This window comes from Typopeltis vanoorti, chromosome 6 (assembly GCF_054136105.1).
Source record: "Typopeltis vanoorti isolate ZY-2024b chromosome 6, IOZ_Tvanoo_1.0, whole genome shotgun sequence".
NCBI lineage: Eukaryota > Metazoa > Arthropoda > Arachnida > Uropygi > Thelyphonidae > Typopeltis > Typopeltis vanoorti.
The window spans coordinates 70151558-70591271 of NC_143554.1; the positions used below are offsets into that span (position 1 = coordinate 70151558).

Here is a 439714-nt window from a genome sequence, read left to right on the forward strand (position 1 = left end):
GCAGGATTCATATTTGGACTGTATTATCCTAATACTCAAACTGCCAGTTGCCAAAAGGTTCCATATGCCAGTTGCCTTTTGGCAACTGGCATATGGAAATATGACTTCTCCATTACTTCCATCTTAGTATCACCACCTCTGGGTCTGGCTCCCACTGATGAGACCTCAATAAAGGTCTAAACCAGTCTGGGTAGTGATCCTTCCCTTAATGCATAGCATTATGCATGTCCGCAAGGAGATGTGTTTTGCATTATGGGATACTAAGGTAAGTGATGAGAACTTATACTACCTTTGCCATGAGTTGCCCCAGTCCTGAAAATACTTCAGGTGCAAACTTTGTTTACTTACACTTGGATAAAGGATTAAACTAAATATATAACTATAACTGGTAGCATAGCCAAGTGAAAAAACTTCCATCAACATATAAGTTGCTTAATGGATTTTACAGGACTGACAGGAAAAATTTTTCAGTACATAGCTAATGTGGGGAAAACTACAGGGTCATTCCTGGAAATTAAGATAGATGGTATGGGCATAAGGACTAGATTCTTTTTTTTTTTTTTGCTCAGAGAGCAGTCAATGGGATGAATGAGCTAGAATCAGTTGTGAGTGATTTGCTATCGAATAAGATCAAAGCAAAATATGACCAGCATCATGCAAATGATAAGGTTTGGTGAAATGTTAATGGACCTCTTGAGATGAGTTTTGACTCAATGGAGATGCCCATATATAATAATAATGTACAATTATGAAATTTCAGAAAACGAATTTTAACATATGCAGCACTTCTCTTTTTATGGAATCATTTTATGAAAACACAAGTGCATATTAATAAAATGTTTAGCAATGAAAAGGTGTTAAGAAAAATAAATGTTTTAACAGAAGCTTTGTAAAATTTAAATAGGTCTAAATACATATCCACCCTGCTGACAAAGCAAAAGCTAACAAACATGCAAATATAAAAGTATAAAAATATCAAAGCTAATCATTTTCGTAATCATTCAACTGATAAAACATAGATATGTTGTGGCTTTATTAATTACTAGCTGCTACATAATTGCAATGTTATGTACATAATTTCAGTATATGCAGTTTCAAAAATCTCTTAAATGACATCTAAAAATCAAAAATATATACAAGTGATTACATGTAAGTGTTCAAGTGAACCGAGTACCTTCACTTCAACAGTTAAATCTGTACAAGTTTCTGAAGGTCATGTGAATATTTATAATAGTATATAAATATGAAACTTTAAAGAGAAAAAATAATCACACTTGAATATGTTTTATAATTGGCAGATTCTGATGAAATCATTTTTACTCTTTACAAGTTTTGTTATAAATGTTAGAATTATTTTGTTTTCATCATCAGATCAGAAGTTACTAAAAATCTGAACATAACACAAATGACATAAGTGTAAGAAATCTTAATGAAAACAAAATTTCCAGTACTATTTAAATCAATTTAAAAATACAGATAAATATTGCAGTTTGGTAATTATTTATATTTATTAATGAATACTGACAGAACTCAATTTTCATATAGAATCTTTACTGTGTGAATAGCTTTTTTATGATTGATCAAAATAAGAACTGAATTCTTAAACTTTGTCTACAATTTCACATCATCTGAAAAAATATTTTAATAATTACGAAAATGATAATCCACTGAATATACAACAGAGTTTATTGTTAACACCACCTTTATGAAATGCAACAAGATAAATCAATATTTAAGTACCATTATTTTTGTTATTAAACTTGTTAAGTATATGGTCTAACAGTGCAATAAAGTTTAGTGAACTGTACAAGAAATATTAACAAGAAAATAAAGCAACTTCTTAATGATTACTATTAATCAATATTATTTTTTAATTGCACTGGAATGTCATTTAAAGATTAGATCAGTAGCAGATGCATATTTAAGTTAGTTGAGGATGACCAAAACAATTCAGCTGAAATATAACAACAATGAAGTTGTGCTTTTCTTAGTTGTGATGCTCATCACAATGTTTATGCTTACTGCAATCTTTTACTAACTTTTAATTTTAACTTTGATCTGTTTGATAAGTATGCTTTGAGAACATGCATAAAAACATTTGAAATGAGTAATTTAAATTTAAACACTAATTTTTTGAGTTTCAGTATGACAGTTAAAAAAAATCATTAACTGAAAACTGAGGATTATTTTTGAAACATCTTGTTTAACTCTATATTCATGTCACTACATTAATATAACTGAATATCAAGGAAATGAAATGAATGAAAAAAAAAGTTACACCAATGAAAGATCTAATTGCACCAGATTCTTTACCATCTTTCTTTATAAATATGCAAATAAAATTACTGAGAAATGTTGAAAAGTCCTTGTAAAGCATAAATAAAATATCACAGTTTTGCACAGCTAGAACTGTTTCTTTTTCTTTTTTGACCTATGGTCACAAATATATTCTCAAAAATTATTAAAAATCAACCTACCTAGCTAACAGGGCAACTTTCTGTACAAGATGGTGGGAAAATATAGCTTTTATATATATATATAAAAAAAAAAAGAAAAACATAACCACTACAAAATCTGACACTTGGGCAGATTGCATTAAGAACAAATAGCTGTTTTAAAACAAATGTATTTTTATAATTATTGTATTTCTTCGGAATGTTGCAATTTCTCATCATCCTTCTCAGTATTAACTGGTTGCTTTTCTTGCTGTGGTGAGCTAAAGTGAGACCACCAAGATGAAACTACTGACTTGGCACTTGTAAGAGCACCACCTGAAATTTAAACTTTTTGTTTAGCAATTACAACAATTCCAAAATTAGCTCAAATGCAACTAAAAATATTACTTAGCAGACACATTCTACCTCACTGCTCATAAGCACTGCAGTAATTTTTTTATGAGAATATTTATTATTACGTAGACATCTCTATGGAGTTGATTTAACACATTACACCCTAACCATTATTCACTCATTATTTAAATTATTATTAAACAGTGGCTGTTTTGTTTAAGTAGGAAAGGTAAAATATTGCAATAGTATAAAACAGCAGAAGATATAAAGAAACAGTGAAATGCATTCTGTCTTAGATTTAATATCATCTGGAGTCTAGTTTATGTAATTTGAAGAAGAAAAAAAAAGCCTAAAAGAATACAATTTTATTTAAATAGATTACGATAAAAAAGTGTTTTTTCGACCAAAAATCTAATGTAATTAAAAAATAACTAACACTGGGTTTATGGGTTGTAAAGATTTAATAAACCTACTAGTTTCACCACTTAAGCCAGTGGCTTCATCTGGGTTGGGATGAAAATACAAATATGCAACAAGCATTAAATATGAATCAATACATCACTAAAAAACACTGAATGTGTGCGAACCATTACATAAGAATATAAGTACAACAGAAACACGTGGAGGATGCTGGCACATGATCAGTGATTTTTCAGCAGGTGCGTCCAATAGTTCGCAGAAAAGTTAAAGTCTGATGTGTTTAAAGATCTAATGAGTGACTTCCAAATGTCACACAAACTCATCCCTTGGTTTCTAGTACCTTGTGAGTGGATTATCATTGTAGCCTCTTTAATGTTGCAGGAGTTGAAGTTATCTTCTATATATGGCATTGAGCTCTTATCCCATTCAATGTTGTGGTGAGTATGGGAAAAATGGAATGACAGGCCTGAGTTGTCTTCTCTGTTGTTATTGACATCTCTAACATGTTCCTTTTTGTCTTATTTCTAAACTTCTCAATGTTTGCCCCATGTAATTCAACTGTGATCTTGAATATGACTGATTATATGTCCAAAATTTCAATTTTACTTTCTGACACCTCTATTTACTCTCCATTAGATTATGACCCTACTTGGACAAATCATGTAGAAACCAATAACCTTTTACACAACATGACTACATGGTCTATGGATCTTAAGAAAAAATTTAAATCCATGCATCCCTTAACTCCACATTTATATGGGATGCCCAAAGAACACAAGACTAATATTCCTCTTTGACCAATCATAGATGGTATTAGTTCGCCTACTTATTTGTTATCAAAACATCTTGCTAATCTTCTAAAGGAGCACACAGACGTCTACATCAAAAATATGCAACACTTTGTAGAAAAACTAGGAGAAATTTCTATTTCACCAACGGACATTCTAGCTAGTCTAGATATTGTATTGTTATTCACAAATGTTCCTGTGGACGAAGTTATGGTACTTATAGATAATCTGTTGCCTCAGGACATCTCTCAACTCAAATTTTTTCTGATGGAATGGGAAAATCTACAAACAACTTTTGGGCCATGCAATGGAAAAGCCCTCTATCTCCTCCTAGTGCAGACTTATTCATGGAAAAGTTAGAAAAAGATTTCTTGTTATCTACAAATCTTAAATCATCAATTTGGTGGAGATATGCAGACAACATATTCATAATATGGAAACACAGTTTGGCTGAGTTACACGATTTTCTGGCATCTATTAACTCCTTCCACAATTAAATCAAATTCACTTTAGAAATGGAAAATGAAGGAAAATTAAATCAAATTACCTTTTCTCGACGTTCTAATTATGAAAAAAGCAGATGGAGGCATTTCTCTTGGTGTGTACCGTAAGCCAACTAATACAGGTCGTTATCTACATTTCTCCTCGTTGCATCATATTTCACAAAAATTAGGTATTGTGCATATGCTGAAAAAGATGGCGATCTTTATTATAAGAAATGAAGGAAAACTAACAGAACAATTACATTCTATTCTGCATCTATTGATCAGCAATGGATATCCTGTAAAAATAGCACAAAGAATATTACTCTCTAATCCCTCTCCACAACGATCCATGACATTCATTACAGAGCCTCAATTTCCATCCCTTTTATTGGCAAACTTTTGTTAAAATTGCAAATCTCCTGAAATCTCATGACATTAGAGTGGCCTTCAAACTCATTATGACAGTATGAAATCTGTTACGCTTGCCCAAGGACCTTTCAACAAACATCCTGGAGTTTACAATATTCCATGTTCTTGTGGCCTTAACCCTCCAACCGGTCGGGGTGGATGAAATAGGGAGACCACCGCAGCATTTATCATGGATCAAAACTTTATTCACATTCTACCTTTTATCAAGTATTTACCCTCTGCCGCCGCTAATCTCTAACAGCGATTTTAGAGCCATTAGTGGATTAACTGTCATGGAGTGACATTTTGTCACTTCTCTTTACATGCTGAGTTACTTGGAATTTCCTTTACTGTACTAGGATATTTGATCGTTTTTTTTTTTTTTTTTTTTTTTTTTTTGTTTGTTTGCTGCACAATTTATTGCGTCTCTTTCCAAAAATAAAAACGAGTTTCACATCTGCCAAAGTAAATAATCAATTGTGAAATTAACATAGATCAGCCTTTGGAATGAATATATTTTAGTAATAGCAAATTTCCTTCACTTGACAGAAATTTTTTTTTTTTTTGCATGAATTTTCAAATGTTTGTTTGCATTTAAAATATTTTGTCAAATATTTATATTTTTAAATAACATTTAGTGAAATAAATATGACATTTGCAAAATACCTTTATATGGATCATCACATTCCAATTTTAGGAACAAATTATTTTATTTTTTTTATGAACAACAAATGATTATAAACTGCATTACTCGGTTTCCGATTGTCTTTTTTTGGTATCAAAAGTTTATATCCAATGATATTTTATCAGAGACTCTTTGCCTTCTACTTTTGCTTAAAATTGCAATTTTTTTTTTTTTTTTTTGTAGGATGCACATTACTGTAATAGCCAGTGTTTAACCACTGTAGATATGTTGAAAATATAACAGGAAGGATATCATGTATGGAATGATTCCAAATTTATGCTCATTTTTAAGATTTTTTACTGCAACTCCCTCCAGCCCCTCTCCTCTCCTGGAACTCAGTTATATAACTACTTTGAATTGCTACTGATTTGATAGCTTTCAGACAGTATTCAAAATCTCTTATTTCACTTTACGGTTTTGACAAAAGAAATAAAGTAATAATATTGTTGTATATTCAAAGCTTCTAATTTTGTACTATTTCTTTGCATCTGAAATCAGCTGTTCAGCAGTCTGCTGAAATTATTCTAAGATTTAGAAATACTATGCTATATTTTCAATATGTAAAACTGTTTATGCATACCACACAAAATAAAATTCAGTTGTGTCATTTTTGATTTTTTTTTTTTTTTTTAAATTCTATTACTACTTCTGCTGCTGCTGGTTGCAATTTCTGAAATACATCTTAGTAATGCTCGACAATAATCCTCTTAGCTGGAAGAAAAGCTAAAGTCTTATTTTTTGGGTTGGGGGGGGGGGGGGATTATAGACCTATTCAATCTGCAGGCAAATGTTACAAAAGTAAATCACTTCGGGAACATGCTCATGCAGTTTAGTATAAAATAATAGCAAAAGTTTAACTACTTCAATAATCATGTATCTAAACTAGAAGAAAATGTCGTTATATCTGCTGATGTTAGAACTCTTACATAAATATTTTTTCTGGCATGAATTCTCTATCAGCTATAATGTAATCAATTTACAGATTTTTGCACTCTTGTATTGACAAAAGAAATATGTACAGTAATTTCCTCTTTCTACTACAAGAAAAAAACAGATAATAACAGAAGAAAAATATGTAGTATTTTCTTTTTCATTGGGTGAATTTATAATGTTCTTTCTTTGTGTTTTGAAATAAAAGTGCAAATGATTATTTTCTTACCATTTTTGCCAATAGAAAATCTGCTATAACTATACAAGTGACATTTTACTGTTTTTCTTCCACAGGAGAAAAGAAATAAGGCAATAATATTGGTCAATCTGTTGAACTTTATTGTAGTGGAAATTTTTATTATCAAATTTTGCTGTTTTTTAATAAAAAAAAAATATTATTCGTGCTACTTTGAAAATTTCTAATCTGTGGCACACAACAAAGTTTCAACAAACTGTATTCTTATTTACAAAAAAAAAGTCTTATAATAAGTATATTTGAAAAACAGTTGCATTAGGCAAGATTGTGGTACACAGAATGTTTCAAAAATTAAGAAATAAAACATCTCAGAGAATGATTTACCCGACTATTCAGAATTGTCTGGAATATAATTAAGGTATTATATCTACTCTATAATATAAAATGATAAGCTTTTTTTGTAAAGTTTTTGTGTCAAGTTATTTGAAACTCAGGGCTACCCTGAGTGTCAAGTCTTCAAAATTCAAGGACAGGCCTACCAGCCCAGAACGTGCGCAGGGCGGGGGACCCTTTCGAGTCATCAGAAATCAAGGAGAACCAGCCTACCAGTCTGGAACTGGGGGGGGAGCCAGTGGCACTGCAGTACCCCCCCATACCCAAATTCTTATAGAGAATGAGAGAACGGGTGTGCAAGACAGACAGGGAAGCAAGAAGGCTCAGGGTGGACAGGGGAACACAATGTGAGTAAGGTGAATGCCGGGGTGGGAGGGAGAACCCCCTTTCGATTCATCAGAAATCAAGGAGAACCAGCCTACTAGTCTGGAACTGGGGGGGGGGGGGGAGCCAGGGGCAGTGTGGTACCCCCCCATACCCGAATTCCCAGAAAAGTTATAGAGAATGAGAGAATGGGTGTGCAAGACGGACAGGGAAGCGAGAAGGCCCAGGGTGGACAGGGGAACACAATGTGAGAAAGGTGAATGCTCCAAGAGGATGTGAATGCATATGTAGACAGGAAAGGAAGGGAATGACCTGGGATCAAGAGAAAACAGTTGGATTTGAAGTGGGTTCTAAGATGAATAAGGAAAAAGGGAAATGGCTTGAGTTGAGCATGGAGAAATCACATCAAATAAGTGATATCAGTGGAACTAGTTATAGATCCAGGAACGAGTGATGTGTTTGTATACAAATGCTAGAAGTGTAAGAAACAAGGCAAATGAAATGGTTGCATTAATTGAGTCTGTTCACCCAAAAATTATTGGAATAAGTGAGACATCCTGACAGGAATAGAGATGAAGAGTATGATGAGTTTCGTAAAGGGAAGGGGGAGGTACTATTGATGATAGAGAAAGAGTTATGTCCATACAAAGTAGAGATGCAAGAAGGAAATAGTGCCAATGGTTTTGAGGCAGTATGGTGTGAGATAGAGGTGAATAGAATGAAATACTTGATTGGATGTTGTTATAGACCTGGTAATGTGGATGGTAGTGACTATGAAATGTATAATCAAATTAGACAAGCAAATAAGAAAAGGGGAATCATTATGGGGGATTTTAATTATGGCATTATAGACTGAGAAGATGAGATAGCAACTGGAAGTAAAAAAAATGAGTTTCTTGAGTTTGAGGGACAACTACTGAAGACAGTATGTAAAAGAGGGCACATGAGGATTGAGGGGTCTGGAATTTGATCATCTCATCAGAGGATGTAATTATAAATGAGGTGTCCAATCGCCCTCCAATTGGCGAGAGCGACTATGAAGTGATTACCTGGATGGTTGCCAGCAGTGTGAGGACCTCTGTGAGAAAAGGGTATACGTGAAACTACAAGGAGAGTGTGTGTGTGGGGGGGGGGGGGGGTTGATTATGAAGAGCTCAGGAGACAGCTTGCAGGTCTAGAGGTCTAGCATGGAATGAGGAGTTAGCTGGAAAAGAGATCAATGCAGCTTGGGGATATTCAAGAACTATCTAGTAGAAGCAATGTCTAAATGTATTCCAAGGGTCAGAAGGTTAAATAAGGTAGGTGTGAAATGGATGGATGAAGAGACTGTACAGAGAAAAAGGGCATTATGGAGGCAGCATAAGAGAAGTGGTAATAACCAATTCCATGAAGATTACGAAGACCAGCAAGGCAGGTGACTTGGTTGGTAAGGGTAGCAAAAGTGAGGTGTGAGTAGCAGTTAGCTAATGAAGCCAAAAAGAATCCCAGGGAGTTCTTTTGATGTGTAGCTAACAAAAAAAAAAGAATGATCATGGAAGGATGACACTGATTGGAGAAAATGGTTTAAGGACAACTACTGCAGAAGATATAGTAGAGATACTTAATTAGCAGTTCATAAAGGTTTTTCATTCTTGCGAATATGACATAATGGAGAGATCGAGAGCAGTTGATGATGGCGAGGAGAAACTGACTGTAAGTGAGTAAGAGGTGTTTGGGGAGTTGAGCAAACGATGTTAATAAGGCTGTCGGACTTGATAATATATTACCATGTATTCTGAAGGAATTTGCCAGGGAGCTGACATCTGCCTTGATATATTTTTTTAACACGAGTCTTGCAATGGATGTGAATATCCATTGCAAGACTTAATTTGTCAAGTTCCAAAGGAGTGGAAAAAGGGCAAGATTGTGCTGCTTCATAAGGAAGGTGATAGAACTCAAGCATCAAATTATAGGCCTATCTGTGTCAGGTGTTGTGGTTAAGTTGTTGGAGAAGCTGGTGAGAACTAGGATCCAGATTTGGGTTGACAACAATGGTATTATCTCTGATGGACAGCACAGATTTGCTAAACAGAGGTCATAATCTACTTACTTATTACAATAAGGTGATGGCTTCCTTGGACAGAAGAGAGGGATACACAGTAGTATACTTAGATTTTGCAAAAGCTTTTGATAGTTTACTACATGATAAGTTGGTAGTCACACTAGAGCAGATGGGGTTGGATATTAGATTAGTGCAATGGATTGGAGACTGGCTATCTGACAGGTATCAACAAGATGCATATGGGGAAGCACCCAGAAGGGGAAAGTCACTAGTTGTTTTAGGGCAATTACTGTTTAGCTTGTATGTTAATGATATTGACAAAGATGTGGATGGAGATATTCAATTGTTTGCAGATGATGCAAAGTTGGATGAACTATGAAGAGTAGAGAAGATGTTGTGGCCTTACAAGAAGACTTGAACAAATTGAGTTAATGGGCACGGGAATAGGGGATGCAAGTTCAATGTTGCAAAATGTAAGGTTTCAAAATTTGGGAAACAAAGATGGGATGTAGAATTTATGCTCGGTGGGGATATATTGTTGAAGGTGGAGGAAATAAGAGATCTTAGGTTGATAGTGGATAAGGATCTGAAATTTAGGGGACAAACTGCCAAAATTGTGAGGACAATACAAAGACTTCTGGGAATGATGCAGAGGACACTGACTTGTAGAAGTAGGGAGATTCTTGTTCCAATTGTATAAGGCTTTGATTAAGCCACACATGGACTGCTGTGCACAGATATGGTCACCTGGTTTTCAAAAGGATGAAGAGATGTTGGAAAGGGTCCAGAGGCAACTGACTAAGAATGTCGGATATGAGGAAAGTCTGGAATGTCGAATATGAGGAAAGTTGAGAAGATACAATTTACAGTCTAGCGGATGGGAGGATATGATAGAGACCTACAAGTCAGTAAGGGGTTGTTATAGGATCAATGTTGGAGAGGTTCTACAGAAAACAGTCAGAGATCAGGGAAGAACCAGAGGTCATCCCTGGAAGTGGTATAAGGAGGGTGTGACCAGGGAAGTGAGAAGCAGATTTTTTACATGCAGAATTGTGAATGATTGGAATGCCTTGCCTGAGGGTGTTGTGTCTGCAGTTAATTTGAGTGTGTTTAAGGTGTGGTATGATGAGCTGTGTGTGTGTGTATGATGAAAGGACCTCCTAGATGAGTCTTTGACTCCATGGGATCTTGGGTTAATAATAACTTCAATTCCTGCAACATCAAAGTGGCTACAACGGTAATCCACTCACAAGGTACTCTAAACACAAACCAAGGGATGATTTTGTGTGACATTTGGAAGTCCTTCATTAGATCCTTAAACACATCAGACTTTCATTTTTCTGCAGACTATAGGATGCATCTGCTAAACAGTGACTGACCATGTGCCAGCATCCACACTCCACGTGTTTCTGTTGTACTTGTATTCTTGCGTAATGGTTCCTACACACATTCAGTGTTTTTTAGTGATTATTGATTCATATTTAATGCTTGTTGCATATTTGTATGTTCATCCTAACCCAGATGAAGCCACAAACTACCTTAAGTGGCAAAACTAGTAGTTTTATTAAATCTTTATGACACATAAACCCAGTTTTAGTTATTTTTTAATTAAACAGATTACAGAAATAAAGAATATTATAAATTCGTCATTATGTCTATGGAAGTTTTTTTTTTTTTGCTTGGTTATTGATCCTGCTGATGAGATCACAAGGTTGAAACTAATGTGGGCAGTGATACCTTCCATAATAGGATATAAAATATTAAAGATTAAAGTATATTAAATATTAAAGTATAGGATATTAAAGCAAATGATGTGATGTCAACAGCCTCTATATACAAGTAGACTAGTTGTGAAGTTACTTTACTCTTATGCTTGAATATTACAAGATTAAAACAAAAATATAATTTCTTATCAACTATAATATTCTTTATTTCTATAATTAGAGAGTTAACCTTTTTTACATGCCAATCCCTTAATAAAAGCATTTTTTTCCTCACTGACTCAACACCCATAATCCGAAATAAAAAATTAAAAAAAAAATGCACATTTTACATTCATTGACTGATTATATGACAAATTTGTTAACATCTATTTACTTATTTAGCAAAAAATATAACAAAGTGAACTCTGTGTTATCTGATTAGCTCTTGGAAACAGCGTCTTTCAATAGTAGATTTTCTATATACTAAATGCCCCTGAAATGACACATTCTCATACTACATAAGCATAGACTAATTGTGATGACGAAATTTACAAAGTGCTCATGGTTGCATCACAAATTTAATTAAAGAAGAAAATACTAACTCATACAGAAAAACAAAACAACTGATGGGGGAAAAAAAAAAGGAAGATATCTCAATTGTATATTAAAAAGTTAATCTATGTATATATAAAGCAAAGTCTGTTTTCGATGTTCGCTTATAACTCGAGCACTAATTGAACGATTTTGATGATTTCCTCACCAATAAAGAGAGGATGTTCCTAAGATGGTTTATGCGTATTTTCATCAATGTACAAAACTTAAACGTGGCCGTACCAGCCTTGAAGATGATCCATGTGAAGGACGTCCAAAAAGTGTAACACCACCAGAAATCATTGATCAAGTGCATGATATGGTAATGGATGACTGGCAAGTCAAAGTGCATGATTGCTGAGACTATAGGCATTTCAAAAGAATGTGTAGGATATATTTCGCATGAAAAATTGCAAATGAAAAAGCTTTGTGCAAGGTGGGTGCTGCACTTGCTCACAGCAGATCAAAAACACACTTGCATGAAAATCTCTGAACAGTGCTTGGAACATTTTAACAACAATAAAACTGATTTTGTGCATCGATTTATTACTATGGATGAGACTTGGATTCACCATTACACACCAGAATCCAAACAGCAGTCAAAACAGTGGACAGAAGCGCCAAAGAAGACAAAGTCGGTTCCATCAGCAGGAAAGGTCATGGCATCGGTGTTTTGGAAAGCTAAAGGCATTTTGCTTATTAGTTATCTGGAAAAGGGTAAAACAATAACCGAGAATATTATTCCGATCTTTTAACCAGACTAGACGAAAAAATTTGTGAGAAAAGACCTGATTTGCAGAAGAAAAAAATCATCTTTCATCAGAACAATGCACTTGCCCACAAAGGTGTTTTGGCAATGGGAAAATTAAGGGATCTGCACTATGAATTGTTGGAATATCCACCCTATTCTCCAAATTTGGCTCCCTCTGACTTCTATCTCTTCCCAACACTAAAACTCTTCCTTGTTGGTCAGTGTTTTTCTTCGAATCAAGAGGCGATTGCAGCTGTAGAGGGGTATTTTGCAGATCTTACTGAGAACCACTATAGGGACTGGATGATGGTGTTGGAGCACTGCAGGAATAAAGGTATTAGTCTTAAAGAGATTATGTTGAAAAATAAAAATAATTTTGAAATTATAAATTCGTTTTTTCGTTGTTAGGCCGTGAACTTTTCAGACCACCCTCATATCATTATGACAGATAAGCAAACAAAAAATTAGGAATAATTCAACAAGTTACAAGTTGAGGGAACAGTTTAGTCATCAATCTACACTGTTAAAAGTTTTTCAACTTCAGCAATAAGACTATTATGTTTATGATAATTATATAGCACTTTTCATTTCACTAAGAACTTTATCTTTGTTTTTAACAACTGTAGCAACAGTAGTGTGAGGTAAGTTTAGCCTACGGGCTAACTCAGTATTTGATATGCCATTGTCACTAAATATAATAATTTTAACTTTAGTATGTAACAGGTTTACATGCCTTCTTTTCACTGCAAACAACAGCATCCTTACTTACAATTTTATCTACCATTATTAATAACGATAAAATAAAATAAGTTATAAACAGTTTATAATTCACAGTGAAATACACAACTACAGAGATGTAGTGAGCAATGACATCATAAGCAAACAGTTTATGAAAATTGCACATTTTTTGATTCAAGGGAGCATCATGATACTCATTAAAACGATTGTATCAGTGAATGTAGTATTTATAAATGGGCATGGGTCTGAAAAGCATCATATGAGTGAAGCATCATAAAGTGGGGTATTACGAAACTCCATAAAGCCTTAAACAGGAATACTTTAATTCTGATCATCCTGTATGTGTGTGTGTGTATACATATATCGCGGTGTATATTCAGGGTGTGCAGTGAATACTCATGGAATAGCAATATCACTGATATATTTTTGCACTTATCCCTGTTAAAGACTTCAGAGATGGTCTCTCTAGCATCCTTGCTTCCCTCTACTCTATGAAAAATCTTCTCCACATTAATCTGGTAACAACCTGTCACCAACTATGTCTCAATCATATCCCCTCTTCTTCTTCTATTCACAAGGCTATTGCATTCCCTCAATCGCTCATTGTATCTGACATTTCATAGACCTGATACTGACTTAGTAAATCTTATCCGGACTCTATTCAATACATCATCTCTTTGAAAACCTGGTGACCAAATTTGTGTGCAGTAGTTCATATGTGACCTGATCAAAGCCTTATACAAGGGAATGATAACCTCTATGCTTCTGCATGTCAATGTCCTCTCATTACTGGCATGATTCATTGGGATGTTCTTACAATTTTATCAAACATGAACCCTAAATTTCAAGTCTCTGTTCACCATCACTCCCAGATCTCTCATCTTCTCAACCTACTTCAAAATTTCACTGTTAATTGCATACTCTGCATTTCAACTTTGCTTGCCAAATTTCAAGACCTTACACTTTGCACCATTAAACTGATAGCCCCACTTAGCCCACTCACATAGTCTATTGAGGTTCTACTGCAAGGCCACAACATTTGCTCTGCTCCTCATAATTCTTCCAAACTTTGCATCACTGGAAAACAGCTGCATATCTCCAGTTAAACCAGTCCCAATATCATTAACCTGTGCACTCCATTAGTCACCTTCCTCTTTTGGGATATCACTCCTGCATACACAACCAACAGGTTGTGTATGCAAGAGTGATATCCCAAAAGAGTGCATCATCTGACAGTTAATCAACTATCCAGCTCACTAGTCTGTTATCCAATCCTGTCTGTTATCCAATCCTATCTGTTTCAATAATGTTTCAAAGCTACAAGTTTGTCATGTTGCACTCTATCAAAGCCCTTTGAAAAATCCAGTGTATATATGCATCTCCTTTATCGAGTGAATTTGTCACCTTGTTGTAATATGTAAGCAGATTGCTAAAACACAACCTCTCTCTCTCTCTCTAACACACCATGCTGACCATCATACTGCTCAGCGGTGGCCTGTCCATAAGTGCTGCAGCCCCTCCAGTATAAAATGTAAGTTCCTGTTTTATTATCACCGTTCTTAAATTTTTATATATTTATCTAAAAACTGTTATTTTCTTGTTTGTAATACAATACTGCTCGATAGTATTTTATATAATTCATTTTTTAGCAACAGTTGTATTTTACAATAGTCAATGTGCTATGAGGGCTAGGGCTAGTATCAGTACGGGTTAGTATACTCAACGGTGGAGCTGCATTCGATGCAGACTGCACCAAACCGCTACCTAGAGGGGATAATGTAGTAGGGGTAATGAGTGATTTACGTGCAGTTTGGGCTGGTAGCATTGCAGCCCCACCACTACAAATTCTTATGAGCACCACCACCACTACTACACTACTGCTATTATTAATCTATTTCTGAATCACAGTCCTCACTAACTTCTCTAAATACCTTAAAAACAACCCTAGACACAGATTGGCCTATAACTTGTAACTTCAGTCTTATTCCCCCTCCCCTCCCCTTGTGAAGTAGAACAATTTTACCCACTTTCTATTAATTTGGGATACATCCTGTTGCAAGACTCATGTTAAACAGGTGTGTGTGCGCGCTAAAGGTGCCATTAATTTTATAGAGCTATGTGGTGATATGTTGTCAAGTCCTATTGCCTTATTAACATGAAGTTTACTTAATTCCTCATATATTACCTGCTCATTCACTATCAGTCCTTCCTCCATCTCTACACTTCGGCTTCTCATGATGCTGCCTTCGTGAGAATGAAATACAATGATAAACTGAATATCTTCTACATTGGTTACCTGCCAGTGTCATCAACTAGCATCATCCCACATAGTAATTTTTTAATTCTACTTGCCACATATTAAAAGAACTCACTAGGATTTTTTTTTAGCTTGCTTGGCTAATTTCTTCTCATACTGCACTTTTGCTGTCTTTGCCATATGAATCATCTTCCTGGCCTACTCTCTACTCTTCATGCAACTGATCATTACCTACACTGACCTTGTGTTGTCTCCATAATGCTTTCATTATGGAAACAACACAATTTCATGCTTAATCTCTTCATGCATCCATTTTACTCCTGTCTTGATTAGCCTTTTTCATTTTTGGGATACATTCAAACATTGTTGTTTTAAATAGCTTTTGATCAATGCCCTTGCAGCACCTGTCTCCTTCCCACTTAACTCCTTTTCCATGCTATAGCTCCAAGTTGTCTCCTAACCTTTTCATAATCACCAGCCTTGTAGTTCCACGTATATCCCTTCTTTATAGAAGTTCTCATCTGACTGGTTGCAACCCAGGTGATCAATTCATGGTCACTCTCACCAACTGCAGGAAGATTAGACACTCTATTCACAATCACATCCATTGATGATATAACAGGATTTCAGACTCTTAACCTCCATTATACATTGCCTAAGATTGTTGTCCCTTAAGAACTAGAGGAATTCATTTTCCTCATTCCCTGATGCTATTCTCTTCACTCCAATCAATATTGCCATGATTGAAATCACCCATAATGGTTATCCTTTGCTTGATCACTAAGCCAAGTCACCTATACATTTCTTTGTCTTCCACCTTCCACATTTCCTCAGCTGTAGCAACACCCAACCAAATATCTCATTCTGTCAATCTCCATTTCAAACCACAGTGCTTCAAAACCACTACTATTTTCCATGAAGACATAATTCCCCTACTATTATCAGCAGCACTTCTCCTCCCTTCTTGCCTTTCCTTATCTTCACAAAAAACATCATATCCCTCCATTTCTATTCCTGTCAAGATGCCATTCTCATCCAACCATGTTTCACTTATTTCAACTAATTCTGGGCACATAAACTAAATCAATACAACAATTTCATTTTTCTTATTCATGATACTCCTGGCATTCGTAAATAAGGATAACAATTAATTTCTTGGTCTATAACCAGTCCCACTCATGTTTCCCCAATCTGTGACTTCTGTCCCATACTCAACTCCCACGTATTTCAGGCCATTCCATTCCTGTGCTGACCATCCACATACATGCGTTCATTACTACTTTTAGAATCTACTCTCTTTATACCTTGTCTTCCTCCCCCCCCCTCCACTCTATTTCCCTGTCCAACTTGCATTCCTGTTCTCACATTCTACTCTATTCATAATCACATCAGTCTCACCTGGTCCACTCTCCTGCTCATTCATATCATCTGATTTCCACTGATACCTCTGCATCACTTATTATGCTTCTTTCCAGCAGCAACCTTTCCAAATGCCTCACTCCAAAACTATTCAGATGGAGTCCATTCTTATACAGTTCCATTTGTCCCTCAAACTCATTCCACACATTCATAAACTGCACTCCATTCTCTTCACACATTTCTACTAACATTCCATTTAAGATCTTTGCTCTCTGCTGCATCTTACCATTCTCATACTTGGGCAACACACACTTTCCTAACTATTTTATTTCATCTTCATTCTTTACTTCTACATAAAAATGATAAGTCTTATATCACATGGAAGTACTAGCTATACATGTACCATTTACATGGGTTAAAATAAAATAAATTTTTTTCAGTCAAAAACAGGGGCAAATTTTCAAATTATTTTATGTCTGTTATTAAAATAAAAGAAAAAACTTTTAAATACTAACTCATTAAGTTCACATTTTCATTAGTCAAAACAACAGAAATAAAATAAGGCTTGGTCACAGGTATTACATTTATTCAGCAAGAGCAGTTATTTCAAACATAACCAATTAACTTTTTCTGAAGTCTCAAAAGACCTTAAATTAATTGACTGCATTAACAGATATGAATTAGGTTGGCATTAATTTATAAAATAAATTATCACTAAAAGAAATAGTTATTTTTTCAATATTATATATATTTTTACAATATATATTTCATGATGATGAAATATATATTGTCCACATTTTATTCCATCGTTTTTTTCTGTATTGCAGTAATTCATATTTCATCATATAAAATCATTTTGTTCTGACATATTAATGCATAGAATATTCTGCATTATGTTTTAACTAATGAAATCAAAGTATTCATTATATCAAGTAAAACCAAGATGCCTTTAAATTATGTCTGTATAATCTGTATCAAAGTTACAGAAACTAATGCTTATTGTTGTTTTTCAGAGAGAGAAACAAAGATTCACTTTCCTGCATTTATACACAATATGTAAATACTATTATATTATGCAAAATGTGTGAATTTCAACTCAGACATTATAATTGTTGACAAAGAAGGCACTAGAACTGACACGAGTTAAATTAGTCATGATGAAAATCCTACGATTCTTATCAGTAAACTTTTAAATGTCCACAGTAATGTATCCCAAATGTTACAGCATTTGAGATAAACTACTGTGGACATTTAGAAGTTTGCATTAACATTTTATTTCTCTAAAAACTAACAGTACCAATTTCTGATTGTCAAAGCAATAGAAGTTATACAGTCAAAATCTGAAGTGAGCAAAATGGTTTTATAACTCTGTATTGCAAAAACAGACCACTCCCTTCTGGTGGTGTGTATTTCTTGAATATTTATACAAGTAATATACACATTGCCTTAATCACTTATTCATAAAACCAAATTTATATAATTCAATTTTAAGTAAAATTACATATAATTTGCTAAATGATCAACTGCATTAGAATCATTATTATTAATAATAAAGTAATTCTTAAACAGAATAATTTTAATATACAAACTTTTCCAATATATTTTATTGTAATGGTGCATATTCACATATTATTAAACACTTGTAACATATAAGTGGCTGAGAAATGAATTATTTAAAGCAATGTATGTCACTTATTCTTGTGTACATTTCAGTAGAATAATTCCAAAACCAAAAATTAATTCCTTTCCACCTGTGTGTTTACTTCTGCCACCAAATGATGAGTGAACTATTCCTGGAATAAATCTTTAGTTTCCAAACATTTAAAAAAAATTTAGAGCCTATGGATTTATGAAGTAACTGTAAATACAAAGTATTCAGCATTTCCCATTGACAATTTAACAAGAAATAAAACTATGCTAAGAAACAGGATATTTCTTTCAGTTCTGTAGTACACAAATGACAGAAATCGGGAGTATATATTGATATGTGAATTTTGCATTACTGAAATTAATAAACTCAATTTAGAAAAGAACAAAAAACAGCCAGATTTTTAACATAACAGAGTGCACGAATGACAAAAAACACAAGCTTTTTAGAGGCTGAGGACATTTAGGCAGTTTATCCTGGCACAAACAGTAATATGTTTGTGCCAGGATAAACTGGATGTGACAGTCAGCCCAAGAAGAGAAGGCTGATCTTGAAAGAAAGGATGTTGGGAAATTATCAAAAGTAAGTGGGAGTGAAGTAGGATCTTTCTTGTGGGTAATAAGTTAGGCATGAGTTTTTATGACATTGAAATTTACTAAGTTGTCTTTTCCCCATTTGAGGGTGTTGAGGATGCATTTAAGTCACTGGTTATGGAAGATTTTAAGCCTTCTATCATTTGAGTACTAAAGGATTTCTCAAATGAGGAAGAGGAATGAAGAGTACTGTCATTGGCCAAACTGTGAATAGGATTTGGAGTTCAGAGAGAAAGGTTCATTGTTGTAAGAGGAAGAGTATGAGTGAGAGACAGAGCCCTGGGATACTGCAACATTGATAGAGAAATCTGATGAGAGGAAGCCATCAGCCATGACCTGCAATGAAGACCAGTGAGGAAGTTGGCAATCCAATCTGAGAGGTGCAGGAGGGAGGCCTTGATGTCAGACACAATCGAATGCTATTGAAATATTGAGAGCAACAACGTGGATTTCTCAAATATATTTCCATTAGCTGTGTCCAAAGGTGGGTTAGATTAGCTGTAGAACAATAATGATGGAATCCACATTGGTGATAGCTAATTAATTGAAGAGTCTCCAGGTAGTGAAGAAGCTGGTTGTTGATAACCTTCTCTATCATTTTTGAAAGTACAGGCTGGATAAAGTCCTGCTTCAATACTGTTTGGTAGACGTCAGCAACCTATGATAACTTATATAGACAATAAAAGATGAGTGTAATTCTGTGACATAAGTTTTGAGCACAACTGGAGAAATATCATATGGACCAGGAGCCTTATCATCATATCCAGTTTTCCTGAAATCCTTCTGGCAAAAGTTCAGAGGTGACATGCAGTTTGTGGTAGTTGGTTTGTGATAGTGTGGGAAGTGATTTACCTTGGTTGTCCAAGCAAGAATTGCAGAAAAAAAAATCTGATGCTAAGAGGTTTACCTTTTCCTTGTGTGAAGATACCATGGTGACATTGGGAACAGGGAATGGCAGAAGTTGCAGCCAACAGCCTTAGCAAGAGACCCGAAGGCTCAACTACCAGCTGAGCAAGGGGGGGTCAAGTTATTATATTTGATTTTTTATGAAGTCTGCTTTGGGATTATTGATAACTTTTTTACACCTGTTTTAGGCTTCTATGTAAGATGAATGAAGAGAAGCTGGAGTTCTTAATTTAAGCCACCAAACATATGCTGCATTTTCATCATGGACTGCAGAGGCACTTTTTTTTTTGAGAATCAGGGCTTGGATACGGGTCAGGGATTTCCAGTGGAGTGGGGAATGGAGGCTCTCATTCCAGTGAGGATTATTTCAGTTATTAGATCAGTGGAGATATTTGGATCAGGAGAACATTCCATTTATCACAACTGTAGTGGCATAGGGTATGAGGCTGAGACTGGCAAGGAGGAAGGACAGACTGCAGAGAGAGAGAGAGAGACTCGAATAAGATTGTGGCCAGAGTTGCCAAGGGGAGAGCAGACATCCACAGTGTGTTTGGAGGGAGAGGGAGTTAAGAGAAGGTCTAGAGTGGTAGAAGAATGATGACAATTATATGATATTCTGGTTGATAATTTACTATTTGTGATTGGTCATGACTGATGGTAAATGATTTGGTTTCTCTTCTAGCTTGATCTGTGAAGTTGGAGTAGGGGAGCAGTTTGTATTATGGATGTTAATGTCCCCTAGGAAGTTATTAAGGATATTATTATTACTACAGCAATGTTATTGTACGATGCTAACACATGTAAAGGCTCCTTGTTTTATTGTGAATGCTTAGTAATCTAGAACTTGAAATGCACTGCTAAATACCAGTAAGGTTCCATATCTTACCAAAAGAATTTACACTAAAACATGTAAGCAAACCTTTAAAATTAATATTGAACTCACCTACAGCTTTGCCTGTTTGAGCAACAACTTTACTGGTGCTGGCCACAGCCTGATTCAATCGACGACCCCTTTCTGAACTCTGCATTGTACTTAAAAAAAAATTTTTTAAAAATGCAATTGAAATGAAAAGCACAAAACCAAACTCAGATAGTATAATATATACAAAATAATATATTTTGTATATATTATTTTCAGTCAGAGACCTAAATTGTAAATGTTGATCATAATCGTCTTTGAAAATAAACAGTATTCTACTTAGTAATGCAGGTAATATTTAAATAAAAATTTAATGAAGTTTTCTGCACAATGGTAAGAAGTTGATTACTCCAATAATTGTTTCAGTTTTTAATGCCTCATAAAATCCCAACTGCTGTAAGAAAACAACAATGAAATTAACCAATACTAATTTAACTGGGTGTAGTGAATGAACTGCATAATATTTGGGTTAAAAAAAATTATGTGAAAGCAAGATAATTAAAAATAATTGCATGTATACTGGATGCAAAAAGAACAATATTATTTCATCATCCATAATCTGCTTAGGGAAACATCTATATGGCAGAAATCAGAAGCATTGAGTTCACTGAGCTGTTTTCAGGAAAAAGCTCTACATAGTATACAGGGCACAAGGATTATATACATCAACTGAATTCTGCAGATGCTGTCTAATGAGACAGCTTTGTTCACCATGATCACACTGCTATGAAGAACAAAAGCAAGTTAACATTCTGAGTGCAACATCTGACTTTACAGACACACGTGATTTAGCATTAGTATTTTCTTAACTGGTTTTGAGCATTAAAAGTGATTTTGTAGATATAAGGCTTCAGTATTATGCAAAATAAGATGCTACTCATGAGGAGTAATGAGACAAGCATACAAATACTTACCAGATAACAAAACAGGGAGACCTAGTCAGAAAAGAGGTTGTTATCAAGTCATAATGAATGGTTGTTGAGGATTCATGATTCAGACAAGGAAGAAATGAGGATTGGAGATTCATTGGTAGAAAACTGTGGGTCCATATGATAGTAGAAGTCTCAGGCATAGATACAGAAGGGAGTGACTTATCAGTCAAAAGGTACCTCATCAGCAGACGTCTCAGGATGAAAGTATACCATTAGTCATAAATCAGAGGGATAATAGATATTCATCAGAATGGTCTTCAGTCATGCTGTCAAGAAGTTATGGAGAACAGTCTTAAGTTTGAGCAAGAAGAACAATGTATTTTTGGAGTAGAAAGATGCATCATTCAAGTCAATGAAAATTTAAGTCCTAAAGGACTGTAATTGTTTATGCATGAGTGGATACTATCACTATAAACCAAGAAATTTCCTCTTAGCCCCTTCCACTGCTGTGGTTCGATAAGAATTTCTGTTTTTTGTGATAAGGTATGTTGCTATATCCTGTGTGTAAATTTGAAGATGTGTTGTAAACCCTAATCCAAGCAGGACTCTAGACTGAAAATAAATGAGTCTAGAGTTCTCAATAGGATGAGAATCTAAACATTGTTTACAATTTGGTTTGAACAAACTGACTGACTTAATGATGTAATGCTTAACTTAATAAGACTGAGAGAACAATGTGTTAATTTCTTCGTTAATCACTTTACAGTTTTTCACCTCCTTCAGATGTTTCCTTCTGCACATAATATAGTCAATCTGACTCATCCTATCCCCACTCTTATAAGTTATCGGGTGTCCAACTCTCTTCTTAAACCACGTGTTAGCTATAGCCAGGTCGAAGGCCACAGCATGCTCTACGATTCTTTTACCTTCTTCTTCATTTCTTTCACCACTACTCCAACTCCCGTGCACCCTTTCTTCACCACTTCGCCTTTCTACATGCCCATTCAGGTCTGTTCCGACGATCACTCTTTCACCATCAGGGATTCCCATTACTACCTGGTCTAGTTCTCTCCAGAATGCCTCTTTCTCTTCCTCATCACAACCTACTTGTGGAGTGTATCCACACGCTATCACAGCCACGCTTCCTCCAATCTCAAGCTTAATGCTAATAATCCGAATGATATAATCACGTAATCACAAGAAAGATATTTATTTAACCAAATATTTCGGTCTGGAAATAGCAGACCATCGTCAGTGGTATTACAAGAACAGTTTAAAAAATACAAGCTAGAATACTAACAATAGATCGTTAAAATTAGAACACGCCGCATGATGTTATATCACTAAGTATGAAACAGAATATTTTGAAGTAGAAACATGATTGAATTTGCTATTAAAAAAAAAAAAAATTAATGAGTAATCTTGATTAGACTTTCCCAGATTTTTGATATAGATATACAGTCATTACGATTCAGGTTGGGGCGATGGAGCAAGGCCTCCACACTTTCCTTGAACAAACGTTCGAACTTATAATGGGATCTATGTAAGAGGCGAGTCCTGGACCAAAGGATGCTGTGGTCAGTTTCAATCTCGTGTTGAGCCAATCCAGACTTTTCAGGTTTGTTATGAAGAATGGATGACTGATTGATTGATCTTATGTCACAAGTATCCTTGAAACAACAAATGCTCATAATCCAATCGTTCTTCCGGCACACCTCGCAGACTCCACCCTTCAGCTCCTTGTCGATGATGATTCCAACTCCGTTTCTTCCATTCTCATTCACCCCGCTGTAAAACAGTTTATATCCTTCTGCCAGCTCCATTGCTTTATTGTCCTTCCACCTTGTCTCCTGCACGCACAAGATCTTCAGCTTCCTTCTTTTCATCATGTCTACTATCTCTCCACTCTTCTCATTCATTGTACCCACATTCAGCGACCCGATTCTTACTTTACACACTCTCTCTGTCTGCTGGACTTGCTTCTTTAGCTGAACCTGTCCTTGGTTCGGTAACCCAAGTCCACTCCTCACAGTCCTCGGGCAACAGAACTCGCGTCGCTTACGGGGGGGGGGGATGCCGTAGCCATTGTCCTTTCTCCATTATTCGACATTTCATCTTTGGCATGTTTTTTTATGGCCGGATGCCCTTCCTGACGCCAACCCTCCCCATTTATCCAGGCTTGGGACCGGCACCGAGATGGGCTAACTTGCCCACCCCAGTGGCTGTGCTAAGGTGGCATATTAGTAGAATACATAAAATCAGGAGGTTCACAGTTTCATAAGGTCATATTGGATATGTTCAATGATATTTTAACTCCAGAAAAAATTCTAGTGCAGTGGGATAAATGCTCAATTATCTTATTACATAAAAAGGGCATCAGAGATTATATGAATAACTACAGGTAGGGCTCAACAAATATGCTTGTCCACTCACCAGTGGTGAGTGGAGTACAGAATGAACAAAATAAAATATAAATAACATCTCCAACCATTATACAGCACTATTAATCATTTTGTGGAACTTGTACTGACTTACTGGGACATATCATTAAAATACTAGGTGATCTTGGGTGATTTTTTCTGTGGTGAATAGGGTTTTACATAATTTCTTGACCCCTCCCCCCCGACTAATAAGCCAATGAAATCAGTTTGCTCTCACAACTGTACAAAATGTTTGTATCTATTAAATTATATTAAATAGGATCACAAGGTTTTGGGATGATGCACTGACACATGAACAAACAGAATTCAGAGCAAGATTCTCTACGATAGATTATATCCACGCTATTAACTAAGTAACAGAAAAAGCAAACGAATATAATCTTCCTGTTTAATGTTCAGAGATTTTGAAAAAGCCCCCGATTCGCTACATCAACAGAAATAATAAACAGCTTAAAACAAACTATCCCAACAAAGTATATCTGATTATTAAAAACTGTATATCAAAACTCAACAGCCAGTATAAAGCTAGAACATCAAGGAAAGGAATTTAGTATTGGGAGAGGAGTAAGGCAAGGAGATCCTATATCACTCAAACTGTTTCCTGCTACATTGGAAAAAGACTAAGAATGTCTCATAGGAAAACTATGGAATTAGCATCAATGGAAAAAATCTCAGTCACTTATGTTTTGCAGATGACACTGTTCTTTTAGCAAAAATAAAGGAGGTCAAGAAATGCTAATTGACCTTGATAGAGAAAACAGGAAAAAAGGTTTAAAGATTAATCTAACTAAAACCAAATTAATGACAAATTCTGATCAAACCAAACTAAAATTAACACATAATCATATTGAAATTGTAGAGGACCATATATAACATAGTCAATTAGCTAGTTTTATTAAAAAAAAACAAGATAGAGAAAATAAGTAGAAGGATCACATAGGGAAACAAAGTATTTCGGTTGCATTAAGATTACTTGTTAGGAGATTTACTTCTATGCCTAAAAAAAGAAAGCTCTTTAATATATGCATTATTCCAGAGTTTACCTATGGCAGTGAAACATGGGCAAAAACTAAAAAATAGGAAGACAGGTTGCATGTAGCTCAAAGATCCTTGGAGAGAAGAATGTTCCACATAACAACACGTATGTGTGTGTGTGTGTGGGCTGTAATGTAGGATTAGTAAAGACCGCTGAACAAGATGTTTAATTTTTCATAATAATTGGCAATACTGATTGAATTTTAGTATACTTTTTTTTTTGATAACTTTGGTGTCTGCATGATTTTTAGCTTTGAGGAATTGTTACTAACTTTATTAACTGAAATTTTGAATCCAGACTTCTTTGAATGGAACATAATGGCAGTACTGACGAGGTCAACCATGCAGACATTGACCGGTGCGACTAAGTGAGCATCGCAAAAATCAAGTGCTGTTAATGATGCAGATTTTTCCAAAATGGTTCGATGTCATGAGTGCAACATATATGGATAGCAAAATGTGAGAGATGCATTTATGGAGAGACTGAACAGGAGACGACAGATAGTATGGATTTTTAGGAAGTGTGATATTTTGTAGACTATGAGTTAACAAATATGAAATAGACTGAAGGAATGAAAGATAGCATAAATGGAACAAAAGATAGTGAGACTGAGGGAGTGAAAGAACACAAGAATGTAGAAGTGACAGTAAGTGATAAGGGAGCAAAAGGAAGTATAAATAGGAAACGGAAGTAAGGTGCAGCAGAACAAGAGATAGTGAGACTATGGGAGTAACAGAGAGTGAAATTGTTGTAATGTAAGATTTGATGAAACAGTTATTCTAAATGAAATAAGAATATGCAGAGTGATATTAGATATTTAGTGGAAACAAATGAAAGTGTGCAAAAGAATAGAATGAAAGCAAAAAGGGTAAAAGAGGTGATAAGATTTGAGAATAGCAGTGTATAAAGATTTGATTCCATTGTTAGAGGATTGGTTAATGAGAAAGAGAGAGTCCATAAGGTCTGCTATCATGAGAGAGAGAATAAGCAAAATAATTCATGCTTTGGATATGAGGAGGAAACAAACAAGAGAATTAGTGGTGGATGTGGGGACAAATGAAGTGGACATAAGGAGAACGTTAAGGTGAATATCAGGAGAGTGAAAGATAATAGCATAGTAGGAAAGGTTGTCACAGTGTGTTGCTGAGGTATGACAATGATGAGTTGAGATGGAGAGCCAGAATTATGAATTGTATGCTAGTGGATCTGTGTGAGGAGAGGGGAGTGCAGTTTGTGGATGTATGGCATGTATTTGAGGGAAGAATGGAATTATACAGACATGATGGATTACATTTGAATGACTTTGGTGTGAGTGAACTGGAGACACTGTTGCTAGATGGAAGTACAGTGCGTGTGATGCAAGCAAGAGATCAGGTGTTTGGAAATGGAAAGAGTAGCAGTGTGAGAGATAAAGAGAGATGGGAATGCAAGAGGAACAGAGAAATGGGGGGGGGGGGAGAGCCCAGGTGGACAGGGAGACATAGCACAGGGAGAGTGGATGTTGGAAGTAGTAGTGAATATATGTATGGAGATGATCAGTAGAAAAATGGAATAGATCGAGATGTGAGTGGGGAAGTTGAGACTTAGCACATATATATGGTAAGAAGTGATAAAGATGATTGGGCAAAGGCAGGTGTGGTGGGGAAATCACAACCAACAAGTTGCTTGGATAGGACTGGTTACAGACCCAAAGGTGAACTGCCATGTTTATTTACAAATGCCAGGAGTATTAGAAATAAGGCAAATGAAATGGTTTCACTAATTGAGTTTATGCATCCCAAGATCATTGGAATAAGTGAAACATGGTTGAATGAAGATGATATCCTAACAGGAATAGAAATAGAAGGATACAGTATTTTTTTGCAAGGATAGAAAGGAGAAGAAGGGAAGGGGAGGGGAGTGCTGTTGATGATAGAAGGGGAATTATGTCCACATAAGGTAGACATGAAAGAAGGAAATAGCAGAAGTGGTTATGAGGCAGTATGGTGTAATGTGGAGGTTGACAGGAGGACATGTTTAGTTGGATGTTGCTATAGGCCAGGGAATGTAGAGGGTGGTGATGAATAAATGTATAAACAACTTGGATTAGTGAACAAAGGAATGGTAATTATTATGGGCAATTTTAGTTATGATGGTATAGATTGGAATGAAGAGAATGCATTTGGGAATACGGAAAATAAATTTCTTGAGAGATAACCTAAGGCAGCATGTAAAGGAAGACATGCGAGGATCGAGAGTTTTAGATCAGATCATATCATATCATTAGAGGATGTAATTGTGAATGGGGTTTTGCACTTTCCTCCAGTTGGTGAGCATGATCATGCTCACCAATCTGTGAAGGTACAAGGCTGGTGATTATGACAAGCTTAGGATACAGCTTGGAGCTATAGCATGGAATAAGGAGTTGAGTGCTAAGGAAATAAATCTTGCTTAGGGAACTGACAGCCTCTGTAGCTCAGTCAGTATAGACGAAGCCCTTTGGTTGGAAAGACCTGGGTTCGATTCCCATCAGTTACGTGAGGAACCTTTATCTGGTCTCTTTTGACTAAAGGTGAGTTAGCCGATCTCATACAGAGGTAGGGGAATTTTCCACCTGGAAACTCGGGTTTTTCGTCCCCTAGAACAGGCAAACCGGGGACGTGAACACACATGGATTACAGTCATGAATACGTCCCAGCCATATTATGCCGGTTCTGAGCCCAGATGAAACTTGGGGGGGGGGGGGGAAGCAAAGGTGAACTACCCTGTTAAAATCTCACCAGGAATACTCTGTGGGCAATGCCTACAAAGTCACCTACAGTCAGAAACGACTGAAAAGGAGGACTAGGCCAGGGGGGAACTGACAAAGAAATATATAACAGCATCAATGTGTCAATGTCTTTCAAAGGTCAAAAGGCTGAATAAGATAGGTGTAAAATGGATGAATGAGAGAGAGAGAGAGAGAGAGAGATTAAGCATGAAATCTGGAAGAAAAAAAAGGCACTTTGGAGGTGAATAATTGTAATAATCAGTTACATGAAGAGTATAAAAAGCAAGCCAGGAGAGTGATTCAGTTAGTACGGATAACAAAAGTGCAGTTATTAGCAGAATTATGAGCAGAAATTAGCAAATCAGGTGAAGAAAAACTCTAGAGAGTTTTATAGTTTTATATGCTGGAAGACATTGTTCAGGTATTCAGTGATCAATTTATGAGTATGTTTCATCCTCATCAGGGTGAAATCATGAGAAACTCACGTGTAGAGGACATAGGAAATGATGGCTTAATTGTGAGTGAGCAAGAGGTATATGAGAAAATAAATAAATAATGTCAATAAGGTGACAGGATTTGATGGCATATCACCATGCATCTTAAGGGAATATTCCAGGGAATCTGCAGTAGCACTGGCACGTATGTTTAATAAGTGTCTTACAACAGCGCAGGTTCCAAGAGAGTGAAAAGAAGGTAAATACTTCCACTGCATAAAGGTGTTGATAAAGCTGTAACTACAAATTATAGACCAATCTGTATATCTGGAGTTGTGGTTAAGTACTAGAGAGATTGGTGAGAACTAGGATACAAAAATGGATTGATGACAGCAGTATTCTCTGTGATTGTCAGCATGGGTTTTTTAAAGGGAGATCATGTTTTGCTAACTTACTTATGTATTATAACAAGGTGACAAATGTGTTAAACAAGGGAGATGTGTATACAGTGGTATACTTAGATTTCGCAAACGTCTTTGATAGACTACCACACAACGAGCTGTTAAATATTGTGAAACAGATGGATTGAATAACAGACTTCCAAGTTGAATCAGTGACTGCCTATCAGGTATCAGAAAGTTGTATATGGGGGTGAAGTATCCCAAAAGAGCAGTCACTAGTGGTGTGCTGAAGGAGTCAGTTCTGGGATCACTGTTGTTCAATTTGTATATTAATGATATGGAATGAGTTTAACTGGTGATATGCAGCTGTTTGCAGATGATGCAAAACTGGGAAGAGCAATGCAGAGTCAAGCAGATGTTATGGCCTTACAGGAGAGCTTGAATAGATTGCATGAATGGGCAGGTGAGTGGAACTATCAGTTCAATGTTACAAAGTGTTAGGTTTTGAAATTTGGTTAACAATAATGGGATGCACGTGTGGCAATGGAAATATAGGAGAATGAAATGGACATATATATAAAGAAAGAGCATGCTTGAATGTTATCCTATACAGGACAAAGCAAAAATTGAAAAGTTACACACTTGGCGGGAAAATTTTAAAGGAGGTAAAGGAGATGACATAATCTAGGAGTGGTGGTGGTGGAGGACAAGGACCTGAAATTCAGAGGCCACATTGCACAAGTTGTGAAGACATCGGATAATAGCAATGATGGCATTGCATAAGGCCTTCATCAACTTCATATAGATTACTATGCACAGATTTAGTCACTGGGTTTTCAATGGTCTTTGGAGTATGAGGACAGATTGAGAAAATGTAAACTGCAAAGCTGCGTAAAAAGGAGGAGGAGGAGGAGAGGAGGGGGGGGGGAAATGATTTAGACAAATATAAGAGGCCATCCCTGGAAACTGTATAAGGAGGGTGTGAGCAGAGGAGTGAGAAGTAAGTTCTTTGCATGGAGAGTGGAAGGAATTGCCTGAGTGCACTGTGAATGTAGACACACTGAATCAGTTTAAGGCATGGTTGGATGACTTTATGTATGAAGAGCTGACTTATATTAAACAACTTCGTCAGGACACTGCCAGTTTTTTGCACGTTCTCATAGCACACAGGTTTATATGCTATTCAGTCCCACTATTGTATTCACATTAGTATTTTTTAATATGCTGAGAGCTCCAGTTTGTCCATCTCAGTTTTCACAATTTAAATACAAAATGGTCAGGAGTAAGCTGTGACAAGAACAAAACTTGTTCATAGATATTATTTCTGAAAAATTTTCCATGTTACCCCTCTAAATAAATATTAATTTCTACCCCCCCATCTTCCTTTCAGTTATACTTCAGCAGTAATATAAATGTTTATTACCATACACCGGATGCTGCTCAATAAGAAGACAACCAGGAACATCCTATAATCGTATGTCAAAAATTATTCCTTCCTTATATTCTTCATATATCTGTCTTTAAAACATCAGTAATACCATAAAATTGGGTAAAAAGCCAATGACATCATAAAAGGGGTACGTCTAAAGAAAAATAGGCAAAATAGCCAAAAAATTAATAAAACTTGTTCAGACTTCAGAAACTGAGCATGTGTAGAGAAAGATGACGTGCTATTAAGACCAAGTGCAAAACTTGGTTACTGCCAATTTAATTTCTTAGTTTAAATGGAAGAAATAAAGGATGAAAGGTTTATAAAATTAGTTAACCCAATGATTCTCACATATACTTAAAAATAATTCTGCAGAATTATTTTTTGGAAGCAGAGAGGGTAAGAGATTTTGGAATACTGACTAATGCTCAGGGGGAGTGCTTAAGATTCAAGGCTCTAACTAGGAGGAGACCTTCATGTAGCCTTTTAAGGAATGCAAAGAAACGAATGGGGCTTCTTACCTAATGTCCAATCCTCAGCTTCTCGTGGCTAAATCCAAAATCAACAACCAAACTGTGTTCTTATTGGCTTAAATCTTAATGCAAAATGATGGTACAAGACAGAATTTCATGCTGGCTGGGACACTGTCCAGTTAAACAAGGTTCAGTTGTTATCGTCAGAGAACCAGAGTGAACAGTGCAAAGTCAGCTACTGGAAAAAATCCTGGAACACATCCCAACTCAAGATTGGCAGAGTTCAAGATTGACACTATCAATGTAAGCAGCATCAACAGAAAAAAAAAGAAAAACAGAAACAAAAGAAGACAAAAACAGGTAAGATCTTACTAAGCAACAAATACAAAATGTTATATTCAGGAAACAGCAATCAGGGAAAAGAAAGAGCAGTTATAATATTCCACACGAAACACGAGGATAATCTTCTTGAATATAAGGCAATATTAAGTAGAGTAATAAAGTTACCAAGAAATTATATCCTTGCTTTAACCCTTTATCCAAGTGTTAGCAAACAATGTTTGTGAATTATCTGCATGCCTGGACTAGTACATAGAGGCTAATGACTTCACATCAATTGCCTTAGTATCCCATAATGCAAACTACACATATCCTTTGAGATGTGTATAATGCTATAATATTATGCAAATGGCAACTACAAAGACTGGTTTTGACCTTTACTGAGGTCTCATTAGTGGGAGCCAATCCAAAGAAGAGATACCTAGTTTGAAGTAATGCAGAAGTCATATATTTCCCATATACAAGTAGTCAAAAGGTGTCACACTTTATTATTAAAAGGATAAAACCAAGAATACAATTTCTTGGCAACTTTAATTTATACCATAACCAAGAGGAAAAAACTATCTCTAATCCAAAGTTTCTTTAATAATAAGGTGTGACCCCTTTTGACTAATTGTATATGGGAAATATATGAATCTGCATTACTTCAACCTTGGTATGTTTTCTGGAATTGGATCCCTCTGATTACATTTCTTAATGCTCATCATTGGGTTTGCTTACTTCCTAGTTCTACTCAGTGGCAATATTCTGTCTGTCACTGGGTGGAACCATCACTAAGTTTCCTATCCTGGAGTGATTCAGGTCAGGAGTAATGAGTTTAGTAATGATCCTTTAGCATCACTCAGTGAGATTTAGGTTAGTAGTCTTTGGAGAGGCATAGTCACACTTAAACATATCTCAATAGAGGTTGAAACTGGTCTAGGTAGTGACATTTCCCGTAATGCAAAGCTTTATCCATATCTCCAAGAGTGTGTGTGCTCTGTATTATGGGACAGTAAGGCAATTGATGTGATGTCATTAGATTCTATATACAAGTAGTCCATTAATGAAGATACTTAACATTGTTTGCATGCACTTGGATAAGGGATTAAACCAAGAAGACAATTTTTTGGCAACTTAATTTATAGTATAACCAAGTGAAAAAACTTTTAACAAGCAGAGTAATGTGGACAAATATCAGAATTGGGAACAGGACAATGAGACTTATTTGTGCTTATGGTGACACACAGAAGGTTCTAGTAAGGAGGAAATGGAAGAATTTTTTGAGGCATTAGAGATGGCAACTGACACAATGACTCACAAAATTCTTCCATTCATAAAAATGTGCACAAATTTACATGGAGAGGTGATGCAAGAAATAAGAATGTCTCACTGACTATGTTATTATTGATTGCAATGTTTTCTCATTTTACCCTCAGGAAGGCGGCAAAATATTCTTTGAAAAAAGTTCGGAAATAGAGGAAAGAGTGCTGTAAAAGGAATTAGAGGTGATAAATGTGACATGAAAACTGGAGAAAAAGACATCCTTGATGTATGGAGCAATTACTTCAAAAAATTGCTAAATGAAACAAGCAGTAACAGCACAGTGGTAAAAATCAATCAACAGGCATGCAATCAGGAATACATATCCATACTTAAAGTAGAAAAAGCCATCAAAAGCCTGAAATGTGGAAAGGCAGCTGGAGTAGATGATATTCGACCAGAAATGCTCAAGTATGGAGGAATAAAAGTCTTGCAGTGGCTGCACTCCATAGTCCAGAAAGCCTGGACATAGGGACGAATTACAGATGATTGGAGTAGAGCTCTCATGGTACCCATATACAAAAAGGGAAATAAAACAGAATGTAAGAATTACAGAGGTATTTCCCTACTGAGTGTTCCTAGTAGATCTATGCAATACTTGCATAGATCTTACTTGAAGAAACAGTTGTGAAGAATTGTGGAAGGGAAGCGTGGTGAAGAACAAGCTGGATTCAGGCCAAATAGATGCTGTCAGTATCAGATTTTCACTTTACAACAGATAGTTGAGAAATCGCAAAAATATAACAAAGATCTGTACTTAAGTTTTGAAGACCTGCAAAAGGTATATGGCAAGGTGCCAAGAGAAAAGCTATTCAAAATACTACAGTTATATGGTGTCAATGGGACATTATATCAAGCAATATTTAGTCTTTAATTGAGTTGTAAGTGAGCAGTTAGAACAGAAGGAAGTAAGGAAGATGGTTTGACGTTAAATCTGGTGTCAGACAATGATGTACATTATTCTCTCTGTTATTTATTATCTATATGGATCACATTATGGAGGAAAGCAGAATTAAAACCCATGTATCAAAATCAGAAATGTTAATGTCAGCTCTTTACTTTATGCAGATGATGTTATACTTTTAAATAAATCCAGTACAAGCCTGAAAGATTCACTGACTTAACTGAATAACTGTTGGAATAAATTTGGTATGAAAATCAGCAATAACAAGACAAAGACAATGAAAATAGGCAGAAACACTGAAAATATCAAATGCAATGTGAATGAAGAACCTACTTAGGCACAATTTTTAGTGATGATGGTAAATTAAATGTAGAAATGAAATTAGACAACAGAATCAACAAAGCCAGTATGGTAGTAAGTCAACTGAATAAATTTATATGGAATAAGAGAGAAATTAGTCAAAATACTAAATTAGCTGTATAAAAGACAGTGTTCAAACCAATTTTAACTTATGGATCAGAGTGCTGGGTTAGAAATAAAACACTTGACCAAAGACCACAGATATGAGAGTCCTGAGAAAGATTAGGGCCGTGAAGAGATGGTATCAATGGCAATAATCATATTAAAAATGAGGATATAAAGAAAGAACTTGACATTGTTAGCATCCAGGAATGTGTTAGCAGAGCTAATCTCAGGTGGTATGGTCACTTAAACAGAATGGGAGAGGAAAGATTACCAAAGCAAGTTTTCTGCCAGGTTGGCAGGAAAGAGGCCCAAAGGAAGACCAAGATATAGGTGGATTGATACAGTAAAAAGTGCCTTAGAAGACAGAAATGTAAGATCTGATAATGTTGGAGTTCTTGGCAGATAACAGATCGATTTAGAGGAAAATTGTTGATAGGAACTTAGTAATGATGTAAGTTCTTCATGTAGTATTATCATAATATCCTGTACATCCCTTGAAGATACATGTCAGGAATTTGATGATGTTTTCTCATTGGTTCAGGACAAAAGAGTATACAGAAAATTTGAAATCGGAAGTGATCACCATTTAGTTTCGAGCAGGATAAAAAGTGAATTTTATATTCTAAAGAAAGACTGTTTAAGAAAGTTTTAAGACAAATCAAAGTTGAGCAAGTTTCAGAGATGAACTCTAGGATAAAATACATAAACAGCATTGAAGAAAAAAATGAAAAAATTTGAAAACAAGAACCAAATATTGGTGACTCATTGGGAAACCCTGAAGTAAACACTGATTGATTCAGTGAGGAGTGAGGCATATGGTGAGATTGTTTGCAAGAAAAGAAAAATCATAATTCCATGGTGGACAATGAAAGTTAAAGAAGGAGTCAAGAAAAAGTAGAGAGCATAATAAAATTCCTGACAAGTCAACTTTTGCTCTTCAAGAATACAAAGAAAAACATACGAAAGCAAGGCACTGTTTAAAAGTAGCTATACAAAAGTCATTTGAAAACTTTAGTAAGAACACAGAAAATAAACATCAGGAAGATGGCAAAATATTCTGGAGGCCATTGAAAAAGCTTAGAAATAAAGGAAAGCATACTGTAAAAGGTATCAGGTGACATGAAAGTTGAAAATAAAGATATTCTGGATTTCTAGAGTAATTACTTTAAAGGATTGCTAAATAAAACAAGCAGTGGCATCACAGTGGCAGTAAACACTTAACATGAATGTAGTCAGAAATATGTATTCATACTTGTAGCAGAATTAGCCATTGAAAAACCTGAAATGTGAAAAGGCAGCTGGAGATAGATGAAATTCAATCGGAAATCCTCATATCTGGAGGTATAAAAGTTTTACAGTGGCTGCATTGCATAATTCAGAAGGAATGGTCAGAGGGTAGAATTCTGGATGATTGGAGTAGAGCTTTCATAGTACCAGCTATAAAAATGGAAATAAAACTGAATGTAAGGATTACTGAGTGTTCCTAGTAAGATTTATGCAAGTATACTTGAGAAATGATTAAGAAAAATGTGGAACAGAAACTTGGGAAGAACAAGCTGGATTCAGGCCAAATAGAGAAATACACGGTTTCTATTTGAGCTGTAAGGGTCAGCAGTTAGAATTGGAGGTATATGAAATAGTTTGATGTTAAATCAGGTGTGTGACAAGGGTGCATATTATCTCCACTTTTATTCATTACCTATATGAATCATATTATGAAGAAAAGTTGTATTAAACCTGACATCAAAATTAGTGATGTTAATTTTAGCTAAGACTTTACTTTATGAAGATGATATTATACTTCTAAATAAATCTAGTACAAGTATGCAAGATTTCCTAATTAAATTCAATAACTGTTGTAATAAATTTTGCTTGAAAATCAGTGATAAAAAGACAAGGACAAAAGAAAAAGTACCATTGAAAACATCAACTGTATCTTGAATGGAGAACCTATAGAAGAAAAGCAAAATATTTCAGATATTTAGTGAAGATGTCAATTTAAATATGGAAATAGACAGCAAATTAGTACAAGCAGGAAGTCAGCTGAAAATTTTTATGGAATAAGAAAGAAATTAGTCAAAACACTAAATTAGTTGTAAACAAGACAGTGTTCAAATCAGTTTTAACTTTGGATCTGAAAGCTTGGTTAGAAATAAAACACTTGATCAAAGACTGGAGACTATGATTTTGAGAAAGACTTATGCAGTGAATAGATGGCATCATGGCAGTATCATATTAAAAAATGAGGATATTAGGAAAGAAGTTGCATTGTTAGCATTCAAGAATGTGTTAGTAGAGCTAATATCAGGTGGTATCTTCACTTAAATAGAATGGGAGAGGAAAGATTAGCAAAACAAGTGCTGTTTGCCAGGTTGGGCTGGAAAAAGATCTAGAGGAAGGGCAAAGATGTAGGTGGATTGATAGAAGACAGAAATATAAAATCTGATAATGTTGGAGTCTTGATAGATAACAGATTAATTTGGAAGAAAATTGTCGATTGGAAGTTAGTAATGATGTAACTTTTTCAAGCAGTACTATAATAATATCTTGTACATCCCAAGTGTGCATATTAAGAATTTGATGATGACTAACACTCAGCTGTTGTTGGTTGTTTTAGCCTTTCAGGGAAAGGCTAAAAGATTCTTTTTACAACTCTCCACTGTTGAGAAGCACAAATGATTATAGTACCTTTAAGAGGTTGCTAAGTGTTCAATACTCTAAGTAGGCGAGGCCATTCCAAATATATGGAAGATACATCAGGGTATTAAAAGAAACAAGAAATCAGTCCTTGAATATTATTACAGATTGAGTGTTACTAATTCATGATGAGTACCACCTCACGAGAAAATTTCATTTGAATGAATGATATTCTGTCAATTCAGATATGGACTCAAGGACCACTTGAAAGATCTTAAAACCAGATGTTTAAAGAATATCTTTTGACACATCTACTAAGCAAGTGAATTCCCTTCAGTATGTAAATTCATCTTTGCCCAGAACTGTTGATAAGAAAAGGAATCTTAAAAAAATGAATCTGAAAGATATAAATTTAAGAAGTAGATAAGAATTTGCATAATGGGAAAGTGGGCAACTCCTCTCCTGAATGGAGCAACATGATACAAATGAAGAATATGATAACTGAAGAAGTTTATAAACAGCAAAATTGATCTTGCAGATTGAGATTGTGCTCTATAAGATTTCCTGTTTTAGTCCAGATAACTAGTAAGTGTCTGGCTGATGAGAAGAATAATCCCAATAATAGGAAATCACAAAAATGTTACCACTGTGGAAAATCTGGCATAAAGACAGAAATCCCTAGACCTCCTAAGAATGATGTTGACACCAATATGATCTGGGAAAATGGAGGTATATCTGATGACACCAATGAACTGTTAAAGACAAGAAACTTTAAGAATTTTGCTGAAGTTAATACTGTTTCCTGTGAAGAAGATCCACAAACGTCTGTATGACAGCATATAATAGACAATTATTTATTTAGTACATGCAGTAAAAGTAAACAGAAGAAAAATACATAAAGCAGCATATAAACATGAATATAAAATCTATAACTGTGAGTATAAGTCTGTGATCCAGTCTGATGCCAATGGAGTAGCTTGGAGAATATTTAGACCAGTCACCTTGATAAGCATGCAGGTGAATTCAGTGGTGATGTGACTAATTGTTTGTTTAGGAACATCACACTGAGGAGAAATGTGCTTTCCCTACTTAAATAACAAGTCTGTACATACTCTGTGGTTCATAGAAATCCTATTCAGGGTCACCCATATCTTACAGAGAATTTCAAGAACAGAAGACTGGTCACTAATACTATGAGACAAATTTTGTAATTGAGGATGGTCTGTGTTTGTATCCCACCATCTTGTACATTCTTCCATAGAGATGAAATTATTTGTGACTAAATTTTATTCTTCACATAATGGTGGTTGTCTAGATTATAATGACTTGATTCTCAAGTCTGAAATTTCCTTGTGCACAGGGAGAAAAGGATTATTACTTATCTTCTTACACTCTCGAAGAAGAGTGCAATTGTAATTGGCCAGCCTATTATTCAGTTGGAAACAGGACACTTCAGTTTTATCTGCATTTGGGGATGGTCACCATTTCTTAAAGTAAAATTTCCAAAGGTAAGATGTTGCTGAAGGCAATAAATATTTGTTGATCTAATTGCACAGGATATCAGATGCAAGGTGTTATTAAGATGTATATCAATGAGCTTTGTGTGCAAACAGGTGAACAATATTTAGCTACAGAGAATACCAAGAGGATTCACAAAATTTTTGAATGATGTTATTACAAGTCTTGATTTTAATCACTCTGTTATCCATGTGTTTCCTGTAGAATAATATGTAGTCCAGTGTGACACCTAGATACTTGGGAAAATTTGTTATATTGTAACTGGACAGCCTATTATTCAGATAGAAGCAGGACACTTCAGTTTTATCTGCATTTGGGCATGGTTTCCATTTCTTAAATTAATCTGCTAGAGTTCTTAAGTCAGATGTTAGACTTTCTTCCATATTATTATTATTGCTTGACACCTCCAGGGAGTCTAGACTCATCGAGGGAGGGAACCTACTCTACAGCTCTGTCTTCACCAATTCACCCACAACTATACCAACGCCATCTACCGCCAACCAGCACCACTAGTAATTTCACAAACATCCATGCCCACAGCGGGATTCGAACCCGCAGCCTTTTGGCTGGAGAGCTGATACGCTAACCACTCGGCGAACCAGGCTGGGTGGTTAGCGTATCATCTAACAATTGAGTAGCAAGAGTGATGTCATCTGCATAACAGAATTTTCTGGCCTGAGTATCAGGGAGGTCTGAAATATGCAGATTAAAAAGGAGAGGAGCTAGCACTGATCCCTGTGGTATACCCAATTTTAGTTTTTTCTGTTTCCTAATTTCTTTTCCTAGTCACTTGAAAATATCTGTTGCTTAGCATATTATTTACTAGACAGATTGTTGTTGGGGAAGGAATGACTTTAATAAGTTTATATATTAGACCCTCCTTCCAAAAGATATCAAAGCCACTGTGAGATTGATGAATGCTACAGCTGTTTTCAGTTCAGTTGTTTTTTTGCCTGCCTCTATGAATGATGTTAAAGATAGGACTTGATCACAGCACTGCAGTTGGGCCTAAAACTTGCCTGTTCCATATGTATTTGATCCATGATGGTGTGGTTAATTCTATAGAAAATAAGCCTTTCTAGGAGTTTAGAAAGATTGTGAGATTGATGAATGCTACAGCTGTTTTCAGTTCAGTTGTTTTTTTTGTCTGCCTCTATGAATGATGTTAAAGATAGGACTTGATCACAGCACTGCAGTTGGGCCTAAAACTTACCTGTTCCATATGTATTTGATCCATGATGGTGTGGTTAATTCTATAGAAAATAAGCCTTTCTAGGAGTTTGTATGTACAGCTAAGTAACGTTATATGCCTGTAGCTCTGAGGTTAATCCTTTGGTTCACAAAGTTTTAGCAGGGCGATGATTTTTGTCTTCTTACAATGTTTCAGTAGAATTCCAGTTTTCAGAATATCAGTTCCAATATCAGATATCAATGCCATCAAAATCTGGAGCTTTCCCAGCTTTTACATCATTCAATACTAATCAATGTCTTCAACAGAAAGATCTTGAAAATTCCAATTCTGATGAGCAAATAGATTTAAGTTGGTGAAGTTCTCTTTAATAAGTTTTGTATGCTTTTTATTATTCATAGCAATTGAAATATTTATAATATGAATGTATAATCAGGAGACAAATCTATTTCCATCAGCACATGCATAGTATTTAAGAGAATGGTCAAAGGATAAGCATTTGTTTATGCCATATGCTATCCCAGGGATACAGAGGTGCACAGACTAGGCAATTGATTGCTACTTCTGTTTAACAAACATTCCCAAGCTTTTCAGCACAGTGAACAGATGTAATAAAATACCCAATACTCAAATTGGACATCAGCTACAAGAACAGTCCTCATGGTATACTGCCACTTCCTAAACCATCTGAGCCATGGACTTTGGATTCAGACAACACTATTGATGAACACACAAGTGCAATATCATGTCTATTCATGATATTGCACTTGTATTGCACTGAATCTTACCAAAAAAAGATGAAATCTTAAGAAAGAGAATGCAGGCTTTAAACCTTTTCAAAAAGGACACAAAGATCTTATTTTTAGAGCATCAGAAAAATTTAAGGAGAAAAAACTTCTTCTTTAATGAGTGACCTTGAATTTTTTCAGAAATAAACATTCTTCTATTCCAGCAGCATAGGATTCCTTCGTATGGACAGTATATGAGAACATGATTTTGTTCTGCAGTAATATCCTCTAAGTCATATCATTTCATACTCATGAAATATTGTTGCTTTTTTTATTTTTATTTTATGCAAGTGGGTGGGTTATGAGGTTAAAAAATTACTATTGTTTTAGTGCTAGAGGAGGAAAAAGTTTCATAACCTCTCCTTGCAAAGCAGCCTTAAAAAAGAGAGAGATAGTAATTGCAACAATTCAATTTTTAATAGGAATTTTATCTATTTCTCTTGAGGTTTTTTTGTGGATTGTTTAAGGATCAAAGTGGAGGGCATTTCCCCAACCTTTTAAGAAATGTGGAAAATCGACCAGGACTTCTGACCTAATGTCCAGTCCTCGCCTTCTCATGGTGCACACTGTTAGTGGTTACTGAACAAACCAGGATGGTATGACAATTTGGGATTGAGTTGACCAAACTGTGTTCTTATTGGCTGAAACCAAAATGCAAAATGACAGTACATGATGGAATTTCTTGCTGGGAGCACTACCCAGTTAAACAAAGTCCCAAGGCAAACAGCAAAAAACTCAGTACTGGAACAAACTCCAGATCACTATCAACAGAATTTATGATTGGCAACATAATCATAAGATCGAAAAGAAATGGAACTCGCAGAAGAACTGGAAAGGAACTAGATGAACATAATTGGTATTACCAAAACAAAGAAGACAAACACAGGTGATATATATATATATATATATGTAAATAACCATTACAAGCTGTTATATTCTGGCAATGCTGATTGGGGATAGGAAGGAGCAGCTATAGAATTCAACAAGGATAAGCTTTGTGAATGTCAGGAAGTAACAAGCAGAGTAATGTGGGCAAACATCCAAATGGTAAAGTGGACAATGAGACTTATTTGTGCCTATTGCACACAAAAATTCTACTCAGAAAGTGGTGGAGGAATTTTTCTAGTCATTAAAGAAGGAAGCTGACACAAGCAAAAAGGAAAAGTTGGACCTTATCAGAGATCTTAATAGCAGAATAGGAAATGAATACAAGATACACAGAAATGTTTTTTTGGGAAACTTTGGAGAAAAAAACTAATAATAATGGTAAGTACTTGCTAGTTTTCTGTTCAGGACACAAACAAAGGGTATACACGGGATTTAAAGAAGGAAGTGATCACTATTTAGTTTTCGGTAGGATAAAACTGAATATCATACTGAAAAGAAAGTGTGTAAGAACGTTTTAAAAAGAATCGAAGTTGAGCAACTTCAGAGATGAACTGTAGACTTATACAAATATTATTCCAGAAAAACTGGAAGAGTCTGAAGACAAGAACGAAAACTTGGAGACTCATTGGCACACTCTGTGAAGAAAACATTGACCGATTCAGCCCTGATGACATGTGATGAAGTTGTTTGCAAAGACAGAAAAATCAGAACTCCATGGTCAAAGAGGCGCCGACTTTAAAGAAAATAAGTAAATCAGCATGTGCTCTGAGAGTAATATACACAGAAAAATGTAAAAAGCCAAAACAATGTATAAATGCAGCTAAATCAAAGTCACGGGAATGCTTTGTTAAGAATATAGAAGGTAATCAGTGAGGTGGCAAAATGTTCAGGAAGCTATTTAGAAAGCTTAGTAACAGAGGAAAGAGTACTGTAAAATTAATTAGAGATGATAAAGGTAACATGATAAACTGAAGATAAAGATATACTAAATGTCTGGAATAACTAACTTAGAAAGATTATTAAACGAATCAAAAAGTGACGGAACAGTGGTAGTAAAATAATCAAGAGGAGTAACTTGGTGCCAAGGCATTTGGTTATCCACAACAATATTACTTAAGGAAATTAACAACTTATTCTGTATTAATAATTAAAGGGATACAAATCCCTTGTTGTTATAACTTATTCTGTATATTATTATTATTACACCCTCCATGGAGTCAACAGACTCATCGTGGGAGGTTCATTCACAATTGACAACATATTTATCATGCAGAATCTTAAAATCCTTAACACTCTTTACATTAACAACACATTCTGGTAATGCGTTCCATTCACTGACAATTCTCCATGTAAAAAATTTACACCTCACACCCCCTTTTACATAACTTTCAGGAATGACCTCTGGTTCTTCTCCCTCTCACCTTCTACTCTTTTTATAAGCTCCTCTGGATTAATCTGATAAAATTCTCTCACTAACTTAAATGTCTCTATCATATTACCTCTTTTCCTCCTATCCACCAAATTCTGTAATCCACATCTCTTCAATTCTCTCCATAGCCAGCATTCCAAAGTCCTGATATTGTTTTAGTTTTACTACTGATATTTTTACCAGATCTGAGCACAAAATCCAAGTGCGGTCTGACCAGTGCCTTATACAGTGGCACAACTGCTTCCTTATCCTTACATGTCAGAGTATTTCTTATCATAGCAGTACTATGATATGCAGATCTCTAATCTCATCCCCTTCCTGCAGTACAGTACCATTGATATAGTACACATCCTTATATTTCTGCACTTCAAAATGCAACAAATTGCACTTATTGATATTAAAACTACAACCCCACTCTTTCATCCAAGTAAAAAGTATATTCAAATCTTGCTGAAGGGAATTAACATCAGCATTGCTACTTATAATTCTTCCCAACTTTGCATCATCAGCAAATAACTGAAGATCCCCAGTCAGTCCACATGATATATCGTTTACAAACAAGTTAAACAGCAAGTTAAAATCCATGCTGACCATCATAAAGAATGCTATGTCCATCAACCCAATTTTGTAATCAATTCTTTACCAATCTCTCCAACACCTTGACTTCAACTGCAGTTATACAGACTGTCCTATAGTTGGAGACTTCTGTCTTAGAACCATGCTTGTCGAGTGGTACTATTTTGCCTTCTTTCCACTCCTTAGGAACCCTATCCACTGCAAGACCTTAATTAAATAACTAGACCAAGGGCATAGCCAACTGTGGTGCATATTCCTTAAGAATACATGGTGATATGTCATCTATTCCCACAGTCTTATTCACATCTAACCCAACCAACATCCGATACACCTATTTCTTTCACTTCCAATTCTCCTAATATTTGCCTCTTTTCTATATATTGCACCGGATCATTTACACCAGTATGATATACACTGATAAAGTACTTGTTCAATAATTCCACTATATCCTTTGCAGCTGTTAGTCTGCTGCTATGACTGTCCACCAATGTTAATCTGCCATAATTATTCTTCCTCTTGCTTGCTATGCAACGGAAAAATTCCCTTGAGTTAACCTTAGCCTGACCAGCTGATCTCCTCTCATACTGCACCTTTTCTTTCTTTACCATGCTTGTCACCTTTTTAGCCTGCACTTTATACTCTTCATGGATCTGATCACCATCAACTATCTTGTACCTCCTCCATAACATATTAATTAGAAAATTGATATGTGCATGCAGGCACTATATAAAGTAAGTATGAATGACACAGAAACAACAAAGGTGAGTCTGAAGTCCTAAATAGTGAACCTAGTGTGATGAGATGGGTGTTCTTGGCTGTTGGGCTGAAGTTCTCAGGATGAGTGCTTCAAATTTATTGAAGTTTGGGTAGTTCTTGAAGGCTGAGGCAGATTTCAGGAAAAGTCTTTCATATTTGAATTGCTCCTGTGAAGGGCACCTTTTCCTATTGTATCTTATGGCAGGTGTCTAAGGCATGGTCGACAAGCCATTGCCGAAATCGACTGAGGTATGGAGGCTCCTTAGTACATAGGACCGAACTCAATGGTGATGTGTCAGCTGGAGGCTTCCTGATCAGTTAGTGAATAATCCTGCTACTGCTTACTCTATCTATCAGGTCATGCCTGAAGAGAGTCTGAATATAGCAGCATGCAGGGACACTGTCAAGGCTATTCTTGAAGTCCAGGCATTTTATGTGTGGGAATTATCTGAGTAGTCCCTCACCTTAGCAGCATGCCCCTACTGCACTAACCCAACCATGAAAGATAACCAAACAAATGCTAGCAAGCATCACTGTGGATGTGTAAAAATATCTGATAAAAAACATAAAAAAACAACAACAAAATTTCATCTAATAAAAAAAAATCCTCCATATCCATTTCATCAATTCAAACATGAATGATATATGCAATCTCTTAATGTTATTGAAACCCGATATTCCTAACAAAACCTCAATTGGCATCCTACACAAGTAGTCAGTCCACCTCAGCTATCCCAAAGTCATCTTGTGTAATGCATTCCACACACACACACAAAAAAAAGATGAATGTACACTTTTTGTCATATCAGACATTGCATGCCAAAGGCTATCAAACCCAGAATCCTCCCTCTTCGATTTTTCAAGATGTCCATACCTCGCTTTACACTGGGTTAGCATTAAAGTCACCAGCAGCTACTATAAATGGGCACACCTATCCTCTGTACGTAATCGGTAAATGTTTGCCAGTAATGGGGAAACGTGGCAAAGTAAGCCAATTTGACCGCGGGCAGACAGTTAGGGACAAGAGGGGCAGGTGCCAGTATTTCAGAAACAGCTGCACTTGTTGGTTGTTCTCATACTACTGTATCAAGTCTCCACAAACTAGGACTGGATTAACCATGAACAGACGTCTAGCAGAAGGGCTCACATTGGTCAGCCACACATGGCTGATCCTAGAGGTGAGTATCGGGTGTCATGACTGGTATCTCAGCAATGACATGCAACAGTCACACAGCTCACCCATCAGTACAACAGCAGAGCAATTCAGCCATTTCCATATGCACCATACCCTTCTTCACCTGGAGTTCCCACAGCCAGGGAGCAACAAGGGTACTGAGTGGTTGAAGGAACACGATAACGAATTCACCACATTGCCTTGGTCCCCAAACTCCCCTGATTGTAACCCAAATGAACATGTGTGGGATATGCTGATCCTCCTCCATGGAATGAGCATTAACTGATGGAGTTTCTGCAGCAAACATCGATTGAATTATGCATGAGGATGTTTGACACCTTGTGGAATCTGTTTGAATCAAAGGTGTAAATATGTGAAAAACGTGTGAACCATCATTAATAAGTCACGTGAGAATGGGAAATGTAAAGGAAAGAATAAGTGTGTGTAGAAATACTTTCATTAACGGCAAATGAATTATCAATAATTAACATTTGTGATATGTAATGCTGTCCTATAAGTTGCTGGGTAAAGCAAATAGCATGTGATCCTATAAAGTCAGTTAACCATTATGTTGCCAGTTAGTGAGATTGATTCATATAGTTTAGACTCTGCAGATGACAGTTTGCTGGCACTAAGAAGGGACAATATATGGAACTATAAGACACATGATTATAATATTGTTTATATGATTATAAACTAAGAAGGCACCTTGTGGCTAGTATGAGAAACTGCATGGTAGATGGTATGAGTAGGGCGAGTGGAGTGTGCTACTATTAGCAAAACTATGAATAGAATTTGCAGTCAATGAGAGCAGGTCATTTATATAAATTAGGAAGAGGATGGGTTCCATTCCAACAAGGATTATCTCTAATAAGATCACAACAGGTATCTTGATCAAAAGAATAAAAACAGCAGTCTGACCATAGAAAAGAGTAAAACACATGCAAGTCCTCCCACTTGGCATTGTTGTAATATCAGAGCATGCAAGGTTGTGAATGGCTGAAGGAACAATGTGGTACCAGAGATGAAACTTGGAAAAGATTGTGGTCTGAATTCACAACCAGAGCAGTCACTTCAACAGAGTACCTGGAAGGGAAAACTAGTGAAGAAAAGATCTAGATGGCTCGATGAGTGAAGAGGATTGTCAGGAAGTCAGACAAGGAGATGAGTATTTTAAGTCATTGCTTACAACAAAAATCAGTCTGTCTGTCTTACAGCTCGGTAAGTAAAATGTGAATAAGGGAGCAAATTAGAACTATAGACATCAAAATCACCAGAAGTGTTTGGATCACCAAATCACTTCTTACAAGAACTGGTTCAACCAAAATAAAATAATTGGTGATAATTCCTACAGTGACCGGAGCAGAAGAAACTAATATATACTTCCATTATGTTATGTGAGAACATGTATTCTTCATTTTGGAATGGAAGCAGTGTTTTCTCTGCACTACCAGAGGTAGGAGTGTTTTGTTTCTTCAGTAATTTTTCCTTCATGGTGAAGGTGGAACAGATGGTTATTAATACCTTGAATTCTGAATGGAGTGCTTAAGGGTCAAAGCTATATAACTGAGGGGAGACCTCCACATAGCCTTCAGAGGAATGCGGAGAACCGACCGGGACATTTGATCAAATGTCCAATCCTCACCTTCGCGTGGTGCACCCTGTTAGGTATCTAACTGGATACTGAACGGATGAGGATGGGCTGGCAATTTGGGATTTAGCCAACCAAATTGTATTCTTATTGGCTTAAACCAAAATATAGAAATGGTGGTATAACATAACAGAATTTCATGCAGGCTGGGGGCGTCGCTCGGTTAAACAAGGCCCTCGTTGTTTTTCTCAGTGAACCAGGGCAAACAGCGAAAAGTCAGCTACTGGAACAAATCCTAAAACTTACCCCAACTCAACATCACCAGAGTTGAAGATCGGTACTATCAACATAAGAAGCCTGAATGGCAAAGAAATGGTGCTAGCTGAGGAAATGGATAAGTACCAAATTGACATAATAGGGGTGACTGAAACAAAAACTGGTGAGATCTTTCTGAGCAATAAATACAAAATGTTATATTCGGGCAATGATAATCAAAGAAAAGAAGGAGTAGTCATAGTATTCAACACTAAACATGAGGATAATCTTCTTGAATGGCAGGCAGACTCAAGTAGAGTGATGTGGGCAAATATGAGAATGGGGAACCTGGACAATGAGACTTATTTGTGCGTATGGTCCCACAGAAGGTTCTACTAAGGTAGAAGTGGAGGAATTTTTTGAGGCTTTAGAGAAAGCAACTGACACAATGAAAAAAGGAAAAGTTGGTCCTTTTTGGGGATCTAAATAGCAGAGTAGGAAGTAGGAAATGATTGTCAGATATACAAAAATATACTGGAAAAATTTGAAGAAAAGAGCAAAGCTAATAATAATGGCAAATACCTTTCGGATTTCTGCTCAGGACATAGACTGGTTATTACTAACACAATGTTTCAACATAAAAATGTGCACAAATTCACATGGAGATCAGAAGCAAGGAATAATAAAAGTCTCATTGACTATGTTATTGTTGATAGTGATGTTTTCTCCCTGGTGCAGGACACCAGAGTGTACAGAGGATTTGAAATTGGAAGTGATCACCACTTAGTCTTGAGCAGGATAAAATTGAATTTCATACTGAAAAGAAGAACATGTAAGAAAGTTTTAAAGAGAATAAAAGTTGAGCAGCAGCTCTCAGATGTGAACTGTAGACTAAAATACACAAACATGATTGAAGAAAAAATTGTAAGAGTTTGAGAACAGGAACCAAACTTGGAAATTCAGTGGCAACCCCTGAAGAAAAAAACTGATTGATTCAGCCAGAGAGGCATGTAGTGAGGTTGTCTGCAAGGATAGAAAAATCAGAATTCCATGGTGGACACAGGAAGTTAAAAATAGCAGTGAAAAAAAAGAAGAAAGCATATCAAAAGTTCCTTGCAAATAAGTCAGTTTGTGCTCTTAGAGAATACAGACACAAATGTAAGAAAGCTAAACAGTGTGTAAAACTGGCTAAACGAAAGTCATGGGAGGACTTTGGCAAGAACATAGAAAATAAATATCCAGAAGGTGGTAAGATATTCTGAAGGTTGTTCAAGAAGCTCAGAAATGGAGGAAAGAGCTGTAAAAGGAATTAGAGATGATAAAGGTGACATGAAAACAGGAAAAAAAGATATCTTTGAAGTATGGAGTAATTACTTTGAAAAATTGCTAAATGAAACAAACAGTGATGACAGTACAGTGGTAAAAAACACTGACCAGGCAGCAGTCATATCCATACTTGAAGTAGAAAAAGCCATCAAAAGCCTGAAATGTGGAAAAGCAGAAGGAGTAGATGATATTCGACCAGAAATGTTCAAGTATGGAGGTATAAAAGTCTTACAGTGGCTGCACTGCATAGTTCTGAAGGCCTAGACAGAGGGATGAATTCCAGATGATTGGAGTAGAGCTCTCATAGCACCCATATATAAAAAGAGAAATAAAACAATGTGAAAATTACAGAGGCATTTCATTACTGAGTGTTCCTGGTAAGATATATGCAAGTATGCTTGAGAAATGGTTGAGAAGAATTGTGGAAGAGAAGCTTGGTGAAGAACAAGCTGGATTCAGGCCAAATAGAGGCTGTCAGGATCAGATTTTCACATTACAACAAATAGTTCAGAAATCATGGGAATATAACAAAGATCTGTATTTAAGTTTTGTAGATCTGGAAAAGGCATATGACAAGGTACCAAGAGAGAGAAGCTATTCAAAATGCTACAGTTATTATATGGTGTTAATGGGACCTTATATCAAGCAATACTTAGTCTTTATTTGAGTTGTAAGTCAGCAGTTAGAATTGAAGGAAGTACAGGAAGGTGGTTTAATGTTAAATCTGGTGTTAGACAAAGATGCACATTATCCCCCTCTCTTATTCATTATCTATATGGATCACATTATGAAGTGGTATTAAACCTGATATCAAAATTGGAGGTGTTAATCTCAGCTCTTTGCTTTATGTGGATGATGTTATACTTCTAAATAAATCTGCTACAAGTCTGCAAGATTCCCTGACTAAACTGAATAGCTGCTGTAATAGATATCAGAAATGTTCAAGTATGGAGGTATGATAACCTTCATACCAAGATATGGTATGAAGGTCATCATTAAAAAGACAAAGACAATGAAAATAGGCAGAAACATTGAAAATATCAACTGTATTGTTAATCGAGAACTTATAGAACAAGTAAAACATTTCAGCTACTTAGGCATGATTTTTAGTGAAGATGGTAAATTAAATATGGAAATAGACAACAGAATCAACAAAGCTGGAATGGTAGGAAGTCAACTGAATAAATTTATATGCAATAAGAGAGAAATTAGTCGGAACACTAAATTAGCTGTATACAAGACAGTGTTCAAACCAATTTTAATTTATGGATCAGAGTGCTGGGTTAGAAATAAAACACTTGACCAAAGACTAGAGACTGCAGATATGAGAATCCGAGAAAGATTAGGGGGCATGAACAAATGGCACAATGGCAATATCATATTAAAAATGAGGATATTAGGAAATAATAATATCCATCCCTGGATATTATTATCCAGGGATGCATTAGCAGAGCTAATATCAGGTGGTATGCTCACTTAAGCAGAATGGGAGAGGAAAGATTAGCAAAACAAGTGTTCTCTTCCAAGTTGGCAGGAAAAAGAACCAGAGGAAGACTAAGATATAGGTGGATTGATAGAGTAAAAAGTGCCTTAGAAGACAGAAATATAAGACCTGATAATATTGGAGGATTGACAGGTAACAGACTGATTTGGAGGAAAATTGTAGATAGGAAGTTAGTAATGATGTAAATTTTTCATATAGTACTATCATATCCTGTATGATATCATATCCTTCAGGATATACATCAGGAATTTCATGATGATGAACTTTGAATACAGAACAAGCAATTAGTGTAATTATCTGCTATGTTTAGTTCATGTTTGCTTCACTCATCACTGCTGAAAGTTTATTTTTAGTTTTTAAGGCACAGTCTGATGGATTAATGTGATGTGATAACTTGGCCATCGTAATTGTTATTATGAGCTTATTAAACTCTTTAGTTGAGCTCGTTCACATTTATCTCTGATTGTATGTACAATTAAATTGAGAGCAAGTGTTTAAGAGTGATTTAATATTTTAAACTCTTGATATAATGAAATGTCCTTATATGTCATGTATACAATAACTGTAATTAATATTTGATTTATTAAATGTTTTTATTTATTACATTTGGAGTAATAACTGACTTCAGCTATAATAGACAATAGTTATCTTTGAATCGACCTTAAAAGGCAAACCAATTTTGACCCTGACATATGATTAAATACATTAAGAGAAACATTCATTTCATCAACATATATAAGAAAAATGGCAAATTACAAAATAAAATGTATTTCAGCCGAAGAAGAAACTCAAAGATTGGAATCAGAGAGTTTCATGCCGAATATAGTATAAAAAACTATAAAAGTATCGGCGATTACTAGCGTGAGCTAATGCAAGTAGTCCTAGTACGTAGTACAAACTCGGGCAACTTGCAGCAAAGGTGGTAAAGTTCTGATCGCTTTTTATTCGGTTTTAAAACAATGTGGGATTTAATATCCCCTTAATTTAAATAATGTTTATATCGCCGAAATGAAGCCTATTGGCTCTTTATATTTAAATAATGTATTTCAGTATTGTTCATTCAGGCGATGCAAAATTCTTAACTTAGTATTAGTTTCTATACTTGGAAAAATGTTTGTCAACTGATATTCAAAATATTGTAGACTCATGAATACAGGAATTTGGAATAATTTTGAAAATAACATATTGTGGCATAATGACAGGTTGAGCCAAAATTTGGATGTGAAAGCTCAGTTCAAAATTTACTCTGCCTTAATTATGTCTTTTATTTAAGTCACTGATGCATTTTATAAGAATATAAGAAATAATACATATATGCTTATATATGTATTATTATATTAAATACTCTATAATTTATTATATTGTATATAATAAATTACAGACTAATTTATTATATTATATATAATAAATTACACTCCTAGGAATACTCGAGAGTGGATAAATAAAAAAATGTCTCGAGTTCCAGGACAGCATTGACAGCAAACCTCCTCGTTAACTTTACCCACCCTCTGGACACAGGCAACGGAAAGCACTGTTGACAAAGGAAAATTACTAAAAACAGCTAAATCTTTAAAAAAAAAAAGAAATAGAAAAGAGCTAGAAAGAAGTTGAAAATAAAAAGTTAAGCTAAAATTGTAGACGTAGTAGTAGCAGATACTTTTCAGTTACTTTAATCAAGATGAAGTGGTACCTGCATTTAAGTGGTTAAAGACATCTTCCAAGTGGTCTTCTGTGCTTAATTCACCCACATTTTCAGCTTTATTATATGTGGCCATCTTCCAATATTGCTCAGTGTGTTGATGCTGGTAAATGATAGCCTTTACAGCACTTGTTATGCTTGAGGCCATACTTGACTGACAAAATAACTGTCATCTTGTTTCTTAATTTAGTTTTAACTACATTCATGGAACTAAAAACTTGTTCAATTTCTGCATTAGAGGCAGTATTAATAAATTTATTGCACACTGAGCAATTTCTTTAAATGCGTTCATTCTAGATGTATCTTTGTATTGTCATATTGCCCAGAATAGCTCAGTGTTTTCAATATTTGTCCATTTATTTAAGTGGATAGTATTGTACTGGTATTCAGCAGCAGCAACATCTTTTTGTGTTTTCAGCATTATTTCTAAGATGGGAGTAACAGGTTCTTTTATACGTTTCTAGGGTACTGTCAACAGAAAAAGAAGAGATCATTCTCAAAATATTCAAGTTTTCAGGCAACATTTGCTTAAGCTGTTTGAAGAGATCAAGAAGAAATTGTCTTGCTCTATTTCTAAGATTTTGCTCATCATTTTGTGTTATTTTCTTTTGTATCATCGACTCTGAAATTTTTCTTTTAAATCTGTAATCAAGATTTGATTTGGGATCCAAATAGTCATCAATCTCTGATTTTAGAGGGTCGACTCTGGATGATGGTAACACTAACATATTAGCAACAGAGTGAATCAAGTGAGAAAGGTCTTCAAATAATCTCATCTTATCCACATTGTTAGATTTGAAACTTTTGTTAACTTGCTGAACTTGAACTAAAACAGGATGCAAAAATAAAAGGTACAACAGATTCCTTTCATCTTTGTACATCTCCTACAAAAGTTGACCTTTGTAACATTTCTCAGTCACACTCACGATTTCGAAGTGAGTTTTTAATTCCAACCACTGGCTAAGAATCTGTCTACTGCAGGTTCAATAGAGAACCACCTCGTTGAACAGTTGCTTACAATTTTTTCAGAGGAGCATAATTTTGGTTGATAGTTTAATACAGTTCTTTGTATGTTGCTTGTCTTGAAGAAGAATGTGAAAACCACTTATACATTTTGGCAACTAAAAATTCTAATTCTGTTGGAAGAGATTCTGCACAAGTGTGAGACACTGCCATTTGCGACGAATGGCATATATCTAATTAAGATTGAGGAGGGAATATATACCTTCGGTTGTTCATAAATGCCATTACTGGCATCAACCATAACACTGGCATTGTCTGTACCAATTGCAATGAGATTTTTAATGTCCAGTTTCTTGTCAAGAGCTTTTTTTAATTGCAGGCACAATCCCACTAGCATCACACTTTTCTAGAACCACCATGCTCAGAAATGTATCCATAATTTTGTTGAATTTCTTGCTTAATAAAATGATGGCAATTCCTAAAATCTTATTCATTGTGATATCATTCAATTCATCTATTACAGACTAAAATTTATATCTCCAATATCTGCAATTAGATATTCTTCAAAATACTCACTAAGAATATTCTTTACAATTGCAGAGCACTTGGTCCAGTGTATTTTTACCTTTGGCATAATTTGACTGTCTGAGATGATATTTTTGCAAAGATCTGATCACGACTGTTCAATGATGAGTGACAACAAAGAAATAACTTCTTCACAAGCATATTTGTAATAGGAACAGCCTTATATGGAACTGCAACAAGATGTTTCTTAGTTTCACGATGCTTTATAAGCTGACAATATTTAACAGCTATATCACATCTGCAAAACTTACAGTGGCCTTTTGTAGTGGCACAAGGAACTTCATATAGCCATTTACTAAACGTTCCCATTTGCAACCACTCCCTCCTAAATGTTTTCTTGTAAGCTTTATTTGTCTCTTTGCTCATTTTTGAAGAAGGGTATGCAATTACTGCAATGAATTACAATCAGTCTCTGAAAACTTCCCACACAGTAGAATGATCATCTAAAGGTCTTACAAAGAGGGAAAGCTTCCTTTTTTCTACTCATCAGTATGTGTTTCAATACACCAATCATCCATCGTGCAGATTTAATCACTTTTGCAATGTGTCTCTAATACTTCACCTTCCTCCACTATCACTTCCAGTTTCCTACTATCAATTTCTTACCATCCAAATTTTAGTTGGCAGATGAATTTCACTGCCTGGTGTGAGACCACATCCCACTTATTAGAGGCCTGAAAAGTTCCATGCTTGGTATCTAGAGGAGGGTTAAATCTCCAGGTTTAAAAAAAAAAAAAAAGAATAAAAATACAATATATATATATAAAATCAATGAAAAATATAAAAACAAAATCTTTAGCCCATCCACAATACAAATGCACTATAGGTTTACAGATAATCTTTTGTCAGTGGGAGCTACATTAAAAAAAAAAAAAAAATAATAATAAATGATGAACCATACTACTTGTAATCTCTTCAATACAACCATTAATCACAACTGTAATCCTCTCCAAGCTATATATACCTACTTTTTAATGCCTATTCATTACACACCCTTTTTTCATGCTATCAAGTAAGTATTCATTCCTGTTTGCTCTAATTTATGCAAGAGCCTTCTATGCAGTATACTGTAAAATGCCTTTGCAGAGTTAAGCATTATTAAAGTGTAACCATATCCTTTATCTAACTCATCTCTTACTTTATCATAGAAAGTAAGTCAATTATTGAGGCAAAACTGTCCCTTCACAAAGCCAATGCCATGATCAATAGATATTGTATTCCTCAATTCATTCATTCATTCATTCAAGCCTTAATCAACTTTTCATGACCCTTACCATCAGTCCAAGAGGTGCAATTGAACCAACTTTTCATTCCCTCAGGACTCTTCCAGTACTGAGATTTTAATTAAACAACCTAGTCACTGGCTGCCAAAACCTTTTTTGCACATTCCTTTAATATGTGCTGATATTCCATTACTGAATTAACATCAAAATTTTCAATATTGTAAAGAGTAGTTCACCTACTTACATTCTAATCATATCAGACATGGTATTTTCTCTACTTGAGTAATGCATTCTGGCAAACTGACCACTCAATAATTCAACTGTTTTTTTATCTGTTGCTATCATCTATGACCACCTCATCTGTTAATGTTATGGTTTCATATCATTCTTCCTTTCACTTCAAACTTAGCAAAAGAATTCCCTGAGATTCTTTTTGCTTGCAGAACAAATTTTTCTTTTATTCATAATCTGGTTCCTTCTTTACCATGTATGGCTGCAAGGATATTACATTTGCTTTGCAGCTGGAAGAAATTGGGTGTTCAGTGGAACCTTTATAGGACTTTTCAACTACTCGTAAAAATGAGTTATTCTCACATGGAGATAGGAGGGTTTCCATACTAAAAACTCAATTCAAACCTCAAAATTCCTATTTAAAACTAGATTTTTTATCTGACACAAACAGGCAAACTGACTGAAGAAATACAAGTAATAAGGGCATTTCCCATAACTGATGTGAATTTCAGCTTTCTGATTGGCCACTTTCATAACTGAAGGTGACCAAGTTCACTGGCTACTGAAGTTTTAGGTTATTTTTGGCTTTAGTAGTACAGACTGCATATATATTTTTATAATTTCATGCTATTTAGTTGTTCCATTTGTGTTTCTTAGTGTGCATTTGTACTTTTTCATGTCAATTTGTGGCTTTATGTAAAGGATTAAGCTAATCCTTTGTGCTTTGTTGTTAATGCATAATTTCCTACTATTTCCATTGTGGTTTTCTGGGTTTTCTTTTCTTTTGTGTTTTTTTATATTTTTTTGGAATTTTTTAATTTTTTTTTATTTGCCATTTCCAGTGAGTTCTTTCATTTCTTACAGTTAATTCCATTCTATTCTGGCCTTGTTCTGTTTCCCATAATTTCTTTCTGTTATTTCCTGTCGATTCTTTTATTTCTTGAAATTCTTTTGCTTTTCATGATTTCTTCAGTGTTATTTCTTTCTTTTTTGCAATTTCTTGTTTATTTCTGGGAGTTTCTTTTATGTTATGTTATTCATGATTTATTTTGTTTAATGGGAATAGAGTGCAGGATCTGTATTTTTATCTTAAATTCACTATAATTAGCTTGCACTAGAATAAATGATCTATCTAGGAATTCACTATAATAATTCGACTACAGTACCAATACCAAATTTGTTAATTCCAGTAGCCTGAGCAAATTTATTGCCATATATATATATAAATTTTGAAATGCTTTGTCTCTTTTGTCTATGCAAGCAGTCTGATTGAACCAAAACTAGATATGAATAAAACTCATCCAGGCAGGAGTACGGGAATAACTAGCATGCGGATGCACTTATAAAAAGTAACCTACCTGATGCTTATACATTTAACACCCGTAAAATGAACCCGATACATATTTAGTTAAGTATCCTTAATCATAATTTATTATAAGGATATTAGGAGTAATCTAATTATCTTAATATTTATTAATTCATTTGGTAAATATTTACTTACTGTGATAGCCTCAATTTCATATCTGCCATGCTTAACTGACCATGAAAGGGATGCCTATAAATTTAAAAAGTATTATTTAACATACTATAATATAATTTATAGCTATATTTTAAAATTGGAATGTCTACTTCATCAAAATTTAAAAATTCATCCAAATTACATCAACATATGCTATATATCTAAATATACTAGAATACCAGGAGCAAACAAATGACTATATATTTTAATATAGCATAATTTTAACCTTTAATATAATATCACAGCCTGTAGTGCAACATGCAATACCTCTTTTGTGAACAAGGGACAGCATCTTATTGAAATGGCCATTAAAGAAGTATGCTGGAGCACTGAAAGATCTAAACGTTTTCATCTGATGAAAACAGCAGTCAAGGAATTCATCACACCAGAGAAATATCTTTCCAATATCTTAAAGTCCAGATTCTGAAGACAATGAATTATTATAATGTTCACTCCATAATCACAAACATTAATACTTAGTAATATTTGGGATTATGAATTTGTAGGATGAAAATCATCCTACAAAATCCCTGCTGATGTAATGCCTGGCATGAGGTGTATATAGCACATACACCTGTAATGTTCATAGGGTAATCCACATGCTGTGTGCATGTATGATTTTGTTTGACAATCTGTTTCCAATGAGTGTAAGCCACTTTCTAGAAAGGGGACAAAACTAGTATGAGCCTAGCCTTCACCATCCATCATATTTTCATATAGCATTCCACAGTGGTCACTATGAAGCCAGGTCCCACTGAAATCTTGTGAATGATAAGATCTTCAGTGCGGCATCCAACTCCATGTCAACCTTTAAACCTGCTGAGAGATGTTTTTCAGATGATGTGATAATTTAAGCAAAGAGGCAAGTGTCTCTGAATGTTATTTGTAAAATTTTCAGTTTTCTTTTTAATTTTAGATAATAATAAGGTCTTAAATAATTCAAGATTATTCAAAAAAAAAAAAAATCTGGTAAAATGGATGAAATGATTGTGGTGGTGAGCATGAATGACTTAACAGGCAATGTAAATTGGGTGGCGAGAGATCTAAGATGCTTGCTTGAGGTTGAGCAAAAGAAAATGCAGAGAGAAAAGTATGTGTGTTGCCCAGGTATGATAGTTGACCTGCAGAGATAAAAGAGTTATCATTCCATTATTATGACCTTTTTTCTTGACCACTAGTATTAATAAATTAAAGACTTAATTCAGTATGTTAGTCAAGTAAATAATTGTTTAATATCCGACATGTTTCACTGACTAATATCTGTCAGCATTTTCAGGGATACACTGGTAAGCAATAGAAAGTCTGTTATTCCTCACATAGGCTATGTAAGGAATAACAGACAAGATACATCAGGACTTTCTTCCCACTTCGCCTCTACCAACCATAATATTGAATGGGATATAAGTCATGTGCCCTACATAGAAGAAAACTACCATTCCAGAACATTCAAAGAAGCTGCTACAGTCGCCCGTTCAACAGGTAACTTAAATAAGAATCAAGGCCTAATCCTACCAGATATATGGAAAACTCTAATCAGATCATTTAACCAAAAAGAAATGAACTTTTGGGATGGTAAGTAACAGTATGGCATACTGGCACCAGAATAAAACAGTAATGTGTGATAACATTTAGAAATAAGTTCAAATAAGCATAGTTATTTAATGAAATTAGCATTTCGTACTATGTCTATTGGGAAGATATTTGCTATAATTATTTTTAGAATTTTAAATTACTTTTATATTTATATATTAACATGTTCACGGCAGGCTGTATCTTACATGAGTTGCTCAAGTGGGACAACTTGTATTTCAGTACTAAAATAAAACTTTTACTTTGTTTGGTTTCAGACTATGAAGTGGCATACATTCCATAATTACACTAAATGTCTAATTACTCTATTTTGCTAGAGTAATTATATTATAGTGACTGTGTCAGGGTACTGTTCTAGTGCTACAATGAAACTTTAATTTGTTTTGCTTGCATCAGTGCATTTTGATGTCTAAGGGCAGGGGATATTTTCAACGAATTGAAATGTAAGCCATGATAATTAATAGAGAAAAAATTCTAATAATAAAAATTACCAATAAAAATAGGATTACCAAACAGAAAGCACTTGACAAATTTTCTTGTCCTGCCTGCAGGTCAAGTCCAACATGAAACAATTTGTCCCTTCCCCCTCATGAACATGTTAAATAAATTGTTTTAAAAACTATTGTGCACACCTGATGAACAAAGACTGACCCATGCCGGCTTCCATACTTCACATCTTTTTGTTTTTACTTTTATTTTTGTGTAACGATTCCAACATATTTGGTTTTTAATTATGTAATGATTCATATTTACTGCTTATTATATATTTGTTTGTTCTAACTAACTCAAGTGAAATCACTAGCATATGTGGTGAAACTAGTAAGTTAAATTAAATAACTATTACAACTTATAAACTCAGTGTTAGTTATTTTTGTTACATTCGTTTTTGGTCAAAAAAAATCAACATACTCATCAGAGATAAATTATTAAATAATATGTATGTACATAAATTAAAGATGCCAAGAAATTATATTCTTGGTTTAATCCTTTATTCGAGTGAAAGCAAACAAAATTTGCCTGAAGTAATTTCAGGATTGGGCAGCTCATATATAGAAGCTAATGAATTCACATAAATTGCCTTAGTATCACATAATGCAAAGCACTTATCCTTACAGATATATATAATGCTATGCATTATGGGAAGGGTCACTACCTTCCCATAAATTAATATGTATGTACATAAATTAAAGATGCCAAGAAATTATATTCTTGGTTTAATCCTTTATCCGAGTGAAAGCAAACAAAACTTGCCTGAAGTAATTTCAGGATTGGGCAGCTCATATATAGAAGCTAATGAATTCACATCAATTGCCTTAGTATCGCATAATGCAAAGCACTTATCCTTACAGATATGTATAATGCTATGCATTATGGGAAGGGTCACTACCTAGACCAGTTCCGACCTTTGTTGAGGTGAAGAAGTAAGAGGGTACTCATCACAGATTTAGAGTTAGTTAGTATAGGGGGTGCAAGAGAGCCTGATAGTATTAGAAGAAAGAAAGAAAGACAGATAGATAGAATGAGAGACAGAGAAAAGACCTCAGCTCTTTTACATCATCACATAGCCAAAAGCTATCAGTTCTCATTTTTCACCAATCTCATACAGATGAACAACCAAAAAGACCAATTGAAACTTAAGTTCAAAGATGACTGATACCCAGGTGATACTCAAATATTATCTGAGTTAACCCCCCCTTGAGTTTGCCTTCTCTGCCTGGGATTACTCTCCAATCATCCCTGCAATTGATTATAAGATCACATTGAATTAAGAGGATGGAACTATTTAAAAAACCTCTCATAGGAAGAATAGACAGAATTTTATCTCTCCCTGGTGAATATTGCATAATGTGGGTGGTCTACAACAGTGGCAGCTCGTCCATAAGGTCTGTAGCCCCCTCCAGTTAGGGTATCCTTTGAACTTCAGTAAGTTATGAAACAAAGTACTGTTGTCAGTACCCAACTGTGGAACTTCACGATGAAAGAGATTAAAGATTTCTTTATACAAAATTTTACTTTTTTTTAATGGAAAAAAAATGTCAATGCCAAAGTGTTCTAGTATTCAGGAACAATCTCAGCTTTTGGACCTTTATAATCATTTATTCCAAATAGGGGAAGATGAAAAACTCAGTGATACAGGAGAAGGTCTGCACATGTGTGATTGTTCTGCAATATTTTATGGATTATTGAAGCTGTATTGCTTAAATAGCAGAATTTTAAGACTGGAAGTCTAAATCCTCCATGTTTCTTTGATAGTTGAAGAAATTCCTTTTTAACTTCTTGGTATCAGGTGGACCAAAAAAATTGCACAGGGTTTCTATATAATTACTTTTCTTCAGCTTCCATGATGTCTGTAATATTTATTATGTATAACTGAGCAGGAAAGATTATGGTTTTGAGTAATATGGCTTTAGAAAAAAAGGAAAGTGGCCCTATTTTCCAGTCTTGTAAGGTTTCAAAAGTTCTTGTTTCTAAGTTATTGAACTGGTAATATTCAGTAAGTGGAGAAGGGAATTCTAAGTATAATGAGGAGTTCTCTCTCTCTCTCTCTCTCTCTCTTACTGTTTTAGTCCAAAAAGGAATACCTTCAAGATCCCATTTTCCAAAAACTTTTAACTTTGTCTGGTATGCATTAGTAACTAATCCACTGATCTTTAACACAATATCAAAAAAAGATATATATGGAATCATTATCCTTCAAAGTGCCCACCACATCATCGGCATATGCTAATACCTTACTTGCCTTCATAGTTGAAGGAACTCTTATTTCTTGTGTATTGTCGACTTCCTGTAAGAAAGATGCAAGAACCAGTGCAAAAGGGCAGTGGACTAAGAGGGCAACCTTGCTTGACTCTTTTTCAAATTTCGACAGGGTCTGACAGGAACACACATTAACTAGGAGACTGGTAGTTGAATTGGCATAGGCTCCTCTGATAATGGATAACAGTTTTTTATGTACACCAATTTTCTGGAGGATGTAGAACAGAAAGGGATGCTGGACATTATCAAATGCTTGAGTTACGGGCTGCTACTAGCACTGACCGCTTTATCAAATTAACTAAGCAGATTAGATCACGTAGCAGAAATGGATTAAATTATACTGCATGACCTGGTATTAAAAGCACCATACACCTGTGTGCTTTATAATTATGTATCTCATTCCCACTTTGAGCCTGTTATTGTAATGCAGAAAAATATCTTGTAGTCAGTATTAGATAGGTCTCCAGTTGCTGATTTAGGTGTGATCTCTATTAAGTTTTAGAATGAGGACAATATGGCTTGTAACAAATTCATTTGGTATGTGTCCTGATGAGAGAAAAGAATTAAATTGTATAACTAGAATGGGAAGATAGAACTTTACCTAAGTTCTATCCCTTGACCATCAGGTCCTGGAGATTTGCTTGTCTGGCATTCTTTATAGGCTGTGGTAACTTCAGATGCTGTGATGGGTGTGTCAAGCCCATCTCGGATATGAACAGGAAAGCTATTAATGTTCCAAGAGTTATAATTGCCAACAGTAATATTGTCTTCAAACAGCTTTTTGTAGTGTTTTTGAAAGGAGTCAAGGATATCTTGAGTGGTGGACATGTCTTCACTATCAATGCAGATCTGAGTGATAGTCTTTTCTTTGTGGAATTTAGTGAATTTTCTATTGAAGAATGCAGCTGAAGGGCTATCTGTTAAGTAGTGCTGTATTCTTATCTTAAAATTTTTTTCTTCTACTTGTTTCTGACTTTCCACTTTTATCTCTATGTTAATATTTCTAATGATGTTGTATAATCTATACCACTGTGTCAGTTAGTTACAAACCAGCTTCTCTCTTTATACAGGTCTTATAACCTTTTTTTTCTGTTGAGGAAAGCATGTTCCTTTCTCCATTCGATCATATTCTGTTTTACTGCTTGTTTGAATTTTAACCACATATCCCAATTGCAGGAAACATCATTTCAATTTGAACAGAGGAAAATTTGGCAGAAGTCTCCATGGTCCAGAACTGATCTCTACTTGTTCTATGCAGTGCAACTTAAGCAGACCTGGATAATGATCTGACATGTTGATGTTAAGATATTTTATCTGAATTATCCTATTTATAAGGGAAGAAGAGTAAATTCGATCAAATGGGTACTAATACCTTGATTCATATACGTGTTAGCCTGGAGATTAGGACTGTGAATCCTCCATATGTCTACTAGTTCAGCATTGTCAAGGCATGTTTTTAACTGTGCATTTATCACTTTTCCACTTCTTAGATGTCCTCCTATTTTGTCTAATGTGGGATTTTCAATACAATTCCAGTCTCCAGCTGCTATGATGTAGTCGGCACCATAACAATATTGCTCCAATTCCTGGAAGAATTTTTGTCTAACTGTTCCAATGGATGGAGCATAAACATTTATAAACCTTATAACACATCCACAGTATTTCCAGTCTATTGCCAAGATTCTTCCTTCTGTATCCCTTTGGATATTACAGAATGACCCAAGCAGGAAGGGCAAGAATAAGAACTCCTACTCTAGCCCTCGTAAATCTTCCAAATCTCCAATAAGAAAAAAGTATATAACTATCTGTTAAAGTTTTTATATCTTTATATCTGCAGAAGTATGTTTCTTGGAGAAACAAAAACCTGATATTATGGCATAGCATAAGCTTCCATATAGTTTTTTTATTTAATTTGCCTGTAGAATCCTCCTACATTTAATGAGGCAATGCAGAAAGGAGATGCTATGATTAACATTTATTTTTCTATTACTTCTTTTTCTTGTAGATGTAGTCCCTTTTTTTAAATTTTTTTTTTGTTTATCCTCAATTTTTTTTTATTAATTCATCTTTCCTTTTTGATGATCTTGTCTGCTTATTAAGTTCTTTCAGTTGTCTTACTTGCTTTTCTGTTTCTTCTCCAGTTTCTCCTTGTAGAATAGTTTCATCTTGTATCTGTGCAGTTGTTATCCTAGGTTCATTATTGGTAATTTCATATGATGTTGTTCTATCTATATTTGACTGGGAAAGTGGCTTTTCTGTTTCTTCTCGAGTTTCTTGTAGAACCATTTCATGTTTTTGCGTTTTGTTTTGTACCTGTTCAGTTGTTATATTAGGTTCATTATTAGTAATTTCAACTGATGTTCCATCAGTATTTGAATGGGAAAGTTGCTCCTGCAGATCTGGAATTTTGGGGTTAATTTCTAGCTGATTTGGTCACACCCTTTTTTGAAATTTTACCAAGTGTAGTTTGTTTAAAAGCGCCTTCTTTACTAGACTGAACTGGAAGATTCGGGAACTCTTCATTATGCCTATCTGATATATATATATATACAGTGTTCTAATTGGCTCTACTGATGATCCTGCTTTTTCAGCAAAAGTTCTAAAAGAATAGTTGTTAACACAATGTTCAGAACTTATGCATTTCTGACAGGGTTTAAGACACTGGTTAGCAATATGTCTGATCTCTATGCAGTTGAAACATCTAGATTTGGGGCAGTTACTACCCACGTGACTGTATGAACCACAACGTAGGCCTCTGTACTTTGGGATAGTTTACCACGTGTAGAGGGGTAGAGTAGAGTGCCATTCCACAATGAGTCCTTGGACTTTTTGGAGGTGTTACGTAATAATAATAATAACAATTCTTTTAGCCAGTGGCCAGATTGCATTGAATGCACTGGTTCTTGTCCGATCACTGAAGTTAAGTAGCGGTGAACCCATCAGTACTTGGGAGGGTGCCCACCTGGGAACACTGGCTGCTGTTGGCTTTACATTTTGGCTGCTAGAGTTGCTGAAGAACATGGCAGGGGATTTGAGCTGTACTGAAAAAAGTGCTTTTTTAATCAGTGAATAGTGTGACTTCTGTCGACATTTGTGCTATGTTGTTTTTCTGTAATACAAGTGTCCTTCAGTGGTTGTTTTTGGAGCTAGTTGTTGTCTCGATATTGTGTATTTTTGGTTACCGAGAAGGCGAGGTCAGAATCAGATGCATAGCGGTGGAAGAGAACAAGAAGATAACATAAGTTTTCATTATTTAGATATTTAGTATACTTAAATATGTTTTATATTTATGGTTAACTTATATTATATTTATATAGTTATACTCACTTATACTTATTTAGTGTTTAGTTGTAATAGTTCTTTGACACTATTCTGAATAATGGCGGCAGCAGCAACAGCTAAAATTGCAAATGCCATATCACCAAGTCCTACCCCATTCAAGGACTGCATTTTGCGTGATATAATAAGGGATTTTGTGGCATGCAAGACTTGTGTAATGTATGCATCTCGGCAGTTGTATATGTGGCAAGTGAGACAAGGGGAAATACATATATGCGCAAAATGAAGGCAATGGGAGGAACTTGGTGAGTTAGAGATGATTACAACTGACCTCGTTGAGACTATAACAGACATTGTTGAGTCAGAAGTGGGAGATTCTCTATTGTAGAGAGATAGATGAGTGGTATGATAGAGGGTGAGAATAGGGATAGAAATATGAATGAAAAAATGAGAGTGGAGAGTGTGAAAAGGTTGAATGATTGTGAAGTTTTCGGAGATGGTCTCAATTGGGAGGATGAATGGCAAACAAGAGAAGAGTGGCTGACTTACAGAAAGCTAGAGAGAGAGAGAGAGAGAGAGAGAGAGAGAGAGAGATGAGCTGAAAGAGCAGGTGGAATGTCTAGGGAATGACATGAGAAGTGTGGAAGATAAGATTAGGCGAATCAGAGAGAGAGAGTTATGGGAATGAGAGAGACATATGGGAATGATAGAAGAGGAGAGAATAGGATAAGTGGAAGAGAGGGAATGAGAGAGATATATGGGAATGATAGAGGAGGAGAGAATAGGAACAGTAGAAGAGAGGGAATGAGAGAGAGAGAGAGAACTATGGGAATGATAGAAGAGGAGAGAGAGAATAGGAACGGTAGAAAAGAGGGAATGAGAGAGTTATGGGAATGATAGAAGAGGAGAGAAAAGGAACAGTAGAAGAGAGTTATGGGAATGATAAAAGAGGAGAGAATAGGAACAGTAGAAGAGAGGGAATGAGAGAGAGTTATGGGAATGATAGATGAGGAGAGAATAGGAACAGTAGTAAAGAGGGAATGAGAGAGAAAGAGAGTTATGGGAATGACAGAGAGAGTTATAGGAATAATAGAAGAGAGAATAGGAAACAGTAGAAGAGAGGGAATGAGAGAGTTATGGGAATGATAGAAGAGGAGAGAAATGGAAACAGTAGGGGAGAGAGAGGGAATGAGAAGAATGTGAGGGGGTGCTGGAACGAGTGATATCAGGAAGGCAGGTAAGTAAGGGAACACAGAGAGAAAGTGTTAGAGGAGAGAGAGAGAGTGTGAGGGATGCAGGAGCAATCGAGGAACAGGATGGTAAGAGGTGTAATGTATGGGAACTCAATGATCCATGGTGTGCAAGATAGAATGCGTGAGGAGTGTTTGCCTGGACGAATGATAGAAAGTGCTGTTGCTATGGCAATTAAGAGGCATGAAAGGGTGGATGAGATGATTGTGATGATAGTAGGAATGAATGACTTGAGAAGCAATGTAGATTGGGTGAGAGATATGAGATTCTTGCATGAGGTGGTACAAAAGAAAATGCAGAGAGGAAAGAGTGTGCATGTTGCCTAAGTACGATAGTGACGAGCTGAGCAGAAGAATAGTAATGATGAATAACATAATAGCTAGAATGTGTCAGAAGAGAGGATTGGAATATGTGGATGCTCGGAGGGCATTTGAGGACAGAAAGGAATTCTTTGCGAGAGACCCTTGCATTTGAATGAAGAAGGATGTAGGCATCTGGAGAGATTGCTGTTCTCAACGAGTTGGTGTATCAATGCAGGGAAACCAGAATACCCAGGGTGGATGGTAGCAGGAGGGGGGGTGGCCTCTTATGGGAATGGGTACTTGGGAGAAGGGGGATGACATCAGGTAATGCTGAGTCCCAGTGGAGTCTAGAGGGGATAATGCTAGGTATAGAAACAGTGGCATTTTCATGCTTTATACTAATGCCAGGAGTCCAGAATAAAGAAGAGGAATTGGTGGCGCCGATAGCATCATCCTGGCCAAAGATTATTGGGATCCCTGCGAAGTGGTTGACAGAAGAGTATATAATAACAGGAACAGAAGTAGCAGGGTACAGCATTTTTTGGCAGGATAGGAAGGGACAGCATGGTGGTGGAGTACTGTTTATGATAAATGACGACTATGTCCTCTAAAATTGGAGGCTTTGGAAGGGTGACACCAATGAATTTCAAAGCATATGGTGTGAGATAGAGGTGAGCAAGTCAGGATATTTAGTGGGGTGTTGCTACAAACCAAGGAGCACAGAAGGTGGAGACTAGAAGATGTTTAGACAGTTGAGCTTGGCAAGTGCAAGAAGAATGACTGTTATGGGAGATTTTAACTACAGCAGTATAAATTGGGGAGAGGAAAATACATGTGGCAATAAGGGAATAGAATTCCTAGAATTCATAAGGGACAAATGTCTTAGGGAACATGTAATAGAGGAAACAAGAGGTTCAAGAGTTTTGGATTTGGTCATAGCATCGGAAGAGTTGATAATAACTGAGATGACATTTCTCCCACCGGCTGGAGAAAGAGTGATCATGTGGTTTTGACTTGGAAAATGAATAGATATTCAGAAGTATCAAAGAGACAGGAACGTATGTAGAATTATAAGGCAGGTGATTATAATAGTCTTAGATATCAACTTCTTAGATAGCAATAGTAAGCTGTATTCCACAAGTGAAGAAGAGAACACAATTTGGTCTAAAGTGGATGACAAACAATATTAAACAGGAACTGCATGTGAAAAAGATATGGAAGGGATATAAGGAGACAGGTGAAGAGTAGATGCATAAAAAATATAAGACACAGGCTATCAGAGTGACTAGTATGGTAAGGAAGGCGAAACTGGAATATGAGAAGAGATTGGCCCAAAGATCCAAAGAAAATCCTAGGGAATTTTTAGCTATGTAGCCAGTAGGAGGAGAAATGATTGTGGAAGAACAACATTGTTGGATAGAAATGGGGAATAGAGTGACTGATGCAGAGGACACAGTGAAATTGCGCAATGAACACTTTATTGGAAGTATTTCATCCTGGAGGAGTAAATTTCTATACTAGAGGGATAGGGCAGGTTTGAGGTTTAGAGGAGAGTGTGTTCCAAATACTGAGTGATCTAGATGTCAGTAAAGCTGTGGGACTAGATGTTATTTCATCACGAGTTTTGAGAGAAGGTGCTAAAGAACTGACAGTTCTTTTGACTTGGCTTTTCAATGAAAGTCTGCCTATGGGAAAGGTGCCCAGGGAATGGAAGGAAAGCACTGCCATGATTGAAATGTCTAATTATAGGCCAGTTTGTGTGTCATCAATAGTTGTTAAGTTCTTGGAGAAACTAGTGAGGGACTGTATACAGCATTGGGCAGATGAGGGTAATGCTATCTGTGAGAGTCAAAATGGATTTGTTAAGGGACACTCTTGTTTTAATAATATGCAAGCCCTTTATAATAAACTTACAAGAGCACTAGAAAGGGAAAGGCATATACTACCTTTTTCTTGGATTTAGTGAAGGCATTTGACAGAGTGCCACATGATAAGCTGATATTTAAGTTGCAGCACATGGGTTTGGATGTCAGGTTGGTCAACTGGATTCAGTATTGGCTCTCCGATAGGTATCAGAGAGTTGTGTATGGTGGGGCAGTTTCAAGGAGGCAGAAGGTTACACGTGGGATCCCACAAGGCTCAGTATTGGGGCCTATATTGTTTAACCTTTATATCAATGACATTGTCAGTGGATTGCAGGGGGGTGGGGATATTCAGTTGTTTGCAGATGATGTGAAGCTGGGAAAGGTTATTAGTAATAGTGCCAATGTGGTAGCCGTGGAAGAGGATTTGAATAAGCTAGACATATGAGCAAATGATTGGGAGGTATCAATTTAATGCAGCAAAATGTAAGGTCTTGAGGTTTGGGACACATTGATGGGAACACTTCATACTCTATTGGAGGAGTTGTACTGGAGGAAGTAGGGGAGACAGGAGATTTGGGGTTGATGATTGATAAAAACCTGAAATTCGGGGGAAATATTGCGAAGGTGGTGAGGGTAACACAGAGGATTCCTGCAATACTGAGAAGGATGCTGACCTGCAGAGATAAAAGAGTTATCATTCCGTATGATATATAACTCTGATCTAATGAGTATAAGACTCTGATCAGACCACACTTAGACTACTGTTCTCAGATTTGGTCCCCAGGATTTGAAAGGGATAAATTAACTGTGGAAAGGGGTACAGAGGCAGATAACAAAGATGGTTTCAGGATTGTACAATGTTAGTTATGAGGATCGGAATATAAGGGAATGTGGACTGCAGAATTTGGTGGATAGAAGATAGCAGAGGTGATATGATTGAGACTTTTAAACTGTTGAGAGGTGGTTACAGGGTTGACAACGGGGAGTTCTTTCGCTTGGTTGAATAGCGGGAAGGAGTGATGACAAGAGGCCATCCCTGGAAGTTACGAAAGGAAACTGTTTGCAAGAGGGTGAGTGGTTTCTTTGCATGGAGGATGGTTGAATCATGGAATGCATTGCCTGATGGAGCGGTGAGAGCGAGAACGGTCAATGAGGTTAAGGAGTAGTATGATAGACTGTGTTTCTCAGGTTGGACCTCTCTTCGATGAATCTTTTGACTCCATGGAGGCCTGAATAATAATAACTCAGGTGGTACCAATGTTGACAAAATATGGTACGGGAGTTTCCATATCCATTGTGAAGGTGACATCACCAGAAAACCAATTTGGATCTTCACCTGATAAACCCTTTCGTATATTAATTACTAATTTTACCCCATTTTGAGAATGTCTGTATAAGAATTTCAATCCTGTTTTTGATATATTCCATTGGCAATCTTTCGATTTTTACTGTTTTTACCTGGATCCTGACCATTACAGCAATAACTGAGCTGCCTTCGAAATTAAAACCCTGTAATAGTTTGTCCCTTGTTTCCACATCTTTAAATACAATTAAATATATCCCTCTGCCATACATGGTGAAAGAATAAATTTTATTAACACCAACTATCTCTTTTAAAACTTTAGTCACCTGTCTCGCTTCTTCACATCCTGGAATTTCAATTCCTAGAGTTCGCACCCTTGGAGGAATTGGTACCATCATCTCAGGTGAGGGGAAAAAGACTAAAACCTCTGCATTTGGTTGTAAGAGAGAGGGAAAAAACCTTTTAGTCATAAGACCGAGAATTATATAATTCCATGATATAGAAATAATTCTAAACCACCAGCAAATCCTCTATTTGAGCTACTGTAAAATGGCTGCCATGATACTGCCAAAAGTAATCCCATAATGCAGATATTAACTGCACTCCCAGCAGTGCAGTTCATGCCAAAGTGTTGTAGTAGTAGCAGTCTTAGAGTTAAGCACAGAGTGTTCTAGTATTCAGGAACAATCTCAGCTTTTGGACCTTTATAATCATTTATTTCAAACAGGGGAAGAGTAAATAGTAAATAGAATTATATTTTTTGTAAAAAGATAAAAACATCATGTAATTTTTCTGCGTCTGATAACATCTGCCTGAAAAAAAAAACAGCGCTAGTGGGGACGAAACCACCACCACTAGCACCAGTAAAATAAAATCAAAGTGAAAAACAAACAAAAGAAAACCAAAGTACTCATCTTACTGAAAACCGAAATATCATCAGTATTGAGGTCTCATCAGTGGAAACCAGACCCAGAAGTGATACCAAGGCTGAAGTACTACAGAAGTCATATTTTCATATATGAGTAGCCAGAAGATGTCACACCTTATTACTAAAATATTTTGGATTAGAGATAGATGTTGGAAGTTTACCCACTTGGTTACACTATAAATTAAAGATGCCAAGAAATTATATTCTTGGTTTAATCCTTTATCCAAGTAACCAAACAAAGCTTGCAGCTAAATTAATTTCAGGATTGGGCAACTCGTATATAGAATTATATTTTTTGCAAAAATATAAAACCATCATGCAATTTTTCTGAGTCTGCTAACATCTGCCTGAGTGTACAGGACTCAGCTAGATAAGTAAAAATGTCATTCCTCTCTCTCTCTTGTGTGAAATGCTGAAACTCCACCAGAATATGGCTAACAGTGAGACGGGTGTTGCATTTTTCACACATGGTGAGTCATCGGCCTTTCAGTAAATAAGCATGTGTAAGATGACCTTGTCCTATGTGGGGTCAAGCAAGAACAACTTCCTCTGTTCGAACCCTGCAAAGGCTGGACTGCTATCATTTAATTTCAAATTTCATTTGGTAGAGCTTATTAACTTATTATTATTAGCTGCCACTGGAATAGGAAGGAGTTTTTGTCTGATAATCTGCCGATAATCTGGGTGTTGTACAGGAAGATGTTTGAGAAATGAGCTGACCTCGCTGCAGTATCTGCAGCCTCATTTCCCTTAATCCTAACATGGTGGCTACATGGCTTGGAATCCAACAGAAGTGAAGAAGGTATAGCTTCCATAACTGAAAGAGGAGATGTTGAATTTAAGAGAGCACTGGATGCTGCTGTAGATCTAGACTTCTTATTGCCTGGAGAGAACTTTGCAAGTCTGAATTTATGCACCTTTGGAAGCGATAGAAGCTAATGTATTATAATGTGAGCTCTATTGCATACGCTCTACTGTAAAGTTGCTACACTCTGGTGGGATTTGTGCAGATATAATGGTGTCTAGAAAGACAGCAAAAGATTGCACTAGTCCTACAATTTTGAGCTGTCTGTGTAGACAGGTACAAAATCAGAGTATTTGGTTCTACGAGCTTTGAAAAGCTGCTGGTAGGTGGCAGGGGAAGAAATTTCAGTAGCCTGCTGAAACAAAAGCTACATGCTGGCATGTATAACTGCCACGATGGAAGTGGATAAGTGGATTTGATAGTTTCTGAGCTAAGTTTTCTGCTGCAATTTCTAGAACTCGTAGAAGAATTTTTATCTGTAAACCAAAGGGTGGTATGGCAGTCGTCGAGTGTTGTAGAGATTCTCAAATTGTGGTCGGAAGATAGTTGGATACGTGGGGTGCTCTGGCAGATTTTATTTTATTTTATTTTAGTTACATATACCAGAGACAACTGTTTGTTGGTTCAATCGCCTTGATGTTCAGAGTAGGAATAGGTGACATGCGAAATGCTCCAGCTGCAATTCTGATGGCATAACGGTGAATAGAGTCTAGTAATCACAAAGTACCCTTTTATCAAATTTACTGAAATTATGTAAATCTTTCAGTATTCCAAATCTCCAAGCAATGTCATAGGATCCATAGACAAGTGAGGATTTTATCAGTGCTCTGTACAATCAAAGCACAGAATCTATCAGCACCCCAGAGGGTGGAAGATAGGATGCACAGAATGTTCATTGCTTTATGGCACTTGTCCCTTAACTGACATAAGTGAGGAAAGGAATGTGAGTTTACTATCAAATATCTGTCCCAAAAATCTTTGTGGCAATGTGGATCTGGATGAAGACCACATCTGCAGCAGAAATGCACACAAACTGCCTTTTGCTGTAACAATCTAAACTCATCTAAACCATTGATCATCTCTCAAAATGGGTGCTTATCAAAATATGATAAGCACCCATTTTGAGAGATGATCAATGGCTTGCTGCAGCTGTTTTTCTATGACTCTCATATTACATGAATGACAGAAGATGGCAAAGTCATTCACATGTAGGACATTACTTACTGTTGGAGGGAGTTGTTCTGTTATTGAGTTGATGTTGATTGCAAAAAGTGTGACACTTAGAACAGAGTCTTGCAGGGCTACCACTTCTTGGTCATAGGAACAGGAGAAGGCATTCCCCACCTGGATTTGGAAGATTTGGTTGAATAAGAAGTTTTTGATAAAAAAGAAAGAGATTCCCTCTAAGTCTGAAATTATGTAAATCTTGCATTATTCCAAATTTCCAAGCAATGTCATATGCTTTTACCATATAGAAAAAAACCGATACTAGAAGCTTGAGTTTTAGGAAGGCATCTCTAATGGTTTCCTAAAATGCTCCAGCTGGACAAGATGATCAGTAACAGTGATATTTTCGGAAGCCAGACTGTATTCTGGTGAAAGAGTTGTTTCTCTCCAGAAACCAAAAAATATGATAACTATTTTTAACAGAATCTTGCACAAGCATCTGGTCAGAGCAATTGGAAGGTAGTTTTTGAGAACTTTGGATCCTTCCCAGATACTTGGCAAAAGGCAATTATAATTGCCTTTTGCCAAGTATCGGGAAATGTGCTCTCACAAAAAAATTCTGTTATAAAGGTGCAACAGTTTAACCATCGCATAATGGGTATTATCAAGTCCAACAGCATTTAAACAAAGCAGCTTTCAGTTCTACTTTGGTAAATGGCCTATTGCTTCTTCTGTACCATTCAAAGTAAACCGGATTTGTAGTTTTTCTATTTTGCTTTTTTTTTGGGCAAGGAAATGAAGGGGATAAGAAGACATTGCCAATGTTTTTAAAAAAATTCTTTCCAAGTGTGTCAGTAATCGCTGCTGGATCAGCAACTGTGCAACCATTGCTCAACAATAGAGAGCTGGGGTGGTATATTTGCCTTTCATTTTCTGGATTTTTTCCCATACTTCTTTGTTCTTGGTGGATCTTGATATAGAAGAAACAAATTGGATCATGAATTCCTTCTGGCTCTGGCAACACATTTATCTGGCTGAAGTCCATGAAAGCAATTAGGTTTGTTGTTGGGGAGTACCTGCAAAAAATATTCCAAACTTTCTTCTGGGCTTCTTTGGCTGCTGTGCATCATCATTCCACCATGGCTTAGAAAAACATGGCTGCTGTTATAATACATTCTGTTACATGCATCACTGATAGGAGATGAACTGACTTGCTGCAGGATCAAAATCTGATAAGGAAGAAAAGATGGACCAATTAGCATGCTCAATTTTACACCATGATATCTGTGTTGTAGTACATGGGTGCCAATGTAGAAAACTGGATATCAATGAAAAGTGATCACTCCCAAAGAGGTTGTCAGTTTCCCACATAAAATAATGGGGAAAAGGGAGGTGAGCAGATAGTTAAGTCGATGGCAGTGAATGTTTGGGTAGGCACAATTTTACTTTACTTACATAATTTTACAATGTAAAATTATATAAGTCAAGTGGATATTAGATTCAACATAATTTAAGGCCGAATGTAGAAACTATGACAGTTTCGTAAGGTAAGTTGACCAGAGAGCTTACGGGAATACAATCTCTGGCATTCACGAGTTGCATTAGTATGAATCATATAGAAGACATAGTCCATACTAAGGCAACTCGTGAATGCTGGGGAATGTATTCCCATAAGCTCTCTGGTCAACTTACCTTAAGAAACTGTCATAGTTTCTACATTCAGCTATGAAATAATGTTGGATCTAATACCCACTTGACTTATATAAAATCTTCCTGTAATGTTTGCCTGGCCTGTATCCCATAGAGTGTTATGTCCAGAATGAATGTAATATCTGAGTGGAACACTGTAAGGGAGACCACTGAGCATGCCAAAGGTGAAAGGATGAAAAGGAGGTATAAAAATTAAAAACAGAGCAATGCATCACAAACCAGGAGGCAAAGAAACAATACTCCACAACAGTAACAACATCTGCCAAACTCTTTTATGCCGATTGGTGATCCGATTCTTTGTAATGACACCTCTAGAAAAGTTTAAATGCTGAATACAATATTAAGAACAGTGGTGTAGTTATTGCAGTTTCTGATGGTTTTTTTTTCTTACTTTGGTTCTCTGTTGATGATAATACAGTTTCTGAACTTGGTTGTAGCTTGTTGAGTTAAACAAGATAAACAAGAGGATGAAGAAGTATTCATTCTCAGAAGGAATTTATTTCGGAACCAGAGCTCCTCACTCACACATGGATGTCCAATAACGGGCAAGCAATGACTGCACTAAGGAGTAGATCGCCAGGACTACCCTGGACATTATACAAGTACCACAGCAAGCCTTGGTCCCTGTCCCCAGACAATGGAGAACCTTCTCCATTGTCTTCTCAGAAAGACACTGTAACAACCTTGACCAAAGTAGTGCAAAACTACCAGTACCCCCCTGCCTTTTTCCAGATGTCTACTGGTCATGCGCACCACACGGTAAACACAGCAGAGGCATTAGATCCCAGTGATGGTAGTAGGGAAGATAGGATAATAAAAAAAAAAAGACACTGGAAAAGTAGACAGAAGAATATAGGAAATAAGAAAAAAGAGGAAGAAAGAAAAGGGCAAGTACCATCACTGGGAGGTCTCTTCCATCACATATGGTGCTTCACACAGAGGAGGAAAAATTGATACCTAAGTGGTTAGCCTCATCTAAGTTAACATGCATTGAGTTGGCCTTCTCTGCCTGGGATTACTTTTCAGTCATTTCTACAATTGACCACAAGACCACAGTAAACTAAGAAGTTGGAATCATTTTTAAAAACCTTTCATAGTAAAAACAGGCACAATTTTCTCTCTCTCTGATGAATGTTGCATAAAGTGAGTGGTCTACACCACCTAGCCAAAAATTGATATCTATTAGAATGCTTGTTTTTAAATACAAAAATCATCTGACTGAACAATAAAATTTCCACAATACAATATTGTAAAGCATTTGTATATCATACTGCTGGTTTTCAAATGAAATGTTTTTTTTTTTTAACTTTCCATAACTGGTATTTTAATTCATTAATTATAGAAATTAAAATTCACTTCTCATTGCTGATAGGTGTGTGGGGAGGATACTGTAAAAAAAAAAAAAAAACTGTTCTAAGTAATGGAATGCCCAACATATTACATAACCTGTTCCAAATAGACAGAGCTAGAGGGCAGCTGTAGAATGCATGTTCTACTGTTTCCAATCGGTAACAGATGTCACCGATTGCATCTCAGAAGTGAAAGTACCTCCATTTGATGGCATTTACTGGAAGGTGATCATATGCAATTCTCCAAGCAAGATCCCTCCTGTTAGGGTATCCTTGGAACTTCAGTAATTTATGAAACAAAATGTCAGTACCTAACTGTGGAAGTTTGTTGCAAAAAGCAGATTAAAGATTTCTTTATACCAAATTTTTCTTTTATTAATGGAAAGAATGTCAATGCCAGAATGTTGTAGTAATCTTAGAGTTAAGCACAGAATGTTGTAGTATTCAGGAACAAGTTCAGCTTTTGGACCTTTATAATCATTTACTCCAAAGAGGGGGGGGGGATGAAACCCCAGTAGTATCGGAGAAGACCTGCACATGTGTCTGCAACATTTTTTGGAAGCCCAAAGCCTTTGTACTTTGTTGATAGCTGAATAAATTCCTTTTTAACTTCTTGGAATTGGCTAGACAAAAAAAAAAAAAAAAAATCTGCACAGGTTTATTATATAACTGCTTTTCTTCAGCTGTAATATTTATTATGTATAACTGAGGAAGAAGATTATGGTTTTAAGTACTATGACTTTAGAAGAAAAGGAAAATGGCTCAATTTTCCAGTCTTCTAAAGTTTCAATGTTCTTGTATATAGAATCTTGAACTGTTAATACTGGTTAAGTGGAGAAAGGAATTCCAAGTATAGTAGTGAGAGATTCTCTCTCTTAGGGTTAGTCCAATGGGAATACTTCTGAGATCCCACTGTTCAAGAACTTTTTTGTCTTGTCAGCATTAGCAGTTAATCTGCTGATTTAACTGAATTTTTCCAAAATCTGGATGTATATGAAATCAATATCAATCAAAGTGCCCACTACATCGTCAACATGTGCAAATACCTTATTTTCCTTCATAGTTGAAGGAACTGCTATTCCTTGCACAGCACATGTATTGTTCACTTCCTGCATGAAGGGTTCAAGAATCAGTGCAAAGAGCAATGTACTAAGAGGGTAACCTTGCTTGACTCATTTTTGAATTTTGACTGGGTCTGATAGCAATCCATTAACTAGGAGGTTGGTAGTTGAAATGGCACAAGCTCCTTTAATAATGGATAGCAGCCTTTTGCCCACACTAATTTCCTGGAGGATATGGAACAGAAAGGGATTCTGAACATTATCGAATGCTTGAGTAAGGTCTACTGATAGCACTGCCATTGGTTGCTTTTTCATATTAACTAGGTGGAGTAGATTACATAACAGAAACAAATTAAATTCTACTACTCAGCCTGGAACTCTATACACCTGTGTGTGTGCTTTTAATTATGTATCTCTTTCCTACTTTGAACCTGTTATTGATAATGCAGAAAAATATCTTGTAGTTAGTATTAGAAAGAGAAACAGACCTCCAAGCTGTTGATTAAGGCATGATCTCTGTCAGGTTTTTGTAATAAGGATGGTACAGCTTACTACTACAAATTCACTTGACTTGGTGTGTGGTCTGTAGAGAGAAAAGAATTAAACAGTATAACTTTAGAGCTTATACCCAAGCACAAAATAAATGCAAAAAAAAAAAAAACAATCAATGCTTCCAAAACAGAGTTTGAAAGGGCAAAACCAGGAAATTAGCAGCCTATCCAAATGGACAGCCAAGCCTTTTGGTCCCTAGCCAAAGCAATCGGTCGTAACTTCTGCTCAAAACTATTCCCACCTCTACATACCCAGATGGCTCAATTGCATCATCACCTACAGAAAAGGCCAATCTCCTGGCCTGACACTTTGCTTCCAATGCATGCATAATTGACAATGGCAAATGTCCCAAAACAATTCCAGATGCCCAACATACAATGCCCACTATATCCTTTTTGCCAGAAAGAAATCAGCAAAAGATGTCCAAATTAGACACAAAAAAGTCTCCAGGCCCTGATGGCATTCCTCCAATTGTCCTGAAGGTTTGCACCCCAGAACTGTCTCCTGTCCTATGTATTATATCTTAATATATATATATATATATACACTGTCTTACTACACTGGAATCTATCCTCCCACAGCCTGGAAATTGGGCTATATTCAACCCATTCCCAAGAAGGGGCAACAAGTCACTACTGTCCAACTACCACCCCCATGTCACTCACCTCAGTCCTGTCTAAAGTAATGGAAAAAATCATCAATTCCCAACTCCTACACTACCTTGAAGCTACTTGTCTAATAAATGACCGCCAGTATGGATTCCATCGCAGCCGATCAACAAGAGATCTGCTCATATATGTCACCCATCTCTGGACAAATGCCATGGAGAAGTTTGGCAAATCTCAAATGGTTGGACTTGATATTTCCAAGATGTTTGACCGGGTCTGGCATAAGGGCTTACTAAGCAAGCTGCCATCATTTGATCTATCTCAAGACCCTCTGTAGTTGGATTGCCAGCTTTCTGTCTGGACGAACACTATGTGTGGTGGTGGATCGCTCGTTATCCTCTCACCATTCAACTAATGCCAGGGTTCCTCAAGGTTCTGTCCTCTCACCAACCCTCTTCCTACTATATATCAATGACCTACTTCAGCTTACCTCCAACCCAATACACAGTTTTGCAGACAACAGCACATTGCACTCCTCCCTTTCTTTTGGTAAACCTTACTCCACACAACTCACCTCAACCTACAGATCAGCAACCACCATTGCCTTCAATTCAGACCTCCAAGCCATCCATCCTCCAATGGGGGTTCAGATAACCTAGTCAATTTCAATGCAAATAAAACCCAGTACTGTCCCATTTCTCATAAAAAAGAACCATTTTCTCCCAGTATTATTTTTGACAACACCCAAATTTCTAGACAATCTGAGATTTCTCTTCTTGGAATTATCCTGACATCAAGTCTCTCCTGGGATAAACACATAACAACCATTGCATCCTCAGCTTCTAAAAAACTAGGATTTTTCTTTCGCTCAAGACGTTACTTCACCCCTGAACAGTTGTTAACCTTATATAAATCACAAATCCGCCCAGCCATTGAATACAGCTCCCACATATGAGGTGGGCCCCCTCAAAAGCTCCCTCAAAATGCTCGATTCAATACAGAGGAGAGCAATTAGACTTATTAATGACTCATCGCTTACCAACTCATCCTCCCACTTTTGCACAGACAATTGGTTTCTATAATATGTGTATTCTAGAAATATTTCCATGGGAAATGTTCATCTGAAATAGCATCAATAATTCACCCACTTAATATGCTAAGCTCGTTGGAACATGTGCAGCTGCTGCTGCTCAACATCCCTACACAGTGCACCTTGAAACCTACAGAACAAGTTTCTTCTCCTCCTCCTTCATTCCCTGCAACCGCTATACTATGGAACAGTCTTCCCCCTTGATGTATTTCCTAAGGAATACAATATACAGTCATTCAAATCAAATTTGAACAAGTACCTGCTTTCCCCAACCCATACAAGGTACTAATGTACTATAGGCTGATCTACCAACTTCTTGTGTATGGGCTCAACATGAAAAAAAAAAAAAAAAAAAAAAAAAAAAAAAAAAAAAAAAAAAATCTAGAATGGGAAGAATAAAATCTCAGGATTTGAGGTAAAGTTCTATTCCTAGATCATCAGGTCCTCCTGGAGATTTCCTTGTCTGGCATTCTTTATAGACTGTAGCAACTTCAGATGCTGTAATGGGTCTGTGGAGTCTGTCTTGGATATGAACAGGAAAGTCATGAATGTTCTCAGTTCTTCAAACAAATTTTTAAGGTGTTTTTGAAAGGATTCAAGGATGTCTTGGGTGGTGGTGGAGGACAAGTTTTCATCATCAATGCAGATTTGGGTGATTTCTTTGTGGAATTTGGTGAACTGTCTATTGAAGAATGCAGCTGAAGTGCTATCTGCTAAGTGTTACTGTATTCTTATTTTAAAATTTCTTTCTTCCACTTGTTTCTGCTTTTCACTTCTTTCTCTATGTTTATGTTTCTAATGATGTCACTGCATTCTATACCATTGCACTGGTTTGCTATGAACCAGCTTCTCTTTCAACTTTTTTTTTTTTCTTTTGAGGAAAGCCTGTTCCTTTCCACATTCAATCATATCCTGTTTTACTGCTTGTTTAATTTTTTACCACATATCTCAATTCCAGGTAACATTACTCCAGTTTGAACAGAGGATCTAGAGTTTAGTTAAAAATATCAATTAGAAATATGGTGTAAGTCTCACTGTATGGAACTGATCTGTACTTGTTTCATGCAGCAAAATTTAAGTAGAACTGGATTATGTGACATGTTGATATCAAGATGTTTTATCTGAATCACTCTATTCATAAGGGAAGACGAGATATAAATTCAATCAAGATGGGTATCAATACCTTGTAAGCTTAGATATTAGGACTGTGAATACTCCACATATCTAGTTGAGCATTGTCAAGACATATTTTTGACTGTGCATATTCCCACTTTTTCACTTCTGAGGTATCCTCCTATTTTGTCTAATGTGGGGTTTTCAACAGAATTTTTACACTAGGAAAAAGGGGCATTCATGAAGAAATAAAGAGAAGAATTCAACTAGATGGGTAACTTTTTGCAAACTGAAAAAATTTGTGTGCAAAAAAAAAAAAAATAAAACCAGAAAACAGAGTCAAGCTTTTCAAACAGTGTATTATCCCAGTTATGGCTGATAGATCAGAGACATGGCCAATAATCAAACAAATAATGGATGGAATGAGAAAACTGAGTGGAAAATGGAGAAAGCCATGCTAAACAATAGACTGCAAGACAAAATAAGGAATGATGTTATAAGAAAAGAAACAAAAGAGTTGGACATAGGGGGAAGAGATTTTAAAACTGAAATGGAGGTGTCAGGACATTGCACAGATGAAAAGAGATAGACGGACAACCTAGTGGAGATGACTGGAGAATGCTGGCATAGGGAAGCATTCAACAGAGAAAGGCAAAAAAAAAAAATGGGAGAGGCCTATAATCATTTTTTTTTATAATCATAAATGATTATAATAAAAAGGCTTAGAAGAAGAAGCAGCGAGGCTCTCAATAGTCCAATTTCCAGCTACTATTATGTAAAGGGCACAAATATGAATATATGAAATATAAGTACAATTCCTGGAAGAATTTTCATCGAACTGTTCCACTGGATGGAGCACAAACATTTATAAACCTTATTACAAATCCACAGTATTTCCCATCTACTGTCAAGATTCTCTCCCTTCTGTATCCCTTTGGATATTACAGAACAACCTAAGGGGGGACAAGAACAAGAACCCCCCTACTCTAGTCCAGTTAAATCCTCCAAAGCTTTAACAAGAAAGATATGGATATTCAGGAAAAGTTTTTACATCTTTACATCTGCAGTAGTATGTTTCTTGGAGAAATAAAAACATGACATTATGACAGCAAAGTCTCCACCCAGCCTCTTACCCAACTGGCTTGTGGAATCCTCATACATTCAATGAAACAATGCAGAAGAGAGATATGATTAGTGAAGGGTCTCTAGATCCTGGATGAACCTAATGAGTAAAAGAGCAATTGTGCAGCCATCTCTTGTAAATTTTTTCCAGCTTCTTACAGTTGTTTATCATTATTTCAATTTCATGGATACCATTCTTGATTTGAAAGTTAGTTATTTCATCTGATGATCCACACCTTCTCCATCTTTACACCCTTTACGATTCTTCTCCTTTTAGATTCTGTTCCCTTTTTTCGACTCTTAAATTTTTTTTGGTTTATACTCAATTTAATTTTTATTAATTTTTCTTTTCTTTTTTGATGACCTTGTCTGAATATTAAGTTCTTTCAGATGTCGTATTGTTTTTCTGCTTCTTCTGCAGTCTCTTCTTATATAACAGTTTCATTTGCTTGAATTTGGTCCCATATCTGTTCACAGTTGTTATACTAGATTCATTATTGTTAATTTCAACCAGTTGTTCCATCTTCAACATAAGGAATGATAACACAATTGACCTCCTCTGTATCACCATTATAATGAGAAGCAGATGACAAGGAAACTCTATAATTGTCATTGATTTTGTTGCCATAACTGTATATAACTATCAATGATTTTTTTTTTCAATGTACCAGTCTTAATAGTGCCAGATTTTTGACAATTATGGTGGTGTGAAGGAGGATGAATGTAAAGTCCAGTATGCATTTTCTTTCTAAAAAATTGAGAAATGGAGGCAACTATCTGGTTGATAAAGTAAAAAGGGATCTAAAAATGCAATTCAATTGTTGTCTTCTACCTCAGGAGTGAATTGAATAAAGGTATGTATGAAGGTATAGCCAAACTACTTAGATCTGTTGGCATACAAGTGTCCTTTTGTCCTATCAACAAGATTTCTACTTTTCTAGGCTGTGCAAAAGATAAACTTCTGCCTTTGAACCATCCTGGAGTATCATATTTCTTGCCAGTGTAGGTTGTCATATTTTTGCACAAACAGGCAGTTGGCAACCATGCATCATGATGAACAGCTAGATTACATTAAATTCTCTGAGCAGTTGGGACTCGCAGAATACACTATCTCCACCAAACATTGAATCCTTCGGAAGGTTCTCCGTAAAAGTAATCATCTCATGGAACACTCACATAAAGAAAGTTGTGAAACCCTGTTACACTGTCTGTATCTTAACAAGAAGTGATGGGCTGAAATTATTCCTTTTATGAGAAATAACGGTTCTTCACAAGTTTCAGAATTAATTTTGTTAATGAATTAATTAATAACCTCTTGTTAAAGTTATTTTATTAGAATCTTAATGCATTTAGACTGTGTCATTTTATATCATGCATGTGCAGTTCATGCATTTTCATTGTTGAATCTTTTGGTTTCTGTTCTACTTGTTTAATTTGAAAGTCATACTAAAGATGTTCATGATACTGGGGTGAAAACACTTATGCTGATAAAAAAGTATATAAGTAAAAATCGGAATTAAGTTTAATTAATTATCATGGTTTATGTTCCAATTCATTAAGTAATAGCTGAGACTATGAGGTGCATGTATTATATCTACAAATGCACATGCTCTCTGGCTGATTTGCACATTATGCAAGATGAGGTTTTGGAAAGAAAAACCAAAACACATTTTCTCTATATGAGACAGCTTACGTAAACCTAAGCTCTGCAGTTAATTAATATTACAAAGGAAACTAAACCTAGTTCTTTGTAACAAATGTAGTGCCCTTTTAGTATCAAAAGGGCACTACTGATAGTAACTGTGCTACAGAGATGATGGAGAACACTAAAGGTTGAAAAGATTTTGAAATTTCTTCTTTCGCATAGCTCTCTTTTCTTCTGTTTGTATCACTATTCTTCTCTCACCAGATGGAAAGTATGGTCAAGTTTTTCTGTAGCAGTACTGACGTACCTCTCATCACAGATGGGTTTGAACCCTGATCTCCTTCCCTTGCAATTGACACATGGTGAAACAACTCAACCATTACATAAAAAAGTTATTAAAAATCTAGCTTATGGTACCACACTGTGTAACTAGTTTAAACACATCTTTTTAACCTACCCTCAACATAATTATCAGAAGAAAAAAAATATAAAAACTTCATCATCATCAAACTCCTGTCATGTACCCTCAAGGGGGTGGGTGTACAGGATATGATAATACTACATGAAAAATTTACATCATTACTAACTTCCTATCTATAATTTTCCTCCAAATCAGTCTGTTATTTGTCAAGACTCCAACATTATCAGATCTTATATTTCTATCATCTAAGGCACTTTGTACTGTATCAATCCACCTATATATCTTGGTCTTCCTCTAGGTCATTTCCCTGCTAACCTGGCAGAGAACACTTGTTTTTGCGAATCTCTCCTCCCCATTCTGTTTAAGTGACCATACCACCTGAGATTAGCTCTGCTAACGCATTCCTGGATGCTGACAATGTCAAGTTCTTTCCTAATATCCTCATTTTTAATATGATATTGCCATTGATGCCATCTGTTCACGCCTCTAATCTTTCTCAGGAATCTCATATCTGTGGTCTCTAGGCTTTGGTCAAGTGTTTTACTTCTGACCCAGCTCTCAGATCCATAAGTTAAAAATGGTTTGAACACCGTCTTGTATACAGCTAATTTAATTTTCCGACTAATTTCTCTCTTATTCCATATGAATTTATTCAATTGACTTCCTACCATACCAGCTTTGTTGATTCTGTTGTATATTTCTATATTTCATTTACCATCTTCACTGAAAAATTGCCTAAGAAGCTGAAATGTTTTACTTGTGCCACAGATTCTCCATTCACAACACAGTTGACATTTTCAATGTTTCTGCCTATTTTCATTGCTTTTCTTATTGCTGACCTTCATACCATATCTATTACAACAGTTATTCAATTTAGTCAGAGAATCTTGCAGACTTGTAGCAGATTTATTTAGAAGTATAACATCTTCTGCAAAAAGCAAAGAGCTGACATTAACATCTCCAATTTTGATATCATGTTTAATACCACTTTCCTTCATAACATGATCCATATAGATAATGAATAGCAGAGGGGATAATGTACATACTTGTCTCACACCAGATTTAACATTGAACAATCTTCCTGTACTTCCATCAATTCTAACTGCTGACTTACAACGCAAATAAAGACTAAGTATTGCTTGATATAAGGCTCCATTAACACCATGTCATATGCCTTTTCCAGATCTACAAAACTTAAATACAGATCTTTGTTATATTCCCATGATTTCTGAACTAGTTGTTGTAATGTGAAAATCTGATCCTGACAGCCTCTATTTGGTCTGAATCCAGCTTGTTCTTCACCAAGCTTTTCTTCCACAATTCTTCTCAACCATTTCTCAAGTATACTTGTATATATCTTACCAGGAATACTCAGTAGGGATATACCTCTGTAATTCTCACATTCGGTTGTATTTCCCTTTTTATATATGGGTACTATGAGAGCTCTACTCCAATCATCGGGAATTCGTCCCCTGTCCAGGCATTCTGAACTATGCAGTGCAGCCACTGCGAGACTCTTATACCACATACTTCAGCATTTCTAGTCGAATATCATCTACTCCTGCTGCCTTTCCACATTTCAAGCCTTTGATGACTTTTTCTACTTCAAGTATGGATATGTATTCCTGACTGCATGCCTGGTCAGTGTTTTTTACCACTGTGCTGTCATCGCTTGTTTCATTTAGCTGTTTTTCAAAGTAATTACTCCATACTTCAAGGATATCTTTTTCTCCCATTTTCATGTCACCTTTATCATCTTTAACTCCTTTTACAGCACTCTTTCCTCCATTCCTAAGCTTCTTCAACAACCTCCAGAATATCTTACCACCTCCTTGATATTTATTTTCTATGTTCTTGCCAAAGTCCTCCCATGACTTTTATTTAGCTAGTTTTACACACAGTTTAGATTTCTTACATTTGTCTCTGTATTCTCTAAGAGCACAAGCTGACTTATTTGCCAGGAACTTTTGATATGCTTTCTTCTTTTCCTTCACTGCCTCTTTAACTTCTTGTGTCCACCATGGAGTTGTAATTTTTCTATCCTTGCAGACAACTTCACTACATGCCTCTCTAGCTGAATCAATCAGGGTTTTCTTCAAGGCTTGCCACTGAATCTCCAAGGTTTGGTTCCTGTTCTCAAACTCATTCATTTTTTCTTCAATAATCTTTGTGTATTTTAGTCTACAGTTCACATCTGTGAGATGCTCAACTTTTATTCGCTTTAAAACTTTCTTACATGTTATTCTTTTCGATATGAAATTCAATTTTATCCTGCTCAAGACTAAATAGTGATCACTTCCAATTTCAAATCCTCTGTACACTCGGTGTCCTGCACCAGGGAGAAAACATCACTATCAACAATAACATAGTCAATGAGACTTTTCTTATTCCTTGCCTCTTCTCTCCATGTGAATTTGTGCACATTTTTATGTTGGAACATGGCGTTGGTAATAACCAATCCATGTCCTGAGCAAAAATCCAACAGATATTTGCCATTATTATTAGCTTTAATAATAAATTTAGTTTATTCCTTTATCCAAGTGTGAGCAAACAAAGTTTGCAGATGAAAGTATCTTCAGGACTGGGGTAAGGTGGTACAACACCTGGCAACTCGTTGCAAAGGTGGAGCAAGCTAACATCAGTCCTATCTCAGTATCTCGCATAATGCAAAACACATCTCCTTGCGGTTATGTATAATGTTATTCATTAAGGGAAGGTCCACTACCCAGACTAGTTTCGACCTTTATTGAGGTGTCTTCAGTGGGAGCTAGGCCCAAGTGGAGATACCAAGCAGAAACATTAGCAAGGTCATCTCTACCTATAGGAGTTGCCAAACAGTGTGCCATCTTTTTATTAAATTACTCTGGATTTAGAGAAAATGTTGAAATTTTATTTTTCACTTGGTTAGACTATAATAAATTTAGTTTAATCCTTTATCCAAGTGTGAGCAAACAAAGTTTGCGCCTGAAAGTATCTTCAGGACTGGGGTAAGGTGGTACAACACCGGGCAACTCCTTGCAAAGGTGGAGCAAGCCAACAGCTTTCAATTTCAATATTATTAGCTTTGTTCTTTTCTCCAAATTTTCCCAAAATATTTTTGTATGTCTGAAAATCATTTCCTACTCTGCTATTTAGATCCCCCAACAAGGATCAACTTTTCCTTTTTCATTTTGTCAATTGCTTTTTCTGAAGTCTCAAAAAATTACTCCATTTCTACCTTAGTAGAACCTTCTGTGGGACCATGGGCTCAAATAAGTCTCATTGTCCAGTTCCCCATTCTCATATTTGCCCACATTACTCTACTTGAGATTGCCTGCCATTCAAGAAGATTAGCCTCGTATTTTGTGTTGAATACTATGGCTACTACTCCTTTTCTTTGATTGTCATTGCCCAAATATAACATTTTGTATTTATTGCTCAAAAAATCTCACCAGTTTTTGTTTCAGGCACCCCTATTATGTCAATTTGGTACTTATCCAATTCCTCAGCTAGCTCCATTTCTTTGCCATTCAGGCTTCTTATGTTGAAAGTACCGATCTTTAACTCTGGTGATGTTGAGTTGGGGTGTGTTTTCAGATTTGTTGCAGTAACTGACTTTTCGCTGTTCGCCCTGGTTTCCTGGTGAAAACAACGGCAGCCTTGTTTAACTGGGCAACGCCCCAGCCGGCATGAAATTTTGTCATATTGTACCATCATTTTGTATTTTGGTTTAACCAATAAGAATACAATTTGGTCGGCTAAATCCCAAATTGCCAGCCCATCCTCGTTTGTTCAGTATCCAGGTAGATACCCAACAGGGTGTACCACAAGAAGGTGCTCCCTGTTGCCTTTAAAGGAATGCTATGTGGAGGTCTCCTCTCAGTTATACAGCTTTGACCCTTAAGCACCCCTAGAAACTTATATAAACTAAATAAAATTCCAATAATTATAGCTACCACAGATTAAGTTGCTCCATAAGTATATTTTGTATTTGATGGAAGCTGGCATCCATTACCCTAATAATAATAATTATAAAAAAAAACCTTAAATATATTTAACTCACCCAGGATTGACCTCTAAAATGCCTTTGTAATTGCCACTTGCCCACATTTTGCAGTTATGAGTTGTTCTCCAGGTATTCATAAAATACATGTTGTATGATTCGCATTCTTTACTGTTGGCTGAAAGTAGAGAACACATATAGCATAATCCATATATTAATCTAAAGCATAATCTTACAGACAACGTAAACTTACAGTATCGATAAATACAGCACAGTCTTGTAAATGTATTTTGCTTCCTTATGATTTTCTTAAAAACATTTTCTTTTCTCTAGCTAACTTTATTGTAAAAACACAGTATATAATACATAGGTTGCCAACAGCAGGCCCGAGGGCGGCCGTATGCAGCCCATAACGTGATTTTGTGCAGCCCGCGGCAGGATAAAAACATCACAAAGAAGCCAATTGACTGATGACTACCTTCAGGATTTGTTACGAATATCGTCATCATCGTTGAAAATCGACTTTGATGAACTTGTTGCGGCACATGAACCCCCACAATGTTCTCATTAAGTTGTGTTACATGTAAAAAAAAAATATGTAATTAAATTTAATTACATTTAAATTTAATTATGCAGCCCGTAACGTGATTTTGTGCAGCCCGCGGCAGGATAAAAACATCACAAAGAAGCCAATTGACTGATGACTACCTTCAGGATTTGTTACGAATATCGTCATCATCGTTGAAAATCGACTTTGATGAACTTGTTGCGGCACATGAACCCCCACAATGTTCTCATTAAGTTGTGTTACATCTAAAAAAAACCCAGAAATATGTAATTAAATTTAATTTAACAACCTATATTTAAATCAATCAAGTATTTTATATTGTTCTCCCAGTAGTAAAATGATTTAACAAATATAGTTATTCAATACATATAACTATTGCCTTGAAAAAATACAGAGTTTATTTTCATTTAAGTTCTGTCTAAAAGTGTGTGGCCAGTGACACTACCACTCATCATATATATTGGCCCTCGTATAGAATGAAGTTCGCCATGCCTGATATAATACATGTAACATATAAAATATGTGTTACATTGCCTGTTTATGTTATCGGTAAAGCTTCCAGTCATGGATAGCCAAAAGTTATACGCGGATTTTCGAACAATGCGGGATTAGGAGTCGTTGCCCCTAACCCCCACATTGTTCAAGGGTGAACTGTATTTTCTTTAGAATAACTGTATTATCATATTCTTACTTTAATTAACTTAAAATCAGAAATAAGAAACTAATATAAAAAAAACTTCCTAAAATTATCTCAATTCTGAGATACATTTCTTTATTGGTATTAATTAATATTAGAATGATACCATTATGTTTCACAGATTGTGCTTGAACTCAAATGGTTGTCATTAAACCATGAGATATGAAGTTACGTGACTTCACTTTATACAAATGATTGCATCATCTAATGACAGCAAAGTCGTGACAACTGCATCGAATCAGCCAACGATGCAATAGCTCCTGGGGTTGTTGTATATGATTGGCTGATGCAATATGTTGCAATTAGGAGATTGAAATACAGTGCTGCCAAATGATACCTATGTCACAATGTGGACTGAGTCTTTCCTAAACAAGAGCCAACTGACAGATTTCATTTTCATTTTCGTGTTCGGCACATCAAAATTAGTAAAGAATCACTATTTTCATTTCAGAGGCAAATTGTGTGTGTTTTCCAGTGTTTTCTTCATCCAGTGTTTCTTTTGTCATTAGATGAAAGTGAAGACAAAATATTTCATTTGTTGAAAGAAAGAAAGTTGTTTTCTTTTAATATTACAGATAAGAAGGAAACTATAAACTATTCAGACAGAAAAGAGAACTGATTTCATCACTATAAAAGGATTGTTAAAAAAATAAAAATAATAAATAAAAAAAACTGTCAAGTCAACCAATTTTGTTCCAAGTGTTTTTCTCCTCATGGATAATTTTCTGAAGCATAGTAAAATTTTTTGATATGATGTTTACGGTTAAGTCTACTAAGGTAGGACAAGAATATTTCTTTCAGTTTAAGAAAGAGAACTATTTGAAAAGAATGTCAATTTTGAGTCAGAGTCAGATTGCTCTTATTCTTGTACTGAATGTACTGGAAAGTCAAGGTTGTTAATTCTAGAAAGGATTAACAAAGAATTTTTTAAATCTTTCCAAAGAAATCTTTTTTAAACAAATTTTATGTAAAATGTATATTTCTTAATATTAATTAAACAATTTTTTATTATTACAATTCTCTTTCCTTATTTATGAGAGCAAGATAAGTGAATGTAACACATGAGATTTATTTCACTAGGATTGTTTTACTAGGAGAAACTAGGATTGTTTTAAAAGTAAATAAATTTAGACTGGAAAGATAAACAAAGGGGAAAAAAAAAAAATATATATATATATATATAAATGCATACATATCTATTTTCATTTTTTACACTTTCAACACATGTAACTTATTCTGTGATATGCAGGAAACTTCAATGGCATACAGTTAACTCATGTAAAATGCAATCAAATATAAAACATTTTTTGGCAGGTATGTAGTTAATTGGAAGTCATCACACATTTCATATAATGAAGACCAAATATTATATTCTTTCATCCATTTTTCACCCAAACAAAAAAAAATATTTTATCCAGAGAGCAGGCTGTCTTGATAATTAAGTCAGTCGCTTTTTTATCCATAATACACAGTGCACATGCACACACACATCTTGGTCTTCCACTGGATCTTTTTCCAGGCAAAGAGCACTTATTTTGCTATACTTTCCTCTCCCATTCTATTTAAATAATCATACCACGCAAGATTAATTCTACTAACACATTCCTGAATGCTAACAATGGCAAGTTCTTTCCTAATATCCTCATTTTTAATATGATATTGCTATTGATGCTATCTTTTCACTGCACCAATCTTTCTCAGAAGTCTTATATCCATAGTTTCCAGTCTTTGATCAAGTGTTTTATTTCTAACCCAGCTCTCAGCATGCATAATTGACAATGGTAAATATCCTCCAACCATTCCAGATAGTAAACATATAATGCCCACTATATCCTTTTCCCAGAAACAGATCAGAAAAATACTGTCCAAATTAGATATAAAAAAAAAGTCTCCAGGTCTCGATGGCATTCCTCCAATTGTCCTGAAAGTTTGTGCGTCAGAACTGATTCCTATCTTATGTTGCCTGTATATATTGTCTTACCTCACTGGTATTTATCCTACAGCCTAGAAATTGGCCTATATTCAATTTCTATTTGTCGCCCTTCTTGGCCCATTCCCAAGAAGGGCGACAAGTCACTGCCATCCAACTACTACCCTATTTCACTCACTTCAGTCCTGTCTAAAATAATGGGGAAAAAACCATCAATTCCTAACTCCTACACTACCTTTAAGGTACCCACCTAATAAATGACCACCAGTATGGATTCCGTCGCTACCGATCAACAGGAGATCTGCTCACATATGACACTCATCTCTGGACAAATGCCATGGAGCAGTTTGGTGAATCTCAGGTGGTTGCACTTTGATATCTCCGAGGCATCTGACCGGATCTGGCACAAGGGCTTACTAAGCAAGCTACCATCATTTGGTCTGTCTCAAGACTTCTGTAGTTGGATTGCCAGCTTTCTGTCTGGATGCACACTATGTGTGGTGGTGGTGGATGGTTCCTTATCTTCTCACCATTCAACTAATGCTGGCGTTCCACAAGGTGCTGCCTTTTCATCAACCCTCTTCTTGCTATATATATCAATGACCTACTTCAGATGACCTCTAATCCAATAGACAGTTTTGCAGATGACAGCACATTGCACTCATCCCTTTCATTTGATAAACCTTACTCTACACAATTCATCTCAACCTACAGAACATCAACCACCACTGCCTTCAATTCTGATTTTTCAAGCCATCCTCCTATGGGAGGGTTCAGATAACCTGGTCAATTTCAATGCTAACAAAACCCAGTTCTGTCTTATTTGTTGTAAAAAATAACCATTTTCTCCCAGTATTATTTTTGACAACACCCAAATTTCCAGACAATTTGAGATTTCTCTTCTCGACCCTGACATCAAATTTCTCCTGGCATAAACACATCACAAGCAATGGATCCTCAGCTTCTAAAAAACTAGGATCTCTTTCACACAAGATGTTACTTCATCCCTGAACAGCTGTTAATCTTATACAAATCTTCCTAGCTACTTAATACTGCTCTCACACATGGGGGTGGGGACCCCCAAAAGCTCTCTCAAAATGCTTGACTCAATACAGAGGAGAGCAATTAGACTTATTAATGACTCATCTCTTACCAACTCATCTCCCCCCCCGCTTTCGCACAGACAATTGGTTTCTATAATATGTGTATTCTAGAAATATTTCCATGGGAAATGTTCATCTGAAATAGCATCAATAATTCACCCACTTAATATGCTAAGCTCGTTGGAACATGTGCAGCTGCTGCTCAACATCCCTTCACAGTGCACCTTGAAACCCACAGAACAACTTTCTTTTCATCCTCCTTCATCCTTGCAACTGCTGTACTGTGGAACAGTCTTCCCTCTGTTGTGTTCCCCAAGGAATACAATATACAGTCATTTAAATCAAACGTGAACAAGTTCCCCCTTTCCCAACCCACTACCCATAAAACCTATAGGTTGGTTGTGATCAACCTATAGTACTAATGTACTATAGGTTGATCACAACCAACCTCTTGTGTATGGACTCAACATAAAAAATATACATAAGTAAAAATTGGTTTCAACACTGTCTTGTATACAGCTAGTTTAGTGTTTTGACTAATTTTCTCTCATTCCATATAAATTTATTCATTTGGCTTCCTACCATAGCAGCTTTGCTAATTCTGCAGTTTATTTCAAAATTTGATTTGCCATCTTCACTAAAAATTGTTCTATACTTTTACTTATTCTATAGGACATAGTTGATGTTTTCAATTTTTCTGCCTATTTTCATTGTCTTTATCTTTTTATTGCTGATTTTCATACCAAGTTTATTACTACAGTTATTTAATTTAGTCAGGGAATCTTGCAGACATGTCCTGGATTTATTTATGAGTATCAGACTTATTTTAGTATCCAATTTCATACTACTTTCCTACATAATATAATTCATATAGATAATGAATAACAGTGGAGATAATGTGCACCCTTGTCACACACGTGTAAAATCACGTGAGTGACAAGGGTGCACATTATCCATCTTCATGTACCTCCTTCAATTCTAATTGTTGACTAACAGATTAAATAGAAACTGTATTGCTTGGTATAATGTCACATTTACACTACATAATTGTACTATTTTGAAGAAGTTTTCTCTCTGCACTTTGTCATATGCCTTTTCCAGATCTACAAAACTTGATACAAATCCTTCTTATATTCCAAAATTTCTCAACTATATAGTGTAAATGGGACATTAGTGAAAATCTGAATCCTGACAACCTCTATTTGGCCTGAATCCAGTTTGTTCTTAACCAAATTTCTGTTCCACAATTTTTATTAGCCATTTCTCAAGTATACTCGCATAAATCTTACCAGAAACACTCAATAGAGATATATCTCTGCAATTTCCACATTTTGTTTTATTTCTCTTTTTATAGATGAGTACTATGAGAGCTACTCCAATCATTTGGAATTTGACCCTCTGACCAGCCTTCTGAATTATGCAGTGCAGCCACTGTAAAACTTTTATACTTCCATATTTGAAAATTTCTGGTCAAATATCATCTCAACAGGAATGCAGCTGAAGGTAAAAATAACTCCATTTTTGGATGTCTGGAGTAACTGTTTTGAAAGATTGCTAAATGAAACAAGCAAGTGCCGTGATAGAAAAGAATACTATAAAAGGAATCAGAGATGATAAAGGTGACATGGTGCCGAGAGAAAAGTTCATTTTACATCCATCTAATCTTCTCTTTTTACAAAATCTGATATATTTGCAATTTATTCAGATTAAAATTTTAAATCCAACTTCCCTATCCATTCTTTGAGTGTTTTAAAAAACTTAGGGCCATCTGAACAACTGACTACTCCAACTTTATATGGCAAAGACAGAGATTTTACTCAACATTTGACTTGATTATTTATGGATATATTAAACAATAAGGGTCCTAACACTGAACCCACTAAAAATAGCCTGGACTTTTGAAGGCATTCCTGTAATGCCACTTCCTGTTATTTATCAATCAACCAATTTCCCAACCATCATACTAGATGTTCATCATTTAGTACATTTTAATGTGTAGGCTCTTATGTGGAATGCTAAGAAAGGATTGACTAAAATCCCAATAAATGATATCATAGTCATTACTTTGGTCTATTTCCCTTGTGACCTCTTCATACATAAGCAGATTTGTGACAAATAATCTCCCTCTTAACAAAACTATTGGTATACTCAACAAATAATTCCTGTGAAGAATATCCTGGATGAGATCTTTGATTAACTTTTCCATTAATAACACTTAGTATTACTGAGAGAGTAAATCTATAATTCTTCACTTTATGTGATGACCCACTCTTATGAATAACTATTTAAAAACTTCCAATCAGAAGAAATCATTTCTAATATATTAATTTGCTAAAGATGATCAAAAATGTATGTATTAACCCTAATATATATCTAGTGCCAATAAAAGATATAACAGCTGTAATCTCATCAATTGATAGTTATTTAAAATATTGAATATTACCTCCTGCATTATGTCATATGGTGAATTTTGTCTCAGTTTAGCCATATTTTCTATACTAACAACTTACAAATTCTTCTGTAACCACAGCTGGATCATTCAAATTGACTCCAGATGAACTGATTATACTTGTTTCTATCATCCTTATCCCATTTTATATATCTATAAAAGCTTATCAGATTAACTTTAGCATTTCGACTGACTAGTTGGAATTGAAATTCTGCTTTGCAATTTTTAATTAATAGTTTAGTTGCTCATTGTTAATTGTTGCTAAGATATCTATCATACTCAATAATGTATTTGTCAGATCAATACTCTTTCCATAGCTTTTTGCTTATAATGCACTTTGTGAAGAACTTGATTATTCATCCAACTGACTACAAGTTTATTATGAAATTTATTTGTAGGAAAAAATTAAAGATAAACTTATGCTTAAATTTCAAAATGGATAATACTGAGGCACAAGCTATCCCTCAGTACAAACCATTTTGAATTAGCACCTATTTTAAGAAATATCACCCAATTAATACTTCTTAATATATTTATCCTCGATGTTTTCTAATTATCATTCTCCTTCCGTTTTAATTTCCCTTTCATGGTCAAATAATTGCTGTCAAAGAGGAATTCAAAGTAATTATAAAATCCTATGCTAGCATATTACGTATTAAAGTTCTAATCTACCTACAGTATATCAGTACCGTAAATGGACATAAATATGACAAAAAAGGAAACATTAACAGTGGATATGAAAACCTGCAGATTATACTCTGAGAAATAAAGCAGAGAAAAATCTGTTTCTCAGACAGAAATATCCGAAATTAACAAAGAGGAAGAAAAATTTTGTTCCAAGAAGTTTGAGTTAAACTGCGAAGATGTGTTAAGTAGTTGCTGCATGTGTTGTTTTAAGAAATTTAAAGGAGAGAGGAAATTACTTATGAAAATTCTGATAAACAGTTAATGGAAACTACCTGTAGAAAATGCAAGAAGCAGCAACTGCATATCTGAAAAAAATAGAGTACTGGGTTGGTCAATAATCAATCTAAATGCTCTCGTGCTGAATCAAGGATTTATAAGGAGTGATTATGAACATTGCTGAAAATGCAATGGACAGATGGATTTGTAATTGCATAGTATTAAAAGTTGTTCAGGGATGAAGAAACGCTACAAATGGTGTATGAATACGTTGTATTAGAGCTGTTGCACAATAGCAATTCAGCAATACGGACTGATGGGATATCTGCAGGAGTGCTAAAGTGTGTTCAGCTGAACTGGCTATTCCTTTGAACAGCCTATATAACTTGAGTCTCAGAAGAGGGAAGATTCTGCAGGAGCGGAAAGAATGTATGGTAATCCCATTGCACAAGGTGGTGTGAAGACCGATGCATCCAGCTATCGACCAATCAGTATCTCAGGCGTGGTGGTGAAGATTTTGGAAAAACTGGTTAGGACTCATATTTAGAAATGGGTTGACAATGAATCTCTACTTTGCAATGAACAGCATGGGTTTTTACTAAAGGAAGGTCAGCAATTTGCTGACCTTCCCTTAATTTTAGCAATTTGCTCACATACTATAATAATTTTACCATTGAATTAGACTGGGGGGGGGGGGGTTAATACATCATGATACCTTTTGATTTTGCTAAGGCTTTTGACAGCATGGACGACTGTTGCATAAATTGGAGAATATGGGTTTGGATTATAAAATATTAGCATGGAAAACAGGATGGTTGACTGAGATACCAAAAAGTGGTATACAAGGGATGTGATGTGAGTCTGCAAGATTCAAGTTATAGAGCAATACTTGGGTAGCTCCATCACTATCACTACAGGGTCCCATGCAACTTCTATTCGGGTTGTGCAGGGTGTTCACCAGGGTGATCCTCTATCTCTCCTTTTCTTTAACTGCGTCATAGATGAGTTTCTTCATTCTCTTCCTAGCCATACAGGCTACTCTCTAAGCGTTTCTTCTTTTAATGCTATGGTCTTTGCAGACGATCTTATTCTCGTAGCCTCTACTAAGACAGGCTTGCAGGAACTCCTTGACCGGGCAGTTGACTTCTTCTCTATTCGAGGCCTTTCTATTAATGTAGAGAAGTCCTACTCTTTAGCTCTTGTCCCCTCTGGTCGTGACAAGAAGCTTAAGGTCGAGACTATACAGTTTTCCCTGCACGGGTGGCAGCTGCATGCTTTGACCCTGGAAGAGTGTAGATACCTCAGTATTATGTTCACCCCAAAGGGAAGGTCTTCTGTCCCTTCTATCCTAGAAGCTGGGATTGCTTTTTTGAGGAAAGCTCCTCTCAAGCCCCAGCAAAGACTGTTTCTCCTTTCCTACTATCTCCTACATCGCTTTTACAAGTTGGTGCTTGGCAGGACATATATCTCAGTACTGTCCCGAATGGACAGGGCTATCCGTTCAGCCATGAGATCATGGCTCCGACTGACTGCCGCCTGTCACTCCTACTGCATATTTCCATGCGAGGGTGAAGGATGGTGGGCTTGGGGTTCCATCACTTAGATGGCTGATCCCACACTTGTGGCTATCAAGAACTGCGCAGTTGGAACTATCTTCTTCCCCCATCTGCAGAGAGGCTTTCTATAGCCCATTAATACAAGAAGACTTTAGGCGGGCTAAAGGCTGGTCCCATTATTATTATTATTATTATTATTATCATTGTTCCGGAAAACTCCAAGGAGTCGACAGACTCATCGAGGGAGGCCCTAACATCATGTCAAGAACAACTATTCAACATTCACACAGTATCTATCATACCTTGCCTTGAACTCATTCACGGTCGTAGCACCCACAACAGACTCTGGAAGCTTATTCCACTCATTTACCACTCTCCAAGTAAAGAACCTAGCTCTAACACCCTTGTCAACCACACTCTTGCCCAGCTTCCATGCATGGCCCCTAGTCCTCCCATCACCAGTCATATTTTCAAAAATATCTTCTGGATCAATCTTATAAAAACCCTTCAGTAATTTGAATGTCTCAATCATATCACCCCTCCTTTGCCTATCGTCCAATTTCTGCAACCCACAAATCTTCAACCTATTCTCATAAGGTTCATTCCACAGACCTGCTATCATCTTGGTCACTCATCTCTGGACCCTCTCCACTTCCTCCCCATCACGAAGAAACCCTGGTGCCCATAGCTGGGCACAGAAGTCCAGATGGGGTCTTATTAAGGCTCGATACAGAGGAACAACAACTTGTTTGTCTCTGCATGTTAAAGTATTTTTCAGAAGCCAAGTGATTTGGTGAGCTGTTTTAGTTACTTTTGCAATGTGCCCCCTAAACTTCAACTCCCTATCCACCAACACTCCCAAATCCCTGGCCTCATCAATCTCCTGGAGTATGATTCCACCAATGCGATATACTGCTGCTATTCTTTTCACCCCAAAGTGCATAACCTTACACTTTGCCACATTAAATTGACATCCATTTTTCCTAGCCCAGTCCTCCAAACTATCCAAATCATCCTGTAAAATTTTGACATCTTGTGCACTCACAATTGCTCTACCCAACTTTGCATCATCAGCAAACAAGTGAACACTTCCTCTCAGATCCTTTCCAATATCATTGATGAACAAATTGAAAAGCAGTGGTCCAAGAACAGAGCCCTGTGGCACTCCACTAGTCACAAGACTTCTTTTAGACTCCACTCCTGAATAAACCACTCTTTGATATCTCTCCTTCAACCACCCTCTTATCCATCTCACCAACCCTATATCTATACCCATCTGCTCCAGTTTACTGATTAGGGTTCCATGTGGTATCCTATCAAAGGCCTTGGCAAGGTCCAGTAGTATCACTGTAAACCCATTACCCCTATCCAGTTCAGCCGTCACTGTGTTATAAAACATGAGCAAGTTACTGAGGCATGATCTACCCTTCACAAAACCATGTTGTCCCCCATACAATATCCCATTTTCATCTATCCAATCCTGTATTCTTTTCTTGACTAATTTCTCTAAGACCTTGACAATGATTCCTGATATGCTAATCGGTCGGTAATTTACAACAGCAGTCTTGGAACCACCTTTATGCAGTGGAACTATTTTCCCCTCTTTCCACCATTATCAAGGTACTTTCATCGAGTCAGCCCACAGAACACAAGAGATGGACATCTCTGTTGCACTGTTTTGTAGATGGTGCTCCTTTAAAAGAGTCATATCTGGTGCATTCCCAGCATGATTGGGTAAGGGATAGCACCAGACTCCTCCCTTGGTTCAAGTATATTGACCTTATCAGGACGAGGATCAATGCCCTGCCTACTCGAGCCCGCACAGCTCGATGGGGTAGTGACGACTCCACCTGTAGGGCTGGCTGCCACAACAGTGAGACATTGTCTCATATAGCCCAGTGTTGCTTCCACACCCATGGGGTCCGCGTGAGGAGGCATGATGCTGTGGTCTCCATTCTGAACAACCGCTTTAAGAACAAAGGTTGGGAGACTGCAGTGGAACCACATTATAGGACCTCTGCAGCTTTGCATAAGCCAGACTGAGTGATTAAAAGAGGTGGTGATGTTTGGGTAGTTGATGTCCAGATGGTGGGAATAGGGCACCCACTAGCCTATAGCCATAATAATAAAGTAAATTATTATAAAAATAACCCAGATCCAGTTAGTAAGATAGAGGAAGAGCATGGGGAAACTCCGAGGTTTATCAGCGCCACCATCTCTTTACATGGTGTATGGAGTGCAGATAGTTATAAGGACTTAAAACAACTTGGGCTTATGCAAAAGGATATAAGTTCTTTCCTTGAGGGCCCTACAGAGCACACTGGTGGCATGGCGTTGCCACCAGAGAATGATTACTATGATAATTCGAACATTCGAACAGGCATAGGGTGAAACACTTGTAAAGGCTTAGGCCTATATCAAGTCTGGACATGATGTAAGGGTAGTACTGCCCACAAACAGTATAAAGATTAATAAAAAAAATGAAATTAAATAAAAATAAAAAAACTATTGGTGTACCACAAGGACCAGTCCTTGGTCTACTGTTATTCAAAAACTGTACATTGATGATATAGGGAAGGATTTGACAGGCAACATACAGATATTTGTTGATGATGCAAAGATAGGTAGGGTAATCAGCAGTGCTGCTGATATGCAGTATTTTCAGAAGGTTTTGATTAGGCTGGAATTATGGGTATGGGAAAATGGATATCAGTTCAATGTCAGTAAATGCAAAGTCATGAACTCTGGCATGATTAGATATCCAATGTCGTATTATATTAATGGAATTATGCTAGAAGAAACTGAGGTGTGATTGGAATGAATTGCCATTGATCTTGTAGTTAGTAGATAGCAAGTTGAAGATCAGGGGTCATGTAGCAAAGGTTGTAAATACAATTCATTTTATACAAATTATGGACTCAACAACCATGTTATAAATAATTTTTTTTAATTTCACGATGTTTCAACCTTCATATTAGGATTATCATATGGAGTATACACATATGTATACAGAGACAAGCTAAATTACATTTCACACAGTATACTGAAGAGATTTGATCAACGGTTATTCTACTGGCCTGACCTCTAGTGAAAATAAAATTACAATAAATAAATGAAATAAAATAAATTAACTAATTAATTTATAGTTTAGTTATTTATTATTATTATGTGACACCTTCAGGGAGTCCAAAGACTCATCGAGGGAGAGTGTGCCAACAGCATCGAATGATTGAACCCCCTTTCAACTACTAACCACCCCTGGTGGTTAGTAGTTGAAAGTCTCCATGCCTGCGCAAGCTCGTTAATTGAGAAAGAAGTAATATTTATTTGTTAATAAATGCATGCATTTATAAGCATTCCATTTAGGCTTTTATTTTTGTAGACAGAAGATGTCGTAAGCTTGCACGGCAATAATTGAGCTTTGCATTGTGTATCGAAGGCCAATGCTTGCTCGTATAGTCAAAGCTACCTTAACTTGCTCGGTTGTAGGAGCTTCCAAGTCCTCGCAGCAGCAGCACTGTGATTTCGTACGCGTGCATAGCCATTTCACGTCATCTCACTCTGTTGCTTAAACACAGGTCGTATGTAGTCAACGTAGCTCTAGCCAGTGAGCTTCAGCCTGCCTTTACAAGCGTGCATGTTGCTTGGGAAAATTAAGTTACAACCAACTTTTTATGACAATGTTATTGACCAGCTCATAAAGAAGAACTGTAGGGTAGAATTTGTATTCAACTAGCTAAATTGAAAAAGATAGAATATCATTTGTAAAATAAATGTTGTATTTGTATGATTAAATGTACATAAATTTCTAAATATATAGTTTCAAATGGTTAAATGGTTTTAAATTTCATTATTCTGCTAATCAGACTTCAATCACACCTCTCACTCCCTGAATAATAACAAGAGCAAGCACGAATTTCAAGACCAACATTCACCCCTGCTAGCCACGCTAAAACTTGCTTAACTTTTTTGCGAAGCCATTAGTAGCAGAGGCTCTATCAATTGACCAATTAATAAATTAACTAAATTAAATAAAAAAGGAACATAAACGGCACATTAAATATAATAACTACGGTCAAGCTGGTCTTTCTGATCATGCCCTAAACACTTTACATAGAATTGACCGGAAAAGCACCTGTTGTTTACATCACACCAAAACATTGTATGAACATAAATTTAAGGAGGAGACCTGTGATATATTCATCCACTACCAAACATAACATGAGACTAGAAAGGACGCTGATGATCCAGTTTGAGAAGTCAGAATATAGATCATAATATGAACACTTATTGAAGTGGCCTTTGGGGCAAACTTAATCAAACAATGCTGGAAATATAACAAGCAATCATTTGAGTTTCTTTAAACTTTTCCATGGCATACAGTGGCAGGATCCATGCCATTTAAGAGTTGGTATACTTCCAGTTGGTGTATAATTTTTATTTTAGTGTTTTATTTTACACTATTTTAGAAAGAATTGAAGCTGCAAATGCAACCAGATAGTAATTTCATAGCAGCATACATTTGTCATACCTCTTCTTCTTAGGGATGGTGAATATGGCCAAATTTGCAAGTAAAATACCAGTGGAATAGAAAGATATAAAACTGCGATATCCTATCAAAAAGAGGGCTAGTCTTACTGGACAGGTAGATAGGATACCTGCCTCTCCAACCAATAGGATACAACTTTTCTGGAATCAAGTGCAACAAGTTTCTTCTGATCTCTTTCTTATGAAAAAGTCAAGGTAGGCAATGCATGTTGTATATCTGGAAGTGACACAGTTTTGACAGCATTTTACATTGCATTCCTCTTTCTCCTTGCTCTGATCACCAACACCAAATCCTCGAAAATATCTATTTCTACAACTTTAAGGAAGACATTTAATGAGAGCATCAATGCAAGATTGGAAGAAGAAAAAAGAAAGCAAAGACATTATTTTCTGTGGAATGCAACAGAATTGCCGGGGGGGGGGGGGGGAGAAACAGCAAAGAACCAAAGTTATGTGAATGGCTTTAGCAAATGGCTAGAAAGAATGGCCTATTTGGATCTTTTTGAGCTTCTCAAAATCAGTTTTGCAGTGCTGATAATTTGTTTGCAACTATTCTGAAAAGAAGAAAAGGGAAATGGAGTTTTCAATCAAGAATATCACATTTATTCTTGCATTATCATGGGAGAACACTTTTGGGGGAACCAAAGTTTAGATGAAGATATATGTTTCCAGTGGAAATGTTTAGGCAAGAAAACTAGGAGTAATAATCCAACCAAAGAAGTGAAGCAAAGAAAATTGAAGATTATTTCACCCCCACTTTTATAATACCAGATAACAGATGGATGAGAGTGGTTATCAGAGCACAGCCGCATGGGAGAAGATAAAACTTAATGCTATCTTATGATATGAATCATCTACGTTACAAACAACATTCATAGGATACCTATAAAGGTAACAGGCAAGAAAGAGATCAAAAGTGTTTAGAAATGTTTGGTATTCTGATAGGAATGTGAATGTGTGAGATTATTCACATTCCTATTAGAATAGGAATATGAATTTGATCGAGTAAGGTGGTTGGCCACATGGGATACTAGAATGAGCATATGAACAAATGTCATATTTGAGACAAAAACAAAACTTAAAGAATATGTGTCACTGGGCAAAGAATAAATATTAACTAGAGAAGTTAAAAGTTCAGCTTCTATTACGAAGGTAAATGTCACAGTTTCAAATATCAAATTTGAAAAACAGAGACGATGTACATCTCTACAGCAGTTTTATGTTATATGTGTCTATTTCTCGATACTTGACTTTTAATGACGTTTGTTTCATGTAAGATGAAACAGGGGGAGGAGAGCTAGTACAATGATATATTCCTCACCCAACTCCTGACATCATAGTCTTGGCAGTAACCTCAACACAGCTTTGGCAGAACTATAGAAACATGATTTGTTAGATGACCGTGATACTTCCCAAAGTGTTTTTTGTACATTTTTGTACAGAGGTAGTATGTTTATCCTCCTGGAAACTTAGATTTTTTTGTTTCATAAAACATGCAAATCAGTATATTTCATAATTAAAGGATCAATATGCTATAAAGTGAGTGGCAGATGGTGAATTGTACAACAATTCACCATCTGCCAGTGGACTGCTGGAATGTAGATGATGAACTGTGTAGTGTTGTATGATGACCTCCTGAAATGAGTTCTCAGACTGTGTAGGTGTCACGCAAGAACAAAAAATCACTTAAAATATTTGGCAAACATAAAGAGGTAAATGAACATTTAGTATATAGATATAAAATAATTGACTAACTAGATCTAATTGTACAATGCATAACAGCAAGCAAAAAATACAACTGTGACACGCGCACAGAACTCAATTCACAAAGTGCTCACTCACTCAATGCAGAAACAATTCAAACTATAACTGGAGGGGGAGGGGGAGTAATTTCCTAATTTCTTAATTCTCTATGGGCAAGATAACCATCAAATTAATTTGGAGAAGTTCAGCTATTTGGTTTCAGAATATGTTTCCCAGATGTTTGACAAATCAATGCAGCCATAGTTATTAAGGTCATGGGAGTGCTGATAAGATTCCAAAAATAGTCTTTCTGATCTATAATGACTTCTACATAACATCGACGTCTTCTCTCATTTAATCCTGTGTGGAGTCAGTCTACCATCTAATTACAAAAGTTGATTCACTGTAAAAAGTTAAAAAAACAAACCCTATGCATCTCATCTGTGTTGGATACAATCTCAATTAATGTGTATTGTTCTGCCAGAGAAGTAAACATGATAAACGACATTTCCGAATAGGTTTTTTTTTATTTTTATTTTTAAATAGCTGTAATGGAGAATAATAATCAAAACTGACCCAGTAGCCATATCTGCAATCCTGTTTTCTTGATTCCATTATAGTATGGAAACCACACATGAATGTTTAGATGAAACATCTTTATTTCATGGAATAATTGTTATATTTGGAGGGGGGGGAGCAAAGTGGATATAAACAAGAGAACCACATGTTCTCTTGTTTATGATAAAGAGCATGTGTGTGTGTGTAAATTGCCTGGTGTGAAATCATTATCATGTGTACTAGAAACCTGAAGTAGCTTGAAAGAGTTCTATCTTGTCTGTAGATGTTTTGAAACTACCTAATATGGGTGGGCTAAGTTTACAATCTTTCATGGTTGGAAAAGCAGATTAAAAAAAAAAAAACATGCACACAAGGCTAACCAATCAAAATAAATCTTTCCTAAAGCTACACAACAATTTTCTTCTGGTAGAGGAAGAAAACTGTCATTACGCAGTGCTCTATAGTACTAATTTTTCAAAAGATATGAATCCCGAGAACAGTTCACAAATTCTACAGGCCATGGGCACTGTACATCTAAACATCAACTGAAGAAAAAGTGATTTATCATTTATCAGACTACACATTATTCTGAAATGAATAATGGATTTTATTAATAATGAACTTTAATGGGTTTCAACATGAAAGTAAAAAAAAAAAAAAAAGCTGAAATTTGGATCTAATATTTTGACTAACAGTAACTGAGACATTTTCAAGGACAAAGATAATAAGGTAAAAATAGTAATTTGAATAATATCACAGAATATCAAGCAAGCATTCATATATCTTGACTTATGTCCTCTGTGTCTAGTAGTTAAGTAGTTAATCGTGGCTATTTTTAATTAATTTATTTTTTATTGATTGAAGCATAGAATTACAGTCTTTCAGATGTTTCGAAATTCTTTACATCCATCTATTTTATTTTATTTGTTTTGCGTGTTCTGTAAAGCATATGTAGATTCCTAGATTAGTATGAATAGTCTAGCAGATATGCAGTGCAACAAAGAGAAGAACAACATTATATAGTTATGAACCAATATGAAGAAAGTGGATTAATAGACCATGTGCTTGACAACCAATAAGACAGAAGAAAAACTGTTATTCTGAAAAGACTTAGTGCCTCCAAAAGTAAGTTATTCTGAGAACCTGCTTCTGTTTTACAGAACACTCTTAATCTAAACAGATATGGATGTAAAAAACTTCCAAATTCTGGGAGATCACAATTCTAAGTCTAAATCAACCAACACCCAGTGTCAAACAATTGGATAATGCACTGTCCACGGAATGTAGTTAAAAAAAAAAAAAAAAAAAAAAAACTGGTGCTTGACATTCTTCGTTCTTATTGAATTATCCATGAAAGTATCTCAGTTACAGTTAGGCAAAATACTGGATTAGATATTCAAAACATTTTTACTTCTGTGTTGTTAATTATTATTATTATTACATGACACCTTCAGGGAGTCCAAAGACTCATCGAGGAAGGGCATCTACTATACAACTCTCTCTGTCTACACCACTCACTCAATCTACAAACTACAACGAATTGCAACTACACAATACCATCTATCACACACCACCACTTTCAAAGACAATCACAAATATTCATTCTCACGGCGAGATTCGAGCTGAGTGGTTAGCATTTCCGCTCTAAAGCCAAAAGGCTGGAAAGCGGAAATGCTAACCACTTGGCCAACCAGGCCAGCTAAAAAACCTGCTTGGCCGGGCCAGAGATCAACTACCTCGGGAGCCGGTTGAAAAAAGACTTAGTAAAAGTTCCTCTGCTCAGCAATTAGCCTTGAACTCGAAGTCTATCTTTGAGCGGTTCAGCACTGAGGAGTGCAAACACCATTTCCACAGGCTCTCTGAGTTATTAAAGTTCTTTATTAACATCTATGAACAACATATAAGTTTAAATAAGTGGAAAACCAGGTATCCTTGTAAATGGATTCAATTTTGTACTTGCACCTTAGCGAATTCTGTGTTCATGTAATTATATAATGGTAAGAGTCAGTCACACCATCAGAAGGTTGCTCTGTGATCTAGCAGATAACATTAGACTGGAATCACCTCCCCCCCCCCAAATAAAAAAAGAAAACAAATTGTATTAGTGGGGGGGGGGGGAAAGCAGAGCAATTAGCTCAAAACTAGTAACATCATCATAGTCAGAGTGGATATGAAAAATGGAAAAAGTTATATGAGGAATGGCATGAAAGTAATGCCTCTAATGTTTTTTCACCAGAAAATTTAATTGAGCTATGACTTTTACAATGTTTCATGCTGAAAAATGCCAATGTTTGTGAAAGGCAAAGCATCTTTAACAAACATTGTCATTTTTCAGTGGTCTCCATCATTCTCTATACACTTTTGTCATCACTGAGAGATATACTATATGTTGACCCTGCAGAGATGTTTATTCCAATGCTGAAGTTACTCACAGAAGCAGTTTATTTCAGATTTCAGATTCTTGTTGTATGCAAAATGGAGTCGTTGGAGTACATCCTTCAGAAGACCGAACAGGTAGTAGTAGTAGTAGTCAGAGGATATCAGATCTGGCCTATGGGAGGGATGAGAAAGTCCAGTCAAATGTTGCAACTATATCCCTTGTGCAGAAACCAGTATGAGACTGGGCACTGTCATGGTTGAGGACCTCTCAGTGGACTAAGAATCTAACTGTACTCAGGTTAACAGTATCATGTTACCTTTGCACATTTTTAGATGAGCATGAATCTCTATCTGGCTCACATCTACAGTAAGGAATTTGATTAGGCTCCCTGCATACATTTAATAGCAGCCGCCATTCTGAACTACTTGTGTGCTGCACTCATGTGACCAATCACAGCACCACTCAGTATGGTGGAACTAAAGATTACTATTATCTACTAAGTTGCAAAAGCTTTCTGCTGCACTTGAATTGGGGAAAAAAAAAAAAAAATCTAGGAGGCATTACTTTCACATACTGACCCTTATATCAAAAGCATCGTTACATATACAAAAAACATCAAGATCTACCATCAAGTAAACTACAACTTGAGCAATGACACAAACATTACATTTTTAAAAAAACTTATGTATGATACAAGGTTTTTATTGATTACCTAAAATCTACAAACTAAGGGCCACTCCATCTGATCTTAGATAAATTCCCCTATTATAAATTATGCAAATATCTGGCATAGGCAAGATGTCTTCAGAAACAACAACAAAAAAAAAAAAAAGAAATCTGTGCTTATCAGGCTAAAGCTCTAGACTGCATGGGCTTCCCAAAGTATACAGGAAAATATGCTTCTGCAATCTGTAGGGGATTCCACAAACAATCCTAAATATAAGATAGCCAAACATTGATCTACAGCACTTCCTGTCTACACAGTAATTTCCCTTCCTACAAAAAAATTTTTAATGACTTCACAAACAAGAATTGTGACCAAACAAGTTTTATTAACAAGTTATTCATAAAATGCTTTATTATTATGATTCAGGCTTCCATGGAGTCACAATACTCATCATGGAAGGTCCATTCTAGAAAGAACAAATTCATTAACCATTCATGCTCTCACCATTCTATCAGGCAATGCATTCCATGGTTCAACCACTCTACATGCAAAGAAACCACTCCTCACCTTCTTGCTCACAACTTCCTTTCATACTTCCAAGGATGGCCCATTATCCTCGCTCCTTCTCCCATATTCCACGAAACGAAAGAACTCCCTGATGTCAACCCTGTAATTATTTCTCGGTAGTTTAAAAGTTTCATTCATATCACCTCTCCTTCTTTTCTATACCAAACTCGGTACTCCACATTCCCTCAGCCTATCTTCATAACTAACATTGTACAATCCTGATACCATTTTTTTTTTTATCTGCCTCTGCACTCTTTCCACAGTTAATTTATCCCCTTCGGTCTGATCAGGGTTTTATACAATGGAATGACAACTCTTATCTCTGCAGGCCAGCTTCTTCTCAGTATTGCAGCAATCCTCTGGGTTACATTCCCCACCTTTGCAATATGTTTGCCGAATTTCAGGTTTCTATCAATCATCATCCCCACATCCCTTGCCTCCCCCACTTCCTCCAACAGAGTATGTAGCCTCCCATTGATGTATCCCAAACTTCAAGACTTTATATTTAGCTACATTAAATTGATATCCCCCATTTATTTGCCCATCTGTCCAATTTATTCAAATCTTCTTGCATTGCTACCACATCTGCACTATTACTAATAACCTTCCCCAGCTTTACATCATCTGCAAACAACTGAATATTCCCTTGCAATCCATTGACAATGTCATTGATATAAAGGTTAAACAATACAGGTCCCAATACTGACCCATGTGGGACCCCCCCCACACTTGTAACCTTCTACCCCTCCTTTGATACTGCTCCCACATACATAACTCTCTGATACCTATCAGATAGTCAAACCTGAATCCAGTTCACTAACCTGACATATAAACCCATGTGATGCTACTTACATATCAGCTTATCAAGTGGCACCCTGTCAAATGCCTTTGTAAAAGTGCCCAAAAAATGGCAGATATGCCTTTTCCTCATCAACCACTCTTGTCACTTTATTATAAAAGGTAATCATATTACAATAGCAAGAGCACCCCATTAACAAATCCATGTTGTTAATGGGGTGCTCTCACAGATAACATTACCCTCATCTACCCAATGCTGTAAATGATCCCTCACTAATTTCACCAAGATCTTAACAACTACTGATGAAATACAAACTGGTCTAGTTTGACACTTCCAGTCTGCTACCACCCTCATGCAATGGCACTATCTCACCCTCCTTCCATTCCTTGGGTACCCTCCCCATGGCCAGACTTTTATTGAAAAGCCAGGTCAAGGGAGTTGTCAGTTCTTTAGCACATTCTCTCAAAACCTATGGTCAAATTCCATCCAGTCTCACTGCTTTATTGACATCCAGAGTACTCAATATTTGAAACATATTCTGCTCTTGCACTTCTAAACCCCGAACCTGCCCTATCCCTTTAGTATTAAAACTTACTTCTCAAGATGAAATACCCCAATAATGAGTTCATTGAACAACTCCACTATGTTCTTTGCATCAGTCACGCTATTTCCATTTTTATCCAATGTCATTCTTCTACAATCAGCTTATCCACTGATAATTTAATCAGCTTGGATGTAGTTTCTCCTTTTACTACTATTCTGATAAGAGATAAACTAAAATTACAGAAAGATTTTCCTTCTGATATCATGAAAGTGATTTTGTTATTAGTGCTGATTATTTTTTACATCAGTAAAAGCTTTAAAAAAAAAAAGGGGGGGGGGGGGGAATAGCAGTTGATTCTCCAATCTCACCTCCTCTGGCCAACTATTCCATGGAGAGATTTGAAAAACATATCTTGAATACCTTCATTTGCATTGCATCTTTCTGTTTGATTATATAGATGACATAGATGTTGTTTCAAATTCTTCAATATCAAAATTAGATGTTTTTCTTCAAAAAAATTAATTTTATACTATCCTAGAATCATATCCACAAAAAAAGATACATCTATGCCACTATGCATCATCATCATTATCTTCAAAGGTTGGCATTATCAAACCCATTAGTTCACTGTGTACACACTTCATGTTCCACTGAAGCTCTTTTATATCAAAAAACTTCAGCATATTAAATTGACCTTTCTCTCTAATAGCTACAACTCAAATTTCATTTCTAAAATAATAAACATGGCCTTGGTAAGATCCAAACACTACCTTAAAAATAACAGATTTGGAAGAAAACTGTTGATGGAGTACTCACATAATATGTGTAAACTTAACTGCACAATATATAGTAACACCATCATGATATACTGTACTGTGAAGTTACGTATCAAGGAATGATGATGATAAATACTTACCATCCATCTGTGATGTTCTCAACAAACTTAGCAGATATAATTTAAACTGGGCTCTTAACCATTCATCTCCTCCTTCCCATCCTAAATAATAAAGAAATACAAAAAATTATTCTAAAGATATTTGTACAATTAATAACTAATAAACAAAGATAGTTATTTTATGTCATCATGTATTTCTAACATCATAAAAGAGGTTATTCACTAATACATGATGTCGTTGAAACTTACTTAAAACCAACAGCAATTTAACAAGAATGACAGATATAATTACTAAAAAAAGTGCAAAGTTTGCAGCTTCAATATATAAAATACCAGGCATCAAGACATCTGTTCTCTACTTTTGACATCAAATATGTAGTTATAAGCTTATGCACTGGCACCTAAACACATACCCAAAGTATACATCATGGCTAACATTTTGAAAGGTCTGAACACGAAACAGACTGCACAGAAAACTAGCAAAATTTATATGTATCACCATAGATTATGCTGATATTACTATATATAAGATCCCCACCAAACCTCCTTACAAAAAATAAATCCTTAAGGATATAAACAAGAAAATAAATTATAATACTGCAATATCTTTGGGTTTATAATTTTTTGTGATGGAAAAAGAAGCATATGTGACAAAAATATATGATAATATTAACAAGTGGCACAAAAAACCTATGAAACCTGGAATATCTTATGTGGAAAGCACGTAACATAATTAATAAATTAATCAAAGATAATTTTAACAGAAAAAAAAATCATGAATAAATTATACTTGAAACACTTGATCATAACACACACACACAGATGAAAGGATTTACCAATCTGCAACAAGCCAGATAGTTATCCAAGATGTTCAGATCATATACTGGAAAATTGCTTTACATAAAAACTCCAAGAATTTATTGCATCTCATCTAATATTGTAACTAATCATGGATTTGAATGTCTTTTCCTAAATGTGCTCCTAGAGAAAAACAGATTTACCTGACCAAGCCAGTGTCAATCTATTCCAACACTGTTTGGATAATTGAGGAAAGGTTTTCTGTTTGATTACAAGTACAAGATAATCAGCAAGAAATTATATTCTTGTTTTAATCTCATATCCGAGTGTAAGCTTAAGCATTAAATAACCTTGTGACTAATCTACTTGTATACTGAGGTGGTTGACTTCACATCAATTGTTTTAGTAGTCCATAATGGAACACATTATGGGAGGGGTCACTACACAGTCCAGTTTTGACTTTTATTGAAGTTTCATCAGTAGAAGCAAGACTCAAGAAATACCAGGGTAAAATCAATGCAGAAGTTACATATTTTCAACATACAAGTTGAAAAAAAGGTTATCACCTTATTATCAACTACTCTGGAGAAGAAGTTAAGGAAGGTCAACAGTCTCTTTACACAAGTAAAGTAGTTGTGAAGCTACTTCACTTTATGCTTGGATATAAGATTAAAGCAATATAATATAATATATATATATTATATTATATAATATGTCATAATATAATATAATATAATATAATATATATATATATATATGTGTGTGTGTGTGTGTGTGTGTGTGTGTGTGTGTGTGTGTGTGTGTGTGTGTGTGTGTGTGTGTGTGTGTGTGTGTGTGTGTATGTAAATAAGCAGAAAACCTTCCACAGTTATCTCTCCTCAAGCATTTAATAATGTGGCCGAGTTGGTATGGACAAGCCCTTTGGCTGAAAATACCCAGTCTTGAATCCTGTCTATGATGTGAGGAGTCTTTATCAGGCCTTTTCAATCACATGGTGTGTTAGCCAGTCTCTACAGAGGCAGAGGTTTTTTTTTTTTTTTCTCTCTTCCTGGAAACTCAGGTTTTTTTGTCCCTTAGAACAGGCAAACCAGCCATGTTCTGAGTTCTACAGACATCAAATGCTCACTCCTAGAGGGATGTAGCAGAGGAAAGGCCTGCAGGCTGCATTAAACTGCCTACAGCCCCTGATCAGGAGACTCAACCCATCATGGAGGGATGATAAATGGATAGATGGATATGAAAGACATATGACTGCTGCATCCATTTAACCTTGGATCTTCTTGAGCCTACTGATGAGATCTCAATAAAAGCAGAAACTAGTCCGGGTAATGACTCATCCCATAATTCAAAAGTATTATGAGATACTAAGGCAAGAGATGTGAAAGTTTGCCTTCATATGCAAACTTTGTTTGCTTACAATTGGATAAAACCAAGAATATAATTTCTTGGTATCTTTAATTTATAGTGTATAACCAAGTGAAAAACTTTCAACATCTATTTTAGTGATAAGGTGTGACACCTTTTGACTAGTTGTATATGGAAATACGACTCCTGCATTACTTCAACCTTGGTAATTTTGCATCTGGCAGCCACTGATGAGACCTAAATAAAGATTGAAACCAGTCTGAGTAGTAGCCCTTCCCAAAATGAATAGTATTATACATATCCATAAGGATATGTGCATTGCATTATGAGATACTGAGGCAGTTGATGTGAATTCATTAGTCTCTATATATAAGTAGCCCAGTCATGAAGTGACTTCACCTGCAAACTTTGTTTGCTTACACTTGGATAAAGGATGAAACCAACAATATAATCTCATGGCATCTTTAATTTATTTTATTTATTAATTAACACCCGCAGGTGTTAATTATTTATTAACACCCAATAGTATGGGTGAAAGAGACCCCCCCCCCCCCGTCTTACATCTCTACGTATTCTTGCTATTGCAGTTTTTGTTTTATTGCTGGCTATTTCTATTAGGGCTTCTTGGTGCTTGTAAAGATTAAATATGAGCCTTCCAACTCTCCAATCTACCTTTATTGTTGTTTATTTTTTAACGGTATATATTAGAACACAGAAAAATAAGTAAATAATTATCAGCAATAAGTTAATAAATTAATTAACTTATTTTTCTGTGTTCTAATATATACCGTTAAAAAATAAACAACATGTACGACGAACACATAAGTCTGTCCACACGTCTACCTTTATTGTCTTTAGGAGGTGAAACATTTGGTTCCAGTCAATACTATCGAAGGCTTTCTTCAAGTCAAGAAAGACTATCAGAGTATTTTTATTCTTCTCAAATCTTCTTTTGATTACTGTTCTTAGAGCTAGGATTGCTTCTTTTGTCCCCTGCTGTTTCCGGAATCCAAACTGGTCATTCATATGCTCTTCAGCCTTCTTTGTTAGTCTTTTTTGTATAATGTTTAGTAGTATTTTTGAAGCATGTGATATTAAGCTTACTGTTTGATGATTTTCACACTCGTTTGCATTATTTACTTTAGGAATGGGTATTATAGAGCATTGTGTAAAATCTTTGGGAATGATCCCCATTTCATATATATCCTTTATGATCTTGAAAAGGTATGACTTAGTTATGTTTCCTGAATATTTTATTAATTCTGAGGGGATGTTATCAATGCCTGGTGCCTTGTTGGCCAACAATTCATTTAGTGCCCATTCAAATTCATCTTTCAATATAGTTGGACCAATTTTTTCCACATCAAGTCTTGTTTCGTCTGCTATAGCCTCGCTGTCCAGATCTTTTCCACTATATAGATCTTCTAAGTACTCCTTCCATCTTTCTGAAATTTCTTCCTTATTTATAAGTATGTTCCCCTGTTTATTTTTAATAATTGTACTTCTTGTCTTGTTTTGCTGGCTTATTCTTTTTATAATGTTATAAGCTTTATTGATTCACCCAGTCTTTGTTAGATCTATTTCTTTACATTTCTCTGTATACCATTATTATTTTGCTTCTTTATACTTTCTATTTATCATATTTTTTATACGTTTATATTTGTCTTTGCCTTCTTCATTTAGGGAGGTTTTGTTTTCTTCTTTCATCTATTATATCTAGAATGTCCTGGATGATCCATGGCTTTTTTATTTGCTTGTTCCTTAATCCTATGTGGTCATTGGTAATTTAAAAAGCTGGGAAACGGGTATTATTCCCAGCTTTTTAAATTTCAGATTGCATTTCAATAAACCAAATTGTGGTCACTGTCAATATCAGTTCCCAGGTAACTTTTGCATGATTTTTAAATCTATTTCTTGTCATAATATAATCTATTTGGTACCTTCCTATATCCCCTGGTATTTTTCAAGTATATCTTCTTTTTGGTACCTCATACAAGGTATTAGTAATGGTCAGATTGAATTGGTAACAGAACTCCAAAAGTCCTCTTTTATTTCGGCATCTGAGTCCATACTTTCCCACTGCTCTACCATCTTTGCCTTCACCAACACAAAAAAATAAAAAAATTAAAAAAAACCTTACCCCACTCATGGTATTAGTGTACTGAAAGTTCAATATAAAAAATAAATAAAAACATGTAAGGGCAATACTGATAAATGTTCAGTAGCTTCTTCAATTTCATTATTACTTGAACTTTATTTTGTTATAATTATAGCTGAAGCATATAAGCCAATAGGCATTATCTTATTTGCATGTTTTTTTTTGGGGGGGGGGGGGGAGAGGGGATGCAACTGAACTCTTTAGTTAAAACCTTCCACTTCCTTTGTGCATCTCATTCTTTAGAACCTTATGAGCAGGATTCGTTGAAGTTTTTTCACTTGGCTATGCTACCAATTATATATTTGGTTTGATCCTTTATCCAAGTGTAAGCAAACAAAGTTTGCACCTGAAGTATTTTCAGGACAGGGGCAATTTGTGGCAAAGGTGGTATAAGTTCTCATCACTTGCCTTAGTATCCCACAATGCAAAGCACATATCCTTGCAGACATGTATATTGCTATGCATTAAGTGAAAGGTCACTACCTAGACTAGTTTCGACCTTTATTGAGATCTCATCAGTGGGAGCCAGGCCCACAGGTGGTAATACTACGGTGGAAGTAATGGAGAAGTCATATTTCCATATGCCAGTTGCCAAAAGGTGTCACACCTTATTATTAAAATTCTCTGTATTAGAGATGAGTTGATGGAAGTTTTTTGCCATGAGATGCCCTGTCCTGAAAATACTTCAGGTTCAAAAATTATTTGCTTACACTTGGATAAAGGATTAAACCAAATATATAATTGGAGCAGGATTCATATTTGGACTGTATTATCCTGATACTCAAACTGCCAGATGAATTCTGAGATTAACTAGGATTTTATTGTCAATACACACTAGAAATAGAATATGATATCACCACCCTGTTTACTGCAGGGCTGAAGTACTTTGAAAAAGTACCATGTGTGGTCTCTAGAAAATTGGTTTCCAGATTATCAAAACCTTAGCTCAACCACAGTCCTTTTATTACAGAAATTACACTTCAGATTTCTCTGAATAACATTTTTAATAAATGCTGAGAAATTAACAAAATTAAAAACCAACCACTAACTGAGACAGACGATCTATTGAAGCTATTTTAAAGGATGCAGTGATCACTAACTAGGATTTTGTTGTCATTCACATAGAATAAAAGAATATGAGCCCATCCATTTAGTCTCCACAACAGGAGATTCCTAGATTATTTTATCCTTAGCCCATACAAGAAACTAATGATGTGCCACAAGTTTCACCTATCGTGGCTGGAACTATAGGGATTTTCTCATGTATAAAATGAGATCATGTTTCTTATTTAGGATTTAACGTGAGTAAATAACCTCACTACATTCTTTAAAATCATACACTAAGAATTCTTCTAAATGAGATAATGCAGCTCTAGACCAGCTCATGGAATTTTACTTTTATATGCATGTCATTATGTTCGCCTTAGATTTCTTAACTTTGGGCAGTCTGATCTATGAGAAATTTGTTACAGTATATTTTGTAAATGTTGAGGTATTTCTGCAAAGGATTACAATTATTAGAAGTTCTGTTTCTATATTTCATGTGTCTAAAAGTACAAACATGTCATTTAAAGCTCCAGTAAGATAGACAGTAGTTTTTCTTTAGATAAGTTAGTATATTTTTACTATACTATTGTGATTTTTACTGATTTTATTATACTTGTTAATATATTTTAAGACATATTGTTAAGTTAAGATAGCTTATAAAAATGGCACTAAAAACATGGTAGAATAATACAGCAATGTTGAAAGCAAAGGAAAACAATAACATGGAATCAAGAAATGAGAACATCTATATTGCAGCCATCCTAATTTACGCCACGTGCAGACTTGCACTTTTTACTGTATAGGCATTCGGAACCAAAATTCTACAGAATAGGTTGGTTACTCCTTATTCCTCGAGGTATCCTATGTGTTCAGAGGGCCGGTTTGCCTGCTTGCGGGATGAAAAACCTCAGATAAACTGGGGGGAAAAACCCTGCTGCCCAAGCCCGGCTAACTTGGCTATGGCTGAGGAAGATCCTTGAGCTCGGCGGGAATTGAACCTAGGACACTCCTTCCCCAGGCATATGGTTACAAAGCACATAGCCAATACGACATTGCAGCCATAAATGAAGAAAAATCAACGTATGAAATTTCTACACTAAAAGGAATTATTAGAAAATCAACTAAGTGGTTAGACAAAGCAGAGAAATGTTTACAAGAACTAAGATAGGAAAAACAAATACAAGGAGAACAATAACCAAAAGGGAAATATGGACACTTGCAGGTTATCAATGAATAATAGCAATAATAATAATAATAACAATATATGTCAATTATAATTCAGGGGAAAAAAAGTTATATTGTACAGTGATTCAATAATTCAGTTGAAGAGTGACAAGAGAGTCACTACATCAAGCTCAATGGGAACTAAAATAAAGGATGTGATGAGCTCCATAAAGACACAGAAAAGAAAAGAGATGATAGCGCTTTGGAAATAATGATTTAAGTAGGTAATAAATATAATGTGAGAGAGAGAGAGGATATAGAAGACTTGATGGAAGAAGTGAGAAAGTGGAAATTATAAGTTTATTACCTGGATAGGACAATGAGTTAAGACAAAAGATGAAGACAGCAAAACTGTTGCAGAGGATAACAAAAGATTCAATGCAGAAGAAATGGATGCGAATTCTGGGATGTGTAGAGTGAATTTGATGGTAGTGAATGCATTTGGCATCAGGTACCTTGAGAAATTATTTATTGAAGTAAGACCTAATGCAGTGAATCAGAGAAACTAGATCATCCTGGAAAGGAATGCTGAGAATGTGTGAGAGTTTGGCTACGGTGAGCAAATATAATAATGATATAAATAACAAGCAGCAAGAGTTCAGGCATATTGAGTGTATCTAGGAATGGAAAAGAGAAAGTTACCAAACTGAGCCCAAGCAGATTGCAGATTTAAGTTATACAAACAAAATAGTGGAGAGTTAACTTATGCCCATACACAAATACTAGCAGCATTAGAAACAAAGAGGTTCAGTATTATCCAGAGATCTATCCTTAAATGGCTACCCTACAAGAATCATCAACAAGATTCTCTTCAGTGACATATAGCAAAGATAACGAGATGAAACCCAATACATCAGCTCTATAACAATTCCATTTGTTAGTACGATATCCAAAAAATTAGCTCTTCTTCTAAAACCATATAATATCAGAATAACCTTCCAACCTATTGAGACCATTCAAAAGTTTATAAGATCACCGAAAGATAGCCATCCTTTCTACATATACTCTGGAGTTTATAGCATACCCTGTTCATGTGGTATTAATTACATCGGACATCTAGAAGTTTTGAAACAAGAAAGAAGGAACACATAGGCTAAGTAAGGAACAACAGACAGGATATATCAGGCCTTTCTTCCCACTTTGCCTCTACCAACCATAATATTGAATGGGATATGAGCCATATGCCCTACATAGAAGAGAACTACCATTCCAGAACATTTAAAGAAGCTGCTACAGTCGCCCATTCAACAGGTCTTAAATAAGAATCAAGGCCTAATCCTACTCTAATCAGATCATTTAACCAAAAAGAAATGAACTTTCATGAAAATTACAATAAATTTCTCAACAAATAAAATGTTGTACTTGTGACAGACATATTATATCATTGTATCACGCACAGTGATAACTTTATATAATTTTTAGAATTGTCGGTTAGTTTCCTAGTTTTTGTTACTTTCTATTGCTTACCAGTGTATCCTTTGAAAATGCTGACAGATATCAGTCAGTGAAACATCAGATATTAAACTATTATCTACTTGACTAACATACAGAATTAAGTCTTTAATTTATTAAAGTGGCTGAGTTTTTGTTTTTACTTTTGTGAATATCATATGGAAGAAAAAATTATTATTGGCATTCAAGAAACATGGTTCTCAGAGTTGGCTATAGTAACTGGAATAGAGTATAAAGGCATAGTATTATTAGGAATGACAGAAGAGGTGACTACTACTAATGATATCAGATGACTTGAGCCCCATTAAGGTAGAAACTCATGAAAGCAATAATGGTAATAATGTCCCATTTAGCAGTGTGTTTGGAGTGAAGTGGAGGCTAACATGATGAAACATATTGTGGGTATTGCTATAGACCTGGCGATTCAGTTTCTGGGGATAAAGAAATGCATTACCAAATTACCCTGATGGATATTAAAAAAAGCAATTATTGTGGATGATTTTAATTATCTGAACAATTGACTAGGTAGCACAGAAAACTCACAATAAACATGAAAAATAATTTACTGTGCTATTGTGAGACAACTTTCTCAAGCAGCATGTGAAACACGCAACTCACGGCCCAATCGTGATAGATTTGATCATAGCGTCAGAAGTTGTTTCAGTTAATAATATCACCAGTTGGTTACAGTGACTATGATGCACCGACCTGCGACATAGCCAACCATATGGCTGTGCCAATTTGAATAGGTTACATGCTAACCTACAAAGCTGGAGATTATGACAAACTCAGCAGAATGCGATTTTTGGTCCCATGGTATGAGTGCTGAATGGGAAGGATGCCAGCAATGAAATGGATACTTTAAAAAGATGCTTAAATAAAACAATAGATAAATAAAACACACTAAATAAAAAATAGTTTATGTTAAATATGTCAATGATTTCTTTACCTTTAAAGTTTCTATTTATGTCTTGAAATAAAAGTTTTGTTTATTTATAATTTCTATTAATAATATTCATATACTTTCATATACTAGGGAAATTTCATAAACTTTCAAGTATCATTCAATTCCAGAAAAGGCAAATGAAATTGGAAGAAGTATAATGAAAACGGCAACATGGAATGTAAGAAAGTATCATACACAAAGAAGAGTTACTTGATAACAACTAAATCAAGTCAATGTAAAGATATGCGTGTGTAGTAACAGAAACAAAGAAAAAGCAAACAGGTACCAATGAAACAAATAGCTATATACAAATGTATATATAGCAGAGTAAAAAAAAAGAAGAACAAAGGGAGGTATAATGATTATGATACGTAAATCTATGAATAACAATATTGTATATCACAACTGCTGGAATGAAAGACTAATAGAAATTAGACTCAAAACATTAAGAGGCCACAAATAATCAGTCCATATGCACCAGAAGAGGGGAAAGAAGAAGAAAGTAACACCATTTTATAAAGAACTACAGAATGTAATAGATAAAACAGATTATTTATAACTAGCAGGAGATTTAAATATCTGAACAGGAAACAGAAAATACAAAAGAAACGGAGATTTGGCAAAGATATATGCAATCAAAATGACCACAAACTGCAAGACAGTCATTTACAATATGAGAATAACTTAATATTTGAACATAAAGAAAGTGAGAGGATATAAATCAGTTGACTACATTATTGTAAATTTTAAATTAACTAAGTTAATCCTAGATGTAAAAGTTCATAAACTTTTATGAACTTCTTTTGGCATTAAACCTTCTTTTACAAAGAATTTTATAACCAGATGATACTCAATTTTATCCATTTCAAGAGATACAGACAACACTTTGGCTTCCGACAGCTGAATAAAAAAAAACTACTTAATAGAATGACTGGATGCTTATGACAGATGTACCAACTTAGAAAAAAAAAACTTGCAAACTTTTCAGACCACCCACGTGTGTATATATGTGTGTGTGTGTGTGTATATATATATATATATATAGGATCGACGCTTTCTTGGGAAGGAAGTGGCACGGGGGGGGGGGGGAATAAGGTACAAATTTTATATTTCTTGAAGATTTTTGAAAATCTTTTACCATGAGTTGCCTTGGTCTTGCACTACGTGCAGGGTCAGCTAGACTTGAAACACTTGCAGGCGCAAACTTGACTTATTTGTTTGTTTGCTTACTTGGGAAATGGAGTAAAACCAGGTTTAAAATAGCTTGGTATCTTTAACACACACACACTTCATATATTAGGTTTCCACAGCTGTTGTATATGCTTTAATGAAAATCACTTATATGACTATATAGTCAAACGTTAAAACAGAATATAACTAATTTATTTTTAAAGGCACTATTAGTTTCATCCTTCTAGAAGACTTCATGAGGTGCATAATACATAGAAGAAAAAAAGAGATACATAAAAAAAACATTACTTTGGTACATCACCAAAGTTATAAATTATTAACGGATTGCTCACATTAGAATGAATTTGCAGACTAGCTGCGTTCTTGTTCTCATGCATTAGGACATGATCTCGAGACTGCTATAGCTGAATAGCAGAGGAGTAACAATCAGAAAGGTTGTGGCTGAGGTTGACATTAAGGTGAACAGGATTTAGTGCAATTTCTGTTGATTCTAAGATTTTTCTTTCAAGTTGATAATAGCATTTGTAAAGAATTTTGGATCTATCCCAGTTTACTGAATGTATAATGGACTGATGGTCAATGGAATTAGAAGAATTAGGCACATGACTGGATAAGGCCATGGCTCTGCTTCTATCATAGGTGATATCTCTAAGATGTTCTTTGATACAAAGCTGAGTTGATTTTTCTGTTTATCCATAATATGGGGAATTACAGTCACATCAAATCAAAGATGGTACATACTTGGATACTTCAAATTGCCATGTTTAGGTTTTACTGGTCAAAGCTAGGATCGACGCTTTCTTGGGAAGAAAGTGGCGTGGGGGGGGGGGGGGGGAATAAGGTACAAATTTTATATTTCTTGAAGATTTTTGAAAATCTGTTAGAAATAGAGCTGATATACAGAATAGTGATATAACTTCTCACATCATTACTCCCTTTGTCAAGGTGTATATAGGAGGATTAAACAAGAGTTTTAGAAATAGACTTTTTAGGATAACCATAATTCTAAAAAATTTATAAAAGCAGCTTTACTTCTTTGGTGATCTCGTCTTCATCGCTTATGAGAGTATATGCACAGCTTCCCAAAGTAGAAATAATACCAAACTTTTGAAGTGGATAATGATTGGATTAACGTGAAGATATCTGTTGGAATGTGTAGGCTTCCTGGAGATTTTTAGTTTTTCAGACGAATAAGTAAGTTTTATATAGAGAAAAGGAAGTGAATTGTTAACTTCTAGTCCTGCTGTAAATTTTATTCTAGTATGTTGGTTAGTAAGATGATTCAAGTGATTGGAGTGAATCTGGACCATGGCTCCAAATCAAGAAAATGTTTTCTATATATCTTTTCCATAATCTTGGAAAGACGTTTATTGTGTTTTCTTCAAAAGCTTCTAAGTATACGAGGGTAGTCTGAAAAGTTCAACCTACAGCCTCAACGATAGATGGCAACACTATCGGCAAGATTTCTTTTTTCTAAGTTGGTACATCTATCATAAGCATCCATGTGAAATTGCAAGTCATTCTATTAAGTAGTTTGTTTTCTACAGCTGTCTGAAGCAAAAGCGTTGCCTGTATCCCTTGAAAGGATAAAGTTGAGTATCGTGCGGTTATAAAATTCTTTGTAAAAGAAAGTTTAACGCCAAAAGAAATTCATTCAAAGTTTATAAAAGTTTATGGGCATTCTTCTCCTTCGTTTTCGACAATTAAGAAATGGACTGCCGAGTTTAAATGTGGCCGTACCAGCCTTGAAGATGATTCACATGAAGGAATGTCCAAAAAGTGTAACACCACCAGAAATCATTGATCAAGTGCAAGATATGGTATTGGATGACCAGCGAGTCAAAGTGCATGAAACTGCTGAGACTATAGGCATTTCAAAAGAAAGTGAAGGACATATTTTGCACGAAGAATTGCAAATGATAAAGCTTTGCGCAAGATGGGTGTCGCGCTTGCTCACAGCAGATAAAAAAAAACACTCACTTGAAAATCTCTGAACAGTGCTTGGAGCATTTTAACAAGAATAAAACTGATTTGGTGCGTCGATTTATGACTATGGATGAGACTTGGATTCACCATTACATACACCAGAATCCTAACAGCAGTCAAAACAATGGACAGAAGCCAGTTGTTCAGTGGGAAAGAAGACAAAGTCGGTTCCATCAGCAGGAAAGATCATGGCATCAGTGTTTTGGGATGCTAAAGGCATTTTGTTTATTAATTATCTTGAAAAGGTAAAACAGTAACTGGGGAATATTATTCCAATCTTTTAACCAGACTAGACGAAAAAATTCATGAGAAAAGTCCCAGTTGGCAGAAGAAAAAATCATCTTTCATCAGGATAATGCACCTGCCCACAAAGGTGTTTTGGCAATGGGAAAATTAAGGGATCTGCACTATGAATTGTTGAAACATTCACCCTATTCCCCAGATTTGGCTCCCTCTGACTTCTATCTCTTCCCAAAACTAAAACTCTTCCTCCCTCGCTGGTCAGCGTCTTTCTCATGCAGCTGTAGAGGGGTATTTTGTAAATCTTACTGAGAACCACTACAGGGAGGGATAATGGCTCTGGAGCATCGCTGGAATAAATGCATTAGTCTTAAGGGTGATTATGTTGAAAAATAAAAATAATTTTGAAATTATATATTCCTTTTTTTCATTGTTAGGTGCCAAGAACTTTTCAGATTGCCCTCGTATATTCACGTACAGGTGATAGAGGGTTGTTCATGGCTAATCCATAATTTTGCTTGTAGATCATGTTTCCAAAAATGAAATAGCCTAAATCTAGACAGTGACGTAAAAGTGTCAAGATATTTTTAGATAATTTATCTTGTAAAAGAACTAATACTTCTTTTGTGGATATATTAGTAAATAGAGAAGTGACATCGAAGCTGTCTAAGATTTCATCATTTTGTAGATGTCTTGAATCATGAAAACAAAGTGCTCGGAATTCGATGAACCTGTAAAAGATTTTAATAATTTTGTCAGATGTTCGGATAACTTATAAGTAGGGGAGTCAATTCTATTTACAACTGATCTTAGGGTGGTGTTTTTCTTTGTGTATTTTTGGAACCCCCATACATGTGAGAAATGAGGGAATGCTGAGAGATTATCATAATTCTCTGGAGAATTCAAAAGTAGTCTTGAGGAGGTTATTTGTCTAGTTATTTAATTCTCGTGTCAGAACATTATCAAGAATAGAATAAGTATCTGAATGTAGTAACTCTGCCATTTTGTAATAGTATTCTTTGGTAGCTAGGATAACTTTCCTTTGTCTGCAGAAGGATTATATGTTCATTTTCTTTTAAATTTTTTAATGCTTGGAGTTCTGATTTGGTAACATTACTTTTAGGTGGTTTTGTTTGGTTAATAGCAAAGATAGATTCTAATCGCATTAGTTTAGCTTCCTGAAGTGGAAGGAAAGAAGCAGCCTTTTCAATTTTGGATAATAAAAGTTCTTTAGGAATATTACAAGAGGAAAATTGCAAAGTTAAAACCCCCTTGCTGAGAATATCTGTTTCTATGTTTGAAAGATGATAACCAGCCTTATTATGATCTTGTTGAGAGGAAGTTGATACTTTGGAATAGATGACTTCTTTTGTTCTACTTTTAACGCATCAAATTTTCTAATTAATTTGAATATATTTCTGTTTTGGATGTTATTGGCTTGAGGTAAGCATAATCTTAATGTGTTTGCCATGATTTATTTTCTACAATTTGTTCTAAAAGAGATGGATAAATAAGCCTTATTGATCCACCTCTTTTAGTGTCAACAATTCATTCTTGGAGAAGTTCTAATTTAGCTTTATCATAAATCCTCTTTGTGCGTTCCATCTTGATGGTTTCTTTAAAATGAATAAACTTTGGAAATATGTCATTTCAGGAACACTAACCTGTTTATAAGAAAAACAATCCTCTGTAATGTCTTTTGTAAATCTCTGATATATAAATATATATAAAATTATAACAATCAGGAAAGAGCACAACCCATTTGGTATACAATTAAACTCACAAATAAAGATAGATATACTATTATTTACTGATGATCAAATTGTCTTAGCTACATTAGAAAATGATTTACAGAGATCGGTAAAATCATTAAATGAAATTTCAGAACAATATGAGAATATCTAAAGTAAAGACAAAAATAGTGGCTTTCAAAGAAGAAAACCGAATAAGAAGTAAAATAATGATAGATAATAAAATATTGGAACAAATAAATATTTTCAAATAACAAAGATGTGATTTATCACATGAAGATGAGAAAGATATAAATATTAAAATATCAAATTTTGTTGAAAGAAATGGCATAATATATTTAAGCCTTCCCTGGTACAAAAACACACCAGAATCAGACTATATGATGTCCTGTCCAGACCAACTTTATTATATGGAAGTGAAACATGGACTACTAAAAAGAAATATGAAAAACAAAATTTGAACAGCAAAAATGAAATTTCTTAGAAAAATATCTGGATATACTAAGTAGGACCATAAAACAAATAAAGAAATTTTATGATTCTTGAATATAAAATCAGTCAACCACCCATAAGTAAATATAATCAAAACTGGATAGGCATCTAAATTGAAATGGCAATAGCACACAGCAAAAATACTATAGAGATATAAAATAAATGGAAAAAGAACTGTAAGACCAAGAAAGCAATGGCATGGGACCAGAACAGGACCCACTTGGCCTAAAATCCATGATATGAAGAAGATTAATATTTGTATTTTTCTTTAAAATATTTTTATATCATTTTATATTTCAATAAAAGTTTTCTGTAAATATAGCTTTTTTTCCCCCCAAAAATGTAATAACTTACTGATAATTTTAGCTTAATTAATGGCAATTGAAAGAGTTGGTAAAGCTGAAACTTAGTGTTAATACAAATATATACTATCTATCACACATATGACAGACAGCATAATGATATCATTTAGTAGAAATCATTGCCTGTATAGTACTGCAGTAGCAACTATCATATGAATATATGAATCAATTAAACCTTTCAAGGTTTATTGAGCAGATCAAATAAAATATGTGAATTTTTTTACTTTCTTATATTAATTGTTATATATTATATTAATTACTAAGTGCATATGAATACTTCAAAAAATATGAAAACAGTATTACAAAACTTTGGATAATTGTGATAATTTTAATATAATTTGGAAATCATAAGTACTGTAAAAATTTTAAACTAACCTGTACCATCCAAGAAGACATCTTTATTGTCATCTAACACATGACGAACAAGATAATCAGCAAAACGCAGATCTTCTGTTGTCAAATGTAATTGTTTCCTCAATTCATTATCCACAATATTTACCTTTCCTTCATCAATCTGAATATTTAATGGTTAAAAATACACCCATAAAGCAAAAGTCAGCAAACACATTAGAGAATTATAAACACAAAACAAATTAAATGTCAATGAACAAACTTGAATATGTTGGAAAGAATATAGCAAATATTACCAATTTATTCAAATAAAAGTAATAATTATCATACTCTTTACTTGTAACAACTATTATTAATAATTATAAGAAAAAGGACTACACAGATAATTAAGTATAAAAGAAATTATAGATATTAAAGTAGAGATTAAGGATTTCAAAGATTTGTTTATAATGAGACCGACACACAAAAAAAAAAAAACAGTTAGTGAGTAATAAGAAAAAGTGGCTTAACAACGATAGTATAAATATAAATTAAGATATTTATATGCATAGTTTTCTATATTTTAACACAACTGTCTCTTTTTATAGAATGAATCTGAATAACAGGGTAATATTTATTATACTCTTTCCAATATACTTACACTCATTTACAACTGTTTTCATTAATATAAATATAAGAAAAAGGAATACACATAAGAATAAGGATTCCCCAGATTTATTTATCATGAGATCACAATATAAAGAAAGAATTATGGAGTAATAAGAGAGAAAGTGTCTTAACTGCATTCACATCAGTATGGATGTGAATATATTGCTCAAGTGCTCTTCATACATCATATATTTCAAGGTAATAGGAATGGAGTTCAATTTTAATATGAATTTTATATACATGGCAACTCTGATATATATACATCTCCAGGCAGGTTACATGGTTAACAAATATACTATATTTATTTTAACTATTTTTTTAAATGTTTTTTATTGATCCTATGCAAGTGAGGTCAAAGGACCTATAAGCAAACTAGTTCGATGTGTGTGTGGAGCATAAGGTTAGTGATGTATTTTTATTATTATTATTTTTTTTTTGTATGAGAATTGCAGGTTGTAGTTTTTTGATAATACTTCATGAAGAAGGCCCATCCAGAGGTGGGTGGGTGGAATAAAAGGGGAAAGGGAGAAGGTTCAGTGTGTCTGCACAGTAAATGGATATGCTAGGCAGCTGCTCTTATTGCATTAATGGGTGAAATAGAAAGTAGAGGAGTAGCATTGAAGTACCTATGATAAATAGTGGGGAAATGCTGAATCTGTGAGAGATCTGTAAATGGATCTGTAAGAGAGGGATAATCTATGCGCCGATCTCTTCTCTGGACAGCGTCAAGGATTTTTTTGGGAAGTTTTAAGACAGATTTGAGATTTGTAGTTAAATTAAGAGTTGGGTGAGTGTAAAATAGCATCCTGAACGAAAGAGAATCCTAGTTATTTTGATGCTGAGGCAGCTACTGATGTGAAGTGTCTATGCCAAGAAAGAGAGACTGGAGGTAAGCGTTAGTTCAAGCAGAGAGATCTGATCATGTCCGATGATTTGTGTATTTCTGAGAGTAAGAGTAGGTGAGGTTAAGGATAGGCATAAATATTAAATAAGATAACTGCACAGTTTTCTATATATTCCTTTTCATACACACACAGTTTCAAATTAACAGAGCATCATTTTTATAAATATAGCACTAAACAAACTAATTTCGTTCCTTATGAGAGGAATAAGACACTAGGGGAGAAGGGTTAAATAACAGTCACCAAAAAACTACTTGGAAATTTGATGAAGCAAAACATTATAGCTCTGTAATAGTTGTCATCTTAAAACAATTTAAAATACAGCAGAAAGGGGACAAACAAATGTGATAATAAAATACAATTTGACTAGTATTTAAAGAAAGAAAGAAATTAAAGAAAAACATAACATGAAAACAGGATGGAATATACAACATGTAACAAGCAACAGGGTGATGATGAAAAGGCTAAGTAAGAAAAATGCATACTTAGGAAAACTATAATCCTTTCATATGTTAAGAGAACAGGAGCCTGTGTAGCTCAGTGGATGTAGCGTTTGCACGCCACGGCGCTTGACCGCATGAAGGAAGACTTCTTGCTTTTGAATCTAGTCGGCGACTAGAAGAAATTTTTCTAAGCCTTTTTTCGACCTGTTCCAGAGTTCGTCGGTCTCTGGCATAGGCAAGTGGGTTTTTTCTCCTGGAAACTCGGGTTTTTCATCCCGTAAACTCAAGAAAATCAACCGTAGAACCCACATTATTTCAGACATTAAATGAGTGTTAGGGTTAGGGACCACGAGATGGTGGCACTTGTTGAGCCATCTCTCTTCACTGCGTGCTGCTTAATTAGTGATAGCCTTGAGCCAGCTATCTCTGATTCGGTACCAGTGGAGATCGAACTGCCCACTCAATCTCCAAAAGTTACATAGGGCTAAATGGCCTCGCCTACTCCCTATATATGAGAATAAAAAGGTGTTAGCTGATTTTTTTTTTTTTTTGATGTTAAGAGAAATGAAGAAACAATTCTGGCATTCTGAATTGATATAATGCTTGTCTCATTATGGACACTTAGTTTGATAGAGAATGGAAATTCCCCATTAAATGTAGAGTATGTATAGAAATAAGAGAACTGAAAGAATTAGAGGGACAATTAGATGCATGATATAATACAGATGAAAATGTCTTAAAAAACAACAGTATGGATTATTTAGATTTAAATCCAAGGCCACTGAGGTGAGTCCATCACATCCATCTCATGTTGGCAAATTCTGTTGCTTTCACATGGGAGTGGGATAGAGATTTCTGGAGCAGCTCTTGGTTCAATCCTTCATCCAAGTAAGCAAACAAAGTCTGCGCGTGAAGTAACTTCACGACTGGGAAACTCGCATATAGAAGCCAATGACTTCACATCCCTTGCTATTTACCCTTCCCTAACTGGATTTCTCTATGTAAACCATTTAGATGACAGTAAGAATCACATGAAATTGTTGGTGCACACATAAAGGGTTACTGATAAGGTATTGCATTTGGAAAATTTTGGACACTACAGACCACATTCAATATGACCAACCAATGAATGGGGGGGGGGGGACAATGCAAATATTATGACATGCAGAAATTCAAAATTTTGAGTAATTATTCTAAGAGCCTGGCTGAGTTAGAATTGATTTTCTAACTAAAGAACATATGTTCAGATGATATTTAAAAAAAAATGTAATTTCCAATTTTAAAATTAGTGTTCAACAACTGTCCATAAGAATTCGCCTCTGAAACTTGGCAAATTTCAATCTGTGTGGTAATATTAATAATAAGATATACAGTGAAGTGTTAAAGTTTTTGATTTAATAATTTAATATTACTTACTCAGGAGCTAGTGTTCCTTATGTTTTTAGAGATTTTAAAGTTTTTTTTTTAAATATACATTTTTAATTTTTTTTATATTGATCACATACACAACAGGTTGAAGGATGTATAAGCACATCAGTGTCATGTCTGGGGTATAAGAAGTCAGGTAGAAGTTTACTGACTTTTTTTTTTTTTTTAAGAAAAAATACTGTCTGGAAATACTTGCAGAAGGCCGTTCCAGAGGACAGAGATAGTTAGAATAAAAGAGAAAGAAGAAAAGCAGGTTTAGTGGAGTATTTTTCGATCTTACCCAAAACTTCCAGAACTATCTGAATGAATAAATTTTTTTCAGTCCAGCAGTAATGCCAGAACAATATTATTGTTCAAGATCAAGATTACTGATTTCAAACTTTTATTTTTCCTCCAGTCTGCAGGTTAATCCTGAAAGCTGCTCAACTTAAATTCTTTTTTTAAAACATTCTAACATATTCATTTTTTCAATTTTCTTCTTCTTGTTTTAAGCTTCAGCTTGTGGTAATAATAATAATAAATTTAGTTTAATCCTTTATCCAAGTTTGAGCAAACAAAGTTTGTGCCTGAAAGTATCTTCAGGACTGGGGTAAGGTGGTACAACACTAGGACGACTCCTTGCAAAGCAGCTATCCTTTTCCTATCAGACTTCTTTAGGTTCCAAGTCTCACATCAATAAGTCACTGTTGGAAAAATAGAAGCATCTAAAATCTTCAACTTTGTTCTTGTGGATATAGATTCATCATTTCAGATTTCAAACAAGTTCTGACTTGTTTTAGCCATTCCTAATCTTATTCTGATGTCTTCTGAACAGCAATTCTTCGCATTAATAATGGATCCCAGGTATTTGAACTTGCTGACTTCCTTAGTTCTTTCTCCATTAAGGTGCATTTGTTTCAGTAGCTTCCCTGTCTGTATTTCCTTGGAGAATCATAATCTTTGTCTTGCTTGGATTGATGCGAAGTCCTCTGTTCTTACTGATCTCGGTAACTTTGGCAAGAATCCTAGTTCTTCCTTGTCATTACAAAGGAGTACTGTATCATCAGCATACCTCAGATTACTGATCAATTTCCTACCTATCCTAATTCCTGTCTTAAGTTTATCCACTGCTACATGTATGATGTCCTCAGCATAGATAATAAACAGGTGAGGAGAAAGTAGGAATCCTTGCCTAACTCCTTTTCCAACACTGAAGCCAATCAGTTAACCCAACACTTGTTCTTACTGTGGTTTTTTACTCCCTGTACAAGTTAGCCATCAACCTGATAGTGTGTTGAGGAAAATCCATCATTTTCATTACCTTCCACAGTTTCACATGCTGAACACAGTCAAAAACTTTATAGCCTATGAAACACAATACCATAGGGAATCTAAATTCTTTATACTTTTCTATGATCTGTCTAAGGCAAAGGATCTGATCTCTGGTACTCTTACATTTTCTAAAACCTGCTGGTTCCCCAGGCATCTCTAACTCAACATTGGCCTCAATCCAGTTTAGAATGATCTTTAATAAAATCCTGCTTGCATGAGAGATTAAATTAATAGTTCTACAGTTCTTGCAATTCTTCATACCACTACATAAGAAAGGAGATATGTAGTGGTATGAAAACAGATGTCCAGTCTCTAGGCCATGATCCTGTCTCCCATATCCTTGCAACCAATCTATGAAACACTCTTATCCCCATTTCCTGTAGCCTTAATTAACTCTGCAGATGGGATTCCATTTGCACCTGGGACATTATTGCTGTTAAGCTGCTTCACTGCTCTTTTCAACCTTATGCCTAAGTGAAGGAGGTTCCAAACAGATATTTTTCTGGTGAGAGGGCTCCAAATTTTTCTTATTGTCTCTGCAGTACAGTTCCTCATAGTATTATTTCCATCTGGTTTTGATTTACAGTTCTTCTGTAAACACTGCTCCATTCCTGTCTTTGATGACATTAAATTTGGGCTAAAATCTGTGCTTCAAGTCACGAACTAAGCAAAACATCGTTTTATAATTGTGTCACCTCATCTGAAACTATCTCTTCACATTTATTAATATAAAAATTTTCCCTGTCCTCCTTGATGGCTCATCTGACTTCTCTATGTAATCTCTTATATTCTTCAGTCCCTATGTCTCTTTGTTTCTACAACCACCTTCTTTCGATTAGATCCCATGTTAAATCTGATATTCATAGGTCTATAGGTCTTCAAATTGGACTGGGATACTTCTTGGCTGTATCCTGTATTATAATCTTGACTCATTCCTAAAGCATTTCAGGTGAGTTCTCCTCACTAGTCTCCAAAAGATCATTCAATTGAGTTGATGTTTCCTCTGTGAATGGCCAACTTCTTGATGGAGAATTTCAAAATGAATGCTATTAAAAACCATCACAAGAAATCAAAAACTTGGTTACATTGCATTGATGATATTTTCTTTATTTGGTCAGGAACAATAGTTGACTTAATTCCTTTTTAAGAGTATCCGAACAACCTGCATCCAAATATAAAATTCACGCTTGAACTGGAAGATCACAAAAAATTACTGTTCCTTGATATCCTTGTCAAAATAAATGAAGAAAAAATACTGTCGTTTTCAGTATACAGAAAACGTACAACTGGAAGATTTTACCTGCCACTTCACACCATCATCCATTACAGAAGATAAGCATGATTAAAACATTATGAGATAAAGCATTCAATATGTCCAGTAGATCAATAAACAGGAACGAAGAACCGCACACTACTTGAGGCATAACCTCACCCTCAATGGTTATGAATCCAAGATGATAAACAAAATTCTTAATATACCTCCAACAGCTCCTTTATTTAAACAAGATTTTAAGACTGCAATCAAACTTCCTTACATCAAGAATGTTACTTACAAAGTGTCAAAGTTGTTCTGTGAGTACAATATAAAAGTGGCTTTTTTTTACCAATGCATAAAATCTCTCAATTCTTACATCCACTACCCATATGCACAAGTAAATATACTTGGTTTAATCCTTTATCCAAGTGTAAGCAAACAAAGTTTGCCCCTGAAGTATTTCAGGACTGGGGCAACTCGTATATAGAAACTAATAAGTTCAGATCACCTGCTTTCATCATCAAAAACAACCATGGGTCCAATGCCCGTAGGTATCTGCTGCCATCTTGATATGATTCTTCCATTGCATTCTATTTTGTGCAAGATGACTCAGTTTGTGTATAGAGTTTCCGCACCATTTGACGATGTCATCGCCCCATTCTCTGTTTGGTCTTCCTCTTTTGTTCTTTCCTTCAATTATTCCAAACAGCAACGTTTTTAGTTTTCTCTCATCATTCATTCTACATATATGGCCAAATAGATGTAGTTTCCTTCTGATTATTTTCTGGATCAGGTTTTCTTTTGGTTGTATTCGTCTGTAGATTTCCTCATTGTTCACTTTCTGTATCCAGCTTATTCTCAAGATCTTTCTATAGCACTTCCTCTCAAATGCCAATATCCTCCTTTCAGATTCTCTCAGGAGTACCCAGGCCTTGCATCCATAGAGCATGCTGCTGAAGATACAGGTTTCTACAATGCGCAGTTTAGTTTGCATCTTTATAGCACAGCTCTTCTATATTTCGTCCATGGCTTTTAAAATAGTTGTTGCTCTAGCTATTCTAATTTTTATCTCTTTTTTGGGGTCCAAGTCATGCGTCATGTGGCATCCAAGATATGTGAAGTGTTCCACATTTTCCAGTTGAAATCTGTCTATCATAACTCTGTTCAGTAACTCCTGTTGTCCGAATATCATTGTTTTAATTGTCGCCGAATTGAAGCTTTTGGCTCTTCATATATTTAATAATCACTGTTTTAGTTTTTTCAAAGTTGACATTTAGTCCATATCTTTTTCCTTCTGTGTATAGTGTTTGCAATGTCTGTTCCAGCCTTGCTGCATCTTCTTCAATCGTTTCACATCATCTGTCATCTGCAAAGCAGAGGTAGTTTATTCTCATACCATTTATTGAAATGCCTCCACCTTCTTCTTTAATCTTATCTAGTGTTCTTCCCAGATGTGTGATGAAGATGATTGGTGATATTGGGTCCCCTTGTCTTGTGCCTTGACTAGTGGCAAACCAATCTCCAGTCTCACCTGCTATTCTGATTTTTGCTTGTGCTTGGCTGTTTATATCTTTCAGCAAGCAGATCAATTTATTGTCTACACCATAGGATTCCAAGACAGCTAATGTTATATTTTGGTCAATATTATCAAATGCTTTTTGGAAGTCCATGAAACAGCAATATATCATTTTGTTCTTTCTTCAAGCTTTTTCTGCTATTAGTCTTAATGCGAGTATTTGTTGCACTGTACTTCGATCTTGTCGAAATCCGGCTTGCTCATCTGGAAGATGTGCCTCCATATGCCCCTTCAGATGTTCTGTTAGTATTTTCATCAGCACTTTGCCAAGATGACTCATTAATACAATAGTTCTGTAACTGGTGCATTCTAAAGCACTGCCTTTCTTATGAAGAACAACCAAGACTGATTTTTTCCACTCTTCGGGAGCATATCCTGATCTCCTTATTTCATTACATAGCTGATGTATTTCTTTTACAACTGATTCTTCCCCATATTTTAGCATCTCGCCTATTATGTTGTCATTTCCAGGACTCTTGTTCTTGAGATGTTTTATAGCCTTATTCACCTCCTCTTCCAAGATGTCATTTTCAAAGATCTCTGCTGGTGGAGAGATTGCTTTTAGTTCTTTGATTACTTTTGTTGCAGTATCATTTAGTTGATTTTTATATAGTTCGCTGCAATATCTTGTCCATCTATGTATGATTTCTGTGTTGTCCATCAATACTTTACCATTTTCATCTTTGCCTGATACTGATCTTGTTTGCCACTTCCTATTGACATCTGTTATAAGTTTGTAGACCTCTTTAGTTTTGTGTTCTCCATAGTACTGTTTAATGTCTTTGCACTGATCCTCCAACCATTTAGCTTTATCAGATCTTGCTGCTTTCCATACTTCATTGCATTTTTGACGGTATAACTCATCTGCTGCCTCTGAATTATATCTTTTAAGTTTCAGTTCTCTTTTCTCTTGTACCAATTTTAGGGTTTCCTGAGTTATCCATTTCTTGTCGATCTTTTCTCTTTCAGGAATTACTTCCTCTACTGCTTTTTTTAGCACTGTATCAGTCGTTCTGCTTATTTATATTTTGTTTTTCACTTGCAGTCTTAAGCTTAGTTTCCAATATGTTCTGATATGCTGTTCTTAACCTGTCTTCATTTAGTTTTGAGATGTCTCTAGCATTTTGGAACTTTCCTTCGTACTTCTGTTTCAGTTTTAGTCTTATATTCGCAATCACTAAACTGTGATCCAAATCAATATCAGCTCCTTAGAATGATCTGCACTGTTGAACTGAGGTTCTCCATTTCTGGTCTATTAATATCATGTCGATCATATTCCTGTGTTTGCCATCGAAGGAGCGCCACGTCCATTTATGACAATCTTTTTGTTGGAATTTGGTATTGCAAATGGTCAGGTTTTTATCCGTGGCAAATTCCAGAAGCATCTCTCCACATTCATTTCTTTCTCCATATCCAAATTTTCCCATAACCTTTTCCCATCCTGTGTTATTTTTGCCAATCACTTGCTTTAGTAACCCATAATGCAAAGCATGTAGACATGTATAATGCTATGCATTATGGTATGTTATTAAAAACCATCACAAGAAATCAAATACTTGGATAGCATTGTACATGTCCACCAGGATATGTACTTTGCATTATGGGAAGGGTCACTACCCAGACCAGTTTCGACCTTTATTGAGGTAAAGAATAAAGGATTAAACCAAGTATATAATTTCTTGGTATCTTTAATTTATAGTATAACTAAGTGGAAACACTTCCAACAACTATCTCTAATCCAGAGTATTTTAATAATGTGTGACACTTTTTGGCTACTCATATATGAAAATATCAATTTTGCATTACTTCAACCTAGCTCTTACTGATGAGACTTCAATATTTGCATATTCTAAAATACATAAAATATTGCAGACTGATCACACATGGGCAGATCTTCTCTGTTACTACCTGGGATTTCATCTTCCTCTGTTTGGAGTTAATGATTATACAGGTCCAAAAGCTGAGATTGTTCCTGAATACTACAACACTCTGTGCTTAACTCTAAGACTCTAAAACATTCTGGAATTGACATTCTTTCCATTAAAAAAACTAAAATTTGGTATAAAGGAATCTGTAATCTCTTTTGCGACAAAGTTCCACAGTTTGGGTATGGACAACAATATTTTGTTTCATAACTTGATGAAGTTCCAAGGGTACCCCAACAGGAGGGATCTAGCTTGGAGAATTGCATATGGCCGTTTCCAGTCAATACCATTAAATGGAGGTACTTTAACATCGGAAATCCAATCTGTGACATCTGTTATCGATTGGAAACAGTAGAACATGCATTCTTGCCCTGCATATTTGGAACAGATTAGGTAATGTGTGTGTGTGGGGGGGGGGGGCATTCCATTGCTTACAACAGAACAGGTTATTTTTTTTTGCAATACCCACAACCTGTCAGCAATGGGAAAAGAATTTTGATTTTTATAATTATTGATTTAAAATACCATTTATTGAAGATTAGAAAGAAACATGGATTTGAAAACCAGCAATATGACATCCAAATGCTTTATAATATTGTACTGTGGAAATTTTATTGTTCAGTCAGACGATTTTTGTATTTAGAAAGAAGCATTCCAAGAGATATCAAATTTATGACTAGGTGGTGTAGACCAGAGCTTCTTAAACTGTGGGTCACAATTCCAAATGGGGTCATGTAACTGAATGTGGGGTTTGCAAAAAATTTGGCAACAGTAAAAGATTTCTGAATGTGCAATGACCAAAAATTAATTCAGATTAGAGGCTATTGTTTGTAATTCTTTATGTAAATGGTAAAATTATATGTATACCAAAGAATTGTTTTATAATAAATTTCTTTATGATTTATTATTAATAAATGTTTGATTTGTATACCTATATACCTGGGGTCGCGTAAAAATTTCTTGGGTGAAAAGCGGTTGCGAGTGGAAAAAATTTAAGTAGTGCTGGTGTAGACCACCCACATTATGCAATATTCACCAGGGAGAGATGGAAATTCTGCCTATTCTTGCTATGAGAGCTTTTTTAAATAGTTCCATCTTCATTATTCAATGTGATCTTATAGTCAATTACAGGGATGACTGGAGAGCAATCCCAGGCAGAGAAGGTCAACTCAAAGCAGTTTCGATGTCTTTTGTTTGTTCATCTATATGAGATTGGTGAAAAAGAAAAACTGACAGCCTCTGGCTATATGATGATATAAGAGCTGAGGCTTTTTCTTTATTTCTCATGCTATCTATGTGTGTTTTCTTTCTCCTAATACTATCACACTCTCTTGCACCCCAATACTCACTAGTCTAGGCCTATGATGAGTAACCCTTTACTTTATCACCTCAATATTTGGCTCCCATACTGATGAGATCTTGGTTTTCGGCAAGATAAGTACTTTCATTTTCTTTTGTTTGTTTTTTCACTTTTATTTTATTTTATTGGTGTTAGTGGGTTTCTTCCCCACTACCACTGGTTTTTTTTTTTTTTTAAAATAAATATTAAGAGTGCTGCTAGTGCAGTTAATATCTGCCTTACAGGATTAATTTTGGTGGTATCAGGGCAGCCATTTTATAGTAGTTCAAATAAAGCACTTTTGCTGGTGGTGTAGAATTATTTCTATATCACAGGATTATTTAATTCTCAGTCTTACGACTGAATTTTTTTTTCTCTTACAATCAAATGCAGAGGTTATAATCTTTTCCCCACCAGAGATAATGATAACAATTCCCCCAAGAGTGCGAACTCTAAGAATTGAAATTCCCAGATGTGAAGAAGCAAGATGGGGTAACTAAGGTTTATAAAGAGATAGTTGGCGCAAATAAGATTTATTCTTTCACCCCTTAAGGTGGAGAGAAATATTTAATTGTAGTTAAAGATGTGGGGAACAAGGGACAAACTAATACAGGGTTTTACTTTCAAAAGAAGCATAGTTATTCCTGTAATGGTCAGGATCCAAGTAAAAACAGTAATATTCAAACAATTTCCAATGGAATATATCGAGAACAGTAATGAAATTTATAAAGACATTATCGAGATGGGTTAAGATTAGTAATATATGAAAGAGTTTATCAGGTGAAGATATCCAAATTGGTTTTCTGGTGATGTCACCTTCACAATATATATGAAGACGTCCAGGCAGTGCACTCAGGATTTAATCTTGGGGGGGGGGGGGGAGTTGAGTAGACGATTTGAGAATACACACTACGCATCGCATACAACTTATGATTGAGCATCTGTAATGATCGCTAATTCATAAGTAGTATAGAAATAGAAGACACTACACAACATAAATAAAAAAATGAATTTTAATTATGAAAAAAAATTTATGGAAAACTTTGTTTTTTTTTCCTTTTTTTTGGGGGGGGGGACCAGGGCCCCTTAGCCACCCCTCTGGGTGCACCACTGAAGACGCTCGTACATATTTTGTCAACATCATACAACCCAAGTTATGGTAAACTAACTCAGAGTACAAAGGCAGTGCCTGTGTTGTGGTTATATCACTTGGGCAGTAACTGCCCCAAATTTAAATGTTTCAACTACATGGAAATTGGACATATTGCTAATTAGTGCCTCAAACGCTGTCAGATATGCAAAAGTTCTAAACACCTGTCCTTTTAGAACTTTATATATATATATAAATGTTACCGGCAAAGTGTGAAATTAGGCATTGTATAAAATGCCTAGGCATTCTATAGAATGCCGAAAGTGGGACGTCAAAGTATGAAACACTTAGATTTTCACACATTTCCTAGGCATTCTATAAAATGCCAAAAGGCAAATGGGCAAAGTATAAAATACTCCCGGCAGTGACTTCTAATGTCGCAAGGCGAGATCACGTGACTTTCAATGCTGTCTGTTTGAAGGTAACCAGTGGTGCCCATACGGGCAGAAACTGTCACCGAAATGTTTATGCTGCCTGTGGACATAAAAGTAAAGACGATGCAAGTGAGAAAATGGAAGGTTATGATGTTAATATTTTGTGTACTCTTTGCTTCAATATTAATAATGCTGTCGAAGGTAAAATTTGATCTAAATAAAAATCAGGAAATACAGGCCAAAAAAATGCAAATGGATTCAGACGAAAAATTTTCTCCTGCACCTTTGGGGGCCACTGTGCGAGTTCCTATCCCAGACGTCGACAAGGGACGGGGTGACTCGCGCAATCTGCTGGTGGTTGTTATGAGTGTGATAGACGATGGTTTTTACCGACTTGGAACTGCTGAAGGAATTTTAAACCAACTCTATGCCAGATCACAATTCACTTAATGTCCCAAGGACTTACTGAGAGTTGGAGATAACACGAAATAACTCTCCGGTCAGCCGCTTCAGCTCAGTCCTGGGTAGCAGCCAAGGGTTCACGAGGTGTACTTGCAAGACCAAGTGCCAAAATTTGAAGTGCTTTTGTATTAAAAAAGGCAGTTAAGTGCAATTCAAAATGTCATCCCAGTCTAGCATGTAGCAACAAGTAGTTCAGCACTGGTCTTTTTCTCTTTTTGTAGAAAAATCTGGAAATCTTACATTTTGTACTTCTTACATTTTCACATGCATCTTTTCAATAAAAGCGTTTTTAATACTTTGCCGAAATATTGTCATTCTATATAATGCCTAGGGAAAGTATGTAAAATATTAAAATAAAACAGACATTTCATACAATGCCTGCTTTTCACACTTTGCCGGTAACATATACACAATATATCAGAGAGGCATAACGAAGAGTTCCTGAATCTTCCAATTCAGTCCAATAAAGATGGTACTTTTAAAAACTATACTTGGTAAAATCACAAAAAGTGCATGACCAAATCGGCTAGAAATTAACCCCGAAATTCCAAATCTGCAAGAGCAATTTTTCCAGTCAAATACTGATGGGACATCAGTTAAAATTACTAATAATGAACTTAGTATAACAACTGAACAGGTACAAAGCAAAATGCAAAAACATGAACCTGTTCTACAAGGAGAAACTCGAGAAGAAACAGAAAAGTAAGTAAGACAACTGAAAGAACTTAATATGCAGACAAGATCATCAAAAAGAAAAGATGAATTAATAAAAAAAATGAGGATAAACAAAAAAAAAAAATTAAAAAAAGGAACTACATCTAAAAGAAAAAGTAATAAAAAAACATAAAGATGGAGAAGGTTGTGGATCATTAAATGAAAACTCTTCAGGCTCAGAAGAGTTTATGGACTATGAAGAACCGTGTCATGCTAATAAAGGGAAAGCAAGAGATGCAATTAAAGAAAATACAATAAAGTTCACTGATTCAAAGTTTTCTCAGTACGATTATCATCTATTATCATCTTCATGAAAAGAAAATAACTAGCTTCTAAATCAAGAATGATAGGCATGAAATTGATATAATGGAAAGCAACTGGAAAACAGTTTACAAGAAACAGGATACACAATTGCTCCTTCATAGATTAAACACCTCAACAGGTTCATCCAAAATTTAGATACTCAAGATTCACCAGTGACACTTCATTAATCATAGCATCTCCTTTCTGCATTGTTTCATTAAATGTACGAGGATTCCACAGGTAAATTAAACAAGAAACTATATGGAAACTTATGCTATGCCAAAATATCAGGTTTTTGTTTCTTCAAGAAACATACTTCTAAAGATATAAAAATGGAACAGACTAAAATTCCTCCAGGAATTGGAGCCATATTTATATGGTGCCCACTACATCATAGCAGCTGGAGACTGGAATTGTATTGAAAACTCCACATTAGACAAAAACAGGCCATCCCAGAGTGGAAAAGTGGGATATGCACAGTTAAAAACATGTCTCGACAATGATCAACTAGTAGCCATATGGAGGATTCGCAATCCTAATCTCCAGGCATAAATGTACATGAATCAAGGTATTGGTACTCGTATTGATCGAATTTATATTTCTTCTTCTTATCTTATAAATAGGATAAAAAATGTCAGATCATAATCCAGTTCTACTTAAGTTCTACTGCATGGAAAAAGTAGAGATCTGTTCTGGACCAATGAAGACTTTCAACAAATTTTCTGTTGATCTTTTCAACCAAATTCCAGACCCTCTGTTCAAATTGGAATAATGTTACCTGGAATTGGTATAGATGGTTAAAAATTCAAACAAGCAGTTAAGCAGAATATGATGAAATGGGGAAAGGAACAAATTTTCTCAAAAGGAAAAAGTTGAAAAGACTTGTATAAAGAGAGAAGCTAGTTCGTAACAAACCAACGAAATAGTATAGATTGTAGCAACATCATTAGAAACATTCAGCTGCATTCTTCAATAGACAATTCACAAAATTTTGCAAAGAAAGGACTATCACTCAAATCTGTGTTCATGAACACCACTCAAGACATCTTTGACTCCTTTCAAAATAACTATAAAAATCTTATAAAAATCAAGTGGATATTAAATCCAGCATTATTTCTATAAAAATCTGTTCAAAGACAATAGTATTGCTGGAAATTATATCTCTTGGAAGATTAATGGCTTTCCTATTCATATCCAAAATGGGTTTGACAGATCCATTACAGCATCTGAAGTTACCACAGCATATAAAGAATGCCAGACAAGAAAATCCCCATGACCTGATGGTCTAGAGATAGAACTTTATCGTGAGGCCTATGATTTTATTCTTCCCATTCTAGTTACACTATTTAATTCCTTTCGCTCATCAGGACACATGCCAAGTGAATTTCTAGCAAGCCATACTGTCCTCATTCTAAAACCTAATAGAGATCACACCTTAATCAGCAGCTGGAGACTATTACTCTATCTAATACCGACTACAAAATATTTTCCTGCAATATCAATAACAGGCTCAAAGTGGGAATGAGATATATCATTAATAGCACACAGGTGTATGGAGTCAGGTCAAGTAGTAAATTTAATCTATTTCTGCATTAACATGAAAAAGCAGTCAGTGGCAGTAATGCCAGTAGGCCTTACTCAAGCATTTGATAATATCTGGCATCCCTTTCTGCTCCACATCCTCCATAAATTGGTTTAGGTAAAAAGCTGCTATCTGTTATCATAAGAGCCTACGCCAATTCAACTACCTGCCTCCTAGTTAATCGGTTGCTGTCAGATCCAGTACAATTTCAAAAAGGAGTCAAGCAAGATTGCCCTCTCAGTCAACTGCTCTTTGCATTGGTTTTGGAATGTTTCTTACTGGAAGTTGACAATATACTTGCTGTGTGAGGTATAACAGTTCCTTCAATTATAAAAGAAAATAAGGTATTAACATATGCTGTTGATGTAGTGTGAACTTTGAAGGATAATATTCCATATATATATTTATATATATATCATCAAATTCCTGCCATGTACCCTCAAGGGGTGTACAGGATATGATAGTACTACATGAAAAAAAAATTACATCATTACTAACTTCCTATCTACAATTTTCCTCCAAATCAGTCTGTTACTTGTCAAGACTCCAACATTATCAGATCTTATATTTCTATCATCTAAGGCACTTTGTACTGTATCAATCCACCTATATCTTGGTCTTCCTCTGGGTCGTTTTTCTTCCACCATTCTGTTTAAGTGACCATACCACCTGAGATTAGCTCTGCTAACACATTCCTGGATGTTGACAATGCCAAGTTCTTTCCTAATATCCTCGTTTTTAATATGATATTGCCATTGACGCCATCTGTTCACGCCGATAATCTTTCTCAGGACTCTCATATCTGCGGTCTCCAGTCAAGTGTTTTACTTCTGACCCAGCTCTCAGATCCATAAGTTAAAACTGGTTTGAACATTGTCTTGTATACAGCTAATTTAGTGTTCCGACTAATTTCTCTCTTATTCCACATGAATTTATTCAATTGACTTCCTACCATACCAGCTTTGCTGATTCTGTTGTCTGTTTCTATATTTAATTTACCATCTTCAGTAAAAATCGTGCCTAAGTAGCTGAAATGTTTCACTTGTTCCACAGGTTCTCCATTCACAACACAGTTGACATTTTCAATGATTCTGTCTATTTTCATTATCTTTGTCTTTTTATTGCTGACCTTCATACCATATCTATTACAACAGCTATTCAATTTAGTCAGAGAATCTTGCAGACCTGTAGAGGATTTATTTAGAAGTATAACATCATCGGCATAAAGCAAAGAGCTGACATTAACATCTCCAATTTTGATATCATGTTTAATACCACTTTCCTTCATAATGTGATCCATATAGATAATGAATAACAGAGGGGATAAACACACCAGATTTAACATTAAACCATCTTCCTGTACTTCCTTCAATTCTAACTACTGACTTACAACTCAAAGACTACGTATTGCTTGATATAATGCCCCATTGACACCATATAACTGTAGCGTATTGAATAGCTTCTCTCTTGGCACCTTGTCATATGCCTTTTCCAAATCGACAAAACTTAAATACAGATCTTTGTTATATTCCCATGCTTTCTCGACTATTTGTCGTAAAGTGAAGATCTGATCCTGACAACCTCTATTTGGCCTGAATCCAGCTTGTTCTTCACCAAGCTTTTCTTCCACAATTCTTCTCAACCATTTTCTCAAGTATACTTGCATAGATCTTGCCAGGAACACTCAGTAGGGAAATACCTCTGTAATTCTCACATTCAGTTTTATTTCCCATCCTGTACACCCCTTGAGGGTACATGGCAGGAATTTGACGATGACGATGATATATGGGTACTATGAGAGCTCTACTCCAATCATCGGGAATTCGACCCTCTGTCCAGGCTTTCTGAACTATGCAGTGCAGCCGCTGTAAGACTCTTATACCACCATACTTCAGTATTTCTGGTTGAACATCATCTACTCCTGCTGCCTTTCCACATTTCAAGCCTTCGATGGCTTTTTCTACTTCAAGTATGGATATGTATTCCTGACTGCATGCCTGGTCAGTGTTTTTTACCACTGTGCTGTTATCACTGCTTGTTTCATTTAGCAGTTTTTCAAAGTAATTACTCCATACTTCAAGGATATCCTTCTCCCCCGTTTTCATGTCACCTTTATCATCTCTAACTCCTTTTACAGCACTCTTTCCTCCATTCCTAAGCTTCTTCAACAACCTCCAGAATATTTTGCCACCTTCTTGATATTTATTTTCTATGTTCTTGCCAAAGTCCTCCCATGACTTTTGTTTAGCTAGTTTTACACAGTCTTTAGCATTCTTGCATTTGTCTCTATATTCTCTAAGAGCACAAGCTGACTTATTTGATAGGAACTTTTGATATGCTTTCTTCTTTTCCTTCAATGCCTCTTTAACTTCCTGTGTCCACCAGGAAGTTCTGATTTTTTTATCCTTGCACACAACCTCACCACATGCCTCTCTGGCAGAATCAATCAATGTTTTCTTCAGAGTTTGCCACTGAATCTCCAAGGTTTGATTCCTATTCTCAAACTCTTTCATTTTTTCTTCAATAATCTTTGTGTATTTTAGTCTACAGTTCACATCTGAGAGCTGCTCAACTTTTATTCGCTTCAAAACTTTCTTACATGATATTCTTTTCAATATGAAATTCAATTTTATCCTGCTCAAGACTAAATAGTGATCACTTCCAATTTCAAATCCTCTGTACACTCTGGTGTCCTGCACCAGGGAGAAAACATCACTATCAACAATAACATAGTCAACGAGACCTTTCTCATTCCTTGCCTCTTCTCTCCATGTGAATTTGTGCACATTTTTATGTTGGAACATGATGTTAGCAATAACCAGTCCATGTCCTGAGCAGAAATCCAACAGATATTTGCCATTATTATTAGCTTTGCTCTTTTCTCCAAATTTTCCCAAAATATTTTTGTATATCTCACAATCATTTCCTACTCTGCTATTTAGATCCCCAACAAGGACCAACTTTTCCTTTTTCATTGTGTCAGTTGCTTTTTCTAAAGCTTCAAAAAATTTCTCCACTTCTACCTTAGTAGAACCTTCTGTGGGACCATAGGCAGAAATAAGTCTCATTGTCCAATTCCCCATTCTCATATTTGCCCACATTACTCTACTTGAGACTGACTGCCATTCAAGAAGATTAGCCTCGTATTTTGTGTTGAATACTATGGCTACTCCTTTTCCTTGATTGTCATTGCCTGAATATAACATTTTGTATTTAGTGCTCAGAAATATCTCACCAGTTTTTGTCTTTTTTGTTTCAGTCACCCCTATAATGTCGATCTGGTACTTATCTAATTTCTCAGCTAGCTCCATTTCTTTGCCATTCAGGCTTCTTATGTTGATAGTACCGATCTTTAACTCTGGTGATGTTGAGTTGGGGTTTGTTTTCAGATTCGTTCCAGTAGCTGACTTTTCGCTGTTCGCCCTGGTTCCCTGGTGAAAACAACGGGGCCTATATATATATATATATATATTGGTGTTTAGGAAAAATTCAGCAAAAGCAGTGGATTAAAATTATTAATGCAGACAAGACAAAATTAAGTTTTTGGAAAGTGGGATATTGGAGGCACTCCTTTTGAACTAACCCCTTAGAAAGAACCTCTCATTATACTTGAAATTCCGTTCTCCACTTACCCAATATTATCAGTCCAAGAACTTTGAAATGTTAGAAGACTGGTAAACAGGGTCACTCTCCTTTTCTTCTAAAGCTATAGTACTCAAAACCATAATCTTTCCTGATCAGTTGTACAGAATAAATATTACAGACATCAGAGAAGCTGAAGAAAAGCAATTATATAGTAAACGTGTACGATTTTTTTGGTCCAGCCAATACCAAGAATTTAAAAAGGAATTTCTTCAACTATCAAAGAAGCATGGAGGATTTAGACCTCCAATCTAAAAATACTGTTATTTAAGCAATAAAGCTTCAAAAATCCATAAAATATTGCAGACTAATCACACAAGTGCAGTCCTTCTCCTGTACCACCTGGGTTTTCATCTTCCCCCTGTTTGGAGTTCATGATTATAAAGGTCCAAAGCTGAGATAGTTCCTGAACACTCTGTGTTTAACTCTAAGAGTGCTAAAACACTCTGGAATTGACATTTGTTCCATTAAAAAAAAGTAAAATTTGGTATAAAGAAATCTTTAATTTCTTTTGCCATGAAGTTCCACAGTTGGGTACTGACAACAATACTTTGTTTCATAACTTGATGAAGTTCCAAGGGTACCCTAACAGGAGGGATCTTGCCTGGAGAATTGCATATGGCCACCTTCCAGTCAATATGGAGGTACTAACATTGGAGATCCAATCTGAGACATCTGTTATCAATTGGAAACAGTATAACATGCATGCTTCAGCTGCCGTCTTGCCCTGCATATTTTGAACAGATTACGTAATGTGTGTGTGTGGACATTCCATTGCTTACAACAGAACAGGTTATTTTTTCGCAATACCCACCACTGTCTGCAATGGGAAGAGAATTTTGATTTTTATAATTAATGATTTAAAATACCATTTATGGAAGGTTAGAAAGAAACACGGATTTGAAAACCAGCAATATAATATCCAAATGCTTTATAATATTGTACTGTGGAAATTTTATTGTTCAGTCAGACGATTTTTGTATTTAGAAAGAAGCATTCCAAGAGATATCAAATTTATGACTAGGTGGTGTAGACCACCCATATTATGCAATATTCACCAGGAGAAGAAAAAATTCTGTATATTCTTGCTATGAGAGGTTTTTTAAATAGTTCCATCATCTTAATTGAATGTGGTCTTATAGTCAATTGCAGGGAATGACTGCAGAGCAATCCCAAGCAGAGAAGGCCAACTCAAGGCAGTTACCCCAGATGGGGCTAACCACCTCGGTATCAGTTATCTTTGCGTTTTAGTTTCAATTGGTCTTTTGGTTACTCATCTATATAAGATTGGTGAAAAAGGAAAACGAGCTGAGGCCTTTTCTGTATTTCTCATGCTATCTATCTGTATTTCTTTCTCCTAATACTATTAGGCTCTCTTGCACCCTTATACTAACTACTAAGGGCCTATAATGAGCAACCCTTTACTTTTTCGCCTCAATAAAGGTCAAAACCAGTCTGGGTAATGGCCCTTCCCATAATGCATACAGATCCTTACAGATATGTATAATGTCTGTAAGGATATTTGCATTTCATTATAGATACTGAGGCAATTGATGTGAAGTCAATAGCCTCTATATATGAGTTGCCCTGTCCTGCAGTTACTTCATGCACAAACTTGTTTGCTTACACTTGGATAAAAAATTAACCAAGTATATAATTTCTTGGTATACCTTTAATTTATGTATAACCAAGTGGAAAAGCTTCCAACAACTATATTGTTGTTTAATATTGTTGTTGGCATTTTTAATTTAATATATAACGAAGTGGTCCATGTGGTTAGCCTAGTGGCTATGCACTTCGCAACCATATGCCTGGGGAAGGAGTGTCCTAGGTTCGATTCCTGTCGATGACATGAGAGGTTTAAGGATCTTCCTCAGCCATAACGAAGTTAGCCGGTCTTGGGAGCAGGTTTTTTTTCAGCAGTTTATCTGGGGTTTTTCATCCCTCAAGCAGGCAAACTGGCCCCGTGAACACACAGGCTACAGTCATAGTATACCTCCAGGAATAAGGAGTAACCAACCTATTCCCTAGGATTTCGTTTCCAAATGCCTATGCGGTAAAAAAAAGTGCAGGTCTACGCATGAGAATAAATTAGGATAACAAAGTGAAAAAAACAATCCAACATCATCTTTATTTTTAAATATGATCTTGCAACTGATGCTATCTGTTTTCCTTTTCTTCTTCTTCTTCTTTTTTTTTTTTTTAGAAATCTTCAGGGAATCAAAAATGATGAATTTTTTTTTAATAAAATAAGGATGATATACTGATGTATTTAAAACTATTGTAGTGATAAACTGTACATGAGAAAAATAAAGTAACTTTTTAGAAATAAAGAAAAAAGATACCTCTACAATAACATCAAAAAGGTGCTTTTTCTGTTTAAATAGGACATTGGTAGCTCCAACTACAAAACTGCGAACATTAACATCACTCAACAGGTCCAGAAACGGAAGTGACAGGTATGGGTGACATAAGGATCCCTTAAAAAAATAAATTAATAATCAAATGAAAACTAAATAATTACTGATTGACTGATTTATGGTTTATTGATGCAACAGCAAGGGTCATACTGCACTAAAGCAAAGATAACAGCAGTACAGAAGCTAATAATAAATAGTAAAGTATAGTATATGCTGTACAAAAAGCAAATTTAAAAAATTCATACATAGATACATTACTATTTGCAGATGATCAAATAGTATTAGCTACATCAGAAGATGATTTACAAAGATCATTAAAATCATTAAATGATATCTCAAAACAATATAATGACAATATCTAAAGAAAAAACAAAAATAATAGCATTCAAAAGAGAAAACCCAGTAAGAAGTAAAATAATGAAAGATAATAAAATACTAGAACAACTAAACACTTTCAGATACTTGGGATGTGATCTATGATACGAAGAAGAAAAAGACATAGACACTAAAATATCAAACTTTGTCCAAGTAAATGGCATAATAAATAATATATTTAACACACTAGAATCAGACTATATAATGTTTTGTCAAAACCAACTCTACTATATGGAAGTGAAACATGGACCATAAAAAGGAAAGATGAAAAATGAATTCAAAAAGCAGAAATGAAGTTTCCCAGAAAAACAGCTGGATATACCAAGTGGGACCACAAAACAAATGAAGAAATCTTACAATCCCTGAAAATAAAACCAATTAATTACTACATAAGACAGTATAAACAAAAATGGCTAGAACATTTAAATCAAATGGAGAACAGCAGATTACCAAAAATATTATACATATACAAAATAAGTGGAAAAAGAAGAATCGGAAGACCAAGAAAGAGATGGCATGAGACCGGAACAAGCTAAATTCCATGTTAGGAAGAAGGAGAAAAAAATTCATAAATTAAGCAAATCAGTATCTATACAAAAATATAATTCATAATCAAATATGTTTTAAAAAATTAATTCTTTGTAAAAAGTTAAACATGTCATGTAATTTGTCTTCGTCTGTAACATCTACCTACATGTACGAGTATATGGCTCAGCTAGATTAGTAACAAATTTCATTCCTCTCTGAAATGAAGTGCTGCATTCCACCAGAATATGACAAATGGTGAAATACACATTGCATTTTTCACATATAGGTAGGTCATCGGCCCTCTGTAAATAAGAATATGTAAGATGACTGCGACCTATGTATAACCTAGCAAGAACAACTTTCACTCTTGTTTCCATGTTGACAAGATTGCAGACATTAAATTTAAGGCTCAATCTCATGCAATTTGTTTGTCATTGCTTTTTTATTTTATTTGTAATTAGCTTTTGATCTTATAAGCTGTCTGATGTATATGGAACTGTAAAATAGTACATAGAAAAAGTATGAGCTGATTAACCAGCTGCATCTGCAGTCTCATTTCCTTTAATTCCAATGTGATTGGGAATCTAGCACAACCAAAAATCATAAGAGTCTTCATTTTGCATAACAGTTTTTACAACTGTTATACAAAATGAAGTTTGTATGAAATGAAATGGGATTTTACAACCCCACGAAGCACTGGATATGGATTATGCACAGGAGATTAGATAACCTGTAAAGAATTCAATGAGTGTGTATAAATTACACATTTTTGGTAGCATTCTTCTTTTATATGCACAAGGACAAGATGAATAGTATGCAACTCTGCTGAATAATTACTGCAATTAAGTGAGATCTTGTAGGATATAGTAATGTCAGGAAACATTACTATATAATAGTAATGCTTAGCAGCACAACCAACAGAGGTCTCAGATCTTAAATCATCGGTGTAGATGGGCAAGAAATTCGACTGGGCTGCTTTGCATGCATTAAACAATTGTAGGTAAACAGATGAATATGAGATCACTTTGTCAGCTACAAGAGATCTCATATTCATCATATAGTGCAGGTAATGTTATTGACATTCATGTCAATAGTGTCCATAATCTCCTTAATATGCATACTAAAGGGACATGTGGCAGTCTGATGTGTGTGATATTGAGCTTCCCATTGTAGAGAAAAGACACTAGTTCACATAGGATGCTCTGGAAGAGACTATGTTAGGGCATAGTTAAGAGACAAGTTTTCATCTAAGCAACAGAACAGGTTCATCTAGTTCACAGGTTCCCAAAGTGGGGGCTATAGTGGGATCAAAAGCATTTGGGGGCATTCAGGCGGTCAGTGGCTCTTTATAGAAAAAATTAATAATATATATATTTAAAAATTAATTATTTTCGTGATTTTGCGATTAGATAATCATTTAAAATTTAAATATTGCATTTTAATTCATCTTATGCCCTTCTTACACGATCAATTTTTTTAGCAATTTTCTATTTCAATTATTTAATCATTTGAAAATTTACCATGTCAGATAGAAATAGATGTAAATTTTCTATGTCAATGAGAAAATAGAGCATGTATATATGTGTGTATAATAGGTTATGTTTACAGTAGCAAATATATTCATTATATTTCATTTCAAAATATATATAAAATATATATAAACACTTTTCTAATTGATTTGTACAAAAATAAACCCAATTTTATATAATTTATATAATGGAGGGCGTTACAAAATTTAAATCTTGCAAAGTGGGGAGTGGCCCGAAAAAGTTTGTGAACCTATGATCTAGTTCAACATAAAGACTCTGAATGGAAGATGTGTGAAAAACACCAGTATTCATGTACCCTGATGATGGATAGGGTGCAACCATGATGGTGTGCACTCCGTTGCAGAACTATAAATCTGAGACTCATAATTATGCTTTGACTCTACAAGTACATGATAAAGGAGGAGCAAGGAATATCGATCAGTGCAACATTTTGTAGAGGATAGAGTGCAAAGGAGATTCAATGCTTTTTTGAATTTGTCTCTAAGTTGATGAATGTGTGTTAAAAAATGTCTGCTTTCTATCAAAGATGAGTCCCAAGAACTTGGCTTCAGGTGCTAATGGAATAATACTTGGTCCCTATAATAAATTTAGTTTAATCCTTTATTCAAGTATAAGCAAAAAATTTGCGCCTGAAGTATCTTCAGGACTGAGGCAACTCGTAGTAAAGGTGGACCAAGCTCTCATCACTCCTTCTCTTAGTATCCCCCATAATGCAAAGCACATCTCTTTGTGGACATGTATAATGCTATGCATTTAGGGAAGGGCCACTACCCAGACCGGTTTCGACCTTTATTGAATGTTCAAGTACAGGTCAAACTCCAAAAACTCAGCGTTGTTCCCCTCAGTAACAGGTTCACCCTGCCACTGAGAAGAACTCTCAGAACCGGTTGGCTCTACACCGTGGCAGGCTCACCCCACCACCAAGCAAAGCTGCTCATTTGCTCATATCTCATCTGAGGGGGTAACAGCAACAGCCATGCCTCAGTTAACTTCATGGGCTACAACATTGCTATTCATTACCCCCACACACACACCACCACCACCCAGGACCTGGGTGACAGCAACAGCTGAGCCTCAGTTAAAACTTCATGGGCTACAACATTGCCATTCATCACCCAAGCTTCCAACCGGTTTCGACCTTTATTGAATGTTCAAGTACAGGTCTAACTCCAAAAACTCAGCATTGTTCCCCTTGGTAACAGACTCACCCTGCCACTGAGAAGAACTCGCAGAACCGGTTGGCTCTACATCGTGGCAGGCACACCCCACCAGCGAGCAGAGCCGCTCATTTGCTCATGCCTCATCTGAGGGGAACAGAGGTCTCGTCAGTGGGAGCCAGATCCAGAGATGATGATACTGAGGTGGAAGCAATGGAGAAGTCATATTTACCTATACGAGTTGACAAAAGGTGTCTCACCATATTATTAAATTACTCTGGATTTAGAGAAAGATGTTCGAAGTATTTTTTCCCCCACTTGGTTAGACTATAATAAATTTAGTTTAATCCTTTATCCAAGTCTAAGCAAACAAAGTTTGTGCCTGAAGCATCTTCAGGACTGAGGCAATTCGCGGTAAAGGTGGACCAAGCTCTCATCACTCCTTGTCTTAGTATCTCCCATAATGCACATCTCCTTGCGGACATGTATATGTCCGTAAAGAGTAGTGGCCCTTCCCTAAATGCATAGCGTTATACATGTCCACAAGGAGATGTGTTTTGCATTATGGGAGATACTAAGACAAGGAATGATGAGAGCTTGGTACAGCTTTACCACAAGTTGACTCAGTCCTGAAGATACTTCAAGTGCAAACTTTGTTTGCTTACACTTGGAAAAAGGATTAAACTAAATTTATTATAGTCTAACCAAGTGGGAAAAAAAAAATTCCAACATCTTTCTCTAAATCCAGAGTAATTTAATAATATGGTGCGACACCTTTTGGCAACTCGTATAGGTAAATATGACCACCATTGCTTCCACTTTAGTATCACCATCTCTAGGTCTGGCTCCCACTGACGAGACCTCAATAAAGGTCGAAACTGGTCTGGGTAGTGGTGCTTCCCTAAATGCATAGCATTATACATGTCCGCAAAGAGATGTGCTTTGCATTATGGGAGATACTAAGACATGGAGTGACAAGAGCTTGGTCCACCTTTACCGTGAGCTTCCTCAGTCCTGAAGATACTTCAGGTGCAAACTTTGCTTGCTTACACTTGGATAAAGGATTAAACTAAATTTATTAATCTCTTATACATGTTTCTAAATGGATCAAATGATCTAATGTTGATTGGTACTCACAAAAGCCATATTGTATCTTGGAAAGAAATTAGTTTCTAAATACCAGAGAAGCCTTGCATTTACCATTTGTTCCAATCTCACAAAAAAACAGCTTGGTCAGAGCGAGAGATTGACAACTCTCTCTCACACACTCTGACCAAGCGAGAGATTGATAATTGTTTGCTTGTGTTGGATCCTTTCCAGGTTTTAGGATGGCAATGTCAACTGACTTGTGCCAAGCATCTGGAAACTCTTCTGTATTCTGTTGTAAAAATAAGAGAAGGGGTTCAATGGAAGATGTTTTATCATCTCATAATGAATGTTATCAGGACCTACTGCACTGGCATGACAGAGTAGAAGAGCGCTTTTTGATTCCTCCTTAACGAAAGGCTGATTGTATGACTCTAGTGCATTGGTAGAAAAGTTTTGCTGTGGTTTATATTGTTGTTCTTTCAATATTAAAAATATAAGAGGATAGAAAGCTGTTGCTAAGATTCTAGAAAAATTATCTCCCATAGTGTCTGCAGTAGATTTATGATCAGCAATAATTCATTATGTTCTAAGGTAAATAAATGGTACGTTCTATATCTACCTTTCATTTTCCATATCCAATACAATTTTTGCACTGGTTGTTTGAATAATCGATAATATAAATTTGATTGTTTTTCACTCTGATGTCTCACACCATGTGTTTTGGCCTGAGTACATTTAAAGGGTATTAGATTTAATATGGCAGGGTATCTACAAAATAAACTCCATGCTCCATCTAGATATTTTTTAATTGCTTGACACTCTGGATTTCACCAGTTTTGGATAAAGTGGAAATCTAAGATGATGTTTTTGGAATTGCAGCTGTTGCTGTCTGTACAATACAATCTGTGATACACTTCACTGCTTCATGATAGGCGTTTGACTGACTACTTTAGAATTAAATTTTCCCATCTTGCAAAATCATAATTTTGCAAGATGGGAAAAACTATTTCAGTCAGCCTGGACCATTTTCCACATGGGAGAACTATGTTCTGCATGTAGGAGAACATGGTTGCGGTGAAGACATAATGCAAACAACAGGAAAATGATCGCATCCATAGATGTTCTCTTCAATATCCCAATGAGCAATGGAAAGATGGTAGGATTGTAACATCTATTACAAAATATGAGCAGGTAGGCAAATGGAAAAAGGTATTGACTATTATTAAGAAGGGAGCGATCATGATTGTTGAGCATTTGCTTAATGATACAACCTTGTCGATTCATGTTGGCACTACCACAAAGAATGTTGTGTCCATTACAGTCACCCATGAGAAGTAGAGACCGAGGCAGTAGCAACATAAGATTATCATGTTCAATCTCATTTAACTCACAGCCTGGTGGTTAATAAATGGAAACATACTGTAATAAGAAATCTCACAGATATGCAAATTACTACTGCTTCCAAAGCAGTATTAGTTTGAAAGGGGTATGATTGCCCACCACAGCTATTCCACCACAAGAAAGGCCATCACCATTTCTATCTTCATGATTAACATTAAATTGCCTTAAGGCTAGATCCACACTGGGCTATAAATATGTTTCCTGCAGACAGAAACAGAAAGGTTTGTGTTTCTGCAGCAGCAGCACCTTGATATCAACAACATGATGAAACCCACAGCAGTTCCACTGTAGAAATTTTCCTATTGTTTTGGCTTTGTAGGCTTGTCTGATTTCCAAGATGTTGAGCACTTCCTTTGTCCAGCTTATACTTATCTATTGATTTAGAGAAGTATGGCTGGCCAGTGTCCATCTCTTCCGGAAAAAATTTCTACAGTGGAACTGCTGTGGGTTTCATCATATTGTTGATATCAAGGTGCTGCTGCAGAAACACAAACCTTTCTGTTTCTGTGTCAGGATCATTTGGTGAGTTAATTTTACTTTCAGTGGATATAAAAGTATCTATTTTTTTCTATAAGGGTGTCTAATGTTGGAAGTTTTTCCACTTGGTTATACTATAAATTAAAGATGCCAAGAAATTATATACAGTCGGTTCTCTTTTTATGCGGTAGATACATTCCACAGAAAACTGCATATAAAAATCGCACAAAAACGACCTAACTTACGTTGAAAAATTAGGGATATGTTCCATAATTTTCTAAAACTGCATAAACCTGAAGCAATGAATTAAAATAAACCTAAAATTGTATAAAAAAGTTTATAAAAATCCAGAAAAATAAAAATGCCTAAGTTTGTTTTAAAGCTTTATTCATTTAATTTTATTGAAAAGTAACAAATTTTTTTTTTTTACACTTTTTCATCAGAATTATCGTCGCTATTAGACAATATTCAGCAACGTTTGCTAACTGGTGCGAAATCACTTTCATCACCAGAAGAGATAGTCAGCACATCAGATCTGTATGGTAAAGGCAATGGTTCTTCACAAACAGAATTAGCTTCACCCTCGTTCTGTGCTGATTTTTTTCTTCTGACAATGTAATCAGTGATTAAACTTTGCAATGATGATTTCACTAATTTTTTATACAGCTCGCGATATCCAGACATACAGTTCTTCAGCTCACGTTGGAATTTAAAGGCTCGTTCAGAATTTGTGTCATTAACAAGAAAATGATTTTCCAATTTATTGCACAGTTCAAGACCTTCTCAAATTATATTTGCAGTGAGGGGAGGGACAGGTCTTTCTTCCGCTTCAGTATCGTTTTCTGGATCTTCGACAATATCTAAAATTAATCAATATCCAATAATATCGTCACACAAGGCATTATCCACAAGCAATTTTTCTACATCATTCTGGCTAAATGTATTAAAACCTTCTCCACCAATTTCATGTGCCAAAGTAATAATTTCAGCTGATAATGCAGCTGTTTGAATGGTTGCACTGTTTGCAACACATTCGGGCCAAGCTGCTTTCCAGCAGGCATTTAAAGTTTGTGGTCTTATTTTAGCGATAGCAGATGCAACATGATTTAAGCAGTCCAAAATAGAAAAACCTTTTCTGTCAGTTACTGTTAATGATTCATTTTCTAGTTTATCCAATATAAACTGAAAAAGTGTGCTTAACATAATATTTTTTAAAAGTAGCAATTTATGCCTTGATGTAATGGCTGAATAATGCTTGTTGTATTGGATGGAAAAAAACACTACCTGCACATTTGGATGTTCTAAATGTGGATGACTTAGTGCATTGTCAACAATTAATAAAACTTTAAAATCGAGAGTTTTTGCTTCATATATATTTCCACTTCTGGTACAAAGCAATTATTGAACCATTCAGTAAATACAGCAGTTCTTACCCAGGCCTTTTGTATTAGTCATCCAATGTAAAGGCAGCTGCTTTAGATCTTTGCCTTTTAGAGCACGTGGTTTTAGAGATTGATTTACTAAGGGGGGGGTTTCAACATTCGATCCACTGATGCATTGCTACAAAGTAACAACATTACTCGATCTTTGCTTGCTTTAAACCCACTAGCTTTTTTCTCAGACTTTGCAATGTATGTTTGACTAGGCATTTTCTTCCAAAACAATCCTGTTTTGTCAGGTTAAACACTTGACTGAGACAATATCCACCATCTTCAATAATTTTGGCTACTTCTCTTGAAAATTTTTGGCTGTTTCTTCAACTGCTGCTGCAACCTCGCCTGTTATCTTCACATTATGAAGTACATTCCATTTTAAAATCCCGGTTAGCCATCCTTTGCTAGCCGAAAATTCTTTATCAGCCTGGGAAGCAAAAGTAGATGGCTCCAATTGCTTCATCTGTTCATAAAACCGAAATGACAGATTTTCTTATTGTTACTTCATTCTGTTTAATTGCTCTTATAGTAGATTCACCTAAATTAAAATGTTTAACCAGTCACAGTAGTCCCTCTCCTTTTGCTAAGCAATCTAAAATTGCAATTTTCATTTCCAAAGAAATTGCTTTTCGTTGGTGCTCTTTTCTCCATTGGGCCAAATTAAATCTTTAAAATAAAAATTAGCAAAATTTAGACTTGTGATAATGAAAAGACAAGCACTTACTCACATGCAAAATTAAACTTCATTGACACTCACTGCTTAGCACATTCTGGCGTAACGTGAGTAACGTTACGCCAGAATGTGCTGCAACATGCTGTTCATTATGTACAACGGCACATAAGTTTTGAAGTTATGCACCACATAACTTCAAAACCGAATAAAAAAGATATGCACAAAAAAGAGACCCGAGTGTACTTGCTTTAATCCTTTATCCAAGTGTAAGCAAACAAAGTTTTTGCACCTGAAGTAGTTCTAAGGGATTTATGCCATGTTAATTTTGGTTTTCTCCTGGATCTTATACTCTCCATAGTGCCTGCAAATACCAGGGGGAAGAAGTCTGTCCAGTTCGATTGGCACAGTGTGGCCAAACCAATGGAGTTGATGCTTTTTAACTGTGTTAAGAATTGCTGAGTTAGAGATATTCAAATCTTGCAGCACTTGTGTACTAGTCTTATACTCTGTCCAATGAGTTCCATTTATTTTCCCTGAAACATTTCATTTCAAAAGCTAAGTTTTCCTTTCTACTCTTCATTTTGTAAGGTCCAAGTTTCTGCCCTGTAGAGAGCTGTTATATTTTCATATAATCTTATTTTTAGAGTTGTAGGAATTTTATTGTTTTTTCAAATTTTATTAAGTTTATTCATCACTGACCATGCTATGGACAGTTATTTGCTAGGAAAAAAAACAATACAACTCCATGGTGCATTTCAGAACATTAAAGAGAAGTCCTGGAAATGAATAAGTGTGTTCCTAGCAAGCAAGTCAGTATATGCTCTAAGAGAGTATAGAGAAGAAAAGTAACATAAAAAGTATATAAAGAAAAGTCATCAGAACACTTTGGTAAGAACACAGAAAATAAATATCTAGTATGTTCTGGAAGCTATTGAAAAATCTTCGAAGTGAAGGATAGAATACTGTAAAAGGAAATAAAGATGATAAATATGACGTGAAAACCGAGGATAAAGATATTCTGGATATCTAAAGTAATTACTTCAAATTACTTTGAAAGACTCAAATAACACAAGCAGTGACAGATCACTGGCAGAAAATACTCAAGAGGAATGCAGTCAGAAACCTGAAATGCAGAAGGGCAGCAAGAGTAGATGATAATTCAACCAGAAATTCTGGTTGAATAGTTAGTTAGGTTAGTGATAAGTATATACTTGGATGTCACACACCGAACAGAAATGCACATTCAATGTATTTTTTCATGTCCATCAAGATGTGAGCCACTTTTCAGAGATTTCTTTTTGTTTCCAATTAGAGAAAGAATAAATCTTCAGTTCTTTATCTGATCTCATGTGAAACAATAAATGCATTGTGCAGGTAGCACCAAAACAAATAAAGGGGTACAACAAAATATTCTTCCGTCATGTGTTGAATGGCACTTTCAGTCAAAAGGGTGCACCTATAGACCAGAATACCTAAAACGTTTACTGACTTGAAAAGAAACTTCACTGTTGAACCACCCTGAAAAAGGTTAACATGTTGGCTGATACTGTACTAATTTAATTTGTCGTAGTCAACTGTGAAACTGTCTGTTTCACACTAATGATTTCATCAGCAGAGTTGGAAGTTCCCTGACCTTCTCCCTCAACCATAAATGAAACGACTATGACCTACAAGCACCTATAAAAATGATCAAACAACTTCAACCAGTAAAACTGACTTTCTCTTATAGGGAATGTTCCTCAAAAGCAAGCATTATGTTTCAACCCATCTTTGTATTATTGCAAACAGGGATGATATAAAGAAAAAATACCATCATCATCATCAAATTCCTGATATACCCTCAAGGGGTATACAAGATATGACAGTGCTACATGAAAAATTCATAATTACTAGCTTTCTATCTACAATTTTCCTACAAATCAGCCTGTTACCTGTCAAGACTCCAACATTATCGTATCTTATATTTCTATCTTCTAAGGCACTTTTACTGTATCAATCCACCTATATCTTGGTCTTCCTCTGGGTCTTTTTCCTGCCAAATTGGCAGAGAACACTTGTTTTGCTAATCTTTCCTCTCCCATTCTGTTTAATGGACCACCTGAGATTAGCTCTGCTAACGTATTCCTGGATGCTGAAAATGTCAAGTTCTTTCCTAATATCCTCATTTTTAATAAGATATTGCCATTGATGCCATCTGTTTCATGCCCCTAATCTTTCTCAGGACTCTCATATTTGTGGTCTCGAGTCTTTGGTCAAGTGTTTTACTTCTGACCCAGCTCTCAGATCCATAAGTTAAAATTGGCTTGAATACAGCTAATTGTATATAGCTAATTTAGTGTTTTGGCTAATTTCTCTCTCATTCCATATAAACTTATTCAGTTGACTTCCTACCATACCAGCTTTGTTGATTCTGTTGTCTATTTCCATATTTAATTTACCATCTTCATTAAAAATACTGCCTAGGTGGCTGAAATGTTTTACTTGTTCTTATTTTCAGTGTTGATATTTTCAATGTTTCTGCCTATTTTCATTGTATTTTTAATGCTGATCTTCTTACCAAATATATCACAACAGTTATTCACTTTAGTCAGGGAATCTTGCAGACTTGAAGGAGATTTATTTAGAAGTATAACATCATCCACATAAAGCAAAGAGCTGAGATTAACATCTCCAATTTTTATATCAGGTTTAATACCACTTTCCTTCATAATGTGATCCATATAGATAATGAATAACAGAGGGGGATAAAGTATATCATTATCTGACACCAGATTTAACATTAAACTACCTTCCTGTACTTCCTTCACTTCTAACCTCAAATAAAGACTAAGTATTGCTTGATATAATGCCCCATTGACACCATATAACTGTAGCGTTTCGAATAGCTTCATTCTTGGCACCTTGTCATAAGCTTTTCCAAATCTACAAAACTTAAATACAGATCTTTGTTATATTCCCATGATTTCTGAACTAGTTGTTGTAATGTAAAAATCTGATCCTGACAGCCTCTATTTGGCCTGAATCCAGCTTGTTCTTCACAAAGCTTCTCTTCCACAATCCTTCTCAACCATTTCTCAAATATATTTGCATAAAAATCTTACCAGGAACACTGAGTAAAGAAATACCTCTGTAATTCTCATATTCAGTGTCATATGGGTACTATGAGGTCTCTACTCCAATCATCTGGAATTCGTCCCTCTGTCAGACTTCTGAACTATGCAGTGCAGCCAATGCAAGACTTTTATACCTCCATACTTCAGCATTTCTGGTCTAATATCATGTACTCTAGCTGCCTTTCCATATTTCAGGCTTTTGATGGCTTTTTCTACTTCAAGTATGGATATGTATTCCTGACTGCATTCCTTTTCAGTGTTTTTTTACCACTGTGCTGTCATCACTGCTTGTTTCATTTAGCAATTTTTCAAAGTAATTACTCCATATATCTTTTTCTCCTCTTTTCATGTCACTTTTATCATCTCTAATTCCTTTTACAGCACTCTTTCCTTCATTTCTGAGCTTCTTCAACAACCTCCAGAATATCTTGCCACCTTCTTGATATTTGTTTTCTATGTTCTTGCCAAAGTCCTCCCATGACTTTTGTTTAGCTAGTTTTATACAGTGTTTAGCTTTCTTACATTTGTCTCTGTATTCTCAAAGAGCTCAAGCTAACTTATTTGCCAGGAACCTTTGATATACTTTCTTCTTTTCTTTCACTGCCTCTAACTCCTTGTCTGCCATGGAGTTCTGATTTTTCTATCCTTATAGACAACCTGACCACATGCCTTTCTGGCTGAATTAATCAGTGTTTTCTTGAGGGCTTGCCACTGAATTTCCAAGGTTTGGTTCCTGTTCTCAAACTCTTTCATTTTTTCTTCAATAATCTTCGTGTATTTTAGTCTACGGTTCACATCTGAGAGCTGCTCAACTTTTATTCCCTTTAAAACTTTCTTACATGTTATTCTTTTCAATATGAAATTCAATTTTATCCTGCTCAAGATTAAATAGTGATCACTTCCAATTTCAAATCCTCTGTACACTCTGGTGTCCTGCAACAGGGAGAAAACATCACTATCAACAATAACATTGTCAATGAGAGTTTTCTTATTCCTTGCCCCTTCTTTCCATGTAAATTTGTGCACATTTTTATGTTGGAACATTGCGTTAGTAATAACCAGCCCATGTCCTGAGCAGAAATCCAACAGGTATTTGCCATTATTATTAGCTTTGCTCTTTTCTCCAAATATTTCCAATGTATTTTTGTATGTCTGACAATCATTTCCTACTCTGCTATTTAGATCCCCAACAAGGACCAACTTTTCCTTTTTCATTGTGTCAGTTGCTTTCTCTAAAGCCCCCAAAAATTCCTCCACTTCTACTTTAGTATAACCTTCTGTGGGATCATAGCACAAATAAGTCTCATTGTCCAATTCCCCATTCTGATATTAGCCCACATCACTCTAATTGAGACTGCCTGCCATTCAAGATTAGCCTCATATTTAGTGTTGAATACTATAGCTACTCCTTCTTTACCTTGATTGTCATTGCCTGAATATAACAGTTTGTATTTATTGCTCAGAAAGATCTCACCAGTTTTTGTCTTTTTTGTTTCAGTCACCCCTATTATGTCGATCTGGTACTTATCCAATTCCTCAGTAGCTCCATTTCTTTGCCATTCAGACTTCTTATGTTGATAGTACTGATCTTGAACTCTAGTGATGTTGAGTTGGGGTGGGTTTTAGGATTTGTTGCAGTAGCTGACTTTTTGCTGTTTGCCCTGGTGAAAACAACAGGGGTCCTTGTTTAACTGGGTGACGCCCCAGCCGGCATGAAATTCTGTTATTTTATATTTTGGTTTAAGCCAATAAGAATACAATTTGGTGTATTAATCCCAAATTGCCAGCCCATCCTTGTTCATTAAGTATCCAGGTCGATACCATGAGAAGGTGAGGATTCGATATTAGGCCAGAAGTCCTGATCGATTCTCTGCATTCCTTTAAAGGCTATGCAGAAGTGTCCTCTCAGTTTGATAGCTTTGATCCTTAACCCCGAAAAAAATACTATAACAGATTTTTAAAAAAATTTTAATCTGAAAAAAATACCATAACAGATTAAAAAACTATAGTAACACACATGAAATAAGATTTTTTTTTTTCCTGCTGTGCTGCACTCATTACCATTTATATCAGTTAAGGTTGAAATTAAGTGTGGTAAACTGGCTGCTGAGCAAAATACGTGCAACAAGCACACCTCAACAATAAAATACGAAAGTGTTACTTTATTGGCAGAATAAATGTTAATAACACAGTGAACTTATAAGTATTAAACAGGTTAATCAAAATAACTTCAACTCAATGATACCATACAGATATGTACTTTTTTTTTTTTCAAATTTATGGTAAAAATAAAAATAAACAAATTAGAAGAAAAAATGTAGGTAAAATTAATCTTCTGTATACTAACCTTGGTGAATATTGCTAAGGGCAATCCACAGTCATCAAGTTCCATGTTCAAAAGGTCAGCAGTGTTAGGAAGTGAAAGAGAAAGAGTTGTATTGTTTTCTCCCACATTTTCTGGATTAGAGAGACTCCACCGTCTGACATATTCTACTTCAGAAACAGCATCACTGTTATTCTGTGCCAAGACTGTTGATACACTACTGCGCAAAGGAGATATCTGTGTGGGACGGTCATTTTTCAACTCTGATGAAGTGATCTCATCTTTTGAATGCAAAGAATCATCATCTTTAAATTTTAATGAAAAGGGAACAGAAACTTTCTCACCATCTAACATTTCATCGATTTCATGCAGTAGTTCATCGTCTTCATCTAAAGCTAGTGTGTTGTCAATATTCATCTCTTTTTTATGAATCTTTCCAAAATCTGATAGTATGCTAGTATCAAGTTTAGGATGTTTGTTTTCTAATGACAGTATTTCATCTGCTCCTGCAACATTCATCAAAGAATCTATTTTTTCCCAGCTCTCATTATCTGTATCACAGCTACAGTGGCTAGTCCGCTTAGAAGAGTCATTAAAATTATGACTAGAATTCTGCTTTATCCATAAATCATCTTTTTCTATTAGACTTAATTCTGTATCTCCACATTCTTCAACTACAGGTTTAGAGTCAAGTTCTATTATGTTGCAAGGCCTCTCATCTACAGTAAATGTGTAATTACAATTGCTCAAATCATCATTTTGCAATGTATGAACATTTTCTAATGAAGAGTTTTGCACTTTTTGTGCTTGAATATCAATTCCCTTCTCAGAACAGTCTAGAAAAGAATGACTATTCATCTGAACACTTCCTAGTGAAATATCATTGTTATTTTCATTGTAATGAACTTCTAAGTAATCATGTTCATTACTGATTCGTAATTCTGGAGAAAAATGCTTAGGATTTAAGCTTGTTGCAGCTTCATTTAATCCCTTTTCAATCATGCCTGGAAAGAATGAAAAAAGTACGAGACTGTGATCAAGTTAAATGCCATATAAAATCAGCACTCCAACAAAGAAATTCATAAAAAATTTGAAATTATATTTTCTTTTAGTTCCTCACAAGTATGGTAAAAGAATGTAATAAAACAGATAAATAATTATATCAATACCTCTTTTAAAATTCTATTTGTTTTCTCACTCTTCTCTCTAAATTCAATATTATTACTATTATAGGCTTCACTATTTTGAAGAGAAAAAAAGTCCTGTCACATATAAATTATGACAATATTAAAATATTTTGTAATTTGTTAACTGAAGAGAACTTAAAAGGAAAAGTTATTTTTTATTAAGTTCTTTTCCATTAAAAATAATTTTTATGCTTCAATTGAGTCAGTCTGAGCACAAAGACAAATTACACTTTTTACTTTCAATTTCTACAATGACATGAATAGAATATAATGCATTTGAATTTAAGCATTCTTCGGGTTTCAAGTTTAAGAACATTTATTGCTACCCATAAGTACATGGTGCTGTTTTTTTTTAATACCTATAGTGCATTCATACTGTGTGAGTGAGCTAAATAATTTTTTTTTCATTTTTATTGATTTTATATTTTATTTTTGTAATTTTAACTTCTTTTGTAAAAAATAAGTTAAAATTACAAAATAAGTCTCCAGAAACCCTGTTCTAGAGACCAAACATGGAACTTTTTCAAATCACTTCAGGTCTCCAATAAGTGGGGTGTAGTGGTCTCACACACCGGGTGATGAAATTCATCTTCCACCTAAACACAATCACAAACATCCATGCCTAGAGTGGAATTTGAACTCAAAACCTGTTGGCTGGAGAGCACATGTTAACCCTTGACCAAACAGGCCATATATTCTTTTTACACCAGTTTTCAAACTTGTTTTAAACCAGCCTATTATTTTTTTTTTTAAATTACAAATAGCTACACCAGTCATCAGCAGTATTTGAACACTTGATCATCCTGGTCAACAGCAACCATTGAAGACATGTGACATCATAAGAAACAAGGTTGTAATGATAAAGATAGTAACCTACAACGAACAAAAAAATATGGCAGTCTAGGGAAAAACTGATAATAAATTTTATAATTAAATCTTGTTTGTATTATTTAGTTTGGAAAATGCATGAGAATCAATTTAAGCTCGAGTTTTTTAGTGAAACTGATTTCATAAGGAAAAACATCAAGTTGATTTGCATTATCTTGTTTTCAAAGTTATACTATATACCCCTGCATTAAATGTTTTGTTTTATTGATTCTAATTTGGTGTTTGCCTGATTCTCCTTCATTGCACTGCTCATAAAAAATATCGGACCTTGCGGAAGCCTTAAATGATAATATTAACCTTGGCCTGTATAAAGTGCGATTGAAAAAGTTAATTGATGATTGATTCCTCTATATTATATAGACTAGTCTGATGGTGCAGGATAATATAAATTTCTCTATATTCAGATCAGTATCATTCAGCATCTAACAGATAAAAATGGATAATTTAAATAAGAATAACGCTCCAACAAGATGCCAGATTCAAAGCCAGGATGTACGATCCAACAAAATGGCGCAGCAGTCGGCAGGATGTGAATTCACTAGTATAAGTTAAGTAATTAACTAAATTTTGTGTAATATTAGTAGAAGTAATCCTTAAAACCTTAATAGTAAAAATTAAGTGAATCACAGTAAGCAGGTTGTGAACCAGAATCAGGCAAAGAAAGAAGTTATTTTTGGATTCAGATTTTTAAATTTAAGTTTATAGCTGATAGATTAATATGGCAGTTTCATCTAGTTTGAGAATGGAAGATAGTGAATTTTTTCGTACAGTGAACGCACAGCAGGTCTTTCCTTAGTTTTCGGGTGAGGAATCAGATGATGTGCTGTCTTTCTTTTCTTTTGTTGAAAAACTTAGGGAAATAGCAAACTGGACTGACTTTCAATTATTAATATTGTTGAGAAGAAAATTAATTGGCAAGGCAAAAACATTTTTGTACTCATCTCCAATTCTCAAAGAAACTTCAGAGTATCAGAAATTTAAGGATGTTTTAATTTCGCAATATTCTAAACTTATGGAAACTACAGAGAGTCACACAAAAAGACAGAGAAACTATCACAGATTTTTACAATCGTTTGTTGACACTATCCAACAGTTTAAATGTGACTAATGAAGATAAACCTCACTTAGATTGCACTGTGTTCCAACAATTCCGCCAAGGTGTTAGACCAGAATTAAGGGAAACAGCCTACAAGAAGAGAATTACCACATTAGAAGAGTGTTTTAAAGCTGTGAAGGAAAAAGAGCAAATGATGGGAGACTTTTCTCCCTCATCCAATCTAAGCCATATAAATGTCTTAGAAAGGGCTGATTGTTCCTCTAGCATAATTGAAACTGAAAGGGAAAATAAAAAGGAGAAAGGAAAGAAGAAAGATATTGGGGAAAATTCTATAAATCTTAATCAAGTGTCGGACAGTGAAGATCAATCTAACAAAAGGAAATTAATGGAGGAAGTGAAAACTATGGTTCAACATGAAGTGGAGAGATTGCAGCAACCAATAATAAATCATCTTGATCAAGTGGTGACACAACTGGCAACTATTACCTTAAAATCTCACGAGAATCACAACCTCTCAACAGATAGAATCAACGAGATGATAGAACAGGAAGTACAAAGACAAAATCTGCCCATATTAACAAGTCTGGATAAAGTGATGCAAATATAGAGGGTTTTAATCAACAAGTGCCAATTGTCTCTCAATCTCAGGAAAGGAAGGAATATCTCTCAACCCTTAGAGATCCTCCTAAATGTTTCAGGTGCCACAAAACTGGACACATTGCCAGCAATTGCTCTTATATTAGAGGAAAATACTCCAACAACTCATGGGATTCTAATTTTAGATATATCCCTCACAGAAAATGCAGTAATTCTCAAAGTTCCCTCAAATCAGATGAGTCAATGATGAAGATTAAAGGAAATATCCAAGGATTCCAGTGTAATATTTTATTAGACACAGGCTGTAATGCTTCAACTATTAGTAGAGCCTATTTCCTACAAATAAAGCATAGATTAAGGAAGGATATAGCTCAATTAAGGAGGCCTGTGAGAATTACCACTCTGTCTGACTCCAATTTTATAGCTTATGAGAAGGTACGTGCAAGAATTTATCTGCCAAGGTTTAGACTAAATGTCTGGCAGAATTTACTGGTTATTCCTTCAATATCTAATCCAGATTCTCATATCATCTTGGGAACTAACTTCATGGAAAAGTATCACTTTTCATGTGATTTTTCAAGGTGGAAAATATCCCTGATGAACAGAAGAAGAAGTATTAGACGCAATAATAAGCCTTTACACATTGGAAGGAAGAAACTAACAGAAAGATTTAATACATCAACTGATGCACAACTCCCCAAGCAAAGTACATTCACATGCTGATAAATTAATTGAGCATAATAGTAGTGCAGACTTAAATAAACTGGATGAGCTTGAAACTCAATTCAGCACAGACATGGCATTAAAAGAACAGACACCCACATCTGAAATAAAAGTTGACACTACTGATCAACTAACAGTTGAAGTTCACTTTGCCAAGGCAACTACTCTTCATACTAGATCTAATGAAACAAGATTAGAAAGAAACAGGCCTAACCAAGTAGTTTTCCTAGGAGATTCACCAGAGACTGTGAGAAGAAAGGGAAAGAATTATCCTCGAATGAGTGATTACAAAGAGGACACAACTAGAACAAAACATCCAAGACGCAATACTAGCGATAGAGAACAAAAATTTTATTCTGAAGAGACTTTCCCTCGATGCAGGTATGATAGACATGATGATCTCAGTAATAAAGGTGATAGTAATTTTAATGATAAGGTAGATAAGAATGCATGCTCGTCATGATAAAAAAAAATAAATAAAATAAAAAAAAAGGAAAGAAATTAGGTGGTCTAGATCCCCAGCAAGAATGACCTGTGTGAAAAATTTTTCTTTAAAGAAAAATTTTTCAGAGGAAGAGTAAGCCTTTGTTGGATATTGAGTGAAGATAAATGAAAATAGTTAATACTTCTTTCAGAATCCAACATAATCCTCCATTTCATAAGCAAGACTCGTAAATATTATTTATTATGTTAAAGATACCAAGCAATTTTAAACCTGGTTTTACTCCATTTTTTCCAAGTAAGCAAACAGACAAAATGTCAAGTTTGCGCCTGCAATTTATGCAAGACTAGCTGATCCCACAGGTAGTGCAAGACCAAGGCAACTCGTGGTAAAGGTGGAGCAAGCTCTGATCACTAATCTTAATATTTACCCTTAATGCCAAAACACATCTCCAAGAAGGGGATGTATGATGTTTTGTATTAAAGGCAAGGGGCCACTACCCAGACCGGTTTCGACCTTTATTGAGGTCTCATCAGTGGGAGCCAGGCTAGAAATACCAAGATTTAGTAATGCAGAGCTTGTAAGTATTTTACCAAAACAAGTTACCATAAGGTGTTATAACCTTATGAAATAAAAATCTCAGGAGGAGATATAGATGTAGAAAGTATTTTTAACTTGGGTATAGTTATGTTAAAGATACCAAGCAATTTTAAACCTGGTTTTACTCCATTTTTTCCAAGTAAGCAAACAGACAAAATGTCAAGTTTGCGCCTGCAATTTATGCAAGACTAGCTGATCCCACAGGTAGTGCAAGACCAAGGCAACTCGTGGTAAAGGTGGAGCAAGCTCTGATCACTAATCTTAATATTTACCCTTAATGCCAAAACACATCTCCAAGAAGGGGATGTATGATGTTTTGTATTAAAGGCAAGGGGCCACTACCCAGACCGGTTTCGACCTTTATTGAGGTCTCATCAGTGGGAGCCAGGCTAGAAATACCAAGATTTAGTAATGCAGAGCTTGTAAGTATTTTACCAAAACAAGTTACCATAAGGTGTTATAACCTTATGAAATAAAAATCTCAGGAGGAGATATAGATGTAGAAAGTATTTTTAACTTGGGTATAGTTATGTTAAAGATACCAAGCAATTTTAAACCTGGTTTTACTCCATTTTTTCCAAGTAAGCAAACAGACAAAATGTCAAGTTTGCGCCTGCAATTTATGCAAGACTAGCTGATCCCACAGGTAGTGCAAGACCAAAGCAACTCGTGGTAAAGGTGGAGCAAGCTCTGATCACTAATCTTAATATTTACCCTTAATGCCAAAACACACTGATGAGACCTCAATAAAGGTCGAAACCAGTCTGGGTAGTGGCCCCTTGCCTTTAATACAAAACATCATACATCCCCTCTTCTTGGAGATGTGTTTTTTTTCCATTCTTTTTTTATGGAGCAGTCCATTTTTTTAATATTTCAGCATGAAGAAATAAGAGTTAGCTCTGCCTGATATATCTTAACATTAACTGTGGCATTCTACTAAAATTAGCCGAAGTATGGAGCTTTAAAGTGTTCCCCCCCTTGAAGTGAAAACTTCTCATAATTGAATTAAGTGTTTGTTGACTAAGAGAGAATTAGAGAGTTCTACTATAAGAGTATTTACTGTAAGATTCTGTAAACTGAACTGAGTGAACCATTTTAATTATTCGGAAGAATGTAGAATTGACAGCTGGATGTCTGATGCCTAATGTTTTATGTTGGTTATGAATACCTGAACTAAGTTGATTTGCATTATCTTGTTTTCAAAGTTATACTTAATGTACATGTTATATAACCCTGCATTAAATGTTTTGTTTTATTGATTCTAATTTGGTGTTTGTCTGATTCTCCTTCATTGCACCGCTCATAAAAAATATCGGACCTTGCAGAAGCCTTAAATGATAATATTAACCTTGGCCTGCATAAAGTGAGATTGAAAAAGTTAATTGATCATTGATTCCTCTATATTATATAGACTAGTCTGAATATAGGGTGGTGCAGGATAATATAAATTTCTCTATATTCAGATCAGTATCATTCAGCATCTAACAAATAAAAACAGATAATTTAAATAAGAATAACATTCTAACAAGATGGCAGATTCAAAGCCAGGATGTACGACCCAACAATATGTAAAAAGAGGACCAGTACAGTACTAAATAAAGAAAGAAGTGGTCTCAATGTAAAAGTAATCCTGACTTAACAATAAGAGTTATTTCTGTTGCTGCTGTTAAAATATTTATCGAATTTTAAAGAGAAATCAGTATTCTCATGAATTAAAACAATTTTATTCAAGTAGCCCCCCCCCCCCCCTCTGTATTATAGCCAACTTACTTTTCTTGGCATCTGCTTCACTTTTTACGTTTTTTTTTTTTTTTTTTTTGAGATTATTTTTTTTAATTTAGATTTGGAAGGTAAAACAGTCAAGGAATAACAGGTCAAAATCAGTTAAATGATGCACCCATCATTTGCAAAATTTCACTTTCTTTCCGTCCTTCGCATCCTACCACACATTTTTTTTTTTTTTTTAAGTCTGTCTGTTCCAAAATTAAAAAACCAAATGATGTGACTTGAAGCAGTGTCCAAGTGTCCCATTTTAGTCCATGCAGTGTTGAAATTTTCAGGAAGTACAACTTAAGAAATAACTATGTAAACTTGATCAAAATCAGTGAATTTTGACATCTTCTCTATTTTCAAAGTGCTTTATTACCTTCATTAATAGGAATTAATGCTTCAAATTTGGCAGACTGTCTTGTTGAATACCTCTCTGTTGAACAGAAGAAATAAACAAATAATATTCAACTTAGAAGCAGAGTTACAGTTGATCAAATCTTTGAAATAATGATTGTGGTTTATGATTATGGAAGAACAATATAGGAACATTTTGAAAATGGAAATCACCCTTTTCAACATCTTCTTCAACAGCTTAATGGACCATTTAGGGCTAATTCTGCCATAACAGGGTTTCTCCCAATCTGTCTCTATTTACAGGTTTGCATCTGGAGTAAAGCATACATCCAGCTGTTTTTTATTTTCTTTTATTTTTTCCTCCCAGAAACTTGGGTTTTTCATCCCACATACAGGCACATAAGCCAGAGTACACATGCAATGTACAGACAAAACAATATGTGGGCAATAGATGGCATTAGTGGAGTTGGTGTGTAGGATAAGGATTAAATAATGCAGATAGCGGATAATGTGGAATGATCTTCCACAATGAGTCGGACTCCTTGGAGTTGCCATGTAATAATAATAATTATTACATGCATTAATATAAATTATTATCAATACATGAGTTTTTATATGTAACAAAATCACCACATACAATAACAGAATAAAGGAATTTACATGGGAATGATATGCACACATAAGAGTTACCCAAAAATTGAGTAGTCAGGTGGCAGAATTAGCAAAATACAATTTTCATGATAGTAAATTTCAACAAACTGTTGAAAAGTCCCACTTGGAGTCTCATAAACACAATGCCATACTAAAGAAAATTCACTATAACAAACTATCCATTCTAATAAACAATTCTACTATAGTGCAAAATCCTGGTTTGATTCCAAAGAATTCTGTGTTTAATGTCTATGGCATGGAGAGCAAAACAAGAACCTTCTAGTTCTAAAAACTGAAAGTAGTCTTGGTCTTCTTGGATTCTTATCTTAGCAAAACTGCTAATCTGTCCAAAATAGCTGAGTTGACAGGAATAGAGCAATTGATAAATATCAAGCAAAAGAATAGAGGTTGCAGTCTTGGTAGATGGTAGGAAAGAAGACAGTTTGAAGTTAGTGTATAGATTGCATTTGTGAAGAATCCATACTATTTGTTAAGAAGTTCCTTTAAGATAGGGTATGGGACACTTTTTTAATCAGATTGCAGTGCGGCTGTGGAATGATGTTTACTGATTATTTTCTGTATGGTGGTTTCATCATAACTATTAATCTTTAAAGTGATTCTTATTTAATTATTTTTAACAGTAGAGAATCTGAAGAAGAAATCAAGGTTGAGCAGCTTTCAGAGGTAAACTGCGGACTCAAATACACAAACATGATTCAAGAAAACAATGAAAGTTTGAAAACAAGAACCAAACCTTGGAGATTGTATCAAACCCTGAAGAAACACTAATTCAGCCAGAGAATCACATGGTGAAGTTGTTGCAAGGATGGAAAAATCAGAGCTCCATAGTGTACTCATGAAGTTAAACAGTTAGACAAGGAAAAGAAGTAAGCACATCAAAAGTTACTGACAAGTAAGAATCAGCCTGTGATCTTAGAGAATGCAGAGAAAAATGTAAGAAAATGAAGTGTTATGTGAAAATAGTAAAAAAAAAAAAAAAAGTCGTGGAAAGATTTTGGTAAGAACACAGAAAATAACTATCAGGAAGGTGACAAAATATTCTGGAGGCTATTGAAAAAGCTTAGAATAGAGGAAACGGTACTATAAAAGGAATCAGAAATGATAAAGGTAACATGAAAACTGAAGATTAATATATTCTACATGTTTGGAGTAATTACTCTGATAAATGAAACAAGCAGTGAGAGCATGGTGATAGAAAAGACTCAACAGGAATACACATCAATACTTGAAGTAGAAGAGGCCATCAAAAACCTGAAATATGGAAAGGCAGCTCAAGTAGATGATAATCAACGTACCAGTAGCTGCTGCATAATTCAGAAGACCTCTTCAGAGGGTCAAATTCCAAATGATTGGAGTAGTGTTCCCATAGTATCCATCTATAAAAAAGAAAACTGAATGCGAGTATTACAGAAGAATTTCATTACTAAGCACTCCTGCTAGGATTTAGGCAAGTACACTTGAGAAAAGCCTAAGAAAAATCAGGAAAGGGAGACTTGGAGAAAAACAAGCTGGAATTAAACAAGCTAGAGGTTGTAATTTTACTTTAAGACAAGTTGTTGAGAATTTTAAGTTTTGTAGACCTGTGAAGGTCATATGACATGGTACCAAGAGAAAAGCAATTCAAAATGCTACAATTATGTGGTGTAACCAGGACATTGTACCAAGCAATACATAGTCTATATCTGAGTTTAAGTCAGCAGTTAAAATTAATGGAGAAGATTGTTTGATGTAAAATCAGGTGTGTGACAAGAGTGAACATTTTGTTGTAATAGATTTCATGGTATGATATGAATACAGATGGATAAGAAAATAACTATTTATTAACTTAGAAGCTAATATTTTGCTGGTATTATATCCAGCATCTTCAGAGCACACAACACAAAGTTTGTTACAAAAGCAAAGCAACCACAATCCAATGTAACAGTGGGGCTAGTATAAGTAATTGCAGCGTGCAACACAAGACTAAAGTCCTAATATGGCACAATCTAGGTTAAAAAAAAAAAAAAAAAAAAGAGTTTTGAAATAGTAGTCCAAATGATAGTCTTAGAAAGTTTAAAAAATAAAATAAAAGTAATAATATTAATTTGGTCTTAGGATGACTGTCTCCCAAATCTTTGGTAAATTTATACAGCCATACTTGTTAAGGTTTGGAGTATGTTTTAAGGCTTCTGTTGATTCCAGGAACAACCTCTCTGACTTGTAGAAGCTTCTGTGCATTTCTTTCCAATTGATCCTGTGCGCAGGGGTATCCAAAGCATGGTCTGCCAGACCCGACTTGCCATAGTGAAAGTGTCGGATATATTTTTTGTGTTCACTGAGGTGGATGTCCACAGTTATTCCTGTCTGTCCGTAGTAGGCTTGATGGCAAGAACAGGGCACTTCATAGACTCCTGGATATGATAAAGGAGTGCATTTGTCCTTAGGTGAACAGATGAGAGTTGCTAATTTTATATAAGGTTTGAATACTGTGCATAGTTGGTGTTTGTTAAGTACCCTAGATATATTTTCAGATGTGCCTTTAATGTATGGGATGGTGATAGTTTTGTTGTAGTCTTCTGTGGTAGATAGAGGGGGTAGCATTTAGTATGTTATTTATCTGAGATAGATAACATACTAATATCTCATATAGATAAGATATCTATATGAGATAGATAACATACTAAATGCTACCCAGAAATCCCCTCTATCTACCACAGAAGACTACAACAAAACTATCACTATCCTATACATTAAAGGCACATCTGAAAAGATATCTACGGTACTTAACAAACACCAACTACGCACAGTATTCAAACCTTATATAAAATTAGCAACTCTCATCTGTTCACCTAAGGACAAATGCACTCCTTTATCACATCCAGGAGTCTATGAAGTGCCCTGTTCTTGCCATCAAGCCTACTATGGACAGACAGGAAGAACTGTGGACATCCGCCTCAGTGAACACAAAAAATATATCCGACACTTTCACTATGGCAAGTCAGGTCTGGCAGACCATGCTTTGGATACCCCTGCATACAGGATCAATTGGAAAGAAACAAAAGTAATGCACAGAAGCTTCTACAAGTCAGAGAGGTTGTTTCTGGAATCAACAGAAGCCTTAAAACATACTCCAAACCTTAACAAGTATGGCTGTATAAATTTACCAAAGATTTGGGAGACAGTCATCCTAAGACTAAATTAATATTTATTACTTTTATTTTATTTATTTATTTTTATTTTATTTTATTTTTTAAACTTTCTAAGACTATCATTTGGACTACTATTTCAAAATTCTTTTTTTTTTTTTTTTTTTTTTTTAAACCTAGATGGCACCATATTAGGACTTTAGTCTTGTGTTGCACGCTGCAATTACTTGTACTAGCCCCCACTGTTACACCGGATTGTGGTTGTCTTGCTTTTGTAACAAACTTTGTGTTGTGTGCTCTGAAGATGCAGGATATAATACCAGCAAAATATTAGCTTCTAAGTTAATAAATAGTTATTTTCTTATCCATCTGTGTTCATATCATACCGTGAAATCTATTACAACATGTCTGACGAACACATAAGCTTATCCACGCGTAAGGGTGAACATTATCTCCACTGTTATTCATCAACTATATGGATCACTTTATGAAGGAAATAATATTAAACTTGATATCAAAATTGGATATATTAATCTCAGTTCTTCTTTATTTTATGCAGATGATCTTATACTTCTAAATAAACCCAGTACAAGTCTGCAGGATTTTCTGACTAAATTGAATAACTACTGCAATAATGTTGGTATGAAAATCAGCAATAAAAAAGACACTGAAAATAGGTAGAAACATTGAAAACATCAACTGCATCCTAATTAGAGAACCTATGTAGGATCTAAGAGTTCTGAGAAAGATCAGATGGCATCAATGGCAATATCATATTAAAAATGAGGATATTAGAAAAGAACTTGCTATTGTTAGCATTCAAGAATGTGTTAGCAGAGCTAATCTCAGGTGGTATGGTCACTTAAATACAATAAGAGAGGAGAAGTTAGGAAAACAAGTGTTATTTTCCAAGATGGCAGGCAAAAGACCCAGAGGAAGAACAAGATCTAGGTGGATTGATACAATAAGAAGTGCCTTAGAACAGCACTTCCCAAACTGTGGGCCGTGGCCCCCCTTAGGGGTCATAGGTTTTGTTGAAGGGGGGGGGGGGGTCGTGAAATAATGAAAACAAATTGAAAATGTTTTAAGACTAAGTAGATTTTTTTTAACTTAAAAGAAACATATTTAATTTTTATTATTTCTTTTTTGTTATTTTTTATATTTTAATGGAAAAAAAATCACACATTGGTGTGAGTTCACAAATTTTGCTTCCTGTGTATTTCAGCACCTAATGAAATTAGTAAATATATGCTTATTCATATAAGTTTCAATTCAAAGCAGAATTCCAAATATTGCAGTTTCAAATATCTCACCTGATATTGACTTTTGTGTAGCAGTATTGAAACACATCCATCACATTAAATTGTTATTAAACGTCTTTTATGTTTTTAATTCTTTCTTTATTAATAATCGTTTTACGTTTCATGTGCTTGTACTGCAAATGTACAATAACAATATATCTATCTATATAAAAATATGAGTTAATGTGCCATGTCAAATGTTTATGTAAGATGCTAAAAAAATGTAATATTTGCATTTGATTTTTGCAATATTCGCTGTGTATGTTTTGTATTGAATATAAATACAATAAATATTATAATAATATATGTCTATATTACGATTTTTTTTCGAGGGGAGCTGTGAAATATTTTAATTTTTCCAAAGGGGGCCCTGACATCCAGAAGTTTGGGAAGCACTGCCTTAGAAGACAGAAATATAACATCTAGTAATAACAGGAGTGTTGACATATAACAGATTAATTTGGAGGAAAATTGTCAATAGGAAGTTAATAATGATTTACTTTTTTGCACAGTACTACCATGATATCCTGTAGACCCCCTGAGGGCACATATCAAATTTGATGATGAATCCAAAGAGCAAATTGACTGCAAGCTATGGGAACAAGATTTTTGAAAAAACGCCTGTCTTCTGTGATGGATGATGGTGTGAAGACAGGTGGATGTACATATTTAACACTGCCTGTAGAAGTATAGATTATTAAAGTATCAAGAAAGGGAAACCTGTTGTTGGATTCACCTTCAATAGTGAACTTCATGTGGGAGTACATGAAATTTACATGTAATCCTTATATAACATGGTTTTGTTCTAACATGGTTGGAAAATTGTGCCAAACCTTGCATAACATGGCATTTTTGGGCATTTCTGCACAGAAAAAATTCTGGTATTATGTTGGATTCAGTTTTTCAACATTTACTTTTTTTTTTCTTTTTTTTTTTTTTTTGTGAAGTTGAACTCGCTGTTGTTATGTGCCTATAATCCAGTTGTTTTTGACTCTTGGTGATCTTGTAAACAAAGGCTCTCCATCCTACAAGGCCTCTTATCCTTTTTTTCAACAATTGTAAGTTCAAGTTGGTAAATTCTTTTATGTTGTCCATCCAACTCATTTGTGGTCTTCTTCTTCTTCTCATTCCCTCAATCTTTCCCAACATAACTGTCTTTTCCAATGATTCATCAGCTCATATAATATGTCCAAAGTACATCAACTTCTGTTTAGCAATCATCGCCTCCAAGGAGCATTCTGGCTTTATATTATCTAAAACCTTCTTACTGGTCATTCTTGCAGTCCATGAGATTCTTAATAGTCTCCTCCATACCCATAATTCAAATGAATCAATAAAAATCAATCAATAAATAAAAAAGTGGGATATTCCTGTGTTAGGTTCTGCACTATTGAACTTGTATAAATATTTACTATTAGTTCAATATTATTTTACGAGGGAAATATATGTAGGAATTTACATAGGTAATATCCATTATGAAAAATTAGGGAGACAACTACCGTGTTAGAGCAAAACTTTAGTTTAATATAAACCAAAATGAACATTTGACGTTTCGACCTTCATATCAAGGTCATCATCTGGAGCATACACATATATATACAAAGAAACAAGCTGCACTACAATCTACATGGTTTGCTAAAGTTACTGACCAACCGTTACAACAATTATTGGCCTGATCTCTGGTGAGAAAAAAAAATGTTGTTGTAACGGTTGGTCAGTAACTTTAGCAAAACATGTAGATTGTAGTGCAGTTTGTTTCTTTGTATATACGAGGGCTGTTCGATAAGTCTGTGCAAAGTCTAAAAGATGGCGCCACCAGTGCGTATCGAGGTTATTTTTAGTTGCTGGCAACTGTTGGAGGATCACACAATAAGTTTCAGTCAGATAGATCTATTACTCTGTGTTTGGCATTCAATTGAATCGATCAAGTACCGTGATTTGTGAAAAATGGATGAGAAAGAATTTCATGTAGTGATTAAACATTACTTTTTGAAAGGCAAAATGGCTCAGGAAACCAAAGCTAAGCTTGATAAACATTATGGTGAGTCTGCACCTTCGATTAGAACAGTTTATAAGTGGTTTAGTAACTTTCAAAGTGGCCATATGAGCACAAGTGACGCTGAACGTGGATACCCTGTTGAGGACACTACTCCAGAAATTATTGAAAAAATCCATAATTTCAAATATGAATGCTGATCACCGTTTAACACTAAAAGAAAGGATTGAAAAAATCCATGATATGGTGATGGATGATAGAAGAGTGAAGGTGTGTGAAATTGCTAAGACTGTGGGCATCTCAAATGACTGCATACATAATATTTTACATGAACATTTGCATACATGAAAACTATCCACAAGATGGGTACTGTATTTGCTCACACAGGATCAAAAGTGTCAACGTGTGAACTGTTGCAAGGACAGCTTGAAGCTGTTTCAACAGAATCCAGAGGAATTTTTGCATCATTTCGTAAGAGTGGACGAAACATGGATTCATTGCTACCAGCTTGAGACCAAGGAACAGTCAAAACAATGGGTTGCAAGCAGGGAATCTGCACCAAAGAAAGCAAAAACTGTTCCTTCAGCAGAAAAGGTTATGGCCACTGTCTTCTGGGATGCTCGTGGCATAATCTTCACAGACGTCTTGGAAAAGGGCAAAAGAATTACTAAAGTGTATTATGCATCTTTGCTGGATCATTTAAATAATGAAATAAAGGAAAAACGACCACACTTGGCGAAAAAGAAGATTCCTTTGCACCATGACAACACACCCACTCACTCTTTTGCAATTGTGACCGCAAAATTGTTTGATTTACGCTATTAAGTCCTTTCGCATCTCCCCCTACTCTCCAGATTTGGCTCCCTCGAACTACTATCTGTTTCCAAACATGAAAAAACGATTGGCAGGAAAGAGATTTTCATCAAACGATGAGGTGATTGCCGAAACAACTGGCCTATTTTGAAAAGTTGGACAAATCACACTATATGGATGGGATCAAAAATTTCGAGCATCGTTGGACTAAGTATATAGACCTCAAAGGAGACTATGTTGAAAAATAAAAAATATGTGTTGCAAAAAAGTTACGTTTTCTTCATTTTTGCATGGACTTATTGAACAACCCTTGTATGTGTATGCTCCAGATGATGACCTTGATATGAAGGTCGAAACGTCGAGTGTTCATTTTAATTTATATTAAACTAAAGTTTTGCTCTAACACGGTAGTTGTCTCCATAATTTTTCATAATGTATTCTGATCACTGTGTAAGCATGAAAAAAAGAATTCTCATCATCCATGGAGATGGTACTCATAAATGTTGCAATCAGTACGTAAGTTAAAGATACGTATTTCCCTTCTGATCAATCAGCTGGCCTTTTTAAAGAGATGCAGAGACAGTAATCTTATTCCTAACTGCATCAAGCTGAAAAAGAAATTTACTTCCGCTAAAGCACTTCGTATCTATGCGCCCACAGAGAAAGCAATACTTAGAGAGCAAATTCAAACAGCCTGCAAAAATCTAACAATAACTCAAAATCAGGTTTTAAATTTACAATCTCAACTCTCTAGTTATATGAATCCAGATATTTCGAATGTGCTTGAAAGAATCACTGAAAATTTGGCTTAATATATTCTAGAAAGTAATAAAGAAAAACTTAAGGCCGAATTTCATATTTTAAAACAATGGCAAAATCTGAATACCAATCATACGAATCCAACCAATCAGGATATCTCTTCTCTGATAAAAACTCTAACAGTGAACAAGAAACAAGTGAGACAAGGAGTGACCAACCACCTGCAAGCAATAGTCATGTGATCAACTTATCAAGCCACACCTTAAATAACGGTCAACTTGCATTACTTGATAAAGGCCTTAACTTCGCAGTAGCACCTCGAACTGTTAATAAACTGGATTTTATATATCACATAGAAAGAGGCATTAAGTCCTCTTAATATTAATACAGTGGAACCTCGGTTGTCGAACATAATTGGTTCGTAAAGGATGTTCAGGAATCGATTTGTTTGAAAACTGAAACCGTTTTCCCATAAGAATTAATGTAAAATGGATTAATCCATTCCTGAACCCCCAGATGACTGCTTATTTAAACCTTTATAACAGTACTTCATGCATAAAATCGTATACAAAAACAATGAAAATGCATAAAATCTTACACAAAAAGAATCAACACAATAAATAGATAAAATATAAATGAAAATTTAACTTCACTTTAACTATATGGAAGAGAGTTGTAATTTATGAAAAAACAACAAAACATAAAGAAAATCAAGGCAACGCACTGCAAATTCGAGCTGGCATTTGCACTGAGTGGAGGCTGTTGGTTAACTGATGACATTCTTCTGCCTTACATCTCAGCCCACGGAGCACGTGATTGCCGGTTTGCCTGTTCGAGAACCGAGATTCTGTTCGGTAATCGGTGCGTGTTTTGTTTAAAAATATGTTCAGGAACCAAGGTTCCACTATATAGCTGATAAAATTCGTTTAGAAACCAATGTTCTGAATAAAAAGAAAACCTTATATAGTAATCTTACAAAATCAGAACTAGCAGCAATCAAGTCATTAAAAGTTAATCAAGATATAATTATAACAAAATAGGACAAAGGTAATGCCACTGTCATCCTTGACAGATCAACTTACATCCATCAGATGAATCAACTAGTCTCTGATAACAGCACATCAGCTTGTAAACTATAATCCAACTAACAGAATAAAGGAAAAAACTGAGAAATTACTTAAATCTGTCACTTCTTGGCTGCCAGACATTGTAAAATAACTTATACTCCATTACGCCCATTCTCACAGAATAAATGGTTTTCCTAAAGTACTCAAACAAAACATTCTTCTTCAGCTGATAGTTGAAGGAATAGACAGCCCTAATTATCACCTAGACAAGATATTAGCATCAACACTCAAGGAGTTGGTAGGTCATTTCCCCTCCTATATAAAGAACACATAACACTTTATAAACAAACTAAACACATAACGCTCGCAAAGATGATTTATTAGTCAGTTTGACTAATAAATTTTCTTGTTATTATTTGCCCTTTTCACAAATGTCCCAATCAGGGACACAATTCTCCTACAGAACAAATTTCTGCCTGACATTACGGTCCTCTTCGTCCATGTACTACGTTCCGGTTACTTCGTGTGGCAAAATATTTTTTACCTACAAAAAGAAGGTACAGCCATGGGCTCACCACCAGTCCCCCCCCTCCCCAATTGCTAACTTTTATATGGAAACTTTTGATTCCTTTTGATGTTTTCGTTATCTGGCCACACAGTTGACAAACTTTAAATACATTCCTCAGCCACCTGAACAAACAACATGTACGCATACAATTTACTATTGAAATTGAAAATCAGAACTCGCTCCTGTGCCTGGATAAACTGGTCACACGTCTTCCCTCAGGCAGTCTATCCTTCACGGTTTACAGCAAATCAACACATACTGACCAATATATACATGCTAACTCATATCACCACCCGTTGCAAAAATTTGGAGTCATTAACACCCTTAAAAATAGAGCTATAACAATTTGCTCTAATCAACAAGCTCTTAAACAAGAATTAAAGATTATTAGTAACACATTTATAAATAATGGCTATAACAAAAATACTACTAATAAAGTTCTTCATAAAAATTCATCAAAAAAGAATATAGATTACAGTAAAACCATAGCCATCCCATATATTAAAAAACTATCAGAAAAAAACAATACAATCCTACACCATTATAATCTTAATGCCACTTTTAAACCACCTATAAAATTAAAAAGCATATTCAACTCCTCTAAGGATCCTCTCCTCCCACTAGCACATCCTGGAGTTTATTGCATCTACTGCACCTGTAACTTACCTTATATTGGTGAAACTGGGCGTAGAATCCCTATACGTAAAATATAACACAAAAGACACATTAAATATAATAATTTTGGTGAAGCAGGCCTCTCAGATCATGCTCTCAACATCCTATACCAAATTGATTGGAAAAGTACCTGCTCTTTACATCATACAAAAACCTGGTATGAAAGAAAATTTAAAGAAGCCTGTGAAATTCTGATTAACCACCCTAATCTCAACAATAATGGTGACATAAAAATTCCAAGAATTTGGATGGCACATATTCAGCCTACTTTGTTTTCAGCATACTTTAGGACTTGAAGCAATTTTCAGTTTGTATTGGAAACTATTCCATACCAATTGGTTGAAATATATATGTATAATCACATAGTTTTTTTTTAATATATATATATATATATATATATATATATATAAACATGTTGCTCTCCAGCCCAATTTAATTTTGTAACCTAATAGATAATAATAATAATAGGACTCTAGCTATGATGTAGTAAAGGTTTTTTTTTTCCTTACTAGAAGTCAGGCCAATAATTGTTGCAACAGTTGATAAGTAACTTTAGCAAACCATGTAGATTGTAATGCAACTTGTTTCTTTGTATATGTGTATGCTCCAGATGATGATCTTGATATGAAGGTCGAAACGTCGAGTGTTCATTTTGAGTTATATTAAACTAAAGTTTTGCTCTAACATGCTGGTTGTCTCCATAATTTTTCATAATGTATTCTGATCACCGTGTAAGCATGAAAGAGAGAGGTAATATGCATTTACCTTTAAATACCTATCTTCTTGTAAAAACATTGAACTAATTGTATGCTTTCTAGCTACATCTACCTCTAAATGCCTAACCCTAATCCCTTGTAAAAAAAAAAAAAAAAAAAAATCAAAACTAATTGCATGCAACACATTTTCCATGAAGCAAAACAGCAAATTTCAACCATGATGCCTTCAACTGGGATTGTAAATATTTACCTGACCTTGTGCTTGTGTAGAACCATTAAAAATTATGACTCAGAAGCATGCATTTCATGACTTTTAAAGGTTTTTGTAAGGTTTATGTTGTTTTTTATTTTATCCTTCTTTTAGGGTTACACGGTGATCAGCATTCCTTTTAAAAATTTTATGGAATTTACAACCGTGTTAAAAAAACTTTTTTTATTATCCCAACATTTCGATCTTCACATCAAGATCATCATTTGGAGTGTACATAAATATACAGGACAAGCTGAGTTACATCATTAACTGTAAGCTAGAGAAACAATGATTTGATCACATGCTATTCTACTGGCGTGATCTCTGGTGGAAAAAAAAAATAAATAAATAAAAGAAATAAAATAAAATAAAAAATAAATTTTTACATCAAGCTAAATTCTATTTTAGCTTGATGTAAAAAATTCAGTAAATTCTATTTACTGAAGAGGATAAATTTAATATAGAAATAGACATCATGTTGGAGGCTTAATGGATTTTTTACAACACTCAAAAAGAATTAAAATAGAATTTAATACTTCCTATATTTCGTCCTAGTCACTAAGACATCTACGGGGATTACAAAAACAATTAATGTAACATATACACAAATAACAAACAATACTAAGCCCAACCACGTGGGTGACACTAAAGTCCTATCTAGGTAGAGCGCCCTCTAAGGGCAGTAGTAGGTGGCCTGGAATGTAAGGTGGGAACTCTGGTGATGAGTGTTTCCCAAATCTTCGGAAGCTTAATGCAACCGTATTAATTGAGATTTGGTTGGTTTTTGAGAGCTGCTGCTGCTGCTTCTAAGAAAAGTCTCTCTTTCTTGAATTTGCTGTGGTGGAGCATGGTGGTTTTCTTCCATGATACCCTGTGGGTGGTGTCCAAAACATGGTCAGCCAAGCCTGAATGGCCATAGTTGTGTTTGAAGATGTAAGACTTGTGTTCCTCTAGACGGATGGATGGATGCTGATCTGCCTGTCTGTCCAAAGTATGCCAGCTTACAGGAACAGGGTACTTTGTAAACTCCAGGCAGAGAGAGAGGAGGGAGCGGATCTTTCGTAGAACGGATAAGGGTAGCAAGTTTGCGGTGGGGCTTATATGCTGTGTGTAGGTTGTACTGTTTTAGTATCTTGGCTATTTTTTCGGATGTTTAAAACTCTTACCAAGAGAGCCCACAATCTTTGTTCCAGTGGAACCGCCCTCACTACTGAGCTTAACCACATACACAGCACTTTCCTCTCCGATGGCTACAGCGATCACAGTAGCAAAAAAATAATCAACTCCTCCCCCATTCCCCGTCCTTCTCGTCAACAAGATTTTAAAAAATGCCATTACCATACCCTACTTCCGTGGCACATCCGAAAAAATAGCCAAGATACTAAAACATTACAACCTACACACAGCATATAAGTCCCACCGCAAACTTGCTACCCTTATCCATTCTACGAAAGATCAGCTCCCTTCTCTCTCTCTGCCTGGAGTTTACAAAGTACCCTGTTCCTGTAAGCTGGCGTACTTTGGCCAGACAGGCAGATCAGCATCCATCCGTCTAGAGGAACACAAGTCTTACATCTTCAAACACAACTATGGCCATTCAGGCTTGGCTGACCATGTTTTGGACACCACCCACAGGGTATCATGGAAGAAAACTACCATGCTCCACCACAGCAAATTCAAGAAAGAGAGACTTTTCTTAGAAGCAGCAGCAGCTCTCAAAAACCAACCAAATCTCAATTAATATGGTTGCATTAAGCTTCCGAAGATTTGGGAAACACTCATCACCAGAGTTCCCACCTTACATTCCAGGCCACTTACTACTGCCCTTAGAGGGCGCTCTACCTAGATAGGACTTTAGTGTCACCCACGTGGTTGGGCTTAGTATTGTTTGTTATTTGTGTATATGTTACATTAATTGTTTTTGTAATCCCCGTAGATGTCCTAGTGACTAGGACGAAATATAGGAAGTATTAAATTCTATTTTAATTCTTTTTGAGTGTTGTAAAAAATCCATTAAGCCTCCAACATGATGTCCTCACAGCACTTAAGCCTCTACACACGTATAGAAATAAACAACAGAATCAGCAACGCTGGTATGGTAGGAAGTCAATTGAATAAATTCATATGGAATAAGAGAGAAATTAGTTGGAACACTAAATTAGCTGTATACAAGACAGTGTTCAAACCAGTTTTAACTTATGGATCTGAGAGCTGGGTCAGAAGTAAAACACTTGACCAAAGACTAGAGACCGCAGATATGAGAGTCCTGAGAAAGATTATAGGTGTGAACAGATGGTATCAATGGCAATATCATATTAAAAATGAGGATATTAGGAAAGAACTTGACATTGTCAGCATCCAGGACGTTAGCAGAGCTAATCTCAGGTGGTATGGCCACTTAAACAGAATGGGCGAGGAAAGATTAGCAAAACAAGTGTTCTCTGCCAGGTTGGCAGCAAAATGACCTAGAGGAAGACCAAGATATAGGTGGATTGATACGGTACAAAGTGCCTTAGATGATAGAAATATAAGATCGGAGTCTTGACAAGTAACAGACTGATTTGGAGGAAAATTGTAGATAGGAAGTTAGTAATGATGTAATTTTTTTTCATGTAGTACTATCATATCCTGTACACCACTTGAGGGTACATGGCAGGAATTTGATGATGATGATGAAATTCTATTTTTACAATGACAGGAATAAACATTCTTTTAGATGGTTTTCTTTCAGAAACAATTGGTGTCCTATTTTTAGTATTACAATTTTTATTTTTGATTTACAATACTGGATTTTCTACAGTCCTGTTTATAGTTGTTCTTGGTGAGGAAGGTCGAATATATACCTTCCATATGTTTGGGATTTTTAAACCATCATTGTTGTTCAGATTGGGGTGGTTGCTGATAATCTCACAGGCTTCCTTGAATTTCCGTTCATACCATGTTGTAGTGTGATGTAGACAGCTGGTGGTTTTCCAGTCAATTCTGTCTAAGGTATTCAAGGGCATGATCAGAAAGGCCAGCTTCACCATAATTATTATATTTAATGTGTCGTTTATGTTCTTTTTGTCTAATAGGAATAGTGCATCCTGTTTCTCCTATATATGGTATGTTGCAAGTACAATAAATCCTGGAGTATACTGGATATCCAGGGTGCACCCTGGAGTATACCGGATTTATTTATACACCCTGAGTATACTGGATTTATTGTACTTGCAACATACTATATTCAAAGGATTTATTGTACTTGCAACCAGCCACCATATTCAAAGTTTGTTTGCCACAGTGAACAACAACAACCAACCAGAAGCAAGAAACAACAGGAGCCACCAATCACCCACAGGTATCAATAACATAATTAACCTATCTAACCACGCTCTAAACAAAGACTAAATCTCTATACTTAACAAAGGTTTAAATTTTGCTATAGCACCGAAAATGATAGACAAACTTGAAGTTATTTGTAATATGGAAAGAGGCCTAAGATTCATACCTAATAACATAGCAGACGAAATACGTATAGAAACTGCGAACATTTTAAGCCATAACTAAACAATAACAAGCAACATAACTAAACACGAATTAACAGCGATAAAATCACTTAAAACAAATCCGAACATAGTAATAACCAGAGCCGATAAAGGAAATGCCACTGTCATTTTAAACCGTACCACTTATATAGAAAAAATGAATCTGTTGTTCTCTGACAATAACACATACAAATTAGTTAACTACAACCCTACTAACAGAACAAAAAACAAAACACAGAAACTATTTAAATCAATTACCACATGGCCCGATGATACAGCCAAAAAACTGTTCCCTCATTATGCGCGTTCCCCTAGAATTTACGGACTACCAAAAATTCACAAAGAAAACACCCCGCTAAGACCTATAGTTGAAGGAATTGATAGCCCAACGTATCACTTAGCCAAAAAATTAGCGGCAACACTCAAGGAGTTGGTAGATCATTCCCCTTCTTATATCAAAAACACACAACACCTCATAAACATCATCAAAGACATTACATTAGAAAAAGATGATTTATTAGTCAGTTTTGACGTCTCTGCCCTCTTTACGAATGTCCCAATCAATGACACAATCCTTCTCCTACAGAACAAATTCCCTCCAGATATCACAGCGTTTTTTGCGCATGTATTACGGTCGGGTTATTTTGTATGGCAAAACACCTTCTACTTACAAAAAGAAGGCACAGCCATGGGCTCGCCATTATCCCCCCCCCCCCATTGCTAACTTTTACATGGAACATTTTGAGCAACTTGCCCTAGATTCCTCCCCTCTAAAACCCAAAGCCTGGCTTAGATACGTTGACGATGTTTTCGCGATCTGGTCCCATGGCCGCCAGACATTAGACACATTCCTTAGCCACCTAAACAAACAACACAAACATACACAGTTCACAATTGAAATTGAAAAACACAACACACTTCCGTTTCTAGATACACTTGTCACACGTCTTCCCTCGGGCAATCTTTCCTTCACTGTTTACCGAAAACCGACACATATGGGACAATATATACACATAAACTCCTACCACCACCCAACACAAAAACTAGGTATCATCAACACGCTAAAAAACAGAGCTCAGACGATTTGTTCCAGTGAACAGGCACTGAAAGACAAATTTAAAATTATCAGTAATAACTTACAAAAAAACGGATACAGTCAAAACACTATAAGCAAAATTCTCTACAAAACCACAATAAAAAACAAAGACAAACCAGACTACAGTAAAACTATAACCATTCCCTACATTAAAGGAACATCACAAAATAAACAGAGTACTACAAAAGTACAACCTCAAAGCCACCTTTAAACCTCCTGCATAATTAAAAAGCTTACTCAACTCATCCAAAGATCCACTCCCTCCACTAGCTCACCCTGGAGTATACCGGATTTATTGTACTTGCAACATACCATATATAGGAGAAACAGGACGCACTATTCCTATTAGACAAAAAGAACATAAACGACACATTAAATATAATAATTATGATGAACCTGGCCTTTCTGATCATGCCCTGAATACCTTACACAGAATTGACTGGAAAACCACCAGCTGTCTACATCACACTAGAACATGGTATGAATGGAAATTCAAGGAAGCCTGTGAGATTATCAGCAACCACCCCAATCTGAACAACAATGATGGTTTAAAAATCCCAAACATATGGAAGGTATATATTCGACCTTCCTCAACAAGAACAACTATAAACAGGACTGTAGAAAATCCAGTATTGTAAATCAAAAATAAGAATTGTAATACTAAAAATAGGACACCAATTGTTTCTGAAAGAAAACCATCTAAAATAATGTTTATTCCTGTCATTGTAAAAATAGAATTTAGCTTGATGTAAAAATTTATTTTTTATTTTATTTTATTTTATTATTTATTTATTTTTCCACCAGAGGTCACGCCAGTAGAATAACATGTGATCAAATCATTGTTTCTCTAGCTTACAGTTAATGATGTAACTCAGCTTGTCCTGTATATTTATGTACGCTCCAGATGATGATCTTGATGTGAAGATCTAAACGTTGGGATAATAAAAAAAGTTTTTTTAACGCAGTTGTAAATTCCATAAAAGTTTTAAAATGAAAGTTTTTATTTTATCATATATGCATTTTTTTTTTTCAGGTATATATTACTAAACTTTATTCTAAAGAACCTTATTGAAATTCTTTCTTTCTAGCTACTTAAATTAAGTCTAATGAAAATAAAACAAGAACTGCATAAAGAACTATTTATCCAGAATAAAAGATATATAAATTTTGGACCATCTTAAAAAAGGGGAAAAGGTGTCATACAGTGCAAGCAGTTTAACTTTAATTGAAAAAAAAAAATAATAATAATCCAGGACCATAAAGAAAAAGAATAGAAAATTAGAACTGCTGTTCCTGCAGGGTCTCCCATTTCTGCAAATATGACAACTCATTCTCGGGCAGCAATAATTGAGAAATTGGAAAAAGAACTCAGTATCTGGATTAACGATAGCAGTAAAAATGGATCCCATTGGATGGCAATGTAATTAAAAAAATGCACTAAAAATTTATAACCATTTAAAAGACAATGGAGAATCTTCTGCTGACAATGAGTTTGTTGCTAGTAAAGGGTTGATTTGAGAAATTAAAAACTGCTTCTCATTACATATAAGAATCCAAAATGAAAGTAGTGCACTGGCTGATATTAAGCTCCCAAAAAGCAACCAGATGAAGGGGAAAAAAAAAAAAAAAAAAAACTGAAGAGCCAGATGCACACCAACACCATATTAAGTTCTCAATGCTAAAGAGACAAATCTTTCATGCAGAAACCTATCCAACAGCATATTAATAATGCATGACATTACTCATATGCAATGATGCATCAGGAAATTTCATGATAAAAATCTTTGCTTTTGATGAATCATAATTTCATCATTCAAGAAAGTAGTAAAGTCATCAACATTAAATGCATAATGGTAAAATTCATTTTACCAACATGCATTTAGTTCATTCAAGAAATATGGTCAAACTGGCAGAAAGCAGAATCAGCATGATAGTAAAACTTTAGTCAGGGCAGGAAGGAGGAGGGAGGGATTACTGGTACAAGAGACAAGAGGCCAGCAGAGTGGATTTGGTGGAAATGGCACCAAAGGTGAAGCAAATCAATTTAGAGGATGATAGCACCAATGAAAATTCTGACATTCCAAATTTTATACTAAAAGTCATAGAGGATGACATAAATTAAGCCAAGCAATTATGTTATTTTCTGAATGCAAAATCCTCTGAAAGGAGCACAAAGTTTAAACGGAGTTTCAAAAACCATCAGCTCTATATCAACAACATACACAAAGACCTATCAAGCAAAAGCAAACACACCTAAATTACTGATTTATTTTTTTTTAAAAAAAGAGAGCAGAAGGTACACAAAATCTAGATGCCGAAGAAAAAAATTCAGAAAGTGAAGATATTCTGCAACAGAGAAAACATTCTCATTTGATTGTGTAGGTATTGAACATACATTACCTAACCTATATGTACCACAGTTTGTAAGATGCTTTTTCAGTTATTACTATTTTTAATAAAAATTAAATTTCTGATAGTTACAAAAATAAAACGGCATATTCATGTTAGCTTTTGCAATGTATTCCCCCCCCCCCTCCTTTGCACTTCTTCTTACTCCTGTATAATACAGGATTTTATAGGAACATAATTACCTGTGTTATATGAGGATTACCTGTATCCAGAGTTCATATAAAATAATCCCTTGTTTTTTGTTACATTGTAGAGGATCTTTCATTATTTCAGCTTATTCTTTGAATGCTCTTGAGTAAAAATGGTAATTACAATGTGGAGTATTTCAGTTTGTTGCCATTCTACTTGGTGTTAGGTTTCCACTGTATATGCTGCCGGGATCCGGAAAAGTTGTCCCCAGCACATTTCACCCCCCACACACACACACATTTCGCTCCCTGTAAATAATGAGTGAGCTAGAAAAATGTAAATAATACACCTAATTTTTTAATAATTCTAATTTATTTTGTTTTAATAGAATAAATGCACATTATTATTATAAATTTAGTTTAATCCTTTATCCAAGTGTGTGCAAACAAAGTTTGCGCCTGAAAGTATCTTCAGGACTGGGGTAAAGTGCTACAACACCAGGCAACTCCTTGCAAAGGTGGAGCAAGCTACCAACACTCCTATCTCAGTATCCCCCATAATGCAAAACACATCTCCTTCAGGATATGTATAATGTTATGCATTAAGGGAAAGGCCACTACCCAGACTAGTTTCACCCTTTATTGAGGTCTCTTCAGTGGGAGTCAGGCCCAAGTGGAGATACCATGGCAGAAGCATTAGCAAAGTTATCTCCTCCTATAGGAGCTGCCAAACGGTGTGCCACCTTTTTATTAAATTACTCTGGATTTAAAGAAAGATGTTGAAAGTTTATTTTACCTTGCTAATGCATCGGCCTTGGTATCTCCACTTGGGCCTGGATCCCACTGAAGAGACCTCAATAAAGGTCAAAACTAGTCTGGGTAGTGGCCCTTCCCTTAATGCATAACATTATACATATTCGCAAGGAGATGTGTTTTGCATTATGGGAGATACTGAGATAGGAGTGTTGGTAATTTGCTCCACCTTTGCAAGGAGTTGCCCGGTGTTGTACGGAGATGTGTTTTGCATTATGGGAGATACTGAGATAGGAGTGTTGGTAGCTTGCTCCACCTTTGCAAGGAGTTGCCCGGTGTTGTACCACTTTACCCCAGTCCTGAAGATACTTTCAGGCGTAAACTTTGTTTGCACACACTTGGATAAAGGATTAAACTAAATTTATTATAGTCTGACCAAGTGAAAAATAAACTTTCAGCATATTATTATTGTTTAAAACTCGAAGTTGTATGCAATGCTTCTAAGGTAATCAATTACATTACAATTTTGAAAATCTTGGACTACTGTTTTGATTATAGCAGAAATTGCAGCATACTACTTGTTTCTTTGATTGCCTGAATTACAGGCAATTAGTTGTGTAATTTTGAAATTGTGCAGCCCTTGTTGTTTCTTTAAAGAATCAATGAATTGGTAAATATTTGGGAATAAAGTAGCACCAGTTTCCTGAAATCCCTGTGCCACCCCTCCATGCTGTTGTTGGTACATACATTGCTGATCATTCAGTGTTCATGTGTAAACATTCCACAATTTGATGGCAAAAATGGGTAATTGCTGGCCTCTCCGTTGTCTTTTTCCAATATATGTGTATCTTCAAAGTAGTCTGCAATCATCATAGCTTCAATTGGGGAAGTCATCAGATTCAACTAAATCTTCAAATGCTTGAATAACGTTAGCAGGAGGAATAAATGTCAATGCCGGAATCATTCGAATCCAAAGAGCAAATTCATGGTCTTGTTCGTATCAGACTTTTAAACCTTCATTCTGTACCTTTCGCCAAATGCTTTGGGAAAGATGAAAAAAAAAACAACTGGTATTTACAATACTAGGAAATTCTTGTTGGAAGGCTTGCATGGCACTTTGTTCGAAATCTGTCATAAGTCGCTGGGGTTGGAGACCCGGTTGTAGATTTTTAACTTCTTGAAGCAACTTGACGTATGAACCACATGAATTGTATAAAGCTGCTGGAAAACCACTCCTGGCTACGTGCTAATAACTGAAGATTGTTACTAGTGGAAAAAATAAGCATTCGATCCAGGAGCAGTTCGTCCTGAGAATCATACATCAAAAACAGTTGTACATTGCCATCAATAATAATTTCTTGATAATTTTGTGGAATTACTAGGTCCTGGAGATTGCTCGGTAAAGCAGGAGTACGATTGTTGCATCAAACATGACAAATGGTTCGTTTAAGTGAATCTTTTTTTGGAAGTAATGCCGTGACATTGGCATGAGACTCTGCAATTACTGATGCAACAATTTACTGTGACTGCGTATTTGACCAATCAATTGGTCAAATATGGCAACATGCCAGAATCATTGCAATTGACCAATCAATTGCAATGCTTCTGACCTTGCAGCTTGAGCAGCATGGTTATGTTTAGTTACGACTTGCACAACTGGACCTTCCAAACCCTCTGTCCAAACATGCCCTTTGCAGGTGGAACGCTTTTCACAAACCCAGATTCCATGTTGTTCATCTACAGTTCTCTTTGAAAACACGTAATGTGGTTGTTGTCATCATCTAGGCAGCGAAAACAGCAAACGGGCACTGTCAGCCCCCCCCCCCATGTCCATCACTAGCCACGTGACTATCGCCCTCAGGGTCGAGTATGTATTCTTTCCATTGTGATAGGATTAACAGTTCCAGTTAATACTTCACAATGGAAACCGAACCCTGAAGACATACAAAAGGGGGAGAGATTAGTTTAAAAGCCACATGACAATTTGTACACGAATGTAATTTTAAAAATTTGTTCAGAACAGTTAGAGTTATCGGAAGTTCGGTTTGAGTAATCGAGAGAGTTTATCATTGAATCTCCACTAAAGGGGCTGGGACTTCATTAAAAATTCGAGTTATCGAGGGTTGACTGTATTTACATTTTTGTAACCTACTCATTATCTACAGGGGGCCAAATGTGCTGGGGCGACTTTCCGTAAACCTATGCTGTCAGACCTGATTTGTGCTTTCTTTTGTTCTGTTCAGCATATTTCAAGATCTCCCAGTCTGTCCTAGTTTTGTTGGCAAAGCAATCTTGGTATTTTATCTGCACTTTATATTGTGTTTGTGCGTGTGTGTGGAAGAATCACTGCTCCTTTGTATTCTTGTTTTGTTGTACTTCTTCTTTTGGTTGTTTTGGAGGTTGAAATAGAATTTTTTTAACTAATGCTCTGTTGTAGTCATTATTTTGGAAGGACAGAATTAGGATTAAGATACTGTTGTTCATGGCAATCGACAAAACTCCTGAACATCAGAAACCTGCTAAACCTCCACATCCACCAATCAAAAAATCAGGTCTCTTAAAAGATGATTTGCAATTATGATCGAGACTATATAGGACAGACTGGCAGATCTCATGAGATAAGCCAATTGGAACATTTCAAATTTCAAGGACTGAGAATGAAAGAAAGCCCAAATCAGATCTGGAAGCAGATACAATGGAAATGCTCTGCATTGATTACCATTTTTACTCAAGAGCATTCAAAATATCAGCTGAAATGATGAAGCATCCTCTATAGCAGGGGTTCTCAAACTTTTTAAATTTTGTACCACTTAAATAAGAATCAAAAAATATATGTAACACCATAAAAGCATGTACCACCATAAAATACTGTTTCAAAATAAATATTAAATATGAAAATCCTTATGACACGCTAATGAGACTTCTCATCCAAAAATTCACATAAAACTGCAATAAAATTTATTTGTTCTTTTTATTCAATTCGCCAAGCTAAATTCTTGGAACAGTCTACTCATTACAATATTAAAATACATTTTTCTGAACATTTATTTAAATATTTTGTGTAAAAATTGTACCACCAAAAATAATGTAATGTACCATTAGTGCTACATGTACCACATTTTAAGAAACGATGCTCTACAGTCTAACAAAAAACACAAGAAAAGATTTTATGTCAAGTCTGGTCTTCATTAATCTAGTACAACACACTTGTATCTACCAGTAGAATGCAAGAGCAACTAACAAACCAGTAGCCAGAATAATAGCAAATTCATGCTTTCCATTGTTTAAATGTTTCCAAATATTTTTCACTAGAAATGTTAGCTGTTATTACTTGCTTTCTGATGTTTAGTTTATTCATGTTATTTTTTGATGAAATGAAACAAAGTATTTCATGGAATTAGTCAAAATAAAAAAGTAGTTTCCATTTGACATCTTTGTTTTATACTAGAAAAAAAAAGTCCTAAAAATTTATTATTAATATCCAGAAATTATTTATCCAATTAAATATCCAAAATTATTTTGGATATTTATTTGGAAATAAATATTAAAAAAAAAAAAAGTTCACTAAATAGAGTAGGATATGATTGTCAGACATACAGAAATATTTTTGGAAAAATTTGGAGAAAAGAGCAAAGCTAATAATAATGGCAAATACATGTTGGATTTTGCTCAGGACATAGACTGGTTATTACTAACACCATGTTCCAACATAAAAATGTGCATAAATTCACATGGATAGAAGAGGCAAGGAATAAGAAAACTCTCATTGACAATGTTATTGTTCATGATGATGATATTTTTTTGCTGGTGCAGGACACAAGAGTGTACAGAGGATTTGAAATTGGAAGTGATCATATTTAATCTTGAGCAGGAAAAAATTGAATTTCATATTGAAAAGAAGAAAATGCAAGAAAGTTTTAAAGTAAATAAAAGTTGAGCAGCTCTCAGATGTGAACTGTAGACTAAAATACATGAATATTATTCAAGAAAAAATGAGAGTTTGAGAAGATCAAGCAAACCTTAGAAATTCAATGGCAAGCCCTGAGGGAAAACATTGAATAATTCACCCAGAGAGGCATGTGTCGAGGTTGTCTACAAGGATAGAAAAAATCAGAACTCTATGGTGGACACAGGAAGTTAAAGAGGCAGTGAAGGAAATGAAGAAAGCACATCAAAAGCTCATGGCAAATAAGTCAGCTTGTACTCTTGGAGAATACAGAGACAAATGTAAGAAAGCTAAACACTGTGTAAAACTAGCTAAACAAAAGTCATGGGAAGACTTTGGCTAGGACATAGAAAATAAATATCAGGAGAGGTGGCAAATATTCTGGAGACTGTTGAAAAAGCTAAGAAATAGAGGAAAGAGTGCTGTAAAAAGGATTAGAGATGATAAAGGTGACACGAAAACTGGTGAAAAAGATATTCTTGATGTATGGAATAATTACTTTGAAAAATTGCTAAACGAAACAGTCAGTGACAGCAAAGTGATGAAAAACACTGACCAGGCATGCAATCAGGAATGCATATAGATACTTGAAGTAGAAAAAGCCATCGAGAGCCCAAAATGTGGAAAGCGAGCTGGAGTAGATGATAATCTACTCCAGATAAGGGGGGGGGAGTAGAGATACAGTCCTTATGGAGGCAGTTGAATGTAAGAATGAATATAATATGCCAGAGCAAATAAGGACAACAAATCTGAGTGGGATAGTTAATATAAGGCATCAAGGTAGGATTGGGCTAATGGAGGTCTTAAATTCATGTACACTAATACTAGGAGTATCAGGAACAAGAAGGAAGAGTTTTTGGCCATGGTTGGCACTTCCAGACCACAGGTTATAGGTATTAGTGAAACATGGCTTACTGTAGATGATATAACTAGTGGGATTGAATGTGATGGGTATAGTGTGTTCAGGAATGACAGAGAGAATAAAATGGGGGGAGGAGTATTGTTGATGATAGCTGATGAGCTCCAGCCAAGGAGAATAGAAGTTGAATTGCAGGATAGAGAAAAAGAGCACATTTGAGGCCATTTGGTGTGAGATTGTGGCTAGCAGAACTAAATATACAATTGGGTGCTGCTATAGACCAGGTGATGGAAAAGATGGTGGAGACAGTATGCACAAGCAAATAGAAGAAATGGGTGGAAGGAGGGTGATTATTATGGGAGATTTCAACTATGGTCGCATTGATTGGAGTGAGGAGAGGACACACAGGAGGAAGGAACTGGATTTTATGCAGTTATTAAGGGATAACTATCTGCGACAGCATGTAATGGAAAATACTAGGGGTCAGAGAGTGCTTGACCTAGTAATTACATCTGAGGATTTGGCTGTAACAAATATGACCACATTGCCACCAATCGGTGAGAGTGATCATAGGGTCTTAACTTGGGAGGTGGCTAAAGGTGTAGAATTTTCAATTAAGACAGGGTACATGTGGAATTATCGGGCTGGAAAGTATGACAAGCTTAGGAGTTTGATTGGTTCAGTGCCATGGCATGTACAACTGCAAGGACTAGAAGTTGATAGTGCATGGGAGGTAGTTAAGAAGTGCTTGCATGAAGCAATGGCTGACTGTATACCTAGAGTCCGAATAATAAATCAAGTAGGTGTTAAATGGATGAATAACACCATTAAGCTTGAGTTGCAAAAAAAGAAACAACTATGGAGGGAATTTAAGGAGAAGGGTGACCGGCAGGCACATGAACGGTATAAAGCGCAGGCCAGAAGGGTGACGAGTGTGGTAAGAAAAGCAAAAAAGGATTACGAAAGAACATTGGCCATGCAGGCTAAAGAGAATCCTAAACAGTTTTTTAGATATGTAGCAAGTAAAAGGAAAAATGTACATGGCAGATTGATTTTAAAGAATGCCGATGGTAGGGAGGTAACTGAATCAGTTGAGATAGTTGAGTTACTGAGTGAGCACTTTGCAAAAGTATATCATCCAGGTGGTGACATTGCAGAAACGAATAAACCAGTAGATTATACGGGAATTGTGGTTAATGAAGTGGAGGTGAGTAGTCTATTGCATAACCTCAATGTCAATACATCTGTGGGATTGGATGGTATACCAGCTCGTGTTGTACGAGAAGCAGCTAAAGAATTGTCAGTACCCTTGACCATTTTGTTTAATTTGAGTCCCGGGTCTGGGTTAGTCCCGAGCGGGTGGAAAGAGGGGAAAATAGTTACACTGCATAAAGGTGGTTCCAAGACTGCTGTTGTAAATTACCGACCGATTAGCATATCAGGAATCATTGTCAAGGTCTTAGAGAAATTAGTCAAGAAAAGAATACAGGATTGGATAGATGAAAATGGGATATTGTATGGGGGAGAACATGGTTTTGTGAAGGGTAGATCATGCCTCAGTAACTTGCTCACGTTTTATAACACAGTGACGGCTGAACTGGATAGGGGTAATGGGTTTACAGTGATACTACTGGACCTTGCCAAGGCCTTTGATAGGATACCACATGGAACCCTAATCAGTAAACTGGAGCAGATGGGTATAGATATAGGGTTGGTGAGATGGATAAGAGGGTGGTTGAAGGAGAGATATCAAAGAGTGGTTTATTCAGGAGTGGAGTCTAAAAGAAGTCTTGTGACTAGTGGAGTGCCACAGGGCTCTGTTCTTGGACCACTGCTTTTCAATTTGTTCATCAATGATATTGGAAAGGATCTGAGAGGAAGTGTTCACTTGTTTGCTGATGATGCAAAGTTGGGTAGAGCAATTGTGAGTGCACAAGATGTCAAAATTTTACAGGATGATTTGGATAGTTTGGAGGACTGGGCTAGGAAAAATGGATGTCAATTTAATGTGGCAAAGTGTAAGGTTATGCACTTTGGGGTGAAAAGAATAGCAGCAGTATATCGCATTGGTGGAATCATACTCCAGGAGATTGATGAGGCCAGGGATTTGGGAGTGTTGGTGGATAGGGAGTTGAAGTTTAGGGGGCACATTGCAAAAGTAACTAAAACAGCTCACCAAATCACTTGGCTTCTGAAAAATACTTTAACATGCAGAGACGAACAAGTTGTTGTTCCTCTGTATCGAGCCTTAATAAGACCCCATCTGGACTTCAGTGCCCAGCTATGGGCACCAGGGTTTCTTCGTGATGGGGAGGAAGTGGAGAGGGTCCAGAGACGAGTGACCAAGATGATAGCAGGTCTGTGGAATGAACCTTATGAGAATAGGTTGAAGATTTGTGGGTTGCAGAAATTGGACGATAGGCGAAGGAGGGGTGATATGATTGAGACATTCAAATTACTGAAGGGTTTTTATAAGATTGATCCAGAAGATATTTTTGAAAATATGACTGGTGGTGGGAGGACTAGGGGCCATGCATGGAAGCTGGGCAAGAGCGTGGTTGACAAGGGTGTTAGATCTAGGTTCTTTACTTGGAGAGTGGTAAATGAGTGGAATAAGCTTCCAGAGTCTGTTGTGGGTGCTACGACCGTGAATGAGTTCAAGGCAAGGTATGATAGATACTGTGTGAATGTTGAATAGTTGTTCTTGACATGATGTTAGGGCCTCCCTCGATGAGTCTGTCGACTCCTTGGAGTTTCCCGGAACAATAATAATAATAATAATCGACCAGAAATGTTCAAGTCTTGTAGTGGCTGCACAACATAGTTCAAAAAGCCTGGACAGAAGAATGAATTCCAGATGATTGGAGTAGAGCTCTCATAGTACCCATATATAAAAAGGGAAATAAAACTGAATGTGAGAATTACAGAGGTATTTCCCTACTGAGTGTTCCTGGCAAGATCTATGCAAGTATACTTGAAAAACGGTTGAGAAGAATTGTGGAAGAAAAGCTTGGTGAAGAACAAGCTGGATTTAGGCCAAATAGAGGCTGTCAGGATCAGATCTTCACTTTACGACAAATAGTCGAGAAAGCATGGGAATATAACAAAGATCTGTATTTAAGTTTTGTCGATTTGGAAAAGGCATATGACAAGGTGCCACGAGAGAAGCTATTCAATACGCTGCAGTTATATGGTGTCAATGGGACATTATATCAAGCAATACTTAGTCTTTATTTGAGTTGTGAGTCAGCAGTTAGAATTGAAGGAAGTACAGGAAGATGGTTTAATGTTAAATCTGGTGTGAGACAAGGATGTACATTATCCCCTCTGTTATTCATTATCTATATGGATCACATTATGAAGGAAAGTGGTATTAAAATTGATATCAAAATTGGAGATGTTAATCTCAGCTCTTCATTTATGCAGATGGTGTTATACTTTTAAATAAATCCTGTACAAGTCTGCAAGATTCCCTGACTGAATTAAATAACTGTTGTAATAAATATGGTATGAAAATCAGCAATAGCAAGACAAAGAGAATGAAAATAGTCAGAAACATTAAAAAAATCAACTGCATCATGAATGGAGAACCTATATAACAATTGAAACATTTCAGCTACTTAGGCACAATTTTTAGTGAAGAAGGTAAATTAAATCTGGAAATAGACAACAGAATCAACAAAGCTAGTATGGCAGGAAGTCAACTGAATAAATTTATATGAAATAAAAGAGAAATTAGTCAAAACATTAAAGTAGCTGTATACAAGACAATGTTCAAACCAATTTTAACCCCCTTACTGGCCATTAGGATCAAATATGCATCCTCATACACTTCGTATCCATCATATATTTCAATGTAATATCAATGGTATTACAATTTTAATATGCACTTCGCATCCATGATAACTTGGACGTATATATATGTCTTGGACGATAGCGTGGTTAACTTATGGATCTGAGAGCTAGGTTAGAAATAAAACACTTGACCAAATACTAGAGACCACAGTTATAAGTGTCCTGGGAAAGATTAGGAATGTGAACAGATGGCATCAATAGCAATATCCTATTAAAAAAAAGGATATTAGGAAAGAATTAACATTGTTCGCATCCATAAGTGTGTTAGCAGAGCTAATATCAGGTGGTATGGTCACTTATTAAACCTGATAACAAAATTGGAGGTGTTAATCTCAGCTCTTTATGCAGATGATGTTATACTTTTACATAAGTCTTATGGGAGAGAAAAGATTAGCGAAACAAGTGTTCTCTGCCAGGTTGGCAGAAAAAAGACCCAGAGGAAGCCAAGATATAGGTGGATCGATACAGTAAAAAGTACCTTAGAAGATAAAAATATAAGATCTGATAATGTTGGAGTCTTGACAGATAACAGATTGATTTGGAGGAAAATTGTTGATAAGAAGTTAGTAATGATGTAAGTTCTTCACGTAGTACTATCATAATATCCTGAACACCCCTTGAGGGTACATGTCAGTAGTTTGATGATGATGAGAAATTATTTAATACTAAGATGTTTATGACAATCAAAATTATTTTACATAATCCTAGTTACTGTTTATACTAAGAATATTTTACACTCTTTTTCATAAAGTAATTATTACCATCCTTTTACTGGCATTACTCTAGATAACTTGATAATACACAGTCATACATTATCCAAAGGGAATAGTTGTTTTAATAATGTTCTACATCTACTAAGCTAGATATCAACATACATTACGATTAAAATAAATGTTCAATTGAATAGAACTAAATCAGCATACCAGGTAAAAGTGAACACAATGTCAAAACTGTAGAACACAGGTCTTTAACAGGAGATTTATAAAACAGTATCTGAAAAGTAAAATGAAAAAAATAAATATTAGACAGATTTATCAATTACACATTATGGAAAACAATCCAATGCTGAAATGGCATTATACAAATGTCGCACAAATTGCACATTTTTATAAATAACTTATTTCTCATACTGATAAGCATTTGATCACAAATAACAAAGAGAGGCTGATAAAATAACTTTTCCTTCGACAAATGTTATTTGCATTGAATGTAAATCTTGAATTGAATGTTGGCCATGTCAACTTTTGGGATTATTTTTATTATTATTATACCAGTATCTCCATGGAATCAAAAGGCTCATTGCTGGAGACCCAATATTTTCACACTAGCCATTATTTGTATATTTAGAGGAAAACCTTGCTTAATGCGAATTTGATATGCGGCGATTGAGTGAAATGATACTATTTTCAGCTATAAGCAAGTGATTAATCAGTTAACACGACCTTTTTATGTTATGCAAAATTTTTTGTCGCCAATCAGCAGTTGACTCAAAGTTATCATTGCAAGTGCACGTGAAAGCTCTGTTCTCTTGCTCAATCACTTTTCCTTCATTTTGCTTTAATTTAGATACCTATAAGGCTTTATTATATTCAACCCTGATATGGAAAAGATAAAGAAAGTGGCAATAATAAAAAGAGAAGAAAAGTAATTATGTTCAAGGAAAAGCTGCAAGTCATTAAGAGACAAGAAAGTAAAGCTAATAATACAATGATTGTGCAAGACCTGGGATACAGCAAATCTACAGTTCGGACTACATTAAATAAGAGCAAAGAATACAAAGAACAAGTAAAACTTGCTACTGCTTCTTTAAGCATGTAGATCACCTGAAATAGAAGCCATTTAATGATTGAGATGGAATGTATTATATCACTCTGGATTAAGGATTGTAAGCAAAAAAGAATACCTCTTAGTAGAAGGAATATTCGGGCAAATATTCCTTCATTGAAAGAGACCAAATTTCAAGAGAAATGTGAAAGCTTTACTGTGAGTTTAGGATAGTTTGACTAAAAAATCAAGCTGGACTGCATAACATAAGACTAACTAGGGAATCTGCTAGTGCTGATCAAGATTCTGTGGCCAAGTTTCCTAAAGGTAAAGTATAATTCAGGAGGGTTATTATGATGATCATAAAATATTCAACGTCGATGAAACTGGATCATCTCTGGATATTGGTCTCTTTTGGAAGCGTACGCCAACAAAAACTTTCCTAGCTAAAACTGAAGCATCTCAACCAGGATACAAAGTATCTAAAGATCATCTTACACTTTTATTAGGAGGCAATGCAGAAGTGACTGTAAATTCAAACCTATGTTAGTTTATTGTGTGCAAAATCCAAGATCATTAAGAGGATATACAACAAAAACTGCCAGTAATTTGGAAATCAAATAAGAAGGCTTGGGTGACCAAAACTCATTTTTGAGGAGTGGTTCAACTGGTATTTTTGTTTTTTGATTACAGACTACTGCAAGAAAAATAATCTTGCCTTTAAAGCCCTTTTGTTATTGGATAATGCTCCTGGTTATCCTAGGAGGCTTACTGATCTTAATGAAAATGTAAAGATTGTTTTTTTTGCCTCCAAATACAACTTCTTTTCTTCAGCCCATGGACCAAGGAGTTATACCATCATTTAAAGCATACTACCTTCATAGAATCTTTGTCCATGTCCTTGAAGCAATGAGTAAAGAGAATGTAATTTCTTTACCTGAGTTTTGGAAAAAATACGATATCAAGCAAGCAGTAGAAAATATTCATTTAGCATGGGAGGAAGTCAACACAGCAATATGAGAGCCATGTGGCAGAAGGTCTTATCTCACTGTGCAAATGATTTCCTTGGTTTTAATTACCCAGATGATAACATTATTGAAGAAATCAGTACAACTGGAAAAGAACTTGGATTTAATGAACTGGATAATGTAGATGTGAGAAACTTGCTCGATTCCCATTCAGGACAATTAAGAGAGAATGACCTCTTTCAACTAGAAGAACAGCGAACAGAATGTTATGACTAAGAAGCTAACTGCAAAAGAACTCGAGCTAGTTTTCAATCATATTGAGCATGCTAAGGAAATTTTGTTTGATGATGATCCTGATATGGAACGAAGCTTCGAAGTCTGCCGAAATCTTGATAAAGCAATCGCCAGCTTTCGCAAATTGCATGACAAGATGAAAAAGTCAAGCACTATTCAAACATCTTTACTTAATTTTTTTGTAAAAAAAGTAGCTCAATCAAATGTTTAGACATTAATTGCTTATTGCTTGTAATTTTGTTTTCTTCAAATTTGTGCTAATTGATGGATGAATTATAATTATTCCTATTGTTTATTGTATTCGCTTAATGTGATTTCACTTAGTGTGCATTAATTGATGGATAAATTAATTGCTTTAAGCAAGGCTTTCCTGTATATCAAAACCTTCCTTAAACTCATTCACTGACAAAGCAACTACCATCTTTGACAACACATTCCACCCATTCACCACACATTGTGGTATCCTGTCAAACGCCTTTGCCAGGTCCAGTAGTATCACCGTAAACCCATTTCCCTTATCCAGTTCAGCCGTCACCTTGTTATAAAACTTGAGCAAGTTACTGAAGCATGATCTACCCTTCACAAAGCCATGCTGTCCCCTGTACAGTATCTCGTTTTCATCAATCCATTCCTGTATTTTTCCCTTGACTACTTTCTCCAAGACCTTGACAACGACTCCTGATATGCTGATCAGTCGGTAATTTGCAACCGTAGTCTTGGATCCTCCTTTATGCAGTGAAACTATTTTCCCCTCTTTCCACACCTTCGGGACTAAACCAGGCCTGAGACTCAGATTAAACAACATGGTCAAGGGCACTGATAATTCTTTAGCCACTTCACGCAAAACCCGTGCCGGTATACCATCCAATCCCACAGCACATTAAGGTTCTGTAATAAACTAGTCACCTCCACTTCATTCATCACTATTCCCGTATAAACTAATGGTTCCTTCATTTTTTCAATGTCACCACCTGGATGATATGCTTTTGCAAAGTGCACGCTCAGTAACTCCACTATATCGACTGATTCAGTGACCTCCTTACCATCATCAGTCCTTAAAATCATTTTGCCGTGTACAGTTTTTTTCTTGCTTGCAGCATATTGAAAGAACTGTTTGGGATTCTCTTTTGCTTGCAAAGCTAGTTTCCTTTCATAATCCGCTTTTGCTTTTTTTACCACACTCGTTACCTTTCTGGCCTGCACTTTATACCGTTCATGTGCCTGCAGGTCACCCCCTTTCTTTAAATTCCCTCCACAGTTGTTTCTTTTTTTGCAGCTCAAGCTTAATGGTGTTATTCATCCATTTAACTCCTACTTGTTTTACTATTCGGACCCTAGGTATACAATCAGCCATAACCTCCTGTAAATGCTCCTTGACCACTTCCCATGCTCTATCGACGTCCAGCCCTTGCAGTTGTACATGCCATGGCACTGATCCAAGCAATCTCCTAAGCTTGTCATACTTGCCAGCACGGTAATTCCACATATACCCTGTCTTAATCGAAAATTCCACACCTTTAGCCACCTCCCAGGTCAAGACCTTATGATCACTCTCACCAATAGGTGGTAACATGGTCATATTCATTACAGTCAAATTCTCAGATCTATTACCAGGTCAAGCACTCTCACACCCCTAGTATTTTCAATTACATGCTGTCACAGATAGTTATCCCTTAATAATTGAATAAAATCCTTTTCCTTCCTCACATGTGTCCTCTCCTCCTTCCAATCAATGTTACCATAGTTGAAATTCCCCATAATAATTACCCTCCTTCCACTCGTTTCATCAATTTCCCTATGCATACTATCTCCACCATCTATTCCATCACCTGGTCTATAGCAGCACCCAACTGTATATTTTATTCTGCCAGTCTCAATCTCACACCAAATAGCCTCAAATGAGCTCCTTTCACTATCCTGCGATACAACTTCAATTCTCCTTGGCTGCAGTTCATCAGCTATCATCAATAATACCCCTCCCCCCATTTTATTCTCTCTGTCCCTCCTAAACACTATAACCTACACATTCTATCCCACTAACTATATCATCTTCCGTCAGCCATGTTTCACTAATGCCAATAACCTGTGGCCAGGAAGAGCCAATCAAGGCCAAAAATTCTTCCTTCTTGTTCCTAATACTCCTAGCATTAGTATACATGAAATGCAGTGATCCCTTAGTCCCACCCCTATATTGATGCGTTATTCTAAATGACCCATTCCCATTTTTTGTCCTTAGTACTGGCTCGGGTACATTATATACATTCTTACACTCATCTGTCTCACTGATGTCTGCATATCCATTTCCCCCTCCCCCTCCTTGGTAGTTCTAGTTTCCCTGGTTTTGCACATCCATTTTCACTTCATTCAGCAACACTCTTTCCAGTCTCCGCAAACCAAGTCCATTCAAATGCAGGCCATCCATCTTGTATAAGTCCTTTTGCCCTTCAAATTCATTCCACACGTCCACGAATTCCACACCACACCGTCTGCATAACCTACGCATAATGTCATTCGCGATTATGGCCCTCCTTCTAAACTCCTCTCTGTCATACCTCGGCAACAGACTAACCATTCTAACTCTGTCACTCTTTTCTTTTGCTACCTTTAACAATACTTTCAAATCCTCTCTCATAAAAAATTTATCACCTTTCAATTCATTCGTACCCGCCACAATTATTAATTCTTTCACCCTCTGCTTTTGCACTCTAATACTCTCACTTACATCCTTAAATTTCGCACCCGGTAAGTACGATTTAGTTACACTGCCATCTATCACCCCTCTTAATAACTAGTCACCATACAACACTCTTTCCTTCATTTCAGAAACTCTCTCATTCTTACACTTTTTTTTTACATTAGCCGAATCACTCTGGAAAGAGTTTTGCAGGTGCTCTAATTGCCGCTGCGCATTTTGTATCACTGCGTGCAACCTAGTGATCTCACTTCCTACAAATAATTCCTCATTATTTTTATCATTTAAATCATTTTCTCACTCAGTATGGTTGCTTTCACTCTTTCTTAGATCACCGCTCTCATTGCCATCTTGTACATCACAATTCTTTATCAAGAATTGCGATGTACAAGAAATTCTGGCAATTCTGGCTTTCTTCAACCATAACTATCTCACAACCTGACACATACTTCAACTCCTCACTTTGCTTACACTTTCTGCACATTCTCCCACCACTATCACTTTCAATCCAAATTCCAGCCTCATTCGGGAATGCATACATCCCACACACATCACATTGGACAAACTCTCTCACATTATAGTTTTTGAACAATGGCGTCGTATTTTTGGACGCCATTATCTTACGTCGCATTGGCGCCATATTCAAATCTATGAAACATAACGTTATTTACTAAATTAAATAACGGAATTCACACCAAAATCCCACAGACACAACAAGCTACCAAAATTAGGCAATATTACGTTATGACTTTAACCTATATTCTAATTTTTACTCAAAATTGTACTTAGCTTTCGGGAGCTCTCTGAAAACACGACCATCCGTCTGGCCCTCTAGCGGGCAATCCCCTATTAAATCACATTAAACTTAAATTAAATCACATTAAACCACAATTAAATCACATATTAAATCACATTAAACTGGCAACCATTTAACTTTGCCCATACTTCTAGTCTGTTATCCTGAAGGATTTTGACATTGCCTTCATTTACCATCTCCTCAAGTTTTGCATCATAAGCAAACAACTGAATATTTCCAATCAAATCATTTGCTACCTCATTGATGTACAAATTAAATAGGAGAGGACCAAATAATAAGCCCTATAGCACGACAAGTCACCTGCCATCTCCAGGCCTCAACTACTCCATAAACCATTCTTTGGTATCTATTCATCAGCCATCCCTAATCAAAATCACCACATCCATATGCCAATTTATGCAACAGAGTTCACTTCATGTGAAATTCTGTCAAATGCCTTTGAAAAATCCAGCAGAATCACTGAGTAGCCATTTCCTTCATTCAACTCCATTGTCACTAAGGCAAGACCTATCCTTCACAAACCTTCTTATAAAATATCTTATGATTTGATTATATAAAGAAACCTGTGGAGAATTTATGACTAAATAAACACATGTAAAACCACAGTAATAGGTTTTTTTTAATATGTAAATATAATACGTAAAGTGTCTTAGGGCATCGTGAGTACAGTTGAGAACAATACTAGGAATAACATACAGATAGGGTGCATGAATACAATGGAATCCAAATGCATGCAGCAGTGCTTTCTACCATAAAAAAAAAAAAAAAAAAAAAAAAAAAAAAACCATCAGATTATTTAGATTGAATTAAAATTGAATTATTTTACACAATTTTGTATGACAATTTCCCATACTTTAGGAATAGCAAGAACATCATTGCAGTTAAGATTGGGGTAGTTTAGGGTCTGTGAAGTAGGGCTTCAGCACTTTCTTTATATAAACGTTCATGTTTGTATGAAGATCTGTGTAGAAGTTTGGTCTTTTCCCAGTGGATCCTATGGTTTGGGTTTTCAACTCCATGTTGGGAGAGGCCAGATTTCTGTGGCTTGATGGGATGTGATCTTGATGTTCAGAGATGCGTTTAAGAACAGATCTGTCTGCCCAAAGTACGACAGTTTACAGGAGCATGGTACCTCGTACACGGCAGGTAGTAACAGAGGTGGGAGTTTGTCTTTAGGCAAAGGTAACAAGTTGTAGATCTGGTTGATGGGTTTGTAGGTTGCAGCAAGATTGTATTTTTTCATAATTTTTGAAAGTCGCTCTGAGATGCCTTTGACATAAGGTATGGGAATCCTATGGGCTTGTTCTTATCTAGGTTAATGTGTGGAGAAGTGGCTGATGATTTTTTGAGTAGTTTTAGGATTGCATCCATTTAGAATGGCTGTGTTTTTGATTATTTCCGATTCTTGTTTTAGAGATTCCTCAGAGGAGCAAAATCTGTGCACTCTGGTCACCAGTGATTTGATGATGCCAAATTTTTGAGAAGGATGATGAGCAGAAGAGTTGTGGATGTAGCAACCTGAAAAGGTCGGCTTTCAATAGACAGAAGTGGAGATAGAACCGTCTTCTTTTATTTGGATGTGTAAATCCAGGAAAGAGATACCCTATGGAGATTCTTTTTCTAACGTAAATTTAATGCGGGGGATGAAGAAGGTTTATGTTATCTAGAAACAGATGTAGTTCTTGTTCGGAATGGCCCCAGACTGCAAAGACGTCATCGACATAACGTAGCCAGATGTTTGGTTTGGGTTGAAATGCAAAATTTTTTCCTCAAGATCTTCTATGAACAGGTCTGCCAAGTTAGGTGATAAAGGGGATCCCCCATAGCTGTTCCCTCCTCTTGCTCGTAGATTTTTTTCTTTCCAAGCGAAATAACCGGAGGTAATTGTATATTTGAGTAGTTCAACAATATCAGATGGAAATTTTTGAGTTAACAGGTCCACTGTTTCCTTATGGGGGATATTAGTGAAGAGGGAGAAAATGTCGAAGCTAATTATCATGTCAGTTTCCAACAGTTGAGTGTCTTTTATTTGGCATGAAACTCTGTGTAATTTTTAATTGATGAGGCTGAGTGGCCAATGTGGGGACAGAGAAGGTTAGATAAGAATTTTGCTAACTTGAAAGTCGAGCTATTAATAGAATCAACGACGGATCTGAGTGGGACAGTGTTCTTGTGAAGTTTGGGTAAACAGTATATTCTAGGAGGTCTAGCGTGGTGCGTCTTGAGTTTTTTTACAGTTTCTTCATCTAAAGAAGTTGTTTCATCAAGTAGCTTGTTCAGTTTCTTGAGCTGTCTTTTTGTGGGATCATAATCAAGTTTTTTTTTTTTTTTATAAGTATTTTGATTTCAGAGTAGTAAATTCATTTTCTGGTCATATGACTGCGTATCAAGAACCACAGTGGTATTTCCCTTGTCGGCTCTGGTGATGATTATGTTTTTTTATGTTTTAAGGCGGTAAGAGCTTTCAATTCTTATGGTGGAATATTTAAGTCTGAAGGTGGCATAAAAAATTATTTTTGCTATTTCAAAACGAAGTTTGTTGACTTCAATACTGGAGAGGTGGCCAATGTTTCTTTCGATGTTGTGTATAAAATCTAGATATGGAAAGCATTTTGGAGGAATGGTAAACTTATGACCTCTTGCTAGAACATTTAATTCATCTTCTGTTAGAGGACAGTTAGATAAGTTAACCACCCATTTTTCAGACAGTATTTTATTACAAAATCCATTGGTATTTTTCTTAGATCGCTTTGACAAATTGAGGTATTTTTTATGTAGGTCAGTGTTACTTTTATCAAAAGCTTTGGTCCCCGAATTTTTTGAAACACTAATAATCACTTGTAGCAACTTTTGATTTAACGTGTTTGACAATTCTGCTTCTAATTCTACAATTTTTAAATTATTTGTTGCCAATTCGTGTTTAGAAACTCGTAGCTGATTAAGCAGAAGTGAATGGCTTACTTTCTGATAGATTTTTTGAGCACCTGGTGATTTAATAACTTCCTTTAGTTTAGCGACCATTGGAATGAGTTTATCGCGTCTGCACTTTTTTTTAAAAAAGAGATTCAGGCATGTAACTTACCCTGTTTCAGTTGAAGTTTGCCTAGTAAGTCCGTTTTCTGTGCTGTCTGTTCCCCGTGAAGGAATAAGACTTGATTATATAAAGAAACCTGTGGAGAATTCATGACTAAATAAACGCACGTAAAACCACAGTAATAGGTTTTTTTTAATATGTAAATATTTCGACCTAAGCGTCTTAGGACATTGTCAGTACAGTTGAGAACAACACTAGGAATAACATACAGATAGGGCGCATGAACACAATGGAATCCAAATGTGTGCAGCAGCGCTTTCTAGCATTTATTTATTTATTTATTTTTTTTACACTAGCAAGCGCTGCTGCACGTACTTGGATTCGATTGTATTCATGCGCCCTATCTGTATGTTATTCCTAGTATTATTCTCAACTGTACTGATGATGTCCTAAGACACTTAGGTCGAAATATTTACATATTAAAAAACCTATTATTGTGGTTTTACATGTATTTATTTAGTCAAAGTATCTTATGCTGCTTCTTATAAAGTATCATATTCCTATCCACCTATTCCTGAATTCTATCTTTTACCAATTTTCCCAATATCTTAACTGCCACTCCAGAGATACTGACTGGCCTATAATTTGCTACTAAAATTATAGGCGAATCAGTCGATTTGCAGACACAATCGCACTACTCCATGATGCAAAAGCTTCTACCTGCTGCATTTCCACCCTGGGCCAGATCACTTCATGTTAAGCAAACTGGTGGCTCCAAGCTCCCTCTAAATCATCATACTGACACTGTGCTTAGTGCTGGCATAAAGATAGGATCATCAAGAAACATGAGACCATTCCTCAAAATATCCATCAGTCCAAGGCTTCATGTAGCTGTTGAAACGTAATATTTATCACACAGCTACATCATTTTAAGTAAGTTTATTAATTCTGAAAGTATTACATGCTGTTATGTTTAATATATTATGTTATCACAGAACATTAAATTACTGTAGAAGATATGTACTTTTTTTTTATTAATAACATGTATAATTTCATATTAAACGATGCCTACTTTTTTTATTTCTGTATGATTGTCTAAACCAATGTTATTACACTGTGGTATATGTAAATTGTTATATATTTACTGTGAACAATGTAAAAACCCAATTATGAAACAGTATTAGACTATTATACCACTATCAAGAAGGAGTTTAAGGCTGGAAGAGACAACATTGGATTTGAATTATATATAATGATAGGGATGCTTAACCCATTAACTGCTACGGTCGAGTTAACTCGACCGCGGAAAAAATGGCGACCTTGCTACGATCGAGTTAACTCGATTTGAACTTTCAATGTGTAATACTGATTTAAGTTAGTTTGTGAAAGCATTTGAATTGAGCAGGCTTATAGTGCCATCTCTTAGGATTAGAAGGAACAAATTTTCAAGCTAACCCTTTAACTGCTGAGAATGTATTATTACGGGCTTGGAAATACACGTCTGCTTTGCTGAGCCCATATATGTATGGTTGGCATGCCTTCCATATTTAGACAATTTTTAGCATGGAAAGAATCGCCATAAGATATTCAAACTTCGCAGATAGGTTCCTCCATCTATTGCCAGCAAATTCGAAAAAACCCTGCTACCTCCCATATGGAGGTAGCAGGGTTTTTCTCCCAGAAACTTGGATTTTTCAGCCCACATACAGACAAATCAGCCTTTCAGAACAGCAATTTACAGATAAAAAATACTGGTTGTGGTGGAGGGCGGTAGATGGCGTTAATGTGGATGATTGGTAGTAGAGGTTCGGGTGGAGACTGAGAGTTGTACAGTAGGTGCCCTCCTGCGATGAGTCTTCAAACTCCTTGGAGGTGTCACGAAAAATAATAATAATAATATGCAGCACGATGCATAAACCACGTGACTGCAGAGATTTCCGGGATGTCACAATATGGTGTCTACCAGTAAATATCCGTGTTATCTTACTAATGATCAAATTGATAAATTGTTAACAACAAATGAATCGGGAGAAGAATTGTCCGAGTTAAGTGAATTGTGTACTTCAGATGAAGAAGATCCTGGTGATTCTACATAAATTAGTGTGAATTTGCATAATCAAGTGGACACCCCTTGATTATGCAAATTTTATAAAACACTATTATTGCCATTTTTGTGAGTGAACAAGTGTATATCAAGAATGTATGATGCTGTCCGGACTTATTACTTCAGTAAGAATTTTAATTGATTTTATTTATAAATTTTTGCAAAATTAATTCAGCACATGAGACAATGTCAGTTGAATATAAAATCAGCAGTTAAAGGTCAAAGCTGTAGAACAGGTAGGAAACTTCTACATAGCATTTTAAGAAATGCAGAGAAATGACCAGGGCTTCTGACCTAATGTCCAATTCTCACCTTCTCGTGGTGCACCCTGTTAAGTATCTACCTGGATACTGAATGAAATAGGATGGGCTGGGACAATTTGAGATTTAATCAATCAAATTGTATTCTTATTGGCTTAAACCACAATATAAGATGATGATACAACTTGACAATATCATGCCAGCTGCAGCACTTCCCAGTTAAACAAGATTTCAGTTATTTTTGTCAGGGGACCCGAGATAACAGCACAAAGTCAGCTGCTGGAACACATCCCAACTCAACATCAGCAGAGTTCAAGACAGGTACTAACAATGTAAGAAGTATCAAAGGAAAAGAAATGGAACTAGCAGAAAAATTGAATCATTACCAGATCAACATAATACATGTGACTGAAACACAGAAGAAAAAACAGGTGAGATCTTTCTAAGCAAATACAAAATGTTATATTCAAGGAATAACAATCAGGGAAAAGAAGTAGCTATAATATTCAACACTAAATACGAGGAGAATCTTCTTGAATGGCAGGTATTATCAATGACAGTAATGTGGACAAATATCAGATTGAGGAACTGGACAATGAGACTTATTTGCACACAAAAGGTTCTACTAAAGAAGAAATGCAGGACTTTTTTTTGAGACATTAGAGAAGGCAGCTAACACAATAAAAAATGAAAAGTTGGTCCTTGTTGGAGATCTAAGTAGCAGAGTAGGAAATGATTATAATAAATTTAGCTTAATCCTTTATCCAAGTGTGAGCAAACAAAGTTTGCGCCTGAAAGTATCTTCAGGACTGGGGTAAGGTGGTACAACACCAGGGCAACTCATTGCAAAGGTGGAGCAAGCTACCAACACTCCTATCTCAGTATCTCCTATAATGCAAAACGCATCTCCTTGTGGATATGTCTAATGTTATGCATTAAGGGAAGGGCCACTACCCAGACTAGTTTCGACCTTTATTGAGGTCTCTTCAGTGGGAGCCAGGCCCAAGTTGAGATACCAGACAGACGCTTTAGCAGGGTCATCTCTACCTATAGGCGTTGCCAAATGGTGTGACACCCTTTTTTAATAAATTACTCTGGATTTAGAGAAAGATGTTGAAAGTTTGTTTTTCACTTGGTTAGAGTATAATAAATTTAGTTTAATCCTTTATACAAGTGTGAGCAAACAAAGTTTGCACCTGAAAGTATCTTCAGGACACAAACTTTGTTTGCTCACACTTGGATAAAGGATTAAACTAAATTTATTATACTCTAACCAAGTGAAAAATAAACTTTCAACAAATAGGAAATGATTACCAGGCATAAAAATAGAAAAGCCCAAAGCTAATAATGGTAAGTGCTTGCTGGATTTCTATTAAGGACATGAACTAGTTATTACTAACATCATGTTCCTACACAAAGATGTGCAAAAGTTCACGTGGAGAGAAGACAAAAGAAATAAGAAAAGCCCCACTGACTATGTTATTGTTGGTAACAATATCTTCATGCTGGTCAGTGATAATAGAAAGGTATGTAGAGGATTTTAAATAGGAAGTGATCACTATTAATTTTGAGCAGTATAAAATTGAATTTCATATTGAAAAGAAAAGTGTGCAAAAGAAAGTTTTAAAATGAATCAAAGTTGAGCAGCTTTCAGAGATGAACTGTAGACTAAAACACACAAACATCATTGAAAAAAAATAAATAAAAAATAAATTGTTTGAAAACAAGATCCAAACCTTGGAAATTCAGCAGCAAACTCTGAAGAAAGCATCGATTAACTCAGTCAGACAAGCATATGGTGAAGTTTCTGTAAAGAGAGAAAAATCAGAACTCCATGGTGGACTCAGGAAGTTAAAGAGGCAGTCAAGGAAAAGAAGAAAGCATATCAAAAGTTCCTGGCAAGTAAGTGAGCTTGTGCTCTTAGAGAATACAGAGAAAAATGTAAGAAAGCAAAGCAATGACTAAAACTAGCTAATCAGAGGTCATGGGAAGACTTTAGTAAGAACATAAAATATTAGGAAGGTGGAAAAATATTCTGGAGGCTATTGAGAAAGCTTAGAAATGGAGGAAAGAGTACTGTAAAAGGAATCAGAAATGATAAAAGCGAAATGAAAACTGAAGATAAAGATATTCTAGATATCGTGAATGATTACTTTGAAAGATTAAAATTTGATGTTTTAAGTTAATTTTGAGTTAACAGCTACGTATTCACCTATTAACAAATTATATTCCCATTTTCCTTCTCCTAAAGACAAACGCTCAACTATATCGCTTCCTGGAGTTTATCAAATTCCCTGCAACTGTGATCTCTCCTATTTTGGACAAACTGGACGTTCTCTTGAAAAAAGAATCCAAGAACATCAATCCTCTATTCACCACAACAAACCTGAAAAATCTGGATTGGCTCAGCACGGGATTGAAACTAACCACAACATCCTTTGATCAAAAACTCGCCTCTTACATAGATCCAGTTATAAATTTGAACGTTTATTCAAAAAAAGCATAGAGGCCTTACTCCATCGTCCTAACCTGAATCGGAATGACTGTATATCTATATCAAAAATCTGGGAAAGTCTAATCAGGATAACTCATTAATTCATATTAATTTTATGTTATTTAATATTATTAATTAATATCTTTATTTCAATCATGTCTCTGCTTAAAAATATTCCCTTTAATACTTAGTGATATAACATCATGCAGCTTGTTCTATTTTTAAATGATCTATTGTTATTATTCCACCTTGTATTTTTTTTTTTTTTAAACTGTTCTTGTTGTGCCACTAAAGATGGTCTGCTATTTCCAGACTGAAATATTTGGTTAATTAAATATCTTTCTTGTGTTTACGTGCATATATTACTTTGAAAGGATGTTAAATGAAACAAGTACTGTCAGCAAAGTGGCAGGAATACAGTCAGGAATTCATATCCATGCTTGAAGTAGATAAGCTGAATGAACTGAATGTCCCTATTGAATGTTCCTGGAAAGATTTATATGAGTATACTTGAGAAATCACTAGGAAAAATTGTAGACGGGAAGCTGGATTCAGGCGAAATAGAGATTGTCTGCATCAGACTTTCACTTTAAGAAAAACAGCTGAGAGAGATCTTGGGAATATAACAAGAATTTGTATTTAAATTTTGTAGATGTGGAAAAGTCATATGACAAGTTGCTCAGAGAAACACTCTTCAAAATGCTATAGCTATATGGTGTAAATAGGGCATTATATCCAGCAATGAATAGTCTCTATTTAATCTGTGAATTAGCAGTTAGAAATGAAGGGGATACAGTAAGATGGTTTGATGTTAAATCAGGTGAGTGACAAGGGCGCACATTATGTTCACTGTTATTCGTTATCTATACAGATCACATTATGAAGAAAATGATAGTAAATCTTATATTAAAATCTATGATGTTAATCTTAGTTCTTTACATTATGCAGATGATGTTAGATTTCTGAATAAATCCAGTACACGTCTGCAACATTCCCTGTCTAAACTGAACAATCATTGTATGAGGGTGGTCTGAAAAGTTCTCGGCCTCGCCCACAGATGGCAACACTATCAGCAAGATTTTTTTTTTTTTGAGGTTGGTATATCTGTCATAAGCATCCATGTGAAATTGCAAGTCATTCTATCAAGTAGTTTGTTTCATATAGCTGTCTGAAACAAAAATGTTATCTGTATCCCTTGAAATGAATAAAATTGAGTATCGTGCAGTTCTAAAATTCTTTGTAAAAGAAGGTTTAATGTCAAAAGAAATTCATTCGAAGTTCATAAAAATTTATAGGGACTCTTCTCCTTTGTTTTCGACAATTAAGAAATGGGCTGCCGAGTATCAACCTTGAAAATGATCCATGTGAAGGACATCCAAAAAGTGTAACACCAGAAATCATTGATCAAGTGCACGATATGGTATTGGATGACCAACGAGTCAAAGAAAGTGAAATGGCTGAGACTATAGGCATTTCAAAAGAACGTGTAGGATATATTTTGCATGAAGAATTGCAAATGAAAAAGCTTTGCGCAAGATTGGTGCCACGCTTGCTCACAGCAGATCAAAAACGCACTCGCATGAAAATCTCTGAACAGTGCTTGGAGCGTTTTAACAAGAATAAAATTGATTTTGTGCGTCGATTTATTACTATGGATGAGACTTGGATTCACTATTATACACCAGAATCTAAACATCAGTGAAAATAGTGGACAGAAACCAGTTGTTCAACGCCAAAGAAGACAGTGGATCAAAGTCGATTCCATCAGCAGGAAAGGTCATGGCATTGATGTTTTTTGATGTTAAAGGCATTTTGCTTATTACTAATCTTGAAAAGGGTAAAACAATAACCAGGGAATATTATTCCAATCTTTTAACCAGACTAGACAAAAAATTTCATGAGAAAAGACCCTGTTTGCAGAAGAAAAAAATCATCTTTCATCAGGACAATGCACCTGCCCACAAAGGTGTTTTGGCAATGGGAAAATAATGGATCTGCACTATAAGTGTTGGAACATCCATCCTATTCCCCAGATTTGGCTTCTCTCTGACTTGTATCTCTTCCCAAAACTAAAACTCTTCCTTGCTGGTCAGCATTTTTCTTCAAATCAAGAGTTGATTGCAGCTGTAGAGGGGTATTTTGCAGATCTTACTGCGAACCACTACAAGGATGGGATAATGGCACTGGAGCATTGCTGAAATAAATCTCTTCCTAAGTCTTAAGGGAGATTATGTTGAAAAATGAAAATAATTTTGAAATTATAAATTCGTTTTTTTATTGTTACGCCAAGAACTTTTCAGAACACCCTTGTAATAAATCTGGTGTGAAAATCACCAATAGAAAGACAAAAGACAATGAAAATAGGCAGAAAGAATGAAAACATCTGTAACCTGAATGGTGAACCTATAGAACAAATAAAACATTTCAGCTATTTAGGCACAATTTTTAGTGAATAGGGAAAATTAAATATGGAAATAGACAACAGAATTAGTAAAGCTGGTATAGTAGGCAGTCAACTAAATAAATTTATATGGAATTAGAAAGAAATTAATCGAAACACTAAACAGATGATAAAGGTGACATGAAAACTGAAGATAAGGATATTCTATAGGTCTTGAGTAATCATGTTGAAAACCTGTTAAATGAAACAAGCAACATTAGAAGGAAATATTCCAGAAGGATGAAAAGATACAAAGCAGTACATATCAATTCTTGATTCAGAAAAAAAAATATCAAAAGCTTGAAATGTGGAAAAGCATCAAGAGTAAACATATTTGCCCAAAAATGCTCATATATGGAATTATAACAGTTTTGCTTCTGATCATTCACTCTGAATTATGCAGTGTGGCATAATTCAGAGGGACTATCAGAAGGTCAAATTCTAGACGATTAGTATACCACAATACCCGTCCATAAAAAGAGGAATAAGGCCGAATGTGAGTGAGAATTACAGAGTAATTTCTCTAAAGTACGAATTTCAAAAATCTTACCTGTTTTGAGTAATATTTATGTAAGGGTACTTGAAAAGGTGGGCTGAGAAAAATTGTGGAAGAGAAACTTGGAGAAGAACAAGCTGCTTTGAGGACAAATACAGGTTATAAAGATCAATTCAAGATCACTTTATGATAAATAGCTGTACTTTTTTTTTATGGAAAATACAATGCAAACTGATATATTAGCTGAAATAATTGAATTAATATGGTATGCCCAAAAGTAATTGGAATAAGAGGGGAAGTGCTGTTAATGATTGCAAAGGTATTATGTCTGCAAAGTGTGAAAGTTGATAATGCATGCACAGATTTTGAACCTGTGTGGTGTGAAGTTGAAATAAACAGGTTAGTATATCTGATAGGATGTTGTTATAGGGAATGCAGAGAATACTGATTGTGAAATGTTTAGGCAAATTAGTTGGGATTTGTAAATATGTGGAGTGAATTTGAAGGGAAGTTGGAGTGGTATAAAGCTGATGGATTACATCTGAATGGGTTTGGTATTGGGCATTTAGAAAGGTTTTTGTTTTCTGAGGAGGCACAGAGTCAAGAAGTTAATGTAATAAATGATCAGAGTCTACCTGTGAAGCAGGACACACAAATCAACAGATATGAGGTTGAGATGTGGTTGAGGCAGCACAAGATGATGCAATGCATAAAGGTGAGGATGAGAAAGGTAGGAATGGAAATCAGTCAGGAGCAGTGAAACGTGAGTGGTCAGACCGAAGAGAGAGGTGTGGTATAACAGCTAGAATAGAGAATGTTGGTGCTGGTAGACTGGCCTCAAATACACAGCGATTGTTATGTTTATACAAAAATGTAAGGAGTATTTGAAACAAGAGAGCTAAGTTTGTTGCATTGATTGAGACGGCATGCCCAAAATAATTGGAATAAGCAAAACTTGATTGTCTGAGGAAGATGTGATGTTGGGAATAGAACTAAAAAGATATACAATTTTCTGGAAGGATAGAATGTGAAAAGAGAAGAGAGGGAGTGCTGTTAATGATTGCAGAGGAATTGTGTCTGCAAAGTGTGGAAGTTGATTGTGCATGCAGAGATTTTGAATCTGTGTGGTGTGAAGTTGAAATAAACAGGTTAGTATATCTGATAGGATGCTGTTATAGGCCAGGGGTTGCAGAGAATACCAATTGTGAAATGTTTAGGCAAATTAGTTGGGCATGTAAAAAGAAGGTAATCCTGATGGGAGACTTTAATTACAGGAATATAGACTGGAAGGAGGAGATAATGCATGGGAACAAGGAGAGTGAGTTTATGGAATTTCTGTGAGATAAGTATCGTAAGCAGCATGTGACTGAACTAGAGGCTTTAATGTTTTGGATTTGGTGATAACCTTGTTTGGGAAGTGATAAAACAAGAAAACGTCAAAAATGGATACATGAGGAAGTATAAAGCAGGTGATGATAGGAAGCTCTGTAGTCAGTTAGCATCAATATGTTGGGTAGATGAGCTGAGCTGAGCAGAAAACATGTTGACAATGCATGGCAACTCACAAGGCAGCATCTGACAAAACCAATGTATGACTGCATACCAACGGTCAAGCGAGTAAATAGAGTAGGAGTGAAATGGATGAACAGTGAAATTAAGCAAGCTCTGTGCTGGAAAAGAAAATGTTATGGAGGAGATACAAGGCAGTTGGCAGTGATCGGACCCATAGAGAGTATAAAGTGCAGGCTAGAAAGGTGATGAGCATGGTAAAGAAAGAAAAGATGCAGTATGAGAGGAGATTGGCTGGTCAGGCCAAAGTTAACTCAAGGGAATTTTTCCACTACATGGCAAGCAAGAGGAAGAATAATTATAGCAGATTAACATTGGTGGATAGTCATGGCAGCAGACTAACAGCTGCAAAGGATATAGTGGAATTATTGAACGAGCACTTTATCAGCATATATCATATCGGTGTAAATGATGCGATGGAATATACAGAAGACAGGCAAATATTAGGAGAATTGCAAGTGAAAGAAACAGGTGTATCAGATGTTGGCTGGGTTAGATGCGAATAGTGCTGTGGTAATGGATGACATATCACTATGTATTCTTAAGGAATGTGCACCACAGTTGGCTATGCCCCTGATCTGGTTATTTAATGAGTCTTGCAGTGGGTAGGGTTCCTAAAGAGTGGAAAGAAGGCAAAATAGTACGATTCCACAAGCATGGTTCTAAGACAAAAGTCTCCAACTATAGGCCAGTCTGTAAACTGCAGTTGTGGTCAAGGTGTTGGAGAGATTGGTAAGGAATAGAATACAGGATTGGGTTGATGGTCAGAATGGATAGGTCCTATTTTAGTAATTTACTTGCATTTTATAATAAGGTGACAAGTGTGTTGGATAAGGGAAATCATATACAGTGATATTCTTAGACTTTGCAAAAGAGTTTGACAGATATTTGATAGATAGAGATAAGTTGGTGTACATGCCACAGAGGATGGGAATAGATAGTATATTAGTTTAGATGGATCAGAGATTGGCTCTCTGAACAATACCAGCAGGTTGTGTATGATGGAGCAGTCTCGAAAAAGGAGGGTAACCAGTAGCGTGCCCTAGGGTTCTGTTCTTGAGCCACTGCTGTTTAACTTGTTTGTAAATGATATATCATGTGGATGACTGAGGATCTTCAGTTATTTGCTGATGATGCAAAGTTAGGAAGAATTATAATTAGCACTGCTGATGTTAATTCCCTTCAGAAAGATTTTAATAGACTTTTACTTGGACAAAAGAGTGGAGTTGTAGTTTTAATATCAATAAGTGCAAGGTGTTGCATTTTGGAGTGCAGAAATATAAGGCTGTATACTATATCGATGGTGCTGTACTGCAGGAAGTGAATGAGATTACAGATTTGGGAGTGATGGTTGACAGCAGACTGAGGTTTGGAGGGCATATTGCTAGGAATGCAAAAGCTGTGCATTGTATTGCTGCTATGATAAGAAGTACTACTCGAACATATAAGGATAAAGAAGTCGTTGTGCCACTGTATAAGGTCTGACCAGCCTTATACGGTGACCATGTTTTCAATGTGATGTGGAGACATTGGAGAGGGTCCAGAGACAAGTGACTAAGACAATATCAGAACTTTGGAATGCTGGCTATGGAGAGAGTTGAAGAGATTGTGGATTACAGAGTTTGGTGGATAGGAGGAAAAGAGGTGATATGATAGAGACATTTAAGTTAGTGAGAAAATTTTATCAGATTAATCCAGAGGAGATTATAAAAAGAGTAGAGGGTGAGAGGGAGAAGAACCAGAGGTCATTCCTGGAAGTTATGTAAAAGGGTGGCAAAGAGGGGGGGGGGGGGGGTAAATTATTTACATGGAGAATTGTCAGTGAATGGAATGCATTACCAGAATCTGTTGTTAATGTAAAGAGTGTTACGGATTTTAAGATTCTATATGATAAATGTTGTCAGTTGAAGGAACCTCCCATGATAAGTCTGCCGACTCCATAAAGGGTGTAATAATAATAATAATATTTCAGCAAAGTTAAATTGCCATCATCAGATAACAAAATATAAGATTATGTGCACATAGGCATTACACTACATAATGAAGCTGAGCCATGTCAACTGAGAGTAGGCCTAAACAGCACCCCCCCCCCCAGTGTGTGTGTGTGGGGGGGGGGTGCTGTTTAGGCCTACTCTCAGTTGTGGGCTAAATTGGGCAGAAGTACAGAGGATGAGTGAGAGCTTTCCAAATTTGGAGCAGTTTCATGCAACCAAATTTATTGAGGTTAGGATAGTTTCTTAAGGCAGAAGCAGACTCAAGGAAAAGTCTTTCTTATTTATATTTACTGCTGTGGAGTAGAGTGGACTATGTCCAGCATATTCTATTGCAGATGTCAAAGCATAGTCAGCAAGTTACTAGCAGCTGTAGTGGTGGGAATGGATATAGTCCTTATGTTCAGCTATTCTGATGTTGGCTCTCCTGCCTGTTTAGCCATTGTAGGATACTTTAGAACTACATGGGACCTAGTAAACACCTGGCAGGTCTAGGAACTATTGATGGTCTTTGGTGGAGCAGATAAGGGATGCTGATTTTTTATATGGTCTATAAGTTGTTGAAAGGTTGTATTTTTTTAAGATTATCATTCATTTTTCAGGTGTGTCTTGAATATATATGGAATAGTGATAGCTTTGATGTAGCCTCCAAAAAACACATAGTTTCATGAGCTTCAATATGGCTGTAGTATGATTCTGTAAATGCCAAGTAAGTGGAACACTGCTTTCAAAAAATCTCTCTAATAAAGGAAGCAGAAGAAACCATACAAACCTGTCGGAGAGTGGTGGGAGAAATGTAATAAGTGAGAAAAGATGTAATGGTTAATCCTAATTTCTTTCATCCAACTAATTAAAAATATTCAAGAAATTTATTAAAGGATCTCTGATGTACTTCTGTGGTCCACTAACACAAAAGAACAATATCCAAATCAAGACCACAATAAAATTACACTCCCATGCATGTTTCAGTGAATTTGTTTTGCATCTTCACAGATACAGTAAATAGAAATAAATAAATAAAAATAACAAAATCTCGATTCTATGGACAGCAGTATAAAATGCATTCAGTATAAATGCTGTTGAGATCAGCGGTTCTCGTCAAGATTGAATAAAACATAGTCACTGTTATTTAGCACACAAGTCAGAATAACAGTTTTAATTTAAATGAAAATGAATTACTCGGTGTTTCATCTTTCATATTAAGGTCATCATCACTAATGAATTAACTAAATGATTAAATCACACAAAGAAAAGAAAAAAAAATTAAGCTTTAAATTATGACTACCACTGAACACATGGGAAATAGATAACTACATGAAGGAGAAAATGAAAACAAACAAGGGAACAACAAAACCACACACCACAACCAATAAAGTGCAGAGTCTGCAAGGTATAACTACATGTAAAGACACACATACACACAAAAACAAACAAACAAATTATATCTCTCTAAATTATATTATTATTAACATTGCTACACTCTCAGCAGAGTCATCATGAGAGGATCAAATCACTAAACTGACAACATATTTATCATTGAACCTTAAAATATTGAACACTCCTTGAATTCACAACATATTCTGACATGTTCCATTCAACCAAAATTTTCCATCAGAAAGAAAACTAGATAATGAAATCTGAGCATAATAATGCAAGTGGTCTGACCAGTGCTTTATATAGTGGCACAACCATATCCTTATTTCTCCATGTCAGTATACTTCTGATCACAGCAGCAATGTGATATGCAATGCATCAGCTAAATTTCAGTCTACTGTCAACCATCACTTCCAGATTCCAATTTTATCCACTTCCTGAAGCATAGTTCCATCAATAATCAACCCCATTCATTTGTCAATGCTTTAAAGTCAATGTAAATCTTCCTGAAGGGAATCAACACCAACAATGCTCCTTATAATTCTCCCCAACCATGCATCAGCAAACAACCAGTCAATCCACATAAAATATTAACAAATAAGTTAAACAGCAGGGGGGGGGCACAAAAACAGAGTCCTAGGATACACCATTTTGAGAACACTGCTTCATGACACACTACTTGCTGGTATCGTTCAAAAAGCCAATTTCTGATTCATCTGCAGCTTGTACACACTAACCTATCAAGTTCTTCTGCTAAGTCCAAGAATATCACTGTGTGAATCTACCTTAGCCGACATATTTGTTACCTTATTACAAAATGCAAGTAATTGCTAAAACAAGACCGCTTTACAAATATCATATTCTGTATTCTATTTTTAGCCAATTGTAATTAACAACTTCTGTTCTAGAACCATGCTTGTGGTGCAATTTTGCCTTTTTTCCCACCCTTTAGAATCTTTTCCACTGCAAGATTTTCATTAAATAACCGATTAAGGGCATAAGCAACTATTCTGCACATTCCTTAAAAATATGTGGTGATATATCATCCATTCCTACAGCGTTATTAACACCTAACCCAATCAATACCTGATACACTTTTGATTATTTCATTTCTAATTGTACTAATACTTACTGTCCTACATGTTGCAGAATCATTTACACCAGTATGATATACACTGATGAAGCTCCATTACATCCTTCAATAGTCACTCTGCTTCCATAACTATCCACCAGTATCAAACTGCCATATTCATAGTAAAACTAGCATATTATAAACTTTTACAGAGTCTTTTTACAGATTGGGTTTAGAAACAGAATTTATTATTATTATTATTAAAAGAACCTCCTGGGAGTTAGAGACTCATCAAGGAAGGCAACATATAATCTGCACCAGCTGTCAATACTTTCTTGAATTCATTCACACCACTTGCCTACAATGGTAATTGCAACATCCACTGGCAATCCATTCCAATCATGCAGCACTCTATGAGAGAAAAATCTAGCTCTCATGCATTCATTCTCAATTTTCCAAGGATGTCTTCCTGTCCTTTCTCCAACCTCCATAAAATGAAGAATTCCATCTACTGATATAATGTTTGCTAGCGTCTGCAGTCTACAAATTCTCGATCTGTCTTCATATCAGTATTTCACAGGCCTGATATAAATTTTAATCCTCTCCTTTGCTTTCTCTCTCTTTCCACTATATCAGAATCTTCATGGAAACCAAACCTGCACACAATAGTCCAAGTGAAGTTTTATCAAGGCCTTGTAAAGAAGTAAAATTACTTCATCTACATGTCAACATTCGTTTTAGCATTCCAATTATTCTCTGAATTGTGTTTGCAATCTATACGATATGACCATTGAACTTCAACTTCCTATGTACTAAAACTCCCTGATTCCTAGGATAATTAGTTGCTTCTAGCATAATCCCACCAATATAATATAACAATGGATATCTTATTGCAGCAATGTGGATGCTGCTGCATTTGCTAACATTGAACTCTCAGCCATTTTCACATGCCCACTAATTCCAGCCTATTCGAATCATTCTGCAAGTACTGCATATTAGCTGCATTCCTGACTACTCTGCCTTACTTTGCATCATCAGCAAATAGCTGTATATTACATGTCAAATCCTTCCCAATGTCATATGAATACAGATTGGAAACAATGGAGGCAAGGAATATGATCCTTGAGGCACACCAATGGTTATCTTGAATCTTGCCGATTCACCCCCACCCCATATACCACTTTTTGATATCCATCAGTTAGCCATCCTCTTATTCATGCCAATAGTTTATAATCCAATCCCATATTCTCCAATTTATGCAACAGTATTCCATGCTGTATTCTGTCAAAAGCCTTAGCAAAATCCAAAAGTAACATGCCATATCCATTCCCCCTTGTCTAACTCAATGGTAACATTGTTATATAATGTGCGCAAGTTGCTAAAACATGACCTTCCCTTTGTAAACTCATGGTGTTCATAGCAAAGTAGAGATTTTATGTTAATTCATTTCTGTATGAGAGTCCTAACCAACTTTTTCAAAATCTTCACCACCACTCCTGAGATACTGATAAATCGATAGTTGGATACATCAATTTTTCACCACCCTTGTGCAATGGGATTACCATACAGTCTTTCCACTCCTACAGAATCTTCCCTGTTCTGAGATTCAAATTATATTGTATGGTCAAAAGAAGTTCAGTTCAGCTGCACACTCTTTTAGCATCTGTGTTGATATCCCATCAGTCACTACTGCCAATTTCTTATTCAGTTTGCACAACAGCTCTAGTACACCTGATACACCTGAGTTTCTTCATCTAGGGAAGAGGTAGGAGTGAGTGCAATGTTGCATGCATCATGATGATCGCTTTTAGAAAAATGGGCATTCATCAGTTGAACAGCCTCTTCTGCATCTGTCACCTGCATATCATCTGCACTCAGGAGAGTTATTCTTTATTGATTCTTTCTTTTACTTGCAGTATAATGATAGAATTTTTTTGGGTTGTCATTAGCTTACAGAATCAGTTTCTTTTCATACTCAGACTTTGATTTCTATACAGCAGTTATAACTCTTCTGTTCTACTCCTTATAATTTTCATAATGGACATCATCCTTATGTACGTGGTATTCCTTCCATATCATCCTTTTCTTATGAATCTCTTTGCTTAATAAAATTACACATCCATTTGACTCCTATCCCCATTTATTCCTCAAATATTAGAAATGCATTCCGATATTGCATCATTTAAGTATTTTTGAAATGCTTTTCATGCAGTGTCAATATTCTTTGTCCAATGACTGATACCATGATGCAGAACCCAGCATATTCCTTACGGTTGGCCAAAATTTCTTGCTTTGTAGTCCAGCATGTAGCTTTCTCTGAATAGAACTTTCATAAACTTAGCCACTTCCCAAGTTATTACTACATCATCAATGTCACTAACCAGAGGTCAAATACTTTAACTGAAAAATCCTCCTCTGACACTATAATCAGTTTGAACAACTCTTTGACCTTGAATTCTTTCTGTCACATGCCACTTGAGGAAGTTGCCTCACAACAACTCAATAAATTTAGTTTCATTCTTCTCATGAGATTTCACTGCTAACCAATTAATGTTCAGATAATTAAAGCTCCCCCATTGGTGTTACTCATTTTGCATTCATCTTTATTTGGTAATGCATTCCTTCATCACTAGCAACTGGTGCACTAGGTCAGTAATAACATCCCACTATGTATTTGTTCTTGTTAGAATCCATCTCACACCAGATGGCTTCAAACTCACTACCATACGAAAAACTGTTACTGGTACCGCAGTTACAGCCTCAACACTAACTGGATTCGAGTCATCCAATATCATTAGCAGCACCCCCCCCCTTTCTCTTGTTACATCGTTACTTTCTCTATATTTTACTTTATTTTATCTCTATTTAGCCAGCAATCTAATCTACTGTTGTGCCTCTTAAATATTAATTCAGTACAATTTCCTTTTCGGATACTGGTAAAATTTATATTATGTTGCGCCAGCCAATATCCTATAACAGAAGAGACTCTTGTTCAGGGAAACAATTCTAAATTCAAAAGGGATTAGCACAATAATTAGTCTTATGCTAGCGCCGTGCAGATTCAGTTAGCAGTCGTGACCTGAATCTCACTTCAGCAATAATACCTAAGTTCCTTCCCACCAAAAAGGTTCTATTTCATAAGTGGTGGTTTGAATTTGTAATCAGGCATAAACTCAAGTATATGATACAAAACATATTTATTGGAAAAGCACAGAACATTTACAGTTAAGAAATTCAAATATTCAATAGAACAAAATTCACACTAAGTTAGGGATCATACTAAATCACATCAATGAAGTTAAGTAAGCTAAATCTTTCAACTACAAAAAGATATAATTGAGTGTAATCACAACACTACTAGGTTATAATTCCTTTCACAAATTATTCACTGAATGCACATTAAACACTTTCATTAATACTCTAGCAATAGCTATCCTAATTCTAAATTTCATTAGTCAATTCTAGTCATTCCCAATCAAAATACTGCCTATCAACAATTTTTCTTTTCACTGGTTTAACTAATTCAACCAAATTCTCACTTAAAAGTTCTCTAGTAAAATGTTCTTAGCTTACAATCTACATAAAATTCTCTTTCTTCAAAGCGATCTTAACATAGAATGAAATTCTTTACATTACCCAATTCTTTCTGACTGTCTTGACACTATCACATGTAGATCTGGGTTACCTTCTTGTATATCTATCGCCTGTCTCTGCACCTGGCGATGCACTACGCTGCCCTTGAATCACTTCCGGACTTCGACGTGTTTTCTACCACCTCTCAGAAAACTTCCTACGTTCTCTACGATGGGACTTTTTGCGAAGGCTCGATTCTGCATAGGCCATCATATCACGATAAGCTTTGCTTGGAAATCTTCAAGCCTTCTCAGGAATAGGCCTCGTTGTCCGACATCGTTGTAATCGACCCACCGCTCTCTCACGAATCACCTGACAAAACCTCCAAAGGTTGGAATCCAGGAACCAAAGAAGAAAAAGCCCTCTCATATGGCGCGCATCGTCCTTTATTCACCCTTTCGTGCGCACTCTATTCGATGTGTCTTTTCCCGCACGAACCTCACAGTTCATGCCCCATGGGTGATCCCACACTCTCCCTAATCTGTTAGGTTACCGTATTCCAGGTAGTCGTTCTGACGTCATCTTCCGCGTAGGTACAGCCTCCGGCGCTAAGCTCGACTCACACAGATTACATACGATTATTTTGGATTACTACTTATCTGTTTGGAAAATTCGCAATGTACTAGACAGCTCAATGGGATTTACAAATAATTTAAAAATTCCCTTACACAATTCTCACTATTCTAACACAAAATTCTCTGCTTCTGAATTCAGTTATACAGGAATGAACCTCAGTATATAGCACATATAGAATACACATTACCACAGGACACATGGAAATTTTCATAATTATGTGCTGATGTGCAGGTATCTCCTTAATTAGTAATGTTCAGTATGCTAACTCCTGAATAAAGAATTTGCTTGTAAAGATCTCCATTCAGGATCTAACACTCTCCTATCCTCTCTATCCTTCCTAAAAATACCGTACCCTTTACACTCAATACCAGTCAGTACAGTTGCCTCTGATAGCTAGATTCCACTAATGTTTACAATGCCAATGTATTCACCAAAGCTACAAACTCTACCTATTTGTTTCTTATACTTCAGCATTCATGTACAGACATAAGTTACCTGCATGCTTTCTTGTATATTCTTCTTTGTAGTTTGCACAATAGTCAGACAACTTGCAGATCTCCATTCTTATCTAGCGCCTTAGTTATACAGACATCATTGCACATGCTTGATCTACAAGCATTCTTTTTGTATTATAAACTTTTAATCACGTCTTTGTAGAGGTTGGGTTTAATCACCCTTGCTACTTTTGTGAATTTTGTAATTTTCATGTTTATGTAATAATAATTATGTATTAATTTATGTACAACTCGTACAAAAAATGTACAGATTTATGTAATAATAATAATTTGTTAATTGTGGGAAAGACAGGGAGAATGCTTGTGGTCCCTCATTGCTATAAATATACAAGTCTCATTTCATACTTTCTCTTTATGTTATCTGTGTGTTTTCTCTGCAATTACTGAAAACAATTAGCAAAACTTGGTCTCCTATGGTCTGCCTTCCGCCTCTGAACTGGACTGCTAATTTTCCCTTAGGTTATTCACAATATGTAATTGTGGAAAGTTTTCTCTTTTCATATTTATCTATTAAAGCAGATGTCCACTCACGACTCTCATCCCCCCCCCCAAAAAAAAAAAACTCTTCCTCATTTACATCAACTACCTGCTCTCACTGGCCTCAGGCTCTGTTTTATTTTGTTGGTAGTGGTGCTCTCCACTTCTCTTGGTCATGCAAATGAAATGATGAAATATCTCGAGCTCCAAGATCATCCATGATAAGTGTTTCTAACAATTGTTTCCATTGAATCCACAGCATCACAAGCAACAGCTGTCAAATGCCCTTTTACAGTTGAATTGTTGTGTAGAGGCTTAAGTGCTGTGAAGACATTATGTTGGAGGTTTAATGGATTTTTTACAACACTCAAAAATAATTAAAATAGAATTTAATACTTCCTATATTTCGTCCTAGTCACTAGGACATCTACGGGGATTACAAAGACAATTAATGTTACATGCACACAAAAACTTACAATACTAAGCCCAACCACGTGGGTGAGACACTAAAGTCCTATCTAGGTGGAGCGCCCTCTAAGGGCGGTAATAGGTGGCCTGGAATGTAAGGTGGGACCTCTGGTGATGAGTGTTTCCCAAATCTTCGGAAGCTTAATGCAACCGTATTTATTAAGATTTGGTTGGTTTCTGAGAGCTGCTGCTGCTTCTAAGAAAAGTCTCTCTTTCTTGAATTTGCTGTGGTGGAGCATGGTGGTTTTCTTCCATGATACTCTGTGGGTGCTCAGTAGTGAGGGTTCCAGTGGAACTGCCCTCACTACTGAGCTTAACCACATACACAGAACTTTCCTCTCCAATGGCTACAGCGAACACAGCATCAAAAAAATAATCAATTCCTCCCCCATTCCCCGTCCCTCTCGTCAACAAGATTTTAAAAATGCTATCACCATACCCTACATCCGTGGCACTTCGGAAAAAATAGCCAAGATACTAAAAAAGTATAACCTACACACAGCATATAAGCCCTACCGCAAACTGGCTACCCTTATCCGTTCTACGAAAGATCAGCTCCCTCCTCTCTCTCTGCCTGGAGTTTACAAAGTACCCTGTTCCTGTAAGCTTGCGTACTTTGGACAGACAGGCAGATCAGCATCCATCTGCCTGGAGGAACACAAGTCGTACATCGTTAAACACAACTATGGCCATTCAGGCTTGGCTGACCATGTTTTGGACACCACCCACAGAGTATCATGGAAGAAAACCACTATGCTCCACCACAGCAAATTCAAGAAAGAGAGACTTTTCTTAGAAGCAGCAGCAGCTCTCAGAAACCAACCAAATCTTAACAAATACGATTGCATTAAGCTTCCGAAGATTTGGGAAACAGTCATCACCAGAGGTCTCACCTTACATTCCAGGCCGCCTACTACTGCCCTTAGAGGGCGCTCCACCTAGATAGGACTTTAGTGTCACCCACGTGGTTGGGCTTAGTATTGTAAGTTTTTGTGTGCATGTTACATTAATTGTCTTTGTAATCCCCGTAGATGTCCTAGTGACTAGGACGAAATATAGGAAGTATTAAATTCTATTTTAATTCTTTTTGAGTGTTGTAAAAAATCCATTAAACCTCCAACATAATAACAGTTGAATTGCTTTCATTCAATCTGCCTGTTCTGTGGAGCAGCCTTTCCAGTGGGGAATTTTCTATGAATTATGGCTTCATTTCTTCAGAAGGCACATAAACAGAAATACTTTCTCTTGACAGCAATTCTTTGCTATAGGACTTGTGGCTTCTCACATGTGAGAATGATACAAAAAATGTATTAACTCACCTATATCTTGTTCATCTTTCCAGAGAAAGACCAAGATATAGGTGTGCTGGTACAAACAGAAGTGTTTTAGAAGACAGAAAATGTTAGAATAAAGACCTGACAACAGAGAAATTTAGATTAGGAAGAATAATGTTGATATGAAGCATGCCATGAAATATTAATCAAATTAAACTGTCATCATATCTAACATACCACTTGAGAGTAACCGTTAGGAAATGATTAAAACAAAGTTCTGTGGAAAAACTTAAATTATGAGAAAAAAGAAACCATACATCAAATTTGATGCTCTTACTTAGGAGTTACTCAAAGCAGTGATTCTGCAGACCACTACAGTTATTAAATTCTTGAATAAGTAGAGTTAAAAATATTTCAATTTTTGTTTTCATATATTTCTTTTATCACTGAAATATGATACAAATTCACAACATGGTAATTTCTCACATTGAACAGTCAAATACAAGAACTATCTCTGTACATGTTGTATATTTGGCTATTCTTAAATGACTGAATAGCATCGAGTTCTGCTTTATCTGATTCATCTGAAATTCAGTACAAAAAGCATCAGCAGGAATATGTACTGATATCTTTTAATACTCTCACATATGGGATATTTTAGAAGAGAAAAATATTGCAACATGCCATTTAGGAACCAACAGATTCAATATTTATTGAATCAGTCACTTTTCAAAAAGCTTTCACAATAGCTTTAGTGGATTTGTAGGGCACCAACATTCAAGAGAACACTAACTGAGAAACCATACAGAGTTTATGAAATAAGTACCTATACCCTTACCTCAATCTTTTCAAAAACAACATCATTAACCAATTTGTGTTTAACTACTTGGATATCTACCAATTAAAAAGTAAAAACCAGCAATATGGACTGCATCACTCTTGTTCCCACAGCAGATTTCCTACTAACCTTAATTTGATAGCTCCTTACCAAATTACCATCTTGTGATCTGCCTTCCATCAATCACAATTAGATCCCCAATCTTCGATTTCTTCTGTTTGGATTTCCTCTTATCAGTTCCAGGGTATTCCAAGTGCTTGTGCTTTCATTCACAGGCTTTCTCTTGCTAACCTCAAATCCTATCCATAATTTTGCTGATGCAGACTTCATTTTTTTCTTCTTCACTGGACAAACCTTGCAATTCTCAAGTGACACAAGCCTCAGGTCTTCCATAACCAATGTTTTAAACAGGTATCTTCTGACCATTCTGTCTTGTTTTGTTTAACAGTCTTTCCAAGTAATTAATTAATCAAGTAATCTAGGATATTCTTATCTTCAGTTTTCATGTCACCTTTATCATTTTTGATTCCTTTTATAGTACTCTTTCCTCCATTTCTATGCTTTTTCAATAGCCTTCAGAACATTTAGCACCTTGTTGATATTTATCTTCTATATTCTTACCAATGTCTTTCCATGACTTTTGTTTAGATATCTTTACACATAGCCTAACTCTCTTACATTTTTCTCTATATTCTTTTAGGGCATCTGCCAACTTATTTGCTAGAAGCTTTTTGTATGCTTTCCCTGTTTTCCAGGACTGCTTCTTTAACTTCTCGTGTCCACCATGGTGTTCTTGTTTTTCTATCCTTACAGACAACTTCACCACATGTCTCTCTAGCTGAAGTAATCAATGTTTTCTTCAGTTTGCCACTGAGACTCCAAGGTTTAGTTTTTGAACTGTTTCATTGTTTTCTGAATAATGTTTGTATTGTTGAGTCTACAGTTTACCTGTAAAAGATGCTCCTTTTAAGAATTTTTATGGCACTTAACTTTTATAAACAGATTAATTTGGAGGAAAACTGTTGAGAGGAAGTTAGTACTACATCAAACGTTTGTCATTACTATTGCTATATCCAGCACACTCCCTGATGGTACTACTGATACTGTTGATGATACAAGCCATATCATCATTAAAATCAGGAATTTGATGATGATAACAATTTTAGAGTTGTTCATATGTTGCGTTCTATTTTTATGTTCATTCTTTATGGAATTTGTTTACATCTCACTAAAATGCCTTTTTATTCTGCAAAGGAATAGGCAGAACTTTATTAGTCCTAATTTTGGCCTTTTTTAATTAATTGTCCCAGGTAATATTATTGCTCTTTTTTCACTTTTCATATTTACTCTCTGCATTTTGAGAAGTACAAAAACAAAAAAAAAAATCTTAGTAGCCTGCATAAAAAAACTGGAGAAAATGGGAAAATGTGACTGGCTAAAAAATTTCATTTCATCACAATATGCTGATTTAGCACTGCTTTGCTGTCATCTCTTTCACTGGATGTAGTGTTAATTAATTCATTTGAATTAATACTAATTAATGCTGTACGGCCATGAGAGCTTAAAACTATGATAGATATAAGTAATGTTGAAGTATTTTCAAAAGTTGTTGAGTGACATTCTGACAAGTTCAGTTCAGTGCATTAGCTTTATTTATACTACATCATCAGAATGATACACAAGACTATTTTCTTATGTTTATTTGACTAATACAGAAGTCATTATGTATGAAGCAACCTCTAGAGATTAATTCCAAATCAATACTGCCACAGTAAGTGATGACATAATGACATGCATTATTTCATTATTTGATATAATGTGTGTTGATGTTAAATGAATTGTAACTATTTTTGTTGAAACCACACAATTAGGGTAACATGTAACAAAAATTAAAATTGTGGGATTTAGTAAATTTGTTTTAAAAATATATAATAAACTAAACTTTTACATGTCTTGCTGTCTACTAACAGCAACTTCATCAGAAAGATAAACATACTAGAGAACATACAAAAATAATCTGAACACTTGTAACAACACATGTTCTCAATACTTTTTGATATACAGGTAACCCTCGTATAACGCGTTACTTATACAACGCGATTTCGATATAACGCGGTCTAAAATTATAGTAACCCTTGTTGAACGCGGTACTTATACAACACATTTCCGATAAAAACACGGTCTACAAGTTGTAGTAACCCTTTATCTTTTCATATGTTTTTCACCACACGACTTAAAAATCAAATTTTATCTTCATTAAATTTGTGTCTGCCTGTATCCCACATGTAATTATAAGTAGCGAATTTATATTAGGGGAAATACCCTTTAGCACGCACGTACCTCAACTGTTTACCGTATAAAACGTTTATTGTCGAAAATTGTCCTCGTTTCTGCCAGGAAAGTGTATTAAAAATCATAAGTGTGTTCATCTCAAGCTGAGCACTTTATTTTCTGGTGAGTTACGTACAATATGTAATGCTTGCTTTTTTGTGTAAAAAATTATTTTTATAGTAATGGCCACAAACTGCAATGAAAGGAAAAAACCAACATTGAAAACAAAATTAATTTCTCTCGAAGAAAAATATTCATAATCTTGGATCGGTTTAAAAATGGAGAAAAACTAGGAGTTTTTCCAGGGACTTTGAATTTAAATGAATCAACAATTCGAACAATCAAACAAAATGAACATAAAATCCGAGAAAGTGTTCATTACTGGGTCAACGATAAGTGCAAAGCACGTTGCTCGTGTACACGATATTCTAATGAAAAATGGAGACATATCTAATGATTTGGATAGAAGATTGCACCTCAAAAGAAAATTCCTAAGGATGGAAATCTTATTAAACAAAAAACTCTCAAAGTTTATAAACATTTATAGTGCAGACCAGGTGTTCAATGCGGTTATATTGGAAAAAAGTGCAAAAACGCACCTATATTTCGAAAAATGAAAGATCAGCTCCTGGATTCAAAGTTTACGAAGATAGAATTACTCTACTGTTTTGTAGTAAAGCATCAGGTGATTACATGATAAAACTAATGTTTATTAACCAATCCTCAAATCCTCGTGCTATGAAAGATTAAAATATGCACTATTTTATTTTGCCTAAAACATTTATGCATTATGTGCAATGAAGTTTAAGTACAATTTGTAATTTTTATACTTTTATACTATGTATTTATTTCATAGTTTATGTTTTCTTAATTTACATGAATTACCTGAAATAAATAAAAATATATTTTTTGTTGGATATGTCATTGTTGTTTATATAATTTAAAAAAAAAAAAAAAAAAAAAAGATTTTGGAACATAACCCTACTTTTTCTATGAGATCTGAGACTCGCATAACGCGATTTATATAATGCGGCATTTCTGTGGAACGTAACATCCACGTTATATGAGAGTTACCTGTATACATTAATAAAGATTCTTCTTTATTAATGTGTATTAATACTATTCACACTATTTAACCATTATGTTCTGGTACCACTGTTTCATTCATTTGAATACTGTTAGTCTGCTCTAATTTCTAACATCTTTAACCATTTCAAAAGAAAGATTTCGGTATTGTGACCACATGTTTATTAAGATAAATAAAGATAAACAAACTCGACAAGTTTCGTATGTCATTTGACTTACATCTTCAGGGATTAAAGGTAACTAAAAGTTTAAACACAAGAAATGAGAAATTACTCAACATAGTCCATTAGATGTTGTTATGGCAGTCTAACTGCTCATCAAATTAAAAAATCCGAATGCAGAATCGATACATGTGTTAATGCATGCTATGTTTGAACAATGCTGGATGTTGTCATGTTCTGTTGTTCATGTTCACTCTGTCCGAGGTCTGACTTAGGTATATTTTTTTATGAATAAAAATATAAGACATGTTCGTTTTATGCCAAAGTACATTATGGTCAGTGGAAGTTGTGTGGGATGCTAGGCCTGATTTGTGTTCTCTCCTTAGCATCCCACACAACTGCCACTGGCCATAATGTACTTCGGCATAAAACGAACATGTCTTATATTGAAAAAAACTGTTTCACAAGGAAATTTAAGGAAGCTGCAAATATGCTTAGAATCCCAACGCAATGTAACAAAAACCAGGGCCTAATTCTACACCAAGTTTGGTCAGCATTCATAAAAAAAATACCTAAGTCAGACCTCAGGCAGAGTGAACGACAACATCCAGCATTGTTCAAACATAGCATGCATTAACATATGTATCGATTCTGCATTCGGATCTTTAATTTGATGAACAGCTAGACTGCCATAACAATATCTAATGGACTATTTTGAGTAATTTCTCATTTCTTGTGTTTAAACTTTTAGTTACCTTTAATCCCTGAAGATGTAAGTCAAACGACATATAAAACTTGTGAGGTTTGTTTATCTTTATTTATCTTAAAAAACATATGGTCACAATACCAAAATCTTTCTTTTGAACTGCTAAACCACAGAAACCTATACCTACAATCTTTAAGCATATTTATTCTCCTGAAGATTTAAGAAGGAATGCAACATTAGTCAAGTAAATAAAGTTTGCTTATGAATAGTTCCTTTTTCAACTCTGATTCTTTTCAAAACTCCATGTTTTGAAATTTATTTGTTAGACTTGTATCTCACAAGGATAATCAGGTAAAGCCAAGCAGTTAAAATTCATTTCATCTATCTCTTTTGATACTAAAACCACATCAGAATAGCAAATAGTACAACAACATATTATAATTTGACAACTTTAGTCCTAGATCAAAATTACTTTGTATGACATCAGAAAATATTCTTTTAACAATCGCATTTTACTGGAAGTGTGTGTGCAGGGAGGATAAATATAATTATGAGAAATGTGACCACAGTGGAGAGAACTTTTAAGGATACAAGCCATGAATTCCAAACTTGGATTTTTACAGTCATCTTCCTCCCAACTAGATGAAATGCCACCTGGTGGTGACATTTTGCTATCTGGTGAAATGCCCTCACCTCTGCTTAAAGTGGCTAAAGCAATGGATGATTCTCCAGAGCAGGGATTCTATTTTTATTCCTATCCCTCCCCCCCCCAACATGCAGTGCAAGCAATATTCTTTCAAGACATGACAAACCGTACTGTGCAGAACTCTTTCATTGGAGGGTTCATAGTTTACACTTATGTTATAACATGATTTCAATGAATTGACACCATGTTACAGGAGTTGACTTCACATCAAATTGCCTCAGTATTCCATAATGCACTTCATTAGTCACAAGGGTACTTCAATAACAAACTTCTTTGCTCGTGCTTGGGTACAAGAGATAAAAAAATTAAAAAAAAAAAAAAAACCAGATATAATTTCTTATTAGGTAAGTTATTTTCTGACACCAAGTGGGGGAAAAAAAAAAAAAAATTTGCTACTATTAATTTTGTTATTTTGAAATTCATTTTCAGAGCCAGGCTATTCTTCTTTTCTACCATCATACCCCCATACATCCAAAAACTCACACCCATTTCTTTTATACAGCCTCAGCCTGTGCAATTTGCTATCATAGTCCTCTTTGACTCGGTGCACTATTTTATCATGGTAACAAAGTAACAATTTTCAGTCTCATTTTTCTTTATCACTTCTTCCAGCAATCCTTTCTCTCTCTCTCTCTCTCTCATTATCCATGCACCTGTGGCAAAACATGCATCAGCCAGATTAGAAGTTTCCAAATCCATAAGGAAGAACATCTTGGTTAAGTTGAATATAAATGGAAACATTATGAAATGGGCTGGTCATCTCGACTCTATATCTTCTAGGCGGGGCAATCCTCTGAGCTGATACAATCGAAAGGCATTGCAACAGGAAACAGGAATCTATACTTCATGATGTCTAGAGGCCAATTACACATTTATGTAACTTGTCAGACCTTCGTTATACCAACAAACATTTAGAGACCTGGCACAACAATGAACATTTTACACCTGATGTCAAAATGACAGGAGTTACAAACTTATATTATTATTAATATTATATATTTCAAAAAACTGCTGAAATAAGTTCTCAGAGATACACAATATGGAAAAGTCTAGCAGAGTTTTCTTTAAGCCCATACATGAGAGGTTGATTGATCAACCTATAGTATGTTAGTACCATGTATGGGTAGTGGGTTAGGAAAGAAGAAACTTGTTTACGTTTGATTTGAGGCCTGTATATTGTGTTCCTTGGGAAATACATAAGGTGAAAGATTGTTCCACAATACAGCAGTAGCAGTGATGAACGAGAAGGGAAAGAAACGTCTTCTGTGAAATTCAAGTTGTACCATGAAGGGACGTTGGGTGACAGTTGTATGTGTTCCAAAAGTAGCACAGAGTGGAGAAATTATTAATGGTATTTCATATAAACATCATCATCAACATAATTAAATTCCTGATATGTACTCTCGGGGGTGGGGGGGGGTATTATGGTAGTACAATATGAAAAAGTTACACCATTACCAACTTCCGATTAACAATTTTCCTCCAAATTAATCTGTTATCTGTCAAAACTTCAACATTATCAGATCTTATATTTCTGTTTTCTAAGACTTTTTTACTGTATTAAACCACCTACATATGCGCAGACACCACCAACGTAAAATGATGGTACAGCATGACAGAATTTCATACGAACATTTGACATGGAAATATTTATAAAGCGTTTTCCATATTGCAGAAACTAAATGACTGAATGAAAGTGTTACCTATCTCTTGGTAAGAGATAGGTTATTAATTAATCAGATTGCCCTCTTCTGCATTGAGTCAAGTATTTTAGGGAGCTCCTAGGGGGCCCCCCCTAAATGTGAGAGCAGTATTTAATAGTTGAGCAGATTTGTATTTTATATAGGGTTAGCAGTTCGAAGGTGAATTAGCACCATGAGCAAAAGAGAAAGACTAGCTATTTGGAAGCTGAGGAGGTGATGGTCGCGATGTGTTTGTACTAGGAGAGGGTTGATGTCAGGATGATTCCAAGAAGAAAGACCTCATCTTCTTTAAAGATTTGAGTGTTGCCAAGGTTCATGCGGGATTATTATTATTATTTTATTTAATTTTTTTCTGTGGAAAATAAAGAACTGAATTTTTGCTAGCACTAAAATTGATGAGATTATCTGGAAGGTGATGATGATGAAGAAACACTGAGTGTTGGGTATCTGGAATGTTTTTTTTTTTTTTTTGGGGGGGGGGGGGAGGCATTTACCATGGTTACTTATGTGTACATTGGGGGTGGGCCAAGTGTAAAACCAGGAGATTGGCTTTTTCTGTGGATAATGATGCAACAGTGGAACCTGGGTGATAGGGATGAGAGTAATGTTGGACAAGAGTTACAACTAATTGCTCTGGCAAGAGACCAAAAGACCAAACTGCAGACCTACAGTTTGGACAAGTTGCAAGTTTCTTGCTTCTGGCTCTTTCAATGACATCAGTAAATTAGCAAGTGAATGCAACTTTTATCCCAGAAATATTGTCAGGTGCCTTGTGAAAGTCTGTTGCGACACAAAAAACAAGCACATCAAAACTAATAGTGAACAACATGTTCAAATGCACTTGCTCCCAAGTGCATTTGAACATGTTGTTCACTATTAGTTTTGATGTGCTTGTTTTTTGTGTCGCAACAGACTTTCACAAGGCACCTGACAATATTTCTGGGATCAAAGTTGCATTCACTTGCTAATTTACTGAGAATTTGAAGAAAAGAACTATCAATCGAAAAATTTGAAGAAAAGAACTATCAATCGAAAAATTTGAAGAAAAAAGCTATCAATGTTTCCACTATTGAAAACTGTCAATGTTTTGGAAACATTGACAGTTTTCTTACAGCTGTTTCAGGCTTGAGTATAAGCACAAAGGAAGACAGAGTTCATGATGTGAGCCATGTGGGTATGCTAGATTTTTTGCTCGTACAGTCTTGGCACATCTTTTGATTAACCAAGGCATAGTTAGGGGATGGCAGTTCAGAGTGTGGGGAACCTATGTTTTCATGCCAGCAAGGACTACTTCAGTGATATGTTCGATGCATGTTTGGGGTGGAAGGCCAAAAACAATAGTCCAATGAGCATGGGCTTCACAATCAGAGGCCATCCTGCTTGGCTGTTATAATGCCAAACTACACTTGTTTGGGAGTGGCTGTGTGAGCATTGTTCCATGAGGGAGGAGACAAGTACTAGACTGTGGTCTGAATTATCTAGGGTGCTACGATTGCAGTAACTTGGAAGGATCACTAGTGAGGAAGAGATCTGGGGTGTTTGTAGGGTGGTTAAGGTCATCTATTATTTTGGTGGGTATGTGAACAATTTGTGGAAGGTCAGGCAAATGTCTCATCATATCTGCCTGCTTGGTCTATACAACAGGATGAAAGCCAGTTGGTGTTGTGAACATTGATATCTCCTAGGAGGAGGAGGAGGATTTCACTGTTATGGACTGGAGAAGAGCTATGTTTAAGGAAGAAGTTAAAGAATTCAGAGTAGCTAGTGGCATTGGGGGCACAATAGAGACAGCAAATGAATTTAACTTAGTGGGACATGGAGATTTTCAGCCAAAGAAGTCAAAGTTAGGTGTTTCTAGGTTGGGTGCTGTCTGGCATGGTATATCAGAGTGGATATATACAAACATTGCCCTTGGATGGAAAGGAGTCAAAGAGTGTGTAGTTGGGAGAGCTGAGATGAGCAATGCTTGAAGGGGAGGGGAAAGATTTGGGTTTCTGTCAGGAAGAGTAGGTAGGGTTTGGTAGACTACAAATGGTAGTGGACACCATTAAGGTTGGAGTTGTGGCTGCAGATGTTGGTGAAATGAATGTGGAGAGCCCTGTGAGGCACATATTTGACCGCAAGAGTTGTGCACATTTTGTATTGTTAAGTTCTGAATGAAACTGAAACTGTATTAATTTATATTTTCTTAACATGCATCTTACATTTTGGCATATACTGATATATCAGGTGGATAAAATTGTTTGTAAATTACCAGAAACGTTAATAATTTAAAATTCCTTTTATTTGTCCATAGTGTTGTACTGTGAATAATCCATTGTTTAAACTTTGCTAAATTTGTATAAATACTTGTATATTACTGAGAGAAGGCTAATCGGATTAAGTACTGATAACAAGGAGCAAAATACGTACGCCAAGTACACGTACACTGTGGAAGGAGAGCATGCTAGGGAAGATTGTGGCGCTAGGTGCTGGGAGATGTAAGGTGATGTGAGCAAAGAGGGAAAAATTTAATGACGTAGTAAGGAAGTGTTGGGCACGGAATTTCAAAAGCGAAGCAGTGCCAGCTCAAGGCTTTTTGGCTGGCAGTTTTTCTTTAGTTGTCCTCTTCGCTTGTCGATCTGCATCCCCGTTCCTTGGAGGGATTTTCAAAGCAGAGATCATGGGAGAATGTCGAGGAATCCTTGGGAAATCGCTGGTTAAGGATTTGCCCAGCAGAGCTGAGTTGCCACATCGCCACAGAGACAGCTAAGCCTTGCCGAGCCTGATGACCAGTGAACGCTATCACGCGTCTTCGTCACTGGAGATATATCCAGTCCGGACCATTCAGAGGGGTAATGCAGACCAAACAAAATGAAAAGTGGACCTGGAGGTGATGATATATCAAGATATGTATGATGTTCTAATGGTTCCCCCAGCAATTAGTAAAGTAGAAACTTTAATCTGTTTAGTAAATGCATAAAGAAAGAAGGACTGCGATTATTAGTTGGACATTAAGTTTAGAAGGTTGTGAATTTTATGCAAGGACTTTAGAGATACAGTTTGAGAGGGCAGTGTAACTCTGAGACATGAATGAAGAAATTAGGGTTAAATTAACGTCTATGAATGAATAACCTTTAGTATTGTGAAGCTCATCTTATGATTTACCTTTGATAGAATGTTTTAACTTTACTGATGTTTATACATGCTAAGAGAGAGTAAGAAGGGTTAGATAATTATGTTTATCATTGAAATTGATATTGAAGCTAGCATGTGCAAAAGTTTATTCATGATATGTAATCTGACTAGAGGGTAAATAAATGTTTTCTTTAGATTCAACAGTTGACTTGCCTGATTTCATTTTCTATTGCCCCGCTCATAAATAATCAAACCACAGTGGGAGGTAATTTATAGGGGAGGCTACGACTGCAAACTAAAGTTAGAGATAGATGAGATTTGAATTACTTTATATAGTTTAAGAGATTAGGGATAGTGTACTATGCTAAGTTCTGATTCTTTGATTTTTCATTGTTCAGAAATCTAGGATTCAGGGTGGCACAGTATAATATAAATTTTCCCTAAATCTGAAGAGAGAACCAGCACTGAAACAAAGGAATTGCCATTGCCTATTGGGAATCTCTTTGTCCTCTACCCACGTGCAATATCCTTATAGTAGTTAACAGCCCAAAGTAAATGTTAAGACTGCATACATTAAAGAGTTAATAAAAGATAATTAAGGTTATAACAGAATGTGTTGAATTAAGGAATTATTAATGATATAGACATGAAGTAAACATTATGGGCAAAGTAAGAAGAAATATAAGGAGGTGAGGACATAAAAGTATGCAGTGTCTGCATACTGGTTTCCATGATGGCTAAGCAAGTTACTAGATTTCTGCACATTTTTTCTTGTTTGTAGTCAATGATCCAGCTGTAATCTCCATTTTGGTGTTTTTCATGAAGTTGTTTTTGCAGGTGATGTCTTGCTCTCTCTCTGAGTGAAGGTTAGGTCAGGCCAAGCTTGTATGTGCAATTGGGAGCAAGTACATGCAAACATGTTGTTAATCACTATTAGTTTTGATGTGCTTGTTGGTGTGTTGCAAGAGACTTTCACAAGGCATCTGATGATATTTCTGGGGTCAAAAGTTGCAGTCTCCTGCTAATTTACTGATGTCATCCCAGAAATATTGTCAAGTGCCTTGTGAAAGTCTCTTGCGACCCACCAACAAGCACATCAAAACTAAGAGTTTTGATGTTAGATAATTCAGAAGGATAGAATTGAATTTCTTATTTCATCATCATCATCATCTTCCTTATACCCTCTTTTACCTTGCGGTGTCGGGGGTCCATTGATCATCGGACCTCACTCCGTTTACAGGATAAGGTGGTCAGCCTTATGCCCCGGTGTATCCTATGGGCTGTAGTGTTGAGTTCTCAAGGCCAGTTTGCCTGCTTTGCGGGATGAAAAACCCCAGAATAAACTGGGGAAAAAACCCTGCTGTCCACGCCCAAGACTGGCTAACTTGGCTATGGCTGAGGAAGATCCTTCAGCTCCTCACGTCACCAACGGGAATCGAACCTAGGACACTCCTTCCTCAGGCATATGGTTGCGAAGCGCATAGCCACTAGGCTAACCGCGCGGACTTGGTCTCGAATGAATCATGTACCACTGATGTGATGAGGTTGCAGAGTTCATTAATGTTGTTGGGAGAGTATACACTTGCACTTCCGCACTGATTGTTGAACAGTTCAAGCTTGGCTTCCAGAATTCAGGTTTTAGAGGAGAAAGTTTCATTCATAGGGCACATAGTGTTCAAGGCTTTCAAAATGTTTTCCCAAGTTCAGAAGCTGCTTTACAGAAGGGAGGCCCAGCAAACAAAAGAAAGGCTGGTAGAGTTTGATGAGTAATTTGTGTGCTGATTCTTCTATTTTTGCACAGCAAGCATGCAGCCATTGGCAACAGAAATCACAGATAAGAGTTTTTTTGTTATCAGTAATATCTAGTTTGCAACTGCAGCACTTTGTATTATCATTGGGTTTGTCAGCATTCGACAGCATTGCACTGGCGAGACCCAAATGGCTCTGATGTTCTTGGCCTTTGTTGCTGCCATCTGTGCTTCACATGGTAAGCATAACAAGCACTTGCATATGGCTGATATTTAATTGGAGCAAATAGACTGATTTAAACACTTAAGTATCAAGTTATGTAGCTACCAAGGACCAGATGTATTCTGGTCCTTGGTAGCTGCTGCTGCGATTTCCATTATTAGGACATTGTGGAGGGAAAACACTTGCAATTACAATAAAATATAGGAGCACAGGCTTTAGAGTAATTTATTCCAGGGTTGAAGAAGCATTAAGGAAGATGAAGAATGGAATATCTCCTGGGATGGCTGATTTGCCTGTTGAACTGATCAGAGTTTTTGGTGGTACAGAACAGAAATAGTTATGTGACATCTTTAGACTGATCCAGAAAAAGAAGGTGATACCTAATGATTGGACCAAGGAGATTATTGTTCCAATATATAAAGAAGGCTCAAGAAGGGATTGTAGTAACTATAGAGGAATTACATTATTCTGTTACTGTGCAAAGATTTATGAAAGGATAATGGTAACAATAACAGACAACATAGTGAAAGGTCTAAGAGAAAAGTAGTCTGGTTTAGGAAAGGGTGATTAACTGTTGATTTGATTTTTGCTAAAGGAAATGGGAAGACTGAGAATTTAGAAAAATGCTTATTGAAGCTCTTGCTCTGGAAAAAGCCTCTGATTGGATTCAATGGAAAAATGTCTGGGAATGTATGGAAAAGGTTTTGGTGGATGTAAGAATCTGGAGATTTTATACAAAACCACTTAAACTTAAGAATGCAATGTAGCCATTGCATTCTTAAAATCTTGTTTAACGTCATGAACTGATTAACGTTTTTGATTAGATGTAGAGACAATGATATTACACAAATCTCCACATGATCCCAATGAAAAAAAACCTCGCATTTATGAGATTCATTGCTCTTGTGGCATATGCTATGTAGGTCAGACGGGAAGGTTGGGGAGTTCCGCATGTCTGAACACATAAAAGACATTGAAAAAAGAAGACAGAATAAATCAGGATTGGCATTCCACACAACTACCACAGGCCATCAAGTAGTTTGGCAACAAATAAAAAAAAATGACATATATTGATCATAATTGTTTTACAAGAGAGTTTAAAGAAGCCTCACAAATGCTTAGGATCCCCACATAATGTAACAAAAATCAAGGCTTAATCTTACACCAAGTATGGTCTGCTTTCATAAAAATCGAACTGCCATGGACTTAGGATATGGCACGTGTGATGCCACAGAATGTGACAGCAACAACTAGCAGTGTTCCAATATGCATACAGTAATGAATTTAACATTTTCAGTCTGGTCAAAAAGTTACCTAATTTACCACAAGAATTAAAAAAAATCTTTATTATCAAAACATCTATTAGTCCCAAGAATTTATAGTGCACCAAAAATACACAAAAAGGTTATTCCGTTACAGCCAATTGAAGATGGGAGAGATTCCCGAATCTCAAACTCAGCAAAATATCTGTCAAATCTGATATCACCACATGCAGGAAAATTGTTTTTATTTATACGTACCAGTTGTGAAGTTATGATAACATCTACTATGTGTAATTAATTGTTTATAGCATTTTGTTGTGTAATTTTTTTTTTGTACTAGTACCTCTGATGATGTAAGTCTGATGACTTACAAAAGTAGTAGGGTTATAATAATTGCTCTTTTTTGTTATTATTATTTATTAAACTCTGTCTGTCTGTCTCTGTGTGTGTGTGTGTGTGTGAGAGAGAGAGATTCATTCTTGTGAATTCTCACTTGAAGTGGTTTGGACACATCATTAGAATGAATCTGGAAGGAATGTACGAAATGTTATTTGAGGTAAAAGTCCAAGAGAAAGACCATAGGAAAAAAAAAACCTGACCTAGAACACATTCATGAATAAATGAAGAGAAATCGTGTTTGTGATCAATGAAGAGCTTTGATTTGCCTGACCTAACAGTTTCTGTCAGAACATTTTTAGATAAAAAAAGGTCTTATATTTTCCAGTATGTTCATCATGATGATGAAACTGCTTATCAGGAGAGTGAAACATGTAAATATTTAGTTTGTTTTTACAATATACAAGTATCTAAGCATAAATCCCACAATTATAGTGAGAAATCCAAACCCCAATGAAGAAAGGTTTAGAGATCAGAATGAAGGATTGTGGAAGTTGGTAAATATAAGCTCCTCCATTTCCACACACCATGCCAAGGTAGGCACTATTGTGGGAGGGGGGCAAGAGAATTTTACAATAATCATCACAGGAATAATCAGAATGGTTAGCATGCTGCAATTTTTTTTTTAATTTCATTTTTGTGTATATAATTATCACTTATAACCAAGGAATGTTATAATGTGTTTCCCAAGGAATATAATACACAAGCCTTCAAATCTAACATGAACAAGTTCCTCCTTTCTGAAATCTTTTCCTATACACAGTACTAATGTACTATAGGTTGACCAACCAACCTCTCATGTATAGAATCAACATTAAAAAAAAAAAAAAAATCTCCTCCTTTCTCCCCACCAATCACAAGTGTCACTAATTTTTATTCTAAATTTGTGTATAACTTGCAATATTTATAGCCATAAAGGTGTGTCAGAAGACAATGAACATGCACTAATTAAATCTTCTGATACTTCCAAAATTAATTTAAATTACATTTCTTTTTTTCTCTCCCATTTCTCTTTTGTATCTTATTAACTGTATAAAATGAAACATAGTTAACATACCTTCCTTTCTAATAACAATAATTTGAAGAGGATTAAAGTTTTGTGTCTGAACTGTAATACTAGATCTCTTACTGAAAGTCCTAGGGAAAAATAACACACACACAAAAAATTAAGCTTTAAATAAAATTTCATAAGATTATTTGCAGATTATAACAGTATGAAGAAAGTCTTAATAATCCAAGTTACTTAAATTAACTAATCTCAAAAAATTATTTTACAGTGAAACTTTCTTATATTTGCTTTATAAATTAATTTTCATCTGTTATTTCACATCAAAAAACCAAAGATTACTATTATAAAATGAAGCAAATTGTCTTTTTATAAATCAGAGCAGCATGCATACATTATATAGCAACGGTTTATTCTTTAGAAAATAAAAATCCCACTTTAATCAGTTCGGTCTATTACTTCAAGTACAGCCTAGTGAGTACAGTTTACAAATTAAAAAAATTCTATATCTGTAAAACATTTGGATGGACTTTTATTATAGAAACAAGCTTTTATATATATATATATCACTCCCACATATAAGAGGCCACAAGACTTACAGGAAATCAATGCAATGTGTGAGTAGATGTCAAGAGAAGGGCAATTTGATAACATTCTTCTTCTTGAAAGAACTTGTATTTATTAGGAATACTTCATTAGAATGACTGTTGCACAGAACTATGGTGATGGAATACAACATGAATGGGAGTAGCAGGTTCAGTGAGTTAACAATTCAACTATAAAAAAATGATAAGTAGCCATTGATATATTACCATGGTTTACAAAAATTAGGGATATGATCGATGCTAGTGCTCATGAAATATTTGTAGAAGAAACAATGAGCAAACTAACTGACTGGAGAGTCTCAGAGAGGAACTTGACTGCTGAGTCAAGCATTATCAAAGGTAGAAGGCAAGCTAAGGTCATTTTTGTAGGAGAAAAAGTTGCATTTTGTAAGCAACGAAGGTGACTAGGTTATCATCACCACTCCATTTGAAGAATAGTATGGAGAACAGTGCTCAAAATACAGGCTGCAGCTTGAAATTTTGAATACTGCAAGGTTTATTGCATGAGTCGGAGGAATGAAGAGTGTTATCATCACCAAAACTAGAGCCTCCGTAGCTCAGTTGGTATAGACGAAGCCCTTTGGTCAGAAAGACCTGGGTTCAATTCCTGTCCATGATGTGAGGAACCTTTATTTGATCTCTTTCGACTAATACCCCTCAACTATTACATGCAGTGAACAACTTGAGGGAAAACTGCTGATCCAATTACATAAGTGGAAGGCAGATACCACAATGATACCATATTCATCTATATGCCTCAGAAATGTTGAGTGAAACACCAGAAACTGATAATGCATGCATGAAGATCTGCTATGGATCTTGACTGGCAGAATCTACACTGGTCATTGATTAGTTAATGTTCTTTCACATGTTGAAAAAGTTTTTAATGTCCAGGACCTTCTCCATTACTGATAAATATGGTCTTGCTTTTTATGATGCAGAATGGATGTTAGCTGAGTACAGAGGACAGATGATAAATGATGTGTTAGCTCAGGAGCATAGCACCTGAGCACATATGGTAGGATAGCATTTTTGCTGAAATAGCTATTAAAGATTCTTTTGATATCTTTCTGGCAGAAGACTACAGGAGATGAATGGGGCAATCTTCGATTTGATTTTCCTTGGTAATCTATTCTGAAGAAAAGAATGATACCAGGAGGACAGTTGTAGGTGATGTTGCAAAAATGCTATATGAATGAGAGATAGGTGGGTCAGAAATTGCATCAAAGAGCTTTTACAAGGGACCAGGCAGAGAATATTCTACATTTAGTCTCTTTTGACTTCATACTTAGCATTGTTAATGATTGTTTTGTAAGCATTGCAGGATTTTGTCTTAAGCCACTTTACAATATGCAATTTTTTTTCTAATTTTTCTCCTTTTTTGCACTGTCTTAGCACACCTCTTGGAAAACAATAGCTGGAATACTGAGCAAGACCTTCATTCCACCATGTGGATAATTTTGGTCACTATCACAAAAGTACAGTTATACTCAGAGTTACGTAAGTAATTCGTTCTGTAAACCTTTACGTAACTCAAATTTTATGCAAGTCTAATTTGTAAATTACATACATACATATACAATAAAATGTTCAATGGCTACTCATACTGCTGTCTTACATTAATTTTTTTGACATTAATCAGATATTTTCCATTTTTAATATTTTTCATTTTTGGGATGATTAAAAAAAATTAATTATAAAAAAATGTATCAATTGTATTTGAATAATATATACCCTCAGCCTTCAACATCACTTTTCGATGTTGAAGGCTGAGGGTAATCAGGGTCGCCTGAGTTGTCATCTTGACTTGGTTGTGAATGGCATCTCACAAACATGTCTAGAGTAGATTGTGTGGTCATACGCTTCTTGTCCTCGTAGATAGCCTTGTAGCTAGACATATCAGAATAGATATGGCGGCTAATAATTTTCGAACCGCTCAGTGTCCGGATTCATCGATTCTAATTTTGCTAACGCCATGTCTATCACGTTAAAAACCTCAGCTAGTCCCTAGACAACAATTCCCCTATCTCTGATATCAGGCCCAGCCTCTTCTTGGTAATAATTGTGCTCTTCAATGCTATAGCATTTTTTTGTGTTTTTTTAACAATGCGAACTTTATCCTTCACTATTGTATTCACTGTCAAAATAGGTTGATTTATTTCCCGAGCTATTGTTGATAGAATTTTCCCACCTTCATACATATTTTCAACTTTTCTTCTAAAGTAATTGCAGACCTTTGTTTTTTTTAGATTTATTACCAGCACATTCGGTTTTGCGTTTGTATTCCAGCTAATTGCGAGAGGCATCTACCACTGTACTGCAATAAGGCTGTCAAAGATGCACCTGCACAAAGCCACAAACATGTTCATACACACTGGTAGATTTATTACGTAACTGCGAATTTATGTAAGTCGTGTGTTACGTAACTCAGGATGTAACTGCATGAGAATCCAGAGAACAGGAATAGTATTCTGTTGTAGTGCCAAAAGTATCTGTAATATTAGCAGTTTAATTTTTACAACATATGAAGAAAATAATATATTTACCTTTAATAAGGAGGAAAATAATATCCTCCTTATTAAAGGAAGTTTCACAGCTTACGCATGTAACATAAATTATACAGAATGTATTCAAAACTCCAATATACATTCAAAAGATAAAACAAAATAATGAGTCAAAAATCATGCATATATTAGCTTGTGTCTCAGTTACAACTGAAGTATATGATATTACACTATTAGAGTTCAAAGGAATAATTGTAGTAAGTTGAGATTTTAAAAAAAATACAATAAAATAAAATATAATATAATAATTATTATTAATTATAAAAACCCTTTTGAACAATTAATAGTGATCACTTCCCAAAACTTAGATTTTGGATACAGTCTGATCGGTTTAGGTTTGGACGATTTCTTAGCATTTCACATTTCGAGGAAAAGAACAATCAAATTTGAACTTTACTGGAGTGAAGAAGTTTTGTTTGGTTCCAAAGAGCTGTATGCCTAGTATCAATGGTGTGAAAAGCAAGGCCAGACATCAGATTCCAAAAATGTGATATAGTCTGGATGTTCTTCAATTCTAATCATGGCAGAATGATCAGTCTGTCCAAAATGGAATCTCCCTGAAAATGTCCGCTTAATATTGGATGAAATATACTGGAGTTTTTTTAATAAATTCTATATAATTTTTGTTGCATGTATAAACCATGAAACTTACTTTAGTAGGTCTAGAGCACATGTTCCATTAAAGCTATTAATTAATCCTCCTTATACAGCTTCTAGGGATGGACTCTTCTTCCCCTGTCTCCACCCATCCAGTACTAACTCCTTACCAACCTATACAACTCGATCATTCCTCACTCCTTCTCCTATCCACCAGACTGCAATGTGCATTCCCTCAATCTTTTTTCACACTCAACATTCCAGAGACCTGAAACTGGCTTGACTAATCATCTCTGAATCCTTTTTAAAACCAGGTGACCAAATCTGTGCAATGGCATACTTAAGGCCTTATACAATGAAACCATAACATTCTTACTTCTGCATGTCGGTGTCCTCTGTGCCATTTGACATAATCTGCAGTACTGTCCTCACAATTTAGTAAAATTATGTTGAAGGTTTAATGGATTTTTTTACAACACTCAAAAAGAATTAAAATAGAATTAATACTTCCTATATTTCGTCCTAGTCACTAGGACATCTACGGGGATTACAAAAACAATTAATGTAACATGCATACAAAAACTTACAATACTAAGCCCAACCACGTGGGTGACACTAAAGTCCTATCTCCACCTAGATAGGACTTTAGTGTCACCCACATGGTTGGGCTTAGTATTGTAAGTTTTTGTATGCATGTTACATTAATTGTTTTTGTAATCCCCGTAGATGTCCTAGTGACTAGGACGAAATATAGGAAGTATTAAATTCTATTTTAATTCTTTTTGGGTGTTGTAAAAAATCCATTAAACCTCCAACATAATGTCCTCACAGCACTTAAGCCTCTACACAAGAATTTAGTAAAATGTTCCCAAAATTTCAAATCACTAACTACTACCACATCCTTTATCCCCCTCCAAGATATCCAAATCAATCCTATATTCCTTTCTTTTAGTGTTACACGGTGATCAGCATTCATTATTGAAATTATGGATTCTACAATCATATATATGGTATACTCCAGGTATTTACTGCACCTGCAACATACCATATATAGGAGAAACAGGATGCACAATTCCGATCAGACAAAAAAGTACATAAAACGACACATCAAATATAATAATTATGGTGAAGCTGACCTTTCTGATCATGCCTTGAACACCTTATATAGAATTGACTGGAAAAGCAATAGTTGTCTACATCACACCAAAACATGGTATGAACACAAAATTAAGGAAGCCTGTGAGATCATTATCAACCACCCCAATCTAAACAATAATGATGGTTTAAAAATCCCATACATATGGAAGGCATACATTCATCTCACGAATCCTTCCTCTCTAAGAACAACTAATAGGACTGTAGAAAATCCAGGATCCTAAATCTAAAATAACAACTTTAATACTAAAAAATAGGACATGACTGTTAAAGAAAAAATCTGTAAGAAAGAATGTTTATTCATGTTGTAATTTATAAATAATTTTTTAAATCAAAAATAACAATTGTAATAATAAAAATAGAACATCACTGTTACTGAAAGGAAAACTATCTGTAAGCAAGAATGTTTATTCATGTAATCATAAATTAAATCTAGCTTGATGTAATTTTTTTTTTTTTTCACTAGAGGTCATGCCAGTGAGTAGCATGTGATCAAATCATTGTTTCTCTAGCTTTCAATTTGAAATGTAACACAGCTTGTCTTGTATATTTATGTATGCTCCAGATGATGATCTTGATATGAAAATTGAAACGTCGGGATAATAAAAAGAGTTATTTCTTTTTATTATCCCGACTGAAAGAGTTATTTCAGATAAGAGGCTGCTGGTTCGAATCCTGCCTAGGCATGGATGTTTGTGATTATCTTCCACTTTCATACATTCATTCATACAAGTGAATAAACACTTGTATGAATGAATACAAGTGTATTAATTTTCCAAGATGGACTGGGTCACCATGGGAGTAGTAGACCCAACCCTCTTGCAATGGGAGGGTTGGGTCACCCTGTAGTGGGTAGAAAAACAGGCTGAATATCATTATCACAACAACAACAAATCAACATCAACAAATGATGGCTGCTACAGGAGATAGTCAGAGATCCCATGTTCAAACAATGTCATTATTTCCAATTTTGGTACTTGCCTATGTGTAATAGTGAAGTTACAACCTTGACTTAACATGATTACAGCTTCTTCCATTAAAGTTACTGATAAGTTCGCAACAGCATGATCCTAACAAAGTTGTGATCAAATCATTGTATGCTGTTGGAGAATTTCTAATTTCTTCTGGTAGTAGTTTGAAGCTTTTTTTTTTTTTTGAATCCCTTCTCTGCTGTAGTTTTAAGGATATTGAGAATTACCACTGAAAGTAAAATTTCACTCAGTTCATAATGAAGAAAGTTGATGGCCTACATTTATTTTTCACAGATCCACATGAGCAGCGATAATTTGATCACATATTAATGCTAGACTAGCATGTTTACACTGGGCCTTGACTAAATGAAACTTTTATTTACATCTGACACAGTAGGGGATTATATCATTCTTTGCATCTTTTTAAGATTGCTGGCCTGTTTAGCTATTATGCCCTATGTACAATCTCACTGTCATGAAGTAGCGGTAACCATGTAAAAAAGCTTGTTGGCATTTGTTTATTACCAATTTTTGCAGTTTAATTCACAATACAAAAAAGAAAATAAGATATTTAACTGCCTAATGTTTCACTAGTTTTATACCAAGCATCTTTATAGTACTTACAGTTCTGTTTGTCCACAGAAAATGCTGGGTATAAAACTAGCATCTTCCTAGTACATATAGTTTTGTTTGTGCACAGAAAATGCTGAGTATACAACCAGCAAAATATCAAGTAGTGAATTAAATATATATATATATATATATATATATATTTAATTAAATATATATTAAATATAATAAATTAATAATAAATTATATATATAAATATATATATTTATTGTTATTAGAATTGATTCGGGATGTATACATTTAGAAAATTAATATTTCTACTGACTAGAACCCGAGTATAACACACACACACAAAAAAAACTTTAATGAATCACGACTAGTTTCATCAATGTCCCGATTTCTTCAGGTGAGTAACAAATAACACAAAACTTATAAAACTAACAAGGTAAAAAAACATGGACTTTTCAGCTTAATAAAAAGAAGAAGAATAGCAACAGTCATATTTGAAATGGTGACCGCGTGCTATTCTTAGCGTGAGTTGAATGTGAGTGACAGCTGATTTTAGAGCAGCAGTACTGGATTGCTGCGCTATGGGAATCGGGCAAACTGTAGCTCAGATTGCTGTTCATGTGTGAAGGGTCCAGAACTATTTCTTTGGATTCTACAATTCGTCTTTCAAATTCATCCTTGCATATATATAAATAGGTCGTGCGGTTCCGAATCAATTTGGTGTTGATATTCTTCTAGGTTAGAGTTGACGGAGAAAAGAACATGACTGGAAAGGGCGCTTGCTCGTGTTCTTCTGTAGGAGATGTCATGTCTATGTTCCTCAAGACGTAGTGAAATAGATTTATCTGTCTGACCAAAATAAGGTCGAGGACAGTCGTACATAACTTTATAAACATCTGGAAAATGTAGTTGGTTGTGTTTTGGCTGACTTAGAAAATAACGAAGTTGTGGCAGAGTGGTATAGTCGGTCTTTATGTCGAATTTCATCATAATCCTAGCTAGTTTTGGGGTAAGAGAGCTAGTAAATGGTAACTGGATGTGGGTGATAGGGATGGATTAATCTTCTTGTCGAGGTAGTTGATGTGGTCTCAAACATTTAGTGATCTTACGAGGTGAATATCCATTATGATGTCTTCCTTATCTGGGAACATGGTTTAGAGGAACTACAAAACTTCCTAAACCATTTAAATAATCAACATCAGAACATCAAATTCACATCAGAACTAGAGATTAACTGCATTCTCCCCTTTTTGGATCTAAGGATCAGTAGATTACCTGACTGTCTTAAATTTTCGATTTTTCGGAAAAACACCCACACTGATAGATATTTGCATGCCTCTTCTCATCACTTCCCTCCTCAAAAACGTGGCATCATCTCCACTCTTGCCCATCGTGCAAGATGTCTTACTTCCACAGAAGGCCTTCAAACAGAACTCAACTTCCTGAAAAGCACCTTCTTAAATAATGGATATTCATCTCATGACATCACTAAACGTTTGAGACTATGTCAACAACCTCGACAAGAAGATGAATCCATCCCTATCACTCACATCCAGTTACCATTATTAGTTCTCTTACCCCAAAACTAGCTAGGATTATGAAGAAATTCAACATAAAGACCGACTATACCACTCTGCCAAAACTTCATTCTTTTCTGAGTCGGCCAAAACCAAAACACAACCAACTACATTTTCCAGGTGTTTATATAGTTATGTGAGACTGTGGTCGACCTTATTTTGATCAGACAGATAAATCTATTTCACTACATCTTGAGGAACATAGACGTGACATCTAAAAAAGAACACGAGCGAGCGCCCTTTCCAGTCATGTTCTTTTCTCCATCAACTCTAACCTAGAAGAATGTCAACACCAAATTGATTGGGACCGCACGACCAATTTATATATATGCAAGGATGAATTTTTAAACTCTGCCATGGGATCCTTAGGGGTCTCATGCCACTCCCAAGCCTGGATAAAGGAGGAGGATCGGTCAGATGAGTGTCGATGCTCTGATCGTAAAGAAAAAAACACGATTGTTATCTGATGCCTACACAAACAACAGCTACAACATGCTGGCTCGGGCGTCGCCCGGATAAACAAGGCCCATGATACCAATCACGCAATCGGGGTTGGATCAAAAAGTGGGATACCGAAAGGAAACAGAAACAGAAACTAACAGAACTGTTATCAGTAGGAACGTGGAATGTGCGGACACTCTGGATGTCAGGAAAATTAGAACTACTTTGTGAGGAAATGGAGAGATATCGGTGGGATATACTAGGATTGGCAGAGATGAGATGGACATCATCTGCAGAGATCAATGGATGCAAAGTAATATGGTCAGGACATGACACCATGCATGAAACAGGAGTTGGCTTCCTTCTTAGCAAAAGAGCTCGAGAGGCACTGTTAGGCTACAAACCAGTTAATGAATGAATCATAGTAGCAAGATTTCAGGCAAAGCCATTCAACATATCAATAGTCCAGATATATGCACCCACATCTGACAGCACAGATGAGGATATTGACTTATTCTACAAAGATCTGACAGAGACAATGCAAACAATACCAAAGCAAGATGTGCTAATTATTGAAGGAGATTGGAATGCCAAAGTTGGAATAGATAATGATGGTTGGGAAAGAGTCATGGGAAAATATGGTTTCAGAGAAAGAAATGAACGAGGTGGAAAATTGTTAGAATTTGCTGTGGACCACGAGATGATCTGTAACAACAAGATTCCAACAAAAGGAGTGTAGAAAATGGACATGCCGATGAAATGATGGGAAAACCAAAAACATGATTGGTATGATTATGATTAAATGAAGATGGATAACATCAGTACAGCAATGTCGAACTTTCCAAGGAGTGGATATAGACTCGGACCATAGTTTAGTGATTGCAAACATCAAGTTGAAATTAAAAAAGAAATATAAACCCCAACATCAGAATAGAAGAGCTACAGCACGAATAAGTGAAGCAGAAATAGGAAGAAGGTACAGAACAGTGTTAGAAGAGAAACTTAAAAGTGGAGAAAGAAAAAAACTCGAATTTAAGAGTGAAAAGAGTAATGAAGGCGAGAGAAGATGCAGTTGAAGAAACGGTACCAGAAGAAGAGAAGATCAAGAAGAAATGGATTACACAAGAAACACTGAAGTTAGTACAGGAGAAAAATGTTGAAGATAAGAAGGGATACATCAGAACAAATAGAAGAGCAATATAGAAGAAAGTGTAATGAGGTGAAAAAAGCAGTCAGAATAGATAAGATGAAATGGTTAGAAGCCCAATTCAACAATACAGAACAGTAATATGAAGAGCATAAAACAAGGGAGGTATACAAAATGATGAGAACCATTAATAGAACGTGGCAACCAAAACAGACCACTATTAAAGATGAAAAAGGCAAAGTATTGATGAATAAAGAAAAACTTGTATAGCGGTGTACAAGATACTGTAGTGAGTTATATGAAGAAAAACTAGATTCAGATAGCGTTGGGAAACTGACTGAAGAATTGAAGCAGATATCACCACCAGGTAATGAGCATGATATGGACATTTTAAGAGGAGAGGTAGAAAAAGCAATAGGATGGCTAAAACACAACAAGAGTCCTGGTAACGATAACATTACTGGAGAAAAGATTAAATATGGTGAAAGTATGGTTATAGAAATGCACCAACTATGTAATATGGTATGGAAAGAAGGGAAAATGCCAGAGGAATGGGTGAAATCAATATTAGTAACATTATACAAGAAAGGAAATAAGCTAGAATGTAAAAATTATAGAACAACTGCCTTGATAAGTCACCTTGGTAAAGTGATGATGATCATATTGACAGAAAGATTGAGAACACAATTGGAAGCATACCTTGCAGACGAGCAAGCAGGATTTAGGAAGGATAGAACTACAATTCAATTGATTTTGAAAATGAGGTTAATAGCAGAGAAAGCTAGGAGAAAAAACAAAAACATATATACTTGCTCTGTTGATTGATTTTCAGAAAGCATTTGACAGTATTGACCAGAAAGTGACATTAGCAGTTCTGGAATCCTATGGAATTGATAAAAAAAAACTAATAGCTATATTAAAAGATGTTTATCAGAATGCAGTTGCAGCAGTTAGAATAGGTGATGATTTGGGGAAATGGTTTAAAACAAGCAGAGGTACTAGACAGGGAGACCCAATATCACCAAGCATTTCCATCACACATTTAGAAAGAGTAATGGAAAAATTGAAGGAAGATACCAAAGGAATATCTGTATACACTGAATGAGAATTAACAATCTGAGATTTGCAGATGACATTGTTATTAATGAAGAAGACGAAAGAGAACTACAAAAAAACACTGAAACTGTTAAATGAGGAAGGAAAGAGATTTGGACTTGTTATGAACTTGGAAAAAACAAAGACAATGGTATTTGGTGAGAAGAACATGAAACAAAAGATACAAGTGGATGGAACTGATATAGAAAATGTAGAACAATTCACGTATTTGGGAAGTAAACTGACATATGACTTGGACTGTAAAAAAGAAATAAAGATCAGGATTGCAAAGGGAAGAACAAATCTGATAGATGGATAACATCTGGAAAAGTAAAGTGACCAGTCTGCAAACAAAACTAAGAATACTAGAAACATGTATCTTCAGTGGTGTACTGTACGGATCTGAAAAGTGGGTAATAAATAATTAATCAAGAAAAAGAATTTTGGGATTTGAAAGAACTTGTTACAGGAAGATTCTAAGAATAGGATTGGTACAGAAAATCACCAATGAAGAGCTCTATCAGAAGATACAACCAAAACAGAATCTAATGCAGAAGATTATAAAATGGAAGCTGCAATTATTTGGACACATCTGTAGAATGAGTGAGAACTGGAAGATAAAGACATTTATGTTTGGTATTTTGGATGGTTTAAACAAAAGAGGTAGACCATACAGAGAATGGATAGACGATATAAAAGACCGGTGTGGAATGGGTGTACAAAAACTGCGACATTGTGCACTGGACAAAGAAAGGTGGAAGAAGAGAGTGAAACAGGCATCAGACATCAACAGGGTTAGTGCGCCCATGGTTCGTGATGATGATGATGATGATGATGAATGAATATGAAAGACAAATTGTAGAATCCAAAGAAATAGTTCTGGACCCTTCACGCATGAACAACAATCCGAGCTACAGTTTGCCTGATTCCCATAGCGCAGCAATCCAGTACTGCCGCTCTACAATCAGCTGTCACTCACATTCAACTCATGCTAACAATAGCACGCGGTCACCATTTCAAATAAGACTGTTGCTATTCTTCTTTTTTTATTAAGCTGAAAAGTCCATGTTTTTTACCTTGTTAGTTTTTTAAGTTTTGTGTTATTTCTTACTCACCATTTTTTTTGTGTTATACTCGGGTTCTAGTCAGTACAAATATTAATTTTCTAAATATATATATATATATATATATATACAGGAATACCTTGTATAGCGTGGTTTTGGTCTAACGGTTTTTATTATTACACTTATCATTATTACACTAACATTGTTAATACTGACCGGCTACTCCCGGGCACCGCAATTGACAGTCGAGAGTCACGTTTATGCAGTAGTTATTCGACTGGTTATCACATAGACACGTTCTTTCCCCGCAGCATTTTATTATTTACGTTAATATTAGTATTTAATATTTTTTTTATTAATTAAGTACGAGTGAAAAGAGACAAAACAAAGATGACACTGTTGGAGTAACAAAAAAACACAAGTGGTTGACATTAGAGAAGAAACTTGAAATTATAAAATGTAACGACAATGCCGCTTCGTTTGCTAAAATAGCACGTGAGAATTCAATGAATGAGTCATCTGTACAAACAATTATTCAGCGCAAAGAAAAGATTAAACAACATGGAATGAGCACCGCTTCTTATATTCAAAAGTGATCACGAGAAATTGATCTTCTACAATGGAAAATATGGAATGCCTTCTAATGATCTGGATTGAAGATTGTAATCAGAAAAAAGATTCCTTTGAGTCAAATGATAATCCAGGCAAAAGCAACAAGTCTATATGACAAAATAAAAGAAAATGAAAGCAAAAATGAAGGAGGTACAACCAGTAAAACATTTATAGCAAGTTGCAGGTGGTTCTACAATTTCAAAAAGCGTATGGGACTCCATAACGTAAGAAGCCAAGGTGAAAGCGCAAGTGCTGACATTAAAACTGCAGAATTATTTCCCAATGAATTGAAGGAGCTTATTGAGAAGGAAGGCTACACAGATGATCAAATTTAAACGCTAACGAGACTGGCTTGTTCTGGAAAAGAATGCCATCGTGCACATTTCTAGCAGAGAAGGAAAAAAACACAAGCTGGGTATAAAGTGTCAAAAGACCGATTGACACTTTTACTAGGAGGTAATAAATCAGGTGATTTAAAATTGAAGCCACTGTTAGTGTACAGAGCGGAAAATCCAAGAGCTCTTAAGGGCTTTACAAAGAACAATTTACCTGTTCATTGGCGTTTGCTTAAAAAACGTTAGTGACTCGTTCAATTTTCGAAGACTAGTTTAAAACTTGTTTTTGCCCTGAAGTTAAAAGCTATTGTAAAAAGAATGATATTCCTTTCAAAGTTTCGCTTTTATTAGACAATGAACCAGGCCATCCAACTCTATTGACTGACTTAGATGAAAATGTCAAGATTCATTTTTTACCTCCAAACACAACATCAATTCTGCAGCCGATGGATCAAGGCATTATCTCCACTTTCAAGGCTTACTATTTAACTTTTAACTTTTGCTCAAGCTATTAAAGCTGCAGCAGAAGAAGATTTTTGAACTTTGAGTGAATTTTGGTAGAAATTTAACATAAAAGATGCCATTCAAAATATTTATGAATCTTGGCAAGAGGTGACTCAAAGCAACATGAGAGCCGTATGGCATAATATCTTGCCACATTGTTCAAAGGACAACACAGAAAGAGGAAATAGACACAGCACAGTTTCTGTGCACAAACAAAACTATATGTACTAGGAAGATGCTAGTTTTATACCCAGCATTTTCTGTGGACAAAAAGAACTGTAAGTACTATAAAGATGCTTGGTATAAAACTAGTGAAACATTAGGCAGTTAAATATCTTATTTTATATTTTTTCTTCTTTTTTTTTTCTTTTTGTAGTTTGAATTAAACCATACAATTGCCAACACTTATGCTTTTCTACATAAAAAGAGAGGAACATTTCACTACAGACAAAACATGTGTAATATTATGACATGCACTATCAAGAAAGAAGCGTCCTCTCAACAGTGGACTTGAAAAAGAATTGGTTAAGAAAAGACCCAGTGTATTGGATGGATGAAGAGAACAGCTGGATACCCTGGTTGGTTGATGAACAATTTGCTTTAGTTCACTGATTATAGGAATAATTCAAGCACTTCCTTCTAGCTTAGTCAGTGAAAAAAGGGAGCCAGATAGAATGGGCAAATGGTGGACAAGGTCACCAAGTAAGAGAACTTTTACTTATTGGGGTAATGGGATAGCAGGAATTTTTAAGGATAAGAATTCGAAGGGGAATGATTTTCAGAATTGGAGCTGCAAAAACAACAGATAAATGAGACAAAAAGATACATAATACATTGAAAGAATCAAACAGAGTATCATTAGTAGTTAAGATGGACTGTAAGGTTTGGTAAAAAAAAAAAAACAGATTGGGTCTGGATGTGAAGAGGTGATGGTGCAGTATTTATGACATGGCTGTTAAAGTGAACATGGAAGAGGGTTTTTTTTTTTCAAGGTGTTTTTCAATTAATTTTTTAGAAATCTTAGACATGTTGCCCATAACAACAGCATCCAGTTTCCATGCCATAAGGTATCCTTGACAGTGCCTTCCCCCATCCTGCTTAATCACTATACATGCTTCCTTCAGGCATGATCTGGCACAGTAGCAGGATTCTGTACCAGCTAATCAAGAAACCACTTAAACAGATTTCCACCATGTTGGTCCCATATGCTATCAAGCAGTCAATCTGAGGAATTGCTTTACTGCTCTGATCTTGAATATGAGGGAGATTTTGAATCTCCACATTTTGCATGCATTTGAAATGTATCACTCACATAATGCATGTTAAAAGATCATTGGAGAGTGGATTGCTTGCTGAAAATTTTTTGTTCTTACACACACACATATATAGTTATAAAATAAAAAATAAAAAGAGGGGTACACCCTTGAATTTTTTGGTTAAATTTTTTAATTCATTGGTTCAGGGTTATATTGTAAGAGGTCTTGTAATTAGCATTCATGTAAAATTAATGATTTCTTTTCTGTTTTATTGTGTTTTTTCCTCAGAAAATTAGAGTATTATAGTGTATTAGTGTAGATTTTTGTGTTTTTAGAGTATTCGATATCTTTATAACATTTTTATTGTGATATTGTTAGCATGACACCAATGTTACGAATAATAATGGCAAAGACCATGTTGTCTGGTTATTTGAATTTTAGGGATATTCAGTACAGTGATTGTGAAATGTATTTGTCAAGAAAATGAAAGAATAATGTGGAAGGAAACTGAAACTGGAGAGAGAGAGAGAGAGAGTATGTATTAAGTGTTTTAAAAGTGAGTGTCTGTTAAGTGATGCGAACGCAACAAATACTGACTAGCGGCACTTAAATGTTATCCTTCATAGGACAAAGTTCAGAAGTGGCAAGAGTTAAGCAGAGCTGAGAAAAGAAAGAAGCAGGTGATTCAAAGGAATAATAAAGACCGACTGAACAAACAAGAAAAACAAGTTAAGGAGAAAATTATGTATGGAGACTCGACGATCAAGGGAGTACTTAATATGACAAAATCATGTTTCCCGGGTGCAAAAATTCACAATATTAGCCACGCCATCCAGATACAAAAAAGTCGAAGAAAATGATTGTCTTGGTTGGTACAAATGATTTGCCAGGCAAGAAGTAATCTATGAGGGAGGATGTAAAGAAGTTGTTAGAAGAGGCAAAAATGAAGAGCGAGAAGATGAAGATTGTAAGTCTCCTTACCACGCTATGATAGAGGTGAAATGAGGAAGAGGAGGGCACTGCTAGCCAATAAGTCTATACATAGATTGTGCAAAAGGAATGATGTAGATTCTGTGGATTTGTACTATACTAATGGACTGCATCTAAATGGTTTTGGTGTTAGGTGTCTGGAGAGAGCTTTGTTCCGAGCATGCCAAAATGCAAATTTAGGGAAACTTAAGCAATTAGAGGGGAAGCAAGTGAGTGTGAGAATGACCAGGTGAGGAATCTAATTTCTCAAGCAAAAATATTGAATAGGGTAGTCAATTCAGAAAGTAAAAGTGGGTGGAGGACTAAAGGGATACTGCAGTTTCTATATACTAATGCCAGAAGTATCAGGAACAAGAGGGAGGATTTTTGGCATTGATTAGTGCAACCTCGTCAAAAGTTATAGGCATTAGTGAGACTTAGGTAACAGCAGATGATGTAGTTACAGGGATTGAATGTGAAGGGTTAAGTATTTTCAGGAAAGATAGAGAAGAGATGGGAGAGGATCACTGCTGATTATATCAGATGAATTGCAACAAAAAGAAAGAATAGGAGACAGGTGGGAGGGTGTGTTGTAACCTAATTGTTGTTGTTGTTTTTTTTTGTACAATGGTTGTATTTTATTCAATCTTTTCTAACCTAAGCCTTCTTCTATCTTATCCTGATTCTACCAATATTCTACCGCCATTTATGTTGTAACCTTTTCTTCCTTATTATAACTATCCTACCGCTGCGCCATTTATGTTGTGTCCAATTCTTGTTCACAACTATTTTAACCTTTGTTGCTTTATCTCCGTAATACACTATAGGGTAGCACGTGGTACCTCTGAGGGACAATGGAATTTCCTCGGGATAGAGGCAGTATCAGAGTGTCTAAGATTTACCTCTCGTAAAACGCCAAGAAATTTATTTGTTTCGCTGCGCCACTTAGCGCTATTAGATTATTAAATATTAACAACCAAGAGGTAATCTCTGGACAGTACTTAATGATACCTATCAACTCTGCAGACATGGCCAAAATATACCCTTTTCATATATCCCTTTTATATCCCGCATAGGTTCGCATTAATATTTTATAAGCGGTGCATCGGATTCCAGAAATCACAGAAAGTCTTTGTTAGAATCAAAAGCAAGGTTTATTATACTCAAAGGTTGATACACATAATAACACTAAATTAAATCCCATCTTAAGGGAGTTTCAGACAAGGTATATAAAATTCAAACACTACTATTATACTAAAAAAATAATATACAGTAGCTTCCTAAAGTATGAATTATATTAACCTTCGCTAATGCATTAATCATGTACTATTATCACAATCAATCTAAGACTCCGTAGCTCTGTCAGACTACACAAGATAACATTCATATCTTTCACAATCTCTTTATATTATGCCAATTCTTTACCCTAAACATATCCTTAATTTCATTCAATATAAAGGCGAACGTTAACACAACGACAGATAGTAAGGTAAAATCAATAAAATAAAGTCCTAGCAATACAATCCTATCCTAGATCATTAATGTTCTTCTTCTATAACATATTAACGTGACACAAATCTTTCATTCCTATTCAGTATAACACAAACAAAGTTTACTTATCTTCCCTTTTCGATTCTTTAGTGCTCTGTAGGTTCACAGGAACAGGCCTTCTGTGGACTGCCAGACTTGCTTCTTTCCGCTGAGATACTGCCGCCAAGACCGGCGACTGCCTCCGGTATCCGTCCGACATCGAGGCACTCGCACCCCACGCCACCATGGGAGGCGAACACACCAGGAAAATCCAGGAACAAAAAGCCTTGTTACAGGGTCGCATGACCCTTATATTTCCCCTATTCTTCTCGGCGATTCTCGCCCCATTCAATGTCCGGCCGACTCACACTTGCTATTACGTCACGGCGTCCATTCTCTGCCCTGCTTATTGCACGTATGCTGACGTCACCCTGTTTACTTGGGCGAGCCGCTCTCTCACGTTACAACTCCGTAACCTTTGGACTTGACTCCCCCCCCCCCAACTGTTGAATATGTGCTTACATTCCATAACTCTTTTATATATGAACTTTCATATTGCTCTGTTACTGTTTTATACCTTCAATATCAATTTAATCACATTCGTGAATGGCACAAATTACATACTTATTTAACCTTTTCATAACAGAACACACTTGATTTATATATACATAATACTTATTCTACACTTAGAGGCAATTTATTGTATTTATCTCATTCTTTTGTTTGGAAAAGCATGTTAGACTGTGATAAGATAGGAATTCATAAATTTCCACTCTATCACAATCTAACAGGTGGCTGTTCATTTGAAGCAATCTTGTATGAGATTAAAGCCAGTAAGACAAAATATACAGTTGGTTGTTGCCATAGGACAGGGAGTTCCACACATGATCTGGAAGACATGCATCACCAAATTAGTGCAATGAGTACAGGTCGAGTGATTATTATGGGACTTCAACTATAGAGATATAGATTGGAAGGAAGAAAAATCACATGGCAGGAAGGAAATAGAATTTATGCGTCTGCTAAGAGATAATTACTTAAGGCAGCATGTGATGGAGGGGACTAGGGATGGGAGAGTATTGGACCTGGTCATAGGATCAGAAGAGCTATCCATAACCAAGGTAACCGCATAGTCTCCAATTGGTGAAAGTGACCATGCAGTCTTGACTAGGGAGATTGTAAAACATGAGGAATATTCTATCACGAAGGTGTATATGTGTGGAACTACAAGGCAGGTGATTATGACAAGCTTAGGAAGAAGCTTAAATTTGTGCCATCGTATAAAACACTGCAAGGTAAAGATGTTAGTAGTGCATGGGATATAGTTAGGGTCATCTAGAGAAAGCTGTATTAAATTGTATATCTAGGAGGGTTAATTGGGTGGGAGTTAGATGGATGAGTAATATCAATAAGCATGAGCTGCAGAAGAAGAAAATGCTGTGGAGGGTATATAAAGAGAAAAGGTGACCAGCATGGCAAGGAAGGCAAAATCAGATTATGAGAAGAATCTAGCTGAGCAGACCAAAGGATATCCCAAAGAGTTATTTTGCTATGTGGCAAGTAAGAGGAAGAAAGACTGTGGAATATTAACCTTAATGAGTGATTATGGTCACAAGTAGAATATTAACCTTAATGAGTGATGATGGTTATGAGGAAACAGAAGTGGATAAAATAGTTGAGACTGAGATACTGAATGACCACTGTGCAAAGATATATCATCCTAGTGAGGTTACTGCTTTAACCTATGTGACAGACACTAATGTGAGAACAGAGGTGGATGAATTGGAGGTTCTTAGGATATTGCAGAATCTCAACATAAATACAGCTGTGGGGTTAAATGGGATATCAGCTAGGGTTTTGCGAGAATGTGCAAGGGAACTGGCAATGCCTTTGACCAGTCTGTTTAAGTCTCAGCTGTGGTAGAGTTCCAAGGGAGTGGAAAGAGGGCAAAATAATTCCTTTGCATAAGGGAGGTTCTAAGACTGCAGCAGCAAATTATAGACCAATCAGTATCTGAGGTGTAGTGGTAAAAGTACTAGAAAACTTGGTAAAAAAAGAGATTTCAAAAATGGGTAGATAAAAATATGATACTGTATGAGGGTCAACATGGCTTTGTGAAGGGTCAGTCATGCCTTAGTAAATTACTGACATTTTATAATAGAGTAACAGTCGAGTTGGATACAGGAAATGGCTACAAGATGATTTTGCAAAGGCATTTGACAGAATACCACATGGAACTCTTACACAAATTATGACACTGGTTAAGTGGATAAGAGGGTGGCTGCTGGACGGATATCAAAAAGTGATATATGGAGGGGCAGAATCAAATTACAGTATAGCTTATACTGTAATTTTTTTTCCTTCCAAATTTAAGCTAACTGATGGACAAATTATAATTATTCCTATTGTTTATTGTATTTGCTTAATGTGATTTCGCTTAGTACACATTAATTGATGGATTAATTAATTGCGTTAAGTGAGGTTTTCTTGTATACTATAATTTGATGATGACTGAACTGAAATACCCAATTGTGTGTTTGGTCTTGTTAACTTTTATTTTACACCAAACAGCCTTGAGTCCATTTCTTTTTCTATTAACTCATAGTACCAACACTGGACTTAGAGTGATCAGATATAATTACATTGCAATTATCAGTAGTACTCCCCCCCCATTCTTCCTTCTTGAATAAATTCAGTCCATTACATTCTATTCCTGTAAGTCTCCTAAGGCCTATATTTAGTTTCACTACATCTACCAATGGCAAGAACTGTGTCTTTATTTCCAGTGCTTCTAGCATCAACATATACACGTGACAGCCAACTTATCAAGGCTGATTGTTGTGTGGGGAAGTCTTAAAACATAACTGATTCAAACAGTCTAGGAGTTAAATCTTGAATCAAATTCCTCCCTATCTATTTCCACAGTTTATGCTTTTCTTCTTTCTAGACAAAACTAGCACTGCATTTCCCTGGGAAGGGGGGGGGGGAGAGGAGGAATGTTCTTAACAATCTCTCTCTCTCTCTCGTTTTAGAACAAATGGTTAAATGAAATGGAGATTGCCTTTCTGAACAATAACAGAAAGTACTGTATGATGTGTATGATAAGTCACTGTCTCCGAAGAAGGATGGTGATCAGTGATATACCTCAGGGCTCTGTTCTTGGATCTCTGCTGTTAAATTATTAAGCTAAGTCATATCTTCCCTCAAGAAAATTTGACTTTGCTTGAACAGTTAAAAAGGAAGAAAAACCTTCCTTTGGAAAGATTCGACTTAGTTTGAACAAATGAGTGGAGGTGTTGTTTTATTAACAAATGCAAGATGCTGCACTTCAAAGTGCAAGATATAAGGCAGAACTGTGCTTCAGGAAGCAGATGATATATGGAATCTGGAGGGTGATAGTTGACTAGACTGAAGTTCAGGAGACACACTGCAAGTACTGCAAAGGCTTACAGATGGCTGCTGTTATGACAAGGAGTACACTGACAATTAGGGATGGATAAATAGTTGTGCCACGTAAAGCATCTGTCAGCCCACATAGACCACTGTGCTTGAATTTGGTCGCCTAGTTTTCAATGTGATGTGGAAACACCGAAGATGGACCAGAGATGAATGACATAGGTGGTAACAGGAATACTAGTTATGGGGAAAAGTCAAAGGAATATAAGTTGCAGAGATTGGTGAATAAGAGGAAGAGAGGTGATATGACAGACATTTAGCGAGGGGATTTTATTATATTTATACAAAGGATATTATAAAGAGTGGAAAGTGAGAGGGGAAGAATCAGAGATCATCCATGGAAGTTGTGTAAAGAGGTGGTGAAGAAAGGTGCGAGTAGATTGTTGATTTTACTATATTTATACAAAGGATATTATAAAGATTGGAAAGTGAGAGGAGAAGAATCAGAGATCATCCATGGAAGTTGTGTAAAGAGGTGGTGAAGAAAGGTGTAAGTAGATTGTCTACATGGGAGGGGGGGGAGAGAGAGAGAGAGATAGGTAAGTGAAATGCATTACTAGATTGCACAGAGAATGGTTAAGTGGGCCTAACATGATGAGTCTTCCCACTCTGTGGAGATTGTGGTGATAATAGGCATATTAGTTTTTTTTTAATGCAAATCCCATCAGGAAAGGTTGCAAACCTATCACTCACTCACTCACACTCTCAACACAAACACACACTTTATTTTTAGTATGGTGGATGAACTAAGAGTCATGTAATCTGAAAGCCCTGTACAAGAGACCAAATATCAACTTTTCAAACCACTTCAGACATTCAATAAGTAGGGTGGTAGGGTGTCTCATGCTGGACAACAAAACTCATCCACCAAAAGACATTCAAAAAAACGTCCTATAGTTAAACCAGTGCATACTGTAATCCATGATACAGTAACTATGATTATAACACATTTCAGTGAAGATACAATAACCATCATTACAGTTAAGTGGTGATACAGTGATTATAATAGAACCATGATACAAGTGAGCTCAGATATTCAAGTTATATGTGATGAATCCGTTGACAGTCACACAGCTTGCAGACACATGGTAAGTATATAAAAAAAAATGTCTAATAACTTATAAGAAACTAATATCCTTGCCAGCTAAGCATAAGTGGGGAAAAAAAAAAAAAAAAAAATTCCGATCTTAATACTAAATTCATGAGAATTATTCTTAAGAGAGAAGTACCTTGTCTGTTCAACATGAAATCTGAATGTTATTAATGAAGGATTCAATCCATGGAACACGCCAAAAAAATGTTGAAAGTTTTTCCACTTGGTTATATTATAAATTAAAGATGCCAAGAAATTATATTATTGGTTTCATCCTTTATCCAAGTGTGACCAAACAAAGTGTGTGCATGAAGTAACTTCTTCAAGAAAGTTAAACTCATATATAGAGGCTAACGACTTCAGATCAACTGCCTTAGTATTTCATAATGCAACACACATATCCTTACAGACATGTATAATGCTATGGATTATGGGAAGTGCCACTACCCAGACCGGTTATGACCTTTACTGAGGTCTCATCAGTGGGAGCTAGATCTAGAAGTGATACCAAGGTTGAAGTGGTTTATAATATAACCAAGTGGAAAAAACTCTCAGCATCTATCTCTAATCCAGAGTACTTTAATAATAAGGTGTAACACCTTTTGGCTACTTACATATGACTTCTGCATTACTTCAACCTTGTATCACTTCTGGGTCTGACTCCCACTGATGAGAGCTCAATAAAGATCGAATCCAGTCTGAGTAGTGGCCCTTTCCATAATGCATAGCATTATACATGTCTGTAGGGATATGTGCATTGCATTATGAGATACTAAGGCAAATGATGTGAAGTCATTAGACTCTATATACAAGTTGCCCTGTCCTGAATAAAGGAAGTAGTTCATGCACAACCTTGTTTGTAATAAATTTAGTTTAATCCTTTATCCATGTGTAAGCAAACAAAGTTTGCGCCTGAAGTATCTACAGGACTGAGGCAACTCGTGGTAATGGTGGACCAAGCTCTCATCACTCCTCATCTTAGTATCTCGCATAATGCAAAGCACATCTTCTTGTGGACATGCTATGCATTAAGGGAAGGGCCACTACCCAGACCAGTTTCGACCTTTATTGAGGTCTCGTCAGTGGGAGCCAGACCCAGAGGTGGTGATTACCAAGGTGGAAGCAAAAACTTCCAACATCTTTCTCTAAAACCAGAGTAATTTAATAATAAGGTGAGATACCTTTTGGCAACTCATATAAGAAAATATGACTTCTTCATTGAATGATGAGAGCTTGGTCCACCTTTACCACGAGTTGCCTAAGTCCTGAAGAAGATATTTCGGGCACAAACTTTGTTTGCTTACACTTGGATAAAGGATTAAACTAAATTTATTATAGTCTAACAAAGTGAAAAACTTCATAAAACCTCCAGCAAACTTGTTTGCTTATACAAGTAGCCAAAAGGTGTCACACCTTATTATTAAAATACTCTGGATAAGAGATAGATGCTGAAAGTTTTTACACTTGGTTATATTATAAACCACTTCAACCTTGGTATCACTTATGGGTCTAGCTCCACTGATGAGACCTCAATAAAGGTCGAAACTGGTCTGAGTAGTGGCACTTCCCATAATGCATAGCATTATACATGTCTGTAAGGATATGTGCATTGCATTATGGAATACTAAGGCAAATGATGTGAAGTCATTAGACTCTATATACGAGTTGCCCTGTCCTGAATAAAGGAAGTACTTCATGCGCAAACTTGTTTGCTTACACTTGGATAAAGAATGAAACCAAGAATATAATTTCTTGGCATCTTTAATTTATACTTAGAAAATGTGTTCTACACACTACTAAAAACTTCTATGTTGTGACACAATCTGATCTTGAATCTGCATTAAATAATCTGGTCCTCCTCCCTTCCACAACCTGATCAAAGTCTTACGACACAAGGCAAGCATGTGTAAAATATGGAACAGCACACAAGCTAAAAATAACAATGGCTTGACTGTTCTTTTTAGTTATCAGAAAATATCCATTCTGTTCTTAGGAGATATACAATTTATGTTCTACATGATATCAGTTTCCCATCTTCTTCTAATTCTAGTTTTTCTTCATATAGCTCACTACAGTATCTTGTCCACCGCTGTACAATTTTATCTTTATTCATCAATACTTTCCCTTTTTCATCTTTAACTGTGATCTGTTTCGGTTGCCACCTTCTATTAATGGTTCTAATCATTTTGTACACTTCCCTAGTTTTGTACACTCCATAGTGCTGTTCTAAATTACTGCATTGAGCTTCTAACCATTTCATCTTATCCATTCTGACTACTTTTTTCACCTCATTACCAGGGCCAACCCGAGCAAATTTTTGAGTGTGGGCAAGATTTTTTTTCTGCCCTTCGGTCGAAATTGTATATGTATATATAAAAATGATATATATATATATAGAGAGAGAGAGAGAATAATAAATAATAATAATAAATAAATAAAATATTTTTTGTGTTTATTATATAATGAGTACATAATTTTAACACAATTTATAAATATTACATAAATCACATTAAATATGACAAAACAAATACGAAAAAATCTATATTAAGAATTAAGAATTTTAATTATTTAAAAAAAAGAACCCTTTCTAGCCTTAATTTCGGCAAAAGACTTTACTACTTCTTCTAGATCTAATGTCTCGGCTAGGTCACTTTAAATAAAGTGGCTTAGCCATCTAATCTCTCTTGGGACATTGTGGACCTCAAATAATTTTTAATAAGTCTTAATTTAGAAAAACTGCACTCTGCACTTGCAACTGTAGTTGGGAAAAGAATTAAAAGAAAAAGACTTATGCAGTTATTTGCACAAATATAATTTAATATTTCTTTGGGAGAATAATTATTTGATATCCTCTGAGACAATATTTTTAATTCATCTAATAAATCTATTGCTGAAATATCTTTTTGATCACCATCAGACAGAACAATTTCTAAGTCGAAACAAGCTTGTTTTACTGTATCATTATCAAATTTGAAGTTACCAATGTTAAAGAGAAATCCCAAAATCGATTCATATTTATTTACCTGTTCACTCTCAAGTAATTGATGTTATTGCTGAATCAAGAATTATATTAAAAAAATTAATTTGAAAATGTCGCTCAAAATTAGTAATTGATTCATCATGACATACATAATTAAACTCAGTTTTTACATGTCGAGTTCGTGTGCTGTCGTTAGTTGGGAAATCATCATTTAACCCAATATTTAGAGCAAAGTTATGGGCTTGGTGCGTAACTTTCAAAAAATTATTTTCGCTTCTGTATATGACGTCAAGAATTTTTTGTGGCATCTAATGATTTCAAGGCCTCCATAATATTGCAAGAAATATTTTGCAATTGTTTGCTAGATGTATTGACTTCACTTAGAATGTCATACCAAACAAATGTGCTAAATATAAACTTGAAAGAATTAATTTTTTTTGCTAACAAACTAGCTTCCAATTTTGTTTTAATGCCTTGTTGCCTAATTAAGCTGTCATCATCTGTGATGAAAATTAAAGCTACGTGTATTTCTTTTACTTGATTTTGTATTGCTTTTACAGCTTCAACGCGACTTTCCCATCGTCATGCATAAAGGTTTTAAAGTAAAATTTTGGATGTGGTTTAGAACTTCCCATCAATGACTCGATGAAGAAAAGAAATTATAGATTGACTGAATAATGTCAAAAAATAAAACCCTATCTACATTGCAGATTGCTGCATCGCTCAATACCACCAAGTTCAAGGAATGCGCACAACACGGAACAAAAAATGCTCTAGGATTTTTGTTCCTTAAAAGTGCTTGTACCCCTGCATTCTTCCCCTTCATATTTGACTCGTTGTTATATCCCTGACCACAGATATTTTGAATATTTAAGTTTTTTTCTTCTAATAATTTTAAAATTACTTCAGCCATACCACTTCCTATTGTATTATTAATTTTAATAAAATCTAGAAATCTTTCCTCTATTTCTATATCTTGGGTTTCTTCATTTTTTTATAGAAACATATCTTACAATTAAGGACATTTGCTCCTGCCATGAAATATCAGTGGTACAATCAACAATTATTGAAAAATGCATTCATTATTTTAGATACATTTTTTTTTAAAATTTCATTACTCAATATATTAATGATTTCGTTTTGTATACATTTCTCTAAATAATGAATGTGAATTTCATTGTTTTTTATGCATTCTACATGCTTTTGTAATACACTGTCAAATTCAGTGAATAATTCAATCAGTTTCAAAAATTTTCCATTATTATTTGTATAGAGAGTATCTGAACTTCCTCTAAATGCTATGTTTTCTTTTGCAAGAAATTTAATAACTGATATTATGCATTTTAAAACATGCATCCAGTGTTCTTGTTCTTTTTTGAGTAATTTTACCTGATGTTGATCAATTGTAGTTTCATTTTTTAAACGCTTTTCCAAATCAATCCATTTTTCAAAATTATTAAAATGTTCTTGAGATTTTTCATGGTGTTGAAGAACTTGGGCCATATGTTTCCAATCGTTATTTCCTTCCGAAATTAAGTTCATGGTTCGAATATTAGAAAATACAATAATTCGCAGCAGAAACAAAATACTACATTTTTTGAACTTGAGTAAATTAACCAAGATCTTTTAATGGTTTCACCGTTACTCAAAATCCTATTATAATGCGATACATGAAAACTTCTATTATGTTCATTGCATGGCAAAAAAGTCTCTTTTGATTCAGCAGGAGGACCTCATTTTACTAATATCAATTATTGAATTGGACAAGTTTGGTCATAAAGCTGGATCATCAAAAAGCTCGTAATTTAGTGTTCAGGTATTTGTATTTGAAATCGAAGCTATTGGATGTTTCTCAAGAGCCTGATTATAATCTAAACACAAATTCGAATTTTCAGACTCATTGTCAATGGGGGACTCCACAGGAACGTCACTTTCACTGACTCTTGTTTCTCATAATTTCAAAAATTTCCGCAATTGATTTTCTTGCTGAGCTCGAATAACTTCTCGTTCTGCTCGTATTTTTCTGTATTGATGACCAGAAAGGGTTTTCATTTTGTTTTTCTGGTCTGCTATTTTTGTCTGTTTCTGAAATCATAAAACACTTTATTTTTTTTTCATAAAAGACAGGCCCAAAACAACGTAAAAAAATTTTTTTAATCGAATTGTCATTTGCCAAGTCTCACCCCTTTATACAATCATCTTTTATCTGATTTTACTGCATTAAGAAAACAAATAAATTAGCAAAGTAAAATTAAAAATTACCTTGTTTTATAAAAATTTTCTTGTTTAATATTAGCGTAAAACTGCGTATAGTAGTCAATGGGCAACATTTCAAATATATGGAGGAGTTCGTAAAGTTAAAAAAAAAAAAAAATTTAAAATCCACGGCTATAGCTACAAAGAAAATGAAATTAATAATTTATTTAAAATATCATTACTAAGATAAATCACATATTTAACTACAAACTTACCTTCATAAATATGAGGTAACAAAATTCATTCAGCAAGCTAATAATATTATACACACTAATACAGGGATAGCGAACTAGCATGTAAGAAAATTTTGTGGATATGTGAATGATTTATAATTATAGATAATAACATGTTATACGACTATAATATAGTTTTAAAAAAATTATTCTTAATTTTTTCAAAAAGTTTCATATTTATATTATTTATTAATATATCAAATTACTAAATAAAAATTTCCAATTAATTTTGTTTCTTAAATAAAAATATTCTATTTATAAGAGAATTTTTTCATTTCTCAATGAAAGTGGATCTAAATGTTTCTGTCCCAGGGATTATCAAAATAAAAATAATTATTTGGAGCTTATATAATTAGAATACAATGATTATTTTTATAAATATGTATATATAAATTTAATATTTTTTAAATATATGATATATCCAATTTAATTATTATTTTTTTTTATTTTTTCTGCCCCCAGTATAATTGTAACAAACTCTTTGTAAGTTTTCTGCCCTTTTGCTTTTCTGCCTGCGGCATTTGCCCATTCTGCCCCTGCATAGAGCTGGGCCTGCTCATCACACTTTCTTCTATATTGCTCCTCTATTTGTTCTGACATATCCCTTCTTATCCTCAACATTCTCTTCTCCTGTACTAACTTCAGTGTTTCCTGTCTAATCCACTTCTTTTTGATCTTTTCTTCTTCTGGAATTGTTTCTTCAACTGCACTTCTATTGCCTTCATTACTTCTTTCACTCTTAAATTCAAATTTTTTTCTTTTTCCACACTTTTTAGTTTCACCTCTAATACTATTCTGTATCTTCTTCTTATTTCTGCTTCACTTATTCTTGCAGAATAAGTGAAGTTCGACACTGCTGTACTGATGTTATCCATCTTCTTTTAATCATATCGATCATGTTCTTGGTTTTCCCATAATTTGATTGCCACGTCCATTTTCTACACTCCTATTGTTGGAATCGGTGTTCCACATGATCATCTCGTTGTCCACAGCAAATTCTAACATTTTTCACCTCATTCGTTTCTATCTTCAAAACCATATTTTCCCATGATGCTTTCCCAACCATCATTTCTATTCCGATTTTGGCATTCCAGTATCCTTCAATAATCAGTATATCTTATTTTGGTATTGTTTCATTGTCTCTGTGAGATCTTTGTAAAATAAATCAATATCCTAATCTGTGCTGTGACATGAGGATATTGATTTATTTTGGATTCTTGGTTGATACTTAATGGCTGTGTATTCGAGATCAAGGATATCCTTGACATTACAGCCATTTATTATTATTACTATTAAGAGACCTACAGGGAGTCAGGAACTCATCCAGTAAGGCTATGAGAAAAAATCTAGCTCTCATACTATTTTTGACAGCATTCATTCCCAACTTCCATGGATGACCTCATGTCCTTCCCCTGCCCTCCATAAAATGAAAAATTCCATCTAATGAAATTCTGTATAACCCTTTCTAAAGTTTCCCAGTCTCAATCATATCATCCCCCCCTTTTCTTCTGTTTGATACTGTCTGCAGCCTAGAAATTAGGCTGCAGACAGTATCAATTTGTCTTCAGAATCTGTATTCCATAATCCTGATATCATTTTTGACATTCTCCTCTGCACTCTCCAGTGTATCAGAATCACTATGGAAACCAAGAAACCTGTAAGCAATAGTCCAAGTGAGGTCTTATCAAGGCCTTGTAAAAAGGCAAAATGACTTCCTTATCTGTATGTGTCAAAGTTTTTTTCAGCATTGCCATTATGTTCTGAGTTGTATTTACAATTTTTGCTATATGACCGTTTCACTTCAACTTCCTGTCTACTAAAACCCCAACACAAATCCATGTTGACTCTCACAGATAACATTACCCTCATCTGCCCAATGCTGTATATGGTCCTCACTAATTTCTTCAAGATCTTAACGACTACTGATGACACACAAACTGGCCTATAATTAGACATTTCCAGTCTGCTTTGAAAAGCCAGGTCAAGAGCACTGTCAGTTTTTCAGCACAATCTCTCAAAACTCGTGGTGAAATACTATCCAGTCCCACAGCTTTAATGACATCTAGATTACTCATTATTTGGAACACACTCACCTCTAAACCTCGAACCTATCCTATCCCTCTAGTATAAAAATTTCCTCCTCTAGGATGAAATACTCAATAAACTGTTCATTGAACAATTCCACTATATACACTGCATCAGTCACTCTATTACCTTTTTTATCCCACAATGTCATTCTTCCACAATCATTTCTCCTCCTACTCGCCACATAGCTAAAAAATTCCCTAGGATTTTCTTTGGATCTTTGGGCCAATCTCTTCTCATATTCCAGTTTCGCCTTCCTTACCATACTAGTTGCTCTCCTGGTCTGTGTCTTATATTCTTCATCTGCTCTTCACCTGTCTCCTTATATCTCTTTCATAGCCTCTTTTTCGCATACAGTTCCTATTTAATATTGCCAGGTCATCCACTTTACTCCAAATTGTGCCCTCTTCTTCACTTGTGGAATGCAGCTTACTATTGCTGCTAACGAATATTCCTTCACAATTTCCCATGCACTAATGATATCCCTGCCTTCCAATTCCTCCCTCCATGAAACTTCCCCAAGTTGACGTCTAAGACTATTATAATCACCTGCCTTATAATTCCACATATAATCAAATCTCTATGATACTCCTGCATGTCTATTCATCTTCCAAATCAAAACCACATGGTCACTCTCTCCAACTGGTGGGAGAGATGTCATCTCAGTTATTATCAATTCTTCTGATGCTATAACCAAATCCAAAACTCTTGAACCCCTTGTTCCCTCTATTACATGTTGCCTAAGATATTTTTCCCTCAAGAATTCTAGAAATTCCATTCCCTTATTTCTACATTCATCTTCCTCTCCCCAATTTATACTGCTGTAGTTAAAATCTACATTAACAATCATTCTTCTTGCACTTGCCAAGCTCAACTGTCTAAACATCTCCTGGTCCACACCCTCTGTGCTCCTTGGTTTGTAGCAACACTCCCCCCCCCCCCCCCCCACTAAACATCCTGTCTTACCCACCTCTATCTCACACCATATGCTTTCAAAATCATTAGTGTCACTGCCTTCCAAAAACTCCACTCTTAGAGGACATAAATCGTCACTTATCATAAGCAGTACTCAACCACCTAAGTATCAGCACCACCAATTCCTCTCCTTTATTCCAGATACTCCTCGCATTAGTATAAACCATAAAAATGCCACTGTTTCTATACCCAGCATATCCCCTCTAGACTACAATGGGCTCAGCGTTACCTGATATTGTTCCCCCCTTCTCCCAAGTACCCATTCCCACAAGAGGCCACCCCTGTTACCATCCACCCTGGGCATTGTAGTTTTCCTACATTGACACACCAACTCGTTCAGAACAGCAATTTCTTCAGATGCCTATGTTCTTCCTCATTCAAATGCAAGCAGTCTCTCGCATACAATTCCTTTCTGTTCTCAAATGCTCTCCAAGCATCCACATATTCCAATCCTCTCTTCTGACACATTCTAGCTATTATGTTATTCAATATTACTGCTCTTCTGATCAGCTCGTCACTATCATACCTAGGCAGCACACACACTATCTTTCCTCTCTGCATCTTCTTTCATACAACCTCAAGCAAGAATCTCATATCTCTTGCGGCCCAATTTACATTACCTCTCAAGTCATTTGTTCCTACCATCACAATCATCTCATCCACCCTTCTACCCCTCTTAACTGCCATAACCACTTTTTCTATCATTCCTCTAGGCAAACACTCCTCACGCATCCTATCTTGAACAGCATGGATCATTGAGTGCCCATACATTACACCTCTTACCACAGAGGATGCATGTGAGCAGTTGTTCCTCAACTGCTCACATATGCATCCCTCACTCACTCACTCTCTCCCTCTAACACTTTCTGTGTTCTTCTACTTTCCTGCCTTCCTGACATCACCCTATCCCTGGTTCCAGTGCTCCCTCGCATTCTTCTCATTCCCTCTCTACTACTGTTTCCATTCTCTCCTCTTCTATCATTCCCATAACTCTCTCATTCCCTCTCTTCCACTTATCCTATTCTCTCCTCTTCTATCATTCCCATAACTCTCTCATTCCCTCTCTTCCACTTATCCTATTCTCTCCTCTTCTACCATTCCCATAACCCTCTCTCACTCCTACTCTGATTCGCCTTGCATTCGTCTCTTCCATTCACCTAATCTCATCTTTCACACTTCATCTCATTCCCCTAGACATTCCACCTGCTCTTTCAGCTCATCTATCTCTCCCTGCAAGTCAGCCACTCTTATTTGTCATTCGTCCTCCCAATTGAGACCATCTCCGAAAACTTTACAATCCTTCAACCTTTCCATACTCCCCACTATTTCTCTCGCCATTCTCGCCCTCTATGATACCACTCATCTCTCTAGGTGGAGAATCTCCCGCCTCTGACTCAACGAGGTCAGCTATAGTCATTTCTAACTCACCAAGTTCATCCTATTGCCTGAATTTTGCACATATATGTATTTCCCCTTCTCTCACCTGCCACATATTCAACCGTCGGGACGCATACATTCCGCAAGTCCTGCATGCTACAAAATCCCATACGATATTACACAAAATGGAGTCCTTAAATGGGGGAGGATTTGGCGATATACCATTTGCAATTTTAACTGCCGCCATTATTCAAAATAGTGTCGAGGAACTATTACAACTAAATGCTAAATAAGTATAAGGGAGTATAACTATATAAGTAAAAGTACAAACAAACAAAACATTTAAGTATACTAAAAATAAATAAAATAAAACTAAATAATGAAAACTTATGTTATCTTCCTTTTCTCTTCCACCGTTATGCATCCGATTCCGACCCCGTCTTCTCTATAACCAAAATACACAATATAGTGACTAACTTTAAAAACAACCACTGAAGGACACTCGTATTCCAGAAAAACAATGTAGCACAAATCTCGACCTAATACACTGGATATCTAATCACACCAAAGCGCATGACTTTACATTTATTAACATTGAAATGACAGCCATTTTCACATGCCCACATTACTAGCCTATTTAAATCATTCCGCAAGTACTGCATATCAGCAGCATTCTTGATTATCTTACCTATCTTTGCATCATCAGCAAATAGCTGCATGTCACATATCAAATCCTTCCCAATGTTATTAATGTAGAGATTGAATAACAATGGAGCAAGGACTGATCCTTGGGGCACACCACTGGTTACCTTGAATCTTGCAGATTCACACCCTCATATACTACTTTTTGATAGCTGTCAATCAGCCATCCTCTTATCCATGCCAATAGTTTATAATCAAATCCCACATTCTCCAATTTATGCAACAGTATTCCATTACGTATTCTGTCAAAAGCAATCCAAAAGTATCATAGTGTATCCATTCCCCCTTGTCTAACTCAGTGGTAACTTTATTATAGAATGTGAACAAGTTGCTAAAATATGACCTTCGCTTAATAAACCCATGCTGTTTATTGCAAAGTATTGAATCTCTGTCAACCCATATTTGAATGCAAGCTCTAACCAACTTTCTATCCCTAGACCATCAAGTCCTGGGATTTTCTTGTCTGGCATTCTTTATAGGCTGTGGCAACTTCAGATGCTGTAATGGGCTTGTCAAGCCCATCTTGGATATGAACAAGAAAGCCATTAATGTTCCAAGAGTTATTATTTCTCAGAGTACTATTGTCTTCAAACAGATTTTTGTAGTGTAAAGAGAGAGAATTTTATGATGAGTGAGAAGAAAATAAGTAATGTCGGAATTGTCCAACATGTGGCAACATACTCAAAATTTCTGGAAGAAATCTTCAGTGTATTTCATCAAGGTATTCAAAGCCCATTTGCCATATACTACTTTAGTATAGCTGCTATATATATATATTCATTTTTAATATTAACTGACTTAAAACCCGAGAATTATAACAAAATGAGATTTATTTGAAAACGCAACATGTTTCGTCGAGATTGACTTCATCAGGCGTTAAGAACATAGAAAGATATTAAAAGACACTGAAAATAACATTGAGACACTCTAAAGCTATACAATTATAAAGTCATAATATTCGACTGTGAATTACAGTTATTAGGAACTTGAGCTATAGTCCGAGTTAAAGTTCTATTGTTGTACACTTGTGCGTGTGTGGAACCACGCGATCTCCAGTATCTGATAGTAGAGCTGAAAGAGTCAGGCAAATTATAGCTGAGATTATTGTTCATATGAAACATGTTGCGTTTTCAAATAAATCTCATTTTGTTATAATTCTCGGGTTTTAAGTCAGTTAATATTAAAAATGAACATATCCCAACCCCGAGTTAATAGTAGTAGTCATATATATATATATATATATATATTTATAAAAATAAATTTAACTGACTAGAACCCGAGAAAGTATAACAAAAACCTTTAATACATCACAACTAGTTTCATCGGTGCTCCAACTTCTTCAGGTGAGAAATAAAAACATAAGATATAAAATAACACGGTAAAAAATGAAATTTACAGCTTAATAAAAAGCAGAATAATAACAGTTATATTTGAATAGGTGACCGCGTGCTACCGTTGGCATGAGTAGAATGTGTGTGACAGCTAATTTTTGAGCGCCAGTACTGGATTACTGCGCTATGGGAATCGGGTAAATTGTAGCTAAGATTATTGTTTAAATGTGAAGGGTCCAGAACTATTTCTTTTGATTCGATGATTCTTCTTTCGAATTCATCCTTGCAAATATATAAATTAGTAGTGCGTTCCCAATCAACTTGATGTGGCTGTTCTTCAAGGTTAGAGTTTGCCAAGAAAAGGACATGACTGGAAAGGGCGCTCGCTCGTGCTCTACTGTAGGAGATGTCACGTTTATGTTCCTCAAGACGAAGTGAAACAGATTTGTCTGTCTGGCCAAAATAAGGTCGACCACAGTTGCACAAAACTTTATAAACACCAGGAAAATGCAGATGGTTGTGTTTTGGTTTTGGTCGACTCAGAAAAGAACGAAGTTTTGGCAGCGTAGTATAGTCGGTCTTTATGTTGAATTTTTTCAGAATCGTAGCTAATTTTGGGGTAAGAGTGCTGATAAAAGGTAACTGTATATGAGTGATAGGGTTGGAGTCATCTTCTTGTCGAGGATGTTGGCGTGGTCTCAAACGTTTAGTGATGTTACGAGACGAATATCCATTATTTAAGAAGGTGTTTTTCAGGAAGTTAAGCTCTGTTTGAAGGTCTTCTTCTGTGGAAATGAGACATCTTGCTCGATGGGCGAGGGTGGAGATGATGCCCAGTTTCTGAGGTGGGAAGTGATGAGAAGAACCATGTAAATATCTATCAGTGTGGGTGGTTTTTCGAAAAATTGAAAATTTAAGACACTCAGGAAATCTACTGATCTTTAGATCCAAGAAGGGGAGAACGCCGTTAATCTCTAGTTCAGATGTGAATTTAATGTTTTGATGTTGGTTATTTAAATGGTTTAGGAAATTTTGCAGTTCCTTTAAACTATGTCCCCAAATAAGGAAGACGTCATCAATGTAACGTAACCACAGTTTAGGTTTCAAAGTAGCTGAGGAAATAGCTTTCTCTTCAAAATTTTCTAGAAAAAAGTTAGCTAAGACTGGAGATAAAGGGCTGCCCATAGCTAAATCGCTAGTTTGTTTGTATATTTTCTCTTCGTAGCAGAAATAGCCGGAATTGATGCAGTGAGTTAGAAGAGCGAACACTTTTTTTAGAAATCTTGTCCTTATTGATGATGTCCTTGTCCTTAAGACATCATCAATGTAACGTAACTGTGGTTATGTTACATTGATAACGTCTTCCTTATTTGGGGACATAGTTTAGAGGAACTGCAAAATTTCCTAAACCATTTAAATAACCAACATCAAAACATTAAATTCACATCTGAACTAGAGATTAACGGCGTTCTCCCCTTCTTGGATCTAAAGATCAGTAGATTTCCTGAGTGTCTTAAATTTTCAATTTTTCGAAAAACTACCCACACTGATAGATATTTACATGGTTCTTCTCATCACTTCCCACCTCAGAAACTGGGCATCATCTCCACCCTCGCCCATCGAGCAAGATGTCTCATTTCCACAGAAGAAGACCTTCAAACAGAGCTTAACTTCCTGAAAAACACCTTCTTAAATAATGGATATTCGTCTCGTAACATCACTAAACGTTTGAGACCACGCCAACATCCTCGACAAGAAGATGACTCCAACCCTATCACTCATATACAGTTACCTTTTATCAGCACTTACTCCAAAACTAGCTAAGATTCTGAAAAAATTCAACATAAAGACCGACTATACTACGCTGCCAAAACTTCGTTCTTTTCTGAGTCAACCAAAACCAAAACACAACCATCTGCATTTTCCTGGTGTTTATAAAGTTTTGTGCAACTGTGGTCGACCTTATTTTGGCCAGACAGACAAATCTGTTTCACTTCGTCTTGAGGAACATAGACATGACATCTCCTACAGTAGAGCACCCTTTCCAGTCATGTCCTTTTCTCGACAAACTCTAACCTTGAAGAACAGCCACATCAAGTTGATTGGGAACGCACTACTAATTTATATATTTGCAAGGATGAATTCGAAAGAAGAATCATCGAATCAAAAGAAATAGTTCTGGACCCTTCACATTTAAACAATAATCTTAGCTACAATTTACCCGATTCCCATAGTGCAGTAATCCAGTACTGGCGCTCAAAAATTAGCTGTCGCACACATTCTACTCATGCCAACGGTAGCATGCGGTCACCTATTCAAATATGACTGTTATTATTCTGCTTTTTATTAAGCTGTAAAGTTCATTTTTTACCGTGTTATTTTATATCTTATGTTTTTATTTCTCACCTGAAGAAGTCAGAGCACCGATGAAACTAGTTGTGATGTATTAAAGGTTTTTGTTATACTTTCTCGGGTTCTAGTCAGTTAAATTTATTTTTATAAATGTATACATCCCGAGTAAATCCTAATTTCAACAATATATATATATATATATATATATATATATACGAAGGGGGGGGGGGGTTCACCCAGAAACTTGGGTTTTCTCATCCCTCAGAACAGGCAAACTGGCTCGTGAACACACACACACACACACACACTTACAGTCATAAAATACATACTTAATCTCCCACTAGAAGGGCTCAACCATTCCTAAGGGCCAGTCGAGGAATGGGGAGAACCTGACATGAATGAATAAATAAATAAATTTTTTTTTTTTCGCTAATAAATACATGTCATAAACTGTCTTATTGTTGAGATTAAGTTCATAGGAAATCCTATTATTTACAGGATATGAGTCTTTAAGGAAGGAGGGACATTTAAAACCTTTTAGAAAAGTTCATATTTCAATATAAAATTTTGACAGTATATAATAATCAAAAATTTCTTACCTAAGAATGCTTGCTGACCATCAAGCATATCCTTAGTTAAGCAAGCATTAAGATTTTTGAAAGTTTCTTCTAAAAGTGTTACTTTACTGAAGTCTCGTTCACTAAAATACGCATGTGTTATTAGTTCTAGCTTTGCCTGAATAATCCCATACAATGGTAACTGACTGAGTACACAAACACTCTTCTGAACTGTGCCTCTTGTAATATCAGAGCTCTTGTTTATAAGTTGCTTTAAAAAAAAATAAAGAATTTATATTACACTAGTGGCTGTACATATCAAGAACAATCCGAAAGGTTAAGCTAAACAATATGCGATGCTTTTTAATTACAAAGGTACACAAATTATTTTAACGACTTCCTTTCTCCCCTATTTGTTGTATTTATTTTAACAGATAGAGCAAAATATATATAACAAATCAATAAACTGGATAAATGTAGAGCGAGCAGCTTCGAACTGCCACCACAAGCACAAAACATCTAAAAGTTAAGAATAAATACTAGCAAAACCAATAACAGGATGCCAAAATGGTAACCATGCAAGAAATATTCTGATATTAGATTCCTAAACCTCAGAACATTTGTGTTGCTCATTTGATGAGTTTTTTCCCAGAAAAACTGACATTGGCAAATAATGAATGAAAAAGCTATAAATGTGAGAATATTCTATTATCAAGGGAGTTTTATAAGAATATTTTCTCGCATGAGCAATTAAACACTATTATAACAAGTATGTAGAACAGAGGGCAAATATTCATGGGATCTTAGATGTGCGGTGCACATTCATGGAATAGCAATATCACCGATGTCATATTTTTGCATTTATTCCCGTTAAAGATTCCCTAATTGTTTCCTGGCTTTGCATGATTCCTAAAAATTAAACACAATACACTAATGCTTCATGAAGAGGACACTTTTTGATGCATAAACACTGTGTAGCATTCGCGTTAATAGCCCAGGAGTGCTGTCACAAATATATTTACCTATGAGCCCTTTGAACAGACATACAGATGGTGCAAGAGTCAAATTCTTGGCATTCAAGTGGTTTTAAACCACCCAGAAGGTGAAGGCCGAGTGTACACTGAGACAATAGCACCTAGAATCAGTAGCTGTGTGATTGGTTATTGTGTCAACTAATCCAACTGAACATTGTCGTTTGACATGCATTGCTGTTGTTTTTTTTGTCTTCAGAGTTTCATCTGTTTTGCGTGTGTGACGTGTGAACCGACATGTTTAGACACTGATATAGACAAGTTTTTAATATATAATTTTCTATAATAGGGAAGGGGGACTAGAGAGGATCAATGTTTAATGAGAGAAAGTTAAAGAGCTTAGAATAGTTGGTGGCATTGGGGAAGCAATAGAGACAGCAAATGAATTTCACTTTTGACTAAACGGGACAGGGAAATTTTCAACCAAAGAAGGTCAAAGTCAGGTGATTCTAGGTTGGATGATCTCTGGCATGGTATATCAGAGTGGATATATGCACAGATTCCACCTTTGGATAGAAAGGAGTCAAAGAGTATGTGGTCTGGGAAGTTGAGATGAATAGTGCTGGGGAAGGGGTAAGATTTGGGTCTCTAGTTGGGGTTTGGGAGATGGGAGATGTCAGTGGACACTATTAAGGTTGGAGTTAGGTCAGAAATGTTCATGAAGTGGATATGTAAGGCTCCGTGGGGCATATATTTGACTGCACCAGTCATGCAGGTTTCCTATGCAGTAAACTACATACTGGTCTCCACATCTTGATTTCTGCACCAACTTTCCTTGTTTGTAGTCGATGACCCAACTGTTGTCTCCATTCCAGCATATTTATTGCAAGTTGTTTTCAAAGTTGACAATCTTGTTCTCTCTGGGAGAAACTTAGATCAGGTCAAGCTCGTATGCCCGACAGCAAGGGCAAATCCCTTTGAATTTGTTAATCACTGTTATTAGATTAGATGTGCTTGTCAATGTGTTGCAAGTTACTTTTACAAGGCATGGGAAGCTTGTTCCATCCTTTTATTTGTGGATCAGAAATGATGGCACCAGATGATATTTCTGGGATCAAAGTTGCATTCTCATGCTAACTTACTGATGTCATCTTTTAGTGTTTCACCAGTTTCCATTTGAAATTTCAGCATGACCATGATGAATTTTTTGTTTTTGGCCCTGATTGAGTCATGTACTGTTAATGTGATTAGGCAGCGGAGTTTGTTAGCATTGTTGGGGAGGTCATTGCATTGCGGTGCTGATCATTGAGCAGTTCGAGCTTGGCTTCCAGCATTAGAATTTTGGAGGAGAAATTTTCATCCATAGTGTTAAGGTCAGGGCTGGTTTTAGACTGTTAGACACCTGCGTGCTAGGGATAATTGGACACCCCCCCCCCTTGAGAGTAATACTACACTAGTGTTTTTTTTTTGAACATGTACAGCAGTGAATAGAACATATGCAAGAATGGTGATAGCCACTTTGATGGAAAAAATTTGTACAGAACATCGCCATTCTTGTGCATATGTTCTATTCACTGCTGTACATGTGTGAAAAAAAAAAAAAAAAACTAGTGTAGCCTTACCCTAACAATGCAGATCGCAGAATGTCATAAAAAATGTACTAATAGCAATATTCCGATATTACTATTAGTACGTTTAGTACAAAGGAAAAGTCATAAAATATTTTATATATCATTATAATTAAAATAAATAGTTTAATTAAAATTAAATTATTTATTTTAATTTTATAAAAATAGAAACAGTACAATGAATGTATAAATTATATCAAACAGATGCAAAATGTACAACTTCCCAAATAGATGCAATCATTACATCAGAACATTGCTCTTCTTGCTTTTTTATTTGCCAATTCATCAATAACATTTGATAATTCTAATTTTTCAGACAAATCCTTTTCTATTGCTAGCAATCCTAAATCAATAAACCTGTCTTGGGTCATTGATGTTCTTAAATATGTTTTTATAAGTTTGAGTTTCAAAAAGCTCCTTTCACCTGATGCTACACTAACTTGTAATGTGAGGAAAATTCTCAAAGCTATAAATTGATTTGGAAATGATGACATCAAGTTATTTTTTGCAATATATGTCAAATTTTTTAATGGGTCAGTTTCTGTAATGCCACTGCCACAAGTTCTGTACGTTATCAGCTCATTGAACAGCTCAAAACCATCAATATCTTTAATATATTCACCATCTTTATTAATTTTTTCTTTGGTCATTTCTCTGAATTCACAAAGAAATTTAAATACATTATTACATTCATTCAGAATTTCAAATCTTTCCTTAATGGAATTTAATGCAGTATCAACAATTATTAGATAAAATTGTATTCTGAACAATTCTTTTGAATTTTTTTATTTCTTCATCAAGTTCATCTGAACTTTCATAATCTAAGTGGTGAACTTTAGTTCTGTTCCTTACAACTGGAAATTCGGATACTACGTTTACTTCTTTAGCTAAAACGTCTGCATCTTTAATGTAAGTATTAAATGCTTCATTGCATCTAGCTGCCCTTAAAAATTTAACGAGCCCAAAACATTAAGAGATTCATTTGTATTAGATTCAGGAGACTGCAACATTTTGCTTACGACGTCAATTTTTAACAGAATATTGTTCCATATAATAATTGAGCAAATCAACTTGAAAGAAGCAATCTGAACGAACAAACACTGAGCTGTATGTTTTGTTTTCAAGTCTCTGGAATTAACAGCTAATATATCATTTAAACTTTTTAAGACTTCACTTAATTGCAATCTGAGAGGTCGCACCACTTTTATTCTGCTCTTCCATCTTGTATCACTTATAGGCTTTAGTGTCAATTTAGGAATATTGCTTTTTAGTATATCCCATCTATAAGGGGATGCAGAGAAAAATTTATACAATTCTTGGATAATGTTAAAAAAAATTAACAGTTTCAAATGTTTTTTTTGGCAGCATCGTTTACAACAAGATTTAAAGAATGAGATGCACAAGATACAAAAAAGGCTCTGGGATTTATATTCCTAATTTTGTTCTGCAAACCATTATCATACCCTTGTCCATATTTGCTAAAACAGATATAATTTCTGTTTAAATTATAAAGAATTAAACTAAATTTATTATAGATATAATTTCCTAAGTAATGGGATATGTGATATCTAGAATATTGAGATTCTGTTATGTTATTTACATGCTGTAAAATAATAGGGTCAAATTTTGCCAACATTTCTACGGCCTTTAAAAAATTTCCATTATTTGCTTCATATAATTTATTATTTGTACCTCTGAAGGCTAAACACTGTCCTGCTAAAAATTGTACAATTGCAATGATTCTTTTGATGATGGCTCGCCATTGTCTTTTTTCAGATTCAAAATACCATTGCTGTTTTTATCAATTGTACAATTTGTTGTCAAGGCATATTTTTAATTCATACCACTTTTTACAACTTTACATATGTTCTACATTTGTTTCATGTCGTGATAAATTAGTGGCCAAATGTCGCCAATCTGAAAAACCTTGACTATCTGTCAATTTGTTTTTCTTTAAAGCAAACAGCTTACAACAAAAGCAAAATACAATATTGGATTTTTCAGAATAGATTAATGAAGTTCTTTGAACTTTTTCACCATTAGGTAAGAGTCTTACAAACTGTGACGTGGAAAATGACCCTCCATTGTTATCTTTAATGAAGTTTATATTTTGAGGTGTTACAGGTCCCTTATGAATTATGAGTTCTAATAACCGATTATTAACACTAGATGGCCAGGTACAAGGATCCCCTAAATCGCATTCTGTAGTGAATTTAGCACAATTACCAGAAGGCCTACTTTGTGAATTATCCTCACAGCTTGATTTCACCATTGACTCTTCCTCCTGACACAGTTCTGAATGAAATTCAAACTTTTCATTTGATTTTTCACATTCCACTTTGATTTCGCCCCTTACTATCTGGAAAAGGTTCTGAAGTGATTGATGTTGTTGAGTTATCTTCGTCTAACTTTACATATTTCAGTATAAATCCTCGTAATTTTTCTTTATCACTTTCATTCTTTCTTTTGCGATAAAAAGCACCAGATAGATGTTTAGTTTTCCTATCTGACATATCTAAACATATAATAAAAAACATTAATAATAATGGTAATGATAATAATAAGCACAAATTATTTTTTTCTCTTTTTGAATGAATAAATAAACGTAATGACCCAAACTGACTTAAGCCTTTATGTACAGATTCCGAAAAAAAACTCCGATCTGTCCGTCCATCTGTCTCTCAGGTCTATCTGAAAGACGGTAGTATATTTTATAACAGGTACTAGAAAAGAAAAAAAAAATTGTAATTCGATTTTTTTTTCCCAATTATGTATTTTTAGTAGCAAAAAACTAGGCCAAAACAATGGTTCGCTTGAATGAACATTCTTTGCTGAGTGAGGTTTTTGAAGAGATAGAGAATGAAACCCAAAGAAGATATTTCAAAGTTAGCACTGCTATAAGTTTTAACAATGTTACGTTCCTATTTCATCGCCAATATTTTAAAATTAACTATAGGCTATATCGAATTTATTCCATAGGACGTCCTACAGATTTGGTCCCCTGCACACCTATTAGAACTGGCCCTGGTTAAGGTGCTGTTTGAGACGTTTGACTCATTTTCCCAAGTTCAGAAGCTGCTTTGCAGAAGGGAGGCACAGAAAACAGAAAGGATGGTTGAAGTTAATAATTTGTGTGTTGATTCTTCTATTTTTGCAGGAAGCATGCAGCCAGTGGCAACATAAATCACACATCTGACCTTTTGTCTTGTCAGTAATAATAATTTTAAAACAATGGCACTTTGTATTTTCATTGGGCTTGTCATTGATTGACAGCACAGCGCTGGCGAGACTTAAGATGGTTTGCCATCGTTAACCTTTGTTGCAACAATCTTTGCTTCACATGGCAGGCATAGCGAGTGCTTGCACATGGCTGATATTTAATTGAATAAATAACTGACTTTATGCATTCTAAGCACTTGTGATGTTGTGTAGAAGTAGTTGGTTCTCGATACCCATTGTTACGATTTCTGTTTATTGGATAATTTGGGGTGAAAACACTTATAACAATAATGTGTGGGGGAGCACAGGTTTAGAATAACTTATTACCAGGCACCACCCATTTGAGGATGCAGTCCTTATTTTTAGTAAGTATTTGCAATATTGTTAATCATTGGTGGTATTTTCTTTATTTTTGACTGTATTGTTAAGTGTGTTGTTTATTTATAACTATTATTATTATTATATGATACTGTTTCAAATGTGCTCTACATTGATAGCACGGACACATACTAGAAAAATGCAGCCAAGACTTCAATATTCAATGATATCACTATATGTGATTTTAGTGTGATGTAGTGTGTGTGTATTCACCACCAAGACTGAATGGTTTGTGGTATGAGAGTGTGACTGAAGAGTATGTGTCAGAAATGTTTCATAAGTGAGTGCAAGAAGTGTGAGTTGTGTTCAGAGAGGCAGAATGAAGCAATTGATATTAAGGATGTAAGATGCGATTGTGAAAGTATTACAAAAGAATGTAATGGAAGCAGTGAATGACAGTGTACAAAATATGAATGAATATGAAGTGGATGAAATTAATAATGTGGATGACGAGGAGACAGAGTGGAAAGAAATAGCACAATCATTCAGATACCTTCACAGAACAAAACGTGAGCCAGAGCAACTGGAGAAATGATTGCCATTTTACAACAAGAGAGAGAATGAAAGGAAAAGTGAATGGAAAAAGTATAAAAGTGCAAAAAACTGGGAGTAAAGAGAATATGTTGTATGGGGATTTGATGATAGATGTACTTGATAAGATAGTGATGAAAGTACGTTTCCAAGGTGCAAAGATCAAGGATACTAGTGAAGCTGTTAGTATGCAAAAAAAGGAAGTGAAAGAGTTGGTTGTATTGGCAGGGGGAAATGGCTTGAAAAGTGAGAAATAGGCAATGAGAGTGGATATGAATGAGCTTCTGAAAGAAGCAAAAATGAAGAGTAAGAAAGTAAAGATTATGTGTCTGCTGCTGCCTCAGTATGACAGCACAGAATTGAGAGGAAGATTGCTAATGAGTCAATGAGAAGATTGTGCAAGAGGAATGATTTTGCAGTTGAGAGACAATGACTTATATATGCCTGATGGACTGCATTTTTTTTGGAGTCAGATATTTGGAATTTAGTGAAAAAATAGAGATATTGGGGAGATGCAATCAAGCATGCAATCTGACTATCCCAGGGACAAATCAGTATGAGTGCAGGAATGAAAGTGAACAGCTGGGTATAGTTTCCCAGGTTTCAAACATGAATGGGCTGGTAATGACATAATGCAAGGGTAACTGTGGACCCAAAGATATGTTGATATGCATGTACACGAATGCCTGAAGTATCAGAAATAAAGGAGAGGAGTTTTTGGTGGTCAGCTTGACCTGGCTAAAAAAATTATTGACTAAGTGAGACCTGGTTAACATATAATGATGTAGTTACAGGGATGGAATGTAAGGGATATCATATTTTTTCAGAGAAGACAGAAGAAATAGGGCAGGAGGAGAGGTATTATTAAAGATAGCTGAAGAACTTCAAGTAACAAAAATAATAGTTAAGGAGAATTGTAGATCCGAGAGAGATAGTTCATTTGAAGTTGTATGGTATGATATACAAGGCAATAAGTCAAAATATGCTGTTGTCTGCTATAGACCTGGGAGTTCAGAGGAAAATGTGGATAATATGCATCAGTAGATTAACACAAATGAGTGCAGGCCAAGCAATTACCATTTGAGATTTCAACTAAGGAGATATAGACTGGAAGGAGGAAAGGACACATGGCATGATGAAATCAGAAAAATTACCTGAAACAACATGTGATGGAGAGGGGGGGGGGGGACAAGGTGTTTGAGAGCATTAGATCTGGTAACAGCATCAGAAGATCTACCTATAACTATAGCAACTCTACCTCCCATGATGGAAAGTGACGACACTTTTTTAAGTGGATGAGTAGCAATATAAAGCAAGAACTGCAAAAAAAAAAAGGGGGAAGAAATGTTCACAAGCAATACAAATTACAGGCACGAAGGGTAAATACATAGTATTTACCCTTCGTAATTTTTTTTTTCTGCATAATATGTACGAGAAATGAAGATTATGGAAGGATAACTTTACTCAGTGCTGATTTTAGGAAGTGACATGAGCAGAAGAAACAGTTTAGTTACTAAGTGATACTCTTGCAAAGATCCCTTTGCAAGAGTATCATTTAGTAACTCAATGTGAATACAGCAGTGGGACTGAAAGGTATGTTGGCCAGTATGCTACTAGAATGCGCAAGAGAACTTGCAGTCCTCTGACAAAGCTGTTTAATCTAAGTCAGCTCTGGCAAGGTTCCAAGGGGGTGCAAAAAGGATAAGATAGTATAATTACATAAAGATGGCCACAAAAGAGAAGTAGCAAATTAGCAGAGCTGAAGTGGTGGTTAAAGTATTGGAAAAGTTAGTTGGTTTAAAGGTAAAATTCAGGAATGAGCACAAAGGAGTGTAATGCTATTTAGGGTTCCACACAGCACCATAAAAGGTAGGTCCTGCATTAATAATTTATTCACATTTTATAAGGCGACAGCAGAATTGGATAAAGGAAATAGCTATGTCATGATACTGTTGGGCTTTGCAAAGGCATTTAACAGAATACAGCATGGAAAACTATTACATTAGTTGGAGCAGATGGAAATGGATATGAGGCTGGTGGCATGGATGGGGGATGGCTGACAGACAGACAGATCAGAAGGTTGTTCATGTGGTGGAGTGGAATCATGCAAATGAGGGCCACCATTCGTTAATTTGTATATTAATGACACAGCAGAATATTGAAGGTGAGATAGTCAGTTATCTGCTGACAATGCAAAACTGGGGAGGACAACAACTGAAAATGTGATGCATATATCCTGCATGATGATTTAAATTAACTGGCAGCGTGGGCAAAGGACACTCAATGGTTATCACTTTAATATTGCAAAATATTAAATTGCAAATTAGGATGAAAAGATTACATACTTTTATATCATACTGATGGTACCGGATTACAGAAAATTGACAAGGCTAGGGATCTAGGGATGATGGGGGATAGAGGTTTGAAGTTCAGAGGGCATATAAAAGAAATTTTTCAATAGATGAGAAGAGGGAGAACAAGGGAGTCACCCCTGGAAATTGTAGGAGTGTGATTATTAAGAGTCTGCAGACTAGTGCTCTGTGCTCAGAGAGTGGTGAATGGGTGGAATGGATTACAACAGGTAGTTGTGAGTGCCTTAATGGTGAATAAGTTGAAGGAGAGGTATTATAGGTATTGTGTGCATAACGGTTAGTGTGGGTTCTCCTGCAATGAGTCTTTTCACTACATGGAGGTAGCGATATATAATAATAATAAACCTTTCTTACTGTTCTCCATACCATTCTATTTGGTTTTGCAAATGATGTGTGCATGCACACATGCTTGCTATTGGTGTCATATTCTAATAAAAAAACTGGCTTATTTGTGGTCCAAATTAATAGCCTTTTCTTTCCTTAGGATAAAATTTAGATTAAAAATGGAAAATAATGGAATCCTTCCTTTCCTTGATACACTTGTAAATAAGGAGGTTCATTTCTCTCAGCTTTTCTATTTATAATCAGCATACATTTACTGGAAGGCACATTCTCTAAGATTCAAGGCACTGTACTTCAGAAAAATTCACAACTGTCAGGACACTCACTGCTAATGATATCAGGTGATCTGAATTCCAGCAAGTGTAAAAACTCATTAAAGAAAGAAAGAATAGTAATAATGTCTTATTTAGCAATAAGTCTGAGGTTATCTGGTGGGAAGTGGAAGCTAATAGGATATATGGTAGTATGTTGCTACAGACGTGGCAATTCAGTTGTTGGAATGATAAAATGGATCGCTAAATTACCATGATAAAAAAGAAATAATTACGGATGCCTTATGATTATCTGAATACTGACTGGTAGCAGAGAAAACTCTTGATAAGAATGAAGAATTAATTGAAATAATGCAAGATATCTTAAATTTGCCTTTCTTCTTATCAGTTTCTTATGACATTTATTATTACAAAGCAGGGTAATAAATGAGTAATCATTAAGGGAACTTCAATTATCTGAACACTGATCAAGTAGCAGAGAAAACTCTTAATAAAAATGAAGGAAAATTTATTGAGATGTTTGAAGATAACTCTCTCTCTCAAGCAACTTGTGAAAGAGGGAACTCAAAGTCAAAGTGTTAGATTTAATCACAGTTTAACTATTTTACAACCAGGATAGTGATCAAGTTGTATTGACCTGGGAAGTAGCAAAGTATATGAATGTCCCAATTAGAGCAGGTTAGAACTCAGAGTTTATCATATCACCTACTCCCTTTATCAGTTTTTCTTATTCATGATATGGTGCTTTTCCAGTGTTTAGCAGCCAAGTGCATATGACACTCTTCTCTTAAAGCACCAGGTACCTTAGCTTCTTGAAATACATTTTTTTCTAAAATTACATTTTAATTTGCATTTGAAAAGATGAATTTCCTTTTTTATTGGATATCATCTATTTTGGATAATGAAATACTAATCAGGTTCGTTCATAGGAAATGCTGCTACCAATTTAAGACTCAAGTGTTCAGATCGACATAATAGGGGTGACTGAAACAAAAAAGGACAAAACTGGTGAGATCTTTCTGAGCAATAAATACAAAATGTTATATTCAGGCAATGACAATCAAGGAAAAGAAGGAATAGCCATAGTATTCAACACAAAATACGAGGCTAATCTTCTTGAATGGCAGTCAGTCTCAAGTAGAGTAATGTGGGCAAATATGAGAATGGGGAACTGGACAATGAGACTTATTTGTGCCTATGGTCCCACAGAAGGTTCTACTAAGGTAGAAGTGGAGAAATTTTTTGAGGCTTTAGAAAAAGCAACTGACACAATGAAAAAGGAAAAGTTGGTCCTTGTTGGGGATCTAAATAGTAGAGTAGGAAATGATTGTGAGACATACAAAAATATTTTGGGAAAATTTGGAGAAAAGAGCAATAATGGCAAATATCTGTTGGATTTCTGCTCAGGACATGGACTGGTTATTACTAACACCATGTTCCAACATAAAAATGTGCACAAATTCACATGGAGAGAAGAGGCTAGGAATAAGAAAAGTCTCATTGACTATGTTATTGTTGATAGTGATGTTTTCTCCCTGGTGCAGGACACCAGAGTGTACAGAGGATTTGAAATTGGAAGTGATCACTATTTAGTCTTGAGCAGGATAAAATTGAATTTCATATTGAAAAGAATAACATGTAAGAAAGTTTTAAAGCGAATAAAAGTTGAGCAGCTCTCAGATGTGAACTGTAGACTAAAATACAGAAATATTATTGAAAAGAAAATGAAAGAGTTTGAGAACAGGAATCAAACCTTGGAAATTCAGTGGCAAACTCTGAAGGAAACATTGATTGATTCTGCCAGAGAGGCATGTGGTGAGGTTGTGTGCAAGGATAAAAAAATCAGAACTCCCTGGTGGACACAGGAAGTTAAAGAGGCAGTGAAGGAAAAGAAGAAAGCATATCAAAAGTTCCTGGCAAATAAGTCAGCTTTTACTCTTACAGAATACAGAGACAAATGTAAGAAAGCTAAACAGTGTGTAAAACTAGCTAAACAAAAGTCATGGGAGGACTTTGGCAAGAATATAGAAAATAAATATCAACAATAACATAAATGAAACAAGCAGTGCTGTCATCACTGCTTGTTTCATTTAGCAGTTTTTCAAAGTAATTACTCCATACTGCAAGGATATTCTGGAGGTTGTTGAAGAAGCTTAGGAATGGAGGAAAGAGTGCTGTAAAAGGAATTAGAGATGATAAAGGTGAAATGAAAAAAGGAGAAAAAGATATCCTTGAATTATGGAGTAATTACTTTGAAAAACTGCTAAATGAAACAAGCAGTGATGACAGCACAGTGATAAAAAACACTGACCAGGCATGCCGTCAGGAATACATATCCATACTTGAAGTAGAAAATGCCATCAAAGGCTTGAAATGTGGAAAGGCAGCAGGAGTAGATGATATTCGACCAGAAATGCTGAAGTATGGTGGTATAAGAGTCTTACAGTGGCTGCACTGCATAGTTCAGAAAGCCTGGACAGAGGGACGAATTCCCGATGATTGGAGTAGAGCTCTCATAGTACCCATATATAAAAAGGGAAATAAAACTGAATGTGAGAATTACAGAGGTATTTCCCTACTGAGTGTTCCTGGCAAGATCTATGCAAGTATACTTGAGAAACGGTTGAGAAGAATTGTGGAGGAAAAGCTTGGTGAAGAACAAGCTGGATTCAGGCCAAATAGAGGCTGTCAGGATCAGATCTTCACTTTACGACAAATAGTCGAGAAAGCATGGGAATATAACAAAGATCTGTATTTAAGTTTTGTCGATTTGGAAAAGGCATATGACAAGGTGACAAGAGAGAAGCTATTCAATACGCTGCAGTTATATGGTGTCAATGGGGCATTATATCAAGCAATACTTAGTCTTTATTTGAATTGTGAGTCAGCAGTTAGAATTGAAGGAAGTACAGGAAGATGGTTTAATGTTAAATCTGGTGTGAGACAAGGATGTACATTATCCCCTCTGTTATTCATTATCTATATGGATCACATTATGAAGGAATGTGGTATTAAACCTGATATCAAAATTGGAGATGTTAATGTCAGCTCTTTGCTTTATGCGGATGATGTTATACTTCTAAATAAATCCGCTACAAGTCTGCAAGATTCTCTGACTAAATTGAACAGCTGTTGTAATAGATATGGTATGAAGGTCAGCAATAAAAAGACAAAGACAATGAAAATAGGCAGAATCATTGAAAATGTCAACTGTGTTGTGAATGGAGAACCTGTGGAACAAGTAAAACATTTCAGCTACTTAGGCACAATTTTTACTGAAGATGGTAAACTAAATATAGCAATAGACAACAGAATCAGCAAAGCTGGTATCGTGGGAAGTCAATTGAATAAATTCATATGGAATAAGAAAGAAATTAGTCGGAACAGTAAATTAGCTGTATACAAGACTGTGTTCAAACCAATTTTAACTTATGGATCTAAGAGCTGGGTCAGAAGTAAAACACTTGACCAAAGACTAGAGACCGCAGATATGAGAGTCCTGAGAAAGATTAGAGGCGTGAACAGATGGCATCAATGGCAATATCATATTAAAAATGAGGATATTAGGAAAGAACTTGACATTGTCAGTATCCAGGAATGCGTTAGCAGAGCTAATCTCAGATGGTATGGTCACTTAAATAGAATGGGAGAGGAAAGATTAGCAAAACAAGTGTTCTCTGCCAGGTTGGCAGGAAAATGACCCAGAGGAAGACCAAGATATAGGTGGATTGATACGGTACAAAGTGCCTTAGACGATAGAAATATAAGATCTGATAATGTTGGAGTCTTGACAAGTAACAGACTGATTTGGAGGAAAATTGTAGATAGGAAGTTAGTAATGATGTAATTTTTTCATGTAGTACTGCCATATCCTGTACACCCCTTGAGGGTACATGGCAGGAATTTGATGATGATGATGATGATGTGTTCAACCCAAGAAACCTTACCTTTAATTAATCTCGCTGAACTCAGAAATTACTCCAAGTATATCTGAATTATCTAAGCATTGATTTGGTGGCAGAAAAAAAAACTCATGATAAGAATGAGGGAGAATGCAAGATAACTTTCTCAAACAGTATATGAAAAAAAGGAACTTGAGTTGTAGCATTACATTTGATCACAGCATCAAACAAGGTATGAGTTGAGAACACAACTATTTTACCACCAGTTGGTGACAGTGATCATGCCGTACCGAACCTGGGAAGTAGCTAAATATATGAATATTCCAATTAGGACAGGTTATATGCTGAACTAAAAAATTGGAAATTATGAAAAACTCAAAGGAATGCTACGTTCAGTCTCATGGTATCATTTATTGAATAGGAAGGATATCAGTAGTACATGAGAGGCATTGAGAAAGATGTCGAAGTAGTGTACGATCTGAATATGTCTCTAGAGTATGGAGAACAAATATAGTGGGAGTAGAATATATGTGCCTTATTAAGCAAGAGAACCATAAGATACCATGAGACTGAACATAGCATTCCTTTGAGTTTTGAAAAGGAATTTTTTTATTTATTTTTATTTTTTTTCAGATCCTATACACGAAAGTCAAAGGATCTATCAGCACATCAATTCAGTGTGTATGGGATGCAGGTGAAGACTAGAATAGATGTTTACTAACTTTTTTTCTGAAGAGTTGCAGCTTGTAGTTTGGGAATACTTAATTAGGAAGGCTGTTCCAGAGGACAGGGGTAGAAGGAATAATAGAGAAAGAAAAGAAGCAGGTCTGATTGTGCTTGCATTTGCATAACAAAAGGAAGCTGCTGCTCTTGTATTAACAGGAGAAACAAAAAGTGGAGAAATGATGCTTTCCAGTTCAGTGGAACAACAGCCATTATAATGCCAGTAGAATAGACACAATACCTAAGCACTGCAACTGTAAGAGAGAGATCAGCTATGAGACAAATTACTATCCTGTAAGCATTAAGAATTTTTTGAGAAGTTTAGGTGCTCCACCACCAAACATGTGAACAGTATTCTAAGGATGGATGCATTTTTGATTTGTATGAAGTTAAGAGAGGGTTGGGTGTAAAATAGCATCTTGAGCGAAAGAGAATGCCAGGATTTCTGGATGATGAGGAAGCTACTGATGTGATTAAGCTATGAGAGACTGGAAGTAAAGTTTAGTCCAAGAAAAGAGATCTGATCCTGTCTGGTGATTTTTGTGTTACAAAACCTTCTCTTTTGCAAAAAAAAAGTCAAGACTGCATTTCGGTGCCATTGAAAGTGACCAGATTGTCCTTGCCCCATTGAAGGATGGTAAGTAGATCAATGTTTAAGGCTAGTCGTGGATGATCTTGAAGCTTGGGATGTCTGAGCACTCATGGTTTGTCAAATGCATAGGATGAATGGAGAGTACTATTGTCTGCAAAGCAGTGGACAGGGTTAGTGGTGATTGAGAGTAGGTCATTTATATACAGGAAAAAGAGAGTAGGTGACAGGAGGCACTGTTGCAGTGGTGGCAAAAGTTGAAGAGAGGAAGAAATCTACCATGGCACACAGTGAACAACCAGAGAGAAAGCAGGTAGACCAAAGGATGGCAATTTGTTCAGCTGGCCTCAGTGCCAAATATGGTGAAAAGCTCTGAACCTTCCCATGGCATGTGACTAGTAGTGGGTGATGTAAGCTAAGAGGTCAGATATGAATCTTGAAGGGCAGAAGCTTACACTACCAGTATAGCTTCTGCTACACTGGTAGTGTAAGTTCTGGTGAGCCTCTAGGTATTAAAAGTTTTTCCAATGGTTATACTATAAATTAAAGATGCCAAGAAATTATATTCTTGGTTTCATCCTTTATCGAAATGTAAGCAAACAAAAGTTGTGCATGAAGTAACTTCATGACGGGGCTACTTGGACTTCACATTAATTGCCTTAGTATCTCATAATGCAAAGCACATATCCTTACGGACATGTATAAAGCTATACATTATGGGAAGGGCCACTACCCAGTATAATCAAGTGAAAAAAATTTCAACATCTATCTCTAATCCAGAGTATTTTAGTAATAAAATGCAACACCTTTTGACTACTTGTATATGGGAAATACATGACTTTTGCATTACTTCCAAACTTGGTATCTCTTCTAGGTCTGGTTAGGACTAAGAGACTTCAATAAAGGTCAAAAGTAGTCTGGGTAGTGGCCCTTCCCATAATGCATAGCATTATACATGTCTGTAAGGATATATGCTTTGCATTATGGGATACTAAGGGAATTGATGTGAATTCATTAGCCTCTATATACAAGTAGTCCAGTCTTGAAGTTACTACATGTGCAAACTTTCTTTGCTTACACTTGGATAAAGGATGAAACGAAGAATATAATTTTTGGGCATCTTCAATTTATAGAGCATCTAGTTGGTGGAGAAGTTAGCTATCAACGACTTTCTCCGTTATTTTGAAGAGGATAGGTAAAGGCAATTGGTTGGTAGTTTAACAATAGAATTCTGCCTTTTCTTATGGAATTGGAATAGATATGAGATCGCTTCCACACATCGGAATAAGTACTGGCAATGTATGATAAATTGTAGAGATGATACAGGATAGGTGGTAGCTCGGGAGTACAATGTTTGAGAACTGGAGAAATACCATCAAGACCAGAACTTTTTTAGTGCCAAATTATTTAGTAATTTTCTGATCTCTTTGTTGAAAAACAACAGAAGGTATATGGCATTCAGATTCTGGCATGGTGAGAAGCAATTTGCTTATGTTATCTATGCAATCTTTGGGTGAAGTATCAGTAACAGAATACTGTGAGAATAAGGATGTGAGGAGTTATGAAATATATAAACTGCAGGCTTGAAAAGTTACAAGTATTGTAAAAAAAACTAAAACACAGTATGGTGTTTGGTGCATGTAAAAAAAAAACTAATGTGAAAGAACAAATTTAGGAAAGCTGATGGAAGCAGACTAGGTTCAAATAATAAATGCTCACTTCACTAAGACCTATTAACCCCAGTACAAGCAACATGGTGTACAAGCCTACCCATATTCCAGATGAAGAGATAGAGGAGAACATGAAAGAGGGTCTAGAGCAGTTGCATAACCTGTAAGATTAATTAAACAGATTATGCTAATACACTTGATAGGATATCACATGAAAGGCTGTTGCATAAAATGGACAATATGGAATTGGAATGTAAATTCCTGACTCGGATAAGTGGGTGATTCATGAGAGATATCAGAAAGTGGTATATGGGGAGGGGAATATGAATAAAAAAGATTTAAAGTGACCAGTGATGTAACACAGGGTTCAAGTCCTTGGACCACTGTTGTTTAATCTATACATTAATAAGACTAGGAAGTACCTGACAGGAGATGTTCAATGGTTTGATGATGATGCTAAGATAGGCAGGGTAATTGGAGATGCTACTGATGCATAGAACACAGAATGCTTACAGAATGATCTCAATAGGCTGGAACTGTTTGCAAATGATAATGGCTATCCATTCAATGTTAGTAAGTGTAAAGTTATACACTTTGGCATCATGAGATTTTTAATGCTAGATCCCAGATATAGCATTTGAAATCTTGCTAGATCTAGTTGGAGATCTTAATGCTAAAATTAGAAATAATCCAATCCCAAATGATTTAGGAAAATATGGAGAACTTTCCATGAAGAATAATGGTCAAGAACTATTAGATTTCTATATTTTCAAAAATTTTAAAATAACTAATACTTTTTTCAAAAAAAAAAAAAAAAAGAATATAAATAAATATACTTGGAATGGTAGAGGAACAAGATTTAAAATTCAGAAATTAGCTCCACATGTACGAGATGTATGTGTTTACAGAGGAAATGAAATTTTTTTCAGATAATTACTTAGTAGTTTATAAAACAGAAATACTAACAAAATGGAAAAAGTAAATAAAAAAAACAGGATATAAAACAAGTATACAAAGTATATCTATTACAAGAAGAAAGCATCAGAATGCTATATCAATCATGATTAACAGATTACCTAAAAGCAGTTAAAATCACTGAAGATATAAAAGAAGGATAATTCATAAAGCAGTGTCTGAAGTACTTGAAAAAAAAAAAAAAAATTTTTTTAAATATTGGAACACAGATATAGAAAATGCAATAAAAGAAAAATAAATGGCAACATCATTCTTTCAAAAACATACAAAGGGAAACAGAAGAAATATAAAAAAACAAAAAAGAAAGCTCACCAAGAATCTTAGGACAGATTTATTAATAAAACAGAAGACATACATAGAACACAATAGCCTACAAAATCTTAAGGAAACTAAACAATGAAGAAAGCACAAATCAACATAATATAAGAGAAAATGGATAAAACATAAGAATTTATGGTATGACCCAATTTAATAACAGAAAAAAAAATAATGAAGAAATCAGCACTGATATAGAACCAATTAGATTAAAAGTAGCAATAAATTATCAAAAAACTGAAAATCAACAGCATTAGATGGCATAAATACAGAGTTTTGGAAATATTTACATCACAGATTCTTAAAATTAATAAATAACTGTTGGAGGAAATGTGAGGTTCCATCAGATTATTCAAAAGCTAAGGTTATATCTATATTTTTTAAAAAAAGGAGACAGACATGACTGTGGAAATTACAGGGGAATAAGCTTATTACATACATCATCATCAAATTCCTGACATGTATCCTCAAGGGGTGTACAGGATATGATAGTACTACAAGAAAAATTTACATCATTACTAACTTCCTATCTACAATTTTCCTCCAAATCAGTCTGTTACTTGTCAAAGACTCCAACATTATCAGATCTTATTTTTCTATCGTCTAAGGCACTTTGTACTGCATCAATCCACCTATATCTTAGTCTTCTTCTGGGTCGTTTTCCTGCCAACTTGGCAGAGAACTCTTGTTTTCCTAATTTTTCCTCGTCCATTCTGTTTAAGTGACCATACCACCTGAGATTAGCTCTGCTAATGCATTCCTGGATGTTGACAATGTCAAGTTCTTTCCTAATATCCTTGTTTTTAATACGATATTGTGATTGATGCCATCTGTTCATGCCTATAATCTTTCTCAGGACTCTCATATCTGTGGTCTCTAGTCTTTGGTCAAGTGTTTTACTTCTGACCCAGCTCTCAGATCCATAAGTTAAAACTGGTTTGAACACTGTCTTGCATTCAGCTAATTTAGTGTTTCGACTAATTTCTTTCTTATTCAATATGAATTTATTCAATTGACTTCCTACCATACCAGCTTTGTTGATTCTGTTGTCTACTTTCATATTTAATTTACCATCTTCACTAAAAATCGTGCCTAAGTAGCTGAAATGTTTTACTTGTTCCACAGGTTCCCAATTCACATCACAGTTGACATTTTCAACAATTCTACCTATTTTCATTGTCTTTGTCTTTTTATTGCTGACCTTCAAGTTGTGTGGAAGAAAAGCTTACACTTTTCTTCCACACAACTCTTCTGTTCCTACCAATACATCTTGAAATCGTTCTCATTCCTCAATCAACATTATCTGTAATTAATCCATGGACCTTGGACCTGATCTGAGGCTCAAACTGTTGCTTTACTTCAGTCTATTTCAATGTCCATAGATTTGGTTTTTTTCCTTCTTTTCACATTTATTTTCCATATAACTATAAGAAGCCTATGATCTCCATCTAAAGCAACAGAAGGCAAAACTATAATGTCCATAACTACTTTCCTCTGTTCTGTATGAAGGACAAACTAATATATGGAGGCTGTTCAATAAGTTATAAGACTATATTTATACAGAAAACAGATTACCTTTAATCATCATCATTTACATGGTCTTTTTTGAAGTAACTACCGTGAGACGTGATGCATTTGTCCCAACGTTGCGTCCATGTCTCAAACTCTTTTTTTGAGAGTTTTTTCAAAACCGCCTCCACAGCTTTTACACATGCTTTGTTGTTTTCGAAATGGTGGCATCTTAGTGGTTTCTTGAGCTGAGGAAACAGCCAGAAATCGCACGGTGCAAGATCAGGACTGTATGGAGGGTGTGGTAGGATATCTATGTTGTTCTTCTGCAAAATGTCCACTACACCGCAAGCAATATGTGGCCTTGCATTATCGTGGTGCAATAAGAAGCCATTCTTCTGAAATGGACGCTTCCTTTTGACGTGCTGTACCATTATCCGTAAAACATCCGCATAGTATGAGCCGTTTACAGTATTCCCGGGTTCTACAGCGTGTTGGTAAACAATGCCTTCGTAGTCAAAAAAACATTATGGTCATAACTTTACCAGCCGATTTTACAGTTTTTGCTTTCTTGGGGGTAGGCGAAGATGGATGCTTCCATTCACTGCTTTGTTGTTTCATTGTAGGGTCATAGTGATACAACCAAGCTTCATCTGCTGTAATGATGCGTTTTAAGAAGTTGTCGCCTTCTTGTTTCAGTCTTTCTTTCCATTCTGTGCACACATCCACTTGATGCTGCATTTGCTCCAGTGTCAAGAGTTTGGGAATCCATCAGGCGCAAACACATTTCAGTCCCAAATGTTCAGCCACGACTGAGTGAACACTTCCCACAGAAATATTCAGGACATGCAGCTGATGTACTGTAATTCTGCGATCCTCCTTGATGATAATCACTGCTGTGTTGATCATTGTCTCTGTGATGGACGTTGAAGGTCTTCCCTCACGTTCAAGATCTTCCACATTTTGCCTTCCTTCCTTAAAAGTTTTATGCCAGCGAAAAACTACTTGCCCTCGACATTGCTTCATCGTGGAAAGCTTCACATATCATGTTAAAAACGTGTCCGATGCCGATTTTGCAAACGCACACAAAATTTAATCGCATAACGCTGTTCCAAAGACACTTCCATTTCGACGACTGGTTGCGGCTCGTAGGCGCCAAAACAAGCTTGTGTTTAGTCACGTGACACTCTGGCAGAGGTTGATAGATGCCCGTATACGCCATCTATCAACCTCTTTTGTTAATACAGACAGCAACATTTCTTTATTCCACAGAAATTAATATTGTGATGAGTGGTTTCTCAACAGTAAAATTAGTCTTATTACTTATTGAACAGCCCTCGTATTATTGATTTTTGCTCACCATCCCAACTGTACATTGTAATTTGTGGCTTTATCTTTTCTCAAACCAGCTATTTACAATTTTTATTATCATTTCTAATGCAAAAATCAAATAACCATTATCTTTCCTCATTTTTTTGACCAAAAGAAATGGGCACAAAATTGTTTCTACTTTTGTTGACTTTCTTTCCAACCTGTGCATTAAGATTTCCTAAAATGATTATACTCTTATTCTGGATAATACTCTCTATCTGTTCCTTAAATAATGTCTTTCCCTGTTTATTTAAGTCTTGTTGTAGTGCATATACCTGTATAAGTATGTGAGATTCATTTTTTTTTCATTATATTTAAATACAAGCTTCATTATCCTACAACTAATTCCATCATCTCACTCACTCACTCACTCACACACACACACACACACACACACCTCATTTGAGAAAAACATTGCATGAAGGGGTTGAATAAGTTCTGAATATTGTGATGGGTTCTGCTATGTATTTATCAGTGTTACATGGGACTGACTTTCTGATGAAGAGTCGTTTGACTGAAAGCGAAGGTAATTCCACATCCTAGTTTGTGTGTGTGTGTGTGTGTGTATGTGGATTTAATAACTTGGGGAAGGGTGAGAAGCTGTTTAATTGGGTGATGCCCTAGCCTGGCATGAAATTTTATTATGTTGTCCCATCGTGTTTATTTCTGGTTTATGCCGGTACAATTTGGTTGTTTAAGTCTGAAATCGTCAGTTCATATTCATTCAATGCCCAGTGGATACCAACTGGTAGGATGTACTATGCAAAGGTGAGGACTGGACATTAAGTGAAAAGCTTCAATCAGTTCTCCACATTCCTTACAGGCTATGTGGAGGTGTCCTCCCAATTATCTGGCACTGACCTTTAAGTGACACCATTTAAGTTTCTTATTTATACACATATACACACATCTGTATATATAATTAACAGAGCTACTTCTTGATGCCGATGTTTGAAAATTATGAATACATTTTAGACTGTAGATGAATTTCATTCACTTGCTTCAGGAGCAGTATCCTGCTTTATAAAAACATAAACTAAAAATATATAATATAAAGATAAAAATTACATTTTTTGATAATTAAATTTGTAACACAGGATGCATTCATATGAAGGACCATTGTGAAGTATATACCATTCAAAATTGCAGCTTAATCAAACAAATTAAGACTGTTATATTTATTAAAACAATAGCTCTATAATCTGCAATTCTGAGAACTCAGTAAGCAAATTAAAAAAAATGTTGATACTATTTAAGGTTGTTTTTACCTTGTAATACTTACTTCTGCATTCATCTGTCGATAACAAGAGATACCATAGATTGTATTCCGAGGGTTATCGAGGTCAGGAAGATGAAAATATATAGTATCTAAAATAAAATATACCGTATATATATTCTTACCTATATATATATATATATATATATATATATTGTAACTATATTCTTACCTATGTGTGTGTGTCTACACACACATACATGCAAACTCATAGATATAACAGTGTCAGGGATTATGGGTAACATTTAATCTCAAAAAAAAGTATTACGAGACTTTTTTTGCAAATGGTTTCAAGATTTTATTCCTGAAAATATCCGCACAAAAAAAAGTCTCATAAATACCATATGAAAATTAGTTTGATTCTCAATAATTTTACATCAAAATTTTGCTGAAATAGTTCATCTGTGTCTGATTACACATGGAAATGTAGCAAATGCAACGGTCAATCTAGTCAGTCAGCAAACCACTTTCAGATAGTGAAAGAGCAATGACAAAGTCTGCATATCATTTCTTGCAAATCTGGATATCTTTTTTTAAGGTCTTTCATAATCAACCTAATTTGAGAAAAATGCAGTGATTTTTTTAAATATCTTAAAATTTTAGAAATTGGTGATTTTGAATTGTTACTAATAACATTTCATTTTTTTTTTTTTTTCACTGAACCTTTGCACCTCATGGCTTATTGCCTGTCTTTAAATTGTTCCTTAGTCCCATAATAATATTTCAGTGCTGACCACAGAGCAATAAAAAAAAAAAAAAAAGTACTTCATAACAATTGCTTTTATTCCACTCTTTCTTTGTGTAAGAGTTTGATTAAGTTCACTCTGAAAATGGGATGAGACTTATCTTGAAATAAATATTTTTTTTACACTGAATCCTTTCTTTTTCCTTACATGGTCACTTTTAGCATGCATAGTCTACTTTATATCTATTAATTATGTTAGTATTAAAAAACAGACTGCACAATGTTCAAAGTAAAATGCATAAAATAACATATCTTGACTGATGTTTATAGGGAAAAGTTTCAAAGAGGACTCGAGCTTGTTTTTCAACAATACAGGTGAATCATGATGTGTCAGAAGTTGAGAGAAGATATATGATCAAATCAGCTGGTTATCAATAATATCTACCCACCCACACAAAAGTTGAAAATTTCATTTGCTGTTCTATGTGGATTGTCATTAAGTTTATAATGGGAGTTGTTGACATTGCTGAAAGTAAGCTGTGTCTTTAAATAATGAACAATACATTGCTATGTAAAGTATAATGAACACTACATAGCAATTAAAATAGAAAAATGAACATCAAAGCAAGGATAAAATTCCAACTGCTTACTCATCTCGTCCAGTTTAAGATTTTGATTTTCTCAATACAGCATGGATATAATCCTTCACTCTGTAAAGTTTCCCCAAAAACATGGTGGCCAGGGAAACTTCATCAGATGCTAATAAATACATGGTATAGCGCAGTCCATGTATTACCATCAAATGCTAATATAAGGACTGCACTATAACATCTGAATAATGGACATTTGGCAGTCAAGTATATACTGTAGGCATTGGTTAAAGCTCATGTTGATAGTCTAATGGAAATGAAGCATAGCACAGAGAAACAAATTAAATATTCTCTGTCATGAACATCAGGGATACAATACAAAACTTGAATAGGCACATGGGTAACACAAAGGAAACAAGACAGAAGACAAAACTTCCTGTCAGGTTGCTGACCTATTGTTAACAAGTAGGATATCATTTCTGTTCTCCAACCAACAGACTGTGGGTTTGAATCCCTGTGTGAATCTGAATCCCATAGATGTTTCAAATTTTAGCAAGAAAACAATTTGTTCCATGGTGGGAGACTATCATCGTGCTTAACCAACCTGATTGTTGTTGACCAAATAATATTTTATAATATTGTTGACCGAGTAATATTTAAAAAAAACTTTTTTTATGAAATGCTCAGTGTACTTATGAGTTGATCTAGAATTCTTCAGCCTCTCAGGATCTCATGCTGTACTTTCATTTGGAGTGAAAGTTTGGAAGATATAACTTTTAAAAAACAATATGGGAGGGGAACATTGATGACCTTCTAAATAAATAAAAAAAGTAGATCGGTATACAGGGGTGTCTCGATTTAGTACATACTACAGATCTTGTTCCTGAGTCCATTGTCATCATCATCAAATTCCTGACATGTACTCTCTCAAGGGGGGTACAGGATATGATAGTATTACATGAAAAATTTACATTATTACTAACTTCCTATCTACAATTTTCCTCCAAATCAATCTGCTACCTGTCAAGACTCCAACATTATCACATCTTATATTTCTATCTTCTAAGGCACTGTTTACTGTATCAATTCGCCTATATCTTGGTCTTCCTCTAGATCTTTTTCCTGCCAATCTGGCCTTGAGAACTCAACACTGCGGACATAGGATACACTGGGACGTAGGGCTGACCACCTTATCCTGTGAATGGTTTGAGGTCCGATGATTAATAAACCTTCGACACCGCAAGGTAAAAGAGGGAAAAGGAAGATGAGATGTTCCATAACCCACCCGACAATGTAATAAAAATGAAGGCATAATCCTACAACAAGTTTGTTCTGCATTTATCAAAAAAGTAACAGCTTTAAAGCCAGGACATGACACGCTTTATGCCACAGAATGTGACAGCAACGACTAGCTTTGTTTGAATAGTTGGACATTATTTAGGCCAAAGATTTTTTTTTGTCTCTCTCTGTTTATATATACTAGACTGTTGAAATTTGTGAAAAATATGTTGTGTAATTATTTTTTCTATTTTTTTTTTTAAAGTCTTGTACCCCTAATGATGTAAGTGCAATGGCTTATGAAACTTGTTGGATCATATTGTTTAGTTAAATGAAATTATTTCTCATTAAGAAAGATGTGGTTGCCATACCAGAAGCTAAATGAACATTTACTAAACTATAGAAATAGATGTCATTATTGCAAATAATTTATTTTAGTTTAATTGAAACATTTTTAATATCCAGATTGAAATCAAATCATAGTAAAAAAAAAGTGAAGTGTTACAATTATCAATCAGTCCTTAAACAGTCTACATATACAAAACAAAGGAATTGTAGGATATCTGCTATTTAGCTATATCCGATTATCCTACATTAATTTTTTAGCGACAGCCGAATTTGATAAAATAATTAAATAAAAAAGAAAGGATAACTTTTGGTCTTATTATTTATCATGCAGTTAAACAGTTCCTAAATGTATAAAAACAAATGTTTATATAAGACAGCTTTGTTACTTATGGCCAGTTGAAAACTATTTGATTGTGATATTTTTATTTGTAAAAAGGACTCACCGCTGGTGTATTTTTTTTTTTTCTGTAAAATAAATTTGAGGGAAGAAAATATTGAACTTTCTGATGACATTTTCCTACCATTGAAGAACTGAGTCTTGTTTACAAGTAACACTCATCTGACTGCCAAGTTGTTTACGTCAGGCAGTAGCGCAGCACTTGCATGAACATTGTATTTCTGAAGAGGAAGTTGAATTAGTGAGTGAGAGAAAAATAGAACAGCTGTTGCGATCATCATAACAGAGAGAGAGAGAGAGAATATGGAGAGGAGTTGTGAGTTTTAAGGTGGATAAGAGTGTTATATGGGAAACAAATAGTTACCCAAAATTAACAGATGAATTTCCTTTATATGAAGTAAAATTGTGACAGATAAAAGTGATTATATAGTTTCTTCTGAAGCACTGGACAGTGTCTTTTTGAAACGGTACAGAAAACATATTCTAGATAAACACTGTAAACCCAAAAGAGATGAACATTTTGTATTTTTGGATAATGATGAAGCTTCCTCAAGAAAACAGAGAACTTCAAAATTATCTTCATATTCTAAAGAAACAGGAAAGGAACTGATACTGCAAAGAAGATATGAAAGAAATATGTTCTTTTTTTTTTTTTAAAGAAAGATTGTGCAAAAATTATTTTTCTGTTTTGGGGAGATAAACATGTATGAGTTAAGAAATTTATATTTTATGGCCAGTATTGAGAGCTGAAGAAACTGTGTGTTATGAGCTTAAAGTTTGTGTACTCTCACAAAATCTTGTGATTTTGAAGAGAATAAATTTTATTGGAAGTTTTTGCACTTGGTTATACTATAAATTAAAGATACCAAGAAATTATATACTTGTGTAATTATATACTTATCCAAGTGTAAGCAAACAAAGTTTGCGACTGAAGTATTTTCTGGGACTGGATAAAGGATTAAACCAAGCACAGTCATACCCCGACTTACGTGAATCCAGAGTTAAGCGGTTTCTTATGTGTATGTATTCCCATTCCGCATCACCACTAGTCATATGTTTCCGGTGCCAGCCGCATTCGCCAGTGTCGCACATGTTGTGAACAAGCACTGACGTGTTTCACACATTCTCCATTCATACACGATTTTTATAGTCTACAAACCTTGCAATTGTTTAATGTTATGTTCTTGACACAAATTTTATCACATAAAAAATAATAATGTCGTCTCCAAAAGAAGCAAGTCCAATTCTGATATAACTAGCAAGAAAAGAAAAACATCGACTTTGGAAACAAAACTCAACATTATTAAGGATTTTGAAAGCGGAATGAAAATTTGTGAGTTAGCAAAGAAGTTTGGTCTACACAAATCCACAGTAAGAACAATCATAAAAGAAAGGTTTACAGATTTTGGAGGACATAGATTCTAACAGGGAACGAATTGTAGCTACAAGGCAAGGAATAAAAAAATCATTGGCTTGCTATGAAGAAATTTTGCGTGACATTCTTGTTATGCACTTTTTGTAGGTCCCACCTACCGCGTAACTTCAGGGTATGACTGTATATAATTTCTTGGTATCTTTAATTTATAAAATAAATTTTATTTAATGTTTATGTTTTTTTTTTGTTTTTTTTTAAACTGTGTTAAATTTCTGGGCCTTTTTTCCTTTTTAGGAGATAAATTTATTTAAAATGCAAAATTGTATATAGTGCTTGCAAAACAAACATACTACACACACCATTTAAGATAATACCGAAAAATCTACACAAATATTATTTGTAAATAAATATATTATTTTAGAATTTTCCTTGTCTCTCACTCAATCTCTTAATTTATCATAATAACAATATCCCAGATACGTATCTGTGGTTTTACCCATCACATAACTTATAATAATAATAAGTGGGAATAAAAAAGAATCGCAACTGATATTAGAGACAATGCACCTCTGGAGTAAACCAGAATTCAGTTATATTTGGTTAATCGATGTTGTGATAATACAGAGTTCACTGTATTGTATGTTATGGAGAGAATCTCTGCAGATTAGTGTTGACCTTTATGGAGGTCAAAATTGGTAGCAAAAAAATAGAGAAACCTATACTTAACTAGCCAATAAGTAATAATGATGCCCTTTCATTAGAAAGCCCAGAGGGCATTATTGGGTTCGAATTCTATCAAGAATGCGAATAACCTTTATAGGCCTTTTCACAACTGAAGGTGAAGATCAGGTGAAAGGATTTTTACTCCTGGAAAGTTGGATTTTATATTCTATGAAATAGGCAAACCAGAAATCAGTGGTCTCCACAACCTTAGTGGCATCAGTCAATTCAAAACAGCTTATTTCAGTGGTTAGTGATATGTAACATATAGCCTCTCCCAGCCAAGCCAAATTCAGCTAACACAAATTTTCTGCACAGGAAGCTGTTTTACAAACAGAGCTGAAAATATTAAACCAGCATTGTCACCTTATCCTTCTCTAGATGAAGAGAATACCAATCAGACCCCTAGCTGGTAACTAATTTTCACGGCTAACGAAATTGCATTATGACTGTCTGCAAAGGAAATTGAAAATACAGAATACTTAGAAAAGTACCACATGAACATAATTGGCATTACTGAGACAAAGAAGATAAAAACAGGTAAGATCTCACTAAATAATACTATAGGATGTTACTTTCATGCAATAATGATCAAGGAAAGGAAGGAGTAGTGATAGCATTCAATAACAGACATGAAGATAAACTTCTTGATTGGAAGGCAGTTTCAAGAAAGTTATGTGAGCAAAACTTCAAAAAGGAAAGATGGACAATGACCTAGAAGAACCTTCTGTGGAAGGTTCTTCTAGGGATGAAGTAGAGGAATTTTTTGAGTCACTGGTACAGGCAGCTGACATAAAGAAAATAGAAAAAGTGGTCCTTTTTCTATTTTCTTTATGCAAAGTAGGAAGTGAATCCCACCAGGCATATAGAAACATTTGTGGAAAATTTGGAGAAAAGGACAAAAGCTAATAATAATGGTAAGTATTTACTGGACTTCTTCTCAAGACATCCAGTAAATGTCCTAGTCATTACCAACACCTTGTTTCAGCATAAAGATGTGGATAAGTTCACATGGAGAGAAGACACAAGAAATAAGAAAAGCCTCATTGACTAAGTCATTATTAATAGTGATATCATCATGCTGATTCAGGATGCAGAGTATACAGAGGATTTGAAATTGGCAGTGACCATTAGTACAAAGTTGGGTAAAAATGGATATCACATTGAAAAGAACAATATGTAAGAAAGTTTTAAAAATAATTAAAAGTATAGCAGCTTTTACAGGTAAATTGTACACTTGACTATACAAACATTACTCAAGAAAAAATACAACAAATTGAAATCAAGAACCAAACCTTTATAGTCTCAGTGCCAAACTCTGAAGATTTTTTTATTTCATTATAACTATAGGGTGTTATTTTCAGGCATAATGATCAAGGAAAGGAAGGAGTAGTGATAGCATTCAATACCAAACACGAAGAATTTGACCTTCTGAACAAGCACTTTGAATTATGCAGTGCCACTGCAAAACTTTTATACCGCCATACCTAAGCATTTCTGGTCAAATATCATCTACTCCAATTGCTTTTCCACATTTCAATAAAATTAGTTAAGACATTGATTGATTCAGCTAGGGAAGTATGGGCTGAAGTTGTCTGCCCGGCAGACACAAGAAGTCCACCGAACTTTTGTTTTGCTTCCTTCCTTTCCAGGACTGCTTCTTTGACACAAGAAGTCAAAGAAGCAGTCCTGGAAAGGAAGGAAGCATAACAAAAGTTCGTAGCAAATAACTAAGCAGATTTCCTAAAAGAATATAGAGAAAAATGTAAGAGAGCTAAGCTATGTGTAAAAGTAGCTAAACAAAAATCATGGGAAGACTTTGATAAAAGAATGAAAAATAAATATCAGGAAGGTGCAAAATGTTCTGGAGGCTATTGAAGAAGAAATGGATGAAAGAGTACTGTAGAATGAATCAAAGATGATAAAGGTGACATGAAAATTGAAGATAAAGATATTCTAGATGTCTGGAGTAATTACTTTGAAAGACTGTTCAACGGACCAAGTAGAGACAGAGCCATACTAAAAAATTTTCAAGAGAAATCTTTGATTCTCTTGAAAATCACACATCAATACTTGAGGTAGAAAAACTGTCAAAAACTTGAAATGTGGAAAAGCATCTAGAGTTGATGATATTTGACCAGAAATGCTTAAGTATGGAGGTATAAAAGTTTTGCAGTGGCTACATTGCATAATTCAGTGGTTCTGGTCAGAAGGACAAATTTCCAATAATTGGAGTAGAACTCTCATAGTACCCATCTATAACCTATTTCCTTTGTTATAGATGGGTACTATGAGAGTTCCACTCCAATCGAATGTGAAAATTATAGAAGAATTTCTCTACTAGATCTTCCAGTTAAGATTTATGCAAGCATAAATGCAAGCATGATTTCTCAACTATTTAAGACAAATAGTTGAGAAATCGTGATATGACAAGAATTTGTACTTCAGTTTTGTAGATACAGAAAAAGCGTACATTAAGTTAGAATTGAAGGAAATACAGGAAGATGGTTTGATATAAAATCAGGAGTAAGACAAGGATGCACATTATCTACACTTTGTTCATCATCTGTATGTATCACATTATGAAAGAAATATTAGAGTAGTGAACCAATGGCATCGATGACAAAAATCATATCAAAAACAATATTATAGAGGAACTTGATATTATTACCATTCAACAAGAATATGTCAGCAGAGCTAATCTAAGGTGTAGGACCACTTAAATAGAATGGGTGAGGAAAGATTAGCAAAACAGGTGTTTGATGCCAAGATGGCAGGAAAGAGACCCAAAGGAAGACCAGAGGTCCAGGTGGATTGATTTAGTCAGAAGCATGAAATGTTAGATATGAATATTGGAGTATTCACAGGTAATAGACTGATTTGGGAGAAAATTGTTGATAGGAGATTAATAATAATGTAAACTTAATCATGTAGTGCTGTCATAATAACCTCTTGGCAACACATATCAGAAAATAATGATGATTATCCACTATACCAACATATTTAGATAGATTTACAACCTTTCATGGATGGGATCGACATAAAAATTTCACTTCTTCACTTCTCTTTAAGCTTGACATGTTCAAATCTCCAGTCAATAAAGGATTTCTCTTCTTGAGCTGGCTTATTTCTACATGGTTGCAACCAACAGTCTCCTTAGCATCCAAAAATAAAATAAAAATGTCTTCTTTCCATTCAAGACATTAATTTCTCTCCTGTAATGATAATAGCCAGAGTGATTCCACACCTTTTCCAACTTTAAATGATATTTTACATATAAACTAACAAAAAAAGGTCCTAATAAACATGGGTCCACAAACCTCACAAATTCAATTACAGATCATTCATAGTGTTAGAATGTGAATGCAGACAACATGTGACACAGAAGACAATGTCAAGAAGCAAGCAAGTATAACTCCCTCGGTAACTGGAAGAGAAATACTGTAGGATGAATCTCACAGCAGGTGTTCAAAATTATCTCCAATGCCATTCAAGCAGCCATTGATACATCTAACTATCGAATGCCCCCCCCCCACTAGGACAGAGTACACAAATGATTTCGAATGGCCACACATAAAATTCTACAAGATACAGGGCAGGTGACGAAGGAGACTATATAGCTGGTCTACTTCAACCAATCCATCTTTCAGGGAACCACTGATCATGATATCCTTCAGCCTTTGTGTGTTGAAGCTCTATCATGCATAATCCATGCGTCTCCTCTACACAAGGAACAAATCCCGGAACATATTTCAACTAAACATCAGCAAGTTGAAGATTGGCACCACAAGCATCGTCAATGGAAAAGAAATCGAACTAGCAGAAGAATTTTATTTTTATAAGTACCAGATATACATAAAAAGTGTTACTGAAACAAAGAAGATAAAAACAAGTAGGTGAGACTTATAAGATTTTTCTGAGCAACAAATGCATGATGTTATATTCAGGCAATGATGAGAATAAAGAAAGAATAACCATAGCATTTAACACTAAATATGAGGATAATCTTCTTGAATGGCAAGTAGTATAAGGTGGAGTGATGTGGACAAATATCAGAATTACTTGTGTCTATGGAACATTCTACTAAGGAAGAAGGGAGGAATTCTTCAAGTCACTAGAAAAGATAGCTGACACAATGAAAAGGAAAAATTGGTCCTTGTTGGAGATCTAAATAGAAGCAGGAAATGATTATCACATACAGAAATGTTTTGGGAAAATTTGGAGAAAAGGGCAAAGCTAATAATAATATGTGCATGCTGGATTTCTGTTCAGGACATGGACTTTTATTACTAACACCATGTTCCAACAATAAAAGTGTGCACAAATTAAATGGAAAGAAGATGCAAAGAATATGAAACGTCTCATTGAATAAGTTACTGTTGACAACAATGTTTTCTTGCTGGTTTAGGACACAAGAGTATATATGTTATCGCTAAAGCTCAAAAGCCGTTAATGTGCACATTACCTAGCTAATCTGCAGATTAACTGATTTGCTCCGTTAACGTGCGGAATTAAGAGTTTTCTGCATTTTACCTAGGTAATGTGCACATTAACGGCTTCCCTATCTTTCAAGTTCAAAAGTTTGTTTCTCTCATTTCCTTTCTCTCCTCCTTCCCCCCCTCTCCCTCCACTTTTAGTTTGGTTTCGCCAGTGTCATATGTTTTGCAAATTTATTTCCTTAATTGTAATAATATTTTAAACCATTTGATTCTTTGTATTATAGTTTTTTAATTGATTGATGATTGATTCTATCAACTAATTTGTTGATTGTTTGATTGTATTAATTTGATTCTTTAGATATCGAAAAATAAATAACATTATGTTCATTTAAGCGTACAGAAACGTTGCTGTTGTTCCAGCAAAGATCTTATTTTCACTTTAACGAGTGCCTAGTAGGTAATGTGCAGATTATCTAGGTAATTTGCAGATTACCTAGGTAATTTGAGAAATGAAACAATTTTCGGCACTTTAACGGATCACCCTAGTTAATCTGCACAATACCTAGATAATCTGTAGAATAACTGATTTCTCACTTTAGCGGTAACATATATACAGAGGATTTAAAATTAAAAGTGATCACCATTTAGTTTTGAGCAAGATAAATTTGAATTTCTTATTCCAAAGAGTAAGACAGGTTTAAAATGAATCAAAGTTGTGCAGCTGTCAAGAGTTGTGAACTGTACCCTCAAATACACAAACACTGTTCAAGAAAAAATAAGAGTTTGAAAAGAAGAAGCAAACCTTGGAGATTCAGTGAACAAATCCTAAGGAAAGCACTGAACGATTCAGCCAGACAGGCATGTAACAAGGTTGTCTGCAAGGATAAAAGAATCAGAATTCCGTGGAAAAGAAGAAAGCATATCAAAAGTTCCTGGCAAATAGGTTAGCTTGTGCTCTTAGAGAATACAGAGATAAATGTAAGAAAGCTAAACACTGTGTAAAACTAGCTAAACAAAAGCCATGGGGAGACTTTGGTAAGAACATAGAAAATAAATGTCAAGAAGGTGGTAAAATATTCTGGAGACTATTGAAAAGCTTAGAAATGGAGGAAAGAGTAGTGTAAAAGAAATCAAAGATGATAAAGGCAACAAGAAAACTGAAGATAAAGATATTCTAGATGTATGCTGTAATTACTTTCAGACTATTAAATGAAACAAGCGGTGACATCACAGTAGTAGAAAACACTCAACAAGAATGCAATCAAGAATACATATCTTCAAATAATAATTATTTGAAGTAGAAAAAGCCATCAAAAACCTGAAATGTGGTAAGGCAGCTGGAGTAGAGATATTCAACCAGAAATGCTCAATTATGGAGGTATAAAAGTTTTACAGTGCCAACACTGCATTAATTCAGAAAGACTAGTCAGAGGGTCGAATTCTAGATGATTGTGTAGGATATCTACTATTTAGCAATATCAGATTATCCTACAGTTTTTAGCAACAACCAATTTTGAAATAAATAAATAAAACAAAAAGATAACTTTTAGCTTTATTATATATGTAACCATTTACTAAATGTATAATGATACATTATATGCATTATTTCTTACAATTAGAATTTTCTTTAGTAATGTTTATAAAGACTCTCCCATAGCTCAGTTGGTGTAGATGAAACACTCTGGTCAGAAATACCTGGATTTGATTCCATCCATGATGTGAGGAACCTTTACCTAGTCTCTTTCTACTAAAGGTGAGTTAGCTGGTCTCATACAGAGGTAGGGGGTTTTTTCACCTGGAAACTCGGGTTTTTTCTCTGCCAGAAAGGCAAACCATCCCCATGAACATGCACAGATTTACAGCTATGAAAACTTACAACAATATGTAGAAGAGATAGGGTCCCCACCACATGTCGTAATGTCCGTAGTTAACCATGAGTCAAATCATGGTAGTCAACCTCCTAGATGGGATGAGAATGTTTAAAAAAAAAATTTTTGAATAGTTATGGTCTGTTGCAAACTGTTTGATTGCAATATTTATCAGTAAAAATGTTCTCACCTTGAATTGAGTTTTAATTATGTAACTTAAAAACCTTGAGAAAAGAAAATAACTTTTTGATGAGGTTTTCATGTTAATAAAGAACTATAGTTTTGTTTACATAGCAAGCTATGGTTTTTACATTTGTTTTGCCACCATGTTATTGGTCACACCAGGTAGTAGTGCACTTGCACAAAGTTTGTGTAAGTACACTAGTTTGTATTTCCAAAAAACATGACAGCTATGGTGTTGATTAAAACAGAATACATTCTAAAAGTTGAAAGTTTAAAGGGAGAAATATAGTTTAAAATGAAAGGATGTTTATTAAAGCCAAAAAGGTGGAAAAGACTGTTATAAGGGAAACAAAATAGTTATCCCAAAATCAACAGACAAATTCCATTCAAAGGAAGCGAAGTTGGAGAATAGATAAAAGTGATAAGAAGAATTATATAGTTTCTCCCAAAGTAATGGACAGTTCCTTTTATGTTCTTTGAGTCTGGTGTTAAAATGTGAGCCGTTTTTCTTTAGAAGTTTATTTATAATGCAGATTTGTATATAGTGCTTGTGAATCATAACATTTTACACGCACATTGTTATAGTCATGCAATACCATATTTTACATTACTATTATTTGTTTTTAAATGGAGATATTAATTCTTTTTTTTTTTTTTTGTCTCTAACTCAATCTCTTATGTTAACTTATTTTTATAATAAATTCCCAAATCCAAATCTGTGTTATTAGCTGAAAAGAAAAAGTTAATAAACTACTCTGCTATACTATGGACAATAAATTGGAATAGAGCTCTCAATACTATAATCTATAAAAAGGGAAATAAAACTGACTGTGAGAATTAATGTGTGAATGTATTCCTGGGAGGGTTTTATGCAAGTATACTTGAGAAAAAGCTAAGAAAAATTGTGGAAGGGAAACCTGGAGAAGAACAAGCTGAGTTCGGGCAAAATAGAGGTTGTCAGGAACAGATTTTCACTTTAAGATAAATAGATGAGAAATCTTGAGAACATAACAAGGATATATATTTAAGTTTCATAGCACTGGAAAAGGCATATGAAAGGTCAAAGAAAAAAGCTGTTCAAAATGCTACAGTTATATGGTGTAAATTGGACATTACATCAAGCAATACTTTATCTATATTGTAAGTATACAGTTAGAATTGAAGAAGGTTGTAACAGGAAGATGGTTTGATGTTAAATCAGGTGAGACATGGATGCACATTATCTCCATTTATTCATCATCTATATCAGGGGTGGCCACAGCGTGGCTCTTCACAATCTACCAGAAAAAAATGAACAAAAAGAGAAGAGGAGACAACAAAATAAAAAGGGACGAGAGAGAAAAACAGGGTCAATAAAAATTATTGCAATAAAAAAGTTTAATTTGAAATACATTAAATGAAGTCTACTTTGAACAATTAGAATGATTTTAAAGTCGAAACACAATAATTTTAGTTATTTATGTACAAGTAGAGGCCTTCCTTGTATCCACTTTCTTAGTAAGCTCCTTAAAATTAGGTGTGTAATTAGTCAAAACCAGTTCTTATAAGCTTGCTACATCCTCGCTAAGTGCACACACTCGCTCACTCCCATACCATCACATCGGTCAAAGGTTGTAGCTCTTCTAAATCTCACTGGAATTATTCTGGTTCCAAAAGAATGAGTAGTTGCCTACCCCTGATCTATATGGATCATATTATGAAAGAAAGTGATCCATATTAAACCTGATATCAAAATTGGATATGTCAATCTAGCCCTTTACTTTATGCAGATGACATTATTCTTCTAAATAAATCCAGTACAAGTCTGTAGGATACCATTACTAAATTGAATAACTGCTGTAATAAATTTGGTATAAAAATCAGCAATCTTTTAGAAGACATAGACAATGAAAATAGGCAGACACAATGGAAACATTTACTGCATTCTGAGTGGAGAACCTACAGTAAAAGTAAAACATTTTACCTATTTAGGTATAGCATGCCCATGCTTTTGAGATCTCCACTTGGAAACTTGCCAAGAATAGTCGATTCATGCTGAAGGGGAGAAAGAAATGAAGAACATATGAATTGATCGCCAACACGTGAAATCACGTGCTTTATAGGTAAATTTTTCCAACTGTTATACAAGCAACATAGTTAACTACAATGATCATAAAACAGAAGTTAATTTTCCGACGTGTAATAATAAACAACTCATCCCGCAATACAGATTGATTATCCTATTATCGGAATGGATTCTCCTTTTTGTGACATGCACAGAAGTGTTGAAGGGTCTCTAATCTGTGGGAGAATTATACAAATTTTAGTGAAAATGGCAAAATAAATATTGAAATAGATAACAGAATTAGCAAAACTGTTATGGTAGGAAGTCATGAATAAATCTATGTGGAATACAAGAGAAATTAGTCAAAACACTAAATTGACTGTATACAAGACAGTGCTGAAAAAAAAATTACGGAAAGTAATTTTAACTTGAGGATCTGAAACCTGAGTTAGAAACTGACATTTTATCAAAGACTGAAGACTACAGATATGAGAGCTCTGAAAAAGATTAGGGGAGAACAGATGGTATCAGTGGCAGTATCATATAAAAAATGAGGATATTATGAAAACAACTTGGCATTGTACATTCAGGAGTGTCATAGCAAAAATAATATCAGGTAGTATGATCACTTTAAGAGAATGGCAAAAGAAAGATTTGATTCTTTAAAGATACCTGTGACATTAGGATTATAAAATATATACACGTTTACACAAGAATATTATTTAATTTGCCAAATATTTCAGTCTGAATATTACAGACCATCTTCAGTAGCTACATAGGAATAGTTTTAAAAAACAAGGTGAAATATGAATAATTGATCATTCACAAATAGAACGAGCCGCATGATGTCATATCGCTAAGTATTAAAAGAGTAAACATGTGTTTACTCTTTTAAGTAAGTAAAAAAAGCAAAAAAAATTAATGTGTTATCCTGATTAAACTTTAATTTAATCATGACTCTGATAATAAATGTTTACTCTTTTTTAATACTTAGCGATACATATGCGGCTCGTTCTATTTGTGAATGGTCAATTGTTCGTATTCCACCTTGTTTTTTAAAACTATTCCTATGTAGCCACTGAAGATGGTCTGTAATATTCAGACTGACATATTTGGCAAATTAAATAATATTCTTGTGTAAACGTGTATATATTTTATAAGAAAGATTAGCAAAACAAGTTTGCCAGGATGGAGAAAAAGATAGAGGAAAACCAAGATCTAGGCAGGTTGATACAATAAGAATGCCTTAGAAGACACAAATACAAGATCTAATATTGGAGTCTTGAAAGACAACAGATTAATTTGGAGGAAATTTGTTGACAGGTGTTTTTTTTTCATGTAGTACTATCATAATATCCTGTATACCCCCCCCCCCCGGGAGGAGGTACATGTCAGAAATTTGATGATGATCTGTCAAAACTGATCATGAATGTCAGTAGTCCTTCAAATCTCATAAATTATGGCGACAACTACTGTGTTATTTAGAAACCTAAATAATTATCCAACATTTTAACCTTCATATCAATGCTACTATCTTTAGTATATTATATCTTAAAAGAGACAAGCTATGTTACTATACACATGGTATGCTAAAGTCACACTAATTTGAACAACTGTGAATGCTAATAGCCTGACCTCTAGCAAAGAAAAAAACGTACTACATCAAAGCTAGAGTCCTGTTACCTGTTTGGCAATGAATTACTAAAAGATAAATTAACAAAAGTTAATGCTAGAGGTCACTTATAGATAAATTAAAACAAAACCAGTATCGATAGTGATTAATATATGAAATAAGTGCTGAAATTATTGTTTAAGAGTTCTAATTTGCTGGAGAACTTTAAACAATTTTTAACAATTTAACCTGAAGTTATCTGAGCTGCATGTGTGCCGTCTACCTTCTTGGGATTTTTAGGCCACTATTATTGTTTAGATTATGATAATTTATTCAAAATTTCATAGGCTTCCTTAAATTTGCATTCATACTCGTTTTTTTTTTTATGAAAAAACTGGTACCTTTCCAATCAATTCAGTGTAGGAAGTTAAGGATGTGATCAGAAATGCCAATTTAGCAAAATTGTTAAATGTAATGAGTCATCTATGTTATTTTTTATGTATTGGAATTGTGCATTTAACCAATACATGGTAAATTACAGGTACAGTGATCCCAGATTGGTAAGATCCTTGGAGGTTGAATATGTTTTTTTTTTTTTTAGGTAGTTTAAATGTAGCATTAAGGTTGTAACGGAGTAGCATTCTATTTATTTTGCCAGCAATTGCTTTAATATATGGAATAGCTAAGATTTTACTGTAATCTATATTATTTCCATTATTAGATGTAGTTTTGTAAGAATTTTATTGATGGTATTTTTGCACTACAATAGGTTAAAATTAGATCATCTATTTCTTAAATTGTGTAAATCCCTAAGTCACTGCCCTAATCTTAATTGAACAGTTGGAGATTGTATGCCTTCTTCAAGTTTTGGGAACTGCAATTTATTTATTGTTTTTTTTTTTGTTTTTAATTACATAACTAACTATACCTCTTCCCTGGAAATTTAATAGATTCCACCTATTTGCAGAGTTGCGAATCAGACATGGAGAAGTATGCACACACAGACTGTATGACTTGTTCTCGTGCTCATATTTTAAATGTTATAGCCAATTTTGTTTTCTTCCTGAATGATGCTCAGGTTACACTGAGCATCATTCAGGAATTATAAATTCCGTTTACCTTTACAAGTGTAAAATCATTATTTAAAACATACCGTTATGTCTGCTATGCATGTAGAGATCGTGAATCTGTTGACTCAGTATGATATGACAGAGCTGAGAAGGGATATGATTTCTAATGAGTAAATGGAAGATTCTGAGGGAGGAATGTGTGTGCAGTTTATAGATGTATGAAATGAATACGATAGATTTTATGCCTGACAGACTACAAATGAATGGTTTTGGAGTTAGATGTTTAGAGAAAGTTTTGTTCAGTGATAGTTTGAGGGAATGCAATCGAGCATGTATCTGGCTACCATTGGGATATGTGACTGTTAACAAACACCATGGTTTCCTGGGTTTCGCACCTGAATTGGCTGGTAATGACATTATGCAAGGGCAACTGTGGGCCCAATGGGATGTTGAAATGCAAGTACGAATGCCAGAGGTATCAGAAATAAAGGAGAGGAGTTTCTGGCATTAGTCAGCCCAAACAGGTCAAAAATTATTGGCATCAGTAAGACCTGGTTGAGAGAGTATGTAAGGGATATTGCATTTTCAGAAAAGACAGCGAGAACAGGGCAGGAGTATTATTATTATCATCATCATCAAATTCCTGCCATGTACCCTCAAGGGGTGTACAGGATATGATAGTACTACATGAAAAAATTACATCATTACTAACTTCCTATCCACAATTTTCCTCCAAATCAGTCTGTTACTTGTCAAGACTCCAACATTATCAGATCTTATATTTCTATCGTCTAAGGCACTTTGTACCGTATCAATCCACCTATATCTTGGTCTTCCTCTGGGTCGTTTTCCTGCCAACCTGGCAGAGAACACTTGTTTTGCTAATCTTTCCTCTCCCATTCTATTTAAGTGACCATACCATCTGAGATTAGCTCTGCTAACGCATTCCTGGATGCTGACAATGTCAAGTTCTTTCCTAATATCCTCATTTTTAATATGATATTGCCATTGATGCCATCTGTTCACGCCTCTAATCTTTCTCAGGACTCTCATATCTGCGGTCTCTAGTCTTTGGTCAAGTGTTTTACTTCTGACCCAGCTCTCAGATCCATAAGTTAAAATTGGTTTGAACACAGTCTTGTATACAGCAAATTTAGTGTGCTGACTAATTTCTTTCTTATTCCATATGAATTTATTCAATTGACTTCCCACCATACCAGCTTTGCTGATTCTGTTGTCTATTTCTATATTTAGTTTACCATCTTCAGTAAAAATTGTGCCTAAGTAGCTGAAATGTTTTACTTGTTCCACAGGTTCTCCATTCACAACACAGTTGACATTTTCAATGATTCTGCCTATTTTCATTGTCTTTGTCTTTTTATTGCTGACCTTCATACCATACCTATTACAACAGCTATTCAATTTAGTCAGAGAATCTTGCAGACTTGTAGCGGATTTATTTAGAAGTATAACATCATCCGCATAAAGCAAAGAGCTGACATTAACATCTCCAATTTTGATATCAGGTTTAATACCACATTCCTTCATAATGTGATCCATATAGATAATGAATAACAGAGGGGATAATGTACATCCTTGTCTCACACCAGATTTAACATTAAACCATCTTCCTGTACTTCCTTCAATTCTAACTGCTGACTCACAGCTCAAATAAAGACTAAGTATTGCTTGATATAATGCCCCATTGACACCATATAACTGCAGCGTATTGAATAGCTTCTCTCTTGGCACCTTGTCATATGCCTTTTCCAAATCGACAAAACTTAAATACAGATCTTTGTTATATTCCCATGCTTTCTCGACTATTTGTCGTAAAGTGAAGATCTGATCCTGACAGCCTCTATTTGGCCTGAATCCAGCTTGTTCTTCACCAAGCTTTTCTTCCACAATTCTTCTCAACCGTTTCTCGAGTATACTTGCATAGATCTTGCCAGGAACACTCAGTAGGGAAATACCTCTGTAATTCTCACATTCAGTTTTATTTCCCTTTTTATATATGGGTACTATGAGAGCTCTACTCCAATCATCGGGAATTCGTCCCTCTGTCCAGGCTTTCTGAACTATGCAGTGCAGCTACTGTAAGACTCTTATACCACCATACTTCAGCATTTCTGGTCGAATATCATCTACTCCTGCTGCCTTTCCACATTTCAAGCCTTTGATGGCTTTTTCTACTTCAAGTATGGATATGTATTCCTGACTGCATGCCTGGTCAGTGTTTTTTATCACTGTGCTGTCATCACTGCTTGTTTCATTTAGCAGTTTTTCAAAGTAATTACTCCATAATTCAAGGATATCTTTTTCTCCTGTTTTCATTTCACCTTTATCATCTCTAATTCCTTTTACAGCACTCTTTCCTCCATTCCTAAGCTTCTTCAACAACCTCCAGAATATTTTGCCACCTTCTTGATATTTATTTTCTATATTCTTGCCAAAGTCCTCCCATGACTTTTGTTTAGCTAGTTTTACACACTGTTTAGCTTTCTTACATTTGTCTCTGTATTCTGTAAGAGTAAAAGCTGACTTATTTGCCAGGAACTTTTGATATGCTTTCTTCTTTTCCTTCACTGCCTCTTTAACTTCCTGTGTCCACCAGGGAGTTCTGATTTTTTTATCCTTGCACACAACCTCACCACATGCCTCTCTGGCAGAATCAATCAATGTTTCCTTCAGAGTTTGCCACTGAATCTCCAAGGTTTGATTCCTGTTCTCAAACTCTTTCATTTTCTTTTCAATAATATTTCTGTATTTTAGTCTACAGTTCACATCTGAGAGCTGCTCAACTTTTATTCGCTTCAAAACTTTCTTACATGTTATTCTTTTCAATATGAAATTCAATTTTATCCTGCTCAAGACTAAACAGTGATCACTTCCAATTTCAAATCCTCTGTACACTCTGGTGTCCTGCACCAGGGAGAAAACATCACTATCAACAATAACATAGTCAATGAGACTTTTCTTATTCCTAGCCTCTTCTCTCCATGTGAATTTGTGCACATTTTTATGTTGGAACATGGTGTTAGTAATAACCAGTCCATGTCCTGAGCAGAAATCCAACAGATATTTGCCATTATTATTAGCTTTGCTCTTTTCTCCAAATTTTCCCAAAATATTTTTGTATGTCTCACAATCATTTCCTACTCTACTATTTAGATCCCCAACAAGGACCAACTTTTCCTTTTTCATTGTGTCAGTTGCTTTTTCTAAAGCCTCAAAAAATTCCTCCACTTCTACCTTAGTAGAACCTTCTGTGGGACCATAGGCACAAATAAGTCTCATTGTCCAGTTCCCCATTCTCATATTTGCCCACATTACTCTACTTGAGACTGACTGCCATTCAAGAAGATTAGCCTCGTATTTTGTGTTGAATACTATGGCTACTCCTTCTTTTCCTTGATTGTCATTGCCTGAATATAACATTTTGTATTTATTGCTCAGAAAGATCTCACCAGTTTTGGTCTTTTTTGTTTCAGTCACCCCTATTATGTCGATCTGGTACTTATCTAATTCCTCAGCTAGCTCCATTTCTTTGCCATTCAGGCTTCTTACGTTGATAGTACCGATCTTTAACTCTGGTGATGTTGAGTTGGGGTTTGTTTTCAGATTTGTTCCAGTAGCTGACTTTTCGCTGTTCGCCCTGGTTCCCTGGCGAAAACAACGGGGGGCCTTGTTTAACCGGGCGACGCCCCAGCCGGCATGAAATTTTGTCATGTTGTACCATCATTTTTTATTTTGGTTTAACCAATAAGAATACAATTTGGTCGGCTAAATCCCAAATTGCCAGCCCATCCTCGTTCGTTCAGTATCAAAGTAGATACCCAACAGGGTGCACCACGAGAAGGTGAGGATTGGACATTAGGTCAGAAGCCCTGGTCGGTTCTCCGCATTCCTTTAAAGGCTATGTGGAGGTCTCCTCTCAGTTATACAGCTTTGACCCTTAAGCACCCCTATTATTATTATTATTCAGAGATAAAGAACTTCAAACAACAAAAATTAGAAGTTGAGGAGGACTGCAGATCAGAGGGAGATGGTTCATTCAAGGTTGTCTGGAGTTAGAAGCCAAAAGAGTGTCGGGACAGCTCATTGCGAGGAAAATTCATCGCAGAAACTATTCATCATGGAAAAATTAATTGTGGGGGAAAATTAATTGAACGAAAATTCAACGCAGAGATATGTGTAAAAAAAATAACAATATAAGAAATATTTAAAAATATATATATTTCTTTTAAAAAATATTTTTAAAAAAAATTAAATATTTTAAAGAATTAAATAATTTTTTTAAAATTTAAGAAATATTTTATATATTTTTTAATATTTCAATTATATTCAGCTTTTTTAAAATTTTTATTCGGTATGAAGTTATTCATCACGGATATATGTGAAAAAAAAAAAGAAATATTTCCCATATCAGAAATATTTAAAAAAATATTTTTTTTTTAAAATATTAAAAAAAATTTAAGAAATAGCTAGCCTGGTTGGCCTAGTGGATAGCATATCTGCTCACTAGCCAAAAGGCTGCGGGTTCGAATCCTGCCATGGACATGGATATTTGTGATTGTCATTGGAAATGCGAGTGGTGGTCAGTGGTGGATAGTGTTGGTGTAGTTGCAGTCAGTTGGTGACTGAATGTTGAAGACAGAGCTGTAGAGTAGAGGAGGTGCTTTTCCTCGATGAGTACTTGGACTCCCTGGAAGTTTCAAATAATAATATTATTTCGATTATATGAGGGTATTCTCATTGCCCGGTTTTGTCTTTTTTTTTTTGTTTCAGTAACTCCTATTATGTCGATCTGGAACTTATCTAATTCCTCAGCTAGCTCCATTTCTTTACCATTCAGGCTTCTTATGTATGTTGATAGTACCGATCTTGAACTCTAGTGATGTTGAGCCGGCATGAAATTCTGTCAAGTTGTACCATAATTTTATATTGTAAGCCAATAAGAATACAATTTTGTCGGCTAAATCTCAAACTGCCAGCCCATGCTCGTTTGTTCAGTATCCATGTAAATACCTAACAGGGTGCACCACAAGAAGGTGAGGATTGGACATTAGGTCAGAAGCTCTGGTCAGTTCTCCACATTCTTTTAAAGGCTATGTGGCAGTCTCCTCTCAGTTATACAGCTTTGATCCTTAAGCACCCCAGTCCAGTAAACACTTACCATTATTATTAGCTTTGCACTTTTCTCCAAATTTTCCCAAAATGTTCCTATATGCCTGGTGGGATTTACTTCCTACTCTGCTGTTCAGATCTCTAACAAGGGCTACTTTTTCCATTTTAATTTTGCATTCTTATCACTCAAAAATTTCTTCCACTTCTTTCTTAGAAGAACCTACTATGGGATAATAGGCACAAGTAAGTTTCATTATCAATTTTCCCATTTTGAAGTTTGTCTACATTAATCATAAGGTGCACCATGCGAAGATGAGGATTAACATAACATCAGAAGCCCGTCTGTTGCAGTTATTTGGCTTTGACCATTAAGCAACCCCAACGATATTGTTATATATGTAAATATCTTAACATGATTTTGTTTATGGAAAATATTGTTAGTTTAAGTAATTGAAAATGAAATAAAAGATGTATAAAAATATATATTAAGTTGATATATAAATATATATATATATATATTAAGGATACCAAGTAATTTTCTAAACTTGGTTTTTTTACTCCTTCTCCCAAGTAAGCAAAACAGTTAAGTTTGCGCCTGAACATGCAAACTTAACTGTTTTGCTTACTTGAGAGAAGGAGTAAAAAAACCAAGTTTAGAAAATTACTTGGTATCCTTAATATATTATCCCCAAGGTAAAAAACTTTTCACATCTTTATCTCATCCAGAGTTTCTTATTCAAAGTATATATATATAAATACTTACATATCTATATAACATATATATATCTATATATATATATACGTTATATAGATAAAATTATGTTAAAACAATACTTTACTGTAAAAAAAAATATAGCAGCAGAGCAGCAGTGCTTGTGGTTTCTATTGGTAGATGACTGGTGAGGCTGTTAAGTATTTTTTGATAATGGAACATTATTTCTGCTATTACATGGAACTTTTTTCAGAATATAAAAGATCAGTTATAGTGATGTAAGAGATTTAGCTCAAGATGTTAAATTAAAAGGGATTTTTAATCAGGAGAGATTAGTAATGAAAGCCATATCTGTTATAATTTATCTTCCTGATTTTGATTTTTCTTTTTCGCATGAATTGTTAGTCTCTCAAGTAATTAATAATGCATCTTTTCAAGTGATTTTGGGAGAACTTCTATTTCTTCATAGATATGCATGTAATTATCAGTCTGGTGAATCCTTTCAGAGAAACTGTCCTTTAAATATTATGTCTTTCCAGAGGGTCTCTCTACCACTTGATTTTTTTTTTTTTTTATTATTATCCCCAGTGTTGTCATTAAAACATGTCGATCCTTCTGAGAAAAATTATGTGGATATCGGTCCTGTTAGTTTCATTGCCAAATCCCTTAAAAGAGCCTATTTCAGAACAGTGGAATTCTGATGAAATAAGAAATGCTTAACAGCAGAATCCATTTTGGGGAGAACTCTATACCTCAATTCAAAATGAGGAGTGTCCATTGGATTAATTGCCTTTAACTCAGAAAGTTTTTTCTTAAATGAGCAGAAATTATTTTCTGTTAAAATAGGTAAGAATAGAACACCAGAAAAGATACTGACTCCAAAGATGATACTTTGAATATTAAATCAGTATCATGCTTCCTTTTTAGCAGTCACCTTGGAAATAGAAAAACTCTGTCTAGAATTGAAGAAAGATTTTATCTGCCATCCATGAAATATGATGGTCAAGAATTATGTGAAACCTTGTCATACTTGTCAACTAAGAAATCCATTCAGAGGGAAAGCCATTTCAGTCTTTAAATCTACCAGTTAGGCCATTTCAGCACATTTCTGCTGATATTGTTGGTCCTCTCAATGTAACTGAAAGATGACATTTTTTTTTTTTGTTACTGTGGATACGTTATCTTGCTTTCCTGAAGCATTTCTACTGCCTGACCAGAAGGCAGAAACTTTAGCTATGTTTTATTGATAACATTATTTGTAAGTATGGATGTCCTTAGTCATTCTTGACTGACAGAAGTCCAAATTTTACATCAGAATTGCTTCTACAAGTGTGTATGGTTTGGAATTAAATATTCACAACTCCACACTGGCCTCAATGTAATAAACTTTGTGAAAGAATGACCAAATCATTGGAACAAATTTTCTCAAGTCTGACTGATTCTAAGGCAAGGATTGGGACTTACACCTTCCCAAAGTTTATTCTCTCTTCTATACAGCAGTATCAGAGAGAAACCAATGTTTATATTGTATGGTTTTGATCCCCTTTTTCCTTCAGACGTTATGTCTCTTAATCCAAATGTGGGATATCAATACATTAATGAATTTCTATGGAATATGGTACAGAAGTTTAATGCATCTTGGGTGATAATAAAACAAGAATATGCAGCTTCATCTTAAAAAATTATATTAACTTTAAATAAGTTCAGAAGGGGAACGAAGTTTAGGAATCAGGATTTGGTCTTAGTACGAGATTATGGAGATAAAAGAAAACGCAGCAGCTTGGGTGTTAAAGCTTCAGGTCCATATAGAGTTCTAGAGAGATTGTCTCCTGTAACTAATAAGCTTGTTAATATCAAATAATGCCATGATAAAATCATTATTACACATTCCGATAGAATAAAATATTACTTTCAAAAGGGTATTACAATAATACCTGGTATTATTGTAATACTATTTAAGAACAGATGTTAAAAGACAAAAATGATCACTTTATTTTTATGTTGAAATAGTTTAATCCTAGGAAAGGAATGCATGTTACTAGATTTTATATGTTACTAATGTTGTTAGCCTAAACTGATTTTTATATGTATATTTGTTTTATTAAAAAAAATTATATATTTTTTTCTGTTAAGAAGGAACCTATGTTAAGATATTTAAATATCTTAACATAGGTTAAGATATTCAAAGCTGTTCTTTCGTTGGCCACATTGTTGGGTGAGTGAGTATAGCATCTCGTGAGCGCCAGTATTTGATCACAGCAGAATGACAGTCTGGGAGGTTATAGCTTAAATTATTATTTAAATGTACAGGGTTGAGGATGAGTTCTCTAGATTCTACAATTTTTCTCTCCAATTCGTCATGGCAATGGAAAATATTGTTAGATCTATCCCAAAGGATTGTATGACTATGGTTTTCATCATCAGAATCGGCCGAAAAAAGGATATGGCTGGATAAAACACTGGCACGTGTTCTCTTGTAAGCAATGTCCCTCCTGTGCTCCTCCATACGCAATTCAATAGACTTATCTGTCTGGCCAAAGTAAGGAATGTCGCAGTCACACCATATCTTATACACACCGGGATATTATATATATATATATATATCTTCACTGTTATAATTTTTGTTTTTTTGAGTAACGATTAGATGAAAATCTATTCTTTGTTTGTGTGCAAGTGACAGTTGTGAAGTAAAAACACTGGTATGTTCCACATACATTGTTTTCTGCTTCAGTACTGGATAGCTAAGTTTTATTAAGTAAACTGCTAATGTTTTGGGTACTTGTTTTAAGCAGTAACTGAATATGCTGGAAGAAAAGTATGTATTGAATACACTGATATTAGCTGTCATTTTCTTGTGTGATTGTGTGCAAGAAAATTTGTTGCTGCTGTTTTCCTTAGTGAACTTAAGGATTGATTAAGAATTTGTATCTTGATTTTTCAGAGCAAGATTTGCCAACTTTTCTGTGAATATCTGCTTGAGTCTCTAACATGCATTAACTTCTGCTCTTGCAGATATTTTGTATTTTATGTCGGAAGAACATATTTTAAGGTTATGAATGTGTATGAGGGAGCAAAAGGGTCACTATTGTTTTAATACAAATTTATTTTATATGTTGTGTATGTAACAATATATATAAATTGTTAATACAATATACAAAAAGAAAACTTAGTTTTCACATAAGTAGCATAGTGAAACACTAAATACACAGGCCCAGAGGAAGAACCTGTAAAAGTTAGGTGAAAATATATATGTATATAAAACCCCTAAAAATTAACATCTTTACTCAGTGCTGATGGTAATAAAGTGACAGAAGCAAAAGAAATAGTTGAGTCACTAAGTGATCACTTTGCTAGGGTGTATCATCCAGGTGGAGATTTTGAAGTTACTGATGTGAGAACTTAGGTAGATGAACTTGAGGTACTCAACGCTGAAAAAATATCAATGTGAATATAGCAGTAGAACTGGATGGTAATCCATCCAGTTCTACTGCTATTATTCACATTGATATTTTTCACCTTTACGTCAGTAATGTCAGTTTGTGCACTATGAGAATGTACAAGAGAATTAGTAGTGCCTCTGATAAAAGCTCTGGTAAGGTTCCAAGTAAGGAAAGAAGGTAAGATAGTTCCCTTACATAAAATGGCTCCAAGACAGAAGTAGCAAATTATAGACCAATTAGTAGATCTGGAGTAGTGGTTATCAGAAAAGATGGTTAAAGTTAAAATTCAGGAATGGACAGATAGGAATATAATACTATATAGGGATCAACACAGCCTTATATAAGGTAGGTCTTGCATTAGTAATTTATTCTTATTTTATCCAGTTCTGTTCTCAATCAAGTGAGAGCGGAATTGGATAAAGAAAATGGCACTGTGATTTTGTTGGACTTTTGCAAAGGCATTTGACAGAATACTATTACATAAGATGGACCAAATGGGAATGAACATCAGACTGGTGGCATGGATAAGAGGGTGGTGTATAGTGAAGTTGAATGAGGGTGACCAGGGGAGAGCATGAAGACTCTGTACTTGGGCCACTACTCTTTAATTTATATATTAATGATATAGCAGAAGATTTAAGGGAAGGGGGAGCAGCTTCAGATGTTTGTTGACAATGCAAAGCTGAGGTTGGAAATAGCTAATAAAGGTGATGTAGATTCCTGCGGGATGATTTAAATAAATTGGCAGTATGGGTAAAGGACAATTATTATCAATTTGTTTCTTAACAGACCAGTAAGTGACTTTCTTCAGTAATTTAAGAACTTTATTCATTTGTGTATTAGCAGGACCACGAGCTGTGCTGTACATAGAACAAACTTAAACCTTCACATTTAATGCCACTCAGAATATATGGAGCACCAAAAATTCACAAACAAGATACACTCCTATGACCAATTGTTGATAGTATAAACAGTCCTACATCTAAACAACTGGCTAAATGACTAAGTCCCCCCCCCCCATAGGTAATTCTTCCTCAATTATAAAAAAAATTCTGCTCACCTAAAAAGTACAGTAGAATTCAGTTATAACGAATTCCACAGGACCACATACAGGGTGTTCGGGATAAATTTGACATATTTATAATTAATTATATTTTTCCGTAAGTTACATGTATTAACACACACTTCTCTTCATTTAAAAGTTTGGACCCTTCTTCATTCATATACAAGATGTCAGAAAGGATGGATAGCTGGAACCCACCTGAATCATGGAAGAGAATAACTTGTATCATGATGATTCGTGCCCGCCATCAAAATAAGGATATTACGACTGCTGCCCAATGCTCCCTGAATACAGTAAAAACAATCAGGCATGAACTAGAGACTTGCAATGGTGACTACGGGGATGTAGCAAGAAGAAAGATCCCTAGCAGACGATCTGATTGCGTTCGTACAGCAGAATTCCTCGCAAATCTGCAGGAACAGGTGTTGAAGAACCCTGGCATTGGAATTCGGGCTTTGTTCGTGGAGTTGCTAACTGTAGTCAAGCCCTGGATAACAAGGGTAGCCAATGGTAGGCCGTATGTATGGCAGCAGGATTCGGCCCCTTGCCACACCTCTGGGAAAAGTCAAAAATGGTTGTCTGAAAATTTCTACGACTTCACCAGTCCAAATGTTTGGCCTCCAAACTCCCCAGACCTTAACCCCATGGATTATTTTGTATGGGGCGCAGTTGAAAAAGACACCAATCGCACTTCCAGTAATACAAAAGCCCAGTTAATGGATAAAATTAAAACAGTTTTTGCGGCCCTTCCCAGGGAGACTGTAGCATCAGCTTGTTCGAGGTTCCGAAGCAGAATTGAAGCTGTGATCGATGCTAATGGTGGTTATTTTGAGTAAATCTTGTTGATAGTATTGTAATTAACTCTGCCTGTAATGTTTTTTTGTCAATTCATTAAATTTAATAGATACAAAGAAGATTTTCTTTTTCCTTACGAAACTGTCAAATTTATCCCGAACACCCTGTATATTTGTTTGTAATAACCGTTATTCGTTATATCCAAGAAGGTCATAATTTGAGCGAATTAAAAATGTTTTCAGATTTTTCTCAGCATAGGTATATTGGGTAACATAAATACATATGTGCATACATACATATAAAGAACAAAAATTTATTTTTAAAACTTCACATTTTTACATAAAAAATCATCAAGCATGCTTTGCTTTGCACAAGATGCATATTTCATACGTTTGAAATTGTTCCTTATACCACTAAGATGCTTGAATGTGTCGTCTGAATTTACAGATTGCGATTCCATAAATCACACCAGGTAACGATTTTCTCATCATTGCTATTTTCTTCCTCAGAGTCACTACTACTATTATCTTCTTCTGGTGTGTGAGAGATTTGTTTTAAGATGTCAGCGTCTGTCGGTATACCCGAAGTTGCAACGCCATTATCAATGTCTATAAAATTATCAATCTCTGCGCACGTTTCAAAATTGTTCAAGTTTCACTGATAATGCTGATAATGGTAAGTTATCCTCTTCGCCTTCTTCAGATTCGCACTCGTATTCCGCAAGACCGGCTTTCTTAAAACAGTTTTGTATCGTAGACGATGACACCAAATTCCAAGCATCACTCATTAAAAGTATTGCATGAAGTACACTGATCTTCGAGTTGTAAGCATAAGCATTTTCCGTGGATTTTTCTCCACGTTCTATCAGTTCCAAGACTAACAGATGACGAAAATGGGATTTAAAACATCTAATTACACCTTGATCATGTGGTTGCAAGACAGATGTCACATTCGGTGGCAAAAAAACAAGTTTTATGTTTGTTAAATTAGCCACTACAGGATGGGCAGGACAGTTGTCTATCAATAACAAAATTTTCAGGTTTTCACTGTGAAGATTTTTATCCCACTTGCAAATTTCATTTTCGAAAATTGAAGATGTCATCCAGGCCTTCTTATTCACTGTATAATCAACGGGAAGTTTCTTTATGTTTTTAAAGCATCTAGGCTTTGCCGATTTTCCAATTACAAGAAGCTTTCTTTCATTGTTACCGGTCATGTTCGCACAAACTAAAACTGTTGAGTCTATTTTTGATAAGTTTTCTGCCAATGCACTTTTCGTTTTTAAATTGAAAAGTTTTATCAAGCGTTAAATTATAAAAAAAACCTGCTTCATCTGCATTATAAATGTTGTTGTATCCATACCTTCATTCGATGTCCGGCCATACATTCTTGATCCAGTCAGAAACAACGTTTTTGTCAATTGACAACGCCTCGCCACTTACTTTGCGTAGACAATATTGTTTCTGTTCTTAAAGTGATCAATCCACCCATTGTTGCATTTAAAATCGCTAAAACCAAGTTGAACAGCAAATTTTTCGGCTTGAACTTTCAAAATTGGTCTGCTAATACGCTAATAGGTAAGCCAGCGGTTCTTTGCACTTTAAACCACGAAAGAAGTGCCTCGTCAACATCACTTTTATTATACTTTTTAAGTTTTTTACACTTCGATAAATTGTTTTCAAAAGCTTTCAGAGTCAACTCGCAATTCTTCCAAATTGTTGATATTGTAGATGGGGACAAACCATACTTCTTTGCTACTGTCAGATTTGATTGGCCACTTTCTACCTCCCGTATAATTTCTACTTTTTCAGAAACCGATAAAATTTTCCGTTTGACTCCCGACATTTTTCCACAACCAGAAAATGCGTACGTACGAAATGTCAGTAAAGGAACGACTAACATGTATTATTCCTTCGTTATTCCCGTGAAACAAATTCATAATAAACATGAAATACATGCATTAAATCAAATGTAATTCAAATATACCTTCAAAATTATTCGTTATAAACGTGAATTCGCTGTAACCAAGTTCTACTGTATATTTAAAAAACAGTTTAAAAAGTTCAGATATAATAATTAGTTTTAATATTACTTCACTATTGATTGGCCACTTTCTACCTCCCGTATAATTTCTACTTTTTCAGAAACCGATAAAATTTTCCGTTTGACTCCCGACATTTTTCCACAACCAGAAAATGCGTACGTACGAAATGTCAGTAAAGGAACGACTAACATGTATTATTCCTTCGTTATTCCCGTGAAACAAATTCATAATAAACATGAAATACATGCATTAAATCAAATGTAATTCAAATATACCTTCAAAATTATTCGTTATAAACGTGAATTCGCTGTAACCAAGTTCTACTGTATATTTAAAAAACAGTTTAAAAAGTTCAGATATAATAATTAGTTTTAATATTACTTCACCTATTCACTAATGTAACATTAACTAAGACTCCTAATTTGTTCAAGTCACATTTTCCTCTAGACATATGCTGCTTGGAAAGAAGTCAACAGACACTCCTTATGGGCAAGTTACAATGTGCTAAGTGTTCGTAGTTGGCATAAATTAGAGGAACATGATGCTCCCAAGTCAGTGCAACTGCGTCTGGGTGAAACTAAATGGCTGTGAGAAGAGAACTGAAGGGGGTTTGAAAGAGGCATTGTGATAGGATGCCATGTTGCAGGCCTATCTGTTCAGCAAACCATTGACAAACTGGGCCATCCAAAGTCAAAAATCAATGATACCATACTGAGATGGAAGCACAGGAGTCAAACTACGTGCTACCTACAATGAATAACCAACCACATTCACCAAAATTGACAATAGGATACTAAGAAGGATAATAAGTAAAAAACTGCCATTTGTCAGCTGACACTTTGAATGCAGAATTCTGGGCATTGACTGGAACATGAATCTGCAAAAACACATTCAGAACCAAGGCTCACAACATGGGAGATTCCATTGTAGGACTGCAATATGCAAGTCCCACATTATTCAAACCAACATGCAGCATTATCTTCAGTGGTGCAAAAAGTGTGTACAATAGGATGTGGAAGCTTAGAAAGCTATGTTATGAAGAGACAAATCACAATACACCCTCTACTGAGCATATGGATGTCCAGTGAATGTCTCTTACCAAAGTGCATAACCCGACTATGAAATTTGGAGGTGTGATGGCATGGTCCTGTTTTTCCTGTTTGCCTCAGATCTCTGTGGTTTTTCTACCTTTTTTTTTTATTCTTTATATCTTTTTCTATTTATAGAAAACCAACACATACTGGAGGATATCTGCACCATCATTCAACTCAATAATATGATATCCTATAAACACTAACAGAGCCAGAGAGTTATCTGTTCTGGTGATATTGCTCTTACCACTGAAGTTGCCTATCTTTGCTACACTTTTTTTTTAGCCAATGGCTATAATTCCCAATAAATAGAAAAAATACAAAATACCTCACTCAAATCCCCTCCCTCATCTAACACACTAGAGATCACAGCAAAATTTAATATCCCATATATTCACAGCACATAAAAAATGATATCAGCTCCTTGCCACATTTAAACCATATATCAAATTGGCAACCCTCATCCATTCACCTAAGGACAAACTCTCTCCATTATCTCATCCAGGAGTTTATGAAGTGCTTGTGACCTGGCTTACTATGGACAGACAGAAAGATCTGTTGACATCACTTCAGAGGACATAAAAAATACATTCGACATCATGCCTTGGATATCACTTCACACAGCATCAGATGGAGAAAAACAGAAGTGTTATACATAAGTCATTATAAATCAGAAACTGTTTTTGGAATCAGAAGCAGCTTTAAAACATTTCTCGAACCTCAACAAGAATGGCTATATCAATTTCCCCAAATTCTGAGAAACAGTCATTTTAAGATGAAATTAATACTTGTTAATACTCACTTTATTCAACAATAGATGACTTCAATTAATACTTTAGTTCTTGTCTGTTACAATTTTAAACTGTTTCCACAATTACTAATTGTTGCTGTTTGCATACTGTGATTAATTGTTCTTCATGCTCTGAAGATGTTGGGTATAATACTAGTAAAATAGCAGCAAATATGTAAACAAATATTAATTACTTTCTTATTATTCTTGTGTTGTGAATTAAACCATTAAATAAACTAAACATGAACTGCATAAGCCTTTCTTTCTATTATAATATATCACTTTTAACATTATCTGAATAGTTAAATTAACTTACCCTGTTCATAATTGTGAGCACCATCAGGTAATGCCAAGGATGGAAGATGTTTCCATGGCTCAGGTAGCTCATTGCTATTAAATAATTCACCAGCGACTAAAGAGGGAAATGCATATTCCACCTGAAATACAGAATTTGTTTAAAATGACAATAAGTTAATTACTAGGAAATTTAATTCAAAGAAGCCAAGCTACATGGTTGTGTCAATGACATGACACAACAATGTAGCTTGGCTTCTTAGAAACCTAATTAATGCTTCAGGCCACTGTCGATCATGTTCCTCCTGATGATCAATCTCCTGAAGCACAGTTCCAAACCTTAGTATCTTTGCATTTCTCTGCATTTATGCACATTCTTTCGATCTCTGCATCAACAGCAAAATGAAGATCCCCTGTTAATTCACATTAACAAATATGTTTATTGAACAAATAAGTCAAAAGTCCAAAAAATTAATATCGAACATAAAAAAACATTACCACTCATTCATCCAAGTCTATTTAATTCTTCCAGAAGGGAGTTAATATCAGTATTACTCCTTATAATTCTTTCGATCTTTACATCAACAGCAAACCGAAAATCCCCTATTAATTCACATGAACAAACATGTTTATTGAACAAATAAGTCAAAAGCCCAAAAATTAATATTGAACAATTAATATATTATAACTTATTTGTTCAATATTTTTTTCCATTAAAAAAAAAAACTTTTTTTTTTTTAAGGGAATGAAAGAATTAAACACACGATTCCAACATTCCATCTGCCAGTTAGAGATAAAATGTTGGATGAAATTTATGGTCAAACTGGAAGACCTGTTAATATATGTATTGAACATTCACAGTACACAACTTGCAATTTCTGCTGATAAATATTTCTTCATCAGTTTCAAAGTACTGATGATATCTTGCCATTTCCACTACACATTAAAACTAGGTAAGGTCTGGTTGACCACACCTTAGACAGCTGACACAGAATCAAATGAAGAACAACTATGCTTAATGCAGCAAATCTAAAAAAAAAAAAAAAATACAAACATTTACATAAATACAGACTTTAAATTTGCCATAAAAAACAATTTCTACAATCCACGAGATTTGCTTACAGTCAAATTATCCCACTTATTTTTTGTCTTGTTTACATGATGACAATTCTCATACTATATATCCCATATGATGTCGCTGCAAAAGAGATGAAATTCTTTCAGTGTGTTGTGCTGTTTTCAGTCCATTAAGCTTTAACATGAGTAATAAGTCTCTCAAGGTTGTTCCAATGTAACACAACCTGTTTCAATACAACATGCAAGAGCACATTTCCCACTCTTGGAAAAGTGATAAATATCCATCATTATTTTATATGAACCAGACAAAGTCTGAATATGAAAACTTGAGAATTCAATGTTTGTGCATGTACACAGTTGAAGTGTCAAATGCCCATTCATTTTTTTAGCTTTATTAATACTTTAAGGATTTCAGTGGTTTGACTGAAGAATCAAATTATTGACTCTCACTAAAAAATTATATTTTTCCTTATATGAAAATTCTAACTTGTGTGTAAATTATAATTAATATAAATATAATTAACAGATATGAACAAAACAATGTGGATTTCTATGTATGCATACCATTTCATTCAATGGTATGCACCCAACACCAACATTTAAAATATACTATCAGTGGACAACAATGTGGCCACCCATTATGGATTCAACATGATACAGCCAGCAAAGGTCGGTCGACTGGTAAGGCCTCCGCTACTAATGGCTTCATGCAAAAAGTTAAGCAAGTTTGAATGCGGTTAGTAGTTGGAAGGGAAGGTTCAATCATTTGATGCTGTTGGCACACTCTCCCTCGATGAGTCTTTGGACTCCCTGGTGGTGTCACATAATAATAATAAGACTTGAATGGGTGATATAGAACTGACAGCAATATATTAAGTGCGACCTCTTACCCACATCCATTAGTGTGTATATATATATATAAAAAGCCAACACACTATGGAAAGAAGTTAATTGGCTTTTCATACATACTAATAGATGTGACTAAGAGGTCATCATCAAATTCCTGTCATGTACCCTCAAGGGGTGTACAGGATATGACAGTACTACATGAAAAAAAATTCACATCATTACTAACATCCTATCTACAATTTTCCTCCAAATTAGTCTGTTACTTGTCAAGACTCCAACATTATCAGATCTTATATTTCTATCGTCTAAGGCACTTTGTACGGTATCAATCCACCTATATCTTGGTCTTCCTCTGAGTCGTTTTCCTGCCAACCTGGCAGAGAACAATTGTTTTGCTAATCTTTCTTTGCCCATTCTGTTTAAGTGACCATACCACCTAAGATTAGCTCTACTAACGCATTCCTGGATGCTAACAATGTCAGGTTCTTTCCTAATATCCTCATTTTTAATATGATATTGCCATTGATGCCATCTGTTCATGCCTCTAATCTTTCTCAGGACTCTCATATCTGCGGTCTCTAGTCGTTGGTCAAATGTTTTACTTCTGACCCAGCTCTCAGATCCATAAGTTAAAACTGGTTTGAACACTGTCTTGTATACAGCTAATTTAGTGTTCCTACTAATTTCTCTCTTATTCCATGTGAATTTATTTAATTGACTTCCCATCATACCAGCTTTGCAGATTCAGTTATCTATTTCTATATTTAATTTACCATCTTCACTAAAAATTGTGCCTAAGTAGCTGAAATATTTTATATGTTCCACAGGTTCTCCATTCACAACACAGTTGACATTTTCAACGATTCTACCTATTTTCATTGTCTTTGTCTTTTTATTGCTGACCTTCATACCATATCTATTACAACAGTTATTCAATTTAGTCAGAGAATCTTGCAGACTTGTAGCGGATTTATTTAGAAGTATAACATCGTCCACATAAAGCAAAGAGCTGACATTAACATCTCCAATGTTGATATCATGTTTAATACCACTTTCCTTCATAATGTGATCCATATAGATAATGAATAAAAGAGGGAATAATGTACATCCTTGTCTCACACCAGATTTAACATTAAACCATCATCCTGTACTTCCTTCAATTCTAACTGTTGACTTACAACTCAAATAAAGAATAAGTATTGCTTGATATAATGCCTCATTGACACCATATAACTGAAGCGTATTGAATAGCTTCTCTCTTGGCAACTTGTCATATGCCTTTTCCAAATCAACAAAACTTAAATACAGATCTCTGTTATATTCCCATGCTTTCTCGACTATTTATCGTAAAGTGAAGATCTGATCCTGACAGCCTCTATTTGGCCTGAATCCAGCTTGTTCTTCACCAAGCTTTTCTTCCACAATTCTTCTCAACCGTTTCTCAAGTATACTTGCATAGATCTTGCCAGGAACACTCAGTAGGGAAATACCTCTGTAATTCTCACATTCAGTTTTATTTCCCTTTTTATATATGGGTACTATGAGAGCTCTACTCCAATCATCGGGAATTCGTCCCTCTGTCCAGGCTTTCTGAACTATGCAGTGCAGCCACTGTAAGACTCTTATACCACCATACTTCAGCATTTCTGGTCGAATATCATCTACTCCTGCTGCCTTTCCACATTTCAAGCCTTTGATGGCTTTTTCTACTTCAAGTATGGATATGTATTCCTGACTGCAAGCTGGTCAGTGTTTTTTACCACTGTGCTGTCATCACTGCTTGTTTCATTTAGCAGTTTTTCAAAGTAATTACTCCATACTTCAAGGATATCTTTTTCTCCCGTTTTCATCTCGCCTTTATCATCTCTAACGTCTTTTACAGCACTCTTTCCTCCATTCCTAAGCTTCTTCAACAACCACCAGAATATTTTGCCACCTTCTTGATATTTATTTTCTATATTCTTGCCAAAGTCCACCCATGACTTTTGTTTAGCTAGTTTTACACAGTGTTTAGCATTCTTGCATTTGTCTCTGTATTCTCTAAGAGCACAAGCTGACTTATTTGCCAGGAACTTTTGATATGCTTTCTTCTTTTCCTTCACTGCCTCTTTAACTTCCTGTGTCCACCATGGAGTTCTAATTTTTCTATCCTTGCAGGCAACTTCACCACATCCCTCTCTAGATGAATCAATCAGGGCTTTTTTCAAGGCTTGCCACTGAATCTCCAAGGTTTCATTCCTGTTCTCAAACTCTTTCATTTTTTCTTCAATAATCTTTGTGTATTTTAGTCTACAGTTCACATCTGAGAGCTGCTCAACTTTTATTCCCTTTAAAACTTTCTTACATGTTATTCTTTTCAATATGAAATTCAATTTTATCCTGCTCAAGTTTAAATAGTGATCACTTCCAATTTCAAATCCTCTGTACACTCTGGTGTCCTGCACCAAATAGAAAACATCACTATCAACAATAACATAGTCAATGAGACTTTTCTTATTCCTTGCCTCTTCTCTCCATGTGAATTTGTGCACATTTTTATGTTGGAACATGGTGTTAGTAATAACCTGTCCATGTCCCGAGCAGAAATCCAACAGATATTTGCCATTATTATTAGCTTTGCTCTTTTCTCCAAATTTTCCCAAAATATTTTCGTATATCTCACAATCATTTCACTCTACTATTTAGATCCCCAACAAGGACCAACTTTTCCTTCTTCATTGTGTCAGTTGCTTTTTCTAAAGCCTCAAAAATTCCTCCACTTCTACCTTAGTAGAACCTTCTGTGAGACCATAGGCACAAATAAGTCTCACTGTCCAGTTCCCCATTCTCATATTTGCCCACATTACTCTACTTGAGACTGGCTGCCATTCAAGAAGATTTGCCTCGTATTTTGTGTTGAATACTATGGCTACTACTTTTCCTTGATTGTCATTGCCTGAATATAACATTTTGTATTTATTGCTCAGAAAGATCTCACCAGTTTTTATCTTTTTTGTTTCAGTCACCCCTATTATGTCGATCTGGTACTAATCTAATTCCTCAGCTAACTCCATTTCTTTCCATTCAGGCTTCTTATGTTGATAGTACAGATCTTTAACTCTGGTGATGTTGAGTTGGGGTGTGTTTTCAGATTTGTTCCAGTAGCTGACTTTTTGCTGTTCGCTCTGGTTCCCTGGCGAAAACAACGGGGGCCTTGTTTAACCGTGCGACACCCCAGCCGGCATGAAATTTTGGCATGTTTTACCATCATTTTTTATTTTGGTTTAACCAATAAGAATACAATTTGGTTGGCTAAATCCCAAATTGCCAGTCCATCCTCGTTCGTTCAGTATCCAAGTATATACCCAACAGGGTGCACCGCGAGAAGGTGAGGATTGGCCCTTAAGTCAGAAGCCCTGGTCGGTTCTCCGCATTCCTTTAAAGGCTATGTGGAGGTCTCCTCTCAGTTATACAGCTTTGACCCTTAAGCACCCCGTGACTAAGAGGTTGCACTTCATAATGCTGTGAATTCTATATTACCCATTAAAGTCTTATAATGTTAGAGATGGATACATATATATCAAATGCTTTCTTCCCATTCCCACAATCAACAGAGAAATATCTCCTTTGGATTATGCTCAAATTTAAAATGAGTAACAATTATAATAACAATTATATTTTATAATGTAGACATAACAGTATCAGTCAGAAAATAAATGTCAGCATTTTTATTGTGAATGTTCACTATTAAGTAAAGATTCATAGAAGTGGTTTTATAAAACAATATATCTGAATACTTATTTTAAATTTTGATTACTGATTGCCAGCCTGGTTGGCCAAGTGGATAACATATTTACTCATCACACAACAAGCTGCTGGTTTACAACCTGACAGGAAAATGGATCTTTATGACTGTCTTTAGACAGGCGATGAATTTTGTTGCTCTCTCTCTCTCTCTCTTTCTGTGTGTGTGTGTGTGTGTGTGTGTGTGTGTGTGTGTGTGTGTGTGTGTGTGTGTGTGTGTGTGTGTGTGTGTGTGTGTGTGTGTGTGATAGAGAGAGAGAGAGAGTGAGTGAAATCATCACAACTATGCTTACTGGAGTCCTGAAGTGGTTTGAAAAAGTTTTGTCTTTACAGAAGCTTTCTGATTGTGTAAAAAAAAAAAAAAAATACAGAAAAATATATAAAATTAATTTTAAAAAAATAATTTAGCCAACCTCGGTACTATAAGTGTAAAACCTTTCACAGGTGGTAATCACATATTCTTTAAAACTTTTTTTAAAAAGGTATGAGTCATTTTAATTCAAAATTTTGTTCACTGTTTATTCATATTGATAGCCAGAAAAAACAAAAAGCTTACAAGTTCTACAGGAGAGACCAGTCCATTTACCAAATGTGGAAGAAAAACTTTACATGTACTGTACTTCACCAAAAATATCATGTCTACAGGAGCTAATATATGTATCATTTACTCTAAATCACTAGCTGAAATATTTATCTCCCTTGCCTCAAAATCCTTTTATCATATATATGGTTAATTAGGAAATAAATAGCTTAAGTCTTTCCTAAGTTGCAGTATAACACTTCACTAATGAACTTTTCTTGGACAGTACTGAATTCGCCCCCCTCCCCACACACACAATCTAATGATTTTTTTTTTTCATTGTTGCCTGAAAAATAAAAGAAATATTCAGATACCAATTTAAAGCTTCATACAAGAAAAACTGAGTATACACTGATCAAAATAAGATTCTATAAGAAAAATGTTTTAGTTTTTTTTTTTGAAGCATCAGCCATAATAGTTGTTCTCCTCTTGTTCACTAAAATTATTTGCATAATCATTTCTTTGTTGTTATCCTTCACATTCCCAAGCCAATAGCAACACTGCACTAAATAATCTTGTCTACCACCAGTCACACTACACTGTTTCAAAATCACAGCCACTATTTTCTCCTTCCAGCTCCACTTAATGTATACACAATTCCTCTGTTATCATTAAAAGCATCCTTCACTTCCTACTATCATAAAAAAAAACATCATACCCCTCCATCTCTATTCCTATCAAGCATATCCTCCAACTATGTTTTATTATACTGATAATTTTTCAGGCAAATCAACTTCATGCAACAATTTCATCTCCTTAATTTCTGACATCCATGGCATTTCATTCAATGGTATCCACCAACCACCGACATTTAAAATATACTACCAGTAGACAACAACAATTAAGAATGACTGCTATACACTATTTATAAAATGAATCCAAAAGAAAGAAAGTACTCAGCAAGAAGCCAATAAGGTTCACAAGCCACAAGAAATATTAACAAATTTTAAAAAAAAGTAAGTAAGTAAGTAAAACACACACACACATACAAAAAACAGTCCCAAAACAATACATGGGTTCAATACAATGGAAACAACACAACTTCGCCATGGGATCCTTAGGGGGTCTCACGCCAGTCCCAGGCCTGGATAAAGGAGGAGGGTCGGTCAGATGAGTGTCGATGCTCTGACCGTAAAGAAAAAACACGATTGTTATCTGATGCTTCTCGTAGACAGGCTTATACATTGGTTATGCATTACTAAATCACTTAAGGAATTGAACAACGTAGATACGAATATAAATTAAATTACACTTTAATAAATATTTCCAATATTTCGGCAACATCACATTGCCATTTTCAAAAGTAACTTACAAAAAGGCACGTGCACATAGGCACTACAACACAGTAACTGACAATGAAGAGATGAAGCTATTGTTCTCCTAGAAGTCCTGATGGTGCCCTCTAGGCAGGCTAAGTAGGTGTTCTTGGCCGTTGGGCTGAAGGTCTGCTGATGTAAGCCTCCCAAATCTGAGGCAGTTACATACAACCAAATTTGTTGAGGTTTGGAGAGTTTCTTAGGACTGAGGCTGATTCCATAAATAGTCTTTTAAATTTGTATTTGCTACAGTGTATTACTGTAGCTTTCTTCCACCGTATTCTGTGGCGTGTATCCAGAGCATGGTCTGCAAGACTAGAATGACTGTACTTGTGAAAACGGATGTAGTCCTTGTATTCAGAATTTCTGATATTCGCTGTCCTGCCTGTTTGGCCAAAGTAAGACAGTTTACAACTGCAAGGGACCTGATATACACCAGATAGGTCTAGGGGAAGTGGTTGGTCTTTGGTGGAGCAGATAAGGGATGCCAATTTTCTGTAAGGCCTGTAACAGGAGGTTAGGTCATATTTTTTTAAAATTTTTGTAATTTTTTCTGAGGTGCCTCGGATGTAGGGAATGGTGATGGATTTGGAGTAATCCTTGTTGTGGAGGGGGGGCTGTGGTTTGTAGGTTTTAATTTTTTTTGGGGGGGGGGGTAGCCATTGGCTGAGAAAGTGTTGAGGATGTGATTTAGTTCAGTGTTTAGGGCCATGTCGTTAGAACAGATTAGTTTAGCCCTGTTGTATAGTGTTTTCACCACTCCATATTGTTGTGAGGGGGGGGGGGGGGCTGTTGGTGAATATATCTGCCTGTATGGGTGGGTTTTCTATAAACTGAGAAAACCAAGGTTCCATCAGGCTGGCAGGTGACTAGTGTGTCTAGGAAAGGGAGGCTGTTGTTTTCCTTTTTTTTCCAGGGTGAACTTGATTCTAGAGTGTTGGTTGTTTAAGTGTGTTAAGGAGAGGAGCATTTCAGAGCCATGTGGCCAAATAGCGAACACATCATCAACGTAGCGAAGTCATATGGTTGGTTTTTGTGGGGAAGAAGCTAAGGCTTTTTCTTCAAAGGTCTCATAAAGAAATTGGCCAAGGGTGAGGAGAGTGGTGAACCCATGGCTATCCCCTCTATTTATTTGTAGAATTTTCCCTGCGAAAAGAAATAGCCTGAGTTCATTGTGAACTGAAATAGGGCTGAGATATCAGGAGAAAATTTAGCTTGGATTAGCTCTAAAGTTTCTTTGAGTGGGACATTTGTGAATAAGGAGGAGACGTCAAAGCTGACCATTATGTCAGTAAGTTGGAGTGTAAAGTTTTCTATGCTGGCTTTGAAGTGGGCTGAGTTTTTTTATGTGTGATGGTGTGTTGCCAGTATAGCGTGAGAGCTCTTTGGCCAAATGTTTAGCTAATTTGTATGTGGAGGAATCAATGCCATCCACTATGGGACGTAATGGCACAATTTCTTTATGTATTTTTGGGAGTCCGTAAATACAGGGGGGGTATAGAGTTAAATGGCTTTAATCTGTTGGTAACTTCTACAGGCCAAGAAGTGACTTTCTTAAGGAGCCTGTGAAGTTTTCTAATTTGTGAGTTGGTGGGATTGTATTCGATATGGAGGTAAGTAGCCCGATCTAACAGAAGAGCATTAAGCTTACCTTTGTAGTCCTTTTGCATTTCCCTTATCCGCTTTGGTGATAATTAATTCTTTATTATTCCTCATTTCCTGTAGAGCTTTATATTCCTTGTTGGATATGTTGGTTTTTGGTGGTCTTGCTTTGGAGAGGACACAAGCTACATCCAGTCTTACACTGTTGGCGATTTGATGTGGAAGGTGGCCCCCATCCCCCCTTTCCACAACAAGGATTACTCTAAATCCATCACCATTCCCTACATCCGAGGCACCTTGGAAAAAATTACCAAAATTTTAAAAAAACATGACCTGACCTCCTGTTACAGGCTTACAGAAAATTGGCATCCCTTATCTGCTCCACCAAAGACCAACCACTTCCCCTAGACCTACCTGGTGTATACCAGGACCCTTGCAGTTGTAAACTGTCTTACTTTGCCAAACAGGCAGGACAGCGAATATCAGAAATTCTGAATACAAGGACTACATCCGTTTTCACAAGTACAGTCATTCTAGTCTTGCAGACCATGCTCTGGATACACGCCACAGAATACGGTGGAAGAAAGCTACAGTAATACACTGTAGCAAATACAAATTTAAAAGACTATTTATGGAATCAGCCTCAGTCCTAAGAAACTCTCCAAACCTCAACAAATTTGGTTGTATGCAACTGCCTCAGATTTGGGAGGCTTACATCAGCAGACCTTCAGCCCAACGGCCAAGAACACCTACTTAGCCTGCCTAGAGGGCACCATCAGGACTTCTAGGAGAACAATAGCTTCATCTCTTCATTGTCAGTTACTGTGTTGTAGTGCCTATGTGCACGTGCCTTTTTGTAAGTTACTTTTGAAAATGGCAACATGACGTTGCCAAAATATCGGAAATATTTATTAACGTGTAATTTAATTTATATTTGTATCTACGTTGTTCAATTCCTTAAGTGATTTAGTAATGTTATCTGATGCCTATACAATCAACAGCTACACCATGCAGGCTTGGGCGTCGCCTGGATAAACAGGGCTGCGATACCAATCGAGCGATTGGGGTTGGATCGAAAAGTGGGATACCGAAAGGAAACAGAAACTAACAGAACTGCTATCAGTAGGAACGTGGAATGTGCGGACACTCTGGATGCCGTGAAAATTAGGACTACTTTGTGAGGAAATTAAGAGATATCGGTGGGATATACTAGGATTGGCAGAGATGAGATGGACATCATCTGGAAAGATCAATGGATGCGAAGTAATATGGTCAGGACATGACACCATGCACGAAGCAGGAGTTGGCTTCCTTCTTAGCAAAAGAGCTCGAGAGGCGCTGTTAGGCTACAAACCAGTTAATGAACGAATCATAGTAGCAAGATTTCAGGCAAAGCCATTCAAACATATCAATAGCCCAGATATATGCACCCACATCTGACAGCACAGATGAGGATATTGACTTATTCCACAAAGTTCTGACAGAGACAATACAAACAATACCAAAGCAAGATGTGCTAATTATTGAAGGAGATTGGAATGTCAAAGTTGGAATAGATAATGATGGTTGGGAAAGAGTCATGGGAAAATATGGTTTCGGAGAAAGAAATGAACGAGGTGAAAAATTGTTAGAATTTGCTGTGGACCACGAGATGATCTGCAACACAAGATTCCAACAAAAGAGTGTAGAAAATGGACGTGCCGATCAAATGATGGGAAAACCAAAAACATGATTGGTATGATTATGATTAAATGAAGATGGATAACATCAGTACAGCAATGTCGAACTTTTCAAGGAGTGGATATAGACTCGGACCATAGTTTAGTGATTGCAAACATCAAGTTGAAATTAAAAAAAAGAAATATAAACCCCAACATCAGAATAGAAGAGCTACAGCATGAATAAGTGAAGCAGAAATAGGAAGAAGGTACAGAACAGTGTTAGAAGAGAAACTTAAAAGTGGAGAAAGAAAAAAACTCGAATTTAAGAGTGAAAAGAGTAATGAAGGCGATAGAAGATGCAGTTGAAGAAACGGTACCAGAAGAAGAGAAGATCAAGAAGAAATGGATTACACAAGAAACACTGAAGTTAGTACAGGAGAAAAATGTTGAAGATAAGAAGGGATACATCAGAACAAATAGAAGAGCAATATAGAAGAAAGTGTAATGAGGTGAAAAAAGCAGTCAGAATAGATAAGATGAAATGGTTAGAAGCCCAATTCAACAATACAGAACAGTAATATGAAGAGCATAAAACAAGGGAGGTATACAAAATGATCAGAACCATTAATAGAAAGTGGCAACCAAAACAGACCACTATTAAAGATGAAAAAGACAAAGTATTGATGAATAAAGAAAAAATTGTATAGCGGTGTACAAGATACTGTAGTGAGTTATAAAGAAAAACTAGATTCAGATAGCATTGGGAAACTGACTGAAGAATTGAAGCAGATATCACCACCAGGTAATGAGCATGATATGGACATTTTAAGAGGAGAGGTAGAAAAAGCAATAGGATGGCTAAAACACAACAAGAGTCCTGGTAATGATAACATTACTGGAGAAATTATTAAATATGGTGGTGAAAGTATGGTTACAGAAATGCATCAACTATGTAATATGGTATGGAAAGAAGGGAAAATGCCAGAGGAGTGGGTGAAATCAATATTAGTAACATTATACAAGAAAGGAAATAAGCTAGAATGTAAAAATAATAGAAGAATTGCCTTGATAATTCACCTTGGTAAAGTGATGATGATCATATTGACAAAAAGATTGAGAACACAATTGGAAGCATACCTTGCAGACGAGCAAGCAGGATTTAGGAAGGATAGAACTACAATTCAATTGATTTTGACAATGAGGTTAATAGCAGAGAAAGCTAGGAGAAAAAAACAAAAACATATATACTTGCTCTGTTGATTGATTTTCAGAAAGCATTTGACAGTATTGACCAGAAAGTGACATTGGCAGTTCTGGAATCCTATGGAATTGATAAAAAAAACTAATAGCTATATTAAAAGATGTTTATCAGAATGCAGTTGCAGCAGTTAGAATAGGTGATGATTTGGGGAAATAGTTTAAAACAAGCAGAGGTACTAGACAGGAAGACCCAATATCACCAAGCATTTTCATCACACATTTAGAAAGAGTAATGGACAAATTGAAGGAAGATACCAAAGGAATATCTCTACATGGAATGAGAATTAACAATCTGAGATTTGCAGATGACATTGTTATTATTGAAAAAGACGAAAGAGAACTACAAAAAACACTAAAACTGTTAAATGAGGAAGGGAAGAGATATGGACTTGTTATGAGCTTGGAAAAAACAAAGACAATGGTATTTGGTGAGAAGAACATGAAACAAAAGATACAAGTGGATGGAACTGATATAGAAAATGTAGAACAATTCACATATTTGGGAAGTAAACTGACATATGACTTGGACTGTAAAAAAAGAAATAAAGATCAGGATTGCAAAAGGAAGAACAAATCTGATGGCCATGGATAACATCTGGAAAAGTAAAGTGATCAGTCTGCAAACAAAAATAAGAGTACTGGAAAACATGCATCTTCAGCGGTGTACTGTACGGATCTGAAACATGGGGTAATAAATAAGGAATCAAGAAAAAGAATTTTGGCATTAGAAAGAACTTGTTACAGGAAGATTCTAAGAATAGGATGGGTATAGAAAATCACCAATGAAGAGCTCTATCAGAAGATACAATCAAAACAGAATCTAATGCAGAAGATCATAAAACGGAAGCAGCAATTATTTGGACACATCTGTAGAATGAATGAGGACCGGAAGATAAAGACATTTATGTTTGGTATTTTGGATGGTTTAAACAGAAGAGGCAGACCATACAGAGAATGGATAGACGATATAAAAGACTGGTGTGGAATGTGTGTACAAAAACTGCGACACTATGCACTGGACAAAGAAAGGTGGAAGAAGATAGTGAAACAGGTATCAGAAATCAATGGGCAGTGAGCCCATGGTTCGTGATGATTATGATGAAAACAATACATGAAAAAACTACCTATTCACAACTAATCTATCAAAATACAAATCACTGAAAAACTACAATTAAACCAAGCTTGAGCTTGGTTCAATTGTTTCAATTATATTAAAAGGAAAGTTTTAATTATACAAATTTTTAATGGAAATTGTGCAATTAAAACATTTATTATATACATGTATTCACAAGAATATAGTAATTTTATTACTGCAAAAATATATGTAAACCAGAAACTAACTGGTAATCATCAGTGCATCAGCTGGCCTGTTGGCTGAGTGGTTAGCATATCCACTCTCCAGCCAAAAGACTGCAGGCTCGAATCCCACCATGGGCATGGATGTTTGTGATTGTCTGAAAATACTAGTGGTGTTGGTGGGCAGTAGATGGCGTTGGTGTAGCTGATGATGGCAATTGCGGTTTGTTGTTGGTGATAGGTGCCCTCCCTCGAGAGTCTTTGGACTCCTTGGAGGTGTTCATGTAACAAAATATAAATAAAAAATCTGTAAGATTCAGAAGAGTGAATCGTTCAGCACCAATACTGATTACTAAGCTGAGAAAGATGGAATTAAAATTTAACGTTTCTTTTTTTTTTTACTTTCCATTGCAGTTGAAACTTAGCTTTTGAATAGTCATACTAGATTCCTTGACTGACTGTAATAGATTTGCTCTTTGCCTATTAATCTCTGCTTTTCACAGTATTACACCACAATGATAAATAATAATAATAATAATAAAGATTTTAAATGGCTAATGCTTCACTGGATTTCAAACCAGCATCCTTAGAGCACAACTACTTGTTATGATACATAAGCAACAATGAGTATATGAAACAATATTCAAATTGTAATAGACAAAAGACCTAAAATCGTAATTTGGTAATAAAATATCTTCTCTAACACTGTACAAATAAGTTTTTTCAGAGCTATTGGATTCATTTTAAGATGACTGTCTCTGAAATTTCTGGCAGATTAATCTGTCAAAAATTAAATTATGTATTAATCTGCAAGAGAAGGATTGCAGTTTGAACAATGTCAAACCACACTTCTATCTCACTTCCACCCTGGAGTGCAAATATCTTCTCAGTGCATGTTGGTTTCCTACAAATAGAAAAAGACAGTGAACCCTCTGAAAAACATGTGATAGTAGTCAATCACATCTAGGTTGAAGTGTGGTCAAAATGCAGTGTAGGTGTTATATTTCTTTAGTCTTAAGTCATCTTTTCAGATGTATCACAGATATATGGGACAGGAATAGTAGTGCTTTCACCTTGTGTGTGTTGAGAGGGAGAGGACATGCAGCATTTTTATCTATTTTGTAGGAGGCTGCCAAAAAGTGCAGTTAAGTTATGTAACAAGCACTGTGCCATTAGAACAAATAGCCCTGGCCCTGAGTTAACATTTTGAGAATCACATAGTGCTGAGCCAAATGATGGTGTTATTGTTTAGGAAAAATATCTTTTTTCCTGATACAAATAGAAAAAAGCAGTGAATCCTCTGAAAAACATGTGACTAGTAGGTCAAGGAAGGGAAAACAGTTATTTGATTAATTTCTAATGTGAAGTGCATTTAAAGTGTGGGCTGTTTAGATGAGTTACAAAAGAATCTAAACAATCACTACCATCATCCTCTACATGGCAAAACATCATCTACATAGCACAACCAGACTCAGGGTTTGAAGTATCTATGCTAGAGCTTTGTTCTCCGAATACTTCATATGAAAAGTCAAAGGAAAAGAAAAGAGAATCCATTGCACAACATTAATCTGTTCGTATATTTTTCCTTGCCATGTGAAATAACCTGCATACACAGCAAATTTGATAGCTAAAGTACAAAAGAAATATAATAAAATAAATTAAAGAGCCAAGAAATTATATTCTTGATTTCATTCTTTATCCAAGTGTAAGTAAACAAAGTTTGCACGTGAAGTGACTTCGTGACAGGGCAACTCATATATAGAGGCTAATGACTTCACATCAGTATCCCATAATGCAACACACACACACACACACACCCTTATGAATGTGTATAATGCTATACATTATGGGAAGGGCCACTACCCAGACCGGTTTCAACTTTTATTGAGGTCTCATCAGTGGGAACAAGACTCAGAAATGATACTAAATAGATGATGAGAGTTTTTTCCACTTGGTTATATTTTAAATTAAAGATGCTAAGAAATTATATTCTGGGTTTCATCCTTTATCCAAGTGTAAGCAAACAAAGTCTGCACGCTGCATTGTGGAATACTAAGGCAATTGATGTGAAGTCATTAGAAGTGAGACTCTCTCCTTCCGAGGTATCTACAGCATCCCCTGCCAGTGTGGAACTCAATATTTCAGGAAGACAAGACACACTACTGTGGTCAAGAAAAAAGAACATAAAAAATACATTCAAAATGGAGAACCAAAAAGCTGACTATCTCAACATGCCTTAGAGAAAGACCACTTCATAAGGTAGAAGAAAGCCAGGCTACTCACAAATTCCAGTTTAAATTGGAGAGAGACTGTTCCTGGAAGCAGCACAAGTTCTACAGAATCAGTTTAACTGTAACAGAATCGAAGATATGATTTTAAACAGATTTTGGCACACTGTATCTACCCATCAGTACTAACAACAGGAATCACCAAGAAGAGCATCACTAATACACTCGTCATGTAACTGTCCTTGTTATCAAGGTCATTTTTGTCATCTTCACTGAATGTGTAGTGTTAAATTGCTTTTCATAATTCTAGCTTAAACTAGCAAAACATTGGCTGTAAATAATTAATTTTAGCTGGTAAAATATTTATTTGCATTCCCATGTCAACTTAATATTCTGGTCCAGAAACTTTGATATGAATAAAATGTCTCCATTACAATCTGAACTCCATTACTTTCCTGTATTTATTGTCACTTGTGTACTACTATAACAAGTAGGGGAAATGAAGATTCTGGTTTGAAATGCAGAAAAATATATGCCAGTTAATATATTTATTATTATTATTTATTGTTTTGGTATGGAGCACCATTAAAAAGCAAAAACAAATAACATCCAACACCTGAGCCTGTCCATAAGGTTGCTGACTTAGTTTTAAATGTTATTTAATGATCACTGACTTCTAATTCCATATAAACCAGGTGATAGAAGACAACTAACTTGAATGGGTTTCACATAAAAGTTTGCAACAATATTTATTAATTTCTGTCTTCTGCTGCAGACATTAAGTATGGTTTAAAATTTTCAGCATTTAGCCCACCTGATCAAAAAAAGTAGTAAGTAATAAACAAAGAAACTATCAGTTTTCTTTTAGACAAGACTTGTCCATATAGTCAATAGAATAACATTTTCTACAGTAAATTATATAGTCGATTAAATTTCGTTCGACTTGTTTTCATCCTTATTTTATTGAAGTGTGAGCAAATAAAAGTTTGCATTTGGTCCACTTGTATATAAAGGCAATTGACTTATATCAGGTTGCCCTAATATTGCATTGAGTCTTAAATTAAGAATACTTACTAAACAGCCTTTTTTATGATGAAAACCAACAACCACAACATGAAGTACTGGACCATCAGATATTATTGGTGACATGGTATTTTTTAAGGGAAAGCTTGACTAATGACAAAATGCCTAAAACTTTCACAAACATCTCTCCATGTCTGTATTGCTGGAGCTCAGTATCCTTTGAATTTTAAACTAAGAGGAAGGGAAAAAATCTTATCATTATCAACATCCATTAAGTACTCATAAGAAAAAACATGATACATAAAATTTTCTCTTATAACTTACATGTGAAAATATACATCTGAAGATTATCTAGTATGCATATTTAATGTTCTATTCCCATTATCATCATGATTAAGTCACATGCTTATAACATTTTCTAGAGTGTAATGGCCAACTTAAATATTGCTAATGAAAGTTAAGTTTCTTTTGTACTGAGATTTTGAACATTTGGTCCAGCATTCAATGGTATTTTCCTCTATTAACAGTAGAGTGTTTCACATTTCAGATTATGTGAATATTTCAAGATTCCACCTTACCTCAATTTTAAAGTTGAGTCTACTTCCATGAGATTTCTTGGAAATTTGTTGAAATTCTGCAATCCAAATGTCAGCTGCAGTTGGCATACAGTTGAATAACTATATGCTAATTTTCAGCTCTTTCCAATAATAAATAAAAATCCTCTAATGCCTTTTCTCGAAAGAAATAAGCAGAGCTCCTTTAGCCTTAATTAACTTTTTGAAGACAGGCAACTAGTCTCCACCCATCAGTTTACTCATGGTAAACTCAAGCTATCAATGAATCAAGGCTTTCAAAGAGTACAATAGCCAACCAGGTTGTGTGGACACTTGCATAGTCTATTCAGATCCTCCTGCAAAGCTACAACATCTGCATATCCCAAATGTCATTAACATATAAGTTAAACAACAATAGTCCTAAAAAAGATCCACGTGGAACTATTTTGGGATATCATCCCAAAATGACATTTCAAAGCATCTTCCTCTTTTGGGATATTATCCCTCCATACACAATCAGCTGATACCTATCTATTTCAATTTAGCTACCAACTTGTTGAGTGGCAGTCTATCAAAGGCCTTCAAAAAAAAAAATCCAAGTATGCCATTGTATATGCATCTCTTTTATCTAGTGAATTTGTCACTTTGTAATACGTACACAGATTGCAAAAGCATAAATTCCCCACTGCTGCTATCTCACAACTCTAAACCCCCCCCCCCTAACATTTGTATTATTGACTGTAATAGTGTGAATTCTACAATCGATATTTTGAAATGAAGGGTTAAAACAAGTTTGAGAGAGAGAAAAAAAAACCTACTTGCCTGTGCTAAAGATCAACTAACTCAGGAACTAGTCAAATAAATGCCTAGGAAAAAAAGTTCTAGTTGGCAACTAGAATTGAACCTGTAATAACATTTTTGCAGGCAGCCCAGAGCTTATGGAATTCACATTTTCACAGGGCTAAACAGACACTTCTTTCCAATAAACTTCTGCTTAAAAAACATTTTAAATGACATTTCACAGCATAAGATTATTCATGGATTTTACAAGTAAGAATCACTACTCAGCGATTGAAAACAGCAACTAACATAGTGAGAAGCTATTTAATATTTATTTATGTGACTCCCACCCATCCACAAAAGGTAGTAAACCTACAGCACATTAATAAAGAGGGTAGGGAACGTTTTTTAGTTTTTTATATTTATTTATTTTTTTTTTTTTTTTTTACATAATCCAGACTATAGAGACCAAACAAAATTTTATCAAACCATTTCATGCCTTCAAATAAGCAAGGCAATAGTCTCACACCCAGCAATGGTAAGATCTGGCTATGGTAAGATCTGAACATGCAGCTTGTTGATTGAATGCAGGTATGTCACAGAGTTCACTGACTTTCAGCAAGATGTTATCGTAGGCTTCCATATTTAGTTATTGATCAGTTTGATGTGAATGCAGCAAAATCTAAGTATCTGAGATCAAGTGAATCTGACTTTGTTAAAAGATGGAAATATGACAGTGAAAAGAAAAGCAAGGAACAGTCACACTGATGGAAATGTAGAATGCTAGAATAAAGCAAGTTCCTCCAATTACGCATTAGCTGATTCTCTCAATCATTTCAGGGTGTCCCACAACCACAAAGGTTTGTACCAGAACATTAAATACAAACATTCATACAAGGGTGGTTCCATAAATTTACGGCCTGACTAACTTTTAGAATTGATAGAAAGAAAACAACTGTCACTTTTCAACATAATCTCCCTTTACTTCAACACACTCTTCACATTTTTGAATTAACATTTCTATACCCTTGAAAAAAATAGTCTGTACTTTTTTCTGCTAAATGGCCTAAAACTGCATGTTTCACCTCTTTGTCATATGCAAATTTTTTTCCTCGAAGGTCTTTCTTCAGTTTTGAGAAGAGGTAGTAATCACCGGGTGCTAGATCTGGGGTGTAGGGTGGATGTTCAATCTCCTCAAAGCCACAGTCCTGGAGCATTGTCATGAAGCAGGCAAACACCATGACTTAGCATTCCTCATCTCTTCTCCTTTATGGCATCGTGCAGTTTGTGCAAGAATATGAAGCATAGTATTCTGCAATTCCTTTCCTTGAAGTCAATCAATACTTCAAGGGAAAAAAAATTGTTGCCATGCTTGGTAGATTGAGTGACCTTGTTTTGGAGGTGCTTTGCCTGGTTTGCACCACTCCATGGATTCCCTTTTGGAAAGAGGATCATAAAAAAAAAAGGACAATGGTTTCATCCCTGATGACAATGGATTCCAGCACTTCTCTCTGAATCCCTTGACAAAGCTTAAAAACTTGCAGGAACAGATCACATGATGTTCCTTCTGAAATTGAAGAGAGAAGTTGGGGCACCCACCTTGCATTGACCTTTGTTATGTGAAGCTTTTCGTGAATGATGCGAAAGATGGTTGTTATAGAAAGCCCCAACCTTGTTGAAATTCTTTGAGCTTCAGCCGTCAGTCATTGAGCAGTTCCTCCTCAACAAGAGAGACATTTCCTCAGTCATCACAGGCCAACCATCATGAGGAAATCTTCAATGCTCTCTCTTCCTAGGCGAAACTGTTTAGCTCATTCCTTAAAGTAGAATATGATGAAGAAGCTTCCCCATAAATACCATCCAATCACTGTTTGATAACACACGGAGAAAGCCCTTCTTTGGTGAAAAACTTTATCACAGTGGTACTCCATTTTAACATTACAGCAACTTAGCATGCCACTTATTAGTCAAATGAGAGCCCTCAACTGAATGACACAGGTAGAGAGTGTTGAAACTGGTACACTCCATAGATGGTGCTATCTGTCATGCACGGCATTTTAAAACTCATAGAAAGACTACATGCAAGTCAAGCATCATTCCAAACAAAGTATGCATTCAATCTACATAGTACACAAGCATCATTCCAAACATTGTATGTATTTATTCAATGCATTTTATTCCATCTGCATAGTACAGAGCTTATTCATAAATGAACAGTAAATGGGTAACTGGAATGTGTGATGAAGTGACAATTCTGATGCACACTTCAATTCAAATTAGATGGATATGTCTGGGTATTGTGACCATCAAGACAGCCTAATTTACTAGCATATACTATTCCATCTGTTTAGTATTGCAGTGAGGAAGGGAACAGAAATGGGGAAATGGGAGTGCAAACTGGCTAGTATAAAGTGACAAATGTTCAAATACAATTACAATTCATATATGCCTATGCAACTCTGTAGATAGGCATTTGTTCCATAGTGCTGCTATGCCACTAAAAAAAGATTATTCTATGGTCAATTCTTGTTCCTGACTAGAGGAGCTTTTTCAAGGCTCTTTTTTTTTTTTTTTTTTTTTTTTAATGTTGGGTTTTCCAAGTTGGTCAATCATTGGCATTTGGAATTTTTTTTTTTTAAACTCCCAGAAACTACGGTCTTCAATCTTGTAAATCAGCAAAATCAACATAAAAGTCAGGCAGCAGATGTTTGTTATACTCTTCTTCCTCCCAATGCTTTTGGATCACCGATAGTTTTAGGCCAATAATCATCATTAATCTTCAAAAAAGTAAGTTAGGGCTAAAATGGCCTTGTTACACTCCCTGGGAAATAAAAGGCATCAGCAAATTTATTTTATTTCATAATTCATTTTTTGTAACAGTTACTCTGATCTTGGAATTAGGTAAGTTAATAAAATACTAAGCTTAAAAAAATTTAAATATACAATAAAAATGCCTTTCAATGTCTTATATACTGACTGCTTGGCATCTTCTTTGTTAGCTCTTTCAGTCCTTAATTAACTCTGTCTTCTAAGATAGATGTGTATTAATTTCATCAATATGATGGTTGAGGGGTGCTTAAGGGTCAAAGCTGTGTAACTGAGAGGAGACCTCCACATAGCCTTTAAAGGAATGTGGAGAACCTAATGGCATCTGACCTAATGTCCAATCCTCAACTTCTCGTGGTGCACCCTGTTGTGTATCTATCTGGATACTGAACAAACAAGGATGGGCTGGCAATTTGGGATTTAGCCGACCAAATTGTATTCTTATTGGCTTAAATCAAAATACAAAATGATGGTACAACATGACAAAATTTTATGCTGTCTGGGGCATCGCCTGGTTAAACAAGGGGCCCCCATTGTTTTCGCCAGGGAACTAGGACGAACAGCAAAAATCAGCTACTGGAACAAATCTGAAAACACACCACAACTCAACATCACCAGAGTTAAAGATCGGTACTATCAACATAAGAAGCCTGAATGGCAAAGAAATGGAGCTAGCTGAGGAATCAGATAAGTACCAGATCAACATAATAGGAGTGACTGAAACAAAAAAGACAAAAACTGGTGAGATGTTTCTGAGCAATAAATACAAAATGTTATATTCAGGCAATGACAATCAAGGAAAAGAAGGAGTAGCCATAGTATTCAACACTAAATATGTGGCTAATCTTCTTGAATGGCAGGCACTCTAGAGTAGAGTGATGCGAGCAAATATGAGAATGGGGAAATTGGACAATGAGACTTATTTGTGCTTATGGTTCCTACAGAAGGTTCTACTAAGGTAGAAGTGGAGGAATTTTTGAGGCTTTAGAGAAAGCAACTGACACAATGAAAAAGGAAAAGTTGGTCCTTGTTGGGGATCTAAATAGCAGAGTAGGATGATTGTGAGACATACAAAAATATATTTTGGGAAAATTTGGAGAAAAGAGCAAAACTAATAATAATGGAAATACCTGTTGGATTTCTGCTCAGGACATGGACTGGTTATTACTAACACCATGTTCCAACATAAAAATGTGCACAAATTCACATGGAGAGAAGAGGCAAGAAATAAGAAAAGTCTCAATTTTCCAAGTAAGCAAACAGACAAACAAGTCAAGTTTGCGCCTGCACGTATTGAAAGTCCAGCTGACCCTCAAAGTAGTGCAAGACCAAGGCAACTCTTGGTAAAAGTAGTATAGGCTCTGATCACTAATCTTAATATTTACCCTTAATGCAAAGCACATCTCCTGGAGGAGATGCATGATGTTTTGTATTAAAGGCAAGAGGCCACTACCCAGACCGGTTTTGACCATTATTGAAGTCTCATCAGTGGGAGCCAGGCTAGAAATACCAAGATTTAGTAATACAGAGCTTATAAGTATTTTACCAGAACAAGTTTTAAAACCATAAGGTGTTTTAACCTTATTAAATAAAAATCTCAGGAGAAGTTATAAATGTAGAAAGTATTTTACCTTGGGTTTAATAAATGTTAAAAATACCAAGCTATTTTAAACCTGGTTTTACTCCATTTCCCAAGTAAGCCGAGTTACCCAAGGTAAAATACTTTCTACATTTATATCTCCTCCTGAGATTTTTATTTAATAAGGTTAAAACACCTTATGGTAACTTGTTCTGGTAAAATACTTATAAGCTCTGTATTACTAAATCTTGGTATTTCTAGCCTGGCTCCCACTGATGAGACCTCAATAAAGGTCGAAACCGGTCTGCATAGTGGCCTTTAATACAAAACATCATACATCTCCAGGAGATGTGCTTTGCATTAAGGGTAAATATTAAGATTAGTGATCAGAGCTTATACTACTTTTACCAAGAGTTGCCTTGGTCTTGCACTACTTTGAGGGTCAGCTAGACTTCCAATACGTGCAGGCGCAAACTTGACTTGTTTGTCTGTTGGCTTACTTGGGAAAAGGAGTAAAACCAGGTTTAAAATAGCTTGGTATTTTTAACATTTATTATACCCAAGGTAAAATACTTTCTACATATAAGAAAAGTCTTATTGACTATGTTATTGTTGATAGTAATGTTTTCTATCTGGTGCAGGACACCAGAGTGTACAGAGGATTTTAAATTGGAAGTGATCACTATTTAGTCTTGAGAAGGATAAAATTGAATTTCATATTGAAAAGAATAACATGTAAGAAAGTTTTAAAGCGAATAAAAGTTGAGCAGCTCTCAGATGTGAACTGTAGACTAAAATACACAGAGATTATTGAAAAAAAAATAAAAGAGTTTGAGAACAGGAACCAAACTTTGGAGATTCAGTGGCAAGCCTTGAAGAAAACGCTGATTGATTCAGCCGAGAGGCATATGGTGAGGTTGTTTGCAAGGATAGAAAAATCAGAACTCCATGGTGCACACAGGAAGTTAAAGAGGAAGTGAAAGAAAAGAAGAAAGCATATCAAAAGTTCCTGGCAAATAAGTCAGCTTTTACTCTTACAGAATACAGAGACAAATGTAAGAAAGCTAAACAGTGTGTAAAACTAGCTAAACAAAAGTCATGGGAGAACTTTGGCAACAACATAGAAAATAAATATCAAGAAAGTGGCAAAATATTCTGCAGGTTGAAGAAGAAGCTTAGAAATTGAGGAAAGAGTGCTGTGAAAGGAGTTAGAGATGATAAAGGTGACATGAAAACAGGAGAAAAAGATATCTTTGAAGTATGGAGTAATTACTTCGAAAAATTGCTAAATGAAACAAGCAGTGATAGCACAGTGGTAAAAAACACTCAATAGGCAGACAGTCAGGAATACATATCCATACTTGAAGTAGAAAAAACCATCAAAAGCTTGAAATGTGGAAAGACAGCAGGGGTAGATGATATTCGACCAGAAATGCTGAAGTACGGTGGTATAAAAGTCATACAGTGGCTGCACTGCATAGTTCAGAAGTCCTGGACAGATGGACGAATTCCTAATAATTGGAGTACAGCTCTCATAGTACCCATATATAAAAAGGGAAATAAAACTGAATGTGAGAATTACAGAAGTATTTCCCTACTGAGTGTTACTGGTAAAATTTATGCAATTATACTTGAGAAACGGTTGAGAAGAATTGTGGAAGAAAAGCTTGGTGAAGAACAAGCTGGATTCAGGCCGAACAGAGGCTGTCAGGATCAGATCTTCACTTTACGACAAATAGCTGTGAAAGCATGGGAATATAACCAAGATCTGTATTTAAGTTTTGTCGATCTGGAAAAGGCATATGACAAGGTGCCAAGAGAGAAGCTATTCAATACGCTACAGTTATATAGTGTCAATGGGTCATTATATCAAGCAATACTTAATCTTTATTTGAGTTGTAAGTCAGCAGTTAGAATTGAAGGAAGTACAGGAAGATGGTTTAATGTTAAATCTGGTGTGAGATTAACATTGTACATTATCCCCTCTGTTATTCATTAACTACATGGATCACATTATGAAGGAAAGTGGTATTAAACATGATATCAAAATTGGAGATGTTAATGTCAGCTCTTTGCTTTATGTGGACGATGTTATATTTCTGAATAAATCCGCTACAAGTCTGCAAGATTCTCTGACTAAATTGAATAGCTGTTGTAATAGATATGGTATGAAGGTCAGCATTAAAAAGACAAAGACAATGAAAATAGGTAGAATTGTTGAAAATGTCAAACTGTGTTGTGAATTGGCAACCTGTGGAACAAATAAAACATTTCAGCTACTTAGGCACGATTTTTAGTGAAGATGGTAATTAAATATGGAAATATACAACAGAATCAACAAAGCTGATATGGTGGGAAGTCAATTGAATAAATTTATATGGAATAAGAGAGAAATTAGTCGGAACACTAAATTAGCTGTATACAAGATAGTGTTCAAACCAGTTTTAACTTGTGGATCTACGAGCTGGGTCAGAAGTAAAACACTTGACCAAAGACTAGAAACCGCAGATATGAGAATCCTGAGAAAGATTAGAGGCGTGAACAGATGGCATCAATGACAATATCATATTAAAAACAAGGATATTAGGAAAGAACTTGACATTGTCAGCATCCAGGAATGCTTTGGCAGAGCTAATCTCAGGTGGTATGGTCACTTAAACAGAATGGGCGAAGAAAAATTAGCAAAACAAGTGTTCTCTGCCAGGTTGGCAGGAAAACGACCCAGAAGAAGATCAAGATATAGGTGGATCGATATGGTACAAAATGCTTTAGACGATAGAAATATAAAATCTGATAATGTTGGAATCTTGACAAGTAACAGACTGATTTGGAGGAAAATTGTAGATAGGAAGTTAGTAATGATGTAAATTTTTCATGTAGTACTATCATATCCTGTACACCCCTTGAGGGCACATGGTAGGAATTTGATGATAATGATAATATGATGGTTGATGTAAAGTGGACTCTTACCATATTTTACAAATAAAATTATCTACTGTGACAATATAATTTTATTATATAATAATATAAAATAGGGAAAATGACTACTCATTTCCCCTAAAACAGTTTTTAGGAATATAAAATTTCTACCTGTTGTATTAGGACATTACTGAAAATGTAACTGATATTTTGAATATTTTTTAAACATAAAACCATTGTAAAATTAAAAGAAATTAGTTTGTCATGAATATATGCAAACAGAACAAATTTCACATCCAGAATCCTTAACACTGATGTGTTTGAATTCTGGATGTGAAATTTGTACTGTTTGCATATTCATCACTAAAACTAATTACTTTGAATTTTACAATGGTTTTATGTTTAAAAATATAAAACCATTTTATTACCATATCTGAGCACACAGTTAAGTTTCAAGAAAGATAGTGTGCTCAGATATGGTTGCTTGAGTTCAAGAGGAGATGAGGAATAACTGCAAAGACATATGCCTAGTGTCTGCCAGTTCAGGTTACTGAAAAGGTTGAACAAAAGGTAACCAAGATGTTATCGGGCCGATGGAATTGTGTACAAAGCTACACTGAGAAAATATAGCCTTCAAAGTCTCAGTAATAGACAGAAGAGAGGAAATATGACAGAAACACATAAACTTGGGGGGTGGGGCACCCTTAGAGACAAAGTAATAGTGTGGAAATGACTACTTGTGGTCAATGCGAGTGCATCTGCAGTGAAAGTATATAAAAAAAAATAATAATAATAATAAAAAGATAGGTATTAGTGTGTTCTGGAAGAAGCCTTCCCTCAATAAGTTTTTGACTCCCTGGGGGTGCATGCATAATAACTTGTATAACTGACTGACGTTGTAAGCCCATGTTGAATGCTAGAGAGATATTGAGTGCCCACTCTCCAACCAACAGGTTGGGTTCGAATCCTGTCCCTGGGTATGAGAGTTTGTGACTATCTTTAGGTGGAAGATGAATTTCATCGCCCAGTGTGAGACGTGAGACCACTGCCCCGTTTATAGGAGGCCTTCAGTGGCTCGAAAAAGTTCCATGTTTGATTTCTACAGCAAAGTTTCCAGACTAAGTAAAAAAAAATTTTAAAAATTACAAAAAAATATATAAATATTGATAAAAATGAGAAAAAAAACCTTAGCTCACCAATGGTACAAATGTGTTATTCTATTATAGGATTATAATAAACTTTTGTGGGTGGGAACCACATATAAAAAAAAAGAACCCAAGTGACCCAAGAACAGAGCACTACGGCATATCATTAGTCACAGGCCTTCTCTACTGGATTCTACTCCAGAATACACTACTGTCTGGTATCTCTCCCTCAACCAGCCTCTCATCCACTTTACCAACTTTATATCCATCCCCATGCACTGCAATTTACTGATTAAAATTCCATGCTGAAAAAGCCTTTGCAAAGTCAAGCAGTATCACTATAAACCCATTATCTTTATCCAACTCAGCTGTCACTATATCATAAAAGATGAGTAAGTTACTGAGGCATGATCTACCCTTCACTAAACCATGTTGACATCTCATATAGTGTCCCATTCCTGTATTTTGCTCTTAACCAACTTCTCCAATACCTTGACTGTTGTAACTCCTGGGATGCAGATCAGTCAGTAATTTGCTACCTTAGTCTTTGAGCATCCTCTATGCCCTGGAATTATCTTCCTCTCTTTCCACCCTCTTGGGACCAACCAAGGGCTGAGATTTAAATTAAACAATGTGGTCAGAGGCACTGCAAATTCCCTAGTACCTTCTTACAAAACTGGAGCTGGTAGCATCTAAATGTGCCTGCAGTTCATTCTATATCATTCCAATATCATACAGGATATGATAGTACTACATGAAAACAATTACATCATTACTAACTTCCTATCTACAATTTTCCTCCAAATCAGTCTGTTACTTGTCAAGGCTTCAACATTATCAGATCTTATATTTCTATCGTCTAAGGCACTTTGTACCGTATCAATCCACCTATATCTTGGTCTTCCTCTGAGTCGTTTTGCTGCGAACCTGGCAGAGAACACTTGTTTTGCTAATCTTTCTTCGCCCATTCTGTCTAAGTGACCATACCACCTGAGATTAGCTCTGCTAATGCATTCCTGGATGTTGACAATGTCAAGTTCTTTCCTAATATCCTTGTTTTTAATACGATATTGCGATTGATGCTATCTGTTCATGCCTATAATCTTTCTCAGGACTCTCATATCTGCAGTCTCTAGTCTTTGGTCAAGTGTTTTACTTCTGACCCAGCTCTCAGATTCATAAGTTAAAACTGGTTTGAACACTGTCTTGTATACAGCTAATTTAGTGTTCCGACTAATTTCTCTCTTCTTCCATATGAATTTATTCAATTGACTTCCTACCATACCAGCTTTGCTGATTCTGTTGTCGATTTCTATATTTAATTTACCATCTTCAGTAAAAATCGTGCCTAAGTAGCTGAAATGTTTCACTTGTTCCACAGGTTCACCATTCACAACACAGTTGACATTTTCAATGATTCTGCTATTTTCATTGTCTTTGTCTTTTAATTGCTGACCTTCATACCATATCTATTACAACGGCTATTCAATTTAGTCAGAGAATCTTCCAGACTTGTAGCAGATTTATTTAGAAGTATAACATCATCCGCATAAAGCAAAGAGCTGACATTAACATCTCCAATTTTGATATCATGTTTAATACCACTTTCCTTCATAATGTCATCCATATAGATAATGAATAAAAGAGGGGATAATGTACATCCTTGTCTCACACCAGATTTAACATTAAACCATCTTCCTGTACTTCCTTCAATTCTAACTGCTGACTTACAACTCAAATAAAGACTAAGTATTGCTTGATATAATGAACCATTGACACCATATAACTGTAGCGAATTGAATAGCTTCTCTCTTAGCACCTTGTCATATGCCTTTTCCAAATCGACAACACTTAAATACAGATCTCTGTTATATTCCCATGCTTTCTCGACTATTTGCCATAAAGTGAAGATCTGATCCTGACAGCCTCTATTTGGCCTAAATCCAGCTTGTTCTTCACCAAGCTTTTCTTCCACAATTCTTCTCAACCTTTTCTCAAGTATACTTGCATATATCTGGCCAGGAACACTCAGTAGGGAAATACCTCTGTAATTCCTACATTCAGTTTTATTTCCCTTTTTATATATGGGTACTATGAGAGCTCTACTCCAATCATTGGGAATTCGTCCCTCTGTCCAGGCTTTCTGAACTATGCAGTGCAGCCACTGTAAGACTCTTATACCACCATACTTCAGCATTTCTGGTCGAATATCATCTACTCCTGCTGCCTTTCCACATTTCAAGTCTTTGATGGCTTTTTCTACTCCAAGTATGGATATGTATTCCTGACTACATGCCTGGTCAGTGTTTTTTACCACTGTGCTGTCATCACTGCTTGTTTCATTTAGCAGTTTTTCAAAGTAATTACTCCATACTTCAAGGATATCTTTTTCTACTGTTTTCATGTCACCTTTATCATCTCTAACTCGTTTTACAGCACTCTTTCCTCCATTCCTAAGTTTCTTCAACAACCTCCAGAATATTTTGTCACCTTCTTGATATTTATTTTCTATATTCTTGCCAAAGTCCTCCCATGACTTTTGTTTAGCTAGTTTTACACTGTGTTTAGCATTCTTGCATTTGTCTCTGTATTCTCTAAGAGCACAGGCTGACTTATTTGGCAGGAACTTCTGATATGCTTTCTTCTTTTCTTTCACTTCCTCTTTAACTTCCTGTGTCCACCAGGGAGCTCTGATTTTTTTATCCTTGCAGACAACCTCACCACATGCCTCTCTGGCAGAATCAATCAATGTTTCCTTCAGAGTTGGCCACTGAATCTCCAAGGTTTGATTCCTGTTCTCAAACTCTTTCATTTTTTCTTCAATAATCTTTGTGTATTTTAGTCTACAATTCACATCTGAGAGCTGCTCAACTTTTATTCGTTTTAAAACTTTCTTACATGTTATTCTTTTCAATATGAAATTCAATTTTATCCTGCTCAAGACTAAATAGTGATCACTTCCAATTTCAAATCCTCTGTACACTCTGGTGTCCTGCACCAGGGAGAAAACATTACTATCAACAATAACATAGTCAATGAGCCATTTCTTATTCCTTGCCTCTTCTCTCCATGTGAATTTGTGCACATTTTTATGTTGGACATTGGTGTTAGTAATAACCAGTCCATGTCCTGAGCAGAAATCCAAGGATATTTACCATTATTATTAGCTCTGCTCTTTTCTCCAAATTTTCCCAAAATATTTTTGTATGTCTTACAATCATTTCCTACTCTACTATTTAGATCCCCAACAAGGACCAGCTTTTCCTTTTTCTAAAGCCTCAAAAAATTCCTCCACTTCTAACTTAGTAAAACCTTCTGTGGGACCACAGACACAAATAAGTCTCATTGTCCAGTTCCCCATTATCATATTCGCCCACATTACTTGAGACTGACTGCCATTCAAGAAGATTAGCTTTGTATTTTGTGTTGAATACTATGGATACTACTTCTTTTCCTTGATTGTCAATGCTTGAATATAACATTTTGTATTTATTGCTCAGAAAGATCTCACCAGTTTTTGTCTTTTTTTGTTTCAGTCACCCCTATTATGTCGATCTGGTACTTATCTAATTCCTCAGCTAACTCCATTTCTTTGCCATTCAGGCTTCTTATGTTGATAGTACCGATCTTTAACTCTCGTGATGTTGAGTTGGGGTATGTTTTCATATTTGTTCCAGTAGCTTACTTTTCGCTGTTCGCCCTGGTTCCCTGGCGAAAACAACGGGGGCATTTGTTTAACCGGGCGACACCCCAGCCAGCATGAAATTTTGTCATGTCGTACCATCATTTTTATTTTGGTTTAACCAATAAGAATACAATTTGTTCGGCTAAATCTCAAATTGCCAGCCCACCCTCATTCATTCGGTATTCAGGTAGATATCCAACAAGGTGCACCACGAGAAGGTGAGGATCGGACATTAGGTCAGAAGCCCTGGTCGGTTCTCCGCATTCCTTTAAAGGCTATGTAGAGGTCTCCTCTCAGTTATACAGCTTTGATCCTTAAGCACCCCTGTGAGCAAACATATAAATACAAAATTAATAACTGAAAAACTCACGTAAAAAGATTATTTAATAGTATAATTTTCACCTGCGTGTCACAGGCATCTTCAGTACATTTTTATAAAGAAACATGTATAACTTTACTTCACTCTCCTAACTTAACCAGATCCGATGGTTTACGTCTATCCCCTTTATGGGAGATAGTACTTTCCAACTTTTTATTGTATATATATAATTTTTTTTTTTTTTTTTTAAAGTTGTTACGAAATTTTTGAGCTTTTTAGTTATCTTACATTAGCCACTTAGGTGGCACTTTTTGGAATTGTCAGTTATTGTTTAATTTTAGCTTAAAAGGTACTGAAGATGCCTGTGACACGCAGACGAAAATTATACTATTAAATAATCTTTTTATGTGAGTTTTCCATTATTAATTTTGTATTTAATGGTATTCATCCATTTAACTCCCACCAAATTTATCCTCCTGACTCTAGTATGCAGTCACTCTGCTATTACTCTCCTCAAACACTCCTTTACCACCGCCCATGGACCATCAACATCCAGCTCTTGCAATTTCTCATGTAGAAATAAACAGAAGCTCTACACCACATTTAAACCATATAACAAACAGACAACTCTCATCTGTTCACCAAAAGAGAAACTCTCTCCTTTATCACATCATCCTAGAGTATATGAAGTATATATATATATATATACTCCTGGGATATATCTGAAATGAGTTTATCTTATAAATCTGAAAGTTGGACTAGAAATAGAGCATTTAATCAAGGACTAGAGAAGACTGCACTATGAGAGTTCTGGGGAAAATCAGGAGTGCAAACAAAGTATCAATGGAGGAATCATATTAAAAATGATGAAATCAGAAAGGAATTTGACATATGAACATTACAGATCATGTAACTTTAATGTAAAGTGCCATGGTCACTTAAACAAAATGGGAAAGGAAAGTTAGCATAACAGGGTAGATTAATAAAGTAGACTGATGTGGTGCCTTAGAAGACTAAAAATTTAATATCCTGAAGGTAGCAGAAACCTGACAAACATTAATTTGGATGAAACTAATGACAGGAAGCAAGTAATAATATACATTTAGTACTATGATAGTATCCTCCTGTATACCCACTGAAGGAATGTAATGTATCAGGAGATGGTCTCTATGATGAAAAATAAATAAATAACAGGTGTAAGAATTTTATGGGATATACTTTGCAAGGGGAGACAGATGGTGTAGGTATAGTATCATTATAAAAACAGGTCAAAATTTTTCTCAATACTCAATAAAAGTACAATCACAAAAACATCATCATCATTATCAAATTCCTGCCATGTACCCTCAAGGGGTGTACAGGATATGACAGTACTACATGAAAAAATTACATCATTACTAACTTCCTATCTACAATTTTCCTCCAAATCAGTCTGTTACTTATCAAGACTCCAACATTATCAGATCTTATATTTCTATCGTCTAAGGCACTTTATACCGTATTAATTAACCTATATCTTGGTCTTCCTCTGGGTCGTTTTCCTGCCAACCTGGCAGAGAACACTTGTTTTGCTAATCTTTCCTCTCCCATTCTATTTAAGTGACCATACCACCTGAGATTAGCTCTGCTAACGTATTCCTGGATGCTGACAATGTCAAGCTCTTTCCTAATATCCTCATTTTCAATATGATATTGCCATTGATGCCATCTGTTCACGCCTCTAATCTTTCTCAGGACTCTCATATCTGCGGTCTCTAGTCTTTGGTCAAGTGTTTTACTTCTGACCCAGCGCTCAGATCCATAAGTTAAAACTGGTTTGAACACTGTCTTGTATACAGCTAATTTAGTGTTCCGACAAATTTCTTTCTTATTCCATATGAATTTATTCAATTGACTTCCCACCATACCAGCTTTGCTGATTCTGTTGTCTATTTCTATATTTAATTTACCAACTTAAGTAAAAATCGGGGTGCTTAAGGGTCAAAGCTGTATAACTGAGAGGAGACCTCCACATAGTCTTTAAAGGAATGCGGAGAACCGACCACGGCTTCTGACCTAATGTCCAATCCTCACCTTCTCGTGGTGCACCCTGTTGGGTATCTACTTTGATACTGAACGAACGAGGATGGGCTGGCAATTTGGGATTTAGCCGACCAAATTGTATTCTTATTGGTTAAACCAAAATAAAAAATGATGGTACAACATGACAAAATTTCATGCCGGCTGGGGCGTCGCCCGGTTAAACAAGGCCCCCGTTGTTTTCGCCAGGGAACCAGGGCGAACAGCGAAAAGTCAGCTACTGGAACAAATCTGAAAACAAACCTCAACTCAACATCACCAGAGTTAAAGATCGGTACTATCAACGTAAGAAGCCTGAATGGCAAAGAAATGGAGCTAGCTGAGGAATTAGATAAGTACCAGATCGACATAATAGGGGTGACTGAAACAAAAAAAGACCAAAACTGGTGAGATCTTTCTGAGCAATAAATACAAAATGTTATATTCAGCCAATGACAATCAAGGAAAAGAAGGAGTAGCCATAGTATTCAACACAAAATACGAGGCTAATCTTCTTGAATGGCAGTCAGTCTCAAGTAGAGTAATGTGGGCAAATATGAGAATGGGGAACTGGACAATAAGACTTATTTGTGCCTATGGTCCCACAGAAGGCTCTACTAAGGTAGAAGTGGAGGAATTTTTTGAGGCTTTAGAAAAAGCAACTGACACAATGAAAAAGGAAAAGTTGGTCCTTGTTGGGGATCTAAATAGTAGAGTAGGAAATGATTGTGAGACATACAAAAATATTTTGGGAAAATTTGGAGAAAAGAGCAAAGCTAATAATAATGGCAAATATCTGTTGGATTTCTGCTCAGGACATGGACTGGTTATTACTAACACCATGTTCCAACATAAAAATGTGCACAAATTCACATGGAGAGAAGAGGCTAGGAATAAGAAAAGTCTCATTGACTATGTTATTGTTGATAGTGATGTTTTCTCCCTGGTGCAGGACACCAGAGTGTACAGAGGATTTGAAATTGGAAGTGATAACTATTTAGTCTTGAGCAGGATAAAATTGAATTTCATATTGAAAAGAATAACATGTAAGAAAGTTTTAAAGCGAATAAAAGTTGAGCAGCTCTCAGATGTGAACTGTAGACTAAAATACAGAAATATTATTGAAAAAAAAAATGAAAGAGTTTGAGAACAGGAATCAAACCTTGGAGATTCAGTGGCAAACTCTGAAGGAAACATTGATTGATTCTGCCAGAGAGGCATGTGGTGAGGTTGTGTGCAAGGATAAAAAAATCAGAACTCCCTGGTGGACACAGGAAGTTAAAGAGGCAGTGAAGAAAAAGAAGAAAGCATATCAAAAGTTCCTGGCAAATAAGTCAGCTTTTACTCTTACAGAATACAGAGACAAATGTAAGAAAGCTAAACAGTGTGTAAAACTAGCTAAACAAAAGTCATGGGAGGACTTTGGAAAAGAATATAGAAAATAAATATCAAGAAGGTGGCAAAATATTCTGAAGGTTGTTGAAGAAGCTTAGGAATGGAGGAAAGAGTGCTGTAAAAGGAATTAGAGATGATAAAGGTGAAATGAAAACAGGAGAAAAAGATATCCTTGAAGTATGGAGTAATTACTTTGAAAAACTGCTAAATGAAACAAGCAGTGATGACAGCACAGTGATAAAAAACACTGAGCAGGCATGCAGTCAGGAATTCATATCCATACTTGAAGTAGAAAAAGCCATCAAAGGCTTGAAATGTGGAAAGGCAGCAGGAGTAGATGATATTTGACCAGAAATGCTGAAGTATGGTGGTATAAGAGTCTTACAGTGGCTGCACTGCATAGTTCAGAAAGCCTGGACAGAGGGACGAATTCCCAATGATTGGAGTAGAGCTCTCATAGTACCCATATATAAAAAGGGAAATAAAACTGAATGTGAAAATTACAGAGGTATTTCCCTACTGAGTGTTCCTGGCAAGATCTATGCAAGTATACTTGAGAAACGGTTGAGAAGAATTGTGGAAGAAAAGCTTGTGGAAGAACAAGCTGGATTCAGGCCAAATAGAGGTTGTCAGGATCAGATCTTCACTTTACGACAAATAGTCGAGAAAGCATGGGAATATAACAAAGATCTGTATTTAAGTTTTGTCGATTTGGAAAAGGCATATGACAAGGTGCCAAGAGAGAAGCTATTCAATACGCTACAGTTATATGGTGTCAATGGGTCATTATATCAAGCAATACTTAATCTTTATTTGAGTTCTGAGTCAGCAGTTAGAATTGAAGGAAGTACAGGAAGATGGTTTAATGTTAAATCTGGTGTGAGACAAGGATGTACATTATCCCCTCTGTTATTCATTATCTATATGGATCACATTATGAAGGAATGTGGTATTAAACCTGATATCAAAATTGGAGATGTTAATGTCAGCTCTTTGCTTTATGCGGATGATGTTATACTTCTAAATAAATCCGCTACAAGTCTGCAAGATTCTCTGACTAAATTGAATAGCTGTTGTAATAGATATGGTATGAAGGTCAGCAATAAAAAGACAAAGACAATGAAAATAGGCAGAATCATTGAAAATGTCAACTGTGTTGTGAATGGAGAACCTGTGGAACAAGTAAAACATTTCAGCTACTTAGGCACAATTTTTACTGAAGATGGTAAACTAAATATAGAAATAGACAACAGAATCAGCAAAGCTGGTATCGTGGGAAGTCAATTGAATAAATTCATATGGAATAAGAAAGAAATTAGTCGGAACACTAAATTAGCTGTATACAAGACTGTGTTCAAACCAATTTTAACTTATGGATCTGAGAGCTGGGTCAGAACTAAAACACTTGACCAAAGACTACAGACCGCAGATATGAGAGTCCTGAGAAAGATTAGAGGCGTGAACAGATGGCATCAATGGCAATATCATATTAAAAATGAGGATATTAGGAAAGAACTTAACATTGTCAGCATCCAGGAATGTGTTAGCAGAGCTAATCTCAGGTGGTATGGTCACTTAAACAGAATGAGCGAGGAAAGATTAGCAAAACAAGTGTTCTCTGCCAGGTTGGAATGAAAACGACCCAGAGGAAGACCAAGATATAGGTGGATTGATACGGTACAAAGTGCCTTAGACGATAGAAATATAAGATCTGATAATGTTGGAGTCTTGACAAGTAACAGACTGATTTGGAGGAAAATTGTAGATAGGAAGTTAGTAATGATGTAATTTTTTCATGTAGTACTGTCATATCCTGTACACCCCTTGAGGGTACATGGCAGGAATTTGATGATGATGATGATGATGATGAAGTAAAAATCGTGCCTAAGTAGATGAAATGTTTTACTTGTTCCACAGGTTCTCCATTCACAACACAGTTGACATTTTCAATGATTCTGCCTATTTTCATTGTCTTTGTCTTTTTATTGCTGACCTTCATACCATATCTATTACGACAGCTATTCAATTTAGTCAGAGAATCTTGCAGACTTGTAGCGAATTTATTTAGAAGTATAACATCATCCGCATAAAGCAAAGAGCTGACATTAACATCTCCAATTTTGATATCAGGTTTAATACCACATTCCTTCATAATGTGATCCATATAGATAATGAATAACAGAGGGGATAATGTACATCCTTGTCTCACACCAGATTTAGCCTTAAACCATCTTCCTGTACTTCCTTCAATTCTAACTGCTGACTTACAACTCAAATAAAGACTAAGTATTGCTTGATATAATGCCCCATTAACACCATATAACTGCAGCGTATTGAATAGCTTCTCTCTTGGCACCTTGTCATATGCCTTTTCCATATCGACAAAACTTAAATACAGATCTTTGTTGTATTCCCATGCTTTTTCAACTATTTGTCGTAAAGTGAAGATCTGATCCTGACAGCCTCTATTTGGCCTGAATCCAGCTTGTTCTTCACCAAGCTTTTCTTCCACAATTCTTCTCAACCGTTTCTCAAGTATACTTGCATAGATCTTGCCAGGAACTCAGTAGGGAAATACCTCTGTAATTCTCACATTCAGTTTTATTTCAATTTTTATATATGGGTACTATGAGAGCTCTACTCCAATCATCGGGAATTCGTCCCTCTGTCCAGGCTTTCTGAACTTTCTGAAGTCTTACAGTGGCTGCAGTGCAGCCACTGTAAGACTTTTATACCACCATACTTCAGCATTTCTGGTCGAATATCATCTACTCCTGCTGCCTTTCCACATTTCAAGCCTTTGATGGCTTTTTCTACTTGAAGTATGGATATGCATTCCTGACTGCATGCCTGGTCAGTGTTTTTTTATCACTGTGCTGTCATCACTGCTTGTTTCATTTAGCAGTTTTTCAAAGTAATTACTCCATACTTCAATGATATCTTTTTCTCTTGTTTTCATGTCACCTTTATCATCTCTAACTCCTTTTACAGCACTCTTTCCTCCATTCCTAAGCTTCTTCAACAACCTCCAGAATATTTTGCCACCTTCTTGATATTTATTTTCTATATTCTTGCCAAAGTCCTCCCATGACTTTTGTTCAGCTAGTTTTACACACTGTTTAGCTTTCTTACATTTGTCTCTCTATTCTGTAAGAGTAAAAGCTGACTTATTTGCCAGGAACTTTTGATATGCTTTCTTCTTTTCCTTCACTGCCTCTTTAACTTCCTGTGTCCACCAGGGAGTTCTGATTTTTTTATCCTTGCACACAACCTCACCACATGGCTCTCTGGCAGAATCAATCAATGTTTTCTTCAGAGTTGGCCACTGAATCTCCAAGGTTTGATTCCTGTTCTCAAAGTCTTTCATTTTTTTTTCAATAATCTTTCTGTATTTTAGTCTACAGTTCAGATCTGAGAGCTGCTCAACTTTTATTCGCTTTAAAACTTTCTTACATGTTATTCTTTTCAATATGAAATTCAATTTTATCCTGCTCAAGATTAAATAGTGATCACTTCCAATTTCAAATCCTCTGTACACTCTGGTGTCTTGCACCAGGGAGAAAACATCACTATCAACAATAACATAGTCAATGAGACTTTTTTTATTCCTAGCCTCTTCTCTCCATGTGAATTTGTGCACATTTTTATGTTGGAACATGGTGTTAGTAATAACCAGTCCATGTCCTGAGCAGAAATCCAACAGATATTTGCCATTATTATTAGCTTTGCTCTTTTCTCCAAATTTTCCCAAAATATTTTTGTATGTCTCACAATCATTTCCTACTCTGCTATTTAGGTCCCCAACAAGGACCAACTTTTCCTTTTTCATTGTGTCAGTTGCTTTTTCTTAAGCCTCAAAAAATTCCTCCACTTCTACCTTAGTAGAGCCTTCTGTGGGACCGTAGGCACAAATAAGTCTCATTGTCCAGTTCCCCATTCTCATATTTGCAAAAACATTGCAAAAAGAAATGAATTCAAGAAGCAACTGGCAGTACAGCTGAAGGATCATTTGCAATTATCAACCTCCTCAAAGGGATTACAATCTGTTGCATGATCAGAATTAGGAGAAATATATGTACACCTAAGTGAACACCTTAAAATTCTGGAACATAATACAGCAACAACAACAAAAAAAAGTGCCATATGTTATCAATTTCTTTTCTTCATTGGTGCTCCACATTTGTTGTGCAAAAAACTTATGGAGACTACCCAAGACATTTAGTAGTGGTAGCATCCATTTCTTCTTAATAAATATATTACTGTCTGGTATATCCACTAGTTAATTAAAATAAAAATTCCTTATCAATAATATTAATTATAATGTTCATATTATTATCATACCAATAAAGCTATAATAGATCAGTAAATATACATGTTATAGTAATATAAGAAATTATGTTTGAAAGAGTTCCACCTGAATAAGGTAGTTATTTCTGTTATTTTTAATTAATGGAGATATATAGTTGTTACTGTTATAAGAACCAACAGAATGGTGGAACTTAAGGGAAAGTTTCTGAATCTCTGTTACACCTGATATCTTGAGAATATAATATTCTCAGTTATCATGGTGTAACATGAAAAATAAATAACATAAATAAAAACCCCTGCATAAAAGGAATAATTTAATTAATAAAATATTCTTGCATCCAGTATAAATTGAGTAAAATGTAAAGGCCTATTGTTTAGTTAAGATAACAAAAGAAAAGAATATATTAAGATGTATTATGACTAAACAAGGAATTTGTATTAAATAAGTAGCTAACTAGGAATTAATATAGTAATGCGATTAAGAATGAAAGAGTTAAGCGCATAAGTATAAAAGAATGAGTCATGAAATACGCTATGTAAGAGGCTACAGATTAAGCATTAAGTAGAATTCTGAGAAAAGATTTAAAAGGGGGTTAAGATAGAGGCTAACAAGAGAAATAACAGAATATCGCTTAGGGCCTATACCCGGATAGAAACTTCGTTACGAGTTGCCGATCAAAATGACGTATGGCGGCAAAATGCTACCCAATTGGTAGACAGACGGAAAACAAGTAGGAGGCGGGAAAAAGAAGTAAGAAAGGGCACCATTAGGGGAGCAGCTATAAAAGGGTTGGTACCCCACCCCCTCGAGGGGGGTGGGGTACCAACCCTTTTATAGCTGCTTTTTTGAAGAGTAGGCTCTTTTGGTTTTTGGAGAAGACGTTTAGATAGTCAAGGAGGCTTGAGGCCTTTTTGCCTTTTGCCAGAGGAGAAGAAACGTTTGGATAGTCGCGGTGGTTTTAGTTTGGTTTTCTAGTGGATTTCACGGTGTTCCTGAGTGGAGAGATATGGCTTATATCCTCATGCCACAACAAGGAATCGAAGGTGAGCGGGAAAGCTATTCCCGTATTCCTATGAAGAAAGCGAAATATACCATAGAGTCATAGGAAGCTGTGAAAATATCGATGTCCTCGTTTCGGATAGTACAGCCGACGGCGCAGATGTTTATATAGCCCTGAATTGCAAGAAGTTATGCAAGCAAGTTCGTTCAGTAGAAGGTAAAGGCCCGTAAGTGAAGCTAAAGAAAGGTATTGTGAATTTTGTCTTATGTTAACTAGAAGTTGTTTGTGATAGGTACCATTGTCATAATACGGAACTGTTAAAGTGATTAGGGAGAAATTATAATAGGACTTCAGAATTTGATAGAGTAAATGAAGTAAATGGTTTTGTTAATATTGAGTTTGATTAGTGTGAATTGAGTAATCAAGTAGCCTGAGGAATTTGAATGCCTAGTGTGATGTGTAGAGAATCAGAATTGTCATAAATATGTGCTAGAGTAGTTAATGATTTTGTTAGTGTACTTGAAGTTGAATAATCTAATAGTGTGTGGTAATCTAATTTGTCCATGTTAAGTGAATTCATGTTTTGTATGAAATTTTGTGGCGGCATGATCGTAGTAACCTTTGTCGAATCATAGCCCAACTACTTGTATTAAGCTAATTTTAGTGTGTAAGTAATTTAGTTGAGTATTTTGATATGTACCATGTTTAGAGAAATAATAAACATTTTGTTTAATGATAAAAAAGTTGTCTGATATTGCTAATCCAATGCACTGCTTAGAAACATTCGAGCCTAATCACGTGGGGAATTAATGTTAAGAAACGGGAAGTTTAAGGAATTAATGTTGAGTAACAAGAAATAGTGTCACGACTGCAATAGTTACACTTTCAGATATTTGAGATCCTTTTCTCTGTTTATGTATAAAATATCTTAAACTAAATATCCCAAAGGGCGCAGTTAAAATACAAATACTAGGGTTACTACGAGGAACAATAACTCAGATATTAGTAGAAATTTTGGTGATGTCTTGAAAGTAGAAGTTAGAAGAATATAGACGAAGGCAATTTGTAAGACAAACAAAATCGTAAGATAGAATGGGACATAACATCTCTTACCATACAACCGTCTTCCCATCCATATGGCTTTCTTCACATGAGTTATGGTCTGCATATGATTGGTGATATCCCTAGAAATTTACATTCATCAAAATTACTACTGAAAATTTATTTTTAAAAACAAATTTCTTTAAATAAACAAATTTCAGAATTTATTTCAAGTATATATTTAAAAAACTGGAAGTGATTTTTTCTTTACATTCTGATGTTCCTCTAGAAAACTGACAACTCAAAAAATGTATAATCAGGATTTTTAGTGAAGCACATATAAATATAGTATATTTTTATGTGTAAAAACGATGCAAACATACCTTGTGTCATAATTTTTGAAAAAAATATATAATTAAGTTAAAATAGAGTTTAAAAGTTTTTTCAACCTTATTTTAACTGAGTTGTGTCAGTTTTCTTTAAAAATTTACTTAACTTTGTATAATTATATTTTTCTTTAAATTAGGGGCAATGTACAGTTGTGCCGTTTTTCAACATAAAAAATATACACTATTTACTGCACTAAAAATCTCAACTATTAAATTTTTTGAGTTGTGTCAGTTTTCTAGAGGACCAGTGATTTAATGCATACTTTTGTCCTATGTATGATATACACAGCACAGCTGATGATAACATTATATCAGATATGCTAATGACCACCAAAAATGGGTGGTGGTGGCACATACTGTTCTTGACACAGTATGTGGTTATCATCTGTCTTGTGTGAAAGATATATATATGGATAAGTTACTTTTAGAGGGTAACTCTAAAACATCTAAATGAGGAATGCGGCAAACATTTCGGTTTTGGTTAGGCATTTGGCATGTTTTTCAAATATTCGGCTTCAGTCGAATCAGTAGAAAGATTCAATATTTAGCTGGCCAAAGCAGAAAAATTCCTCTGCTGTGCATCACTACAAACACAATGAATCAGAAAAAGCCTCCCCTTATCTGGAGGACTGCATAAAAAGGCTTGTTTGCATTTGCTGTTGACACTTCCTTTGATGTTTTTAGTTTATATTACACAGTGCTAAAAGTTTATATCATAAAGTATTAAAATTTGTCTTAAAATATTGAAAAAGAGTAGAGTTGTAGCCATGAAAAATAAAAAAGCAATATTTGGAAATGTTATGATTTATGCGAAGATTCAAAATGAGCAAATTGTAAAATATGCAAATAACAAAATATTTGGGTGACATAGGAAAAAGAAAATACACATTTATGATTATTAATCATCATGTAAAAATTCAAGCACAGCGATGAATTTGTAAAACAAAATTAAACTGAAATATCGAATCACAATACAATACAAGAACAAGCAGTGAAAATTTAAGGTAAATCTACATTAAGAGTTTAGGATGTTAATGTCAATAAACAACAAATGTTATTTGACGTTAGCAAATAATCTAAAAAAATAATAATAAAAATAGGACACCGATGACAAAACAAAATCTTTGCATTATGCTGGGGATAAAATGATTGGCTGATGATTGCAATGCCAAAGCTACTGAGTAAACTTTTTCTGCAGTACAATTTCTTAGAGAAAATTTCTTTCAGCACCAGCTCAGCATATTCATTGAAAGTGTTTTCAGAAGATAGAAATATTTATGAAGAAACCAGACATAGAACTACTTTCGAAAAAGTCAAAAAATTCCTTTTCCTGAACCATGATGATTCTCTATATTTCACAATTTAAAATAAGTTTTGTTAATATTTTTGTTATTTGAGGAAATAAGTATAATATTTGTACTGAATTTTATATTATATTGTTTTCTTTTTTTTTAAATAAATGCTTTCTATAAAATACAATGGCAGTTTTATTACATTGAATATTGGAGAATATTATGGATCCAACCATGTTTTATAGCCAAATGTAGAAAGAAACTTAGTTTAGAAAATTTATCAGAGATCTTATGAAGGCATAACCGTCTACTAATTATATATTGGATTTTATCCTTTATCCAAGTGTTAGCAAACAAAGTTTGCACCTGAAGTACTTTCAGAACTGGGGTAACTCATGGTAAAGGTGGTATAAGTTCTCATCACTTGCCTTAGTACCTCCCATAATACAAAGCACATCTCCTTGCAGACATGTATAATGGTATGCATTAAGGGAAGGGCCACTACCGTGACCGGTTTCCACCTTTATTGAGGTCTCATCAGTGGGAGCCAGACCCAGAGGTGGTGATACTAAGGTGGAAGTAATGGAGAAGTCATATTTGATATCACCACCTCTGGGACTGGGTCCCACTGATGAGATCTCAATAAAGGTCGAAACCAGTCTGGACAATGGTCCTTCCCTTAATACATAGCATTATACATGTCCGCAAGGAGATGTGCTTTGCATTATGGGAGATACTAAGGCAGGTGATGAGAACTTATGCCACCTTTACCACGAGTTGCCTCAGTCCTGAAAGTACTTCAGGTGCAAACTTTGTTTGCTAACACTTGGATAAAAGATAAAACCCAATACATAATTAGTAGCATAACCAAGTGAAAAAACTTTCAGAAAGCATAACTTTCTGCATCTAAGTTGTCCTGGCTTGCACTATTTAAAGGATATGAACCCTGAATAGGAGCCTGTATTATTCACTTGTTATTAGTGTATGGATTAAGTTACACTGGCCTGATAAGCGTTTCAAACAGTTCATTCTCATCATAGACCATACAATAAGTTGGTTCAAATTGCCCAAGTTCCAAAAATCTTGTGAGTGATCTCAATTGGGCACTTTCTAAAATAGTTCCAAAATTGGATCGCCTAAGAATCTCTGCACTCTTCCCAATAACCAAGCCAAAACTCATTAGGCACAGTCAAAGTCTGCCACTTCACCAAGCATCAGCAGGCAAAAATCCACCACATACCAAACATGCTTGGATGATGGAGTAACCCCCCCCCTTTGCGAACTGTTGATCACAGACCATAAAGCAACAACCCTCTGTTAAATATACAACATAGTTAACTGTTAAATTCTATGGTGGATGGACTGAGTCCTTGACTCTTAATCCCTGCACGTATAATAGCTGCTTTAAATGGGAAGTAGTGGATGGGCATTCGACCTGCTCCTCGCGAGCTTTTGGCGATTGCAGATGAGTCTGCTAGAATGGATTTTGGTCTTCTGTTTAGAGTAATTTCCAGGATTGTAATTAGCAGCTTGACAAATTAGTTAGTTGAGGTGAGTGTCAGTAGTTGTGAAAAACTTTTCGGTGATAGTTTTTAGTAAGAATTGCATGTCTGGTATCTTGGCATCACGATGCAGTGGTAATTCCTGACAAACCAGAGAGCATTCAATGGCATCCTTTGGCATTTATTTTGGATTATTTGTAGCCTCTTGATATTGCTTTGAATAGTATGTCCCCAGGCATACTATTGTACCCTGGTGAGGCATAATTTAGGAAAGGTCTTATCACTGTTTTGTAAAGAAGCAGAATCTTGCTGTTCATATTTAGGTGACTTTTTCTGTTCAAGAGGGAATAGAGCTGAGTGACAGTCTGACTGGCTTTAGATAAGGAATATAATCTGAGCGTATACTGAAGTGCAGGACTTTATCTAGTTGAACTCCTAGGCATTTAGCAGAAGTTTGCCAGGATATCGGTTTGTTGAACATATGGACAGTTTCTAGCTGATTTACTCATCTTCTGGTGAAAAGTACAGCAGAGCTTTTTTTCTGAATTGATGGAGATTCGCACATCAGGCAAGCCACTTTTCAAGTATACTGGTTGCGATTTGAGTTTCTTGGTGATTAGTCCAAGACAAAGTGATGTGGCTATGATAATTGTATCATCTACATACAGAGCAATGATAGTGGAAGCATTTTAGGAAAATCTGCCATACAGATAGAGAAAAGTAAGCGGGTTAGCATGGAGCCTTGGGAGACTCCTGCTGCAATTCTTCTTCCTATAGATTTTATTTTGTTTATTTTTACTCTGAAATTGCAGTTACTAAGATAGGATTTAATGAGTAAAATGAGAGGTGCAGGAAATTTTGGTTGAAATAGCTTATAAATTAGAGTGTAGTGACATATCTTGTCAAATGCTTTGGCCATGTTTTAAAAGATAGCACCAAAGTTTTGTCGCCATTCAAATCCTTGGTTGATATATTCAACAATTCTGTATATCTGATGTGTGTTGTAGAATGGCCTTTCCTAAATCTAAATTCGTCTGGGATTATTTGAGCATTTTCTGCTGCTTCTTGAAGTCTATACAAAAATGTGACCTAATGGGATAGTTTTGAGGGAACTGGATTTCATTTACTGGTTTGGGAATTACAAATACAGTAGACACTGCTTATTGTGATCACTTTGGGACAGTTGCTTTTCGATAAAAATAAATGGCTGATAACATTATATAAAGAATAGAAAAGAATATAAAAAATTGCATCATTTAATTTAATTTATTGTTATGGACATTATTTAAGTTATTGTTATGGACATTATTTAATTTATTGTTATGGACATTATTTAAGTTATTGTTATGGACATTATTTAATTTATTGTTATGGACATTTAATTTATTATTATGAACATTATTTAATTTAATTTATTTATGAACTACTTTTTAATAAGCAACAACATAAAATTTATTTTAAAAACTTATCTAGTGTTGTCTGTCATGTGTTTGAATATAGGAGTTCATGAATAAATTGCTAATACTCATAATGCCTTTTGAAGTTTGTTGCTCTATGTTGCACCCCGCAACAAAGTATTCATAGATCTCCTTGCATCAGGGCATTGATTGGAGGAGCTTCTAAAATTTGTTCTTCTATACTTGTATTAGGTTCACTTTCTTCTACTAGTTTAAAGTTCTCATTGGAAGCAGTTTGACAAATTTCTGACACTGTCATTGTAGCCGCCACTTCAATGTTGTTATCAATATCCAACCAATTTTCAAACTCTTCTTTTGACATACTATCTGGGGTTTTATCAAAAATTTCATTTGTAAAATATTGAAATTCTTCGGAAGGAGTTTCAGAGTTTGCTTTAAAAAATCCACCTTTTTAGAAGCAGTTTTCTATAGTCTTCTCTGAGACTTACTTCCATGACATTGATACCAAATGCAATGTATCAAGAAGGGAAATCTTTTTGCAATTTCACTTATCAGATTGGTCTTTTATACAATCAAGTTCAGCTATAATTCTCACACGAACTTCCCTGTGATAAAAAGGCAAGAAAATTACTCTGATGTTCTTTAACGATAAATTGTTTGTGTGTGCAATGCAGTTGTCTACTAACAAGACAATTTTTTGCTTTAATTTAAGCAAAATTAAATTTAATTTAATTTAAGATCCCACTTAACTAACCAATTGTTGAAAATAGCATTAGTCATCCAAGCATTTGTACTAGAACAGCAGTCAACGGACAAACTTTTGACACCTTTAAAACACCGAGGATTTTTATTTTTTCCAATCACTAGGAGCTCTTGTTTGTCACCTTTCATTTTAGCACAATAAAAAATTGTCACTCACTCTCACTCTTTCGAAAATTTAAATCTTTTAGTACTTTCATTTTTAAACAAATAAGTATGCTGAGGCATTGCACAAAAATAGAGTCCTGTTTTGTGTGCATTGCAAATATCTTCAGGAGAATATTCAGCAATAATTTTTAACCATTCAGTCTTAATCCACGCATCAGCTGATAAAAAAAAATCAGCATTTTTTTCTTCACCATGAATACATTTTACACGATATTCTCTTGCTTTTTCCACCTTTAAACCATCCATCAGTTGTGGTGAAATTTTCTTTGAACATTGTTTTTGCAAGTTCTGCTTTTTGACGTATCAAAGGCCCATTAATCGAAGCATTCTTTTCACAAACATTACTAAACCGAATTTTTAATGCTGATTCAACCTGAGTATCCTTACCAGATCAGGCTCTCTTCCTATCCATGCCTAGTGGCTATGTGCTTCGCAACCACATGCCTGGGGGAAGGAATGTCCTAGGTTCGATTCCGGTCGACGAAGTGAGGAGCTTAAGGATCTTTCTCAACCATAGCCAAGTTAGCTGGTCTTGGGCATGGACAGCAGGGTTTTTCATTCCACAAGCAGGCAAACCGGCCACCTGAACACAGGCTACAGTCATAGAATATAGTACTTAATCCCTCATTAGGAGGGCTCAACCAGTCCTAAGGGGGCTGTTAATCGAGGACTGGTTTCCACCCCCCTCCCACCCACCCCCGAGGACTGGTTGAGCCCTCATTAGGAGGGCTCAACCAGTCCTCGAGGAACAGGGGGGTGGAAACTCCACACGAATAAATAAATAAATAAATTAGTAAGAGCTGAAGTTTCAATGTTTGATCTGTTTTAAGATCTTTTATTATTATTGTTCCGGGAAACTCCAAGGAGTCGACAGACTCATCTTACCCAAGAATGGTTGTGAAATTTTTAAATGTACAGCCGCACTATGCTGACTCATTTTGGGCAACTTATCATAGCACTCCAAAATTCTTTGCTTTTCTCACTGAAAGAGAGCACAAAAATAAACTTGAAAAATCACAATTCGACTGTATTTATACCTGCCTGCATTTGCCTGGAAGATTTAAAATTTACGGGAGATTAAGATTATAAGAAGATAACCCATCTGCATTTGCCTGGAAGATATGGGATTTATGGAAGAATAAGATTAAAAGAAGATTAACACAAGTCAGATTTTGACAAATGTTCTTTGTCAAATTTTCTCCTGATTAACCCTTAAAGTTCTTAATTCTAAGATGCAAAAGGCGAAACATTCGAGGATTTTGATAACAATAACTGGAACTTTGATTACAATAGATAATTATTTTTAATTTGTTTTAAATGGTGTGTTTTGGGATGAACTAATTTTGATAACAATAGCCGATTGATAATATTATCCGTGATCACAATAGGCAGATTCTACTGTACTTATATCTGCTAGTTTCTAGTATGTAGGAAAGTAATTGAGTCATAATATTGAATTATAATGGCTACAAGATGCATGATGCCCCTTGTGAGTGAGAAGTTTGATAGAGATCACGTATGGTCCTGGTGCCTTTCTGGATGCAGTTCAGCTGATGATACAGGTTTAGTGATGTTTAGAAGGCTCATATTTCTGATTTCTGTGCATACTTGACTGTGTATCTTTTCTATGAAGTTGAAATCTGCATATTTATAGTTGGGAGTGCACTGTTTTTATAAACTATCTGCAAAAGCTTCTGCTTTATCAGCATCATTGTAGGCAATTCTCCCATTCTCCGCTAATAGGAGGAAGGGACCAGCAGTTAGTTCGGAGCCCTCTCATACATTTACAATGTCTTCAGTATTTAGGTGTTCATTATTATCATCAAAATTACTGACATGTACCCTCAAGGGGTGTAGAGGATATTATGATAGCACTACATGAAAAACTTACATCATTACTAACCTCCTATCTACAATTTTCCTCCAAATCAATCTGTTACCTGTCAAAAATCCAACATTATCAGATCTTATACTTCTGTCTTCTAAGGCACTTTTTACAGTATCAATATCCACTTATACCTTGGTCTTCCTCTGCATCTTTTTCCTGCTGACCTGGCAAAAAACACTTGTTTTGCTACTTTCTTTTAAGGTTACACGGTGATCAGCATTCATATTTCAGAATTTAGGGACACAAAACACACCTGTTGAAATTATTATTTTACTTATTATTAATAAAATAACACTTGACGTTTCGACCCCTGTATTGAGGTCATCATCAGAAGGATACGTATGTATATGAAACCAAGCTACATGCTCTTGCACTCTATAAAAGTAAATTAAATCTATGCTGTTAATTAATCTTTTTCTTAGCCTGACATATAGTGATAAAAAAATAAAAAATTAAATTAAATTAATTAATTTAAAAAAAAATTTTAATAAATAGATAATTAATAAATAAATTAAATAAAAAAATACAATAAACTCTGCTAAAGTCCTCCTGATTACTAAGATTCTTCTGAATTTGTACAGTTCAGATTGTTATACTACAATTTTCTTCTGGACTTGTACAGTTCAAGTCGCTATTGAATGTTAAGGGGGAAAAAAACACTTCACCAAGTCTTCTTGTATTGAGATTTTTCTTTGGCTTGTTCTAGTTGCTATATGGTTGCAAATGGGTCCTACACATCCTCGGAATGGTTAGACCATCATTTTTGTTCAGACGGAATGATTAGACCATCATTTAAAGAAGCATTTCATATGCTTCTTTAAATTTCCTCTCGAATCAGGTTTTGGTGCGGTGTAGGGCCTTGGTACCTTTCCAATCAATTCTGTGGTATGTTTGGAGTGAGTCGTCAGAAAGGCTGGTTTTTCCAAAATGGAGGTATTTAATGGGTCGTTTGTGTTCGTCCTTCCTAATTGGGATGGTTCGCCCTGTTTCCCCTATGTATGGTAGGTTACATGTGCATTGTATTTTGTAAACCCCTGGGTGGGCTAGGTGTGGAAGAGGATCTTCGGAAGAATTGAGTAGGTGTCTTAATTTTGTTGGGGGTTTAAAGGTAGTTTTGAAGTTGTATTTGTGCAGTGTTGTCTATTTTTTTTGGAAATGCCTCTAACATAAGGTATGGCAATAGCATTCTTGAAATCTTTTATTGTTTTTAGTGGTATCTCTGTGGAGGATCTTGTGAATAGTTTTTTTACTGTATCCATTTGTCATAAATGTATGGTTGATGATCTTGTATTCCTGGTTTAGAGCTTGTTCATTTGAACAAATTGTTTGAGCTGTGTTTAAGGGTGCTTATGATCCCTAGTTTTTGTGTTGGGTGGTGATAAGAATTTTTTTGTATATACTGGCTTGTGTGTGTGTGCAGGTTTGCAGTAGACCGAGAAGGAGAGACAGCCTGAGAAAAGACGTGTGACGAGTGTGTTTAGGAAAGGAAGAGAATCGTTTCTTTCCATTTCAATGGTGAATTGGATACGTTTGTGTTGTTTGTTCAGGTGGCTAATGAATGTATTTAGTGCTTCGAGGACGTGGGGCCAAATGGCGAAAATATCGTCGACGTATCTGAGCCAAATTTTGGGCTTCAGGCACGCTGACTCTAGAACTCGTTGCTTAAAGTTTTCCATATAAAAGTTAGCTATCTATTGGGGGGAAAAGTGGTGAGCCCATGGCTGTACCCTCTTTTTGAAGGTAAAAATTGTTTTGCCACATGAAATATCAGGAGCAGAGTATGCGAGCAAAGAGAGCCGTGATGTCGTGTGGAAATATGTTCTGTAGGAGCAAGATAGTATCATTGATTGGGACATTGGTGAAAAGGGAAGTTATGTAAAAACTGACTAATAAATCTTGGTCGTTGAGTGTAATGTTTTTAATTTTGTTTATGAAATGTGTGTATTTTTTATGTAGGAAGGGGAATGACCTACCAATTCCTTGAGTGTGGCTGCTAATTTTTTGGCTAAGTGGTAATTTGGGCTGTCAATTCCTTCAACAATCGGACATAGTGGTGTATCTGTTTCGCGTATTTTTGGCAGGCCATAAATTCTGGGTGTGCGGACATAATTAGGTATTAGTTTTTTAGTTGTTTCTTCTGGCCATGTGTTAACGGATTTAATTAATTCAGTTGTTTTCTTTTTGATGCTCATATTTTGATCAAAAATATAAGCGTTTCGTGGGGTTGTAGTTTACCATTTGGTAGGTGTTGTGGTCCGATACCAAATGGTTCATTTGTGTTATGTAAGTTGTCCGATCTAAAACAACAGTGGCATTCCCTTTGTCTACTTTTGAGATTATAATGTCCTGGTTATTTTTTAGGGATTTGACATGAATTGGTTTTATTTTTTTAACAATCACATCATCATTCAGTCCAACAGTATAGCATTTTAAAAAACACTCACACACAGAGCCAGAGCCATTTGTTCTAATGATACAGCTCTGACCACAGAACTCAAATATCTGCACCATACGTTCTTAGCCAACAGCTACAATCCCTACAAAACAGATAAATTACTGCAGCCCCCATTACCCCTCCCTCCCCTAATACACAGGAACACAGCATGACCATCTTTATTCCCTATGTCAGAGGTACATCAGAAAAGATAGCCAAAGTACTGATGAAACATGGGCTTCACACTACTTTCAAACTGCATATAAAACTAGCAACTCTGATCCGCTCACCTAAGGATAAACTTCACCCTTTAGCACACCCAGGTGTGTATGAAGTTCCTGTAACTGTGACTTGGCCTACTATGGACAAACAGGAAGATAAGTTAACATCCACCTGGAAGAACATAAAAAAAATACATTCATTACTATTACTATGGCAAGTCAGGACTGGCAGACCATGCTTTGGCTACTCCTTTCACAGGATTAGATGGAAGAAAACAAATGTGCTATTTAGGAGTTGTTACAGATCTGAAAGGTTATTTTTTGAGTCAGCAATGACTTTTGAAGAAGTCTCCTAACCTGAACAAGTATGGTTGTATTAATTTGCCGAAAATTTGGGAAACTGTCATCCTAAGAGAAACTCCCACATAGCTGTAATGATTTTTTCTTTTTTCCAACATTAGAGGGTGCCATAAATAGGACTTTAGATCTTTTGTAGACTGCAATTTTATTGTTTTACTTACTGTCGCATGTACAAGTGTGTTGTGCTCTGATGATGCTGATTTGAAATTCAGCAAAATATAAGCAGTTAATAAAACATCTTTTGATTAAATTGTTTGGTGTTGTTAATATCATTTAAAACTTAAGTTATGAATAACCGTCAACAACACCTAAGCTTATTTGTTAGACAGATTTTGTCATTTTTTTTTGTTTGTTTCATTTCCATTTCTTTGCTATTCAGGCTTATGTAGATAGTACCGATCTTAAACTCTAGTGATGTCGGATTGGGATGTATTTCAAGATTTGTTCCAGTAGCTGACTTTTCACTCTTTCTTTTAAGGTTACACGGTGATCAGCGCTCATATTTGTAAATTTAGGGACACAAAAAACACACGTGTTGAACAGATTATTTTATTAATTACTAACAAAATAAAACTTGACGTTTCGACCCCTGTATCGAGGTCATCATCAGAAGAATACAAGTGTATAAGGAACCAAGCTACATGCTCATGCCCTGTATACCGGTAAACTAAATCTATGTAGTTAATTATTCCTTTTCCCTAGCCTGACCTCTAGTGATAAAAAATAAAAATTTAAATTTAAAATTTAAAAAAATAAAATAAAATAAAAAATAAATAAATAAATAAAAATAAAATAAAAATAAATAAAAATAAAATAAATAAATACAACTACAATAAACTGCTAAAGTCCTCATGTATTAACATTCTTCTGGATAGTTCTGATTGTTATATGATTTCTTTCAGTTGTTGTTGGATGTTACAAACACTTCACCAGGTTGTCTTCTTGTAGTGTGATTTTTCTATGGCTAGTTTAGGTTGTTATACAGGTTGTAGATGGGTCCTCCACATTCTTGAAATGGTTAGGCCATCATTTTTGTTGAGTGAGATTTGGGTTGTGCTTGACTCTTTAAATGACTCTTTAAATTTTCTCTCAAACCAAGTTTTGGTGTGGTGTCCCTTATACACTTGTATTCTTCCGATGATGACCTCGATACAGGGATCAAAATGTCAAGCTCTATTTTGTTAGTAATAAATAAAATAATCTGTTCAATACGTGTGTTTTTTGTGTCCCTAAATTTACAAATATGACTTTTCACTGTTTGCCCTGGTTCTCTGGTGAAAACAACGGGGAGTCTTGTCTAACTGGGTGACACCCCAGCTGGCATGAAATTCTGTCGTATTGTACCATCATTTTACATTGTGGTTTAAGCCAATAAGAATACGATTTTAGTTGGCTAAATTTCAAATTGTCAACCCATCCTCATTCGTTCAGTATCCAAGTAGATACCTAACAGGGTGCACCATGAGAAGGTGAGAATTGGACATTAGGTCGGAAGTCCTGGTCAGTTCTCTGCATTCCTTTAAAGACTATGTGCAGATCTCCTCTCAGTTATGCAGCTTTGACCCTTAAGTATTGAAGTTTTTTTATCACTGTTTGCTACAAAAGTCTTTTAGTGCATAACAAACCTGATTTGTAAGCCTGTTAAATACCTGGCAATCATTTGGGGTCAGAGTTTTGTGGTGCTGGCATCTTAATTAGTTTTTCTCCTGAATGAGCTTTTCATTGGAGATCTGCATGTGATTATAGTGGTGACTGACCTCAGTGCTGCTAGTATTTGAGTTAAAAGAATTTATGACTATTTCTATTTCTTTAGTTGTAGTTATGTGTAGGACTGGTCCAAGACTTTTTTTAAAGAGCTGCAGGAAGATGATTCCAATTAATGACAATTGGTATCAGTGAAAGTGTGTGTGTTGCCTAATTGCTTGTAGCTGATAGTTGTGTACTACATTTTTCAGTAAAACTATGTCTAGTACGTCAGGTCTGCCTGTGCTGCTGCTGTAATGAGTATGTTCCATGGAACCGATCACTGCTGTGTTCCTTGTGACAGTGAATGTGTTCAGAATTCTGCTGTTGTTGCTGGAGAAACTGCTGCGCCAGGTTTTGTGTTAAGTGTTCAGATCACCAGCAATTATTATTTTTCCAGTACTTAATACTTCTAGATCAAAGTCAGGAAGTTTTTTGGTTGGAGGATTATATGCTGAGATTTTAAAGCTGCTTGAGTTTGCCATATGGATTTCTATCCCAGTGGTTTTGAGGTTTGTTGTGGTGAAGGGGGATAGCAATTTCATTGTGGATTATGTCTCTTTTGATGAATATGGCTGTGCCTCCACCTCTGGCATCCAGTCTGTCCTTACAAAAATTGATGTAGTTCCTGATTTTGAGTTTATTGGCCAGATGAAAATGGGTTTCTTTAACGAGGATGATGTCTGCCTGTTTTTGTGTGGCAAATTCTTGCAATCCTAGAATTTTATTGTTCAAGTTGTTTGCATTCCAACTGATAATCTTTAGGTGATGTGGGTCTTCTGTTTTGGCTAGCCATTGAGAAATGCAGAGAGCATTATCTGAGTATGTTTCAGAATAATTTCTTTATATGCTTGCATGGAATTGTTCTGCTGAAATCAATCAGCATTTCTCCTATTATATTTGCCACACACATGTTGTTGTTGAGCTTGCTTGTGTATTTGACGTTAGGTCATATTAATCTTGCTTTGGGTTAGCTACTTCCGTGTAGGTTTTTTTGATTATTGTGGGTTCTGATGCGAGTACAACTTGATGGGGGAGTATTTGTATCCAGCAGTGGATTTTTTTGCAATGATGCATAGCTTGAGATCTCTGGTTAAGTGGGAAATAAGGGCAGCCTCTGTAATTGGCAGGGTGTGGTCCTTCACAGTTAGCACTTTTTGGCTGTGTTCTTGGTTTTTTAGTTGCATGCCTTTTTCCACATTTTACGCATCTATACTCTGCCTCGTAGTAACGTTGGGCATGGCCAAACCGTTGGTACCTACAACAGTGAGTGATGATTGCTTTATGTTTTAGGGATTCTGTTTTTATAAGTAGGTCACAGACTGTTTCAAGATTATCTATGCGTTTTAAATCTTTACTGATTTCAACCAATATTAAAGGATATGGAATTTTTTCTGCCCTGTATATGCGGCTGACTTTGATAAGCTTAAAGCCTTTGTTATGAAGATCTGTTGTAATTTCTTCTGTTGAGATAGACTCTGTTACTTCTTGCAGTATGCCCTTGAAATTTTTTTCACTGTTTAAGGCAAATGTGTGATATGGTAAGCTGTTATTATCAAGGAATTTGGTAAGTTCTCGGTAGTCTGCAAGTGCCTTGGATAGAATACGTATTCCTTCATCCATGTTTGTGGCTTTTGTGAAGGCAATATTCATGGTCTTGATTGATGCCGTAACAAACATCAAGTGTTCCTTTGTCTGAAGAAAGACTGGGGGTATTCTTTCCTTGTGATCTGTGTTGTTGTTGGACTGTGTTAGGTTGGGCATATCTCTGAGGGGAGAAGCTATTCTTTTTTTTTTTTGGTATCTTGAATTTCATCATCATGAGGTGAATCTTATTCTTGAAGCATATCTAGAAATAGATGGGTTATTAAATGTTGTGATATTCTCAATAGGTAGCATCTGCCAGTTATCAGTTGACACAGATGACTGGTAATTGTGGTTGTCTGGGATATCTTCTTTTGCTTCAGTAGGGGGAAATTTTCCATGAAACTTGATCTTGATAGGCCAATTGTTATCTAATACTTTCTCGAGTCACATAAATTTATTATATACTTGGTCGAAACTGATTCATCAATTTGATTTTTTTTCCATACTTTAATACTAACATATGGTATAAATAAATCAACCTTGTCTGAATTATTCCTCACCAAAAATAAAAAAGAAATACAATAATGATAATTCAGGATGCATAACACAACTATTTTACTTTACTTCACCCAAAAAAATGAAAATAACTGTCACTTCAACTACTCACTAATATCAAAATCTTCTAAAAATGTATATCATAATAAATCTATATCAAGAAGTTAAATTCATCATAAATTAACTCTTGGTAAGTGCATAATGAAATATTAAAGTATAGAGCAAAGAAACTTTAATTTGTAATAAATAAGAAGACAATAAAGAATATTATAAATCAAGTCATTTTTATAGATAAATTTAGAAACTGAGGTTTCAAAAATTTACCAGGAGCATATGAGAAAGTTGTGTTCTCATAAGTTCTGGTAAATTTTTGAAATTTTCGAGTTTCTTTCTACATTTGGTTATAAAAGATGAATGGCACGTAAAACCTTCTTTCCAATATCTTACTAATGCCAAATTGAAGCCTCTCGGCTCTATAATTTAATATTTAACGGTTTTATTTTATTTAGGGAAAACAACACATATTTTTGCTTTTTATCAAAGAAGAAGAAGTATCTAAAAGTTTTCACTTTGGCAATGAAAAATAACCAGCAGCGAGAGATATTAAAAATCCATACTTATTTCATGACCAAATACATATACAGAAAATTAGAAAGTTTTGAACAAAAACCAGACAACTTAAGCTTATGAGAAAACAATCTCAGCATATGAATTGCCTTGCATTACTTTAAAAACTTTCTAAGTTTCTCTATGCATATTCAGTTATGAAATTGATCTGTTTATTTTATAATGCCAAAATTAAAACTTTTAGACTCTTCAGTTTTACATAAAAATGTCCACAAATTCACATGGAGAGAAGAGGCAAGGAATAAGAAAAGTATCGTTGACTATGTTATTGTTCAAAGTGATGTTTTCTCCCTGGTGCAGGACACCAGAGTGTACAGAGGATTTGAAATTGGAGGCGATCACCTTGAGCAGGATAAAATTGAAATTCATATTCAAAAGAATAACATATAAGAAAGTTTTAAAGCGAATAAAAGTTGACCAGCTCTCAGATGTGAACCGTAGGCTAAAACACACAAACACGATTAAAGAAAAAATGAAAGATTTTGAGAACAGCAACCAAACATTGGAGATTTAGTGGCAAGCCCTGAAGAAAACACTGATTGATTCAGCCAAAGAGGCATGTGGTGAGGTAGTCTGTAAGGATAGAAAAATCAGAACACCATGGTAGATACAGGAAATTAAAGAGGCAGTGAAAGAAAAGAAGAAAGAATATTAAAGTTCCTGGCAAATAAGTCAGCTTGTGCTCTAAGAGAATATAGAGACAAATGTAAGAAAGCTAAACACTGTAAAACTAGCTAAACAAAAGTCATGGGAGGACTTTAGTAAGAACGTAGAAAATAAATATCAAGAAGGTGGCAAGATATTCTGCAGGTTGTTGAAGAAGCTCAGAAATGGAGGAAAGAGTGCTGTAAAAGGAATTAGAGAAAGGAGACAAAGGAGAAAAAGATATCCATGAAATATGGAGTAATTACTTAGAAAAATTGTTAAATGAAACAAGCAGTGATGACAGCACAGTGGTAAAAAACATTGACCAGGCATGCAGTCAGGAATACATAATCCATACTTGAAGTAGAAAAAGCCATCAAAAGCCTGAAATGTAAAAAGGCAGCTGGAGTAGATGATATTCGACCAGAAATGCTCAAGTATGGAGGTTATAAAAGTGTTACAGTTACACTGCATAGTTTAGAATGCCTGGACAGAGGGATGAATTACAGATGATTGGAGTAGAGCTCTCATAGTGCCCATATATAAAAAGGAAAATAAAACTGAATGTGAGAATTACAGAAGTATTTCTCTAATGAGTGTTCCTTGTAAGATATATGTAAGTATACTTGAGAAACAGTTGAGAAGGATTGTGGATCAGAGGTTGGTGAAGAACAAGCTGGATTCAGGCCAAATAGAGGCTATCAGGATCAGATTTTTACTTTACGACAGATAGCTGAGAAATCATGGTAATATAACAAAGATCTGTATTTAAGTTTTGCAGATCTGAAATAGGCATATGACAAGGTGCCAAGAGAGAAGCTATTCAAAATGGTACAGTTATATGGTGTCAAGGGGGCATTATATCAAGCAATACTTAGTCTTTATTTGAGTTGTTAGTCAGCAGTTAGAATTGAAGGAAGTATAGGAAGATTGTTTGATATTAAATCCAGTGTCTGACAAGGATGTACATTATCCCCTCTTTATTAATTATCTATATGGATTACATTATGAAGGAAAGTGATATTAAACCTGATATCAAAATTAGAGATGTTAATCTCAGCTCTTTGCTTTATGCAGATGATGTTATACTTCTAAATAAATCTGTAACAAGTCTGCAAGATTCCCTGACTAAATTGAATAACTGTTGTATATATCAATAGAGCTGGTATGGTAGGAAGTCAATTGAATAAATTTATATGGAATAAGAGAGAAATTAGCCAAAACACTAAATTAGCTGTATACAAGACAGTATTCAAGCCAATTTTAACTTATCGATCTGAGAGCTGGGTCAGAAGTAAAACATTTGACCAAAGACTAGAGACCGCAGATATGAGAGTCCTGAGAAAGATTAGGGGCATGAACAGATGCCATCAATGGCAATATCATATTAAAATTGAGGATATTAGGAAAGAACTTGACATTGTCAGCATCCAGGAATGGGTTAGCAGAGCTAATCTCATAAGGTGGTCACTTAAACAGAATGGGAGAGGAAAGATTAGAAAAATAATTTTTCTCTGCCAGGTTGGCAGGAAAAAGACCCAGAGGAAGACCAAGATATAGGTCGATTGATACAGTAAAAAGTGCCTTACAAGATAGAAATATTACATCTGATAATGTTGAAGTCTTGACAGGTAACAGACTGATTTGGATGAAAATTGTAGATAGGAAGTTAGTAATGATGTAATTTTTCATGTAGTACCATCATATCCTGTACACCCCCTTGAGAGTTTATATCAGGAATTTGATGATGACTCTTCAGCGATAATTACTTTTTGCATAGAAGAGCCTTCACTCATGAAAAATAGAACTCTCTGACATATGACTGCTTTAGTAGGGAATGAGGGTTTTTGTTCTCTTAAGATTTGTCTGATCGCTGATGAAAACCATCACTCAAAACCAGTGAAACTTCAATCAAAAAATGCACTAATAAAAGGTGAATATAAGGGCACCTGGGAAGCTCATGCCTTTTAAGTAATGCAAACTAAGACAAACTTTTAATATTATGATTTGTATTCTCATAGGCTTGCTGGTCTTTTTTTTTTTTTTTTCAAAAATTTTCAAATTTCTATATATAGTCGGTTATGAAATTAGAACAGTTCTTTTCATTTAGTTACATGGTTAGATAAAGTATTATTACACATAATTTTTCAATATTTTTTCATTATGCCATTTGGCCTAAAAGTGTTTTTAATTTAAACATAATGTTTAAATTAAAAAAAGCACACATTAATTTTTTTTATCAATTTTTAATGAGTCTGGCTTCTCCCCCTCCCCACAAAAAAAAAAAAAAACGTCATCAAAAAATAAAATAAAATAAACTCAAATTTTCAAATTTAAAAAAAAAAAAAAAAAAACTCCAACTGAAAAACTTTCAGTTGATGGGTTTTTTTTTTTTTTTTTTTTTTTTTTTTTTTTTGTTAGAAATAAGTTTTATTTCTGACCATCAAAATTATATTCAGTGGATACTGTTCACACAATATTTATTGAACCTCTCCTTGAACTCACTAACAGACAACGCAGACACAGACTCTGCAAACTTATTCCACTAATTCACTAATTTCTGGTCTTCAGACCCTTGTTAACCACAACTCTCAATCAATTTCGAGGGATGACCCCCTTGTTCTGCTCCATCAACCCAAGTGATGAAATATTTCTCTGCATCAACCTAATAAATCTCTTTTGGTAACATAAATGTTTCTATCATATCCCCTCTTTTTCACCATGAACCAACTTTTGCAACCCACAAATCCTTAAATATATCACCTCATACAGAGCATTCCACAGACCACTCACCATCTTGGTCACTTGCCTTTGGATTCTCTCCAACTTCCTCATCCCAAAGAAACCAAGTGAACAGACCTGACCTGAAAACTGTAATTTTGTTGTTGCTGTATCAAGGCTTAAAAATGACACTTTTTCATTCTTCTGATCCAGAAGAATGAAAAAGTGTGCAAAACATGTGTTAGCATAGTCCAAGAAAAGCAAGCAGCCTATCACATGGGTTTGAAACCAAACATCAGCTTTCTTCACAGCTTACAGTTGCCTGCAACACTTTTAACCCCACCATTAAATGGTCAAAGTCTAAATTCAACAAGGATAAATGTAGAAATCTCGCGACTTGTGCCACTGGCAGTCACGACTTCTGGTCCCTTGCCAAAGCTGTTAAATGCAACTTTTGTCCATCTGTGCTACCTCCTCTATCTCACACTAACAGTAAGATTGTATTATGACCTAAAGATAGAGCTGATGTCCTGGCTTCATTCTTCTTTTCCAACTCCTCCATAGATGACCACTACAAATTACCTCCTTCTTTGCCTAGAACATGGCAGCTCATGCCTCCTGTGACCTTATGCCAAAAAGACATCAGAAGAATCTTGATTAACATGGATACCACAAAGACAGCTAGTCCTGATGGAATCCAACCCATTGTGCTCAAGAGATGTGCTCTTGAGCTAACATCTGTTCTTTATCATATATTCACTAAACTGTACTCAGCTGGCATCCACCCTACAGAATGGAAGAAAGTTCATAAACAACCTGTTTCCCAAAAAAAAGGCAATAAATGTCTACCTTCAAACTATCTGCCTACTGATCTCACATCAGTTTTGTCTAAAGTAATGGAGAAAGTTATTATCAACAGTCAACTTCTGCAACACTTTGAGAACCACCAGTACGGATTTCACCAGATCTATTCCTGGAAAGCTTGGAGAAACCGGTGCTGTTGCTCATGACATGTCCAAGGCTTTTGATAGGGTCTGGCATCGAGGGGTTATCAACAAGTTACCATCATTTGGACTGCCTTCATCCTTGTGTAACTGGATTGCCAGTTTTTTCTCAGATCAATCCCTATGTGTAATGGTGGATGGTGTTCTCCCTTCAGAATTAACTGCTAATGCCAGTGTCCCTCAGGGCTCTGTTATTTCATCCAAATTCTTCCTTATTTATATAAATGAAATGCTCTCATTGACTGCAAACCCTATTCATAGTTTTGTTGATTATAACATACTCCCCCCTCATCCTACTTATATGACAAGCCTTACAGTGCTCAAACATATCAAGCTTCACATTTACAATAAGTGCCCTGAATACTGATCTCCACAGTATCCATTTTTGGGATGAAAACAACCTAGTCAACTTTGATGCTTCCAAAACAGTTTTGCTTGTTTTCTCAAAAAAAGAAAGACCTTAGATCTTCTAACACTTACTTCTGATAATGTTCAGCTCATCAGTCAAGATCCAATCTCTCTTCTCGTGCTGACTCTTATTCCAAACCTTTCCTAGCATAATCATATCCCTTCTATAGTATCATCAATACTTACTGATTTTCACAGTACACCTAAACCTCTTTTTACGCGATAGATACGTTCCTAAAAATTACGCATAAAAAGAACTACTGACTCCATAGAAAAAGTGAAGATTGGTTCCAAACCTGAAATATAAGCAAAATAATGAAAAAAACAAACATTAAATTCGTTAGGATCATAAGATTTTTATTTACATTTCATGGAGAACACACGTACATATAAAGAATTTTAATAACTTTAAAAAAACATATTTCAATTGTTCGCTAACGATTCTATAAAAAAATTATGTTATTCGCTATCAGTTTCTGACAATAAACGCGAAAGCTTTCGTTTTCGTGAGACTGTAATATCACTAGAACTACTAGATATGGTATTATCGTCATCGACTTCCGCCTCAACTTGTGGAATTCTTCTTGTCATGTCTTGAACAAAAATACCACTGGTTGTTTCAGTAGTTTTAGGCATGGACTCAGTTATTAATCGCTGTGTTTATGCTTTAGATAAGTCGCGATATAATTCTCTGTATGAAGACATTAACAACTTAAGCTCACGTGAAAAGTTCCATTTGGATCATGTCTATCAGAAATGCAGAACATACTGCATTTCTAATAGACTCTTCATTTTTCTTTATAGATCTGACAGTTGATTCACGGACTCCAAAATGCTTACCCACAGCCGTTGCACCTTCCCCAGTTTGAAGACGATCTAAAATTTGAATTTTTATATCCAAGGAAACGGTTTTCCTTTTTTTTTTTATAGTTATCGGCAACATCATGTGAGGGCTGGATTAAAATCTTCGGTTAATGAAATTAAAGTTTGAAAATTACATATAGCTTACTATTTTATTATTTCTTGGCAAAATTATTAATTTTATAACGCAATTTTTATTTTGATTTCACTTAAAAAATGCAAATGCAAAAAATGCAGTAACTGTGTTGTCTACTCAAACACAAAATTCAAACTGCTAAGAACTGCTTTTTTATGCGCAGTCAGTTATATAATTCGGTGAATTCCCAATAAATGAAATTCGTAAGAATTTAGAATTTTCTTAATTGAAACGAGAATGCAAAAAAAAAATCTCAGAATTTTCTAGAATTTAGAATTTTCTTAATTGAAATGAGAATGCAATTGTACAAAATTCTTAGAATTTTCTTGAATTACGGATTTTTTCCTAACTTAGACTTTAGGTTGGTCACATAAAAGTGAATAAAAATCGCGTAAAAAAATTATTTTTGATATCCCAATTCGCGTAACTCCGAATTCACATAAAAAAAATTCGCATAAAAAGAGGTTTAGGTGTATTCATGTTTGGGATGAAACCAACCTAGTCAACTTCGATGCTTCCAAAACACAGTTTTACTTGATTTCTCGAAAAAAGAAAGACCTTAGATCTTTTACACTTACTTCTGATAGTGTTCAACCAAGAACATATATCACTTCTCATACCGACTATTACTACAAACATTTCCTATCATAATCATATCATTCTATAGTATCATCAGCTTCTAATAAACTTGGCATCCTTTTCTGCTCAAGGATTTCTTTGCTGACCAGTTACTCACTCGATATAAATCTCAAATTCAATCAACCTTGGAATACTCTCTCATGTTTAGGGTGGTACACCTAAGACTTCCCTAAAAATTATTGATGCTGTTCAGAAAAGGACAATTCAGTTGATTAATGACATCTCTTACAGACTCTCTTCAGCTACTTTCCTATAAAATATCAGTTTCTGCATTGTCTCTTTTCTACAGATATTTCCATGGTCACTGTCCAGCAGAGCTATCATCGGTGATGCTCCCATCTCAGCAAGATCTACAAGGAACTCAAGTAACAGCTGTTCAACCTCCCTTTACAGTCAAACTGCATACCCACCAAACCTACAACTCCCAGTCATCCTTCATTCCATTCATCTCAATCCTGTTAAACTAGCTCTCCTGCAAAGCATTTCCAAAGTGCTACAAACTCCAACAACTCAAGAAGAATATCAACAGCATTATTTGCTACAGGCTCTTCTGCCTTTCATATGTGAAAGAATACTAACAGGAGTGATATATCATCATCAGCCCATGCACAGCATTATTTGCTACAGGCTCTTCTGACTTTCATATGTGAAAGAATACTTATGGGAGTGATATATCATCATCATCATTATCAGCCATTGTCGATCCACTGCTGGATGAAGGCCTTTCCAAGATTATTCCAAAACTGTCTGTCCATGGCTCTCCTTTCCCATGTCACTCTTGCAAATCTGATGATATCATCAATCCACCATGATTTAGGTCGGTGTCGTGGTCGTTATTCCTCTTATTGAATCCAATCCTACTTCTTTTGTCCATCGTTGATCTTGTCTTCGAATAATATGCACAGCCCATTGCCACTTCATATGTTTCACTCTTCCTATGATGTCAGAGACTTTGGTTTGATTTCTTATCCATGTATTCCTTTTGTGATCCAATCTTGTGATACCAATTTTTTAATTTCCTTTGCATTCAGTGTCCATGTTTCACAGCCATATGTCAGTAGATATATATATATATATATATATATATATATATATATATATATATATGAGGGTTGTTTGAAAAGTTTGGTAAAAAAATAAGTTATACACTTTATTTTTGGAAAAAATCACCTTTGTTTCTCAACATAGTCTCCATCAAGGTCTACACATTTGGTCCAGCAAGTTTCCAATTTTTTCATCCCATCTAAAAAGTAGGATTTGTCAAATTGTGCAAAACAGTCATTGATAGCCTTGATGACATCCTCATTCGAATTCCAACTGAGCCAAATTTTTAAGTTTGGGAACAAGTAGTCACACAGGGCCAAGTCCAGAGAATATGGTGGATGTGAAACCAATAAAAACCTCACTTCGTTCAATTTTGCCATTGTGACGGCCGATGTAAGGGAAGGTGCACTGTCTTAATGAAAGAGCACTTTTTTTGTATGCCAATCTTGGCCGTTTTTTCTTCAGTTCTTCTTTTAACAACGGTCCAACAATGATGCATAATAGACTCCTGTTATTGTCTTACTCTTTTTCAAATAGTCTATCATGATAATTCCTTGGGAATCCCAAAAAAACAGTGGCCATCACCTTACCAGCTGACAAAACGGTCTTTGCCTTTTTTTTGGTGCCCTTTCACCAGGCATTGTCCACTGTTTTGAATGCTGCTTGGACTCAGGTGTGTAGTGGTGGATCCAAGTTTCGTCTATAGTCATGAATCGAAACAAAAAATCTGAAATGTCTTTTCGCTTGTGTTTTTGATCCACAGTCAACAATCGCAGCACCCTTTGCACCCACAGCTTTTTTATGTGCAATTTTTCATGCAGGATATTACACACGTGCAGTTGAGATGCCTACAATCACAGCAATCTCACACACTTTCACTCGCCGATCTTCCATAACGATACCATGGATTTTGTCGATCATTTCCTTCATAGTGACCCTGGTCGGGCATCTGGAGTGCGCTTCATCTTCGATGGACTTGTGACCACGTTTAAACTCATTTATCCAAAAATAAAGTCTTTCATGCTGAGTCCCCATGAACTGCATCTAACTCAGCTTTGATCTGCATGGCCGTCCACTTCTTCAAATCAAAGTGTATTATCATTGCATGAAACTTGTTTTTCTCTATATTTATGAAAAATGTAAACACAATCATTTTAAATGTTTGCCAAATGAGAACTATGCATTGCAGGTGGCTAAAATTTTGCCAGGGGTCATGAAAAAGATGATACGTGCCGACACTGGTAGGAATGAATGAATTGTGTCACTGTCTATTGGAAATTTACCAAACTTTTCAAACAACCCTCGTATATATATATATATATATATATATATATATATATTATTATTATGTAACACCTCCAGGAAGTCCAAAAGACTCATCAAGGGAGAGTGTGCCAACAGCATCGAACGATTGACCCCTTTCCAACTACTAACCACACTCAAATTTATTTAACTTTTTTCGTGAGTTATTAGTAGCAGAGGCTCTACCCATCAACCAACCTTTGCTATATATCAGTGGTATCACATGCCCATTTTAGTTGGGTGTGCTGTTGTGGCTTATACATCCTGTGCTACAAAATTCATGTCAGTTTGACTGCATGATCGCATTTTTATCAATGTATAAAAAGTTTTAAAGTGTATAGTACATCAGTGGTTATCTTAAATGGTCTAATGCAATTAACTGTAGGATAACTTTGAATACTTTAATTTATCAATTAATTGTAGCCAAATCTGTACAGAGTGGGGGACAAATGTGTTAGTTTTAAGATACTGTATATTAGAAAACAATAATGGAGAATGCTATATTTGGTTGATATATTTGAACTGCATTAAAGTGTAAAATTTGGAATAGGAGGAAGAGGCTTACCCTCACTACAATATTGTGTCCCATTTGTAAATATGGGCAAAAAAGTTATAAATTTATCGAAAATTATATATTAAAATTTCATATGAAACTGTTATAGTTTCTGCATTCGGCTTTGAATTATAGTTTCTGCATTCGGCTTTGAAATAATGCTGGATTTAATATCCAACTGATTTATATATTAAAGCATCTATATTATATATAAAAACTTGCTTACCACATTAATTCACACTTCATGCATGCTAAACAGATGAAACTCAGAAAACAAAAACAGCAACTAATGACAAATGACAGCGTTCAATTGGATTGGTTGACACAATAACCAATCACAGCCTCTAGGTAGAGCTCACCCTGCCTCACCTTCTGAGTGATTTAAAACTACTAGAATGCTAAGAATTCGACACGCTGCACCATCTGTACATCTTTTCAAAGGGCTACATACATGCATGCATTTTTATTTTCACATACATATATGTATGTGAAAATAAAAAGGTGTATGTATTTTGAATGCACGCCTGGACCATTAATGCAATGTTTACAAGTCAAAAAGTGTCCCCTTTCATGAAGCTTTGGTATACACTGTTTCAGTGGCAGGCAGTGAAATTTTAAGTGGGAGTGCTGCCTATACAAAATAAAAAAAAATTATTCTTTTTTTCCTAATTAGTAACCAATTTATTAATAAATAAATTTGTAATTTATTTTTAAATTGATTTATTTTTCTGATTTATAGATTTATCTGTAGATAAATAAATCTGTAGATTTATTTATTAATAAATTGGTTACTGATTAGGAAAAAAAAATTTTTTTTTTTATTTATTTTGTATAGGCAGCACCGCCACTTAAAATTTCACCGGCCGCCACTGCTGTGTTTACTAAATCATTTCCTATATCATTTATAGGAAATAATTTAATGGCTGATGAATTCAGACATAACTTGACTCAAATGATGACTCACTATGTTACTGTGAGTAATGGTTCACTCTTATAGAAACTTAAAAATCTTACAGAGGAGTGAATAACAGATATTTCTTGCTTACTTAGGCACCTTCAGAGAATTACTTAGGATAAACTTCATAAGCTTAATTTTAAGTTTATTCAGCTTGTTTATTATATGGAACATTTTTGAGTTATCTTGTACAGGGATGTCCTCTGCAAGCAAGAATACTCTACACTGTGTTACTATCAAATGAAGCCTTACTTGGACTGATGGATGAGGTTCAATTAGGCTGTATATTAATTGATTCATTTGGGCAAAAAGAGCAATTAATACAATTGGAATTGATCAAATGATTTTACTCCTGATCGAGGGTATGCTGGTAATTTTTTTAACCACCAGCTTACTAAAATAAAATAAAAAATGGCAGATTCTCCCTGTATGAGAATTATAACCCCCCTGGGGCATGCCACTAGTGACTCCTCTTCTGAGATATCACTCCCCCATACACACAACCTACTGATACCTATTAGAAGCCAATTTCCAATCCACCACACCAATCTACTATCCAACCCCATCTGTTCCAATTTAATTACTAGTTTGTCATGTGGCAATCTATCGAAAGCCTTTCTAAATCTAAATACAGCCATCTCTCGACTTACGTCGGGGTTCCGTTCCACCTGGCAGGACATAAGTAGTTCGGACGTAAGTCGATACATTAAATCAACAGTTATAGGGGTTAAGGACTTAACAGTAATAAGTATACTGTCATTTAATTTTTAAACCTTATTATAAACTGCACGGAATGTCACTGTACTGTGCATTATTGCCACTATAAAACAGGTGAATAATCACCCAAATCTTCCTCCACAATCACATCTTCATTACCTTCCATATGCGAAGAATCGGGCTGTTGCTCTTCTGGTGTAACCTTTGTATCTTTTGATAAAAATGTCCAATGTGCTTTGCTTATTCCTCTTCTTCTTTTCATCATAAATTTGTATAAATTTGTTTATAGCAAGCAAATGCATCATGTACTTTCCTTTCTATAAGTAGTGTTCAACATTGGGGTCCATGTCTTCAGCTATTTTGAGAACATTGTTAACTGCAGAGAACAAGACTCTTCACAATGAATTGTTTACTACCTCTTTTTGTTTCTCTTTTCCCTCTTCCTTTTCTCCTTCTTCCTCTTCTGCAACACATTGTTCCTCCAGTTCAACCAATTCTTCATTGGTCAACTCTTCAGGGGAACTTTCTATGAGTTCAGTTATTTCTCGTCATTCACTTCAAGATTCAGATTATTTGCTAGGCCCACTATTTCTTCACTCAATTTACAAAGGTCTTCATTTTTTCAAAACTTCCAAAATCTTGCACAAACCTTTTTAATGTATTTTTCCATATACCACTCATACATTGAGAGGTCACTTCGTCCAAAGCCAGAACAATATTTTTAATAGCATGAAAAATATTCTTATTATTACATAACACCTCCAGGGAGTCCAAAGACTCATCGAGGGAGGACACGTACTCTACAACACTCCGTCTCCACCAACTGCAACTACCTTCATCATCTACACCAATGCCATCTACTGCTGACCACCACCACCACTAGTAATTTTAGAGACAATCACAAACATCCATGCCTATGGTGGGATTCGAACTCACAGCCTTTTGGCTGGTGAGCAGATACGCTAACCACTTGGCCAACCAGGCTGGCATTGAATATTTTCCAGAATTGCACGAGTCCGATCATTTCCATCAGTGGCAGAAATGGCTTGTGAAAACGTTCTCCATAGATAATAAGCCTTAAACACTGCAAGAACTCCCTGAATCAATCAGTTGGTTCAATGAAATAGTGTTTGGAGAGAGAAAACATGACCTTGATCTTGGGGTGAAGATCATCAATGTAAGGTGGATGACCTGGAGCATTATCTAGAATTAATAAAATTTTAAATTCTACATTTTCTTTCACACAATAGTTTTCCATTTCACCCGCATAACAGTTGATTAAGGCATTCTTAAACAATTTTTGAGCCATCCATGACTTCTTTTGCTCCAATAATGAACTGAAAGAGTATGCTTAATGCTTTGAACGCTCATGGGTTCTCACTGTGCCATATCACAAACGGTTGCAGTTTATATCCAACCACATTACTTCCTAACAGAATCATAATATGGTCGTTAAGAGCTTTGAAACCAGGTATAGATTTTAGATTTTTGTGGATGAATGTCTGTTCGGGCATTTTCTTCCAAAACAAGGCGGTCTCATCCATATTAAATATTTGCTGTGACAAATAATTTTCCTCCATAATAATTTTATCCAATTTCTCCACAAACTCCTTGGTAGCCTTCTCATTGCACTTGCAGATTCACCATAAATTTTCACATTATGCAGCGCAAAACACTGCTTGAATCTCTTGAACCAACTGGGAAAAGCGTTGAATTCGTAATTGGGCCCTGCTTTCTCCTTCAACATGTTGAAGAGACTTGGTTCCTTAGTGGTTATGGTCATAGTGCTAAGAGGTATGTATTTTTGGTTCAGGTCCTCTATCCATGATGCAAGTAGCTTTTCCATATCACCAATAGGATCTTGTCGTTGCTTCATCACTAGCGTCGATTTAATGGAAGCATATCCTTTCGGCCTCTATGATTTTATCCTTATTTTTCAAAATGGTCATCACTGTAGAATGAGACCATCCGAAGTCATGTGCAATCACACTGATGGGCTTACAAGGTTCATGTTGCTTTATAACTGGCAACTTCATTTCAAGATCAATTGCTCATCTCTTTTTCTGTGATTCTTCACTAGGATTTTTTGAATGGGCGAGCAGGGGCCATGTTGCACAAAATATCGCGAAATATTTAACGAAAAATACACAAATAACCTACTTCTCAAACACAAAATCAACAGAGGAACTGTTGAAGACACGTGCCGATTTCTGAGGGAGGTTGCTTGCTGAATGCGCTGTTGCTGTTGTGCATGATGCAGTGTTGCTAAATAGAAACCTTTTTAATTTAAGTAAGCAGATAACTAAAACACAATCTTCCTTTAGCAAACTTGTTCACTAAAGAGAATTCTACTGATGTTAATGTAGTTTTCAATCCTTGTCCTCACTAGCTTCTCCAACACTACAGATAAGAAGATTGGCCTATAATTTGAAGCCTTAGTCTTATCATCACCTTTATGAAGTGGAACGATTTTGTCATCTTTCCACTCCTTTGGAACCTGGGCTAATCAAATGCTCATGTTAAAAAGATGCTGTTAACTCCATAGTACATTCCGTCAAGATGTGGTGATATACCATCGAGTCCCATGGCTTTGTTGACATCAAGTTTACTCAATTCCTCATATATCTCCTGCTCACTCACCATCATTAGTTCCTCCCCCATTCTTACTGCTCTCAGGTTCTGCATTATGTTAGAATCACAAGAATGGAATAATTTAATGAATGGCTCATTAAACACCTCTACTATAGCCTCCTCCTCAGTGTTTATCATTCTCGCACTGACCAACATCATCCTCCCATAATCATTCTTCCTTCTAATGGCCACATAACCATCATCTACACTTTTCATGTATTGTTCCCCTGTCCACTCTATGTGTTCCTTCTCTCTCGTTCTCTTCATTCGTGGCACTCACTTCTCCATTCACAAAATTATGAGTGTAAGGGGAAGGGGAAAAAATGGCAGTAAGTTTAAGATTACCTCAAAAATAGTAGAACTAGCTGTGCCAGAAAAGAAAGATGAAAACTGTGGAAACACATAACATGGTGGAGGATTTTGAGAAATCAAGCCCAGCTTCTTATTTGAACTAGTCATGTTTTAAGAGTTACCAGAATACTCATCAACCTGGTAGCTGGCCATCATATGTATACACTAGTGCCACATGTATTGGGAAAAAAGGCAGAGTTCTTAGCTTTTGTAGACAGCATGACCAAAAATTACTGGCATTAGTGAGATTTGGCTGACAAAGAAGAGGTTTTCCTTACAGGAGTAATATATTGGGAATTCAGAAAAGAAAGAAAGAAAGGAAAGGCAGGGGGAGAGAGTACTGCTAATGACAGTGGAAGAGCAGATCTTTCCAGCAGGTAGTACAAGTATTACAAGCAATCAGTTTAGTGTGAGACAGAGGTGATCAGGACTATATACAACTGCTGCTACAGACCAGGATCATCTGAAGAGAGTTGTAAATTGCACAGAGAGAGAAATTTTATGGATACAAAGAGGACTACCATTATTATAGGTGATTTCAACAATAAGGAGATACAGACTGAAGGAAAAGCATGCAAGATGAAGGAAACAGAATTTATAGAATTGGTAAGGGATAACTACCTTAAGCAGCACATAACTGGATTTCCCAGAATACTGAATCTAGTAAGAGTATTTGAGAACAAGTTTATAAATGAGATGGCTGTTTTGCCTACAGCTAGAGGAAGGCAGCATCATGTGAGAGCTTTGAATAAAAACGGATTTATGTAAACTATAAAGTAGATGGTTATGATACACTAAGAGGACAGCTTGTAGTAGTGCCTTGGCATGAAAAACATGGTAGAGGAATCAGAAGTGCATGAGAAGTGTATGAAAGAAGCAACATCTGACTGCATCCACAAAGTTAAGAAATAAATTGCATTAGAGTTAAATGGGTGGGGGAAAAAACTTGAAAAGAAGAAACTGCATACAAAAAAAGCTATGGTTCCAATATCATGAGAAAAATTGATGATGAAACTCAGGAGCAGTAAGAAGAGAAGGCAAGGAGAATGAGTTTTGGTCAGGTAGGCAAAATCAGATTATGAAAATAAGTTTGTCAAACAGGTGAAGGAAAAAGGAAAATTAAAGAATTAGATCTAAGTAGCAGGTTAAGGGAGGAACATCCATGAAATAATTTCAGTGAGTGCAAATGGTAAGAAAGTGACAGATACATGATTCACTAGAAATAGCTGCATTAGTAAGTGTCCACTTTAGTAACACTTTCAGTTCACTTTAGGTCAAGTCTCTAGGATTCTCTAAGTAAATTGAATAACAGCTATAAACAAATTTGGCATGAAAATCAGAAATAAAAAAACCAAAACTATGACAATAGGCAGGAACATAGAATTCAGCTGCATTGGAGATCATATAGAACAAGTAAAATATTTCAGCTATTTGGCAACAGTTTTTAGTGAAGATGGCAAGAGTTAAATCTGAAAATAGACAACAGAATAAACTAAACTGGTATGGTGAGGGAACCAGTTGGATAAATTTATGTGGAGTAAGGGTGAAATTAGCTAAAATACTAAACTAGCAGTATACAAGACAGTGTTCAAACCAGTTTCAACTTATGAATCTGAAAGTTGGATTAGAAATAAAGCACTTGATAAAGATTAGAGACCACAGATATGAGACAGCTGAAAAAGATTAGGGGGAATGAACAGATAGCATCAATTCCAGATATAAAAAAAAAAAAGAAGACATTATGAACGAACTTGACGATGTTTGCATTGACAATGTGTGCAACGAGGGCTGATGTAAGGTGGTATGGTCACTTCAACAGAATGGAAGATAAAAGGTTAGCAAAACAGATGTTTGATGCCAAAGTGGAAGGGTAAAAAAAAACAGAGGAAGTTCTAGGCAGTTTAAATCAGAAGTGCAATTATTATTATTATTATTCAGGCCTACATGGAGTCAAAAGACTCATCGTGGGAGGTCCTTCCTAAGAACATAAAATCTGTCAAGACTCATCAGGGAGAGGTTTCCCCCCCCCTAAGAAACACAAAGTCTATCATACCACTCCTTAAGCTCATTGACCGTTCTCGCTCTCACCACTCCATCACGCAATGCATTCCACGGTTCAACCACTCTCCATGCAAAGAAACCACTCCTCACCCTCTTGCTCACAGCTTCCTTTCGTAACTTCCAGGGATGGCTTCTTGTCATCACTCCTTCTGGCTGTTCAACCAAGCGAAAGAACTCCCCAGTGTCAACCTTGTAACCACCTCTCAACAGTTTAAAAGTCTCAATCATATCACCTCTCCTTCTTCTATCCACCAAACTCTGCCGTCCACATTCCCTCAGCCGATCCTCATAACTATAATTGTACAGTCCCGAAACCATCTTTGTCATCCGTATTTGTACACTTTCCACAGTTAATTTATCCCCTTCAAATCCTGGGGACCAAATCTGAGAACAATAGTCTAAGTGTGGTCTGTTCAGAGATTTATACAACAGAATGATAACCCTTTTATCTCTGCAGGTCAGTGTCCTTCTCATAATTGCAGCAATCCTCTGTGTTACCTTCACCACCTTTGCAATATGTCCCCTAAATTTCAGGTTTCTATCAATCATCAATCCCAGATCTCTTATCTTTCCTATTTCCTCCAGTATAATCCCTCCCATAGAGTATGCAGCATCCCATCGATGTTTCCAAACATTCGACCTTATATTTTGCTGCATTAAACTGACACACACCCCCCACCATTCATTTGCCATCTATCTAGCTTATTCAAATCCTCTTGCAGGGCTACCACATCTGCACTATTACTAATAATCCTTCCCAGCTTCGCATCATCTGCAAACAACTGAATATCCCCTTGCAATCCGCTGACAATGTCATTGATATAAAGGTTAAACAATATAGGTCCTAGTACTGGGCCCTGTGGGACCCCACTTGTAACCCTCTGCCTCCTTGAAACTGCTCCACCATACACAACTCTCTGATACCTATCAGACAGCCAATCCTGAATCCAGTTGACCAATCTGACATCCAGACCCATGTGCTGCAACTTAAATATCAGCTTATCATGTGGCACCCTGTCAAATGCCTTCACTAAGTCTAAGAAAATTGCTTTCCTTTCCCTCATCTAATGTTCTTGTAACTTTATTATAAAAGGCTAGCATATTGCTAAAACAAGAGCGCCCTTTCACAAATCCATGTTGACTCTCACAGATAACATTACCCTCATCTGCCCAATGCTGTATATGGTCCCTCACTATTTTCTCCGAGATCTTAACTACTACTGATGACACACAAACTGGCCTATAATTAGACACTTCCAGTCTGTTACCACCCTTATGCAATGGTACTATCCTACCTTCCTTCCATTCCCTGGGCACCTTTGCTGAAGCCAGACTTTCATTGAAAAGTCTGGTTAAAGGCACTGTCAGTTCCCTGGCACATTCTCTCAAAACTCGTGGTGAAATACCATCCAGTCCCAAAGCTTTACTGACATCCAGGGTACTCAGTATATGAAACACACTCTCCTCCTGTACCTCTAAACCTCGAACCAGCACTATCCCTCTAGCATTAAAACTGACTCCTCTAGGATGAAATACACCAATAAAGTGTTCATTGAACAATTCCACTATGTCCTCTGCATCAGTCACTCTATTCCCATTTTTATTCCACAATATCATTCTTCCACAGTCATTTCTCATCCTACTGCCCACATAGCTAAAAAATCACTAGGATTTTCTTTGGATCTTAGGGCCAATCTCCTCTCATATTCCAGTTTCACTTTCCTTACCACACTAGTCACTCTTCTGGCCTGTGGCTTATATTCTTCATGCATCTTCTCTTCACCTGTCTCCTTATATCTCTTCCATAGCCTCTTTTTCGCATGCAATTCCTGTTTAATATTGTTTGTCATCCACTTTACTCCAAACTGTGTCATCTTCTTCACTCGTGGTATACAACTTACCATTGCTGCTAACAAATATTCTTTCACAATTTCCCACGCACTAATGCTATCCCGGCCTTCCAATTCCTCCCTCCATGAAACTTCCCGAAGTTGACGTCTAAGACTATTATAATCACCTGCATTATAATTCCACATAAGTTCCCGTCTCTTTGATACTCCTGCATGTCTATTCATTTTCTAAGTCAAAACCATATGGTCACTCTCTCTCCAACTGGTGGGAGAGATGTCATCTCAGTTATTATCAACTCTTCTGATGCTATAACCAAATCCAAAACTCTTGAACCTCTTGTTCAATCTGTTAAATGTTGCCTAAGACATTTGTCCCTCAAGAATTCTAGAAATTCCATTCCCCTATTGCTACATGCATCTTCCTCTCTCCAATTTATACTACTGTAGTTAAAATCTTCCATAACAATCATTCTTCTTGCACTTGCCAAACTTAACTGTCTAAATATCTCCTGGTCCCCATCCTCTGTGCTCTTGGGTCTGTAGCAACACTCCACTAAATATCCTGTCTTGCCTACCTGTACCTCACACCACATGCTCTCAAAATCATTTGTCTCACTTCCTTCCAAAGCCTCCACTCTTAGAGGACATAGGTCGTCACTTATCATATGCAGTACCCAACCACCATGCTTTCCCCTCCTATCCTGCCAAAAAATGCTGTACCCAGCAACTTCTATTCCTGTTATTATATCCTCTTCTGTCAACCACGTCTCAGTGATCCCAATAATTTTTGGCCAGGCTGATGCTATCTGCGCCACCAATTCCTCTCCCTTATTCCGGATACTCCTGGCATTAGTATAAAGCATATAAATGCCATTGTTTCTATACCCAGCATTATCCCCTCTAGACTCCACTCGGTTCAGTGTTACCTGATGTCGTCTCCCTTCTCCCAAGTATCCATTCCCACAAGAGGCCACCCCTGCTATCATCCTCCCTGGGACACACTGACTCGTTCAGAACAGCAATCTCTCCAGATGCCTACGTCCTTCCTCATTCAAATGTAAGCGGTCTCTCACATACAATTCCTCTCTTTCCTCAAATGCACTCCAAGCATCCACATATACCATTCCTCTCTTGTCACACATTCTAGCTATTATGTCATTCAATATTACTGCTCTTATGCTCAGCTCGTCATTATCATACCTAGGCAACATGCACACTATTTTTCCTCTCTCTGTCTTCTTCCGTACAGCTTCAAGCAAAAATCTCATATCTCTCACTGCCCGACTTACATTACCACTCAAGTCATTTGTTCCTATCATCACAATCACCTCATCCACCCTTTCACCTCTCTTAATTGCCATAGCCACCCTTTCTATTGTTCCTCCTGGCAAACACTCCTCACGCATCCTATCTTGAACACCACGGATCATTGAGTCACCATACATTATACCTCTTACCATTCCCTCTCTCCTATTGTTTCCATTCTCTCCTCTTCTTTCATTCCTATAGGTCTCTCTCATTCCCTCTCCTCTACTGCTATTCTCTCTTCTAGCATTCCCATACCCCTCTCTCCTACTGTTTCCATTCTCTCCTCTTCTAGCATTCCCATACATCTCTCTCATTCCCTCTCTCCTACTGTTTCCATTTTCTCCACTTCTAGCACTTCCATATCCCTCTCTCATTCCGTCTCTCCTACTGTTTCCATCCTCTCGTCTGCTAGCATTCCCATACCTCTCTCTCATTCCCTCTCTTCTACTGTTTCCATTCTCTCCTCGTCTAGCACCCCCATACCTCTCACTCATTCCCTCTCTTCTACTGATTTCTTTCTCTCTTCTTCTAACACGCCCAAAATTCTCTCTCTCTCCCCTACTCTGATTTGGCTTGCATTTATCTCTTCCATTCATACTTCTGCTCTCATTCACAAGACATTCCACCTCCTCTTTCAGCTCATCTATCTCCCTCTGCAGGTCAGTCACTCTTAATCTAAATTCGCTCTCCCAAACAAAACCATCTCCTAAACTTTCACAGTCACTCACGCCTTCCATACTATCAACTATTATTTTCTCATTCATATATATATATATATATTTTTTCATTCTCTCCTATCACATTACTTGTCTTCCTACATTCATTCCCCGTTCCTGGAGCAACAAGGTCGGATAGTGATATTTCTAATGCACTTATTTCTTCCCACCGCCTGCATTTTGCGCACATACGCTCTCCGCTCTCTTTCACAAGCCACATATCCAATTCCCGAGACGCATACATGCCGCAACTACTGCATGCCACAAAGTCCCTTATGATATTGCTTATAATAGAGTTCTTAAATGGTGGATGACTTGGCGATACGCCACTTGCGACTGCAGCTGAATCCGCTATCATTCCTTACTGCCGAGTAGCATAATTGTTAATTATTCAATTAATAAATTCTGTTAAATAAATAAGAAAAAAAGTACAAACAATTACAAGCAAAACAAAACATTTAAGTACTAAATATAATTAAATAAAATGAAATATAACTAAATACAGTAATGAAAACTTAACTTCGTTTTGTCTTCCACCATTATGCATTCGATTAGAAGAGCAAAATGTTAAATAACAATATTGGAGTGCTGACAAGTAATAGACTAATTTGTAGGAAAATTGTTGATAGGAAATTATTAAGTGTACATTATTAACAAGTTGTAACATGTAACAAGTTGTATATGTAGTCAGTATAATTGGAGGAATATGATGCACCTAAGTCAGTGCAAACGTCTCCAGCTGAAATGGCTGTGAGAAAGGAACTGATAGTTCAAAACAGGTGTTGTGATAGAATGCAATGTTACAGGCTTACCTTGTTTGGCAAATTGGGCCATCTCAAGTCAATAATCAGTTAAACCATACTGTGATGGAAGCCCAGGGACTTAACCACAAGTACTACCAGCAGTGGACAACCTACCACACTCACCAAACATGACCATAGGATGCTACGAAGAATAATATTTAATGGACTAATTACATATTATCCACTATTCTTTGGCCAACATGTTGAATGCAGTCCCAGGGATCAACAAGAACATTCAGAACCAATGTTCATAACATGAATTTCCATGGTAGGACTGCAATATGCAAGCCCCCACATTACTCAAACCAACATGCAGCGTCGTCTTCAGTGGTGCAAAAAAACATGTACAGTGGGATGTGGAAGCTTGGAAAGCTGTTATGGAGCAACAAATCATGATACACCCCTCTACCTAGCAGACAGATGCCCAGTGAATGTTAGAGACCAGAGTGTGCTACCCCAATTATGAAATTCAGAGGTAGCGGTGTGATGGTATGGTCCAGTTTTTCCTGGTTTGTCCTAGGATTTCTGTTCGTGGTGCCATGAACACTGAACATTCTGGAGCTAATCCGCTCTCCAGCCAAAAAGGTTGTGGGTTCGAATCCCGCCACGGGCATGGATGTTCGTGATTGTCTGTCAAAATACTAGTGGTAGTGGTGGATGGTAGATGGCATTGGTGCAGATGGTGTGGTTCACTATAGTTGGTGGATTGAGTGATGGAGAATTGTCACATAAAAATAACAATAATAATGCAATGTGGCCTACTTTGTGGTGTTTCTACGAAACTGACCATTGTCTCTATCAGCAAGACAATGCACTGTGTCATAAAGCTGCTGCTATAACTGCATGGTTTGTGGAAATGAACATCACTACACTTGACTAGCCTACACACAGAGCACTAATCTCAACCTACTGATCATCTGTAGTACGAACTGGACTGTCATTACATGCCTACAAGAAGAACAATCCAAAATTCCTATGAATTGCTATCATATGCTTGTGGAAAGTATGCCTTGTAGAATTGCTGCGGTTATTGCAGCGAAAGGAATCCCTGCATCTTATTGAGGTGGGCACTATGGCTGTTTGTTCCTCACACCGTGGTGTTTATTAACTTATTTCCAAGCAATGTATATACATGTGCGTATGTATGTATATATACAGGGTGGCCATTAAATGACTTTCCTTCTTTGGAGGCATCTGTAGCTAAAACCAATAAACAGAATGAGACCAAATTTTATATTGAGACTTTTGAAAGCATGGGGAAATGATTTCCATGAAAAGAAAAAAAAAAAAGATTTAGTACCAAACTTCGCCGATAGGGGAAATTTGGACGGTGGCAGAGCCGAAAAAAGTGAATAATTACATTAAAGGCAGATAAAATGGAATAATAACATTTCGACAGTGTAAGCGACAGCCGCATCACTCATTTCAGCTGGATATGTGGCATGTTACAATGATAATAAGAATAATAATAATTAAACTAAAACAACAACTTGCGAGAGAGACAGAAATTAATGTAGTGATTGAAATCACAGGAAATAATGTTTTATTCATCAGAATCAGGGTCCCCCTGGACCACATATATGATTTTCAATGTGCTGACCTTTCTTGTGTACAACAAATTGCATCTGGTGTGCAACATGTTCTACAGCTCAGTGTGAGGAGCCGGATTAGATGTTCATAATGGTCCATTTTATGTTCTCTTTCAAGACATGCAAGTTGGGAATGCCACCAACATACACAACGGATTTCAAATACCCCCCCCCCCACAGCCAAAATTCACATGGAGTGATGTTCAGGGATCGAGGCAGCCATGATGTCGGAAAGAACTGACTGATAACCCTCTCATTACTGAAATGCTGGTGTAAAAGGCACTGTACTGAACGTTCAATGTGTGGGGGGGCGTGCTCCATCCTGCATAAAAATTATGGAGTCCAAACATTGTCTTTGCTGCAATGCAGGAATGACAAAATTTTCCAGCATTTGTCAATAAATCTCTCCAGTAATGGAGCAGGTAGACCTGTAGGGGTAATACACTCAGAAAAGTATGGTCCTATTATGAAATCGGCTGTGAAGCCACACCACACGGTTACTTTTGGAGAATGCAGTGGTACTTGCTGGATCATTTGGGGATGTTCGGATGCCCAAATTCTGCAGTTGAGTGTTGACCGACCCATTCAGATAAAAATGAGCCTCATCACCCTCACAACATTCTCCAAGGCCAGTCATTGTCGACCTCCATTCGGGCAAGAAATGTTAGCGCGAAGGTCATGCACTTATCATAATCTGTGGTAGTTAGTGCTTGCACACGACTGAACTTATATGGATAGAAGTGAAGCATTTTCATTAAGATTTTCCAGACTATATCATAAGATATATCAGGTTTACAAGCTATGGCATGAGCGCTTGGACCAGTACTGGTCCCTGTGTCGTCGAACACCACAGTAGCAACATCTGTTACTGTCTCTTCTTGCACTGATTCCGTCCTCTGCCAGGTCTAACTCCTAGTGATCCAGTTTCTTCAAACTTCTTAATCATAGCTCTCAGTGCTACAGCTGACATAGGACTTGTACGCAGGTTATGAAGCCTTCTAAATTCCCAAACGGCATCTAAGGCATTGCACTGTTTAAGATAAAACAACTTAACAAGTAAAGCACACTGAGGCAAGGTAGGATGCATAATGAGCACAATTCGTCAGTCATTCGAATAACTACCTGAACGTTCCCAATCCCTTTTTAAGTGGAATTGGTGGCACTGCTGTCACATAAGCACAGTAAAATTTACATAATCCTTTTTACCTGTGTTTACTGCAAATATTTGACTGCTTTCAGCTCTGCCAGCGCCAAAATTTCTCCTATTGACGAGTTTTGGTACTAAATTTTTTTTTGCGGAATTCATCTCCCCATGCTTTCGAAAGTCTCAATATAAAATGTGGTCTCAATCCATGTATTAGTTTTAGCTACAGATACCTCCAAAGAGGGAAAGTTCATTTATGGCCACCCTGCATATATGTATACACATACATATGAGGAAATGATCAATGTATGCAGAACAGGGTATTCATTCATTTTTACAGCTTTATAAGTTCCCTATCCATTCAAAAGGAATTTTAGAACAAATTCATACATGCTTTGAATATAAATATATCTTTCCTGGGGGGGGGGGGGGGGGGATTGCCAAGGCTCAAAACTAGAGAACTTCGAGAAACCTCTACATAGCCTTGTAAGGAATACCTAGAAATACCAGGTCTTTCAACCTAACATCACCATCTTGTGGTGTAACCCCACTAATAGGTATCTGCTTATATATTGAATCAGACTGCAAACTATATCAGATTGAACCAAAACAAATGCTAGTTCACCATGATTATGTTGATGAAATTTCAGCTGGTTAAACAAGGCCACCAGGGAACCAGGGTGACCAGTGAAAAGTCAGCTAATGGTAAAATCTCAATGTATGCAGAATTCAATATCATGATCATCATCACAAACCATAGGTGCAGCACCCGTAGGTGTCTGATGCCATGTTGACTATATCCCGGTGACACCTGTTCATTACAGCATGACTTAATTCTTGAAGAGTTCCCCCGCACCAGTCTTTAATATCGTCGGCCCACTCACGATGAGGATGACCTCTGACATTTGTTCTGCTCATCAGGCCAAACACCGGTGACTTTAATTTTCTGTCACTTGACATTCTACAAATATGTCCAATGAGTTTTAATTTTCTTTGCATGACTTTTTAAAGCAGAGTCTCTTTTAATTATATCCTTCTGTACACTTAATTTCTTATCTTCTGAGTCCATCCAATTTGTACAATTTTACGATAACTTTCTTTCAAAAGCCAGTATTCTTCTTTCCGATTATTCCTTTGTCATTATCCAAGTTTCACAACCATATAACGTACTGTACTATACTTTCAAAAACCAGTATTCTTCTCTCTGATTATTCCTTTGTCATTATCCAAGTTTCACAACCATATAACATACTGCTAAAGATGCATGTCTCAAGAACACTTAGTTTGGGTTTTAAGCTGATATTTCTAGTTTTCCAAATTTTATCCATGGATTTTAGCTCTTTTAAAGCCTTTGCAGTCCTAATTTTAATTTCTTTTTTTTTACAGTTTAGATCATGTGTTATACAACTTACAAGATAAGTAAACTGTCGAAATTAAACATATTTGGTCGTTTGAAAATTAAACGTCGTTTGAAAATTGTTTTAATACTGACCATATTGTAATGCATACAAACATCTTACATTCTTTGCCGACCAGTTTCGCTAGCAAACTGTCTAGCTTTTTCAAGGCATTGACGGAAAAGCATAAAAAACTAGTAAATGCAAATTGAAAGGAACATAAAACGTTGTAAACAATCTAAATCACGCATGCGTATTTGTAAACAACAAACACGCATGCGTGATAATGAATAAGAACAATAAGTCCTCTCAGTCTCTGTCACGCGAACATGTAACCTTAGCTACTAGATTGTTTACGTTTTTTATGTTCCTTTCAATTTGCATTTACTAGTTTTTTATGCTTTACTATCAATGCCTTGAAAAAGCTAGACAGTTTGCTAGCAAAACTTTGCCTACCAGTTTGCTAGCGAAACTGGTAGACAAAGAATGTAAGATGTTTGTACACATTACAATATGGTCAGTATTAAAACAATGTTTGTATGTTTAGATAAGTAAACTGTTCCACATTCTCAAGTTCCTTTCCCTCTACAATAATCTTCTTTCCAATCTCCCTTTCAGAAGAATTTGAGACGTGCCATGTTAACATAACTGGGGTTATCAAAACAAGGACAAAAACATGAAATTCTTCTAATTAACAAATCATCAGGGAAAGGAAGGAAAAGCTATAGTACTTACACCAAATATGCAGCTGATCTTGAATGGCAAGCAATATCAAGTAGAGTGATGCGGGCAAACATTAAAACAAGTTATTAGACAATATGATTTATTTCTACCTATAGTTCCACAGAAGGCTCTAGTGAGAAAAAGCGAATTTCTTCAATGATTAGAGAAGGCAGGTGACATAAAAGTAGTTGATCTTTTTGACAGGCTGGGTTGTCGAATGTAAATAACTTATCTTAACAGTATTAACAGCACAAAAGCTAAATTATAAAAATATGTTATTAGACAATATGATTTATTTCGCTTACATTTTGCTGGATTTCAAAACCAGTAACCTCATAGCCCAACTATTTGTGACATGTGACAATGAGTGAGTGAAATAATTCAAATTGTAATGGTCAAAAGATCTAAAATCCTATTTGGCACCCTCAAAATTTGTATTTAAAAAGTTATTACAGTCGTTGCATTAAAGTTCATCTTAAAATGACTGTCTCCCAAATTTTTGGCATATTAATACAGCCATATTTGTTAAGGTTGGGAGAATGCTTCATACTCTGTGAATTCTAAAAATAGTGATAGAATAAAGCCAGATTGCTCCCTTGAAACTATGATCATCAAGCAAAAATTGTCATACTTTGGGCATATTATGCGAGCAGATGACAGTCTGGAGAAGATGATGATGCTTGCTAAAGTTGATGGAAGCAGGAGAAGAGAAAGACCAAGAATTCGATGGGTGGATGGAGTTAAAGAAGCAACTGGAATGCACCTGGAAATTCTAAAAGATATGGCCAGGGACAGATCTGAATGGAGAGCGTATGTTTATAGAATCACCAGGAGTTGAAAATGACTCAATGGAACATAACATTTGTTAAGGTTGAGAGAATGCTTCATACTCTGTGAATTCTAAAAATAGTCTCTTTGGTTTGTAATGATCTCTATGCAGCTATATATAGAAGTCATTCCATAAACAGCAGAGAAGAAAATGAATACTATATATATATATATATAAGGTTTAGGAAGGAAACCTTTATATTTGGGAAAAATAATCAACACTAATGATAATGTTAGGCACCTGCTCGATTTTTTCAAGACAATACTAGTCATTACTATATACGCAAATTTACATGAATAGAAGACACAAGGAACAAGAGTCACAGTGATAATGTTATTGCTGACAGAAATAACACCACCACCAAGGATTTAGAGATTTGAAATAGGAAGCATTCAACATTTAGTTTTGAGCAGGATAAAAATGAGCTTCATACTGAAAAGAAAAACACACAAAAAAGAATTCAAGTCAGGCAACTTTCAGAGATTAACCAGACTAAAATACATAAATATTACTGAAGAAAAAATAAGTTTGAAAACAAGAACAAAATCTTCACAACCTCTGGAGGAAACATTCTTATTCAGCCAAAGGCACTTATTCAGTACATAAGAATACTTATTCATAAATACTCTTATGAATCAAGATAAACAATATTCAAAGTTCATAGCAAATAAATAAGACATGTCCTCTGAAAGAATACAGAGAAAAATGTAAGAAAATGAAGCTAGAACACGTTATGGGAAGACTTGAATAAGAATATAGGTAATAAATATCAGGAGATGATAAAAATGTTCTCCATACTTGAAGTAATTGCACCAAAAGATTACGGAATGAAGAAGTGACAGAGCAGTGATAGAAAAGTCAAGAGGAATGTAATCAAGAGTATATATCAATAATCAAGGTTGAAAAGCCATCAAAAACCAGAAATGTGGAAAAGCAGTTGGAGTGGATGATATTTAAATATGGAGATACAGTATAAAAGTTTAATAGTTGCTGCTGTGCATAATTAAGTCATAATAAGGTGTATAATCTGAAGGTCAAATTCCAGATGACTGGAATAGAGTTCTCATTGAACCCATCTATAAAAAGAATAAGAACGAGGATGAAACACGATCCGAAAACTTGATTAGAAATAATGGCTGATCAAAATCTGAAAAAGTTCACAAATGCGAGAATTACAGAGGAATTTCCAAAGGGTTAAAGGCATCAGAGGTTGTCAGAATCAGATCTTCACTTTCAGATAAACAGTTGAAAAATCAAGGGAATATAACGAAGATGAATATTTAAGTATTGTAGATCTGGAATTGGCACATGACAAAACACCAAGAGTAAAACTATTCAAGACAACAGTTTTATGATGTAAACAGAATAGAACAATATTATAACAATACATTGTCTATATTTGAATTGTAAGTCAGCAGTTAGAATTGAGAGAGGAACAGAAAGATGGTTTGATGTAAACTCAGAAGTGCGATGAGGGTGCACAATATCGTCACTCTATATAGATCACATCAGGATATATTCAATATAGATCACATCAGGATTATGAAGGAAAATTAGATTAGACCTGATATCAAAATTTGAGATATTAATCTCAGTTCTTTATGCAGATCCCACAGCTCAAGAAAACTGACCATCAAACTTATATTTCAGACAATACTATATAGTGTTAGGAAGCACCACGTGACAGTAGTTCTGCCATACTTTCTCCCAAAGATACTATTTAAAATCATGATAGTCTTGGGCCAGCTATCTATGACTGGCTATTCATAGAGATGAACTCTCCTCTCCCCCCTCAAGGATTAAATAGCCTCAACTACTCCTTTTTGGGAGAATAAAAGGCTTTAGCAGACATTACTTTAGCTGCACAACTCTCTCCACTCCTCCAACACTATCTTGTTCTTAAAACAGTTCCCATTTCAAATATGAGATGTCATTTCTCAAATAAGAGGTCACATATATACATATATGGCTGAAACCTCTTTTATAAATATCAGTAAATCAAATCCACTCTTGTACAAGTTCTATCTCCTACAACACACCCTTTCCTCAATCACTTTCAACCTCACATGCTTTGGCATTACAAAAGCACCTACATGGATAACTTCTAGGACTTCTCTACTTCTTTTCGATGATTATACTACTGTTTTCATTCTTCAAATTCAAGCAGTTGCTCTGATCACATTACGGAAAATGTTTAAATCTGAAGAATTTGAACTCATGTTGGAATGGCACTCTTCATTCCTCCACTCCATTTGATCCATTCAATATCCAAACCTTAATTATTCAACAAGCGTGCCAAGGCATTCCAAGAAAAAAAAAATTCAGCACATCACATATGCCTTGAGACAAAAACACCAGCTTGGTTCTCAATCCTACATAGCAAAGGCATAACAATCACTAGCAAATCCATATCTAACTTCTAAAAATTTATACAAACACAATCATGCTGTCTGGTGCAAAAGCCATTTGATGCAACTCATCCATCTGCACTTCTTTCCCCTATTTCTTTAACACAGCAATATTTAAACACAACACTGACCTCCTAACATTCATTCTCCTCCACTGAATGGATAATGCAAATCACCTCAAATCATACCAGGAAATTGCACATACTTTCTGGGACTCTTTTCAGTAGAAAGAAATCAGAAGAATCTTTGCTAACATAAATAATTAATAATCTTCTGGTTTTAATATTATTTCCTCTCCTAGTAACTGTACTGGTAATTATAATTTGCCACAATATTGAAGCAAGCCCATGTTCAATAATTGCAAAAAAAAAAAAAAAAGGGAGAAGTCAGCTATAGACTGCTAACCCAGTACTCCACATCAGTGCCCATCAACTTCTTTACTACCTGGAAACCTGCCAGTTAATCAATGACTTCCAGTATGGTTTCTCCCACTCTGTGGCACTATAGTAGATAGATATTCTTTTCTACATCACTCACCTGTCAACAGTTGCAAAGGTTAGACACAGAAGAACATTACCTAGCACTGTTTCCATATCCCCCCCCCACCAAAAAAAAAAAAATGCTTATATTAAGAATAAACCATGCAGGATTTTTTTTTAGTGTCAGACTGGTTATGGATTGCATTTTTTAATAAGCAGATATATCTGTAACCTAAAATTTTTCAATGTAAATTTTCCTCAGTATGTACCAGCCACTGAATTAGAAACCTTTATGCAGATGTACGTAAAATGTCATAGCATATTGTAAAATAGTTGCATGTGTCTCCAAACAGACGGGCACCGTCTGGCTGCAGAAACAATTTTGAAAATAGTAGAGCCCACTGGTTTCTCAAAAGGCAAGATATTTAATCAGCAGATAAAAAATCTGCATTGCTTGTCTAAGAGGCATTACTGTGGTTCTAAGACAACTTGCCAGGAAGATATCATTGTCATCTCGTTCAGATAAACAGAACTTCCTATGTGCAGCGAGTGACCAAAGCATTTAATGAAGGCTTGACCCATATCTCATCGAATTATGGACAGAGAATTAAAGAGGAACAGTATTGGCAGCCGCATGCTTATACGGAAACCACCGATTTCTGTAAAGTTTCTCTGTGACTAGTATGTGTATTTAAAAAGTGAAATAGAAGACTGTACAAAAACTTGAATGACAATATGCAACTAAGCATTCTGATCCAAAATAACATCTGAAACAGCTGCTTTTCCAAATGAACATGTTAAGCAGTGTTCAGCTTTATTTGTATACACTCAAGAAAATACCACCATTTTAGCTACTATTCGAAGATAGTTAAAATAATGGGTGAAACAAAACTCTCTTTGGATGCTGCCTTTTACATTTCATTCAAATCATAACATTTCTAAAAAAATTGGCAAAACCAAAAACTCATAAAGAGGAGTTCCCATGTAATTCAAATATCATAGCGTATTTACAAAAATACTGATACAACAGCATTATCTCTGCTTATGAGTGAGTCAAGGATTAAATATATGACTGTAAAATACTATTTTAACACAATTATGCTGCACTTCAAATGAATGAGTTACATTTTAAATCTCGCAAACCTAATCAAATAACTTTATTTTCATTAACATTCGATGCAGAGAACCAATTTCTGTGAACAATTAGGGGAGTTCAATGCAGCTACAAATTTTGACACAAACAAATACACAGAGAGAGAGAGAGCGGTGAAAGAGGGGTGGGGGATAATACAGGTGAAAACAATAAATTGGAACTATGCTGCTCTCTTGATTTTGTATAAAATTGAACGAACTTAAAATTCTCAAAAATACTTTCTTCAGAACTTACGTATTATACATATTTAAGTTTATTCATAACACACGTCACTATTCAAACCATCTGTGTTACTAAACATCGTGTTATTGCCTTTTTTTTTTTTTATGCTGATAACTTCAAAGTTGATAATTAACACTTGATTCGAAATGTACAGCTCGTTTGATTTAGCTGCCCTTCAATTAAAATTGCATACAATAAGGATATCATTTATTAGATAAAAATCCTTAAAAACAGTATTACAAAATTCTTTTCGAAACCTCCTTAGCATTAGTATTTTTGCAATAAAGCGCCACCCTACATATCATTATATTTTCCAACCATTTTAACACATATTCTCCTACACTAAATAAGAAATAATTCGGAAATGCTGTTCAACAAGTATGTCCAAGATTTCTTACAGCTGCAACAAGCTATTTGAAAATAAGATGGGAAACGATTTACTGTATGACGGACTGTATTTTTATTATTATTATTATTATTATTTTCTATTATTATTGCAGCGCCTCTCTCTTATTTCTGAATCACTTACCTCTTTAGTGTGAGTATTTTTTAACCTTAAATTTCAGGTCATCACTCAAACATTGCCAATATGGGCTTAATTCTATTCCAGGTTGATTTAGTGGGGCCTCTATTATATTCTTCCATGAGCTTGCTATTGCCCTTATTGCCATCTTTGTTGTATATTTGGCATGAAATTCGTGGAGTATCCCTTCAGAATTGACAGGATTTCTTAAATAATTCTTCATGTATAGATGGTTCAAGCTTCTAATTATTACTTGATCCATTCGTGGAATAACGCCATTACGTTACGGTGGCAGAGAGACTGCAGAATATTTCTGTTGGAAAGAGTTTTGATTTTTGGATGTGCTGGGTTATTTTCTAATAATATGACCACAGGAGTAGTCCATATAACACTCTCTTGTTGTATCGGATTACTTTTGGCATAAACTAATCCATGAACCATTTCTAGGATATCTATTTTGTCATTCATTAATTTTTCTAGCCTGTATAGAATACAAGGAGAGATGCTCCCACAAGTGCTTGTGGATGACACCTTTTTTTTTTTTTTTTTGAAATCACAAGAAGTGTGCATCTATGGATCCCAGCAGTGTTGGCATAAGACAAAATGGCATATTTGTTTATTTCCAGTTGATAAGTCTTGCTTGCTGCCATTCACCATAGTTGATATGGGCAGTATCTGCCAAAACAAGTCAGTCTTATCTGTGTTATATATTTGTCCAACAGTTTATAACTTGCTATGAGAAATTTCTTAGAAAGATTTTACAAAGTCTTTGCAGTCTTGAAATCAAACTATTTGTTCTTTCCTCAAATTACTATGCATCTGATTCCACGATAGTGCTTAAAACCTATACAACCATTCCCCCCCCTCTATATGTGCAATTTGAACGTATCCTCATTTTTACATGGAAGTAATTTGTATTTTCTCAAATTAGTCAACCTGGCATGACAATTATCTTTTCTCATTTCTGCTTATATCATTCTCATACAACTTCATCAACAGTCTCTGTTCTTGGTTTTGTCATTATCTTCTACTTGCTCAGTGTCTTAGATTATTCCATGCAGATAAAAAAAAAAAACTTAAGATGACTTTCCTTTCTTTCTAAAATATCTACCATAGATTTGCATGCATTGCAGATCTGGGCACTTCTGCTTCAGTCTTTTTTATAATTTTAATTTTCTGTTGATTATTTATTATCACCTGTTTTCTTCTCTTTTTACTAGGTGATGAATTAGATGCCATTCCACTATTACTTTCAATAAAACCAAAAATTAAAAGTGTAACAGTACTATGTTGAGAAAATTCAATGTCTTCGGTACTGTCGACAGGGTGTAGCATAGAGGCAGACTACTTCATGGCACCGCGTAATAAGGGCCCTCGTTCAGCTATATTGAGGTAGGCACGGTAATATGGCAACAAGATATTATACAAATATACGACGTTAAGTTTATGTGCTAATTATTTTTTAATAATAAAAAAAATTGTAGCCATATATACTAAAACTTAACATTTTAGAACCAACTTATTAGATAAGGGTTCCTCAAAGTGTGGTGCACGTACCCCTGGGGTACGTGAAAGGTCTTTTTTGGGGGGGGGGGGGGAACGTGGCAATTTTCGGCTATGCATCATTGAAGATATTGTTAACAATTCCTGTTAGCGTAGCAAGTGCGGAAAGAACTTTTTCCAAGCTTAAACTGATTAAAAATTATTTGCGAACAGCAATAACCCAAGAAAGATTGGTTGGTCTCGACACCATATCGATAGAGGCGGACACAGCTTATAATTTAAATTTAGAAGAGCTTATAAATAATTTTATTGTGCAATATTCCAGTAGAGCAAACATTTAATTAATATTATTATGTAATTGTTTTCATGGAGTCAACTGATTCATAAAAGGAGGCCGAGTCATCCAGCAATATGGCTGTCTTGATCAGCCTTAAAGAACTCTAAACTACCTGCACTCGCAACACACATTCAAGCAATGCATTCCACTCACTAACAAATCTCCAAGTAAAAAATCTACTCCTGACATACCTTCTTCGCCACGTCTTTATACAACTTGTAGGGAGGATTCTCGTAGTTACCATCTTAAAATCCACTCGTTATATAATTATTCTCTATTAATCTGATTGAATCTCTGAACTAACCAAACTGTAATCCACATTATCTCAAACGCTCTTCATAGCAACAGGGTAGAGTTCTGATATCGCTTTGGTAAGTCCTCTTTGGGCACTCTCTAGTGTTTCTACATCACAGTGAAAACTAGGTGATCAAATCTGAACACAATAGTCCATATGGGGTCTGACTAATGCCTAATATAGAGACACCACCACCACCACCACCTCCTTATTCCTACATATCAATGCACATTTTATCATACCAGATATACGATGTGCAGTGTTTGCACCACGTGCTATCATCCCTGGGAACTTCCACATCATGAGAGGATCCTGAATCTCATCCACTTCCTAAATTACAGTTCCACCAATCCCACTCATTTGTCCAAGCTAAAAGTCGATTCAAATCATCCTATAGTGAATTAACATCAGAGCTACTCCTGATAAATTTACCTAATTTTGCATCATCGGCAATCATTTACTTTTGGAGATACACAGTCAAACCACATGAAATATCATTAATGAAGCAATTAATGGACCCCAAGAACAAAAGCCTGAGGCAAGCACTAGCCACCTTCCTTTTCTAAGATACGGCTCTATTATACGCAACTTGCTGGCATCGTTCAGAGAAACAATCTGATATCTATCTAAGCAAAATACTATCCATTTCTATCCACTGCAGCTAGTACACCAACTTATCATGTAGTAATCGATCGAATGTTTTTGCGAAGTCCAAGTTTATCACTGTGTATGATTCTTCCTTATCCAACACATTCGTCACCTTATCATAAAACATAGGCAGATTACTAAAACAAAACTTGCCCTTCATTATCCATGCTGACCTCCTAGAGAACCTTATGTTCATCAACCCGATCGTATATTATATTTCTAAGCAATTTTTCCAACATATTGATCACGACTGCAAATATTCAGACCGGTCTATATTTTTAAATTCTGTTCTAGAACCATGCATGTGGAGAGATCTTAATTTGTCTCAGAAACCTTTCCCACGAACCTTCCCCACAAAAACTTTATTATCGTTAAATAACCAGGTCAAGGGCATAGCTAACTCTTTTCCACATTCTTTAAAAATATGTAGTGATATGTTTCCCATTACCACGGCCTTAATAACATATGATTCGAGCAACACTTGGTACCATTCGATACTTTCTCCTTTCATACTCCTATTTCTTGCCTCCCTTCTAACCACTGTGATATATATATTGATAAAGTGTTCGTCAAATAATTCCTGTATATCATTTGCTATGGTTAGTATGCAAGACTGTGTAGTTCAGTGAATGTGGCGTTGGCGAACGAAAACGCTGGACCGCATAAAGGAATACCTGGTTTCAAGTCTAGACGACTAGCAGAGGAAATTTTCCTAAGCCTTTTTTCGACCGACTCCGGAATTAGTCGATCTCTGGCACGGGCAAGTGGGCTTTTTCTCCCGGAAACTTGGGTTTTTCGTCCAGTAAACTCAAGAAAATCAACCATGGAACTCAATGAGCCGTCTCTTCACTGCGTGCCTCTTAATTAGTGATAGTCTTGGACCAGCTATCTCTGAGTGGTACCAGTGAAGATTGAACTGCCCACTCAATCTCCAAAAAGTTACATAAGGCTAAAACGGATTCGCTACTCTCTACACGGAAATAAAAAGTATTAGCGGATTTTTTATATGGTTAGTCTGCTACCTTAACTATCCGCCAGCATAAACCAACCACAATTATTTTTTTTAGCTCGCCAGATAGCAGAAAAATTCCACTGGATTAGTTTTGACGTGAAGGACCAATATCTCCTCTCATTGTACTTTTTCTTTTTAACTATACTTGTGAATTTTCTGAACTGCAATTTATATTCTTCATGCATTTATTAACTGCAAACTGTCTTGTAGTTCCTTCACAACAATCTCTTTTCTAACACTGCTTGCTTGATTTCACTGTTGATCCATCTCACTCCTATTCTATTCGCTTATTTCTTGGTATGCAGTTATGCAGTGCTTGTGATAGATACTGCCTTATCATTCCCCATGCACTGTGAACAGATTTTCTACACAATTCATCAACACAAAATATTGATGCCAGTTGAATTCAGAGCTACTGATAATCATCCACCATATAGTTACACGTATCGACCTTCTGAATAACAAATTTTTCCTGTTTGATTACCTTCCAAATCAATACCTCATGATCACTTTCACCAACAGTTGGCAATGTTAATAGCTCCTTCATAACGACATCCTGTGATATCATCAAAATTAACATCAAATTTAACACCAATAAACCAGCATGTGATGTTTCCATCACATGCTGCTTTAAATAGTTATTCCGCAGAAACTCAGCAAATCCACTCTCCTTCTTAATATAGACAGACTATCTCTACTTTCCAATCCACATTCATATAATTAAAAAACTCCCATTAGTATCGTCTTCCTTTTACTTGCACAACTAATTTGTCTACACATTTTGCATTGAATACTCTCCGCATTCCATGGCATATAACAGCATTCTATCAGATATGTTATTTACTGATCTCAACTTAAAAACCAACACCTTCAAAATCTTCATATGTACTATTATTTTCCACTTCGAAAACAATACTAGCCACCATCGCTTCATCTTGCTAACCTTCCGAGAAACTCTATATCCCACCATTTCAAGTCATGACAGTATATGATATTCTGTCAACCAAGTTTTACTTATGCTAGTTACCTTTGGGCATACTGATTCAGTCAATATTGCAAACTCAGCAATTTTATTTCTGATACTCCGTATATATAAGCATAACAATTCGCCATTCTTTGAGGACATCCCATGAACACGATAACATTTCATTCTCTCTGCTATGGTGCATTTTTCTCTTCATTCTGACCATCCTCGTTGCATGATCCTCACTCTGATTTCCATTTAAATTGTTATCATCACCACCGTTTTGCATGTATCACTTTACTCTGCTATAACTTGCAACTGAGAATGTAGCTGTAACGAACATGACCATGTTGCCACCAATTGGTGAGAGTGACCATAAGGTCATGACTTGGGAGGTGGCTAAAGGAGTCGAATTTACAATTAAGACAGGGTATATGTGGAATTACTGGGCTAGTAAGTATGACAAGCTTAGGTGTGTGCTTGGCTCAATGCCATGGCATGTAAAACTGCAAGGGCTGGATGTTGATGGTGCATGGGAGGTGGTTAAGAACTGTTTGCAGGAGGCAATGGTTGACTGTATACCAAGAGTCCGAATAATAAATCAGGTAGGGGTTAAATGGATGAATAACACTATTAAGCTTGAGCTGCAAAAAAAGAAACAATTGTGGAGGGAATTTAAGGAGAAGGGTGACCATCAGGTGCATGAACAGTATAAAGCTCAGGCCAGGATGGTAACAAGGGTGGTAAGGAAAGCAAAAGCAGATTACGAAAGGAAATTGGCCATGCAGGCTAAAGAGAATCCCAAACAGTTTTTTCAATATGTTGCAAGTAAAAGGAAAATGCTCATGGTAGAATGATCTTAAAAAATGCTGAGGGTAGGGAGGTAACTGAATCAGTCGATGTTGTGGAATTACTGAGCGAGCACTTTGCAAGAGTATATCATCCAGGTGGTGGCTTTCCGGAAATGGAGGAACCAACAGCTTATACTGGAATTGTGATGAATGAGGTAGAGGTAACTAGTCTATTACAGAACCTCAATATCAATACATCTGTGGGATTGGATGGTATACCAGCTCGTGTCGTACGTGAAGCGGCCAAAGAATTGTCAGTGCCCTTGACCATTATGTTTAATTTGAGCCTCAGGACTGGGTCAGTCCCAAGGGGGTGGAAAGAGGGGAAAATAGTTCCACTGCACAAAGGTGGTTCCAAGGCTGCTGTTGAAAATTACCGGCCAATCAGCATAACAGGAATCATTATCAAGGTCTTAGAGAAAATAGTCAAGAGGAAAATACAAGATTGGATAGAAGAAAATGGGATACTGTATCGGGGACAGCATGGTTTTGTGAAGGGTAGGTCATGCCTCAGTAACTTGCTCACGTATTATAACACAGTCACGGCTGAACTGGATAAGGGTAATGGGTTTACGGTGATTCTACTGGACCTTGCCAAGGCCTTTGACAGGATTCCACATGGAATTCTAATCAGCAAATTGCAGCATATGGGAATGGACATAGGGTTGGTGAGATGGATAAGAGGGTGGTTGACGGAGAGATATCAGAGAGTGGTTTACTCAGGAGTGGAGTCCACAAGACGGCCTGTGACTAGTGGTGTACCACAAGGATCTGTTCTTGGACCACTGCTGTTTAATTTGTTCATAAATGATATAGGAAAGGATCTGAGAGGAACAGTTCATTTGTTTGCGGATGATGCGAAGTTGGGTAGGGCAATAGTGAATGCAGATGACGTCAAAATTTTGCAGGATGATTTGGATAGATTGGAGGTCTGGGCTAGGGAGAATGGATGTCAATTTAATGTGGCAAAATGTAAGGCTATGCATTTTGGGGTGAAAACATGGGAGGCAGTTTACTGCATTGGTGGAACCGTGCTCCAGGAAATTGATGAGACACGAGATTTAGGAGTGTTGGTGGATAAGGAATTGAAATTTAGGGGACACATTGCAAAAGTGGCCAAATCAGCTCATCAAATCACTTGGTTGCTGAAGAATACGTTGACAAGCAGAGACAAGCAGGTTATTGTTCCTCTGTATCGAGCCTTGATAAGACCTCATCTCGACTACTGTGCTCAGATTTGGTCACCTAGGTTTCTTCTTGATGGGGAGGAGGTGGAGAGGATCCAGAGGCGAGTGACCAAGATGATAGCAGGTCTGTGGAATGAACCGTATGAGAACAGGTTGAGGATTTGTGGGTTGCAAAAATTGGTTGATAGGCAGAGGAGGGGAGATATGATTGAGACATTCAAATTACTGAAGGGTTTCTATAAAATTAATTCAGAAGATATTTTTGAGAACAGGGCTGGTTGTGGGAGGACTAGGGGACATCCATGGAAACTGGGCAAAAGTGTGGTTAGCGAAGGTGTTAGAGCTGGGTTCTTTACTTTTAGAGTAGTGAATGAGTGGAAGGCGCTCCCTGAGTCTGTGGTGGATGCTGTGACAGTGAATGAGTTTAAGGCGAGGTATGATAGATACTGTATGAATGTCGAATAGTTGTGATGAAAATGATTTGGGGCCTCCCTCGATGAGTCTAATGACTCCCTGGAGTTGCCCGTGATAATAATAATAATAATAATAATAATAATCACTTCCTCTATATCCACGCAGAGGAGAGATACAGAGAAAGAGGATGGATGCCTTTGTATACATCCTCTTCCAGTCATTTCATAACCTGGTTTGAGATAGAACGGGAATTTCAACAATCTGACTATTACTAGTTCTATTTTTTGTATGAACTCTGTGTACTGTTATCAAACAACTTCAAATGTTCAACACCAAATCCATTTAATCATTTTGAACCATTCTGACTTTTTTCCGAAATCATTTCATGCATTCCCAAATTGAACACCATCAGCCTGACACAGTTTAGCCATTTTGTCATTCATATCATTGCTCACCTTCTCAGTTCACCACTAATATCTGTTCAACAAACAACCACTTTCACATGACGTTCTTATTCTATTATTCTTCACTTCCAGCAATAACTTCTTCAAATTCCTTTCCACATTGTTCATCGCACTATTTAAATTGTTTGTTTTCACCACTAGCACCATTTCTGACGTCTATTTTTTCCTTCCTTCCTTCTATGCAAAGCATCTGATATCCATTTTATTGTACCTCCTGTTAAACATGTCTTGTGAAATTTATTTTTCACCATACCTTTAATGATTGAATCGCCATATAAAGCAACCCTATCATTGCTTCTTCTTAATCCTTTTCATTTACATCAGTCATTCGCCTCTTTAAAAGTTCAATTTCCTCCTCTATACATTTAATCAGTTTCTTTATTTTCATTAACTCTTGCCTAAACTCTTCTTCGTCATGCCAGTTATTATTCTCTTAAGCACTTCCAACATTTTTTCCCTGATTATTCCTGATAACACCGTTTTTGTTTTTGGAACATCATAGTATTTCGTCTAATAATAATAATAATAATAATAATAATAATAATAATAATAATAATAATAATAATAATAATAATAATAATAATAATAATAATAATAATAATAATAATGATCCTATTGAACACAACAAAGATTCCTCATGGATTAAGGAAATAGACTCAGAAAAGAAACAAAAAACAAATGAACAATGTCAATGTGAGAGAAGTTCAGGGACAAAAACAAGCATTAGTGAGAGTAAACGATATCAAGTTAAGAAGAAGCAAAAAAGATGTTGTGCTGTATGGGAATTCCATAATTAAGGGTGTGAAAGATGGTACAGTAATTAACGCGTGTTATCCAGGGTCAAAGATTAAGGATATAACCGGGGCTGTGAAATTGCAGAAAGATAGAGTGAGTGAGATTATTGCAGTTATAGGGACGAATGATCTAGGTAGCGAAAGATTTTCTGTAAGACGGGGTTTAAAGGATTTAATGATAGCAATGAATGCAAAGAGTGAGAGTGGAAAGATCATGAGTGTGCTACCAGGATTTGATAGTGAAGAAATGAACATAAGAGTAATTATAGTAAATGGAATGGTGTCAAGATTGTGTAAAAGGTTTTGCAAAGAAATGAAACTGAATATTCATTTTATGAATGTCTGGGATAAGTTTGATAACAGGAAGAAGTATTTTAAGAGAGCTGGTTTGCACTTAAATGGATTAGGAACTTGGCATTTAGAACATTTATTGATAAAGGACAGAGTAAAGGGTCATAAACAGGGAAATGGGATTTGCTAGGGAGGCGGGTGATAGAGTCAGCTGTAAATAGTACTAAGGTCATTAATCGCTGTGAATTTGAGATAAATTGTTTGCAGAAAATTAACAGTATACAGAGTGGGCTAATTCGTACACAGGGAGATTATGGGAGGAAGGGAGTATTGCAGTTTATGTATACTAATGCTAGAAGTATTAGGAATAAGTGTGAAGAATTTTTGTCATTACTTAATACAACATGGCCAAAAATTATAGGAATTAGCGAAACTTAGTTAACCAAGAATGATATAGGTATTGGGATTAAATGTAAGGGGTACAGTATTTTCAGGCATGACAGAATGGGGGAGGGGTTGGTTTTATTAATGATAGACGAAACATTAAAGCCAAAAAAAGATAGAAGTACCTCACTGTGACAGGTATGTAGAGGGCAGTTCATTAGAGGCTGTTTGGTGTGAGATAGATATTAACAAGGCGAAATGTGTAATTGGTTGTTGCTATAATCCAAGGGGAATAAGCGAGAATGTAGATAGCATGTATTGGCAAATTAGCACGATGAGTGAAGGTCAAGTAGTTATTATGGAGAGATTTTAACTTTGGGGATATAGATTGGGGGGAAGGATTGGTCACAAGGAACAAAGGAAATGGAGTTTATACAGATGTTAAGAGATAACTGCCTGAGACAACATGTAATGGAAGGGACAAGAGATTTGAGAGTGTTGGATCTGGTCATAACATCGGAGAACATATCAATAAGTAATTTAGTTACAATGTCTACACTTGGGGAAAGCGATCATGTGGTCTTGACCTGGGAGATTGTAAGATGTGCTGAATATTCTATTAAGAATGGGTATATGTGGATTTAAAAGGCTGGTGATTATGACAAGCTGAGAAGTCAGCTTTCTTCAGTGCTGTGGTATGATAAATTCAAGGGGAGAGATGTTGATGGTGCGTGGGAGATTCTCAAGGAGTATTTGAAGAAAGCTGTATCAGACTGTATTCCCAGAATCAGAAAGAGAAATCAAGTAGGAGTAAAATGGATGAATAATGCTATTAAACATGAGTTGCAGATAAAGAAAAGGTTGTGGAGGAAGTATAAAGAAAAATGTTATGAGCGTTCCAATGAGCAATATAAGGTACAGGCAAACAGAGTAACCTGTATGGTAAGGAAAGCCAAAGCTAATTATGAGAGAAAACTAGATGATGAATCCAAAAGAAACCCTAAAGAGTTCATTCACTACGTGGCTAGTAAAAGGAAGAATATCCATGGAAAGATTACTTTAAAAAGTGTTGATGGTAGGAAAATTACTGAAGCTAATCAAATAGTTGAGTTGCTTAGTGATCATTTCGCAAAAGTGTACCATCTTCGTAGTGATAGTGCAGTGTCAAATGTGCCATTGACTGATGAGAGTCAAGAGATAGACGAAATTGAGGTGCTTAATATATTAAAGAACCTTAATGCTAACACTGCCATTGGGTTAGATGGCATATCGGCCCATGTGTTACGAGAATGTGCAAGAGAATTAGCAACTCCTCTAACCAGGATGTTTAATTTAAGCCTCAGTTCTGGTAAAGTGCCAATAGAGTGGAAAGAGGGGAAAATAGTTCCATTGCACAAGAGAGGCTCTAAGACTGAGATTGCAAATTTATTGAATTTGCAATCTCAGTCTTATTGAATTCTAATTGTAACCAAAGAAATTGGTTAAAATTAGAATTCAGGACTGGGTGGACAGCAATATGATACTTTATAAGGGGCAACATGGTTTTGTGAAGGGTAGGTCTTAGGTCTTCTTGCCTCAGTAACTTGCTTACTTTCTATAATAAAGTAACAGTGGAGTTGGATAAAGGAAATCCTTATTCAGTGATACTGCTTGACTTTGCAAAGGCTTTTGACAGGATTCTACATGAAACTCTGTTATATAAATTAGAGCAAATGGGTATGGATCCAAAGATGGTGATTTGGATTAAAGGATGGCTGGTGGACAAATATCAAAGAGTGGTTTACGGAGGAGCTGAGCCCAGGAAAAGGCAAGTGACTAGTGGTGTACCTCAGGGTTCAGTGCGTGGTCCTCTATTGTTTAATTTGTACATCAATGATATTAAAAATCCCCTGAATGGAAATATCCACTTGTTTGATGATGATGCAAAATTGAGAAGAGCGATAATCAATTCAAATGATGTAAATATTTTAAAGGATGACTTAAATAGGCTGACGGTATGGACTGAGTTAAATGGCTGTCAGTTCAACGTGGATAAATGTAAGGTGATGCACTTCGGGAGGATGACATTGCATGCTGTTTACTATATTAACGGAACTGAACTGCAGGAAGTTGATGAGACAAGAGACTTGGGAGTTATTGTGGACAGAGAACTTAAGTTTAAAGGGCATCTTGCAAAGATTGCCAAAACATCACATCAAATTACACGGTTGTTGAGGAACACACTAACAAGTAGGGATAGGGAAGTTATTGTTTCACTCTATAAGGCATTAATAAGGCCGCATTTGGACTATTGTGCACAGATCTGGTTGCCAGGATTTCTTGGTGATGCGGAAGTGGTGGAGAGGATTCAGAGGCGGGTTACAAAGATTGTTGCAGGTCTGTGGGATGTTCCATATGAGGATAGATTAATGATCTGTGGGCTCCAAAAACTAGCTGATAGACGTAGGAGATGAGATATGATAGAGTTTTTTTAAATTGTTAAAGGGATTTTACAGGATTGATACTGATGATATTTTTAAGACCAGTGCAGGATGTGAGAGAACGAGGGGCCATCCCTGGAGATTGTGTAAGAGTGTGGTTAAAAAGGGTGTTAGGACTAGATTTTTTACTTGGAGGGTTGTGAATGGGTGGAATGCTTTGCCAGAGTTGGTTGTGAATGCTTCAACTATAAATGAATTTAAGGAGAGGTATGACAGTTATTGTGTAAATAATGGTCAGTGAGACAATATCGGTCTCCCGCGATGAGTCTTTTGACTCCATGGAGACACCGTAATAATAATAATAATAATAATAATAATAATAATAATAATAATAATAATAATAATAATAATAATAATGTCATTATCACTAAAGAAATGGTCAGCGCACAAGCTAGAAAATTAAAAAAATGGAGTGCAACTGGTAAAGTCGAAATACATGAATTTTGGTTAATGCATCTAAAATGTCTACATGATCGAATGGCAGAACAATTTAATTATTTGTTGCAGTCAGGCTCAATGGAAGAATGGATGATATCTGGGCGCAGTTTTCTTTTCATGGAAAATAAGGATAAGGGTGCAGACCCAAGTAACTATCGCCCAATAACATGCCTACCAGCTATGCTTAAGCTGTTCACATAGCAAATTCCATATATAACTACTTATCAGATTTATCCGATTGAACAGAAAGGCATTTTAAAAAATCTAGAGCATAGGTTCACAAACTTTTTCGGGCCACCGCCCACTTTGCAAGACATTTTGTAACGCCCCCCCCCCCATTATAACAGTTTTCCGCGTTTTGTTCGAATAGTTATAAATAATTAATAAATAAAATAATTACAGAAGATATAAACACCAAACCTACAAAACATAACCACAGAAAACAGTGTAATAAATAAAAGTGGTTTTATATATTTTATATATATTTTGAAATGAAATATAACGAATATATTTCTACTGTAAACATAACGTACTATACACACATGCAGTATATACATGCTCTATTTTCTCATTGACATAGATAATTTACGTCTATTTCTATCTGACATGGTAAATTTTCAAATGATTAAATAATTGAAATTGAAAATTGATTAAAAAAATGATCGTGTAAGATGGGCATAAGATGAATTAAAATGCAATATTTAAATTTTAAATGATTATCTAATCGCAAAATCACGAAAATAATTAATTTTTAAATATATATTATATTATTAATTTCTTCTATAAATAGCCACGATCCCTAGACCGCCTGAACGGCCCCAAATGCTTCTGATGCCACTATAACCCCCTAGAAGGCGCTGAAGCCTTCTAGGGGGTTATAGTGGGGAAGGGGAGCTGTACCGCCCACTTTGGGAACCTATGATCTAGAGGAACAAAAGACCAGATCCTTATTAACACGTTCATTGCCAATCACGCGATATCGCGCGATGCGACCGCTCACCAAACGGTCGATCACGCGTTTTCGCGTGGACGTCGCTAACTAAATAAAAAAAAAAATTGCCCACCACACGAAATTCCAATTTTCAGTTTGGCAATGAGAGTGTTAAGAAAATGATTCTCAGAAATTGAAAAAGACGAAACACTAACTTAACATGGCATGTATAGACTATACGAAAGCATTCGATTCCCTCCCACACTCCTGGATCCTAAAATCGCTACAAATATTTGGAATTAGCAAAATCATGTGATCGTTTCTGACTGCTGCTATGAAATCATGGGAAACAACTTTAATAGTGAATAATGAACGATTGGCGATATCCGCATTAAATGTGGAATTTTTCAAGGTGATTCCTTGTCACCATTGCTCTTCAGCATTTCTTTGATACCTTTATCTATGATTCTGAACTGTTATCTATGATACCTTTGATTTTATCTATGATACCTAACATTTATCTATGACACCTTTATCTATGATTCTGATCTGTGTAGGTCTGTGTAGCTCAGTGGAAGTGACGCTTGCCTCCTCTGTGCTTGGTCGCCGGAAGTCAGACTTAAGTTCAAGTCTAGTCGCCGACAGGAGGAACTTTTTCTAAGCCTTTCTTCGACCGATTCCCGAGTTAGTCGATCTCTGACACGGACAAGCGGGTTTTTTCTTCTGGAAACTCGGGTTTTTTATTCCATAAACTCAAGAAAATCGACCATAATACCCACACTATTTCAGACAGTAATATATCTCGTTAGAGATGGCAGCATTTGTTTGCCAGCCTCTTCATCGGTGGCTGCTATAATTAGTGATAGACATAGGCAAAGGTGAATGCTGGTCTTGAAATTCATGCTTGCTCTTGTTATCATTCAGGAAGTGAGAGGTGTGATTGAAATCTAATTGCAGAATAATGAATTACTGACCATTTAATACTATATATAATATTTAGAAATGTATGTACATTTAATCATACAAATACAACATTTATTTTCCAAATGGTGTTCTATCTTTTTCAATTTAGCTACTTGAATACAAATTCTACCCTACTGTTCTTCTTTATGAACTGGTCAATAACAACGTCATAAAAAGTTGGTTGTGACTTAATTTTCCCAAGCAACATGCACACTTGTAAAGGCTGGCAGAATTTCAATGGCTAGAGCTACGTTGACTGTGTATGGCCCGTGTTTAAGCAACGGAGTGACACGACGTGAAATGGCTATGAACGTGCATGAAATCACAGTGCTGCTGCTAGGACCTGTAAGCTCCTACAACTGAGCAAGCCAAGGTAGCTTTGACTAGACGAGCAAGCACCGGCCTTCGTTACACAACGCAAAGCTCAATTATTGGCGCACAAGCTTATGAGTCTTCTGCTACAAAAATAAAAGTGGACCTAAATGGGATGCTTATAAATGCATGCATTAATTAACAAATATTACTTCTTTCTCAATTAATGAGCTTGCGCAGCAAGCATGGAGAATTCGCCCTGGACGTGGGCCAGCTATCTCTGATTGGCTACCGGTGGAGACTGAACTGCCTACTCGTCTCCAAAAGCTAGATAGGGTATAAAGGCCTCGCATATTCTCTATAAGGGAATAAAAGGCGTTAGCCAATTTATGTTTCTGAACAAAACAAAACTAGGATATGAAATTCCTAAATGTAATATTAAAATTTCCCATCTATTGTATATGAATTTTTCAAGGTGATTCCTTATCACCATTGCTCTTGAACATTTCTTTGATACCTTTTATCTACGATTCTGAACAAAACAAAACTAGGATTTGAAATTCCTATATATAATATTAAAATATCGCATCTATTGCATATGGAAGTTATATGGAAAATCGGCCCAGCAATTAGACCCTTTACTGGACACAGTTCATATTTTCAGTCAGGATATCAAAATGAAATTGTTTTATATAAATGTGCAATTTTATCTAATAAACGATGAAAAATGAATGACACTAGCAATGTTAATTTTGACCAAGAGAAATGTATAAAAGCAATTTTTGCTGAAGAACACTATATATACTGTACCTGGGAATATTGGAAGCCAGTGACATTCTTCACTCGAATGTCAAACAACAGGCAGCAGCAGAATACACCAAAAGAGTTAGATTCTGAAAATAAAATTAAATGGATTAAACACAATTAGAGCAATGAATTCTTGGGATATACCAGTGATCCAATACACAGCTGGCATAAAAGATTGGACAAAAGAAGATCATGACAAATTGGACCACAAAACTAGAAAACTAACGACTATGCATCATGTATTACATCCACGAAGTGATGTTGACCCATTGTACCTACCAAGCAGAATAGGTCGACTGGGCCTGCTGCAAGTGACAGAGAATGTGGAAAAAGAAGAAATTAACGTAAAAAGTTACACTGACAATAACGTGACCAATTTTTTTACAATGAAAAGAGGACGAAAAAATTTAAGAATAAAGTACAACATAAATAAATGAAACATTTTATTAATTTAAACAAAAATACACTAATTATGCTTACATCCCTTTTAATTATTTAATTAAACGAGTATTTTTCCATTGAATGAATATTTTTTTATATATATTATTTTCTAACAATATATTGGAAATTTCGGAGCAAGAAATTCCTTCATATTGAATTTTACGGTAAGTGCTGCAGCTAGTGTATCAACATTCAATCTTGATTTCTCACTTGTCCAAAAATCATTACTAATTGAGAAAACTCTTTCAACTGCTGCATTAGTTCCGGGGCAGCACAACGTATATTCAACAAGAATAACTAAATTTTCATATGGAGTGTGTTCATTTTTGAAATGGTTAAATATTTCCACCCATCTTTTATCAATTTCAACATGTTGATTTTCCCATTGTTCTAATTTATCAGAATTTAAATATACATTCAGTCTTCTAATTTCTTCAAACAGACAATTGTCATCGATTTTAATATCAGGCATTTGTTTCGATAAAAACTCAACACAATTTTCAATATCTGCCCAATTTACTTGCGATGAAGTCAAAAAACACCATTGAAAACTGTTATTTCCTGTGATATTTGTTTCAGACCATTCTTTGACATATTGGAAACATGTTTGGTAAAAATTCTGCACTTCTTTGGTAAACTTTTCCGTTATGCCAGGATTTGATTCCTCTAAGTTTGACAATTTTCTTTTTATTATTAAAGGAATAAATAAGGAAGAAATTTTTCTTCAGATCGTGATTTATATTGAAGGACAAAATCGTTCAAAATAAGACTAACTTCTGTATCTGAAATATGTTCATCTTCAATCTTTTGAATCGTTTTGGAAAATAGATGCCTGATTATGTACAAAATATATTAATATCTCCGATAATTCATAATTGAAAAAAAGATTCCAGAATTTTTGGACATTTGTCTAAACTTAAAAAATATGAACGGAGAGGCTCAAATAATTGTAAAACACTCTCTATAGCAGGTGTTAGAGTGAGCCATCTAACTTTTGAATATCCTAAATGTTTTTTGTATTCAACATTTGCGTCTTCACAAAATTGTTTTAAAGTAGCCACACGAACAGTAAAACGACTAAAATACAAATAAATTGTTGTTATTATTATTTCTACATCAATTGGCATGGCACATGACGCTGTGTTGATTGCATTTGACAAAATATGTGCATTACAACCTATTCCTAGTATTTTCTTTTGGAGTAAATCTTATAATTTTACATAGACATTATTCACTCCTTTGCATCTTCGCCCACCAAAATTTTTGTTTGTATTATTAGCTGTTAGTGCAACAACTTTAGATTTCAAATTGTTTTCATTTATTACTCTGCATAGGTGGTTTGACAAAATTTCAGCAGTTTCGCCCTCAATGGATTCTAAATTTAAAATTTTTACTTGAATGCCCTTGGTAACATTATAATACCTTACTATATTGGATACAATTTGGTTTCATTATGATTTGATGCATCAGATAAAACCGTTACAAATGCTGCATTTTTCAAGTCTTCTGCAAGTATTTTATCACAGTAATTTTTAAATACTGATTTAATAATAGCCTCACATTTTGTCCTGACACATGAAAATTTAGCATTGTGAAAGTATTTCAATAATTTAGTTGTACAATCCATACTACGAAAACTTTGATTGTGAATTATGGTATGAAATGCAAATGTTCCCTCCATTACAGCTAACTGTTTTTCATCTTCAGAATAATTAGAAGTAGTAGTAAAGTAACCTATTTTTAAAAAAATAGGTTACTTTACTAAAGTAACCTATTAGTAGTAAAGTAACCTATTTTTAAAAAAATAGGTTACTTTACTACTGGAAGCTGATGCATCTAATGATTGCTTATGTTTGTTGGTGTTCAAGTATTTCGTTATAGCTGCTCTGCCTCCAACTACAATACAAAATTCTCCTCTGCAAATATTGCAGAAAACAATGTTGTCTCTCTTTGATATGAGGAGTGGAAATTCCTTTTTCAATTGATCGTTGAAATGGCATTTCCTCTTTCTTGATTTTTCCATCCCTTAAATGAAATTAAAAATTAACAATAAAATATAGAGCCACACGAACGATGCAAGCACATTATGAATAAACAAAATTAATAATTAAAACTAAAATTTTAATAACAAAAGCGATAAAACTTTACTAAATCTATATTTAAATTATTTTACACTTGTGTTGAAAACAGGGTATAAAATTGAATTAAGTAATTAATAAAACGTGAATTGTACTTAACTGAGTATAATATTCACTGAGAAAGAAATAATTTCGTATTTCCGTTAAAAATAAACACGGAATATAATATAGAGATAAAGTAAACAAAGTGAAGTGCGCAATGCCGCGAGACACGTGAAGTTCTCCTATGCCCTGCGCATGCGTTTCATAAACGCGTCTTTCCGAACTGTACCGTCACATGACGCGTAACAGTTCCGCGCGGCATCTCTGAATACAGAGATTAACAGATTAGTTTTAAAATATCGAAAAGGAGAACACTTTTCGAGAAAGGACAGAACCTACAAAAGAAGGACTGTCCTCCCTAAAGGAGGACGATTGGTCACCTTACTGACAATAGCTCTGAGCAATAGCTTCAAGCAATTACACAAGAAGGTCTTCTGAAAGCAACAGGAAACAAATGTGATTACAGAAAGGAACAGCAAAATAACCGATATGTGCGCTGGAAAAATAAACCTTTGCATGGCCGATTTTTTACAGATACTGAGAACAAAATTGATGTGGCAATAGCTACAATATTGACGTATTAAAAAATAAACAAAAAATGTTTTGCTAACAGCTCAAGAACAGGCATTACAAATGAATGCAATGAAAGCAAAAATTTTGAACATCAACAATAGCAGCAAATGCAGATTATGCGATCAGAAAGATGAGACTGTAGAACATCTGTTCAGTGCCTACAGCAAAATAGCTTAAACTGACTATCAATATCGCTATGATCAAGTGGCCAAAATAATTCATTGATATATATATATGCAAAAAATATGGCTTTCCTACTTCTGATAACTGGTGGCAGCATAATATAGAGACAGTATTGAAAAAGGAAAAGCAAAAATTCTCTTGGACTTTCGAATACAAACTGATCGGCATTTGGAACATAATAGACCTGACATCACAATTATCGAAAATCGCCAGGTTTGGATTATCGATATCGCACTACCCAGTAATAGTAACATTAACAACAAAGAACTGGAAAAAATTAGTAAAAATATTGAGATATGGCAATCGAAGTTAGCAGGCTGTGGCTTAAACACACTGAACTTATCCCAATAGTTATCGGTGCACTTGGCGCAATTCCACAGAAACTGTCCAACTATTTATCAATTAATCATCAACGAAGTGATGTTTAATTGATAAATATGACTAGGCTGCGTATGGTCAGCCGATATTACTAGGCTGATCATAGGTACCGTTTTGAACGGGACAGTACCGTTTTTTTTTTTTTTTTTCATAATATTTCACTGCCGTCCCGTCGTTTTAATAAAAATATCAATTTTGTTCCGTTTTTAATAAAAACTATAAATATAATTTAATATTGGTCAATCATAAATTATTATTCATAACCTATAATCGTATATCAATATCATGGATACCAGTAATTTGTGTAACTATGGAGTCGTATTGATCTATACTAAATATCGATATCTGCACTGATTCAGAGTAAACAAAAAATGCATGTTGGCAACACTTGCTTGTCTCAGACGCAGCGTCTGCTTTAGCAATAGTTTTTTGTTTTGCCTGTATGCTAACCGGTGGCTTTGTTATTCAATGCCGGTGATTTAAATTTCATATTTTTTAAAAGTTTATGACTTATTTTTTAAGGCTTTAGGTATATTCTTGCAATGTCAGAGGCGAGACTGTAGTTTTAATGACGATCTCCAGAAAGAATTCAAATTTATTAAACTGGACAAGCTGTGTAGTGATGGAACAAAAGTGGTATGCCACAAAGGCATAGCTAGAGCTTTTGCCATCCGGATGGTCCCTGAGTTTGCCTCCCCTCTCAATACACACACTAAAAATATTACAAAAAGTCAAAACGACATTGAGAAAGAGATTAAATCACTACGTTTATATTTATTTCAGTTGTAAGTATAGTTGTTGAAAACTAATTCTTAATTAAGTAATAAAATTACTAAGTTAACATAAATAGAAGAATCGTCGAAATATAAAAATGTGTCTCACGTGAAAGTGCCGCCTGGGGAGGACCCCCCTGTTCACCCCCCCCCCCACTTTAGCTACACCACTGCTATGCGAACATTATAATGTCCATTTTCCCGTTGCTCATGGAGGCAGAAGTGACATCAATCAACATCTACGTAGCCAGAAACATAAGGACGCTGGAAAGACTAGCTTCAATTTAAAACATCAGCTCATTTATGGTGAGACGTGATGCTGACAGTGAAAGTGATAAAATTGCAGCAAGTGAAGCTTCTGTTTCTTATCATACTCTGTGTCACAGCCAAAGTTTTCATGCAAATGACTGCAATTGATAAATAAAATTTATAAATGAAAATTTTCTTCAGCACGTACCAAGTCAGAATATTTCAGCTACAGAAGTAGCCATGAATACTCAAAATCTTGTAGACAATTCAGAGTTCAGAAAAAGTGAAGTGTTTGTAACTACTGATGTCAAAAAAATAACTGAAAATGTTAATAGATTCAGGAGAAATTAATGAGGCTAAAGCTATTTGATGTAGTTGAGAGTTTCTATGAAACCAGCTTAGAATATGTCAACAAGTAGAAGTGCAGTTTAGGAAATACTGAGAAGTTCAAGTGGGTGTTACTAAAGAAGACACTTGAATGGAGAGAAATACAGGACAGCCTGAACAAGGAACTCATCACACACACACAGAAACAGAAGAAACTCGTGTATTCGATCAGTGGACCTTCAAATATCTATAATTGTGAGGCAGTTGGAAACATGGAATAAAGAAAACATTCCTGTATCTGATAGATGGGGTACAGATTTTTTTTCTGGAATGAGTGAAAAACGCTTAGACTCTCAAGACTTTTTTAATATTGTAGAGTTTATTCTTTGTCTTCCAGGAAGTATAGCACCTGCTGAGAGAATATTTTCTGATATGAACAGTATGTGGTCAAAGGAGAAATCTAGATTAAGTGATGAGAAAATGAGAGATACGTTAGTTGTAAGACAAAATTGTGTCATGAGTGTGAGAAGTTTTATGATAAGGTGTTGAAAGACCGAAATTTGCTTCGTAAGATCACGTCATCGGAGAAATGTTCATTTCACGATAGTGGTGAAATACAGTCTCCCACCTCTACATATACCTAAATTTTTGTGGGTTCTGTCACTGAAGAATAATGGTAAACTCAATATGTTTATGTAATAAAACTTCTTTTATTGTCTTACTTTTTCATGAATACAGAATATTACACAATTCCCGTCCCGTTTTTGCCATCCCAATATCCCGTTTTTGTCTCTTGGAAATATGGTCAGCCTTCATATGACCTACAAAAAAACAACATTTCTTGGTACAGTCCATATTTTACGACGCTACCTGACAGGCTATTCTTAGATTCTTGGGGAGAATCTGAATTGTTCTGTATCACCATTGAAATTGTTGTTTAAATAATATTGTTTAAATCTTGTTCTGACTATGTATCGATTATGTGAATAAATAATAATAATAATAATAATAATAATAATAATAATAATAATAATAATAATAATAATAATAATAATAATAATAATAATATTGGGTACAGATTTTTTTTCTGGAATGAGTGAAAAACGCTTAGACTCTCAAGACTTTTTTAATATTGTAGAGTTTATTCTTATACTACTAATAGAATGCTTATTTACTAATAGAATGCCTGTGTAGCTCAGTGGATGTGGCGTTTGCACACCACCGCGCTAGGCCGCACGAAGGAAGTCTTGGTTTCGAGTCTAGTCGGCGACTAGAGGAAATTTTTCTAAGCCTTTTTTCGACCGGTTCTCGAGTTAGTCGATCTCTGGCACGGGCAAGCAGGTTTTTCCTCCCGGAAACTCGGGTTTTTCGTCCTGTAAACTCAAGAAAATCGACCGTAGAACCCACATTATTTCAGACATTAAATATATTGTGTTAGGGTTAGAGACCACGAGATGGCGGCACATTTGAGCCGTCTCTCTTCACTGCGTACCGCTTAATTAGTGATAGCCTTGGGCCATCTGTCTCTGATTGGGTACCAGTGGAGATTGAACTGCCCACTCAGTGTCCAAAAAGTTAGATAGGGCTAAATGGCCTCGCCTACTCCCGTATATACGGGAATAAAAAGGCGTTAGCTGATTTTTTTTTTTATAATAATAATAATAATAATAATAATTATTATTATTATTATTATATGGACACCTCCATAAAGTCCAGATTGACTTTGGCAATCTGGACTTTATTCCACTCACTCACCACCCTCCAAGCAAAAAATCTAGTCCTCACAGTCCCACCTACTAACCACACCTTCCAGGATGACTCCTTGTTCTGGTCCCTCTAGCCAAATGCCGAAACATTTCCCCTGCATCTATCCTATAAAACCCTTAATCAACTTAAATGTTTCTATCATATCACCTCTTTTGTCCCCAGTCAATCAACTGCTGCAATCCGCTAACCTTCAATCTATCCTCATAGGGAAGATTCCACAGGGCACTTGCCTCTGAATCCTCTCAAGTGCTTCCTCATCCCCTAGAAACTCAGGAGACCAGACTTGAATATAGTTATCCAGATGCGAGGGTACCAATGCCTTATAAAAAGGAATTACAACGTCCTTATCTGTACTTGTTAATGTGTTCTTCAATAGCCAACTAGTCTTATGTGCTACCTTAACAACCTTAGTAATATATCCTCTAAACTTTAACTCTCTATCTACTAGCACCCCTGCATATATTAATAATATAAAAATGATAATCTCAGCTTTTTTGCTCTCCTCTGTCTTGCGTCGGTTCTTCATCTGTGCTTGAGATTATGAGAGCATGTGCTCTATAATATCGTATTCTTGTAGCTGATGAATATAAAATTTTATTATAATTTAGCTGAAAATCTATCTTTCAGAAAAACCCACTCTTTAAAGTTTTACATGCTGTTTTGGTGCTTAATTAAGTAGTATAAATTTTTAGTGCGTTCTGGATCGTATTCATAGAACTAGACAACCTGCAAAGCTTTTTTATAAAGCAGAATGGCTGGTTATGCATTTCCGATCTGAGATTCTTAATAAATGTGCATGCCAGCAATTCAGTTAACGTTTTCTCCCCAACCGTTGGAGGACATCAATG

At 35.5% G+C, this 439714-nt stretch overlaps 2 protein-coding genes across 3 annotated transcripts; both read right to left on the reverse strand.

Annotated features, from left to right (window-relative positions):
• Positions 1–1011: 1011 nt before the first annotated feature.
• LOC150105523 (late secretory pathway protein AVL9 homolog) lies at positions 1012–416653 on the reverse strand. 2 transcript variants are annotated; one of them, XM_090394870.1, is made up of 16 exons: positions 416410–416653; positions 370878–370948; positions 347247–347426; positions 330543–330663; positions 298559–298644; positions 276552–276780; positions 240163–240242; positions 195440–195509; positions 158408–159387; positions 144190–144324; positions 122815–122953; positions 107449–107529; positions 85581–85698; positions 55603–55656; positions 20949–21037; positions 1012–2771 (listed from the first exon to the last, which is right to left on the reverse strand). In XM_090394870.1, exons 3-16 carry the CDS (start codon positions 347319–347321, stop codon positions 2638–2640), a joined length of 2391 nt encoding a protein of 796 aa, XP_090250996.1. In that variant the 5' UTR covers positions 347322–347426; positions 370878–370948; positions 416410–416653; the 3' UTR covers positions 1012–2637. The 2 variants fall into 2 exon arrangements, with proteins under 2 accessions (XP_090250996.1, XP_090250997.1); XM_090394871.1 differs by lacking the exon at positions 416410–416653 and adding an exon at positions 380946–381012.
• Positions 383934–384743, reverse strand: LOC150105524 (uncharacterized). The gene has a single exon (XM_090393978.1). The coding sequence runs from the start codon at positions 384741–384743 to the stop codon at positions 383934–383936; it is 810 nt and encodes a 269-aa protein (XP_090250104.1).
• Positions 416654–439714: the final 23061 nt, after the last annotated feature.

Bases quoted from the DNA above. Each gene is read 5' to 3' on its own strand.
- LOC150105523 (XM_090394870.1), bottom strand. From the start codon at position 347,321: ATGTCACCAATAATATCTGATGGTCCAGTACTTCATGTTGTGGTTGTT. The intron at 21,038-55,602 runs GTAAGTAAATAT...TTTTTTTTTAAG, and splicing joins ATGAAATTGAGGCTATCACA to TACAATGCAGAGTTCAGAAA. The intron at 2,772-20,948 runs GTGAGTTCAATA...TTTAAATTTCAG, and splicing joins TCAAACAGGCAAAGCTGTAG to GTGGTGCTCTTACAAGTGCC.
- LOC150105524 (XM_090393978.1), bottom strand. From the start codon at position 384,743: ATGCCCAACCTAACACAGTCCAACAACAACACAGATCACAAGGAAAGA.